This window comes from Lacerta agilis, chromosome 6 (assembly GCF_009819535.1).
Source record: "Lacerta agilis isolate rLacAgi1 chromosome 6, rLacAgi1.pri, whole genome shotgun sequence".
In the NCBI taxonomy this organism is placed as follows: Eukaryota; Metazoa; Chordata; class Lepidosauria; order Squamata; family Lacertidae; genus Lacerta; species Lacerta agilis.
This window is the reverse complement of record NC_046317.1, coordinates 41,033,144-41,609,859: the sequence shown is the minus strand read 5'-3', so window position 1 is coordinate 41,609,859 and position 576,716 is coordinate 41,033,144. Positions and strand designations below refer to the sequence as shown.

General features: G+C 40.7%; 1 protein-coding gene across 4 annotated transcripts; it reads right to left on the bottom strand.

The window, feature by feature from the left end:
• Positions 1 to 118,377: 118,377 nt before the first annotated feature.
• Positions 118,378 to 568,086, bottom strand: BEND5 (BEN domain containing 5). 4 transcript variants are annotated; one of them, XM_033152183.1, is made up of 11 exons: positions 567,969 to 568,086; positions 560,954 to 561,076; positions 532,461 to 532,585; positions 400,930 to 401,024; positions 310,974 to 311,190; positions 210,984 to 211,023; positions 142,807 to 142,940; positions 133,760 to 134,132; positions 126,359 to 126,504; positions 125,580 to 125,793; positions 118,378 to 118,872 (listed from the first exon to the last, which is right to left on the bottom strand). In XM_033152183.1, the coding sequence occupies exons 1-11, from the start codon at positions 568,060 to 568,062 to the stop codon at positions 118,712 to 118,714; spliced, it is 1,722 nt and encodes a 573-aa protein (XP_033008074.1). In that variant the 5' UTR covers positions 568,063 to 568,086; the 3' UTR covers positions 118,378 to 118,711. The 4 variants fall into 4 exon arrangements, with proteins under 4 accessions (XP_033008074.1, XP_033008077.1, XP_033008076.1 ...); XM_033152186.1 differs by lacking the exons at positions 210,984 to 211,023; positions 310,974 to 311,190; positions 400,930 to 401,024; ... (1 more) ...; positions 560,954 to 561,076; positions 567,969 to 568,086 and adding an exon at positions 159,870 to 160,100 and having other exon boundaries at positions 118,379 to 118,872; XM_033152185.1 differs by lacking the exons at positions 210,984 to 211,023; positions 310,974 to 311,190; positions 400,930 to 401,024; ... (1 more) ...; positions 560,954 to 561,076; positions 567,969 to 568,086 and adding an exon at positions 159,870 to 159,932 and having other exon boundaries at positions 118,381 to 118,872; positions 142,812 to 142,940.
• Between the last annotated feature and the right edge of the window lie 8,630 nt (positions 568,087 to 576,716).

The window sequence follows — 576,716 nt, the reverse complement described above, 5'->3', positions numbered from 1 at the left end:
GTTTGCCAGAAACAGCTTAGTCATGCTGGCCACATGACCTGGAAGCTGTCTGTGGACAAACACCGGCTCCCTCAGCCTATAGAGTGAGATGAGCGCCGCAACCCCAGAGTCGTCCACGACTGGACCTAACGGTCAGGGGTACCTTTACCTTTTAACTTGCAAGGGTCATCAACCTTTTTGGACCAGTGGGCACACCTGGAATTTCGAGAAAGGACCATAGGCACCAGTTACAATACATACATAATCAATATGTGTTCCATTTACAGTATTGTTCCATTTGCATTATGATCCCCCAGTTAGTAGGTTTTATTATATTGATGGGTGGGTCACCATGGGTTCACCAGCTGGTACTAGGGTTTGTCACGCAGTACAAAAGACTTTCATTTCCAGGACAGATGCTCAATTTAATCAGATTTTTTATAATGTTAATAGTCTGACACTAACAAAAATTTGATACCTGGTCTAGACCAGTCCTATATGAAAACCCATCCAGCTAGATTGCATGAATCAAAGATTTGATAAAGCTCTTCTGCTCCCTCCTTGTGTGCTCAGTCACCCAGAACTACAATTATGGGGCAGTTGTCCAGCCCCTAACAAAACACATTGTGTAGCTAGAGGGCTTCCTTCAGCTTAGAAGGTCGTAAGCTGTACTGGTTTTGTCTAGCTAAATTAGGGTTGCCATATTTCGAAGAGCAAAAAAGAGGACACATTTTCCAGCTTCTACTTTTAACTATGAATGGCTATGACGACTCTCATTTTACAGACCCATGAAAAAGAGGGTGTGTCCTGGAAAAAGAGGACATATGGCAACCCTAAAAATGACATCACAGAAGCTACAGCAGAGCAGCATATTTTCATTATGCTGCAGCTACACTAACATAACTAGATTTTCCTCTCACTGACACTATCAGTTGTGTTTCAGAGATCAATCTGATCATGTTGAATGGCTTGCACTTTTGCAGGGCACACACTTAATGAAATATTGAAAATGAAACATGGTCCTGCAAGGGGGCAGAAGATTTATATTCTAGCCGAGTATGCAGTGCTTGCTAATGCACAGCATAAGTTGTGTTATTATAATAGGTTTTCTCTGATAGTGTATCATACCAATAGGGAGTGCAAGATGCTAGGAGGGAAGATCAGCCCTGGGGGAGTTTGCAGTGCAGTCTGGGGCAAAAACAACAGTTTTGCCAGTAATTGTACATGGGGAAAAATGCAGACAGAAGAAATACGTTGCCAGGTATGAGTTGTGCCAGGAAAACTGGGTTTAGACGAATTCATACCAAGAAATCTGTCAGAAAATGTTGCAGTGGGAAGTGCTTCTGTTTCAGGTATCAGTCAACCATGCTCTTTTCAGGGAGACTCCATTCCCAATTCCCCTTCCAATAGCCATGGTGACTCTTTTTTGCACTGACCCTCAGATTTTTCATTCCCTTGCCCAAAAAATATGTTTATTTTGTACTGATGCAAACCTTATGGCTTCCTGGAGCCTGCTGATACCTCCCTCTTGTGCATGGATGATGACAATTCAGCTCCACAGAGATTGAAACCGAGAGAATGAGTTCACTATTAACACACAGGATAGCTAGATGGAACCTCCACATCCAGAGGCAATTTGCTACTGAATCCCAGATGATGGAAAGCAAACATAGAAGATGACAATTGCCTTCAGGTCAAGCCTGTAGGCATATGGATGAGCCACTGTGGGTCACAGGATCCTGGACTTCATGGATCTTCTTATTGGTGTCTTGTGGTCTTCTGAGTGGTCATCAAGATAGATAATAAATGGAATCAATTCACTAGGAACATCTCTTTTGCCTTTATAGCATGCCTAATTTTGTCACTGCCTGTTTAGTGACCTACCTAAATAACTATTACTATGTGATGACAACATGAACAAGCAAGGAGGTTTTGATTACTCGGGAGCTCTTTTTTCTTTTAAATTCATTTCAGCCTTAGAGTTTGGTCATATAGTAAAATCCAATACAAAATGTCAAGGGGTTATAATTACAGGACGAATGTCCAGATAAATGAGGCTATAAAAATGCAGATTATGGTGCATACCCTATCACTCACAAACACACAACACATACAAACAGGCTATGCAGAATATTAAATTATGTGTCTAAAAAAACATTTTAAAAAGCCTACCCCAGCAAAATGTGTTTTAAAAAGGGAAAGGAAAAACCCAAGTCTACCAGCCTAGGGAGAGCTTTTAATTAACGTCAAAGGCAGCTTTAATAGTCTGGGGGGGAAATAATCTAGCACAGCAAGAACTAAATTAATAAAATAAATGCAGCATGCTGAAGCCCAAGGGCCTTGTTCACAGCCATCATTTATTTAAAGGATGGGATATGTCAGTGGAGAGATGCTGTGAAAGAAAGAAGGAGAAAGAAAGTGCTGGAAAACGGGGTGCCTGATTTTGTCAAGGCAGAATCTAGCCAGGCATATTTACAAGCACTAGCACTAGTATTCTCTTTTTTAATGCATAGTTTATTGGGTGCGGGTGTGTTTGTTTGCTTTATACAAACCTATAATTAGCAATAAATAAAGGAAAAAGAAAACACATCAGCAGAACACGACCATTCCTAATACCATTTTACAAAATCAGGCACATGTGGTCAAAGCCAAGAGGGGAAAAAAGAGAAAATGCCAGAGGAGGGTCAGATACAGAAAAAGAAGGGGGGGGAGCCTCTGGCAGAGCTCGTATGACATATCATGCAAATAGCTCGATACCAGATCTCAGAATAGTTATGCTCTTTGCACCTCTGGGACAAAGCAGCTTTTTCATATGCAAGAGAGGAAAGGCCCTCCAACCAAGGAGGTATCAGGGGAGCTGTTCAGTCTTTCCAATTTTGAAAAAACAAAAAACCCCACAGTCATTTGGCGACAGATAAAGTATGCAGGGTCCCACTGTGGTGCCCCTCCTTCAAATTCCAGGATATCAGGATATAATGGAGTGTGATGCGAACATCCAAAAATTTTAGAGAACCAAGTTAATTCAAATCCACTGCAGGACAAGACCAGATCATATGTTCTAATGTCAAATCAGGGATGGATCTCTATGGGTTTGTGACAAAAAAAGTAATATGCTATTGGCATACAAGGCCACTTCATGTTCCTCCCCTGCCACTACTACTGCTCTTGACCACGAGAGGAACTTTTTTTCCTGGTGCAAGTTAAGGACCAGCAACATACTGTATAATAAACCTAGCTGTCTAGCTAAGGGTAAGGTAAAGGTAAAGGGACCCCTGACCATTAGGTCCAGTCGCAGATGACTCTGGGGTTGCGGCGCTCATCTCGCTTTATTGGCCAAGGGAGCCGGCGTACAGTATCACACACAGAGGAAATGCATCACCAGAAAAGAGGGGAAAGACAGTTTTGCATTAAATTTGCACGTTCCATACATTGTTTCAAGCATAAAAGTAATTGCTATAATTTAAATACTTTGTATTTAAAGTACTTTGGCTACCTCATGAGAAGAGAAGACTCCCTAGAAAAGACTCTGATGTTGGGAAAGATGGAGGGCACAAGGAGGAGGGGACGACAGAGGATGAGATGGTTGGACAGTGTTCTCGAAGCTACTAACATGAGTTTGGCCAAACTGCGAGAGGCAGTGAAGGATAGGCGTGCCTGGCGTGCTCTGGTCCATGGGGTCACGAAGAGTCAGACACGACTGAACGACTGAACAACAACAACAATAATTTAAATAGAAATACAATACATCTCACCATAGTGTGGAAGACTGACAAAGTGACCTGTGCCCCTGCTCAGTCTGCTGTCCCACTGCTAAATATTGACGGGCAATTTCAAGAGCCCCTCCTCCTGCTCTCCCTTCTTATGGTTATCTTTAAACCAAACGATATCTCTAAATAAAGGACTGTTTTCTGACAGCCCTTCAGAAGCTGGGCATATGGCCACCCTAGCTAAGGCTGTGGCTTTTTTTCCAATCTATGCTTCTGCTGCTTGTGTCTCATTCAGTGTGTGTGTGTGTGTGTGTGTGTGTGTGTGTGTGTGTTGGGGCAGCTGTTGTATGTTGGCCAGCAGACAGCAGAAGACATTGCCCATGATGTGTTATCCTACGACAGATTCTTAGTTGGAATTCTTGGCAGAGTTCCTTTTAAAACACCAGGGCCAGCATAAAACTGTCTTGGTTTATGTTGTGCTGATTATGGAAGCATTTTCAGGAGATCCCAAGAGCCATGATGTATTGTAGGGGTTAAAATGTTGGGCTAGGACCTCGGGGACCAGGGTTCAACTCACCAATTATCCATGAAGCTCAATGGGTGATTGTGAGCCAGTCTCACTCTTGGACTAAGCTACCTCACAGGGCTGTAGTAAGGATAAAATGGATGGGGAGAGGAAGAGCCATGTATGCTGTCCTGGGCTCCTTGGAGAAAGTGTGAAATAAAAAAAGTAATTTAAAAATAAATAATGGTGTTCGTAAATCTCTATACCAATTTTATTTTCTGATACCCATTGGCTTTAATGAACTAAGACTACAAATCTGAAATCTATCCCATGTAGACAGGTCAAACCCCAATAAAGCAGGGTTCACAAACACCCCAATTCCACAGATAGCAGGTTTTGTGCCAAAGTAAGGATTTCACTGGGGGGAGGGCATACAATCTCAACCCAAAAACCTGGGTTTAAAATAATAGCCAAAGGAATATATATTGATTTAGTTTAGCATTGTCTTTGGCTTGCAGAATCTATTGTCCTATTGTGCCTACATATATAGACTTTCTAATAAATCTATTACACTTCAGCTGTGTGGACATAAGTGTTTCTCGTCTTGTTAATTTTGTTCTCACTTTGTAAAGCCGTTCTTGTGAGCTAAGGAGATCTGCATGCAATACAATACAGCAGAAGAATGTTAATGGTTTCTCAGCACAGCTTAAATCCATGAAAAGCTTCCCTTTTCACAGTCAGACATAACAGCCAACCTCAGGTCCACTGCAGCTTTAGCAATCAACCAGTTTAATTCTTTCTATAAAGAACACATTACATTAGAAGATCACCGTAAAGCTCTTTGCCATCTGACCATGTACAGATCTGAGGAGGGTAGTGCATGTGTAGTGGGGAAAAGAAAGAAGGGAATAAGTATTGTACAACACAGAAGAGAAACAGGAAAGCTAATGAAACCTTGAGATACACAGAATGCAATTAAATTCACCCATAAGGAGCAGAATATTGCAAATGCAACTATCATAACCAAGGGGACATAAATGTATGGTATATAACTTGATTTAAAAAAAATATTTTTGAAACTTTTCTTAATCTGATTAGGAGGAAGGTATGAACACTACGTATCTATTCATATGACAACCTTACTGTTGTAGAGTTAGCTTTAAAAATCAGACATCAAGATTTGTTCCTTGAGAAGACAGGAGGCATTAGAGAAAAGAACATAAGTTTGCTGAGGAGACAAGTCCCGTTGTTTTCCACATAAATGGTGCTGGGTTACCCGTTGAAGGTCATGCAAAAAGGAAAAAAATGCATTTGATGGTTTGGTGCCAGTATGTCATAGAATGAAGTCTACATAAAACAGTAAGTGAAAAATATTCCACTTTCCTATCCTTCAGTTGAAAATAAAGCTCTTGAGCTGCATGCAGATAGGTCAACAGCTCATGATTATTGTGAAATCCGAGTATATCGGCATATCTGTGTAATAAAACTGGCACAATTAATAAGATATCATTAAATGGAGAGCTAATGTGTAACACTCTCCTATCAGATACATGTAAACAGACATTATCATAACAAAGCTGGGAACTGCATTATCAAGGAGCTAAGTATATAAAAAGCTGTCTTTTCCAACACTGGAGCAATTTATATTTGAAGAGTGTTCTTTCCTATTGAGATCTTCATTGGTTTGTATAAAAACACCGCTTTTAATCTCCAATCCCCACTGGCATTTTCATATAAGCACTAGAAATGCTATTGGGCTTTAGAGATTTAATTTAATGAAGGAAAAGTATTTCTATTAAAGTGTATATATTTTTTCAACAACACAACATCTTTAGAGGAGCCAGAGAAACTGGGATTATTTCAAGTTTTCAAAAACTGGCTACCCTGTGCCCTTTCAGATCTGGTTCTTCACAAAGAAAGCTTAACAGGGGCTGAGCCTGCAAGGTGCAGGATAAGGGAACCTCAAATCCAGATGAACTGCTAAAAATGCCAAGCTTTTGCTTCTGAAGAAGCCCTGCCTCATTTTTTTAAGAGCTTCACTGCACTAGAGACTTTCTAGTGGCTCATTTCCTGGTGTTTGGCTGCATGTACCCACACAAAGAACGTGAGGAATTTTGGGAGCAGGTGAAAGGAAAGTGCTCTTTCCTTATAGAAATGATATAGCTGACAGCATAAGATTTGGACTAGTTGTGCCAGCACTACTCCTACAAGCATGTACCAAGAGTGTGGACAACCATGCTAAACAATCTCTAATCTCACAATATCATTCACTTGGAGTCCATCGCTGTATCCACATGCAAAACATGCACGCATATGAAAAACTAACTGCTTGCCTACCCTTAGGAGCACAAAGCCCATGATGCAGTTCAGTCATGGTTGAGTGAAACATTTCTGAAAGCATCTGGGACATCATATTGAGAAGCTACATTGCCCTGAAGAAATGGCTACAAATATGGGATCACTCGAAATTCAGACAGGCAGACAGTTTTTCTGCAAAAAAATCTTCTGCAAATTACTTGAGAGCAGAATCACAAGTTACAGTTCTTCCTGCAAGTTTCATATGTGCCTGACTTTTAACTGAGAACCGAGGGTAGGTAGGAGCGGGCTTCTTATTGGTCGTTGACCACCAATATAGAATTCATCTTCCGAATATTTCACAGCCTGATTTAGAGTCTGCTTTAAAAAAAAATCTTTTCTTTTACTAGCCTGATTTTGGGTAGATCAGGGTAAGTTGCAATGTCTACAGGATCAACTCTTGCTACTTCCAGCTCTTCCTGAATGAGATGGTGGTAAAGCCACTCATTAAGAAATCCTCCCTGGACCAGAAAGACCTGAAAATCTATTGTCTAGTCACTAGTGTTCCCTTCCTGGGCTGGTGGTCACTGAATAGAGACACTGAACTCTTTCGAATGAGATAAATTTTCTGTGTCCATTTCAATTGGGGTTAAGAAGACCCAGAAACTGCCTTGGCCACTCTGCTGCTTTGTGAGGAGAGACAGAGGGGTTGTGACCAGGTTGATTCTCTTTGCCCTCTCAGCAGTTTTTGACACTATCAACCATGGTATTGCGGAAGTTTTCTTGGGGGAGGGGGCACCACTTTGTGAATAGCTTCCATTCTACTCGGATAGCTGCCCCAATAAGGTGGTGCTCGAAGAGTGCTCCTCAGTCTTGTGGAGCTTCCAATGTGGGGTTCTGCGGAGGTTGATTTTGTCCCTGGTTGTTTAACATCGACACAAAACTGCTGAGTGGTGTCAGCTGGTGCTTTTGAGTGCATTATCAATATACTGAAGAGATGCAGCTGCTTCTCCTTAGCATCTCAAGTAGGTGCAGTGGTTAGAAATAACTTGTACGTGAACCTCTTCCCTTGGTGTAAATCTTCACGCTCTCTTATATCACAGTACTTACGGACTTGAGCTCTGACTCTTTCCCTTATCCTTTCCCCTTGTTTCCATCCTCCTTTTTCCTCTCTGAAAATATGCCAGCTTCCTTTCCCATCCTACCAGCAAAAAGCTGTTTGGTACCCTCATGAACTAAGTGCCCCGACAGGCAATCTGTCTTTGTGGCGGATAAGCTGGCCTTGAGTTGTTACCATGTGTGCTTGTTTAAGGCAAAGTCTGAGCATATTTGTATCACAGCATTTTATCAATCTTGTTTTTAGAGGGACTTTATGTGTTTGATTGAAAAGTGCTGTAAACCCACCCTGAGCCTTTGGCACAGGGCAGGCAGGACAACTAATCTGAATACATGAGTAAATAAAACAACACATTCAAATGAAATGTGAGTCTAAGTAGATGTGCACAGAATCATAGTTTAAGAGAGGAGCCATGTGACTAAGGTGGAGAATGAATGTGACAGAGGAAAAGGCATGGGTAATTACATTCTTCAGTAAGAAATCTTGATGCCTCCCTGTTTTTCCACTGCATTCTTATGCAAAGTTCAGTTTTCAAGGTTACCTACTTCCCCAGTGACTTAAAATTGCATTTGGTGGTAGAAGGTTTTATTTTTGTAAAGTAATCGCTCCAATCTGCCCCTTTTCTATTTACAGAGCATAAAAAGTAGCAATAAAATGCCATTGGGTAAGAGCAAATCTAATTTACCCTTCCTATAATACTGAGCCATATGATGATTATCTCATTTTCTCTCAGATAAATGTGGCATTATTGGACGGTGATTGCTGGGGAGGGGGGGTGTTGCTACATCAGCTAAATCAAGGTAAACACAAATCAAAAGTATGAAATACTGAGCAGCAGCAATAAAGACGCAAGAAGCGTCTCAGACTGGTGACCTGTTTTCCAGCGTTAGTGACACAAAGCAGCCTGTCATTTTCTTTACACTATTTACGGCTCCTTCATTTCTCCTTGCCACTTTTGCTTCCAACTGCAAGAATAACTATTTTCTGATAGTTTCTGATGCGGGGGTTGGTGTGTGTGTGTGAGAGAGAGAAATGACACCAGTTCTCAACACCAGAAAGGGAAGAAGGGGAGAAAGGTGGCGAAGATAGCTTTGATTTAGCCACTTGAAATTGTCCAAAGGCTTTGCATAGAGGAAGGGTCACAGGTTACACTTCACTTGTGCAGAAGCCAAAATGAAACATACAGAAGTGTGCAGCAGAGAGTGTAATGTAATCTACAGAAGAAATGACTCCCCCATCTCAGGTGACGGTCTGCCATTGTTTACCCATTTACCCAGAGTAGTTACATTGGGTTCAATGGCTTTACACCAGAGCACCTAGCTTGAGAATTGCAGATATTATCTACTTCACTTTCCCAAACGTTGAGGAGAATGACAAAACCATTTTTCTCTGATGATCGGGTTATAAAAGACTTTGCCATCAAAACGTGACAAGAGAAAAATAGCACCCTATAATTGGAGGAGATAGGAGAACGACCGCATCAGCCATATTGTACCATACAGCAAACCTCGTACAGATAACAGTGGCAGGCAAATTAAAACTGGAGTTCAAAAACACTGTGTAAAGCCTGTTCATGTGCACAAGCTCTAGGCAATAATGTTTGCATTAGAACACCCATGGCTTTGGGCTGCTTTTACACCTAAGTTCAGTCATATCAAGGGTCAGATTCAACTAACCTCTTCCACTTGTGGAAACCAAGGCAAAGACTCCACCTGTGCAATGGAGCTCCCAACCACCAGGCACATCCCACTCTTTCCCCCAACCTTCTCTGGAGAGTCAGGAGAATCCCCAGAACAGAACACAGGAGAAGAGATGGGATTGTTCCATCGGGTGCCTAGAAGTCCACTCCATGCTTTTCAACACCAGAATCTGGACCAGTTATAATTCAAGACTCACATTCTCTTTCGCCATGCTACAGCTGCTTAAGCCATGTAAGATTCTAGCCAGACTACTTCTACCATATATTTGCTTCTACCAAAACCATGGTGTGACCATGAACACTTTATTAGGCTTTTCCAGGTTCCCTGAAAAATCTTTTCACAATATGTGTCTCTTGCGCTCTTGCTGAGGAGCTGCATCAGTGCCCTCCCCATCTCTTGCTCCCTTGCAAAGGAGTCGCAGAGTATTTCTCCCTCCCCCCTTTAGTCTAGTTTGGCAAACCTATGTTTGTTGTGACATATCAGGAATGTCAAAGCAGTTATAAAGCATGGAATCACAAGGCGGGGGGGGGGGAGGAGAAGACAGGAAGTGTTACTTCTGCACTTCACTGCACAACTGAAACAATACATGCAGCCATTGACAGAGTATTAAGAATATTAAGTTCAGGTTCTAAAATCACTTAGCTGCACCACTGGCAAATTTAACAGATTCATGTCTTTAAAAATTAAATAAAGGAGCATCATGTGGCTCCTCCAGACCTAGAAAGCTTCTGACCCCGCCCACTTTCCTAGAGGCCCATTTTCAGTTTCACCGCCTTTTTTGCCTTTTTTGCATACCTCTTTTTGTGGCTAGTTCTCCCCTCTATCTTCTTCTCTGTCCCCACTTCCTTCTCCTGCTCCCCCCGTATTTCAATCAAATTTCTTATCCGCGCTCTCTCACACATGCCACCATGGCCACAGCAGTGCTGCCACCTGCAGTAGCACTGCCCTGCCCGCTCGCCACCCCGCATAGACTTGCAGCTGCCTCCTCTCCTCAGCGACCCAGAAGGTGCTAGGGATGTGCTTCTCTCCTCAACCCTCACTGCTGCCCCCAAATTGAGCAGCCTTCCCTTGGAATCAGGCAGCTGGCAGGGGCAACCCCAGCGAAAGCCTGCACAGTTGAATCCCTCCCTGGTTCGGCTCCCATAGGTGGCAAGTGCTTCCTCCCCTGGCACCAGGGTGATATTGAGGGGCTGAGACCAGTGGGGTGGAGGAGGGCATGCACAGAGAGGTGTGTCTGCTAAGTCCAACCTGGTGTTTGAGTCCGTTCTGGGGTGATTTTTGCACCACCACCCTGGTCCTGTGCCCCTGGTCCTGTGCCCAACCACTCAGTACACCCCTGGGTATATTTTTGAAAGGGCATTACTACTACTGCATTTATATCCCACCTGTCCTTCAAGGACTACATGCCAAGATACATTGTTGTTCCACACATGCCCAGTTTTAATACTCTGTGAGGTTTGTTAGGTCCAGGGCTTTTTTCAGGGGGAACTCTCTGAAACTCAGTTCTGACACCTCTCAGGTGGGTTCCAGAACCTCTCAGGTGAGTTCTGGCATCTCTGAGGTGAGTGCCATTGCCATTGTAAGAGAAAGAGGGAGGCATTCATGGTGAGTTCTGGCACCTCTTTTTCTAGAAAAATAGCACACATTTGACACTCTCATTCAGCAATGGGGAACCAGAACTGCCATCAACCCCGGCTAGAATGGCTAATGGTCAAGGATACTGGAAGCTGCAGTTGTAAGGTCACAAGTTCACAATTCTCTACCACTCTAAACCTTAGTCAAATCTATATTTGCCCTGAAAATGTACAATTGCTGCATATCATTGCATAAACAGATATCACAGTGGTTGACTGTGATACTGGGAAGGCTAGTGTCTGTCTCTCTGCTACTCATCTGTCCCAAATGCTACCACTTCAACTGGCAGAATAACAGTGACATATTAACAACTTGCTCAGAGTAAACATTTGTCCTTCATGTCCTGCTGATGTTAGCTGAAGCGTTTTTTATCAGCGCCTCCTCTTTTGTAGTCTCTTCTGCAAAATGCAAATGAACCATGAAGAAGAGAATGTGAGGGCTACTGAGCCATTGCAGCCTCCCACTTCTCACATTGCTTCATGATTTGAATACCTAAGTGGCCCAGTGCTCTAACATTCAGCTAATGAATCTGAGGGATACAGGGAAGGAAAGGGAGGAAGGGGGCGGGAGGAGATTCACACAAGATGTTGGCTCCATGAACTGTGTTATCCTGGATGACTCTCTGATGAAGGTTAATGAGGATAGTTCAAATGCTAGGATGTAATTAAATAGAAATAATTGAAGCAGCTGACACCGTGGTAAGCAGCAAAACTCAAAGAGAAAAGCAAGCCGTGTGTGTGTGTGTGTGTGTGTGTGTGTGTTTTAATCACTTCTTATTAAGACCCTAGAATGCATGGACTGGAAAGTGCTCCTGTTTTTCAAAGCTGTGTGCAAACACCACTTAATTGGTGTCTAAAAATAGATTTGGTCCTCCCTCCATGCCTTTAGGTCTGTGTATACAATAGTTAAAAGTTATTTTTTTTAAATTAATAAAAGCTTCATTGGTGCAATTATTATAACTGCCAAGATTTTCTAACCGAAGGTGGAGAAACACCAGCCTCAATTCATAATGATTGCTTTCTGTAGCCATTGTTCCTTCCTCTTCCAGTGTGCCAGAGTGATGTAGTGGTTAAGAGTGGTAGACTCGTAATCTGGGGAACCGTTTTCATGTCTCCCCTCCTCCACATGCAGCTGCTGGGTGACCTTGGGCTAGTCACACTTCTCTGAAGTCTCTCAGCCCCACTCACCTCAGAGTGTTTGTTGTGGGGGGAAATGGAAATGTAACCGCAGACTGCCTTCACTTTCATTATGACAGGGCATGCTCAAATTGTGCACATCCTGGCTGTTGATAATTCCTTTCCAATGTGCAAAAATAACAATGAAGCGTGTATGTGTTTCACCTTATTATGAACCTCAAATCATCCATGTGGCAGTTTCTCCTAGATATTTTCCTATTATGAAAGTGACTTGTGAATTTGTGTGTTCATATTTATATTTAGCAACATTCCAAAGAACACTTTCTAAAACTAGTCTTCATGTTATAATATGATAGTTAAATATGTTGAAGCTCCTAGAAGACACTACATTGCTGGACTGAACTTCAAAATTCAGTTTGAAAAGATTCTGTGTAATTATTATAATTATTTAAATTTATATACCACCCTTCATCAAAAGATCACAGGGCAGCTTACAACGTACAACCCAGAAGCCATAACGTAGCTTAAAAACAAACAAAAACAAAAGTCCTATGAATATAATTATGATAAGGAATGCAGAATAAGACGCAGATTTTGGTAACAGCAACAGCATAAACAGAAAATCAGCATCAGGGTATCTAAAATAGAAAGATAGTGCACAAATACAGAACCATCTCTCCAAAGTAGCACTTAATTCTGGCCACCCACGGAAAATGATGGGCCCTCCTAGTTCTCACCTGGCAGGTCTTTACTTCCTTGTCTCTCACTCAAGGTCCTTCCACAAACCATCTGCCACTTCTTCTGTGGGTGAAGCCCTTGGCTCCCAATGGCAGCCCAGAGTGGGAGACACCAGAGGGGTAATTCTCTATGGTATCTCCCTGTCAAGGAGACTCCCGCTAACAGTGGCCCATCATGGGGCAGCCCACTGCCTGAAGCATACCTGGCTTTTCTCTCTCCATCCTGAAACACACCCTCAGGGTGGGTCGAATCCAGTTTGTCTGTATCTAGACAGTGCCAGCCAACCAGTAATGTTGTTTCCATTGGGCCATTCTGTTTCCAGTTAGAAAAAAGTAACACTAGGTTGCTCAAAACAATCCATTGTATATAGCCAGGCCCTACGTTACAGCCGCATCTGTTCAAACTCTACAGACAGAGACTCTCACCTAAGAGATCTATAGCAAACCTTTTTAAAACTAAAATATCCACCTGATGAAGTTAAACAACAGATCAACAGAGCCAGACTGATACCCAGAGAGAACTTGCTGCAAGACAGACCCAAAAAAGAAAATAACAGAACACCACTTGTAATCACATACAACTCCCAAGTTAAAACAGTACAACACATCATCAGAGATCTACAAGCTCTCCTAGACAATGACAGTTCTCTTTCTCAAGCTCTGGGAGGAAGACCCTTCATCGCCTACAGACAGCCACCCAATCTAAAACAACTCCTCACCCACAATAATACAACAACAGGACTCAACATGGACACTGGTACCAGAGCCTGCAATAAACCCAGATGCCAACTTTGCTGCCACATAAACCCGGAAAACACCATTACTGTCCCAACAACATCAAACATACCATCTCAGGATTATTTAATTGCTCATCTTCCAACATTGTGTATGCCATCAAATGCCAACAGTGCCCTTCAGCTCTCTATATTGGACAAACAGGCCAAACCCTACGCCAAAGGATAAATGGACATAAATCTGATATCAGGAATCACAAGTCAGAGAAACCAGTAGGAGAACACTTCAATCTCCCAGGACATTCTATAAAAGATCTCAAAGTAGCTGTCTTAATACAAAGGAATTTCAGAAATAGACTAGAAAGAGAAGTTGCTGAATTGCAACTAATCACCAAACTTAAAACCATGGAGAAACCAGGTCTGAACAAAGACATTGGATTCTTATCTCATTATACATGAAAAAGCTATCTTTAGCCATCTCACCCCTTGCCTTTCCCTGTAAGACCCTGTAAAAATTGCAGTTGTTAACAGTCGTCAACAGGTTTTCCACACCTATCAGCTGATCACCCATTCCCACCACCCTTCTGAGTAATACCCCTCCCCACTCCCTCACTATATTTAAGGGTCTGGTGACTTCCGTTTCAGTGTATCTGAAGAAGTGTGCATGCACACGAAAGCTCATACCAAGAACAAACTTAATTGGTCTCTAAGGTGCTACTGGAAGGAATTTATTTTATTTTGACTAGGTTGCTCAAAGCAGACCGAAGCTTTAGTTTCATTTAAAAACAAACAAACTACTAACTCACAAGGCACAAATGGCCCCATGAATGTATGTGTGTGAGAGAGTGGTATTTTATCCAACTAAAATAAACCCTAAAATTCACTCCCTGTGAATAAGGTGGCATATCTGGGGTGGCGTGGGGGGCATTTTCACAGTCCTAGATTCTTCTCTAAAACAGTGTGGTAGCTGGAAGTCGGATCTTAATTTTATGAGTCATGCTAGCTATAAAGGGAATAATCTCTAGTCAGAAAACTGTCAAGCTGTGAAAAGGCTCAAAGAAAAGGAAAGCAATATCAGGATCTTTGCTCACAATCCCTGAATTCTCTGTATGGGATGACTTTCTTTCCCTTACAGGAAGCCTTGCGTGCTGGTCACAGAGTTCAAATCAGAGAGGAGAAGAGCTTTTAGATTCTCTATGAATGTAAAAAAGCTGTCAAAATCCATAAGGCTGAAGTTTCTCTCTTGCATATCAAAGCATCAAAGAAAAATGTATTGACTAATACAGATAAATAGGCACAACCAATCTTATCCCCCCCCCCATCAAAGGCTTGCATGGTTTTTTTAAGGATATCGATTCACTTAGCTCCTAATGGGTATTTTGGGGGTTTTCCTTACATTTCACAGAGGAGCCCACAGTATTGCCACCAAAGCCCTCTTAAGAGATAATAAATGTGTAAAGAGGTCAAGATGTGTTTGCTGATTACACGTAGAGACATCCACATACAGCTGCATACACAGGGGGCTAATTCTGCTTGATTTGAAACCCCCGCTTCCCACAATAACCAGCCAGACGCACCCAGGAAGCATACAAGGCGTACCTGAAACAAGATATCCTTCAAATCATACTGCCTCCACTCACAAAACCATCACAACTAAGGCCGAAATCCTATACACACTTGCCCTAAGTCCCATTGGACTTAGTTCTTGGCAGACATGGATTTGTGTGCTGCGAGAATAACTGATGGATCCTGTCCTCCATGAATTCCTCTAGCCCCCAGTGGAAGTGGGGCCACACTACTAACTAGATGCAATCTTAGTCACATGATTTGGCCTTGCTTGGCTGATTTATTTTGAACAACTAGCCAGATTCCCCCAACTGAAACCACTCTCCTTCTGAGCCTGCTATTTGCAATGGGAGGAAAGCTATTTTAGCATGTTGTCACAGCACCCTATATATGCTTTTACAGTTGGCCATTGCAACACTACTTCAAAGTCCACCATAGCAACTTTTATTCACTGACAGGACCATTCACACTTGGCTCCTGCAAGCCTTTCTATATTCAGAGCAATGGGTCCTGTCTAGTCCGATCATCATCATCATCCTGAATAGGCAGTGGGTGCAGGCCTTAATGAGAAGTGGAGTGAGTAAAAAAGAAAGTGTTAACAAGGCTTGAGGAAGCCATTATGCTGTGAAAATACTTGCTGCTGAATATTTGATGTCTGTTGTAGTCTTTCATTTCAATATGATGCACCTCCGGGCCATTTACCCTATTGTACCTGAAATCTTTCACCATCTATTATCCAGATGCTTGGAGCAACCCAAGTTCAAACTGCATAATACTCAAAGGACTCCTCAATCATACTGGCATAACCAAATTAAAAAGACGTCCTTTTCCAGCACTGCTATGCGGCAGAGACATTGAAGAGCAGTTAGCAGGCAGCAGGCATACAGTGTGCATAGAAAATGAGAGTAAATGGCAATGAATGGCAAAAGGAAGGCAAAATGTATTTAAATGAATCACCATTGAGGGTGAGCACAATAAAGACTGTAAAGCATCTTGGAAATTATGTTACATACTTTATGACTAGCAATACTGCTAGAAGAACCTAGTATAGCATTACAGTCAAGAGGACCTTGCACTTCCTTTAAAACGAATACTGCATGCAAAGACTCTTGTAGCAAGCATTATAGGTTTGCCGAGTGGGGACAATCTGCAAGCACTACAGACTTCCTTCAAGGAAGGTTCTACAAAAGTGTACGCGTGTGTGTGCGCGCATACACATTGCACAGGTAAAAGCTACACACTAATACAGCTTTCCCTACGATGTTCCTACCTACTTTGGAGCTCCATCATCCTCATTGTTCCATTTAGTGGAGCTTTTCCAAAAGGGATCTTTTACACTTTAGCCCAAAGGAGATGGTGGGCTCTATGGCAGCCCACTGTGGATTGTTAGCAAAGACACATTGCTTTGTATTGGCATCAAATTACAACGTGCCATTTATTTATTTATTTATTTATTTATTTATTTATTTATTTTGCAAACTAAATGTTTCATAGGCAAAACTAAAGGTATTTTGCTACATGTGTAATCAAATGCCAGGAGCTACTTTTCTCTAAGGAAAAGCAGCTCCAGGAGAAGACAATGTAAGCGGGGGGGGGGGGGGCTGTGGTGGATTTAGGTTTGGTTGCACTGAGCGTGGATCGTCGGGGGCACCATAGCTATGATGTAGGATGGAAGGTGAGAGGTGGGGGTGCCAAATTTTGGTGTAGCACCAGGTTGCCACTGAAATTTGAGACCCCAGGATTCGCCACTGAGGAGGGAAGGGGTGCTTACCTACTGACCATTTTGTGCTGTAAAAAGGCAAAGTTAAAGGACCCCTGACAGTTAAGTCCAGTCGTGAATGACTCTGGGGTTGCAGTGCTTCTCTCGCTTTACTGGCCGAGGGAGCCGATGTTTGTCCGCAGACAGTTTCTCCGGGTCATGTGGCCAGCATGACTAAGCCACTTCTTGCGAAATCAGAGCAGCACATGGAAACGCCATTTACCTTCCCACCGGAGTGGTACCTATTTATCTATTTGCACTTTGAGGTGCTTTTGAACTGCTAGGTGGGCAGGAGCTGGGACCGAGCAACAGGAGCTCACCCCGTCGTGGGGATTCGAGCTGCCGACCTTCTGATTGGCAAGCCCTAGGCTCAGTGGTTTAGACCACAGCGCCCAAATTGCTGTTCTCCTTAAGGGTTCCAGATACTCTTAATCACACATCTAATACCAGGTGGGGTAATTGAAGAGGGGTGGGAGGAAGGCCAGGAAATATTCCTCTCCCCCTCTGCTTCTCTGCTCAAACCACCACTTCCCAAAGCTACTGTTTCCTAAGCAGAAGAAGCTGTCAGGATTTTGCTACATACATTCACGTGCATAATTCCACCCTGGGGCTGATGTGAGTTAATGGTGAAAGAAACTTTTCCACATCACATTTGATTTTTTCAGCAAAACTGACATTGCAATAATTATTAGGTGCCCTGACTGCTTGGGCACTCAAGGGGTCAATAAAGGTGACTATAATGTAGAACATGTGAGGTGCGCCTCCATGGTCTCCTGCAACATTGTAGAGGATGTTGGAATGCAACTCTAGAATCATGTGCTGAAACCACTTAGGGTAGCAGAATATCTTGGACACACTGAAGATGGTAACCACCCATGATTCATTCTGTTTTTATGGTAAGGAGCAGTTGCTCTTAAAACCAGAAGAACACAACAGTCATACTATCAGCCTTTATAGTCTCATCCTGCTTAACTAAGTAAAACCAGTAGCTCTTTCTAGCTACTTTATGACACACCCTTTAAAACCACAGAACAGTGTTGTTGTTGTTCATTTCAATGCTATGCCACTTTATATTTTTAAGGGGAAAATCTCAAAGCGGTTTACAACCTACTTGAAAACATCAGAAACTGTGCACTTAGTTATTTCAGTGCAGCATAAGGAAAGACTTTTCTTCTTCTTTTAAATGATGTGTGTGAGGGAGAAGTGAAAGTAAACAGATGTATCATTCAAACAGAAAATATTAAAAAGTTCTACATGGGTTTAATGCAGTTTTCCTCTTTCCTGTGTATGAAAAGCGATGATTTTCTTGGTGAAATACAATTATTACCTAAGTCTTTGAGGATGAAATATCCTGCTTCAAATCAAAACTCCTGGCAATATTAGAAAACTGAAAATCAGCTGCAGTCTCTTAGGATGTTCTCTGTTGGGCCTGGGGATGAGGATTGATTTTTTAGCTTCAGAAACAGATCACAGTCAGAATATATTGAAAGCAATAGCCAAGTCAAGCTATTTCCTTCATTGTGTCTCTTTCCTTAAGAGCAGAAAAATATATACAGGGACTACCCTTGCAATGTGATCAAAAGAATGACAGCAAAAATACAATCCATAGTAAGAAGCTCCTAAATCAGCCATTCGCTCTAATCACAGATAAGCTAGAGGGAAAACTTATTTATAGAGAAGTGTCAAAATGAATGAGAGTAAAACTACCAGGAGAACGAAGGGTGATGCTACTGAGCTTTCTTAATGGTAAAAAAGAGGGACTAGACATATTTTACTGATTGGGGGAAAGACTCTCTGGTTTCTGGTTCATCTGTGAGGCTAAAATAAATGGAATAGTTGAAAGGACCAAAGTCCAGTCATTTAGATAGGAGGTCCATCTGTCCATCCACTAGTCTCCCAGAAATCAACCAATTCATACCTAGACCTCAGCAAACCATGTATACTGCAAAGGTGTCTTACTTCTCAAACTCACCCTCAGAGTCTCTCTTAGGTCTCAAAACTGTAAGAATACTGGAATGGGTCCCTTTGGCTTAACGTGAGAGCTGTAGGGTAATTCTGGTTCCTTTCAGCCATGCTTACCCCTTTGTCCAGAATAGCTTTCCCTCTTTCAGTTGCTCAGTTTCTTCCCACAAATTCCTTCTCAAAGCCTGATGTTTAGGCAATGCCTTTCCTGAATAGCCATACATCACATGATTTTACCCAACTCACCCCCATTCCTGAGTGTATGCACATATCTGATATTCATCCACTTCTTGTAGAACAGTGGTATTTCTCTACAGGTCTGTTGGGTGCTATATGCATATTAAACTGAAGTCCAAACATGAGTAATATAGTCTTCCTTCATCAACAAAATATTTATGTGCAGTAGCAAATTATCTCTGCCTCCCATCCTTCACATACACTGGAAAGACTGACTAGTAGAACAAATATGAACATGCAGATTCTATAGGTCCCTTCACTTCCCTGAAAAGTGTTAGTAGATGGGGAATAAATATATATAAGAGTTGTCTTTGAACAAAGGTAACACCTCCAACTTCAACATCCAGATACCATGATAGAAATATTGCTTGCTCTAGAAAAGAGGATTGTGTACATGACAATAGAACAGTGCAGCAGTCATGTGACCTTGCCTGGTCTACCAAGAAGTATGACGTTGGTTGGGAGATTCAACAGTATTCACTGGAATTTCAGTCTTGCTAATTTTTCCAATGCAAATTGTGCTTACTTTGTGCATTGTACCTATATTAGCTAACGAAGGACCAGTACACACAGTACTTATTAACATGGTGAAGGTACAGAAAATCAACTTTGCCTCATTTTGTTGATATACCAAATGTATTCAATGACTATACCTCCAAACAGCAAATGTGAACCACATCAGAGAGCTTCTTAACTTACAAAATTTGCTCCTGATGTGGTAACTTCCAGCCATCACCAGCTTAAGAAATATTCACCACATGAATATAATAATATAAATCCTGAGTATTTTCTGAAATAATGGTGGCTGTGGAAGAACTTGTTAAATTAATACGTTTTTGCACTGACATATTTTCACCCAGAATACAAAAATACCTGGCCCTTTGCCAATAAAGATGGCAGAATAATCCACATAAAGAGAACCTCATTTATCACAAATTGCTTTTTGAGAGCACAATGTAATGTCTGCCCTTTAAATGACAGAGGTCTTCACCCAGTTGTACTTAGAATATGTACAACTGATGAAGCCCAGGAGGGCGAGTTCCATGACTTTGACATGCTACTACATATCAACATGTACCACTGATGAAGCCCATGAGAGCAAAACAAGGCATTAGTCCGGAAATCCTTGTCAACTCTGTGGAACTGTAGTAGGCTCCAATTTGGACTTTATGAACATATGTGGAACAGAAACTAGCAGATATTTGGTCTTTATGAATGAACTGGTCTATTGGGACTTCTGTCTATATCATTGCACTTTATGTGTTGTTTATGTGCAAGATAAACATTTGATATTGTGATAAGAATATATAGAAGAGTATTGTTTATGTGAATGCACAGCCGGTTACGACTTGTGCGTTTGTTGCAGGATAATGAGGGCATACAAATGTTTGTTGTTATTTCCTAAAATTTGTGATGCCATAAAGGGATCCCACATGGCAATGTTTTTTGAAAGATAGGTTAAGTTTAAAATGTCAACCCTTAGCCATAATTACTGAGCACAGGCCTCTTTCTTACAAAAACACAAAAATCAAACTCTGCATTAAAGACAAGATTTTAAGCTCTGAAGTGTTTAGAACTTGGTTTTGTGGCTATTCAGTGGGAAGTTCTTGCCATCTGAAGTTTGAAGATTTAACTTCTCACCTCAGTGCATCAGAGCTGGCTAAATTAGTCATACTGCATTATGTTACCTGTCAGATGGGAGTCTTGTTTGATGAGTCACCTATGCCACACATCAGCAGGGAGACTTGCAATTTAGCAAAGAATTAAGGACACATCCCAAGTATCTCTAGATATGTATTCCTTAAATATGTTCAGGTGAAGTATATTTGCTATTTAGTCATTCAAGAATAAATACATTATAAAAGATCACTATTGAAAAATTATCCAGCATGTTTCATGTCTAGTGAAGTTGGATGTTGATCACATTTTGGGAGGTGATCAATACTCACAGCATGAATTCATCCTCCAGTAATTCCAACTGGACAGGATAGGTTTGCTACTAAGCCCCAATGATGCAGAAGGTGCTGTGCTAGATCCTGACTTTAGGTGACACATGGTCACTTTTCCTTCCGGTCAAATTTTACCTAGAGCTGCTTTTAGATGTACTTGTCATGATCATCAAGCAATCCAGAAAGGACAAGCTTTTCCATTGCTCCCAGACCTGGAACTGTGCCCTACAACATACTCTAATTACAATACCTTGGTTTTAGAAAAGCATTCTGCCACAGGACAGTCATGTCCACAGATGGGCATCTGATGAGAAACAGAGATATCAATATAGTAATACTTGATCTGCAACATTGTAGATGAAGTTCAAGAACACTCATGTTCTACCAAAACATGTTCCAGTGTCAGCTGTGTAGCTGCTTTTGAATGCTTTGTTTCTCCCAAATGTCCGGAAGATCCAAGGTTTATTTGGTCTGCCATGAAATACTGCAGATATTGAAACCATTGCCTGCAGGAACATTTCCCACCAATTGCTCTGAGAAGAAAAGCCAAACACAAACATGACACCTGAGATCCATGGCTCAAGTCTCCTTGAGTGATGATGAAAAGGAAGTGGGGTGTGTGGTAAAAGAAAACACCCGCTGAATATGTGAAGAACCACCACAAAAATGGGATATTACATGGCACTACAATGTGTCCAAACTTGAGCTGCATGTGGTTTGATATTAGTGGGGTGGGAGTTTCTACACAAATTGTAAATCCAGATTAAATTATGGGAGGGGAGGCCTTCTCGGTAGTGGCACCCACCCTGTGGAACGCCGTCCCATCAGATGTCAAGGAAATAAACAACTATCTGGCTTTTAGAAGACATCTGAAAGCAGCCCTGTTTAGGGAAGTTTTAATGTTTGATGTTATATCACTTTATTATTATTATTATTATTATTATTATTATTATTAATTCTGTTGGGAGCCACCCAGAGTGGCTGGGGAAGTCCAGCCAGATGGGCAGGGTATAAATAATAAAGTATTATTATTATTATTATTATTATTATTATTATTATTATTATACTGCATTTCAATGAAACTTTATTTATTTGTAAAATATTTATACAGTATACTGCTATTTCATAACAATATCACAGCGGTTTACAACAAATATACATAAAATCATACAATAAAAACCATATTAAAAAGTTAAAAACAGACATAAATTAACCATTGTGGAAAGATGTATTAATTGCCTGCATAGGCCTGGCAGAATAGAGAAGTTTTGAGCAGGTGTTTAAAAGTTGAAACAAAAGGCGCCTGCTGAATCTTTGTTGCCAGAGTATTCACAGGACTGAGCTGATGACCCTGAAGGCTTGCTTTCTCGTTGTAATCAGATGAGCCTCACCAGTAAGGAGAATGGCCAATGGTGCTCCTGCAGATGATCTCAGAGATTTAGCTAGGATGTACGGTATGAGTTAAGGCAGTCCCTAAGGTACCCTGCATCTAGGTTGTTCCAGATTTTGTAAATTAATACGACGGCATCATGTGGACACAGCAAAAAAACTTGCATGAATAGTAATGAATCCAGACTACATTTCCATATGTTATCACCCTGAATTGTCTGCAATAATAACAAGAACTTTGGCAGTTACTGTAGATGGTTTCAAGCAAGTTTCCTTTCATCTCCTAGGACAGTTCCCCCCCCCCCAAACAAATGATCACAAATGATGTTGGCCTGGCTGCATTTTGTCTACAGCAATTCAATAATTTGTAGACAACAGTGTTTCACAGATCTCTGCTGGAAAGCACAGTCAACTGTGTACCATTGACTCCTGTGCTGATTACTCACACAGGAGGCTTCAAGAAGAATGTTGTCATCAGCAATCACAGCAGTGCATAGAAAAGAAAAGAAAATCAAGAACAGAGAAGCATTCAAAAGTACTAATGAAAACCCTCCCAGTGTTCTTTCCAAACTCCTACTAATTTTGACTTCCAAAAGATAAAGTCAGATTTATCTGCTCTTCATGTATTGAAACAACTAATTAACAGCAATAAAAAGAATGATGATTTAAATTCAGAATTGTCAAATATTTGCTCATCATGACCCTAATAAACTGAGTAGCAGATTCTTTTTTTTTAAGTACAAGTACTTGTAAAAAAAAACCACTGCAGATGGCAAGCACCATTTCTGAAAATATTTTGTTTTTTCTTATTTAACACAAAGTGTATTAAGTGTATTGCTTAAGAACTGGTTTTTTTCTTGCAGAAGCAAACAGGAATCTAGTTCACGGATCCATCTGAGTGTAGAAATAAGCTAAGCAATAATGTAGAAATAAGCTAAGCAATCACTTTGCTCCTGCTCCTGTTCTAAAGCTAGGTTATGGAGCATGAGTATACTTGCAGACACAAAGGCATTCAAATCAATGGTAACTGTAACACTGTTTTTACACCATAATGGAGGTAGCCATTGATTCATTTCAGTGCCTGTGCAACAGGGGAACATTATTATTATTATTATTATTATTATTATTATTATTATTATTATCATCATCATCATCATCTTGGATACTCTGCCAGAAGCTAGTGATTCTGTAATTTTGGGGAACACATTTAATCACTTGCTGATATTATCACCCCTTCAAGTCTTTTGTTTCCAACCCGATACAATACACAGCCCAGATCAGTTTGTGACAACCTACCACAAATAGCACTTTCTGATTGCTGTACGGGAGTGATACCAGTAGGGTGCACACAGTCTCCTGCCACAGACTAGTATAGCTGGAAATCCATGTGGGCAGGCTTTCTTCTATTGCTATTTCAAGTTAAAACTGCCATATTCAGCAATCCCAAATAGCTGTCTTTTCTATACAAAGACAGACAAGATTAGTTTAGCAATTTTGGAGGTTTGGACAAAACTAATGTTTTTCAACAGCATGGTTGGTTACTAAAGAGAGAGCCAAGGTGGCAGAGTATTGCATCCTTTCTTTTTGGAAAGAAGCTTTCTGCTACTTCCAACAGCAGTTGAGTCATAAAAAGCAGCAACGTGATGGCATTCCTCATTACAAACAGAATGGTCCAAAGCTAATGATGCTAATGAACACAGCATAATTCACACCCTACCAATCTGTTTGCATTCTCTCTCTCTCTCTCTCTCTCTCTCTCTCTCTCACACACACACACACACACACACACACACAAACACACTTCTTCAGGAGACAAATAGTCACATAAAAGGTGAGCATTTTCACCCCAACATAAGGGTAAAGGACAGGGGTCAGCAAACTTTTTCATCAGGGGGCCAGTCCACTGTCCCTCAGACCTGGGGGGGGGACTGGACTATATTTTGGGGGGGGGATAATGAATGAATTCTAGTTTCTAGCCTAGTTCTCGAATGTTTTGGCTCCCAACAATTGAAATCCGGAAGTGACTGTTCCGGTTTTCGAACGTTCTTTGGTAAGCCAAACATCTGATGGGGCTTCCACGGCTTTTGATTGGCTGCAGGAGCTTCCTGCAGCCAATCAGAAGCGACACTTTAGAAGTCAAAGGCTTTGGAAGTCAAACGGACTTCCGGAACGGATTCCGTTCGACTTCCAAGGTATGACTGTAGAAACTAATAAGAGAAACTCAGGTTCCAGAGACAGAAGGAGCTGTAAAAGAAAAATAGGATGTGTTATGTACAAAGGAGCAGCTACACTCTCATTTACTTGCAAGGGCCAACTTATAATAGCATTATTTAGAATGCAAAAAGAGCCATTATCTAATTAAACATTATTAAGTTATAATGCCTTTGCCATTTGCATGAATGTTGTGCCAAATAAGTTGTGCAAAATATAGAATCATAGAATTGTAGAGTTGGAAGGGACCCTGAGGAGCTGTCCCATACAGGGATCAAACCTGCAAACTTGGCATTCTCAGCACCACACTCCTACCAACTGAGCTATGTCAACTTACATGGACGCAAGCAAATGGGAGGAAGAAAGGGATGAAACTTTACAAACTCATATAATCATGGAACTTGAAGAGTTTCACGATTATGTAAGAAAATATTGAAGGACACACCTAGAACATCGAAGAGAGGTGCTTTGTCAGTAATGACAAAGTCTTAGGGAAATTTAAAGTGTTTGCCAAAAATATTTCCTTCTGTTGCTTTCTTTCTGTGTTAAGTTTCTCCAACCCATTTTTCTGTTTTCATCATCTTGTATTTTGACAGTTGATCAGATTTAGATTAATTTTAAAGTGCCTAGCTAGGTTGCTGCATGATTTAGTTATAGCAAGTAATAAAAAGAAATCTTCAGGGGGGAAATTAGTGGGGACATAATTATTCCTTGTGGTAACTCAAAACAGAGTTTGTTTAAACAGATGCTGTGGTGGTTTCTTAATTGGAACACCCCACAGACTTCCCTTGTCATCCCAATTCAGCAAAGAAAAAAAGCAATTTCTTTTGTAACATCTGAAGCATTTTAGTAGATGTCTAAAAAAATAAGTCCAAGAAGAATAAAAGTACAATAATTCAATTTGTTATTCATTGTTTACTTTATATTCCTCCTCTGCTTAATCTATATTTGGCATTGCTTATTTAATGAGAAGATAGCTCAGCTCTTTCAGCATAATTCAATGCCTCTTTAACAACCAGCCAACGGAGTATCTATTAAGAGAGTAATCCTGAACATCTCATACAAAGAAAAGCAAGAGTTTGACATCTTTCAAACGGACTGGGAATGTAAGTGTTAGATGGAATGCTCACCTAACACAAGTCACTCTAAAGGCCAAACTAGGGCCCATTCATGGCTGACTTCTTTAAAAGAAATTGCTGGTGTGGAGAACAGGAGTTGAATTAGGACCCTGAAGTGAGGGATGGGAGCTTTAACCCTTTGCATTCACTGCAGTCTCAATCTGAAGGCCCCCCTCATCACCTGCTATTTGCAATGGAAGGAAAATTCAATGTCAACCAAGTTAGATAATTTTAAATAAAGCAGCACTCTCCTACACGGAAGCTATGATGTTGCTCTGGATCAAAGAGGTTTCTTTTTAAAAGGGTATGGCTTTCAAATGGGTTGGCTTGTTTTTGAATACTTGGATTTCTCACTTCTTCACAGATACATAGTTCATGTCTCCCAGATTAAATAAGACGTTTGCTTCTAAGGAATCATCTGGATAATGATGGAGGGTTTTTAAGTGTTTTTGTTTACTTTTGCAATTCTTAAGAATTCAGACAAAACTACCAGTGTTGAACATCGAAGCTAGGGAACTCCTGACCTGACTAAACTGCTACTGTGTGTTTATTTTATTTGAATAAATATCTGTATTTATGACAAGCCACTCAAAGCTGTATATAGTATAAACAAAATAAAAAATAAAAAAATCTTTCCAGTAGCACCTTAGAGGCCAACTAAGTTTGTTCTTCGTATGAGCTTTCGTGTGCATGCATACCAAGAACAAATTTAGTTGGTCTCTAAGGTGCTACTGGAAAGATTTTTTTATTTTTTATTTTGTTTTGACTATGGCAGACCAACACGGCTACCTACCTGTACCGTAACTGTATATAGTATGTTAAAAAATCTTCAAACAACAAACCCACTGTAGTCTTTAATGCAAGATGTGACCTCTAATTTTAAACACAGAATCAGAAGACTGCTTGTATGCCTCATTCCTACAAATCTGTTTGTTAGCCTGAACTGGACCTGCCATCATCCAAACTTCTGAAGTTTCTTTTTTATGATTCCAGTATTCTTAATGTTCTGATAAAACATGACTGTTCTTGAATTTGTCAACATACTTCTTAAACATGGAAATACTCTATTGCATGCTAGATGAGAGCTACAAAGTTGCAGATCAAGTATTACTATGATATCTCTCTTTTTCTTTTTCTTTTTTACTTCCAAATGAAAGCTAACATCTTTTTAAGAATAAAGGTCTCTGAACAACTTCTCCAAATAGGCATATGCCTGTAACAAGGCATGCTCTTACACACTTCGAAAATAATCTAATAGGAAATAACCAAATATAAGTTCTTTTGCACCTTTGTGAACTATACCCAACTGATAAATTCACTGTGGGGTTGCTAAGAAGATTTAAAAGGAGATCACCCATCCATCGATCTAATGAAATTATTATACAAGCATGAAGTAGATCATGGAAAGCAGCAGATATTTTAAGCAATATTTACTCTCAAGGGATATTATTTAGTAAAGGAAAGTTTTCTTTTGCTCCAGTGCACACTCTGACATGGGCAAGTAATCATTCAAATGCTTTTAAGAGAAGGGTGTAGAATGCTTTGCAGCTAGGGAGAAATGAATGTAGATTAAAGCAGTGATAGAAAAGCTATAAACACATATTCTGCCAGTTCAATCAAGGGTTTTATTTTTGTTTTTTGTTAGAGAGAGAGAGAGAGAGAGAGAGAGAGAGAGAGAGAGAGAGAGAGAGAGAGAGAGAACCATACTATATTTCTCCTTATGGGTGAAGGGGACTGTTATTAGTAATGTCAAGAGTAAAAGCAGCCTTTTGAAGGAGCCAGAGGGCACGGAAGCTTCGTCCGTCTTGGGGTCAGTCTCTCAACTTGCCCCCGCGGGAAGTTTTCATAACAATAATGTCTAGTTGTCCTTTCCTGGTTTTGGTAGATATATTCCACTATTTCATAAAATTGCTTAAAACTATTTTTTACCATTGAACTAGGCTAATGGAAAACAAAACAGAAATGCTTTGAAAATCAATGAAAATATAATTTTGATATTCAAAAATCAATGAAAATATAATTTTGATATTCTTTAAATGATCACACTTTTTTAAAAAGAAAAACCATGCTAAATATATGTGATCTCAGCACACAAAGAAAGGAAGCCCTTTGAATTTGGGGGTGGGGGTACTGTACTGTAATAGGAATTGTGCACATAAGGCAAATGTGGATGCATGTGCTGCCTTGATTCTAGAAGTGCACCATATACCGGTATAACATTTACTGAGAGCCCTAGGTGGTTTGTGTGCAAATATCAGGCTGTAACCAATTACATGTGCTAAAGCTGCTTAGCAAGAAATTGAGATCATGACGGTTAGCTGTTTTCAAAATGCATGGTGCACCATTATTCAATTATCTATTCCAGACACAGGAAAATTAATATGAACAAGACCTCCTTCAACCACAGTGGCTTCCCTCCTAATTTAAATGCAATGAGTCAACTCATGGGCACATTCCTTCATTGGTGGCATCCAACCAAGTCGTACTAAGAGAAGACTAACAAGTCCATTGATTGCAATGGGTCTACTCTGTGCATGGACCAGTGACTTCCATTCAGACACAAGAAAGTTCTTGAACAAAGGCTCATCATATAAGAATTCACAATTTTGGACTGAAACAGATGTTTCCTATAATGAGATTATATAAGCATGTTGTGATTTTTCACCAGGCTAAAGGAGCATCATGTTATAAATTTGTGGGTGTCAGTCTCCCATGATTCTCGGATTAATCAGGGTTAGATTAAACTGTGCCAGATGCAGAAATCCCTTGGTTCAGGTTAGGCTAATGAGTTAGGCCAGCCTGGCAGAGCTCACTGAGCGTGGGTTGTTAAGAGGACCAAAGAAGATGGTGATCAAGTCGTTAACGCAGGCATAGGCAAACTCCGGTCCTCCAGATGTTTGGGACTACAATTCCCATCATCCCTGACCTGTTAACTAGGGATGATGGGAATTGTAGTCCCAAACATCTGGAGGGCCGGAGTTTGCCTATGCCTGCGTTAACCCATCAAGACTTGCCATCAACAAAAGCCAAGGCTGTGGCAGCTGCAATTGGGGGGGGGGGGCAGTAGTTATTAAAGACAAAGCCAGTAGATTTGGGTGTAGGATGTGCCAACTATATGGTGTGCCAAAATATTACCAGTCCAAGAGTGGCAAGTTGGAGGAAAGGGGGAGCAGAACACCATGTGGGCTGGTTTAAAAGCTATGACAAAGAGGCCGACAACATGGTGAATATCTCTGTCTTTAGACTCAAGCCTGCTGCATGGGAGGAGGAAGGGACCATATTGGGGTGTAATGCTGTGCACTCCTCCATCCCAGATTCAGGTTGTATGTATGCATAAATGAAACCATATATCATAAAGACACCACAGTCTATGCTGTGCCTCATTTATGAAGGAAACACAAACCTTGGGTAAGCACCTGGACCCCTAGAATTGTGCATTGCTATGGCAATGGGGTGGCATGTTACATTAGGAAGCTCCTTTATGCCAGGTCATACTACTTGCCCAACTAGTCCAGTGTTGTTTATGGTAGCTTGTAGTAGCTCTCCAGGATCTTAATCAGACATCATCATGCAAGGTGTGTGCTCTACTACAGAACTATGGGTTTCACCGAAAAAATTATTCACACACAGCTGTTAAATAGAAACACCATGGGTTATATTCGACTAACGCTATGCTTTCAACACTTCTCCTCTGAGCATGATTTCATTGGATTCAGCCCCTCTATGTGCAGCAGAAGAGCACAGTCTTGAAGTTAAAGAATTCTAGCCAGTCATTATGTAAACTGATCAGACTAACGTCGGACTAACTGCAAATCAGAATAACTACACTTCTGAAACAAAAATTGAAAAAACCTTAATGGCTGATCTCAAACTTTGCAGGCCTACAATTCAAAACAAACCCCGCCAGAGTATATTGTTAGCCAATTTGCCACATTCTTATCCACAGCATGATCAAATTAGATGTAACATTTGAAGAACCTGAATTAGGACTGCCCTGCCAAGAGACTTTTTGCCAAGCTATTTTCAGCTATGAAAAGTCCTGCTACACCTCCACCTTATCCTCACAAAGAGAGCAGGACTTCACCTATTTTCACTCTGAATAGATAAAAGCTGCCTTTATTCTGAATTAGCTAAGGATGTTGTCAGGTAACCAAATCAAATTGCCTGTATAAATTGCCCATTCAGAATGAGGACAAAAGTATTGCCCTCCATAACATGGAGCTATGATGATATTTTGTTTGTTTGTTTATTTATTTATTTGATAAAACTTACACTCGGCTTGGGTTCCATGATCACTGGGTTCCATGATCACTGCAGATGGTGACAGCAGTCACGAAATTAGAAGACGCCTGCTTCTTGGGAGAAAAGCAATGACAAACCTAGACAGCATCTTAAAAAGCAAAGACATCACCTTGCCGACAAAGGTCCGTATAGTTAAAGCTATGGTTTTCCCAGTAGTAATGTACGGAAGTGAGAGCTGGACCATCAAGAAGGCTGATCGCCGAAGAATTGATGCTTTTGAATTATGGTGCTGGAGGAGACTCTTGAGAGTCCCATGGACTGCAAGAAGATCAAACCTATCCATTCTCAAAGAAATCAGCCCTGAGTGCTCACTAGAAGGACAGATCCTGAAGTTGAGGCTGTGGAGAACTAGCCTCATGCCAGGTAGGGGTTAAATGTTCTGACAGTTAGAACCCTCAGGGGCGGGCTTAGCCTGGGTATAAAACACCCCTCCCAGTGGGCAGTAAGGCAGTTCGAGTTAAGTGTGGGCAGGAGGAGTTAGTTAAGTGCGGGGAGTTAGAGTTGAAGTTGAAGTGTGAGTCAAGAGATAGAGCTGGGAGTTTAGAGTCTTAGGTGGATGTTAGCAGAGAGGATAAAGAGATTGTGAAACGCATTGTTATTGCTATTTAGTTAACATTTAGAGGTATTAGGCCGGTAACATTTAGAGGTATTAGGCCGGTATAGGACAACTGTTATAAGCTTATTGAACAACCGTTATTTTATCAGCAACCACAAGCTTTGTACGCAATAAACATCTTTTTAGTTCACAATATCCTCGTCTGTGGTGAATGAAGTAAGCAGGATCCAGCTAGTAGTCTGAAGGGCTGCTGCTGGGAACTGTTTGTCGTTGGTGCAGCACTCATAGACCGTAAAACGTCCGGGGGTGGGCTGTACAGGGCGAAGGGCCCGCGACATTAAAGTGGTGGCAGCGGCGGGATACGAAAGATTGTCTTAAAGTGGTGGTCACATTGAGATCAAAGATCTAAAGTGTTGGCAAGAAGTGCCAAGGTACAAGAAGGATTTAAGGGTGACGCATTGTGTGAAGTGTGAGGCTTAAAGAGGATTTAAGCAAACTTCAGTGAGACTCTACAATCTAGTCAGGAAGGGGGATCGCATACACCTGGAAAGGGAGAAGGGGAATTCAGAGAGGAATTACCTGGCCCTAGGGTGTGGTGTGATAGCGCCTAAGACTGTGAGATTGTGAGAGAGTTACAAAGATACTTTGCGTTTGAAACTATTTCAGGCAGAAAGGTTTATAGTGAGAGTTCGGAAAAGTACGCTGGACAAAGTGCACTGAGGTAACTTTAGGCGTGACTTTGGACCTAAACTGTGGAAACTAAGCCTGGAGAAATAGTTTAACTGAAACATCCTTGATTTAAGTACAGAAATAATACCACCAAATAAATAGAAAATGCCACCTAGAAAGACTAAAGCAGCTCTTAGGGACTCACAAGTAGAAAGCTCTGAAGAAGAAAATGGGGTTTCCCAGATTGAGGAAACCAGTACTGAAACAGTTAACAAAAATCCTGCTGAGGGGAGTAGTTTTAAAGCCTCAGAGGAATTTGAAAAATGGAAACTTGAGAAAGAATATAATTTAAAATTCGAGCTAGCGAAATTACAAGCTGAAGCAAAAGAGAGAGAATTAAAGTTACAAGCTGAAGCAAAAGAGAGAGAATTAAATATTGAGAGAGAGAGAGAGAGAGAAAGAGAGGCAATGGCACTGAAAGAGAAAGAAATGACCTTAAAGTTACAAGCTGAGGCAAAAGAGAGAGAATTAAAGTTACAAGCTGAAGCAAAAGAGAGAGAATTAAATATTGAGAGAGAGAGAGAGAGAGAAAGAGAGGCAATGGCACTGAAAGAGAAAGAAATGACCTTAAAGTTACAAGCTGAGGCAAAAGAGAGAGAATTAAAGTTACAAGCTGAGGCAAAAGAGAGAGAATTAAAATTACAAGCTGAGGCAAAAGAGAGAGAACTGAAAGAGAAAGAAATGACCTTAAATATTGAAAGAGAGGCAATAGCACTGAAAGAGAAGGAAATGACCTTAAATATTGAGAGAGAAAGAGAACGGGAGGAAAGAGAATATTTATTAGAAATGAAAAGACTTGAATTATCAGCTGTAGATAATAGAAACAACAACAATAGTTCCACACAAAATCCTAGCAGGGTGGATTTAAAAAGATTCCCTGACTTCAGAGATAAAGACGATCCTGAAGCGTTCATCATTTCTTTTGAGAGGGCTTGTGAAGATTTTGAGGTAAAAGATGAGGAGAAAATGCAAATACTGAGAGCGCGTATTAGTGGAACATTAACAGAGATTTATTCTCAAATGCCATCTGATCAATCTAAAGATTTTGAAGCATTTAAACAGTTGGTTTATGTTAGATTCGGAATTACTGCAGAACAACTGAGACAAAAGTTTAGAACAATAAAAAAAGTGCGTGAGGAAACATTTGCTCAACTAGGAGCTAAAACTACAAATTATTTAAACAAGTGGCTAGAACAGGAGGGTGCCGATTCTGTGGCAAAAATAAAAGAGGTGATCGCATTGGAACAATTTTATGACACGATTAATAGTCATCTGAAGTATTTAATTAAAGAAAGACGCCCTAAAACCATCCTGGAAGCTGCTAATCTGGCAGATGAAATAAATGAAATCCGAGAACACGCTTATGATGCCCCAAAATATAAGGACAAACAGTGGGAAACAAATAAGTTTAAGAGAATGCAACAGCCCACAAAGTTTACCACAGAAACTGCCAAGAAAATTTTTCCCGCCAATGCAAATGTTCCCCATAACACGCCTATGACAACGGGGGGGACTGAGGGAAAAGTAAATAAATATAGTGAGGGTAAAAGGCCTGAATTAATCTGTTGGCAATGTGGGAAAAAAGGCCATAGACAACTGGACTGTAGAACTGAACTCAGAACTAGGAGTGCAAATACTATCCCTCAGAAGCAGACATATTGTGTCCAAACTGTGGAGACAGAGCCAACTGCCAACATGGTTGCCACGGCAACCGAGGCCCAGTCAGAGGCTGATGAGTTACCAGTGGCCCAAGTTGTGAGGTGCTATATAATTCAACAAGATGACATGCTATTACACAAAACAGGAGAAGAAATTTGGGTGAATGGTAAACAATATAAAGGCTTAAAAGACACAGGGTCTCAGATTAGTATTGTACATCCTGATTTGTTAAAGCCAGAAGACTTTATTAAAGGCAAAACAATCAGTTTAAAAGGAATATCAAAACAGCCAGAAATCTTGCCAGTCGCATTAGTTAATCTGACATATAAACAATGGTCTGGAAAATGGCAAGTAGCAGTTTCACCAGAAATCCCAGCTCCAATGTTAATCGGGTGGGATCTCCTTGACCATGTACAGAGTGCATTTGTAATAACTAGGGCACAAAAACTGCGACAGTTACCTCAGGAGGAAAGGCCTGATACAATTGCTGAACTGACACAAGATACAAGTATAATGCCAGTTACAAATAGTCAAGCAGCTAGTTTTGCAGCCAAGCAGAAACTAGATACAGATTTACAGAAATATTTTCAAGCCACAGTCGTGAATACAGTATTAACCCCTGAAAGCCCGGAGCGGTTTATAGTCAACAATGGGTTGCTATACAGGGAGATTCTTTTAAAGCCTAATAGAGGGGGTAATGAGATCCACAGGCAACTGATAGTACCTACTGAATTTAGAACCAAGATAATACAACATGCACATGGCAGTATCTTTGGAGGATACTTGGGAATCACCAGAACCAAACAAAGGGTGTCCCAAAATTTCTTTTGGCCTGGGATGGGCAAGCAAATAAAGTTATTTTGTCGAACGTGCCATACTTGCCAATTACAAGAACATTGCAAGGTTGCTCAACACAAACAGAAAGTTTGGTATGACACAAAAGCACATGAGAAATCTTTTGAGCCAGGACAAGACATTTTATTAATCAGACCAGTAAACAGTGACAAGTTACAACTGACATGGGAAGGTCCTTGTAAGATCATTTCAAAAATGAATGATATAAACAATATAATTCAGCATGGTGAAGGGAGGCGGGTCATGCATAAGAATATGATAAACCCAACCCAGTCACTAAACCATGAACCCAATCTAGACTACAGTAGTCACGTTGTTGAAAAAGCCTGTGATATTGGTAAAGGAGTGTCTACCTGCAATATGACCAGTGACCTATCTGTGAGGTCAGTTAGAACAACTAGTCATAGTTACGATAAACCATTCATCAGTTGGAAAGATAGAAAGAAAGACGTGCTAGAAGTTATAGCTGGCATGGGGTCCCATCGACTTTCTATGAAAGTGAAAGTGTTTCCTACACTAGAGATTGTGTGGTGGGAGGATGGGTACCCTGCTGCTCATGCAACACAAATAAATGTCCAAAATGAATGTAGTTACACAGCATTAACAGGGCTACCACGTCAAAGGCATACAAAAGTAATCTTAAAATTGCTCGAAGTGGGAACTAATAAATCACTACAGACCAAAGATGAACTGACAACAAGGGAGATTGCTATGAGCAATAAGCAATCAGAGCTTGTTAGCCTACTTTCATTAAGAGATCACGCTTGCCTAGAAAGCTTCAGCAAGCTGACTAAAACAGAAGATATCCACAAACTTCTGCAAATAGTTCCCAGTGCATTTAAAAGCCAGACAACCAGTGTTTATGCAGCTTATGATGACCTGGAGATGTGTGTACAAGTCTGCGAGCTTAAACATTTAACAGAGATCCTGAAGGAGGGAGAGGTTGAACTAAGAGAGCTTTTGACCCTGAGAAACAAGGACTCTACCCAGCTTGGGATCCACAATCGTTACAGACGCCTCGAGTGCAGAGATCGGAATGGGACGGTGTCATCTGGCCGGGGAAGACAGCTTACATCCCATCACGTTTGGCAGAGAAAAGACTGGTGCCCCGAGAAAGATACTTCTTGCGACGGTTAAGGACGATAAGAAGCGTGAAAGGATCCTAAACATCATCGCAGACGCCTTATAATGAAGACCCAAAGACAAAGGTTAAAGGACAGTTACGGTTTTTCCTGCAATAAAGACCTTATGCTGCATGAACTATTGTATATAATGTTCACAACTATATGTAATTTTACTGAAGATGTAATATTATGCCATAGTTAGGTAATATAGGTAAGAGTTATAAAATGTTTGTTTATGTTAATGTTTAAAAATGTTGTTTGTATCAGAGGGATACTTTGGCTAGTAACTCCTCTGATACAAACCTAAAAAGGAGGGAGGTATGTGGAGAACTAGCCTCATGCCAGGTAGGGGTTAAATGTTCTGACAGTTAGAACCCTCAGGGGCGGGCTTAGCCTGGGTATAAAACACCCCTCCCAGTGGGCAGTAAGGCAGTTCGAGTTAAGTGTGGGCAGGAGGAGTTAGTTAAGTGCGGGGAGTTAGAGTTGAAGTTGAAGTGTGAGTCAAGAGATAGAGCTGGGAGTTTAGAGTCTTAGGTGGATGTTAGCAGAGAGGATAAAGAGATTGTGAAACGCATTGTTATTGCTATTTAGTTAACATTTAGAGGTATTAGGCCGGTAACATTTAGAGGTATTAGGCCGGTATAGGACAACTGTTATAAGCTTATTGAACAACCGTTATTTTATCAGCAACCACAAGCTTTGTACGCAATAAACATCTTTTTAGTTCACAATATCCTCGTCTGTGGTGAATGAAGTAAGCAGGATCCAGCTAGTAGTCTGAAGGGCTGCTGCTGGGAACTGTTTGTCGTTGGTGCAGCACTCATAGACCGTAAAATGTCGCGGGCCCTTCGCCCTGTACAGCCCACCCCCGGACGTTTTACGGTCTATGAGTGCTGCACCAACGACAAACAGTTCCCAGCAGCAGCCCTTCAGACTACTAGCTGGATCCTGCTTACTTCATTCACCACAGACGAGGATATTGTGAACTAAAAAGATGTTTATTGCGTACAAAGCTTGTGGTTGCTGATAAAATAACGGTTGTTCAATAAGCTTATAACAGTTGTCCTATACCGGCCTAATACCTCTAAATGTTACCGGCCTAATACCTCTAAATGTTAACTAAATAGCAATAACAATGCGTTTCACAATCTCTTTATCCTCTCTGCTAACATCCACCTAAGACTCTAAACTCCCAGCTCTATCTCTTGACTCACACTGCTCAACTCCAACTCTAACTCCCCGCACTTAACTCTAACTCCTCCTGCCCATACTTCAACTGCCTTACTGCCCACTGGGAGGGGTGTTTTATACTCAGGCTAAGCCCGCCCCTGAGGGTTCTAACTGTCAGAAAAATTAACCCCTACCTGGCATGAGGCTAGTTCTCCACAGAGGCTCCAGTACTTTGGCCACCTCATGAGAAGAGAAGACTCCCTAGAAAAGACCCTGATGTTGGGAAAGATGGAGGGCACAAGGAGAAGGGGACGACAGAGGATGAGGTGGTTGGACAGTGTTCTCGAAGCTACTAACATGAGTTTGGCCAAACTGCGAGAGGCAGTGAAGGATAGGCGTGCCTGGCGTGCTCTGGTCCATGGGGTCACGAAGAGTCGGACACGACTGAACGACTGAACAACAACAACACTCGGCTTGATTGTTTTTCATTTTTTTTAAAAAAATAACAACAAACAAAACTCAAAGTAGTTTACAAAAGGTAAAACAAGGAAACCTCAGTACCCCAAATCACATGCTCCTTCATTGGCTTGGATCACTCAGTGACTGAAAAAGCCAGAGGGGTGAATGGCATGAAATCAACAGACAGCAATTCCTTGCCGGGTTTATGTTGTGTGACCAGCACATCTCTCCCAACCCTCCACAGGTTGCACTGACCTTGGCAACATCTGAGGGGCATATTTTCACACGGCTGAACTACAGTGTTCCTGAACAAATTCTCCAAGGGTTTAAATTCAAGTAGGTTTTTCTCCAGTAGTTGACAGATATGTTCTTCTCTTTCTTTCTTTCTCTCACTCCCTATATTTTATTTATCAATCATTTACTGTGGCCATTGCAAATAAAATATCATTCTCTATGCTTGACTTCTCTAGTATAGCTTTTAGGGTACTCATGCAAGTACATGACTACATTGCCTCTCTCTTTCCCCGCCCTGTGTGTGATGTGTCTATTAGTTTTAGTGTTGTCTTCAAGGGAGGCATGGTATATAAAGGCTGATTTCAATTTGTTTTTATTTTGTTTTTTCTAGAAAAACTGGAAACAGATTCTAAGAGTCAGAAACATTTTTTTTAAGTATCGTGCAGCAGAATCCTATATATATATTATGCAGAAGGAAGCTTATCAGGTAAGCAGCTACAGGATTGCAGCCTCTATTGTGAGATCACAAATGTGAAATGGAAAACCCCCTTTGAGGTACTACATTTTTGAGGTACAGTGCACCTCGGTTGTCGAATGTAATCCATTCCAGAAGACCGTTCAACTTCTGAAACATTTGACAACCAAGGTGCAATGGGCTGTCAGCAAAATCATTTGGGAAATAAGTAATTATATAACCTTTAGAAGGCAGCGCTGTATAGGGAAGCTTTTTAATGTCTAATGCTTTATTATGCTTTTATATATGTTGGAAGTCACCCATAGTGGCTGGGGCAACCCAATTAGATGGGCAAGGTATAAATATCAGCATCGTCGTCATCATGGGATGTCCCCATTTTCATCAGAGAAATGTTGGGTGGTACGCCAAAAACTACATTTCAATACTATAAATATAACAAGATTAAACAACATCCAACATCCAACACCAAAAATAAAAAGGGAGTTCATAGTTTCACTTTAGTCCTAGAAACGCCCCTCCCATATTTGAGTATGCTTCCCGCACAATTTTCCTAAATTGAATGAGGACACTACTTTCAGTACTCAGAAGAAACTCAGAGCCCAAATACATGGAGTGTTGCAAGAAAGGCTATGCTCACATGCAGGAAGGAGCAGGGCTAACAATCTGACTCCCACTTTCAATTTGCATGTAAACAGCCTTGTGCTTAGGGTCTCCACACCCTTGCCTGGGCCTGTCATTGTCCCTCTCTACCCACATCTGGCTCAATCCATGCACAGTGTAACTTCACTGCATGGAAATTCCTGGGCTATTTTCCCAACTAGTGAACTCATAACTCACAGTGCTGCGTTTGTGCGATGACTCTTGCATTCAACCTTATCCATTTTTTGCCTTTTGCAACATGCTTTACAGCATTGGGACATTAGTTCCATTAACTTAAAATGGTATTAAGAGAGATTTAAGCATGATTAAATCAGCTTAATTCCAGGTACTTTAGCTCAACTGGATTGTATGCTGCCTGGCAGAAGATTAATGAGATCATAAGTTAAATTCCCTCCTGACCGCTATTGGCTATTTGCAAGCGCAGTCCAGCTCTTTGGGAGCTCTACATAAATGACAATTAAAGTAGCCTATCCAATGAAATTATGAACTCCAACAAATGTGATATCAGCTAAGATTCCACCTCCAATTTCCATGTGATTAATTTTAAGAGCCAGCATTCCTGGCTGTAATGAGTAGAAAGCTATTTATCCAAGTCATGAACTGCGGCCAAAATTGGCTGCAGCAAAATGTATGATTACTTAAATGATGACACTTGCTATCCAAATTGGTAAGCAAGGCTGCAGCAAGGTTGCCTTTTCTATTAGAACCCAAATTTTAAATTACCACTGCGGGTATTCCATTAATGTGAGACAAAGCACTTGATGCTGCAATTTGATGCTAAAGAAGAACAAAAGAGCATTTCGGTTTTTGCTTTGAATTCATATATCTAGAGGTTTTCATTCAAAGTTTTTGTTAGAGGCCTTCAGGGCTCATATGTGAAAAACAGGCTCTAAAAACCACAATGATCAAGAGGAATCCTTTATGAAATCAGTGTTTTGCAAATAGCGTGCATTAAGCATGAGATGCTGGTGGCAAACAATATATGGCAGCAATGAACGTAAACCATGGAAGTCACTCAGGAATTCATCATGACTTTAGTCAACAGGTGGATAGTTCTTTTACTACAAAATGCCTTGTGGAAATCTATTATGAGAAAGGAGTTAATTTCTAATCTGTACATATGGAAGACACTTTCAAGTTGTTGTTTTCTAGAAGAGTAGTAGAAGAAGAGTTTGGCTTTGATATCCCGCTTTTCACTACCCGAAGGAGTCTCAAAGCGGCTAACATTCTCCTTCCCCTTCCTCCCCCACAACAAACACTCTGTGAGGTGAGTGGGGCTGAGAGACTTCAGAGAAGTGTGACTAGCCCAAGGTCACCCAGCAGCTGCATGTGGAGGAGTATAGACACGAACCCGGTTCCCCAGATTACGAGTCTACTGCTCTTAACCACCACACCACACTGGCTCTCAGAATGGGTGACAGTAGGATTCTAAGGCACATTAAAAACTAATTTATTTACTAGTTAGTTAATATATCAGTTTTCATAAGCAGAAGCACAGGAGTTAAATGAAACTTACAAAAGCCTATGCTGCATGCTCTAGTTATCTCCCTCTTGGAATACTGCAAGGCACTCAACGTGGGGCTGGCTGCCTTTGAAGGTGGCCCAGAAACTACAACAAATCCAGAATGCAGCAGCTAGACTGGTGACTGGGAGTGGCTGACGAGACTACATAATACCAGTCCTGAAAGATGTACATTGGCTCCCAGTATGCTTCCGGACACAATTCAAAGTGTTGGTGCTGACCTTGAAAGCCCTAAATGGCCTCAACCCAGTGTACCTGAAGGAGTGTCTCCACCCCCATCGTTCTGCCCAGGCACTGAGGTCCAGCGCCGAGGGCCTTCTGGCGGTTCCCTCACTGCGAGAAGTGAGGTTGCATGGAACCAGGCAGAGGGCCTTCTCGGTGGTGCCACCTGCCCTGTGGAACACCCTCCCAGCAGATGTCAAGGAAATAAACAACTATCTGGTTTTTAGAAGACATTTAGGGAAGTTTTTAATGTTTGATGTTTTATTCAGTTTTTAATCTGTTGGGACCTGCCCAGAGTGGCTGGGGAAACCCAGCAGGATGGGTGGGGTATAAATAATAAATTATTACTGTATTATTATTATTATTTGTTAGTGTTTGGATTGCCTGAATATTTGGTTAAATACACTTTTGTTTGGTGGTTTATGGGCTTTATTTGCCAACAAAACATGAAGAAATATTAAAACTTCTACTCCAGACTTCTTGTTTACTGAATAAAAAAATGTGTTAGAAACACACAGGGAGAGACTTGCAGACACACAGAGAGATTTGCAGTGTGAAGGACTGTACATGTTTCTGCAATAATCTCAACATCTCTTCCCTGTGGATGCCTCTCAGTTACACTAAGTGCAGGAAGTGTTAGCAACTCCTAAAAGACAGTTATGTGAAGAAAAGGCATCTCTGGTGTTAACAAAAGAAAATGATGTGTTCTGAGGGGAGTTGGAAGCATATTCCAGCATGCACTGTGCCAGTGTTCATAGTGCTGATTTATGGCTATACTACATTTACTGTTTAGTCATAAACTAAAGATTTACTCCAACTATCTGGGCTATAACAATAGCTAGCAATTCGACAAGTGCCCTTGATCCCTTGAGATGAATAGATATTTTAGTCTCCCTGAAGAATGACAGAAACGTTAAGCATTTGTTCAAAGATTCAGGGCCTCTTCTTCAAAGCCACATCGCCGTGTGTGAATGTGACAGCCACAGGAAAATCCTTCATAAACTGACTTCCAAACAGCCAGCATTTTGCACACACAAGGTCCCAGGTTCATTCACCAGCATCTCCGAGTAAGGCTGGGAGAGATGCTTCATCAGCAATCCTTGAGCTAGAGGGATCATTGATCAGACTCACCATAAAGCAACTTCCAAGGTTCCTGCGTTGTGGTGAGACCGTGTGTGTGTCATGGCAACAAAAAGGTTTGGTATTGACTTTATGCAAATGGGTCCAATCAAAACTCAAGGTTTTGCCAGACATGACCCCTGCCAAGTGAGAAGCAAATAAGGAAAGGCAAAGGCGAGGCAGAACAAACAACAGGAATAGTGTTAAGAAACATAACATGACAACCCTGTGCTAGGTCTGAACAGGGAGCATTATTTTAGGAGTTGTGGATGATAAGCTTTCAGTGGCCTTTTCAGTAGCTTCACCTAGACACTGGAATTCCCAGCCCAGGGAGACCTACTTCACTCCTTCCCTGATGGTCTTTCAGAACAGTGTGGAGAAATTTCATTTTATGACTGCTTTGGCAGTAAAAGTGTCTCTCCTGTATCCATCTCTACAGCCACAGCAGGTGCTGTAATTCTCCAACAGTTTGCCTTCAACTCTGAAGATGCACTCTTCCATTTTCTCCTGAGACAGACAGATGCCAACCAAAAGCGATTTTAGTGAACTTTGGCTGATATGTTTGTAGCGATGTTTTTCATGTGATTTTATCTTTCTGGTTTTAGGTTTCTTTTGTAAGTAAGTTTCATGGTTTTATATGTTCTTATTTTGTTTTTAATTCTCTCTCGATTTACCTTTCTTGCGAGCCATCTGGAACTTTTTGGAAACGCATGACATAAGTGATTTGTAGGCAGATATGCAGACGTGGGTGGCACTGTGGTCTAAACCACTGAGCCTCTTGGGCTTGCCAATCGGAAGGTCGGCGGTTCGAATCCCCACGATGAGGTGAGCTGTTGCTCAGTCCCAGCTCCTGCCAGACTAGCAATTCGAAAGCACACCAAAAAGTGCAAGTAGATAAATAGGTACCGCTCCGGTGGGAAGGTAAATTGTGTTTCCATGCCAGAAGTGGCTTAGTCATGCTGGCCACATGACCCAGAAAAACTGTCTGCGGACAAACGGCGGCTCCCTCGGCCAGTAAAGTGAGATGAGCGCCGCAACCCCAGAATCGTGCACGACTGGACTTAACTGTCAGGGGTCCTTTACCTTTACTATGCATACCTTAACATTAACCCCTTACTCTCAAAACTCACTGGTTGCTGTGAACCATGTGATCTGACCCAACAGCTTTTTAATTGTGGGCAACTTCTCCAATTTTACCTGTATACCAAAGGAGCCCAATTAAGTCAGTTCCCTTAATTCTCTCCTGTAAATGCTTATGTGGCTGCTGTCCTTCATCCAGGTCTCAAAATCCTCTTTATCCCGAGGTGCTTTTGTTCTGCCAGTTGGGGCAGTTGAATTTAAAAGCAGCTCTCTGCCATGTCAGATGCTGAGAACAAAACAAAACAAAAAATCCAAACTGATTTTGTTATGATCTCAACATGGAAGGGAAAGGTTACCAGCTGAACCACACATTAGCCATCACCACCACCCTGCAGCAGCAATTATTATTTTTAACTACATTTATATGAAATGCTATAATGCAATTAATATAACATGTCATTTGGCCCCAAGTGCCTGCTCATCTCACTTTTGTCAACATTTTTCACTCAGGGGCTTTTCATCTCTGGAGTTTGGGGACAGAGGTGCTCGTCAAATCATAAAAACTGAAAACTTTATTGCATCTTCTATGTCTCGGTGTCTCCTAGATCCAAATGGTCATGCGAAATGGCAAGAGCTGAAGATCAGAGACAACAAGTGTTGCTTAATAGAAACGTCATTCTCCTTATAATCCCACATTCTGCCTGAAACAGAAATCCTCTGGTGCACTTGCCTTTAAAGTGCTTTGTGACTCATGGGAAAGTTGCAAGGTGAGAATCTGAAAATCTTCATTGCATGTTATATCATTTGTACTATACAATCCAGACTCTCATTACAAATAGCCTAGACAAATCAAGAAAAAAATATGAAGTCCAGCTATTGTCATTTTTGTGTGATGGGCATACATGCCAACATTATATTACGGTTCATTTCTAGTGACTGTTTCCGTGATGTCCAAGTGAAAAATGAACAAGTTACCTAAATGTAAGGGGTGGATTACTCATGTAAAGGTCTTTGAAGTATTTCCAAGGAGATATGGCAGTAATCATCTTCACACTAAATTACTTCTAAAACATGACACTGACTAAAATTAGAATTTCAGTTGTCATACCAAGGATATTTTTGGCCTACATTATTACGGGGGGAAATGTTCTTCATTAGGACTGTGGTTTGGAACTCTGGTTGGGTTGGGAAGGAGAAAACACTAATCCAGACTGAGTCCCTGAAAACTTAAGTCCCGTTGATTTCAGTGGACCTGATCTAAGCTTGACTCAATCTGGATCCAACCTTTGTATTTAAATGTTTTAAATACAGACAACATACCACCCCCACCCCACCCCCCAAAAAACATAAGGAAGGAACATTTGAAGTTTGGGGTGGAGAACTTTGTAAAGTCATTGTGACCATTGACCACATTGGCTTGGGATGATAGGAGTCGGAGTCCAACTCCATCTGCAGCATGTCAGTTACACAGCCAGTAATGAAACTAGAATGCATTCGACATAATGAAGTGTATCAAATTTTTCCTCACACAGCTGAATGATTTCCTCCTCTCCTCCCCCTGCACACCCTTCTAAATCTGTTTGGGGTTCCCCCCAATCCACCGGAGCAGATTTGGGGATGGCATGGGTGCAGGCAGGGGGGGATAGGGGCAACTTCCACCCTTGCACTACCACAAAAAATGTAGTTAAATACCACTCTGCATCTAACAAGACAAATAGATTAATAGTGAATGAACAATGGGGTATGTAAGAAAACAAGGATCAAATAAAATCACTGAGTAACTTGGAGGTAAATGGGACCTACAACTAAGTGTTGCAGGGTGACGTGCTCTTGTTCAGGGTTCAAGCTGACTATGTGAGCCCACTTCCAGGATTCTGTTCCATCCATTTCTTGCCCCTTCCCACCCCCAATAGTCCCTCAGCACCCCATGGCAACTAATCATGCTCAGTCCTCACTGGGCTGCTTTAGGATGTGGTTCCCCCACTTAGAATTTGTTGTCTTTTTGTCGTTCTGTGCCTCATGGGTTCCCCATATCCTGCTAATGTATCTCTTATGTACGAGTGGTGCAGTTTGTGCTACATAAGCATCAACACAAAGAAGGAGTGTGCTAGTCATATATAGACTAATTCTAATCTTTTAAATATTACAGCTCATATAACAGAGTCCTACCATAGCTGTTACTGAGGTACAGTTACCATTTTCTGCACCTCAAGACAGGATACTAGTTTTTTTCACTAGGTAAGTCCTATTTTCCTTTTGTTCCTCTGGGTCCCAGTCGCAACCAGTAAGACATCCAGCTTCTTTCCTGTTCTCCCTCAATGAACCTTGAAGAGAACTCACAAGATATCCACTTGCTGTGCCTGCAATAAGCTTTCAGGACTTGTGCCTAAAAGTATGGTTCTCCTGTGTAAAACCAAGCATCTCTCACGAGGAATTGGATCCATTCCCTAAATGCAGTCTACTCTTGTGAGTGTTCCTAGGAGAACACTCATATGGGTGGGCCAACAGCAATTGGCTCCCTTTCCAGTCGAGAACAGAACACTCAGCAATAACAACTTGTTTCCTTTCCTACGTAAGTACAGCAGAGTCAGCATGCACGCTTTGCTCATACTCACTTCCCTGGCTTGCTGCCTGGGCTTTGCAACTTGCCAATGAACCCCAACTGAACAGCCAAATAAAACCATAAAACAGAACCATAGGTCTGCAATGCAGATATAGGCTATGCTTGCATCCCAAATTGCTCATTTTCTGTTTATTTTCAATGAGCTCATGTGGAGGAGTTAAACCAATCCTGCTTGCCTCCTAATATGCAGAGCCTGTGCTCGTCATCCACAGCTCAGCTAGCAGACTACAATTTTATGACTTGCACTTGGAATGTTCACATCTTATCTCTCTAGAAACTGTCTGTTTGGGCCATGGCATAATAGCCTGATCTGGGATAGGGATGGGAACAGAGAGCATGTCTCTGGTGCAATCTCCTGTATATCTGACATTAAACTACTGTGAACAAAAATGCCTGTGGAATAAAGCGCGAGTCTAATAGATGAGGAGGAAGGTATACGATTCTTTCAAAGCTATTCTTCTAAGAAAACCAGGACATGTGTAAATAGCTCCCTGTGGTGATGGTAGTTTTGCTGAAGATTTTTATATATTTTTAAAGTGGAAGTGTAGCTAACAGAACTTAAACAGAGAACCAACAAAATCAAAGCAGACTTTTGAAAGGCAGGAAAATATGTCATCAACCTTGCTATAAAGGGCTTCACCTTGTCAAGATTTTGGCATGCACACAGTTCAGGAAACAAAGGAATCACCTGTTGCCATTCACTTTGAGAAATTTCACAACACTTTTGAAAAATGTACAGACTAAGAGCATGTAATGTCACCGTTGATAGGCAGCTCATAGAAAGAGGACAGTCTCCCTCTTGGCTTTGCCATAATTCCAAACACTAGTAACGCTAGTGATTGATACATTCTCCAAATTAAAAATAAAATAAAAATCACACTTTGTCCTGCCTGACAATAAGTGTGTGTGTGTGTGTGTGTGTGTGTAACTGTATGTGCTGGGCTGCCAGTTTTAAACAACTTTGGCTTGAGTGTAATTGGATGGAAAATCCTACTTTAAAACAAAATTGTGTGGCTAGCAGAAGACAAGTTAGTTAAACATTTTTACAGATAAACATAACTTAGTCAGCTATTGGTCTAAATGTGTCTCTGGCTTAATATGATTATTTTCAGGTTTTCCTTTGGATGGAATTATAAGATATCACCTTGGGAGGAAGTATGCAAATTTAGAGCTGTTATCCTTTTATTATCTCTTAGGCACGTGAGTAGCATACTTCTAGCATGAGAAAGAAACAGTCCTGGGCTAACATACCTGTGTTGTTAATATATCACAACATTTGAAAGAGGTTTGGAGCAACATCCTCAGACCCTATTATTGCCACAGTAAAGTTTAGGCTTGGATAAGGAAAAAATCAGCACTACCATGGCAGTAGGATGATGCTCTGTTTAGAGACATGTGCACCACCTTGTCCCCATGATTGAGGGGGACGAAACCAGAACTGTGTGACATCAGCATGCCACATCAGTGTTTTCCTTTCTAATAAGTTTTTGCATTTTCCCCATACCCTGTACAGGTTTTTCCTAATTATGTGGTTTGAGAAACTTATATATCTTGGCCTTCCCAAACCACAGGAACACATGCCTATTATTGCCACCCAAATTTTAGGTCATGCTTTTCCAAGTCCAATGAGTAACTGTTCTTTAGTAAAATCCATTCTTTCAATCAACTTAAACATGATGCATCAAAATATAATTGTAAGTCAGGAAGAGGGGGACCACCTCTCTCTTTAGTGTCAATCATGATTTTATGTTTTACCCTGGGTTTTCTCCCCTGCCAAATAAACCTAGATGGATCTTTTTGCCATTCATAAAATTTTTGGATGTCATTAACTCTAGGTACTGTCTGAAATAGGAATAGCATATTTGGGAGTATATTCATTTTTATGACCAAATTTCCCCCCAGCAATGACAATTGCATTCTACTCCAAATTTGCAGATCTTTTTTATTTCTTTCCAAACCTTTACATCATTATCAAAGATGTTATGATTACTCACCATTAACCATATCCCCAGGAACTTCACTTTCTTTTCACTCTTCATACCACTAACTCTTTCGAAATCTTTCATGAGTTGACCATCCATGTTTTTGATTATCGTTGCTTTTTGTTTGTTCAATTTAAAACCTGCCAAATTACCAAACTCCATTTTTTTCTTAAAATACCGGTGGTACACTTTCTAGTGGGTTTTCCAAAGTCAAGACTACATCATCAGCATATGCTTTTAACTTATATTTTTGCTGGCCCACTCTTATTCCCTTATTTTATCATTATTCTTTATCGTTTGTGCCAATACTTCTAAAATAAAAAAACAATAATTGAGACAGTGGGCACCCTTGTCTGGTTCCTTTCATGATTCTGCACCCTTCAGATATAGTGTTATTTACAATAATATTTGTTTGTTGTTCTGTGTATATTGCTTCTATACCCTTTAAAAATGCTTCCCCCAGATTCATTTCCCCCAAGACTCTCTTCATAAATTACCAAGAGATGTTGTGCTTTCTCCATGTCCAGAAAGATCAATACTGCCTGTTTTTCATTATGTACTTCCATTCTATTATGTTTATTATATTTCTAACATTATCTTTTAACTGTCTATTGGAAAGAAAGCCTGCTTGGTCCTTGTGTATTAAATCACTCATAACTTTAAGTCTGTTCGCTAATATTGCTGTGAATAGTTTATAAGGTAAAGGTAAAGGTACCCCTGACCATTAGGTCCAGTCACGGAAAACTCTGGGGCTGTGCACTCATCTCCCTCTATAGGCTGAGGGAGCAGGCGTTTGTCCGCAGACAGCTTCCGGGTCATGTGGCCAGCATGACTAAGCCGCTTCTGGAGAACCAGAGCAGTGCACGGAAATGCTGTTTACCTTCCTGCCAGAGAGGTACCTATTTATCTACTTGCACTTTGACATGCTTTCGAACTGCTAGGTGGGCAGCAGCTGGGACCGAACAACGGGAGCTCACCCCGTCACAGGGATTCGAACTGCCAACCTTCTGATCGGCAAGCCCTAGGCTCTGTGGTTTAGACCACAGCACCACCCGCATCCCTCTGAATAGTTTATAGTCACAGTTTAATAGTGAAATCAGAAAAACATTTTTGGGCTTTGTTATGTCATTATCTTTGTTTGGGTATCAAAGTGATATATGCCTCTTTCCAGGTTTCTGGTACTTGTCCTGTTTCCAACACTTTCTTCATATTTTCTTTTAGTGGGGTGGCTAGTTCATCCTGGATTATTATTTTTTATAGTAGCCCACCTAGAGGCCATTTGGTCCTAGGGCTTTCCCAGATTATCACCTGTTGGATTTCCATCATTGAAATTGGTGTATTTAGTAGCTCTACACTTTCTCTCAAAATTTTACCCATTTTACTTTCCTCTATGTAATTCTCTATTAGTTTCTTTCTCTTTTCTATACAAATATGTATAGAACTTCACAAATTCTTGTCTTATTTCCTTTAGGTTATTTATATGTAATCCATCCTTTATCAGTTTGTTAATTACTGGTACTCTTTGTCTACTCTCTTTTTTAAGTTGCCAAGCCAGCAACTTCCCTGGTTTATTTGCAAATTCAAAGTTTATTTGTTATATAACCTTATTTCCTCTCTGTTTCTTGGTTTACAAGCATTGAGTATTGTATCTGTAATGATTTTATCTTTTGTAGTATCTCTTGATTTTCCTTTTAAAACCAATTCTTTCTTTTCTTTATTAATTCGTTAGATATTTCCAGTTTCTTACATTCCCTTACTTTCCTCTGATATGCACTTTGCTGAATAAAATAGCCTCTTAGAACTGCCTTGCTTGCATCCCACTCTGATTAAGTTTTCAGAGTGTCACTTGCATTAATACTAATCTGTTCGCACTAGCAATCTTTTTGGGAAAACAACCCCTGATCTGCTGAAAAACGTTGAATCTAAATGTTGAGAAATTGAGAAAAGGAAGTCAGTGTTTAAACTTGTGCAGTCATATGGAAGCCACAAGAACACTAGACTTTAAAAATAAGTGCACACATAGGAAGTTGTCAATCTGTCAGCCACAGATGACATTTTGAACCACATTCTAGGCTGTCATAAAAAAAATCTGTTATTCTAAATAGGGTTTACCAAGTGGAAGGAGGAAACTACCCATTAAAGTGGATTTTCAGGACAAACACGAGATTATACAAAGGATCATCTTGCTACAATCCTTAACTGCTCCCCATGTATCATGTACAAGACTGCTTCCTCTTCACAGTAATATGAGTTCAAGTTACACAGCTGAATTCCAGTGTAGAGAATCAAGCTTCATGTGTGCTGAGTTTACTGTCAGCAATAAAATTATACATAAAGCATCAAAATTATGTTCCATCTCATGCTTCCCCAACAAACCTGCCTGCTAAATTCCAGTCCCAGAATCTTAACTGTTGATGATGATGCTGGTGCATGAAGCAGAAAGAACACAGCTTGAATTTTAGATGCCACAATGAGCTTGCAGGGCTGGCTGGCAGGTACAAAAACCTTGTTTTGACTTTAAAACTGAACAAATCTGATATGGAAGTCACTGATGGAGAATAAATAGGAAAGAAACGGATTTCAAATTGCATCTTTGGAAAGCATGAGTTGACGCAAGGCAGAAGGGGGAAATGCAAAAGGCCATTGTTAGATTTATATAAGAAGAGATTGCTGTTAACAGCCACTGCTTATAGCTGTGTTAAAGATGTGGTATGCAATAGAAATACAAATTTGGAAATGCACAAAGGAAACTCAGCCAATAGAAATGAATCAAAACATAAGCAAAGATAAAGGGAACACATCTTGGGGGTTTTTAAATTTAATTCACTTGTATTAAATGTATGGTTATTTAGAGTCATATAAAATCTCTCAACAGTATTAACTAGAGGTGTGCATTTACTCCATTTGTGCCCCAATTTATGAGGAAAATCACACGGATCTAATGGAAGGTCCTCACATTTCTGACTCATATCAAGCAGTTAACAAAAGGAAGCTCAAGTCAGATAAGCTTCTGGGTGGCTCTATGGCCTCTCAGCTGTGTGTGTGTGTGTGTGTGTGTGTGGTTTTTAAAAGAAATACCTCTGCCCCTAAGAAACAAAACTGTCACTGGAGTTTTGACAGAGTTCAAGAGTGGTATGGAAGGAGAGGTGGGATGATCTCTCATTTTGACAGGCAGCTCTAGCTTTTAATCACTATGAATTACATTCCAAATCACAGTGATTTGGAGCTGGGGGAGAGATATTGTTTTACACATGGATTTTTGCCTTCTCCAGGTAAGTCACTGAAGATATCTCCATTGCATCCACAAAAATAAATTGGTGGGGGATAAGCTTCACTCCACCACTGACCCTTGAGGTAAAAGGATTCTTGCTGGGCATGTGAGTGACATTTTCCCCACCCCTGTCTTTCCTAAGGTTTTATACTATTTTCTTCACTAACCCCTCCCTGATACAACTGAATGGAGAACTCTTTCTCAGGGAGACATTGTATCCCTATAATTTCATGGGGAGGCAAGGCAATGTCCACTGCTACCAACAATGCTTGCAGTAACAGGGTTCTTTGTTGGAGGGGTGGCATTTCCCCCACCCCAGTCTTTCCTGGGTATCTATTCTCTTTTTTTCCCTCCACCACCTCTAACCCCTCTATGTTTCCTATAATATGCATCCCAAATTGTTATAGTCTGCTCTTGAGGGAGAACCACTGTAGGTAGTATTCTTAAATCTGCCATGCCTCATACCCTCAGATCATGCTTGAAAACTGCATCCAAGTTGCAGAAAATGAAAACTAATATTCGTTTGTTTGTTTCAAGAAATCCCACCAATTTTAAAGGTGCCCTGCATTAAATTCCCTGGATGTATCTTCCCACAATGTTCAAGTTTAATCCTCTCTGAAGGAGATGCTATGCCTGCAAATTTCTCCCATTTCTCCCCGGCCAGAAATGGGAGAAATTTGCAGGCATAGCAGCTCCTTCAGAGAGGATTAAACCTGAACATTGTAGGAAGATACAGCTGTTTTTAGGTTTTGCACTATAGTGAATTGGGAGGGGGGAACAGAGCTTCACAAATTTAATTTGGTCCCAATTTATACTGAGTTGAATTAGAAAAGACACAGAGCAGCTCCAAAATAGTCTGGGCTGCTTTCCAAAACCAAAGATACAAAAAGAAGTTGAATATTGTGGCTGATGCACACTCTTAATATCAACTGTCTTTCCTCCATGCAGCAGAAATTGCCTAAATGCAACCCAATCACACTCGGTTACTTCTAGAATTAACCTAGTAACCTACAGATTTTAACACTTCATTTTGCTATTACTCTCTGCTGCTCAAGTTTCATTGCTCATAACAATGTTGATAAATCAGATTAAAGCATTAGGAGAACACAAAGATGCTATTTCCAGGGCTGTTACCTGCAACCACCTCTCCAAAAAGCCATCTCAGGCCATATTCTAAAAGGAGAAATGGAGGAATCCATGTATGTGGTAAGTTAAATGTTGGTAAAATAAACTCAGTTTCCTTGTCAAGCATCTTTCTGGAAGGCATAACACCCAGCCCAAATTTCAGAGTAGTTGACAGTTTTAACGAAACAAACTCACAGGGCAACCCTTTCCATCTTCCCATATATGCCAACTATAAATAAATTAGGCCTGGCACTGCACAGTGTAAAAAGGGTATCACATACTCCAGGAGGTTAGTAGCACATTTTCTACCTAGGGGGCACACACTAACGTATAAAATAGTGTTTGAAAGCCTCTCTCTTAGTGTGAACTGTACTGCACAGTGGTATATAGCTCTGTAGGGCACCACTCACAAAAAGGGTGAAGATCAGTAAGAGGAGACAACAATAATAATTAGGATCAAGAAACTTACTAGTCTATCTGTCAGACATGCTACATTCAACTGCAGCATCTTTCTCAAACTGAAGTCAGATGTAGTCAACAAAATCAGACAAATGCCCATTTTACATTTCAGATATGTGTAAACCAACAGCAGAAGTCCAAAAGGTCTACTCAGTCCACTACCCTGTCTCTACTGGTGTATAGGTATCACTTTTACCTTCCTCCTACCCCCCCCAAAAATCAATTCCATTTCTCTCCAAAATGAACTGACCACCTGTAACAAGAAATCAGAGAAAATCAGGTACATGGGGGCTTCTTCAACCATCACTGTGCCATACAATAGCTATATGTGTGGTGCTCACTATGCAACATCTGCATCCATTAATTTGCATCCAGTAACAGAAAAAATGTCAAACACAACAGAAAAAAGAGCCACAGACTTGGACGTGCTATGTGCACATTTGAAGCAGCCCAGAATTATGTATGCATAGAAGCTTCATATCTTGTGGGGCTGGCAAGTGTATTAAGAAAAAGGTAAAACCTAATATCAAATGAGATGGATGAGATGGTTGGACAGTGTTCTCGAAGCTACTAACATGAGTTTGGCCAAACTGCGAGAGGCAGTAAAGGATAGGCGTGCCTGGCGTGCTCTGGTCCATGGGGTCACGAAGAGTCGGACACGACTGAACGACTGAACAACAACAACAACAACAATATCAAAACATGAAAGTATCCATTTTCATTGTGGGAAAAGCTGCTGCCCTTTGTGATAAAATATGAATTACAAATATACTAGAATGTAGTTTGCAAACGTTGTATTTTTGGTTTATTTTTCAATGTTCCAAACCCTGTGTGTGTGTGTGTAATTTTACAGTGTTTTATGCATGTGTGTGTGTGTGTCTCCTGAACCAGGATGGGGAATAAATGGAGAGAAGTTGCTAAGCACAGCAGTAATTAGATGGTTTTTGTATAGAGGGGAAAGGTTGTCCCTTGGACACTTCTGTCAATCTGCATTTAGCAAACACAGCAACCTACTCAGTTCAAGCCCATGAGTGCTCAAGTTTTGCATTGAATTGACCTTAGCTGTCAGAATAGGCTGTCCTCTTCAATATACACAGCTCAGCTTGGAACATTATGTGAACATGTGCAGGGAGGGGAAGATGTAAAAAAATAAAGGCACAGTGAGCAAGCAAACCCACGGCCTCAATTAAAAAATTAAACAGGTGTCCAGAGATTGTCAGCCTAAAGATGGAGCATCCACGTTTAATTAAAGGGATAAGTTTAGCAGAAAATGCCACTCTAGCAACTGTCAGAATGCATGATTAATTTGCTATAAAATACCCAGGACCGTCTAACAGAAGCAGACAGCTGGGGACCATGTATTTACAGCAGAGCTTCTTACTTCAAGCCACTGCCAATGACCCTGTGCTTAGTGTCAGAAATGTTAAAAAGCAAAACAAAAACAAAAAGCCCTCACATCTGGTCTTATGAACTCCTTGCTTTGTTGGTCTGGAACCTTATTATAGTATCACCTTATGATGGCAGCAAGGAAGAAGCTCAGCACTTTGCCATAATGAACAGCAGTCATATTCTCCCAGGTTGGGACTCAAACTCTGCCAAGAGTGTCAGGTCTGACAAATTCCTCCATTGCCTCGCCGACAATTTCATTTCCCAGAAAATGGAAGAACCAATAAGGGGTCATCTGTCTTGGACCTGGTCCTCACCAATAGGGAGGAACTGATTGGTGAAGTGGAAGTGCTTGGAGACTTGGGAGGAAGTGATCATGTTCTCCTGGGTTTCAGGACACAGAGGGAAGGGGAAACTGTGTGTAGTCGGACACACATTCTGGACTTTAAGAAGGCCAATTTCGAAAAGCTACTGGGTGTGACCCCGTGATCAGAATTACTCAATGAGAAGGGAGCCCAAGAAGAATGGGAGTTTCTAAAAGGAAAAATATTGAAGGCTCAAATGCAGACAATACCAACAAGAAAGAAAAGTGGGGGGAGCATCTAAGGAAACCGGTGTGGCTGAAAGTTAAGAAGAGCATATATAAGAAATGGAAGAAAGGGGAAGTCACAAAGGAGGAGTATAGATGAGTAGCCAACAATTGCAGGGGGGAAGTCAGGCTGGCTAAAACTCAGAATTGGTATTCTTGTCTACCAGTTAAGATGCTAGACTCACTGGCGTAGGAAGGGCGGGGCGTAGGAAGGGCGGGGCACCCTGGGCAGTGCGATCCCAGTAGGGTTCCATCTCGGCTGCCCCACCCACCCACCCACGCTGCACGCCCCCAGAACGTGCACCCTGCCCCCAGAACACGTGCCAGCACCAGCCCCGCCCACAGAATGCATGCCAGCGCCAGCCCCGCCCCCGCCTGCTTCCCGCCCCCGGTGCCTGAGCATGAACCACCACTGGCTAAACTAAAGACTTGAACACTGGTCCGTATCCAGCTAAATAGGTTTGCTGGTGCAAGGACTTTTGGCTGCACAAAGGAACTTCCCCTTCCTTTCCTCTCCCTGCCCATGCCCCATGGGCTCCGGAATCACCAACCTTCCAGATCAGGTTTGGTGGGGGCACACAGGCTGGGAAGATGGAGGGAAAGTGCCATTATACAAATTGAAATCCTTGTACTAGAGGACCTAGTTAGTTGGATACTGCCCTCTGTCTATAAATTCCAACTAGACATTACATAATGTTAACAGATTTTGGTGGGGAGCCCTCCTAAACCCTAGAAATTAATAAATTGTAGGATTTTGATTATTTGGGGTATTAAAGGGAAGCTTGAAAGTTGGAAAAATACAGGCTCAGTTTTCTTTCCAAGCCAGGGCCTCACCTGGGATACAGGCATTAACATGACAAAAGGTGTTGTTGGCCCATCTAAGGAATCCTTGGCCTTTGCAGACAGAAGTTGCCAAGGTGATGAGGTGTGTGTTTGAGGTTACAGTGCTTTTTAGCAAGGTGTGCTGGGAAGAAGGGGAAGAACAAGGACTGGGATTGATCTTGGGCAGGCGAGCCAAAGACTGGCTAGGAGAGATGCCTTTGACTCCAGGGATGCACTGCTGTGGGGGACAAGTCCATCTTAGAATTGCCATGCTGTAAGATCTGGACTCCCTCCATGCAGACTGAAGGTGTAAATAGGTGAATAAAACACATTTCTGAAAGCTATGACAGTATCAGCTGTGACTCTGTTCTCCAAAAGAACACAGACCCTGGGTGAATGCCTAGAACCCCATGAACTCTGCCGCTCTTGGGGGGGGGGAAGTTGGACACCACCCTCATTATCAAACACAGCTACAGAAGGCAATGGTTTTGAGTAGAGGAATGGAGGGACTGTTTAACCCCTTTGTTCACTTCCCCCTTTAAAATTCCCCAGCACCTTTTCTGCTATGGAGAGAAAAACATGGGTGTGTGTGCAATTTTGAGTATGAAAACACCCAGAGATTAAAGGGTCAAGCTCCTCCCCCAATCCACTCACAGCCTTCTGAGGCTACTTTTTATTCATTTTTTTAAAGTAGGGGGAAAGATACACAATAGCATGTCATGTCTAATTTGTTGCCAAGTATTTACTTCCATTTCACAAAATACCATTTACAATGGTTACTGCAATGTGTTCCTATCTTTTGCATAAACTATTGCTAATGCAAAATAGAATGATTATGAGCTAGCCACCAACATGTATATATTCTTATAGAAGCACTTAACATGTCCCATTAGATCTAACGGAGCATTAGCTTTTTCCCATTTGTACTTCAGTGCCATTACATAGGCATAGAAAGTAATAATCATTTGTCAGACCCTCGACTTTACACAGATAGCTTCATTTCCATAGAGGTGAAAGTTTAATTGTCCACTCCAGTGTTCTTACTTTTCAGAATTTGGTGCAATCAGTGTGAATCACTGTGTGTGTGTGTGTGTGTGTGTGTGTGTGTTATTTTCAAGATGGCCTCTGAGCAACCAATCTGCCAGGGTTTCCATTCTCATAAGTCCAATACAAAATTAATTAGGGGCAATATGCAGCACAGTAAAGTACTTCTCTGCAACTCACCATTCTGGAATAAGCACAGACAAGTCCTGTTCAATTATCTACAATGGCAAGATCTGCTTTGTGAAAAAACTAACATTCAATGTGCTTGCTCTCCTTTACCATCAAAAGTATTCCAGCTTGTTAGACCTCAGAGGCAAAACACTTGAGGGCTACCTGAACAAAGTACAGGACTTGAAGGAAAAACTAGATGCAGTAAGAACGGTTCTATGAATGGTGTAATTACCTCTGATTGTGCTAATGGCCTGGTATAGCTAATAAGAAGAATGTAACAGTCCAAAAACTAAGATTTTGGTGAAACACTTGTGGGTGGTAATAAAACTGCAGAAAGTGTATGTGTGTATGTGTGTTTAACAAGAACAAATACAATTGGCAAGTATTTCATCTTTCTCTCCACTTGAAAAAAAATGGCCTTTTTATCTTTTGATAATGAAAAAATAACAATTTCTCTCTCTCTTGGAAATATGCCATGCTTTTAGCTGTATTACATTCATTATAAGATTGCTTCCTTTCTCTCTGTTTTTGGATTTGGCTGATTTTTTTGGGGGGGGGGGGAGTATTTGTGCAAATCCCAAAACAGGGCAATGCAGGGAAGAGGTTGGTGATCCCTGATTTATTCCACTGCAACAACAACAAAGGCTTCTTATCTTTTCTCTAAAAACAAAACCAACCCCTTTTTTGAAGTTCCTAGCACTGCCAGTGGCTTCAGTAGTGTGGCACCAGTGTTCTGGCTACCACTATGATATATCCTTCTTTTACAGTGACTGGAAGAATGTTGGCAGTTATGCTGCTAGAACCCAGAAGCTATAAAAAACTTGGTTTCTTTTAAGGTTAAAGAAGGTAAGAAGCCCCTCTGTCATATTATAAGTCCCCTCCCCTAATTGCAGCGGGTGGCACTGTGGGTTAAACCACAGAGCCTAGGGCTTGCTGATCAGAAGGTCAGCGGTTCGAATCCCTGCAATGGGGTGAGCTCCCGTTGCTCAGTCCCAGCTCCTGCCCACCTAGCAGTTTGAAAACATGTCAAAAGTGCAAGTAGATAAATAGGTACCGCTCTGGCGGGAAGGAAAATGGCATTTCCGTGCACTGCTCTGGTTCGCCAGAAACTGCTTTGTCATGCTGGCCACATGATCTGGAAGCTGTACACTGGCTCCCTCGGCCAGTAACACAAGATGAGCGCCGCAACCCCAGAGTCGGACATGACTGGACCTAATGGTCAGGGGTTCCTTTACCTTTTTTTAAACTGAAGCAGCTCAATATGCTGTCTTAAAGTTCTCCAAAAACATCACTTGAAATGTCGATTATCAAGTAAAAGTTAAGACTTTAACTTATCCAGGGAAGAGAAATCATTTACCTGAACTTTATATTTTATGGATCTATGCTTGGAACAATTTTGCATTTTCTGCAGATTAGCCACTTTAGAAATATACTTGTGAGAAGCTTGTGGGCATACGGCATCTACATGTGTGCAGTTTGTACATGGGCTGGGACCATGCAACAAGTCTAGCTAGTACGGGAGGAGACTGCTGTCAACATCCTGCTCCCTTTCATGCATGATGACTTTGAGAAGACTGCTATGTTAGAGAAAGCTGTCTTCCTAGAACATACAGTTTCTTTATTTTGAAACTGGAAATACAATCAACACAGGGGAACCCCCCCCCCCACCAAAAAAAAGGGAAAAAAAATGTTGTGGCAAGTATTCAGAATGTAGGCATTACATTACAGGACCGAGTGTTGGCATTTCCCAGAGCTGGTATATTGACCCAGCAGTTTTCTCTACTTGCAGTTCTTTGTGTGGTGTCTTTCTGCCAGGACAAACAATAAGGGGGGGGGGGGGCTGTTGTATTAAAGCCCCAGATTTTAACAAGGAAGACAACTCCATCTGTCATAGGGAAAGCCAGCAGCCTGATATACTGACAAAGTGTGCACCTGCCAGTAAGGTTTTATTTTTACATTAAATATTGCTTTAAGGAAAGAGAACATTCTGAAAGATAAAGGGAGCTGGAAGAATGAATAGCTGAGATATACAGATAATAATTCTCTTTTCTGCATTTGTCTCTGATTCTGCTAGTTGAATAAAATCTGCTTATAAACAGACAGCTGATCCCTTTCAGAAGAACAAAGCAACTATCGACACTTAAAAAGATGCAAACTTTTAAAAAAAAGTTATTAACTTCACTAAGAGCAAGATTTAGAATGGACAGATGCTTCACTCCCACTTTAGTACTCAAACCCCTTAAGATTTAAAAGTAAACATTTTGGGTTGGGTTCTGACTTTTCCTCTGTTGGAATGGAAGGAGCCCTTCTGTTTGTGGAAGAAAAAGACGAAGGTGGTAGTCACTGATTGCCACATTCTCCTAAACCCTTCAAATTCTGCTCTTTAGGGTTGGAAAACCTTCCAAAACAGCACGGGGGGGGGTGCTGGGGGGTGCAGGGATAAGATGAAATTGGCAAAAATGCATCCTGCTCTTCCACCAGCAGGATTGTCCTAAGCAAAACTCAGGATAGTACCATTGGCACAAAGAAACTATGGATTCAGCCCAGTATTCTTATTCTGGTTTCCCCTTCTCATGCACTTACAGAATTCAGCAGTCCTGAAGATCAAAGCTGATATGACTCAAGTTTGCTCATGATTCAAGCCCTGTCACTGATATACAGTATTTATAACCAAAACATATAACTAAAATACCTCACCAGAGAACTATAAGAGAGATGAAACTGATGCGAACTATTTACAGAAATGTAGTATGTAGTACTTTTAATTGTAAAGGTAAAGGACCCCTAACAGTTAAGTCCAGTCGCAGACGAGGGAGCTGGCGTTAGTCCGCAGAAGTTTTTCCGGGTCATGACTAAGCCACTTCTGGTACAACGGAACACCAAAAACAGAGCAGGGCATGGAAACGCCATTTACCTTCCCGCCAGATCGGTACCTATTCATCTGCTTGCACTTTTGGGCATGCTAGGTTGGCAGGAGCTGGGACTGAGCAACGGGAGCTCACCCTGTTGCGGGGATTCAAACTGCCAACCTTCTGATCGGCAATCCCAAGAGGCTCAGTGGTTTAGACCACATCACCACCTGCATCTCCACTTTTAATTTTAGAGCATCACAATTCTATAGAAACTCACAAAATGAAAAGCAAATCCCTTCAACTCCAAGTAGACCCAATAAATGTACTTTCTCCAAGAGCAAATTGTATTTCCAGGGGCTACTTAGTCATTAACTACTGCACTCCATTGCAAAGTGCCAGCTGTTGAAGAATTAGACAATTCCTCGCATCCTTAAATGTCTTGCCCACATGAAACAGGAGAGAGAGAAACGATGGTGTTTGGAGTACTGCTGGTTGTGAAAGGGCGTGGGAGGTGAATTCTTCTCTGGCTCATATTAAAATCTGAGCTGAGGAAGAATGTGGGTGTACAAATGCTTGGCTCTTCTTTGAGTCAAACATTACAAGCTGCCTAAAACTCATGCTTCCAAACCCATAAGTACATGCTTGGTAGCATCCCTAGGTGTGAGATGTTGGTCTCCCATACTGTATTTCATCACCAAATTTTATATTTTTGGGAATACTATTGTTATCTTTCATCAGTTTGCTCTAGGTCTACTGTCCCACTAATAATGAATCACTCTTTGAGATCTTTGTTAATGGGAAGATGGGGGTTCTAGTAGATCCCATTTGTCCATGCTGCTTTTTAAATTCTACTCTGTTCATTTTTATACTTTGGTTAAAAAAAATTTTTAATGAGTATTTATCACAAATGAAAACCTTTCACTCAAAAGCTTTCACATCTGTAGAATACATTGTTTTCAGATGATGATAGATAGATTGATATAGGATAGATATAGATTTCTCCCCTCTCCTTACATCAAGCCCTTGGTTCTGTCAGAATTGTTTTTATGTTAGTATAAGTCAGTCACTCTCCATGTGTCAATAAATATGATATATGCCTGCTGTGAGACAGGCAGAGCCAGTGCCACTTTGCTGTTCTTCAAAATATAAGCTGGCACAAAAATACAAGGTATTCAACACACACACAATGACAGGCAGTCCTGGCTGCTTCTCCAAACAAACACCAGAAATGACAATAGCTGAAGAAAGGCAGGGGGAGATAAATGTCTAATGACTTCAAGAAAATGAGTCTCTTCTTCTCATCTTTGAGGATGTAAAAGCAGGAGATATTTACTTGGCAGCAACAACCCTGTACTTCCCAGCTGCTCAAAGAAATCAACATCTGTGCAGTGGGTCAGGCATTGTGAATTGGTAGCTGAGATTATTAAAAACCAGCCACACAGAGAAGAGAAGGGAGGGAGAGCTGGCTTATTTACAGGCATTCCACAGTGTAATAACTGATTCCCTTGCAGACATTAATAAAATTAGTCCCATCACATTGCTCAGAGAAAGGGATCTGGCTGCTCTAGGAAACAGAGGAAGAGGCTGGGATGCAAGGGACAAATGTTCCATTTCTGTCCTCAGATGTTGTCTTTGACCTTGTATGTATTTCTAATAAATAGGGAAGGAAGATGAGAATAAATTCTCTACAATATCCCTTTAAACGTACAAATCAGCCATTATACTGAGGCTCCAGTACTTTGGCCACCTCATGAGAAGACTCCCTAGAAAAGACCCTGATGTTGGGAAAGATGGAGGGCACAAGGAGAAGGGGACGACAGAGGATGAGATGGTTGGACAGTGTTCTCGAAGCGACTAGCATGAGTTTGGCCAAACTGCGGGAGGCAGTGAAAGATAGGCGTGCCTGGCGTGCTCTGGTCCATGGGGTCACGGAGAGTCGGACACGACTGAACGACTGAACAACAACACCCTCTCTTTGCAGCCCACTGGATAGCCCTTGACCGAAAGCCTTCTGAAAATAAAAATTGTTCCTGTTTCTTGAGTATCTTGTTCCATTGCTCATAACAGCTCCATTGATTATTATTATTATTTAAAAAAAATAAACACTTGTTTTATTATTGAGAGAAAAAACACTTAATGGTACTATGAGAGATTACAGTATTTAGAGGAAACAAGACAAAGTACATAACTTTAAATATTTTCAAATATTTTATCTTACTTAAAAAATAACTTGAAAAAAATACAAATACCATAAAACAGCAAACTAAAATATACCACAAAGATAGTCATAACAGCAAGGATAATGAAAATACAACATGAGAGAATAGAGTTAGAACAACAGCAACAAAAATAGTTCCATACATTTTATACTATGAAAGGTAACAATCCATGCATATGCCCACACTTCCAAACAAAATCGAAAATTCTTTCTAGTAGCACCTTAGAGACCAACTGAGTTTGTTCCTGGTATGAGCTTTCGTGTGCATGCACACTTCTTCAGATACACTGAAACAGAAGTCACCAGATCCTTAAATATAGTGGGGGAGTGGGGAGGGGTATTACTCAGAAGGGTGGTGGGAATGGGTGATAGGCTGATAAGTGTGGAAAACCTGTTGACGACTCTAAACGGCTGCAATTAGTCTTGCAGGGAAAGGCAAGGGGTGAGATGGCTAAAGATGGCTTTGTTATGTATAATGAGATAAGAATCCAATGTCTTTGTTCAAACCAGGTTTCTCCATGGTTTTAAGTTTGGTGATTAGTTGCAATTCAGCCACTTCTCTTTCCAGTCTATTTCTGAAATTTCTTTGAGATCTTTTATAGAATGTCCTGGGAGATTGAAGTGTTCTCCTACTGGTTTCTCTGTCTTGTGATTCCTGATATCAGATTTATGTCCATTTATCCTTTGGCGTAGGGTTTGCCCTGTTTGTCCAATATAGAGAGCTGAAGGGCACTGTTGGCATTTGATTGCATACACAATGTTGGAAGATGAGCAATTAAATAGTCCTGAGATGGTGTGTTTGATGTTGTTGGGACCAGTAATGGTGTTATCCGGGTTTATGTGGCAGCAAAGTTGGCATCTGGGTTTATTACTTCCAAACAGATACAGTATACAAGTTTTGAACTTAGTTACAGGTACCCAGGGGTAAAAATGTAGCATGGCAAAAATGTATCCTCCAAGGTTTTTCTGATTAACAGGATTTGACTGCATTTTCGAAACTGTTGGAGGAGGCTGGGATACAGAAACAATATTTTCATGTGTCTGTTGTGGATTCCTTGGTGGAGTAAACATCAATAAAGAATTAAAGAAATAAGTGGCTATTATGGTTCTGACCTGAAGGGCACAAATGCACAAGTGTAGCTGAGAGTTAATGTTCTGTGAAAAGGACAATACGGGAGAAGGAGCGACCATTTCTTTTTATACAGTATCTCATATTGAAAGGCGTTTGGCAACCTTACTGTTGCTTTGCCTATAAAGCATACACACAAATACCCCCTTGGGGAAGCAAGGAAACCTGTTTTAGCACCAGCACTTCCTTCCTTTGCTTTCGGTGAAAAGCACATCAGTACCCTCCCTTTCTGTCAATGAACACCATTCTTAGAAGATAACCAACAGCTTAAAAGAAGGCTTAGCACAAATTCTGTTCTGAACAAAACACTCAAGGAGAGAAATAATTTCCTCAGACACATTTTCCAGCAACAATTTAATAAGTGAGAAATCAGTGTTATCGCCAAACATAATGTTCATTACCTAAAATAATCCTACGGTGTTCTTCTTTCTATTTCAGCTGATTAGACACATTGCTGTTCTCATACCAATCCCTTCCCGGAAAGCCTGGGGCTTTGAAGAAGTTTGGTTGCCCACCACCAACGCCACCTTCTCCCTAACCTTTAGGCAGTCATTTTCTCTCAAGCCAAATGCTTACATTAAGGAAACAAACGCTAAAACATCTGTAGGAATTAGTCCGCCGCTGCCAACTTAGGCACTGTGTTCTCCCAGCAGTCGCATACATGATAGATGATTAAGCTTTTTGATGCCCAAACACAGAAATGTTTGGGATTAACAGGGGGAAGTTGTAGGCTTAGGGACTTTATTTCCTATTCAGCCTGCAGGTTTTAGTAAACCACCACAGAGGAGATTTTAGGCCATAAGACCACGCTAGGGGTCACGGTAAAGACCCAGAACAGCAGCAAAGTCACATTAGCCATCTGAGGTGAGCTTTGCAGGTTGGGAACGTCTATCTTCAAAAGACACACTGCCAGACAAGATAACTTTAAAAAGGCAAAAACTGCTGGGTTTTTTTCCCTTTTTCTTTCTGCATTTCTCTTTACTTTTGGCAGCAGCGTAATGTGTGGGAGAAGGAAAAGGAGCTTGATGTTGAATTGCAAATCTTTTCATTCCTTATCAAGAAATAGCAGCCGGGCCTATCCCTTCAAATAGCTCCCTCTTTTAATTGAAAGATCAAAAGTGCTTTAATGCCACTTGCACAAATCACAACATTTAGCCAAAAAAATAAAAATAAAAAACTACCCAAAGAACCTAGTATGCCTGTAATCTGATAAACCTGGGTTGGGTGCGGTGGGGTGGGGGGAATCTAGCTGAACATTACAGGGATATTGGGACCAATTTGGATAAGTATGCACTGAGCAGTGCCCAAAAATGAAATCCAAAGTAAGTTTGGTTAATGCAGGGGTAGGCAACCTAAGGCCCATGGGCCGGATGTAGCCCAACCACCTTCTCAATCCAGCCCGTGGCGGTCCGGGAATCGGCATGTTTTTACATGAGTAGAATGTGTCCTTTTATTTAAAAGGCATCTCTGGGTTATTTGTGGGGCATAGGAATTCGTTTAACACCCCCCCCCCAAATATAGTCTGGCCCAACACATGGTCTGAGGGATGGTGGACTGGCCCACGGCTGAAAAAGGTTGCTGACCCCTGGGTTAATGTTTCCAGTATTACAACTGTGTATTTCACATTCAAAGGTGCAACAGTAAATCAGAGAGCAGCTTTGGGAAGTACTAGACTGGTCATGACTTTAAAAAGAGAGGCCATAACTTCACACCACAATTTTACTCTTTGGCACTCTTCTCAAAAAGAAACGGCAACAATTTCTTGGGGTGGGTGGGTGGGGGGGAGAGATCTACAGAGAATGTTTTGTGCTGGTTTTCTGCTTCCATCCCATTTCTTCAAAATGGACTCTGCTGACAACTGAGCTCAAAATTACAACAAAAGATTAAATCTACAACTATAATATGATCCGGTACATTGTGAGTACAATATAATATGGATACTGATAAACTGAATTCTGAACCAGGAATTCAGGTTGTGCTACACTGGCCTGCCTACTGGCCTGCCCCCTCCAGCATCATATGGTGTGCAGCTTTGAGCCTTAGCAAAATAATAGCTTTTGATGCTTTCACTCTTAGCAATAGGTTCTGTCCACATCATGTGATACAAAGGCATCACAACATGACTTGAGTGAGGCAGCTGCAGGGGTGAAGTATATTATCCAAGGAATCCCTTGGCCAGTTTGCAGATGCAAGACTAGGAGTGGGTGGGAGGCTGTTCACTGGAAACCTAAAGCTAATCACAAATGATGTGACTTTGACATACATGTTTTCATGATGTCCTGAAACAACAGTTCTGCAGAACACCTCAGGGTGCAATCCAATGAAAGAACACAAATTAAAACTATATCTGAAAATCTTTGAGGTCTTTCTTTGTGTGTCCCCCTCCATGTGAGGTTTGAAGGATGGCAGCAAGGGAATGGGCCTTTTCAGTGGTGTCCCCCAGGCTTGTGAAATGCTCCCTCCATCCATCTTTAGGTGCCAGGCAAAGACTTCTCTTTATGCAGGCTCTGTAGGGTAGCATTGTGACCTCTTTTAATAGGGCAGGATTTGTAGGTTCCACCTTCTATTTGTATAGCTGTATTTTTAGGGTCCTATAGTTCTTTTAATTAATAAATAAATAAATAAGTCACTTTGGGACACTTTGTAAGAAAAGTGACTAACACCACCACCACCACCACCACCACCACCATCATTGAAACAATTAGTCTTTGCTACCAAAACCATTCACCTCTGCTTCCTAAATATTCTCAAACCATCTTTCCATACCCTTCCACACCCAGTGTCAATGTCATGCACTTGTATGGGAAGTCTTATACAACCTTACCAACCCTATATTTCTGCAGTTATATCTCAATATATTCCTGCCTATGGTACATCACACTTCAAAGGCTACAATTTGTGTCCCCAAAATCTCTTGATCTGCTAAAAGGCACTGACTGCTGTGCATGGAAGTTCTCTCCAAAATTCCTTTTCAAAATAAACCCTTTGGGTGGATTAACCCCTTCATCCTATCCCTATCTGAAAAAAACTACACCTGTGTAGGCGTAACTACATTGTTACCTTGTTACCAGAGGGAAGCAGGTGGCGCTGTGATCTAAACCACTGAGCCCCTTGGGCTTGCCAATTGTAAGGTCAGCTGTTCAAATCTGTGTGGTGAGGTGAGCTCCTGTTGCTCATTCCCAGCTCCTGTCAACCTAGCAGTTCAAAGGCATACCAGCGCGACTAGATAAATAGGTACCACTGTGGCGGGAAGGTAAACAACATTTCCATGCACTCTGGCACTCATCATGGTGTTCCATGCACCAGAAGCAATATAGTCATGCTGGTCACATGACCTGGAAAGCTATATGCGGACAAATGCCAGCTCCCTCGGCATAAAAGCGGGGATGAGTGCCGCACTCCATAGTCAGATTCAACAGGACTTAACCATCCAGGGATCCTTTACCTTTACCTTTACATTGTTACCCTTGCCTCTCTTTTATCCACCTTTTTTCTTTGTTAGCCTTGCTTTAGCCTCCATCTCAGCCTCCATTGTTTTGCCTGCTGTTGAAATTCAAATGGTACGTTCCTCTATAAAATTGTAAGTTCCTCTATAAAACATCATGTACTCTCATGAACTTAAATAATTAGATAGGCCCCAATACAGAAGTGATTTTCAGTTATTTCAGTGTTAGGGTATCAATGAAAACCTTAAAATCAAGCCCACAAGGGTAATTTAGAGCTAGCTCAATAAAGTAGAATTGATTGCTAATTATCTATGTGGGGAAGAAACCTTTGGCAATGGTTTTCTAAGTTATCGGAGGAAGCACCTGGCTGAATTCTCTCCTCTCTCTCTCTCTCTCTCTCTCTCTCTCTCACACACACACACACACACACACACACACACACACACACAAGTATCTGAATAGTTTTGGTGACTTTAGCCATGGAACAGCTCTGCCCTGTCCCTGGTACAAACCTGCCATTCTTCTACACACTTCAAATAGTTAAAAGACTTACTCTTCACAATCCCCCCTAGAATTTAAACTGTGCACCATCCAGTGCATTAAAAGATAAAGCACAAGAAACACAACAACACATTTATCTGAGAGCAACAGGATTTTCAGAAATAAATTTCACAAAGAAGCTGAACATCACAGTGTGTTTGTCAACAGTTTGGCTGCTTTACAGAGAGATATGCACTGGTCCACATTAAAACAGAAACCTTTTCTTTAAAGCCATATTTGAAAATGTACAGCCTTCCCTTTCTTTTCCTTCCCACACAGATAGAGAGTGAATTTGTAGCAAAGAAGGTGCGGAGCAAAGTGGCACATTTCTCTGGTTGATAACACTTCCTATTATTCTATCTTTCATCAAAAAAAAAATAATTCTTCTTTATGTATTTGCAGCAAGAATATTTATCAGGAAAAACATAAGGTAGAAAGGTACTACCAACTTCTATATCTAACTTTAAAAATACGTTTACTGATATACATTTAATGATGTTATACAGAAATATAATTTTAGCCTAAGTGTGCAGAGTGCGATTCAAAACAGCCTTTTGCTCAACCATATCCAGTTATCTCTCCTTCCTCTGACCCATAAAAGACATGTGTTTTTCTCAGCCCTTTCTCACATAGTTGCTTGAGATAGGGGAGAAATTCAAGTTGGTTCACATTTATAGGTATACATACCTAATTTATACCTTCAGAATAATGTGAACTGAAACATACGGTAGCTATTCTTTGAAATCCACATTTCTCAAAATTTTGCAATCCAGTTCAGCAACATGTACAGAAATGCATACACGAGGGGGAAATTGCGTTGCAAACATGTATATATTATGCAAAACTGCATATGAAAACAATGTGTATAATTAGGAGCGATTTGCACCAAAATGCTGATGAATTCTCATGAGACCCCTTAAAAAACTGCAAACATGTGGAAATGTGGAGAACTAAACTTAAGATAAAAACATCAGAAACTGAGAGAAAACAAAATTTATAAGATTCTAAAAGCTGCAAATAAAAATAATGGTGGTAGGTGAGCCCTCTCTAACCCAATTTGGAATAGGCTCAGGTAACAAAGTATGTATTCCCCCCCCCCCAAAAAAATGGAAAATAAATTATTTCATTTTAAATGCTCATTCCAATGACCTCTGCACCTGGGACAGTGCTGTGCATGTTTACAACAGTTTTAGGTGAAAGATCCATGGGAAATATGCTCCCTATTAATACTGATAAATCAGCAACTATGAGAATGACGGTTTCTAGTCATCCTTGCATTCAGACACTGTTACAACAATTTCAGTGGGAGCTCCACAGCAAGATCTCTTCAATGCAGCTGGCAAACAGTAGCATTAAGAGAAATGTAAGAAAGTTACAGTAGCAGTGGTGAATACAAACCAAGCCTGAAGTTCAGTTTCCCTGTACCTATTTTATAATTGGCCTGGAGACGGGGATTTTGAATACTTCCAGTAAACTGATCTTTCATATTCCATCAAATCTGTTTTTCTTGCCTTGTAGGCTCCCATTACTTCATGTTTCCCATCAGTCAAGGCACATATTAGATAGAGATTCTATTGAAGCAGCACATGGACCACATTGCATCATATGTTTATGACTATTTTTGTTATGCCGTAATATGTTTTTTCATGTTGTAAGCCACCATGTGCATGATTTGAACTATGAAAAGAGGGCATCCAAAAACAAATTAAATATGTAGGTATTGTATTTGATGGCATTTCAAAATTTTCATTCAATTATGTGTTGAGAAAAAAACAACTCTCGTGCAATGTGGCAACATCACAGAATGGTTTGGGGGGAAATGTCTTCTTTGTGAGAAAATGACTAAACCTCTATTTGGGCCTAGGCTGCAGGGAATCAAGAGGCGGAGTGCTTGCTTCTCTTCAGCCACACAAACTCCCAGTCCCAGACACAGCTCTAGCACACTGCTCTCTAGCAGCATAAGGATATAACACATGTGCAAATCACAGGTCCCACCAATTTGGGATGCACTTTCAAGATGGGGGTGTCAATTTGACACCACTAAGACATACAGGGGACAGGGGTGGCGCTGTGGGTTAAACCACAGAGCCTAGGGCTTGCTGATCAGAAGGTTGGCGGTTCGAACCTCCGTGACGGGGTGAGCTCCCGTTGCTCGGTCCCAGCTCCTGCCCACCTAGCACATCAAAAGTGCAAGTAGGTACCTCTCCGGCGGGAAGGTAAACGGCGTTTCCGTGTGCTGCTCTGGTTCACCAGAAGCGGCTTAGTCATGCTGGCCACATGACCCGGAAGCTGTACGCCGGCTCCCTCAGCCAGTAAAGCGAGATGAGCACTGCAACCCCAGAGTCATCAGCGACTGGACCTAATGGTCAGGGGCCCCTTTACCTTTAAGTAATATTTAGAACAATTAGAAAAATAGAAGATAAAGAGAGGTTTTCTCAGGCAAAAGATGGGCAAGTTAAAATGTCCAAGATGCAGATGTGTCAGCTGCAAAGCTACTGCACCGAGGACTCTTAAAATAGTACATGGATTGTCCTTACATTTAAGACCACAAATTTGAAAATTAACTCTGAGTGGAGAAATTATTTTTCAGACATTTTATCTCTAAAAGTGTAATTCCAGATGCCAGGCACTTATTTCATAAACATAAATTATTCAAAATTGTCATTTTTCTCCTTTTTGCTGTGAATTTACTTTCATTCTTAGCTGCTTTCTCATTTGCACTCTTTTGTCTGATCATGTAAAAGGCTTTGGAAGAAGTACAAGGAAGAAATAAAAACAAAGTGGCTTCCTTCTCTCTACGAGAGGGCATAACTAATTTTTAAAAGAAAGTGTTTTGCTTTTAATAGCTAGGCTACTATTTCTACAAGTGAATTGCTGCATTTTGAAACCAAGATTTAAAATAACAAAATAATTATATTGTTATATGGTTTTGGGGGTGCAAGACTCCTCTGAAACATCTGGATTCAGTAAAGGGTTTGAATTTGAGCAAACCCCTAAATTCCTTGGGAGCCTAGTGGGACTGGAATTTAAACCAATTTTTCCATGTCCAGAAAATTGCCTGAGGAAGAGGTAATCACTGGAATGACTGTGTCATTAACCTGTTAAGAAGGTCATTAACAGAGACTCTCTGGTCTGGACAAAAAATGAGGAAAGCTCCTCCCTGAGATGAGAGATAGTTTGCAGAAACAAAAGGTCAGAGTTTATGGGGGGGAGAGGCAGAATTGCAGTGGCCGATGAGGTAAATGAATGGGGGGGGGGAGTCAGTTTTGCATGCTGGAGGGGCAAAAAGAGTGCAGTGCTGGCAGGGTGCATGCCTGTTGTGTCCTTGTCAAGCTGCCCTCCAGTGGGCTGGCAGGGCATCATGAGGAATGTGCCCCCCCCAAAAAAAACTGCCAGGGGCAATGGGCCCCCCAGCCCTGCCCACGCTATGCCCCTGGAGAGATGGTCCTGCCTGTTCCATTAAATACATAAAAATGACTGTTCTTATCACAAATGTCACATTTCACAACACATGCAATTATGTCATTAAACATACAGTTCTTTCATGTGATGTTTCTATATTGTGCAGGACTGCACCGTTTTATGCTGAACAAAAAAGAATCTAGATACAATCACCCCTCAACCACTGTGATAAAACCCAGGAAAAACCTAGTGCACTCATAGGTAAGTTTGGGGTGGGCCAAAGAGAAGAGATGCAAATGGACTGAAGGAATTGAAAACTACTGCAAACTGAGCATGAGACAATTCCATTATTTATTTTTAGACATCCACCTGGTTAAAATGAGCTTCAGGAAGACTGGACGCAGGGCAGAGGAAATGAGAGGGTCTACTCATATTATTGGGGCGCGGGTGGCGCTGTGGGTTTAACCACTGAGCTTAGGGCTTTTTGACCAGAAGGTCGGTGGTTCGAATCCCCGTGATGGGGTGAGCTCCCATTGTTTTGTCCCTGCTCCTGCCAACCTAGCAGTTCGAAAGCGCGTCAAAAGTGCAAGTAGATAAATAGGTACCGCTCCGGCAGGAAGGTAAACGGCGTTTCCGTGCCCTGCTCTGGTTCACCAGAAGTGGTTTGGTCATGCTGGCCACATGACCTGGAAGCTGTATGCCGGCTCCCTTGGCCAGTAAAGCGAGATGAGCACCACAACCCCAGAGTCGTCAGCCTAATGGTCAGGGGTCCCTGTACCTTTACCCTTTATTCATATTATTATTATCTCAATTTGTATCCCATCCCTCCTCTCAGAGGAGCCTATGGCAGAATGAAAGAATGTTACTAGGTTCTGGTTTATTTCTGAGCACAATTCAAACTGTGGTTGCTTACCTTCAAAGCCCAGCACAGCTTAGGGTCCAGGTATCTGAGAGGAATGCCTGCTCCCACACCATTTGAAGCTCTCTTTTGACCACACAGAGAGCCTTCTCAGCAATGGGACTCCATTTGTTTATTTTCTCTCCAGAAAGTCAACAGCATTTTTATCTTTTTGGTGCTAGGTGAAGGCATTATTTCCTCCAAGGAATTTTAATGTATTTTAATATATTAACTTTTTAAAAATGTTGTTTTATTTGTATTTTATCTTGTCAGTTTTTTGAATAAACTACCCTGGAAGCTCTGCTGAAGGGTGGCACGCAAGTCTTTTATATTCATAAAATAAAAAAATAAACAATGCATGGATTACTGTTGCTACAACTTAAATTTGTTAGTCACCTAATGTTGCAGCCTCTTGCAGAATTGGTAGTATGTTCAAAGGTCAATGTCAATACAGTATGGGCAGTTCTCTCTGGATCCTATTAACTGTACAAAAATGCTATATATTATGATTACAGGATTGAAATAAGTTAACCGACGCTTCTCTTTCACAACGGAAGTCACATTAGTTTCTGCCAGCTGCCTATCCTGTGATTTCTTTTTCTTCCTATGTGATTCCACAACACCATGAAAGTTATCTAATTACTAAAAAAAAAAAAAAAAACTTATTGGCTGCATTAATGCTTCTGCAATTTTAATAGCAGTATGAAAGCTAGGATTTATATTATTTTCTCTTTCTGATTAATTATTTACACAGAGACAAGCCTGGGTTATTAAGTATCTGTGAGCCCCGCTGTACTGCAGAGAGCAAAGATGGGAGAAAAGTGTGTGGAAAACACAGAACTTAAAGCTCTGGAAAGAAATATCAATATGGAAATACTGCCCAGTAACAAATGAGAATAGATCACTTATCCCAACTTCCAGATATAGTGCAAGATCATGAGTCCCTGTCACGTAAAAAGGCAGGGTATGTATGTATGTATGTATGTATGTATGTATGTATAAATAAATAAATAAATAAATAATGTATGTCTAAAGCATTTCTGACAGATGCATCAGCTGATTCATTGAAAACCGAATAGAACAGTGATTTCATTACTTCCCTAGGCATTTCATCCAAGTCACTGGAATGAAAACCAGGGTTTCAAAGAGCAGTGCAGGGCTATTTGAAAGCCCTTTTGTAAACAGCCTCATGTTGCTCTTTGAACCCCCGCTTTTCAGAAGCTCACAGAGTTGCGCTGGGAATTGAAACAGTAAATAAAATGGATATTCCCCCCTCCGTTTGAACGGTAGTTTCAATGGAAACCTCTCCCCCCCCCCAAACACACACACATAGCAAAGCATGCTCCCATCACACATCCTGGGTGGTGGGAGTGCACCTTTTGTTTCTCGTGTAGTGTTGATCTTTCAAGGTCATTTCCTCAGACATTGCCAAGGATTCACAAAGGGTCGTGGGTCCCAGAGAATTTGCATCCTCTGAGTCCCCCTTTCCCCAAGAATTACTTGCCCATAAATTTTCATGGCCCCCACATATACTTGTGGATATGTTGGTTCTTTGGCAAGGCCAACTCATTTTATGCTAGAAATGGTGACATTAATTGGACCTGGATCTACTTCTTAGACCTATGCAGGCATCAGTCACATGTAGTGAAGCGGCATGTTGAGTCAGAAGTGAGGTCATGTTTTTAAGCTCTGCCCCCGGTGTCATGTCTGCTTCTTGCAGCAACCACACATATCAGCCAATTGCCAACAGTTGAGTCCCTGCTCATGTGTAGAGGCTCCACCTGGTTGTGAGCTGCCCCGATCTCACGATTGCCTCAACATGAGTATATTGCATGGTTGTTACAGGAAGCAGGCACTATGGCAGAGTTTCCCCCACCAACAATTCAACATGCTACTGGCCTAGAGACAAGTAATATGCATATACTACAGTTTACATGCTTTGCCAGATACATTCACATCAGTGTTTAGACTTTAGAATGACCACAGTTCATGTGGAAATGTGTTGGTGTGCATTCAAAGATTTAAACTAGTGCAACTCCTGTGAACCACAAAGACATTTTCTTAGTGTTTGAGTGGGTGGCAGCATTCAGTTTGAAAGCCTTGCTCATATTTTCCCACAGCAAACTTAGAAATTCCTTGCAGTTCTATTAAACATCGTGAACGCAAGCCCTCCAACATCCTGCCAATTAAAATTGGGACACACACCTTTTGGGGCCGTGGTCCCAAATGAGCTAGCTGGGGCTTCCCCACTCCACTCCGTCTCCATTACTGGAAGAAGCTCCCTCAGCAAGTGCCACACTGGGACCTACAGCTCCTCATCCTCCTCTTCCCCATTGTTCTCATCCTCGTTGGCTTCTCCCAACCCATTCCTTCTCTTCCATGGGCTCCAGCTCAGGTGCCTTCTTTCACATGAAAGACACACATCTTTTGGTGGTGAGCTCTCGTTGGAGCCAGCTGACTCACGCAAAAGCTTGACACTGGAAATGGTACATCCAACCAGAAGCCAAGATGGCTTCTGTAATTCTGGGATGTCCCAGTCAAATCAGGACTGTTGATGGGTATGTGAACGACATAATATACCATTATGTGACTTATTTGTATTGTCCACGAAGCAGCCTTTACCTATCACTCAAACAGGGAAATGTCTTTCTCATTTACAGTGTGAGGAAGGCTTGGATGACACTTGAGATGTTTTAAGTCTTGTGGGTAAATATATGCCCTAAGAAGGATTGGCTTGTAGAACTGCCACTGACATAGGCCATTGTGTACATACCACAGTTTTTCTGAGGCACTGCTCTGTGGGGCTGGAAAAATAGCATTAAAAAGGTCAGGATAGGAGGGTATTCTTTTCCATCTTCCAGCATGAGATTCATGGTAGAGTAAACTAGAAACAGCAAGAAAGCCCTGATGTGTATAAAGCAACAGAGGAGTATGAATAAGAAACCCTTTCATCACCCTGTCAAAGGAACAAGCTTCCTGGGGTTTGAAAAGAATCTTGAGCCTTAAACAATTTGCTCTTTAATAAGCTTTTCATCTGTGAATCAGCAGGTGAGCTTTGGTTTGGTTTAGAGACAGGAGGCAGCACATGTTGTATGACCTCAAAGAAGTATTTTCCTGCAGCATATAGCCTATTATCCTATAGCCACACAATAAGGTTACTGAGCAGTAGATCTGGCTAATGCCCCTGATTTTAAGAGGCAACCCTCACTGCAAATGTTCTTGTTATTCAACATATTGTTCCACAGAACCCTATTAAAATGAACACCAGAGAGCATATAAGTAAAATTCTGCTCAAGAAACCCCTCTGAAAGGACTAGCTACATTTTTAAAATGTATTATTTACATGCAATTGTAGCCACCCTTTACAATACAATGCAATTAAACCATGCAAAATATTCTACCTTTGAAGGCCTTTATTATTAATATTTTCTTCAAAAAAATACCTTTAAAGTTAAAAACCTTGTCAGGGCAGTTTATATAAAACATAAAACAGTAATAAATAGATTTTTAAAATTATATTTAAAATCCTTTAAAATACAAAGGCTATGTAAGACCCAAGACATGGTACTATATTCATATCATAGGAGCGGTCAGTGAGGTATAACCTCTCAGCCTCTAAATGTTACAGACAGCTCTTTAATGCCTTTTAAAGTTTCTAATTAGGACTGAAAGCATTAATGTAATCAATGTGATGGATCGATTAAACAATCAGACATTTAAAAATTGATTCAAAATCTGAGCTATCCTGGGAACAGTATTATTTTAACCCATCTATTTGCATCTCACTATTTGTGAATTTTTCCCCAAAGGGGGGGTTTACTCTTTGATATGGTCCTAATCAGAACATCCATAAAAACACCATTTGATAGTGAAATATGGTATGATTTATTTTATTCAATTGCCCAGTTAAAAGCAATATAATTAAGAATCTTTAATCACTTTTAGCCTTCATTTGTGAAGCAAACCTAAAACCACGCCTGCTTTTCCCAATACTAAAGGAAAAGCAAACAATGCAGAAAACCTTCAATTTCACATTTCCCCCCCAGCTGGTAAAACTAAAAGCTAGATGTGTGCACAAGTGTAGTCTTCTCCTAAACAAATGGCACAATGACAAACCGGCGAGGGAGGTAGGAGAGAACTCTGCAAGCTGGTGTTTTCAATTTAGAAACTATGCATTATTTACACTGCCATTATTCCACTCAATTTGAGTTCACGCTTTCATCCTAATTTCAGTATAATCAAAGTCAATGAATATTTAATCAGCATTGCTTCCAGAAATTGAGCAATGCCATTAACATAATGTTCCCGGGACTTCAGTGCTGATTTCCCTCAAATGCAAGGGGTCTTCAGCTCTGGTTCCCTACTCACTTTTCCTGTTTTAACCAAGGGTTGCGCAAAATTCAGTGATAAGCCTCTGCCCATCGCATGAAATGGGCATAATGCCGGGTCTCTATAATACAACAAAAGCATTGGACTTAATTTTTACATGTCACACATTCAAATAATGTCCAACCACACCACGACTTGTACATCTATGTGAAGGTGCTTGTTTCTGACAGCACTGGAAAACCTCATGTGAGTATCATTCTTTACATATTACTTTTTCCATCGAGGCAGCTGCTGTGCAGGCTGCTTTTCTAACCTATGTTCACACAACTGAAAGCTGCTTGTGATGCCATGCAAGCATTACAAAATACATCTGTCCCCACCCCCCACCTCTGATACTCATTAATTCCCGTGTAGGAAAAAGCAGCATTTCAAACCCACGTGCTACTAAAAACTGCACACACACATACAAATATGGATACACACACACACACACACATACAACACTCCATTTACTGATACCTTCCTACATAGGGATGGATAAGGCATAAATCTGTTCTTTCTCATTTTCTATGATTAAAAAAAATCTAATTCCACACATTTCCCCACAAAATATGCACCTTTGTACATTTTCTCCTAAAATATGCATTTTGTATCCTTTTGATGAACTGAGAATGACACAGCACAATTCAGAGACATGTGCAATCCCCAAGGATAACAACCCCAACATTACTCTGGGAACTGCAAATGAGGTTAACCTGCTTAACAATATGGACTGAACAAAATTTCCAACATCCCTACACACTGCTTCCTGCTCCTGTATTTTTATCAGTTCAATCTTCTGCTGCTAGGCAGTCAAGTTAATTCTTTCCTTTCTTCAGCAGCAAAAAGAAAATCACCTTCCGCATAGGGAAACTATATGGGCTGTGAACCACTGACCTCCCTTCTCTAAAATTTGGTAGCATTCCTGAAGATATAAGGTTCATCCCTACCTGGACAACCCAGCCATTGCACAGGCAAACCATGATTAGATTTCCTTGCACATTTTTTTTCTCTTGAACGCAACCATGGGGAGGGGCTGATTTGGTAGGGTTATGATGTTAAGTGAAAGGGGGTTTAATCTCAGGGTTTTTTGTTTTTGTTTTAATCCAATGATAATCTGGCAGTCATTTATTGGAAAGCACATTTATCTCCAAACACAAATACTTGGACAGTATCCCAGAATGTACTTTGCAGGTGCCTACTAACCATAGAGAACAAGCCACGGGAATAGCTCCACATTTTTGCAGGGTCAATCACTTTTAATGATCAGATGTATGACTCAAAATGGAATGACAAAAAGCTGTAGCCCCCTTCAAGGTTGACAAGTATGCAAACGTACTTACAAGCCTCCCTGTGGGCATATTGACAAAACCCTTTCAGACCTTGTTCAATGCGGCAAGATGAGGGATGGAAGGGGTTGGCCAGGCATGCAGTCTTTCCCCTCCTACACACTTACAATTTAATAGTGCTTGAAGAGGGATTGTAAATGCATGCTATGTACGGTAGGCACTGCTTAGTGGAGGAAAATGGAGCAGCCCAGCAGGTATTTTCTACAACAGTCCCCAGTAAAGCATTGTTCACTAAAACTGGTGTAGTCTGCAAATAGCATAGTATTCTACTCCAAATTAGTGTAGTTGTGCAGGGCTGTTGAGCAACTCTGGGAGGCAAAACTCATGTTTAATTATTTAAAACAAAAACAAAAAATTCCTTCCAGTAGCACCTTAGAGACCAACTAAGTTTGTTATAGGTATGAGCTTTCATGTGCATGCACACTTCTTCAGATACTTGAAGTGTGCATGCACACGAAAGCTCATACCAATAACAAACTTAGTTGGTCTCTAAGGTGCTACTGGAAGGAAAATAATTTTATTTTGTTTCGACTACTGCAGACCAACAAGGCTGCCTACCTGTTTAGTTATTTGTCATTTTTAAATTGTGCCCTTCTTCCAAAAAGGGAGCATAGGCAGTGAATAAAATCAGACAATATATTAAGTATAACAACACTTAAAACGTCAAACAGATCCTCATCACTAAATGAGGATGTACTTGCCTAACACCAATCATACCCTAAAGGAGAAACAGGTGAGATTCTGGCTTGCAACTGAATATAGCTGGGAGGACAATGACAACAACCTGGTTTCACTGGAGACGGAGTTCCCTTTGATAGCAGTTCAGAAGAACCAACAACCTTTATGGAAGGCAAAGGGGTGGGCCATGGGAAAAGACAACCTACATCCTATATCCAAAGTCCCTGTTGTGATTAACATGCAATACTATCTAAGAAAATAGATTTAGCACTGGTCATTGCTCTAACTACACTGTCTTAATTGTTTTCTTACTGGCTAGGTTTCATTGTATGCTTATTGATTGCATTTTTTACTAATTGAATGCTGACTTATTTAATTACAGAGGCCTTTGTAAATTGTACATTAAATCACAGTCAACTCAAATATTTTTTTTAAAAGCACACATGGAACTCTGAATACCACAGCCATGGATATTTTGCACATCATGCTATGATTAATGATGCTTGGTTCTTTGGCATTCTAATAACATGTTAATGTTTTGTACATGCCTTACATTTCCAGGGTGGAACATTAAAAGCTAGCAGAAAGGCTGACTTGCAGTAAATTCTCTGCACAAAGACAAAACTGAAAATCTCAAAATGGGAAGAAAACACTTTCCTATTATACATTCCTGTTAATTATAGGACTAGAATAGTCACAATCTGCTATGGCTTCCTAAAATAGGAAGATTTGATTCTGTGCTTGTTTTCGGCACTGGTTTGACCAAATACCAATGACAATGAGGTTGATTTTGTAACATACATATTGTGTGAAGAGGACAGGAAGAAATGTTTGCCTCCAAAGCTGTTTAACTGTACAAATATAGTAATAATGCCAAGCACATTTTGAAATGTGGAAGTTCAAGAAATAAGCTTTCTTTATTCTTTCATTGCTAACCCAACATATCCAATATTGTTGGTTCATCCTCCTTTCCTATTCAATAGTCAGTTTCAAATTTGGTCTAATCCAAACACACTGGAGCCAGATGAAATCCTCCAATGACCTTTCAGGCACTTTGGAGTTGAACCTGTAGGCTCTGCTCTCCTGTATGTTAATAATCCCTTTACTGATCTTTAAAGGGTTCTTAAAATGGGAATAATCAAAAGGAATTTGTCTCATGTAATGTAAGCCTATTCTTAAAGCTTCAGGAGGCCGTCAGTTTGAATTTACCTATATTCAAGTTTGCCAGTCTCAAATGTTAAAACAGTTATAAAGTCAAGACTGAAAAAAATCCCAAGTGCACTATAAACATCATCGGACTTTCAAAAGCAATTTTATTTAGGACTTTCTATTTACTCTCAAGACATTGGACTAAATTAATCAAAAGCTATAGATTTTTCTTTACATTATTTTAGCAGCTAAAATAATGTGTGTGGGTTTTTTTTAAGAAAACAAGCAATTATTAGTTATAATGCAGTGTTTAATGCAAGTGAACAGAGATTGAAGTTCCCTATGGTGAGTTTCTGGCACAGCCAGACTCTATATACGAGGCTGAATACGAGATTTAGAAAATGACACAACCAAGGTTCTAAACTCCACAGGAAGACTCCACTAATAAAACCACCACTGCTGCTGCTGCTGCACATAGTTAGCCCATCAACATTAAGAGGGCAATGGGAATTGTGGTGGGGACACACTTTGATTTGTATGTCCCCTTCCCCCAGTTAAATCTATGCTCAAGGCAGCTTACAATCTGACCGTGGGCCAATACCAGCAAGTGCAGTTCCATTCTCCCGATTGGTGTGACTGGAATAATGTGAAGAGGAATGCATTCATTAGGATAATAATTTTGCAAAATCCCATTAAGCTATCCTGATCCTCTGGTGCACATGTCATTAAAAATTGCTTCGCTGTTACTTTAACATTCACATGTAAAACTAGGCTTATCATAAGCTTATTATTGATCCTCTTTACCCTGGAGGTTTTTACTAAAAGCTGGCATAGAAATCTTCAAAATAAAAATAAATAAATACATGTAAGCTCATGTGGATCTATAACCAGTCAGAGCTTTTCAGACAGCAACTGGAGTAAAGGGAGGTAGGCAGTATTTGACTAACTGGGACAGAACAATTAAAACAAAAAATAAATAAAATTGGTTTCATATAAACATGACATCTCGGGATTAGAAATAATAGCAATAAGAAAATGAAAGGGGAAGTTTAACAACTACTTAGGGCACATAGAAATGAAGTTTGGATAACAGAGTGCACAAAATAACGTATTTGCTGAATCATAAGCTTTTTTGTACGTGGGTGGTACTGTGGATTAAACCACAGAGCCTAGGGCTTGCCGATCAGAAGGTCGGTGGTTCAAATCCCCATGACGGGGTGAGCTCCCGTTGCTCGGTCCCAGCTCCTGCCCACCTAGCAGTTAGAAAGCACGTCAAAGTGCACGTAGATAAATAGGTACCACTCTAGCGGGAAGGTAAACGGTGTTTCCGTGCGCTGCTCTGGTTCACCAGAAGCAGCTTAGTCATGCTGGCCACATGACCCGGAAGCTGTATGCCGGCTCCCTCTGCCAGTAACGCGAGAGGAGCGCCGCAACCCCAGAGTCAGACACAACTGGACCTAATGGTCAGGGGTCCCTTTACCTTTACCTAAGCTTTATTGTATTTTCCAAGCAAGCAACCACATTCTCCACCCCCACCCCAAGCTGACACAGATCATGGACAACAGATTGCAGCCTTCAGTGTCTTCTATATGTAATAATTTTACTTCAGGCTCCATTCAGGAGTGTCAGGTTAAAGTCTGACATACCCAGGCAGAGGGCCTTCTCAGTAGTGGCACCTGCCCTGTGGAATGCCCTCCCATCAGATGTCAAAGAAATAAACAACTATCTGACTTTTAGAAGACATCTGAAGGCAGCCCTGTTTAGGGAAGTTTTTAATATTTGATGTTTTATCGTGTTTTTAATACTCTGTTGGGAGCCACCCAGAGTGGCTGGGGAAACTCAGCCAGATGGGCAGGGTAGAAATAATAGATTTATTTATTTATTTATATTATTATGAAATCCATTTGGGGAAGATACTTTCTCAACACCTCTTATACCATTTTTCATCATAAAAACGATTACCTATGGCACAAAATGTTTCATTTTGCCTCATTTATGCACCTTTTTATTTCAAGGGTGTACTCTTGCATGTTAATGAAACAAAAGATAACATGGCAAGGAAAGAAGGTGGAGAGGAGAGAGAAAAAAATAATTGGAGCCATGGACATCTGCTGATTCAGCACCATCCATCTTAAACATTCCACCACCTCAACATCTGCTGCTGCTACTGATTCATTACACTGATGTAATCTACTAAGTAACAGCCAGCAGTACTCTGCCCTCCCAACTCATTGTAGAAAGCTACTTGTCACAAACCTACACGGTAGCCAATCGATGCAAACCTATTTTTCTTGGATTCCATTGTTTTTCTGCATTAACCTTATTAACCTCTATGCACAGTGGAGGGACATTTTATTTGCTTAAGCGTCTACTCTGGATTTCATTGATAACACTGTGGAAGTGAATTTTGCTGTAAGAAATAAATACCTTTCCAAACCCCATCTCTTGCTAATCCTGCTACAGCTATGTGCAGAGTTGAAGAAGGATGGTTTATGTACAACCTGAAAATCTGATGATCGCTTGAGCAAGCAAGCTAGGAATTTCTAATGCCTTTTAAGCCCTTCTCAACTGGCATCCTGGTTCAAGTTTTTTTCCCTTTTGATTCAGATCTAAATTCACAAGCCTTAACTTTTCCTCAGATTTGTGTAACTGTGGGCATTTGAACAAGTACCACATTACTGCCAGACAACAATCCAGTCCTGAGAAAAGTCCCCCAAAATTACAATCCTAAGTGAAGTGTAGTCTAAAAGGAGCCTAGTGAAGAAAAAACATTAACTTTGTGAAGTTCCCTTACCTCATCCATTTTTTACTTGCCAGTACTGAACAAGTGGCCATTCCCAAACCTATGTAAGATTTCCAGTCAGGAATGCCTGCAGACCAGATCTGAAACCTAAAGCAAGTCTTTTTGACACAAGGTGTGAGAAAGAATATTTCCCCTGTTTCACCTACAATGAGTTTTCAGAATTCAAACCAAACAAACCCCCAAAGCCCACACATTAATAGTCTCTTTGGGCTTTGCTATGGTTGAGGCATGGGGTCCAAAATGGTGAATCCTGCCACCAAGTGGAAATAAAAGATCTCAGGAGGGGGGCAGATTATAGTTTAGTCATGATTTATTGTAAATATTGAGAGTGATTTTCTGTTTATTATTTGCTGGTATTTTGAGAGTTAATCTTATTGTGAACTATTATCAAACATTTATTTGACACAAGTTGTTTATTTTATTATGACTTACTGTATTTGTATTGGATCCAGTTAAGTGTGATCTTTGCTATATATTTTGTTGTTTCGTTAGCTTGTAAACTACCTTGTGTATAGCAATACAGAAAGCTGGTATACAAATTAAAAGGGAAATGACAATGAAATGAAAATCTGCATTCTAATGTATTTCTGAAGGCACATTTGAATTCAGACGCCATTCCTCTGCCCTATAATATGGCCAGTGCATAGCTTCGTGGTACTTCTTGATACGTCTTTATTAGAGGCCCGAGTAACCTCCATGGGTAGGAGTGCATTTTAACATCTGGTATGCCAGCTACATCTGGAATGGGAGAGACTGGCCACTGTAGTCCATGCACTGGTAACCTCAAGGCTAGATTCTCTGTAGGGCTGCCCCTTGGGCATGGTCTAGAAATGCCAAATGGTGCAGAATACAGCAGCTAGACTGCTGATGGGGGCAGTCAGCATGTTACCAGGCCAGGTTCAGGGTTTTTGTATTAATATACAATGTCTTGAACAACTTGGGCCCAGAATACCTTAAGGGCCCGCTTAAGCCCCATCCCTGAGATCATCAGGAGAAATGCTGTTAGTTGTCCCGTGTGTCTCAGAAGTCTGTCTGACTGACCTAGAATTGGGGATTTAGTGTAGTTGGTTCCATGCTGTGGAACACCCTCCCAGTGGAAATTCAGTAGACATCCTTGGTGTCAACCTTCAGACATCTCGTGAATATCTTTTTATGGTGACAGGCCTATTTGGTCGCTTACTTTTCTTTTTTAGATGAGCCAGTCATTATTTTGTTATTTTGTATTGCTTAACATATTTTATATTGTGCATCACTTTGATATTTTATGTGAGTGGGTGGTATGTAAATACCTTTGTAAATATATGGAATACACACTGCAAACAATAAAACTGCAAATAATTTATTAGACATAGAAGCAGTGCACTAAAGGGTATAAAATCAGCGGTGCTTGTGTGCGCATGCACATGAGAAAGAGTGAAAAGTAGGGTGCAGCTTCCAGCAGCCAAGCCAGTTAACAGGGTCAACCCTAAAACAGCATATGCAATAAGCAGTGCTGGTAACAAGATTAGAGATGGTGGCTGCTTCATAAATATTTGTATCATTTTCGAAATGATAAAATGGAGGAATATGTGGGGAGGAATTGCAAGTGCTCTCATTTACATTCCTCGTGAACTAACTGTAATAAGAGTGAAAACATTTATTTTGATATCTTCCTTGAGAGTTTAATTCACCAGTATGGCAAAGGTATCCCATTGCAGGAGTTGGAGCTGATGTTAGCTTGCACTTTAGCTTCATCTGAAAACTGAGAAAAGTTTGCAATTGTTTGGATAATAACGAACTATTTTAAAAGTCAGTGCCACACTACAAGACCAGTCATTCAAGCTGAGGAATTTAGCATCGCTATGTTGCACTTAGAATTCCTATTAATATTCCACTACGATACACAGTGAAAGAAGAATGGATCATCGGAATAATTAAAATATGTTTAATTTGCATGGAGCTCAGGGCATTGTTCTGACATCAAACATCAGTGTCAACTATATGTGAATTTCAACTGACAGTGCTTCATTTATGTGAAAATTAGCTTAAGTGTACAAAGAATGAAAAATTTATGATTATTTCACATTTTAATAAATGCAGCGTTGTGCATTAATTTTGCCTTCTGAAACTATTTTGACAGTGACAAGGGAATCCTTAGCAGACTGCACCACTGTTCCCAGCTTCCTTTGGAATTCTACTGCTGAAAATATTATGCCAGTTATGTTTTCATTCTTTGAAAAATATTATTCAATAAAGCTTTTCTGAAGAATTCCATTTTCCCTCTTTCCCTTTTCTGTCTCAGCTCAAAAGAACATAAGGTTTCAAATCAGTCTGCACATAGAATTAAATATAAACCTTCTCTGAAAATGCACATACTAAAAACACAGGCAATCTTCCAGAGCTATCTGTTGCACATGGCCAACAAAACAATTCTTATCAATGCTAGATGTTGTTGGCCTCCCCATCAGCCCCAGCCAGCATGGCTAGCAGTCAAGGATGATGGGAGTTGTAGTCCACGAGCATCTGGAGGGCACCACAGTGACTATCCTGACCTATGAGATATGACATTTTTAAAAACTTGATGGTGCTTGAAAGCACAATTCTGGTTTACTCATTCATTGCAGACCCACACACTTATATTATGTGCACCAGAGGAGACCACTTGAAAGGCTTTCAAAGTAAACCCCCATTTCTTCTATATTAAAGTGCCCTTAAGTGTGTCTCAAGCAGGTGTACCAGAATACACCTCTGTTTCAGTGTCCTTAGAACCTTTCACAAGTTGGAAGCAAATGTCTACAATGGAGAGCCTGCTCTAATTGTGTGGGCTACATGAATGGTATAGAATGGTTCTATACCAGGCTTCCTCAACCCCGGCCCTCCAGATGTTTTTGGCCTACAACTCCCATGGTCCCTAGCTAGCAGGACTTGTGGTCAGGGACTATGGGAATTGTAGTCTCAAAACATCTGGAGGGCCGAGGTTGAGGAAGCCTGGTATAGAACCCTAGAAGGTGATACTTCTTAATCCCACAGGAAGTTAAGTAAATAGAAAAGACTCCCCACTTAAGAAGTTATCCCTCCAACTTAGAGGAGGATGGTGATGAGAACAGTGGAGGCTGGTGAAACCTAGATGTGGTGGGTGCGTAGGAGGTTGCATGGGTGGCGCGTAGGTCCCCAATCTCCTCCCTTGTGAGGAGGATGTTGTAATACTAAGTCAACCACTTGGTGGCCTGTTTCCCTGATCTTTTAAGGGTGGAGCTCAATGCAACATACTATCATGCAAATGGACAGATGACTGCAGGTGGTATATATCATTTACCAAAATAAAATTATAGCAATTACCCCAGTACCATGTAATGAGCCTTGGGCCTGAGTGAGGTTTTGAACCCAGGTCTCCCAGGCCCTAGCCCAACAATCTTACCACTGAATCTGTACACTGAACCTCTAGTTTTGGCACTATCTCAAGGTGTGCTGTGGATCTCCAATTGCCAGTGAATCACAGTTGAAGGACCATTCAGCCAACACGATTTATGGATCCCTCATCTTGCACACTACAATGTATTGGCTGAAGTCTCCCTAGTTGCATTGTAGAAATTACTCCAAACACCTAGAAAGTATTCCCCAATCCCAGGTGTGGGCAATCTTTGAGCCTCCACATGTTGCTGAACTACAACTGCTATTATCACTGCCCATTGATCATGCTTGCTGGGACTGAAAAGAGGGGTAGTTCAGCAACATCTGGACAGCCAAAGTTTCCTACATAAGCCCAATTTCATACTCCTCTTGTGGGTTCTCTCTCCCTTCTTTTTAGCAAAAGGGTATGCGGTTTATTAAATAAATTAATTACATTTGTTAATCCAGGGTTCCTCAACCTTGGCCCTCCAGATGTTTTGAGACTACAATTCCCATCATCCCTGTCCTGCTAGCTAGGGATCATGGGCGCTGTAGGCCAAAAACATCTGGAGGGCCGCAGGTTGAGAAAGCCTGTGTTAGACCTACTACTAAGAATAGTCTTGAGGCAATTTATGAAGCCAACAAGAGCAACAATAAAGAAGGCTTATATAGCCTTGAGCAGAACAACCCCAGTTTCTCCCAGTTCATATATAAAATCTCTACCAACACAAAAATAGACCAGCAAAATGTCCAGATCTGTGGGAATGCTGAAGCATGATGGAAACATGGGGTTTTTTAACGCATTGACAAAATTACCTTGATTTTTAAGGTATGGTCCCTTCTAACTCTACAATTCCGTGATTCTATTATTCTGTGTTCTCCCCCCCCCCACAAAAAAAGCTCAATTGAAGCCAATGAGACTTTTCTATTCCCATGGACTCTTTTATAAAATATGATTCTGCTCCAAATTATTCAAAGCTCTCATTACAGCCTGACAAAGTGCACCCATATCCCTGTAGAGGCATCCACCCCAGAATCCCTCATCTCCAAAACCTGGAAGTGAACTTGTACAAAACCACCTGGGGGTGTCCTCAGTAATCCAATGCCGAGCACATTCTTTCCCAGCACTTCCCCGACAGCTGCATCCAACGGAGCTGGCAGGAGATAAACAGCCAGCTGCTAACCCTAAGAGGAGGTACAATGTCACCACTGCAGGTAGATGAAACCGGGGGACGGGGGAAGGAATCTGTCAAGAGACTGCATAGGCAGAAAACACAGAAGGAAAGAATTTAATGGAAAGAGAGTTTGGGGGATAATTACAAGACAGGTATTTTTAATGGTTGCTGGCAGATTCCCTAACTCTTGTATTTAAATGGCTTTTTTAATTAAAAAACAGCAGGGTTTGAATACTAATCTTTCTCAGCAGATAGCAGATGATGTTTCTCAAGTTTTGAAGGACTAAATCAGTCTGAATCCCACCCTCTGTCTTCGCAAGCCATGCTATACTATTCATGTCTGTGAATGTGGCTTTTTAAAAATATCCATCCCAACATGGCAGGAAACATCTAGGTGGGACTAAAATCACAAGATGTCCCGTCCCCGTCCCCCAATTTCTCAAGCTTCTTTCTTTCCTTTTTCGTGAGAGACAATATATTTGAAGTAACGAGAAAGGACAGATAAGAAGGGGAACGGCTGCCAATGTGCAATATATAACCCCCTAATAGTAAAGGCAGATAAGCATTTTCCTCTTCTTTTGTCTTTCTCTTTGTAAGTTATTTAAGTTGCAGGTGAAAAGGCTACATTGTCTGACACTCTTGGGTTTTCTTTGGAATTTCAGCACGTGTGATTGCAGGAGGGGTGAGTTCCAAAGAGAGGCACTAGTATCAAGCATGCTATACATAAATAACTGGCTAGCCAATATTTTTCTGTGAACCGAGGCTTCCCAAATGGAAAGCAATTTTATGCCATCCCAAGTCACAATATCTGTAGGTAAGAGAGCTTTAAAATAAAATTAAGCCACATTCTATTTGGTGTCAATGCCTGTGTGTCACTTTTTGGGTTTTCCTATTGTACATTTCTATTCAGCCTAGAAAAACATCAACTTCAAGCAAAGATACCAGGAAAAGACTAACTTCAGCGTTACACTGAATCTTATTCCTTAAACCTACTCACACTTGGCTCAAACAAAAAGCCACAAAACAAAGGAAATTACTTCATTTTAAGGCTGCCTTTCAAGTACCGTACTAGTCTTCAGGGTTTCTTATGAAATTTCAGTTTGTTTTTGGTTCAAACGTTCTCTATCACTTCCTGTGCTTTCTCCAATCTCTTCCACGTCTCCTTTTCTCTTTAGTCTCTGAGCTCCAGGCCTTTCCTATCAACCATTCATTCCTCTGACGTTCAGCGCTGTTGCCACAGGGAAAACTGAGTGGTGGTTTCCCTAATGGACAGTTCTTCCATAGACCGATTTAAAGCTACGCCTGCTTCACATACAAGCCTCTATACACTGATCTCAGAAACAGGAGTTGTCAATTAGAAAGCCAAGCAAGTGCTCCAATTTATGCTGATTATCCTCAATGATGTTGTCAATCAAGCTCATACATCTGACTTCATTCTCAACTACCTTCTTTCCTTCAGTCCAAACATTACCTCTAAGAATAGCTTCTTTCTAACTATTGGAATTAAACACTGTGTATGATTAGATAGCTGGGGGGGGGTGCGATATATGAGAACTTTATGAAAATTTAGAAGACTACTCCCAAGCCCGCAACAATGTTTAACAGCAGACTAAATGATTGATCCTGTTCAGAGTTAAGTTATCATAAACTTACTAAAGTCTATGGGTATAAGCTGGTGTCAGCGGTTGGCACCATCAGGAAGTTGCTGGCAGCCTGTGCCTTTATTGTTTATTATTATTATTATTATTATTATTATTATTATTATTATTACTGCCCTTCATCAAAAGATCTCAGGGCAGTTCACAAGATAAAAACACAAATAAATAGTTAAAAAATACAAATAAATAGAAACAAAACAAAACAAAAACCTCTCCCACAAACACATTTAAAAGGCTGTAGAATATTAAACAGCCAAAGGCCTGGTTGAAGAGGAACATTTTTGCCTAGCATCTAAAGATATATAATGGAGGTGACAGACAAACTTCCCTGGGAAGAGCATTGCACAAATGAGGAGCCACTGCTAGGTGTTACAAAGCAGAGCAGAAGGAGGGACATGGAGTAGCAGCACCTATGTGTCTCTTGCTTTGGCTTTCATGTTGTGAACTTATGAGCACTTACTAGGAAACAGCTTCTGAAATCAACAAGGATTTCTTCAAAGCAAGGTGTTTAAGACTCAGCTGCAGTGTGCTTTTCTCAACCGGTGCCATGGTAAATATCCAAGTCTTTTGTGCCTCTCAAAATTACCTTTACAATTCACTTGTCTGAGGCAATGTAAGATGGCACTGGTGAATATATTCCTTCTGTTCAAATTCCAAGCAACTTTTCTTGTTAATTTGGCCACCGAGATGGCCAACATTACAACTGTATCAGAGTGGTTTTCAAGTTTGATTTGCCATAGCCATTGAACAGAAGCATGCGGATCAAGCAAGGTTGAGCAGTTTGCCATCCACCTGTTTCTCAAGAGCAACCAGGCAGAAGAAAGCTTTTCTGACAATTTGAAAGGGAACTACTTCCAATTTAGAAGGAAATGATTGTGTACAATCCAACCTGATGCCTCTTAAACTACATCACAAAGCAATCCACTGTCACTTAGTGTTCCATATCTGTCAGTCACCCAAATTAAAGTGATTTCAGATAAAATATCAACACCACCTTGATTCAGCCCAGAATGATTTCATCAGGGGAATATGGGGTGGTTTTTATTTTATTTTTGTTATTCTATCCATTATAGCAAAAAATCTTGATCAAGAAAAATATTTCCCTTTTAAGTTTCTAAACGTACAACTTGTGGCAAGACAGGCATTCAGGGTTCTTTGCTTTTCAGAAAATACTTTTAGCTGGTTGCACACATTGGAGGGAAGAATGTTTGATAGATTGCATCAATTACCTGTTTATCTCCTTAGCCATGGTCTTTATTTTATTTAAATTTAGGGGCCACCTTTTGGCCTCAAGTTGCTCTCAAAAGCAGCTTCCAATCAAATCTTAACAAAACACCTCAAAATGCCAGAAGCAAGAGTTTCCAAAACAATGTACAAAAGACACAAATGCTAGCAGCAGTTCCTCACATGGAGAAAGAGCCCTAGTTCTCAGAAACCTTGACAGGGGGGGGGGACCCTTCATAGATCTACTACAAATCACTCTGTAAGGCACCTGTCATTACAGTAATCCTACATCTGAAAAGAATAGTCATGGGGAATTAAATATGCAAGAAATAGCTGGCATTATAACAGGAGCCTGCATATGGGGTGCAATTTGTCTTTGATTGCTCTGTGCCAGCAGACACATTGCGTCCCTCATGGGACCTCTGGCAATGAAAGCCATGCCACTCCATGTCTGGGACAGGCTGACATTCAGTTGTGTCCTATATTGCAAGCTATTTACTTTGTCTCATAACCTTGAGAATGGAACTAACCCAATTTCAGAGTTGGGGAACCTGTGTCCAGATAGTCCTGGACTCCAGCTCCCATAATCCCCAGCAAGCATGGTCAGGGGTCCAAGATGGAAACTGGAGTCCAGCAACATTTGGAGAGTCAGTGTTTTCTCATACATGCCCTGTTTGTGTAATTCCACCCTTTCATTTGCACAACCCTACCCAAGTTGAATTGTTGTTGTGTCATTCTAGAATGGATAGAAACATAAACAACAAACAACCCAGTGATGCATCTGCACTTCTGATTATACCTGCACAAAGCTTAGAGACCCACCCACCCCTTTTTGTGTGGGTGCCAATTGCTCTTGGAGTGCCAGTGGCACTGGAGAACAAGGTACATGTTAAAACACTAATCAAATTAATGCTTTGTCTTTGTAATGACTCCGCCTTCGTGTTTGCAAGTGTAGGTGATAGCATTCAAGACATTTGAGTCTGGGACATGCTGTCCACTTGATCATTTCTCTGTGTTGTCATTTTTACCAGCCTTTCTTATTTACAAGACTCATTTTCTGAGTCCAGAAGCAACCACCATTCAGAATCCATCAGCTCAGCACTATTCCTGCAAAAGTAGTGTGTTCTTTCTGTCTGACTGAAGCACACCCTTGTAAATGAGTGTAGCCTCCAGGGTGTTCTCTTACTCGGCCTTTCTTCCTCAGACCCCCCCTTCTAAGTTTATATACTGTATCTATCTTTATATGCTTTGTATACACGGAAAACAAGGAAGAGAAATGAAGAAGTAAATCACAGCTAATGGAGATCTAGCAGTACACACTGCAAATTCTGCATGCATGCAAAATATTCCATTTACATATTCCTCAACATATCTACTCAGATATGAGTCCCATGAAGTTCAATGTACTTATGGGGAAAAATAAGCTAGTAGTGTAAGGTTGTAGCCTTAGGGCACATGCATTTCAGTTACAACTTCATGAGTCTTTCTTCCTCCCAGACTAAACCAGAATAAGTCAGCAGAACTGTAAAGACCACATTATTCCCATTCACTGTATCTTGGGACTAGAATCTAGATGACCCTTGTAGTCCATTCCAACTCTGTTGTTGTTGTGTCCGACTCTTCATGACCCCATGGACCAGAGCACGCCAGGCACACCTTTCACTGCCTCCATGGACAAAGACCAGGGAAGGTATCTCCAATCTAATTTTCATCCTGCTTTCTCCACGCAACACTTACCCCAAAGCTGAAAATGAATACTATTTACAACTACACAGTGCATCATCTCCAAATGATCCTGTTCTAGTATTGAATGAATGTTCCAGTATTGCCCATTGACAGTTTAAGACGGTTGGGCTATAGAGCTCACTGGTCTGCCTCTTGTGGCAGCTGTGAAAAAGATGGGCTGATCTAAAGGTCATTTTCACATGCAGGAGTGAGATTTTCTACATAAGAATTTTTATAAAGGGGGGGGGGGGTTGGTGTTTTTTTCTAGACTGGAGTTACAGCCAGCCATAAAACAATACCAGCCTCAGAGATGTAGGCATGGCAACTCCTTGTGTTCATGGCTCAGATAACGTGACATACAAGGGAAAGTGCCAATTGTTATTGAAAGGTGGAGGCCCTCAAAACACAGAAGCTTGGGGGGAACAGACAGTAGTGGTACTTGCACCATTCTTATCAGCCTGTCGCTGTACAGGAACTCTCTGTGCTGGAAATGCATGCTGAAGGAATTAAAGTGCTGAAACAGTGTAGCACACGAGCTAGTGCAGCATAGTGGCTAAGAGACTGAGCTATGAATCAGACAGCCTCTGGGTGTCATCATTTTATCTTGGCTTAAGGGACCTGCCTAGTCAGCCCTATGCTGGAGTAGGGAACCATTTTCCACCAATGCCAGCCTTCTGAGGGACAAATGTTAGTTGTGAGCAGGTTCAGAGGCAAAAGTGGGAGGAGCACCAAATTAAAACGTTGCCTTTATATCGGAGGATGATTTCTACATATTCTCTCTATCTTCCTTCTAAGCAGACAAGCATGAGGCATTATCAGAATTCAAGAACGCATTCCAAGACTGACATAAGAGCAGAGGTTGGTGCAATGGTTTCTGAGGTCACAAAGGCACCTTAAGCAAACAGAGTGGGCATCTATAGTTTTGAGTGAGAAATGTTATTTGGGACTCTCTTCAAGGGGGAAAGTGGCACTCTCATCTTTTTCAGCTTTCAGTTGGTACCTCTCCCACCTGTGCCAGAAAAATACAGGAGGAGAACGTAGACTAACTTTCACAGGAAAATCTAATGCTGTTAATTTAAAATTATGCTCTAGAATATATATAACTATGTTATGTGTGTGTTATGAATACACATCCTGTATTTCACGCATCATTTTCAGATATCCATTATTACAAATGTGATCTAAGAACCCAACACTGGTTAAGCTTCAAGTTCAAGAGAGCCAGTTTGGTGTAGTGGTTAAGAGCGACAGACTCGTAATCTGGGGAACAGGGTTCGTGTCTCCACTCCTCCACATGCAGCTGCTGGGTGACCTTGGGTTAGTCACACTTCTCTGAAGTCTCTCAGCCCCACTCACCTCACAGAGTGTTTGTTGTGGGGGAGGAAGGGAAAGGAGACGCCTTTGGGTAGTGAAAAGCAGGATATCAAATCCAAACTCCTCTTCTTCTTTAAATTAAACCTTGATCATGCACCTAGGCTAAGACGTTAACAAACTAGAGCAAAAGTAAGCACTGTTATGTCCTAGTGAATCCAGTGGAAGAGAGCTAAGCACATGCTTAACTTTGTCACTGAAATTACTCAGAGGAAAGTGCTTGACTTTGGTTGGATCATGCCTTCCATTTGTATCTGAAATTTGTATCTGATTTTTTTGTGACATAATTTCAGGCCTGCATTAAAATGTTACATTTAAATGACCTCGTTCTTCATCTGCAAAAGATATTAAAAACCAAAACAAATTCCTCTCTATCATGTGCATTTAGGATAATTTAATGGGCTTTTATTCGTGCTGGTTGGCAGCGTAATAAATCCAAAATAAATTTATTTAAATATTTTAGAGTTAGTTTGAAAAGAGAGCTTTCCATTTAGTTGAAAGCAGTTAATGATACTATTTCCTCTGCCACAATTTCAGGGTGGTAGTGGAGAGAAAGAATGTGTCTTTATTCTTGTTATGATAAATGACATTTTAATAGAAAGTGCCCCTATCACAAAATTTGATTTGGACACATTATGAAATAAATGACAGGTGAGACCACACAGTTCAAAACAGACCATTTAGGTTTGTTTAGCCATTAAAGAAGTTTTATTTTTCCTCCCAAAGGCAGCTACAGTTTTGATTAAAGTGTGATCCCAAGAGCCAAATAATTTTAGAGAAAGCATATATTCAGTTTTTGAAGTTCCTGTGAGAGCTCTTAAAAATACGGAGAACCAGAAAGACAGGTTTTTCAGCAACTAAATAATATATTTGATTTTCCTTTCACCACTTAGTCTCAGTCACACCGTGATAATGTGGTTTTCACAAGATTTACAGCGGCTTCCGGACTGTTTCTAAGTTCAATTCAAAGTGCTAGTTTTAATCATGAATTCATAAGGAGATTTGAAGGTCTGTCTTCTCCCATACAAATCAGTTGCTTCATTACAAAAATCAGAAGCCTTTCTCTAGGTCTCCTTGCCTTCAGTAGCCCAGAGTTCTGTCTCATCATAGGACTCCTTGCACACCTCTTTCAATTTGTGTAAGTTCTAGCTCACCACTAGGCTTCTTGCCCAGTTTTCTGTAAAGGTTTGTAACTTCTCCTTTCCTAATCAGTCTCACAGCATCCTTCCTAATGTAGCCTCTTTGCTTCCAAGCCCACACTATACCACTCTGGGCCAGTTTTAACCCCACCTGCCAATACCCACTCTTTATGCAAGTCCTGTGTGTCAAGGAACTTCTCCTAAAACCTGGCCCCGCCCTGACATGTTTGCCAAGTATTCCACAAGGAGGGTGCAAAGATGGGTGGCTCCATAATGGCTCCATTGCCCTAGTAACACCAGTTGGGCTATTCCATGGCAATCCTTATTGATCACCCATGCACAATGTCTCCCCTCACCAGACTAATTTATACATAGAGTTGCAGCTTCGGAAATAGCTGCAATTTAAATAGAATTGCAGTGTAGTGAGGAAGAGTGGGACTAGGCAAATCTGTATGCCTGCTCAGCTCCTCATCTTCTTCCCCATGCATTCCAATGATGCAAATGTCCCATTACAATAAACTATACTCATATTAAAAGTTATTGACAACACGGAGCTTGGTTTAATAGAGAAATTAGCTTTAAACAAGCATTGCCATCTGTCAGGGCCTTGAAAAAATGTGAAATGATACACAGCCATAGAGTGACATTTTAATGCATGTACTGGCTTCTGCAACCTACAAAGGCTGAATATTAAGCATTATTAAACACCTGAAGCTGTGAGTACTGTAGCATAGAACAAGCCCTTCATGTTTTGATTATGTGCAGACTTAAAGAAAACTGGGTGGTCCCCTGCCTCTGTTTCCCTTAATTACTCAGACAAAAGGCATATACTACACTTCACCCCTCATTCAGAAAGCAGCCTGCAATCACTAACACAGCACCACACCCCTTTCTCAGGACACTTACCGGTAAGTTATCTCAGAATAAGTGACATTGAGGAAAACAGTTCCTATCTGCAAAAATAAACACACAGAGAGGATCCCTATCTGCAAAACATAAACAGCTTGTACAAACTGTAGCTTTTACTTCCTACCAAAAGCAGCAGAGTACAGCAACATGAAACCTGTAACTTCCATGTAACTCTCTAATACTTTTGTAACATGGGGGATTGGATTTCTTAAATGGTGTCCTGGACACCTGGCCTACCTGGCAGCAAGTGGGTGTGCCAAGTCCGCAGTCCAGGATCAATCCATGTGTCGAAAATGCAAACCAAAGCGGTGTCCCGTAGAGATCCTGGAACATCCAAGCTGCAGTCCATCAACATGGGCAGTTGAGCAGACACAGCACCTCTGCTCTGCTTCCCTTTTGTACTTTGCATGCTGATTGCAGCATCTGGGCTTGATGAGGCAGGTGACCCTCACCTGTTCCAAGCCTACTCTGGCTGAGGAATCAATGCCTCCTTCCAGAGCTAGCGAGCCCCACCTGGCCAGCTAGGGAGCTGGGCTGTGGGCCCTTGCTTGCCTCAGCCTCCTAGAGCACCCCTCCCACTGTTCCCGATGCCCCAGAGCCTGCTGTGTTCATGGGGACAGGGGCCCTTCTGGCTCTGGTGATGGGTCTTGCTGCTCTGGTTCCTGTGCACTGACCCCCTGCCCCATCATCACCCCATAAGTATTTCCTACTCGTGTCTCCTTCCCCTTTCCCAGCTTGCCCCAGGGTGTCCCTGTCCCAGTCCTTGCTACACCCCTCACCAGGAACCTCTTCCTCCTCTTTGTAGTCCTGCCAGCTTGTGACAGGCTCAAACCCATGGCCCTGAGATGCTCTACCGACTGAGCTACGGAGGATTGGATTTTTTGTTGAACATGAAACAACCCAGGGATTAGTAAAATCCCAAACTAAGTATCAGCTTTGAAACACCAGAACAAGGTTTCTTTTTATAAGTGATCTGAAACCTGCTTATTCTATTGAGGATGAGAATGGGCAGCCAATGAATCCATATCGGGCGGATTTGAATTAGTAAAAAAGTACCCACACTAGCTACAAAAATGTTCTTTTGTTGCTACCCCATGCAGACCTTTGCTTAGACATAAAATATTTCTGTATGGCTTTCCCACACAAACAAATGCACAGCTGTTAGTTGTTAAAGTTGCTCCAAAGAAGGCAATTCTACTAATGCTCTATTACATTGCTCAAAATGAAATAATCTATCACTAGGATGAGCTGATCATTCCCCCCCCCTGGAATACTTTCATTGTGTTAGTGAGTGTTCTGTGGAATTAGCCAGGGATCACAGGCACCTATTGTTCAGTGCCTATGACATCCCTACTGATGAGCTACAAGGCTTCCTTTCCTGCAACATTCACACACTACACACATATGCCATTTTTAAAAACTGAATGTTTTAAAATCCCTTAGATGCTGAATTCTCCTCTGCTAAAACAATCAAATATGGGAATGCTCAGTTGCAGCCCTTAAAACAAAACAGATGTTGCATGTTTCAAAATTTTCAATCTCAGAAAATTAGAATATTAAATGAAATCAACAGAACAAGGATTGCAAATAGAACAATATTGGACTTCTGAAAAGTAGAAGTATGCATATGTACTCAGTACTTGGTTTGGGCCCCTTTTGCATCAATTACTGCCTCAATGCAGCGTGGCATGGATGCTATCAGCCTGTGGCACTGCTGAGGTGTTATGGAAGACCAGGATGCTTCAATAGCGGCCTTCAGCTCTTCTGCATTGCTCAGTCTCATGTCTCTCATCTTTCTCTTGGCAATGCCCCATAGATTCTCTATGGGGTTCAGGTCAGGCGAGTTTGCTGGCCAATCAAGCACAGTAATCCCATGGGCATTGAACCAGGTTTTGGTACTTTTGGCAGTGTGGGCAGGTGCCAAGTCCTGCTGGAAAATGAAGTCAGCATCCCCATAAAGCTCATCTGCAGAAGGAGGCATGAAGTGCTCCAAAATCTCCTGGTAGACGGCTGCGTTGACCCTGGACTTAATGAAGCACAGTGGACCAACACCAGCAGCTGACATGGCTCCCCAAATCAACACAGACTGTGGAAACTTCACACTGGACTTCAAGCATCTGGCATTGTGTGCCTCCCCATTCTTCCTCCAGACTCTGGGTCCTTGGTTTCCAAATGAGATGCAAAAGTTGCTCTCATCAGAGAAGAGGACTTGGGACCACTGAGCAACAGACCAGTTCTTTTTTTCTTTAGCCCAGGTAAGACGCTTCTGACATTGTTTCTTGATCAGGAGTGGCTTGACAAGAGGAATATGACATTTGAAGCCCATCTCCAGGATCCGTCTGTGTGTGGTGGTTCTTGATGCACTAACTCCAGCCTCAGTCCACTCCTTGTGAAAGTCCCCAACACGGTTGCTTGCTTGTGCACCTTTTTCTTCCACACTTTCCCCTTCCACATAACTTTCCATTAATGTGCTTTGATACAGCACTTTGGGAACATCCAACTTCTTCTGCAATTACCTTTTGAGGTTTTCCCTCCTTATGGAGGGTCTCAAAGATGGTTTTCTGCACAATTCTCAGGTCAGCAGGCTTTCCCATGATTGTGGTTCCTACTGAACCAGACTGAAAGACCATTTAAAGGCTCAGGAACCCTTTGCAGATGTTATGGATTGAGTACTGCACCTTTTCACAATATTCTAATTTTCTTAGATTGTGAATTTGGGGTTTTCATCAGCTGTACACCACAATCATCACAATTATGACAAATAAAGGCTTGACATCTTTCGCTGTGCATGTCATGAGTCTATCTCATATGTTAGTTTCTCCTTTTAAGTTGAATTCCTGAAATAAATGAACTTTTCCACGATATTCTAATTTATTGAGTATCACCTATAAGGTCAGTGCCCTTCTCTGAAAAGCTCTCTGGTACCAAACTTGATGTTTTCCCAGTACAACAGACACAGCCTGGGCCTGGGTAGCTGCTGCCACCCTTTTACAGGTCTCTGCTGGCTTTTATCAATCTGAATAAAACAATTCTTTGTTGTGTTTAGTTTTTATAATTATTGGTGCAATTCTAAAATTATTATTCCATGTAATGACTGGATCAAACATCGGGGAAAGGCTTCTTTAATCAAAAATACCATCAATAGCTGCCTAAATATCAAAGCATTAGGTGCTTCTCTAATTTTAGCTGGTAACTGATTCCATATTTATTATTCTAATTTACTATTCTTGTTGCAGGGCACTTTTTATTTGTGAGCCATTCTGAGAGCTCTCAAACTAAAAGGTAACACATGCATACTTAAACATACAAAGTGGGGTAAACACAAGTGAGATTACTATCCTTTACCCTCCTGCTTCTACAGTAGTGCCTATTTTTGCATATTTCACTACTATGTTCCCTGTGCAATTTTAACCATGAAGTCCCACTCTCAATTTTTTTTTTAAAGAAGCAAAAAAGGATAATGCAATTCCCCCACAGCAGCAAGGCTAGCTCCTAGGGCAAAGCTGGCCCCGTTTCACTCTAGTTGTGACAGGGTAGCATGGAAGAATATGGACATGAGCACACACATTCACAGAAAAACAGGAACTGTGTTATCACCTGGGAAGACCCTTCCTCTAATAACTTGCCACCTTTGTGGCACAGCCATCTTGTTAGGGATGGAGAAATTGAAGTCAATTAAAAAAGCTGAATGCAGCAGTAGGAAATCAAATTTCCCTCTCCCCAGTTATCCTTCTTGCCTTTGTTATAAATCAGTGTACTATGCCTTCCCGAAGTTCTGTCCCCAGGCAACAGCCGCATTTGCTTTTAACCTTTGTAAATTAAAACAAGTTTGGAGTGCACTTTGATTCAGTGCCGTGGCTCCATTTACTTTTGATTTTGTTTACTCAAGCAATTCCCACTTTGTAGCATCAAAGTTTGGTGTTCGCAGTTAAGCGCTGTTAATCTACATGATGAATATAACAAAGCTTACGGAAGAATCCCAAATGGACAGGCATGATAAGAGATGGGACAAAGCACTTGGCAAGGCTCCAGGTATACAGGATATTTGGTATCCAGCCTCTTTAATTACTTGCAGACAGAAATGTGACAAATAGAAGGGCTTAAAAGTATCAGACTCCTCCGGTGGCTACAGGGGATTCCTCCGCTTCATTGGAAATGGGGATATGGAACCAAAGATTCCTCTTCATATGAGAGCAAGCATTCCATTTCCACTGAAGCATAGTTTATTTTGGGGTGGGAGTGGGGAGTAATACCACTTTTGGTGGGTGGCAATATTGCATCCCACTACTCACAACAGGTCAAGGCTTTGCCTGTGTTCAAGAGGACATTTGAAAAAGCTCAGGTGCATTATACAGTAAGTGTTAGGGCACCAACAAGTTGGCGTGCTGAAGTGCAGCAGTCAGTCAGATAAGCCAAGGTCGAACAGTCCGGGTCAGAAGCCAGCTGAAGTCAGGTATCAGTATGGGGTCAGGAGAAGCCGAAGTCAGAACAGTCCCCTTCTGATCCCAAGCCCTCAAGTTCATGCCCTGAAGAAGGGGGCTCTGACCTCAGGGTCGTGGCAGGGGGGCACTCTAGAACCCAGTGGAGCAATTATTGCTGCCAAGAACAAGCATTACAAACCCCAGACTCCATGGTGCAATACTGACTCCATTTCTGGCCAAAGGGAAGACCTTGGCAGGAGCTGGCATGGGCATATAGTACCAGTTTCATGTGAAATGAATCGCCCTGCAACAGTATTCACACTGCCAATATATTCAACTTCTTTACCTTCAATGATGACCAGCAAATATAAAGGAAAGCAAAAGGGAGGGAAAGAGAATCCAGAAACCCACCAAGAAAACCACCTTCACAAGCCACTGGGATAGTTATATTTCAGAAAGTCTGAACTAAGCTGGGTTGCCTTTAAACTGAATTGAATTGCTCCCCTTCATCGCTATGTCTCCCTCAGAAAGGCAGAGAACACAAACACTTGTGCCCCATCTCCTACATCCACAGTGCCCTTACTTTCCCACTTCTTTCCCATCCCTCCGTCAATTTCCCATTGGCCCCTCTTATACTCTTGCCTTAGTCCCTCCACAATCTTTCTCTCTCTTCTTCTATTCTCTCCCCTTTCCCTTCAGCCCTCCATTTCTGGGTTCACTTCACAGTTACAGGCTTTTTTAGCTCAGCTTTCTCACCTCGCTCCCCACTTCCTGCCAACAGTACAGTAGGCTTCCTGAAACACAGATAAGGGTGAGATTGTCCCTCAGCCAAACGGATTTGTTATTTTCTTCACAGAAGATACTCCATTTGAGCACATGCTCTTGGTGTGACCTTCCACTTAGCAGAGCAGATAGAATGTTCTTGATGTTGGCAAGTTTTCTCTTTAAAAAAAATTAACCAATGAAGTTAAGCAAAGGTCATTGCCGCTAACCCCATTTGTTGGTTTGGGGAGTTGGGGATGAACAGGATAATAAAGATAGTCATCTTTGCCTAACCACCATCATTTTTCTTATTTCCCTCTTCTAGTTTACTAGGAGTTTAACAGGTAGATGTGTATGTGTGTATTATAGATGAATCAAGTATTGGCTTCTTGCAGAAAATAAAACACCATACACACTCATTGACTCTTATTTCATACATCTGTCTTCTAAACTTTTATATTTGTGTCCCAGTGTCTTTTAATTGAGTTTTTGCATTTAATTTTCTGCTTTAGGGAAATGTGCATTTAAAAATAATAATCAAAGTTTCCTTCAAATCTACATATGCAACTTCATTACTTGAACTAGAGACATGCAAGAAATCTCTCTCTGATGTGGAATGATCTGCAGGGTGGAGTAGAAAGAAAATTTGCCTTTGTTTTTGATGTTCAAATTAGATTACAAATTCATACGGCCCCTTTTAATACAGCCAGATTAAAAGGGAAGATAGAACACAATCTACAGAAGAGCTAATTTATGCAGATCCTTCTCTAAAGTTTATGGCATAAAGCATTTTTAGATAAAAATGTAACAATATTCAGCACATCGCACCTTCAAAGGTTCTTCATAAGTGAATGTGCACAGCATTTCTCTGCAGTAATTTTGCAGGTAACTAGTATAAAACTATTTTACAGCAGGACCTGCCTATGTTTCCAGGCTGCTCTCTAATGTGGTATTTTGTGGTTGCTCTTTTGCAGTTCAGTACAAAGTGCATTTTTTCTGGGGGCACTGGCAGATATATTTTTTTTTTCTAGAAGAAAAGCACTGGTTAAAATTGTGGCACTTATTGTAACAACTTCATGGTGAGTACCGACACCTTTTTTCTAGAAAAAAGCACTGAATACATAAATAAAATTCCAAACCTCTCTATGGATATATGCCAATCAACTCTGTTACTACCTCAGTATTTAAGCTCCTATGCTGAAGTAAAGAAAACATTTTTATGGACAATGTTTTCTTTTCAGCATGTCTAGTTGAAAGAGTATGATTGCCTTTATTTATTTTCTCAAATTTACAGTCTGTCTTTCTTCAAAATTAAATCCAAGGTGGCATGCTTGTGATTCCCATCAAGTCATTGACCAGACCCAGACTGGCTTATCTTCAGCAAGACCTTTATGAAAAGATGTTGGGTTGTGATTCATGTCACTGGGTGAAGCACCTATTGAGAGCTACCTATCTTAAACTAAGGACATTTCAACACCTCACTTCCAGTATGGAATATGTGGATGAGTTTCTATGCAGCCAAGATAGAGAGAGTTGAGTAAGACTGGATCATCATCTCATCTATAGGTCAACATATTAATCCTTTAGTTAGAACTGAATAGGTGCACTGGTAAAGTCCCTTCCTGGTGTCCTTCAGAACATGGGTTCAGGATCTGTTGTGGGTTTAGGTTAAGAAGTGTTGCAAAAAACAACAACACAACAACAACATCAGAGTGACTCTTTCTTGCTCTTGCATATGGCAGCAGTATGGTGCTGATTTTGTCAGCTGATCCAGATGGGCAGCAATCAGCATTGGAATTAGCATGTACAGATCATTCCAAGAGATTGGTGTTGGGGATTCAGAGCACCAATCACCTGCAAAGGACTACTTCCAAACAAAAGTCCTTAGAATCTGGTAACCAGGCCCTTAAAAAGAAATGCAGGTTCCAGGAGAAAAGTAATATCCGCTTTAGTTTCTAATTTTAAAAAAACACACAAAAAGGAGGAACCTTTCATTTTTCATTAAAAAGAAAAAGAAAGATATACAACAAAAGCCTTCCTCTGTTGTCATATACAAAAGAGATTAAAATGGCACATACAAAGCAGATAACACCCAAAGAAATGGCAGCAGAATACGTCAACAGCTAATATCAAAGAGGATACACAGAGATCAAAAGGTAAGAGCTCCCCCCATCCTGTATCTTTGTTTCGACTTGTTTAAAATGGCAAACATAACAGTATTGTCCTTCCATGATCTGATAATCAGCAGATGAATTCCTATCTTCACAACTAAAGAAGACTTGTTTCAAAGGGGCGACAACTGAGATTAAAATCATATAAAAGCCAACAAATTTCCTCAGTTGTGTTTGCAATAACATCAGAGTTTATTAAAAGAGAAGGATATTAAAGTAACACTCCCCAGTCACATAGGGATGGTGTGGAACTTTAGACAGGTGAACAAATATTAATCCATTGCTGCCACAGTGTCCTTCCAGAGCCACCCATTCATCAAGGTCAGAGTGTCACTCCAGGAATGTGTGTGTTCACCATGGTAATGTGATGAGCAGGCACTATTCTCTGATCTGTAGCCAAAAAATGGATGAGAGGGAGCAATCCACTAAAGACTGCTGCTGGACCTTCTATTGAATTTCAATCAGCCGCGTTAGGGCACACCGTATCTTCTTGTTGTTTAGTCGTTTAGTTGTGTCTGACTCTTCGTGACCCCATGGACCAGAGCATGCCAGGCACTCCTGTCTTCCACTGCCTCCTGCAGTTTGGTCAGACTCATGTTGGTAGCTTCAAGAACGCTGTCCAACCATCTCATCCTCTGTCGTCCCCTTCTCCTTGTGCCCTCAATCTTTCCCAACATCAGGGTCTTTTTCAGGGAGTCTTCTCTCCTCATGAGGTGGCCAAAGTATTGGAGCTTCAGCTTCAGGATCTGTCCTTCCAGTGAGCACTCAGGGCTGATTTCCTTCAGAATGGATCGGTTTGATCTTCTTGCAGTTCATGGGACTCTCAAGAGTCTCCTCCAGCACCATAATTCAAAAGCATCAATCCTTCAGTGATCAGCCTTCTTTATGGTCCAGCTCTCACTTCCATACATCACTACTGGGAAAACCATAGCTTTAACTATACGGACCTTTGTCAGCAAGGTGATGTACCTACCTACACAGTACCTACCATACCCACATAGTATTTATTTTATTATTTATTTAGAAAATTTATAAACTGCTTGCTAAAAAAAAGTTCAAACAAACCATGACTAAAATATAAATTATAGTTGTTAAGCAGGCTGGAAATTGCAGCTCTGGGAGAAGCTACAGTTCCCATAATTCATTTGAGAAAGATGTGTGAATTAAATGTCTCATGTGTTCACAGTCCAGGTGTTAACATGATGTCAGGAAGAAAGGGAGGAGCAACTAGATATATTTATTTACAGAAAATGAGGAAGGAAAGACACGGATAAGCACGATGTTTAAATATTGCCATGAGGAAGATCAACATATTGAATATATGAAGTTTTATCTTTGAGCCAAGCTCTCTGCCCTAGCCAGTCTGCACCTTAACAGAACAGGAGGCAGTTACCCTGAACAAGTGCCAGAGAGATCTGCGTGGAGCTTGCTACTATGACAAGCACAAGAAGCCACTGCAGATCAGCTAGACACCATGCATAATGCAGGGTGCATGTCTACAGCCACCCTCTGAAGACTCCAGCCCCCATTCCTGCACCAAGTGCATACTGTGCTTCCAAATCTGTACCAAGGCAACTTAAAGTGCCACAATGTAGAGATATTTTCAATATTAAGAAAATCTAACATTGCTTGAGCAAGAGAAATTGTTCAAGGAAGTAATTGACACTTTTCATACACTGTTTTCAGGAAAAGATGGGAGCAATATCCAGCAAAAATGCCTTATTCTATGCCTTATTGCTTTGGTGCAGAGAACTGTCTATGATGCACTTGGAGGTCCTTCCATGTTCTGTGATCTCTCAGCCTTTGTGCTCTCGTTTCCACTTGTCTGAACAGCAACATTTTGCTTTCTGGGTCATCCGCTCCAGGAGAATTGTGTTCTGGATGGAATTGCCATAAACTGAGCAAAAGCATCTAGCCCCAAACCAACAACAACATAATTCTTGTTTTGTTAATAAACTGTCCAGAGCTTCTAGCATATTTGCAGGAAAGTTTATTATCAGGATCTAAGCCCAATGACCTCCCCTAACCAGGAATATTAATTTCAGATAGAAGACAAATTAACTTCCATCGTGATTTACAGACAGATAGATTTCCAATGCCAAAAGGGGTCATTATAATCCCACTCTGGCTTCCAGCATAAAAGATCCCATGGAGATAGCCTGAATAATTACTATACATGAAGGCCATAAACTTTTGTCTGAGCTTGTGCTTGTCTATTGGAAAGACATCCAGTCTTGATTTAAGAACTCTCAGTGGTTGGAAAATCCAGTAGCCCTTGGTAAATTATTTTACTAGCTAATTATTTGACCTCTTGAACATTTGCAAATTCATAGTACCTCTTATTTTCGGCAGCTAGGCTTTCTTAAAGTTTTCTTTGCAGCTTCTAGGAATATATCTCACAAAACCTCTAACAAAATCATTCCAGTGAACAAAAGCGATAATAATAGACCAAACTTATTTGTTACTCCTATATGTAATCATTTCAATAGTCACCATCCTAAAACTTCACATACATTTCAAATAACTTTCTCAAGGCTGACTTGATATATAGCACATCGTGCATGTGCATAAGAGAGAAGACTCTGAGCAAACCCGACTCCATCCAAACATTGTTCTTTATGCCAAAATAATTGTTCTGCACTCTTTAAGCAAGACAGTGTATCTAAATGCCATCATAATTCATTTTTATATACCATGTGCACTATATAGACTACTTTAGCCATCAGCTAGCAATGAACTAAGTTGTATCCAGAGAGAATGTGAGTTATTGTTACTGTTTTGTTCTTGCTTAAGAGAGAAAAACAAAGTTCTGATACAGTATGTCCTTTAAGGCTTCTATGACATGCCATGTGAACAGGGCCTCCCCTAGGATGACTAGTGCCCTGGGCGAGACATGCCTTCAAAACACACACACACACACACACCTCCACTATCACAGCTTTTACTTTTAATATTTTTGTTTTTGTTTCATAACAGTTCCTGTCTTTCAGCAAGCATTCTTTATTTTAGATCAAAAATTATTATTTTCTTTAAAAATAAAAGTTATGAATAAAAAAAGGTATCCAGCTGACCTCTTACAGCTTATGACTTTATTTTATTTTTTTATTAGTGCTTGCCGTGTTTATAGGATTTGAAGTGCTAAGCATTCAGTAACATTGTCTCATAGTAAAGTACATTGGACATCAGAGTGGAAAAACTGAAAAAGGAACGTATTTTGACTCTAATTGAAGATATTTGTAGTTAGTACCTGAACATTCTGTTGAATAAAGGGTTACAGCACTTTTTTTTTTTTTTGCCACCCCAGCTCCCTGCTACCAGTACATTCCAAAGACCCAGCCACTGAGCTCAGCTTGGTGCCTCTCTCAGCTCAAGGCTCTGATCCAACGGCCAGGCTCACCCACCCCTAAGGCTGGCCCCGACTGTGAAGTGCCACAAAGTCATTGTTCTCCCCAGATATTGGGATACACTCCAAGGCACAGTGCTGCCTATTAGGTCAAAAGACCGTCCCAGAGCTTGGTAAGCAAGAAGAGAGCTGAGAAGCACTTTCCATGTTACATCTCCCCACTGCATGAAAAGCTTTTGAGCTCTCCACCTTGTGTGCGTTTCCTTTTTGGGATTGCATGCCAGCCGGGTGCCAAGCGCTTAAGGCTGCGATCGCACACAAGCTAAACGTGTGCAAGTTGCGAGTCGACTGTGTGCAGTTGGTTTAGCAAATATCTGTAAGATATAAAGAAGAGAGGAAACATTCCTCAGCCTGTCTCATAAGGAATCATTCTACTTCACTTGCTTAATGCATAACCTTCTTTCCTGGGTGAGATGGTCCCTGAAGCACCTGCTGAAAGGGGGGGGGGGCGGTGGCTCTGGATTCTGTAAGCAGAGAAAAAGTTATAAACCAAAGGCATTGCCAAGGCCAGAGAGTCCCAGCTTTGCTAATCCCATCTGCCACAGAGATGCCATGTTAAATAGCCAGGAAGCGAAGAGCAATGGTGATTTCTGCTTGGTTGCCCCTTCTATACCTATGTTGCTTTGGAGATTTCTCCCTCAGTTATTACTTAAACTTAACAACCATTACAGCAAGATTCAAATTTAATCTTCACATAAAATTAGCACCATAGCAGAAGGAAAAGATGGGGAGTGTGAAAGAGCACGTAAGGCACCATTATAGCATTTTTTAAAAAGCTTTTGCACGGATGTTTGTTTTGCAGGTGTTAGGTATGCAGTCTGAGTTGTATAGAGTTCCTGCAGAAAACATGCCAAGAGTATACTCAAGGTAAGTGGGTACTTGAACAACAAATCCAGGCAAATAGGAATGGCCTAATGCAATTTAAGTTTGTTTTGATTATTAAAGTCAAAATTCACCATTTCTTGTGTGTGGTTCAGTACACTGCAAGAGGGACAGCATCCAAGCGCCAAGTTGGATAAAAGCTGTGGAAGTCCATTAAGCAGCTTATAAAGATTACTGCCTTAGTTTTTTTGGCACCTTGTTGTTGTTGTTGTTGTTCAGTCGTTCAGTCGTGTCCGACTCTTCGTGACCCCATGGACCAGAGCACGCCAGGCACGCCTATCCTTCACTGCCTCTCGCAGTTTGGCCAAACTCATGTTAGTAGCTTCAAGAACACTGTCCAACCATCTCATCCTCTGTCGTCCCCTTCTCCTTGTGCCCTCCATCTTTCCCAGCATCAGGGTCTTTTCTAGGGATTCTTCTCTTCTCATGAGGTGGCCAAAGTACTGGAGCCTCAACTTCAGGATCTGTCCTTCTAGTGAGCACTCAGGGCTGATTTCTTTGAGAATGGATAGGTTTGATCTTCTTGCAGTCCATGGGACTCTCAAGAGTCTCCTCCAGCACCATAATTCAAAAGCATCAATTCTACGGCGATCAGCCTTCTTTATGGTCCAGCTCTCGCTTCCGTACATTACTACTGGGAAAACCATAGCTTTAACTATACGGACCTTTGTCGGCAAGGTGATGTCTTTGCTTTTTAAGATGCTGTCTAGGTTTGTCATTGCTTTTCTCCCAAGAAGCAGGCGTCTTCTAATTTCGTGACTGCTGTCACCATCTGCAGTGATCATGGAACCCAAGAAAGTGAAATCTCTCACTGCCTCCATTTCTTCCCCTTCTATTTGCCAGGAGGTGATGGGACCAGTGGCCATGATCTTAGTTTTTTTGATGTTGAGCTTCAGACCATATTTTGCGCTCTCCTCTTTCACCCTCATTAAAAGGTTCTTTAATTCTTCCTCACTTTCTGCCATCAAGGTAGTATCATCAGCATATCTGAGGTTGTTGATATTTTTTCCGGCAATCTTAATTCCGGTTGGGGATTCATCCAGTCCAGCCTTTCGCATGATGAATTCTGCATATAAGTTAAATAAGCAGGGAGACAATATACAGCCTTGTCGTACTCCTTTCCCAATTTTGAACCAATCAGTTGTTCCATATCCAGTTCTAACTGTAGCTTCTTGTCCCACATAGAGATTCCTCAGGAGACAAATGAGGTGATCCGGCACTCCCATTTCTTTAAGAACTTGCCATAGTTTGCTGTGGTCGACACAGTCAAATGCTTTTGCATAATCAATGAAGCAGAAGTAGATGTTTTTCTGGAACTCTCTGGCTTTCTCCATAATCCAGCGCATGTTGGCACCTACCATACATCAACTCATAGGATACATGGAGGGAGAATATGGTGTATTTGCTCAGAACACAGCAAGAGGCGGCAGGAATCCAGAGCTGTTCTTATCTCTCTTGAAAAACCAATGTTGCCCAATCCTGGCCAAATGGGCCTGTAACAACCTCCAGGGTTACAGCACTGGGCCTTACAAGCACATTGATATAAGCATCCTACTGTGGGGGAAAGTGCTTCTGTTAAACCAGCCTTTCCATAACTATAAGGCAATGCTGCTGACCACCATTTTTCTTCTTGCCCATCCTGCTATGGTGGTTGGCCAGCTGTGCCACAGAGGAAGTTGGGAGCTGAGGTTTTGTAACCTCATCAAACAGAACCACAACAGGGCAGGGATCATGTCTATTTTAGTTGCCTGAAGCTATTCTCTTCCATACAAGGAAAAGGTAAAAACAATGCTCATCATAATCTGTCTCCCATGAATAACGGAGGTTGTCACCTGCTTCTCCCCCTAAAAAAGCAAGGCCAGTCAGCCCCATACAGGCCCAATGGTACTGAGCAGCTTCCTCAAACCCCCATTGCTGGTGCTGCTTGCTTGCCACTGTCCCCTCTTCCTGCCACTTGCACTTCTTCTTCCTTTCTGCTGTGCGGGGTGCAAGAACACAAGAGCAGCTTGGCAGGGTGGAAGAGCCAGGCCAAGCAGCCCTGCAAACCTGGAGCTGGCCTTGGCTCAACAGCACTATGATTGCATTACCATAAGGATAGATGCCTGCTGCCACCAACTCTCATATAAGACATGCATGGTGGGGTGCTATCTAGTAGACCCTTTTAGCTTCAGGAACAATTGCTTAGGTGGCAAGTGACTGGCAGAAAGAGAGAGAACCAAACCCTTCAAAGTTATTCAGGGCAAACAGTGCCCTCAAATCCCCTGCTGAGGGATGTAACCCTATAAGCACAGTATTGCAGGACTGTGAAGAGGCACATCGATAGCCTCATGCTCTTCTAAGGCAGCAGCATATAACTGAACATAACATAAAGTGTGTCTTTGCACTTAACTTAACACACCTTTGGGGGGGGATACAAATAGCTGCTGACTGGGAGAAAGTTAGCAATTTTCAGGTCCACAGTAGTAGGAGAAGGGTAGGTTACCATTTCCATTTCCTTCCCTATGGTGGCGTGACAATAATCACTCCTGTGAAGTTGCTATTTGCATTTGCACCAATGGGTGATTGGGGAAAATGTAGAAAGTGTTTTTATTTCAGAGCATGTGGGGCAGAGAAGGATAGACTGGGTGTAGTTGTTGTGTAGGAATTTGATGTGATCCCTGCTGAGTCAGTCCAAACTTCCATCTGTTCTAGCATTCCATCTCCAAGTGCCTCTGCCAGCTCACAAGCAAGGGATGAGCATGATAGCATTTCCCATTGTTTCCCACCACTCCTCGGCAACTGCGGCTCAGAGGTAAAGTGCACCAGAACATTTGGGAGGGGGGTAATTATTAGCTCTCATAGCTAATAGCTGTTGGCAGATCTAAGTTCCCTAAATTTCTCTAATCCTTTAACCAAATGTCATCACAACAAATGAATTAGATTACTACTTTCACCCAACTCATAATTAGGTTATGTGTAGCTTTGCTTTGTGAGGCTCCTTGGATTTATTTTTATCTCTGCAAACGAGACTCAGGGAAGGGAGCAATGCAGAGTAGGGCATTTCTTAATGTTGGCTTAAAGTCCGAAGGGGGAATATGTGGCCCTGCAGGTGTCAATGGACTACAGCTCGCATCATCACTGACCATTAGCCAAATTGGCTGGGGTTGATGGACACTGGAGTCTAACCATATCTGGAGGACCACAGGTTCCTCATGTTAGCTTTGAACTAATAGGTTTGGGGGTTCAGATCCCACTTCTGCTCTGTACTGTATTCATTTTGTTGCTTCGGGCAATTGTGTTTGGTGCTTAGATCCATTTTTTACCTTCCAAGTTTGTTGCCTTGATCAAGCAGCATGTCTTCATCTAGGCCAGGGGTCTGCAACCTTTAAGACAAAAAGAGCCACTTGGACCCGTTTCTGAAGAAAAAAAAAGAAACTGGGAGCCGCAAAACCACTGCGACATTTAAAACAAATATAACACTGCATTTTATTTTAAAAAATCCGATTTAAATTAAAAAAATCTGATTTAAATAAAAAAAATCCAATTTTTTTGATTTTTTTTTTTAATCATTCATTTTTATCCAACCTGGGGACCACTACCAGGTCACAGCCTGATCCAAGGTGGGTTGCAACAGCATACAAATATTTGATTTGTTGTTGTTTTTTTAAAAAATGAGTCCTCAACTGCACACTTGTGTTAAATGTTTGTCCCATGTCTAATTGAAGACTGCTGGCTTTTACAATAATCTTAGTGTCTTTTACCCTTAATATTCCAGACCAGAGGCTATGCTCACCTCTTCCAACCTCCTCTTTTGCTAAATAAAGCACAGAATTGCACCAGAGAAGCCTGTGATGTTTGTGCTGACTTGCATACAGGTGGCTGTAGTAGTTCATAGTGTTCAAACCTTTTTAGGGGAGTTCCCTACCCCCTTAATGACAATGGCGATAGATTTTGCACATGAACACAGATCCAAGTTAGGACTCCTCTCTTCCACGCCAACAAGTGCTTTGTCAAGGCTCCCCTAACACACACTCAGGACAGAGGAAAAACTGCAACCTTTTGGGACGTCATTCTCCTACCCATGTCTCTGTGAGAACCAGCCCTTTATTCTGCCTCCCGTAGTACATCCTCCCCCTTCAAGAAATCATTTCCTTTGGACTTTCGGCCCATCTCCACCCCTATTACTCCTTGCCCTCGCGAAGGAAGCATTTTCACAAGTTTTCTTTTTGGTGGGCTGTCCGTGCTTCCAAACACCTGGAAGTCATGACAGGGGCTTCTCCCCCACCCAGTAAATTCTGCCTCTGCATAAGTTACTCAGGTTTGGTTTTCTTTACCAGCCCACCCAACCACCCACCCACCCCGGTCGAAGCAGAGCAATAAGTCATTTACCTCAGCAGGGGACAAGCTCAGCTCCAATAATGAAACCCTTCCAAGGAGCGGGGGGAGGGTCAAAACTTGTGACAAGCAGGTAGGTGGTTGGAGAGCAGCATCGGAGGGGGAGGGGGGAAGGAAATGAGAGGGGGAGGGGGGAAGGAAGCGAGAGAAAGCTTTCCCAGTTTTTACGCAAGCCGGAGCCTGAAAAGTTGCCAGAGCGCGTGCGGCAAGGAGACTAAAGAAGTGCTATTGTGGGTCGAGTGACCTAGAACTGGGAGAAAAGAAAGTGCGGGAGAACAAGCCCCTCTTTCAGCCGCCGAGGAGGAATCCCCCGGATCTCCTCCAGCCACAGGCTGCCCAACCAAACCGGGGCAAAGCCAAGGCGCCGCTCTTTGCGCCGCGCGTTTGGAGAGGCCACTTTGGAGAGGCCACAGCCGGAGGGCATGGCGCAGGCGGCCAACTTGCGCTCCCGCGCTCCGCCCGGCAGCCTAAGCAACACACCTGAGGAAGCAGCGGCAGAGGACTCCCCCTCCCCAGTCCCAGTCCCCCACCCCAAGGGACTCGTTGGGGGGTTGCAAAGCCCCCCCGTCCACGGCAGGCAGAGAGCTCGACGGTGGTTTCTGCCCAGCCAGCCCAGCTTTGCGCCCTGGAAGGCGGGGGCGACGTGACTAACCTTGCCTGGTGAGGTCCGGCGGCGGCTCCGCTCGACGCTGCTGCGGAAGAACGCACAACTGCCTTTTCCTCCATGCAGCCTTTTGAAGCAGCCACGTCCCTGCTGTGCGTGCTCGGGCTCCTAGGAGCCTCCAAGCCCCCTCGCGACACATGCACCCATTGGCTCCTGAGACGCGGGTCCCAGGCAAGGGCGAGTCCCGGCCTTGCTCCGGGGCGGAGAGAGACGCCCGCCCGCGAGAGCGCGGTCTGAGGCTGCGAGCGGAACCAGGAGTGAAGGAGGCAGCGGCAGGGAAACAGGCGCAGCTTCCTCGGCCATTTTTAAAAGGAGGGCTTCCCCCCTCGCCCTCGCCCACCACCCGCCGCCCCTGGCCCAGCCCACAGCTGCCTACCTCGTCGCCGCCTCGATGCAGCAGCCAGCAGCAGCTCCACACCAGCAGCAGCAGCCACACCTCCGGAGGGAAACTGCTGCTGTCTGCTGCTGTGCCTGCGCTGGCAGAAACAAGGCACGACGCATGAGCAGAGCAGCACAGCAGCAGCACCCTCAGCCTCCGGAGGGCGGGCCGCCGGCCAGCTGGAGGGCGGCCGCTGCCGCTGGCCAGCTGGAGAAGTGGACAGGCGTATCCGCCCCGGAGCCCCGGAGCCGCGGCAAAGGTGTAAAAGAGCCGCATGCGGCTCCGGAGCCGCAGGTTGCAGACCCCCGATCTAGGCCAACATTTTGTTTCCAGTACAAAAGGGGCCAGCCAAATTTACCTGGCAAGCTTATGAGGTAGGCATGAGGTCACCAACATACCACTGATGCAGTCCTGAGCATCTGGAATTCCGAGACAATGTCTCTGAACATGGAAGTTTAATTAAGATAGCAAGACTAACAGGAGAGGCTTCCAGTGACAAGTCTGGGATGGAACAGAAAAGAGATGGGTGGAGCTGTAAGGGAAGTGTGGTGGGACCGGACAGGATGAATAGGGCTTACTGCATCCTCAGTTTTGGGATGAATCACCCAGAACTGCTTTCTACAACAGCAGCTGTGTGACCCAATGCAAGAAGAGTGAGGAAAATCAACTTGGGAAGATAGATGATGGCAACAAATTACAAATTAAAGGGAAAATAATAATCAGGCATCCAGCAAAGGGACATTAATTACATTTCAAAAAGCAACATTCATAATTAATTTTCTGATGCCCTTACAAATAGGAACAAGCTGAGACAGTGGTTTCACCATGTTTCTAAATTGCTAAATTAATTAACAGTCAATCATCACAGGGAAGATGAAGGCATCTTTCTTTGACATCATTCAATAATCTCTAAGGAAATACTTCCTTTTCTTCCCCTTTTTTAATGAAAAAGGATTACAAGTTTAGGTTTTTCCCTCATCTACATATTTAGATCAACTTTCTCCTTCAGAATTTTAGCAAATCATTCCAAAAGGAATTCTCCTTCTCAATTAACATAATTCCTCAGAGATAGGAAATCAACCAACACTGTCAATCAGTTCGAACATGTAAAACATTTCATTGAGGTCAAAGAACAGCTTCAGCAGTCATAGACCATATTGTTGCGATTGTTTTGTAACTTACAAGTCACATGGCTTGAAAGGAGAGGGTGGGCATATAGGTGCTGTGCTGAGGAACAGGTACCTGCTTGGAGTCTTATTTTAGTACATTTGCATCTTGCCTTTCTTATATCACTGAGCTCATGGTGGTATACATAGAGTTTCTGTGTGGTCTCCCATCCAGGTATTGGCCAAGCAAAGACCTGCTTAATTTCAGCAAGGTAGCTCCAGCATGTGCCCTCAGACCACGCCCCAAAAGTTTGTTTCAGCTTTGACCAAAGTGCAAGCCAGCACACCTCTGCAGTTAAGTCTAGATTGGATTAAACCAGAGAGCTGATATTAGGCTGCCTTGAGAGGGCATACACAATAGAAAGCAGGGTAGAAGCTCTTATATAAAAAGGAATTAATCAATAAATAATACACAGTTCTGATAGAAGAAGTTTAACTAACTAAAGATTTAAGTCATAGCCAGTCTGTGAGAATGACATTTTAAAAGGACACAACTGCACTGAGGGATACAACTTCACACACTCTTAGATAGTTAAGACTGAGTTCAGAACATGTTTTTACATTGAAACAGCAATTCCATTTTTACCTGCTAGAATCCTTAACTTTAGGGAGAAGTGTTATTGATACGTGGATCAAACACAACTCTGTTTCAGTGGCAGGGCTGTAATTACTGCTTCATCATGGTTACCGATTGCATGGAGACGAATAAACTGAAACTCAAATCTAGACAAGATGGAGGTGCTATTTCAACTGCACTGGCTTCCAGTCTGTTTCCACGTCTAATTAAAAAAATGCTCATTTTGATTTTTAAAGCCCTCTATAGCTTACGACTAAGGTAATTGATGAAACATCTGCCTCCTTGGGTAGCTACTAGAGATTACCCGTATCTTCCAGGGAGGGCTTCCTGGGGTATCCCCTCCTTCTGATGTGAAGGAAGTGCTTACTGGAAAGAGGCGGCGGCGCTGATGCGTTTCCACAGCTTACAAATAACTTTAAATTTACATCAATCCTATTGTTTTATCCTTTATATACTTCTGTGGCTTTTAGGTTTTTATAGTTTTGTTTTTACATTTTTTTCTAAACTGTGACGGGAAGATAATTGAAGAGCCAGATGAAAACACAATAAATAAAGCAAACCATAAGAAGCAGCTAGTCCTCCATCACATCTCACTATCTACGCAAAGATGCAGACCTACATATGTAAGTAGCCTAAGAGTACATCCTGCTCACTCTAAGTATCATCACACAACAAATTCCAGCTCCTAGAAATTTGGGTACCAGTATGTGTAGCAGTGCCTATGTGGAATTTCACTGAAGAGTAGAAAGAACTGCCACAATTTTGCTGTGACACACTAACCGAAAGGCTCCCACAACAGCAGCCTCTCTGTAGGATTGTGTCCTCTGCAGAGTTAAGCGGAAGTAGAATTTGATCAAGTAGAAGGAAAACTCTCATTCAAAGCAAGCTGCACATCCATTTCTCAAAGGAAAGATGTCAGTGACCAGCCATGTAAAATTTCTTGTTGAATAATTGTTCCAATTTTAAAATCTAAGTCATTTTTCTTCCTATTAGAAAGCCTGGGGAGAAGAGTCTTTTGAAATATCTGAGATGGTAAAATTTAAAAATTAGCTACTGAGCATGAAGTATGCAATAATTGCTCTTCATAACATTTTTATTGCCTCTACATTCTTTGAATTATTGCTTTAAACTGTGCTGTGCCATTATGATGAAAAAAATGGTATCAATAAAGTATGTGTGATTGATGTTAAGATTTTATCACTTTAAGACTATGAAAATCGGAGGCATGCCAAAGTAAAACCATTTTTCATTACATTTCTTCTTAATTCATAGCAATAATGATACCCACGCATTTCATTTACCAGGGTGTTTTGGGCAAGTGGTTATGCCCACATCGAAATCCATACATCCTATGATTGTGCGTGCCATTATATATGCAGTTTGAGTTTTAAGAATTCTTTTGCTTCTAAGATATTGTGCACCGTGTCTTACATTCTTACTGAAGGTTAACACCGAATCTTTGCCAAAAATAAATAAATAGTTTTTATACTTATTTAACTTATATATTAGTTACGGGTAAGAAATTCACACAGCTCTCAACGTGTGGTCAATTCAGTGGCATGAGAGTAAAGAAATGACTGGGAAATGGCTCCCACTTTGCTAGAGTGTGTACACACACACACACACACACACACACACACACGGGATCCTAATGCCTGCCTACACACATTACTTCCAGGAGTGTTTTGATTATGGACTTCTCATGGACTACAGTATTAAAAAATATGCAAGCTGACACTCTAAAAAGCAATTGCAAACTGTACTGAAAAGCGTATCAGGAATCCAATGTGGTCCAGGGGTCATAAGTGTCTTACCACTGTATAGAAGGATGAGGAATAGCATACTACCACTTACAAATAGGAACCAAGATACAACCCTGAATAGCTCCAATGGCAAAATATATATTAGCATCATTGTTTATGGAAAAACTCATTGTTAGGCTGTATTTCTCTCTAGTTCTTTCACAATTCCTCTTTCTTATAAAGGGACACCCAAATGGGAGAAAAACAAAGACACCAAATGGAAATTCAGTGTTATAATGATTTATGTCCTTGGTGTGAAAGTGAAAATGTCAAACCCCATGCCAGAAATCCACCAAATATACCAGCAACATCAAAGTCTAAAGAAGCCCTTTCTGCTATTTCTTATATCACCACCCACCACCAGAAAAAGTGTACCAGAAGTACTTTACAGTGGTACCTCAGGGTACATTCGCTTCAGGTTACATACTCTGCTAACCCAGAAATAACGCTTCAGGTTAAGAACTTTGCTTCAGGATAAGAACAGAAATCATGCTCTGACGGCGCAGCTGCAGAGGGAGGTCCCATTAGCTAAAGTGGTGCTTCAGGTTAAGAACAGTTTCAGGTTAAGAACGGACCTCCGGAACTAATTAAGTTCTTAACCCAAGGTACCACTGTATTTTGAATCAGGCCATGGATATTATGAATTATAGCAACAATGTTTAAAATATTAGAACTCTTCTGCAACCGTAATGCTCCTCACGTCCAGGGGAAATAAAGAGACCCTAATGATATCCAGTATATCTGACATCTAGTACCCCACTGATATCCAGCAATATCTCTTTCCTTACATATTAACAGATCTGCACTTGCATTTTCAAAAATCAACTCAGCACTTGCTTAAGCCCATGATTCCCAGCCCAAACAGAACAGGTTATTTGCCATTGGGATGTGGGATCCCATAGGCCTATTCCCTGATTGTAAATCACATATTTGCAGCATTGTATTCCCAAGTTATCTTGGGAAGGTAACACCCTAAAGTGGTGGCATATAAATCTTTAAAATAAATATATGAAATTGAGCAGGAACTAGTCAAGCTTTTGAAGAATGGGTTTTGTCTAATATTTGGGACATGAGAAGCCCACATTCAATGCTCCAGCTCTGCTAAACATCACTTTGTGCCACCACCAATCTAAGCATTATTTTCCCATTGAACTTACAGAATTGTGGCAAAGATGATTAAGGTAATTCTATGCATTCAGAAAGCTTGGTTAAAACATTTGCTTTCATTTTAAAGATAAAAGATGTAGGATACTGGTGACTAAGCAAGACACAACTGTACTTTTATTCCAAGTACTGAAGCAAAATGCAGCACAGCTATTTCAATAGGCTTATATAAATTTCAGAAAAGCTTGAACATTTTGCAGAAATCCAGTCAACTCAGACCAGGCTTCCAGCAAGGAACTTCCAACATATAGCAACTTTTAGAAAATCAGTATCAAAATACATTAACATTATCCTAACTTCCCTACATTCACCTAAAACATTTGCCTGTAATGACTGAGAAAGATACCCATGAAAACTGACCAAACCTATTAAGAAAAGCTGCTTTGTATATTTCACCATTCATGCAGATGCTATATGCGGCAGTTTTAATGCACATGAGGCATATAGTAGGGACAACTAGGTCCAGAAAGTAAATACAATAATGGAAAATTTATCATAATAGAAGGTGGCCGACCTTGAAGATGGCCCAACTTCAATCTGGACAAAACTTCACTGGGTTTTTATTTAATAGTAAATGCCAGCTGCAAAGTCAAGCACCCAGACTGTCAGCTATCAGTTGCCCAAATATGCATTGTGTGTGTTTTTTTTTAAAGAACCTGATTGCGCCATCTAGTTGACAGAAAGCATTCTCCAGTGGGTATGCTGCCTGTTGGAATGGGAATGGCAGTAACTGTGGACAAAGATATATCAGAATCCTCTTTCATTGCACTTTCTATTCTTCCACATGCTCTGATCATCTAGAAATAAGGATGGGGGTGGGGTGGGGACAGGAAGTGCAGGAATGTGTATCTCAACATGCCTAAACTTTACACATTAATCTAAAATACATTTTTAAACGTCTTTCACAAAAATGGCTTGTTTTACATATTTAATAGGATTTATATACTGCTTAATCATTCATAAGCTCTAAGCTGCTTACATAGAATATAAAAAGATTCATTCATTATATCAAAAATATTGATGAACTGAACATCAAAACCAAGTTAACTGAAAAATCTATCAAAATATAAAACCAGCAGTTGTTAGAAATTATATGTAAACATTACTTGTTTGGGTTGGCTCACATGAATCTGTAGCAGGTGCCCAAAAGAGTATCATAGAGTTGCTCGATTGATATCCATGGGGAGAGTTTTCCAGAGAATATGTGCTGCCATGCCTGCACATGGAAGCAGCTGAGTGGGCACATCTGAGATAAGGCGATCCCAAGCTGTTAATGTATTTATAAACTACTAGTAACACCCCTTGAATTTGGCCCTGTAACAGATCTCTCACTCCTCTTATGCTACAACGTTCTGCAGTAACTGCCATTTCTGAACCAAACACAAGAGAAGCCCCGTATAAAAATGCACTGCAGTCCAATCCAATCTAGTTACCAATTCCTAGACTACTGTGACCAAGCTATTCTAGTCCAGGAGTGGCAGCAACTGTTGTACAAACCAAAGCTGGAAAAAGGTGCTCCTAGCTACCGAGGCTACTGGGGCCTCTAATTATGGCACTAGATCCAGAAGCACCCGCAAACTGTGTGCGTACTGCTTCGGGGAAGAGCAAACCTGTCCAGGGCAAGCCATTTCTCAGAATTTTAAGGTGCTCAACACTGCAAACAATTTCCTGGAAGTAGACAAACTTGCATAGGGCTGCACTGTTGATATCTCAAAACCACTCTTTGTATTGTTTGTACTGTTGAAGGTGGCAGAAATCAAGAAGGTAAATACATTCACAGACAACAACACACTAGTTAAACCATGAATTGTGAAGCCACAAATTAATGTGGTGCCTAAACGCTCCAGTTGCTTGGACTTCAGCAGTTCTACTGTGGTTTTCTGTTCTAGTCATTCCAGGAAACTGTGGTTTAATCTCCTGACCCACAAATTCTCATTTTCAGTCCCTAATATATAGAAAAAGTATATATAATTCTATGGAAGATTATTCACAAGAAGCTCTACTTATAGGGCTTACTCAGTATAGTAAGTGTACTTAACATAGCTGCCGTAGGCTATTACTGTAACCCAACGGGTTACATCCAGTTATATGCTTCAGGTGACGCCTCTGCTAACAGAAAGGGAAGGAAAAGCAACTCACTCATCTTCCTTGCAATAGATTCAACCTGTATTTTCAACACATTTTTTTTAAAAAAAATAATTATCAGAGTTTGGATTGTTTTTCAAATAGACTAAATGCAGATTATATACGAGTATAATCCAGTGCCCTCATTAAAGGGATTTATTTGCTTCCCTCTCTGCCCATCAAATTATTCAATCCCAATTATGTAGTTTTGTTTACACTATTATGAAAATTCACACCTTCCCCAAAGATAATCTTTAAAAATATAACTTGGAAGTACAATAGTTGAGAAGAAAAGAAAGATGCTTACTCAAACCTTCTTTGTAAAATATACACAATAAAGAAAAGTGATCTATATGTTAGTTATCAAATAATTTGAATTGCCCAGTTTACAAATTTAGAATATGTCCGTGGAAATCTTGTTCTTATGCACATTTAACTATGACTGTCTTACCAAAGTTGACAGGACTCACTTTTCAGTCAATATGCATAGGGTTGTATTGTCAATAGTTGCTTTATAAAATTTGTCAATGACAAATAGGACCACCACACACTCCTTCACTTTTATAAAGCTCTAATGAGAAAGCCAGTGTTCCTATCGCTTATAGTTCCATAGTTGATTTATAGAGACTAATAGTACCACATAATCTTATGGTGGCCAAATTATTCTGTCGTTTGATATCATATAGGTAAAGGTAAAGGTAACCCTGACCGTTAGGTCCAGTTGTGGACAACTCTGGGGTTGCGGCGCTTATCTTGCTCTATAGGCCAAGGGAGCTGGCATTTGTCTGCAGACAGCTTCCAGGTCATGTGGCCAGCACGACTAAGTCGCTTCTGGCGAATAGAGTAGAATGTGTGATTTTATTTAAAATGCATCTCTTGGTTATTTGCGGGGCATAGGAATTCGTTCATTCTCCCCATCCCCACCCCCACCCCAAAATAGTCCAGCCCCCCACAAGGTCTGAGGGACAGTGGACTGGCCCCCTGCTGAATAGGTTTGCTGACCCCTGATCTAAGCACAATGAAGGATTTGGAACACAGGATGGAAGAGTGGGGAAATTGCCTTAGGAACTTGGATAGAACAGCTTCTGTAGATGCAAGGTTAGTGCCTGTCCAAATCTGAGTCCCATATAATAACTGTACTAGGGGTTTAGTTTTAAACTAAACTATTATAACTGTGCTAGGGGTTTAGTTTTAAACACAAGCACTGACAGTATGTGATTACCACTTTTTGTATGGAAAAAGCAGGTCAGAATGTTGGCACTTTGAGATAGTTTTTCCTTTGCATATTTCTGATGTGCTCCCCATGACCCTGCTGACTGGAAAACAAGGCCGAGGTATTTAAAGACTTTAACTTGTTTGATCAACTAATTATCCATATACCATCTATGGGCCCTATAGTTTCTTGAAAACACTATTACTTTAGTTTTCTTGTAATTCAGCCAGCTGTTCTCTGAAGAAACACGAAGCCATTGACTACATGACCTCCAGGAATAACTGCAACATACGTACTAAACAGGAACCACAGTTCAAATACAACATTTTGCAGATAAAAGATAGTTTTAAACTGAACAAATCAATTTTGGGCACAATCTATATCATACGTGCTCTGGAACAATCATACTGTCTTTAATAGTATCTACTCTAAAAAGTGTGCATTCCAATAAAACATTATGAAAAAAGCATGAAGGTGTTTAGTTCATTAAAGGAAACAAGTCAACTAAAAAGAAAGCTGTTTGAAAACTACTTTGTGAATGAAGCATCTTTATTCCACGGAACAATAGGATGACAATGTAGTATATAGGTCTGGGACTTGCAAAATGATCTGCCACAGGCTGAACCACAGTCAGCATGTCACTTTCCTTAAAAAACTAGGGAATTTGATTCTATTTTGCTGTAGTACTTAGATGAGTAGTTTCTCAAAACTGTTTAAAAATAAGCCAGTATTTCATAATAAAATCCACACCAAAAAGTCACTTTAGCCCTTCAGCCCAACACCATGAAATCAAGACCACCACCAGAGTAAAACACTAATGCTTTATTAAAAATTCAAAATTGCCAATTATATTTTGCTTCTCTTTTTTCTTCATTTTTACATGATTTATTGATATCCATGATTTTTTCACAAATGTACTTGTTGACTTTGGAGAGTCTCTGTGCAATTTCAGTTTCGTCCACCGTTTCTTGTGCTATCCTGTCATACAAACATTCTGAAATGAAGAAAAATGGCATTAAGAATGACACCTCAACAAATGTAAAACATAGCAGATGTGATTGAGCAAGGTAACAGGCACATGCAAGAGATAGCAAGAGGGCAGCAATTTGTTGACAGACTTCAAAAAACCTGGCTTATGCACATGGTTTTGTGCATGCAGATCTCTGGATCATGAACAAAATAATGTACAATAATACTTTCGGCTACAATTTAATACTGCAGTGTGAAATGTTTCTGGTTGATTTGAAGTTTGAATCATAGGCTACTAATCACAACCCAACATTTAACTCCATTAAAATTAAAGGATATAATCATATGCATTCTCCATAGAACACTTTTGAGTAAACAGGCTTAGGATTACACAAAAAAGGAATGCATATAGCATTATTTGACCATCATTTAGCACATATTTATACTTTCTAGCTCTGAAGTCTTTTTTCCAGGCTAAACATTTCCACTATATCACACAACCATGGTCACATGAGTAAACTTCAGAGAAAAATCTATGTTTCTCAATGTTCCCTTTGCTGCTGCAGATACCAGGTTCCCTAGTCATTTCCAACAAATGTTCCCACTTTTTCAAATTTTGTTTTCCTGAATCACACTAGCATTGGTAGCCTGAAGAAGTGGAAGCTGACCTATGCTGAACAAATAAGTGATGCGTTATTTCAGCAGCAGCAGCAGCAGCACACTTCTGTGACAGACAAAGAACTATGAAGCCTCCTCTGGTGGACTTTCGAGGTGCTCTAAAAGCATCAATTGAAGTAGGGTTACATTGGCCAACATATTCTATTGGAAAAAGAGCAAACAAGAAAGGTGTAGTCAAGATACTTCCAAGCAATGTAGCTGCATCTTTAATGCCCAAGGATAGTTGAAGGCAGCAGGCCTGAAAGAGATGAGGATATAATCCAGAAACTATAAAGCCATTGTAATCTTTGTTCCAGACTTTGGAAGGAATAAATAGACTGCGAATAGCCTGGTTAAAAAGGCACAACTTTAAAAGGGTGAGCCCTGCTACTCTTAGCACTTCATATGCACGCTCTCTCTCTCTCTCTATATGTATATAAACACACACACACACACACACACACACACACGGTGGCAAAAAACATAAAACATAGCCATTGTGCCCACTGGTCCTTACTATTGCTTTAATGGCTTCCAAACTGATTAAACAACTTCTGCTTTGCCTAGTATTTTCCCCACCAGCAATTTATTGCTTCATATGGTAGAAAACCACGGAGATTCGCTTAATTAACAAGTTTTATAGCATTGTTAATGTACCATATTAAAGTTATGACAATTAAATATTCTATACCCTTTTCAGTTTCCTCTGACACCTTTCAGAAGTTTTAGAAAAGGTTATTTTTCAGTGACAGGGTTTACAGTGTTTGCATACCATACCTTTTAATAACTTCCTTAAAATAAACTACACAACAGAGACTACTAAACAGAAAGACATATTAGCCCCATTAAGGCTTTACTCCATTTTTTAAAAAAGATGTATTTTAAGGAAGCTATTCTAGGACCAGAGAATAAAAGTAAAAACCACATCAAACATGGATTTTACGAGCTCTCATCTTGAAATGCAAAAAATATTGGACAATGAAAAATATATTTAAAATCCTAGTTATAATCTAAGCTGAAAAGGGTAGCTGCCAATATGCATTAAAATGAGGTCTGAAAGAGCTGGGGGAAGAACCGTGGCTAAAAATGGTGTTCTAATTTAAACACTGACAGATGAACTGTGATCAAGGAAAAGTACCTCCCACGCCTTCTTCAGTACTAGAACACTGAATATTTGAACTGAAAAACAATGCACAAACACAAAGAGAGGGAAATTCAAGTTATTACTGTGCATTATTGCTGTTTTATTTCCAGCATGATTCCCAGATGAACCATCATCCCAAAGTTAAAAACCATCTCACAGTCTTGCCAGTGAGGGGGAAAAAACAGTACAATAAACCTTGACGAGCACACAGATCTGGTCCAAGTGCATTGTTGCATCACTGCCTACAGAGATAACCCTGATGATCAGCAATGAGTGTGAAAGTTCCACTGATTTCACTAAAAATTCATAGACACAAAATAGCCAGTGGAGGATCTTAAGTTTAGAAAGGAGTTGTTAAACAGTTGCAGAATGTTGAGCGACAACTCAGCTTACTCTGTAGACTTCAGCTGTTACTAGGGTTTAAGGAGCCACAAAGTCAGCTTCCCTGAAGACTACCAATTTTACTCATTCCCAGAACATTGGCTTGAGAGCCCAGAAACACAAGACAGCTGATTAACTAAACCTGATGCCGCTCCATAACTAAAAATATTTTGGGAGAAAGGAAAGAGCTCCTAGCTATTGGGCTCCACAGGATTATATCTAGCAGCACAGGAAGATGTCTTTATAGTATACCAAGTGAGACAGTGGATTCATATAGCTCAGTACTCTTCACAGTGAACACTGCTGAGCTGCTGCAAGTCACATAGGTGTCTTTTCCAGTCCTACCCTGAGATAGCAGAGAGTCAACCTGGGCTCTTCAACCTGCGTTCAAAGCATTTGCTATGCCACTGAGCTACAGCCATTCTCCATGCTCATTTCTGCTCCTTCTCAGTAGCACTCGGAGCATCTCAATTTTTTTCTTTCCTTGACTGAAAGCAGTTTCTGCACCACTCCAAGTTAACTTCCTATTCATAAGAGCTGCTCCAGTAACATCATTGGTTTCCATGCCAATGATAACCTGCCATACAGTCTTGCAGTGCTGGTGTGCGGACCAGCCTTGTCAACATGGTTTCTTCAAGTGCTACAAGGAGTTGCTGTGCACATATATCTGTGTCCCTGGTTAACAGATGAAGTGGGGCTTACCCTCTCTTGTACTATGCATTGAATTGGATGTGCATAATACTTAGTGAATCCACTTGTTTTCTTAAGCTACGGAGAACTGATATTTATATCCTTATGCACCATTTAGAAAGTACCTGACTTAGATGATGTGCAAAGAATGTTTGAGGGTTCCTTGTGATTATGTATTCTCTTTCAGTGATAAAAAGAAGTGATTATGCTATACATGTTACAGGTAGGTAGCCGTGTTGGTCTGCCATAGTCAAAACAAAATAAAAAATAAATTCCTCCCAGTAGCACCTTAGAGACCAACTAAGTTTGTTCTTGGTATGAGCTTTCATGTGCATGCACACTGAAAGAAGTGTGCATGCACACGAAAGCTCATACCAAGAACAAACTTAGTTGTTCTCTAAGGTGCTACTGGAAGGAATGCTATACATGGATACACATCAAGACATGGTATGTGGGAACAAGGCTAACATAAAAAGTCAATTCACCACGGCCAAGGAGAAATCTGAATACATTAAGTAGAGATGCCCTCCAAATGCTGCCAGACTACAATTTCCATGATAGGCCCAGGCAACACAACCAATGGTCAGAGATGATGAGAGCTGTAGTCCAGCAACATCTGGAGGGTCACAGGTTTCCTGTCCCTAATATAAAGTATGCAGGTCAGAATATATAAGGTGCACCTAAATCGCATTGAAATTAAAGCCTACATATTCAATCCTAAGCATACGTTTTAAGGAGTAAACCTCACTGAATACAATAGGATTTGCTTCTGAGTAAGTATACATAGGATTGTACAATTAAGCACATTAATTGTACGATTAAGAACATTAATTAAGTACTTAAGTTGCATCTATTTCAATGCATTTTTAACTGGGTTTATTTTTTTCTGGATTGCAACCAAATTTGAAAAAGCTTTGAAACATAGTTCCTTGATTGAAAAAGATAGTAAGACATGCATACTCTGTTACCATTTCTAAAGGTGCTGTCAAACAAAATTTCATATTAGTTTTATTTTCGGAAGCAGGGATTTTCGTTCAAATGCCAGATTAAGTATGGCAATGCCTTTCTACTTATCAAACTGCCTTAAGGTGTCTGTTTTCTTCTTTAAAATGGATTGTAGATCCTCTGTCTGCATTTTGAATGAAAATTTGGAGATTAGAGAAGTGGAAGGCTTTATATCTACACATACTTTTGTATGTATGTAGCTATACTATTTTTTTGTGAGAGAGAATATCTTAACAAAGTCTCAATGCAATGATTAACTAAAGGTGTCCTCATATGATCAAGATCCACTGGTTGAGGGCCAGAGAATATGGCACAAGTGCTAGTAGAACACATCACTACCATGACAGACACCCTAGTGAAAATATCAAATACATCAACAGAATGGCTAAAACAGGGCAGAGCTATGGGCAGGACAGGGCAGGAGACACTACGACCTACAATTCTCCAGACTACAGACATGGCCCCATCAACAGCTGAACATTACATCATGCCCAGCCATGATGCAATTTTCCTCCCACTGACTTAGATGGGAAGGGGTGGGAAACGAAAAATAGTGCATGAAGGTAAAGGTAAGGTAAAGGATCCTGGATGGTTAAGTCCAGTCAAAGGCGACTATGCGGTTGCAGTGCTCATCTCACTTTCAGGCCGAGGGAGCCAGCGTTTGTTCACAGACAGCATGACTAAACTGCTACTGCCACACGGAGGACCGTGACGAGTGCCAAAGCGCACAGAAACACTGTTTTCCTTCCCGCTGCAGCGGTACCTATTTATCTACTTGCAGTGGCGTGCTTTCGAACTGCTAGGTTGGCAGGAGCTGGGACAGAGCAATGGGAGCTTACCCCGTCGCAGGGATTCGAACCACCAACCTTCCGATTGGCAAGCCCAAGAGGCTCAGTGGTTTAGACCACACAGCCGTCTGCATCCCTTTTGTCATCATATGAAAGGCCATATGACACAGTGTAACTCAGCACCCAATCACAGCACACTACTACTAGCATATAAACCCAACACAGGGGAAGCACAACTTGGTCTGGAAACCAAGCCTTAGGAGGAATGGTTGAGGGAATTGGGTATGTTTAGCCTGCTAAAGAGGAGACATGATAGCCATCTTCAAATGTCACATGGCAGATGGAGCAAACTTCTTTTCTCCTGCTCCAGAGGACTCAAAAAGGAGATTCCAACTAAACATCAGGAAGAACTTTCTAACAGTAAGAGCAGTCCCACAGTGGAACAGACTCCAATGAAAGGTGATGGACTTTCCGTTCTTGAAGGTTTTTAAGCAGAGGTTGAATGGTCATCTGTCATGTATGATTTAGATGAGATTCCTGCATCACAGGGGGTTTGGCTAGATAACCCTCAGGTTCCCTTCCAACTCTACAATTCATGTATTCTATGAATGGGCATGTAGGACATCATACAGATGTCATCAGACCCTGTCTTCTCACTCACCCCAAAACACCTGCTCCAGCTTCAGTGGCTATGGGCTGCTGACTATTGCTCATTGTTCCCTGTCAGTGACTCTCTTCTCTTAACAGATACAGGATCCACTTGAAACCTCATTCTGCACAAACCATGAGAAAGGTCCAACGCATGACAAGCAGTAGAGACTATAATAATAATTTAATAATAATAATTTATTATTTATACCCCGCCCATCTGGCCGGGTCTCCCCAGCCACTCTGGGCGGCCTCCAACAAATACCAAAATACACTACAAAGTCACAAATTAAAAACTTCCCTAAACAGGGCTGCCTTTATTTTCTAAATGACAGGTAGTTGTTTATTTCTCTGACCCCTGATGGGAGGGCGTTCCACAGGGCGGGCGCCACTACCGAGAAGGCCCTCTGTCTGGTTCCCTGTAGCTTTGCTTCTCGCAGTGAGGGAACCGCCAGAAGGCCCTCGGTGCTGGATCTCAGTGTCCGGGCTGAATGATGGGGGTGGAGACGCTCCTTCAGGTATACAGGACCGAGGCCGTTTAGGGCTTTAAAGGTCAACACCAACACTTTGAATTGTGCTCGGAAACGTATTGGGAGCCAATGCAGATCTCTCAGGACCGGTGTTATGTGGTCCCGGCGGCCACTCCCAGTCACCAGTCTAGCTGCCGCATTCTGGATTAATTGCAGTTTCCGGGTCACCTTCAAAGGTAGCCCCACGTAGAGCGCATTGCAGTAGTCCAAGCGGGAGATAACCAGAGCATGCACCACTCTGGCAAGGACATTTCTAGCTTTTGCTCATAGTATCCTACTTGTTCCAAGCATGTGCATACATCCTTGGAAGATTCATCACAGACACAAAACAGATGAAGTTGTCCCTAGGATGCAGCTGGTGCCACAAGGATAACCTGCTCTTCTGTCTACTGAGCAACTGTCATAAAGAACCTGCTAGGGTGAATGATTGGCCATCCCAGAAAAGTGATTTTCTCTTTCAGGGTCCACTCTATCCCAGATGCGCTGAGTTGAATAAAGGCTATGATTCTGCAACATGTATTTTGTTGTTGTTGTTGCTGTTGGTAGGATCGTACTCAAGTAGGATCTGGCCTCAGGATGGGACTCTGAGAGGGGAAGGAAGGAAGCCTGAAGTAGTGCTTTCAATGGTTGTTCACTCATGAGTGAGTAGGGATAGCAAGTTGCTTTCCCACCATTAAGGAAAAACTGGTTATGTGTTTTTCCCCTCCTCTCCTGGGTTAAGCATGCATAGGATATATGGGCTTTTCTGTTAGTGTAGCAACAGCATATCTCTCCTGCCCACAACGGTGTAATTGGAATGTTGAATTGTCCTGCATATTTGAGTAATAAAAAAAGGAAGAAAGATTCTCCCATTTCATCACAGCAGTATTACATGCTCCAAGTCACGTACCTCTGACAATGCTTAATTTGTGAGGGGACAGAGGAGGTTTGGGAACGGCATCTTTCTTTTTTTTGGTGGCGATTCCTGTGACGCTTCTGTTCTTAAGAACATCTGTTCCCCAGATCATAACCGCTAAATTTTTTGTAAACTTTGAATCCCCTTGCGCTACTTGCAGTTGGTGCCATCTCTCCCCATCTACCCAGATGTCGCAGCCAAGATGGACCTGAAGTGTAAAGGGAGGGAAATGCAGTCAGTTTTCAAAAAGCAAAGAGCATCCAGATTAGTAGTGATTTGTTTATTTCATAAGAACCAGACACTACTCTTAAAAAATAATACTCCTGTAATATCTCAAGGTATGAAATTTTAGAATTACTTGAAACTGAGTTCTGTGTACATTCATGTAAACTGAAAGCAAGTTGTTCTACAAACAATTATATCAGAAAGTGAATTCATACAACCATATAGGCTGAACTATGATTGAAATACTAGTCTTCAAAAAACATATACAGACATAGATATCTATGAATCAGATCTAGGAGTTTCGAGTTACTTTCAAAATCTCTCACATAACCTTGTCTAACACACGGGAAGACATTCCAGCTCTTCTAAAGCTATGGTTTTCATCAGGTGTGTGATCTGAACAAATGCAAAAACCACCAGGAAAGGAAACCATTAACTCAAGAAATGTCTGTAAAGATCTTCTAGAATTCTCTTGGCCTGATATGAGTGACATGAAATCCACCTAAATTCCACATGACAAATATTTATGAAGTAGCCTCCTAAATTACCTTTCCATTCTCAAGAATATATTTGTCCATTGCTGGAACAGCAGCAGTTGATGTATTTGCTTCCTCACTGGAAGCATTCTGTACTTCAGGCTCAGGCTCAGGCTCAATGGATTCTGGCTTAACTTTTTCAAGGTCTAGCGCAGGACCTACACAGTCCAGAAAACAGCATTTCAGTATATCAAACAGCATTAATTTAAACAGATTACACTGATTCTATAAAAAAACTGGATCTAACTCAAAATCCCAGAGCTCAAAACATGTAATCCATATTCAGTACAAGGAAAGCATAACTCTATCCCAGATTGATCCAGCTATGGGCAACATCCAATTGTTGTTGGCATCAGTCTGTCTTGGGAGACAATGGAGGAGTGCACATTCAGGGGTAAAGTCAACATATGGTCAGGAGTGAGGGTGAGGAAAGGAGGAGACACTGTGCCTCATTCCACTGTCCCTGATCACACTGTGGAGAATAGGAAGGTTTGATCCAGCTGAGTGATTTGCCCTGTAGCCAGCAGGCTTAAACAAGCAGAGTACACAATCCTGCTGGGTGCTGCTTTTCAAGTGCCTTCCCTGCAGGGAACATGCTTGCAAAGCAGCGCCTTGCAGCTAGCAGGATAGAACCTACCTTGCAATCCTGCTGGGTGTTGCTTCATAAGCATATAGTGATGGCCTGGGACTCAGACTCAGAACTAGAGGAGTCTCAATCTGCACTGAGTCTCCTCTGCCTCAGACATCATCTGAACCAAGTCTGGGGCCTGATCCTGAAGAGCCCCAGTCTGCACAGGTTCCCTTGCAACAAGCACCAGCTGGGCCGAGTCAGGGGCCTGAGCCTGTCCTGGCTCCAGATGCGGGGAATACCTCGTTGCCGTCAGCTGGGTCATCACTGACAGCTGCTCCACTACCGGCAGGGTCAGGAGAGACTGAGGTGGCCCCTGGGTCTAGTAACCCACCGGTGTCTCCCAAGCTGCAGAGACTCAGGTCTGAGAGGAGGAGAGACCTGAGTGCTTGCAGGAGGAGTGCTTGCCTTCGGGCGAGACAGGGTGGCGAGTTGTCAGAGGATCGGGACCGGCCATTACCTCGTCATAGATAAAAGGCTGTCGGACGGCGCCCCAGGTTGCGGGAGCAACATTGCTGTTTGCCAGATTTCTGCCTGTGATCCTGTTCCTGATCTTGCCTGGTTTCCTGCCCTGTATCCTGCCTTGGCTTTGCCAGACTGACGCCTCGCTGACTCTTTGGACCCTGGATCAGACCTGGATCTCGCTTCTTGGATTACCCTTGGGATCAGCACACATATTCCCCAAAGGGGTGGTAGCAAGTGGAGGGTTCAATACTGCTGACTGCAAGGGGTCCGCTTCACTAGTGTGAAGTAAAGCAGCACACAGCAGGATTGAACCTTCCTGCTCTCTCCAGTGCAGACAGAGGAAGGGAAGGAGACACAATGTATCTCCAAAGCCATGTATGGTGGAGAGGGTAGAAACTGGGCCCAGAGGCAACATGTCAAAAGGTATGTGCTATCTCCAAGCCCAATTCCCCTTCACTCATCCTGGTTGCTTCAAAACCAGAGGGCAAGACTGAGTCTCCCTTTGCCCCCCCCCCAAGAGCAAGTGGTGTTAGGGTAGGAGACTGGGTGCACGGGAGAACTTTGAGGAAGTCTGCACTGCAGCCAATAGCTCTTGGACACAGCAGCAGCTTCTGCAGAGTTGTCCTGCCTATCCCTTTGCATAAACTGAGCAGGAAGTGCTTGCTTCCAACTCAGCTACCATAATGATGCTAAGCCAGGGCTTTCTCTTCAATCCTTCCCTGGCTGAATGTAGAAATTCTGCAACTGGAGAACCTGAGAAGAGACTAGCTCACTCCTGTATCAACAATTCAAGGGACAGGCAATAACGGGAGTGTGAACAGCATTTCCCTTAGCTACTGTACATACAATTCTTGCAGCATGGAGAAATAATACAGACAACCAAAAATGTGGACACTAAATATTTATTTGTAAAAAGAAAAGGTTATCTGACCAGCAACCATTATGCTATTTCTATTTGGTGGCCTTCTGCTGTTTGCTGATAATATATTTATACGTATGAAATTAAACTCTTCCTAACATAGCATGACTAGTAACCTCTACCAAAACAGCAATTCACAGTACCCCTAGAAAATAAATATATAAAGGAGGTTCTATTACTTAGGAGCCACTGACAGAAAGCAGTAAAATTAAGAGTCTATCTCTCTAGATAGTTTTATTTCCAAAATCAAAGCCTCTTCTAACTAGATAAACTTCACAGTGATTTCACAAACTACTAAGAGTTGCATTTACAGCACAGCGTGTTGTGAATTAGACATGCAATTCCTTTTACTGTGCTTTTGCTAATTGGTGTTGCGTGCCTAATTTGCCATGCACCATGCCTACTTTTAAAGTTTCTCTCTCTTTGTGCCTTTTGTGCTTTGGTAAGCAAGAAAGAAATTGTGCAGTAATGGGAGGTTTCTGAAAATCAACAAAATTATCTTAACCTAGCAAACGCAAGTGTGGAATGAGGAAAATCCCTGTATCAGTGAAAAAATATTTTCATTTGTGAGGTGCAGAACATCCAGAACAAAATTAGAAAATAAATACAACAGTGCTAGATATTTTTTCCATAGTTTTGCTTCCTAAGTTTCTTGTGCATCATTTTTGTTATTTCAAAGTCCCCAAGGGTAGCATTCTGGGATAAAATATTACCAGGCTATACAGTAAGATAACTTTCAGGTGATACATTTAACTCATGGCAAAGACTGTGTCTAGCATTGGCCCTGTGGGACACTGCAAACTGATATTCTTGGCTACCATCACCAACAGACAGCCATGGTGGATATATGAATCTATTGGCTAAAGGGAGGGGACTAGTAGCAGCAGACTGTTTTTCACAATGCAGCCACATTTCTGCCCAGAGGCACCTAAAAGCTGGTGCCTGCATAAAAGCTTGTGGCTGTACCTCACTCAAGGGCTGGACAATATTGGGTTTTCAACATCATGGTGTATGACCAGCCAAACATCACGGTTTGACGATATACAGCGATGTTGAAAAAAGCTGCATTGGCCCCAGCTGGCAAGATACCGGGTGAAACTCCTGCAGCTCTCATCATGGGAGTTCAGGTGCTTTCAGCCCAGCACCTCACGGGCTGTGGCCAATACAGCTGGCCCCAGCCTGCTGTTCAGCTGGGGGGTGGAAAGGCTCCTGCCCCCAGCTGAGTGAGCCCCAAGACCCCTTGGCCAGGCTCCCCTGGTGGCAGCAGAGCTCCTGCTCCCAGTGGAGCCAGCCCCGAGTCCCCTGCCGCTTGCGCTGGAGCAGCAAGGACCTTGAGGCTCCTTGGCCAAGCTCCCTCTGCCTTCGCTGGCAGGGGGGTGGGGAGCTACCTTGCCAGCTTACCCCCCACTCCCCAAAGTCAGACCAAGCAGCAGTAGCCAACTGCATGGAACCTGTCAGGCTCCATGTTTTTGACTGCCTTTACCTGTGTGGGTGCACTGTCTCTCTCCTCGGGGGGGGGGGGTCGTTCACCCCAGGAGGAATGACGCAGCCCACATTCCTGGCGAAGTCTGCAAGGCACGGGCTGCAAAGCTACACTATCCAGGTCTTATGGACAAGGGCTGCTGGCGAGCACTGGGCCCACCAGCAGCATCAAAGAGCCCCTACACTGCCTGGCCTGCCTTCCATGGTGGGATCCATCTTTCTGGGAGGAAAGGGGCAGCACCCCCCCCCTCCCGGAGAAGGCAGCCAGGCAAGGTTGGGGCTCTCTCTGCTGGGAAGGGTGGGCTTCATAAAGAAGCGGAGGAAGGAACGAGTGATATCAGCCCCTTGCCGATTCAGCTCGATTCTCCCTCTGGCAGGGCAGAGTGCGATGGCGGTTTCACCAGCGGTTGAAAACAGCAACATTGAAGTCTGGGCCAGACCTTTAATTAGAGTTACAGCTCCCACGGTAGGCCCTGGGCTGCAGCACAGCCAGATGGTGGGTGAGCCAGACTACAATCCAGCTGCTGCCAATGCTTTGCTCTCCTGCTGCTTTCCCAGGCAGCAGGCACAACTGGGACTTCCGCATGGACAGGGACCCACTGATTTGCTACTTTAATTCCAGTACACACTACAACATAAGAGCACAGCCTAAGTTTTCTTTCAAAAAGATAGCAGGGAAAGCCTTGAATGTAGATTCACACTTTCTGAGATGTATTTGAAGTGGTAAGAGTCCAACATACAATATTTAAGAGATCAAAAGAGCACAGGCTTGGGATTTTAGAGTGTGTGCAAAAAATATGAACTGGGCTTCTCAGCTCTTAGAATGTTTCTCTATCAAAAGGAAACAAAATGAAATATGCAGAAATTAATCCTTTCTGCTTCCCTTCACCTTCACCTGCTTATGCCTTCTAAAAATTTATGGAAACTAGTTTTTATCTCCTGACACACCTGACATTAGATCACTTAGGGAAAGAGTACTACCTATACACTCTCATAAGGAAGTATGTTTGCTTCTCAACGCTTTGATTCTGAAAGGTATTTGTGGTAAAAATAGAAAAGTACCTTCTCACCAGTCCTTTTCCTAAATTAGACCTGTATTTAGCTGAATAGCCATAGGTGGCAATGAAGGTCAGCGAACTGGCAGAGAATGGACAGGTAGCTAATGAAATATCTGGTAAAACTCTAATAGTTTTCTTTAAAAATTAAACTTCAAGTCTAAATATTGTTTATTACTGCATCTTATCTCTTACCAAGAAACAAAACATTTATCTTCCTTGTTTTAAATGTAACTGGCTACTATAATTAAGAAATCCGATTTGTCAAAATATAGGGCCATCACATCTTTAGTGACAGCACACTCCAAGACACTGGAGGGGGAAAAAATCTAACACTTTCATATTTTCTTCAAATACCCATTCACACAGTACTGGAGAATGTAAGAGAAGCCACTCAGCCATCCCTATATTTCAAGGAGCTAAATGAAACTTCAAAGAAGAATAAGCAGGGGAATATCAAGTAGAAAATTACGACATCGTGCTTAGAAGAGGGAACTGAACAGAACCTTTTCATAATACTTCTCAGTGGAAAAGACGTCAGATGCTAAGAGATGTGTCACAACTTCCAAAACAGAAAGGTAACCAAAAAAAAGTTGCACAGAGGACTGAACACTGAGAATAAGAGCTATTTGTAGAGTAACACGACTGAAAGATGAGCATGGCATATGTATGCACAGATCCAATCTGTTGTGGCAGTGGCTTAGCAGTAGTCTAGCAGAAAGCCTGTAGATCAAACAGTTTATTGGACTGCTTCTCTCCATATGAACTCTGAGATCATCCCCTGATGCTCTTCTTTGTGTCACCTCCATGGCAGCTCCGGAGGGTGGCAACATGAGAATGGGCCTTTTCTGCAGTGGATCCCCATTTGTGGAATGCTCTCCCCAGGGAAGTTCAGCTGGCACTTTCATTATACCCCTTTAAGGCACCAGATGAAAACATTCCCCTTTAACCAGGACATCTGATGCCTTTTTAAAATATGGTGTGGAGGGGGGGTTATTGGGTTGTTTTTGCTTTTATTATTTATTTTCTGTCACATCACATGAGCGACAAAACATAACTCAACTCTTTTTCTGAATTAAGTGACTATGCAGGAACTGGGTAAGTGCTTAGGTACCATGATGGGCTGGATGAGGGTCAATAAACTGAGCGTGAATTCTGGTTAGGATTAAGGTTCTGTTTAGGACCACTTCCCAGGCCCAGGAAAAGATCAGCTGACTGTTCTAAATGGGGTTTCACTCTGTGAAGGAGCAAGTAAGTAGTTTAGCGGTGCTCCTGGATCCATCTTTGTCACTGGAGAACCAGTGGAAAAGGAGCACCTTCTGCTAGTTTGGTTGGTGCAACAGATATGGCCATCCCTTTATTGGAATAGCCTATGTCAAGTGGTCAAAGCCTGGGAAGTCTCCAGATTAGATTACCGCAATGAACTCTTTGTGGAGCTTCCCTTAAGGTTGATGTAGAAGCTGTTGCTAGTGCATAATGCCACAGCAAGGCTGCGGAAGAGTTTGAAAGCACGTCAAAGTGCAAGTAGATAAACAGGTACCACTCTGGCGGGAAGGCAAATGGCATTTCCGTGCGCTGGTCTGGTTCGCCAGAAGCGGCTTAGTCATGCTAGCCACATAACCCGGAAGCTGTACGCCGGCTCCCTCGGCCAATAAGGTGAGATGAGCACCACAACCTGAGTCGTCCGCGACTTGACCTAACGGTCAGGGGTCCCTTTACCTTTACTATTGGCATATAAAGCCCTGGACATCTTGAGATGAGGTTACCTAAAGGAGCACCTTGGTTCTCAAACGTCTTGGTACTTGTACATTTTGGCTGCAGAACACTGCAAACCCGGAAGTGAGTGTTCCAGTTTGCAAACGTTTTTTGGAAGCTGAACATCCAACACAGCTTCCACAGCTTCCAATTGAGTGCAAGAAGCTCCTGCAGCCAATCGGAAGCCACGCCTTGGTTTTCAAAGGTTTTCATAAGTCAAACGGACTTCAGGAACGGATTACGTTCAAGAACCAAGGTACAACTATACCCCTATCTGGAGACTTTGAAACACTGGAAACACACTCTTAATAGTGCCGCACGCCTTGTTTGTCAAGTCAGTACCTGACTGTCCAAATGTGGCAAAAGTGTCTTTGGTTTTGTGTAAACCAAACAAAGTTGTAGATAGTATACATTTTGAGAAAATCTAAATTGAATTTTAAAAATCAATGAATTTACAGATATGGAACTGAAAAATAAATTGGAGCAAATGTTGTTTGCTCAAGGAGATCATTTTGAAAGTTTGGCTTATGGTTCTCCAATCATATGAACACTTATCTGAAAGCAAGTCCTGCTGAACAGTGAGATTCCAAGTACACATGCATGGATCCTGCTGTATGATGGAACTCGTATATTCAAGATATTTATTGGATTCCCTTTGTCATTCTACCAATAGTTTTGGTCACAATACTTAAGCTGCAATAAATGATGTCGCAGACATGTTACAAGCACCAGTATGCTATGAAAGATTCTTCTATTTCTGCATACTTTTTTCTGGTTTGGGTTGGAAGAGATATATTTATTTATTTCTAAACATTTATATACTGCCTGATTATAATAAAACCTCAAAGTGGTTTTCAAAAAGAATATGTTTCCACAGCTGCAGCACAGCATGGCTATGTGTAGCCCTGGAAAAGCATGCCAATATTACCAGGATGAAAATTTCTATTAATAAAAAGAATGAAAAAAAGGAACATGAATACAGAATTTTCAATGTATGAAATGGAAGATTGGCATATGCAATGAAGCAAATTATATTGTGATTATTTCAGCCATTCTAATTTAAAATTAAATTATTTAAGAACTTGTCCCACATGTATCTAAGTACTTACTACTGCCTAGTCTGAGAAGCAGTACATCCTGTAGCCGTCTGTTCAAGTCTCTGAGCTCCTTCATTTCTGACACTAATGTCCCATACTCCTTTAGCTTTTTTGCTTGCTGAACAAGCTGCCTTCTTGTTCGCTCAAGTTCTTGTTGAATGTGTCTCATTTCTTCCTGCTGCTGCTGATAGCTTCGCAGCAATTCTTCATAAAGAACTCGAGGAACTACAGCATCGTCCATATTGTTCATCCTTTCTGAAGTTTCCATAAATGTTGCTGCAGGACAGGAATTGCTGAGACTCATTCCATTTTGTTTTTCAAGGCGCGCAACAACTGCTTCAATGCTTTTGTGCGTACCTTCATTTTGTTTCCTTCCATCTTGTCTCTGTGTGTTACAACAAACATTGTGTTAACATATAATACATAGCATGCTACAGAGATCTATAGTTAATTAAAACGGGAATTCACCAGAGTCCTCAAGTAAACAATGTGCTTATAATGAACTATACTAAATATGAAGTCATTATTTTTTATTGAACCATAATAATAATAAATAATCACAATCTTTTCAAGTTAGTATTTGGAGAAGGCAGGGCTGATGGTAACCCCAAATTGGGCTGCCTACCAAAGCTAGTCAAAAGTTGTGGACAATTGGCAGTGGGAATTCTCCACAATGCAGAGAGTCCTTAGTATGCTGAAGAGAATGGGAGCACACTTGTTTACATGAACTCCTTTGGAGCTTTTCAACTGAGCCTTTTGTATGAAATTTATTTTTTCAACACACAAACTAAGAAAGTTATTAGCACCTAGATATTTTTCAACAACAGTATTAAGTGTTGAATGCTCCCGGGGGGGGGGGGGGGGATAGGCATAGATATTGTGTTCTTTCATTCCATCAGCTGAGAACTATATTTTTCTCAGTGCATTTTTCTCAGTGCAGTATGCATTTAGGTAACGGTTAGTGTCAGACTAGGACTTGGGAGAGCAATTCAAATCCCCACTCAACCATGAATTTCACTGGGTGACCTTGGTCCAGTCACTGTTTCTCAACCCTACCTCACAGGGTGGTTGTGAGGGGAAAAATTGGGAGAAAGAAGCATGTACACCAGCTTGAGATCCTTGGAGTAAAAGGTGGGAAATACATACATACATACATACTTAAAATAAATTTTTGTACGCTACTGGTATGGCCACAACTTTCACACCATTAACCTAATTGGGGGGCATCAAAGCTCAAACCAATTAACAGAGTGGAATAATTCCACAATATAACAAAATCATTAATGAAATAATTTCATTCGGCATCAGGTTATCCAGTACTGTGCAATAATCAGCCATAGCTCAACTGAGGTAATGTCTCCAAGGCAAATTTATCTGCCCTTCCTTTGACTTTCAGTATTAGTACTTAAGCTTTCTTACAGCTACTTTGTGCCTCATTTTAGCATCAAGCAAAGGAGATGTGTAATTGAAATAGTTTGCTTTAAAATAATAACTGTTTTCATGATAAAACTGCATTATTTGGGCTTAGGGCAACATTATAGAGAAGCACTACATATGTAGCTAGTAAATGCAAAAATATCAAACACCCCATGTTTTCATGTTGAATTAGAAGTTTATTTTAAATTTATAACAAAATGAGAATGTGGCGATAAATGCAGAATAAAAACAATGTCAATATACTGTCATAATAGCACTAAAGAGTTTATCAGAATCATAAATCATGGATGTACCAAATGTTAAATTCATATTTAGATATAGTATGTGCATGAACAATAAACTGCATGTTTTTATACATGTTAACAGTAATGGTCAGTGCACAGTTCTTGAGTGGGAAGAATGTCAGAGCTGCAAAATTTACTTTTCCTTATTTTCTAGTCATCACCAACAGAGAGATCTGAATGCCACACCTATTTTTAAAGAACATACAGCTCTGAACTTCAAATGTTTTCTGAAGATATATCTTTTTACACAAGTATACCAAACAATAGTGTTTTGCCTATTGTTTTAGAATTTTGTAACTTCTCTTGCAAGTTTAAAATGGTGTGTGGGGGGGGGGGAGAGAGAGAGAGTGAGTGAGAGAGAGAAACTTGTCTTATTTCAAGTCTTGTAGTCCACTCTGGCAGTGCCTGCAGTAATGAAGAGTGGGTAATTATTTTTGTAAAGTAAAAATAAGAATGTAATTGTGAAGTATAAAATCCAGGATTTTACAAGCTCAGTTTCTGAAAAGGGTAGAAAATCCAGGTCTGACTTCCAATTAACTATAGAATTTGAAGAATCATGCAAAATTCAAAACTGAAACATGCATCGACTGGAATTATTCTTCTACCGTTCCACAGTTGATCTTCTCACAACTAGAGGAAACCTTGATGACGAGTCTAAGAAAATAGCAGGTGTGACTCCAAATGCATGCAAATAGAAAGATATTGACAGCATATTAATTCTGAAAGATGAAGAGCCATATTTAACATTTTTGTCCGCTAGTGAAAGCATTATCAGTTCTTTCAGATGGTCCAGTGTATTTAAGTCCAGGTATTTGCCCAAGTGCATTTCCAAAATTATTAACCATCTGCTGAATAATAAGTGTGCAGAATGCTTAAAGGAGTCAGTCCCTCTAATCAAAAACCCCAAATGCCAAAACATCCACTGATCTAATCAAAAGAAAGGATATGAATAAAGGCAACACGTGGACCAAATAATGTAGGGCAAAATGTTTCTTTATAATGTCAAATAATATGCAGCAAAATTTCTTTATAATGTCAAATAATATGCAGCGAAGACAGTATTCTGGATAAGTACACTGTTTCGGTGTAATCTTCTTCAGTTCATAACTTAATATACATGCTCCTTACGTGGAGTAGTGGTCATAGCCGTAGTGGTTACATCCGGAATACTGTCTTCGCTGCATATTATTTGACATTATAAAGAAATTTTGCTGCATATTATTTGACATTATAAAGAAACATTTTGCCCTACATTATTTGGTCCACGTGTTGCCTTTTTTCATATCCTGCTTGTAGTTTGCAACACAGGGGTATCTTTTTTGTATTTAACTAATCAAAAGAAAAACAGTATTTTCTGATAATATACTGTTCTGCACTGCATCCAGAAATTCTCTGCCAATACTTTTAATAGGCCACAGGGGGAGAATTATTCGAAGGCAATCTTATCCTGTTATTTTGGGGGTTGTTTTGAATCCTCTTGATAGTGCTCTAAAGTTCTCTGGTGGATTCACAACATCTCTTGACTTCCTTGAAATGTTGCCCGGTTGATAATTTTATAGGAAATAGTGCAACAATATTTGATGGCACAGTTTATATCTAAGAACTAAAGGATGTTCCTTTAATGGCTGTTGAGCTCGTTGGCACAATTTAGTGACGAGGTGTCAACTTTCAGCAAAATATAACTACACCTATATAGATTGTGGGCACAGTACAGTATGTGAAATAGTGCCACTAAGCAGCTGGTCATTCTCATCTTATTAAAATATTTGGAATGGAGCACAAAATTACAATTCAGAGGAAAATGTTTCTCTTTTATGGCAAAAATAAAGAACCACTTTAGCAAACCTTACTGCATGGAAGGATGAAAGTTTGCAGGCTATAGTCTACCATATTGCTGCATCAGTTTTCACTGACAATCATAACTAAGATGCAACCATGACAATTGTGCTTCATGGGCATCAAGCAGCTCAAACTTTTAAGAATACTATTTATGCAAAAAAGGTCATCATTATACCTGTCATAAGACCTTAATTTTTTTCACATCAAGATGTCCAAAATAAGAAATACAGCATATCCTACATACCTAAGCTGTTGACCAGGGTGGATAAAAATCAATGATTTTTTTTTTTTTTAAATCAGTTTTGTTTAAATTGGATATTTTTATTTAAATTGGATTTTTTAAAATAAAATGCTTTTTGGTGAAAATATATTACCATCCAAAGGTTATTCAATCATGAAATAAAGATTAGTTTTTTAATTACCGGTATGTAGAATAAGGCTGTATATGTTTAATTTTTTGGTAAATAAATTCCATTAATCCATTCACAATGTCATTTATGCTCTTCTAGAGGTTTTTGTATGATTATTGGGCAGTTTCCCTGCCTACAAGATATTATCACAGATGCTTGGTTTACTTTTGCAGTTCTCAAAACTGAATTTGACTCAGCAGAGATCACATGCCTCTTCTTCACAGCAAAAATGTTATAACATGAACAGAGTTGAGAAAAATACCTTAATCCTATTGTTCTACAAACCTATGAATACAGAATCAACCCCTTCAGTGTTAAGTTTCAAGAAGTTCAGTGGATAGAATAGAAACAATATTTTTCTGATTGTTTGGAGTGGAATGGATCTAATAAATCTATTTAAATTGTTATTATTAAGGTAATGATTATTTTTCTCCTTCCTAAGTACAACAGAAAAGTTGTCCAAATATGAATGATTAACCTATTAAACTGGGGATAAAAAACTAATATGAAAAGTTGTTATTCTAAAAATCTTCATCTACTTGCATATTAAAGTTATACTAGCAAGAATTAGTCTTTATGTAGAAAACTGTGATTTAAATCAAGCCTTACTGACTAGTGATTTAAACCGAGACATTAAGCTATTTTCAAAACAACTTGACAATCTGGGTTACTGGGTGTGTTCCTTCCCATGTTGACTATAGCTAGCATTAATGAGAAAACATATTGTATTGGCCTGAATATAAGCCTCACTTTTCCCCCAAATTCCGACCGTGGAAAGTTAAAGTGCAGCTTATATTCATGACCTTACGATATGCAGCCAGGAGCGCAGGGTAAACAGTACCAGAAGCGCAGCAAAGCGGCGCCTGCGCCGTGCGTGAGTAGTCCCCCGTCCTCTTCCCCAAGGCTGAGAAAGGAGAGAGTGAGGAAGGGGAAAGGCCGCAGGCAACGCAGCACGGCTCCCACCCCCACCCCCATCCCCCAGTATGCAGCCAGGAGCAGCAAGGAACAGAGTGGCTTATATTCAGGTATTTTTTTCTTTTTTTTCTCTCCCCCCCCCCAATTTTAAAGGTGTGGGTTATATTTGGGTATATATTTGAGGATTGGAGAAGATCAGTTTACATCCCAATCCCAAAGAAGGGCAGTGCCAAAGAATGCTCTAACTACCGCACAATTGCACTCATTTCACACGCTAGCAAGGTTATGCTTAAAATTCTACAAGGCAGGCTTAAGCAGTACGTGGACCGAGAACTCCCAGAAGTGCAAGCTGGATTTCGAAGGGGCAGAGGAACCAGAGACCAAATTGCAAACATGCGCTGGATTATGGAGAAAGCTAGAGAGTTCCAGAAAAACATCTACTTCTGCTTCATTGACTACGCAAAAGCATTTGACTGTGTCGACCACAGCAAACTATGGAAAGTTCTTAAAGAAATGGGAGTGCCGGATCACCTCATCTGTCTCCTGAGAAATCTCTATTTGGGACAAGAAGCTACAGTTAGAACTGGATATGGAATAACTGATTGGTTCAAAATTGGGAAAGGAGTACGACAAGGCTGTATATTGTCTCCCTGCTTATTTAACTTATATGCAGAATTCATCATGCGAAAGGCTGGGCTGGATGAATCCCAAACCGGAATTAAGATTGCCGGAAAAAATATCAACAACCTCAGATATGCTGATGATACAACCTTGATGGCAGAAAGTGAGGAGGAATTGAAGAACCTTTTAATGAGGGTGAAAGAGGAAAGCGCAAAATATGGTCTGAAGCTCAACATCAAAAAAACTAAGATCATGGCCACTGGTCCCATCACCTCCTGGCAAATAGAAGGGGAAGAAATGGAGGCAGTGAGAGATTTCACTTTCTTGGGTTCCATGATCACTGCAGATGGTGACAGCAGTCACGAAATTAGAAGACGCCTGCTTCTTGGGAGAAAAGCAATGACAAACCTAGACAGCATCTTAAAAAGCAAAGACATCACCTTGCCAACAAAGGTCCGTATTGTTAAAGCTATGGTTTTCCCAGTAGTAATGTACGGAAGTGAGAGCTGGACCATCAAGAAGGCTGATCGCCGAAGAATTGATGCTTTTGAATTATGGTGCTGGAGGAGACTCTTGAGAGTCCCATGGACTGCAAGAAGATCAAACCTATCCATTCTCAAGGAAATCGGCCCTGAGTGCTCACTAGAAGGACAGATCCTGAAGTTGAGGCTCCAGTACTTTGGCCACCTCATGAGAAGAGAAGACTCCCTGGAAAAGACCCTGATGTTGGGAAAGATGGAGGGCACAAGGAGAAGGGGACGACAAAGGATGAGATGGTTGGACAGTATTCTCGAAGCTACTAACATGAGTTTGGCCAAACTGCGGGAGGAAGTGAAGGATAGGCGTGCCTGGCGTGCTCTGGTCCATGGGGTCACGAAGAGTCGGACACGACTGAACGACTGAACAACAACAAAAATATTTGGGTATGGCTTATATTCGGGGCAATACTGTACTTGCCATACCCGTAGGTATAGCATTTCATAGCACACTGAATACTGTGTACTACATCAACAAGCAAATGAACAAATTAGCATGGAAGTTTCTATGTATTGTTAATGGATTATCCTACACATAGATTTAAGAAATGTGTGTGGGAGAATTAATGAGGAGCAACTGTAATTCAGAAAAAGGCATATCCGGTGAGACTGCCTTTTGAGTTTGGTTGAAGGGAATCAAAATGTGCTTTCCTGGGCCCAGCATGTGGCAGTATTGGTGGCAATAAGACTGGAGACTCCATGAAGTCCAATGTAAAAGCAGAATGTAAATACTGTACAGGGAACTCGCAACTTGTGCACATTTAACTTGTGCGCATTCAGCTTTACGTGCTTGGCAGATTTAAAAAATAAAAAAATAAAAATGGTGAGGGAAGGGGACAGGCATTGAGGAAAAAATACATTGGCAATCTCACATGATTTTGCCTTTATGAGCTATTCCCAGAAGAGTAAATTAATAGTTGGCTGCATGTGTGCATCACATCGTACTGATCTACAATTCTTATTGTAGATTGATCATATGGTGTGGTTATCATGTTTCTACCATTTTTTCTTGTTAAAAAAATAAAATAAACTTACACTGCAAACTTAAAAAACCAACTGTATGCCTGTGGCATACGTACGTAATAGCTTTTGTATATGCTGCTTCTCTATAACGTTGTCACTAAGCCAAACACCTATTCCCTGACTCTAACGAAAACATTGGCAGTCATCATGATTCTAAAAGAGTCAAAATGTGCATGCATATGCTCCCTATCTGATTTTCCTAGAATTAAAATGAAGTACACCTGCACAAGCAGCCTTGAGTACTGGTATGTATTGGCCAAGGAGGGCCAGGTAATGTTTTCTTCAGTATATAAAAGGCTGATTATTACACAGTACCTGGTAGCAGGCTAAAAAGGAAAAGCTTGGCAAATAATATGACCCATAGAACTATGTGTCCCACAAACCATTTTATCACATAAGCAAAACTTGGAATACAAACATACATTAAAACACTTTTGCATGTCTGTTGTGCACTTTTTGTATGATGCTTCTTCACTGCATCACAGATCTCTTCATTTTGAGCATTTATTCACTCCATTTACTTTTAAACCAGATGAGTTCAAGAACTGTTTGTAGGGCACATGTCTTTAGAAGCATCCTGACAAAAATCAGGAAGGAATTTTCCTGAGAACTTTTAGCTCAAGGTCAGTGTATTTCGTTACCTAAATCCACTGAGGAAAAAAATAGTTTCCAGATGGTGAGACTAAAATCACTGAGCACATTTTCCTGCTCAGCCAGTCACTTAAAAAGACAAGCACACTGTGTATTGTTTTATGTTTCATAGTGATATTTTTATGTGACACTTTCAGTTTACCATGTGCTCCTTGTGAAGTAGGCTACTAAAATTTCCATCTAGTAACAGAAAACATAGGATGAAGCCCCAAAGCTGTCACAGTAACCTAATTGACCACATGAATTTGGGTATCAGCACTTTTATTCTCAATTCCTTCCCTAATGATCCCTGGCATGGAATTTGCCTTTCCCACAGCTGTTGCACACTGGGTCAGCATCTTCACTTAGGTATCTACTACAACTCCAAGCTCCTGGTCATTCACCTCTAGTTCAGAGTATATGTGTGGAATTACGCTTTTTTTGTCCCTACATGCATCACCTTACACTAGTTTGCACTTAAATGCATTTACCATTTTGCCACACTGGGTGAATACCCAATTTGGAGAGGTCCTTTTCTAGCTCTTCAATGCTCCTTTAACAACCCTGAGAGGTTTCTTATTTCCCACCCTCAGGCACACTCTAAATCTGTTCTAGGGGATTCCCCCAACTCTCTAGAGCAGATTTGGCCACAGCACTGGGTGCATATTGAGGGAGGAGAGAGGGGAGAAGCCCGTTGCACAAGCGGAAATCCTTTTCTGATAGGATGAGGGAGTTGGATGTTCCCCTTCAACAGCAGAATGAATTACGTTGTATATATTTCATTGTGGGGTTTTATTTTGTTAAGATTAGACCTTTTAAACAACATCTAGAAAAGGCAGGTGCTGATACTCTCAAACCCATAAACACATGGATTACATGTATCATACTTCATCCACATGCCACATTTTAGAGAATGCCAGTCCACTATGAAGTTATTTACTGGTGTTAACCAGTTAACACCAGTAACCGAAGGGAAGAAAAGGCAACCAGACATGAATGTGAACGAGAAGTTTCTTTCAGGAAGTGTCGTAAAACTTTTTTTAAAATTTACAGTGCAAATTGAGTAACAACGCTGAAAACTCATTTTCACAAAACCCTGTTGCTGACCTTCAATTAAAAAACTAGCAAAACAACTCTTTGGGCCAAAGTGGAACAGTGTCCAACAATGACAAAAGTAAGGAACTTGAGCAAATAGGATGAAAAAGCCCCATGCATTTACAAAAGAGACATTTAAAGCAATTCAGGGGTCTTGATCACATTCATACTCCCATCAGTCGTAGCCAGTAATACAATGCTTTGTATGCTTTCCTTTAAGGTCTGAAGACACAAAGTTTAAAAAAGAGCAACAAAAAAACTTCCAATACCTTACAGTGTCTAAGTTCCATATCTTCATTCCCATAATTTGTAATTTTTCCTATTTCTTCTAGGTGATTGAGAGAAAGCTTGGGGATTTTAATTTTCTTCTGCATCACACTGTTTTCAAGATCAGTTTTATCTTCTGTAAAATTTACATAAAAATAAAAATGGTCAAATTCATCAAACTTTTCATCAAACTTATCATTCAAATGCTGTATCACTGAGGCCAGACCACTTAAAGTTTCCCATGCTCAACTGTCTTCAGCGTGCAGTGGAATTCAATTGCTCCACAGACTCTAAACATTAACACCAAAATGAATAATGCCACAGGTAATTCTACATTTTTTAATTCTGTATTTTCCAAGACAGAAAAATGCAATCACCACATTTGTATTTGTGTTATTTCATTTAAATGTATGAAAATTTTAAACTTCCTATTACAAAAGGGCAAGTCCTTTACCAAAACAAAAAAGAGGCAATGTTTAAAGAAGATATGCTGATGTTCCTCCAGCGTATATGCATTAAGAATACCTCTCCCCCATCTCTCAGAACAGTTATAGCAAATTCCCAAGCAGCTGGCATACTGTGAAATGAAGTTCTTTCAGCACTGTTGACACCTGCAGCAGGTAGCAGCTCAACTTACAAGAGTCAGGTGGAAAAAAAGAGAGAGACCACTCTCCCAACATTATCACTATGGCATTGCTTTAAAAAAAAAAGCTGTCACTGCCACTGTCAATTGCCCGGTTTGCTCTCTACATTAATGTACTAGTGCATGGTGCTCAAAAGCTCCCACAGCACTCTTCCTCTCCCCCTGCTGCACTGTGGACAAAGCAAGCCAGAGTCTGGACTGTGATATGTTTCCTCCAAACAAACCATGAACAGTAACCAAGGTTTGTTATTAGCTTACAGCTCATGGTTTGTTTGGAGGAAAAACCATGAGCCTAGGTTCAGATGACATGACAACACAGACTCTGGGTTGTTTCATCTGCCGTGTGGTAGCAGGAGGTGCAAGGGAGAGGTGCTGTGGGAATGTCTGTGCAGTGTGTATTACACACTATGGTTTAATGTGACGTACAAACTGAACCAACGTCACCACTGGTAAATATCCAGGCAAGTGGGCTTGCTGCGGAAAGGAGTTAGACCTTGTTTTACTGAGCCCAATTCAAAATAAAACTGTCAATATTTTCATTATATATAAATATGCCATTTCCTTTGCTCTGGCAAGGAAAAGATTAAGTGGCAACAACAAGCAGCACTGTCCTTTCTGGATCACAGGGACAGGCAGAGGCCTGAATGGGACCTCTTCCAATCCTAACTACCGTATGTTTACTGCTTTTTGGAAGCAGAGGCCACCACTGGAGTCCAGTGGCTTGAGAACCAAGACAGTAGTGTGCATGTTTATTTGCTGAACTCTGGAGCCTTCAAGTGCAATTTCCAGGCAGACTGTTCAGAACCCATATCACCCCTGATAAAGTTTCCTTCCTATACTTTTCATTTGTCACTCAGCTCCTGGCAAGCAACACATAATTTGGGACCAAGGCAGATATTGTCAACACATCTGAGAAATCAAACAAGGTTGATGTTTCTGCTTACTGAGATGCATAATCTCCCTTTGCTTTCCGAAAGATGGTTAATATATTTTTCATTTGTTAATGCTTTTTTGTTCTCGTCCTCTTTCAGCTTTTATCAAGGGATTCTATTATCTATTGCTCTGCTGCTCTTGATTTTTGGATCAATTCTAATTATTATTTTTAATGGACTGATTTTACTTGACAATGTTTTTATTGTATGCATCTTTGATCTTTTGAAAGGTGTCTAATAAATCTTGTAAAGAAAGGAAGTTTGCTTTGGTATACCCCTGCAAATTTTAATATATTTACCTATGATTATTTAGTATTATATGAGTGAGGCGAACTTAAAATTCTGATCAATATTCATCTCTAATTTCCTTTCTTCTATGTAAACCTAACTTCCCCACCCCCACTCTCTCATTTTTAATCTCCTGCTCCTTACATATATATGACAACATCAATCTGATGACTCCTTTACATTTTTTCTCTGTGGAAATGAAAATGCGATTATCCAGACCTAGCAGTCAGATTGGTGTGTTTGTTAAAAATGGCAGACTTATAAAACGCACTGAGAAGAGGACTCTAAGGATTGCTGTTTAGAATTTTATTTCATCACTACTTCTTGCATCTAGCTTGGTATTTCTTATGACTATCTGCAGTTCACTTTAGCTTCTCTTGGTTCCTTTTTTGCATCTTTTGTATGTATTTTCTTTACTCTGCCTCAGGATACAATTTCACTAGTTGAGAGATCCATTTCTGTCTTTGACAAAAAAGAATTGCATTCATCTGTGTAACTCATCTCTAATGAATGCTGTGCTCCTCATTAAACCCTGATTTACCTTTGTTTCCCTTTTCTGCACTGTCAACACTAACCATTTGTGAGCCCACTGAAAGCTGCTGCTTTAGGAAAATGAAACTAAGTACATACGGTACTAGCAGCATCCACATGGAAGTGTTTCAGAGAGCTTCATGGAATTTTTTCTTAGAACACAATGTGTTCGTGGAACAAGGTGCATGTTCTTTTCCTAATCAGCAACTCCTAAAAATATATTAAATCATGTGTTTACAATATGTTGTGGAAAAACCAGCACAAACATTCTAACCTCATTTTATCAGTAAAATAGCATCTTTTATGCTTTGAAATTTTATGTCCATTAAACCAGTCTTCCCCAACTGGTGTCCTCCAGATGTTTTGAACTACAACTCCCATCACGCCTGATTAGTCACAGCTGAGGGGGCGGCTGTAAACCAAAACATCTGGAGGGCACCAGGTTGGGGGAATTATTAGACTATATTAGGCATGGCATGTCTTGGGAAAATATTGCTTAACTGGCAAAAAACTGGACAACCTTTCAGCTTCTGAATGGATCATTCCAAAGACCCATCAAGTCAGCATTTTGTTCCCAGGTGCCTATGAAAGCCCATAAGCAGGACATTAGCACAAAAATACTCTCCCGCTCATGTTACCCAGCAAGTTGTAGTCAGAGGCATCCTGCTTCTGATTCGAAAGAGTAATAACAGCTGTGCTGTATAGTAGCTAACAATAGCCTAATCCTGCATGAATTTGTCTAAATCCATCCAAGTTGGCCATCACTGCATCTTGCAGTAGCAACTTCCATACATCTCTGTGCTATACTTCCTCTTGTCTGTCCTGAACCGCGCACCATTCAGCTTCATTGAGTGACAACAATTCATGTGTGTTGTTGTTGTTGTTGTTTAGTTGTGTCCGACTCTTCATGACCCCATGCACCAGAGCACGCCAGGCACTCCTGTCTTCCACTGCCTTGCGCAGTTTGGTCAGACTCATGTTGGTAGCTTTGAACACACTGTCCAACCATGTCGTCCTCTGTCATCCCCTTCTCCTTGTACCCTCAATCTTTCCCAACAATATATATGGGGGGGCTCCATATTCACTTTCTTCACACCATGCATGGTTTTATTGACTATCATGTCCCCCTTTATTCATCAAAACACTGCAATGCCCCTCAATAATTTTAGCTGTGGTTTTCTGGCTCTACAAAACTATTTTTGAATGTGACAACCAGAACTAGACAAAGTATTTCAAGCACAGTTGTACTATATATATGTATCAGGCATATTTCACCCCCTTTCCTAATGATCCATCACATGAAATTCATCCTTTTCATAGAGCTGCCTCACCTCTCTTTCTTTGACAGCCATTCTAAGTTCAAACCCCATCAGTGTATCATTTCTGATCACTGACAAATCTGACTGGGGTTGGGAGTCCAACAACATCTAAGAGCCACAGATTACCCACCTCAGTCACAGACAGAATACCGGTACCTATCAAGTAACTGAAATACACACTGCAATATGTAATTTCCCAGCTCACAAAACTCAGCCAGAATGGACCACACTTTGTACAGATTCAATATTTACAATCATGAAATAAATGAATGAAGAGCAAGATTATGAGCAAGGGGTAGACAGCTAACTCAGCCTACTTCAAGAACCTTCACTTCACTAGTCCAAACTGCTGTCATCCTTGTCATTCCTGTATTGCAGTGAATTGGACAAGATGAACCTTCGGGTCCCTTCCAACTCTACATTTCTATGAGTTAATGAATGTGGGAAATTCTGTATTAATGCTTTTGAGGTGGGGAACCCCTCAGAAGAGTAGGGTCTTCCCCAAATCAGGCATTCTCAATAGAGAGTCATCATTCCTTATACTGAGAATTGTTATTTTCCTACATCACGTTTGTAACCAGACATGCAGCAGGTAAAAATCACCTCCAGCCAACCAGGAAGGGAAGAGTTTTTAAAAGACTGTATGAAGCACTTGCTTGAAGTTTCTGACAATAAAAAAAACTAATTTTTGCATCAATATCACCACTGAATTATCTATATTTTGGATACGAATAATTAATTGTTATGCTGTAGTCATAGAAGGATGTTGTTCTTTTGGTAAAATATACATGATGAAATCAAAGTCACATCCTGGGGGAAATTACAGCAAATATTTGAAATACAGTCTAGCAGTGAAAACTTTGCAGTGGGCCACCCTGATTAAATAATTGATACAAATCAGGAATTGTCACTGTTGTTAACTACCATTTGTTCTGCACTGATTGAACTTAGCATCTAGGTATGTTGTACTCAGCATATATAATGATATATAGAACAACAGGTACCTTTTACAAGCTAGAGCTTCACTTCCTGTCTTGCAACAGATATGATATTCACCTCATGTTTTAACACAGATATGGGGATTTTTAATGTTACTGATTGCATAAAGAATCCTGTGACCTGAAATGCTTCTTGCCCTAAGTGTGTTTAGCAGAAATCCTGCTGTTTGGCATTTTGAATACAGAGCGTTATTCTAGATTATATAAGGTTTTGTTCTTGCGGCACAGAGGATTGTTAATTCTCAGTCCTGTCAACAGGGTCACTGCAACCCCCAACTTTTCAGCATGTCTTTGGGATCAAAGAATCCTAAAAGGGTAAAGGACATTTTGGTTTTGAATCTATAAAACAGTTTGTTTTTGTTTTTGTTTTGTTTTGTTTTGTTTTAAAAAGGCACCTCAGCTGCCAGCTTATAATGCCCAAACTTGAGAATGGATACCTGGAAAGAAGAGCCTCTTCTCGATGCATGCCCCCAGAATGTTCTGCTCAATGTGTATCTTTCTCAGATAACAACGCCCTTGGGATTCTTGTGTGCTGCAAGTATATCACTCTGGAGATATACCGTACTAAAAAATAATATTTTAAAGCTACAAACTAACTTGTATTCACCGGGGGGGGGGGGACAACTAACTAAGGAGCAGTGATGATACTAATTTACTCTTTCCAGTCTTTGAATCATAGCTCAGTAGCTCAGGCCTTTTAAAGGCTAGCTTTTTTTCTCTCCCTCTTTTGCCTTCCTTCTTATCCTTGATGTACCGTATTTTCCGGCGTATAAGACGACTGGGCGTGTAAGACAACCCCCAACTTTTCCTGTTAAAATGTAGAGTTTGAGATATACTCGACCGCAGATTCTCCACCCGGCGTATAAGACGACCCCCGACTTTTGAGAAGATTTTCCTGGATTAAAAAGTAGTCTTATACGCCAGAATATACAGTAAGTACTTTTCTATAATTCTGCAAGACCTGTATGGCAGTGGGGGGTGCTGTTTCACAGATAGAAGATTGTGATTTTTCACAGCACAGATAGAAAGGATTTGTTTATTTACCTGATAGACTTGTATTATCCCACTTCAGAAAGGTATTTTCTAGCAACATGTAGCTTAACAATAAAAACAAAACAAACTAATATGAATAAGCAAGTTCAAAATAACATGTGGCAGCACAAAAAGCAATCAAGTTGAAATTTCAGATATAAAAGCAGTAGAACTGAAAAAGCAACAATAAACTAAAGCCATTTTTGCATGGCATAGACGAAATTAGTAAAAATAAATAAATAAATCATCCAGCATGTACGTAGTGGAATCATTCCACAGACTGGAAACTACTGCAGAGAAGGCACATCACCTAACCTAAACAAGCAAAAGTCGGGGGGGGGGGATCTCTCAACAGATAATCAGAACTGGTGGTCTTTGGCATAACCTATAAATCCTGGGATCAAGGCAACCCACCACTTGGAAACATATAGGAAGCCAATTAAGATGGCAAGATAACACATGCCTATCATAAGCACGGTAGATATGTTCTCAATATGAGACACTTCTGAAAAAGAACTGTAGCTCAGTAGTTGAGCACCTGCCTTGAATGCAGTTTCAGTCCCTGGAATCTTCAGGTAGGGATGCAAGGTTCCCTAGCTGAAATGGTGGTGAGCATATGCCAGTCAAAACAGAAAGTACTAAGCAAGATGGACCAATAACATGACTTGGTGTAAGGCAGTTTCCTATGTTCCTAGTGCAGCTCCACATAATGTATTGTAGTTGTCAAGGCTGAATGGTACAAGGACATGGCCAGGCTACGTCTGCTCAGAAGGAGTAGCAACTGGCACTCTAGTCTGAAGTACTTTGTGAAAAGTGCTGTGTGCCACAGCACGACTTGGGTGTTCATAGCAAAGGATGGGTCTAACAGTACTTGCAGACTTAAGAGGGCATGCAACCTTATGCAGAACAGATCCTCAGTCAGGCAGACTACTTACCAACAGATCCTGCTTTAGGTTGCATCCCACCTTGAAGTGTAACTTGAAAATATTTAAATAAATTAAAAATCCCATCTTGTTTGGACTGAGCTCCATTTTACAGCTGGACCTTTGTCCTTAACCACAGCTACAGGGCCCCAGGACAACCTTCTGGAATCCACCAAGTGCTTATATTCCAATAACCAGGTCCAGGATGGTGTGGCTGATAATATCAAATGCCACTGAGGTATCCAAAAAATTATCAGTATCACACTCCTTCTGTCCTTCCACAGCAAGTCATCAGAAACAACAAATCAGTTTCTGTGACACACCTAAGCATAAACCCTGATCTAAATAATCAACTGGAGGAGACTCTTGAGAGTTCCATGGACTGCAAAAAGATCAAACATATCCATTCTTAAAGAAATCAGCCCTGAGTGCTCACTGGAAGGGCAGATCCTGAAGTTGAGGCTCCAATACTTTGGCCACCTCATGAGAAGAGAAGACTCCCTGGAAAAGACCCTGATGTTGGGAAAGATGGAGGGCACAAGGAGAAGGGGACGACAGAGGATGAGATGGTTGGACAGTGTTCTCGAAGCGACTGGCATGAGTTTGGCCAAACTGCAGGAGACAGTGGAGGATAGGGGTGCCTGGCGTGCTCTGGTCCATGGGGTCACGAAGAGTCGGACACGACTGAACGACTGAACAACAACAAATAATCAACATTTAGGAATGTGTGTAATTATCTAGCTACCATCTGACTGATATCTGGTACTGGAAGTAATATTAGTGACCAGCCAGTAGTTGACACTAATAACCACTTCCTGAACGTGTACTATGAAAATAATTAGGCAACACCCTAAATCTGTGACTGAATTGTTATAATTGTGCTGTTCAGGCTGTGATGAATGTTTTATCCCCAAGTAAGTCACAATAGGCCTTCAAGGTTTCCTTAAGATCTTTCTGTGGACTCATTTGGGGACATCTCATCATTCAAAGACACATCAGTATATGGCACTGAGATGATACAGTAGTGGTAGAACAGTATACTCATTGGGCGGTATCGCTGCCAGAGAATGGTCTCAAATATGAGCTCTCACTTTTGTCCAGTCATATTTGGTTTGAGTCTTCCTCCACTTGTATTCTAGACATTACCTCCACCTTCTTCATCAGCTATTGGATAAGCTAAGGTACTGCACAACCTCAGCTCAATAATAAGAGGAGTGAATTTACAGTCCACATAATTTCAGAACTCCATAATGTGATCAGGGCTTCAATAGGACCAGCAGCTACAACAACAAAATCTCAAAGACTCAGGAATTGATCAGAATCCATCAGCCTCTGAGGCCATCTTAACAGGTCTACAATGTGACACAAGTGAAATATCACTGTGATCCAACTCTCTGAACTGCCAAGATATGTGTGTGTGTGTGTGTGTGTGGATGCAGCAGAGGTGTACCTCTGCCCAGCCTTGTCTGGCTCCACTGGCACAGAACACTTTAAGTCACAGAACACTTTGAGACATCATGTTAGGGCGTATCTCAGTGATAAGGATGAATGTATTGCCAAAAATGTTATTTTTATTTCAAACTTTGCCAATTATTGAGAAGATGGATTGTTTCAAAAGGTGGCAAAAGGATTTGTCGAAATTTATCTGGCAAGGGAAGAAACCAAGAATTAAATATAAAATACTAACTGATTCAAAGGAGAGAGGTGGATTCTCGCTGCCAGATCTAAGAATTTATTATGAAGCAGCTGCCTTTTGTTGGTTGAAAGATTGTTTTTTGTTAGAAAATACAGATGTATTAGATTTGGAAGGACATGATAATGTTTTTGGTTGGCATGCATATATTTGGTATGACAAGATCAAGGCCCATAAAGGTTTCAAATCGCATATAATCAAAAAAGCTTTGTTTAAGGTATGGATGAAGTATAAAGATTTACTTGAAAGGAAAACACCCAGATAGTTATCACCTCTAGAAGCAAAAGCCCATAAAAGAGCAAATATGGATAGACAATGGCCAAAATATAGTGACATTTTGATACAAGAAGGAGAACATTTAAAATTAAAATCATATGAACAATTGAAAGGAAATGTAACAGATTGGCTACAATACTATCAGATTAATGAATTATTTAAGTCAGATAGAAAAATTGGTTTTCAGTTAGAAATATCTAAGTTGGAGATGGAATTATTAGAGCCAATATCAAAAAAATTATCCAGAATGTATAATTTACTGCTTGAGTGGCATACAAAAGATGAAATGGTAAAATCAACAATGATAGACTGGGCTAATGATGTGGGGCATAATATTATGTTGGAAGATTGGGAAAGACTGTGGAAAACTGGTATAAAATTTTCAGTGTGTAATATGCTTAGAGAGAATATCATGAAGATGATGTATAGGTGGTATTTGACACCGGTTACATTGGCAAAAATATACCATGGACAAAGTAATAAATGCTGGAAATGTAAACAGGTAGAAGGAACTTTTTTCCATATGTGGTGGACGTGCCCAAAGGTAAAAGACTTCTGGGAAAAGATTTATAATGAAATGAAGAAGGTGTTGAAAAACACATTTCATTTTAAAAGAAACCAGAAGTCTTTTTATTGGGCATCCTAGTCCAAGAAATCCCAAAATGTGATAGAATTGTATTTATGTATGCCACAACAGCAGCTAGAATTTTGATAGCTAAAAACTGGAGCAGAGGAACCACCAACGATTGAAGAATGGCAGATGAAAATGATGGACTATATGGAACTTGCTGAGATGACCGGGAAGCTCCGTGACCAGAGGGACAATGTGGTGGGAGAAGAATGGAAGAAATTTAAATTGTATTTAAAAAAGTATAGTAAGATTGAAATTTAGAAGGAACTTGTAAGAAAAGTTAGACTGCAGATTTAGAATTATGTTAAGTGTTAAAGAAATGTGAAATAATGAATTAAGAATATAGTTAAAGAAATGGATAGGATTTTTTGAAAAATAAGGTTTGTATAATGTAAAGAAATTACTAAAGATGAATGATAATGAACGCAGGAAGGGCAGACGTGAGGAAGTCAATTTACAATGTTAAGGAAAGAATCAATTTTTAACGAATGATTTTTTGTTTTTCATTTTTGTAGTTTGTTTGTAATAGTTTTTATTTTTAATTTTTTGTAGTTTGTTTGTAATAGTTGTATTTGTTTGTTGTATGTATTTTGTTGATGTTTTGAAAAAGTTTATAAATATAATTTTTTAAGAACACTTTGAGCCATCACCAGCAGTTACCCCACTCATAAACCTACAAAACGGGACATTCTGGAAGGTGGAGAGGAAGCAAGTAAATGAATCACTGGCTCTTCAGCAGGCCCTACTTCTGTCACATGACAGCAAGGGACATGATATGGGCCTCTTTGGTGCACCAGCTTAGGTGCTGGCTAACAAAATGAACCAGGCTGGTACAAGATGTGTGGATGTGTGAAAGTTGCTATTCTGCTCTATTAAGCCATGTTGCTGCAGACCAGAGGTCTGAATTGTTCTCCACACTTCAGTAGGAAAGGAAAGAGGTATATGCCTAGGGGCCTACTTCTCCTTGTGCACTGTTGAAACAATGTATTAGCCAGAATTTAGGTTCAAATAGTAAAGCTGTATCTATATGCTGGGGCTAGAAGGGGATAAGATTACCTGGGATAAAGTCCACCTATCTCCAGCATGGCTCCCTTAATTCATGTGGATGGGGAGTGGGGAGAGAGGGACTGTGAATAAAAGAAGGTGCCCATTATGTGCGGTGAGGCATACACCCTGTGCGTACTTCTGTGGACCTAAGAGTGCAATCCTATACATACTCACCTGGCAGTATGTGTTTATAGGACTACACTGTTAATTTGTAAAAATACCAGCCATATGAAAAACCTTGTTGCACTGCATCTGGCAGTTCATGAACAGAAAGGACCGAAAAGGAAAAGGGTAAAACGCGGATCTAGACGGATCCTCATGGATCCTCCATTTTTTTACAAATAACTCCAAAAAGATTAGTGTCAAATCACATCTAGAAGCCACGCCTACAGTCTGGAGTATAAAAAACGGGAATCCAACACTTTGCTGCGCTGTAGCACCACAAAAACATGGATCCGAGGCATGGATCCACATGAATTCATATGATTTTTATATTGAAACAAAATAAAACCACCATGATACTCTACACCAAATATTAATCTATAGGTAGCACCAAAAAAATCACGTTTCCACTATTCCATGAGGCCGCAATGGTGCACCCTTTTTGCACTGCGCCACTTCAAACTCACCGGCAAATCACTCATCATAGCCAGGGGCACAGCCTACACCACAAAAAACACGGATCCACCGCTTCCTGGCGACACCACGGCCCAAAAACGTGATTCTGAAGCATGGATCCTCACGGATCCTCACCCTTTTTGCACTGCGCCACATCAAACTCACCCTCAAATCACACACCATAGCCAGGGGCACCACCTGCACCAAGAAAATCTCAGATCCACCGCTTCCTGTCGACACCACGGCCCAAAAACGTGTTTCTGAAGCGCGGATCCTCATGGATCCGCACCCTTTTTGCAGTGGGCCACATCAAACTCACCGACAAATCACACATCATAGCCAGGGGCACAGCCTGCACTACAAAAAACACGGATCCACCGCTTCCTGGCGACACCACGGCCCAAAAACGGGGTTCTGAAGCACGGATCCGCACCCTTTTTGCAGTGGGCCACATCAAACTCACTGGCAAATCACACATCATAGCCAGGGGCACAGCCTGCACCACAAAAAACACGGATCCACTGCTTCCTGGCGACACCATGGCCCAAAAACGTGGTTCTGAAGCGCGGGTCCTCACGGATCCGCACCCTTTTTGCACTCCGCCACATCAAACTCACCGGCAAATCACACATCATAGCCAGGGGCACAGCCTGCACCACAAAAAACACGGATCCTCCGCTTCCTCTGGCCTGGAGGCAAGCACTCCTCCTGCAGGAACTTAGTTCCCTTTGCCTCTCTGCCCTGAGCCTCTGCAGCTCAGGAGAGGCTGGTGGGTTACCGGACCCAGGGGCAGCCTCAGCTTCCCCTGACGGGGCTGAGAGTGGAGCAACTGCAGGCAATGGGTCCTCCATCCCATCAGGAGCCAGAGCAGACTCCGCTGATACCTGCACCTGAGGATCCAGTACAGGTGAGGACCCTTCAGACTCAAGCCCCAGCCCCGGCTCAGCTGGTTCTGGAGACGGGGAACCCTGTGCATGCTGGGATACCACAGGTTCAGCATCCGAGTCTGAATCCCAGGCCATCACATTGGGTTGCGAATGTGACCCATGAGGGAGGCACGTTCGCAACCTGCAGCATTTGCAACCCGCAGTGCCACGTCTGCGCACACGCGTGACGTCATTTTGCGCTTCTGCGCATGTGCGAGTGCCGAAACCCAGAAGTAACCCGTTCCAGTACTTCCTAGTTCGGCGCGGTCCACAACCCGAAAACGCACAATCTGCAGCACCCGCAACCCAAGATATGACTGTAGTTTGCTATTGGAGAAATTCCATATATGATTATAAAAATCTAAAGCAAGAATTATTTTAAAATATGATTTCATTTCTAGATCAGACAGACAATATTTATTCTACTATATATTTCTTTCTTTATCATATACACACAAAGCTTCTATTTTTAAACAGGAAATATTTTTGTAACCTAAGGTCTATTATACAAATCCATACAGATGCTCATTTTGTTACAGTTCTGTTAAATTGTATACAAATTATAAAGATTCCAAGTTTTTTTTATGTTCCTCCGTGGGTCTATTATTTACTAAATTGGCGAGTTTTGCCATTGCTGCATATTCTGATAGTTTCTCTTTCCATGCATCTATTTCCATATGTTAGCCAACACCAATGCTGTGGTCATATACCGGTAACTAAATAGTTCCACTGACGATTTCACAATAGCTGAAGGAATCTTTCCCAACAGCATAGTTATGGGGTCTAATGCAAATTTGTTTTTGTTTTTTTGTTTTGTTTTTTACATATTTTTGCATTTCGGAATGAACTTTCCTCCAAAACTTTTTGGTCTTTTCACAGGTCCACCATAAATGGAAGAAGATCCCTTGAGGTCTATGACATTTCCAGCAATGTCCATTCATTTAATTATTCATCTTCTGTATATCTTTCAAAGTTATATACAGTGGACGCTCGGGTTGTGAATGCGATCCGTGCGGGAGGTGCGTTCGCAACCTGCAGTGTTCGCAACCTGTGCCGCTGCGCTTGTGCACGTGTGTGATGCAATTCGGCGCTTCTGTGCATGTGCGAAGCGCAATTTAGTGCTTCTGCGCATGCCTGAGCGCCAAAACCCAGAAGTAACCCGTTCTGTTACTTCCAGGTTCAGGGCGGTGTGCAACCCGAAATCGTGCAACCTGAAGCGGCTGTAACCCGAGGTATGACTGTACCATCAAAAGAACATTTTTGTACAGTCATACCTCATGTTACAGCTGCTTCAGGTTATGTGTTTTCAGGTTGTGGACTGCGGGAAACCCGGAAGTAACAGAACGGGTTACTTCGAGGTTTCGCTGCTCATACATGCGCAGAAGCGCTAAATCGCACTTAATGCCTGTGCAGAAGCGCCAAATCACACCGGCGCCTGCGCAGACGCAGCGCTTCAGGATGTGAATGCTGTGGGTTGCGGACGTGCTTCCATCACGGATTGCATCCGCAACCCGAGGTTCCAATGTACCAGTTTAGTTTAAGGGCTTACTTTGCAGTGGATTTTTTTCCTTATTCAAAATTGTTCTCATTGCTCCACTGTAACCTGTTCTTAAAATTTTTGCATCCATTTTGTCATACAAGGTTTTGCTTGTTTGGACTTGGTGTCATATTTGAGTAATAGTTTATAAATTTTACCCAAAAGGTAGACCTCTGTTATGATGGACTCAAATTTTGTCTTTTCAATGATTGAACTGTCTTTCTTGAATCTGGATATTAGTTGAGAGTAAGCAAACAGATTCATATTTCTTCTCTTCTTTAATACTTCAGCGTGAATTTGATCTGTTCTTGAAGATGAATCATATCTTGGTACAATATATAGTTGTACATTCTCCTCTTGGCTCTAATAAAAACGTTCCGGTGGTCACATTAACAGTGCAGGTGAGGGTATTTTTGTGTTTAATGTGGTGCAATTCATGATTTTTGTGCTGCAGGTTGTACCCCGGGCTATGATGTGTGATTTTCCGGTGACTTCTGGGTGGCCCAAAACAAAAAGGGTGAGGATCCATGAGGATCCGGGCTTCAGAACCATATTTTTGGGCTGTGGTGTCGCCAGGAAGCGGTGGATCCATGTTTTTTGTGGTGCAGGCTGTGCCCCAGGCTATGATATGTGATTTGCCGGTGAGTTTGGTGTGGCGCAGTGAAAAAGGGTGAGGATCCGTGAGGATCCGTGCTTCAGAACCCCGTTTTTGGGCCGTGGTGTCACCAGGAAGCGGTGGATCCATGATGTTTGTGGTGCAGGCTGTGCCCCTGGCTATGATGTGTGATTTGCCGGTGAATTTGATGTGGCGCAGTGCAAAAAGGGTGCGGATCCATGAGGATCCGTGCTTCAGAACCACGTTTTTGGGCCGTGGTGTCGCCAGGAAGCGGTGGATCCATGATGTTTGTGGTGCAGGCTGTGCCCCTGGCTATGATGTGTGATTAGCCGGTGAGTTTGATGTGGCACAGTGCCAAAAGGGTGCGGATCCGTGAGGATCCGTGCTTCAGAACCCCGTTTTTGGGCCGTGGTGTCGCCAGGAAGCGGTAGATCTGAGATTTTCTTGGTGCAGGCTGTGCCCCTGGCTATGATGTGTGATTTGCCGGTGAGTTTGGTGTGGCGCAGTGAAAAAAGGTGAGGATCCGTGAGGATCCGTGCTTCAGAACCCCGTTTTTGGGCCGTGGTGTCGCCAGGAAGCGGTGGATCTGAGATTTTCTTGGTGCAGGATGTGCCCCTGGCTATGATGTGTGATTTGCCGGTGAGTTTGGTGTGGCGCAGTGAAAAAAGGTGAGGATCCGTGAGGATCCGTGCTTCAGAACCCCGTTTTTGGGCCGTGGTGTCGCCAGGAAGTGGTGGATCTGAGATTTTCTTGGTGCAGGCTGTGCCCCTGGCTATGATGTGTGATTTGCCAGTGAATTTGGTGTGGCGCAGTGAAAAAAGGTGAGGATCCGTGAGGATCCGTGCTTCAGAACCCCGTTTTTGGGCCGTGGTGTCGCCAAGAAGCGGTGGATCTGAGATTTTCTTGGTGCAGGCTGTGCCCCTGGCTATGATGTGTGATTTGCCGGTGAGTTTGGTGTGGCGCAGTGAAAAACGGTGAGGATCCGTGAGGATCCGTGCTTCAGAACCCCGTTTTTGGGCCGTGGTGTCGCCAGGAAGCGGTGGATCCGTGTTTTTTGTGGTGCAGGCTGTGCTCCTGGCTATGATGTGTGATTTGCCGGTGAATTTGGTGTGGCCCAGTGCAAAAGGGGTGCGGATCCGTGAGGATCCGAGCTGCAGAACCACGTTTTTGGTCCACGGTGTTGCCAGGATGCTGTGGATCCGTGTTTTTTGTGGTGCAGCCTGTGCTCCTGGACATTATGTGTGATTTGACCGTGAGTTAGAGGTGTCCCAATGCAAAAAGGGTGAGGATCCGTGCTTCAAAACCAAGTTTTTGTGCCATAGTGTCGCCATGGATCCCAGATTTTTGTGGTGCAGGCTGTGCCCCTGGACATGATATGTGATTTGAAGGCGAGTTTGGGGTGCCCCAATGCAGAAATCATGAGGATCCTTGAGGATCCGTGTTTTTTAACCAAGTTTTTGCACCATTGTGGCCCCACAAAACAGTGGATGCATGATTTTTTTGATGCTGCATATAGACTGAGATGTGGTCTACAGTATCATGGTGGGTTTTTTTTCATTTGAATGAAAAAATCATATGAATTCATGAGGATCCGTTTAGATCCGCCTTTTACCCTGGACCGACAGAAAACTATGGTTAGCCATAGTTATTGTCAACAATATCTGGTACTCAGAAGTATATGGTTTCTGAATATGAAAGTTCCATTTAGCACTCATGGCTAATGACAGTTAATTTGTCAGCAATCTGGGGGCTGTGGCTCACTTTATTTCTAGCCTGGTATACATTACCAAGAAAATGTATTTTCTGCCATCTATCTTCTTCAGCCTCTGATTTTTTGGTAAGCTGTGCTATTATGAATGTAGGTCACCTTAGCTAATGGATCACAGGAAGGAGCAATTCTTGTAATAATATGGCCTCTATATGCTACTCCTCATGGAGGTTTTTAAGATGACACACATTTTGAGGAAATTCCATACCAGCTCACTTAATACTAGAACTAATTCTCACAAAATGCTGTTATATTTGCTCAATGTAATTGAATGAGAACAGATACAGGATACAGGGAAAATACCCCACCATGTAATATTGCTAACTTATGGAACTCACTGCTCCAAGATGTTATGATGATGTAAAGAAAAACCGATCTATCAATGACTTTAGCCATGGTAGTTCACTAGATCATCCACATTCAAGAGCAGCATTCCTCTGAATAGCAGCTGTTTGGCTGCAAACAACAGAGGACTGTTGCATTCATACTTTGCTTGTGGGATTCCTGGAATCATCTGGCACACTACTTTTGAAAGCAGAATAACCCTTCTGTTTTATTCAGCAGGGCTCTTTTTATGACTTTTTCTGTGGTAACTACATCCTCAACTTCCTCATGACCAATCTGCCCATGTTCATCCTTCGGTTTCCATGCCTATCCCACGTGACCAAATAACCAAAGGCTTCCTCATTCCAAGCATAGAATCGCTGCAACAGTTCCTTCTGCTGCACCCTCGTTTTCTAGGATCTCACAAACTTCCCGGTCCTTGCCATTATGCCCATTTCGGCATGCTGGCCCTGATCCAAACGCCCCCATCCTTTCCTGTAGCCATTCCTTCTTCAGCCAGAAACATTCATTCAAGCACTCATACCACCTTGGGAAAATACTCTCTTAAAAATAAACAAAAAAACCACCCCAAATTATGACTGTTGCTATTCTCATACGAATGAGCATCCCTGTGCCTATGAGAAGCCCCTTCCTAGGCCTCTGCAGCAGAGACCCCTGGAGACGCATGAAACCCCTCCCTCAGCAACACACACACACACGCGCGAGCGCGCGGAGACCGGTAGGCCCTACAAATAGCGGGGCTGCAGTCGGGCCTCTTCCCTCCCACCCATTTCCCCGGGTGGGGGAGCAGAAGCAGCAGCGGCGGCGGCAGAAGCAGCAGCTTTCCCCCGACCCTTTCCTTCAAGGAGCAGGGAGGTTTTTTTAACTGGTCTGGCCTCCGGATTGCACCCCCCCTCCACTCCACTCCTCCCGCCGTCCCTGCGCGCCCCCCGGTTGCCTCACCTGCCAGCGCCAGGATCTGGGCCTTGTGCAGCAGCGGCCGCTCGTCGCCGTTCTCGGGGTCGTGGGCAGGGCTGCGGTAGACGGTGTAGACCTTCTGGTTGTCGAAGTCGAGCCGGGATTTGGGGCTGAAGCCCTGCACGCACGACACGGGCAGCGCATAGCACACGTTGTCCTCCAGGAACCGCACGAAGGCGTACATTATTGCGGCGCGAGCGAGGGGCGAGTGGGGGGGGGAGGCGGCCCGGCGACGAGCTGGCGGGGCGGGCGAGCAAGGGAGGGAGGGGGCCGCGCGGCTCGGCTCCCTCAGCCCCAGCGCTGTTATTGTTCCTGAAAATCCGGCTCGGCGCTCGGCTGAGCCGGTCTAGGCTGCACAGGCTTCTCTTTGGCAAGGCAGCCTCGGGCTCGGGCTGCGAGCAAGCAGCACGAGTCGAGCGCCGAGCGAAGCGAACTTCAGCCTGGCGCGCGTCTCAGAGAGAATCGGCCCGGCGCGAGGGGGAAAGTGCCACTCGCTCCCTGTCAGGGGGTGGCGGAGAGCAGGAGTGGGAAGAGGGAATTCCCAAGTTATGGGTGATTTTCGGGAGCATGCCTCCCATCAGCCAGAGAGAGAGATGCCAGCGGCTGCTCCTGCGCGCCTTGCGGGTCCGCGCTCTCTGCTGGGACTGGGAAGCGGCGGCCCCGATCCTCCGTGCCACGCGTGGCAGGGGAAGCTGGGGGCTCGCGGGCGGGGCTGTCCGACAAGATCGCACGTCTGCTGTGGAGGAAGCGCCTTTCCCGCAGGCTCCCCATCGCCGATCTCCATGAGGAGGCCAGCAAGCGGGGGGTTGCTCTTGGCGAAGTTCAGCCACAGACTAGTTTAAACGTCTCTCCCGGAGGCCCGCTGGATGCCCCCTCGGCGGCGGCTGCTTCCTCTCCCGGTGGGAAGGTTGTGAGCCACCCAGAGGGGATAGGCGAGCGGGCCAGGGCCTGTTGCTGCCTTGGCCTCTCTCTCTCCCCCACCCGCCGAAGCGAGCTGTGCCTTGCACGCCCTCCAGCTCCCAGAGGGCTACAGAAGAGGGAGCAAAGGCGGCAGGTCTCCGTACAAGTAACAGCAGCCCGCTTCCTCTCGCAGGGCCCCTCCGGCCGCCCAGCGGATCCTTCCTGTCGCGCCAAGCACAGAAAGGTGGCGGGCGGGCAGGGACGCTTCCCGGAAAGAGCTGCGTAGCATGGAGGATTGGGCCCAGCAGAGATACTTGGAAAATGAGCGTGACCCTAGCTGCTCCTGCAAGGGCCCAGGGGATCACGGATCACGGTTGTGCTCTATCTGGCTAAAAGCACAGAAAGGCGGCGAGCGGGCAGGGACGCTTCCCGGAAAGAGCTGCCTCCCACGCATCGTCTCAGAGACGTAGCATGGAGGATTGGGCCCAGCAGAGATACTTGGAAAATGAGAGTGTGCTCTATCCGGTTAAAAGCACAAGTAAGGAGTAGCTGCTCCTGTACAGATCAAACACTGTTCTCTCTTATTGTTCGATCTTGCTCTCTTCGTAGCCTTGCTTGTCCCAGTCAAATGACATGACACATGCAGGCTTCAGTTGGCCGCAAGGTACTGTATTGCCTGGCTGTGGACTTTGGAGTTCAGAGAGGGAGGCAGTGCTCTCTGGTTAGCTCTCGGGGTCCCCAGCCGCCTTATTCCACCAGCTAGAGAAGAGTGAGTGGCACGGAGGCAGCAATAGGTATTCCTTTCACCTGCCCATCTTGGTGGAAGAGCAGGCAGCAGCTATGTAGCGCCCTCTGAGTGGTGAGAGGAGAGAGGAGGAAGTGCTAATGCTGCCCTTACAGGTGACACTCCTGTGGCCCCTCTAGGCACTTTAGCATTCTTCACTCCTCCATGAGGCAGCTCTTAAAGGCATGGGAATCTTGAAGTTCCTTCAACACCCCTCCCACTTACACAGAGAGGACAGCACCTAGAAAGCAACTCTTGAGTGATCACAGAAATGTACAAAATCATTCAGAATTGCCTTTGGAAAATAGTGTAACTTCCAAATGGTCATAGGTGTGTATTATTACACAGTGATAATATAAACCCTTTGGGACATTCTGCTATGAAGTCTTTACATGTCAGCACCTTGAGCTTCCATAGAGACCATTGAGTACAATTTTCTCTGCAGATATTTGATAGAGAAGGGCCTTTTGCTCTTGCAATTTCCTGGCACCTTTTTGTGTTATGAATGCACCAACATATGTGTGTGTGTGTGTGTGTGTGTGTGTGTATGTATATATATATATCCCCTGCACATTCTTTAAGCTTGGCTATAACCAGTGTGGTAAAGTATTTAACAGTCTTGTTTTTAACAGTCTTGGTCTCAGACATGGGAGATCTGGATTCAAATCACTGCTCACTGTGCGACCTTTGGCCAGTCACATTTTCTCAGGCTAACCTTTCACACACCCCAGGGAACCTGCTCTGGGCTCCTTGTGGGAGGGATGAGATTCTATGAAATGAGTAATACATTTCTGCTGTAGAAGTGCAGAAGAACTTTTACTTGGATGTAATTCCCTATGAGTTCAATAGGATTTATTCTCTAGTACTGTATAATAGTAGTAGGCTTCAAGATCATAGGAAGACACTGGGATCTATCATCCTTGCCCGTACTCTATAAGAATGCCTGGGTGGATATGCATTGTAACCATCCAGTATCAGTTCTGCAAACAAAGCTTTGTGATACTCTGTGGATCTGCAAAATGGATACAATATAAAACGAATACAATTTATGAACATAGGCAAAATCATCATGGGCATTCAGAACAATAAATAATAACAATGCACATTCCTATGGCTGTAGGGGTTGGTGGGGGAGGCTATACCAGTGTGCCTCAGAATTATTCAACATGATTATGGGGTACCCAAAAAACTATAATGCAAGACACTGTGCAGAATCATACCCATCCTAAAGCATTCTTGCAGCCATATATAATAAAGTAATGTTTCATAGTAGACTTGCCGCACATAATTTAAGCAAACATACTTTACAGGTCTAAGGAAGACAATATACATATACAGCATGTGGAAAAGCAGAGGGGGACATCTGGGTTTGTGCAATTGTGGCAATAGGTAACATAGTAAAATCTGAAAGGGTAGATATGTTCAGCTGCATGATTAAGGGTTGCAATGAGAGTTTTCTTATTAATTTTAATAAAAGCATTGCACCTGCTCTGGCTGCTTTACAGTGCAATCCTATACATGTCTACTAATAAGCAAGTTCAGTGAGCTAAACTTAAATACCAACAAATGCCACCCATCCAAACATTGCATGGATTTACTGTGATGGTGAATGCAAAGTCAAAGAACCTTTGCAGGTCAGGGAAAGTGTAAGGAACAAAGGAAGCAAACAATAACACATTTACTGCTCTGAGCTGGTGCAAAGGCACATCACATTCCTTTGTTTGCCACTAAGATCTGACCCCCCCCCCAAAAAAAAATCCCATTGAGTGGCAGCTACTTCACACACCTGCATTGGGAAACTGCTTCAGGCAGCCTGTTTCAGGATACACAGCAAGCAGAGAGAGAGAGAGAGTGGTCCCTTGTACACGATTCAAAGAGCTATCAAATGCAATCTGACTGAACAAGCACTCCATGTTGAAATGCAATTCATACCATTAAGAGGGGACACAGAGCAATAAAGACTTATTTAGAAAAATGTTTCCTACTTTTCTCGCAAAATGCCTTACACACTAACCAACACAACAGTGCTGAAAGACCAGCTCCATCAGGCCTCTTATTTTTCCACAGTCAGTGACAGCAATCTCATTTTTAAAAAAAGGAAGGGGAGAATATTCTTGTTTATTAAATGTATATCCTGCACTTCCTCACACAGGAACCCAGGATGGCAAACAACAAGAAATTTAAAAAGTCATCCTAGCGGTGCAGCAATAAAACTGCTAGCACAATGCAAAGCTAAGGGTTGTGTATGGTTTCAAATTAGATGGGGGACCATGTATTGAGATTCCTGCATTGCAGGAGATTGAGCTAGAGGATCCCCAGTGTCCATTCCAACTACAGTTCTATGATTATATGAAGATAAAAATTCAGGTACAGATGCACACTGGGAAAGATCTCAACATAAAAGTCTTGTTGCAGTGGCAACCTGTCCCATTTCACTGCCTAAGGTGAAACGGCAAGGTCCCACTTATGCCAAAGCTCCCTCACCCCTGAAGCCTCCCTTACCTGGGTAATGTGGGAACACCCACAAAGCAGTAATGCCAGTGGTGGATTCTGGGAGAGCTATTTTTCTAGAAAAAGAAGTGCCATGAATACCTCTCTTGTTCTCTTATAATGGCAATGGCACTCACCTGAGAGGTGTCAGAACTGAGTTTCAGTGAGTTCTAGCTGGAAAAAAAGGCTTGTGGAGGTATTGTGAGATGTAAAGTGCACAAGATCTAACTGGAAGTCGATGCTGCTTCCCCACCAGTGGTGGCAGGGTGGGCAGGGTGCTTGCGGGTGTACTGCCTCTTAGGGTTCCACCACCTGAGGCAGCAGCAGCAGCCTGCCTCATGGGCAGGCAAGCCCTGGCTTGTTAAAAGAGGTAGGTTGAAAGGATGACAGAAAAGGCAGTTGTCTAATATTTAAGGAGAGGAAATTCCAAAGGGTAGGTGCCACAATGCTAATGTTTGGTTCCTGTATTGTGCAGTATGAATGTACTGATAAGATGGTATCTGCAGGAGGCTCTAGGCTGCAAAGCAGAGTGTTCCATATAAGGGGTGATACCATCTTTCAGGTATCCTGGTCCCAAGCTGAATAGGGCTTCTATACACTAAAACCAGCACTTTGAACTTACCCCAGTAAGTAGTTGGAAGCCAGAGCTAATTAAAGCAGAATTTGGGAGGTGTAAAACACAGAACAGGACAGAGCAAAACTGTTCATCCCTACAGAGAATTTATTGTTGGCATGCATTCTCCCTGGAGTCCTCCATGTTACAGAGCCTCCAGGAGAAGTTGAGCATTTACTCTCGCCAGTTCCATGCAGGGATTTGGCAGGCATCCTCACTCTTGACTTCCAGGTGTCTCTTGACATTTTTATGCCTGGCAGGCCTTTGCAGATGTTTACATTGATTAGCCAGTCATTCTTATGATAGACAGAGCTCAGAAGCTGGGGAGGTGCTTGGATGGGCAGAACCAGACAAGCCAAGTGGAAGGTGCTTTTAGGATCACCACTCTGAGGGGCTACCAGCAATTCCTGAAGTGACACTAAAATTAGGTCCATGAAAAATTTTAACATGAGTCAGAGATCACCAAGACCAATTTCTATTAAATCCTGTTTTCAGTTATAGAGCTCAACTCTGGAAAATGTGCAGTAACAATAAAGAAATGGGAGCCTTTTGTTCAGTACTGAATTGCAAATAGCCACATCATCACTAGGATTGAGAAAATAATTTCTAGGTAGAAGGGTGATTTATACAGACCCAGCATCGCCTTTTCAAAAATCGAGCATTATTGTGTGCCTTTATTGGTTTCTAAAAGAAGGGGGGACCTCTGCAAGTTTTTAATAACTGGCATTTATTTTTTTTACAAACCCAAAACAGAATTTTTAAAGATATCTTTAAAAAGTGATGCTAACATTAATATGTTTTATGATGGCTCCTACATGGGATGGCATTCAGCCTTTAGAGTGATATTATGCAAATGCAGCTGTGAAAACTAATAGCAAAAATCTGCATTTTTCCACATTTGCAGCATGTTATGTGCGTTTATAATCTCTGCTGTTAGTAGCATCTCTTACTCATCAAACAAAACTCAGAATATGCTGCCCGCTATTTAAATTCTGTACAAACATCAAAGCCAGACATTTGAATAAGCAATTTAATGTATACATTTTGATTCAGTTCAGTATTCTGATCATCTCCTGGTTGGAATAGTATTCAGGAGGATGATTGAAGAGAAATACACCACTCAGAATATCAATTGGAATATTCTTGCAATACACTGTTCTGTGAGGATAGTGCAGTACTGAGATTACATTCTACATATAATCAAATTCTGATGCCTCTACACACACTCTTGGTATAACTATTCCTTTATAATGTTGTATGCAAAACACAGCACTCATATATTTTGAAGCACATACAGTCTTCAGCTACAGCTTTGTCCAAACTGGTGAGAAAATAAGAGTCAATGAGGAGGGCAGGGGAGGAAGGCACTGCTGCAGACATGTTGACTTTGTGAAAGGCATCCTTGCTATCTTCATGATTTTGAGAAAGGAGATAGTGCATTACCCTTTTCACTGTAACAGCTGAAGTGTGAAGAGAGGCTAAGTATTTAAATTCAATATAAATTTACATGTTGGTTCCTAGTTGTTTGCTGATGACTTATTTAAACCTTGAAATATTCTGATGTGTGAGGTATTTATTGATGGCTTGCATTTTCTAATTTCTAGTTTCTCTGATCTAAACTTTTATTCTTATTGTCATTTTATTTCTAAACCACTCTTCATCTGACAATTTCAGGGCAGTGTACTTCAATACATAAAATCCTAAATAATGAAAGAAATGTATTATACAATCTTAACATGAAACACACTGTGCAGCATACATTATCCCAACAAATTCATGGAAACCATAGTATAAAGTATAAGACTCATGCTAAGCTGGACCATAAAGAAGGCTGATCGCCGAAGAATTGATGCTTTTGAATTATGGTGCTGGAGGAGACTCTTGAGAGTCCCATGGACTGCAGGAAGATCAAACCTATCCATTCTGAAGGAAATCAGCCCTGAGTGCTCACTGGAAGGACAGATCCTGAAGCTGAGGCTCCAATACTATGGCCACCTCATGATAAGAGAAGACTCCTTAGAAAAGACCCTGATGTTGGGAAAGATGGAGGGCACAAGGAGAAGGGGACGACAGAGGATGAGATGGTTGGACAGTGTTCTCGAAGCTACCAACATGAGTTTGGCCAAACTGCGGGAGGCAGTGGAAGACAGGAGTGCCTGGCATGCTCTGGTCCATGGGGTCACAAAGAGTTGGACAAAACTAAACAACAACATGAGTGAGTTGATGCAACTGTTTAAGGGCTGTGATCACATCTCTCTATGCATAAAAGTTCCTTTCAGGATGTGTCAGCTCCTAGAGCCTAAGTCATATAGGATAAACCTTAGAAAAGGACGGGGAGCCCCACCAGCCCAGACTGGGTTATGTGCTGGTGCCATGAGCAATGTGATTTTACTAGTCAGGTCTCCAGGTCAGCCCTTATGAAGAATGGCCTGCTGTTGGACTTGGTCAAAAACATGGACTCAGTTACCGGTACATAATTGCCATAACTTGGGACTTTCTTTTTTCAGAGGGTGTCCCACACACCAAAGGCAAAGGAAGCTGTGAACCCAGGAAGAACCAGTTACAAGTTGGGGGTGCTCAGTCTGCAGCAAAACGTTTCCCCTTTTCAAACTTAGTTCCCAGAGAGTTAAGTGCTTCCAGAGCATAGCTAACACTGATGCAGCAGAAAATGTGGCTCCACAAAATCTGCAAAAGAGCTCTCAGTTTCCACCTGGCTGGTGCAATACATGAGTAGCACAGTTGGTTAGGGCATGGTGCTGATAATGCCAAGGTTGCAGGTTTGATCCCTGTATGGGAAACTGCTTATTCCTGCCTTAATGATCCTCAGGCTCCCTTCCAACTCTATGATTCTATGTACCACTCAGCTCCTTGTTATAGCTGTCTTATGGACAACACCACCGCTGTGTTTCAGCAGCCATGTCTTGTACTGAGATCTGGCACTTGCCTTCATTCTCAGCTGGACAGCTCCCCGATCTTGCTGGTGAGACCATGACTCCAAACCACAATCTGTTGTGTTTATATATTCTGTTTTAAATGGTTGTAATCTGCCATGGGACCTTACAGTGAAGGGCAGATAATACACTGAAATAATAATTCTGCTTTAGTCTTTCAACAGCCTACCATGCATAAGCTTGACCAAGAAACAGAGTCCAGAATAAAACTATGCAGATAAGAGCAGACTTGATTCTAAAGGACAGTGTAACAGGCTTAACTCCCATCTTTTTGTTGTTGTTCAGTCGTTCAGTCGTGTCCGACTCTTCGTGACCCCATGGACCGGAGCACGCCAGGCACGCCTATCCTTCACTGCCTCTTGCAGTTTGGCCAAACTCATGTCTAATGGGAGGAGCAGGAAGTTACAAAGCACAGCAACAAAAGAGCAAATACCGTAAGTCAGAGAAAGCCTGAGGGGGAAAATAAGTTATGTGAGCATAAATAAAGAAGTGGAAGAACAAACATCAGTAAGAAGATAATTCAAGGAGTTACAAATTGATAACAAAAAGGGAAAATGAGAAAGTGCACAGTGTGTTTGGCTTAATAAGGAGACAGTTGCCAGAAGAATGAAGAGAATGAAAGGGAACATACAAACGTCTCTGTTTTCAGTTCATAGAGTCCTTTCTACAGGTCAGTTACATTGGGTGTGAGACACTGCTATCATAGGCATTATGAGGTTGGGGGGAGGGAGAAGTAGGGGGAAAGAGGTGGGAGAAAGAAGGGGATAATGATCTTTCATTTTTTGCATAGTGTTTGTGCAGAGTTTTTGTGGGGGCTTCATGTGGATTGGTGGATAGGTTTTTTGTTTGTTTTTAAAGATTCCTAGTACTTGCAGTGATGCACTGGTGACACATGTAGTTTAGTTGTAAGAGGAGGAAGAACAGTACTTTATCAGGTCTACTAAAGGAAAAAACAAAACAAAAATATAGCTTTAAACTGCAACAAGGCAGATTAAGTTGGCCAGCGAAAACTCAGCCACAGGCACACCACTGCCACTCCAGAAAGCAGAAGAGCTGTGTAAATTTTTGCTATAGCAAATTATGGAATCATCTCTGTAGGTGTGTGAATAGAATCTTAATAAGCATGTGTAGGAGTAAGGTTTGATGCAGACATCCTATTTCTAACCTAATTAGGATACAATGTTGAACCTTTAGTGACACCAGCTAACCAGATCATTCTGAACTGCAGATTTCAGGCTTTGCAAATTGGCATGGCAGTAAATCTTAGTTGTACTCTAGAATGCATCTACTCCTCTAAATAACAGGTGCCAAAGATCTCTTGGATATACTGACATCCTATTTTAGGGCCAAGCACTGTACAATTCAATTGTCTAATTCCTTCCACAGTACTGCACTTGGGCCAATGCAGGGCATTTTGCTGCCCAAAGCAGGGTAGCTTACCTCTACTTTTTAGTAAAATTGTGCAGTGAAAATCATAATAAATAATGGCATTTCACAATTGTACTGAGTGCAAATAAATGGTGTCGGTTGTGGACAGAGCTGAGTTATAGGGTGCATGTTTCATATGCAAGAGATTGCATGTTCAATCTCTGGTATCTCCAGGTGGGGTCAGAAAAAACTTCGGAACCTTGGAAAGTTGTTGCCAGTCAGTGTAGACCAGGAGTAGGCAACCTAGTATCCTCCATATAGGCTGGACTACAACAACTAGCAGTCCTGACTACTGGACTATGCTAGCTGAGGCTGAAGGGAGTTGTATTACATCAGTTTACCTATGTAGATAATACAGAGTTAGATGGACAAATGTTCTGCCACAGTATATGCACACACATACCCATACATTCCCTGCACTACCTTTCCTCCCCTTTCAGGTTTCAACTACTGTGCTCTATCTCTCTCCTTTCTTATTTTAGATGTTGTACCTGCTGTTGTCTCTTTCTAGTGTTACCTGGAGCTGCTGGACCATCCTTGTGCTAAATGTCCCTTGTCCCATCCTAAATCTCAGCTTCAGTTTGCAAAAGTTATGGATGCAACCTTGTACAGCAGTGCCATTGGTAACAACCGCCTTTACTGGTACACTGGAACCCTAACACCGTAATTCACAGGATTAGGTGATGAGGTTTTCCTAGCTTCAAATCCTATATTTTCCCTTTCATAGTTGTGACTTAATGCAGTTTGACCTTCCTTATTTCTTTTGATCATTCAAAAGACTTTCAAAGAACTATTATGAAAATAGACTGAACAGTCTGTACCATAAAGATCCCAGAATTCTGGCAGAAGCAAATGAAATGACCAGAAAAAACTAGTAAAACTAATGCCACCAGCTGATATATTAGTTCACATTATGTTTTCCAGGGGAAAATGTCTCTGGGCTTTCTTCTGTGCTCATTTACCACTTGTCAATCAATCAATCAATCAAGGTGATACTTCATATATAATTAGGTTAGAATACCTTGATAGAATTTTAATTTTAATATAATTCGAGTTATGTTCATCAATCCTTCAAGGCTGTGAAAGTTGCACAGAGCGTTGTAAAAGAACCAGGTTGTGCAGCTTTTAGATATTTCCAGGTGACCTTCTGTTGTGAAAATACTCTCAGAAGAATCAGACTTTATATTATGCAAATTAAGATATATGGATCAAGGATACTCTGACACTATCCTAGAGTTAACAGCATGAACAATATAAATTCTTGGTACGTCTATTTGAGCTGTAAATCTGATTCTTTGACGAAACCATCCTATTGGGATAATATAAAATACAGTATCTTTTGTACCTATACACCAAACTTGTTATCAGGATTAACAATTAGAGAGAAGAGAGAGTTGTTTAAGAAGCACCTCTCTCTTCTCTCTAATTGTGAATAAGACCTAATGACTGGGAAAGTAGACAGAGGACAAATGGCAGAAAAAAATAGGAGAAAACTGAATGATGTTCTTGCAATATCACAAAAGTGAGTGGAAATATATGTTTCTGACAGGAAATAACAACAGGGATTAATGGCAGCTCATCTGAATTTACCATGGATAGCTGTAACTTTAGAGTCTCTGGATAGCTAGAAGATGGGAGTGCCTTATCCTGATTAAATTAAATCTCCCAAAGAAGTGAAAATACACCCCCCCACACACACAAAGCTACTTTGCAACGAATGATCTTTCTGTGCAAGTTTTTTGATCCCTTATGAAACATCCAATAATTAGAACACACACAGGAGCAAAACTTGAAAAGACTTCATTAGGATCTAAGCAAAATTCAAGGGAAGTGTCACAGCACCTAGAATACCCACAGGCATGCTACAGAACTTTGCATTTGACATTACTGTTATGAAGGGAAGAGTAAAAAATGTGGTTTAAGCTTCCTAAGGATGGTAGTACATGCCCTGCATTACACATATTTAAATCGCTGGAGGATCAAGGCACAGAATAATCTTTCTCTAGAGACAAGACATGAAATAAAAATAAAGATTTAAAACAAAGCAAATTAATATAGTAAGTCTCCAGCATAGACAGATTTTTAACAGAGACCACATGAAGCACGTGAAAGCAATATAACTAAGGATGCCATTCCAAAGCAAGCAACATGCTTGTGATTACAAGGGTGAATTGGGAAATGGTTGATATGGCTGTACTTAGAAATTGCTTCAATTTTATCACCATATGTCCTTGCACCATTGTGTCCTATAATTTACAGACCATGTGTTGCCTGTCATTCATATTTAGAGTACAGATACAAAATAAAGTTTATTTAGGATGTACAAAAAGCCTACATACCCTTCCTAACTTAAATTGCAGGCAACGTCTGTCAACAATTTAATTTTAATGAAAACTACTATATCTCAACACCCCATATGAAATAAGAGGTACAGGAACATCAGCTTAGAAGATTAAAACTCTACAATTGCTATCAACAACAAACAAACAAAATCCTATGCAATGTAAACAAAATTAGGACAAGTAAATGGTACCCAAAGATTTTCCTTAATGAACCCAACATTCATTCAAATGGGTGGAATTAACTGTTATGTGACTTCGTATTCTGAATTTCAAATCTGATATTTAAAAATTAGCATGAATTCAAGTTTTACCATCCCCATCCCTTGTGGTTGGGGAAGACTGATTTGCATACAAAAATAGGCAGGAAAAACTGTACAAAAGAGAATGTGAGTGGTATCAAAGTCTCTGTTAATGACTTACACTAGATGCAGTTAATGTAGTGCCCTCCAGATATTGTTGGAGAACTGCTCCATGACCATGCTGGCTGGGGCTGCTGGGATTTGCAGTCCAACAACCTCTGGAGGAAACCATGCTGGCTATCCCTTACTTACACATTCTCCATTTTTGTAATACTTTTACATACATACAAATCCTTTATTCGACCGATAGTCAGAAAGAAGAAAAACATTTCTCAATACAAAGTTATAGAACTAAAAACATCAGAGGGATACACAATTAAAAATAGGACAGCACTAGTAAACCTCATACAGATAACCCACATCGAGACATTCGATTTTGCGCTTCCGACACTTGAGCGCCAGGAAGAGGAATTTAGCCACAGATAAGGCTATTTTCCCAGTGGGCTTATTCAGCAGATATGCTACCTGCCTTTCTCTTAATCGAGAGCTAAACTGAGATAAATATGGGGCTATGAGATACTGCCTTAAATCGTTATAAAAGGGACAACTCAGTAGAATGTGTTCTGTGGATTCTACCTCTCCTAAAGCACAATGGCATGTTCTCTGATCATATGGAACTCCTCTAAATCTTCCCCTTAAAACCGCCGAATCAAGAACGTTCAGTCTGGCCGCAGTGAGTAGTCTGCGGTATTCCACAAAGTGGATATCTGCCAGGTAACGGGCTGGTGCAGCCCGATACACCTGCTCCCCCAGAAACATCCCAGGTTTCACACGGGCTATGTCCTCGTGTAATACTTTTGTATTTAAGTATTGTGCACATTGGGCTGTGTTCCACTCAGTGTAGACCCATTGAAATTAATGGACCTAAAGTATTCAAGTCCATTAATTTCAATGGACCTACTGCAAGTAGAACTTGGTTGGATCCAACCTTTTGATCATTTCTTCGAAATAATTAACTCAGCATAATTGACAACCTTAGAAGTTTATTTGAATGAGAGAAAGTGGGTTGGTGGACAGCAACCTAGGGATGGTTGGACAAAAATCTGACAATCTGTTCCACTATATCCCAGGGTTTTAATCACAAAGGGGCACACACTCCCCACCCCCCAGCAAATATCTAAAAATCATCAAAATAGGCATAAAATCAACATACAAGACTCTCCTGTTCATAATAAAGTTCCTTTCTGACTTTCAAGTAGAAAGCTATTCCCACTCTGCTTTCTGGCTAAAAAGTAGGAGGATAACATTCCACATCAACACAGAAACTAGTCAATCTTTTCCCATTGGGATCAACATCTCTTAACTTTGCCCTTCTGGTACAGTGGTTCATTTGTGATAGTACTCAATGGTTTAGAACTAATATCTGTTCAGAAAGCCAGGCAATGGAGCAATCTATGGTCTCTTCAATGTAACAGACAGTTCTGAATAATTACTTGCTTGGTTGTAGGTCTTTATAACATGGCCATCATAATAATAGTTTATGATTTTTAAAAAACTGTAGTTTCATCTGAGAAATACTCTTCCAACAAATTTAGCAACTTGGCTGACCCCCAACTTGGGACACATTTTAATCAGAGGAAAAGCTAGCAGAAACATGTTTCCTTCTGCTGTAGACCATGTGCTGAATGTTTGCCGTGTTAGAGAAACCTACTGCAATTCCCACTGGAGAAAAATGACCTATTTTCAAGTACACGCAAGGAAGTGTTCTGAAATAAACTCAACTGCTAGCTGCACTTCCTCAGGTACAATAGTAACCATGCTACCTAGAGAAATTTGATACTACAAATGGGGGAAAGAATGCAACTAAATGGCAAAGGCTCAACAACTAAATATATGTTAACAGACAGAATCTGTACAGATGCATATGCTCCCATTCATTTTGGTCAAGAGTCAGTAAACTGTTGAGAAAATCATGATGGATCATAAAGGACCTAGGACATAGACATATTGTTTAATAACTGCACAGTGAAAAAAACTGGACTAGCTATTTATTTATCTTTCAACTCCGCATTTCTTTCAAGCTAAAAACCAGAGTCAGATTATGGTATATAAACATATTTTGTAAATAAATAAAATATACTACGGCCTATTTTAGGCAGAACTGGAGCCGATTTTGGTCCTATGAGGCGACAGCAAAAATGCTTAGAGATTACATACTAGAGCAGAGTTTTCTAAACTGTATGTCACGACACATTAGTATGTTGGCTGCAGTGTGTAAGTGTGTCATGCAAATGCTCCCCGTGCTCTTCCCGGGGCAAGAAAGGAGTTAGTTTAACACCTGGTTTGCTAATAAAACTGAATTACTGTGTTGTGAAATGATGCATGTCTATAAAGTGTGTCACCAACATGAAATGTTTGCAAAGCTCTGTGTCTAGAGATTTAAATTACCGTATATGATTTTACTGAGTTACAGTGCAATCCTATGCTTGTTTCAATCAGAAGGAGTCCCATTATGTTCCATGGTGTGTGCTCTCTCTGGCAAACTTGCATAGGATTGCAGCCTAAAAATCCAACTAAGTTGTACTCGGAGTATTCATTGAGATGAATAGACTTGACCAATTTAAGTTAATTGTTTTCAATGGGTCTACTGTAAGTATGGTTTAGCTGGATATCACCCACTGTTTCCAAAAATATGGTTTTATATTGACACTGAATTCCATAAGTTAGCAACATATATCAGATATTTAATTATTCTGTTTAAACTGATAACAGTAAGAGCAATAGGTGTTCAATTGCTTGGGTCTTTTTTATTTGCATTTGAAATGTAAACCAGACTGTGCAACTTTAATTTTAGATTTTGGAGTTCTGTCAATTTTTTCCTAGTTCCATTTCTGTGTATTGGCAGCTCTGGCATTGGCTGCTATGAAAATATATTCAAATGGCTAGATTAACAGAGAAGCCTTGATGCTTAATCCCCCCCCCCTTTTTTTTAACCTACTGGCTAATTCAAGCATCTGAATTGTCCCAGAGATTGGTGGAGAATTGTCAAGTACTTTTTGTTACTCAGCAAATAATTGAGAGACAGAGAAAGACCACTAAGTAAAACATCATTTTGAAAATGTGTTTCTCTGCCAGATTCTCTGACCTGAATTTTAAAGCATTTTTCCACTTTCATTTTTTGAAACAGAAGCAAACATATGTAATAACCAATTGGAATAAGTCAGAGGTGTCCATGAGATGCAAGCAATTTTATGGATGGCAGAATAGCAATTTTGTTTAAATGACAGAGCTCCATAATATGTCTCTTATTTAAATGACTCAAAAATAAGATATGTGGACATAAAAGTGAAAACAGAACATGAACCCAAATATTTTAGGAATAAGGGCATTTAGTAATCATTTCCAATGAACATATCATTGTATGTGTCAAACAAGCTCATACCTAAGAGTTTTGGGGGGTTATGTGTATTCAGCTGGTCAATGATTTCACAAGCTGTGCAAACCTACTGCGTTTGTGAGTTGAATTGAGAAAAATGCACTAACACCAGCAATTGTGCACATTTACATTAAGGCATGAAGAATAGGTATAAAAAACAGAAAACATAAATAGGGATTTTTGTGCATAGTCCAATCAATATCTGGGCATTTTCAACTGCGGCATTATTGTGGACCAGCCTGGAATAAATTTCTGATAAAGGACAGTATATAAATATTTCAAATGCTGGAAAATATACCGTATTTTTTGCTCCATAAGACGCACTTTTTTCCTCCTGAAAAGTAAGGGGGAATGTCTGTGCGTCTTATGGAGCGAATGGTGGTCCCTGGAGCTGAATTGCCCAGGGGCCAAAAGAGGATCATGCTTTTTATTTTACAAAGAGAAAAGGGAGTGTTGAAAGGACCCCGTTCAGCAGCTGATCAGCAAGAGATCGGGAGAGAGATAAGAGTCCCGGCTCCCTTTCAGCCCCACCCTCCTTTGTTGAATGTGCTGCAGAGGGAGGTTGTTTGTTTTCCCAGGACATGTGACTGGCTGATTAGATTATCTGTCTAATCAGCCTTTCCTTAAGATTTTTCAGAAATGTGAGTTAAACCTCATAAAAATGGGGCTTTTCCTCTTTGCTTTTCCCCCTTTGCAAAAGGAGCTTTGCTTTTCCCCCTTTGCAAAAAAAGCTGCAAAACCTTTAGCTGATCCTCAAAAAAAAAACCAAAAAAAAAAACCAGGGCTTTTCCCTTTGCAAAAAAAGCTGCAAAACTTTTAGCTGATCCTAAAAAAGCCTTTTGCCTTTGCAAAAACAGCTGCAAAACTTTTAGCTGATCCTCAAAAAAGCCAGGGCTTTTCCCTTTGCAAAAAAAAGCTGCAAAACTTTTAGCTGATCCTCAAAAAACAAACAAACACAAAAAGGGCTTTTAGAGGAGGAAAACCAGAAAAATATTTTTTCCCCTTGTTTCCTCCTCTAAAAATGAGGTGCGCCCTATGGTCCGGTGCGTTCTATGGAGCGAAAAATACGGTAATTTAATTGACTTCTTTCATACATTTCCTGGAAAATATACATAATCTGCAGATGGAGACTCAACATACAATTAAAATAGGGTTTTTAAAAGCTTGTGGTGTACTGGCACAACAAAATATTGGATCCTCCTCTTTAAAAGTGGGAGGATCCAATCCTGCATGGTGCTGGCCACTGCAATCCACTTGCAAAGCAGTACCCACATCCCATGGGATCAATTGGGCCTTGTTTCTCCTGGGAAGACACAGTCATTGGTCTGGCAGGTCTCAAACCCTCCCCCCAATGTTGCCTTCTGACAGATGCACCCCCACTCTCACCCCTGACAGCCATGGATTGCTCTGGGCCAATCAAACCTGACTTTCAGTAGTCTATGTCTCTGTGTACCTGTCTCGTCTAATGCTGTCTAAATATGCCCTCTATAACTTTGGCCTTGGGGGAATCTGGTGAACAGCTCTACTGTTGATATGTCTCCTGCCAACCTAGCAGCTCGAAAGCATGCCAGTTGATATGTTCAATTTGTGTGTGTCTCCCACATCACTTCAAGATTAAGCATGCTAGATGGCAATATCTATGACAACATTTAAGGAAGGCTGATTGCCAAAGAATTGATGCTTTTGAATTATGGTGCTAGAAGAGACTCTTGAGAGTCCCATGGACTGCAAGAAGATCAAACCTGTCTATTCTTAAGGAAATCAGCCCTGAGTGCTCACTGGAAGGACAGATCCTGAAGCTGAGGCTCCAATACCTTGGCCACCTCATGAGAAGAGAAGACTCCCTGGAAAAGACCCTGATGTTGGGAAAGATTGGGGGCACAAGGAGAAGGGGACGACAGAAGACAAGATGGTTGGACAGTGTTATTGAAGCTACCAACATGAGTCTGACCAAACTGCAGGAGGCAGTGGAAGACACGAGTGCCTGGCGTGCTCTGGTCCATGGGGTCACGAAGAGTCGGACACAACTAAATGACTAAACAACACAACAACAACAATGACAACATTTGCTGACTTTAATGGACTGAATCCATGGACAACTCAGTTCACAATGAATGTTTTTTGTTTTTTTCATGGTGTCCCATACGAGTAAGGGATCTAATGAAGAATGCAGGCAATGAGTTCTAAGAAACTGGAAGTCAAAGAGTACGTTTAATTCTATATAGCTCAGATCTCACTCAGTGCAACGCTGAGGTTTCACAGAGGTTTAACATTTCCCCAGCTCAAGGCCTGAGATTTTGCTCTTTGTTATCAAATCTTCAAGGATCCCAGTGACATAGTTTAACTATTAAAAGAAGCTATAATTATAACTACAACATGGTGGCTTTTAATCACTTGCCTACAGATAGGATCTGCACTTATAGTTCATATATGCAGTCTCTTTAGGAGGCAGCCAGTTTCACTAAAACATCATTAATGTAATTAATATATTTCATTACCTTTGTTCTGCTTCAGCTGCTCAAATTGAATGCAAACACAGAAGGATTTTGTCAGCTAAGTAAGAAGAAGAAATGTCAACTCTAATACAAAATTTCTTCATTATGATTCCTGAATTTGATTGTGGCACTGAAGCAAAATGTATTTGTCAGGATAATGGCAAAAGAAAGGCAAAAGAAAGTAAAACAAAAGGAAGTCTTTGTTATTTTAAATAGTTGAGTTGTTACACAATATGATGGACTTCTTCTGTTGTACCTTAACGGATAGCAACACAATCAATAAGTGGCTGTAACAATTTCGTTCTGCTTCACCCACTGTAATTGAAAAGTAACTCAAGCAGAACTTTGTAACGGTTTGTGGTATTTTTTTTCCTTTTTAGCTTTTTATATTAAGATGAAGATTAGGCTTTAGTGGTCAAAGTAGGGGTAATTGTTATTATAATCACCTTTCAACAAGATGTCTTATCTATGAGAATAATCATGTAAGACCACTGTAGAACGATTGAGGAAGCCTAAAGGAAAATCCATGAATTTGAAACTGAATGGCTGGCACAAGATTTTTATTACAAGAAAGCGGAAACAGGGAGATCTATGATTCCTTAAAAGTATCAAGCTGAAGATAGTCCCAATTCCCTCTATAAGGAATGGCAGAATACCAAACCCTATATTTACATAGACCATATTCTTCATGTTGTGCCATGTCTGGGGCCTTAAAAGTTAATAGTACATGAGTAGATGGCAAGCCTACTTCCAAAGAAGAGTTTTAAAATTTACAGTGGGAATTAAGTTGACAGAAATACTTGATTTTACATCCAATAAAGATAAATGCAAATTCCTCCCCAGATCTTATAATGCTTCCATGATAAGAACAACTCTACTAGTATTCTATCACTATATCCATATACCAAAAGTCAGCAGAGCTCCAGCCATCTTGCATCAGGAATAGAACAATGCTTTTCAAGGAACCACTGGCACTTTATAGGGGAGTGGTGTGTGTTTGTGAAAGACACACATACACACACACACACACAGAGAGAGAGAGAGAGAGAGAGAGAAAGTAGCAACCATGCCAAAGATTGAGGCATGCAGAAATATAACAGAAACCCTGAAAATTCTAGACAACACAAAGATTGACCAACATCCAAGTATCAATGCTGAGTTTAAAAAAAAAATCAATGAAGTATTTAGGAAGCAGATATGAGCAATGATAAATTGTAAGAAATGAAAAAATGCACAAATAAAATATTAGTATATATTTGTATATATTGCATATATTTGAACTGGGGCATCTCAACATCACTGATACCAAACAAGTGGAAACTTTATTCTGAAATCGTTATGATATCCAACTACTGATATGTTTGGATGTTTCCATTCAGCCCTAATGGAAAAGACCTATTACCTTTTTCACTACATTTTCAAGTGTAATGAACAGCACCAATTTGAGTTAAGTTTGTAAGTGAGGTACTCAAAGTTGTGCAAAAACTAATCAGCTGATAAAACCCAACTTTTTCAAAGTATATAGACTGTGGCTCTTCAGCACAGCTAAAAATGGAAGAAAGGGAGAGGTGACATATGATCAGCAGGCAATGTTAACAAGCACTCCAGTGCTCTGAAAAACCAGATGGAAATTATTTCTGCTATAATGGATACCAGCAGGATTCTAAGAGGCCAAAGAACAGTCCATTTGATGAGGTTTAACACCTTGATATGGTGAGAGTTCGCAGGTATCCTTTGGTGCTTTGCAGCAACAGATAACCATGCCTGAAGTGTGAAGGTAGATTCCATCTCGTAAGAATAATTTCCCACTCTGCCATTAGGGGATGTAGATAAAATGTGGTTTCATTTATATTCATAACTACAAACAGGCAAATTGCATGTACTCTGTTCATGAAATGTGATATACTTTTGGTTCCTGAAACTGATAAACCCAGAGGTTCTCAGTTTTGATGTCTATCATAAAAATTACGCTGTATGAAAATCATTTATCATAAAGATAGGATAAAGAAAAGAACCCCAAAAGAACACAAGCAAATATAAGGGAATAAGATTACTTTTGATATTCTCTCAATGCCAATGCCAATTTCATGCTATGTTATTATTACTAGATCTATTCCATTCAACACCATCCGAAGTACAGGTAAGCTAAAGGCGAGGAGGTAATGGGTCATAAGCAAGGCTCTATTTAGTCTGCAGCACTTAGAAGATTTGGTGGGGAAATACATTTAAACTAGGATCAAATAACCACACAGTGTCAGAAGAGTGAGAAACCTGAGATGGTGTTTCAGCAAAACTCACACGTACAGTTTCCTACTAACATTATCAGCCTCTTAGCTTATAATTTCTTTTTCTTTTTTTACCTTTTTTACTATGAAGTTTTTCACCTTTTAGGGCCTCCTATGCTGTTTTTAATAAAAGGGTTTCATGTCTTCTCCTTTGAATAAATGACAGTTTGAGGTAATTAAATCTCAGCCATTAAATAACACAACTGTCAAAAAAGCTCTTTAAAAACATAATGTAACATTCCAAAATACATGTTAGGGCAATGCTTTTATTATGCCAACCAAAATGTCACAAATGGTGCACAAGTTTTTGAGTTCCCTGGAATTCAGCATTTGGTTAGATAGTTAAAAACTGGGGGGGGGGGCATAGCCAAGCGGGGGCAGCAACCCCCCAAATCAAGTAAATAAATAAAAATACTTAACTAACTGACCAATCACAATTACAGATAGCTCGGTTCTGCCCCCCCTTAAAAAAAAAAAACATAAATCCTGTCTATGTCTGGGGGGAGGGGCAGTAGTTCAAGCCACCCTTGTTTGTATCTTGTAGGTTCTTTGCAAGAGCCAGGTTGCATCTAGGCATCATAGGAAGGAGAAAACACATAATGGCTGATTCCCTATCTCTGTAAATACCACCCCCAGTGTTTTGTGGCAACCCCTAAATAATGGAATTCTCTCCCTCAGAGATACATCTAGCATCAGCATTGTATAGCTTCCACTGTATGCTGAAGACACCTCTCTTTACCTGGCCTTTGACACTTGTGAAAGATAGATAGATAGATAGATAGATAGATAGATAGATAGATAGATAGATACACACACACACACAGAGAGAGAGAGAGAGAGAGAGAGAGAGAGAGAGAGAGACTTGATTGTAAATTGTTGTAATTGATTTTAATATTGTATTTCTATATTGTTGTAAACTGACTTGGGTCCTTATTATGAAGGGTGGGTTATAAGTCCAATAAACAACAACAACATGTGGCTCTGAACTGTGACAGTAATGTGAGATGTGAGGGGGCAGGGAATGCACTTATGCTCTCCCTTCAGGAAATGATTGAAATTGCTTGCAGGGAGTGGAATGGAAGAATGCCTGAAGAAGGCTAAGGAGAAATCTGGTATCTAGAAACAGTGATGTCCACTGAATGCACAGTTGGTCTTCAATTTTGAAGATATGGGTTCAAGCCCCACAGCTGCTGTGGTCTATCTATATGGCCTTGGGACATATCTTACCCTATCTCAGCCTCAGTTTCACAGATGTAAAATGTGAATAATAAGTGATATACCTTACAAAGCTATAGTGAAAATGAATGCAGGCATTATGCTTTTATGTGTGTTGTTTTGATAACTGTTTTAGAGATACCACTTACAGGGTTTTTTCATTTTTGGTTTATATGGTTTTATAAACAAATAAAATTGCAGAGAGCAATTTGCATTATGCAATAAGCAGCATCTACCTATCTTTATTAGTTGTTACTGTAGAATCACAAAAACAGGTTTTGCTCTGATTGACTGAAATATCACCATGTCCTATCTTCATAACTACACAAGGAAGTAGTTATCTTACTGCTTATGTATTGCAATCACATGAAAGTGTTTTTTAAAACAATAGCAACAGATAAATAGTATTATAAAAAATCAAAATGGGAGCCTGGAAGTTACTTTTGGTAATTTGAAGAGTCTTTGGCTGCTAGAGGACATGCTGGTTTAAATAATAACTTTCCCCAAATTTTTTTTTTTTTAAAAAATCTTTAAATACAAAAGGTGAGCACAAAATTGGGAGAAAATGTAAGCCTAAGACATATTTTCCCCCATTTGCCAACTGCAAAATAGCACCAGCATAAGAGATTTCATGGGCAAATTTATGGTTCTGCAAATGTTCCATCCATTTAAATCACCCACTCTGTGACTTGATATCTGCAAATCACCCTAAAACCTTGATAGGCTGAAATGCTAAATGTCAGAATGGGCCATCTAACGTTCATTCTTCTTGATAAACATGGAGGAGGATCTATCATAATGACATTGGGGCCTTTGGAGGAGCCTAAGGTCTAGCAATTATGCATATGAACTGAGTGTTTAAGTCTAATCATCAAGGAGGGGTGATGGATGGGTCATCCGTTCTTGTAGTTCTAAGATGCCTGCAAGAGCAGGATGGTCCCCAAGTGGCACCCATAAATTTTGGCCTTTCACAAATGCCCACATGTTGTGTCAGTATCACCCAAAGCCCTCATTAGTTAGACAGTGACCTTTGTGGCGTGACTATCAGGCAAAGGCCTGGAAGAGGCCAGCCTTCGATTAGCACTGCAATTTGTTCATTAACTTCTGACAAGAATTTGCAATTCTCAAAGACATTTCTCTTTTGAAAAGGTCAAGATCTGAACTGTGGCAGCGGCCCAGGTTTTGTAGGAGAGAGAAGAGGGAAAAGCACCTGTCTTAAAAATACAGCTAGAGCACAAATAAGTGCTTCATTGTCTCCATTTAAACTGTTTTCAAACCCTCAAATTGGATCAGGTAGACCCAAATTAGGGGCAATCAGTCAGCAACATCCTAAATCTCTTAGATGATTTCTCTTGCTTTTTTTCTTTTCTTTTCTTTTTTAAAAAAACCAACAACAACAACCTTGAAATTACAAAACATGTACAGTATCTGAAAACAAATTATCCCTAATTAATTAATTACTAGCCTCTGTTGGCAAACTTTACTGTACTGTTTATTTATGTGTTTTCTGATGTTACTTGTAAAAACATTTAAAGAAACAATTAACTTTTCTGCCACTTACAGCTGAGTTGCAACTAGCTTTGAATATTGTGAGGCTGCAGTGGCTTTAAGGTGTTGGCAGCCACGACATTAATTTAAAACCCATTCTCCTCTCACACACAGTTAATTTGTGTGTCTAGCCACTGACACAATTCACCCTTCCAGCACTAGATATGACTTGTACCTGCAGAGAACAGCTGCTCAGTGTGGAGACAGCCATATAAACAAGCAACACTTTCTGGGGAAAACAGGGAAATGTACCAGAACCAGCAAAGGAAGAAGTTCTGAGGAAAAATTGACTTGCAGAAGACAGGTGTTGGTGCATAGACACATCCTAGCTAGCTATCCCCAGCTCCTGCACAACAGCCACCAGATTAAAAGGGGTTCATGTCAGCTATAAAGAAGGGGAGGAGTTAACATGAAGTGAACACGATAAGGTAATTTATTATGGTACTGACATGAGATAAATTTGATGTATGAAAGTATAGATCTGGAACAGAATTCTGCATCTGTCATTCTGAAAGTGGAGATAGCTGAAGGAAAACAATGCGTTTAGGGCACACATACACTGACTGTGGTGGTTTGTCAAAAGGTTTTAAAGGTGTGCTTTCTCTGAGCCAAGCCTGTTTTACAGGGAAAGTTCAGGGTTCCAGTACTACAAAACAGAGCAGCTGGCATGAAATGTTATTTTCTGAAGACATAGTCCATTCAATTACACTCTTTATTGGAATTCAAAAGCTGTAGTTATCTCTTTGGCAGCAGCTGATAAAACCTTCCTTGCTACTACAGGCATTGGGCAAAATGTCAGAAGACCAGGCAAACATGAAGAGGAAATTTGACCCACTTTTGTAAAATCATAAGGGTCAAAGTCTTACATTAAATCCAGTGGGAAGATCTGGAACAAATCCCATTCCCATTTGATCTACAATGTTTAATTCTGAGTGAGATTTACTTGGCTGCTATCATTTTCTAAGCTGCCCCTGCTGAATGATACCCAACATTTGCTGCATAAAAGAGTGCCACAATAGATCACAAAATAAATCTAGAAATTGTTGCTCAAATATTTTTAGAGAGACAGAAAGGCATTTGAGAGAGAGGCAAGGAGAGGGAATCAAGTGTTATTCTACATTAGGCTGCCAACAGTAATAGAGCAGTATAGACACAGAGAGGATGCTGAGCATACAAAGAGCGATCTAAATCTTCATTACTATGGGAAATACAAGAACTTTGTAAACCTTATAGCAAATTATAGAAATGAAATGATTGTGTAGAAGCACAGAATAAGAATGGCATTACAATACTGTACTGGGGTTGTTGCTTTTTCTTATTTTCTGGAAATATCGGGTGGAATTCCGGTGCTAAGGAAATAGTTGCATCAACTCAAGCATTTCTGCTTGCCCGGTGGAACAATCTACACTCTACTCCAGATAGGAGGGAGGCACAGGGGCGTGGGGGTAAGAGAGGAAAGGCAAAGACTCACTGCTCTAAAGAAAGTCCTTCTGCTGGTTTCTGCTAGAAGAATGGGTTAGTTGAATATGGCCCATATGTATTACTTGTGTTTTACACACGTAATAATGTGGGTCAATGCTTTCACTGTGACAGTGGTGTGATTATCAGTTCTCCTTGGCTCCATCTCATGCCACTAGGTAACATCATACTATAATCCATGTAGAATGAGCAGGATCACATAGGGCATATCACTAAGCATATCTAAAGTCAGATCAGAGGAAGGGCACTGGCATAGGAGCCAACTCCTTGGGGCTGAGGGGTCTATGGCCCCCTCAATAAAATATCTAAGGAGGCCACCCCCCCCCCCAAGTTGATGGGCATTGCCATTCAAATGGTGTGCATCATGTGATCGATTATTCTGCAGCAAACTAATTCATTACTATGGTGGTCTTTGGTTACAGGCAACCAAGTGTGTTTTTATAATTCTTTAACCAGTTCCTATTTAGGTACAACAGTTCTTTTTACCTTTTACTGTTACAACTGTGCCTATCAATTCCCATTTTTGTGCCTATCAATTTCCATCTAATGTGGATATAAGCCCCAGTATTCCATTAGCTCCACTCAAAAGGATAAATAATATATATTGTGTTCATATCACTTAATTCCTCCAACTAAAACTACCCTTTACTTGGGCAAAGTAGCAGAGAGAGGTAAGAACTCAAAGGTATTCTTGTAGTAGAAGTTGGAGGGAAACACATAAAATAGCCATACTGGTTCTTCCAGTTGCAATAGCTTTGCAGGGGGTTGGACTAGATGACCCTTGGGATCCCTTCTAACTCTACAAGTCTAGGAACAGCTGGTCCTGTCTCCCTCATCCCACCCCAGTCTAACCACTGACAGAATAAACAAAAAGTAAAAATCAGTGACGATCCATTTCAAACCCTTTATACAAATCCTTTATTATGATGCTATATCTAAACTGAATCTGCTAGTTCTTCAGACCTGGGACAGACCTGCTCCACTAGTTTTAAACCACCATAGGGGACAATTCATGGACTACCTACAATAATGTAATTGCACTGTAGTTAATGGTGCAACACTAGTGTAAGTAATCAGTAACATGCCAACATGCCCATACATGGTATCACTTCTGCCACATTTAGTAAAAAACAAAGCTATTTCAGTATGTTTTATGCATGACTGTCCTTAATAAATACCTGCCCTGGTGAAATGGCACAGAGAACATACTTTGAACTGATGGACAAAAGAAAACTGTGCCTGTTCTCTGAGCTGTCTGTGACAGAAAGTGTAGTTGCAGGGGTGAACTGAAGGTCTAGATTTTAGATACACCCCTTGTCAAGAATCTCAAAGTCAAGCTGCTATGGTACAGCTTTCTTTCTAGGCTGTTGGTACAACTCTATAGAACTAAAGAAAATGTTTGTTTATATGCTTGAGTGTCCCAAGGTTGTGAGAGGCTTCAAAACCAACAGCTTTAACACAAGTTGGGTGCCTTGTACAGACAAAAGGTAAGGTATAATTTAAAAAAAACATTAAAAAAACACAAATCTGCTCTATGAACATCCTGGGTTAACCACATCAGTGGAACTAACTGGCAGTGAGCAGGTTAAGAGAAAAACTCTACAGAGTGCTGAGGTGCTCTTTTTTGTTCAGTCAGTCCATATATACTAAGTGCAGAAACATAATTATCCTCAGCAGATTAGATGAGTTTCTCAAAGTAGTGAACATGGTTCTTAAGGGATGAAAGAAAGGGACTAAATGCACTGAGGAAATGGAAAGAGGAAAGCTTGAGCATCTCAGCCACCGAACTAGAAATATTTAGGATTTGTGGGTGCTTTGGAACAGAAATATTATGCCCTTTTAGAATGCAAATGCAGAAACTTACAAAACCTTCTCTGGGCCTTTGAATAGTACAGTGTATAAATATAAATGGCAAAAGGAGAAAAGTCTGCATTATTCAAGTGCTCATATCTACCTTGCTTCAACCTGAGACATGCTTCTTGATGGTGCAGAAATCCAAGGTGAAGCAAGTTAAGAAGTTGCCTTATGGTAAAAGACTGTACAAGACAACTCTGTTTATGGAGTTCTTCATAGTTCAATTCAGGGGCGGAGCAAGGGGCCGGGGGGGTGGGCCACCCTGGGTAGCGCCCGGGGGGGTGACACTCGGGGTGGGGCCCCGGCCCCCCTGCGATTGGCGCCTCCAGCCAGCAGCGGAAAAAGCCACTGAAAGGGGGCTTTCCCCCTTTCAGCAGCTTTTTTCGCCGCTGGGCTCCCTGAGTGGAGCCGGGGAATGGAGAGGGGCGAGTCAGCCTGCCCCTCTCCATTCCCCGGCTCCACTCAGGCCAGGGAGCCCAGTGGCGAAAAAAGCCGCTGAAAGGGGGCTTTCCCCCTTTCAGCGGCTTTTTCCGCCGCTGGGCTCCCTGGGCGGAGCCGGGTAGGCCAGCAAGGAGGGGTGTCACGCTTGGCATGATGCCCCTCCTTGCTGGCCTGGGCGGAGGCATCACTCCGTGTGCATGTGTCATGACGTCATGCGCACGGAGCGCCGCCCCGCCCCCGGGGGTGCCGCTTGGCTTGCCGCCCCTGGCAGTCAAGCGGCTCGCTACGCCCCTGGTTCAATTCCATATTCATACCAATAATAAGTGACGCCAGTATTCCTCCCCACCTCCACTTACTTAATTATGAATGGTCTGAAGCAAAAGATCCAAGCCACAAAATCCTGCAGTTTGTTCAAGAGTTTCCCAAGAACCCCCAGGTATTTTTAATCTTTTTCCTAGTGGAAGAAAACTATATCCATATATACTTCTTACTATTAATCAAGATATGTTTAAAGGAGCCTTATTTGAAGTATATGGAAACCAGTGGGTCATGTTTGATCACATATCAAGTTTGGCACACAAAGAAAAGAGCATTTCTATTCTCATTTGCCTAGTACATTGCATTATGAATTATTATTTCTTATCCGCTCTTCACCATAATGTCCCAGGGTGGGTTACAGCAATGTAAAAATGCAACATTAAACTCAGTTGAAACAATCTACAATCAAGAGGTGGAGGGAGGGGGTTCTAAGACATATATGCCAGTGTAAAGACAGTGTAAAGAGGGAGGCAGAGAGAGTCTTTCATGTATTTGGGGCCTAAGTCATTTAGGGCTTTAAACACTAATGTGAGCACCTTGAATTGGGTCCAGAAATGAACTGGCAACCAATGCAGCTGGTGCAAAACAGGGGTTACATGCATTCTAAATGAAACTACAGCCCGTAATAGGACTGCTCAGTTTTGGACCATTGAAGCTTCCAAGTTGTGCTTTTAGGGCAGTCCCTGTATGGCATATTGCAGTAATCCAGTCTGGTAGTTACCAGCACATGGAATACTGTGGCCAAGTCATCTCTTTCCAAAAGGGTCCATAGCTGGCAAACCAGCTGGAACTAGAAGTGTCACTCCTAGCCACAAGGTCTCCAGAGCTCTCAGTGACAATGCTGGATCTGGGAATACTCCCCAAGTTACAGACCTGCTCCTTCCAGGGAAGTGTAGCTCCTTCCCATCTCTTGGGCCCAAGACTTCAGAACACTAAAACCTCTGTCCAATCAGGATTCAGTTTCAAGTTATGGGCCAACTCCGGTCACAGAAGTGCCACTGGCTCTTTGTTTTAGATGCTCACTTATTGTTGAGCGTTCATTTGTACACCATGTCACATGCCTCAAAGAAGTTATATCCATAACATCTCAGTTGTAGGTAAGTTAAAATCACACTGATTTTTCACAAGGAGATTCCTCTAAATATAACTGCCTATTATCTGAGCCAAATCCCCAATCATTTCATTTTTTTATGTTCTCTCCCAGCTTTTGATTGTCCACACATCTTCCCCCATGTCATAATCACCCAAAAACCCTTTGGCTTCCAATTTAGATGGCTCTGTGGTTTTTGGATTTCTATATTTGCCACCTGTTTAAATGGCAGCCGTCGATCCCAAGTGATGAGCCATGCCACATTGTTATGAAACTTGGACCCTCACTGGCTTTACTGCAAATTTGACTTGACTCCATTTGATGAGCTGGCAGGGGCAGAGCTTACCTCTGCATCTCTTGTAGCTCCAGTCACTCTGAATCAATGTCTGGCAAGTTGTAAAAACTGATGCTCATCCAAGGACTCCTTTTCTGCAGTCCAGAACTTTCATAAGCAATCCTCCCATTTTCAAAGATGCAGATATGCCACCCTGAGCATCTTTCTATGGCAGAAATATATTCTTCACCCTTGGCATCCCTTCTCATTGTTTTCCTCTCTTGCTCTTGAGGTGCATTTGGCAAATGAACTAGACAGATGCAAAGCTTTCCCCCTCCTGTTTTCCAGCAGAGGCATTTTGAGGTCTGAGTCTAAAGGTTCTTGGCAGAGCTGCCTGTTTTGTCTGGGTCAGTTTTGCTTTGCCGAGGTTAGTCTGTTTGCCTTCTAGATACAGTGTCTCTTGACCCTTACACAAGTGTGAGGAATTCAGCTCTATCAAGTGCATTTGTGAAGAGAATGAAAGGCTGAGTGGATGCACACAAGTTGCCCTTAGAGCATCTCACTTTGATGTTTGCCTCTGTTATATAAATAGTTCCTTTGATGCTTATGAATTAATAATTTGATTTCACATAGGTACACTAACTCAACACACCAGCATGAGAAGAAAATGGGCATTGCTCTTTCTTTTACCCACAGGTCAAATGTTAGTAAGGCTTAAGCACGCCATTGTCCTCAAGAAGCTTAAAATAGGGCCATTGTTATCAACTATGTACAATATTTCATTTCTTTTTCCTTTGCAAACTGAACTGCTACAACTGTTACTTGATCTGTGAAATGCCATTGATGAGATTAAATTACCTACATGTTCCTTTTACCCAAATGAGAGTTGAGACACACTGTCAGGTTGATGTGAGGAACTGCCCCAGGGCCACACCTGTATGTATGTAACTAGATACCTTCAGTGTGCCAAAATAAGAGATTTCTAAAGAGCTGCAGACCTCAACCTCCACTCCTTGAGATGAAAATAAACCATGCTTTGTACACATAAAGTAGGGAAATGGCACTGCAAGTATGACAAATGGGCTGACATTTTGCTTTCTTCATCAAGATGCAGAGCCTTAAGGTTAAAATCTGAGAGTTGTGCCTACTCAGCTGCAAATTATACTTGATCAACTTCTTCAGACATGGAACTGTGAATGTCTTACGTTGTCCAGCCAAGTAATAATAATAATAATAATAATAATAATAATAATAATAATAATAATAATAATAATAATAATAATTTACCCCGCCCATCTGTCTGGGTTTCCCCAGCCACTCTGGGCAGCTTCCAACAAAAGATTAAAAATACATTAAAACATCCGTCATTTAAAACTTCCCTAAATAGGGCTGCCTTCAGATGTCTTCTGAATGTCATATAGTTGTTTATTTCTTTGACATCTGATGGAAAGCTGGCACCACTACCAAGAAGGCCCTCTGCCTTGTTCCTTGTAACTTCGCTTCTCACAGTGAGGAAACCACCAGAAGGCCCTCGGTGCTGGACCTCAGTGTCTGGGTTGAATGATGGGGGTGGAGATGCTCCTTCAGGTATACTGGGCCGAGGCCATTTAGGGCTTTAAAGGTCAGCACCAACACTTTGAATTGTGCTTGGAAACATACTGGGAGCCAATGTAGGTCCTTCAGGACCGGTGTTATGTGGTCTCATCAGCAGCTTCCAGTCACCAGTCTAGCTGCCACATTCTGGATTAGTTGTAGTTTATGGGTCACCTTCAAAGGTAGCCCCACATAGAGCATGTTGCAGTAGTCCAAGTGGGAGATAACTACAGCATGCACCACTGTGGCGAGACAGTCCATGGGCAGGTAGGGTCTCAGCCTGCGTAACAGATGGAGCTGGTAGACAGCCACTCTGGACACAGAATTGAGTTGTGCCTCCATGGACAGCTGTGAGTCCAAAATGACTCCTAGGCTGCGCACGACACCAGAGCACGACATCAGAGGTGAAAAACAACAACATGGGTATATATGCATACCATATTTTCCACAACAAATGAGGGAAGAAAGATGAACCCAGTTTTTGTTCATTATACTCAAGTGTTCAGAAAAACAACAATTTTAAAAAGTTGTTCCCACTCATTCTTTGCTTTGAGTGAAGGCTCTAGCAAGGGTCACTCTCAGTGCCACGGGGTTCTCCATTTCCCTTCCCACAAAAAACTACAAAGAGCTTTCTGTATACCCCTCATTAAGAGAATAACATGCAAACCTGTCCCTAGAAGAATACAATGATCCTAAATCTACAAAATGCTGCATAGAGTGGCTTGTGCCACTTCTCTTATGGTGTCCATCAACTGGGATCCCATTGTAGCAGTCAGGCTTACATTTCTGTACCAGGCCTAAAGCCGTACAATGATGCAGAAGTGACATAACCTTTAGTGGCTGAAATCATCTTGAGATTGTGCCTAGCAGCTGACTCATCCTACCTCTGTCTAATTAGATCCTGATTGCGATACGGTGGTGGCTGCTTTAGATACAGATGTAGCAACATAGTATGGTACTACAATGAAAAGTACACATTGTGATACCAGAAAAACCTGACACCCTGGCTTGTAACATTGTGCTGACACATTCCATCATCAGATATATATTTTAATAGGAGAGTTTTACCTCAAGGATTCTAAAATGCACGGATTGTAAAATCAGAGTGGTATACACAAGAGCATGCAATTCACCAACTCTTAAGGAAAGAGTGTGACTCTTAGCATCTCTAGCTACACAGCATTGACTGTAATTCATTTTAATTCAAGATACGCATAGAGTTGCTTTGTATATTTATAGGCTTTGACAGATGAGCCTATTAATATGGAGGCAAATTTTTATGAACCTGCAAATGGGGGCTGTCCATGCAGCTGCTATGACAATTGTGTGAATTATTTACGGCTGCAGTTCATACAAATGGTATCTCCACAAGCATGCTTCCCAGATGCAAGCCAAATAATTGCATCATACATACCTAGAGGAAAATGTATGCAGGCTGCTGGATTAAAACCAAGATGTAAGCAACACCTTGGCCACAATCCAGCATATTTAAGTCCATTTAATGTCAAACCACATACTATGGTAAAACCACATTCACATTCAGGTGAGTGTATGTATTTTAAAATAGCAGGTGCGGAGGTTTCGGACAGAATCAGTACTATAGAACAGGTGGAGGGTAGTTTAACCCACTTCTTCCATATCACAACTGCAGCAGAAATCACTACCTCTAAATCTGTTATTGGCCCAGGAGGGGAACTGCTACTGTGCTCCCTTGGCTGCTACTAAAAATGCATAAACATGCAAATGTGATGAATACACATTTAATGTAATGTGTGGTTTGCCTCTCATTTTAAAGGGTTTAAACACACTTAACTCTATGTTGGATTTTGGCCAGTGACTTTGTGGCACTGAGGATTGCAGCCTGAGTGAAGCACTTTAAATCTCAGTGTAGCGATAAAACAGAAAATTATGATTGATACCTAAGAGAGAGGTGGTTTTGTTCTCCCTAACCTACAATTATATTTTGAAGCATCATGCTTACGTTGGTTGAAAGATTGGATTTTACTAAAGAACAGCCATCTGTTAGACCTGGAAGGGCATTATTTAAAATTTGGATGGCATGCATGCCTGTGGTGCAGAAAGGCAAGGGTATATAAGAGCTTTTCAAACCATATAATAATAAAAAAATCTTTATAGGATATGGGGAAAATATAAAAACCTACTACTGTATAAAGAAAAACACTAATGTGGTTATCACCAAAATGAAAAAAAAAATCAACACAGAGACAAACTGGAGTACATACAAAGACCTTCTAAACATCACTGGGGAGCAATGTAAATAGAAAGAGTATGAAAAGATAAAATACCAAGTGACAGACTGGTTTCGTTACCACCAGTTGAGGGGGACATTTAAATTAGACCAAAAAATACACATCTGCTGGGGGGGGGGAAACCCAGTTTGAAAAGGAGCTGTTAGGATCCAAGGTCAAAACATTATCAAAAATGTGCAACTTACTACTTGAGTGGGAGGCAACAGTGGAAACAGTAAAGTCTTCAATGATAAATTAGGCTAGAGACATTGGACACAATATTGATTTTATATTATGGGAACAACTTTGGATAGTAAATATAAGATTTACAGCATGCTACACATTTTAAAATTTTATGAAGATGCAACATAGGTAGCATTTGACACTTAACAGATTAGCAAAAATGTCAAATCAATAAAGGGTAACTGTTAGAAATGTAAAATAGCAGAAGGAACCTTCTACCGCATGTGGTGGTCATGTGGCATAATCAAAAATTATTGGGAAATGATTTTATACTGAACTAAAAAAAAGTTTTAAAAATCATTTCCTAAACATCCAGAAGCATTGCTCCTGAAATTAATAACACAAGTCTCCAAAAAAAGAGAGAGAAATCTGTTCCTATACACAACAACGGCTGCCAGTGTACTATTAGCCCCAAAATGGAAAACCGCTAAAGTACCAACAAAAGAAGAATGGCACATTAAACTGTTAGAATATGTGGACGTAGCAGGGATGACTACTAGAAGAAGAAACCAAAATGACAAAAGATATAAAGAGGACTAGATATTGTTTATGGAACATATGGAGAAGTACTACTGGTATAAGCAAACAATTTACCTAGCAGGATGGTAAGATTTTCAGCAGAGTAAGAAATAATAAAGTATATAAAAGTTGTTGCGATAGACAGGGTGAACTAAGAAAACATGGGGGAAAGAGGGGATAAAAGGAGCAATGGAAGGAGAGGTTAGGAAGTTTGTCGGTCAAGGAATGTTTTCTGGTTTTTTATCTATTCTTAGAAATCTTAAAAGAAAGAAAGATATATTTTCTTTATTTCATATATTTTTCTTTATTGTATTATTTTTGTTCATATTTTGTTGATATGGAATCTTATCAGAAAAGCAAATTGAAAAAATAATAAAATAATTACTAATTATTATTATTATTTTAAAGTGATGGGCCTAGCAGGAGGGGAAGGCACTATGCAGGCTTCAAACTGTGTTGGTGTGGCATAAACTGCCTCAGCCTTTGGGGTTAGAACCTGTGAATCTCTTCACAGCTAGTAACTTACTGATATTATGTGACCAATCAACTGGTTAAATACATCATTGAAGAAAACTATGTAGCTGTATGTATGACACCAGACCTGAATTGAGCAAGAGACATATTTGGTGGGGGGAATAGGAAATAATTATTTTTAAACTTAGTTTATGCTTTAGCAGACTAGTTTCTAGGCATATAAATCCTATGGGCCTACAAAATCTGTATCCAAATTCCCACTGTCACTTGTGATTATTAATTCTTTATAATTATTAATTTCTTAAAGTACCATCAATTTACATTTGGACCTTGTAGAGTTTCAGTACAGAGAAAATAATCTTATATTGCTTTTGGATCTGCACAATCTAAACATTTCAAATACACACAGTGGTATTTAAAAATTATTTGAAGCTAGCTCAAAACTTTTTAAAAAGCCCCACCACCACCACCCAAAAAACTTTTCTGTCTGGATTTTCACTTTTTGAAATATGGCAACCCTACTTTTAGCACATGATGCATTTTAATCCTATTTTGCAAAGAGTAAATTCTGTCTGTCTATTCACCCCAAAGTTTGTAGATTTCTAGAGCTGTTTCAACAGAAGCCATCATTTCCTCCTTTCATTTATATTATTTTAAAGAGAAAAAGAGGCCCATTTTAAAAAGTGAATGAGGCGTGAGAAGTATTATTTACTTCTAGGAAGTAAATAATAAGTGTCTTGTGATTCTATGGCAATAGAGAGGTATAGAACTGGTACAAAAATCTGTATTCTGAAAGCTGCAGATGATGCAACTTGTTTTCATAGATTCCCTACACTCTTAGCTACCATAGCTGTCAAGTTTTGGATTTGAAAATAAGGGATCAGCACACCCTCACCTGTCCATCTTGGAGACCCAAGTTGGAGAGAGAATGAAGGGGTGCCTTGACCTGGATGTGCCTTTTCTGGGCTGTTGTGTCCCGTCCCGTCCCCCTCTGCACCTTGAAGTGTTTTCCAAGTGGTTAGAGAGGCATATGAATGGGAGAACCATTAAGCCAGTGGTCCATCTAGCCCAACATCCTGTTCCCCCAATGGTCACCAATTCCTGCATGGTAGGGGTTGGACTAGATGGCCTTTGGGGGTCCCTTCCAACTTTCCCATTCTAGGATTCTCTGCCCCAAAGTGAAGCCCACAAGCAGGATCCGAGCCCAAGAGCTTCCAGCAGCTGCTATTCAGAAGCAGGAGCCTGGCCTTTGTGGCTAACAGCCAAGGTTATCCATAGCCTCCTCCTCCTCCTCCTCCTCCATGAATCACAGAATGGTGGAGTTAGAAGGACCCTCCAGGATCATCTAGTCCAACCCCCTGCAATGCAACCCCTGGAACTTGTCTCATCTTCTTTTAAAACCATCTAGGTTGGTGGCCATCCCTGCCTCCTATGGGAGGGAGTTCCACGGTTTAACTCTGTGCTTCCTTCTATCTATCCTGAATCTTCCAGCTTCCAGGGATGACAAGGAGTTTCTCATGTTATGAGGGGCGGAGAAAAACTTCTCTCTATCCGCTTCCTCCTTGCCAGGCAACGTTTTACAAACTTCCATGGTGATAGCTCAGTTAGTAGAGCTTGGAGCTCTTAATCTCAGGGTCGTGGGTTCGAGATTCCTGCATCACAGGCGGTTGAACTAGATGGCCATGGTGGTCCCTTCGAGCTCTACAAATCCATGATTCTGTTACCTCCCCTTTTGCTCACCTTTCCTGCAAACTAAACACCTCCAACCACTGCCCCCTTTCTTCCTTGGGGAGTTGCTCCATCCCCATTGCCCTCGTTTCTGAACCTTTTCCAAATCCACGGCATCCTGCCCAGGTGGGATCCTGCACGCTGCAGGGGGTTGCAGGGAGGGGGGGAAGCTGCTCTTGTGCTTGCCCTGCTTGCTGCCCCCCCCCCCCGCACCTGAGCTTTGGCCAAATCCAGACAGCTCTTCTTAGGTTCTTCTAAAACGAGGGATGCCTTGTTCACCCAGTGTTAGGAAAATCTGATTGTCTCATCCTGAATGTGAAAGGGGATTCTTTTCACTGAATCTGACCCAGCAAATGAGCAGAGTTGCAGATGAACTGAGCTACTTGATAACAGGCTCCATCAGTTCCTCCAGCCCACCTTGGATTTCCCCAGGCTTCTTCCTGGCTAAGTATGTTTACACTGGCAACCTTTCCATGCAACCCAAATCAGCTGATTCAAAGCTCCAGTGGGGCGTCGCAAAGGAGCTCTGGGAGGGACCAGCAAGTGGCAGCCGAGGCGGCCAATGAAGGCTCAGCCGGGTGTTTTTTGTGTTTTTTTTGTTCTGCTCCCCTGGCTTGCAGCATCCAATCCTTAAAGGCAGGAGGCAGGATTTCTTCGCCACGGCCTTTAACCCTTCATTGCCCGTGAGCCGGGCAGAAAACCGGGATATATACGGGTTTATCAACGATCCGGGGGAGCAGTGGGAAACGCATTGAGATAAGGGAGTTTCCCAGGGGAAACGGGAGGGTTGACAGCTATGTTATCTACCCTCACCAGTCTTTTTTACTCATTGAATTGTAGTGTCCATCATCTTATTTGATTTTATAAAGCAACACAAAATCCCCTCATGCTATTCCATCATGTTAAACAGATGCTGAACCTGTATGTGAAAGACGCATATTGGAACATTTTGTCACATGTAAATTGCATGCAAATACATTCAAAATGAATTTGTTTATCATTCTTGAATTCTAATCCAGAGGTCTTATTTTTAAAATTCAGTTTATATTCTGACATGTATACAAATGAGTTTGACTCTGGAAAATAACTTCATAAACTTGGGGTTAGCAAAGCAATTAGAGGAGGCATCTGGGAATCATAAAATGTGGAAAAACAACATTTACATCTCTTGGTACCTCAAAGGTTTCATTTTCTCCCCACCCCACCCCCGCTGGCAACTTAAATGAATCATTAAAAATGTCACACTTATTTGTCAAAGATGGAATATGGTAATGGTAAGTATTCATTTTGTAAAAAAAGAAGAAAGGGCTGACAGAGCATAATTCTTAAAATTTCCTGGCAAAATTTATAAGTGGACAGTAAAGCTTTTATATTAATTATTAGTACTTTATAGAGAGCCTTGCAAATGCATAAATATACTTCATCAAGGAACAGGAACATTTTAGTTCTTATTAACATCTTATTCCTTTAGTCATCGTATTCCTTTATGAGGTCAAAAATGGTCCTTTTACTTATGAAGGATACAAAATAGTAAGAAAAGTAGCTTTTATGGACTTAATGATCAGAACAGTGAACAGAACCTGCCATACCGTATGTTTGGAAAAGATAATGTAGCAGAGCCACAGCTGCCCACATTAATCCATCCATCTCAGCTACCTTTAGCTGCCTTTGGCCGCCAAAACGTAGTTCTTCATTTGTTCCATTACCAGCTGTAACGACGTTCAGTGGCTGTTCATGAGTGAAGCCAAGACACAGGAACTTCTAAGCTAAGTTCTTTATTGTGCTCAAAAAATGTACAGTGAGAGCAAAAGAAACACGTCCATTCCTGACTAGACAGATCCCAGGAATAACTACTTCCTGTTCCTTGCCCAGCAAAACCAGCGTGGGATCCGATGTGGACCCCTCCCTTCCCTGCTTCTGGGCGTGGGAATCTGATCCTCCCCCCAGCCTTCCCCCCGGCCATAAGGCTGCTTCATCGTCTCGCCTCTACCCCTCCTTCCTGCTTCTGCTGGCGTCTCACCACTTGAGGAATGCAGGGGGGAGGAGGAGGAGGAGGAATCTTCGCCTTGAGAACTCTCCCCGCTGGAATATAATTTAGGAGGATCTCGGTAATTATAATGCTCTTTCGCTTTCTCCAGCAGCCCTGGGGGGGGGGTTCCTGACATCCACCCCCCCCTCAAAGCCCCCCTCCTCCCCCGAGGCTCTGGGCTTCACCTGCTGTACTCCCCCCTCGTTTCCCTCTGTTAGTTCGCCTCCCTCCCCCCTGAGGGGCGATACCGGAAAACCCCTAAAATCTTCCTCCTCGTCTTCCGTGGAGGCGAAGATGTCTTGGAAACCCATGGGTAACCCGACCTCCACCTCATTACCCTCCGGGACCTCCTCTTCCCACTCTGACTCCCTTTCTGTGTCGTCCCGCTCCCCACCAGACCGGAAACCCCAAAACTCTTCCTCACTGTCATCCGTGGGAGCAAAGACCTCCTCCCACGAGCCCCTCGCCGGCTTGGGCTTATGTGGAAACAAGGCATGGAACTCATGCACTAGATATTCCTCCGAGATGGTGCCTGCTGGTACCCATGTGTTCTCGGACTCTGGCTCCCCTTCCCATGCCACCAGATACTCCAGTTCACTTCCCCTCCACCTGGAATCCAGGATCTCCGTAACCTCATTGTAGGAATCCTCCTTTTCTAACACCGGTGTTGGTACCTCCTCCCTGGCCTCCCTATGAAACCGGCTCCCTTCCCTATACTTGGACAAGAGGGCACGATGAAACACGGGATGAATCCGCATACTTTCCGGCAGCCTCAAGCGAAAGGTGACTGGATTAACCTGTTGGGTTACCTCAAACGGCCCCAACCTTCGGTGCACCAACTTCTTACACCCCCTCCTGATGGGCAATCCCTGTGACGAGAGCCACACCTTGTCTCCTACCTGAATGCTTTCCCCTTCCCTCCTGTGCCTATCCGCATCCCTCTTGTAGGTCTCCTTGGCCCTCTCCAGCGTTTCAACTAGCTGCTGATGCACCCTCACCATTTCCCCAGCCAGCTCCTGCGCCGCCGGTACCTCCAGGACCTCCTCGTCCCTGCCCGGAAAAGCTCGAGGATGCCGCCCGTAGTTGGCCATAAAAGGGCTCATCCCTGTGGTGACATGCTCTGCGTTGTTGTACGCAAACTCTGCTAGTGGCAACTTGTCCACCCAATCGTTCTGTCTCTGGTTCACGTAACAACGCAGATACTGCTGCAACACCCCATTGGCCCTCTCCGCCTGGCCATTGGTCTGAGGATGCCTGGCCGTGGACAGAGCCACCTCCACCTGCAGCAAGTCCATGAGCTTGCGCCAAAACCTAGAGGTGAATTGCCGTCCACGGTCCGAAACAATCCTCGACGGCAGGCCGTGCAGTCGGAACACGTGCTTGAGAAACAGCTTGGCCGTTTCTTCTGCTGACACTGCCCTCGGGCAAGCTATGAAGTGACACATTTTGGTGAACAAGTCCACCACTACCAACACCGCCGTCTGCCCCTGGGACCTTGGCAAGTCGGTGATGAAATCCACCGAAACTACCTCCCAAGGCCCCCTGGGCGTGGGCAGTGGTTCCAACAGCCCCGCTGGTGCAACTCTCTCCCCCTTGGCCCGTTGACACATTTCACACCCCTGCACATACTCCTTTACATCCTCCCTCACCCCTGGCCACCAAAAGTCCCTGGTTACCAGGTCCATCGTCTTTCGCTGACCAAAGTGACCTGCTGTGGGGGTGTCGTGCAGCTGCTTGAGTACCTTGGCCCGCAACCCCCCATCTGGAACGTACACTGCCCCCTTGCGGAAAAGCAGCCCCTCCCCTTCAGCAAAGTCTCCCTCTGGGCTGCCCTCCTTAAGCTCCTGCAGCTGCTTGCGGGCGAACTCATCGTCCTTGGTCAATCTGGCAATTTCCCCCCTAAGGTCCAAGGTCCCCCCGCAGGCCCACTGCTGCTGACTGAAGACATGTCTCGGTTCCGGGGCTCCTTCGTCTGCCAAGTACTCGGGCTTCCTGGACAGGGCATCCGCCCTGACATTCTGCTCTCCCCGGACGTACTGGATCTTAAAATGGAAACCGGCAAAAAACTCTGCCCATCTGATCTGCCGCTGGTTGAGCACCCTAGCCGTGCGCCAGTACTCCAAGTTCTTGTGGTCTGTGCAGACCTGTATCTGGTGCGTGGCCCCTACCAGAAAGTGCCTCCACTGTTTGAAGGCCGCATAAATGGCAAGCAGCTCCTTGTCCCACACTGTGTAATTGCGCTCAGACTTGTTCAACTTTCTCGAGAAGAAAGCGCACGGTCTCCAATCACCGGCCTTGTCTTGCTGCAAAAGCACGGCACCAATTGCGCGGTCAGAGGCATCTGTCTCCACCCTGAGTGGAGCGTGCGTGTTCACGTGCACCAGCTGCTCCTCCGACGCAAACACCCTCTTCAAACGCTCAAACGCCTTTTGGGCCGCCTCCGACCAGACGAACTTCTTCTTGCCACTCAAACAGTCCGTTATGGGCCCCGCCACCTTGGCAAAGTTGGGAATGAACTTGCGGTAGAAATTGCTGAACCCAAGGAACCGCTGCACATCCTTCTTGTTCCTAGGGCTCTTCCACTCCAGCACCGCCTTCACCTTCTCGCCGTCCATGGCCAACCCCTTGTCGGTTAAACGATAACCCAGGAAGTCCACTTCTCTGGTGTGAAACTGGCATTTCTCGAGCTTGACGTACAGCCTATGCTCCCGCAGCTTCTCCAACACCGCCCTGACGTGACGCACGTGCTCCTCCTCGTTCCTCGAGTAGATCAGGACGTCGTCCAAATAGCAAACACAGTTCCTGTAGAGGAGAGGACCCAGCACGTGATGCATGAAGGCCTGGAAGCAGGGGCTTCCCGCTTGCAAACCGAAGGGCATAACTAAATACTCATAGCTGCCCAGGGGGGTAAACATGGTAGTCTTCCACTCGTCCCCCTCTCGCACTCGTATCAGATTATACGCTCCGCGTAAGTCCAACTTAGTGAAAATCTTGCCCTCGCGCACTCTCGTCAACAAGTCGTCGATGCGGGGCATTGGGAATGTGAGGGGTTGCGTCAAGGAATTCAAAAATCTATAATCCACCACCAGTCTCTTATGGGTGGTGTCTTTCTTGTCCACGAAGAACACAGGACTTCCTCCTACTGCCCGGGACTCCCGTATGAACCCTCGTCTCAGGTTCTTGTCAATGAACTCCTTGAGCTCATCCATCTCCTGATCCGACATGGCATAGAGCTTCCCCGTGGGCAACCTTGCTCCCGGCACCAGGTTGATCTGGCAGTCGTAGGGCCTGTGGGGTGGTAGCCGATCGGCCTCCTTCTCACTGAACACCTCCGCGAATTCTGCGTAGATTTCAGGCAGTACTCCACCCCCACACATCTGGACCGCTGCTGCCAACACCTTGCCATTGTAGTCACTCCTTCCACCCAGACAATGCCCCATGCAATGTGCTGATCCGAAAGTTAGTGACCTCTGGTGCCAGGCCACCACCGGGTCATGCTGGTTGAGCCAGCTCATGCCCAGTACAATGGGCGGCCCTGCTAAGGTGGTGACATTAAAAGCGATTACTTCCTCATGCCTCCCTATTTTCATGCGCATTGGAGGGGTTTGATGGGCAATTTCCCCTCCCCACAACTTCCTTCCATCGATGGTCGTCACCTGCAACGGAAAGTCTAATGGAAGCAGATGCAACTGATGCTCCAAGGCAAAGTCTCTGCTGAAAAAATCTGCACTGGCACCTGAGTCAATTAAGGCTTCCACCTCCACGGGGTGACCGTTGGGAAGCTCTAGCGTCACCTTAACCACAATGCTGGGCTTGGGCGCTTCTGGCCGGGGCACCTTCACTTCCGTTCCGCCTGGCTGCTGGCCCCTCCTTTCTCCAGCCAGGCTGCCTCGTTTCCCTGTGGTTCCACCTTCTCCCCCTCAGGCTGAACGGTTCCTGCCATGCCCTGCCACCCCCTCCTCTGCGGGCATGATCTCGCAAAATGCCCCGTTTGGGAGCAGACATAGCATTTGAGACCCGTCCGAGGCGCCTTGCCTTCAGCCTTGCGCCCCGCTCCAGGCCCCTGGGAAGGCTTCACAGGCGCCCCCCCAATCTCCATCGGCTCTGGCTGCTGTACTCTGGGCGCATGGCCGGAACTGCCTGGAATACGGTTGCTTAAGAAACGCTCCGCCCTGTGCGATCCCTTCAAACGCGCCCTCTCCTCCAGCCTCACGCCCACGGAGAGAGCGCTCCGCATCAGTTCATTCATGTCCTTCGGCTTAGGACAACGTGCCAACTCGTCCTTCACTTCCTCATTGAGCCCCGCTTCAAATAAGGCTTGGCTCTGTTCGGATGATAAGTCCCAATGCAAGGTATGGCAGAGCATTGAGAATTTTGACCAATAAGCTCTCACGGTCATGGCTCCCTGCTTGAGCGCTAGCAGCTCCTGCCTGGCCACATCTTTCTCGACCGAGGATGTGAACATCGCATCCATAGCATCAAAAAACTGTGTAAGGTCCTGCAGAGCAGCATCCTCTGATGCAATTAAAGGCCTGATCCACGCCCTGGCCTCCGCCTCCAGGTGAGAAATCACAAATGCAACTTTCTCCCCGTCATTGGTGAACTCCGCCTCCTGCAGCTTCAGGGCATACTTTATCTCAGTCTTAAAATTCAAGTAATTCCCGGGGTCCCCACCAAACTTGCTCACCAGCGCCCCCAACTTACGGCCAACCGGTGCCTTCTGCCCCCCCTGGCTCAGCTGCCTGTGTTCCTCCAGACGCGCGCTGAGCCTATCGGCATGGGTCTGTAGCTCACCATTCCTCTGCTGGAGCGCTGCCAGCTGGTTCTCCCTCTCTTCCAGTCGGGCGTTAACCTTCACTGCATAGGCTTCCAAATCCCCCACTCGTTTCTGCAATGCTGCAATCTGCTGGGCCGCCTCTGCCATCCCCTGCTCGTCCGTGCTCATCGTCTGCCGGTAGCAGCCAAAAGATAAGAGGCAAAGGGGAAAAGAAAATAAAACCTCTCACAAACAGCCAGCAGGGATTCCTGGGATGCTGTAACGACGTTCAGTGGCTGTTCATGAGTGAAGCCAAGACACAGGAACTTCTAAGCTAAGTTCTTTATTGTGCTCAAAAAATGTACAGTGAGAGCAAAAGAAACACGTCCATTCCTGACTAGACAGATCCCAGGAATAACTACTTCCTGTTCCTTGCCCAGCAAAACCAGCGTGGGATCCGATGTGGACCCCTCCCTTCCCTGCTTCTGGGCGTGGGAATCTGATCCTCCCCCCAGCCTTCCCCCCGGCCATAAGGCTGCTTCATCGTCTCGCCTCTACCCCTCCTTCCTGCTTCTGCTGGCGTCTCACCACTTGAGGAATGCAGGGGGGAGGAGGAGGAGGAGGAATCTTCGCCTTGAGAACTCTCCCCGCTGGAATATAATTTAGGAGGATCTCGGTAATTATAATGCTCTTTCGCTTTCTCCAGCAGCCCTGGGGGGGGGTTCCTGACACCAGCTTATCTGCATTTATTTTAATAATTCATATACTGCTTAATATAACAAAATCTCTAAGTGGTTCTCACAAATTACAACAATAGAAATGCAAGCAAAAGGTCCGTACATAGTATCCAAATGCGATAAAAATACAGTAAAACATTAAGCTGAACATTAAACAGAAATTCTGAAATTATGCCTGTGGGCTGTTATAATGCTTCAGCAAAAAGACATTAGAGACCCTGAAGAGTCACCGACAGTGGAGGCAATACTGGACTAGATGAACACAATGTATTCTATCAAGTAAGCTTCAGCATACCCACTCCTCCCAAACAAACTAAGAAAAATCCCCACAACACTTAACAGGTACACACAAACCATGTTCAAAGCATGGAAAACAGAAATTGGCAAATTATCCCCTACCCCATCCCCACTAATTCCCCTGGCATACCACCCACTATTCCTCCACGCAGCACAAAACCTCCAAACAAAAACATGGCAATCCAAAGGCCTGCATCGCCTAATAGACTTTTATAAAAATAACACACCCTTATCAACACAAGAAATACAGGACAAATTAGAAGACACTCAAATACCATGGTTAGCACAACACCAATTACATGCCCTTTTAAACAACCCAGCAGTAAAATCAACAGCAACTAGACCCCTGACAACCTTTGAAAACCTCATCCTAATGACAAAGGGACACGGCAAAGGAATAGTATCCGCAATATACAAAATACTACTAAAGAACCCCACAAACCCCCTAGACACAATCAAAAGACAATGGGAGGACGACATAGGATACGAAATCAACCCCACCCAATGGACCAGAATGTGGTCCAAACCCCCCTTTAAATCCATATCAACAAAAAGAAGGGAACTCACCCTAAAACTAACCTACAGGTGGTATCTAACACCAAGAAAACTAGCACAAATACGCCCAGGAACCTCACCAAGATGCTGGAGAGCATGCACCTCTACGGGCACATACTTCCATATGTGGTGGGAGTGCCCCAAAATCCAAACATTCTGGACAACAACCATACAAGAAATATGCAAAATAACCAAACAAGTGCTAGAAACCACCCCAGAACTGGCTCTACTAAACATCTTCCAAGACAATAATGCCCACTTACAACACAAGGAACTCATAATCCATCTACTCTCAGCAACCAGAAACATCATAACCAGACACTGGAAAGACCTGTCAGGAGTCAACATGGACCAATGGTACCAAGTAGTATGGGAAACAGCCCTACTAGAAAAATTAACCAGCAACCTAAAACTAGCACGGGGACAAACAGAAGAAGACACCTTCACCCCCGTATGGTCCCCCTTCATCGCACACACAGCCCAACAAGACAATGACAAAAATCTACCGACAGCATACAAATCAATATGGCTAACCTGATCCAAAACACCCACCCACCCCACTCACACAGGAAACCAAAGACCATCACAGCCAACCACAAATGAACAATCAAACCCTACGCCAATCACAACCTCTCACCGCCAAAGAAACACAAGCAAACAACAGAACCAACACAAGCGACGCTGATACCAAATCCTACATATATTAAGGAAAATAGAAACATCATCTCCCCACCCCACCCTCCCACCCATCCCACCCACTTCCTTCTCCCCCCTCTCTCCCTAATGTCTCAACAACTAAAATTGATCTGTAAAAATGTTTTATGGAAAAATATGAGAGACATTACACACACTTTGTAAACCAAGAAAATCTTTAATAAAAAAATAATAATAATAAAAAGTAAGCTTCATGAGATCCTATCATGACATCATTGATTTAATATCTACAAAACTTGAGGAGTTTTGATCTACCATGACTAGACAAAGGTGAGTACTAGCAGAAGAAATGAGTGGTCACTTTTAAAAATTAGCCATTAAGTGTGAAAAGAAAGTGACAATGTGCCACTATCTTAGCACCTTCCTACCACCACGGACCTGACTGAAAGGAGAAATGAGCCCATTTCCTTCACCAAAACACTCGATAGAGGATTCTCATTATTTTTTGTGCACCACAACAACCGTGACCTTCTGTTTCTTCCCCTGGATGCATATTCAGATCAGGAAATTTGTCAAGGGTTTATACATTTCTTTGGTCTTTCATGATGTGTATAGAAAGTAACAACTATCTATATACTAAGAGATTCTATATTTTCTCAACATGTAATATCTTCCATGACCCGGCAACAAAGGCTTTTATTTCTAATATGTAAAGGTCTGAGCAGGCCTTTGACGTCTCTGACATGTGCAGAATTAAACCATTTCTTATATTAAAACTTCATTTCCTTGTTGTTTTAGATAGTGTCCTTTTCCTATACATTTTTTTGCTTAGGTGAGCCTGAAAGAATTCCCTCCTGCTTAATGAGTAGATCAATTATTGTTCATAGAGGAAGATACTGTCTCTTTAAAGGTTATTTGAAGGTTGATTGTTATCTTATTGCTTATATCCAGCAAATCTATTCAGGCTTATGAATGAATTTGACCTTTTTATAGTTAGTGGGAGGGGGGGGGGAACCAGAACAAAAGTTAATTTAGAACTCTATACTACAACACTTTTTCCCAGAGAAATGAAAGGGCATTCAAATCGATACCTGCACAATAACACTTCTGATGAATGTTTGTACCCAATTTTCTCATTTTGCTAACTTGAGATTGGAAATTTTGAATAGTTTTCAAAGACCATATTCTTTATGTGCTGTGAAGTATGTGGTATTGTGTCCAAACAATGCAAGGGGATAATCATTATAGAAGTATCACTGGGCCTGAAAAGGTCAGTTAGTTGGAAATGTCAGCTTTCAATGCAACTATGCTGGACCTTCGTAGGCAAGGATCCAATTAAAGGGACATGCCAAGGTGCATGGAAACATCACAGTGACCTAGAATAATAATAAGGTGTTGCAGAAAGATTTCAAAAGTAATGGTGTTAGCTTTTCAAATGCCTTCTCTATGGTTTTTATTTAACTTGATGAAAAACCATTTCCCAGAAGAAAAAAATACACACACACACACTTAATATTCAGGTTTCCTATATACTGTGTGTGTGCACCAAAACTAAATGTTAAGCAAGCAAAAAGACCAATCTTACAGTGTTACAAGCAGCTCTGCTATAATTCCTATTTTTAAAATAACACCTAGCAACGAAAGTCACTATGCTAGAAATTGGGTTAAAGAAGAGTCCCATATTTAGTCACAAAACAAGAGATTGGGAGGGGGGGATATAATATCCCCGAATGCCCAGAGGTAAGGGGATTTTGGAATAAAATCCTTAAGGTTATTAATGAAGTTTTTTAAATCAAGTTATCTATAGACTTCAATCTCATGACAATGGGTATTCTTGGAAACACGGCCATAGAGAAAGGTGACCAGCTCACCTTCAAAGCAATGATACTAGTGGGAAAGGCAACAATAGCTTTAGGTTGGAAAGATAGAGAAAAATGGACAGTAGAGGTCTGGACTAATTATTTGTTTGAATTTATTCAGTCAGACATCGTTGCAGTAACATCACAGGAAACAACATGGAGGGCCAAGTCTACTATTATAAAGACCAGATGGAACCCCTATCTTCAATGGATAACAACTACTGGAACAGAAGACATTCAGTGCAAATTAAAGACATTGTGCCCGTGGCTGAGGACAATCGTTTGAATCCTTCCAATGGATAAGGGTGGGGGAGGGGGTGGGAATGGAAAGAAAAAAATGGTACAGGAAATTTAAAAATTGCAAGGAGAGAATATAATGTATGTAAAAATTCTCATACTTTAATAAAAATCTTTTTTAAAAAATATCCCTATATATTCTGTGGGGATGCATAGAAGCTCCTTTCCGGGGCTGCAGATTTGTCTGCCTACCACAGCAAAATACTGGATTGTATCGTTAGCAAGGCTTGCATCATTTTGTATATGACCATCTAGTTTTTAAAACTGCTGCAAAATTGTAAGTGTCATCCAGTCATCTAAGCATACAAATTATTTTGGTGAAAGACTGATGATATAAGACAAAAGATAATTTAGGCTGGATAGACAAAAGTAGATGAAGGTCAAGCACTTCAAGATGTGAATATTCATACAACATAATGTCAGGTTACAGCCTCAGACCCCAAATAAAATAAAACTCCTGTTTCGAATATGATCCAGTGAAGGGAGCTTATGTAAACAGCAAAGACTTATTCTGGAATCATGATTTGGAAGATGCAAAAGCTGGTCTGAAGAACAGGGGCAATTAAGCATGATAATGCAGTAGAGCACAAACAAGATGGAAGAATAGGATGGGAGTCCATAGCTCTTGGATCTCCATTTTGCTCAATTGATTGTGACAGAACGGAATGGCTGCTAGGAGGAGAATTTATATGAATATCCTGCATGAGGGGACAAACAAGCAATGGCATAGGAGAACCTGACAATAGCACCAAAAACCCCACACAGCTCTTTTTGCATGGGATATTTCTCTGCTGTGTAAACAGAGCACACTTTTAATTTGGCAGCAGTTTTAGAAATTTAGATGGACATATACAAAGTGATGCAAAGCTATGAGGAACAGATGCTACAAGGATTGAAAAGGCCATTTCTGCCCCTGAAACTGGGAAGCTGTTGCACAATAAATCATTCCATTTATGGCTTTAAAAGGGAAGCCTAACCTCTGCTCCCCAGGTATTGCTGTCCCACCCCCTCTGTACACCTGCCTGCTGATTTTCTACTGTGAAAATATTCTTCTGCAGGCAGCCGGGATTCATTTGAAGGACACACAAATATTGGATCATAATAGGAGGCAAGCTTGGAAAAAGAGCAGCTAGGATTGCTGTATCTTGTTCCTCAGCCATGTCTTTGAACCAGTTGCTATCTGTCAGCTTAGCATATATCACAGGGTTGTTATAAGACTGAATGGGAGGGGGTGTGTGGAGGACTCATGTATGGTGCCTTGGGCTTTGTGGAGGAAAGGCAGGATATTAACAAAATAAATAAATAAATAAATAAATAAATAAATACTATTGTGAATTCTCTTGCATGGTTGAGGTTTCCCTTGAAAAGGCTCAGGATCTTTTTGTATCCCATGGATGATAAAAATGCCAGAATCAATATTTCAGAGCAGGTTTAAGTATCTTGCTGAACTAAGTTACTGAGATGCTATTTTTGTAGGCTGTTGGGATTTATTAGAATACTTCTCCATGTCCCACTGCTACTACTTTATCTGGTCATGGAATTAGGTAAATTGGATGAGGCACAGTATCAGAAGTTATTTTTGCTATCTCAGAAATTATATGATATTAGAAAACTCCATGATGGCATTATCCCAGCTGCTCCAGCTGTGCCATTTGTGCTGTGGGAGACCTGCATAGGCCAAGAACTAATGGAGCAGCCCTCCCAAAACTGATGCCCTCAAGATGTTTTGGATTCCAATTCCCATAATCCTCCTGCCCATTGTTGGCCATGCTGGCTGGGAATGAGGGGGGCTGTAGTCAAACAACATATGGAGAGTGCCAGATTAGAGAATGTTGCAATTAAGTGCACTGGATGTGCAAATCCAACATGTGAGTACTGTAGTAACTGTAGAATACAAAGCTGGGAGAACCCATTGTAAATCTATAGCTGGACAATACCACTTCGGACTGCAAGTGGGAGGTCATTTTTTATAAAATGCTCTCATATTCATTCATACACACACACACACACACACACACACACAACCCAAAGAAATATAGAATGTCGGGGAGAAGGCTAGATTTTTCCCTAACTTTCTAAGTGTAGGGATTATCCCCCCCTCCCCAGTAAATAAGCATTCAACTCCTCACCAGCAGTCTGAATTGGTATAGTTCAAACACAGGTCTCCCATCCCAGCAGCGGTTTGTGCAAAGCAGACCATTGCTGATTAAAAACAGGAAAACTAAGATGTAATTATTACATGAGTAGTAATGGCTTAAGGCTGCAATCCCCTTGATATTGGTGGAACGTACGTCCGAGAAAATATGCATAAGACCAAGGTCTCATCTACTAGCCTTGAAAACTAATCCCTCTTCCCAGCTTCCATAGAGTTGTGTAAACATTATCTCCAGAATTTCTATTTAACCTCGCAAACAGATAAACATACTTCCCCACCTGCTAATTTATTTGTCCTCTTCTTCTGAGCATTACTATATCTTCTTCGGCACAGACTGTCATTAATAGGAAGATATGTAAGAATTCATTTTAAAATACAACAGCCTATGAAGCTCTCACCAACAAACATGAAGAGTAATTATGTGTGGTTGTTTGAAAACTCAGCCAGGATCCCTTGACGTGTACTTTGATCAGAATCAATGTAGTAATAATTAGCATGGCCTATTAAGAATAGTTGGAGCATGAGTTTCAGTGGTGAACAACTTTCTGTCACATTTTATTACCCTGTATCATTTTTACTAATAGGTGTATTATAGCTTCATGACTTTGAGTTCATATTATTTTCATGCTTCAATTAGTCAGAAGCGTCCAGAATGTTCAGGACTGTAATAGGAATGGCTTTTCAGAGAGTTTTAATAGTGGAATTTGTTCTTAAGCAACTTTTCCCCAAAAACACATCCTGAAGCTTTTCTTTTCATCTAATTTTGCATGGCAGTTTCCTAGGCAGTGGTATGAAGGAAAGCAAGCCTCAATCAAAGGAGAAATACAGTAAATCTCACATGTCATCCCATTTAACTCTAGGAAGGTTAACATATTATTTTCTAACTGGTGAAAAATTAACTGAGCAATGCAGAACTGCATCTATAATTTGACACAATAAAACAGCTCTAGCAGAAATGAAAGCCACCTGAAAATTATCCATGTGTGAGTCACAAATTAATGAAATGGAGATAATCTTACATTTTCATGTTTAAATGAGTTTTTAAAGAGAGAGCATAGAGTATTGAATATACCAAGGCAATTTTGTATGTTCAAGTTTTTGAGTGCAATGAGCTATCCCTCCCCCCGACATACAGGCTTGGGTGGGACCATTTGGAATTGTAGTCGTATCTTTAACCTTACAACTCTTGTTTCCTTCTCTCTCTTCTATTTCCCAAATGGCACTGATTATTCTTCCCCCACGAGGCCCAAACCCCCATCCTTTTTGTTCAGCCTGGTGCATCTAGGCCTCCCATGCAGTCTACAAGACCCCTAGTACCACTCTCCACTCTCACACGTCAACCATAATGCTCCCTGCCTCCATCTATCTCATTTATAGCAGCAAATAAGTTGTTGATCCAGCCCACATGGGAGTTGTTCAGTCTGTATATGGCCCTGTTACCATTTTAAGTTTTGTGATTATCCCATTTTGGAGTCTCAAGCAGCATCAGCATTTTACCCTCTGATTCTTTTGTTACTTGTTATAATAAACTTTTTTAAAAACTTGAATTGGTATTCAGTGGTCCTTGGTAATTCCCCCTAGCAACAGGACTACAGTACAACTTCTTCATGACACACTACCTCTCTAGACCCAAGATCTTAAAATATTACACCTATATAGCAATGTGTTAAAACATAAGGCATAACCTGGGATATGTGTAGGCTTGGTAACATCACACTGCCTCTGTGTTCTATGCTGGAGTTTTCTTTTTGCTGAGGTGGCAGCAATACATGCCAGAAGCTTTGCACAAGACAATACAAGGTCTCACGGGATCTCCCTTGGGCTACATTAGCCTCCTTCAACTCTAATCCTCCAATGCACCATGATCACCATGCTCTCAGAGGAGATAAGAAGGATCCAAATGCTTTGCATTTGGATCCTTGCCATTAATGCTACAGCTTTCAGGTTTTTTTCCCCTATTTATTACCCACAACTCAGACTTACTCCAATGCTTAGCTACAACGACACAGAATGGGGTGTGCCATGCAGCTACTGCAATATCCCGTGCCTGCTAAGCAGAGTCATCCAACCTTCATCTCACATGGCCAATTCTGTTGTTTTGAGCACTGAGCAGGAAACAAACAAAACTAATATGAACATTATTGGCATGATTAATCTCCACTGTACCAAACGGACAAGTAGCACTTAAGAATAGCCATGCTAGTATGTACTTCAGAAAGCGGTTTTCAGAAACATTTTATTTTAATGTAGTATTTTTTAATAATATATATTTCAAGATGACAAACACATTATCTCTCTCTTTTCTCTCTCCAACAGTGAGCAATGATAATATCGGCTCACTCTGTTCTTTAGTAAATATCTAAGTTTACCACTGCAGAGAGTTAAATGGAATGCTTCTGTGATACTTGAACATACATTGTGAATTATAGCATATCTACCCTGCAGACATACCACTAACAGTAACCCCAGGAGGCTTAAAGAAATATCAGCACTCAAATTCACAGAGTAAAGGTCTGAAGAGGCAGCTCTGTGAACGGATAACTGCCCGCGGCTTTACCAAGCACAATATAGCTGTCAGTTGTTATTATGTTAAAGATTTTCTGGTGAACAGTGTTTTTCATTTTGCATGTCAGGGAGGGGAGAAAGAGACACATTCAGACAACCATCTCTTTAAGAAAACATAAAAAGAGCTGAGCCTTGTGGCTTACTCACCAGGGTTGGTTATAGTCAAGAGGTCAAGTTGCCGCTGTTGCTGAAAAACAAATGATAAAAGGAGTTGCTGAAAGATGACTAATTTTAGTAGGTCAGCTTAGACATGCCAAGCAAGTGTTCTGACATTTGCAATAGAATTAATTATGACTTACATGGCTCAATGTTATTCTTTTGGATGGAAGCCATGTGTACCGTGCCCAGCCCTTTGAATGCCTTCTCTCTTGCACTCTTTTAGAGTGTTGGTAATTAATTTAGCGGTAAAAATGCACATATGCATGTCTGCTTAGATTTAACAACCTTTGTCAAACCAAGGAAACATTTAACACATCGGCAAATGATATTATATGATTTAAAGCGTGGTACTGATGTGCAGGATTCTGTGGCACAAATTAGCATCCTTGTTTTTTTATAAAAATAAAGTAACACCTTATTTTCACAGTGGAGGAGTAAACGAGATAGAAGTTAATTAAAAGTGAGAGAAAGAGGCCTTGGATAATCAAGGGCTTTGTTGTTACCACAAAAAACTGATCCTGTAACTATCCTTCCAGCAGCTTCGTGCCATTGGACACAATACCGGCACTTGCAGGAAAACAATACAGAGAACAAGGAAGCAGAACTATAAACACTGAGGCCCACTTCATGACCAGAACAGCATTGAAGTTACGTTTGCATGGCTCCTGTTACCATTCTGGCAACATATATCAATCAATCAATCAATCAATCAATCAATCAATCACCTTTCACAAATATATCTCAAGGCAATGTACAAAACATAATATACTACAACAGTAGTGTTTAGTGTTAAGAAACAATTAAAAAAACCGGACACCAAACAGCAGAGACCTATTCATCCAACTGGGAAAGCTTGGAGGAGAAAAGAGGGGAGGAACTAAGTCACACGGTTCTAGAGCGGTGTGGAATCCAACCACACAGAAGCTGTTCTCACATCACCTCTGAAAATGTCAGCCCTTGGATTCAGGAAATATATGCACAAATTCACTAGTAAAAGTCAGAATTGCTTCAATGCTTTCCTGAGATACAGTTTTCCAAAACATTGTTAGATGGTCCAGTGAATTTAAGATATCCTACATTCAGGGAACCCTTTCCACATTGATTTGACAGCCATGGTGCTATGTACTGTTAAAACCTGATAAAACAAAATAAAAATTAAAAAAATTCCTTCCAGTAGCACCTTAGAGACCAACTAAGTTTGTTCTTGGTATGAGCTTTCATGTGCATGCACACTTCTTCAGATACACTGAAAACCTGACAGAGTGGGGCATATTTGTTCTACAGGGCCTCTTGGTTTGCCCTGGCCACCAGCAAGGCATGGTGGCTTACCTGTTTGACATCCCTAGCGAATTGACAAACTGCCCTAAAATGTCTGCTACTCTCCCTTGCTTGTGCAAATGTCAGATCAGGGAGAGATAAGTAATAGTTTGCAAGCTGCCATGGGGTTGTAGGAACACACTCTGAAGTCTCTCTAGTCAAATCACTTGGAAACTTTCCACTGTCTTCATCTATATAAGTAAATGAATGTGATCATTTCTTCAAATTGACGTTGGAGCTGTACTGTGATTAGGGAAAGTAGAAATTCCTGCAATATTTTATCCTCTTCCACTAAAATACTGACTAAAATACAGTTTTGATATCTTGGTTAAGAAGCTGCAATATTGGCTTTGCTTGCATATGTTTGATATGAATTCCAAGCGTATTTGTATAATTGTGTACTTAGGAGTGCCCATGTCACTGTGATGTGATGATCTACCCACACATCTGAAAGGTGAGCTTACCTGTCTAAAATCATTTACATAATTTGTTCAGAATAGGTTGGTTCAAGCGAAACATTATAAAAACAGTACAATGAATTTGAAAAATGAGCAGTCTGGATGTGGAACTCATAGTAGAACAACTAATGTGCCCTGAAAAGATAAGCCTTATTTCTTCAGATCTCAAATACATATAATTTAATTTTTTTTAAAAAAAGTTTTGCAAATCCTCATATTTGTGGTTCGCAGAATCACTAACAAAGGTGTTTAAACTAAGTATGTTCTGAACAAGTTATCTTATAATTATTTTAATCTTTAAGTATGTCACTGTGAACTCATCACCAATCAATGGTAGGTAACTAAATTCTAATAAAGTACTAGTGCTATTCACATTGACAATTCATTTATTTTGGTGCATTCAGCATTCATTTGACATTCACTACAGCTTAGAGAGTTTTTTTCCCTTCATCATTCGAATGTTACAGCCATTTACTTCTTTTTCCTTACACTTCCTAATAGTTGTTATCCTTCTAAACTCTCTTCGTCCAACATTTGTGTAGCACTGGCATTGCAGAATATACTGTCCACTTTAATTTATCTCTCCTAATCTGCTCAATAATGTCTGTGTTGCTTTCATTTATTGTCAGGCCTATTGATCCACTTCTAATCTAATTCTCATCATTACGCTGTCTCTATTCTTTTGGTGACACTTGGAAGTCCTTGAAAATGGAAGCACGCCTGCATGAACACTAAACTGAAAAGTTTGCCTTTCCCAAAATTTTACTCTTTCAAGGCCTCATCAAAAAGATTGAAACTTAGTGTCTGTGCAGTCGAATGCCGAATGAAATTCATTCAATAGTATATGAACTTCACTGACAGTCAAGTGTGCTTAGTTCCTACTTGCAACTGAACATAAGATATAATTCATGTCCATGAAGGGACACTAATGGTGCAAGGTTGGCCATCTCCTGTTTCCTTGGGAGGGCTGTTGTACAAGAAGGAGAAGAGGATTGTGGACAACTCTGAACATTGCTTTACTTAGGTCAGCCTTTCTATGTCTTCCAACAGGTCCCCTCCCACAACAATATTTAAACCCAAATTACCTTAGGGTGGGAGGCCAGATGCATAAGATGCCAAGCTATCTGACTTCTTCTTACAAATATATTCCTAAACCAAAATATACCTATAAAGAAACTGAACTATTTTTTAATCACAATGAGTTATATGGGGTACGATGTGATACACACACCCCGACTCTTATCAAGTGGTTGCCTTTAACACAGGGAAATTTTAGAACCAAAATAATTCACGTTGTATCAAGTACTTTTTTAAAAAAAATCCTCACTCCATATGAACCAGCATTTAGAACAAAAACTAAAACAAATCTCAACACTTCAATTTATCTTTCTACTACAATGGGAGCCACCTTTCTCCAATTGAGCCAGAATGTTGAGCTGTTCTAACCCCTCAGAATGTATGAGTTGAACCCATTATACAGACACAATCCACCAACATATGACATTGAGCACTGTTCATTTCAGTATGGTAGCCAAACTTTGATTAGACTGTCTTTATTAGATTTGTCGCTGAATAGTTCTAAATTGCAATTCTAAGCTGACCTTAAAAATTCTTCATTGCTTACTTCTTCACTAACTTTTCCTGACTTAAGACTTTAAACTTTCAGCATTCTTTTAACCTTTTATACTGGCATATATTCACTCTCTTTCTCTCTCTCAGCACTTACTTCTTTTCCTTAGTATTGATGCCCTTGGAGATATTTGCTGACTTTTTTCTATTTAATTCTAACCTTAATTAACTCAGGGTGAGTTGGAAGAGTGCAAAGAAGGAATTATTTTTTGTGTAAATTAACTAATTCATTTAAGGCTAGATTATCTGCAAGATGTTCTCCTGCACCACTCTTATTTCTTCTTGGTACATTACCCAACTCTCACTACCCATGTGTAAAGGTACCACAGATTGTTCAGTTCTTTCCTTTATCATACATTTTGTGAAAAGATGCCTAGTGATACTGACACCTAGAACTGTTTCCTCATTAACACCATCATCAAATTACATGTGACTTCAATAAGCTCTTGATCCAGACAAGGAAGTGTGGCATGCTTTCCCCCAAAATGTTAAGCTATCAAACTTGGAGAAATTAAGTTCTCTTGATGAAGTTTCTACATTTTTTCTCTGGTTAGATATTCCTTAGTTGGAATGCCACAACACCCTGCATTTACCTTCTGATCAAGACAAAAATGCCATTTCTGTTCCTTTTAAAGCAGATATTCTGATAATTAAAAACATAAAATGTTATCACACTCAAGCACTAAATAATAAATTCTTTCAACTAACCCCCCCAACAGATCTTTATTCATGTAATACAGCAGAATCTCACACTTCCTTTGCCCTCTATTATTAGTTGCAAATGTATCATTGGATCATGATAAAATGTGCCACTCATCTTGTTGATACTTGGCAGGGATCTTAGTAAAACTCAACTACCCATGCCGATTACTTTGTGTGATTTTTTATTATTAATAATGCAGGTGTGTAGGTGGACTCCAATAAAATGTGAACACTCTCTGTAGGAGAAGCATCTGATCAGTCATCTTCCTATACACTTTCTATATCTTTGTATTTCCAGTCGTGGTTCAAAAGCAGAGGCCAATATGAATAATACAAAATAACACATATGGGCAGTTTAATGACTACTGCAAAGGTATTGGGGGGGGGAGTATCATGCATGGAAACAAAACTATCCCTATACACTCCTGCTATTTCCACAGTATAATGGCAAAGCTCACACAAACATGCAGTATAAAAGTCAAACTCTACCTGTGGCAGAATCCCAGCTCTTCCTTATTGCTACCCTTTTGCTGATGCATAAGGAATTGGAGCACAGGGTGAAGTCAATGCCTCGCTTGGGAAAGATATCTTTCCTCATGGCAAGGCATTATCATAGCTGTCAACCCTCCCTGCTGTTTCCCAATGCTATAATAAGGGAATTTCCTGCAAAAAAGGGAAAAGGTTGACAGCTATAGGCATTATGCGTGAAGTCACTCCAGAGTGTGCATTCACCACTGTCACTTTGCCATGATGGCAGCAAATACTGTTTAAAGTTACTTTAAGTTCAAAATGCAAAGATACTTAAAGCAATACAATTTGTTTGTTTGTTTGTAAAAGTATTTATATAGCACTATTCATAAAATATATCAGAGTGGTTTGAAGCAATAAAGCAATACAACAAAAACCATACAAAAATGTTAAAATCAGAGATGAACTAACAGACACTTTTTAGCATCATTGCAATATGGCGGCAGGATAGCAGTCTCTGGTGTGACCTCATCAACAATGCATCACTTTGAGGAAGGGCTGTGCACTCAGAGAAATGCATAAGATAGGCTCCCCAGAGAGGACTGGGTTGTGGGCAGCAGGAACAGTGGGTAGGTAGGAGGGAGGAGTGGTGGCTGGGAGGAAGGAAGAATCATTGGTGGCAGTAGTGCCAGTGGCTAGTTGTCCAGCCAGGGTAGTATTTGTCCCTGCAGGCAGCAGGTAAGAGGTGCATAGCCCACCATCTGAGCCATGTGGCTCAGTGTGGCTGATGATAGGATTAATCCAGATTATAAAGATTCTGATCATCAGTTCCTCAATGTAGAATATCCATTAGCAAGGTACAAGGCAATAATTGGGCAATGACTGAGTTTTGGAAGCACATAAAAATGAAATGATCTCCTCTTTCTCACATTCTTTAGTTATACTCTGCCCCCATCCCTGCTCACACTTGCTAATTTTGCACATCAGAAGGTTGGTCTTGAGCTGAGCTGAAATTTCTCAGTCATTTTCCTTTTGCTCACCCCCCCCCCCAAAAAAAAAACACTGCAGAATTTTCTCTGAAAATTCACCACCTTTTGTGGGGGGGGCAGCCACCACCACCCCACAATACCCCAGAAGGATACTAGATCTAGGGCACTGCGGCAAATGCAAGATTGTGGTTAGGCTGCCAACATAGTTGGTACTCCTCCTGCCATTTACAATGGCAGCAAAAATAGTAGCAACTAAAAAAGCTCAGGAACAAATAAGTAGCTGTGCTGCTGCTATTGGTGGGCACCCAAACCCACAAGAAATTGTTGTTTTACTCCCCCACCAGAAAAATGCCCCCTCCTACTTTCTCTGCCCACAAATACAATAGAACATTTCAAGATGCCATTTGCATATGGCTGTAGTCTTAGATGTTTTAGTATTCAGGGTCAAAACCAGGGTTGAACCAGTGGATGTGCTAGCATGCCTATGCAAGGACTCATCCCACCTAATAAAGGTTTTTTTAAAAAAAGCATTCTAATTTGTGACACAACAGCTTCCATTTGAAGAATGAGATCTTGTTTTTCAGAACAGCCAAACAGCAAAACCGGTGATGTCTCCCCATGCTCAAAATTTCATCCAATTGCTCAAGGTGGAATGTTGAAAAATAATTTATCACTCTTATCACACAACTTGCATCATTCCTGACTTAAGGGAGTTGGGCTCATATCTGAAGGGCCACAGGCTCAGCATCCATGTATCAGTTGGATATGACTACAGTACTTTCTTTTCTGGTCAACTCAACAGTAAGGTCAAGATAAAAATAAATAACATGGAAGAAATCCAATCAATGAACCCCTTAGCTGAGACAGTATATCTGAAGTGAGGTCAAACTGGGAATGATTACCATGATGGAGGCCCTGAATATTCACAAGGCAAGTTTTTTCAAGCAATAATAGTAACTTTGGACATATTGTGGAATGTGGAGCTGTGATAATCTGATTTAGCTGATAAGCCCATTAAGAGAAAACTCTTCTGTGTTTTTCTCTTGAGAGCAGTAGCAAATGTTAAAAGGTTTCCTCTGCTGTGATGATCCTGAACTGCAGGAATATGGTGAATCTTACTACTTGTTAAGAGCACAGGAAAACACTTAAATCGATTCCAATATGAAAAATTAGAAATCAGTTCAGTAAAAAGTGTTGAAAGGTATCAGGTGCTACAAGATCAATTCAAGAAGAAAGATTAAAATAGCTGAGCAAGTACAGGTTGGCAAAGAAATGATTAAGGGAATAGGAAATCATAAAAGCAGACTTCTCAAATCTGAATGGTACTTACTCTCCAAAGGAAGTCTGTTTTTTTAGTTCAAACATAAATGCACAGTCCTACAAGTCCACTACCAGGAATAATGGATGGAGCTTAAATGAAAAGAAATATCACTATCAAATTCAACACTTTCTTTCTCAGACAGGCAGTACAGAGCAAGAAACTGTGCTCTTAAGGCTTTGAAAGCCACACTTCTTTTAATGGATCTTGCTACATGATTAAATATGTACAGTACTGTGAGGCCATTTCTGCTTTATCACGGGAAAGAAAACCTGACTATACCCTGTAACCTCTGTGGTTTAGTAATCCTGACTCTCATTATATTCATTTAGAGTAGGATAATGGTCCAGTTATACAGAAATCAAAATGTTTGGAAGACTGGTGAGTTTGATTAATTGCATCATTCAACATTTGAAAATATTAAAACTGGGGTTATGATTGCATTTAAACTAGTGCATTATCTTGGGAAAGACTGTTTCATGCTGGTGGTAATGTAGAAAGTAAGGTTTCTACATCTCTTGCATTACAGAATTGGCACAATCTGGAGAAGGCTAACGAACTCCCACTGATATTAGGGGGAAAAGACACTGTGACATTACAATCCCATGTTGTTGTTGTTGTTGTTCAGTCGTGTCCGACTCTTCGTGACCCCATGGACCAGAGCACGCCAGGCACCCCTATCTTTCACTGCCTCCCACAGTTTGGCCAAACTCATGCTAGTCGCTTCGAGAACACTGTCCAACCATCTCATCCTCTGTCGTCCCCTTCTCCTTGTGCCCTCCATCTTTCCCAACATCAGGGTCTTTTCCAGGGAGTCTTTTCTTCTCATGTGGTGGCCAAAGTACTGGAGTCTCAACTTCAGGATCTGCCCTTCCAGTGAGCACTCAGGGCTGATTTCTTTAAGGATGGCTAAGTTTGATCTTTTTGCAGTCCATGGGACTCTCAAGAGTCTCCTCCAGCACCATAATTCAAAAGCATCCATCCCATGTACTGTATGTCTATTCAGAAGCAAGCTCCATTGAGTACAACAGAGTTTACTCCCAGGTATGTGTCACAGGTATAGGCTGCAGCCCCAATCACTTATGTTTTCAAGAGGACTAAGTACACTTCTGTCATGAGATTGGACCTAGGCATGGGCAGTGCTTTTCTTCCAGTGCCAGTATTCACCATGAAATTGTTACAGTAAGTGCCACACTTTTTAACAACAAAAAAGAGGTGCCAGTATTGCGTACCCTTGAGTAACCCCCTGGAAAAAAGCACTGGGCATGGGCAAACATGTCAGCTTTTGTCTCTCTGTTTCTCATTTTTCCAATCTACAGTTCAGCTCTCCACACTACCACATCAGTTTGTAATTTTTTTAAAGTATTGAAAGTTTACCAGCATTTCAATGTGATTTTCTCCTAACACATGTTTGTATGCAATTTTACCTATCTTGCAGAACAATTTCTTCTACTATGAACATTTTTGTATGCTGTTTTTACTAACATATGCAGCTTGTGTGCAGTTTGCCCTAGTATATGCATTTTTATACACATTGTTTCCCTATAGAATGGTATTGCTAAATTGGGATAAAGTGAATTTTGAAGGATGGATAAGTTTCAGCCCTCATATTGTTCTGGAAAGTGAAAATTGGGTAGGTTCACCTTTAAATATGAACTAAACTGAATTTCAGTTCCCCAATTGGACTCAATATGTGTAAAATGGCTTCCGTATCTTCCTCTCTATGCTACTTGATCAATAAAAAACATTACTTCCCTTAACAGATCTCAAATATTAACTGAACTGAGTTACTATCATCTTTTTAAAAATGGTGTGAACCAGTTAAAATCAAGGCTATCCATTTAGAAACAACCTTTAACCATCTGGCAGGCCTGTGCAAATTGAAGTTCTACTCCTCCTGAAGTTGCTTTAAAAATGTTAAAAGCTTTGTTTTGGTGCACATATAACATTGAGATTTTCCTGTGGCCTGGAGTTTTTATTAGGTAAAATTACAAAGTCACAGCCTTATTGCTGTGTTTGTGACATCAATTACTATAATACCAATACAGATCACCCTAGTGCCACAAACAGAGAATTAAGCCTGAATGTGAGAAATAAGCAGCAGGGGCTAATAAAATCTGTGTTAAACAGCTATTTATTTCAAAGAAAGAATAAACAGAATAAAAACAATAAGGGCCACATGTGGTGCTATTAACATTAGGAAAAGAATCTATATAGGATATGGATTACAACTTCAGTCTTGAAGAACTGCTTCTTCGTTGTCAGACTCAGCCTCTGTGTAATATTTAGTAATACTAAATAACAGGAAAAGCATTCGGACAGAAAAAAGTATAGATTAGGGAAAGCAATTATTAACATTTAGGGCCTGCGATTTGTTGGGAAGGTGGGCTTTGCAATCCAATGAATTTCTAATTAGAAACAAAGTGCATCTGCCTATAGCAGTAATAGGATATTGATCAACCACTGTTTGTTTATGGGAGTATTATTGATAACAGAAATAAGGTTTACACAATTTTCAAACCAAAAACACAGATCAATTTATCTAATACCAATAGAGGGTTTTCTTCAAGCCAGGGTAGGGCAATCCTTTTCTTGTGTTGGAAATTAATGTCAAGCCATGCAAATAACTTTTTTTTTTTTTTGAAATTGTGTCAAATGGGACATTGCTACTCTAAGACAGGGATGGGGAACCTATGGCCATCCAAATGTTATAGGATTCCAAATGGCTTCCAACAGTCTGGTTCCCACCTGACCCAGACTTTGAGAATACTTCCTCTGAGGAAGAGGCTTGGGACTCTGTGAAGAAACCCAGCATAACTGAGGACCTGGAAGAACCAACTGAAGTGCTTTGCCTCATAGATGTCTAACCTCAAGCCTCCAATAACCTATCAAATTACATTCCTAGAACAATTCCCTGTCCATAAAGGAGCTATGAAACCATGGTTTAGTAGTGCTATAAGCACAAACAGCAAAGGGCTGCTGAAAGCATTGGGGTCACATGCTCCCCTGCTCAGCTCTTGTCCCAAATGGCCAGAAAGAGGAGTTTAGCAAATTTAGTTACACTTTTAACAAAACCTGGCTTATCATTTTACACTGGTACCTCGGGTTAAGAACTTAATTCGTTCTGGAGGTCCGTTCTTAACCTGAAACTGTTCTTAACCTGAGGTACCACTAATGGGGCCTTCTGCTGCCACCACCCAGCAGATGCACAATTTCTGTTTTTATCCTGAAGCAAAATTCTTAACCTGAGGTACTATTTCTGAGTTAGCGGAGTCTGTAACCTGAAGCGTCTGTAACCAGAAGCATTTGTAACCTGAGTTACCATTGTATATGTTATGGTTTCAAACAAGCACAAGTAAATTTCACAATAAGCCACCTTCAAACTAGGCAAAAGCAGCAGCAAGAAAACTCTGTGGTATAGTCTGCAAAGCGGACACAGCATAGAGCAGGAGATTGCTAGCTCAAATTCACTCAGTTCCCCCACCATTTCCTGGTACCACTGATGCAGTTTGAGTGTGCTCCTACCCTGTGCTGTCCACATCCTGCCCTCAAATCTATCCTGTTTCAGTTTATCTTTGCTTGCAGAACAACCATGCCAGCAGCATATCACCACATATTTTTGTGTGGAGACAGTTTATCTGCTCCTCAGCCTCTATAGCAGGACTTCTGCTAAAATCTACAACCATTCAGCTGGCAGAATTCCAGTTTAGAACGGCTCTGTTAATCTCTTACTTTGCTGCTGTCAGAAAGAACAGCAGAGGCAATGGATAAATTCAATTAACAAAAAAACCTTTCAGTTTAACACGTCGTATTAAGGGCTTTTTGTGTTCACTCCCCAAAATGCTGAGAAATGACAACTGTTAACAGACATATTATTTAGGCAATACTGATATGGTACTGTATGGTATCGCATCATGTGATTAGTTCTTTAAAGGTGTTTCAGCTTTTACTGGTTGCCACTGCTTCTCTACCTGCCTCCTTTTTTAAACAGGGGGGAAAGGTTGGAAATATGGGTTGCCAACTTCCCCCATTCCCACCAGCCTCCTATGTTTAATGGGCTGCAAACCTCTAATGACTCCAACTGCCTTTCTGCCTCTAACAAGCAGCTCATTTTTTAAAAAAAGAGGTTATAAATAAGGGTTGCCGATATTTTTTTTCTTAACTAGGCTCCTGTGTCTTTATTGGGGCTGCCAACTTTTACAGGCTGCTACTCCTCTACCTGTAACAATTAGTTCACTGGGCAAGGGGTCATGCAGGTTCATGTGCCTTGCAATCATCCAGGCAGATTCCAGCATGGTGGCTAGGTGGTTGTTGTTCTTGTTTAGGTCAACTGTCACACCTAACCTTGCAGGTTGCACTCAAAAAAGGATATTCAGCAGGTACACATACAGAGCCACACAGTTGACCCCTAAATCTCCCTTCCCTCCAGTTTAGTTTGAAGGCTTTTCTGTGCCTTCAAAAGCTACTGTCAGGAATGTAGCTGCAGTGCATCTCAGTTATATTTTCCACTCCGCTCTTGCCTTACAAACTATTTTTTACTTATCACCTGTGGTTTCTTCGCCCAGTATATTTTCACACCTGTAATTTCTAACCTCTTGACTACCTGAACTGTAAACACTTCAAGGCTGATAGGCGTAGTCTGTGAATATTTCCATCTCTCTCACACACACCTGTCCCTCTCCTCACCTGTCTTTTTCTGTCCTTCAAAGAGCTACACTAATGGTCATATTCCAACCAACCCTCTCTGCTTGTCATTCACTCAACATTTCATTCATCCCTCTCCCCTGAACATAACCTTCTGTCACAACAGGCACTTGCAGGGTCTTTCCTTATAAGCCCCCATTTAATAACAGTGGCCACAAAAAATGCCTTTAGAACTGCAAGCATGTCACACAATTCATGGGCAATGACACATACTAGATGTTCCCCTTGACCTAACACAATTTCCAAAAAGACACACATTTAGCTCATTCATAAGACACCATTTATTATTCTTTCCACCTCAGATGTGGTATGGACCATACTCATCCTAACCTCTCATACACTGCCAAGTTTCACAGAATTGTAGAGTTGGAAGTGACCACAAGAGTTGTCTAGTCCAGGGGTTCCCAAACTAAGGCCCGGGGGCCGGATGCAGCCCAATCGCCTTCTAAATGCGGCCCGCGGACGATCTGGGAATCAGCATGTTTTTACAAGAGTAGAATGTGTGCTTTTATTTAAAATGCATTTCTGGGTTATTTGTGGGGCACAGGAATTCGTTCATATTTTTTTTCAAAATATAGTTCGGCCCCCCACAATGTCTGAGGGACAGTGGACCAGCCCCCTGCTAAAAAAAGTTTGCTGACCCCGGTCTAGTCCAATCTTTTGCCTTATGTGGGGCTCAACCTACAACTCTGAGATTAAGAGCCTCATGCTATAAAATCAGTCTGTTGAACCATTTTTAAACTAAAGGCTGTAATACCTATTTTCCCTATCCCAATTTTTCATTATAATTTTGGGGTGCTATTCAGCCAACTTATAATTTGCGTAACTATAATTAAAGTCAAAATCTTCAACAAAATCAGGTTTTGCTCCATCCTGTGCACTACTAGCCTGCTTTCTTACTTGGTGTTTCCATTTTAATGGCATCATTGTTGAGATGAAGGCCATCAAAACATTTGTCTCAAGGGGTCTGTTTGTGTGTCCAGTGCCTACTGACAAGGCTGTGTATATTCCATGCTTCAATAATTGCATCATGAATTTTGTACATTTGGTATCTGACAGGTTTTAATTTGACCTATCTTGATGTCACCATTTAACTTTCTGAAAATCATATGCATGTGTCAAACAGAAATCTCCATTCTATTTAAATTATTCAAAACGGAATAAACAGATGGGAAAATAACAGATCCCAGTAGATACTGTTTAATGAAAAAAGAGGAAGCAAACATTTGTGTCTTGACAGAAAGGGGGCAGCTAGTTCAATCTCTCCAAGCCTCCTTTCAGTAATTTGCTCTAAAAGGTAACAATGTATCCAGTTAATCAGGATGCCTCAAAGGGAACACAGCTACATAGTGTTCCTGCTTTTTAATTTTGAGGGATTAATCTATTGAGCAATCTTTCCTTGTACCATTTTGTCATGACATTTATTCACTCCATGCGTAGTTTCTAATGCAGGGGTCCCCAAACTAAGGCCCGGGGGCCGGATGCGGCCCAATCACCATCTATATGCGGCCCGCAGATGGTCCAGGAATCAGCATGTTTTTACATGAGTAGAAAGTGTCCTTTTATTTAAAATGCATCTCTGGGTTATTTGTGGGGCATAGGAATTTGTTTATTTCCCCCCCCAAAATATAGTCCAGCCCCCACAAGGTCTGAGGGACAGTGGACTGGCCCCCTGCTGAACAGGTTTGCTGACCCCTGTTCTAATCTGTGTGGACGATGATGTGCTCAAAATAACCACAAAAGAAAATCTATAGGCTTTGATCCAACAGAGCCCAGCACAACTAGAAGGTAGTTGTGGGGTGAGTCTCTGATTTATTTATTTTTTATTCCTCCTGTAGCTGCAGACTGCTTCGACCCACAGGAGTTGCTTTTTGGGAGCTAAGTGAGTTGCAGTAGGGAGAAGACAAAAAAGCACTAGTCAATGAGTAAAACCCCACTTGTGGTTCTTATGGTACAAATCAAGGTTTATGGACAAATGTATGACATTTGCGCTCTGGAAGTTATACCCAAATTAGGCAGAACATATTGTTCTTAAAGCTGGGTTAGATTTCTCATGTTCATACTTAAATGCTCCTACAGAATTCATTCTGGGGGAAATGCGTCATAGCTTAGTACATTATTCATAGGATGGTTGGGACAAAATAAGCCAGAAACACAGCAGCTCCATCTACAACATGAGTCAAAGGAAAGCCAAAAAGAAAAGAAAAATCTGGTTCAGAGTTTAAATGTTTGCATCAGCAAACTGGTCATATATTCAAAACATTTTGCTGCACTGAATTATGATAATTAAAGCAGTACACCCTGTAGTCCCACTTGAAAATAAGAAACATCTAGCCTTTCAGATTCTCACAAAAGTCTCATGGTTCATATTTACACGAAACCATGTCAGACAGTAGTCTTTATATAAATATATACTATGGACAATCAAGTTCTAAGGGAAGTGTTCCTCTAAGCTCTAAAGGCTTCTTCCTTTGTCAGTACCAGATCTCAAAGGAGATAGAAAACATAAAATATTTACCCTTAATAGATTTTTATGTTTTCAAGCCAATCATTGAAGTGGGTAAGTCAAGATGCATTTTAATCACAAAATGTTGTTTCCTGCTATGAAAGTCTAGCATCTTAGGCTAAAATGGTTCAAAACCAAAACATCTCTGTTCATAATTGTTCATGTTTCTAAGCGCTAAGCTAGGATCCTGTAAATTCTCAGCACAGGATTCTGCTCTCCTTGCATATTCAGCAACACCAACATTCACAATTTTATACAGAAAATGCCTGTCTTTGTTTCCCTGTGGATAACACATTTTGTAGTCATTCGAATGGCTCTGGTATGTAAAGAGTAACTCATGAAGAAATATCAGTCCATTGTTTCAAACCAATTTCACAGTTGCAGGAAAGGTGAACAAAGTTTCCATACGTGAATGAGCAAGGAAAATTTATCCTCATTTTGATCGTGAATTCCATTATGCCAGACAGCTATATTTGGGGTTTTATGGAGGGGAGGGAGAAGTAGCACATAAGAACACAGGAACACAAATGTAAATATTTCAATTTATAGGATAAAAATAAGTATCAGATTTCTTTGTCTCCCCATCAAGCTTAAATTGCTCTTCTGGGTACTAAAGAGAAAGATTGATTTTCTTGTGAAATGTAGCTCCAGCGTACTACTTTAGGCTATAAATTCTGGGTGCTGGAAACAGGGGTCAATGCATTAATGTCATAGACTAAAGGAACAAAAACATCAAAATCACTAAGCTGTGTTTCAGAGATTACTGGAAAGTCTGCTCCTTCTATTGACAATGTCACAGCAGTAGTACAGTACTATCACCACAAATGATAACCATGAAGAATTAGAAACTTTCTATTGGACTCCTGCAAGAGACTTTCACCAGGGTGGTTTTATACAGAATGCTGCTGAGTAGTTATGGGTCCAAACACAGAAACTTTGTGCTCACACAAAACCACCAATGATTTTTGAGTCCATAACCATCAAGCACCATCCAGTTATCTAGTTTGCAGAATGGTCAACATGGGAACTGCTTTGTTGATGTATATCATTCAGGAAAGAATAATGACTACTTGTATATACATTTGTTATTAGCTAAAAATATTAAAGAGCAAAGTGCCGAGCTATTCATAGTTTCTCTGGCTACTCTCCCAGAGGTAGATGGCATGGCAGACATTTCCCATGGCAGATGTTTGGTCTGGCAACTGCAAGGACCCTAGTGTCCACTGAGGGGAGCTCTGCCTTCTCCTTATCACCCGCTCCAGCATAAGCAGTATGAGCCAGTTTAATTGAAGTCAACCTACAGGCAGATTGACACATGACAAGTTTTCTATGTGGGTATAGTTTCCAGGAAGCCACGAGTGTCAAATGCATACATCTCTCTGGCTAGCAAATAGATATAGATTTATTATGTGTGTTGTGTTGGGGTGTGTTGCATATGTGTTTGTGTTCAACAAAATAATTGCACACTAAAGGTTTGTGCAAATGGACTCTCAAAATTTGCCACCTTATTTACGGAGAGAAATTGAGGAGGGAAAACCATTGAATTGAATTTCTCAGGGTGTATAGGAGTGGGACTCACCATCAGGAATAGCACATCTCCTTCCCCCCCATGGTTTTCCCTCCCTCTTTTTTCACTACTCCAAGTGGAGGCAGGCCCACAAATGGGTGCAGAATGGAACATTTTGTATTCTTCACTTTGCCCCAGACCTAGCATCATTCTGACACATTGTGTGTTAAATCATGGGCGCCACAAAATAAACAAACCAACAAATTGATAGCAAATACTCAAGATAAAATTTTGCCAAGTGGCCTTCTTTATGATTCCGGGGAAACTTTCATATGCACAACTTATATGTGCAAATGCCCCCTTGCTGCAGGTCTTTACTTTATACACATGCACACCAGGGTTAGGGCTACTCAGCAAAGCATTACTCCTTGTTTCCATGTTGCTCACTGAGGAAGGGAAGACTATCCAAACAGGACTTATGCTTACCCACCAAGGCAAATTTATAAATTTTATTAGATATTAATAAAGAGCTACAAAGATTAATATTCTTTTTTGTCCAAACTAAAATGCTAATCTAGATAAAATAAAAACATTGATCCCGAGGAAAAGAAAAGAAGGGGGAAGGAGAAAGAAAAAGAAAGCAAGGAAGAAAGAGAGAAAGAGAGGGAGAGATAGAAGGTTTCAAAGTGAGAGAAAATAAGGTTAAGAAACCAAATAACTTCCAATTCTTCATTTGTCAACTATATATATAAGCATCATTCAACTCATCCACTCTAATATAACTTGGCCAGACTTTCTAGAAGAGGAGATTGTGTCTGCAGCATGGAGTGGTGGCGCTGGGTGAAGGAGCAAATAATTATGCATAGGCTGAGGAGGAGTTAAAATGTCCACAACTTTTATTAGTTATATCTCACAGAGTTTGGCTTGGCATAGGACAGTGATCCACTCCTTGGATTACTTGACTTTTTGCCCAATGCACTAGCCAACCTGAGTTTCTCGGAGTTGCATGAACCTCACAGGCCCACCATGGATAGAACTGATACATATCAAGCAACTTGTGCGTCTGGTGGCCATGCCAGTCCCCCAAGCTGAGGATGAGACCTTGAAACAACACCCTCAAATGTGAAATGGTATCAGGGCCGCCTTGCCCATGAGGTGAGGTGAGGCAGTAACTTTAGGTGGCAGATCCAGCTTCCTCTGTATCTGGCTGCCACACCCACCTGGCTACCTAATCTGCGCCTAGCGATGGCACTGGGAAGACACAGATGAGGCAGTGGCAGGAGGGTGTGGCAGTAGAGGGCAGTGGCAGAGGAGGTGGTCAGGCACAGAGGCAGCAGCTGCTGTAGGGTGGGCTGGCATTTTCTGTTTTGCCTGAAGTACAAAATGTCCTGGACCAGCCCTGTATGGGTTGCCTGCCAGATGCTTACCCATGCTGTGGATCCAGCCACTAGCTCTAGCACCTGCAATAAAAAATTATGACAAAATATACTGAATTGCCATCAACAACAAGCAATGCTGCCCCCTATTCCCTCAGAGACAGCCCTGTCTATATCCCTTCCTAGTTAAGGGGGTCCACAGATATGTCTGGCTGCCTTGCTATCATCAGTATTGCTTTTGGCACTAAGCTTCACCCCAATTAACATTTCTGAGAATCATATCACAATACTCTCTTCTCAAGCAATTTTGCATCTCAAATGTTTTGCACCCTAAAAAAAGCTATTAAGGCACTACTGTAAATAAAGGAATGACATCGTGTTCAGTTAAACTCTTTTGTTTGTCTTATGGAGAAATAATTACCAGAGAAGTATTCAACTGAAAATGCAGAATTCTATTAAGACTCCCCATTTTGACAAAAAAAAATATGTTTCACAATCTTAACTGAAGCTAATCAAGGGTTATTTTTGATCTTGTGGAATAAATACTGCAGAGACCATCAGTTTTGATGAAGCTTGTAGAAAAAGACAGCAGGATTGCATATGGTTCTCCCTCTCTTTCTTCAGGAATTCTGCATCTATGGCACCACTTCCCTGATTTCTGAACCTCAGATATTAAAGAAACCCTTTGCAGAGAAAGGGGAAAGTGCTGATCGTAGAAATCACACAAATCTTTTTCTGGAAGCTGATGAAAGCAGTGTACAGAATTCCTCTGTGCCTCTGTTCCACATGAGAACACTGGAAGCTCCATTACTGTCACAATCACACCACACATCTACAGCACTATGATTACCTTTTAAACTATTGTGGCTTCCCCCAAATAATTCTGGGAGCTGTAGTTTGTTAAGGGTGGCGAGAGCTGTTAGGAGATACCTATCTTCCCCTCACAGAGCTACAGTTCCCAGAGTCATTTAACACTCATTCCCTCTCCCCAGGGAACTCTGGGAAGTTTAAAGTGGTGCCTTTAAATGTATAGTGTGAATGTGGTCCTTTTTTCACTACAGCTAATGTAGGTCTGAATGCAGGTCTGAACAATGAAAGAAGCACGACACATCCCCCCCCCCTTCTGTTGTAATTTACATGGTAGGCACATTTCCTCAGCAATGAGGCATGTGAACACCACATATCTGAATTGGCCAAGCACCTTATAGCTTATTGTGCTGCATGTTACACAAGCAGCCCAAAAGAAGAAGCAGAAATCACTGGTGCGTTCTCTGTCAGCACTTCTGAAATAGCTCTTCAGTTCAGTTGTTTTTTATTGTTTAGTCATTAGCCACTACAACCTTTCAATAGCTGAACCTTCCCTCACACAAGACCTTGGCTGCTAAAGCACTTGTATTAGAAAGGAGTGAAGTGTGGGTGCGCGCGGGGGGGGGGGGTCTAAGAGGCAGAAAACTAGGTATCCTCAGACTGGACCCAATCTGAAAAATCTAGTAATTAATGTATAAACTTGTGCCACAAGCTGTGGCAATTGGCACTGGCCTGGAGGGGTGTTGTTGTTGTTTAGTCGTTTAGTTGTGACCAACTCTTCGTGACCCCATGGACCAGAGCACGCCAGGCACTCCTGTCTTCCACTGCCTCCCGCAGTTTGGTCAAACTCATGTTAGTAGAAGACAGCTAAACAATATTTGGAAGATATTGCCATAATATTAGCCATGATAATGCAATGCAAAGGTATTTTGCCTCTGGGGGCTGCTGACTTCATGCCCTGCTGTGGGCTTCACAGAAACATCTGGCTGGCTACCATGGAAAATAGCAGATTGAACTGGATGGACTGTTCCCTGAGCTAGCGGGACTTTTATTATATGCCTCACTACAGCATTTCATTCTTTCTGACTTAAAGATGTCTCAGGAATGTTAATGTATGTAGAATCATAGAATCACAGAACTGTAGAGTTGGAAGGGACTACCAGGCAGGAGTGGAGGAAGGGGGTGCAGTGGGGGCAGACCGCCCCGAGTGCCCTCACTGAGGGTAGTGATATTTGGCATGCCATCCACCTGCAACTCCCAAGCCTACCCCCAAGCCGTCAGGGTCAGGGGGGAACCACTTTGCTGGTGGCATTCCCCCCTTCCCCCTTTGCTTTGACAGCTTGGGGGAGGCTTGGGAGTCACGGGCACCCAAGCGGCTATCCTGGGCCTGGGAGGGCACCCTCCATGCCACGCCCCTCTTCAGAGAGTGCCCATCCTGGGCAGCACAGGCATATGCTCTGCCGCTGCTACTAGGATCATCTAGTTCAACCCCCCGCCATCTTTTGCTCAATGTGGGGCTCGAACTCACAACGCTAAGATTAATAATATCATGCTTTTCCAACTGAGCTATCCAAGAGCTAAGAAAGAATAAAAAGAGAAGTTGATCTGAAGAGATTGAGGTGAAACAGAAAACCTAGTCTAATAATAATAATAATAATAATAATAATAATAATAATAATATGCCACACATCTGACTGTGGGAGCTCCACTCTGGGCAGCTCCCAATAAAATAATAAAACACAATAGAACAGCAACCTTTAAACATTTCATTATATAGGGCTGCCTTCGGATATTTTATATAGGATGAATAGAACAGGATAAATAAACTGAGGGTGAGCGTCAATGAATGAGTCCCATCAGTAGGAGACCATGTAAGCACTTTTGCTTGATCAATGAGGCTTCCCCTCCACTCCTTCCTCCATGTGCCCCCACACCCTCCAAAACTGGCTTATGGGAACAGGGGAGAACCAGCAGAACAAAGCACAGGGGGAGGAGAGCCAAGTGAGATGCTTGCCCTGATGGAATGATCAACTTTCCCCTTGAATTCTCAATTTTGACACATAGTTTATGTAGAAACAAGTAACAATATGAAGCTAGATTGCCAACTGTTTTATACAGCTATTTTGGAGTAACTTTGGAGAAACAAACAAGGCTTAGTATCCAAATGAGTGCAATTTGGTAACAGCTCTTAAATAAAAAGGTAACAAGTTTTCCCAGTTAAACATTTTTTTTTTATCAGATGTTTCTTAGTTGCTTAATAAGGAAGATGGTAATGATTCCTTTATTTCATCTCAGATATAAGGCCTAAGTTGGCAAAACAAAAATACCCATGACACACATTCAGCATAGCACAAAATAGCCTATGTAGTGTGCTCATAAAATAAAAAGGTGATATAAAGAGAAACAACAAAGAGGGAAAATACAATTCACAAGGAGATGAGAAAGAGACCTTATGTAGAGAAATGTATTTGTCGTGTCTGCGTTGGGTTGCTCACGAGTAAGCAGGAATGAGTCCGAACTGTCTTTTAAACAGTTTTATTGTGCAAACTATTTACAGTGCAGAGTGCTGAAAAACATGACCGCATCAGTCACTACCAAAATCCGGGAGTGGCCCCTTCTGGCTGTGACCCCAACATAAGAGTTTCGGTATCCAAAATCTCCACCTCCCTTCTTGTGTTTCACCCCTCTACGCACTTGGGGTGACAGAAATGGCATGTCTCCCTCCTCACCCGCTGAGTGAGGGGTGTGCAGGGTCTCTGCAACATCCCCAGAGCCTCTGCTCTCAGGCCTCTGAGCTGCATGCCCCTCCCGACTAGAGACATCGCTGCTTCCTATGCTGGAAGAGGAGGTGCTGCTGGTCAGGTGGGGCCGGGGCTCTCTGTAGCATCCCGAGAGCCCTTCCACCACCCTGCGCTGAGCCGAGGACAGTTCCCTGACAGTACTGACTAGATGAAGAAGTTGTTATATGTACCCATTCAATTTAAACTGAACCTACTCCGTTCTTTTTATTTTTTTTTCTGAAGGATGTGTAGGCTCTGACACATGACAGCATGGATAATGAAGCGAAGTTTAGTCATAAGTAATGACCCTGTAAAACTGTATGAGTAACCATTAAAAAGCAATGGAATTTAACTGAAGCTCACAAACAGCCTTTGTTTCACACTAACTACAAGTCTTCTCTTTGGTTAGTTATTTGAGTTTATTTAATTTGTGGAAGGGTCCCACAACCAAAGGTAGCCCCAAAGTGCTCCACAAGAGAATAAAAATACCAGATTACAATATGGAATCCGATCCAACCCCACAAAGCACAGGAAAGAACACCAGAAGAACCATTCAAAACCAGGCTGCTAGTGCTGTCCAAATGCCTTGGAAATAAATGTGTCTTCACTTGGCACTGAAAAGGGGATAGTGCCAGCACCAGGTGAGCTTCCCTGGGGAGGGCATGCTATAACTGGGAGGTAAGCACATTTACATCAAACTTCAGCATTCTGTTGTTTGTCCTGTCCTGGTGCTCAAAGTCAATAGTACTGAATCACTGAGCCTGGCGTTTGGTTGAAAAGCCTCCAGCAGACATGCTTACTCTAAGACAAATTTAAAGAACCTATGGACTTCCAGGTGTTCCTGGATTCCAACTCTCATCAATCCCAATCAGCGTGACCAGAGGTCAGGGATGATAGGAGTTGTAGTCCAACATCTGGAGGGTTACACATTCCCCACCCCTTCCCTCAGAAAATATACCATCCTTATTTTCCTTGGAACAAAATGAAAATATATTGCCAACTGGACAGTATCTTGGGAAATCTTTTCACTCTTCATTTTCAGCATAAATTAACATTTTTAGTGATGGGCAACAGTGTACATGCATCCTAATAATCTAAAAAGAGCATTAAAAAGAAACAATAAGTGCCTTCAAGCATACTTCTTTTCCTTCCTTGAATGTTTATTACCTGCCAACACTGTGGCATTTGATTGCAAACTGCCCTCTGCCTGAACTACATCCCTAATATGTCTGAGAATTATGCATTCAATAAATCTCAAGAATGGCAGATACATTGACTGGTGTCTCTGTGTTGTTGAGCGGAGAATCTCAGACTAACAGTGTTAGAGCTGATGAAAAGTTGCCTTAGTAACAATTGCAAAATATTTATCAAAAGTTAAATTCAGTTACAAGCCTCAGAGCTTGTCACCTATACATTTTAACAAATTAGTCCTTGATGTGCACACCTTTCAGACAAGAGAAAAGCTCTCCTTAAATTAATCTGACAATAATAGTTGTGACTATTAGGGTCCAGTTCATCAATCTTTGATTTTCTGTGGGCGTCGCTTCATTTTTCACTCTCTATCTCCAGGCAGCAAAACAATTCTGTTTATGATTGACTGTCAAAATGAAATCCAAGGATCAGAACAGAAATATTCTGCTCTGAACTCCTGTATGTTTACTGAAATACAGAGAGTAAACTGGACACAATTAATCAAATCTATGGATCCAAGAGCCAGACATTTACTAAAGGAGCTTAGGGGTTGGGATACCTCCACAGAGAATAAGCTTTTTGTTAATGGTTCAGTATCTTCTGCTGGTCTTTATGCATCTGAATACCAGTTGCAGGAAACCACAGGAGGGAAGAATACTGATGCACTCAGGTCCTTCTTGCATGCTTTCCATAGGCATCTGGTTGGCCAATGAGAGAAGAGGATGCTGGCCTAGGTGAACCATTCAGTAGGCTCTTCCTACTATTTGTCATCTAAGGGGACAATAGACTTGATTCAATTGCCCTCTTCCCTACTGATCAGTTATTTTCTAACTGCATGGGATTCTAACCACATATTTGGTTGATGCCTAGTTTGGTCATTAAATAATAGCTACAAGCAGAAGCCCCTAGAATCAAAGTTCCATGTGTTCCTATACATTTATGCCCAAATTTCTTTGCCTTTAAGCCAAACCTTTCATGTTGCTCGAGCTATTTTTGAGGGGAGGGGGAGAGGGGAAAGGTTCCATCTATTTAATGAAGTCATCCACCAGGCTCTAATCGGATATTGCCAGAACAGATAAAAACAACATATCCTGTCTGATGCTGTGTCCTTTGGATACCAAGATGTAGTTATGGATTTGTCAGGGCAACTTTGAAACTCTTTGTGAAGAAATAGGATTTGACGGTTTTCTTCTGCTTCCTTCATAGGTCTTATTTGGTTGGAGAAGATGCTATTGAATTCTTGAAAAGATCAGACATGTGAATCTCTTGAGCAATAAAGAAGATGCCATTCATTTTTCACTTGCCCCACCCTAAGAAAACAAGTGTTGCAGGAAAAGCCAACAAACAAACAAGCCAGTTAAGGATGTATAAAGAAAAAGGGAAGACTCCCAAACAGAAAAATTGCATTCAATGGAAGTTCATATAATAATTATTTTTTCTTTTATTCCATCCCACTATTTAGAGTAGAATTCAAAAAATATACAAACACCAGTAATTCAAATACATGCACATTTGATATTACTGATGAGAACTCCATAACAATATAATTATCCCAACTATTATGTGGATGATAGTGTGATTTGGGGTGGGGGTGTATAATCCTAATATAGTAGATATGTGAAACATGGCAAAAATCTAGTTAGCTCAGGACATTGAGAAAATTTTTGATACAGAAATATTAACAGCAAATAGTTTAAAGATAAACAAATTCCTACCCAAAAATAAGCCCCACTGAGTTCAGTGAGACTTACTCTCACATAAGTATGTGTAGCAGTCTTACAGTAGTGGGTGGCGTAATGTGGCGCCAAACTGAGGGCTCCTCCACACTTCCTTTTGCCCAGCTGGTTTCCCCTGGGAAAACTCGCAGTTTAGAGCTGAATCAGGGTAAGAGAGATAATACTATAATTAATATTTTAAACACATTGAAATCAGACCTCCAAAGGAGTCTTTTCCATTCACCTCAATAGCACTCTGAAAACAGGATTATAATTCTCCAAGACAATTAATAGCAGGACTCTCACTCACTCACAATATGAATCCTCTGGGACAGAATATCAGAATGTGTTATAGTGCTGGATCCACGGGTGCATTTGAAAAATTAAATGAGGATTTAGCTTGGGAAGGAGGCAGAGAATTGGAGTTGTGATAGCTTTAGACAAAATGTCAATAGTATCGACTATAGATGAAGGGCATTTAATCGGCTCTCCATCCCAGTGCTGTCTATGGGATTCTCTATTTTCTTCAGTGTTCTTCCTCCTAATTGAGCTGATAAGGGATTAAAAATAGGAAGGCAAACGCAGGAAAGAAGTTTCATACAGCAGCAGATAGAAAGGGCAGCTTTGTGCCACCTTCCATTATTTTGAAAGATATGACGCTAATAAATCTAGTGCAGAGCAAGGGCAGCAACAAGCTTGTGTTAGTATTGGTCTTGGCCTATTTATGTGCTCTGGGAGAAAGAAGAATGATACTTGTGTTCCACTTGAGAATCATAAAACATATTGGTAGTAGGAAATGAACTCTGGGCTTATGGGGCATCAGCACTGGTGTAAGAATTAGTCTGATGCTCATCAAATCGCAGCTGCTTTGGGTTTTTGTCTATCACAACAGTCAATTTGCTGAAAATGCTTTTGGAATGTGTCCCTACAAAATTAACAGCATGCCCCCCCAAAATCTTCTACTGACTTCTCCCTCCCCTTTTTCCCAGCTTGCAAACTTCTGTATTGCATATAAACTGTGTGAATTAGGAGAAATGTGGTTATTTTTCATGAGGACTTAAGAAGAATCACAAACTGATGTGGAAAAGTGACAAACTGAATTTAAGATTGGGAAAACAAGAAAGCTAAAGGAACCAAAACCCATGTGCCATCTTTCTTTCTTTTTAATTGGCTATACAGTGTCTTCCTTGAAATTAAAAAAGAAAATTCTCGAAGAACTAATGAGCAACAAGCTTAGTGAGTCATGATTTCTGCAGGAAACACATCTTATGTGCTGCATATGTGTATACTTTTAAAAACCCAGGTACAATTATGCATGAATTTGGAGAAGCCAACTGGGCCAAGGTTCCCAAACACATGGTCCCAATACAATACATGGAAGTATTGTATGTTTGAAAGGAGCCACCAGTTCTACGCTGGCATTTTGTGAATAATCATAAGCTGCCCATAACCAAGGGTGGCTACAATGATCGGATGAGATCTGACCCAAACTGCTTTAGATGTAATGCTAAAGACCTATGGGATACTTATTGACAACTACACAGGTAATTTCAAAAGGAAATAAATCAAACCTTTAAAATGGCACAGAATTCTCTTGGTTTAGGCAGTAATGTGAAGGTTTTACTCATGCACTGCTTAATAATAACATGCCGCAATTTATCTCTAAATTCCAAACCCCTTTGTAGACCAAAAAAGAATATCAGGCAAACATAAAAGGAATATAGTGTAAATAAGCAGCTTATCTTGGGAGAGAAAGATAAAATGGACAACATTAAGAAAGGAGAAACCTTTGCTGCTGAATTTGCCACTTATAGATTAATCTGTCCATTATCTTTCAATGGAAACCTTTTGCAGCATTCTGCCAGGGAGTAAGTAGACCCCCATGCTATCTACATTTAAATGGATGCAAAAGGCTACTATATCAGGCCCTGTTATTGTGAAATCCTAAGGGCATGGATACAACCCAAATTATATTTTTTGGGGGGGGGGGACAAATTCTTGAATAGATCTCATCATAAGCCAACCAACATGATTGAAAACACGAAATACTATTAGGTTTGCCTGAAGCACGCTTAGGTGGCTGTGGGTGCCAAAAAAATCTTCACAATCATACTAGGCTTACTGTTCGGTAAAGGCACAGCTTTCTTAAATGAGATTAAGCCAGGCTAAGGCCACATAACCATTTCTATTATGTTGTTCATAATGTGCCACCGATACATGCAAATGTGTGGATGTGGCGGTGGTAGGTACACTGCTTTCCCCTGATAAACAAAAGCAAAATTTCATCGTAAGAAACCAAGTCTCTGCATCAGAAGCCCTTCTCAGCCAGCTCACTAACACAAAGACATTTCGGAACAGTTTTATTGTATGGAAGTGGAAATGCGCGCGGGGGGGGGGGGGTTGAATCTAATAATAGGCTGCTTTTACGCGAAGATCCAGCAGGTAAAAGCTCTGATTGAATTTCATCTTGATTTCATTAAATATTCATAAAGGCCAATTAGAAGGGCAGCTAAGTAGGCCACAAGGCCCCTTTCCATCATCCTGTCAAAGGCAGTCCATCAGGCAGCAACTATTTGCATTAGGACCCAGCAGTCAATATCTTCATTTAATCTTTATGTACTGTCCCTCTAAATCACTGCTCTCTCTCCTAGTGTATGTTTTTTATAGCTAGATGAAGGAAAGTGGGGGGGGGGGCTAATAATTCTGAAGGCAAGATGCTTACTCGGTAGAAAGCAAAATGCAAATGAGAAATAACATCCTCAATCAAATGTTGGAATGAAAATCTTTTCTTTAATGAGAAATGACATTGGTGGAGCACTGATTACCATGAAGAAAAACTGTTTAAAATTCATAATCAATCAAGCAAGTTTATTTTAACCTTTCATGACTAAACTGCTGGGTTACAGTTTAATTTATTGATGGTGCTTATCTCTCCCTCCAACCACTAATTTTAAAATTATAACTCAGACAGTATACTCTGTTGAGTTGCAAATATATATGCTGATGTTTACATTGAGGGAAACCTATTAGCCGTATATTACAGATTAAGAAAAATAAAATAAAGATATTCTCACATCCCTGTATACACTATATGTTCTGCATATGTGCACACTCTCCTACTTTGTTCCCCCCCCCCCACCAAACAAAAAGAAAAGGCTGCTCTTTTGTTTGGAAGCCACGTGAATGAATTTAATTTCAAAATCCAATCAACCTTCAAGGACAACTCAGACACAATCACTGTCATGTGGAGGCCTTGTGACTTTCTAACAACAGACACTAATGGAAATGTCCATCTATTCTGGCCACAGATATAGCCATCTAGGAAAGACTGAAGAAAATACCACTTACAATAATACTTGCATCCTAAGGAAAACAGGAGATAATATCTCAACACAGAAGCACATGGAAGCATGGAAGGATTTGAATTTTTAAAAATTAGCATCTGCCTTCATTCTGTCCTATTAGAATTGATGCATGATTATCCCCAACATACCGAGAGGTAAATCAATTGAGCCACAAGGAATAAGGAACAACAGCAAAAATACCAGAAGCCTGTAGCAATGTTAAGTCTGGTACATTCCAGTATACACAACCTGCTCTTATTTGGGGTCTCACCTTCACATCCCTGACCCTCTCTGTCTCTGTCTGTCTCTCTCCTGGCAATGTTTCACCTATGTGAGCTCAGGTGGGAGGCAGCAACTATTGTTGCATAATGGGCATGGGTGCCAGTCCCTTCCACAACACACCTCAAAAACTGTGAAGTGGGTGCCCATGATCACAAAGATGTCAATTTTGAGCAATCAGTGGCTAATCATTAAGTCCATGGATTGTTCTGTTACATAGTGGACTCCTGTGGACTTTCTTCCAGTAATCTACAAAGCACTGGTGCTCATTTATATAGTTTTAAATTCTTACTATCTGTATATGTTTTGTCAGCAAGCTGTGATCTTTTTTTTTTAAAAAAAAATATACTTGTACATTAAAAATTCACATTACTAAAAAATGTTATCCTTATTAAGTATATCCAGGGAAGGCAGATTCGGAAGCTACTGGCAGATCTCAGATGGGGGGGGGGGGGAAGCAGGGTATAAGTTTTTAAAATAAATAAAAAATAAATCTCTGAGAGGTTTGCAGTAGATTGGCATGGTTCTCCTACTTCCAATAGTTTAACTAAAGCAAGTAAAATTGAAAAATCTCTGCCACGGCTGGCCCACTTATGCCTTCAACCTCGGTGTACCTTTCCTGTAAAATATAAGTATTGGCTGCTTTTGACTAGCTCTTTGTGCAGCTTTAGTGGCCACTATGACAGTTTTGTGCTAATACCCCTGATCTACAGCAATTCAGATTAAAATTATATTTGTATAGGCCTATGCTAGATGCAAAACAAATTTTCATCTTAATATTTTTCTCATGTGTATTTTCAAATTTCATTTTCTCTTTAAGCCAAAACATGCTTCCAAATGACTTTCTGAAACTGGGCAAATCAAGCCTACCGTACTCATAATTCTGTTTTTATTTGGCCCAGTAGCACTTACAAAGCACTCTATTCTCAACTTTGCAGTTGTTCCTTGCAGCCACTAGAGGCCACTGTGACACTTGCCAAGGGGGCATAGAAGGGGTCTCTGTACCATGGGCCTCCTCACTCAGCCCAACAATTTTTTTTTTTGTTTGTTTGTTTGTTTTAGCAGTTGGATAAAAAGCAACTAAAGAAGGAAGTGGTAGCTGCAACAGTTTCACTGGGCGATTTATGGTTGCCAAAAGAGTCCAGTACCCTGGTGAGTCAGATTCTTTGTAAGCATTATATTGTACTGCATTTTTTTTTTATCTAGAAAAAGCTGGCTCTGGGTTTCTTTGACACAGGCTTAGACAGGGTGGTCTAATTGTCATCCATATCATACAGGTTTGAACTATTCAGGGTGACCTCTGACACAATGGGGAACCGGGGAACCACATCGGGAGACCAGGATTCAAATTCTCATTCAGCCATGAAGCTCACTGGGTGACCTTGGGCCAGCCACTGTCTCTCAGGCTAACCAGCCTTACAGGGTGGTTGTGGAGACTGAATGAGAAAAGGGGAAGACCATGTACACCTTGAGCTCCTTGGAGAAAAGGTGGGCTATAAATGCAGTACATTAATTAATAAATTAATAGGACATCTATCACCAGAATCCCTTCATCCCATCTTTATGTTGTCAGATCCTAGCAGGCCACACACACAGTTTTGCTACCCAGGCATTCTCTTCAGGAATGATTATATTACCTCTTCCTCTTTATGCTTCTAAAATTGTATCCTCTGGTCCTGCTGGGCAACTGCTCTTTTACGTTATCACTGCAGCTGACTGGGAAACTGTCTGGTGAGATTCCTCACCTCGTCTTTCTAGACCAGCTCCAGGTTCACAAATAGTGAGCTCATTCTCCAAGCACAAATCTTAATGTAGCCAAAATGGTGGCATACACAAACAAGGGAGGTATCAGTAAGCTTAAAGAACCCCCAGGTTTGAACTCATTTTTTTGGTGGGGGGGGGGGGGGGGAAGAGACCCTCCAAATCAGCTCAGTGTGGTGGTGGGGACTTGAATTGAGTAGTCCTGGTGTAGGGATAACAGGAAACTGGACACAAGTTTCCTGGCTGTTTAGTAAACTGAAATAGAGCACTTCACACAGCAACATTTGTTGCAGGTCCCCCATGCCATTTAAAAGTTATGATTGGGTTGGACAGATCTCACTTGAAAAGAGTGTCACTGTTGGAAAAAGCCATGTTCATAGTTCAGAGAGCCTCACAACTGATAAGACTGGCACCTGAAGAGCTGTTTCATCAGATTAGTTTAAATCACAAGGAACATGTGGAAAAGGTGTTCTCTAAGATAACAGTCAAAGTGACATACATATTTTAAAATGTTTATTCCTGTTGCCCAGGTCTCAAAATCCAAGGGAATCAAATTGGAGAATAAAGAGGCTAATGGCATTCAGTCTCCTGTATTTTAACTACCCAAATCAATATCAGTTTCAAAATGCTGTACTACAATGCTTAATAGAGGGCCTATGGTGGAAACTGTCAAGCCCTCTCCACACTCGACAACAGACTGACACAGACTTTCTCCCAAGGATTCCCCCATGGTGCTCTTCAGTGGAGAAAATGACTGTGATCACACAGGAAAGGAGGGTGACTTTGCTGCTTTGAGCATAACACCACCAAGAATTTCAGAGCAGTATCTAAAGGACTGACAATCCCACAGAGGCCTACAGACCCTGCTAACGAGAATTTCAGAATAGACCAGGAGGATTCTTTCTAGTGTGGTCTGGCATACCAAACACTTTCAACTGTGCTTTGATTCTATGTGTCCTTCTCATTTATTAATCTGAATTCTATCAGATTTTCTTTAAAGGCCATGTATAACTCATCTAAATAGATCCAGTTACATGCAGGTAGCCGTGTTGGTCTGCCATAGTCAAAACAAAAATAAAAAATAAAAAATCATTCCAGTAGCACCTTAGAGACCAACTAGGTTTGTTCTTGGTATGAGCTTTTGTGTGCATGCACACTTCTTCAGATAGAAAACATCAACATTTCCTAGACAATCCAGCAACATATGCATAGCATGGCTGACTGTGATTTTGGCAGCAACCTAGCCACACACACCCCCAAAAGAAAATAAATGGTAGAAAAGGGCTACAATGCACATTTATCATAACAGGGTGGATCTGAGGTATATGGAGGATTTCAGAAGACACATCTATCGACATCATGGCAAAGCACTCTGTGCACTATTGCAGCTCCACATTTGTTATTTTCTATGAAGAGTCACAGTGACCCAAACAAGCACTAAATGTCATTTGATAGAATATTTTGCTTTTTAGTTGTTAGCTAGAAGCTCTGCAAAGAAGACATGTTTCCCTGAATTTATAATATCACCTGTATGTTCAAATTTCTATCTAATACAGATGATTCAATCACTAAAAATGACATTCCAAGATTGACGATCAGAACATGACTTCTTCCGAATAGACAATTAATAATCATCTACTACTTCAAAAAAAATGACTCAGTGCTTAGCATGAGTCACCCCAATGATTTAGGGAAGATGGAATCATTGTTTTCCAAAAGGCTATCCACAGACAAGCCTTCAAATTCATTTCTAAAATTACCCGATAAACTAATGGTAAAGAAGACATCAGTGCACTATGGAAGTCCATTAAGAGAACAAACTCCAAGAGAAGTAAATAAAAAGTCAAACATCAAGCATGCACTTCGGTTAGGTCTGCTTCCCTCTCTGCTCCAAACCATAAATAGATACAAAATGAGCATTGTATATGAACATCCTTAGAAGCTGATAAAATGCAAGGCGATTCACAGCAAAGTTAAGGGAAGAAAACCACTATGTTGGTGAAGTCAGAACCCAAGACATTATACCAAAATCCACCAACTTCATGAGAAGTGAAAATATTTCATCAAGATGGTGAACAGTAAATATTTGAGATAGCCCTACGATTCTCACAGTTGGGGGTGTTAGAAAACGCCCTGGGGTGCCCCTGCAGCCCCCAAACTCTGAGCGTCCTCTGGTATGCGCAGCGCTGGAAAAGGCAAATTACCCAACGGATATGTAGGATTTCCCGTGCCTTTGGATGTCAAAAACCATTTGAAGTTCACGCTAACCACCAAAACCAGAATTGTGAAATATTACAGAAAATTCTGTGGAAACAAAGTAATATTTTATCTAAATCTAGTTCTGAGTCTTGGACAGAAAGGAAACTATTATCTTGGACATTATCTCTCTGGTGTTAGAAGACATCTTGTACCTGGGTTTGAATGTAATGTAATTTGTGAGTTTGGACCCCTCTATGGTGAGGTTGTGAATGCTGATAGGCTTTTTATTATTTAATGTTTTAGAATCAAATTGCTCTATTGTCTAATTTTAAGGTGTTTGTTTTTATAATACTTCTGTGTTTTGAGCAACCTACCAATTCAGCTTTTTTATCTGCTTCTGATACTTGTTGCTTGTTTGTTCTGCCATGTGTGTTGTTATAGTGCTGCATTTCCCATTTTTTCATGTTGAAGTTGTAAACTACTTTGGATATTTTAAATAGAAACATGATAAATAAATATTTTGAATAAATAAAATGAATATAAGTAAGAATAATTATTACTGCTCTCAATTCACCACTGAGCATCAGTTCTTTTTCGAGTTGGGGAAAGACAATCCCCATATACACACAATCACAAAACTTGTTTCACTCTCCTACAATTTCTTGTTCCAGGTAGTCCACAGATGAGAAGAGGTATGAATTGTCATACGATGTTTCATTCAGATCCCACACCCCTTAAGTTAGTGAAAAATTTATGTTCTGTACCTTTTGGTGTCAAGGCTATCCCTGCTGGAATGAATGAAAAAAACTTTAAAAAGCACATTATCTGTTTGTTTGTTTGTTTGTTTGCTTGTTTTGCTTACTTATGCTGCTTCAGAGGAGAAATTCCCAAAGTGAGTAACAACAGTAAAAATACAAAACAAGGATATACAAAGCAAAATGTTTGCTTGTTTTGTTTACTTATGCAAAACAAATTGTACATATTCCCAAACACTATTGAGACTTAACTTTTACCTATTGCACTTATACATAGCTAATGTCACCTTCTTGAGAATTCTTCCTCAGCTTTCTTAGAATGGTCAACTGCTCTCTCAGTAACTTGTTTGAAATGCAAATATGTCACAGTTGAATGTTCAAGGAAGCAATTTTAAGCTTCTTTTTTGTCTAGCACTTATTCACATATATCTACAGCTCCATTTGGGCTTTTGGTGGGCAAACAAACACAAGAAGAAGAGTGGAAGTGTGCTACCAAGCCAGGGTGTCATCTCTACACAATTTAGAACCCTCCATGAGTTTGAAGGTGAAGGGCTGAAGTGGGAGACCTCCTCCACTGGCAGAGCCTTTTTGTGAGATTTAGAGCTCTGTACTAGATGCTGGGAGTCTCAATGAACAGAGGAAGCTTCCTGCTTTGGATCTTCACCCTCATATTCTAAATGTGTAGATATTATGCACTGGAGAAGGAGGGACATAGCAGCACCCCCTAATTCTTATGTGTCTATTTACACATGAGATTGAGTGCCTGAATGTAGATGTGTATATGTAGATGTGTTTCTATGCATGATTGTCTGCATCCTGCAGACAAGAGACAGACACAGAGATCACCATCATTGCAATCCAAAATATATTCACTCAAAATTAAGTCCCACAGAATTGAATGGGCCTGACTCCTTGGTAAGTGCGCTTAGGATTGCAGCCCATTTCTCTAAGTGGTGCGATGCAGCCTTTGAAGGAGAGAGACTTTTCCATTATTACAAGCCATCGTCTCAGAACAAATCTAAATCTGCACATGGGGATTTTCTACAATCATATAGGTTTAGTTTTATTCTGACATTCTATTGCTATTCTGATCGTTAGAAGGTATTAGCCTAAGTAGCATATTACCTAGAAGATCAATATTATTTTCAGTTTTCTGTTCCTACTCTCTACACCGCTATTCTTTTCCTTTCTTTACCCTTTCCTGTCAATTATCTCATCTCTGCCTGCTGCCCATCTGAGCACGCCAGCAGGACCCCCCCCCCCAGTGCCTGCCAGACTGTCTCATTCAGCTAACTCTCAGGTTGCTGCTGATTGCCGTCTTTATTCATTACCAAAACACTTGCTACATAGCGCTTGAGCCCTGGCAACCAAACTCTAAATCCTGCCAGCAAGACCATAATTACTAGTATGCTGCAAACAGGGGACGGAGTCTGCTGTGAGTTGTTAGAAACAGAAATGAAGAGAGACCCTTGCTATTTTCCTGTAACTGTAGCCGGCCAGTTACTTGTCGGTTGGTAGATATTAATGATGAAGCTCATTCATTTTTAACAAGGTTTATCAGATGCAAAATGTACTTCCAAACAAACCTCACAGATCTGCCAGAGATAGCACTTGTAACTATTTATGGCCAGGATATTTTTTTTTAAAAAATGTATCCTTATGTATAGATTTATGATGAATTCGGAGCCACCAGCAAAGTTTTAAAGCAGCACCCAGTCTGAAAAATGATGCTTCTGAAACACTTGACATATTACACTATATATACATTAAACTCTGTCCAATATATATTTACAGTACGTATGTGTGTCTTTTTATTATCTTTTTAGAACATCAAACCACCCACCCACCCACCCACCCACACACACACACACTAGCTGGCCCGGCCGCACGTTGCGGTGGCTTTTTTTGTGAAATGGAAAAGGAAGATATATATATATATATATATATATATATAAACTGTCCATGCCCACAGCTTCTCCTGTTGAATTTCCGCCTACCTCCTCTCCGTATTTCCCTCCATTTCTGACTGCCTCCACACAGCATCTCCTGTTGAATTTCTGCCTGCCTCCTCTCCGTCTTTCCCCCCGTTTCTGCCTGCTACCTTCCCCTCCCCTGCACTTTCCCTGGTCACCCCGAAACTCTGTTGCTTACTGCTGTATAATTGCAAATGGAGCTCGCGTTCTGGAAAGCGGCTGTCGATTGCTGTGGCCTGGGAAGACGCGCACGCACACTCAGACGGCTTCTTCGGGGGTTGGTGGCCTCCATTTTTGCCCCGCGTTACCATAGCAACCTGGCCTCGCAATGCCACCTGGTCTCAAAGCCTGGCTTCTCTCCTGTCTCATGAGGTTTGGTCATGCAGTAGCAGCTCTATCGCCCCCTCACCCCGCCTCTCTGCAAACAGCTGCCTGCTTCTTATGCATTGTTGGGCCCCTTGAGGCGGCAGCTGAAAGTTAGGCCGCAAATGGCGGACAGCCGTTTGAAGCAGCGGCTGTAAGTTGTCGCCTCGGGAGTTGGGTAGCGTCTTTCTATTGGTTGCTGGTTGTGATGTCAATGCTGTTGCTGGTGACATCTAATAGGTGCGCCAATTTTTTGTCTTTATTCTTTATTTTAGGTATGTCAGGTGTGAAATTTAATTATCCCATGTTATTCCCTGATGGTCATGGAATGCTGTGTCCTAATTTGATGCTGTTTGGTCCAGCGGTTACGGAGCAAGTTGGTAACACCCGCACACGCAATGGGGACATCTATATATATATTGATATAGACAGAGTTTCTTTTCATTATCTTTTTAGAGCATCCATATGACAAATGGGGTTTTGGTTGTTGTTGTTTTTTTACGAAAGTCTGCATATTTTTTAACGAACAACATCCTGAATACTAGTGTCCTGGACACTGCTGGACTGGTCTGAGGTCAAGACATGTGAGCTATCCAACCCATTTCATTTAATTACCAACACAACTCCCAACAGATTGGCCCAATATCATTTAACAAGCATAAATATTTTGTTAGCAGTCATACTTTCTTAAGAACCTATGGAAGCAACCCTTTTATGAAGATATGCTAGCTGAGGGTCAACAGTGGAAAGTGTTATATGCCAGTGCAATGCTAGATATGCTGGCCCAACTTCTTGGATACAGCAGCAGACCACTCCCCCAGTGCTCCTGCTATACCAGAGAAAACATGCTAGCGGGATGGCAAAATGTGGTCTTCCCAGCATGAGAAACATCGGATGTTCCACCAAGCTATTGTTGCCCACATGATCCAGGAATATATGATTGGATCTTGAGGGAGGGAGTGGGTTGTGGGTGGGAAGGCAAATGTCCCATGATGTGTGTGCTGTCTATCTGTTGCTGTGGCTAAATTGCACTGTGGCATTTGCAGCAAAAACTCCAGGGCCTGACTGCTGTTGGCCAGGCATGCAAAAAGTGAGTGTGGCTGTTCCCACTCACTTGCCCCTGGTGCATTTGGAAATTATACCTCCTGGTTCCCATAGCTACAGCATATCTCACTCCTAGCATAATTGGTTTATAGAATTGCTTACCCTGGCTACAGTTTGGTGCACTGCTCAAGAAGACTTGTTTGTTTTCATGTTATTTAAATGTACATAACTGTACACTGCAATGATGCATAAATCTGTTAAAATGTCTAACCAGGCAAATTTCTGAATACTCCCGACTTTCTAACGCAGCTGAAAAGCAAAAATTTAAAAACTGAGTCATCCATATGTGGCATTTATCCAATCCTGTAAGTCCGTATTATCAATGCAACTTTTAATATTAAACAAAAGTTGCACAGAGAAGAACAGTGTGAATACCCAATATTATATACGGAATAGACACTTTGTTGGTACACAGTCAAACAGATTTGCTTTAAAAGAAAAGAGAAATCTAATTTACTGTACCAGCTTGGAAGACCTTGCCCCTGGATTTGTTTGCAGCGCTTTGCTTAAGGTTTAATTCTATTGATTACACATTCCATTTCCAAAGTGCCATTTGCCTGAAGGAGCAGGTGGTGTATGCTGTTTCCATTTAACTGATATATTAGCCATGTGGTGCACTGCATCAGTGGGCAGTATTAATCAATTTATAGCAAGATGACAGAGAGAATCACTCACACAGCAGAATTGTAAGAGGGAGAAAAAGGACAAAGGCAAGAAAATAATGACCACTAATGGAGAACCTGAGAACAGTGGAAAAACTCTGGGGTGTTGAATGGCTAGTCCTGTTAGTCCTTCCTAAAATCTGAAAGAGATCTGAAAAAAGCCAGCAAGCATCCAGATAATAAGAGGATTTTCATGAAATTTTAAATGCGGGAGATGCTTAGATTTCAGAGGAAATTTGAACAGTGCTTTGGATATATAGGAGTAATATTTTTCATTATACAACCACCTGTAATACCTTATGTGATTTTTAATCTAAAATGCACGAAACCACATGCAATCAAAGACACATCAGAAGAGGTGCTGCTTTCTGCACTATGTACATCTCCACCATTAAGCCTAAACATGCAGTCTCATGATAAAGTAAAATATATTTTGTCATATAATCAGTTGGATGCTCTGTGTGCCACACTTTTATCAGTGACATTCATGTAACCATTTGCAAGATCAGATCCTTTTAGGATAGCTCACCCACTTTTATGATAGCTTCACACAATCATGTGATATTTATGTAATTTGTCCATGTTAACAGCATCAAAGCAGTGATGTGATTAGGTAATTTCAGACTTGGGAACTCTTTAGATAGTAATGTGTATTACTTCACTTGCCTCAAATTACAGCAAGCTAGCCCTGCTGCACTTGGGGGTCTTTTTCCTCATTCTATTGAGTAGGCCCTGTCTCAAAGACTTGCCCTTACAGCACCACTGTATCAAATAATATCTGATTGGTTCCATGGCATCATGATGTCATAACGCTTAAGTGGTCCCTTATTGGTTGGGACCATACAGCACAGAACAAACAAAAAAATTAAAAACAGCACTGAAGCAGCCCCCTACCTGGCTTGTGAAGAGGGCTGAAAGCCTACTGCAATAGAAGAGGCTTTGAGCAACATTTTACATCATTCAAAAGCGAGATTTTGTTGTTCAAAAAATAAAGCCTCATAAAATTTCAGCACAACCCTAATCAGTGATAGCACATTTACTTCGTTTATATTATCTATAAGATCTCCTTATATATCAGTGTTTGTTTAGATTGCTTAATATGTTATATTGCTTTAGTAGGCCTATAGTGAAGTGCCATATTACACTGAAGCTACACTCTATAAATTAGCAAATAAAATAATGTTTGAGGATCCTGTCTAAATGATGTAATGGTAAAATGAATCAAACACTTAATGAGAGCCAAGGAATCATTCTGCAACGGAGGACAACGTTGCATAATTCAGTACAATAAAGTTTTAACAGCTCTAACAGCTGCATTTTATAATGTAAACCTGACCAACTTTTCAATTAGAAACCACTTTATATACCTAATAGCTGCTTTGGATATTTTTAAACAAAACATGTGCACTTTACCGAGAGAGAGAGAGAGAGAGAGAGAGAGAGAGAGAGAGAGAGAGAGAGAATGAGAATTTAAGGGTCATGGACATTGGAATGGGATGTCCGAAATAGATAGGCCTGTCTCCAATTGGTATGAAACACTGGGGGGATGTAGAGGATGTACCTGGAGTTGTGAGAGTTATGTTGCATATAGAGAGGTCAGAGTAGGGGAGGATTTCAGACTATGTGATCACACATAAATCTAAAATGAAAAGAGACAAAAATTAAATAAACTAGAATTATAAAAAACACTGTAACTACAAGAGCCACAGCTGCCTAAACCCCATTCACATTGTCTCAGTAGTTAAAAACTATGAAATAAAAATATATATCCTTCTTACTTGGTAGTGAAAGAGAAGAGGCCTGGTGAACCTGGATAGGCACCAACACATAATAAATCCATGCCCTTTGATCTACCCAAGCATGAAAAATCTTAATTTCATATAAGATCGTCAGAGCTAAGATATTTCATTTAGCTAAAAAGAAAATATTTATAGGTGCTTCCAGACTGAGAATATTTAGCACCACCCACTCATTGTTCTGGGACGTGGGTGGCGCTGTGGTCTAAACCACAGAGCCTAGGGCTTGCCAATCAGAAGGTCGGCAGTTCAAATCCCTGCCACAGGGTGAGCTCCCGTTGCTCGGTCCCTGCTCCTGCCAACCTAGCAGTTCAAAAGCACATCAAAGTGCAAGTAGATAAATAGGTACCACTCCGGCGGGAAGGTAAACGGTGTTTCCTTGCGCTGCTCTGGTTTTCCAGAAGTGGCTTAGTAATGCTGTACGCCAGCTCCCTCAGTCAGTAAAGCGAGATGAGCGCCACAACCCCAGAGTCATTCGCGACTGGACCTAACGGTCAGGGGTCCCTTTACCTTTACCTTTACTCATTGTTCTACTATTGTAAGCTACATAACTTTTCATCCTTCAGAAGTTTTACCTCCCCCCTATCTTGTTAAATAAACTACAGGGCAAAGGCTACAAATTCCACATTAAAATATCTAGTGTGCAAATACCCTAAGTAGGTGTTGGTGTGCTGCACATGTATTGGTGCATTTTTAATTTTTAGTTTATTCATTGGTAATGGTTGTAGTTGGAGAGAAACAAACACAGAGAGAAAACAAGTACATTTAACTGGAAAAGAGTTGTTTTCTTATTATAAAATAATTCTATTAAAAAGGGGAGATTTGATTGCCCACATTGCTTTGGAATTTGTTATGATGAAGGCTGGGGCACAACAACATAGGTATTTTGCAACAATCCTGTGCCACCCAGAGCATTGTAGTGGTGTCATTACATGCTACAGAGGCAGGTATAGCTGGCAAGAAGATTCTCCAGAAACTCAGGAGTGTCCTTGGTGTTGCAATTAAAAATGTGAACTTTATTAACTCACAGCTGGCACATTTAGGGATATTTACAATAATATTTGAAGTAATGGGAGACTATGAAACCATTGCTTACTACCTACTGAGGTTTCCTAGCTCAGTATGGAGGAAGTATTAACAAGAATATATAAATGGCAAAGCTCCTATTTGTTCTCCAGGTCAACACAACCTCACTGCTTGCAAGTCATTTAAAAATAGTCTTGTTCTCTTGGTGTAAAAGATATGAACATATAAATTCTCTCTGTGTGTATAGAGGACCATGGGGTCATTCATTACAAACAGAATTGTGATCCTCAAATGTTCATCTAGATTATTTGGTTAAATTACCATTACTGGAAGACTTTGTATAGCAGAATGCAAGGCTTGGCCAACACTTCTGTGGCCTACAAGACCAATTTCTTTGTACATCTCAAGTGGGTACAACTATCATAATAAATCAGGAACTCAGGCTTTCCCTCATGTAAAGCCTGTCAGATAATTTAATCTCCCAAATAACAAAGTCCTACTGATTTGCCAAAGAGCAAGAAAAACATACTAAAAACAAATCAGTAGTTTCTATATAGCTGTGACACAACACCACCAGCCCTTTAGCCAACCAAGTATTGTGGCTTGCAGTCCCAAGCAGAAGGTTTATCAAATGTCCAGTTGTCAGAAAATTGATGACTGCATTCAACCAGATAAGTTATAGGTTGTACAAGGTTGTCATATGTGGTAAGTTCCATGATCAGCATGCAGTCTTCAATATTTTGTTCAGATTTCCCTCCAAGTATAAGAATGTTCCTTTGGATTCCCCTTTAGGGCTATTGAGATAATGTTTAGGGAATAAAACACACAAACACAAAATAGGCTCAAAATATACTAGTATAGCCTTTAGCAAAGGCCACAATGAAGCAAATCTGCTCACCCAGCAGAAGAGCCTTCCATGTGAAGTGAACAATAATCAGAAGAGAGAGACAATGTGAAAAAGGGCAACCAAATTCCATCTTTTTCTTTATTCACTGCCTCTCAGCCTAACCTATCTCACCTGGTTGTTGTGGAGATTGAATGAGATAGGGAAAACCTTGAGCTCCTTGCACAAAAAAGGTGGAATATGATTATGAATGCAGTAATATGTAAATACATACATGAGAGAAATACATACATGAGAGAGGGAGAGAATGTGAAAAACTGTTATCCCAATTCCATATTTTTATTTAGCAAAATCCAGCATTCTCAAAATGGGATGGTTATCCCAATTTATCTTCTCTTTAGCAAAACTCAACCTTTTTATTGTGTCTAAACTACTGATCTTATTCCAACAAACAGCGAAAAACAATGGAGAAAAGCCCGAAGAGAAAGTAAACAGAAAAAGAAAGGTTAAAAGGTTAAAAGGGGAGGGAGATACAAGAGAAATAATTAATTAGACTGATCTCTATATGCTTTAGTAACCCCCCTCACCCATCATCTCTTCTTTGAAAATGTACATTGGTTTATGAGACTGTAGAGATTTATAGCATGACAATGTAACACCAGAAAAGAATGGATTCTAATTAAGAGATATATCAGTGGAATAGAACTTTGTCACAGGATAATGAACTCCTGCTGTGAGATAAATGCAGAAGCAAAACTTATGTGGTTTATGAAAGTAAATAGTGAGGTGTTGCCAAGATGTTCCAAATGGGAAAATGTTTTGGTTTTTTCTAATAGCATTAGCATTTTAATAGTATTTTTGTTTTAAATTTCTTTCATCTGTTTGTTGTGTGTTGTGTTTGTTGTTGTTTACATTTTAATGTTTCTCATTTAACAGACTTGATTTTTGCCTTTTTCTTTTATACTAAATTATGGTTGAAATAAAGGAGAAACTCAGTGTTCACTAGCATACATATTAATATAGCAGATTGGCCACCGTGGAATGAAAATCATTTGGGCATTCAGTTCAGAAAAACTGAAGGGCTTTTTGCATACTGCCTCAATATCCTTGGGAATACCTGTTGGATTCAGATATGCAGAAGCTTAAGCTAAATACATTTGTGATACCCTGGATTCAGTTATTGTAGAAATGCTGCCAAAATTCTCTTCATCTAAATTTATACATGGACGTTGGAATTCTAAATTCCTAAGTGAAAATTATGCAATAGAAATCCTCCATTGTTCTACTTTCTGAATCTCATATAGAGTGCCAATCATGTGGTTTGCCACAGCTTTCAGTTTTGTCTCATTTCACTGTGCTTTTTCTTACTTACACAAATAAACACGCTGATAAAGCATCACAAATAGTTATCATGATATGATTATATCAAGATGCTCTTTGAAAATTGTGAAGGAATGAAAATGTTCCACCATCTTGTATTTTGCAATGATTTCTATTTGTTTTAGATGCTTTTTTTTTACAAGGGAGGGTAAAAGTTTTCAGGAAGGTTAAAGTATACTGGGAAATTCAGCATAGGATGGTCAAAAGCTTTCAGGGGTAAGTGGTACACAGGACAATCAATGGTTCTACCTAGAGACAGAACAAAAGGGAAAAGGCTGAAAAACTTTAAGATAGTGGGAACATTGGAAAATATTGGAGAACACATTTGGGACTCTGTAACAGAAAAGGACTAAAAGAAAGCTCCAAAGGATCCCAGAAGCTGAATTGAGGAATGCAAATGAACAAGTATTGGCTTGATTATGTAAGCTATCTAGAATAGGTATAGCTGTATGTCTTTATTTGCTCTTATGGGTGACGACCAAAACTGTAAAATTATATATTTTGTCTATAATAATGTTCTCAAAAACCGTTTGGCTTGTTGCTTTACTAAATCTCACAAGTAAAAGCATGGGTTGTTTGGGAAAACGTTGGTCTGAGGCTTTGTTATTCACCCCTAAGTGCCTCATATAGAGAGAAAGTTAAGGTAGCCAATGGCCAAATGGACAAAGGGTTTTCTAGTTTGTGCAGTCAAAAAAGGTTACTTGTGAAAGAAAACTTTAATCATGTAATCACATTAAGTGATATCCCGTGGAGAGGGTAGTCAAATGATGATGGTTGGGAGCTTGGAGACTTGGGGAGAAGGTCCTAGTGGGTTGGGGGATGAGAAATTGGAACTCCAGGAGGCGTATGATCTGAAAGGGGGTCCCAGTAGATAAGAGAGAGAAGGATTTTAGGTCTAGTGGCCTGTTAGAGAAGCAGCCTACCTCTGGGATACAGGACACCTCAAGTGCTATATCATCAGTTGTCAGAGATGGCTCTATAGTCCCCCGTCATTGAAGAGCCCTTCCCTTTAGGGGAGGCATCTAAGAATAAATCTGACAGTAACCCAGGTTTGTTGACTCCCTCTGTCTCCAAGGACATGGAGACAATAGCTTCAGCACAAGCAAGCCATGCATGCCCAGCCTCTACAGAGCAGTGTCCACCTATTTGGATATGACCCATGCAAATAGCTGTGTCTGTCATGCTCTTCAAAAGGAGAGCACAAAGGACATGTCAATTGTTGGAACAGTGTCTTAGCTGAGCCTAGCCATGCCTCAGAGTGATCTGTTGTGCTTTAGCTGTCTAACCTATAACCTCATATTGGGACACTGTTCTGATTTCATCAATAGAGCTTTTAAAACTTCAGGTTGTGGCAAGTTCTGAGTCTGAGTTTGTTAATGAGTACCAATGTTGACTCATAGAATGATGCTGTTCACATACATTCCCAATAATCCTTATAACTGAAGCACAGATCAGGAAATTAAATTGAACTGAGGGACAGTGAGTTCATGGCTGAGCTTGGATATGAAAGGCAAGCTGGTATCTAGCTCATAGAGTTAACATTCATAACCAACAGGCTACACTAACTCTTTGGAAGTCAGGAGCAGCAGCCAACGCTACTTTTCCGTGTTCACATAATGTTTTAGCTTGGAGTCCTTGTGGCTTTATTAACTGGACAGCTCTTGATCTGGTAGAAAGATCATCTACTTCCATAAATAGGCAATTCATACATATCCCAAGGATGATATCCCCCTCCCCGTGCAATATAATCCATGCATTCAATAAATACGGCAGCTTCACTGGAGAAGCATCCAGCACCCACTCTACTGATCTACATACATTGACTGAACATCTGAAAAGAACCCTGCTTATACTTGTGGGAGCCTCATTCAGGAGTTTGATTAAAGCATCTATATCCTGCTGCCCATGCATGTTTATTGAACATGCAGATCACATAACATTAAAGGGTTCCTGGTCAACAAGGAGTGAAGAAAATGCACAACACTTGCTGCATGGAAAAAATAATTCCACAACCATCTTGGGAAGTGATTACTGTGGCCAGTTAGAATGGTTTCCACCTATTCTTAGCACCTCTCTGTGAAAAAGGGTTATTTAGTATAAATGGCATAACTTGTCAACAATATTGGTCGTATATTATTATGACTGCATATTGTTGCTGCTAACATTTGCTCTTGGACTGTGAGCTCCCTGTGTGGCCCACCAACGTGACGTTCAGGAGGCCTCTTCCCATTCGATTGTCATCACAAGGTTATACAAAGTCTGCTGCCCTGTAAGAACAGGATCCTTTGGAAGCACAGGCTCTGACAGACTTTGCACACAGCAAGGCATCCGTGACATCTTGGCGCCTGCCAGCTCCATTCTTGCTTGATTAGCTCTTGGTTACCACAGTGATAATGTCTGGAGGCACTGATTAATGTACAATAATGGTACATCTCACTGGAAAGATAAGCTTATAGAAGATCAATTAAATGCTGGCAATTTCACAGACTACAAGCGGGAAGAATGGGGCTTGGAGCATTTTCCTTCAGCTATTTCCCCCCCCCCCCCCAACAAAAAAACCAGCTCTCCCTGCCTACTCTAGAATTTTCATGTAAAACAGCTGGTATTATAGAAGGGGGGGAAGAGGGAAAGAATGCCAATAAAATGAAAGGTGATGGTAACCTATTAAAATTACAAGGGGAAATGGAGATGAATAATGGCCCCAAACATTCCCTCAGCTGTCAAAAGAGTACATATTCTGCTTTGATGACAGGAAGGGTTTTTTGCATGTGTTTTTTTGTTTGGTGTGTGTGTTTTTAAACTTGACATAAATGTTACACAGGAGAAAGCTATTGTTTCATGCAATTGCATTGTTGCCAGGACAACCAAGTACCAAAGTTAATGTAGGTACATGTGCTAAAAATGAATTCTTAAATTGGCATCAAAAGTGATTCAGAATAGAGATCATCCATAGGAAAACATAGTGACCTTAATGTAACAGAATTCTTCAATTGAGAGGCAAGATTTCTCCTACAATTTCTGCAATAAATATAGAAGAAACTTAAGTTTCAAAAGTGTGAATACCACATTTCCATGATTATGGTTTCCATGGCTTCAAGAAAGGAGATTTCGACTTAACATCAGGAAGAACTTTCTGACAGTAAGAGCTATTGGACAGTGGAATGGACTCCCTTGGGAGGTGGTGAACTGTCCTTCCTTGAGGGTTTTTTTTTAAGCACATGTTGGATGACCCCCTGTCATGTACGATCTGGTTGAGTGTTGGACTAGATGACCCTCAGTGTCGCAACTCTATAATTCTATGATTCTATGCAAACTGAACTAATGTTACAGTTCTGAGTATCCTATATATTTTTTTCTTAGCACGATGTGAACCTGCATGCTTTATGCATTTCATAGACGTATCTATCAGTTCTTCAATAAATTGACAAAGTTACGATGGACGCACAGAGATCATTGACCCCACCCAGCAACATGGGCAACAGGAGGTCAGGTGAGCACTGCCACTCTGCCCCACTGACAGTTGCCAGATAAAAGGACGGCAGAAACTGGCACAAATCTAACTCTTTTTAACCACCCATTGGCACTGATCTAGGGCACTAGCCCTGAAATCTGTGTTAAAAACAACTACCTCTGAAGCAGCATTTGTATGTACCAATGAAAGAAGAAGACACCTGGGAAAGTGCAGCTGAACATCCATGTTGTTTTGGATGATTCCCTTTAGTGCTTGGCTATCCAGCAGCTCAGAATAAAAAAAAGAATAGGCTATGCTGGTGCAGGGCTGGTACATATACCTTTGAGCTCCTAAACTAAATACTAAAGTTTCCCTCTTAGGAACAAGCCAGCTAATGAGACCAGAGGGTGCCACAGTTGTGAGGCACTGACAAACAGATTCCGTTTCAATTAGCATTTGATTCTCAGATGACAACTCATGAAGTTACAAACAGAGAGGCTAGGGAATATGTGAGGCATAGATGGTTAAGAGAGACATAAGACAAAAAGGGAAATGAAGGATTCTTAAACTGCAAATTGAGTCATGAGGCAAATCCCGCCCATCTTTATTAATTATTATTATTTTGATAAGCAATTGAAAGGCTTTTGGGGAATGGAAGAAAATCACAGGAAAAAACTGTAATTAGACAAAAATCACTAAAATCCTGAGGGAAAACCTCAGGAATTATGATAATTTAAGCAGTTAATTATTATATCAGATATAGCACCAATAGCTAAGGGGAGATGATCCCCAGTGAACAGAAAATAACATCCAGGGGAAGTTTTATCCCCAGTAGCTATTTCCAGTAGCTAGATTATGATATCAATGGTGATGTCCATGATCGGTGCTAAGCTAACAGTTTTATGGCTCCAATTTGTGGGTGGGGAGAGGCTGCAGTGGCAACCATTTCTTGGAAAAGGTCTTTTTCAAAAAGGAATTCAGTAAGCATATACTAAATATGAGAATTTGTTTGAAAATGGATGCTAAATGTTTTTATTTCTGCAGGCCAGAATTAAAAACATACTTTATCAGTAGAAACACCAAAGTGAAAATATTATATTCTTCTTTCCAATTCTTTATTATACTTCTCTACTTTCTGAAAGCTCAGAGCTGCTAATATGTGGTTCCCAACAGTCTCCCATTGAGGTACTGATGAGGTCCATAATTCTTTTCCCTGTGCTATAGGATTTGGTATTCCCTACCCATTCACCTGAGTAAGGTAATCATGAACACAAACAATATACATTTTACTGATCCAATAGTATTTCTCTAGGTTTGCACCACAGTGTAACAGAGATGTACTCAATGGTTCAAAATGTGAATTTTTTAACTAAAAGAAAAGAGTAGATTGCATGAGCGTTTTTGATAGTTCAAAAGCACTGGAGGTTTGTTTGTTTTTTTCAGTGGGCTTTTAATTTGTTTTCACAGCGGTTTGAACAAATTGAATTTGTTAATTAAAGTGGTAAAATGAAATGCTGAACATTATTGACTAGATGCTAATTACATTAGCAGAGATATGGAGAGAGGGAGGAGCTCTTCTTTTGAATAGTCAGGATAAATCATATTAAAAGAGACAAGTGATTGGTCTGAGACCAAACTCCATGGAGGGAAAATAGTTTACATATTGGGATCTAATGTTTATCACTTCTGATTTTCAGTTGACAATACCAATGGAAACATGATTATTGCTGTACCTCTTTTCAAAGCGGTCTGCTATTTGGAACATTCACTGAGCAGAGATCATTACCCAATTAAATGTCATGATGCATACTGTGCTAATCAACAAGGACATTGTTTTGAGCTTGCTCTTAAGAAAACCAAACTGCTTAGAGTCTGCTATTGAAAGTCTCAAAGAATGGTAGAACTGACAAGAAGAGCCTGCTTTTCCCCAAATCTGGAATGAAATAAAAAATGATGAACCTGTCCTCTGCTCATACTGGAGGAAGAGGTAGATTGAGGGTGACTTCCACCAAATTTTACCAATTCATCATTCCCCTACAGTCCTGTGGCCACTGAAAATATGCTTTGGAATGTTGGAAGGTGCCCATGATGGGAGCAACTAGAAAGGTGGTGTAGGGGCCTACAGGAAGAAGCAGGGAATCAACAAAAAATGACACCCCTTTCCCACAGTGGGGAATGTCTACTGGATGTCATTACCTACCATGACTTTAAAGAGTCCTTCCATCTGCAAGATGGCAAGTCTGTATCTAACCCACTGACTGGCAGTAGGTTTCCAGGGTTTCGGCCACCAGTCCTACCAGGAGATGCCAGGGATTAAACCTGAGACCTCCTGCATGAAAACCACGTGTTCTATCACTTAACTGTGGCCTTTGTCTAAGGACTCAGGCAGCAGGTCTTTTCCAGGCTGGCTACCTGAGATCCTCTTAAATGGAGATGCCCAGACTGGAATTGATACCTTCTTCATCCAAAGCATGTACTCCAGCACTTCCTTTATACAAGAGCACCCTTAACAACTAATGTTGCCAAGCCACATGCATTTTGAAGTTAGAATCTGGTTCTTAATTACAAAATCTGCTCAGTGAAATGGCCCTAGTAGAAGTTCTGGTGCAATGTTCCCCTTGTAATTGAAACTTCTTAATATTATCATTTGAGCTTTAAAATACAAATCCAAGAGTTTACTGAACAATCCATTAATATGTGGCAACACAATCATTTCATAGATTTCCACATGAGCAGTGCAATCCAATATTCATTTCTTTAGACACAAACTCCAAAAGCTTCAATCCTATACAAGCTACCAGCTAACATGGAAATATAATTGTGAGAGAACTGTTACAGTTTTGGTACAAATCCTTGCAAAAAGCCAGCCTCATGCAAAGCTACAAAAAGTATTCAGAATCACGCTACTAAGAAAAAAATATATGGTGAGTAATATATATATATATATACCGCAATGGTTCTCTAGCAAAACTCACATCTGTGTCTGCCCTCCAAAGCTACAGAGTTCAGTAGGCAAAGAAGGGGTTGTGGGGGGACTTTTACACTCAAATGTCAAGAAACTAAAACCCAAAATTGGACTGCTGAATTTTTGCAGTAGCTCAACTTCTTGCTCCCATAGCAATACCTGCTAAATTTTGCAAAGAAATGTATCTTAGATACTAGAAATGGAGAATTTAATCTTGCATGAATTAACTTGCTCTGAGGGGATATCTTTCTCATTTGGACATTAAGTTTTTAAATTATATGAATAAATAGTTAATGGAAATAAGAGCTTGGATATTTGGGAATCAGGAGTAGAATCCAGTAGTTTATATGCCCAATAGGAACTTGCTGCAACACACCGCTATGTAACTTACATCAGTTCAGTCAGAGAGCATAATAAAGCCCCAAGCAGATCCATGGAGACGATAAATTAAAAGTTTTGAACACTCTGGCATGTTGATAGCATCTTCATGAGTATGGTTGAGAAAATAAACAAACTGTTTAACTAAACCCCTTGCACAGTTATTATATGGAGCTCTTCTGATTCTGAAGAAACACTGTACCTGCTAGTTGCAAAAAGGTATGTGCCTTGTCATCCTTCTTAGCCACTATAAAACAGGGAGCAGTCACAGCATTAATTTTCTTCAACTTCCCTTTATGGAATGCTGCACTTCCAGATATCTGAAGGGCACGGTCATGTTACAAGGCTGGAAATGTGTCAATACTATCGCAGGCATCATTGTACCACCTTCTTTGCTTGCAAGAAGGGAGCCTGAAGCAACAAAAAGAGTGCAGATAGCTAGCTTGTATTCTGACATAAGAACAATAGGGAGAACACATAGGGTGTAGTTTTCAAAATACAGTGCAAATAAATATGTCGAAAGCTGAACCCTGGTTCAAAGTGACTGAAATGTGTTCCACTTATTGCTCTTATGTTTACCAAGTTGAGAGTTGTGATATTTTGCTGATAAATGTGAAGAACTATAGGAACCAGTTTGCAGATTTGATTATGGGTTTATTCACATACAGTTATTGTGGATTATTTATACAGGTCTTTGAATGCAGGAATTAATGATATATTTTATCTTTTTATCATCAAACATCAAAATCCCTATGATAAAGAACTAAGGCTGTAAAAAGAAACCAGCCCTCAGATGAATTAAGTTTATTTCTTAGCTGGAACTTGAATCCAAGAGTCATGGCTCTATATCTGGTGCTCTGGGTATTTGGTCAGCTGGCAGTCAACTGTGTTTTATGGTTATTCCAGGAAGCCTAGATGGGAACTGTGGCAAGAAATAAGAGCCAGTTCTAGAATGCCTTTCCTGAAAAGAGTCAACTACAAAAAATAGTGGAAATGTGGTTATTGCCAGGCTTTCTGCAGCTGCACCTCATAACATAAAATGCAGAAAGAAATGAAAGAAAGAAACTCTATAGCTCATTCACACTGATTCACATACATCTGCAAATTTAATAGCTCCCATACGCAGTCTACTTGTATGAGCAGTCCTATGCATTAGGAGAGAACTTGCATAATACCTACGCAGCCTAGAAAAACCAGACATGATTGTTCACAGAAGTTACTTCTACAATATTCTGTGAGCTCCTTCCTTCCATGCTACTTAATCTAGACTATTCATGTGAGATGTTGTGTGCAAAATAAGCCCCTGCAACAGGATAGCCAGAACAATCGTTTTCAAGTCTGTTTCTGGATACTCATCCCTATTCTATACACACCACCAGCACAGACCATAATTGCATTATTTAATTCTGTTTTAAAAAAAAAATAAACAAGAGGAACAATAAATCTAATTCAAACAAGAAAGTAGCATTCCAAAGGGGTTGCATCTCTCCACTTTAAAAGTGCTGACAATTTAGAATACAATTTAGAGGTGGTATAAAAGAAAAGAAGTGTACAGGACCTAATTAAAGGTGATGGGCTTTAAAAATAAACCTTTAAGCAATTGCTAGCTTCTTTCAAGGAAAGCTTGATTGAAGACAAGAAACAATTAAAAGTACCCCATAATTCGAAGGTGGTGATACTACCATGCTATTTGTCAAGAAAACCATACTGGTTAAAACTGCTTACTTAGAAAAGGCATGTAAAAAGAAACTACAGATATTACATCTGGAAAGCAAGCAAATTATTAATTTTCACTAGGCAAACACATGGAAGGCAAAGCTTTAAAAAGCCCAAAATTGTAATATTCCTCTACTGTAATGCATTGTAAGAATGAACTGTCTGGAAAAAGCTTATAGTTCAGTGGTAGACCACTAGAAGCAGAAATCCCCGGGTTTTATCCCTGGTATCTCCAGGTAGAGATGGAAAAGACCCCATTCTGAAACTCTGGAGAGCCACAATAGTCCTTGTAGACAATCCTGAACAAGATGCACCAATGATCTCAATGGATATGAAGCAATTTGCCATGTTCCTAACTGGTCTCCCTTACATTTTTGAAGTGATCCATTGGATCCTGCTGATCCAGCATTCTCTGTTTCCTTTTCTCCACTATGCTAGTGCTTTGAATGCAATTTAAAGATTTTTGGAATTTTAGTTTCTACTAGAGATAATTGGCTGTCCTCTTTCCACACTTCAGCTATTAATTCAGTAAGTGAGAGGAATATATTAAGAGAGCTAGAAAAGTTCCCTTTAAGGGCTGTTGGCCTCTAAGGCACAAACCACCATACTTCAACTTACTAAGCTGAACCATTTGGTTCTTGTTGTAAGCTGGATATGACCATATCCATGGAAATACAGTCCAAATATACACACCCATTCCAATACTGTATTTATCTGTACCACCAGTAAACCATCAATTCCTTAAGCAAATACTCACAGCCCCAACTTACCTGCAACCCACTCATCTAGAGTTCTTTACCTGGCCCAAGAGGGTGACATGGTGCTTCTCAGGCAGTGTGCTTGCCCCTGTGCTTTGCAGCAAAAGGATGCTGCATTGAGTCTAAGCCAGATGCTTGGTGCAAAACAATCCTATTGCCACAATGGATAAGAATTGCTGGAGACAAAAGTGGAAATAATAAAGTTTCTTTCCAGACTGCCATGGATTCATATGAGTGGAATCTCAACTCTCTTACTTCCTTCAGTGATCACCATGTGTAATACTAATACAGTATTGTGCTGGGCAGGAGAATAAATCTTTATGCCTCCTATAATATAATATTTACTGCCACACGGAACACTGGGGGAATAGTTTTTGACACTTTTATATGGAATTGAAAGGGTGTATTGAGACAACTTTTACTGCACTATTGATCTAATGGATAGATCACTAAGAACAAATTTGCCACATAGCTATCATGTAGGATTTCAGAGGAATGAAATGATTCCCAAGGTTCAGATATATTATACAGTGAAGGATTTCTTTTTTCCAGTCTAGGTTTCCCATCTTTGCAAATAATCATCTAGGACGATAGAAACATTTTTTTGCTAATTTATCAATCATTCATCATACGAAAGATGAACTGGTTAAATCGACAATGATAGATTGGGCGAAAGATGTAGGACATAATATTATGATGGATGACTGGGAGAGACTGTGGCAGAAAGGTATCAAATTCACTGCTTGTAATAGTTTAAGAGAAAACATAATGAAAATGGTTTATAGATGGTATTTGACACCAGTTAAGATAGCTAAGATGAATACCAAAATGTTAGATGTATGTTGGAAATGTAAACATGCGAAAGGTACCTTTTTTCATATGTGGTGGTTGTGCCCAGCGGTAAATGCTTTCTGGGATAAGATTTATAACGAGCTTAAGAAGGTAATGAAAGTTACCTTTTGTAAGAAACCAGAGGCATTTCTTCTGAGCATAACCAATGAAGAGATACCCAGTCAGGATAGAGTGTTTTTTATGTATGCCACAACAGCAGCTAGAACCTTATTGGCAAGAACATGGAAAGGTGAAGAGATACCAACGGTGGAAGAATGGCAGATGAAGATGATGGAGTATATGGAACTCGCAGAACTGACCGCCAGAATCCGGGACCAGAGGGAGGAGAAGGTGTCACAGGATTGGAAAAAATTTAAAGACTATTTAGTTAAATCAGTTAAATTGAATATTTGAGCAGAATTAAATAGAATCGGCTTTAGTAGGTTTATATTAGACAATACTGTTAAGAGGAAATTTTTTGAGTGAATGACTTATTTGCTAAAAATATGTTAAGATATGATGCTAGGATAAGATTTATAGTTAATTAGGTATTTGATTAAGTAAAGTTAAGAATATTAAAAATTTGGGCAAATGTTAATTGAACAAGATATAAAGCTACCTAGAAGATATATATGATTTTGAAGACAGTGGAGGGAATGGGGGAAGCCCCCAAATAGAGAAGATAGAAACAAGGAAAGTATGAAGATTAGTGTTAGTTTAAGGTTTGTATAATTTTCTTTTTTCTCTTTATTGTTATTTTTTGATTGTGTTTATGTAGTTTGTTTTTATGGTGTTAATGTTGATGTTTATGTTATGTTTTTCTTCTGTTATAATTGAAAATAATAAAAATCTTATAAAAAAAAAGAAACTAATAGTGATTTGATTCTCCAAGTGTTAGTTCGTATGTAGCCAAAATGGCGCCATCCATTTGTACACCAAAGGGGACATATCAGCAGGCTCAAGGGAACCCCAAGGTTTGCAGAATGACAAAAAGTAATAATCTTTAGAAAGAAAAGTCTTTGGAGGAGGATGAAAACAAAACAAAGCCCAATGAGGACTGAACATGTTCAGTGACTACAGAATGCTGACTGATGGAAGATTAAAGAAAAATGGGGGGAGGAGTGGAATGAGGTATGCTGAAAAAGGGCAGGATTCCAGCCAGCTAATCATGAAGAGGAATATTTTGTTGCAGATGCCACTTGTTAAATCCTACAAATAAAAACTTCATCACATGACATTATGAACAATTTATTGAACCTGAATGGCTCCCTGTGGTTGCTACTCAATGAGGACTAACTGAAAAAATGTGCCCGTGATTTGCCATCCCATTTGCAGGCAGCAAATTGAGGGGATTTTTCAGAAGGTAAATATTTAAAGAGTTTGGGGTTTACCTCATCATTGTCAGCCAGCACCCCCCCCAAAAAAAATTGGCACAGATGTTGTATAATTCCAGGATATCCTTGGTTAAAATAGCAACCCTACAAAAAATGGCAGCCCCCAGTATAGCTGCCACTTTCCTCCCAGGACAACTCTGTCCTCACATGGAAAAAGTTCTCAATTTGTGGAACCACTTCTCAAAACTTTCTATGCAGTTTGGGTCAGATAACTTAGAGGTGGAAGATCACTACTGTTGCTTTTGCATGAATGAGATGGGTTGCGGTAATTGCATTTAGTGTCTGACAATATTCAGGTACAGAGGGGCTGATAGCCACAGGCACCTTGTCTCAAATCCTGGTCGCACACCTGCAGCAAAGGAGCTGCTTTCACTACCTGTAGTGGGCCCAGCAGCCTCCTTCCCTCATCCACTGCTGCCTGTCCACCATATGCACAGCCTGTGTTCTGGTGCTGCTGTGTTGCGAAAACAACAATACCCTACCGAAAAACACAGCAGCAACAAAGCTCTGGTGTTTGGGATATGTTGTTCTTTTGTTTACCAATGCTGGTGAAATCAGGAAGCATGGCGAGCTTCATACAACAATCACCCAGGTATACCTACACAACTGCTAGATTTCTGGAAGTGGGGATAGAATTACTACTCATGATTGCCAAAGCAAAATACCAGTCTGAAAGATTGTTAATCTTTCCAGAATGGGCATACAAGCAAGTTGTGAACAATGATAGCTTCTGAGCCATAGCAACAAAGTGAACACAGGAAATGTAGAAGTTAGATTCTTCTGGCATTTTGATTAAATACATGCAAACTGTATACAAGTTAGGTTAATCAAATGTACATTTGGATGAGCATGTTATATTGAGAATTGCAGCTTGAAATATGGTTTCAGTGTGTCCTGAGTACTAAATGTTGCTCAACCTGTTAAATACAGTACCTAGGAAGCCAAGGTTTCACCTTAAATGCAAAATGCAGTTGAACTGCTGACACACGGTGGGGCCCACTAAATAGCACACAGACTCAGGCAGTGTTAAAGATTGTATGTTAATCAATTATTCAGGTTGTCATTCATATGCCATGAGGGTTACTTCACAGCTGATATTATGTATATACATTCACAGCAGTTAAAATGAGGTTTCTGTACTGTTTTCTCATATACATTCACAGCATACAGTAAACTGGAGTAAAAACTCTGTATGTTGCAAATGATTATTAACAATGTCATTTATTCATATGTGTTAATGGATTCATAATAGCAAAAGTACAGTCAAATAATATTATAATGTATTATGGAAATTTGGAACTATGTAAAGGTGCCTTTTTAATCCTCAGGACTTGGATTGTGGTTGTCTTTTTTAAAGAAAAAGTAAAAATAGATTGTAGTTCAATAGTTTGTAAAGTTATACAAATTCAGAACATACCAAAGGAATAATAAAATGTGTGGGCACATCTTCTGTGAGTCCAAATAATATTCAGAGTTTTTCATGAGGAGCTGGAGAAACTTCTGTATTTAAGAGTCAACATTTCAACAAGCTTAGGGAAGCCACTAGTCAACTCAACAGCCCTACAGGATCCTCTGCCCCCTCCCCGCAATAGCAGTATCCACCAACCTTTCCTTGATAACGATAATGCAGTACTGCTAATACACTTAGCCCAGAATAAGCCTAGTTTGCCAACAAGAGTTCTAATCCAAACACTCCCACCATTCCTAGGGTGACACTGCTGCCAAGATCCAGATTCACCCCCTTGTATGCCAGGAACAGCAAAGACAAATTGATCAGTCTATGGCTGTGATGTTCCCCAGGGAGAATAACTAATGCTGTGCAGACTTATTTGCCAGTTTGACTTCTCTCTTATTCTCATTTTTCTAATGTTAAATGTAGTTCTCCACCATTTGTGAAATGTATTTTTTTTTAATCCTCACGAAAACCCATCAGCATTTTAGTGCAAATATCTCCTAATAACATATTTTTTTAATGCAGTTGGAGTCAATTTCCCCACATATAACAGATTTTTGTATGTTCTAGTTCATCAATATACAGTAATACCCCAGGTTGCGCACACCCCAGGTTGCGGACGTTCGAGTTAAGAACGCCGGCAACACGGAAGCGTTTCCGAAGCATGCACAACCCCTGGATGCACAGAACACTTCTGCGCACTTCACGCATATGCAGAAGCACTCAAATCGCGCTACTTCCAGGTTTGGGGGGTTGGGCATTCGTGTTAAGCATGCCCATGTTACGTAGCGCAATCCGGAATGGATCGCGGACGTAACACGGGGTACCACAGTATTCATATTTATGTACCCTTCCCCTTCATATATGCATTTTTAAAAAAACACAACTGTTTGGTTGCAAAACTGCATTGAAAAATTAGGATGGTTGTGTTTTGGTTCTCATATTGTTTCAGAATGTGCAAATTTGAAAGATTCGCCATGAAATAAAAGGCAAACTGAATTTCTCATCCATCCCTAGTTGCCAAAAAATTAATTGCCTCAGCTGAAATATGTATCTTTCCAGACTGGAAATGCTAAGCTCTACTGTGACTCAAGGACCATTATCCCGAGAACTCTGGCGAAACATCTGAACTTCCCCCAAACTCTCACAAATCAACCACTATCCAATTCAAGCTAAGGGGACTTCACCCATCACTATCAGAAAGTGCTTCAGAAAGAGAAGGTCGGAGATATGGTCCTGCAGCTAGATGTAAAATGGCTCAGTCTGGATCTGATTGCTGCTCTCCAACACCTTTGTGATTTTTGCAGTGAACTCTGCTATATGAATTCTCACCTACAGTTTGTGCATCTGGAGAGGACAGTTATGTGCCTTGCACTGGACAGCTCCCTCTCATTTGCAAAGTCTCTGCTCCACTACCCCAGCCCAATTGCAGACATTTGCTGGTTCTCCTTTGGCCTTCCAAGCTCACATGAGCCCACAATTAAGATATACTTTAAAGTTGTTGTATGTTGCTCCTATAATGATGCTCCTATTATCAAACAATCAAGTTTGGATTAAAATGTATTTTTCATGGTGATGCTGAATTATTTATAAATGACGCCTTCTTACAAGGCTGCCATTATTATATCACAGAAAAGCAGAAGGGGATCGAATATGTCATTATTTCAGCCTCATAAAGGACTCTCTGAAGCATTCAAAACTCTAGTAGGAACAGGAAGTATGAATGTAAATTCCCTATGTGACTTTATTAGATTTCTAAATCAGATTGATTATATTCTCTGCAGCCAAAGATGGAGAAGCTCTATACACTCAGCAAAAACAAGACCTGGAGCTGACTGTGGCTCAGATCATCAGCTTCTTATAGCAAAATTCCAGCTTAAACTGAAGAAAGTAGGAAAAACCACTGGGCCAGTAAGATTCAATCTAAATCAAATTCCTTATGAATACACAGTTGAAGTGAAGAACAGGTTCAAGGATTTAGATTTGGTGGATAGAGTACCTGAAGAACTGTGGATGGAGGCTCGTAACATTATACAGGAGACAGCAACGAAAACCATCCCAATGAAAAAGAAATGCAAGAAAGCAAAGTGGCTGACCAATGAGGCCTTACAAATAGCGGGGGAGAGAAGACAAGCAAAATGCGAAGGAGATCGTGAAAGATACAGGAAATTGAATGCAGATTTCCAAAGAATAGCAAGGAGAGACAAGAGGGCCTTTCTAAACGAGCAATGCAAAGAAATAGAGGAAAACAACAGAATGGGAAACACCAGAGATTTATTCAAGAAAATTGGAGATATGAAAGGAACATTTCGTACAAAGATTACCACAATTAAGGACAAAAGTGGAAAGGACCTAACAGAAGCAGAAGACATCAAGAAGAGGTGGCAAGAATACACAGAGGAATTATACCAGAAAGATATGGAGGTCTCGTACACCCCAGGAAATGTGGTTGCTGACCTTGAGCCAGACATCCTGGAGAGTGAAGTCAAATGGGCCTTAGAAAGCCTTGCTAACAACAAGGCCAGTGGAAGTGATGATATTCCAGCTGAACTATTTAAAATTTTAAAAGAGGATGCTGTTAAGGTGCTGCACTCAATATGCCAGCAAGTTTGGAAAACTCAGCAGTGGCCAGAGGATTGGAGAAGATCAGTCTACATCCCAATCCCAAAGAAGGGCAGTGCCAAAGAATGCTCCAACTACCGCACAATTGCACTCATTTCACACGCTAGCAAGGTTATGCTTAAAATTCTACAAGGCAGGCTTAAGCAGTATGTGGACCGAGAACTCCCAGAAGTGCAAGCTGGATTTCGAAGGGGCAGAGGAACCAGAGACCAAATTGCAAACATGCGCTGGATTATGGAGAAAGCCAGAGAGTTCCAGAAAAACATCTACTTCTGCTTCATTGATTATGCAAAAGCATTTGATTGTGTCGACCACAGCAAACTATGGCAAGTTCTTAAAGAAATGGGAGTGCCGGATCACCTCATTTGCCTCCTGAGAAATCTCTATGTGGGACAAGAAGCTACAGTTAGAACTGGATATGGAACAACTGATTGGTTCAAAATTGGGAATGGAGTACGACAAGGCTGTATATTGTCTCCCTGCTTATTTAACTTATATGCAGAATACATCATGCGAAAGGCTGGACTGGATGAATCCCCAACCGGAATTAAGATTGCCGGAAAAAATATCAACAACCTCAGATATGCTGATGATACTACCTTGATGGCAGAAAGTGAGGAAGAATTGAAGAACCTTTTAATGAGGGTGAAAGAAGAGAGCGCAAAATATGGTCTGAAGCTCAACATAAAAAAAACTAAGATCATGGCCACTGGTCCCATCACCTCCTGGCAAATAGAAGGGGAAGAAATGGAGGCAGTGAGAGATTTCACTTTCTTGGGTTCCATGATCACTGCAGATGGTGACAGCAGTCACGAAATCAGAAGACGCCTGCTTCTTGGGAGAAAAGCAATGACAAACCTAGACAGCATCTTAAAAAGCAAAGACATCACCTTGCCGACAAAAGTCCGTATAGTTAAAGCTATGGTTTTCCCAGTAGTAATGTACGGAAGTGAGAGCTGGACCATAAAGAAGGCTGATCGCCGTAGAATTGATGCTTTTGAATTATGGTGCTGGAGGAGACTCTTGAGAGTCCCGTGGACTGCAAGAAGATCAAACCTATCCATTCTCAAAGAAATCAGCCCTGAGTACTCACTAGAAGGACAGATCCTGAAGTTGAGGCTCCAGTACTTTGGCCACCTCATGAGAAGAGAAGAATCCCTAGAAAAGACCCTGATGTTGGGAAAGATGGAGGGCACAAGGAGAAGGGGACGACAGAGGATGAGATGGTTGGACAGTGTTCTTGAAGCTACTAACATGAGTTTGGCCAAACTGCGAGAGGCAGTGAAGGATAGGCGTGCCTGGCGTGCTCTGGTCCATGGGGTCACGAAGAGTCGGACACGACTGAACGACTGAACAACAACAACAACAAGAAAAAGCACACATATTCTGTGATAGGATTCCTCATACCTTGAAAGCAATGTTGCTTCCCTAAGACTCCAGAGTGTGTTTTTTTAAACAAAACAACAAGAACAACAACACACACACACACGAGAGAGAGAGAGAGAGAGAGAGAGATCTGGCTACAAACATCTTTCCACATGAATAGTTGTTGTTTTTTCTTACAAAGGTTGGGACATCCGTTTTGCAAGGAATCATGCATGTTAAATATCCACCTGATGAAGTTAAACAACAGATCGACAGAGCCAGACTGATACCCAGAGAGAACTTGCTGCAAGACAGACCCAAAAAAGAAAATAACAGAACACCACTAGTCATCACACACAGCTCCCAAGTTAAAACAGTACAACGCATCATCAGAGATCTACAACCTCTCCTAGACAATGACAGTTCTCTTTCTCAAGCTCTGGGAGGAAGACCCTTCATCGCCTACAAACAGCCACCCAATCTCAAACAGCTCCTCACCCACAATAATACAAAAACAGGACTCAACATGGACACTGGTACCAGAGCCTGCAATAAACCCAGATGCCAACTTTGCTGCCACATAAACCCGGATAACACCATTACTGGTCCCAACAACATCAAACACACCATCTCAGGACTATTTAATTGCTCATCTTCCAACATTGTGTATGCAATCAAATGCCAACAGTGCCCTTCAGCTCTCTATATTGGACAAACAGGCCAAACCCTACGCCAAAGGATAAATGGACATAAATCTGATATCAGGAATCACAAGACAGAGAAACCAGTAGGAGAACACTTCAATCTCCCAGGACATTCTATAAAAGATCTCAAAGTAGCTGTCTTAATACAAAGAAATTTCAGAAATAGACTGGAAAGAGAAGTGGCTGAATTGCAACTAATCACCAAACTTAAAACCATGGAGAAACCTGGTTTGAACAAAGACATTGGATTCTTATCTCATTATACATAACAAAGCTATCTTTAGCCATCTCACCCCTTGCCTTTCCCTGCAAGACTAATTGCAGCCGTTTAGAGTCGTCAACAGGTTTTCCACACTTATCAGCCTATCACCCATTCCCACCACCCTTCTGAGTAATACCCCTCCCCACTCCCCCACTATATTTAAGGATCTGGTGACTTCTGTTTCAGTGTATCTGAAGAAGTGTGCATGCACACGAAAGCTCATACCAAGAACAAACTCAGTTGGTCTCTAAGGTGCTACTAGAAAGAATTTTCGATTTTGTTTTGACTATGGCAGACCAACACGGCTACCCACCTGTAACTGTTAAACCATCAGTTATTTAGAGCAATTTCTGATATTGAAACTAGTGTTCAGGTATTTCTAGTCACCCTACTCAGAGGAATATTTTTTGAATTCTTGAGACGCTCTTGTGAGTGGGTAAAGAGAAATGAATACAGAGATCAATTTTATTACTTTCTATCTTTTTACTGGATTGTAAATAACACACTAACATAGGCAATGCTGTCATTTCCCTATTATTATTATTATTATTATTATTATTTTATTATGATCATGTTTGACCTTTGGTTAAAGGTTAGCAGGACTATTTGTATCTTTATACCACAATCCTCCATTTAATCTGGCAACACAAATTAATGCTGCTGCTTTTGGTGGGATTCTTGCCTCTGTATTGCAATTCTCCCTGTTCTAGTTCTACTTACATGCCTTTGGATCTAAAAATATAGGCAGAGATTTGCCCAGTTGCACTTGGGGTGATGTTGCTGATAAATCCACCAATGGGTTTTGAAACCTCAACTCATTTGTTTCTTCATTCATTTGTTTCAGTAATGACAAATGTGTGCATGATGTTAGACCCTACCTGCCTGCGGACTGTATCGCCAGAGCGGTGCATGCTCTAGTTATCTCCCGCTTGGACTACTGCAATGCGCTCTATGTGGGGCTACCTTTGAAGGTGCCCCAGAAACTACAACTAATCCAGAATGCGGCAGCTAGACTGGTGACTGGGAGCGGCCACCGAGACCACATAACACCAGTCTTGCAAGACCTACATTGGCTCCCAGTACGTTTCCGAGCACAATTCAAAGTGTTGGTGCTGACCTAAACGGCCTCGGTCCAGTATATCTGAAGGAGCATCTCCACCCCCATCAATCTACCCGGACACTGAGTTCCAGTGCCGAGGGCCTTCTGGCGGTTCCCTCATTACGAGAAGCCAAGCTACAGGGAACCAGACAGAAGGCCTTCTCGGTAGTAGCACCCGCCCTGTGGAATGCCCTCCCACCAGATGTCAAAGAGAACAACTACCAGACTTTTAGAAGACATTTTAAGGCAGCCCTGTTTAGGGAAGCTTTTAATGTCTGATGAATTATTGTATTTTGGTATTGTGTTGGAGGCCGCCCAGAGTGGCTGGGGAGGCCCAGCCAGATGGGCGGGGTATTAATATATTATTATTATTATTATTATTATTATTATTAGCTGTACAATCTGTACTTTCCAAACCTTCTCATGGCAACCTTTCAATGCCAGCCTCAAACATAGAACATGAGTACCAGAAGTGAACTGAGCATCTGCCCATAATTCCATAACATGTTTTCATTCATATCACAAGGGCTCTGATTGACTACATTGGCATGCAGCAAATTGCACTTAATTGTATGAGGCCAAACAGCTGTCTAGCATAACTGAAAGGCCACCTCCCTCACTTGAAGTTCTCTGGGCTCTGCTTCTGGCATGTCTGATTCTCCACATGAACTGGGCTGAGAATGCACAGCTTTCTCTCCCATGGTGCAAGTGTTCCTCCTGGATGCACTAACTGCTTGTACGGGACAGTCCTGCTTCACAAATGACTACAAAAGCAGGCTGAGGTGGCCTTAGAATTGCTTGAGGTGCAATCAATACTCAAAGAAATCAATGGCTAAAAGTGATTACAAAAAATCTAATTATGCCAAGAAGTGGGAGTGGCTCAGGGAGTAATAAAAGGCTAGCAAATAGACTCTCACCTGGAATTATGCATTCATTACGGGGTTGCTCCACATAATCACTTTCCCCCTAAAAATCAAGCTTCTTTCATTGGGTATAACTAAAACACAGGAAGAAGAAGAAATCTTTTTGAATGTGAATCTTGGTTGCCCCATTATGCTGACTGTGAGTGAGACAGACTTTAACACGCTACATTTCTTCACTAAATATTAAAATGAAAAAAATACTGTATCCACTGCCACTGTGTGAAAGAGTGGTTATGTTAGATGGGAATTAAAATGTTTACTTCCCTTTACTCACAAGCATATAAAGCCTAATATATTCAAGAGCTAGTTCATTGCTATTGGCAACAGGCAAATCCATTTCACTTCAGCTAGCAACTGATTTATAAAATACCAAATTGTAATTAGCTGTACCATACCCAACTGTAAGAACTATTGTACTGCAAAAAATATTTCAAATGGGGGGGGCAGATCCCCTAGAATTAAGAGCAAAATCTGAATTAGAAAATAAGTTTCTGATCAGTGGGAAGCATTAATCTACATGGGAAAGAAAGTGATTTCTTCCAGCTACACAGTTCATATTTTTCTGTTTAACTATGTTCCAAGTGATGCCAATTACCAATGAGTTAGTCACAGACTTGATTATCTTCCTAATTTTCAAGAGCCTTGCTCCATTGATAAGAATCTCTGGTATACAGTCTGGATCATCCACTGCTGCTCCATCAACAGATATTGAGTTAAAAGGACCATAAATCCTCCTTGGCAACCTGGTCTGCTGGAATAATGGAGAGCATTTGGCAGCAGAGGCTGAGCTGTAATTCAAGCTCATCTCCTCCGACAACTGGAGAGGGACACACATGGCTGCAGAGCTCATTTTGGAGTCTGAAAGCCATTAAACATCTTTTGCTGGCTCTGACGCCAAGTAGCGCAATGCCAGAACCTCAGTGCCAAGGGATACTCAAAGAGAAGGCATATGGTCTGTTTTCACTTCTGTTGAGAGTTCAGTCTCTTTATTTAAAGAAATAATGGAATGTATGTTTCTTTATATGAAAATTGCCAGCTCATTTTAAGGGAAGGCTAGTGATATGCAATTATGCTTACTGTATGCTATTACTTAGATCCAACCAAGCTACAACATGCATCATGGCCTTTGTAGCACAGAAGGGCAGGTTGGAGTATTCCTGCATCAGCCCTCACCATAGGGTTCCAACTAACTCTGTTATATTTCCTTCTGTACATAGTCATGAAATAAGTTAGGGCAGGAAGTTGGCATGGAAGTGAACTCACATCAGTGCCAGGGCACTGGCTCCTTCCATGTCTAAGTGGCACAGGGGCATCATTGCTGTAAAGGCCTGTGCTTGAGTGGTACCACAAGTGTTGCCATGAGTGCTGGGTGGTGCCTGTCATTTTGCTCTGCTGTGTGCTGTTTGGAGTGGTGTGTTTTCTTCCTCCTGTTCTGGGTGAGTATAGGATTTGATGGACATTATTCTGGCATAGTTAGCAGCATCTTCTGCCCACCCCACTCCACCCAGGGTAATTGGTGAGTATAACAGCTCAGCCTGCAACTTCATTGCCAAACAGATTGGTAGGCAGCATTATTCAAGTTTGGAAGATCAAACAAATAGACACTCAAGCTTATTTCACCAACCTCCAGTCATCAGAGCCAAAAAAATATATAAACAGAGACAATATGGTAAACATTTGTGATATCCAACATTAATTATCTCTTAGACCCACTAAAATCAATGGAATTAGGTGAAACCTAGACAGACTTGGTGAATGGGCAACAAAATAGCAAATGAGATTGAATGTAAGGAAGTGAAAGTAAGGGATGTTACAATGTTAGGCACAGAAACCTAACTTCATGTGTACACTGATGTGTATACTGGCTGTGATTATCCAAGAAAGTGACCTTGGTAAGAATGTGTGTGGGTAGTTTAATGAAATAATGGAATTTATGACTGAAGTGATAGTGAAAAAGGTAGATTCAATGCTAGAGATTATTAGAAAGGAATTAGAAATAAAATGAGCAGGGCCCTTGATGTCTTTGGAAGCATGACAGCAGTTGGCTCTCACCATTCCCTGACAAATCTCAAGTCTCCCTCAATCTCTATGCATACTATATTATTTAGAGAATGGCAGTATGCTTCTGCATACAGGATGCCTACAACAAGTGGTATTGGAAGGCCATCACTTTCATGCCCTTCTTGTGGGTCTTCTGGAGGCATCTGGCTGATCACTTTATATAGGATGCTGGACTAGATGAACCCTTTGTTTGACCCAATGTGTTCTTGATTTAGGCAAAAGACAGCTAAAAAGTTTAATTGCACAGAAGTACAGTATATGATTCAATGCATGTGATACACCAGTGTATTCCAGATGGACCGTTTTTTTTAGATGGCAACACACAGTTTCAACACCATGGGATAAATGGGTAAACACAGGTAAATAACAGATTATGTCAAGATAGTTGAACAAATCCCTATGCAACCTTGAACTTTTTCTTTCTTTCTCTGCTACATTATATTGTGAGAAGCTGCTATCTAGATGCAGCCTAAGAATATTTGGCCACTGCCATTCCCACCCATAACAGCATGAGAGATAAGTATGAGCTGTTTTCTGGTTCACAGAATCTGGCATCCATACTAGACAGATACAGTCAACTAGCAGAAGTTAGGGGCACAGGACTGACCCTGATGGGAATGAAATCCAAGGGCAGACATTTGAATAGCAGCCCAACTTGTTTGCAGCATGTTGCCAGGCTCAATTATAAGATGTAAGCTAGTAGTGATGGCATTGTGTCAAGTGAACTAATACATCAGTCTTTAAAAAACAGAACAAAACAAAATTTCCTTTCATTAAAGTTATTGGTGTTACAAATCCTTTCAACACCAACTCTTACCAGAATCAAAAGCCACCCGGGGGGGGGGGGGGGGGTAAGACTTCATAACTGAAAGAAATCCATTTGTACATTATAAAGACTCATTAAGGCTTTTCCAAATACAGTTACAAACAGTAAAACTATTTTGTGTCAAAGTGAGCTTTCTGAACAAATGTCAGTTTTATCAGTCAACTAGAATCTTATAATTTGAAAGCTTCTTTAGATATATATATGAAATGAGGGCTGACTAAAGGATAAATGAGTCAGGTGTGTGTGTGTGTAAAACAGTGACTTTCCAACTTCCATGCACACAGGCTGGTATTTTATAATAACTGCTGTCTGAAATGTGCTTTAGAGTTCAAAGACCATTTTGGGTCCATCAGAGCAGAAGCTGTTTTCATAATATGGTGCGACCTGTGCCTGTTGCAAACAGATAACTGGCCCTTACATAGAAAGGCATGTTAAGATGCAAACTTAAATTGAACATGATCATCAGGAACACATGTGTAAATGAATTCTGACACCACCAGTAATATCCACAGTAATTTGTATGCCTGTAAAATTATTAATTTTAACACTTACCTACTTTGAAGATTTATTTCTCATTACAGAATATCTATGGTACTAAAGAAAAGAAGATAAGCAAGTGGGAATCCAGATGTGTTTCTTTGAATGTCTACATCAGTAGCCCAGAGTCAGTTATGCAATGTTATCTTTTTTTATCCCCATCAAATTATCACAACACTATTTCTTTGCCTTGAAGATACAAGAACTAAAAGCTTGCCCTTTCTCTGTTCTGCCTACTTCCTAGTTGGCAAAGACATCCAGTTCAATCAATATGCTGGCAGTCACAAGCGCATGCCCAGACGCCGAAAATCACGCCTGCGCAGAGACAATTTTCGGCATCTGGGCATGTGCAGGCATGATTTCCGGCATTGCACTGCGCATGTCCAGCGCAACAGACATGAGCAGACGCAATTTCTGGCGCTGCTCGGCAAGTCCCCGTGCCACACTGCACTGGTGTAGCGCGGAAGGCTTGCCGAGTGGGCTGCTCGGTTGGCGGGTGGCTCGTGGGCCGGTAAAACGGCCTTCGTGGGCCGCATCCAGCCCACGGGCTGGAGGTTGCCGACCTCTGGTCTATGGCTCCTGGGACATCCTTAGCCTCTAACTTTCCCAGTGTAAAAGTTCTAAGTTGCAGAGGTCTCCTGGTGCAGGAGCAGAGTCCATGAATGGACAGGAAGAAAGTGGGGGAGTAGTGAGGCAGAAGGGAAGTTACAGGGAACCAGCACTCCTGAATTTTTACAAGGTAGTCTGGGAACAAATGAGATCTCCTTTGGTAACCATCTTTTTCTTAGGAATCCATATTTATTTGTTATATTAATTAGATGCCTCTATATGACAAACAATATAAAACACTGAAACAAAATATAAACAATTCAAAAATAATCCAAATGATCAACAAGAAAAAGCAAGTAATTGGCACCGGCACAATCATATAAAAAACTAAAAACCCCAAATGCAAGCGAAAACTAATTGCCATCAGATTAACCACAGACTAAAATTAGACTTGTTAAAATAACATTATGATGTTAAAAGGCATGGGAGAATAAGAAGGTCCTTACTTCGTGCTGGAGAGACATTAAAATAGATGACAGTTGAGCCTTTTTAGAGAGGGCCTCTGCAGATTATATTAGACCAAGGATAACTCAATACATGAGAAGTTCCAGTAAGCAAAGTGAGTGCATATCTTGATAAAAGCAATTTGCTTTATCCTAAAACAAAACACCTTAAGAGTCCATTATTTTCAAAAGCAGTAGTAGGTATGGAATTGGCAGGCTGCTGGGTTCCTCACAGCTGGTGGGGGGGAGGACACCAAGACATTCTCACTATGAAGGCCTGCACTGTTTCTGCCCTGCCTTACAGTAGAAACGTGTCTTCTTTCTTGATAAATAAGTCCAATCTGGCCAAAGTCTCAAAATGTCAAAAATCAAGTGTTCCAACGGTAAATAAGTAAATTTCAGGTTTATGGCACATCAGTAGCTACGATATTTTGGGCTAAACACAAAATTATATATATGAAAATGTAACATGGATACAAGAAAAGCTACTGAAGTGACATCATATTAATTAGCCACCAATTACACACACACACACACACACACACAGAGCGCAATGTTAGTGGTAGCATTTTTAACAGAGGCAGAAATTTTTCAAGAATTCATCTGAATAAGAACAAAAGACCTATAATCTATGGATTAAACTGCCTTTGTTTTATAACTGAACTACGGAAACAAAACTTACACTCCATGATACAGTGATAAATAAGGAATATGTGCTGCAAGAATGCAATAAGATTTACTTCTGAGTAGGATTTTAAGCTTGAAGACAATTAGTCACCATGCACCGGTAGGTACTGAATTACTAACAGAAAACCTTCCATATCAAAAATACTGAATTTTGTTTCCTTAGCAATCAAAGCAGTCATAGAGTAAAAATGTAAAGAGCCTGAGATTCAAGGCCAAACTGCACATTAGGTAATTCATAAAGGGGTGAAATCCCCATTGCCAAGCAATACTTGCTTCAGGACTGCAGCAGGGGAGGGGAGGAAAGGTTAAATTCCCTCTCCACACTTGTTGATCTTATCATACCCACACCAACACACCCAAATGCAATTTACATTTCAAAACTGGGTTGGCTCTCAGGTTTTTGCTGTAATCTAGTTCATATGCTATAATCTAGTTTGCTGTAATCTAGTTCATATCAAACCTATCCATTCTCAAAGAAATCAGCCCTGAGTGCTCACTAGAAGGACAGATCCTGAAGTTGAGGCTCCAGTACTTTGGCCACCTCATGAGAAGAGAAGACTCCCTAGAAAAGACCCTGATGTTGGGAAAGATGGAGGGCACAAGGAGAAGGGGACGACAGAGGATGAGATGGTTGGACAGTGTTCTCGAAGCTACTAACATGAGTTTGGCCAAACTGCGAGAGGCAGTGAAGGATAGGCGTGCCTGGCGTGCTCTGGTCCATGGGGTCACGAAGAGTCGGACAAGACTGAATGACTGAACAACAACAACAACAAGTTCATATGCAAAAATATTCACTGATTTGTTTCCTCAGTCAACATTGGTAGATACCAAACTGAACATCTTGGTGTTAACATCCACAACAATACTGCCCTGTAAGTTATGCAGCAGTTCAGAGCATAAGCAGATAGAGGATTGCAGCCCTAAGGGCATTAATTGATCCTTATATTCATCACATAATGACTCCTGTGTTATCTGATTAAGGAGCCTTTTCATCTAGGATCTTTTTTTTGTCCACATTATATACTGTCTCTGTCTGAAGAAGTAGGTTCCATTTAGCCATCATGGCTAATAGCTACTGACAGGGCTACATAAACTTTTTTTAAAAAAGCCATCAGCCAGATGATGTAGTATATACTACAGCAAGCCAGTTAATACTTGGGGCTTCCACGCTACATTCATTGTGCAGATATATATATACATAGGTCTTTCTGCTCACAGGTAAGTTTTGCCTTGCCTCTGCAAATATTCAAAAGCTATGCCAAACAGATTATTTGCACAAAGTCTAAATATTCAGGAGAACTCCACTGGGCTTTATTGTTGACTTTTATCTGACAGGACTGATAACTTAAATGCTAAAATAGCTCTACAGCATCCTCACAGAAGTCAAGAGGCAGAACAACCATTTACTAGCCCAGCCTTACAGCAGGAATTTAGGTTCAAACTAATATATCAGACATATTAAATGATAGCATTTGTTACACATATCAAATTCTGATGGTGATGATTACTATACCTAAAATCACCCACTGGGAAAATATGATGTGGCATTATTCTACCTTTTAGTCCTAAAACACTTAGTATGGTTGTTATCATACCTACATGCCAAAGCAGGTCCCTTGAAAACATCAGCAATGCTGGATCCTCAAATAAGCACCTTTATGACTGCTTCACAGATTATGAAAGAAATGCTGCTGCAGGGTGGGTATAAGACACTCCACCAGCCTGAATGCTGTCTATGCCACTGGTGCTGGAGGTAGCTGTACATATTAAACAACCGGTCCACAGGTTTCAAACATTACAGCCCCAATTTACAGCCACAGTTACATGGAAGCATTACTCACCATCCACCATACAACTACCATAATATATGAAGGCACCTATATACAGGTCCAGAGCTGGGAAGTATATTTTAGTGCTAGAATCCTAACCTGTGGTCATCCGACTCTAATCATCCCAAACTGCTGGACACACTAGCTGGAGCTGATGGGGACTGGAGTCCAGCAGCATCTGTAGAACTTCAAGCTCCCAATTACACACCAGCTCTAGGCACCAGCCAAAAATGAGAGCTAGGAAGAGACCATCTTTTCCTCTCAACAAAGCTGGAGTGCTCCTGCTCCTGCTCCCACTGTGCTGCTAAATGCAGCTTAAAGGAAAGGGGTGAGAAGAGACCGAGGGACTGCTTGACTGCATAAACCACAACTTGGGACAGCATGGAGAACCCACTAGATTAAAAAAATGGATGCTTCCAGGCTCCTCCTCTGACATATGAAAGGAGAGGGAAAGAGGAGCCTAGTGACATTCACCATTGTTTCTGTTACATTTGGAGTGGGTCTTACAGACCTTCAGCTCCAGAAGAAATTTGTCATATTGTGAGACAATGGCCAAAGTCTAAATACAAAGCAGTTTGGAACACTAGAGGCACAATGCATGAAATTTCCAGTGATGTTGAATTAATGAACACATTCTCAGAGTTTTCATTCTATTAATACTTCAGACCCAGGATTTAAAAATAGTCCATTTTTAATAAGTGCAGAGTGTCTCTAAGAAAGATTGATTGCAGGAGCTTTAAGGCCTAAGAATTTAGTGCATAGTATATTTTGGAAATGCTTGAAAAATTAACCCAATAGGTTAGCTAACTAGAGACGCCACAATGCACCACAACTCCAACAGTGCTTGAACATATTTTACATGTTACACTGCCTTGGACTGAGTGAGACCACTAGGGCCTCATGCAGATACCTTTCCAGCCCTGCTCCATGGGGTCCTCTTAACTGGAGATGACCGGGATTGAATATTTTACCTTTCTGTTTGCAAAGCATATGCTATACTATGAGTCAGGCATCCCCCACTCTTATCTACCCTTCCCTCATTTCTATCAAAATATGTTCAGATGAAAGTTCTGTGACTCTGTACTTTTCTCCACGGAGGAATACTTGGATGAAATTAGGTCAAATATATTGAAAAAGTAGACCAGAGAATGTAATTATCTCCTTCATATGAAGAGTCTTACTGGGTCACACGAGCAATCAATCATACTCAATAGTTTACCTTTTGACAGTGGCCAGTTTAGAACATTTTAGAAATTTCCAACATTCAACAGCATATTGTCTTGGGATAGATACTTTTAGCAAAAAGATATATTTTTGGATGATCTTAAGTCCTGCAACTTCAGAAATTCTAAATTACCCTCTGATGGTGTAGCATATGTTGATACCAGCTGAGAGATGAAGGAGATACAGACAATATGTACAAAGGACAACAGTGGTCATATCTGAATGAGGAGCCAGTAAATGGATAGTATTGAAAATGCCATTGTCAGTAAAGAAAATGCAATTGTTTGGTTCCTTAATCCCAGTTTCTACTTAATCAGCAGTCATACATATATTTTTGTCATGTTCATTTAAACGTGCTACTTAATATGAGAGTAGCCAATGTGTTGCGCTCCGGATGTTGTTTGACTATAACTCCCATCATCCCTGACCACTGGACCATACTGGCAGGAGTCACCATCCAACAACATTTGCATGGCATCAGTTTGGATACCCCTGGCTTACCAAGTCAATACCCTCTAGTAACAGAAATGTTTCTTTTAAGTCCCCCATCCTTTTTTGTTTTTAAATGTCCACCATATCTCCTTTCAGATATCTCATTTCTAAGTCTAAGTATCCTCACACAGAAAATGTTCCACACTTCTGATTATTTTTCTTGCATTTTCCCATAATTTTCTAGTTCTACAACAAAAATTTTGACATAAGGTGACCAGCACATATCACAAAGCAAAACAGTAAAGGTGCCAAAGATTTGAATGACAGTGCAGATTTGATATGGCCCTGTCAAAATAATATTAATTCAAAAAAAGAAAAAAAAGAAAATGAGTTCCATAAGGTACTTCCTGATTTATTGTTTGCAGCCAATGATTATTATAATACAACTTATAAAAAGCACAGGCCAAGAGTATATTAAACATATACATTTTCAGAAATGCAAGTTGTTTAACGTTACAATGGTAAAGAACCCCCAAATTAATTAGATTAAAACAACTCCTTGGAAGTCTACACTGTTTTGGCTAAAAATGGTAACTCGTAACTTTCTCAGTGCTAGTGCAAATAAAATTACTCCATAGCTAACAAACTTCTCCACTCTGGCTATTTCCTGATTACATGCATATATTGTTGTTGTTATTATTTTTTATTTTATGTTCTTATATTTATATCCTACTTTTCTTTCATCATGTAACTCTAGTGAGTGTAGATGTAATTCCACATGGTCACTCATCCAGGCACTAGCTAGCCCAAATCCTGCTTAGCTTCAGTGAGGTGTGCACGTCATGTGCTTTCAGATACATGGGTATTATGTAATATTAGAGTATTACGTAATGCTTCTAGGGTATATAAAACTATTATAGCTTTCATTGATTTTCTCCCATTGGCCAATTATATCAAAAAAGTGAAGTATGCATCTCCCACAAGATACGATGTCCTTGGTAATGCAGGAGAAACATTACATTTTGATATATTATATTACATTCACAAGCTAAGGAAAAAATAAATAATTTCACTGTGGTTAGATTACTGTTGTCAACACAGCAGGAAGTAACAACGACGAGGCTTTCTCTCTCTCTTTTTTTGCAAGTGATTAATTAAAAGGAAAAAAGAGTTAATCAAGATAAACTTCTGCACCTGGCGAACACAGGACTGAAAGTTTATCATGTCTAAATATGTTTCTCATACATTTACTGCAAATTAGTTTTTGAAAGTGAATTTCAAGGTCTAGCGACTCCGAGGTTCACTAACTCAGTTTTCATTAAGTTTTCACAAATGATCTACTGTAGCATTATTCTTTTATAGTGCTGCAGATTTAGGACCCACTATGAAAAGCAATTATGCTGTCAGAAAAGTGTATTTTGACTTATTAAAAAATTGAAAGGTTTCAGAAAACTATTTATTTTGGATCTCATTGTATGTGCATGTTGACAGTATAGTGGAAGAAAGCATTTTTCTGGGAGGGGGGGTTGTGTGGCTGATTTGAATCATACGTCTTTGCTAGGAACTTAGAAAACACCTTTTTGGCAAATATTTACCAAAAAAAGCAAACAAAACTGAGCTGAACACAGAACACACAGATAATGCACAACACACTTATCAAGCCATATAGGTGGCCTTACAGTTATTAGCTTGGTACAATATCCAGATGGATGATATTGTCTCCAGGGAATGCTGGGTAAGAATGTAAGGAAAGCCCTTCTGGATCAGACCAAAGGCCCATTAAGTCCAATATCCTGTTCTCACAGTTGTAAACCAGAAGCGTGCAAACAGTAGTTTTAAAAGAATGGCTAAGGGATAAATCCCATGATATGGACACAAACCTTTGGCAATATGCTATCTACATAGCAATCAGTGTGGAAGGGAATCCACAAGCAATGAGGAAAATCTTAACTCCTCTTTGCAGTTAAGAGGCTTCTCCACTTTTCTCTAGTCTTCTCATTGGTTTACTACAGGCAGAAGAGGGTATGTTCACAGAGAATTTTTGGAGAAGTGGGTATGCTGATTCAGTGCATCCATTCGCTGAAAGCCAAGCAAAAGCCAGTAGTGTCCAACTCTTATCCCCGGTAGTCTGCACTGGGGTCATTGTGAATGGTGCAGTACACACATGGCAATGCAAAATTTCAGGAAGGTGGTACCAAAGTGGTGTACTTCAACCCAGCCACTGTGTGTCGACTCCTTATTTCATCCTCCAGTTGAAATAAGGGCTTATGGCATGCTAGAAATCAAGCTCTTTCAGTACACATCTCTGAGGAATGTTGATATAGCAGATAGAGCATTGAGTTTGGTCTGGGGATGTGGGCTCAAATACCCAGCAGCAGTGCATAAGGAGCAGAGGGATCCTACTGTGCTTGCTGGGGCAGCAGAAAGGTCAGGAGGGGTATGGGTTGGCAGCAGTGGCAGCCCAGCAGGTACACACCAACCTGGAGCTCCGTTGACCTTGCCATCAACTCACCCCATCCTGTCCCTGTCTTGGCATATGGCAGCACCTCTGCTGGGAGAGCACCACTGCAGATACCAAGCTGGCTATGAAGTTCATTCTGTCACTTTAGACCATCCATTATCTCTCAGCCAGATCAATCTTGCATGGTTGTTTGGAGAATAAAATAGAATGATTCATGTATACTATTCTGAACTCCTTGAAAGAAGGTGATTTAAATGTGAATTATAAAGAGAAAAAGTGATTCCATGTTCAGTGTGTGGCTTCTTATGTAGCCAAAGCAGTACCACCCATGAGAAGAGGCAGCTATCTACAAGCTCAGAGGAACCCCCAAGATTTGCAGATGCAATAAACCTTTAGGGAACATTATTACAGTATAAGAGGTGATACAAAATAGCCCAATGAAGACCTAGGGCTTACAATGATGGTTGGTTGTTAAGGGGAAAAAAGAAAAAACCTGGGGCGGGAGGAGAGAAATGGATCACATTATCCAGGAAAAGAGTATTGCTGGCTGGCTAGAATGCTGATGAGGAAGATTTGCAGACCCCACTTTTAACAACTGTAAGTTTTCAGAAATAGATAAATCATTTGGAACATGATGACTCCACTGAACTTCTCAGAAACTGTATACATGCAACTTAACTGCTCCAGTACAGTGACACCAAACAGTGGAGGGGGTTCTGTTGCGCAACTTGAAGTTATTCCAATTGCACTATAACTTGGTTGGATTCAACCCACTGGCTTCATTTCTCATGATTAATGAATCATTACATTCAACATTTTGAAACTTTTATGCCAAGCTTGCTTGCTTCTGATTGGTTTGGAATCAGCTGATGAGCCATTGTGTGATGAGCAAAATAAAGAGCTGGCCCTATGCTCTCAGGAGGACAACTGCTGTAAACTGCCACATATATGATCACATGATGCCAAGGATAATTTCTGTTCTACAATTCAGCATTTAGCACCAACTGTGTGGAAAGTGCAGCACAAAAGAGTACAAGGCATTGCATGCTATTTACTCAAAATAATGTGATTTGGAGCACTTAAAATACTACAGTACATTTCATATATAGAGAAAGTTTTTGTAGATTAATTTATTTTAAAGAAACAGCTTTCTTCTAATTGCCTTGAAGGAGTTAAACTCTTTTCAAGGTTAGTGAGCAATTTTTTGGCAATGAATTGACACAAAGTGAGGGATGCTGAACTTCAACAGCTGACACGGGCTTCTGCAGGTGCAAAATCACAGATGGTTACATGTCATTACTGCTACTGAACTCACAAAAATTTGCCAGGTTATGCAGAATACCATACACACAATATGCTATAGAGTTTGAAGAGTTTTGGATTCACCTCAGTAAAATTAAACACATGACCAGCAAAGGGCTTGCTCAGAGGGAAGAATTGGCTTCCAAACATTCCACTGTGTTCACAGTACAAAGAAACTAGAAAAAAACTTTGTCATGATTTTCCATTTTCAAGAGTGGCAATAGACCAGATCAGTTTTCAATGAAGCAAGGACTGTGAGAGGTCCAAATTTAGACCAAAAAAAGAAGCCTGTGGCTTTTTCACCACGTTATATAGCTAATCGGCATAACATTTAAGCAGGGCAGCTATGTATATCAGGGAATGTTGTGGCTTAGAGTCACTCTCACACTTGACAGCCACTTCCTACCAAAAATCAGCAGCTAATCCACAGATCTGAGTTAAAAGTTCTAAATGCTTTTGATCACTTCAAATTTCTATGTATTGCATGTGACAGAAAGGTATATGCCAGGGAACCTGTGGCCCTCCACGTGTTGTTGGACTACCAATTCCCATCATTCATTACCATTGGCCTTGGATTGATGAGAACTGGAGTCCGACAGCATCTGAAGTGACAAGTTTCTCCACCAAATTTGCTCCAGCGGGAGAAAACAGGGGTAGCTGAAATTGCCTCTATCCCTGTTCTGCTAACAGATTCCCTTCCACCAGGGGATGGTCACCCGTGGATACCACCCAAAGAGATCCATCTCCATTGAGTGAAGAAACAATGCTGAGATGAACTGACAATTTAGATGTCAAGAATGTCTAGAGAGTCAAAATATGCACATCATAAAAACAAGAATAATCAAAGTACTAAAAACAGGGGCACTGGAGAGAACAGATGAAATTGGGGGGGGGGGATCCTATCAAGCTTGACTAGTTTCACACCTTTCACACTTGTCTCAAGTTCCATCCTTTCATTTCTCTCCTTTCCCAAGCCAGACAGTACAAACTTTCCCATTTGGCTGAATTTCTTACCTTTACAGTACACTTTCCAATTTTGAATATTAAAATTACAGTCAGCACAAACTGGCAATTTAAAACTTTTCCCCAACTCTAGCCAAATGGATTACAATCAGAAATGTCTTAAAACCACAATCTATTAATGCTACTGGGTTGACAAATTGCCTGCTGTGCAAGAAAACCAAACAAAGTTATAATAACTTGGACGTTAGAGAATAAGTATCAGCAGTGGCTGATTTTTGTAATTCATTTCACTTCTACCCAGTGATTTATTGGAATTAAAACAGAGCACAGACCAAGGACAAAGAAATATTGTGGAAATTACTATTAGTTAGGGGCTTTATAGAATAGCCATTAAATATCTAACCATCTAGAGGCTAAACTCTGGCCTTTTGTCCTGATACAGATTTTTGGGGGGGGGGGGGAGAATAGAGAAATAAATGTGTATACAAATCATGACAAGTGATTTTTCTCAAGAGGTCTCACAGAAATGATAGGGAAGTGAATCACCCTTATTTATGAATATGTCTGAAATACAGCTATTATGGCTCCCAATCAAACAGAGGCAAGTGCCAACTAGAATCCCTGTAGGTTAATCAGACTATTGTAAAACTAGCCATCAATTCTCTTTCTAGAAGTGATGCAAGACCCCAGGGATTCTCTAGGATTAGAAAACTCAATGAAACACGTTTTAGAGGAGCAACACATATATTTGAATGGTTATTAGATTTGTTCCCTTCTGGGCACCAGTTTTATACCCCCCCCCTTTCCCCAAATCTATTAAGATTGGCCTACTTTGCTTGCATGTGAAACAGGGGCCAATTCTAAGGCTGGTCCAAATTCCCCCCTCCTCAGGTGTCCTGAAAATATTATCCCCTTCAAAAACAGAGGCTGATTTGATGCAGCTTTGCTGAGGAAGGAAGAATTTCTCCAAAAGCTTTGGGAGCATGTTGCCATTTGCTTTACAGGGCCTCACCAGGAAATGCAGTCAGCAGGAAACTGAAGAGAGCCTTGCACCATTTCCCCCTGACAACCCTTCCCCCAAAGCCCTCAGATTTGCATGGTGCACTGTGACACCGTGACTTCCATTGAAACAAAGTGACCTAATAATGTATGAAGTGTGAGCCCCTTATTGGTCAGACCTAAAATTCACCAATATCAGCCCTTTATCATTTACAGTGCCTTGAGTCAAATGCTACAGAAAAGACCATGCACCAGTGATTTGTCCCTGTGTGTATACAAGCTGGAATCTCCCACTGTAGGCGATGACAAAGAAAAGCACCTGTACATTTGTGGAACTCCATCTGCTGTAACACATGTGGGATCCCCATGGGTGCATGGGGCTGTGCATCAGAATCAATATGCATAATGGAAAACAGGAACAATGGTTTCCTCTATTCCTTACTAATCACTCCAAGTTACCGGTAATCTAATTAAAATCTCAAGCATGAGGATACATTCTCTGAGTATCTCAGCAAATTGCACTTGATATTCTTGTCCTTAATGAATATCTGAAGGAATATAATTTCATTCTTTGCTGATGCTTAGAATGTACAGTGTCAACCAAGCCAGAGAAAAGAGTAATTATCAATTCACATGTGATGTTCTTGAAAGAACTGCAAAATTGTATTTCTTAAGGCCCTGATCCTGTTCTGATGGAAAGAAAAGGCACAATTATTACTCCTTCCAATGGAGACTGCAGCCTTGAAGCAACCTCCAAGATATCTCAATGGAATCCCCAGTGAGGCATGAGGAGCCACACACACACACCCCACACCCCATTAACCTTGCTATGTATCCCGGCTATGTATGCCTTCAACACTTGCAATGAAATGTTGTCACACAAAGGTAAATAAATTCTTGTATACAATGCTGTTTTAGTAATGTTTCTATACATATTCTATGCGGGGGGGTGGGGGTGGAGAGAGAACCCGCATCTCAAAGGACAGTTGCAACTGTGGATAAACATTCATAGCCCCAAGGTGGCAAACCTCTATCCGTTGTCAGGCAAGAAATAACCAGAGGTCCGGAAGTGGGAGCAGTCAACAAGGACAATGCCAAAACCAAGAGTCAGGACTTCCTTTTATCACCCAGCAACATCCCAGACCACCCCCAGAAGCCATCAGACTCAGGTGGTTGCTTCCTGTGATGGGGTCTGGGCTACACATACACTCAGTAATCTGCTGACCACACCTGGAGGAGGATCCATCTTGCTCTCCACCTTGCCACCATGGGGTAAGCAGATATCCAGGGTCTAAACTGTGGTACCAAGTGGAATACGCAATCTTGCATGTGTCAGTAGCTGCCCAAATCCAGTAGTCCATGTCTATGAACTGCACCTAATACAACTCCAGTGGTGATGTGGACTGATATTCCGCTAAATAGTATAAGAACCATATAATTATTTTGCAAGGACATTGCCGTAGGATCAATTTCTCCACCTTTAAAATAAAATGCTATTTCTTGCTTTGCTTCCACATTTACATTTCATAAATGTCACAGCTCCCTCCCCCCCCCCACCAACATTTATGCAGCAGCAGGGGACCATTATCCTATGACAATGAATGTTTAATACCGCTGGCATACCATTGGCATAGTGCTTAATTAAAATTGATCTTTTTTGCCATTGATCTGCTATGCATGCCAAGCATGCCCTGAAGCACAACATTTGGGTGAGGATTGAGGAGAGCAGTTGGATATAAATCCTCCATCGTTTAATTGATGACCAATCAGAAATCTGAATTTGGATCCTTAAGGCAAAAACAGACAAACACTAAGACAAAATGTGCTATGCCACTATCCCCAATGGATTTTGCAAATATAGTCTTTTCATAAATTGTTGCATTGAGGAGAATATTATACTCCATTTGCAAACAGTTGGTTTGCTCTTCCATAAACCCCTTGCTGTGCAACAGTCACAAAAAGAGCCTGCCTAGGTATTGACTAATAGGGCAACAGATCTGCAGTGGATAATATAAGGGAGCTGTTTCCTGGCTCAGTCCTGGAGCACTTCATATTAACAATAAAAGAAACAGTGAATTTATATCATCCATATGGAACCACAGCCAGCCTCTACACATCTGGAATTAGCCCTCAGGGCTCACAGGTGTGTTTGAACCCTGGCATCTCTTTTTGAGGGGGGGGGGTTAAATAAAGTCCCAGGTGATACCTGATCTGTGTTTTGATACTGGACTGTTTTGTTGTCCATTTTTTTTGGGGGGGGGATAGGGTAGGATTTGTCCTTTCATTCTTGTTGATGGAGGAACACTTGTTATTCTTATGTTTTATTCTGTGTTTTGAATTCTAAATGTTTGATACATTGTTCTGTATTTTAATATTTTCTAAGTTGCTTCATGATGTTTTACTAAAAATGATATAACAATAATAATAACATATCTCTTATCACTAACATTGTAAAACATCCCATATGTTGTAAGTAAATAGAGTGTAGAACTATGAGTGACATTAGCTGAGGTCAAATCTCTGTGTAGCTATGAAGCTCACAAGGTTACCTTTGGCCAGTCACCATTTCTCAGTTGAACCTCCCACACAGAGTTGCTGTGAGAATAAAATATGGACAGGAAACCTATGTATGCCACCCTGAGCTCCTTTGAGCAAGAATGTGCTAAAAAGATCATTTAAATGTGTCCTTATCTCTGTTTCATCCATACTTTTACCTTTATGAATCCCTATTTAACTGTATGTAACATTATAAATGCATCTTCCAGTTGTGAGGGATATAAATGTGGGTGTGTTTAAAAAACTTAAAATTGTGATTCTTTAGGAAGGAACCAGATACATTAATCTAGCCAAAAAGCTAGCAGTTGTAATATGCCATTACAACTATACAGTAAACTTAGGCCATTGAATAAGAAGTGACAATTTCTGCTGAATATTTCACTATGATGGATTAATTGTGTTATGGTCAATTTATTAAAGATTTTAAAAGGTTAAAAGGAACTCAGGGTTATGCTTTTTTAAAGTTGCTACACACTGTCTGATTGTGTGAATGTGTCTCATATATAAGAGCAAGCTAGTGTAGTCTTTGAAGCAAAGTCAAAATGATGTCTCTCCCCTATTTCCTATTTTTAGTGACAATCAGAGATGAGGCTGAAGGGAGGAAAATAGCTCCTGTGTGTTGTGTCTGCTCAAAGTGACAGTTTCACATTGCTTCATTGTAAGGCTGCCCCTATGGGTTACTGTATGGAGCATAATTTTCAAGTCAGATTTAAAAAAAAAAAGTTGCTGAGAAAAAGAGCATAATAGCATCAAAGTAAACGAATGCAGATGACACCTCTTCCATTACTGTCATGACACTTTGGGGTGATCATATTTGTGCTTTTACATGTGCCACTGAAGACCAAGATTATCATTGGAATGTATTTTAACAACTGAAGCTTACCTAAAAGGATGAAGGAGGAATACAAGATGCTCAGGGCTAACGTGGCATAAGCTTAAGTTTACTTTTCTGAAGCCCGCTGAACATGTGCATTGCGGGAATGGCTCACCCAATGAGATGGAGCCACAGCAATAACCTCCCGGCAGTGGAGTTGCTATGTGGGTGCACCTGCAGGAGTACCAGATTAGTTTTGCTGGTCCTCCTACACAACCCCAAACTCATTGTCATCTTGCCCTTTCCAGTGAGCAGCAGCGACAGCACTACTGGGTGAGTGCACGAGAAAGGCAAGTGCACACTTTTTTTGAGTGCATATTACTGGGTAAGTTATTATTTAATATTGGACCCTATTTACATTATACACTGAAACAAAAATGAATTAAAACCCTCTTAATTTTATCACAACACTGCAAATGTAAATAATATAAATCAGTAACTACCTGTGCCTGTGAAGAGCTAACAGTCCAATTAGACGTCTTCTATAAATGTCAAATGAAGTTAAATTTAAAATGTGTCTTCAAGCCATGCAGAAAAAATGCTTCATTCAGAAAAAAGTGGGGGATGTGATCCAAATATGAAGAAGTCATCATTTACAGCAGAAAGGTATAGGAGAGGAAATTACTATTAATGATCTGTCGCTGTGATTCAAGCACCCCTTTGACCTGGAGTAACATTGCCGTTTAAAAACCGCCAGTCTCTAGGCCTCTGTGTCCTCCTGGCATAGCCTACCAAATATGCAGCATTTTTTATATATTAAAAAAACTATGTGAAACTATTTCATAGAAAGCTTATGCACCTTCATTTCACTGGTGGTTAAATGTAGTTATTTATTATGGAACAGTCATGCATAGGTAATATTTGTAGTATGTGCTCCAAAAGAATATTTTCACTTACTTGAGAAAACTGTTGAGAACCTTCAGGTGTCAATTGGAAAAGAGAAGATACCTAGGCCCTTTTGCCAGCACACCCATATGTCTCAAACTGTTAGGTGTCTGAAAATTTGTGTAAGGCGCTGATAGCAGACTAGTGAAAAGAAGCATCCAAACAGCATTAACACAGAGATTCCCAAGTGTTGCTAGACTGTTTCCTAAAAGTGTAGCCACCCTGGGTTTCTTCCACATTTGGACCACATCTTTATGCTGGAAGATCAGAATGGCCAGCAGCTTTCACAGTCAGTGCATTAATGTGCCTGCAGAAGTCTGTATGAACAGCTTCAAAGAGTTTACTGAATTGGATCAGTCACCATCCAAAAACCCATATAAGGAGAGCTCCATGCAGATATGCTCCTGCAGAGAGAGAAGAGCAAGAACTCTGATAAGGGTTCTGAGGGAATGCTTTCCATGCGGGAGAAAGTCTCTGAGAAAAATATTGCCAGAAATGACCTACCATATACCACCCTGAAGGGTTGAAAGCAATTTGAATAGAAGAAATTGAGAAACAAATAAGGTTATGCTTACGGAATGACCTGATAAATCAAAATGTTTGAACTTGTCTTAATAAAAAGGCAAGAAGACCATGCAATTTAAAGCATGGAATCACAGATTATTATTTTTAAAGGCTTCTGTTGATTCTAAGCCATGCTGGCCCAGCCTGCTGCCACTTAGAAACAAAGGCAAACCACCACAAGACAGCCCAGCCTGATAGCATCCCTGACTACTGGGAGGCTGTTCTTACTGCTGCCAGCTTGGGCTCTGACTGTGCATCATCTAATGTATGTAGAATTGCAACTCCACCTTCGCTACTCTGGTGAAAGGCCAAACTGAGCTTTGGCAGGGAGCTGTGAAGGAAAGATGTCTTGGCAAGCAGCAGCAAAAACAAGTTTCCTGGAGAGATATCATTAGCCCACTGCATTAGTTTTTAGTCTAGAAAATCTTCTAACAGCTTTCCCTCCCACACTCTCCAACCCCCATGCACATGCTTAAGGACGGGAGAATATTCTTCCCATATATTTTAATTGGCAGTCTGCTAGGTCTTCTTTTCCCACAACATGAGCAATATATGTATGATTATATTCTCCCAGTTTTCTCCTGATGGGGGTTCACGATACATTCTTGACAAGATACTGCCAATTGCATGCAGATGTTACACCAAAATAACTACATGGGAGCACAAATTAGAAAGCTATTATTTATGTTTCCAGTATTATGATTTTCACAGAGAACAGGAGAGTTCACTTCTTTTCACTAATGCTAATTTTTAAAGAAGCTACTGTAAGCCCCCAGTTGCTATACAATGATATAGCAGAGTGAGTGGCAGACAAGGCAGAAGCAGTGCCTCATTTCTTGCCCAACACCTGACCTTTACTGTGCAATATGGATCTTTTCTTAGAAGTTCTGTCCTAAGGAAGCCTTGAAGTTATCTACTGTTCTTGTGGTATTACAGCAAGAAGCACAGGAGCTGCCTGGATAAAAGTAACAAATCACAACTGCCATATGTCCATTTCTTTTAAAAGGTGTTGCTCTGTTTAGACCTGTTCAGACATTTTAGCCCTCATGCAACAAGGGAAGACTGGGGATGCCATAGCTGTCAACTTTCCCCCCCTTTTAAGGGAAATTCCCTTATTCTGAATAGGATTCCTTGCAAGAAAAGGGAAAGGTTGACAGCTATGGGATGCACGGACTGGGCCACTCCCCTCCATAGCATCCACACTGGAGGGCAGTGGTATGCAGCAGGCAGCCTGTTCCATGCATGCATGTAACTTAGAGTCCTGATTGTGCAGGGTTATAAGTTGTGTAGGGAGACTGCATGCCTAGAACAGGCTCCCTCCAATAAGTGGAGGGTGGTAGGGCCAGGCAATGAGGATGCAATGCGCGGACCAGGGAGATGTCCCCATTTTACCCTCATCACATGAGGGCTAGAATCTAAACAAGATTTTGTCTTTTTCATTTGTATACTATGCACTTTACATATGTGATTTTGGATTGAATATCCGTATTTGAAAGGGCTAAAGCACTTCAAAAGGGTGCTTTTAGGCAAACTGACAGTAATGATTTGCCACATTTTATCTCAACCTTTCAGCGGCTTGTAGATTCTTTTTGATTCATATGCTGAGTACTAGTTGAATCTCCCCCCCCCACACACACACACATTCTATGGGCTCCATCTTCCATGGAAGTACAAATTAGTGCAAAGATTGCCACAAATGAGTATTAAAAACGCAAATACACAAGAAACACCATGTTAAGATGTTTTTGAAAAAACTTCAAGACTTCTGATGTGCCAAGAATAATGTGATGACATGACATTGAATGTGAAGCTAAATAGGTTTTCTAATTAACCAGGCATTTAAATCAGGCCTTTTACAAAGAATTTTACCTTCTATATGTCAGCTGGATGGCATGACAACAACAACATAGCAGGTGTTTCCTTTTTTAAAAAATGCAGAAAACATACTGGACATTAAAATGAGTAATCTGTATTTAAGTAAGGGTTTTCAACCTCACTCTATTCTGGGTAGCACTTAGGGGAAAACAAAACTAATGCCAGTTAATTGATATAAAAATATCGGGCTTGCAATACATAGAAAAACAATAAGGAGGGAGATTCAATTTTGCAAGGAGGTTGTAATTGGAGTGCTTCCTTGTGGGATAAAAGAGAGCATGTGAGAGGTTGGATGAGCATCAATCCACTTTCTTTTTTTGCGGGGGGGGGGGGGTTGTCCTTGGAAGTTTGTCTATAATTTACTCTCCCAAGGGAAATTTCACTCAAGTGCAACAATTTTTCATTTCATTTGGCTGATGGACTAAAGAGACTCTTAGGGAAAAGGAGACCTTTTAGACATTCTTTATATACCACAGCATGTATTATTTTTATAGTGGTACCAACTCCATATGTGTGTGTATGCACACAGACACAGACACAAACACAAACACACCTTTTGTCTTACTAATGCAGTGTAATCAATGGTCAATAATCTTATTGCAGAAGCAGTCTTGTAGCTGCATGAAGTGAAACAAAGTAAAATCTAAAATAATAAAACATGACAAGAGACACACTCATGCCACCCTCTAAATAATGTTTCATGCAAGAAACAAAGGGAGACGCTTGCCAGAAAATCTGCCTTTCTTTCTCACAACCTAGAATAGTGCTGTGTTTAAAATCTTTTTTGCATTTTTGACCATACTCCATTATTTAATATGAAAAACACTGCATTCAAAAATCACCAAAGGGGAAAGAAACACCTATAATAAAAGTGAAAATGTCAAGGAAAACAAAAACGGAATACTTTTAAAATAATAACTGTACCAACATTTATTTGGTGTATTAGTTTTTTTGTTTATTATTTTGTTACATTTTATCTTTCCTCCTAAAGGAGTCCACGTCATTTTCATGTCATACCACTTTTTGATCCATAACAAAGGTAATGCAGTGGTACCTCAGGTTAAGAACTTAATTCGTTCTGAAGGTCCGTTCTTAACCTGAAACTGTTCTTAACCTGAAGCACCACTTTAGCTAATGGGGCCTCCCGCTGCCGCTGCGCCGCCAGAGCATGATTTCTGTTCTTATCCTGAAGCAAAGTTCTTAACTTGAAGCGTTATTTCTGGGTTAGCAGAGTCTGTAACCTGAAGCGTATGTAACCTGAGGTACCACTGTAAAATATATAACACCTAATTGACTGAGGCAACACGGCAATGGTGCCAAGCAGATACAGTGACCCTAAATTCCTTGATTCTTGCATTCCTATCTTTCTGCTGGAATGCAAACAAAATCTAGAATCCAGCACTAAGTTATTACAAATTCAAAACATAGAAAAAATATCATGGCATTATGCAAACTACAATATCAGATTTTTAATTATCATCTGTGTTTTCTTTGCGTGTACCCCCTTAGCTCTCCTTCCTAATAGGTGGAACATTTTTATTTGCCAGATTTTAATAAAATCTGGCAAACAATACTGGTTTCATTAGAGATCATGGAAATACCATTGCAAAGTCCCATCAATGTCACTGACTAATATTCCATGCTTCTTTTAAAGACCTTTGAGATGTCAATAGATTTGTTAGGCATTTCAGTCAAATTCCCTCAAAATTCCACAAAAGGAATCACAAAATGAAAATGAATCAGCATTCACCAAGGAGCACTGAATAACTCTACATTTCAATTCTTGATTAATGGTTGTATAAAACCTTTTATTTTAGAAGACCAGAGGAAAGGTAATGCAAGACCCTGGGGGCAGGGAGATGATCCTACTAGCCCTTGATGTAAGCCATTCATGGAGTAGGGTGAAGGGCTTGGAATTGAAGGGGAACATTGGCCACTACTTCAGGGGTCTGAAGGTCAACTACCCCATTTCTTGTCACAGACATCTATCCCCATCCCATGTCTTCATTACACTCCCAACTTAAATTTGGTGATCTTATCCAATATGCAAACTTAAGCACATCAAGTTCATTTTTAAGCAGAGGTTGGATGGCCATTTGTCCTGTATGCTCTAGTTGAGATTTCTGCATTGCAGGGGGGTTGGACTAGATGACCCTCGGTGTCCCTCCCAACTTTACAATTCTATGATTCTATCATTTATTCTAAGCACAGAATGCAGACTAATTTGGTGCAGAATCCAGCCAGACCTGAGCATAAGCAGCATACTCAGTCACCACTAGCATGCTCTCTAATAGTTGTAAGTTTTCTTCCAAGAAGCACGAATTGTGTGAGTTCAATGTACAGCATACATTTAGCATCTGTTTACCTCAATAAACAAGGGGCAGAACTTCTCATGAAGACATTGACTTTACAGTGCCAACTGTACATTTGTCAATTGTGGTTAATAGCAGCTGAAGAATTAATGAAGGTTGTGAGAAACTGGATCTTGTACGAGAAACAGGACCTCATTTTAATAGCTGTTCTGGCTATGACAGCATGGAGTAATGAAAAGTGACAGTAACATTTTACAACTTCCATTACAGAAATACTGAATACATATTACCTGTTTCCAAGGATAACTATAATGATCTAAAAATAAAGAGAAGGTTTCAAGAGAAAAATGGAAGGGAAATATATTAAACCTAGTTAGATCAACAGTTTCTTCCCTTCTTAGTGCAGAATTAAAACAGCAAGAGAAGGGCTTAAAATTGTTGTGAGGATGCTGGCTTCAGCAGCTGTATAATAAATATTTTGGGCAGGTGGTCTGACTGGGTGTTCATGGCAATGATTTAGTTGGATGGATTCTGGATGCTGCTGCTGAACTTCAGGGCCCTTGCAAGTAGATCACAAAGTGTTTCTATAAATATAGGATCCCTGCTAGAAATGTGAAGCTTTGGGAATTTCCATTACTCAGCTATTGATTAAAGTATCTATGCAAAAAATAGGCTAAGATAGGGAATGTTTTCTAGAGGGAGAGTTTAGTTCTTATACAGTTGAATGGATTCCATAATCAATAATGACTATTTCAGACATAATCGAGGCAAATTTATCGTAAACACGTATTTTAAAAGACTGGAGCAAAGACACACCAGAGATTTCATGACAGAATTTAAGAGACTGTAAGATGCAGACTACCTACCTGTAATGTCAAGACTGACGGTGGTCAAAGCAATGTGTGGAAGCTCAAACTTCACCAAGAAGTGGAATGCTTAGATTGAGGAGCACATGCCAGAAACAGTGTTTTATAGAGCCAAACAGGAGCCTATTAGTTCCTTAAACAGCTGCCTGACCAGGAGAGAAATATCTTCTGCCCTCTGGCAATGTGCAGAAGTGACACTGGAGAGAATGGAGGCCAACAGTTCCCTCTGTCTGCCAGCTGACCAAGTGATTACAGGGAGCAAAATCCCCTGACCCTTAAGATGTTACACACATTATGATAGTTGAGGTGATATGGTTTTACAAAAAAACACCACCCTGTTATTTTTTTTATAAAAAATATGTCAAAAGTAATATAACGATCATAATACCATCTATGCCTTAAAAGTTGCTTTTGGAGAGAATAGCTAATATATTTGTTTCAAACTGCTCAGCATACCCATGCTATCTGTAGCACAGTCAATCCTCGTTTTGCACAGGGGTTCTGTTCCGGACCCCTGTGTGTGCCAGTGAAGCATGCGTAAGCCCGTTCCACCCCTTTTCATGACATTTTAATGACTTTTCCGGGCTACTTCCAGGTTTGGCACCATGCATGTGTGTGTGATCACACATCATTTGGCCATGCCTAAATTGGTCATTGCCTATATGCCTCCTGTTCTATATTTCCAAAAATGCACCCATCCAGCTCACTGCAGAAGTCTGGACATAAGTAAAAGAAAACTCTTAAGGGAGGACAGGCTGCAAGGAGGGATGGGTGGTGGCAGACAGCTTGGCAACAACTTGATTTTCTGGGTGGGCCACCAAGGTGGTGATTTCAGGAGACGGCCTCTACTCACAAGCAGAACCCTGGCAGAGACCCGACTGGCATGTTCCCTTCTTCCTGGACAATCGTTCAGGAGCTTCTCATCTTCTTCAGCCCCCGGACATCATAGTGATTGATGTGGGAGTACATCAACACACTCTTAGGCATCTGCAGAGGTTTGTGCAGTTTCGTAACAGACCACAGCAACCAGCATGTTGGCTAACCTACTTTATTACATATATACACAGTGGGAGCACTTCAACATGGCTCCCTCTCTCTCTAGCATAAGACAGCAAAGAGAAAGAACAAAGGACAACAGTCCCACTTAAGGGAACACAGTAAGACACAACATCCTGTCTTCCATCACTTCCCACTTCCCACTCTGTGGAATCAAAACACATTCCTAGCCATGTGAGAAACAATAAACCCATGACTGCACACAGGGGAAATGAATCTCACAACAACATCCCCCAGTTCATGCACTGTGCTGCAGTCAACTGTCATCAGTATAACTGCAACAATCCTACAGACATCATACACACAGTACACCTCTGTATCACCCGTTCCACCCTTGGAACTACCTGCAACTGGATTGGCCTTGGGCCTTACCATCTTGCACTTCTGACTAGTCTTGGTATCATAACCCTTCTGACTATCAGGAAATCTCACAAAGCACATTTGTTGGGACTCAAACTCTAGCCTCGTTCAGGGGGGCCTGGAGGGCACCTTGCCCAAGGTGCTCTCAAACTGAGTGCCAGCCCCGGCAAGTAATATAAGAACTACTGTGGATTCTTTGTATGTGTTACTTAAAGTGGGAGAGGCATATACATCACTTCCAAGTAAGTTTCCTCTGATAGTCAGTCCCGCTGTGTGTAATCAGGTTTATTCCTAAGAAAGCATGCACAGGGTTGTGGCCAGGATTCACGAATCATTTTTCATTGATATTTTTATCTGGTCTGCATCCAATTTCTATTACACAATCCGTAAATCAAGTTGAACTTGTCATTGAAACCTGTATTCAGCTGGAAAATTGATGGAGCAAAAAAGACAAGGGGTTAAAGTGTCTTCTTGTGTATAATACTGTATTAGTCCATATAAATGTTTCCCTGTGATATCACAAAGCACTGGTACTTTTCTGGTATAACACTGCAGGCTAATTAGATAAGAATCTTTCTAGCTTGTTGTTCTCTCCAAGGACACAGTTCTGGGCTGAAAGTTTCATTTTTAACTTGGGGGAGATGTTTCTCACCTTTTTCCCCTCATCAGGAGGGCAGGTGATTTAACTAGCTAAATAATCCTAAAGGCATTTTAAACTAACAAGATAGAAAAATGCTTAGAAATTCAATCCCTGAAATTCCACTGAGATTCTGTGCTTTCTGTGAATGTTAAAGTGCTGGGAATCTATCTTCCAAATTTCTTCAGATTGAAACCAGTGCAGCATGTATGATGCTGAGTTGATGTCGCATACATGTTAGACGGGTCTTTCCACACTAGATTTGGATTTACCTCAGCTCCTCAGTAGAAGATATAAGTAATTTTTCAGGAGGTATAATCTTGCAACGTGTTTTTCACACAAAAAATCACCTTCTGAGAGCTAGTCTTCCTGCGTACACCCACCTTATCACCAATTCAGGTTAATCCTCAAATACAGGACAGCAACAGTACCTGAATACAGAGCAAAATATATTTAGCCTGCAGTGTTATATAACCTGTCAGTTAACAAATGCATGACACAAAGTAAAGCCATGTAACCCAATTGAAACAGTTTGTATGGGAGGCTGATTTCCCTTGGGAACAGCTACATCAAGTAAGAAACTGAACCCGTTAAGTATAACCTTTTCAAAGGGCAGAAAAATTCAAAGGTAATCAAGGATTTTCCCCTAGAAGGGCATTTATAATTATATTCCACTTTTATTTATAAAAAGCCTTTTAATGTTGGTACTACAAAAGGATTCCACACAAAGAAGTCTTGCTTTATATAACTAGATTCCATCCCCAAGCCCTTTTATATGCAAACGGCTCTTGACACAAGCTAAGCACTGACAGAAGAGAATTCCCTTTCAGAACTGGGAGATACATTTCCAAAGTAGCGCATGAGAGTTTAGTCATATTTCTCTCACTAATACCATGGAAGATATCTCTCTCTCTCTCTCTCTCTCTCTCTCTCTCTCTCTCTCTCTCTCTCTCTCTCTCTCTTATATGTACACATTCAAACTAAGTCATTTTCTCTTTCGTTCCAGAGTGGTGATTGTTGATTTCTAAATGCCATTAGTCTGAGCTATTATTATATGATGGTAATAGGCAGATTCCAGTGGGATCCTAATTTAACAGAGACCCACGCTACTGCACAAGAAGTCACATTTGAGGGATGAGTTCCATTTTTCTCCTGTGGTATATACATGGCCAGCAAAGTCTGAGAGCCTGAGGACAACCTTGGAGCAGAAGGAACATTTTCTTAGCAGCCACTATAATGCTTTCCTTCCCCCCCCCCCTTCAGAGTGATTAGTCTGCATTTTTAACTCAGTCAGAGTCCACCCTTCCCAACCCATTTCCTATAAATTGAGAGGAGACGCTTTGTCTATATGTAGACGCTTGTTATAAGGGAATTGAGGGGGTTAATTTTTGTGAATTCTGATACAAACTGACTGGTTTTATGGACTCATGTGTGGCAGCTGTGGAAAAGGTGAATTTCATGGTAGGAATTCCATGCTAGGAAAGTTTTTTTTTTTTTAAACTCTACTAATATTATAACACTCAGCTACAGATTTTATTTTACTTTATTTTTATATCACCCTTCATCCGAAGATCACAGGGCAGTTCACAACATAAAAATACAAAATGAGACCACAAAATACACAACAAAACAAAAACCACCAAGCAGCCGCCACCCCATAAAAGGTCATACAGATTGTTTAATCAGACAAAGACCTGGCTAGAAACATTATTTGTTTTATGAAAAGAAAATGAACGCATTGCAGAGGTGTATAAAATTACACAGTGTGGAAAAACGGGAAAGAGCAACATTTTTGCCCCCTTTCATAACAAGAGAAGAAGGTGGGGGTTTCGGATCAAAGAAAAGAAGTACATAGTTAAAACTATGAAACTTACCAATATGTAGTGATGGCCACCAAATTAGATGGCTTTAAAAGGGTATTAGATAGTGGATAAAACTGTTAGTAGGCACTAGTCGTGGTGCATATACGCTACCTCAAGGCAGCCTGCCTCTGAATACCAGTCAATGGGGAACAACAGTGGCAGAAGGCTACTGCCCCCTCATTTCCTGTTTGTGGGCTTCTTTGTAGGGAAAAGGATGTGGGACCAGAATACGTTGGAGAGGATATCAGAAGCAATGCAGGGGAATTTCCCATTACCCACCCACGGTGGTTGACCAATTGAGACACTCTGGTCAAAAGGCTATAGGTTTTAATAATAGATCTTTGCTTTCTGACAGGATGCTTTCATAAAATAGATCCATTTTAAGTGACTATAATGAAATACAAACTAGTTTTTGAAGAGCTTTTAAAATGCTTTTGAGAAGGTTCAGATCAAAGACTCAGTTAACGTAACTCCACACATTAAATATTTAGTCGTTATCCAGTCAATCATTCCGGGATCTTGAAATTGCAAAAAGGGGTAAAATAAATAATAATAATAATAATAATAATAATAATAATAATAATAATAATAATAATAATAATAATATATTATTATTATTATTATTATTATTATTATTATTATTATTATTATTAATACCCAGCCCATCTGGCTGGGTTTCCCCAGCCACTCTAAGCAGCTTCCAACAAAATATTAAAATACAATGGTCCATCAAACATTAAAAGCTTCCTGAAACAGGACTGCCTTCAGGTATTTTCTAAATGTCAGGTAGTTGTTTTTCTCTTTGAAATCTGGTGGGAGGGCATTCCAGAGGGTGGGTGCCTCTACCAAGAAGGCCCTCTGCCTGGTTTTCTGTAACTTGGCTTCTCGCAGCGAGGGAACTGCCAGAAGGCCCTCGGCACTGGACCTCAGTGTCCAGGCAGAATGATAGGGGTGGAGACACTCCTTCAGGTATACCGGACCAAGGCCTTTTAGGGCTTTAAAGGTCAGCACCAACGCTTTGAATTGTGCTCAGAAACATACTGGAAGCCAATGTAAGTCTTTCAAGACCAGTCTTATGTGGTCTTGGCGGCCGCTCCCAGTCACCAGTCTAGCTACTGCATTCTGGATTAGTTGTAGTTTCCAGGTCACCTTCAAAGGTAGCCCCACATAGAGCATATTGCAGTTTCCAAGCGAGAGATAACTAGAGCATGCACTACTGGTGAGACAGTCTGCGGGCAGATAGGGGCTTGGCCTGTGTACCAGATAGAGCTGGTAAACAGCTGCCCTGGACACAGAATTGACCTGCACCTCCACGGACAGCAGCGAGTCCAAAATGACTCCCAGGCTGGTCAGGGGCACAGTTACCCCATTCAGGACCAGGGAGTCTTCCACACCTGCCCGCCTTCTGTCCCCCAAAAACAGTACTTCTGTCTTGTCAGGATTCAACCTCAATCTGTTAGCCACCATCCAACCAGAAAGAGGACATCGAATTTGTTTCACTGTGGGATATTATATTGAATGAAGAACCACACAAGTTTGTTGATACAAATGGATGTCTTCTAATTGCCACGTTTGTGCCACTCATGCTGAGTGAATTCTTTCTGCACTTTCATGAATGTGAGAATAAACTCCTTCAAGTGTCAATTCAATGGGAATGAGTCAGTGTGGTGTAGTGTGCTTAATCCTTGGGAAAGTTACGAATTTGCAGCCTAACTGGACCGTGGCAAGGCAAAAATGTAGTAATTTGCCTACCTATGTAAGATTAACATGGACCCATTGAAGTCGGGGGCTGGTCTGAAATTGAGAATTGGGGTGGGGATGCCTCCCCCTTTCCATTAGTGAGAGCCTCAACAGTAAACAGAAGGGTACCTTTGGATCCAACCCTATGGCTATAATCCTAAACACACTTACTATTTAGTAAGTCCCGTGGGACGTAGTGAGGCTTACTTCTGACTAAACATGCACAGAAGTGCTATAAGTCATGATCAGACACATGTTGAAGCACTTGTCAGACATGCCAAAACTCAAATGCATGCTGATTGCACAGTGATAAATATTGTTCTTGAATCAGACCGAAAGGTTTGTGTCCATCATCTGGCAGCAACCTTTGAAAACTGGCCTGCTTCTGTGTGCCCTAATTGCATCACTGTCTGTTTCTCTTTCCCCACAATGGACTTTTTGAGTTCACCCACATATCATTATCTACTATAGATATTAATTTAAAATAAACTTTCAACTTCTCTACTTTTCTGGCATTGAATTTTTAAAAATGCCAGTAGAATCAAAAGTTTTCTATAGTATCAATCTTCCTACATAGCTTATAAACAATCAGCACACTGAAAGATTTTGTAGCTACTCTTCTCCCACTACTGCTCAGGTGTTCTGTCTCAACTAAGCTCCTGGTGGTCAGGTTGAAGCAGTTACCCTTATTGGATGAGCAGACATAGGTAGGCTATAACAGATCACAGAAAGCAAGACAAGGCACAGGACCCTGGACAGGTCACTGTGGCAGATGATTGCTGGAACTCACCCAAGGACAGCTGGACCTGCTATTAACCCATTGAGGAGCTGTGTGTTTCTTAAAGGACTATCACACAATTCTGCAGCTATTGTCTTCTATGTAATGGGACAGGTGAGGACTGCATGGGGAGAACTTTCTAAATGCAAGGTGTCAGGCATGGGGAATGATGGCTCCTCAGGAAATGCATATTCTGTTTCTGAATCTGCTTCTATGAGCATGAGAAAGGATGGAGGCCAAAGAACAGAACAGTGACTTTGCACTATCTTGCTAAATTTGTCATTAGCACTACATAGTAAAATACATTCAAACACAATGTTTACTGCTCACAGAAAATCACAATTTCCTGGTCCAGAATACGTTGTGTTGAGTTCAAAATCCTTCACTGGATAACAAATTGAGTGACATGTCCTCAAAGGTTCTGCAACAGCTCAGAATGTAAAGCAAGTTTCTGCACATGTGTAGTTACCATTCAACAATAGGTGTCCTAAACACACTACTTTGTATGTGAATATGCAGCTGTTGTTTTTAATGTAACACTTTTATACTCGCAGTGAAACTGCTATTAGCTAGACCATCTTTTTTGGTAAGTAGTGTTCATTCTTTAGTGTTCATTGTCTTGATTCCCCCCCCCCCCCCGCAAATGTTTTGTGTTACTGTGGTGTAACATCCAGCTCTCATTTGTTTGGAAGGAAGTATTGCGTGTATACTTCAGAAGACTGAAGGTCAAACGAGACTTGATGTTGATTGCTTGAATGCAATTAAAATTAATGGGCTGTTTTAAAATGTAAATAGAAGTTGTGGGGTGGCAGTGGCTAGCAGCATCAGGATAGGGTTGCCAGGTGTCCACTATTTGAGTCCACTTTTTCACATTATGTTCACTATTTTTTTCCACAAAATAGTGGACATTTTTTATTCAAAAGCTTTATGATGAAATGGTATTTTAATACGTGTTAAAATGTTTGTAAGAAAATATTTAATTTAATTTAATTTAATTTAACACCCACCCACCCCCCGCGCTTCTCCACTATTTTTTGGAAGCAGACCTGGCAACCCTACATCAGGACCATGTAAGGGGGTGGAAGAATTTTACCCTCATCCCCTGCTGTGGTTCTGATAAAATCCTCTAGCAGAGCTACTATTTGCATTAAGAGCGATACCCCCATTAGTGCTAATGGGCCTGATTTTCATTGGGACCATAGCAAGTAAAGAAATGGTTAACCCTCTCTCCCATCTCCATGGTTCCAATACTGCTAACCCCAATCCCCCACAGTTGCTATTTACATTCAACACAAACCTGAAACTTGTTTGGCTCTGAGCTTATGAATGTTTATCAGATACTTTCTGGGCACCAAATGGAAGATTCTATCATTTTTAAAATTATAAAAAATAATAGTTTGTATACTGTAAAGCTATACAGCTTGTACTGTTATAAACAAAGCTGATTAATATTTAAATGTCATCCTCAGCTATGTGGAACTGTAGCTGAAAGAAACAGATTTCCTTTTAAAACTGCATGATGTATATTAAGGCAGTAGTATAATCTACTTACATACAGGAAATTGAGGTCAAGTAGAAATTTATAAGCTATAAAACAACCTTTAGAATATTATAAAGCAAATAACATTTTATTAAGCACTTTGTAAAATGTGAACCTGAGAAATATATAAGAAATAAAAACATACTTTCTTAAAGTAAGAAAAAATGCTCTAATAAAATTCCATTTGTACTATCTTTCTCTTGTAAAATGTAACTTGTGCCTTGCTTTGGGGGGCTATTTTATCTCAATCATCAGCTAACAAAAGCCTGAGCATCATGTTTTTCTTACAAATAAAAAAGATTTCTAGTTTTCAGGATCATAGTGACTGCTGCAAGGGTAACATTGGTATAATAGAAACATGGAGTGATTTGTTTTAAATATTTAGGGTTGACAAGACTGCTCCTTAAAATGGAAGCATAATCATTAAAGCACATGTGGAAGGCAGTGAAGTTCCATTCAATTTAACAGATCATGTGCTGTTCTGATATTTCAAGGCTGCACCTAACCTGAAACCAGACTGTGCTACGCTCAGAGATAATCCTCTCACTTCTAAACCAGCAGGTCTTTAGCTCTTATTAACTTGCCTTCTACACAGAAATTATTCAGGTCACATAGAACTTTTAACACCAAATGTAACCAAGTAGTCTTTCAGTCTCTCAGTCACTACCCAAAAGAATCATCTCCCTAATATTTTGCAGAGTGAAAGATTGAGTTAAGATCACAGATTTCACTGGAGGCGGCCTTCTTTACTAATAAAATTAGTACCAAGCTGAACAAACAAACATCTTCTTCATTTTTTTGGTAAAATCTACCCTGCAATCCTTTAGAAGAAAACACAACTGGCATACAAATATATGCACTGGGACATGGATTACTGCTCGCTGATGGGCAAACTTTTCTTGACTCACTTCAGTGGATTTGCTTTTTCTGAAGAACTGAAACCCCACACAAAGGCTTTTCAAAGGGCTTGAAAAAAGCACGTGGACGAGCCTTGTACTAACCCTCCATGATCACCCCACCCCATGAACACCTCCTAGAACCTACAAATGCCCCTTTCATTTTTATGAACTCACTTGGCAATGGGAAAGTGGCAAGAACACCAGCAACTTTCTTTCCTCTTTTGTACCTCATTCTGCCAGGATACCTAACAGAAAGATGCAAGAACAGCTTCCCAGACTGAGAAACATAGTTCTCTATGGCTCCTGAATCCAGTTGTGCTTTGGTAGATGGGCAAAGATTGACAGGGGGAGAGAGTTTACTGTTGCCACTGCCCTTGCTAGGGAGCGTTTTCCAAGTAAGTTTGGGGAAAGGAAACCAGAGCCAGATAGCTGACTTACAGGCAGTGATGGGTGGGGGATGTGAACCAAGCCCAAACCAAAATTCTGGAGGGCCTGAACTCACTCATAGTGGAGTAAGACTTTTCATACTTCAAGTTCCCACATCAAACCTCCTCCACCTGCATCATTAGTCCAAATTCTATAATCCATTCCCAAATGCACCTCACAAATAGAGGGCATCTGGCAAATCAAAGGTTAACTTGTTTGCTACAGTCCTAGCCTGTTAGGAGTCCTGTACTGATAGTTTATATAATGGTTCCTAGTTCCAGAATATCACAATCCCACAGTTCAATATTTCCAAGGAGGAAAAATAGATCAAAATAATCTGAATTAGCACAATTTTGCAATGCCCATTACTTCTGAAATTTTGATTTAACTTTTCTTTCCAATCTGATAGTCAACAAATTATTGCTCAATATTCTGGAGAAAAATATGGATATCAAATTCCTGAAAGGTGCAGTTTAGATGGTTTCAAGGCATTCTAGGACACTGCATCTGTTGCTCATTCTTTTCTTTACCAACCGTGCATCATTTGTCTGTCCTTGAGTACAGTCAAGCAAATAGTAAGCAAAAGAAAGATGTAGTTAACTATCTTATACTAATGTAGAAACAGTATCACAGCCGGTTCTTTTAATAGGCTTATACAAAATAGGCTTGTATAGATTGACAGTAAACAGCATAACACACAGTCCATTGATCATTATTCCCTCCAGCAGGTTTCCCTGCCATAAAATGGGTTATAACAATCTGCAGTTGATTCTGCTTTCTCATCCCAGCAGAGCCATGAAGTTCAAACTTCCCTGAAACTTCACCCAGTTCCATGCTTTTTTTCAATGAGTTCAGAACAGGGAAAGTGTGAATTTGAGAGGGGGGGGGGCAGGGATGACCTGCAAATTTTACTGATAATTTTATTTTTAAAAAACAAAAAAACCCTGTGTTTCTAAACAAACCATAAATTGTGACTGAGGGACTTTCCCTTTTTTATACTATAGCCAATCAAACACAGAACAATGAGTAGAGGAGTGATTTTCATATATAAAATAACCCAAGGTTTTGTGAATGACAGACTGTGGCCATATTATTTCTTTATAGCCACTTTGATGATGTTTGCAGAGCACCAGGAGTTAGTGGTGATGAACTTTGAAGTGCTTTTGGGGTATTAGCAATACAGTGGCACCTCTGGTTACGAACTTACTTTGTTCCAGAGGTCCATTTTTAAGCCAAAACCGCTTGTAACGTGAGGTGCGCTTTTAAAATCAAATAAAATTCAAACAACCTTCCATTCCCCTAATTCTTATAAAACATAATTTCATTTTTAAAAATAGGATAAGGAGATATTTTATTTTTTATGATTTTAAGCTGTTTTAAACTGTTTTTAATATTGTGCTTTAATGTTGCAAGTTGCCCTGGAACCTTATGGTGAAGAGTTTGTAAAGAAGAAGAAGAAGAAGAAGAGGAAGAAGAAGAAGGAAGTCTGTCCCCAAGACAGAGCTCCAATGATGCTGTAATGCATACAGATGTATGTGTTTCTATATTTCATAGCTGTTTCATAGAACTGTAAAGTTGGAAGGGACCACAAGGGTCATCTAGTCCAACCCCCTGCAATGCAGGAATCTTTTGTCCAATCTGGGGTTTGATCCCATGACCCTGAGATTAAGAGTCTCACGCTCTACCGACTGTGCTGCTTCAATGGATTGAGCAATCTTATGTTCATGTGTCTATGCACAGTACAAGAATTAATTAACAGCATGCACTTATGTATTTAGCAGTCACAAAACCGTATGGAGGATGGATTTAAAAGAAGTATGGGGAAAATGTGACCATGCAGATATTCGACTACCCTACAACTCCCTTCAGCCACTGCCAGCAAAGCCAATGCTCAGGGATGATGGGAGTTGTTACCCAACAATATCTGGAAGTCCATAGGTTCCTCACCTTTCATTTAAATTTAAAAGGCCATCTAGTCCTATATACCAGACTTACAGCAGAATTAAGCAACAGGTAGATAATCTCTGAATCAAAAAACTGAAATGGATCTGTCAATAACTTGTAGTTGGCTTCCTTCTCACCATTTATACCCCTAGAAAACTATTACTGCCCATCACTGTATTTGAAGACTTCATCTGAACAGCTGGAAACTCCCAGAAAGGACCCAACAGAAGAATTTAAAAATGCATAATGTTTTCATGACTATACAATGGATTGCAACATAAAGAATGACATGCTGCTTCTATTTTGCTTAGCTATTCACATATTGCTGTTTCTGAAGCAACATTAATGTTGCATCTTTCTGAAATTAAGTAGCCCCCAAATGACTGAGGATAAAATTTCAGTGCAATCACTGCATAAGAGACAGGGTCATCTCTGCACAGTATTTTGATTGCTGTAAGATTATGATTTGCTATATTCTGTATTCTTTTCAGCACCTGCTTAATATGTTGTTGTGTTTTAAGGCAAGCCTATTCAGAAATGTAGAAATTATGTGTATTTTATCTCTTTTTAAGCTACTGTTGATGTTAATCGTTTTTCGGATGTTTTTAAACACCTGTTTTTAACTGTTTTTATTGATAATTTTAAAAAGTTTTATTTTATATTTTTGTAAACCCCTTGTTTGTTTTTACAACCAAGCTTTATATAAATATTGTTTTAAAAAAATAAATCATTTGGCATAGTTATAATACTATGCCAAAGCTATAATAACTGACCTGCCACTAATTACCTGGCTGATTTTTTTTTAAAAAACCAACCACTCCAAGGCAGAACAATCATGTCAGTAGAAATGGTACCAAATGGGCATCTGCCATTGTACCAAGCTTGTAGGATTGCATATTCTTGAGATCATTTCACAGAATTTTAATGCTCAAAAGCTCTCAGACATAAAAAGTAGAATCAGATCTGCTTATCTTCATGCTAGCAAAAAGAACATGTGCCATTTGGCTCTACAACCACTGTGAACTTTGGTAATCTAATGGAAATTGCATGTCCTGTACTGCTGTTCCATTTTTAATTTTCAAAGAATTTCAGGAAGCATTTATGGATTTAATTGTGGAAGTTTTCAGAGGAGAAAAAGTATAAATGTGATTAGTGTCAAAATATTAATGCAGCATGATGAGTGACTCACCAATCTCTGGGTATAATAACCTTATTCTGTCTCCTTTATACGCTGCAACTTTAATTTATTACCCAACAGAAAGCATCTGCTTTCAATGAACTCCCTCAGACACTGATGATTTAAGTTGTTCAAGATAACCAAGGGAGGGGGGGCTCACCTTTTCTCAACCTCTTAAAACTGAGCATGAGCAACAAGCACTGTAAAATCTTTAACTCACATTTTCAAGCTTTCTAGGAAAATGTCACATGAAGAAAAGCTAGGATTACTTAAAAAGTACTACATTATTTGCCAAACTTTGACAGAGAGCAAGGTTCAACAGTTGTGCAGTGGTAGATGTTGGTTTTTTGTGATAAAAAAAAATGGAGCAGCTCTGTTGCAAATCCTCCATCACTCAATATGCCTGTTACAGGAAAAACCAAGCTATAATGACCATAACCCAAAGAACCGTGAAATTAGCTCTATAAGTCCACAATTAAAAATCCACCATATAACTCCCCACTCCACGATGCCATACGGCCAACTGCTAAGGAAAAGCAAGCTTAAAAAGATGTTTGCAATATGATGGTGGAGGGGAGGGAGAAAAACCTGCTTCAAGAACAAAAGTTTTTTAAAAAAACACAACCCACTAGCCTAGCAGAAAACCACTGCAACAGCTTAAACATACCTGACTCAAAGTCAATATTTAGAATTATAACTTAGTAAATTCTTATACCATATTTTGAACACAAGCTGTTTTGGCATTGTAGCTATATCACAAATAATTGGGTACGACCAAGTGTACTCTAAAGCCATTATTTCAACATATGTAGTTTGTAGAACTGTACTTTGGCCACCTCATGAGAAGAGAAGACTCCCTGGAAAAGACCCTGATGTTGGGAAAGATGGAGGGCACAAGGAGAAGGGGACGACAGAGGATGAGATGGTTGGACAGTGTTCTCGAAGCTACTAACATGAGTTTGGCCAAACTGCGAGAGGCAGTGAAGGATAGGCGTGCCTGGCGTGCTCTGGTCCATGGGGTCACGAAGAGTCGGACACGACTGAACGACTGAACAACAACAACAACAAGTTTGTAGAAAGAGAAAAAATAAAATCTTTGTGCCTCCGTTATAAGGAGTTTCATGATTGTTTTGAACATTATGCCAAAGTTTGTGCTCAATCAAGAAAGACAAGACAAGACAAGACAAGAGATATATGCATCCTCCGAGATGGACATTTAAACATTGTCAGTATCACAATGATAACTTCATTTTCCTTTTATGTAATTTGCCCTCTCCTTCCCTCCCCCTTTTAAATTTCGATTCTCATGTAGAGAAGCATGAAATAGAATGCTCCAACAGTTTTATTCTTTCTGAATTTATCTTTGTTTAAGTTTCCACTCTGATAAATTTGAAACAATATTCTACTTTTTGCACTTTTTTATTAATCAAGGAAGGCAGCTGATAAACTTGTAGTATAAACTCTAGAATTTATAGAAGGACAATTTATAGCATTTACAGCTTTCGGACAATGATGATCTTCAACCCGACCAACCCTATCTAATACAAGTCATGCATTACTTTATAGTAAGAGAAGTACCATTTTGACATGGAAAAGGGACAGACTGGACAGGATTCATGAGGGGTAATGTCCACATCCATATGTATGACTGGGAGTTTCCTTATTCAGACCCAACTTCAGGTTTCATGGGAACCTGAGTGGGATATCATCAATATCCCTTTCTTTGACTTGACAGTTCAATTGTGATACCATACTTCCAGAGTCCTCTGCACCTCATTCGTTGGCCCTAACCAGTCTCGGTATAGATCAGTGCCTGATCTTGGTGGCCACCAGTAGTAATGCAGGCCATACTTTTTGATACTAGAATTACGTAACTAGCTCTGACAAAACTAAGCAGAGGCAAGCCTAAATAGTTTTGTTGTTAACAACAGTGGTAGTTGCAACAGGAAGTATAAATGCTGGACACAACATGGACATGTTTTACGTATGCCCACACAAAGTAACATCCCATTTTGGAGAAACACATTGCTTTGGGAACAGAATCATGGTGAATGTGGAGGAAGAGGATGGGAGAGTAAAGGTGTTAGCAATAAAATCCATGCCAGAATGTTTTTCTTCTTGTTTACATTTTTCTTTTAATATCTTTGGAGGCAAATTCAAACTATGTGGCAATTTCTCCATGTCACAATCATAATGCTTTATGTGAACCTGTATTTGCCTATATTTCACAGTGCAGCTAAACTCTGTTGTGTCCTTGATAGCAACAAAATAAATACATGTGTGGGTACATCCGCTTAGATGATAAATGCTACTGTATTGCCATTATGGTCCAGGGATCGATAAGGAAATATTATGAGTGGCAAATGCATTTATTACTCACCACACTAAGTCCCAGAAGTTCTCTGCAGTAGTAGTCCATGCTCCTCTTCTGTAAATTATCAAGGTAATGCTGGAGCCGTGTGTAAGTGTACGGGTAGCAGTAAGCGAACTGGTATATGTCATCCTCTCGATCAAAGCAGAAAGCAAATGACATAACGTAGTTCTTCCTGTGATCAGGGCAGCGATAATAATACACATTTTTGGGTGGCAGCCTTTGCCTAAAAGATAAGACAAATGCAACAATCAAAATCCATTGGCTAAATTAAATGTAACAGTGAAGTTGTACATATATGGAGAATGGGGAGTCTCTTTTCCCTGACATAATGGCTCTAACTGCAAAGGAATAAATCTGAATCAGGTTTCATATGTAGACAATCCACTTTCATTTTCCATGTAATCATCCACCACCTTCCAAGCTTAATGCAGAAGGAAGTTAAAACTCTGACAACTGAAATCTGGATCACTCTAGTTCTTTGAAAAACGTCACCTCTGCTTTACCATACATCACAATCCTAGGTATGTCTACTCAGAAGACAGACCTATTAAGTTCAGTGGGGTCTTCAGTGGGGTATTAAGTCAAGTGGCTATAGGACTGCAGCCTTTCCTTCTATGCTGCTGCTGTTCCTTCTTGTTTTTTGCATTTATTGTCAGTATACATTATATGAAAAATCTTAATAGTTAGAATAAATAAAATAAAACCACATCATAAGGCAATGCAGATGTAAGCTCTGGAAGTAAGGGGGGGACACACAGTAGATTTTTTATTTAATTTGAATGAGAGAACCTTGTTCTGTGCAGCATCTATGCACTGGCACAATAATTCAATATGATTATGTAGCAATCTTGGAAGGGTGAGTAAAAGACCCATTCCCTAGGCAGGCAGGCTGTGGGTACTGGCTGTACACCTTTATCTGCCTGGACAGACTCCACAAAGGTCTTGCAATTAAATACAACAAATTTTCCAATCCTATTTGGCAAAAGCATACTATCATCCCGCAGACAGTAGCTTATTCAATTAAGGAATATCATAAACAGGTCCCATCTAATGCTTGTAGCAGAAGTCAGCTACCGTCAGGCAATGATGGCGAAGAAAACATAATATGATTTACAGACATAGCAGTAGTATTGTGTCCTACGGTAATAGTTCTGAGAAATGAGACAACTGGAGAGGATCAGTTTTGGCCTTTCATTGCTAATATGAAACCGAGGACAGAAAGTTCTAATGATAGAAGAGTCTTTCCAATTAGCAGCTGTTAAGGAGTATGCAAAGAAAAACTGACATCTTCCTGGCAAAATACAATGAAGACTCAGTGATGCAGTTAATTAGAGATGACATAAAAATTATTTGTCCTTCATATTGCTTTGGCTCTTAAACTCCAGTGAATAAAGGGGACTACTCTTGATTGTTGTTCTTTGTTTTATTTACATTGTGCTGACTAAAGATCCTGATGTTAACCAGCCACAAACTACTGCAACTATTATTTTTTGAAGACCACAAAGACAAAAGGGCAGAGGGTTATAGTTTTCAATCTAATATAAATAGCAGTGAAGGTGGGGAAATAGTTAAGGTAAAGGTAAATGACCCCTGGATGGTTAAGTCCAGTCAAAGGCAACTATGAGGTTGTGGCGCTCATCTCGCTTCAGCTGAGGGAGCTGGCGTTTGCCTACAGACAGCTTTCTGGGTTGTGTGACTAAACCACTTCTGGCGCAACGGGGCACTGTGACAAGTGCCAGAGTGCATGGTAATGCCGTTTACCTTCCTGCCACAGCAATACCTATTTATCCACTTGCACTGGTGTGCTTTTGAATTGCTAGGTTGGCAGAAGCTGGGACAGAGCAATGGAAGCTCACCCTGTTGCACGAATTCGAACTGCTGACCTTCCAATCAACAAGCCCAAGAGACTCAGTGGTTTAGGATACAACCAGCTAAGCAAATAGCTTCCTGAAATATCTTAACATATTTCTATCATCCAACATTACTCTGGTATGCTATCAGGTATCTCACTGTATATAAGATCAAACAGATTATATGGTTGTAAGTACAGTAAATAAACTGAAGCTCCCAGACCTCAAAATACAATGCAAGTTCAAACAGTGCATTGGCAAGTGCAGAACCTTTGTTTCTACGATGGCAACAGGAGAAAGTGCATTGAATATAATGAAACAATTCATATTGCTAGGAAAAGCTACTTGAGATTAGTTTGCTACTAGTTTGCTATTAGTTCAGATGGCACACAGCACAGGTTGCTTCTATTTTATTTTATTTTATTTTATTTTTAATCTCTTAATCTAACGTGTGTTTCTGCAATCATGCTTGATGTTATTGCTCTCTTCCATTCTGGTCCAAAGAAGTCAAACATATGGGTGTCAACAGTTTTAACAAAAATATTTATCTATATGCTTGGGTATCATAGTTAAATTTATAATTTAGGACAAGTTATAAATCAATTTCACAACCCAGTGCCTTTCACTGGAGGAAAACCTACCCTTACTTGAGCGATAAAAATCCAAAGTCTCAGAAAAGGTTCAAACTCTTAATACAAAGCATGTCCCCCCTAAATATAATTGTAATGGGACTCATGGGGCTGTTAATCTATTTTTATCACTTTTAACACTTCGTCAGTGCTAATCTGTTCCCAAGTCAAAGGGAAAAGGAGAGTGAGTGTTTCAATACCAACAAAACATCTTTACATACAGGAGCCTAATCAGATTAGATTTTATCTGGGAATTAAAAAGGGAGGAAGGGAGAGAGACAGAGAAGCACAAGAGACAAGGTGCTAGATATGGCCAATCGGGGGTTTTGATAAGAAAAAGACATTGCTCAGTTCTTGCATTAACCTCTGTGTCCTAGACATACCATTGTTTAGTCTTTCACTCTTTTTGTTCTACGCCTGCTGGAAAAGGACACCCACACACTGTAGCAGCAGCTGCTTCTATTAATTTAAAGCTATTACAAAAATTAAAATTAAACCCAATTACTTTGGCTGGTTTATAGCCGGAGAATGGCTGAGTCTGATTGTTCCCTCTGGTTATGGACAAAACAATATTACTACCTATAGGCAGCTGCCAGTAGAATACTAATGTGATCTAGGCCTGGCAGGAACAGATTCAGAATGTGAAATTTAGCTGCATTTCTAAATAGAGAGGGGGAAATATATATCTTACCACAGATCTGCAGAACTGCTCCACCCTTTCATGCTATAGGCCATGCAGTACGTGACAGCTAAAGTGAGGAAGCAATACTGGAGCATATTTCCAGTTACATATAGTCTCCAAGAGCCTTAGTTAGGACTACAAATGTACATTGTTAACTAATGCTTATGTGCACTGTCGAACTAACTAAACTTCTGAATGGGGATTTGATGAAAATATGTCCAAAGTCCATTCATAACAACAGCCATCATCTCCTACTCCATTGGCTTCAGTATGATACTGAAACAACGTTTGGTATTCCTAACTAGTGTTGGCTGTTTGGGTTGCAAAACACACATGCACAAACCAGTCACACAAACTGATGGGAAAGCTTGTACACAATCCACAAGTTCCTGATGGAGGGCATTGAGGGGCAATGTGTAAAATGTTTGGAAGCAGCAATTTCCTGTCTAGACAAGCAACACTACTACCCCCTGAATAGATTTAACCATAAGATGTACAGACACCTTTACATGCATCCCACTCATGCATGACCACATTTACGTGAGTCGTCACAAAATAAATAAACAAATAAATTGGCCTTCCCTCCCTCGGGACTGCTGCCTTGAAGTCACTCAAGGGGTGGCAACCTTCGATCAACATTGCTGTTGTTTCCTTCTAGAAATGGAAACATGAAGCTGGCCAACACTTTACCTAACACTGCCCAAAGAGTTTAAGGTTAAGAAGGGGTTGCTTGTTTGACATGGAACTGAACGCCCTTAGCAGGGGGAAGGGTAACCACAAAAACATTTTGAAACCATTTTCCAAAGCAGTTTCAGATACTGTACTGTGATATAACTGCTTTTGTTCTGGGTGTAATTAATTAGAAACACTTCTGCATATATTTCTCCTCTTTAACCACCTGATTGCAGTCCCCATAGCTTTTATACCTCTTAGAACATCTGGCTGTTTCTCTCTGCACAAAAGAAAAATAAAGTGAAATATCATAACCTTCAGTGTTTTAGTTGAAAGTTAAGAAATCAGCACTCTAAACATATGCGTTATTGAATACTAATATTGATCACCTTTCATGAATAAGTTGAGTGTAATATGGAACATAAGAAGCTGCCTTAAACTGAGTCAGAACATTGGTCCATCAAGCTCACTATTGTTCTATACTGACTGGCAGTTCTCCAGAGTGCCAGGCAAGACTCTTTCCCTACCCTTCCTTGAGATGCCAGGGATTGAACCTGAGACCTTATGCACCCAAAGCATATGCTGTACACAGATTTCTTAGTAACTGGAATAATGCAATGTACATTTACATTGTGTGCTAATTAGGAAAAGGGGGAAACATACACTGCAAAGACAGTGCTTCTTTACTGGCCAATCTGATTAAAAACAACCTCTCAAAACACAATTCAGTCTCATAGAATCGTAGAATGATAGAGTTGGAAGGGATCCCAAGGGACATATAGTCAAACCCCTTGGAATGCAGGAATCTCAACTGCAAGATGATACACAACAGAGGGACACCCAGTCTCTGCTACCACCTCTCACGGGAGTCTGCTCCACTGTCAATCAGCTGTTAGTGCCATAAAGTTTTTCCTGATGTTTAGTCAGAATCTCCTTTCTTGTAACTTGAAGCCATTGGTTTGGGTCCCAACCTCTGGAGCAGGAGAAAACCATCTTGCTCCATCCTCCATGCAACAGCATTTTAGATATCTGAAGATGCCTATCATATCTCCTCTCAGTCTCCTCTTTACTAAGACCAATTCCTTCAACTGTTCTTCATAAGGCTTGGTTTCCAGACCATTTATCACCGTCTCCCACCTCTCCACATACTCCAGCTTGTCAATATCCTTCTTAAATTGTGGTGCCCAGAACTGGACACAGTATTCCAGGTATAGTCTAACCACATTACCCCATACATGGCTGCTTAACCAGTTTCATCTGCAGAACTAGCACAAGTGCCACACAACATCCATTCCACACTTGTAGTGGATCAATACTTCAGCGTGGCAGCATCTACACATTGAAACTAACTCCTTAGTGGTGTAGTGGTTAAGAGTGCTAGACTCGTAATCTGGGGAACTGGGTTCGCGTCTACGCTCCTCCACATGCAGCTGCTGGGTGACCTTGGGCTAGTCACACTTCTTTGAAGTCTCTCAGCCCCACTCACCTCACAGAGTGTTTGTTGTGGGGGAGAAAGGGAAAGGAGAATGTTAGCTGCTTTGAGACTCCTTCGGGTAGTGATAAAGCGGGATATCAAATCCAAATTCTTCTTCTTTTTCTTCTTCCGTTCACTGTACTGCTTTCTGGCACCTGCTAAAAGCTCGTCTTTTTTTTAGGAATAATATGAATGTGTTATATGTACAGTGCAGGATTGGGCAAAACAAGCCACTTTTATCCTTCTGGAAACAAATCCACCCCCCCCCCCCCGCCCCAGGCTCTACCCCTTCCTTGAGGAATAAAAGGCTTAAAGGGTAAAATCTCTGGCTTGGAGCCTAGCATTCCTCCAGTCTGAGAAATTCATTTGAGCATGTTGCCAGGTTGAGATGGAGACATGATGGAGACAGTGGATGAATCCAGTTCTGTGAAGATTGCATGCTCCATGAGTAAGAACTTTAAAATTCCCAATTTGGATGATGTCGCCTGGGTTGTCCTCTGGTGCTGCTATACTGAAGGTCTGGGCAAGCCCCTCCAAACCAAAACTTTGGCTGCTTCTGAAGTTGGGGGCCTGGACAACTGTCTCTGCATCTGTGTGCTGCTGAATGTGGCTGGCCCCTCCTCATCAGAGCCCAGGTTGTTGCACCAAGCAAAGATCCTGATACCATCCATAGCTAGAAAAGCAGGTTGTAGGGTGGGTTTTGAGCAACAACATGGCTGGAAGTGAAAAAGCTAAGCACTCCTCCTACCCTGCCATTCTTCCTCTTCAACTCATAGCTTCATAAGGCTGCTTTTAGTTAAAAAGAAGGGTAAGAGAAGATTCACTGTCCTTTCCTCCTTTAGTCCTTTCACTTTATGTTATTCTTCAGTTCTCAGTCTAGTTGACTAGAACTTATTATGGTATAGAATGTTTTGACTATATTTTTTTGTAGTCTGGGAAAAAGAGACCAGCCTCAATCTTGCACCCGTCTCTATGGTACATTGTCAGTGGACCACACGGTCAGCTTTAATAGCCTCTTAGCTTCAATTAGCCAATTAGACTTTTCCTCTATTTCCCATCTCCCTTTCCCATCTGTTCATCTATTCCCATTCCCCTTCTTTCTGCAGAAATCATTTTTAAAATCCATGTGAACTTCATTTAGGGTACTCTTGGGTGGCATCTCTTGCACACAAGACTAACTTTAAAAACCTCCCAAGAATGCAAAAAACTACAGCAGTAATTTGGTGATGTCTGAATTTCAGATGCTGTTTTCACACACATCTGCATCCAAGCTACAAACGTAATGGGTTTGTTTTTGTTTTTGTTTTGGTCACAACGTAAGTTATTAATATGAAATTAAAGTAGCTGCAATACAAATATGATGTAGACAGAATATCAAACAGAATTTGTTGAGTCTTCTTTTGGTTTATAATAGTATTGCATATATTCGTTGATTTTTATTTTTACTGTGGAATGTGTGATTCAAGTGGGCAAACATTTTCAGATGCACTTTCAGAATAAACTAAACTACATAATCTCAATAGAAAACATTGACAATATGTTTCTCTGTGTTTAAGAGCTTTGAATTCTCACCACTTTCTTTTCCCAAGAAATGATTTTCTGAGAGCACATGCATATATTTTTTTAAGATTCTCGGTAACACATTGGACTCTGTAAACCCCCTACCATCTTGTAGCCCTTGCTGAACTGTATCCCTGCCACTCCCATGACTTCCATTGACCCCAGATGTTCTGCAGATGAGCACACTGACCCCATCACCCAATACCTCTTTCTGGTGGTGCACAATTGGATGTATTCTATGATAATTTAATGCCATATATTCATTTATTGCTCATTTTATACTCATTCAAAGTCATCCCCTCATCAAGAATAGGTCAGACAAATCCATTATACAGGGAATGGGGAGAAAGCATATTTGGGGAAAGGAAGATTAACAATGTAATTCAAACACATTTTAACAAGTGTCCAACATTCTGATAATAATATTTAATAATAATATTTATTATTTGTACCCCGCCCATCTGGCTGGATTTCCCCAGCCACTCTGGGCGGCTTCCAACAGAAACCAAATACAACAATATCAAACATTAAAAACTTCCCTAAAAAGGGCTGCCTTCAGGTTTTTTCTGAATGTCAGGTAGTTGTTTATTTCCCTGACCTGTGATGGGAGGGCGTTCCACAGGGCGGGCGCCACTACCGAGAAGGCCCTCTGCCTGGTTCCCTGTAGTTTTGCTTCTCGCAGTGAGGGAACAGACAGAAGGCCCTCGGTGCTGGATCTCAGTGTCCGGGCTGAATGATGGGGGTGGAGACGCTCCTTCAGGTATACAGGACCGAGGCCGTTTAGGGCTTTAAAGGTCAGCACCAACACTTTGAATTGTGCTCGGAAACGTACTGGGAGCCAATGCAGATCTCTCAGGACCGGTGTTATGTGGTCTCGGCGGCCACTCCCAGTCACCAGTCTAGCTGCCGCATTTTGGATTAATTGCAGTTTCCGGGTCACCTTCAAAGGCAGCCCCACATAGAGCGCATTGCAGTAGTCCAAGCGGGAGATAACCAGAGCATGCACCACTTTGGTGAGACAGTCCGCGGGCAGGTAGGGTCTCAGCCTGCGTACCAGGTGGAGCTGGTAGACAGCTGCCCTGGATACAGAATTAACCTGCGCTTCCATGGACAGCTGTGAGTCCAAAATGACTCCCAGGCTGCGCACCTGGTCCTTCAGGGGCACAGTTACCCCATTCAGGACCAGGGAATCCTCCACACCTGCCCTCCTCCTGTCCCCCAAGAACAGTACTTCTGTCTTGTCAGGATTCAGCCTCAATCTGTTAGCCGCCATCCATCCTCCAACCACCTCCAGGCACCTTATTTCCATATGGAAACCTCGAATCACAGTTGTGAGTGGGGGAGAACTTGGGAATGTATAAACAAGAGGTGAGGAGGTTGGCTTTGATTTCTGTGAACTCTTTCTCCTTGGAGAGTGAACGTTTACAGGTTTCTCTCTTGTCTGCTTTTTGTCTTTGTGAAAGAACAGTTCACACTCAAATGCTTCTTGCATTTATTTAAGCATTTTCAAACCATTCCACTTCGTGCTAGCCTAACTTTCACATTCCCTTTAGTTAATTACTTGTAGTTTGTACTTGAGAGAGCAATATTAGTTACTCTGATCAACTCTGATTTATTAGTTACACTGATCTGAACATAAAATGGACCCCTTTCCCTATTGATTTGAAATTTGGCAAGTATAATTCCTAGGAGGAACAAGAATGCCTGAAAAATTCATGCTGATTTGAAAAATTCATACAGAAGTATAGACAGCAGAAATGCAGCTGGGTCTCCCATTGAAAGCAATGCAAAATGAAAGGGTATACTGAAATGGGATGAAATGACAAATCTATAAGTGATGGGGGTGTCTTTCAGACAGCTCTGGTTCTTGTTTCCCCCCCCCTCCCGTTCCCTTCAACTAGAGCAGCTTTCACAGACTTGGGTCTCTAGATCAGGGATGATTGGAGTTGTAGTCCCCCCCCCAAAAAAAAAAAACCACACACAGCTGGAGACCCAAGTCTGGGAAACACTGATCTAGAGTAGAATATGGTTCACAAATAACCTGAGTGATCACTATCCTCTAGCAAAGGTAAAAAGTACCCCCAAGCAAACAAATTACTACAGTTTGTGTGTTTTTTGGATTACAGTCTAAATAGTCCATAATGATAAGTTTGCATTGCTCTTCAAACTGGTAGATGTGGTGTTAACTGGATATGATGTTTATGACATTTGTATGCTGCCTTATAACCTGGTACCAAAAAGATTGCAAAGATTTAAAACAAAATGGAGCAGAACAATTGTAACTGGATGTGGAAATATCAGATTAGCAGAATCACCACTGTATTCAAAACCCTGCTAGCTCCTTCCAGTCAGGACAGAAGGTGTGGTGGTGGTTTTTTGTTGCTTATTACTGCACCAGCACTAGGACTGACACAGCCGAGGGACCTTAGAATTGGGTCTCTTGGAGGCTCAACAAAGCTCTGGATTCGTTGGTGCCACATAGGCCCATGCAGAGCTTGTCTGAGGCCCAGGGTAGATGTCTTGTTATAATATAGTGTTAAATCCAAAAAAACAAAACAAAACAAAACAAAACAAAAAACAGCCTGTCCCTGGTAGGGCCAGTTTAGCCCTCTGAGGCCTGGAGCAAGTGTATCCAGCTGCCCTCACCTGCCACACAGGCCAGGGGCTACACCCAGTACCACACCACTTCAGGGCTACTGCTGACAAAAGGACCACCAGTGATAGTTACCCACCTGATTGGGTGCAGCTTGGACCTCCATCACAGCACAGAACAACCTCTACAACCAACATATTCTCTGTCAGTGGAGGGTGACAGAGAGGTACTTACACTGCATAGTAACCCCCCCCCCATCTCTGCCTATTAACATCAAGAGGTTGGTAATTTGTAAAACAAGAGCACAACAGTTTAGAAGGGAGATTTTCTTCTGTATTAGCAGCTTCACAAAAGCAAAGATGTTGCATGAATATTTACTGATGCATCCTGTTTTACAGATTCACATTTCCCTCTAGCATGTAAAACAATCTCTCGCTCCATCAGATTCCCTTTCATACAGTGATAAAACATTGCGGAGGGAGACGGGGATGCAATTACCTGCCATTCTCTTAACTTACTCTCACTTTTCAATTTGGATGTTCCCATGGGCTTTTTAGTTAAACAAGAATTGCCCTGCATTGTACTTAACATACATTTTTTATTTGCCTCCCAGAGTTATGGTCAAATCTTACTCCCACTACAATTAGCAGTTCTCTGTTACTAGCAAAGGACCTTGATTAGAAAGAGCATTTACATGAGAAACTTGTTATTTGTTAATGTTTAAACATTGCTCTATATATTCAGGCCTCAAATGGCAAATACTTAGAAGTTAGCATGCTCATTCAGTGTCTTCATATATTTACTTTGCTGTAGGGCTTGTGGCTGGTTCTGCCTGCAGCTGGAGAGGCCCATTGCACCCAGCCAATCGTCTTAGAACTGAATAGCTAAGGAGCAGGGCTACCAAGATGAAAATTATTCATCTGCAGCCTGTGCCTAGAGTTTTAATATGGGCAAATATCAGCGCAGGAGTAAGCAGGAGAAGTATTATTTACATAGTTCTTAGAACTCTTTAAGTAATCTCAATGAACTGTGAGTACTAACTAGGACAGAATACTATAGGCACTGGTTGCCAGCCATGCCAGAGCTACTGTAGAACTGGGAGCAGTTCATAAAAGAGCAAGCAAAATTATAAAGCAAGGTGGACCAACACCTTTATAAGGAAACATTGCAACAATGGGGGGCATGTTAGTTTAGGGGGGGAAGTGTGTAAGAGAAGGCATAAGAGAGGTGTATAAAATTATTCATGTTGTTGAGAAAGTGAACAGAGGAAAGGTTCGCCCTCTCTTGTAACACTAGAACTCAGGAATATCCAATAAAGTTGAATGCTGGAAGATTCAAAACTGACAAAAAGTACTTCTTTCACACAGTGTAGAATTAAACTACTGTATGGAGTTTGCTCCACAAGAAGTAGTGAAGAACACCAACTTGGATGCCTTTAAAAGAGGATTAGGCAAATTCATGGAGGATATGGCTATCATGGACTACTAGCCATGATGACTATGTTCTGCCTCCACTGACATGGGCAGTGAATACCACTTGCTAAGAATCACAAGTGGCAGAATACTCTTGTACTCAGGTCTTACTCAGGCTTTCCTATAAGGATCTGGTTGGCCACAGTGAAAACAGGATGCTGGACTAAATAGACCACTGGCGTAAGACTGCAGGCTCTTCTTAAATTATTAACTGAGAGCCTCATTCCAGATCTCAGATGATCTCTCCCAATGGCTTTATATAGATGTTTAAAAGTATGAGGAATACAAAAAATGCATGAGGAACACAATGGAACCTTGCAGTACCCCACAGCATAAATGCCCTGGGTTACCTAGCAGGAAGAGTCAGTTTAGTGCCCCCTATAAGCAGTTAGATTGTAAACTACAATGCAGTATTCCTACATGCTTTATGCCAAATTCCATGGAACCTGGAAACAATAAGATTGTGACCTCTTTCAACTCAGCACTACATTTGTCACCCTTCTCTTCCCTTGGCAACCTGATGGTTGGGCGTGGGTGACTGGTGGGAGGAACCAGCTGGGGAACCACCAAGGGAAGAAGGCTCAGACTCCGAGCAGTGGTGGTGGGACAATGATAAGTGGTCCCAGAAACAAGCAGAGCAGCAATAGGCTGCATGAGGGCGAAGTCTCCAACTGCTTAGGGGAAGCCCTGTAGAGGAAGGAACTTAGAAGCCTGTGGGGAGGTGGAGACTTTCAATCTCGGCAACTGATTTAATGGAGCAAGACCTGCTGTTCTCATTAGGCCTGGCACTCAGTCAAGACTGTGGAGACTGTGTTTTTGCAAATAGTTAACTCCAACTCTCAACTGTGTGATTACTGACCAGCATGCTCTGTGACACCTGATGTGAGCTTTTCCTATTCCACTGGTTGCCCAGGGGTTGGGGGCAGGAAAGGGGATGGCCTCTTCTGCAAGTCAAAAGGCATGCAGAGATTCTTCCACAATGTCTCAGGATATGGATTTGTGCTAAGTCTATGTTGTACAAAGTATTCTTCTAGCTCTTGTGCAGCACTTTGCAAAACCTCAACAGAATTTCTTCTGCTGGCCTATCTTTGGATCCTAAGAAAATGGAATGAAATCAGTCTCACTCAGAATCTGACATTCTATGGGTTGAAAACAAGCATTTTAAGGACCATATGCATCCTGCTGGCCTGTTTCCGAACTGTACTGATACAGCAATTCTATGAGTGGTAAAGAGAGCATTTCAATATTGTTCTGTGGGATTGTGGGAAAGATCCATAGCTGTTTTTGTTTAACCAAATAAAGAGGCAGATGTAATCAAGGAAAAGCAACATATGGGATAAAACTTATAAGCAAATTGTCTTCAAAATGTTGCAACACTACTATGCATCTCATCAAGAACTAAAGGACATTTGTCAATACACTTACATAAAATGTTTGAGAAAGTACCTGATGTATAATTCATGCAGCTATCAAGTTAAATATACAAATGTCTAAAATGTGGGCTGTAATATATGTATGTGAAAGCTTCCAACACCATACAAAGTTCCATATTTGTTGCTGTTGTGGGCTACACTGTGTATATCAAATGTTCTCTCAGTCTTGTATTGTGACAAGATTTTGTTGAAATATTTTCTGTGCTAACTACCAAGATGGAATTTCAATGATGGCTACACAGGTTTATAATGCAGTACTCTAGTTGCTTTCTTTGCTGTCCCATGTTGGCACCTGCCTCTCCTGAGAGTCCAGGGAAGAGTGTGCCATCAGGGCTAAAGTCAAACTATTGAAGACTTACAGCACCCGCTGTGACTGTGGAGACCAATATGGGAGAGACATGTTTTGTTGCAACTGGGGTAGATGAAGGCATCAGATTTTGATGCTATAGGTGCATCATGGTGTCTCTTCTCTCTGCGCTCCTCCCAGCAGTCAATTCTCCACTGGTCACTGCTGTGGATACACAACCTGTCTCCAGGCTGGGATTCCCACGCAGCAGGGTTAATGTTTCCAGCCTTCATGTTATGTTTGCAGACATTTTTAGAAAGCAGAGTTGGTCTGCCAATAGCCCTGGTACCTAAATCCAGCTCCCGTTAAAGCACCTCATTGGTAATCCTGAATTTGATGGAATTTGATGGAAGCCCCTTCTGTGGGTTTCAGGTAAAACTATCAACAAAAGATAAATTTTATCTGAAAAGAAAAAGGCCTTCATCTGACAATGAAAAGACAAGTGGTTACTACCAGTGGTGTAGGAAGTGGGGTGCGGTGGGTGTCATCACTGAGGGGGGTGAAAAAATGGCAAAAATATGTGTTTTAAAAGTAAAAATAAAAAATTGGGCTCAAAACACTTTAAAAAAAAGAATAACTCCCGCACCCACTGTACCCCTCTCCTACATCGCTGGCAGCTAGGTGAGGCAGGGGGCACTGTGCCTGCAGCGTGCCTGAGCCACATGTCTCTCCTGAGGGGGAGGCGGCAGGCAGACTGCCTGCAAGCTCTGCGGTGCTTTTTTGAGCAGTGCGGGGCTTGCGTCTGCCCACCACCTTAGCTGTCCTACAGCTGAGAGGGAGGCTGCGGAGAGTCTCCATGCAGCGCGCCCTGCATTGGCTCACCTCGCCCCCATGGGCAACTCACCCCACCCCTGGCTGCAGGATGCGCACACCGCACTGGGCACCTGAGTAGCTAGCTACAACGCTGGTTACTACGCAAGTCATCTATAGTGAGACTACTCAAAACCAGGGACCCACCACAAAAAGGGCACTCATGTGGGCAGTGTGGATTTAGAAAGGAAGCCCTGTGATGTGTCAATTTCCCTCGTGAATCTTAAGAATTATTTTAGACATGTAAAGAAAAATTAAAAGTTGAGGAATTTATTTTGATTTTGGAGCAATATGCTACCCAACATTTTCTGCTGTGCTATATGACCTTTCTGCCTAGCTACTGTTTTGCTATTGATTTTAATTACTCAGTTTAATTTACTGCATGCCAACACAAAGCTGTTTACTCCTACTTGCCAAAATGTTGCCTTAGTCTCCCAGAGGAAGGTAAAATGAGTAAAATGGTATATGTTTCACTGTTACATGCTATTCATTATAAAGAATTTAATAGATTCACTTCCCATAAATGTCACCACTCTAGAATGTAACAGCCAAATACACCAAACACACACACACACACAGAAAGAGAGAGAGAGAGAGAGAGAGAGAGAGAGAGAGAGAGAACACACACATTATACCAGCAAGGAATTTAAAACCAAAAGCCTTATATTATGAAAGGCTATGACTTGAAACAGCTTACATTTTCAGTTTTAATATTCATCTCCTAATGCGTAGGGGAGACAGGCCATATGTTCCCCTTCTCCATAAAACGTATGGGCAGAAAGAGTGTGAAAGTTAGCTGTCTCTTAGATATTAAGCTACTATGCTAAATAAATAAATAAATTGTTTTCTCTGGTAAAGACCAAAATTTAACAGTGTTAGGTGTGGTTTTAACACACATTTGCTGTCCTGAAATAAATGTTACACCTGTTATCACCCTCAGTTCCAGACCATGAGTGCTGTTGCAGAAATAGTATGGAGGGGCAAAAGGACAATGAAGTTCACAAGGTTGTTTTAATTGCCAAGTACACAGAAGGTCCTGACCTTCAAAATCTACCTTTATTCACAACAGTTGGGGATTTATGCTTCCTTGAGCTTCAAACATGACACTCAGCGTAGGCAGCTTGGCCTTTATTACAATCATACGTTATTTCAAAAATAGAACACAGTTATTCATTTCTGAGTCAGGTACAGAAATTTGTGATTTAATATCTTTGCACAACATACATTTATCCCACCCACCCCCACCGTTTTATCTCATCAACTGACTTGATTTCCAAATGTTGTATTTTCCTAGTGCTTTTATTATGTTCCAAATAACTCAGCAGTTGCTCTTTACTTTTCACTTAAGTAGAAGTCAACAACCACTCACTAAAATAATTAATATCATCTAAAATATGCAACCTGAATGTAATGAGACCTCCTGCTCCAACCAGGCCTTATCATATATGAAGCAACTTAATAAATGTAAAAGCAAATTAGGGTTAAACTCCAAGTGGAATACTAGGAGTGCTCTTGTTCAGGATTCTACTCAGCCAGGAAAATAAATGTTATAGTGCTATTTGGATCAGGGGGGTGGGGCAGGAAGGGGGGGGGCAAAAGACACATCCCAGTGTGTCAATAAGTTATGGAGGATTGCTATGACAGATATTTAACGGAGGAGGAGGAGCTTGTGCTTGTGTGCATTACAGTAGCACCAGTGTGAGTGGAGGGGGGAGGAGGAAGAGGAGGAAGAGGAAGAAACAATATGCAAAGAGGGAGGTGTAAAGGGGTGGCAAAGAGAAAAAGGGAGGGGGGAAGTGGGTGTCAGAGAAGGAAAGTTGCAGAAAGAAAAGGTGGCAAAAAGAAGAACAAAACCCCAGACTTGATCCCTTTGCCTTCATCACAGTAGATACAGTGGCGGAGCTTCATGCTCCGGCAACAGGGGGCAGACAACAGGTGGGGGCGTGGCTGGTGCGCATCCCGGGAGCATGGCACGTGTCCCAGGGGTGTGGCGTGGCACCCCAAGGGGCTTGACGCGCATCCTGGGGGCGTGGTGGCCGCCTGCGGGGCGTGGTGCCCAGCGCGGACGGGTGGCAGCCACGATGGCACCCCACCGGGATCATACTGTCAGGGGCGGTGCACTTCCCCCGCCCCCCCTCTTCCTCCGCCAGTGAGTAGATATAATTCAGAGTTCCTCCTCCCCCAAATAAGCACCTGCCCTCACTGGCATTATGTCAATCCAAGTTTTCTCTCACTGGGCTCCTGCCTGGAGGACAGTAAAGATGCTGCTTGGCCTTGGAAGGGTTCAGAGAGAAGGGGAAGGAGGGAGGTATCTGGCCTGCCTTCCTGTCTTGCCCTCCATCCTCCATCCTCCATCTCGAGGGGGAGGGAGGAGAGGAGGGAAAGGGGGGGGGAATGCCCAGCTAGGGAATGGCAGGGAAGGAGACAGGGATCCTGAGCCAGGAGCAAGCCAGAGTAACATGTTCCTCTTCCCCATTGCACCCCAAAATTAGGCTCTGACCCCTACCCTGATCCACACAAGAGAGTTGCCCAACTGTTGTTTTTACCCTTAATGTGCTGTTGTTGCTTTTAGTTCTTTACATGGCTTGTGGTTGGCATGGGGGGAGAGCAACACAGCTGCGGGGCAGGCAGAAATCAAGTGGACTAAGCCTTTTCAAGAATAAAAGTGCAATTAAGGGGAAAACTGCTCCTGTTGACTAGCATTGGACAAAACCCTGAGTAGTAATTGCATCCCATGTCACATCTTCAGGGAGGACTGGGAAAGACAGCCCTGCCTAACACCCTGGATAACACCAGTTAATGCAGGCACTACTCAGCTACACAAACCAGTGTTCTGACTCAGCATTCAGAACAATTCTATGTTCCTTTAAAACTTATTTTTCCTTTAAGGTGGTTCACTGATAGGTGCAAAATAGATATTGCATTCTATTACCATTCTGTGTCTATTTTTGCATTCACATACACTGTTTTCCTTTTACACACAATAAATAACAAGTACATAGCACTTTCTTGCCTTGTTTCATATCATCTTAATTTATATGCTCAGAGTGGCTGTTAAGATTTGTTTTACAAAGTGAGTCCCAAGACTACTTGTCTTTGATGTGTTGACTGAGATCTGCTTCAGTCAAACTTTAAAAAAATATATCTTATCTTTATAAAGACATAACCATAAGCATACTTAAATAACGTTTTCTTCTATTGTTTTATTTATGGTTGCCACTTGTATCTTTAAATATGTAATAACTACAGCACTGCTTCAAAATAACCTTGAAGAATATCATTGCCAGAGAACGGTAGAAAGAAATGAGAAAGGTTAAAAAGAAAAACAGGGGAGAACCCAGTCACCCTAAGTTACTTTTCTCTGCGGCATTATCATATGTTTGCTAATGGCAGCCTGCTATACGGTTCCAGAAGGGGGGGAAAAGAAAACACTGTTTAATTAGAGCGCAGTTGCTGCTTTATTGTAGCATTACTGTGAAGTGTGCTGAGATGCCTTCCCATAGGCAGGTGCAGGTGGCTGTACAGCTCATTTAGCCTGGGTGAGTAATGTCAGTTCAGGAAAAGAGAGAGGCTTCTGTCTTCAAACTTTCAATCTGCCTCCATTATCTGTGATCAAGGTGGAACCACAGGGGAGTGGAATTACTGGCAGGTCTAGGACAAGTGAAGAGGCAGTGAATCTATAAGACATATTAATCATCTTTCCCTTCTCTTCTCTGGCGCCAGCCTGTGCCTCCGACTCCCCGGCGCCAGGCAAATGGATTTGCTGTCCCCACAGGTACAAGCTAGTGCCTTTCAGGGGCAAGTCATCAGAATAATAATTACTGACACTGCTGAGATCAGCCCTAACCAATCCAGAAGGGAACAGAAAAAATATTATGGGACGGATGGATTTCCTGAACTCCTGTGTTAGTATATATAGAAACAGGCTTTTAATGTATTACAATAACATTAAGAATTTCTTTTAAAACCACATCTCCCTAAATATGTGCCATGGAACAATTTTCATAGTATGATTTGCATTGCATTAATATTTAAGATCTTGATGGTTTTTCATATATATTACTGCATCGTTTTATATTACCTTAACTGCCACCACCCAGTTGATATTAATGGCACGATTTCAGCACTCATGGTTGTAGGCTGCAGATCTATACAAACTTACCTAGAAGTTAAGTGCCACTGAACACAATGCAGCTTATTTCTGAGTAGAAATATATAGGCTTGTACCTTAACAAGAACTTTGGGTAATACCTCCACAGAGTGAATGCAGTCCAATCCTACACATGTTCACTTGGAAGCAAGTCCACAAATAATAACCAAACTTACTTTAAAATAAGTGTGCATTGAATTTAATCTGTGAGACTTTCCTTTAAATTAAATTCTGAGGTAGTATTATTTATGCATGTACAGTGTGTAGATTTTGCCCCATCCTATACTCAAGCTAAAGGCCAACAGCAATACTGTATATTTAGAAGTCCTTTATCAATATATATATATAGTGATGATGATGTGATGATGCACTGAATGACATACTTCTAATTCCTGAACACACATTTTCACAATGACTTACATATAGCATGCAGGCATTTAAAGGAAATGAAAAATAAACAACAAATTAGAGATACTATTGAATATGTATTCTATAGGCTATTAAACAAAGTGTAGCACTTAGGAGTGGAATTTAGTGTAGCACTTTTCCATCCATTCTGTTTACACATAAATTCCAGCTTGTGAGATGGAATGATACCCCTTCTCATTCCCCTATGCACTGCTATTGTCAGGGACTGGGCAGAGGAGAAATGGTGGAGACCCAGCTTGACCCTTCCAGAGAAGAAGAAGACAGTTCAGAATTGCAACAGTGGTTTGAGGGAGGTCTGTCTCTGGAAGAGTCAGGCTGGGGAGGCCCTGCTCCGGCCAACCTAGCAGTTTGAAAGCACGTCAAAGTGTAAGTACCTGTAGATAAATAGGTACTGCTCCGGTGGGAAGGTAAACGGCATATCCATGTGCTGCTCACCAGAAGCGGCTTAGTCATGCTGTCCACATGACCCGGAAGCTGTACGCCAGCTCCATCGGCCAATAAAGTGAGATGAGCACTGCAACCCCAGAGTCGTCCGCGACTGGACCTAATGGCCAGGGGTCCCTTTACCTTTACCTTTTGAGGGAGGTCACAGTTCAGGGGCAGATGAGGGGGAAATCTGGGAAATAATGGGAGAGGAGGAAGAAAAAGCAGCAGAGGGGGGCAGCTGATAGACACAGTGTCTTTAGAAAGCATTCTAGACCCCACCCCCCAGAACCCGGCAAGCATTGAAAGTAGGAGAGCAGAGAGCTCAGAGGAAGAGGGCACTGCTCAGCACCCGTAGTGATGACACATGAAAAGAAGAGAGGGAGGGGCTGGAGACTCACTCAGAGCAACACCATTGTGGCGTTTGCCTTTCTAGGGAATACATATAAGAGCAGGAGTGAAAAAGGGGTTAAGTGGCTGACCCTAGGCTGTCCAATAAACAGAGGGGGGGAGGAGCTAGGGGCAGCTGAAGGAGTCAGTTAGAGTTAGAGAGCGGGAAGTTGGGGAGTTGATGAAGAACTGTTGATAGAGAGAGTTGGTTGGTGGGTGGTTGTGGAGTGTGAGGGTTGGTGGTGAGGTATAGTGGTGAGCGTAGGCAGGGTTGTAACCAATATCTTAAGTTGTTGAAGTTTTTAAATAAACACTTATTATTTTGTTTAAAATTGCACCCTGACTGTGAAATTTATTACCAGGGAGGGGATCCTGGTTGGTGGCAGCAAAGCACCGTGGTGGCACAGGGATCAATAGTCCGTCAAACGACTGGGGACCCTGTGTGATCGCCACAACCATTATTCAGAGGGGCCACCTTCCCAAGTCTTTTCCTGTCAATATTGAATAAAACCTAATGATAAGGACTTTCCCCTTGTCTTGTCAATTCCTGGCAACCTGACCTGGGGGTTGGTTCCTCTGCTGCCTGACAACTCTTAAGGTTCTTGTGACAGCTCCACGCCCAGCCAGTTGGTGGGGCAGGACATGCAAGGGAAGAAGAGGGGTAAATGGTTTGCTGCATTACGGTCACTATCCATCTAGTCCAGCATCCTGCACTCACAGTGGCCAACTAGAGGCCTACAGAAGCCTGAGCACAACAGCACTCTCCCTGCCTGCAATTTCCAGCAACTGGTTTTCAGATGCACACTGCCTCTGATGGTGGAGGTAGAACGCAGCCACCCAGATCTGTAGCCTTAACTTCCATAATTTGGCTAATCCTCTTTTAATGCCATCTAAATAAAGCCCTGTTGCACAAATCGAAGACCTTTCACAGGTCTTTCACTGTTTCACCTGAAATCTTTTACTATTCAAAATACAAGTTAAAATATACATAGTTAATCATTATTGTAAAATAGGAAGAAAAGCAACTCCTGATACATTTCCTCCTTCAACAAAATCATTTGCATTTGCAGCATATAAATCAATGTTAAATATTTCAAGTGTCAATGATTATTCTCAATTTCTAAACTATCAAATGTATTAATGATCAATATTTCATTAATATAATGAAAGCCATCAAAATTGCTAGCATAAATGAGTGGATTAAGATGCATTAATTGATAATCAGTTGATCTCAATATTAATCTTAATGGCAAGATTTTTTTATCATAAAAGCATCTCACACACTGACTTCAGCTTTGAATTCCAAGATAAGCACTTTTAATTTATGTATATACCCTTTGTGGTAAATTTCCAAAGGAAACAAATTATGTAGATTTGTGCAGTACCATATGTACTCATCATTTTTAAAACAGCACTTTTAAGTCTTACCTGCTCATAATGTACACAATGTCAGATTTAGGAGATGCCTCTTTATAACAACGGGGCAGGAGGAGCTACTATTCTAATAGTTTTTCTCTGCAACCTGCTGCAGCAACTGCCAGTCATTTCAGCCAATCACAACCTTCCATTGATTTATCCCCCCCACACACACACTGAACAGTTTTGTTGTTGTTCAGTCGTTCAGTCGTGTCCGACTCTTCGTGACCCCATGGACCAGAGCACGCCAGGCACGCCTGTCCTTCACTGCCTCTCGCAGTTTGGCCAAACTCATGTTAGTAGCTTCAAGAACACTGTCCAACCATCTCATCCTCTGTCGTCCCCTTCTCCTTGTGCCCTCCATCTTTCCTAACATCAGGGTCTTTTCCAGGGAGTCTTCTCTTCTCATGAGGTGGCCAAAGTACTGGAGTCTCAACTTCAGGATCTGTCCTTCTAGTGAGCACTCGGGGCTGATTTCTTTGAGAATGGATAGGTTTGATCTTCTTGCAGTCCACGGGACTCTCAAGAGTCTCCTCCAGCACCATAATTCAAAAGCATCAATTCTTCGGCGATCAGCCTTCTTTATGGTCCAGCTCTCACTTCCGTACATTACTACTGGGAAAACCATAGCTTTAACTATACGGACCTTTGTCGGCAAGGTGATGTCTTTGCTTTTTAAGATGCTGTCTAGGTTTGTCATTGCTTTTCTCCCAAGAAGCAGGCGTCTTCTAATTTCGTGACTGCTGTCACCATCTGCAGTGATCGTGGAACCCAAAAAAGTGAAATCTCTCACTGAACAGTTTACCAATGACTTAAAAAAGAAAATATTAAATCAAAAGAAATGCACACTTGATTAAAAATCAGCAACGAAGGCAGTAGATTTGCAAGAGATGAAACAATCTTTACCTTTTGAGGGAGGTCACAATGATTCGTGCAAAACTGGAATTATATATTCTGTCCCAAGCATGCCATGTTATTTAGAAACTAGATAGCAGTAGCATGACAGCTGGGGACTGGATAACCTGTTTCAATTTGACACCATGTATAAATAGTGCAGACACTTTAGGGGTGCTGATGCTGTGAACCCCTCCATCGTAGGCTTAGGTTGTATATGTGTGTAAATAAACCATATATCCTAAAGACACCACAGTCTCCACTGTGCCTCATTTCCAAAAGGAAACACAAACACTGGGTAAGCACCTGGAAGCCTGGAATCTTGCACCACTTGGAGATTAGGGCAATGTGCAACAATATTTCAGGGCAAAAGGGGGTATTTCTTACTAGCTTTTCCAAATGCCAGATGTTGCCAATTAACTGTAAGTAGTGTCCAAGAAGAAATATCAACAACCTCAGATATGCTGATGACACAACCTTGATGGCAGAAAGTGAGGAGGAATTAAAAAACCTTTTAATGAGGGTGAAAGAGGAGAGCACAAAATATGGTCTGAAGCTCAACATTAAAAAAAAACACTAAGATCATGGCCACTGGTTCCACCACCTCCTGGCAAATAGAAGGGGAAGAAATGGAGGCAGTGAGAGATTTTACTTTCTTGGGTTCCATGATCACTATAGATGGTGACTGCAGTCACAAAATTAAAAGACGCCTGCTTCTTGGGAGAAAAGCAATGACAAACCTAGACAGCATTTTGAAAAGCAGAGACATCACCTTGCCGACAAAGGTTCGTATAGTTAAAGCTATGGTTTTCCCAGTAGTGATGTATGGAAGTGAGAGCTGGACCATAAAGAAGGCTGATCGCCAAAGAATTGATACTTTTGAATTATGGTGCTGGAGGAGACTCTTGAGAGTCCCATGGACTGCAAGAAAATCAAACCTATCCAGTCTTAAGGAAATCAGCCCTGAGTGCTCACTGGAAGGACAGATCCTGAAGCTGAGGCTCCAATACTTTGGCCACCTCATGAGAAGAGAAGACTCCCTGGAAAAGACCCTGATGTTGGGAAAGATGGAGGGCACAAGGAGAAGGGGACGGCAGAGGACCAGATGGTTGGACAGTGTTCTCGAAGCTACCAACATGAGTTTGACCAAACTGCAGGAGGCAGTGGAAGACAGGAGTGCCTGGCGTACTCTGGTTCATGGGGTCACGAAGAGTCGGACACGACTAAATAACTAAACAACAACAGTGTCCAAGAAATCCTTCTTGTTATATTCTGTAGTATTATGTGGAAAGTGTCACCTCTGGAACCAAGGAACAAGCTGTTTTTCATTAAAATTCAATTGTCCCAATCAATCTGAGAATTAAAAGCAAAAGCCCCTTGCCACATCATACGAGCTACTTGCTGTTACTTCGAACAGCTGCAAAAAAAGAAAAGCAACTCTTTTTTTTACTTAAAGACAATGCCAAGAAACAAATCACATACTTTAGAGATAAATTAAACATACACTTATGGTAGGTATGGGAAGACATCTGAACTAACAAGTAGTTTAATGAAATTAGCTTCTGCTGTATGTTGATGTGCTATTTGCAAAAGCAGTATTCACAGAGGCTTTTTTTTTAACTGCTATTAGTATCTTACTCATTTAAATACGGGGAATGTAGTTCATTAAAAACTGGCTTGGCAAATGCCCACATTAAAGAACTGCATGTGTAAGCAGTACAAGAGCTTGCAGAGGACAGATTATGGCATGTGCGTAAATAAATACAGATGGCCAGAATAATTCATTCTGTTCATAAGATTCAGGCTGTAGAAAGTTAGTACAGGCAGCCTAAACGAACCAGTGATAGGCCAACAGGGAGAATTGTTGAATTAATTAACCATTCATAAACTGCTAACTGTAGGGATATTGGGTGGCATTCAACTAAGCTTTACTCAGAGTTAGGTAAAGGTAAAGGGACCCCTGACCATTAGGTTCAGTCGCAGACTACTCTAGGGTTGCAGCGCTCATCTCGCTTTATTGGCTGAGGGAGCCGGCGCACAGCTTCCAGGTCATGTGGCCAGCATGACTAAGCCACTTCTGGCGAACCAGAGCAGTGCATGGAAACGCCGTTTACCTTCCCGCCGGAGCGGTACCTATTTATCTACTTGCACTTTGACATGCTTTTGAACTGCTAGGTGGGCAGGAGCTGGGACCGAGCAAAGGGAGCTCACCCGTCACGGGGATTCAAACCGCCGACCTTCTGATCGGCATGCCCTAGGCTCAGTGGTTTAGACCACAGCGCCACCCGCGTCCCTTCTTACTCAGAGTAGATCTGTTGAAATGAATGAACATGACTAAGTTAGGTCCATTAATTTCAATGGGTCTGCTCTGATTAAAACTTCGTTGAATACCATCCACTATCTGCAATTTGATTAGGATGCTATTTTCTCATAGTAGTTTCCATCACAGGGCATAAAGAGTGTATGCAAAATCAGATGATTCTCAGACAGAGGGAGAGATAATAAAAACCAGAGGTGGATTTAGGGATGCGTGACTGGTTTGGCTGCACTGGGAGCGGGGCCTTGGGGGTGCCACAAGTATGGTGTAGAATGGAAGGCACTGGGGGCACTGAATTTTGGCATTGCACAGGGTGCAACTGAAATTTGAGACTCCAACGTCCACCACTGATAAAAATAAAGATTGACAAATGAGACCTGCAACAAAATATGGCAGTGTTCTGGTGAGTTCTAGCTGAAAAAAAGTCCTCAGTGTTCTCTAGAACTCTTAAAACAAACAAACAAACAAACAACAACAACAACAACAACGACAACAACAACACCTGGAATGGAACTCCTCCAGATTCTGGTGAACTGGAACACATAAAACATGCAGTTGATTCTCTTAGCATTACACCATGTGTGGTTGTATGGATGTAAATCCTATTGTATTCAGTCAGGCTTATTCCCACCTATGCACATGGGATGATGCTGTTAGTCCTGACATCTATATGCAGTTTCCAACACAAACCTCACAGCAAAAATCACCTAATATATAAATGTCACTCTTACATTGCTAAATTTCAGCTTATGTGTTTTTTGTCCATCCATAGATGTTTCTAACCAATAAGACATTTGCTGTTGCAAAACCAGAGTCAGTGTATAAAAATAGTACATGCAATTTTGCATCAATAATAAAAGAGAGCATACAGAATAAGCCACATATAAAATATACTGCATGACAAGGCAAACTATAATGCATGGATAAGATTATGATACCTAAACTTTAAATGTTTTCTTTGTAAAATTAATGTGTACTTTTAATCTTACCAATAAGTGTAATGTCCTGTATGTTATAGTGCAGTAGAATTGTGAAAGGGTCTATTTGGTTGCTAGGTTCTGCCTATTTTCATATGGAAATCACACAAATTAAATTATCTCAAATAGCAGAATAAATTCCAGTAAAATCATATTTTCAATATGAATCATTATCTCCTCTAGTCATGTTATAGGTACAGCAGTGTTTCTGTATTTATATTTTTTCATTAAACATAAAATGATTAATTCCACAAGTTAATTTACTTCTCCCCATCAAAACACCAACATGGAAATTAAATATTCTAGTGCTTAGAGATATTACAAACTAATTTATTGAATGAAGTTTATTGTTTTAGATGCATTTTCCTAGTAAGTGTATGCTGCTGTTATAGTTCTACATTGTTTAATAGCTTGTGCACTATAGTTTGCCATTTGCATACAGTTCTGGAATTTATGTTTGTACCAAATGCATATCTAAATGGCAAATGTTCTATGTTGTAGGTTTGAATGATTCCCTGTATTGTTCACAAGCATGTGTATTTAAACACATAAAACATACACATACTACCATAATAATAAATCTCAAGAATGAGCTGCAGCATAGAATAAATGTAAAGTTTATGTGTGTGTGACTGCCAATTAGCTATCAAGCTAAATTCAGGTTGCTAGTTTGGGTATATAAAACCCTATACAGCTTGGGACCAGGACTGTCTAAGATAGAGGTTTTGAACCTTTTTGAGTCCATGGTTCCCTTGACCAACTACATTCTTTCTGTGCTTCCCCTGTGGGGAAAAGTGCTCCAAGCTCCAGCAGCCCAGTTATGTCACCCCTTGCCTGCAGAGCCAGCAACCCCTCACCCCTTTTCGAACACCCTCCCTTGTGGAGTGTTCCCTCTGCCTCCTCTCCTCTCCTGGGTAGTCCTCTGGGCAGCCGCTGCCACCGACATGGCATCAGAGGAGGCAGGGAAGGAAAAGGGATGGTGACCAGTGCTGCCCGCGGCACCCCGACTATCATTCAAATTACCCAAAGGTGCCATGACACACTGGTTGAAAACCACTGGTCTAAGCCCTTACATACCCAGTCAATCACTGTGCTCTGCAGGTGAGGTCCTCTTGCAGATAACATTTTATTCAGAAGGTCCATTCCACACAATACGGAAATCAGTCAGTTTGTTGTGGCACCTACCCTCTGGAATGCCCTCCCCTTAAATACTAGACAATTACCATCTGTTGTCTTTTTGGTGCCTAGTAAAGATCTTCTTCTTCCAACAAGCCTTTCAACTTGAGATCTTTCCCAGTCAGATTGGTTTTCCTAGATCTCTCAGTGGCTTTCACTATCATCAATCACTGAATATTTCTGGGATAGATGTCCAAATTAGGGACAGGGTGATTTTGCACCTACCGGTACTTGAATAACCAGTCCTGTAGGTTAATTAATTTAGCCAAGCCTACCTCACAGGGCTGTTGCAAATATAAAGGGCTCCTGAGCAGGAAAGCAAGATGCAAAAAGAAGTCACACAGTGCATAGCTGAACTATGGAATACACTCCCATGGGAGGCAATGTTGGCCACCAACTTGGATGGCTTTCAAAGAGGATTTCTAACCTTCAATGCCTTACATTACTTGGGACTCCAGTAGCTAACATAGTGACTTTTCCCATCTGAGCTTACTTGGACATTGAGATCATCTATGAAGGGCCTCTTCAGATTGCCCTTTACTGCTGCAATTTGGAAAACATGAAAAAATGGCACCTTGCCTCTGTAATGCTCTCCTCACCCCCACCCCAGAGAAGTTCACCTGGCACCAGGCAAATACTTTTCTTCTTCTCCAGGCTTTTAGAAGCTATTAACAGTTATTAGTGTTTATTTCACATTGTTTATTTCTGAAAGGCAATCCTGTGTTTTATTCAAACTTGTTCTTAATGGGGGGGTTTGCTGTTGGTTGATGTTTCAACTTATGTATTTTTAAAAATTGTATATGTGGTATTCTACATGTTTTGTTTTCAATGTAAACAGTCTAGAGGCTTCTTGCATAGCCAACATATAAATAAATAGAGAAATAAAGTTCTAATGGACACTGCCCTATAATCCATATATGGTTGAATTATAGTAAAAATAATACTATTTGTGATATTTGTTTATGTGTACCAGTACTGTCACGCTGTAACCATAGCCTAGAGTCATGAAAGATCTTAAAATTTCGAAAACCCCAACTTAAGGAACAAAGAAGACAAATAGACAAGCCGAAACCTTCCTATAAGTAAGCACCATTAGAGTGCACAATTGTTCCAATACTAGATGTTTTTGCTCACACATATAGTAAAAGCCCCATCAATTCAGTCAATTAAATCTGGACATATAAGAGTATTCAGATGAATGGATCAAGGACAGGAAATCAGACAATGGAAACTACTCAATGCAAGGTTTTGTCAGGCTAAGAGAAAGGACTTCCCTTCAAGCCATCTGTTCCTCGGGGTTAAGGGAATTTGTGGTGTGACCTTCTGTGTTATTAGACCACATACAGAACAATGGGCAAGCACGTGCCGTTCGATTAAATTACTGTTAAAAACAGCAGACATCTGCTCTAGTAAAGGTTACACTGTGCTTTACATATTTATGGTGTGCTTATAATTAAATCAGATACTATCTTAATAAGATTATACTGTGATACTGCAATACTGCAAGTGTTTACTAAGTTAATAATGGAAAATTGCTTTCTGTCTGATTTTACAGGATAGAACCTTACAAGGTTTTTTTAAAAAAGCTACTGTACACTGAATGTATTTCTTTAGTGAGAGCAGTTGCCTGTCATCATTCTCACCCTGCATTAGTAGTAGAAGTATTTCCACCAAAACCCAAAATCCCTCCTTAAAGTTTCTGGTGCAATGCCATCCCTGTATGCCTAGGGTCTGTGAAGAGTGGGGTAGAAAGTAAATATATATACCCTTTAAACTTCACAACCATAAAATAAAATAAAATAGTCAATTTTACATCAAGGAATATCATGTGTGTCAAAAAAAGCTACAACCTTCCTATTGAGGTTAGCAGGCTGTAAATAGAAATACATCGGCAAGTGAATCTAGTATATTATCAGCTATTTTACTCAGATCCTCATTACTGATGGCTGATATACTGTATCTGAAGAAGTGTGCATGCACGCGAAAGCTCATACCAAGAACAAATTCAGTTGGTCTCTAAGGTGCTACTGGAAAGAATTTTCTATTTTGTTTCAACTATGGCAGACCAACACGGCTACCCACCTGTAACTGATATACTCAAGTTGTCTATAGACACAAAATTCTGTTTAGTCTGTTTGAACAAAAATGGTAGATAAGGGAAACAATCAAAATTTAGTTTCAGTGAAGTTCTATACATTTCTGGGCTAGTAGTTCTTTGCTCAAATACTACTGATAGCCAGACCATGAAATAAATTAACATACTTTCAGATTATGTACAGTGGTACCTTGGTTCTCAAATGTCTTGGTTCTCAAACGCCGAAAACCCAGAAATAAGTGTTCCAGTTTTCGAACATTTTTCGGAAGCTGAACATCCAATGTGGCTGTCGGCTACTGTTTCTAGGGCACCTGCACCAATCAGAACCTGCGCCTTGGTTTTTGAACATTTCGGAAGTCGAACGGACTTCCGGAACGGATTAAGTTTGGCGTTTTTGTTTTTGCTATTTATTTTGCGTTTTTGTTTTTGAGGCTTTCTCAGTTAATTTGTTTTTGTGACTATGTGGAACCCAGTTCAGCTACTGATTGATTGATTGATTGATTGTGTGGCTGCAGAAATGGATATAAGCCCCCCATCCAAACAATGACTATCATCAGTGCAGGTGAGAATTTATTTATTTTTAAATCATCTACAATACTGTCAAATTGTCAAGAGGTAAACTAGGTACTATAAAAGAGTAGCATGTTAAATAAATTATTAACAGAAGTGCAAGACTACTTGGGATTTATTACAGTGCAAACCAAGAAGCTCCCTAGATAACCCAAATATACTTTCATCTCTAGCAACTACTTTTAAGATTTGGACTTAGTAAATAGCCATATCTCTTAAGCCCTGGGTTGTCACTTCAGCACTATACAATTAACTGGCAAATTGGGTCCTCCATTAAAGAGGGCACAACCAAGATCTCAAACTCTGGCAAGAGGAAACTGGTGACTAGTGGTCATAATCTTCTAAGAGAAACTAACTATTCCTGTGGAAGGCTCTCACCTACTATTCTTTCAGGATCTCCAGGTAAGGCATATGTTTACTCAGCTAAATCAAGCATTGCAATGATCTAGGATGACTCAGTATTTGAAAGCAGAATGATAACCCAGAATGCACAGAAGCTGATCAGTAAAATATATTTTATTATCTGAATACAAAGAACCTGATCAATTCTATCCAGCAGACTATGGGTTATTCCAACTGGCAGTGGCCAGTGACAGATTACCCAATAGGCAAAGTAGGCACCGGCCTATGGGCCCCATGCCTTTTAGGGCCCCCACCACTTGGTTTATTAAAATTGTTGGTTGGTAAAGTCAAAAACAGATTAGGAGATAATTTGTGAGCCCCCCCACCCCGATATTTTGACTGCCTAAGGGCCTCCAGTGTTTGATCCTGCACTGGCAATGGCTCTCAAAGGTTTCACACAAAGGTCTGTTGAAGTTGCACTTCGGAGTTTCTTTTAGCCGAAAATGCCAGTGGCTGAGCTCAGGGCAGCTAACACCAAATATGAATTACAATAAAACGTAATAGAGGAAAAACAACAAACAAACAAACAAACAGTTAATTAAAATACGGCTTAAAATACAGCTTAAAATGCAGCCTCATTTTAGTATTAGCCCATAAATCAGGACCATAAAGGGAAGAAACATCAGATATTCACCCGAGCCAGCTATCCATGCTGGTCCTACATGGGCCAGCAAAAAAGCCAAGGGAAAATTTGTATACCAAATCCCATATAAGGGGTCAAAGTGAGTCTAAGCCGAAGGCCAGGTGGAACAGCTCCATCTTGCAAGCCCTGTGGAAAGATGTCAAATCCCGCAGGACCCTAGTCTCTTGTGACAGAGTGTTTAACCACGTTGGGGCCACTGCTGAAAAGGCCCTGGCCCTAGTTGAAACCAATCTAACCTCCTTGAGGCTTGAGAGCTCCAAAGTGTTGTTATTTATGGACCTTAAAGGCCTACGCGGGGCATACCAGGAGAGGCGGTCCCATAGGTACGAGGGTCCTAGGCCGCATAGAGCTTTAGAAGTCAAAACCAGCACCTTAAACCTGACCCTGTACTCTACCGGGAGCCATAACTATGTTCCTTCTTTTAAAAACCATGAAATTCACAAACTTAAAACTGTAGCATTTGAAATTTTCTAGCATTGTACACTGAATAGAAGACAAGTTACCTAATCTCCAAAGAACTTTTCTTTGTCCCTTATGTAATTAAAGTGTATATAAAGAATGATGCACAGAGTAATCTGGTACAATGCCATCAATGCCCATCTTTGCATTTAAGTACCAAATGGCATATCATGCTTTACACTTAAAATGATAAATTCCACAGCTACATTCTTACTAAAATGCCAGCTCCCATATCCCTGTAATAATCTGTATTGCTGGTGGGTGTGAGGGAGAAAGCATTTGTTGGCTTTGTAACTTATAAGGTTCCCCATCATGTACCATGTTCCTTATGATGATATATTTACTCTCACCATTTTCCCTGAAAAGTCTCTTGCAAGATACATTAGTTTCTCATTTTCCAAATGTGTATTTAAAACCTCACTGTTGCATGATGTGTGATCGGAGCATCTGCTGGCAGTGATGCTTCTTTTATTTGAATAAGCATTTAATGGATGAATATGTAAGAATCTGTACGTAGAAAGCTGTATCTTTTTAATGTGAAGGTTATGTTTTGTGATATTTTAAGCTGTAAATTGGTTTGGGTAGGGTTGCAATTTGCCCTGAGAATAGCTGCTTTATAAATGTAAAAAGAAAAGACCACAAATATAAATAAAAATAAGAAAGGTGGAGCAATGTTCTATTATTACAATAATACAAATCTAAATCGACTAGATCAGCACTTTACTGGTATCACAAACATGCTACTGTGTGCTAATAGGACAATATCCGGTCTTTATCGCAGTCTTTATAGATAGAAAGTAATGGTAGTCTCTGGAATTTGTCTGCCAGATATAGCTCAGACTGGAGCCAATGAATGAAAATCTGTTTTTGCTTAATTTACAGCAGACACCAATCTAATCATTTGGGTAGACATGAAGAGGCACAGTTTTCCATCTCCCTGTAAAGCATGGAATCCTTCACCCCCCACCTGTCTATTATTAGACAAAGAATGATTTCCTGTGAAATCAGCACTGTGACTCAATTCATTAGAGATTCAAAAGATGACTATGTGCTCAAGAACATTCAGAACAATTAAGTTACATTAATTATATTCTGAGGCAATTATAGTTACAAAGAGCTTGGGGGTTTTGAAAAACCCCATTTAGGGAGCATTTTTGCTTTGTAAACCAAGGGGAAGCAGGTCATGGTAAAATCAATGCAAGAGTCTGGGCCAGAAAGCAAGAACTCAGTAGTTGCACGAGCAAGGCATAGACTAGCTTTTCAAAGTAAGGAATAATGTAGCTAAGCACTTCCAACATCTGACAGCTATTGGGGGGGGGGGAGACTGTGATTGGGTCTTTGCTGTTCAGTAGAAGAATCAAAGACGTTTAGTGGCCTTCTGAGGCAATGTGCAGTTTCTTCAAAGTCCCACACTGTAGCTATGGAACCTGGAATAGCATGAGGGACCAAGTATCTAGGCATGAGTGACCTGGAGAACAGAACTGCAAACATATTTATTAAACCAAGTCCAGGAATCAGGGATTGTACTGCTAAGACTGCTGTGGTGCCACAGTTATGGTTTAAACTGATCTGATGTGGCTTTTCTTGGACATTTTTCTCATTTCATTCTATGCTAAACAGGCAATTTTATATTCAATATATTCAAAGATCAGAAATAGCCCTTTTGTCTTTTAGTTAGCTCACTGATGCATAATATTGGAGGGTGGTGGCGTATCAAACAGTCCAAGGTATGAAGGTTTAGTGACTCAGTAATGTGCCAGCAGTTATATTAGGGAACAGGTAGTCTAATTTTCAGAGAGCTGATTCTGTTGAACATAAGAAATAGCATGTTTAAAAATCAAGGTATATTTTCCATGCATTTCCCCAACATGGATAAAATTGCCATAGGTTAGCCAGTGCTTTTTTCCGGGGGGGGGGGGGGACATTTTGTGAATCTTTGTACTTTTGTCCATTTACTTTATTTATTTTCCCCAATTTGAACTATAAAATGGTGGTTTTTCTGGAGTCAAAATTATTTATATATAAAAAAGCACTGGGCTACACATATATACAAATGGATCTTACAAATCCAATTCATCATCAATCAAAAATAGGATAATATTACTATTCCTCATCAAGCAATATTCACCATCAATCAAAAATAGGATAAAAATGAAATAAAAATAGGATGCAATGTTTGCATGCAATATTCTAAGATTAAAACCAAAAAAGCAGTACTCCTTTTGCTAATATTATTTACGTCTAGTATATATAAGTGGAATAATTTAGATCTATCAATAAAAAGAATAAAAACAATATAGATATGATGCTTATTGGGTGGGAAGAGTTGGCTCCAAGCCACAGTGAGATCAGTACACTTCTGAAATTCTGTTCATAAAAAACAACAGGCACATTTGCAACTTTGTTGTTAGTTACTGGTAGTTATTTTAATAGAATAGATTGGGGGTGGGGGAGAGAGAAACAGAGACAGAGAGAGACTTAAAGAAGGCAATTTGTCTAAAATCAGTGTGCAGTAAAGTGATGTGCGATGAGAGTTCTGATTTTCAAAAACTTTATGAAGGTTAAATACTCCCATTTTGCTGCATTTAACTGTAAACTTGATCTAAAGAGTTTCCCCCCAAATCATAGATATCGGCGATCAGATTGACCGCTGCCTCAGGAGAGCAAGGAAAATTCTCAGGGTCGACTCACACCCTGACCAGCACCTCTTTAATCTCGTACCTTTGGCCAGGAGATATAGAAGTATAGTCAGCCGCACCAACAGGTTAAAGAATAGTTTTTATCTGTGGGCTGTTGGGCTGCTGAATGGGGGAAAAAATAGTGGTGTAACTGACTTCCGACAATCACACAGAGTGTGAACAAGACTGAGTGTATGGGGGAGGGCGTTTAATTTCACTGGTGGTGTAGTGACAATAAGGGTGGGTGGGTTGGTTGGTTGGTTGGTTGGTTGGTTTGTGACAATTTGAAAATACTTTTGTGCCACACTCTCCTGATTTCTTTAAGACTAACCATCAATATATTTCTTGTATATTTGAACTTCACATGATCATGTTACTGTATATGGTATGGTGCCTATTTGTGCAGGAGTTTTCAGAGCAAAGCTATGAGCAATTCACAGTTCTAAATTACCCTGCTCAGTATTTGAGAACTCTGCAGAAGAAGTATTGCATAAGGATTTATTGTCTTGCTCTCAGTGACTGAGAGATTAGAAATAGCCGCTCACCGGAAATCACACATCTCTTTTGATTTCATGCTAGCTTGGAATGTGGCAACCTACCCAGCTGGAAACTCCGAACCATCAATCTGTGGTAACAGATACTCAAGAAATAATTGGAGCCATCAATAAAATTCAGAGTAAGAAAAACATTACTTTTACTACTGTCAATAATAATAATAATAATAATAATAATAATAATAATAATAATAATAATAATTTATTTCTACCCTGCCCATCTGGCTGGGTTTCTCCAGCTACTCTGGGCAGCATTCAACAGAACATTAAAAACAGAATAAAACTTCAAACATTAAAAACTTCCCTAAGCAGGGCTGCCTTCAGATGTCTTCTAAAAGTTGGGTAGTTGTTTATTTCCTTGACATCTGATGAGAGGGCGTTCCACAGGGTGGGCACCACTACCGAGAAGGCCCTCTACCTGGTTCCTCGTAACCTCACTTCTCGCAGTGAGGGGACCACCAGAAGGCCCTCGGCACTGGACCTCAGTGTCCTGAGGCTGAACAATGGGGGTGGAGATGCTCCTTCAGGTACACAGGACCAAGGCTGTTTAGGGCTTTAAAGGTCAGCACCAACACTTTGAATTGTGCTCGGAAACATACTGGGAGCCTATGTAGGTCTTTCAGGACTGGTGTTATATGGTCCCAGCCACCACTCCCAGTCACCAGTCTAACTGCCAGATTCTGGATTAGTTACAGTTTCCAGGTCACCTTCAATGTAGCCCCATGTAGAATATGTTGCATTAGTCCAAGCAAGAGATAACTAGAGCATGCACCACTCTGGCAAGACAGTCTGGAGGCAGGTAGGGTCTCATCCTGCATACCAGATGGAGCTGCTAAACAGCTGCCCTGGACACAGAGTTGATTGCCATGAACCAACTCATATTATTTTTTGAACAGGGGAAATGGGTTAGTTTTCTTGAGGAAACCTAATGTGAAGATGCAGCTACTATGCTCATCTCCATGTTTTTAAATACAAAGCTTCCAATCTACTACCAGCTCTGGCAAAATTCAGATGAATCCTCATAGAGACAAAGCCTTCTGCTAATGGGAAAGTGAAAAACTCATCGGAAGTCTTTTTGAAATTCTGAAAAAAAAGATGATGGCTGTACACAGTGCATTCCAGCAAAGATTATCAAAAATCCATCATAGTTGCCTATTAACACGACTTGATACATAACTCTACTTGCATTTTGGAGAAAATGTATTTGAAAATACAGGTGACATTGCATTCCCCCCCCCCACTTGCTGCATCTTTTTTCTCCCGGTGCTTGGCACCCTGCTGGCAGCCCTTAACACTCACATGTATTTTACATTTGTTAATAGGAGCAACACTTAACCGTAATGTTAACAACAATGATGGATTCTGGACTCCGTGTTCTTTTCCCCTGTTATTCTGCTGCTGCTGTGGTGTTCTATAATTGGCCTCTCTGCAGGGGACCAATGGCTTCCTTCTCAAATGATTTCTCTATAAAGTCTCAGCTCTTGTTAATAGATCCTGACAAATAACTCCCACTGCTCCAAGGTTCCTTGCTTCTTGTTCTTATTAACAACTGGAAAATATACATTGGTATCTGTTAAACCTAAGTATGCTTGAGATGCCCGGCAGAAATGCATCAGTACATTGGTATATCCTACCCTGGCCATTGCTGAGCAGGTTCCTCATCCCCCAAATTTAGTCCCCAACAGGATTGGTTAATTAGAAGCTCCAGGTGGCCTTGCTATTCTTAAATTAATGGGGATATCAGAATCCCTTTGGTCTTTTTAAGAATTCAAATCTAAAAGGGATAACATATTTCAGACTATCAGTTTTGCTTCATCAAACCCACAAGGTTTTGATGGTTAAATCTATAATGTTAAAAAGAGATTTGGTGTGAGCATAGTGTACAGAGTATCCTAGTTTCATTGACAGTAGCAATTTTTTCATTGGTGTTTCTAAAGGTTTTTTTTTTACAATGACAAAAGGCCAATAGTTAGCAGCAGTTGACCCCTGGGTCCAAATATCTCCTTCAGCACTGTTCACATACCCTGTTATCTAAAGAAAGTCCAGTCTTCCTTTAAAGAAAAAGAGGGTCCTTTCTAAAATTCATTATTCAAAAGACCTTTTTGACATCAAACAATAGTAAGCAGCCTTTTACTGTGGGCACAGCAGTGGACTGGTGTTGTTAAGAATAGCCAAAGCCCTCCTGCCTTCAAGTCTAGAACTCTGTTTTCACAGTGGCCAACCAGATGCCTATGGGAAGCCCACAAGTCGGACGTAAGTACAGTAGCACTCTAGCTTGTGATCCCTAGCAACTGGTATTTAGCTGAAATATATATATATATATATAAATTAAAAATAACCAGTAGCACCTTAGATACCAAGTTTGTTCTCGGCATAAGCTTTCATGTGCATGCACACTTCTTCAGATACACTGAAACAGAAGTCACCAGACCCTATATATATAGTGGGAGGGTGGGGTGGGGTTTTTCTCAGGAGGGTATTTAGCTGCATGCCAGCTCTGATACTGAAGGTAATACAGCCATCATGACCAGTACTTATGCTCCAGGAATTTGTCTAGAAGAACATAAGGAGTCCCACTAACATAGACAGCAGTTAAAGTCAAGTTCATATGCTCCTTGCTTGGTGAACAAGCTTTCTGGTTCCCCAAAGCCCTTCTCATTATGGATACACAAGCTGCCTGATGTATGACCCCCAAAGGGTTGTGTTTTTGCAAGCATATTACTGAGCACTCACAAAAGCTCACACCCTTCGTCAGTACTTAGCAGGTGAGCAGAAGAGTGAGCTCCATCAAAGCTTGCACACTTTTACACAAACTGGTCTCATACCTCACACACAATACCTCGTGATTTGATACCAATCTTCAGATATACTTCCACCCCAAAACTGTTGTTGCTGTTCTCAATAGCCAAACCTATGCTCACAGTTATGCATGACTTGCTGTCATTGTTCTTGTGGTTCCCGATGGATCTGAGGTGATTACAATCTGTATTGGAAACTGTCTGTTATATTTCCTTTAATGCAGATTCTCTGCACTGCTGATGTGACTGTCAGCCATCAGCAAGATGCATTTGCCAAAGCAAAAAAAAAAAAAAAAAAAAAAGGAAATACACTTTGTTTTTGGGAAGCGGGTGTTTTTTTCAGTGCAGCTTGGTAAACTAAAAATGTTACACTAACATTAAATCTGCTTAGAAATATAGTATTTCTGGTGGGATGGAACACTTTCAGTGCAGCAGGAAGGAGATGGTGGATGCAGACTTGAAAAGCCAGCCAGACACAGTTTCAGTCCAAGACAAAAAAAATATTTTTTACAGAAGTGATCCAACAGAAGTGATCCTCTGAGCAGTGGAAATGAGGCATGGGCAGTTGATGGGGCAGTGGATGTAGTTGGTACTTTAGGTAATCCTTTAAAATAATAGAAGGTTAAGTTGAAGAACAATGAATGTTGCTTGTTTAGGAGTCTCTGCCCTGCAGGCAAACAAAGAAGTGGGTGCTGAGGAGGTGGCTGGTTGAAGTGAAGAGGACTGGAGGGTGAAGGAATGTTTATAATAAAGCAGATATAGGGGAACTATGGGGAAGCAATACTATTTATTTTGTGGAAGTGACATTAATAGCGTTAAAGCAAGTACATAATCATATTATAGAATATACAGTACTAGTACGTGCCTGGGGTGGCCCAGAAATTTGTTAAAAGCAAAAAAAAAATGTGATTTTTAAATGGATAGTGTAATTTATGAGTTTAGACCCCCTCACACCAAATATAAGATAAAGTCATGCCAAAGTCATGATCTTGGCTCAAAATGGCAGCTAGCATCAAAACGCCATTGAAGACTGCCCCCAACCAGGAACTTTTGTGCCAAGTTTGGCAATGCTATCTCAAAAGACAGCCAGGTTTATGCCCCAAAACAGATGAAGTCACAGCAAAGTTTGGTCCACTTGATCTTGAATCAAACTGGCCTGCAGCCACCAAACATCAATGAAGATTGCTGCCCCCACCTCAGAAACCCTCATGCAGAGTTTGGCAACATCTTGAGAAGTAATCAAACCTATGCCAAAAAACAAACAAACAGGCAAAGTCATGCCAAAGTGACGTTTTGGTCTCCCACCTTGTTTCAAAATGACAGCCGCCATCCAGACATTAATGGTGACTGCTGCCTCCACTTCAGAAACCCATGTGCAGTGTTTGGCAATGACATGGGTAGTAAACTAAGACCCAGGGTCCGGATCCAGCCCAATCGCCTTCTAAATCCGGCCTGTGGACGGTCCAGGAATCAGAGTGTTTTTACATGAGTAGAATGTGTCCTTTTATTTAAAATGCATCTCTGGGTTATTTGTGGGGCATAGGAATTCATTCATCCCCCCAAAAAAATAAATATAGTCCGCCCCCCCCCCCACAAGGTCTGAGGGACAGTGGACCAGCCCCCTGCTGAAAAAGTTTGCTGACCCCTTGGCAATGACATCTCAAGAGGCAGCTAAACAGATGGACAAACAGACAAACCACTTTCCAAAATATATAGTAGACAGAAAGAAGTTTCAAAACACACCATTTTTCCCTGGGTCACTTGTGTGCCTTGGGGGCAAATGATTTGCATTAGAGTCAACATCAGTCATGCCTTTTTTGAGCTAGAGATCAATTTTTTTGGTTCAATAGTCTAAATCTTGACAAGTCAAGTTCATGGTTGGCATTTCCAATACGGACAGAGCCTGTACCAACTAAGTATTGACAGGAACTGAACCTGCATGATGATAACAAGCAGACCTGCAAACAGGCAAACACATAGCAGAGAGTCCCATCCCTACTATTTAGGCTTGTGGATGCTCAAAGGTACCTTCACATTTCTGTGCCCTAAAGGCCATTGGTGCTTCCAGGATTTGGGATAACAGTCTTACCTGTTCTTCTCACACAACTGTGAGCATTCCAGTAGGCATACTCATTTTTTGAGTGCTCATATCTGAATCTTCAAAACTTTTCACAGCTTGTGAAATTATGTATACGGAATGCATGCAGAAAGAACAAGGTAACATCCTTGCCTTACTTTTGATTTCCATGGGTTTATTGGTTTTGTGAACATGGAACTGACCAACATATGGAAGACAGGGGCAGCAGACACATGTGACTCTGTTCATCTTCCATGTATTCCTTATACATGTTTTCAAACCAGGTTAAAAAGAGCTTAAATATTTACAATCAACAGCAAGTGGCAGGAGTGCAACTTGATATTGTGCATGTTTACTCAAAAGCAAGCTCCAATGGATTCATTTTGGCTGGCTGTCACATATGTACAAATAAGATTTTAACATTAGTCTCTCATTGCTAAAAGAATGGGAGAATGCTGCTTAGCAAAGGAAGTAATATAGCTTTCTACCTACAAGCAAGAAGTAACCTACTATTTCTTTCACATTGTGAGCATAAATCTAACCAATATGGTCTAAAATGTGTCTGATATTATACAAACAATATTGACATTCACATTTTAAACACACACACGATTACTGTAGATGCTAAACAGAAAGCTAATTTTGTTTCATTATATGCTAATCCATTTAGGACATAAATCATTTTTCAATTAAAAAAAAATTCCAAACCTGCGTAACAATTATCATAATCACCAATTTTGCTAAATTTCTTCCGTTAAGACATTATACATATTCCTGGCAGACTTTTTAAAAAGCATTTCTAGTTGAGGTCAGAGTATATTTTCCCCATATAACCATGAGGATGAGCCCCAATCCCTTGGTCTGCAATGGTAGAGTAGCAAAACTGAAGTGCATGAGCAAGCATAATGCAAAGGGTTCCTTGAGTCGCTGACTGGCCTTTAGGACAGCCTCCCCAAATGCATGGAAGCAAAAAGAAGAGAATATGTGGATGAAATTGGGCCAGAGATGAGGCAGTAGTAGGAAGTGGGTAATACAAGATGAATGAAATAATTTAGATAGATGCAACAAGGGGGACCCACAGCAAACTGTTGCAGTGTGAAGTGCTATTCATGCCCTTTTTGGAGATATTCTATTACATTTCCTTTTTGAAGATATTCTATTACATTTCCCATTTCCCTTACTATTCCATCTCTCTGACATCCAGTTGTTTTCCCATGGCCACTAAGCATCTTCAGTCACCACTGGTTTTTCTCCTCCCCTTCAGGTTCTCCCCCTTTTCTTTTTCTAAAAGTTTCATGCACTCTTTTATATGTGGATGATGCTGTTTTGGCTACATAAGGATCCACACTCAGAGCATGAGTTTGCTTTTGTATATAGCACAACTATGAGAAGGTCATGTAAAGGCAGTGAACATCTGCAACGAAAGGGATAATAAGTCCAACTGCTGGCAGACAGTCCATCAATAAAATTGTGACAGGTGCCCAAGATACTGACGTGTGTAAATCAAACATAAAATTAATGAGAGAAAGCAATGTAATAACTGAAACAACCAACAACAAGGCAGTAAGAAGAGTTCTAAATAGGAAGCCTCTACTGGAAATCCATAATCCAATCCCTCATTGTTGGCATAGTGAATGTAAAATGGCAGCAAGATAGGAAAACAACTTGAGGCATAGAAACAAATGATTACAATTTGAGAAACAAGCAGGCTCGTTGTATTTAGCAATCTCTACAATCAGTAGCAAGTAGAGTGGTGGGGCAGGGCTGTCCTCCTGAGTCCTGACATAGGTGTCACTGCAGATTACCTGGGTGGGGTAGAAGGGCAGTGAGGTCAGGGCTTTGCAGAAGCACTGATGGAGCCAAGCCAGTTCTTCTGCTGGTGAATTCACCCAGATGGAACATGTTGCCCCACCAAAGTCCCATCCAAATAAGCTGCAGCCAGAGCCGTCTTTCCCATAGGGCTTAGGGTGGTGTGTCGCACCAGGGCGCCGGCCTCTCGGGGTGCCCCAGCAAGTGGGGGAGCTGTGCAGCTTTCCAGTGGTCTCCCCTTTCCCTGCACGTCCGCCAACTGCACCCTGCCAATCATAAGGCTGGTGGGTGTGCAGCTTCCCTCCCAAGCCTCCTCGCGAGGAGAGCGATCCCCGCAGAGGCTTAGGGTGGAAGCTGCGTCCCACCAACCATATGGCTGGCGGATGCACAGCTTCCCTCCCAAGCCTCCCAAGGCTTTGCGGGGATCACTCTCCTCCCAAGAAGGCTTGGGAGGGAAGCTGCACTCTCTTTCCGCGGAGGCTTGGGAAGGGCGCAACTTAACTCCCAAACCTCTGCGCAGATCACTCTCCCGCAGTGGCATGGGGGAGAGTTGCACCCCCCCCCGATGGCTGACAGTGTGCAGCTACGGCCACCCCAACACTATCTGTGGTAATTTGGGGGCACTGGGTGGATATTTACACCCCGGCGCCGCATCTGCTAAAAACGGCCCTGGCTGCAGCAATGCTGGTGTTTCGGTGGCGGCTCCACCATAAATACCACATTGACTACTTATTGTCTACAATGATTCTACACAGCATGGCCTCCAGCAGAAATTAATCCAAGAGGATAAAAACCAACAGGAAGACCCCACTTCCTTAGTAAACTATCTACCCCTTATATAGCCAGTCGATCACTGTAGTCTGTAGGAGAGTTTCTCCTTAAGGTCCAAAAATCTCAGAAACCTACTTGGAGCAGGGCTTTCTGTGTGGCTGTCTCTGTTCTGTGTTCTGCATTCCCTTCAAGATACAACAGGCACCCATGATTTGCACTTTTCAGAAACAACTGGAGACATTTTTGTTCCTACAGGCTTTCACAACTGGATAAATGGGTCTTTGCCATGAGTGGCTATTTTTTATTGTTTTAAATATATCTGTTTTTTGTGTTTTTATTTATTTATTAAAGATTTTCTTGGTTTACAAAGTGTGTGTAATGTCTCTCGTATTTTTCCATAAAACATTTTTACAGATCAATTTTAGTTGTTGAGACATTAGGGAGAGGGGGGGGAGTGGGTGGGATGGGTGGGAGGGTGGGGAGGGGAGATGATGTTTCTATTTTCCTTAATATATGTAGGATTTGGTATCAGCGTCGCTTGTGTTGGTTCTTTGTTGTTTGCTTGTGTTTCTTTGGCGGTGAGAGGTCGCGATTGGCGTAGGGTTTGATTGTTCATTTGTGGTTGGTTGTGGTGATCTTTGGTTTCCTGTGTGAGTGGGGTGGGTGGGTGTTATGGATCAGGTTAGCCATATTGATTTGGATGCTGTCGGTAGATTTTTGTCATTGTCTTGTTGGGCTGTGTGTGCGATGAAGGGGGACCATAGGGGGGGTGAAGGTTTTTTGTGTTTTTAACTGTATTTTTGCTGTTTTTATTTTATAGTACCTTGAGACAATTATGTAGAAGGTGATTAGTAAATTAATAATGGTGATCAATATTAATAAGCAACTAGGGAACAAAAATTAGGATCACTCTGAAAAGCAAACAATATATCAACACATAATAATCAGGATTTACAAATGTAATTAAACTTAGTTAAAAAACACACACACACACCACTCCCCTCAAAAGCCTTATCTCGGGTGGCTACATGGTTCTTCTCCCCTCCTCACATGTTTGTACTCTCACAACAATCCTGTAAGGTAGGCTGGGTTCAGAGATAGTGACTGATTCAAGGCCACCTAAGAAAGATTTTTGAATCTGTGTCTCCCTGGTCCTAGTCCAACATTCTAACCACTACCACAATACAAGATGGAAACGCATGATATCAGTGTGTTCACAAGTCACTAAACAGAGACAATATATCCCATGGTTACAATTAATTCCCAATACTATTTCAGGGTGATTGAAAAATGGCAATATTCCCAGAAGTACCAGAGCCACAAAGTTACAAAAATCAATTGATAGGAAAATCCTATGAGATGCTTTTATTTTTGTCAGTTGCTTACTACTTTAGAGAATCCATCATATCCCAAAGAAACCAAGCCAGATTGAATCAACTGCATCTTTCATTATACAGGATCTGCAGTATCCCTATGGATGCATATGTGACAATATTAGACAGAAAGAAAGGCTATATAGTCATTCTAGATTTTTCATATTTTTGAACTTATTTGCTTTATACTTGATCATTTTTATTATTTTGTGTTTATATATTTCATTGTCTGCAATTCGGAATAATCTTAATTCTTTTGTTCTCTAGTTTATTCATGGGGACATCAGCCTCTTTTTAGCTTCTGTCTCTAGTAAGGGATGCCTAAATGCTATGCACTTGACTGCTTCTGATTATCTTTCTGTTTGGGAAATAAAATAGCTGCTACCTACAGATTTTCTATGCATACTAAGGCTGGATGACAGCTTCAAGGTCACATACACCAAAGACTCACATGCAAAGGAAAAGACAAAGAAGGTGGTCTAATTTCAGCAACCAAACAAAAAAAAAAGTCTAATTTAAACAAAGGGGGAAATATGACAACAGTGATAATGATCCAACAGCAGCAGCTTTTCCTAAGGTGGGTGTTTGGTGAAATTATCTAAGTTATATTCTACCTTATTTTAACAATAGATGGTAATAATATAATGATAAAAAAGAAAGAAGCAGGATTGAAACAATTGCAGTTTGATCTCTATTCTTCAGTCACACACTTTCTGAGAAAGGAATAATGGCTGAAGTCTTTGTTCACACCACTATCCCTGCTCTCCTCAGTCAAACATTATTTACATTATAGATTTATTATAATACTCTGTTCTGTTGAGATAAAGTACTTATTTTAGTAGCTAAAAATGCAGATGTCCTTGGTGAAATTAATAATTCAAAAGCACATAAATATTTTAAGTACAATAAGCAGTCTGCTTTGGACCAGAGACAAAAGAATGAAATTAGTTATTTGTAGATCTTGATTCCAACAACATGTGATATCCTCATGCCCATTTTGTTACTTCATAAGTACTATTATTTATTATCTCTGCATACTCCCTGCCTCTGGAAAGTGCTGAGCAGATAATTTGGGACTGTCAGACACTTTCACTTTCAGTACATAATTTTTGTCTTAAACATGTTGTAAAAGTGCTGAGCAGATTACTTGGGACTTGTAAGGATTTCTAAGCCAGGCAATTAGCAGGTCTACAATTAGGGATGGGGAGAACCTAGGTTTGGTTCACATTATTTCTCCTATTCTCAAACCACTGCACTGGTTACTACTTATCTTCCTGGCCTTATTCAATGAGTTTCTATTGATGTCTAAAGCCCTGAATTACCTGACGCCCAAATATCTGAGAAAGCAACTTCTCTCATATAAACTTGTGCATGTGTTAAGATCAGCAGATGAGGTTGTCCTGCTGGTTCCTGGGTTAAATGAAGGGCTTGGTGTGAGGCTCCATGGAAGAGCTTCTTTACCTGGATGCTAGGTAAAAACTTGGGGTGTATGCAATCTTGGCATTATCAGCACTATGCTGTAATCAATGGAGCTATCCAGCATTGTAGTTCCACTGGTACAATGGACTTCTGTGCATGCAACAAGGCTCCCTTGTCCTCTTCTTCCCCCTTCAGCCACCTGGACACATTCAAAAGCAATTCTGGAGGGTCAAGGAAGCGTCTGGAACAGATTTTGGAGAAATGGGAAAGGGAGAAGAAACAGAAGCCCCACCACAACAGCAGAGCCCTGCTGGCTCTACATGGGATAAACCCAGATCTTTCATATCAGGTTATTAGAAGTTGATGGGAGGTCATTTTTTAAGTTTTGATACTACTAACTATATTGGGCAGGATTCACATAACCAGCATCACCAGGAGCCCTATGCAATGACATCAGCTTGTGCAATGGGGCTTCCCCCTCCTCTTCTCCAGAATTTGTCTCAGGGGAAAGGGAGATCAGGAGAGCCCCCAGAACAGCACAGAGGGGAGGAGAGGGAAGGTTCATCCCATCTGGCAAGCTGGAATGCTTGCACAGACAAAACACTTGTAATAGTGTGCCACTAAATGTCACTTATTATTTAAGTATTTTTGTTAATAATTTTGCTCATTGTGTATCATGTTTTTGGATTGCCTTATTTTGCTGTAACACACAAAAATGGTAGAAGGGCAAGAACGCAGACCACAGAAGTAAAATAATACTGGATAGTAGTTCAAATGATACAATTGTTTCGAATAATCTCTTCTGTAGATGGATTTATTTATAGAAATTTATACGTCAGATGAAGTATATACACCAGGACAGGGCCCCGTTTCGAAAATTATTCTTCAGCTGGAATAAGTTAAATATACATTCATTAGAGACCCTCTTTTGCTGTAAACCACCTTGTGTCAAGGGCAGTATAGAGCAATCTTAATAAATGAAATCTGTGCATCTCTGAATTTTGTGATGCTATTCTCCAACCAAAATATGTGTTTAAATGAATCTAAAAGACATGTATTAAAGAAAATAACAATTATTGGGAGGAAATTGCTTTTAAAATATATAGTGGCATAAAAATGTGTTTATTGGAAGAAACATGCAATAAAATTATGATGAAGTATGATGAGGACCTTTTAAAAAAACTAACACTAAACTGAAATAACCATAATGTAAAGTAATATGTCTGTTTGAGCACATGGGAAAACCTGCAGATAATTATCATTAAGAAGGCCATGAAATTAATTTAAAATTCTAACATACTGTTGTAAAGGTGCATAGATAAACTTTACAATGGACTGGTGTAGCCCCTCTGGACTGGACTGGGTGAATTGGATAGGACAGGATAGGATGGACTGGCATTTTAGCTTTGCATAAAACATAGCTATGACAAATTAGTACCTTGATCATGCTAGATATAACTATAGTCATTTGTTTAATTAAACAATCTAGGCTTCTCTTTGTGTGGGTCATTTTTTAAAATGTTAAAAATAAAATTAAACACATAATTAAGCTGACAGGAGATAAAGACCCTTGTTCAGTAAGCTGAAGGCAGTTAATTTATAAGGAGCTTAGTCCCTGAAGGCTGTGTAGTTTATTAAACTTACTGAGGCAAAGATGTGATAAAATATTTTATGTAGTTCTTTAAAGGCTAAATTGCTCTGACACTTTTAAAGTCCACAAAATGCAAACAATTAGGGTGCCTTGTTATCGGGATTTCCTTTCAAACAGACTTCATACTTTAAGTTAAACAAAAATCATGTCTATATACATAATTCTGTAGCCTTTTCAGATTTTCTCCTTTGAATGGCAAGCATATTTGATTTAGTGATATTCTGAAATAGTCATGTGTTTGTGAGATTAATTAAATAATTCTTTGGGTGTTATGTTTTCTGTCTTGGAATGTTTAAAATACATACTATATATCAGACTGAAAAATAGATTCACCATAAGCTGGGAAATCTATAAAAACTTCCCCACTCTAATTTATTGGCTCTCTAGTTTTAAAGGCTGGTCACTATGTTGTTAATATGTGCCACCTACATGTGTCAGTGAGGCTACATTGACGGACCAGTTTCAGGATGAGCTAGAAGACATCCTGAATAAACACCCTGTAAGTGTTTGAATGGCCTTCTCTTAGAGACTGGGGGGAAATAATGTGTTCCTGAATGCTCTGGGGTATTTTCCAGCAGAGAAAGCTGATGAACTGATCTGATCTTCCTTAGAAATAGCAAGATGAAGCAGGCAGCTGATATGATTGCTTCCAGTCTGTTCTCCAGCACTGTGGATCCAGAATGGCTCATTGGTATTCTGGCGAGCTTTGGGCTATGATGCAAGCTAGATGAAGACTAAGCATAAATGGTGCAAGTCTCACACCAACAAAGCCAACAGAAAACTGGTTAGCACATATACAGTGAGGGGGGAAAGTATTTGATCCCAGGCTAAATTTGCCCGTTTACCCTCTGACGAAGAAATGACCAATCCATAATTTTAATGGTAGGTTTATTGTAGCTGTGAGAGACAGAATAACAACAGGAAAACCCCCAGAAACCCAGAAGACAAAAGTCAGAGATTGATGTGCATTATAATGAGTGAAATAAGTATTCGATCCCCTACTACTTTTAAATTTCCTAGTCAGATGCAGCTGTCAAGTAACACTATGTTCTCCACTGATGTGAAACCCTCAAGAATGTCCAACAGTTGGGGGCTGTCAAGTATATCCCTGAAATCTAAAGACTTTAAGCAAAGAGCTTAATAAGATATGTATGGACATCATGCCAACTAACACTAATATATGTGGCAATTCCAGTGATAGGCACTTCTTTCAAAACCCAAGCATCATATGCCACTCAATAGGTGGGTTAACTTTCAAAAACATATTTTATGAACTAGCCAAAGTCTAGAAAGAAAGAAGGAAAGAAAGAACGAACCTGATTTCTATTCTGAACTACAATATTCTATTCTGTGCACTGTGAAGAGGGAATGAAATTTGGACTTGGTTTCCAGTCTGTCTCCTGCATAGAGAGATGCTCTGACTGATGGAATGCATCTCCTCTTTGAAATAGCAGGTAAGGTCAAGACTGAGTGACATATGGCTGTATATTTTTATAGGAAAACACTCCCAATGATTTGTTCAGCTTCTGTTATTTTATTTTATTTTAATTGAACTTGGATATGGATTCCCTAGTCAGATATTGTCAATTCCCAAACTTCCTTTCTGGGGCAAAGTAGTTTAGCAGGTGGCTGACTACCAGCTTTAGGCATCCATAGATAACAGCAGCTTCCTATACATCAGCCAGTCTAGCTTTCAACCTAGCCATGGCTGAATCAGTCCTTTTTCAGTCTGTGTCACTAGTGCTTGTGCTCAGCCATGATTTCATTCTGTTCCATTTTTGTAATAATGTACTGTATATTAAAACTGACATATAAAACCATGAAAATCCACCTTAAAATGCTTATATTATTTTATCCCCCTGTATTTAGACTATGAGCTGAGAAATAAATCAGAACAATTGAGAAGTGCAGTGATTACTTAAAACTGAAATCCCACCTTCACTTATCTGGGATTAAGGCCCACTGAATTCATTAGGGCTTACTTCTGAGTAGACATTGCACTCTAGGCTAGGATTGTACTTTACGTTCTGTCCTGCAAATCATACCCTGAGGTGCAAATCAGATCAGTTCATATCAGAACTTGTAAAGATCAAATTCTACAGGTGTCTCAGACATGGAATGGAGACTGCACTACTGGCTGCTTGTCTTGTCTTGTCTTGTCTTATTTATTTTATTTTATTTTAATTCCAACCAATCTTCCCAAACCATTTTGTTGCTCTTGGTGTTGTTGATTCCTGATGGATGGGTGTTATAACTGTAGGAGCTTGAGGCTCTTGGACTGCTCTTGATACTACTTGCTTGTTGCTAGCTGGTCCCAAATGGCTTGTCATCTTCCTATAAAATTCCTTCCCTCTTGGTCCCACAAAAGATCCACCTTGTCCCCTTTCCTCTACAAACTGCCTGTGAAATTCCTAGAAGGTATGTTGTTAGTTTTCACCCAAATGCTGATGACTCTTAACTGTGCTGCTATTTTTTCATGATTCAGGCACTGGTGTTTTATCCAATGTATGTTCATAGCGAGCTGGCTGAAGCTAAATCTTTACAAGACAGAAGTAATGGTGGTCAACTGGCTATGTGACCTGGAAGAGCTTGACACTTCCATTGTAGATTGGGTTTACCCCCAAGACAGAACTCCATTACCCCCAAAGACAGACTTCCCATGCTTGTATTCACTGGGTGCTTCTGGATCTGCAGTTCACTTGGAATCCTAGGTTATAGTGATGGTTTAGGACACGCTTCCTCAACCTCAGCCCTCCAGATGTTTTGAGACTACAATGCCCACCATCCCTGACCACTGGTCCTGCTAGCTAGGGGTCATGGGAGCTGTAAGCCAAAAACATCTGGAGGGCCAAGGTTGAGGAAGCCTGGTTTAGGGGATCTGACACCAGAGATTTCAATCACACTTTTCCCAAGTTATGTACAGTTTTGTGCCCATATGCTTTTCGAAAGATACAAAAGGTGGCAACTGTATATATTATTGTTTTGCTTAAAACATACAGTATTTTAAAAATTGCTACAGAAGTATTACTTCGCAACTGGCCAAACTACTAGAGGCTTAATGAGTGTTTCCCAAGTTGTGGGTGAGGTTCTCTTCAGGCTTAAATATTTCCTGTTCTTGAATGGAAAATGTTTAATTATTATGGCTAGAATCCTTACTGCATTTGCAGCACCTAAGTGACCTTTCCTCTCCAGGAGCGCAGAGAGAAAAAATGTCATGGTGCATCTGCATCAGCACAACCAGACCCCTTCATCTGCCCCACCTGCAACAAAACATATCTCTCCTGTATTGGTCTCTACAGTCACTGCAGGCACTGCAAGCTTCCAACAGTTTGACTTCACCCCCCAAAAGTGCACACCTCCCTTGTCTCCCGAAAGACAGATGCCAGCAATCCTTAGCACACTTACTAGTGGAAAAATCCTATTGAATGTAATGTAACTTAAAGGTAAAAGTAAAGGGACCCCTAACCGTTAAGTCCAGTCATGGACGTCTCTGGGGTTGCGGCGCTCATCTCTCTTTATTGGCCGAGGGAGCCAGCGTACAGCTTCCGGTTTATGTGGTCAGCAGGTCTAAGCCGCTTCTGGTGAACCAGAGCAGCACACAGTTTATGTTTCTGTCGGAGCGGTACCTATTCATCTACTTGCACTTCATGCTTTCGAACTGCTAGGTTGGCAGGAGCTGGAACTGAACAACAGGAGCTCACCCTGTCCCGGGGATTCGAACCACCGACCTTCTGATCGGCAAGCCCTAGACTCAGTGGTTTAGACCACAGTGCCACCTGTGTCCCTGTAACTTACTTCTGAGTAAATATGCTTACAATTGCTCTGCCCATCACTCAGAATACGGTGACATTGAATTTATGTAATTATAGCTCCTTATTGCTGAAGCTCCTGACAAAATCTTCCAAAACTGTGCTTTTCTTTAAGAATGTCAATTGATATAAATGTCCTGAAGTAAGGCAGATGGAATTTTTAAAGGTAAAGACTTTAGCCTCAAGCAAGCTGTCTCAAGATTAGAAGAATGATTAACACAAAAATAATTCAAGGCATAGATAAAAATTTGACAGATGTTTCCATTTCCTTGCCAATCCATTCTCCTGCATTTAGATACTGTGGACTAAACCAAAATGAGACCACTGAAAATACAATCACGTATATGGCAAGGAGAAATTATGTTCTCAGTATACCTATATTAGGTCAGGAATTCCTAATCCATCTGAAATATGTGGAGAATCCCATTAGCACAGAAATTAACAGGAAGTAGAATCTAAGTTAGATATTGCATGCAACATATTTATAGAGAAAACTGCAATTAAGTTTTAGTTTTTCCAGAAGACCCTGTTTTTAGGTGCCTTGGTAACAATATTCATAGCCTCTCCCATTAGTTTGACAATGTTTCATATGCCTAAAACCTCTATTTTAGATTGGTCCTTAAAAAATCGACTTGAAAACAAGATACTTTGGAGCATATGTTCTTAAGAAGTATGCCTGAGGTGTAGAATCTAAAATAATCTTAACATATTCAAACTAAAGGTTAGGATATTTTCTCACATTACATTTTGAATTTTGTACTTGTTCTAAACTCAAGGAGATGGTAACTATGATTAGACTTGCCTGTTAACAAAATGCATCGCCAAAACTAATAGGTGCACAAAGAGGTGCAAGTAGGCATAAGCCACCTTGACCTGGACACTACCATAAGTGTCCAGATCAAGAGAAGTAATAGTGCTGCTCTATTCTACATTAGTCACACCACACCTGGAGTATTGTGCCCAATTCTGGGTACCACAATTTAAAAAGGGTATTGACAAGCTGGAATGTGTGCAAAGGAGGGCGACCAAGACGATTTAAAGAGTCTGAAAACCAAGGTTTATTATGAATGGCTGAGAGAGTTGGGTATGTTTAGCCTGGAAAAGAGGAGACGTGAGATGAGATATAATAACCACCTTCAAATATTTAAAGGGTTACACGGAGGATAGAGTAAGCTTGGCTTCTCCTGCTCCAGAGGCTAGGACCTGAATCAAAGGATTCGTGTTACAAACAGAAGATTCCAATGAAACATCAGAAAGAACTTTCTGATAGTAAGAGCTGTTTATGTGGAACAGACTCCCATGGAAGGTGATGGTTTCTCTTCCCTTGGAGGTTTTTAAGCATCTATTGTGGATGATTTAGAAGAGATCCCTGCATTGTAGAGGGTTGGACTAGATTACTCTGTGGTTCCCTTCTGACTCTACAGTTCTATGATTCTGTGATTTTATACCTCTTCCATTCCTAGATAATCCATTTTGAAGATAGAAAGCTACATTTTTATCTCTATATACAATAATTAATCTGTATTTTTATTTATTTGGGAGTTTTATATTTGGACAACAGTGGGGAATGAAGAGTTAAAATCTGCTACTCCCCAAAGCCAGGGCCATGCCTGTTTTTATTCTGTTCTCTGTGAGTAGCCCTGCTTGGATTTCTTAGTTGAGCACACCTGCTTCAAGTGCTTTGCTCACCCTTAATTTGAATTTTTATATGACATTTTCTTCACTATATTCACCTTCACTCTCATAGTACTTCATTGGTGATAATACTCACAGCATAATACAGCAGTGCTGCTGCTTGAGGAAACCTTTATTTTCCTTTTTGGCATGCCTTTTAATTTGATCAAACCAGTATGTATCTAGTGTGGAACAGATGGTATATATTTGGGAAAGTTTTGAAGGGAAGACTCTGAAACGCAACTCCTCTAACTGCAACAAGGTTTTGCATATACTCATTGTACCATACCACTCTGATTAAAGTATCCATAGCAATTCTATTGTTTTAGAATGTGAGTTGAAGTAATATTTCAGTAGGGAGAAAGTAGGATCTCGGGACTAGTAATTAATGAATAACCGGGGGGGGGGGATCCGGCCCCATTGAGAGTTTCAGAACAACATCAATATCCCTTCCCCCTCAGTGCCCAAGAGGGAAAAGTGTGTGTTGCTCCTGATGAGAAGTCCACAGGGCACAAGGCAGGAGTGGAGAGAGCTCTGAGGGAACAAATTGCTGCATCAAAAAGTGCAGGACATGTAGAAAGGCTGCTGGTTAGAGGCCAGGCAGTGGGGGGCGGGGGGCAAGGGACAGGGACACAGGTTTCAGAGAGCCTGATTCAGGGGTCCCTGGCTCTAGGCCCTTGCTTTCATTTCATGGTCCCCAAGGTAAAAATTATATTCTTAAGGAATAAATCAAGGGGTAGGTGTATGCATACAAGTAGAATTGACAAGGCAACCTGCTCAATTCTGACTGTGAGGAATTGAACCCTGGAGCCCTTGAAGACCCACTATGACCAACTGGCGACACACTGAGAGACCTTGTTACTGCTGTCCCCACCAGTGTCTAATGCCACAGCCTGTGATGTGCTATGGGATCAATTTCAGTTTATGCAACCTGATTTTGTGAATAAGGTGCTTGAATCCCTATGGCTCACCACATGCCCCATTGATCTCTGTCCCTTTGGGCTTATTAAGCCTAGCAGAAGAGTTTTCACTGGTTGGGTCCTGAGCATGGCTAATTTTTCATTGTGTGAGGGGGTGGACCCTTCGACCTTGAAAGAAGTGGTGGTACGGCTACTCCTAAAGAAGCCTAAAGAACTTTTAAAGAAGTTTCACTCCTAGTAAAGCAGCAGGTATGCAGCCTAGGGGTCCACATTTGTCACTGGAAGGCCAAGTGCCCCTAGTGGCTAGAAGCACCTTTTATTAGCTGGTAGAGCGGTTGCAACCATTCAGTACTGATCTGTGATTCTTAAAAACCCACCACCCTGCCAATATATATTTAAATGTATATTCTCTCTCAAAAGATGTATTTTAGATATGTATTTTGATATGTTTAAACTGCTGAGAACTGTATTGCAGTGTCATCTGCCTTGTGGAACACGTTGCCACTTGAAGTCAAATAGGCTCCACCATTTCACAAATTTTGCTGGATGTTTTAAAACTCTTCTATTTTCTACAGGCTTTACCAGAAGAATAAGTTGACAATCTTATATTTTTCTTTGGAAAACTGTTTTATCTGTTGTTGTACAACACTATGGTAATTTGCAAGTGTTGGTGGTTTATAAATATTCAAAGAGAACTGTGAAAAACAGTGAATAGCTGTGGTCTGAACTGCACAGTAGTCCAAAAGCTATGGGTCAGGTCTTATTTCATATAGGAATTTGCAAAAATCCAATTCCTCAAGCATCCCTCAGTAGGTACTGTGCTGTCAAGGTGAGAATTTGTCCTTTTATATGCAAGTGTAACCTTGTCAATGCAGCATAAAGGATAACAGGAAGAAGGAAGCAGAGAAGATGAGAATCGCAGAGCTGCCTAACAGCATTAGTTCAACTTTATTATGAAAGTGTTTTTAAATTCATGTAGGGATGTAGAGAAAATGAATCACATCTGAGTGTCTATTATTTTTTGCATCTGGATATCACTAGGAAGTAACTGGACATAAATTTTACACTGATTTCAGACTGAGAAATACTGTATGATGGGTTAGCAGCAATCACCAGATCACTTCTGACAGAGAACTACTATGGGGACTTGGAAAACTCACATCAGTGCTTTAAGTCTTTGAACCAAAATCACCTGTGTGGAATTTACTACACTTGACATCCTGAATCTGAAATTATTCCCTAGCTATGCAAGGTCAGCTCTCCTCCTCAGAGAAATTGTAATAATAATAGCAGAAGGGACTGCTATATAATTGTTAAGAAAGATGACATATATGCAGGGGACTCTTTGGGTCTATTTCATTGGTTCCCAGCCCTGAAATGTCATATATTCATAAACTCTGCGATAAACTTGACTAGCAAAATGATAGGCCCAATTTCAGGTTATTGTGGGTCCTGGACATAACACTTCACACACACTGGGGCAACTGAATGGATGAGATGGTCTTCTCCCCAATGTTGGCAATGATTGCTGCTGTTGCTCCAACTCCACCCCACCAGTTCCACTTTATGGGGAAGGGCCCTGTGGCATTCACACAGGGTCCCTGGACATTTAACAATCTATTGATCCCTGTGCCACCACAGTCCCTTTTCCCGCTGCCACCAACCAGGTACTCCCTGGTAAATCACTGAGTCCAGTTAGTTTTTAAAAGTGAACCAAAAAACAAGTTTATTTCTCAAAACATTAACAATCTTATGGCTTCTCAGATAATATTCCTATACTGGCCTATATCGGCCTATACCTTCCTAACACCTTCTGCCTGATTATCTCAACTGCCTGACTGACTCCTCTTAACAAATTCTCTCTCTCACACACACACAAGACTAAACCAACCCACAGACTCAACTCCTCACTGAACTCCTCCTCTGCCTCCAGTCTGACTCTTAACTTCCCTGTCTCTCTTTGACTTCTCTGTCTTCTCTCACTAAAATCCTCTATGCTTCAATCTTATAACATCCCTGAGTCCACCCCCTGGGTTCTCATTGGGCAGTCAGTTAACTCTTTCACTCTCATACTGGGATGACATCACCAGCATCAGAGGGCAAATGCCACAGGCCCATTGGTAAATCATCTACCCAGATTCAATCCCCAGCATCTCCAGGTAGGGCAGACGAAGAACCCTGTCTGAAACCTTGGAGAGTCATGGCTAGTCAGTGTAGACAATACTGCGCTATATGGACCAAGTCTGAGTCAGTATAAGGCAGCTTCCTACATTCATTCATTCATTCACTTACTTGCTCCTTGGACCCACACTGGTGGCACTGAGGAGTAGAATCAATTGCTATCATTGCTGTTTTATCTGCCTGCTTCCACCTCCTAGAGTCAATGAGATGGCAGAAGCAAGGATAATGAACATGAACTAGGGGAGGTCGAAAATCCACCACCCCAAAACATTACCTTGTTTACTGGATGCAGAGTTGGGGATACATTTCAGTGATTTAGAAGGGGAGAAGAACCCTGACCAAGGGCAAAGTGAGAGGTGAAAGTAAAGAAAGAATACCCTTGGTTGCTGGTGGGAACCATCATTGTGAGGTTAAATCCAACTGAGAGCAGAGCTTCCTGCCTTTACTCTGGTCTCAAAAGAAAAAAACAACAGCACAGAAAGCACTTGGGAATGCACACACTGAGTGGTAGCTGCTGAAAAAGACTTGTGAGGAACAGTTTTGTGAAGCTCCCAAGTTCAATTTTAAAAAGTTCTGAAGATAACTTTTGGTTCCACCAAAGCAGAAACTGCCATACAATGGCAAACAAATGCTAGAGGGTGAGTCAAGAGGGACTTGGCCAGTATGGTGGAACCATAGCAATAGCTTCCTTTCAGCAGTGTTGTGGCCACATACTGGGAGGGGTAAGATCAGGGCTGTGTGGGTGAGCCAATCCAGCTCCACAAGCAGCTCCACCCCCACTGTCTGTAAGTGGCAGTGACCCTGTTGCCAGGATACTATTGTGGTGATTCCAGCTGCTTCTGCAGTAAGCTAGTGAGCAAATGTAGCCACAGCAGCTCCTTTGCTACCACCAGACTGGTTCCTCTTTGAGCCAAAGCAGTGAGAAGAAAGGTGAGCTGCTGTCATCTGGCACAATTTGGAGGGACTCAGGAAGTGATTCTCAGCAGGTTCCTTTACTAACATACCCGGTAATTCTTTTGCATCTAAAATGAATACTGTTGCAGACTGTAGATGTCTCCATAAACTGCACTGAGAAGCATTTAATAGCTAGATCTTCTCAAGTTTCCCATGAGCCTCACAAATTTTACTCAAGGCTCTGACAATTCAACACAACTGTATGCATCAAGCCCCTAACCAAAGTGCTCCACACCAAAATGCCTATACTATCTTACTCTTGTCTTGCTGACATTATTTCCAGTTTGTCTACTCTGGAATAGAGCCCAGCTGGGTTCTTGGCGTACAGTTCCATGATGACAGTTTAAGTAAGAGTTCTCTTAAAGTTAAGTATATTATATACTTTGAGGCCATTATATTAAATAATTCTGTATGCCAATTGAAAGGTTTATTTTTATAGAGCTACAAATACCATGGGAATTCATTAAAAAGGCTTAATGTATAAAAACAGAGGTGAGAGAGTAGAAAGCTGTATGTATTCTTTTAAATTATCCCGGTTTTCATAAAGTTTGATTATACCCCCTACAAAGTATGAATGCAAGTGTAGGATTAAGAAACTTAAAAAAATTATATACAACATATTCATTATCATTCAAAGAAACAGTTGTATGCCACAAAAATGTTTCACTCCAAGTGTTTCAGCACTTACAAACTCAATTTCTAAATATGTGATACTGTAATTAAAATCCAGAAAGGCCTTCAGGAAAAGGGGGGCATTTTTTAAATGGATCCTACAAGCATGAGTCTCATTAGGCAAGCTACACATACAAACTACATTTGATCACCACCAACTCCTCTAGGAGTATCTATGCATATTTCTTAACCATAGAAGAGCCTTCATAACAAGGTATTTTAAAAAAACTCCTATTTAAATGTGTATTCCACTCTTCAAACAGAGACTGATATGTGAAGAGTGCAATTAATTTAAAAGAATTTTTTCCCCAGTACTCTTACCTTCCTGCTCCCAAAGCAAAACAGGGTATTCTTTATGTGCACCAATTTGCTTTGATTCTATGGTCAGTGTAAATCATAGCAAGTATGGCTTAGTGTTCTGCAAACTGGCATTAATTAAAATGTAGCTAAATGTGTTTTACAGTCCAATTTTTAAACTCTTGTTATATGCACTGAGTACAGAATTACTGTGGAATGTAATCATATTAAGTTTGGCTCTAGCTGTATTTAACAATACTGCTTTGTAGTAAAATTCAACTAGTACCATGTAAGCACTTGCACACCCTTAATCAAACACTGCAGAGCAATATAATCTAAAATGAACATTCAAATCTTCTAATCTATGACCAACTTCCTGGCAATTACATAATATAAAACCTTTTACAGGTGATTGTGGGCAGAGAAATTTTGCTAACCGGAGGAAGATTAATTTTTGCCACTTGAAAATGGGCTTTGTTTTCTGATGGTTATTAGTAGACTTGCCATATGTCAGGAAAATTCCTGACATGTCCTGGTTTTGGGGTGTAAAAATGGCATCAGGGGGAGAATTTTGACGAATTAGCAAAATGTCAGGGAAAATCCAGATGTATGGCAACGTGACGGGAAAAGCAGAAACAGCTCAAAAAGCTTTAAATCACTATTTTGGGGTTAGGCTTCCCCCCAAAAGCAACCCTATGGTTATAGTTCACCTATCCATTAGGTAATGCTATCCAATTTGGCTTTCACTGACTTTTTTAAAAAAATAGTTCACCACCTAACAAGTTAATCTCCAGATTTGTCAATATAAAAATTACCATATTTCTCTGTACCATGAATGCTAGATGGAATCTGCATAGGACCTACTAAAGTTTCACCCAATCATGTTTGCTATTCTTTTGTACATTTCATTTTAGGACTGTAACAAAAAAAAAAGAGTTATAGTTTCAATATCAAATCATTTTCACCTCCGCCCACACAGTTGCCACACATCCAACATGAGGAATTTTTCTAGAGAACTCAAAAGCTTGCTTACTACTTTGTGACATCCAACAAAGGCATGACCCAATGATAGATTTTGCCGTTTTTCTTAAGAACCTACATGGCATTCTTTGCTTTTTGTGTTCGCTTAGATGGCTCCCAAGTTGTAGCTGGACTACAACTTCAGTCATCCCTGACCATTGGCTACGCTAGCTGGATCTGATGAAGTTGGAGTCCAATGAACTTTGAGAGGGCTGCAGGTTCCCCAGTCCCGGCTTCAATGCTCTTTAACAACTATGGCTGGTTTTATTGGTTGGTTGGTTGGTTGTGGTGAGGGAAAGAGTAGGGTTTAGCTATACTTCTATTGCCATTGAATATTCTTGCCTTTTTTCAATTATGCTTCTTGTGCTAATCTGAAAATGGTCATAAATGAATGCTCCGATTAGAACTGAGCTGAAATTTCTCAGAGAAGATATTTTCTGATACTATTTCTGAGAATTTTATACCCCACATCTGAAAAAGAAGACCATTTTGCAAAGTATTTTCATTTGGTTTTGTTTGTTTCTGCTGCAGTTAGGTAGCAATGTTTGTTTGATTGTAAGTTGTCCAGAGAGTTTCACTTTATGGTGTGCCATCAGATGCTGGAAAAATAAGACATTTTTGCCTCCCCCTGCCCTACCCACTTTGGTGATTGCCACCAGGGGTGCCAAATATTTTGGGTACCCAGGTAAGCCCTGCCCCACATAATTGATCACATGATGCGGTGCACACACCCCATTTAAATGGGAATGCCCACCAACTCTGTAGGGGCCCAGACCCCTCAAATATTATATTTGTGGGAGCCAAAGCCCTCATGACCCCTAGGAGTTGGCTCCTATGACGGCCACCATTTTTTCTCACAATGCCCTGTAATGATGCTAAGTCGGGGGCAAGGCAGAATATGCAAAATGGTAACCAATTTGACAACATAATCGCTGCATTATCTTACAGCAATAGCAAGTGGAGCAAGAGAGGGAGAGCTTGAGGGAAAAGGCAGAAGCCATGCCTTCTGTTATTGATGTGGAATGCCGCCCCCACCCCAAGAAACTGTTGGAGAATTCCAGGAGCCCATTTTTACTTGAAATAAAACTGGTTCAGAAATGGAACCTTTGTCATCCTCCAGATGTTAACGGACTCCAGCTCCCATCAGCCCCAGACAACCTGGCAAATGGTCATGGATGATGAAAAATGTAGTTTAGCAACATCGAGAGGATCACAGGTTCCCCACCCTTGCACTAGCTATCTTCAGATCTTCACAGCTTTGCTGAAGAGCCCAGGGCTTCTGTCAAGTCATAATGCAAAGGTGTTCAGGCAGCTTAAATAACCCTTGTTTTATTGCACCTTCGCTATCCTTTATTGGTGTGCCATCCTTAGCTATTGAAGTTTATATTGTTTTATATTGGGTCCCTTATATGTAACTAAAAGATGCAGTATTTTTAAAGCTAAAAATCAAGAAGAAACAACGTAACGAAATATTATTGAAGTCAACCATGACATGGCATGTAATCAAAATACAATCACTGATGGGGAAAGCATTTTCATAGCCATTGTCCATTTTGTATGAAATATGCATTAAATTATTAATAAGTCCTCTTAGGATAAAAATGTCAGAGCTTTTTAATATATGTTACCAGCACCAGTTCAAAACAGTTATTGTTTGCCTTCACCACCGAAATGCTATTAAGCCTGTGGCTGTGAGTGACTGGATCATCTAATCCAGCGCAGTAAAATTGACTATATAATCTGTCGGAAAAACGCTACATCTACCATCAAAGCCAGCAAAGCAGAACCCCACATTCTATTTTCAGGTTCCAATTTTTATCAATACCTTACTGTGATGTGACTGATGCTTAGTATTACTTGCGAATGATAATAACAAAATTCCTGATATGCCAGTTTCAAAAATCTAATGCACAAGAAACATATCTGGAGCAGCAGTTTCAGCAGTAATGGTGCAAATTACATCATTTGTAACCATTTTAAGGAAAGGATACCTTCAAACAACGATAAAATATAGGTGCAGTTCTGTATACATTTTTCTTTTGATATACTGCAAGCCATCCATGAAGTTTATTAATCTTTGCCACTTTTTCTATCAGTCATGAAGCTGTAGCTTTCGCTTGCATAGATATCTGGCTCAGAAGCAAAATAAGGTGTTTGTGGATGGGGGCAGGGGAGGCCTGAAAACGTACTTTAAGAGGCACAGTACCTGGCTGCACCAGACAAATTGCAGCTCTCAACTAGCTCTTAGCTGGTCTTGGTACACAAGGTTCAAAGTGATGGGGATATATGGATATAGATTAGAATTGCCACTGAAATCCTGTGTAAAATTAAATTCAAAGCAGAAGAGGGGGCTCCTCCTCAAGTGAAACATCAGAGTAATTTATACAGAAGCCAACAGAGTTTTAACAATACTAGCACAACTGCATGCAGAAGCAGCAGCCATCAAAAACATAGGAAACTAACTCATCAGGCATAAAGAGCACACATGGTCATATACCCACGTTACAATCATCACATGAGAGACACTTTAAATGTATATAGTTTATGTTTCTATCGTATATCCTGTTTTTCTGCCGCAAGGTACTCAGCTTGCAGCAGTCCACATGACAGCTATTATCATACAGTATGTCATTCATGTACAGTGGTTTGTATGGGCTGAAGAATTTTCTTTATGCTGGGGGGGGGGGGACTTAGATTCTCTCCACACTGGTGCAACTTGTGAGATGCGCCATTGCAAAATGAGAGCGTTGTCCACCCACAACATGGCAGCTGAAACACAAAGGGGCCACTGTGTCTCATAGCCACTGTCTTCTTGGAATACAACACCTGCAAATGCAAACTTATGTATTCAACTTTATTTAAGATAGTGGTCATCATGAATGCAAAGGTTTAGAGTGTGTCAAGGCGGTAACAACATGTAGAATTTAAAATAGAATTTGAAATCTTGTGTGATATGATCAAAATTTTACGGTTTAATAATTCAAGCCATAGAGAAGCATCTCTCAACCTAGAGTTCCCAGATATTCTTGAACTACAACCCCCATCATCTCTGACCACTGACCATGCTGGCTAGGAATGATGGAAGTTGTAGTCCAACAACACCTGGGAACCCAAAGTTGAGAAAGGCTGGTGTACACAAAAGTGAAGGGGACTGCCAGTCACTTTCACTTTCAGTATGTAATTTCTGTCTTAAACATGTAAAACTGTTTAAATGGGTTGTATTCTGTATTATGTTCCATATTTTAAGGTTCACATTTCATGTAAATGGGGGAAGTTCTTATTAAAAAATTACAATAGTGATTTTATTGTTTTATCTTTTTGTAAACTACTTTGAGACCGTGTGTCAGGGAAAGAGTGCCTCCTCGGGAGGAGGAGGGGGAGAGAGGGCAACAGCCCAGAGATGGGGGGAGAGAAAGTGACTCATCAAGGGAAGAGGGTTCACTGTGTTATAGGGAACCGCAGCCAATAATCTCCACGGACACTTCATCCTCACCCAGCCCCCGTCATGAGATATCTCCTGAGGAAAGGGAGGTGCCAGAGCTTGAGAGAGAAGGACAGAGACCCAGCACCGTCAGCCACAGACAGGCGGAGGGTGAGATGCCAGTTCCGGAGGAGGACCAGCAGAGAGGGGGAAGAAGGCAACACAGACGTCATCTAAGAATGCCAAGGCTGTGGTGTTGGCGGGCGAACAGACGCCTCCCAGTTCCGGAAACTGATACCGATTGAGCAGACATGTTTTGCAGAGCTCTTGCTGTAAATAGCTAAGGCACAATAAATAGTTATAGTTAATGCAGGTATCGGTGGTTACTCATGAGCAACACACTACGAAGGGAACGAGACCCTGGCAGTGTGTTTGGGTTTTTTTTAAAAGCATACACATACACATTAAATAAATAACTAAAATTCATAATAATCTTGAGAAGCAGGAATCAATCCAATTTTCTCAGTGACTCAGGCTGCTAGGTCTTTTAGCTCAGCTACCAGCATGCCGGTTACTGTAACAGTGGTAGAGTGTCTACCCATCAGTGCAGTGCTTTCACTTGATTGTGCCTTGAACATAAAGAGCAATTCAAAGTCAAAGTTCAAAATTGGATGCAAAAATATACAATATTGATTCAGCAGTGTACAACACAGTAACAGCTGCACAAATTTTAGGGCAACGGCAAAAAGTAAAGGCGCAGGGAAAGGATTTGTGCTATTATTCCAAGTAAAAGTGGTTTCTGTGAAACGTCAAACCCAATTTCATGTCTGAACATCACTTGCCTCTTTCAGCCCAGGCCAATGCACTTCTACTGAAGTAGAACCCTTAAGACAGATGAATGCTTGTAGTTTGTCAAAGATATTTTTGAATTCAGAATCCCTCAGGCTAGAAGCCCCCATATTTCAAATAAATGACTCGATCTCACAGCCTTGTTCCATCATTTCAGGAAATTCAGGAGAACAGTTACAGTAACAAAAATGACTCAAACTTTAGATGTCACAGAAGACAATACAATACCAACTGTGTATTTTAGCTTCCTGTGTAAGATGGTTCATTAGATTCATCACTAGGAGATGGCTCAGAGATAATGTCAGTTCCACTGTTTTTTTTGCTCAAATACACTCCAGGAAATCAAACTAGGACTAATGGGTTAATTTGTCTCCTCAATTGAGTGTCCTGGTTCCTTCCACAGATGGCTGCATGCTTTAATGCAGTTTCTGGAATTCAGATGTTCTTTACAAAGTTATTGTGTTGAAAAGGTCCATAGAAACTACACTATTTTGTAAATACAAGGTTCTAAACTGTACTTCACAATCTATTGAATCCACTAATGGTTTGTGGTTCACATGTTACAATTTATTATCTATTAAGAAGTGAACATTCTGAGGTGCACTCCCAACTGCACAATAATTAGCATTATGTTATCATTTTAAAATAACCATCGTATTTTTTTGAACAGGAATAACAGAAAAAAAATCATTTAACTATTTGGATGCTGAAGGATATAAAAGCTCTATCAGCAGAAGGTACAAACATACAAAGCAAAGTGTTGGCATATCCGTGGATGCCAAAAAGTGCGTGCACACAAACACACACACACAAAACTGGATGCTATACATAAAACTGTGGCCATGGACTGCATTTAGGCTCCATGTTTTGTTCATCAGCTCCCATTATGAAATCCAGAGAAGCCCAGATTTCATTTATAAATCTTAAGGTTGAAGCTGTATGTTTGAAAATGTAAAAGAAACTCCCACATGTACCTTGGATTTTGTCTGATGGTATGAATTGCTCAATTGCTGGCCAGCAGGGGGGAAGAGGAGCAACCAAGTACCCCCTCAGCTCACCTTTAAGGTGAGCAGATGAAGAAAAGCATGGATCAATAAAGTGTGATGCAGTACACTGAGGGAGAGTGGTGTATCTCCTCAAGTTACAGTAGGAACAGTCCATGTGGTGCCTCTAGATGCTTTGCAATCTTGACTCCCACCAGCACTTTTTTCTAGAATAGGTGTCAGTACTCACCATGAAGTTGTTACAATAAGCGCCACACTTTTTAACAACAAAAAGAGGTGCTGGTACTGTGTACCCTTGAGTACTCCCTGGGGGAAAAGCACTGTCTATGACCAATGGCCATGCTGGATAAAGCTTATCGGAGATGGGGTCCACAGCATCTGAAGAGAAACCTGTTGGCTACCACTGAGTTACAGAGTACCTGTGCAGTTGTGGAGAATGTTAGTTATTCAATGTTTGTTGCAGAGCATTACTGATTAATAAAGTTACAAGTATGACTTAATTTATATCTGTATTTTTTTGTATTCTTATAACATTCTATTGTATTTATAAAATAATAAATTCACTGAATTAAAAAATAATAATGTAAAGTTAAGGACCTTGCATCCAAATACTGGCATATGTCTTCACTCAGGGTGGGTGGGGGGAGAAGGTGGCAATGAGGAAGCACCAACCTCTAATGCAGGGGTAGCCAACATGGTGCCCTCCAGATGCTTGCCCTTCTTTTTGGCAGTGACTGTATTTTATTAGGCCTGTGTGTGTTGTTTTACATCCTGGTTTCAGAACCTTTAAATCATTGCACAGCCTATTCCTTGGTGAGGAGGCTGCATACTAGCTATGTTTCGGGAACAAGCAGTCAAATGAAAGACTACAAAAAGTGGAAAGTGTGACCACAAACCTGCTGCCAAAGCCCAAAACGCAAATGGGGACACACACAGTCTGGGTTGGCTTCGTCCCTAACCTCCATTCATTGGTCAGAAAATGTGTGCCTACAAACGCAAGTTCTCAACTCCCAGTCATTTGGCAAAGTACTGATTGTTTGTTTGGACTAGAGCCGGGTCGGATGTATAGAGAGCCCTATGCATAAGTTCCAATCAACATAGTCTCATTTCATACCTCAATACCTTTTTGGCCATCTGCACAGGGCATTCATGATGCAGACATGAGTTAAAGAAGATATCTTTCTTTTAAAAGTCAAACAGTACAAGAAAGGCCCCATCCCCTGCATGTACACAAACAAAAAGAGAGACACTTGTTTTATCTTTCCGCCAGCCTTTTTTCTGTACACATGGCTTCTGGAAAGTTTTGACAAGGTATATTTGTTTTTTGTTAGCATTTATAAAAGGTGTGAATAAGATTCTAAACTTTTTAGTACAAAGCAAATCCAAACAAAGAGAACACTCAAATTAAAGCTCTTTCATTTTTTTCTCCAAGACACAGCAGCCTTTTCTAAGCTTTATTAGAAAATTATCATGCCAGCTGTCTCTTTTCCTTGACTGTTATTCACACACAATATGCCTCTCTCTTGTTTCTTTTCAGCTTTGTACATGTATAATAATGAGTTTTTCTAGAATGGAAAACCCAGTGGAATATTAAAATTGCAAAGAGCAGTTCTTCAAGTTAATTTTGCCAAAGTGCATCACAACACAATACAACATTGTAAGAATGAATATCTAATAGGGCCTCATTCATGGAAATTAATTAAAAAATGTTATTCTGAATATAGCTTTTCATATATGCACCACTGTCTATTGCCAATATTTTTAAGAAGTTAAACATTTATGAAAATAAATTGTTCAAGACCTATTTAATGGATTATGTTATGAACAGTGAGCTACCCTTTATTTTTAGGAATTAAAACTGTGGATTTGGTTGAGAGATGTGTATACTATTATGATTCTTCAGGAAAAAACAAGGATATTTTTAGTCAAGCTGTAGCTTTATTTAGAACAAATTAGATGATCAGCACCACTGTTGTGCCTTTGGGCCAAACTAATTGTAGCACGTCTTACATGTTTAGCTCATTATTACTTAACCAACTGCAGTGGGGGTGAGGAGGAATCCACATGAGAACTGCAGTGTTGAGGCTAACCCCCTTCCTCCCATGCTGTTTTGCCATCAAAAAATGCCCAAACTGGCTGAAAACAACTTCTTTGGGAGCAAACAGAGTGATTTTAAGAAGGAACTCTGCATTGGAGGAGGGGTTTAAAGCGTTCTTTTTTTAAAAAAAATCCCCATCCTCCACCACCCAGCTGCCTTTTTGTTAAGAATGAACAAAATTAAGCACAGATGAAGAAACACATGACTGTGTTGGTTCACATGATATGCAGAAGCCAAACTTCAGTTTAGTCAGATTGCATGAATGTGCAGGCTACCTTACTTCACCTTGGTCCTTTTTTGCCTGCCATGCTAAACCAAGTCAAGGATTGGCTTAACAAGTCATCTGAAGCTCCATTTGCCATTGGCTCTAGTTCTCCCTACTGTCAATCCCTCTGCCTTTTACTGTAACAGTCCCAATAGACAGCAGCCTCTACAAGCCTCCGTGGTAATAAAAAGCAGCTGCCACGTGACTAAGTTAGTGTTTCAAGGGCCCCTTAACCAATCAAAAAGGGATTAAACAAATGTATACTATATGTATATCAGTACTTTGGCCTCCGCATGAGAAGTGAGGAAAACACTCTGATGTTGGGAAAGATTGACGGCACAAGGAGAAGGGGACGACAGAGGACGAGATGGTTGGACGGTGTTCTTGAAGCTACCAACATGAGTCTGACCAAACTGCGGGAGGCAGTGGAAGATATGAGTGCCTGGCGTGCTCTGGTCCATGGGGTCACAAAGAGTCGGACACGACTAAACGACAATACTATATGAACAGATACAGTAACAGAAGAATGAAGAGACTGGTAGTGCAACAACACATGGATGGCCGCAGGTTCTCCCATCCTGATCTAATCCATGCAGAGGGGTATGTATGACACTGACATTGCAGCATTCAGAGTGCAGAGTATAAAATGTTTAAATAATAAATACAGCGTAATTCAGATCACTACATCTCAAGCATGCTAAATAAGATCATACTGTACAATTAACAGCCCTATTTTGTGTACACCGTCACCGGTATACACCAAAAGCTTAAGAAAACAAACTCAACATGCATCTGGCAGGCACACCAGAAAATAGTCACTGAGTAGATCTCAAATGTCTTCTTAATAAGCCAATGCTTTGGGGGCAATACTTTCTGGATTATTTTGAAAGTAACTGCTAAAACAGCTGAGTATATGGGCAGTTCCCTTTGCTAAACTAAATAGGGGTGGGGGGAAAACAGTAGTTGATCTTTAAATGGTATGGCAGGTTCAGGGTGGGAGTAGTTACAAACACAAGTAAATGTTACAAAGGTCTGATTCACATATAACACTAAACCAAACCATGGCTTAGTGCAAATGTGTTGTGTCCAAATGTGGGCTCATGGTTTGCTTGGGGGAGACAAACCATGAACCCACATTTGGACATAACACAAGTAGTAAACCAAAAACTAACTTTGGTTATAGTTCATTGTTTGTCTGGAGCAAGCTGTGGTTTGGTTTAATGCTGTGTGCAAACTGGACCAAAATTTCTTTGGATTTTCTCCTAAAAGAGTTATTCATTTTTCTGTCAACCAAACTTCTCCAATGATTAGCAGCACTGCTATAAAAAATCTGCCTTTTCTGAAGCATGAAAACATATGTGCTAAGACAAATAAGCAATTCCATATGTCTTTGGATAAGTTTAAAATGCAGTGCTGTTCCAGGACAAAGCAGCAATAGGAAGAATGAAATAGCATTGAAGAAGCCACTACCATCATTTGCCAAGAATATTGTTGCATGCCACCCCAATCTCTGAGCAGTTTGTTCCAGGGGTTCCAGGCACTTACCCAGGTTTCATGTTTCCTTCAGAATGAGGCACAGTGGAAAATGTGGTGTCTTTATGATATATGGTTTACTTACGCTTATATATAACCTGAACCTACAACGAAGGGGGGGGGATCAAAACATTAATACCCCAAGAGTGCCTTGCTTCCCCAATAGCTTTGCTTCCCTCGAGTCAAACAAAAATCCACATCACTCTGTCTCTCTCTTCTCCCAGCTTGCTACTTTTCTTCTAGCTCACATCACTTCATTATCTGCTCACAACTCTAGCTTTTTATTTCTAACAACCCAAAAGTTGAGGGAGGGGCCCCCACCCATTTTCTGTTTTGCACAGAGCTACTTCCTTAATGGCCCATCACCTCACCAGGAACCCAGCTTGGCTTTCCCAGTAATTAGAAGGGGCCCCAGGCATTCGCCCTACCCACCCCCCAAAAAACCTTGTAACTATTTATTTGAATGTTCAGTGGTAAATCTAATTCTATAGCCCTGCTTTTCAATTAGATATTCTTCAGGTGTTTTTACTGGGGATTCATTATTCCCTGCTGCTTTCGTACACGGATTAGTTAAATTTGCAGTTTAATTTCTATCATACTCTTCTAGAATAGTTTCTCTTGTTCCTCTTCCACAAAAATCAACAAGTTATTAAAGCCCTACAAGCAATCATCTGTACTAAGAGGTTAAAAAGGGTCACAGTGGGTGAGACCAGAAAATATATATGCCATTGCTGACATTCTCTCAGAAAATGCCACCAGTTATGAACTACAAGTATGGATTGTCAGCTACGTAGGAACTGCTGATATTCTGCCATTATGACTTTTGTGCAAATGAAACTGTGTGGGTGAAAACTGTATTTAAGCAGAGTGCCTGGGAATTTGTAAAATGCAGACAAAGTTTCCCACTGCAATTTAACAATTTAGCAGGTACCTTCAACAAATAGGAAAGTAAATCGGAGAGAAATCAAAGCCAGCCTGTCAAAAGAAAAACTGCTCTACCACCACCAGGTAAAATGGGAGACCATTCCCTCATACCACATTTTGCTTCTAAGAGGACAATCGGGTACAACTGTGATAAAAGATAAGTTTTCGCCATTGCATTTTTTAGCCACAAAACAGGCAAGATAAGCAACAGGACACAATATTGTGCTTGTATGATTCTCATATACTTAGCGAGAAATTATATTTAACTTGCAGTCATTTTTTTAACAACACACTTTGAATGTTACTGTTTTTGTTCATTGTGATCTTGAGCTTTCCCTTATGGACTACAAAATCCATTTGCACCATATGCCATTATAATTTATTCCTGTTCTTATTTTTAAAACTCGGGAAGATGAGTCATGCATAATCTCAGATACATTTCAAAGACAGTGTACAATATGTCTTTTAATATATTCTCTCAATGCTACACAACGTTTGCAATTCTCAGCACAGCTGGACATACTAACTCTGCAAATAGGGATTCCATCGTGTCAACCTTATCCATATTAAAGCTATATGGGAAAAATCACACTGCTGCCCTTTGGCAAGAAATGGATGTTGTTACAGACAAACTAAATAAGCAGGAAAGTATGATCTCTCTTGAGGGACCCAGGTGGTGCTGTGGGTTAAACCACAATGCCTAGGGCTTGCTGGTCAGAAGGTTGGTGGTTCGAATCCCTGCGATGGGGTGAGCTCCCGTTAATTGGTCCCAGCTCCTGCCCACCTACCAGTTCGAAAGCATGTCAAAAGTGCAAGTAGATAAATAGGTACTGCTCCGGCGGGAAGGTAAATGGCATTTCTGTGCGCTGCTCTGGTTCGCCAGAAGCGGCTTTGTCATGCTGGCCACATGACCCAGAAGCTGTATGCCGGCTCCCTGGGCCAGTAATGCGAGATGAGCACCGCAACCCCATAGTCGGACACGACTGGACCTAATGGTCAGGAGTCCCTTTACCTTTACCTTTTTATGATCTCTCTCAAAACAGTTTATCCATTGGGTGAGAAAACTAGGGTGGCAGTTATAGGGGTCACGGGACGGGGGGGGGGAACGGGGGCTACCATATAATGCAGGGTTAATTGACAGCCAGGACTCCAAGATGATATAGATAATGACTGTGTTGGGAGTAAGGTGGCAGGAATTAGAATTGGGCTCAAAGAAGGATACATTGTGAGATTGCAGCAGGCTCTCTGTCCAGTTGAGTGGGGGGGTCTAGAGTGTTCCTGGAGTTGGGTATTCAGGACAGATTAGGGATTCTGCTGGTTTAGCAGCTGCCTCACTGTCCAGTAGCCTCTTGGCCTGAGCTGACAGAGCTGGTCTCAGAGGCAATGTTGAGGACTCTCCGACTACTGGTTTCGGGGACTTCAACTTCCATGCCAAGGTGACCTGCTCTGGGGTGGCTCAGGACTTCATGGCTGCCATGGCAACCATAGGACTGTCCTAACGTGTCATCAACCCAATGCAGGTTACACTCTGGACATTTTTTTCTCAGCTGGGGAGGAATATAGTGATCTGAAAGCGGGGGAATATTGGCATCTGTCTCTTGTCATGGCCAGATCACTTCCTGTTGAGATTTAGGCTCTCAGCACTTTTCCTCCTCTGCAGAAGCCCTCCCTGGAACTGGAAAATCTTCCTCTTTTGGGCAATCTCCCCTTCTTGGGAGCTTCTTGAGTGCGTGGTTACAGACCAGATCAAGGGGCTTTTGAAGGAAACAGTTCTACTTTTCCTTTACAACTGCTGATGTGGCAGTGGGTGTGCTAGACCATTGTCTTGCCTCACCAATGGACTGGATGAGAGGCAATAAACTGAGGCTGAATCCAGATAAGACTGCGGTGCTGTTAGTGGGTGGTTCCCTAGATTGGATGGATGGGAGGTTGCTTGCTCTTGATGGTGTTACACTCCCTCTGAAAGTGCTTAGGGCTACTTCTGGATTCTTTGCTGTTACATGAGGCTCAAGTGGCCTCAGTGGTATGGAGTGCTTTGCATCAGCTTTGCCTGATAGCCCAGCTGGGCCCCTATCTGGACAGAGCTAGCCTAACTTCTGTTGTCTATGCTCTGATAACCTCTAGGTTAGAATACGGCAACACATTTTACACGAGGCTGCCTCTGAAGATTATTCAGAAACTTCAACTCGGGTAGAATTCAGTGGCAAGGTTGCTCACTGGAGCAAGAAGGTTTGAGTCAAAGAACAGCAATCCGTGGAACTCAACTTCATGCTGTTACAAACATTCTGCCTGTGCAAGCATTTCAGCTTATCAAATGGAACAGTCTCCTTCATCACCCACTGTGCACTATTCTGGGGGCTCTCTCAACCTCCCTGATCCCATTTTGGGAGGAGCAGTGTGGGAAGGGGGCAGTGGAGAGCCACACTGCATATGTGAAAGTCTTTGTGTAGGACTTCCACCCACAGGGTTCCTAGGGTGAATCTCACACTATAGGTTTTGTGTGGCTCACCTTTTATTAGGTCAACAAATTCACACAGATCTACTTTTATCTCTGAGGCATATTGCATCAATTTCCTTGCACTCTGAGATAATCAGGCAAAGCTCTGTTTCCTATTCCACCTAGCTCAAAGCAGGATTTGTGAGGGCTTGGAATATGCATAGAAGCATACTGGATTTTGCAAAGGCCATAATTGCTGATTTTATATAATTATATCTTGTTAGTTTTATGGTTATTTAACATCTTTTATGTGATGTATTAACTGCTTTGGGTCACCAGATAGGGGAGAGAAATGGGATACAAGTTGAATAGATGAGATTTTACTTTTTAATGTTAAATGTTTATAAATCCTATGATCAGAGAGCTTTCAGGGATCAGAAAGCACAATAATCGATGCCAACTGCCTGAAGGCAAAATCTTTTCACATTATGCCATCTATGTGAAGGTTTTTGTTATATGTTTTGGAGACCATGTATCACAAGGAGACTGCAAAGAGTGAATAAGGTACTTCTGACCAGAGAATAAAGCAAACAAGAATGCCCAAGAGAGTACAAGTCAAACCACACAATGAAAGAGAAGTCAAGTAATAGTGATATTTAAAAGGTTATTAGTTGTGTGAATATGGTGACTAATTTGACTATTTATTTGGAAACCAATTTGCATTAATACTGAAATTTTAAAAATCCTGAGCATTTTAAATAATCACACGTTCTGATGTATCCTCTCTAAAGATATCAATTCTTTCCAGGATGAGCCCTGAAGAATTTGAGATGTTTCCTTCACATCTCAACATCTGCCTACACAGCTGTCATATTATACTTTTTCTAGTAACAGCTGCATGTCACAGCTGTGTTGAAAAGGGTAGTGAGCACAGAAGGGTATACACTATGAACAATGCTGAAAGCAACAACAGAATGTGTGATATTACTCATTTACAACCAGTGAATACTGTTGAGCCCTATGTAATTTGGCTCAATAAGAATACGACCACTTTACCAGTCCATTCCTTTTATTTATTGAAAGCATTAAGAGGCATTTTCATTTTGAAGTATTAAAAGCACTGCTTATATTTCCTCTCCTGACCCTCAAGTAAATACTGAGAGAACAAAAGTGCTTTCAGTGTGTGACAGAAAGCCAGAACTTCAATGGAACTTAGACTTCAAAGTCACTAAAGTGCTTTTGAAAATGTTAACACTCATTCCTTGCTAGTTTGAATTAGACACTCATTGTTCTAGACCAAATGGAGCTATAACAGTTATTCATTGTAAGTCTCTCTCCTCGTTTTAATAGAAATCCTTCCTTTGCTGGGATAAAAATAAATCTTCATAGGAAAACCAATCAAATGTGACAATGCTATCTGATTTTTCATAATTACATATAAACTCTATATTTGAAGTTATAGTAGTAAAGTAAAATTGGCTCATATGTGTCCTCAACATATCAGTTTAAACTTATTACAAATTGAGTGGTTTTTCCAACTGAAGGGAAGATTTAGGATGGCCAGATTTAACTGTACAACTGAAGAGTCAGAGATAAAAATTAATTTCTGTGGTTACTATAGTAATCTACACAACCTGAAGAAAAAGCAGGTCAAAGATTTTTGCCTTTTGCTACAAGTTTCCATAAGATCCAACATTTCAAAAACATTATTCAAACATTTTTTGTTTAAGTGCCCTCACAGCCACTCAACTTTAAAAGAAAATATTTCACATAATTTATTTAAAACCATTCACCTTGGATCTTATGGAAGCTTGTAGCAAAAAGGCAATAATATTTGACCTGCTTTTTCACAAGGTGGTGTAGAGTACTACAGTAACCTCTTTAAGATACTCAAACAGAAATTAAATTTTATCTTTGGCTCATCAGTTATACAGTGCCCCTCAGTAGAAAAACCATTCAGTTTGTAAAGCAAGTAGATACATTAGGATATTTGTTTAATTTTTCACCTGCTTTGGCAACTACAAAATGCAAAGTTCAGATTATGTTCATGATGCTTCAGCTCACAGTCTTTAAAAATAAAATAAAGTGGTAATGGTGACATCATCGAGGCATCATCAAGGCATTCTCCCATACGCTTTTAGAGTGTCAAGCCATTGCTATAGCTGCCTCGCCAATACACTTGTCCTACTCAGCATTGATGGAGAGGTTGCTGGTTATGATAGAACCCAGGTAGACAAAATCATCCATCACCTCAAGCATGCAAAACCCAATTTTGATGTGTGGAGTGCTGGTGATATTCTGACCCAGGATGCTGGTCTTCATTAAGGCTGGCAGCAAGTCAAAATTCCCTGCAGACTTGGGCAAAACAGTTGATGAGCCTCTGTAGGGCTTCCCAAGAGTGCACTGTTAAGGCTGCATAATCTGCAAATTGCATCTCTCTGATAAGGACTCACTACACTTTTTGTGCTGGTCCCGAGGGTAATGCAAGAGGCGAGGTCCAAGTCTGGTCCAAAGTCCAAGGAGTCAACGAGGGGTCAGTCCGATGAAGTCGAGGCAGGGTGCAGGGCAGGAATCCAGGCAGGGTCAGGAACAGAACACTAGCAGGATCTGGCTAGCAGCAATGTTGCTCCCGCAACCTGAGACAGGGTCTGACCGCCCTTTTATCTCTGGCGAGGTAATGGCCGGTCCCAATCCCCCGATGACTCACCACCATGTCTCGCCTAAAGGCTCAGGAGATACCGGAGGGTTACTAGACCCAGGGGCCGCTTCAGCCTCTGATGGCCCAGCTGCTGGCAATGAGGTATCCTCAGCACCTGGAGCAAGGCCAGGCTCAGGCCCCTGACTCGGCCCAGCTGGTGCTTGTTGCAGGGGAACCTGAGCAGACTGAGGCTCTTCAGGAACAGGCCCCAGACTATGTTCAGCTGATGCCTGCGGCAGAGGATCCAGTGCGGACTGAGACTCCTCTGGTTCTGAGTCCGAGCCCAAGTCCCAGGCCATCACACCTTTGTCCTGCCACAGAGATGTGCCAGGTTGAACAGACCCCCTGTCGTTGCTTGAATGGATGTACACACTGTCTTCAGTCAAGCCGAAGGCAAATGAGAGCACCAGGGAGAAGAATATGCCAAACAGTTGGGGTGAGAACCCATTATAGATTTGTTCATTGATTAATGTGGATACTAAATTACTTACAGGTATGCTGGCCGGTAGGCTTTCAAAAACCTTGCCTAACTATGTCCACCATGACCTATTTGGATTCATAAAGCAAAGATCTAATAGCCTTCCCTATTAGAAGGGTTCTCAATACATTTTTTTGGAGGCAATCACATCTAGAACCTACTGTTCTCCTGATGCTGGACACAGTCAAGGCATCTGATCATTTAAACTGGCAATATCTCTTTGCAATTCTATGTTCCTTTGGTATTAGTGCATCCTGGGCTGATATGCTGCATAATTTATACTATGGAACACTGGACCAAGTTTTGGTGAATGAGGAACACTCTTCAGCATTTCCCATTAGCTGGGGGATCATCGTTTCCTCTGTTGCTCCACCACCCCCCCCCCCATCCCCAGCCATGGAACTCTTAGCTTAGGTATTAAAAGCAGGTGGTGATGTAAAAGGTTTTGGATTATTTGGAAAAACTCAACAACATGTTCACAGATGATGCTGAGTATTCCTTTCTGAAACCTCATTACCCACTGTTAATGCACCAACTTGCTATAGATGGCAAGGTATTTGGATTCAATGTCAACTTCACCCTGCCAAACCTAGAACTGCATTGGCATGAAACAACTGGCCTGAAACTCTGTAATGCCTACTTTTAATACCTGGGAGTGAATATACTTAAGAATCTATCCAAACTAGAAAAAATGGAACTTTACTCCCTCGATAAAAGATTGAACAACTAAGATAAAAAATTGATCAAAGCTAACATCCTCATGGTTGGACAATTTCTGTAACAAAAATGATGCTATTACTACACCTTCTTTACTTATTCCGAGTCTCACCAATAAGCATACCCATTTCTCATATTAATAATTTAGGGGGGATCTACTAAATTTTATTCATGCAAACAAGAGAACTTGGCTAATTCATAAAACCCTTTATAGGTTCAAGAAAGAAGCAGGTATAGCAATACCTAACCTAGAATAGTATAAAGACACCGCTTACTTACACAATATTATTTTGATTTTACAAGGTTCAGCAAGGTCCCATGGTTAAAAATGGAGGGTGATAGTGATCAAGACTTTATGGAGTGCGTTAGAATGGGAGAGATGGAGTGAAGCTTGGACTCAGAAACTTTTCAAATGGGAATTTACCATCAGTTGGTGGCTAAGTACACATTTACAATAGCACAATAGAGTGTGGACAACCCAGTCTTATGCAGGTTTATCTCTGGATTGGGACAAATGGAAATAAGCTACTAAAGCAAGCATATTTTAATAACTCAATTTTTCTATGCATCATCAGCTCCTGCCTCCCCTAGAGGGCTTATTAGATTCATATAAGAAAATTCCTATCACCTAGCTACTTTAAGTTGCATTAATCATTTTAAACTCCTCCCAAATCATGAGCAGAAGGTCTGTTCTTGTGCAATAAATATAGATGTTCCCCATGGGTGTGAATGTACAGTTAATAGTGTATATATGCACAGGAAATACTGTAGACAAAATTTGGCAAACGTGGACAACATGTAGTTTGGCAACATATATGAATGCAGCAATCTCTTATGGCTGTGGAAATTTTAATGAGCTTAGAGTTTGTCCCACTGTGGCCTGCCTTGTCCTTGTTGCCATAAAACAGAATTTCGCAACAGGCCTGATGATATCCAGATCTTTATCGGCAAGAAGGTATTTAACGTAAGTTTCCTCTAAACAGCCAGGTAATTTCCTTAATAATGGTTGAATTAACTCTCTTCGGGTATCACAATACAATGGGCAGTATAGAAGAACATGCCCAATGGATTAAATCTCATTAGATAGGCATAGGCAAACTTGGCCCTCCAGATGTTTTGGGACTACAACTCCCATCATCCCTAGCTAGCAGGACCAGTGGTCAGGAATAATGGGAATTGTAGTCTCAAAACATCTAGAGGGCCAAGTTTGCCTATGCCTGTCATTAGAGTTGCATGGGCACAATCTTTGTTCAACTAGGATGTCATGATATCTGCCCTCTAATAGTGCTGAAGGGAGAACATTAAAATGGGCTCCGGGGAATGCCAATATTTAGGGTTGGGGGAAAATATTTAGGGTTGGGGAAGAATGTAAGATATTTTCTATTGTTGTTTTGGACTGATGGTTTTAGAATGAAATTATTTAAATCGAATTGTGTTTGTGTTTTATGATCTTGATTATCTATTGTAAACTAAAATTGAGCACCTCCCGGCAGCAAATCAGTCCAGAATTTAAATATGAGTGGATTATCTCGCCTGCACCCACCACAGAATGGATGGAATAAGCCAAGCACTGTGACATAGCCATGGAGAATGCTTCAGAAAAGCTCACATTTGATTTGGTAACCCATTAGTGATTGTGGGGATAACACTTTCTGTAATGTGATAACACCATTGAAATCTAGATCAACAGAAACAGAGATGATGTAAAAGTGAGTGAGAATTCAGTTGTCTCGTGGAAGTAGATATTAATTATGAGACAAATATGGTCTGGCTTCATTCCTGGAAAATTTGCACTTGTCTCAGAGCTGCCCTCAGCCAGTTCCAGTTCTCCTATACTATTAAAGTTTTTGAATAGTATCTTGAACATAATATTTTTATAGTCAAATCTTTGTAGTACCCTCAGTCTGAATATTTATGAAACCATGTGTATTTTTCATTTTTTTACATATAGAAAAAATGCCTCATAAAATATCATTACCAGCCTTAGTATACCCTCAATTTTCTGTAATAAGAATGTATCCTTTCTTCTCATTTCTGCTCACATGAAATCTGAACTATCCTAAATAGAAAAATAGGAGCCTTCACAGCTGAGATCATAATTTCTACTTTAAAACTTGACTGTGATCCCTGATTTGATTTTTTCTAGGATTTTAGCCTATCCAGTCTCAGAAGCTGTGAGTTTGTTGCAATGAATCCAAGCACACCTCCCACACACACCCCACACCCCTAAATGGAAAATATGGAATGTTAAAATCCCCCCTCCCTTTTTCTTCTCGTTCTTGCTTACTTTCGCCCATGCCACCCCTCTCATTCTTTGTTCAACTGGATATGCTCACAGCTTAATTTAAAAAAACCAACAACACTCTTCCTCCCCCCCCCCCGTATGCTGCATCAGGACTAGAGAATATAATTTGAGTTCATGGCTATTCTTTATTAAGTACTTTACTAGGTCAAACCAAATAATGATCATCATATCATAAACATGCAACAAAACATAGACATGTTCAATTAGGAGCCTTTGCTGAATTGGCAAATAAACAATAGAAGAGGAACATTTCTCTCCTGTTAAAGTAAATTACATCCCTAGTGGATTCTCAAGGCTAACTATTGTCTGAATAGCTCCTTCCCAGTAGGTCCTCTCATTTCCCTCTACAGCACAGTGGTTTTTAGACTGTTAAATACATAGGGACACAGAGTTTTTGCTCACATTCATGTCAATTAAAGATGCTAGTGAAGGTCACTGGCTTCAGGGCCTAGAGAGGAGTTGGGGGGCTTACTAATATTTACCTCAAAGCAAGAAAACAGCCAGTTCTTCCAGCTCAGTTTAAAATAGGAGCCAAAGAAGATTGTGGGCTGAAGTGCTACACTGAAGAGCTGTCCTTGTTAAAAGTGCTGTTGGATAGCCGTGCAGAATCTCACCTTCTGAAGCAGGAGTGTGGTGTTCTTTTGCCCCAGAGCAGCAACTTTGCAGGCTGCAACTCTTCAAAGAAAGAACAAAACCACGAAAAGCAATAAGAAACATTTGCCTTGGTGACTGCTTTGATAGGGAAAGTTAACTGAGAATGGCTCAGAAATGTCTGTTCATAAATAAGTCCTAATGAATTTCATGAGGTTTACTCACTGGTAGCAGACATCAGGATTGCAACTTTAGACCCTCTAAAGCTCTGATCAAGTATCCATGCTCATCATCACAAGGCCTATTTGTTTAGTCAAACCTTTAGACAATGTGCTATGACTTGTTTAAAAGTATTCGTTTAGTCTGATTTTTACTGTATTCATTTGTTGTGGTTATAGAAATTCACAGTGATGATATATATCACAATTTCACAATAATACCTTGATGATAAAAGGAAGGGGTACAATTACACCCTATCAGGGTCTGCACCCCATATTATGTGTTTGTAACGGACATTAGCTATTATGTGCAATTGTGGAAAGAACTCAAATGGCCAAACCCAGACCAAGTCATTTACAGAACAGGTGAATAACATACTTGCAGTGCATTCATGAAAGTATAAAAATCAAATAATCAGCAAATACTCTGATCTAGGTGTGGTCCATGGTTACCAGTGGATGATGCTGCTATATAGGAAAATATGTAAAGAGGTTCCTTAAATTACATAAGAAAGCTTCTGTGTATCTGAATCCATAAGCAAGCTAAGCTCTTTGCTTTCAAAATGGTTAAAAGAGCAAATCACAAAGTCACAGAAACAAATTTAATGTGACATTTGCAGGACATGAACTTCTGTCATATTACTATCCTATTTTCAAATATAAATTGATCAGGCAAGCAGTCTTTCCTTGTTGTTATTTTTTCATTCTATATAGGGAAAGAGAGAATAGTAAAGTGTTTCCAAGAAGTGTTAAACCCAGTACTAACCTCATTTACTTACAACTGAAGACTTAACATTTAATGTGTAAGAGAGAACTGGAGGAATAGGAGCAAGAAACCACAGTCACATTGTAAAGCAGATGCAAATGCTTCAGAGGATGAAAAGTTAAATCATTGATTCAGAAACAGTGTTGTGAAGCCAGAGCAAAAGGAACTTCCCTCCTTTAAAAATAAAGCAAAGGAATTTGTGCCTTTGGCATGTATAATTTGTTTATAGCAGTGCTGTATGATACAACAAATGGGTAGGCTGGCTGAAAATATGGGTGCTTGGAGAAATAATCATGCATGGCTTGAAACACAGGGGCAATGACTACACTCCATCTTCCCGAAATGGTGCACCTGAAGGTAGGACATCCATAGCTTCCTAAAGGTCTCAAAAGCAAGTCAATATTTTTCATAAAAAGTTTGACATCTGGTCGCATGGGAACAAACTGCAAGATCAGTGGCTGGGTGTCATATCATTCTCTTGAAAGCAAATAGGGAGGGGTGACATGGATCATGGCCATGGTGCAGGGGTTTGAAAGTGACATGATTTCCATCCTTTCCCTCACAGACATTGTCCTATTCCTGGAGCTGTTCTTAACCAAAGAGATGAAAACACACAGGCACCATACAATAAAGCAATATAGGCACCAGAGAAAATGAAACAATACCAACCCAAAGCTTGCTGGAAAAGCAAAGTCTCACATTCCCTTCTGAATCCTGGCAAGGATATTAATCTATGTAGCTGTGCAGAAGGCTCCACAGTTTAAGGGTCACTGCCATAAAGACTCTTGTTCTAGCTGCTACCAGCCTTACTTGATGCAAGGATGGAGCAGCAAGCAGTGCCAGTTGCCTACATCTCAAGTGGTGCATGGACCTGCAGTTTTTAGTTAAAAAAATAAAATAATGACATGGATCTATACCACTAAGTTTATTCATTCTATGCTACTTCTTTATATTGAAGTATTGTTCAGATGGAGAGGCACTGCACAAAAACTGCTTGCCAAGTGGCAACCACTATCCTTTAATTTTTTTTCAGTTTCTAAGTCAATTGGTGAAAGGACTAGTGCACGTTGTGGAAATTGCGTCAGTGGTGAACTGGCTCACCATGGGATTTCATCGAGGGATTTCATCCCTACAACTAGAGCCATCCTGCCCACCTACAAACAGGAAAGCAGTAGCAGGTTATAGAAAATCCCCCCATCCAAGTCATGAGCCACTTCACAGAACTAGCTCACCGTCTAGTAACTGCTATCCCATGGAGCAATTTTGAAATGCTATCTATGTAGCAGATATACAAAGCTGCAACTCTGTATACCTGAAGGAGCATCTCCATCATTCAGCCTGGACACTGAGGTCCAGCTCCAAGGGCCTTTGGGCAGTTCCCTCACTGTGAGAAGTGAAGTTACAGGGAACCAGGCAGAGGGCCTTCTCAATTGTGGCACGCACCCTGTGGAATGCCCTCCCGTCAGATGTCAAGGAGATTAAAAACATCCCTTCTGATGTCTTCAGAAAGTTGTTTAAGTTTGATGTTTTGCTGTGTTTTTATTATGTTGGAAGCCGCCCAGAGTGGCTGGGGCAACCCAGTCAGATGGGTGGTGGTGGTGGTGGAGGAGGAGAAGGATATGTTGGCATTATTTGAGGTGCTGGCAGCTTATAATTAAAAGTATTTTTTCCCCTCTTCCAGTTTAGTATTTCCGTTCCTCCTCCTTTTCCCTTCTTCACTTTTTTGTCAGAACACTAGCATAGATTTATGCATTTTGTTTTACTCTCCCAAGCAAGTCATTATTTCCCTGCACATCGTGGCTGTTCTCTAGTATGTAAAGCCTGTAGTTCTTCAGTTGAGCAGTAGAAATGACTCATTTGTTTGTATACAGAATATATCACAATTGTAATTTTATATCAAATTAAATTGCTTATAAATATTAAGATGATTAATATGCAGTGTTTGCATAAAGTAGGTCCCATGTTGCTTGATTTTCTGAGCCAGCCTCACTCATATGCTGGGTAATTATATAGATTTTTTATTGTTGTTGAGGAAGTAAAATGTATGCAGGCATTTTTGAGAAATAGTGGCCTTGGGGATTGCATGAACAATGGATCAGATTCTCTTGTTCTTGTAAAGTTTAAAATCCACATTTCAGATGCTTTAATTGGGGAGAGGAGGACTTCAGTATACAGCGGTTCTAGATCTCAGCAATATTGTCCACTGAGAGCAATGTACTTGTGCTACGTCCACCACACCTGAACTACATTGATCTAATGCTTCTCGCTGCAGGGGTGCTTTAGGACTGTCTCCAATCAAAGAATGCATGCAGGATTTAAAAAAGAAAAAGAAAAAAATCTATATAAGAGACTATATTCTGCTGGCTCCTCATCATGGATTTTTGCTAACTTTTACATGGGTTTTCAGCCACCCATGTAAATGTTTTAGTCTGTGCTACTAAATAATCTTAAGTATTCCTGTTTTTTATTAGAGTGATTTGTTTTAAAATATTACACCTTGCTTTTCTAGCAACTATGTCCAGAGTTGTCTACCAACAAATACTATTTTGATTTATTTATTTAATACAAATTACATACTGCTTGATTGTAAAAACAACAACAACAACCCTCAGAGCATTTTATTAAAACATTGTCAAAATAAAACACATGCAATTAAACAATAACTAGAATAGTGAAAGCATAAAACAAGCAAAGCATCAGCTAAATAAGCAGTGAAAAAATAAAAATAATAGAATATCATACCTGCCAAGAGCCCTGGAAAAACAGTACACCCAGATTTTTCGCCACAATCTCACATGCTCATGCGCTGTGCTCTGACCCTGAAAAAAAGCACTTTCGGGTGGCTGCAATCTTATGCAGCACCCAAAAATGCTTGTTTGGGGGCACCATGTCAGATTGTGTCCCGAAAAAAGCACTTTAAGGGGAGGGGCAAGAGTCTGGTGCAGGTCATGTGACTCTCCCAGAAGCACATCCCAGAAGATATGCATCTTGGTTTTCAATCAGAAAAAGTTGGATGGTATGGTATTACATACCAACAAAGGCTTGGTGCTCTGTGCATACAAGCATAACATATCCTTTGGCATCAACCCAAATCTAGTCCCCCAGCATAATGCAAAAGCACTCCTGCCTTCCATTGCACTGCAATGCAACAAAGGCTGGCCTCACAAGACTGTGAGCAGGAGACCTGTAAGCTTGCTCTGTCTGCTGTTCAGGAGTTGGTGATGGGGAACCTCAAGGCCCCTGCTCTCCATTATTATGGTTCTTTAAACGTAACCATGGACCAGATAGCCTAAACAGAGGACAGCTCTCTGTACAGTAAAGTACATAGCAGCCCTGTCTCCAGTGACCTAGACTTTCACCACAGTCAAAGACATGGAGTAGTCAGGCCCTTGCAGCTGTGGAGGCAGTAGGTAGGCAGAAGCAGGTAGTTGGGCCAACCTACACTTGCTTGAGGCCCAGTGTCACAAGTTCATGGCCATGGTATTTTCAAGAGGTTCCCCATCCTCACTTAGTCACAAGTCACTGATGGAATCCAGACACCAGGAGTATAGAAGTGATTACCACACCCAGACTGAGCCATAACATCTTCAGGACCCAGGCACAAAAAGAAGGATTCTGGCCCCCAAATAAGGCTGTTAAAGTGAACAGCAGAGATTTTTTATCATTTTATTATTTCACAACATTTATATACTGCTTGACTGTAGTAAAATCTCAAAGCAGTTTACAAAAAGAATAAAACTATCAGTTTAAAAAAGAGTTAAAAACAAATAGTGGATTATGTAATTAGAGCATCATTGTCAAGTTCTAGAATCCCTGCAAAAATCTATTGCTATCAATCTGCACAGTGACTGTGGGGATAGACTGAGGGAAGTACCAGGTCAATTATATTTGAGTGCTACTTAGAAGAACAGTTGCTTAAGAAAATAAGTGATAAAGACAAAAGCAGCTTTTAGAAATTTCCCAAGCATATGATTCATGCTACAAGGCAGGATGTGAAACTGATATTTGTGAAAACGATGGTGTGTTCTCTGTATCTTGCCTTCACTTACCCTGAGGCTTTTCTAGTCTAAATGCACATTTCTGTAATCTTAAGGGGGGTGCCCTTGTTAACTAGGGATGTGCTGCAATGTTACTGCAGAGAATGTCCTTATTTCGTGCTCCAGTGGGAAGCTAATGGAAGGGTTGAGTAGACAATGTTTCTTTGAACATATATGATCTCCCCTTTTGTATATTCATGGGCACTGGCTCTGCACTCACTGTTGCCAACTGCAATTACTAGCAAAATAGTATTTTTAACCTACTCATACAGTTCCTATTATTTCAGCTATTCATTCATATCTATTTGGAAGGCTCAAATTATATGGGGGGAGTATTGTTGTTGTTTTTTGTTGAATATCCCAGCTTATACTTATAAATCATGCCTTGTGCAACTTAATGGATGTGAAGATTTTGAAGGAAGAGGGCTCTGAAAATGTTTTGTTTGTAATATGTAGTCCGTATATATTTACATACACGTGAGCACAGTACTCACACATTTCTTTCATGAATAAACACCACTCACATTCTTCATGCAAACACATACCATTTTGACATCCATATTCACTCATGCTCCTTACCTCTCATATACATATGTTGCACAAACCACTGCCTATCTCCTTTAAAGCCATGCCGTACCTGGTCACGGCCCACTCAGATCATTTGCCCTGTTGCTTATAGGTCCTGCCCAAAGACCAGTGGGCAGGCAGTGGGCAGACCTTGCTATGGAAGCCTCAATTGCCACATTCCCTCTAGACAAATGGGTTGCTCTATAGGTTCATTGCCTACCTCATAGCAATCATCACAACTTTTGGTGAGTAAAGTACTGAGTTGCATATTTGGCTTACTGGGTGCCCCGCTAAAGGGAACCTGGAAGTGGTGTCTGTCTGGGAGTCCACACAGGAGCTGATAGCACCCTTCCAAGTGGCAGCTCTGCTGGGCTCACCCCAATGTGATGCAGCATAGGGTGACCCTCTACCCAGGGTAGCAGTCAGCAGGTGGGCTGACTGACACCTGATGCATACCTTATGCCTTCCTCTAACCCTACTTACATCTGTAATCAATAAAAGTTGTGGGCTATTTCAATCCAATATTGATTCTGTTTATTATTTTTGTCTTGGCTGGCCCCACACCGGACTGCGTACTTCCTGCTCTACAGCCCACAAAAAATATCCAAATAAAAACGTTGAAGGACCACTGAATTAAATGAACTGCATTCATCATTCCAGTCTGTTAACATTCACCCACTTTTCCATTTCCAGAAACCAGCAGGCGAAGTAATCATAGTGGTCAGTTCCCCCAGGTAAGAACACTTAATCATTCACTTAAAATAGAATATATGGCCAGGTTCTAGCTAAAGGTCCTCCACTTTAACCAAGCACATACTTAACTTTCACAGGGTTGTGTACCTAGGCATGTGATTAAAATGTGATTAAAAACTGCTATAGTTTAAAAATTCCTATTATCTTTTTCCACTTCACTTTCAGAGGAAGTAACTTTTGCCAACACATATCAGTCATCCCAGAAATTTGGCAGTGATTCTTTTATGAATCCCTCTTATTTATTAGAGAAAAATCCCTTATGTTACCAAATGCTAATTATACAAATAACCAGTTTTCACAATTGTATTTTTCCCCCAAAGAGTTTGGAAAGAATGAGAGGTAGGAATGTGTATTCAATCTGAGGATGAACATTACAACCCCTGAACTCTTTTCTATCTCATTTTAATCCTCTCTCCCACTCTTCTTCCCTCCACCCACCTTGCTAGGCTTCCGCTCTAGCAGCAACAGCTGTAATGGGAAGAAGAGGTCTCATTCCCCCTTTTTCAGTCTCTTTCCTTCCTCAGCAGCTGAAATGCTACTAGGGAAGTATGTGCATGGAATCTTGGGAGATGCTGTTTCTCCCCAGTGCCTGAGAAACGTCAAATGCCTTGCAGAAATCACATCTCCCAGGGTTCACTGTGCATTCTACTCTAGTATATTCCACATGCTGAGGAAGAAGGGAGAACAGGCCTCTTTGCCCATTCACAAGACTCCATTAGCTGGTGTGAGCATGGGAGTTGTGGAAGGAAGCAGAGAAAGCCAGAAGACCCCTATGGTTAAGAAACCCATCTCCCCCCTAACATAATGGTCACTACTACTAGATTTCTTCTCACTTTCCCACATACAATGACCTAACCTCCAATAACTTCTTCTACAGAATGCAAGTGGCAAAGGCATACCTGCCCACGAAACTGAGGTGACTGCAGTCTACACCCAAAAATAAACTTTAAAACAGACAAGTTACAGCTAATCAAAATTCAGATGCTGTCACAACTCTGCCTTCTCCTGATCAATAAAACATGAAATACAGCTCTTTACATTTGCATTTTATTTGATAGATTTATAGAAAAGCAATGCAAACAGTAACCCTCCTGATGTGAAAGGAAAACAAGTTTACTGACATCTATATAAATTAACATTTAAGTTACTCCACAGGAAGCTCTCCGGCACCCAGACCACTACAGGGAGAAATGCTACAGCAGAGTCTAAAAGAATTTTGTAGCAGATGTAATAGATGTCAAAGCACTGCTTGACTAGAAAGACAAGTCCGCGTTTAACAGCCATTTTGAAGAATGAAATATAAAAAAGGAACACTAGTGACAATTTTGCCAAGGCCAGAGGCCTGGAACCTGACGTTATATATAAAGAGTATAGAGTTATAATTCTCTCTTCATGCAGTTAATGTCGTTTTATTTGCTGACTGATATAACTATTAACAAATGTACACCTGACAAGCTTCTCAGAGAGTTGAATACCCTGGGCAAGAGAACTGCAGGGCCCCCCTTCGCCTTCCTTCTCATACTGCAGGTACAGAGGTGACTTCAGTCACTGCCTCCTTCCCCTGAGAGGATGATCAGGTGAACATATGTGGCCCACAGTTGAGCTGGTCAGCTTTCCCAACAGAAAACTGGATATTGCCTCAGTGGCCCTCATGTCATTGCATGTACGACTGGGAAAATCTCTCATTCTCTTACACTTTGCAGATGCTTCTAGAATGAGCTCCCGTTTCCTAGTTGTATGGGTACACAACAGCTGCATGAGAAGCAATTTTCACACACTGCTTCTGAAGCACATAGAAAGCTTAGCCTGGCAACAGCATGCAGAACATGGCAGCAGATTGGAGTTCATTCTCGTCTCCAAGCAGTTGTGAGGCCCCATTGGTCAATGGGCCTCAGCATATGCCTGACTATGTCACTTGCTAATGCTAGGCTTGTTACAAGATTGTCACCTGCAGAGAATAGCCATCACCACTGCTGATTTGTTCTTTGTTATCACTTACCTCTGAATTGTCTGGACTTCACCTAGCACTATCTCCTCATTAAGATGCAGAATGTTTGGAGACTTAACAGGTGTCAAATAGATATTTGCCAGCTACAGCTATTATTCTACAGGGACGAGCTGCTGTTCCATAAATACTAATTAGAGTTTTGCACAGGATCTTTGCTGAAATACCTAAGGTGATGAGTGGCCAGTTGTTACTTTAAAAAGATTAGCGCAATTTGAAAACTAATGTCCCCAATGAGGCAATGCTCTTGCTGAATAATCAAGAGTTATAGCTAGCCTACCCAAAGAGAGTGCTTGCTCACTTCATAATTTAGAAAATCTGCTGCCTACTGAACAAGTCACTTTTCCGTTTCACTTTGAAAAAGTTGCAAAACCTTGTGGAATCAGGGGAATGGCACTGCATGTGTGTGCAACGCATAAAGTTTAATGTATTAGAGCCTATGCAGTAAAACTAATGATTTGGAAGAGTGGAGGCTAGTATATGAATTTAGGGAGCAACAACAAACACTAAAATGAACAAAGGGGGAAGGAGGGACTGTTGAAACAAGGTGGAAGAACAGGGGAGGGGGAATGGGATAATATCAGGGATGCACACTGAAAGCAATTGTTGGAGTTTGGAGAAGGTATCTGCCATTAAAAAAATCTTAGCGTCATTTAGAATCAAGCCCAAACTTCCTCCAGAGTACAGGACTAGTATGGAATGAGTTCACTGCCAGCCATCATTTCCTGTAGATCTCCTTTCCATCAAAGTTACCTTTTCAGGAAGGCAGACTGGCAAGTAGGCTAGATTGTGGCAGAAAAGTTATTGTAGGCCTATTCTTAAATCCTATGTGCTCCTGAATATGCTTAGGAGCATCCTTTGTCACCAGGTTGCATGGCAGTTGTAGTTTCTAATACATCTCAGCCAAATGAATTGGGCTGGGGGTTTAAGAAACTAAAATTTTGAATCCTATGCATTGCAAGTGCAAAAAGATGCTCCTAGACATGCTGAGGAATACCTTATTTTTCTTCCACTAGCCAACCCTCCTGTCGAAGGAGCTACTGGGACTTAAGCTAGATCTGTGTGCAGCTTCCTCAAGTGATGAGCCATCAAATTACAGGTTACAGCATCTACCTAGGCAGCAAAGTGCCCTCAAGCCCTGAACTGTCTGCTGAGGCTTGCCATAGGATCTTTCTGGACAGGAAGGAATATATGACAGTTCTAGTTGAGCAACACTGTTATCCTGTATTCTTTGGGCCCTTTGATTCTGGCTCCTGGTTTGTCCTTTGGTCCTAGCCTCTGACTTTCTCCTTGCTGCTACCTACGCCTTGGTCCTGACTATTGGCTCTGTCTGTTGACTCTGATCTTCTGGTGCAGTCACCTCTCTCATCTCTGTACAATCACCCGCCTGCCCCGCACTCCACATAATGGTATGCTTCCTTGAGAGGAAGATGGCAGAAAAAGTTAGGCTCAAGCTCTCTCCCATCAACGTGGCCTTCCAAGCATTCTCAGGGAACTTGTGTGAAAGTCCCCACCTTCTTCTGAAAATTCTCTTGAGAAAGCTCACTTAGTTGAGTCAGGAAAACCACACCCAACAGCAACTAGCAGTGGCAGCAAATGTGAACACTGTAGGTTCAGAATGTGTCTCTGCCCAATTCATACAGAAAGCATTGAAAATTACAAGTTGCATACATCCTAGTAGAAACTAATGATCCTAAGCAAGCTCAGGAGCAACCTGACTAGTTAAAAGGAGAACTATTAAGACCTTGCCTATCTTCAGCAAATTCTCTCCACTCCCAGATTCAGGTAGGTAGCCGTGTTGGTCTGATGCAGTCAAAATAAAAAATTAAAAAATTGTCCAGTAGCACCTTAGAGACCGACTAAGTTTGTTCTAAGCTTTCGTGTGCATGCACACTTCTTCAGAAGTGCTACTGGATTATTTTTTAATTTTTTATCTCCATTCCCAGTTCTCAATTCATTTGCAAAACAAGCTTGCTTGGGAAGTATGGTGATGGCATAGAGGACTGAGGCTGATCTCCCAATTTCTAGTTTTCTTTTTTTAAAAAAAAATATGAAGTGCTGTAAGACCCTAACAGTTTTCAGATAATTTTCCTAGAAAGAACAACGGAGTGCCTTCTATGGTAAGCTAGTGTGAAGTCACACATCACTAATAAGGGCAGTATATGTAGGTCTATTGTATCAACTCACAAAAGAGATCCACAAACACATAAACGCATTTCCCCCCAAAACATATTCACATCTTTAAAAAGGAAAAATAAGAGTTTGTTGACAATGGTAAGAGCAATCATCAAGAAAAAAAAGACCTGAGGTTTTGCCATTTAACAGCTATGAATGAGCAAATCATTCTGATCAATTTTACCTGACAAGTTACATCATATCTCATTGGTTTAAATTAGCATCTTTCCTGTTTCATTGTGTTTTTCTTATATGCCGTGAAATTCAACCAATATAGTTTGATATGACACAACACTACATTACTTCACAGAAGTTGTGGTTTAGTGCCATGAGTTCTGACTGACATAATTGACATAAAACCCCTAACAATGGGTTTTCAGAATATATATGGTGGCATCTGATAACATACAATGATATTTGTCACTTAGCGCCTTGCAATATATTTGATATATTACTAACAATAGACGCCAACAAGTCAAACAGCTTGAGCCTGTGCTTCTCATATACAACCTCTGCACAAGCAACCAGCAACCACAAGGAGACCACAGAAGTTCCCGATGCTGTCATGTCCCCTGTTGGTCTAAGAAGGACTCTAATACAGATGTTACAGCAGTCACCCCAACTTGAGGGAGCCCCTCAGCCTGAGGGGAGCCTTTTGACATGGCTCTTCCATCCGCCTCAGAATCTGAGGATGATTCCACTGTACCTTTTCATTCTCCACAACCACACAGGAAACTGCAACTGTATAATAGGCTACAGTACAGGCTCTTTAAATCAGAGTTTTCCAAACTGTGTGTCACGACATGTTAGTGTGTCAGCTGTAGTGTGTAGGTGTGTCGCACAAAAGCTCCCCACCCTCCTCCCAGGGCTGGAAAGGAGTTTGCTTAACCTCCAGTTTGCTAGTAAAACTGAATTACTGTGTTGTGAAAAGATGCCTGTATAAAAAGTGTGTCGCCAACATTACAAGTTTGGAAAGCTCTTCCTTAAATATTGCAAACAGCTCTCCCAGAGCTCTCCCAGAATTTTGGAGTAAGGAGTGCTGATAAGCCCTGCCCCACATTATGTGGTGCATGCGCACCATTTGAATAGCAATGCCCATCAACTTTGGGGGGAGACCAGCCCCCTAAAATATTTTATTGGGGAAGGCGAAAACCCCTCGGCCCCTAGGAGTTGACTCCTATGCCCAGAGGAGTAGAACCACTGGAAGCTCAATGTTTTCATCATAATTGTGTGTCTTTAGTTTGTATATCCCCTTCTGATGTTTATATGAAAGTGTGGCTTTAAAGGAATGCGGATGGCACTGTGGTCTAAATGACTGAGCCTCTTGGGCTTGCCGATCAGAAGGTTGGCAGTTCGAATCCCCGCAACAGGGTGAGCTCTTATTGTTTAGTCCCAGCTCCTGCCAACCTAACAGTTCAAAAGAAGGTCAAAGTGCAAGTAGATAAATAGGTACTGCTCTGGCGGGAAGGTAAATGGTGTTTCCGTGTGCTGCTCTGGTTTCAGTGTTCCATTGTGCCAGAAGCAGCTTAGTCATGCTGGCCACATGACCCAGAAAAACTGTCTGCTCCCTCAGCCTGTAAAGCGAGATGAGCGCCGCAACCCCAGAGTCATCTGTGACTGGACTTAACTGTCAGGGGTGGCTTTAAAATATTTTACGTAAGTAAGTAACAACATAATTCTAGGTGCTTTAATTTAGTTCTAAAATGTATCTTATATTCCATGGCTATTGAAGTGTAGGGGCATTAGTTAAGCTCCAACCATTTCCAGACAAACCGAGGAAAATGGCAATACCCCTTTCCAAATAGGAAATGAAATAAATTCTGCACATGGCATCTATAGACAGATTGCAGTCAACATAGCTGCCAAATGAATCTATGTCATTCTGTGTCCATGCAGAAATAGCTTTGAGCGGTGCCCCTTCTGCCTTTTATTTTTATTTTCCCTTGCAGTATTTAATACTTCTCACTGTTTGATGAAATTGTAACTGGTTTTATTTAGTCAACTTGTTTGTATATAGTGGGAAAGATGCCTGAAGGCGAAGAAGAACAAGGAAAAGTTCCTTCTCAGGAGCACAGTAATCTCTGTTTTAATGTATATATGAACAATAATTTGAAACACTGAAATACTTAAGTTACTGAAGAATATGTGCAAGAATATCCCTTAAAACAACAGAAAAGTCTGTATATTTGTAGGCCTATTTTACATAGATTTTTACAGATTGATGTTTCAATGTGAAACCACATCAAGGGAATAATGAAGAGGAAATCAGTGGTACTTAATTAACAGCAAAAATTAGAAATTAACTCTGTAAATAGAAAGGTTCAGAAGGTGCTTGATGCTGTTACAAATAAGATTTTGGGGAAAGGAATGGATGAGAGAACAATAATAGTTCATATGCCTGCATATGTGGTACTTTATTGGTCTTACTCCATCCAAAATTAGTTCTAAGAGGTTAATTTACAAAAAGCATCTCTGCTAGCAAGATCGCAACATCTAAAATCCCAATTAACTGGGGTCTTCTTCGGTGGCAAAAAGTAAAACAAAAACAAGGCAGCCTGATCTTATCTAGCTTTCTAGGCTTGTTCTGCTGTGACTAACCTCTCAAATGCCTCCTCCACATTTATCAGGTAAACTGTATACACATATTCAAAACAAAACAAAATAAAAAATTCCTTCCAGTAGCACCTTAGAGACCAACTAAGTTTGTTCTTGGTATGAGCTTTCGTGTGCATGCACACTTCTTCACGAAAGCTCATACCAAGAACAAACTTAGTTGGTCTCTAAGGTGCTACTGGAAGGAATTTTTTATTTTATTTTGTTTTGACTATGGCAGACCAACACGGCTACCTACCTGTAACTGTATACACATATCTTACTATAAGAGACTACTGATGAAAATTTGCAACAACCTTTACCAGCAAAGCATCCAACTGAGTCAACTGTCAAATAGTATGCAAAGGTCAAAAGAAAATTGTTTATTGTCTCTGACTCTGGTATGGGGCTGTATAACTACCCTCCTATGCCAAATCTGCCACTCACAAGGTTAAGCCATAATATAAAAACAACTAGCTCCTGTTGTGGAGAGAGAAATAGCACAATAGCTGAAGTATATACAAAGAAAACAAAGATTATCCAAGTTTAACCAAATAAAACAAAGAACAGCAGTTCCAGGCAGGGGCGAATGAAGGCTAACCGACACCCAGGGCAGGGCAAACCGCCGGCTGCGCACGCGTTGTGCCACTACGTACGATGCATTTGTGGCGTCGCTACGTAGGGCGCATGTGCGGCATCACTACATACAGTGCAGTTTGCCACCGGCACCACCTGAGCACCATACGGACGGTGGTGGGATCCTCTGCTCACGGCTGCAGCCATGAACGGAGGATCCTCCACATGTGGCTGTGGTGGCACGATGGCTGCTTGCATCACAGTGCCCAGGAGCAGCAAGGCGAGCACCCCGTGGGGTGCCTTCTTGTCACACACACCCTGACATGGCACCTGGGCACACCGCCCCCCGCCCCCCTGTGATGCCACTGGTACCAAGATGTATTGTGGGCAAAGCTTTTTCCAAAAACACAGTATTAACTGGTATGGTAACTTACCATTTCGGCCTGCTTGTGGATTTCACCATTGGAGCCATTCCATCCCGATAGAGGCTTTTTGTTTTACTGAAGTTTACAATGTTGAAAATGACTCTCTGAAAGACACAAGGTGAGGGAGAATCTCAGTTGTTTATTAAATATCTTTCACATAGATCACCAATGTTAGAGCTGTGTAACCAGATGCCAAATTTTGAAATATAAACAAGACAATCGTTTTAAAAATCCTTTAGGGGCATGTGAAATGCTTTTGCTTATATATTTAATTTTCCCAGCATTCTCCTTGCACTGCTGAAAGTTGCTAATTGTATTCTACTGGTAATCATTCCAGTTGCGAAAAGAAAGAGAAAAGAAAACGGGAAGACAAGAAAGGAGATATGAGCAAACCTGCAAAAAAATAGAACATTTATTATTACTAGGCCTCTTGTGTATTCCTTGCCAGAAACAAGATATGAAAGAAAACCCATGGGAATATGCTTTGAATCTACCACAAAACCAAAACACCAGTTGGGGGGAGTCTTTCCTACCTAATAAGACACCACAGGCTATGTCAGGCACAGTGTGACATTTCAGTTAAAAAACAAAACATAGCAATGTATTTGTTGAACACCTGAACTAGAATAAGAACTGGCTAATGAATTTGAGCAAGTAGCCATTAGTGGAAATAGTTTCTAATTTAAAAAGTAAGCAATTTCTTAACCTTTAATAATAAATGGTAAATTTTATCACCTTGCACTCTGAAATCACCAGATGGGGCCTGGATGAATCTCCTGACACCAGGGGTGGGAAACTTCCAGCCCATTGGGGCTAATTAGGCCCACCAGGCCATTTGGCAAAACCATGGCCATTTGCCCTACACCTGATGGCATAGATATTTGTGTCAGGTGTGCTGAAGTATGGTTTCTGCCAAAATCTTTAATGCTCAAACCAATATACTATGTAGGCCAAATAAGTTTCAAAGGCACAACAGGGTATATCCATAGATAAGTCACCAAAGCATTGATCCAACAAGCACGCCCTTGGGTAGTCAGGGGAAATGACTGAAGTAAGTTGAAAAACATACGTCTTGTAAGGACTTGGTTTCTTAAGTGGGTTACCTGAGACAAAGGTGATTAAGCTGAGGCTGAATCTAGGGGCGGGGCAAGATTATTTAAGACATAAGGTTTATGGAGGTAAGACAATATAAATTTCCCACCACAGGATGACTAGACAGTCTTGGAGTGCAAAAGTGAGGATTGTGTGAGGCAGTAAGGAGAAAGTGCCCCAAGTCCATACCATATTTTTGAGTGACAAGGCAGAATAGAGGGGGACACTCTTGAGAAATGTAAATGAGCACTGTGATTAGATTACCAATGGACAGTGCCAACTGGAAGGCTTTTGTCTTTCCAGGACCAATTAATGACCAAACAGAATGACACATTCATGTCAGCGGTTGCCAAATAGGTTAGAATTAAATCATACCATCCAACATTTGACTGAACAAATTCGGGGTGAGTAGGAGCCAGTTGACTCATGCTTCCTCCTCGCAGCTTTCTCCTGTGCATGGGGATGTTGCTATCTCCCTCTCTACAAGCCTGCTAGCAGTTACTGCTTCCCTCATCTTGCCCTCTTACTCCCACACCAACTGCCACCCAGTTTCAATCCTTGGCCCTTTCCTTGAAACGCACGTGACTTCAAAGACTCCTACAGTCAACCATAGAGTTCTACAATCAACCATGGAGAGGAGAGGGGAAAACGAGAGCATATCCCTTGAGCTCTGTAACTCTATACTTAATTGAGGAGAATCTCCCCGTGCTTTGGGGGTAGATTGTGATTATTTCGAAGCACCTCAATGCTTTTCAGAAGATTCCCCCCTCCCTTGCTTGCTTTGGTAACCCAAAACAAAATGATCAGATTTCTATTTTATCTATGGCCCATGGAGAATATGTTAAATGCCAACAACTGCCTCAAGCTATGGATAAGAAAAAACCAGGAAGCACACTCTTTCCCCAAAGTTTATTCTAGTCCATTTCTAATAAGGCTCAAGGTGAAGGGGCTATGTTGGCATTGTCAGTAAAGTAAAGCAAAGCAACCTTATTGATTTGTGCCCTCGGGAGGGGGAAGAGGAGAGGCCTTCAGGGCAGGAAGCTTGAGGGCTCTGCAGGGTGCTAGAGTCCAACCTTCTCCATCCCAAAGGTTATTAAGCACTAAAGAGGCTTTGGGAATAAGCCCTCATGCTGCCTTCTGATGCTGCTGTGGCAGACCAAAAGCGGGGTGCCCCAAATCCAAACAAAACCCTGGGGCACCTGATTGAAAACAGGGACTGCCAATAGGGAAAAATCAGGGCTCTTGGGAGGGGTCTGTTGAATTAAGTATTCACATACAACTGGAATTCTTGCTTCACCTTCCCAAGTGGACAAGTTTGTTTACTGCTGATGAGGATAGCCAGTGTATATACCCAGATGGTGTTAGACTTCAACTCCTAATCAGTTTCATCCAGCATGTCAAATGGTTAGGGATACTAGAAGTCCAACATCATAGGAGGGCCACAGGTTCCCCATGGCTGATGTATGTACTAATTATGTAAAGGTAAAGGTACCCCTGACCATTAGGTCCAGTTGCGGACGACTCTAGGGTTGCGGCGCTCTATAGGCCGAGGGAGCCGGCAATTGTCATCTCACTCTATAGGCCGAGGGAGCCGGTAATTGTCTGCAGACAGCTTCCGGGTCATGTGGCCAGCATGACTAAGCAGTGCACGGAAACGCCGTTTACCTTCCCACCAAACAAAAGCTCACCCCATCACGGGGATTCGAACTGCTGACCTTCGATCAGCAAGCCCTAGGCTCTGTGGGTTGGACCACAGCACCACCCGCATCCCTATACTAATTATGTACTTACTAACTAATTGTGGTTTTCAATTTGCTATATTCAAGCTGACTTTTCAATGGGCAGGATGTCCATTTAGTACAGTTGCTGTGTTTCTGCTGTTTACATTCCCAAAATAGCAATATGGCAGTCTGTGATATTAATATTCAATGATAAAAATGTGTTCATTCCACACTGTAAAATAGAAGCATTTTAAATAAAATAGAAGCTGTTTAATTTGACTTCTGTTTGTAAAACCAAATTAAGCTGGAGCAAATTGGTTAGTTAAACCTGATGTTCTTGCTGAATAATCAAAACTAACAAAGTGCCTCTATTACTTTAATGCACTTATGCTGAGGTTGGCATGAAGGAACTTTCTAATTCTACGAAGTGGATAATGACTAACACAGGACAGATGGCAGACACTAAGAATGGTCTCATCCCAACCAAATGGGTCCCCACCTATCTCTGCTACAAATTTTGGGTAAATTTTACCAACTAGGTTAAGCAGTGAATTTATAAATATTTGAAAAAGTATAATTATACAGTTTCAACCACTTTCTCCCCAAGTGCAGTTAGCGAGCAGTTTCAGTCCTTTCAGGAAGCTATGCTACCTAAAATCATTTCATAGCAGCGATTAACTTTATCAAACTATGCCCCTAGTCTAATGGAACATATAAACCCCAGGTTTAAAATTAAAATCGGGAGCTATGGCATATTATCAGTACATGTAAAACTCTACTAGATAGCCCACCAAGTGAAGTATATAAAATGTAATAACGTCAATACACACCCTAACAGAAACAGAAAATATGCAGCTTGCTCACTAAAATATACAAATATATCCTGAAGTGAAATAGTGTAATACAAGCTTGTGATACAGTAAGGAAACATTTGCTGACATAAATAAAATAAATAGCTGCTAGATTTGACACACACACACACACCCCTTTTGCAGGCAATTTAAATATTCCTGCTGGCTTTACGTGAGTGCTTTTTCCTTCTTTATATTTTTTTGGTTAATTGTGACAGTCTGATACTAAATCATGCAATACGAAGTTGGTATTTATTTCAGCAATACAATACTTGCATCATATTGTTGATACTAACCAGAATAATAATAATAATAATAATAATAATAATAATAATAATAATAATAATAATAATACCCCACCCATTGAATTGGGTTGCCCCAGGCACTCTGGGCAACTTCCAACATATATAAAAACATAATGAAACATTCTGTTATAAAGTAGCATGTCTCAAACTTCCTGAATTAACCCCCCTCCCCCGTACCAACAACTACTTACCCTATCTTCCAGGATAAGCACCACCATCACATTCCAACCAGTGACAAGCAGTGCAGATAGTGTTTCATGTGCTACTTTATTTCATGTTTGAGGGCAGAGAGATGTTAAAGCCCTTTGATTTCAGGTGTGGGGAACCTTTGGCCCTCAGAATGTTGCTGAACTGCATCTCCCATCATCCTCGGTCATTAGTCATGCTGACTAAGGCAGATGGGAGTTGTAACACCTGGAGGACCAATGGTTCTCTCACCCTCTTCTGCATGAATTAGCATTGGTTCCCCAGGGTTTAAGAAAGGAGTGTTCTCCAGTCATGTTTGGATATGCTGGGGGTTAGGAACTTCTGTGTGAAAAGCAAGTGCTCTACAACTGAGCTATGAACTTAATCCTGTGTGTGTTAAATTTCATGTGAACATTTGTCAAAGGTAGATATACTATTTTTATACAGCCTGCAACTTTGGCACATTTCAGTTGGATGCATATGGATTTACGACCTTCACCATTTAAAAAAAACAATGGAAAGGGGGCAGATGCCCAGGAAAAATGACTTTGGCACTCTTACCCACCATTAACCCAATGTGCTTTGACTATACGTAATTTTGGCTTTAGGCCTGATCCCTGGAACATAACCCCGACATAGGTTACGGGCTTACTGTACTTTCTGGGTGTTCAAAGAACGGTGCCTACTAATAACAACAGCCACAAACCAATTTTTGTACCACTTGTGACTGTGCAAATAAATCAAACTTCTGTACAAACCTGCCAAGAAAGACTGGTAAACATTACACCTTTCAGTTTTAGTTCAGCCAGCAATATTTACAGTTTTAAATATCCAGTTGAATCACTCCTTTCACATAATACATAGCTGCTGCTTCTTTTTAAAATTTAAATATTTATGACATTTAGTCCTCCCCTACCAGTTAACAAATATTTAAAGCCTGTCTGCTGTCAGGGCAAGAAAATTCATTCCCACATGTGGAGAGAACTGTACAGAGCCCTAGCTGATTTGTTAATCAGGAGCACCTGTGCCTTGTTATGTTTAAGTTGTCAAAGCATAGGTTGTTACTGAACTCATTTAAAATGGCAATGAAGAGGAGAGCTTACATATTGGCATGCTTTTCCCCCACTTCTTGGACTTCCTACTAAAGCTGCTTTAAGAGGAAAAAAAATAAGACAGAGAAGAATGACTGTATTTAGCTGAATACATTATAACGTAAACATGGCAAAAAACAGCTATCTTTCCTTTAACAAAATATAGCCAGATGGTTGTATTTTGTGCATTCTTATGAATAAACTTTTGACAATTAGTATTTGGAAATGATTATTTTGTTCTGGCAATAATTGCAAGATACTTGATATAAAATCCATGTGTGGTTTGTTTCGGTTTATAAATTTTAAATTCCACGATGCACATTCCGTACCTTGGTAGTAGACTTTGCAACAAAGTATTTTAAGTATGGTCATGCATTAAACTTCTCAGTTTCCACATAATTAGAAAAGCTATCCATGTTTAGGCATCCATGTTCTTTTCAATCACTATTATGGCTGCAGGTGGGTGGTAACAGCTGGCTGCTTTAGAAGTTTACTTGCAAAATCTGCTGATATCTTAATCCTCAAGAGAAGGCAGCTGAGTGATTCAAGTTTCCATTCTTAAGGGTAAGTATTATTATGCAGAAAGAAGCAACACTATGAAGTTTAACAAGAAATTACCACAGATTCAGGAGTGTTAACATTGCAATTGAAACTGTATACTGGGTAGGGTCCCATGATTCACTTTCCATGGGACAGAACTTCTGTTGCTGTTGTACAGACAGAATGTTTCATCATGGGCATTTTTTTTCTCATGATAATATTGCTTTAATATGTCTTTGATGACATTCTTCCTTCCTTCACAATGACCAGTGTCATGGGAGTCCTGTTCCAAAAGTATTAGGAGAAATAATGTGTTGCTAATATGTCACAATATATATGTGTGCAGTGCCACTGTGTGCAGATACAACAAAGGAGATCCATATCAATTTTGTTCACAAAAACAGAGTTTTCAATGCGTGTCAATGGAAGCCGTGTCCAAGGCTTTCTCCTTTTGCAGTGGGGCTTTCATCCTGCTACCCCAACCCTGAAATTGGCTAGGAAGTGGGGTCAGGAGAACCTCCAGAACACTGTGTTGTGGGAGGAGAGGGGGGATTGTTCCATAAGGCAATCTGTAGTGCTTCTTCACATGGAAGTATTGGAACAGTGTGATGATGAATTTCATCCTATGCAATTTTGGCCTTACCACACTCTAGCTACAGGACCTTCATTTACAGACTGAAAATCCATGGCCTACAGAAAATTTGTAGTGGTCTAACCTTGTTTCTTATAATAATCTGATGTAATAAAAACTGCAGAGCCCTTATTAATTCTTCACAACTGTCCTCTTGTTACAATTGAGTGACAACACTGTAACAGCAGTCTCGCCATTTACTTTTTATCAGTCAAGGTTTCACAGTTTTGGTATTTTAACCAATGAAGCAATGCTTTTATGGTAGGCTATCAGATGTGATATGTAAATCAAAATATGGAAATAGAATCTGACAATAACCAATTGTGTCTGTTTGTGACGTGGTCAGTGTGTGGTACAACATTAGTCATTTGTGCGTCTACCTGTGTTGTGTGAAAACAATTGGGCTGCCAGCCTTGGAGCTTACATGTATTTTTCAGTTAACATTTTGTGCTCCCTTAGACATAGTGACCCCTTCATGGATCACTGCCTTGTTGTGATGAAGGGGCTTGAATAACTCTAAGAAGCTATGAGCTATACCGTGCAGGGCCACCCAAGACGGACAGATCATAGCCAAGAGTTTAGACTAAATGTGATCCACCTGGAGAAGGAACTGGCAAACCACTCTAGTATTCTGCCAAGAAAACTCCATGGACATAAAAAAGGAGAAGCTTTGAGAAGAAAGTGAGAGTTTCCAAGGCATGCTTTGGTTCATGGGGTCACGGAGAGTCGACACAACTAAGACGACTAAACAACAAGACATAGTGATGAGAATAGATTTGCTCTTATGGTTCCTGTTTCCTCATTCTATCTACTACTGTTTCCCCGTTTGACAAGCGAAAGCCTTTTTGCAATGCAATTGCAGCCTTCTTAGTCATCATGCAACACCAAGATTTGCAACAGGGCACTAATGCTATGGCCCTTGCATTTGATCCTATCTACTTTTTGCCCTGATCATATGAGCAGGCTATAACTTTGACTCTCTACATCCTCTGGTTTTTCACATCTCCTTCTATAAGATGCATCTCAGAAGGCAGATATATATAGCGGTTGTGTGGTCTTAAAACAATGAATGTGAAAATAGTATGTTTCTTCAGTTATCAATGTGTATATCATTCTCCCAGCTAGGATATCCCTTTATAAATATGATGCTGGGGGCTCTATCTCAAAAGAGCTTATGCCATCATAAATGTGTTAGCTTTTAAGGTGCCAAGGGACACTTTGTTGCATGACTATTGAGAAACTGAGCAATACATAGTGTAATGTTGAAAGAAGGAAGTAGGAAGACTTGATACATAAGGAAGGAACAAAAAATTATTACTATATTGCCGAATGTGGGGAAAACAGATGGTCTCCAGAACAGCAAATTAGCTAAAATACTGGTAGCATCACAGGGATTATGTCTTTCTGTAAAAATAAAAATAAAAAAAAATAGAAAGAAATCAGAGATTCTCCAATAATTAAACACAGATTGGGTTTAATTCAGTGTTAGACAGGAAGGCCTTTGGTGATATTTTGTTGTAGTTTGAATGGCTTTTATTGCCATTACAAGGTTAATCACAGGCTTTGCTATTCAAGTTTAGGTCTCTCTTAATCTTCTTTCATACTACAGAATAGTTACAAAATGTAAGATTTAATTTCAAATTTCAATGATAATGGTAGTGGAACAATGCATGTTTGTTGTTGTATAGCATTACTATTCTAATATCAGAAACTTAGTTTCAGGTGTAAGATAAACAACAAAATTGAAAGGTTTTCATTGTTATTAATTTGCCAAAATTGGTGATTTCTGGCCCCACACAGTCAGCTGGACACAGGCTGGACTAGGTTTTTTGTGCTCGATAGGATGAAGGTGATCTAGATACAGGCTTGGATACAGTTCTGTTTTCATAGACAGATGGTTATCTGGTCAGATTTAGGATCACTTGCATACCAAAGAAATGGGATGTGGCCCTCATAGTCAACAAAAGAGTGGCAAAAGCTGTACTGGGATGCAATCTCAAAAATGATAGAATGATCTCAATATGAATCCAAGGCAGACCTTTTAACATCACAGTAATCCAAGTTTATGCACCAACTACCAGTGCTGAAGAAACTGAAATTGACCAATTCTATGAAGACTTACAACACCTTATAGAAATGACACCAAAGAAGGATGTTCTTCTCATTATAGTGGATTGGAATGCTAAAGTAGGGAGTGAAGAGATAAAGGAACAACTGGCAAGTTTGACCTTGGAGTTCAAAATGAAGCAGGGCAAAGGCTAATAGAGTTCTGTCAAGAGAACAAGCTGCTCATCACAAACACTCTTTTCCATCAACACAAGAGACGACTTTACACATGGACATCACCAGATGGGCAGCATCGAAATCAGATTGATTACAGTGGTACCTCGCAAGACGAATGCCTCGCTAGACGAAAGGCATTCGCTAACGAAAGGGTGACTTGCAAGACGAATTTTCCTATGGCCGTGACTCGCAAAATGAAAATGTTTTGTGGTTTGTTTGTTTGTTTTTTGTAAAACCGCGCTTCCTCTGACCATGCTTCGCAAGACGAAATTTCCGCTATATGACAACACTTGCGGAACGAATTAATTTCGTCTTGCGAGGCACCACTGTATATTCTCTGTAGCCAAAGATGGAGAAGCTCTATACAGTTAGCAAAAAGAAGGCCTGGAGCTGACTGTGGCTCAGATCATCAGCTACTTATAGCAAAATTCCATCTTAAACTGAAGAAAGTAGGAAAAACCACTGGGCCAGTAAGATAAAATCTAAATCAAATTCCTTATTAATATACAGTGGAAGAGAGGAACAGGTTTAAGGATTTAGATTTGGTGGATAGAGTGCTTGAAGAACTATGGATGGAGGCTCGCAACATTATGCAGGAGGCAGCAACGAAAACCATCCCAATGAAAAGGAAATGCAAGAAAGCAAAGTGGCTGTCCAATGAGGCCTTACAAATAGTGGGGGAGAGAAGGCAAGCAAAATGTGAGCGAGATACTGAAAGATACAGGAAACTGAATGCAGATTTCCAAAAAATAGCAAGGAGAGACAAGAGGGCCTTCTTAAACGAGCAATGCAAAAAAATAGAGGAAAACAACAGAATGGGAAAAACCAGAGATGTGTTCAAGAAAATTGGAGATATGAAAGGAACATTTTGTACAAAGATTATCATAATAAAGGACAAAAGTGGAAAGGATCTAACAGAAGCAGAAGACATCAAGAAGAGGTGGCAAGAATACACAGAGGAATTATACCAGAAAGATATGGAGGTCTCATACACCCCAGGTAGTGTGGTTGCTGACCTTGAGCAAGTCAAATGGGCGTTAGAAAGCACTGCTAACAACAAGGCCAGTGGAAGTGATGATATTCCAGCTGAACTATTCAAAATTTTAAAAGATTATGCTGTTAAGGTGCTACACTCAATATGCCAGCAAGTTTGGAAAGCCCAGCAGTGGCCAGAGGATTGGAGAAGATCAGACTACATCCCAATCCCAAAGAAGGGCAGTGCAAAGAATGCTACAACTACCGAACAATTGCGCTCATTTCAAACACTAGCAAGGTTATGCTTAAATTTCTACAAGGCAGGCTTAAGCAATATGTGGACCGAGAACTCCCAGAAGTGCAAGCTGGATTTCGAAGGGGCAGAGGAACCAGAGACAAAATTGCAAACATGCGCTGGATTATGGAGAAAGCTAGAGAGTTCCAGAAAAACATTTATTTCTGCTTCATTGACTACGCAAAAGCTTTTGACTGTGTCAACCACAGCAAACTATGGCAAGTTCTTAAAGAAATCGGAGTGCCTGATCACCTCATCTGTCTCCTGAGAAATCTCTATGTGGGACAAGAAGCTACAGTTAGAAGTGGATATGGAATAACTGATTGGTTCAAAATTGGGAAAGGAGTATGACAAGGCTGTATATTGTCTCCCTGCTTATTTAACTTATATGCAGAATTCATTATGTGAAAGGCTGGACTGGATGAATCCCAAGACAGAATTAAGATTGCAGGAAGAAATATCAACAACCTCAGATATGCTGATGACACAACCTTGATGGCAGAAAGTGAGGAGGAATTAAAGAACCTTTTAATGAGGGTGAAAGAGGAGAGTGCAAAATATGGTCTGAAGCTCAACATCAAAAAAACTAAGATCATGGCCACTGGTCCCATCACCTCCTGGCAAATAGAAGGGGAGAAATGGAGGCAGTGAGAGATTTTACTTTCTTGGGTTCCATGATCACTGCAGATGGTGACAGCAGTCACGAAATTAGAAGATGCCTGCTTCTTGGGAGAAAAGCAATGACAAACCTAGACAGCATCTTAAAAAGCAAAGACATCACCTTGCCGACAAAGGTCCGTATAGTTAAAGCTATGGTTTTCCCAGTAGTAATGTATGGAAGTGAGAGCTGGATCATAAAGAAGGCTGATCACTGAAGAATTGATGCTTTTGAATTCTGGTGCTGGAGGAGACTCTTGAGAGTCCCATGGACTGCAAGAAGATCAAACCTATCTATTCTTAAGGAAATCAGCCCTGAGTGCTCACTGGAAGGACAGATCCTGAAGCTGAGGCTCCAATACTTTGGTCACCTCATGAGAAGAGAAGACTCCCTGGAAAAGACCCTGATGTTGGGAAAGATGGAGGGCACAAGGAGAAGGGGACAACAGAGGACAAGATGGTTGGACAGTGTTATCGAAGCTACCAACATGAGTCTGACCAAACTGCAGGAGGCAGTGGAAGACAGGAGTGCCTGGTGTGCTTTGGTTTATGGTGTCACGAAGAGTCAGACATGACTAAACAACTAAACCAAAACAGCATCCCAAAACTTTGCAGGGGATCTGTTCTGATGGCTCCACCCAAAAGACTAAAGGATCAGAATGATTTTCTGACTGTTCTTGTGGATTTCCCTGTCACACCAGCTGCTGATCCTGTCAAACCTGTGGTCGACTTCTGCAACAGAGAAATAGCCAAGGACATTTACATGATTGCTCCTGAACATTCTCTCCATGGAAGTGGAGCTCAGCCAAGTTAATTATTTTGTGATTTGAGGAATGCTGGCAATGAAATGACAGGGAAGAGTACTCAAGTGATAGTGGCAGATTTGTGACAAATATGGTTGAACACAAGCTATAGCTTATCACAGACCTTTATCTGGGGTGATTGTGGTGGCAAAATAAAAATAAAAAACCCTCCCTCCACAACATCCACTCCTAGTCACCCTCAGAAAGGGTGTTATGGTGATAGACACTCGGCTACCCTGCCTGTCTGTCCCTGCAGTCTTCGCCCCCATTGATAGTAGCAGGTTCCATCTGCTTTGTTAATTGGAGACAAAAATGCTGGTAATAAATGGTGATATTGAAGCTGGTGTCACCAAGCAACAGTTTTTTATCTACATAATTGTAGTATCAATTAGCTGGTTAGTTTCCTATGACCAGGCATTTGTACAGTCATCCTGGTTTTTAAAGAAAAAAAGAGTACCTGTTCTTCCCCTGTACTCCTCTCACCAGGCAGCAGGAAAGGAACCAAGGCAACCTGTCCATTTGCTTAAGCAGGAGCCAGTGGGTGAGCAAACAGCTAAGGGAATGGTATGCCGTCTCACGGTCAATGTGTAGCAAAAGATTTATCCCCTTTCAGATTTGGTATTTAAATAGGGTAAAACATATACCATATGACCAGAATTTCTAAATATAAGAACCTTCACACATTCATTTTCACACCTGTGATACTTCATACCCAAGTTCATAACAAATTGCTTTTGATGATGTCACCCGACCCGTCAGTGTTTATTCTTACATCCCTGTTTTCTATATTTTTCTGATGAAAGGAGGCATTGCAACAATAGTACTGACTGATGCTCAACTTGACTACTAATTTGCTTCCGAAGTAAACTGGCAAGTGAAGCTGACATATTCAGAACTCCTAAGCACCAAATGATGCTATTATACCAGTTGTAATTTGAATATTAATGTAGTTATAGCCTTATAAAAATATTATAGCATCAAGCAATTTGTCCATACCATTCCCTCCCACTATCTGTCACCCAAATAATAAATGATATCTATTATATTAAGGCATAGAATCAGTACTTTATAGTATCTGTTGTAACCTTAGAGCAGCCCTGGGATTTATAAAAATGGAAAATCTAACTGCATTGAGCCAATTTTATTCTTTCTATGTGCTAAAATTAAAATCTCTTATGTACTGTAATGTCACTACTGGGTTTTTTTTGGTATAATTTCCGTCTTGAGCATGCATCTGCTCAGAAGAAAATAAGAGAAATGTGGATATCTGATTCTTTAAGCTTGGCTGCTAAATGAATTATTTTAAATATTTGTAACCTATTTGGCCTTCCAAAAGGTTACAAATACAGCCCATGGCAACAGCAAAATGTAAAGTACAACACTAGATAAAACACAGCAATAAAGGTAATCCAAAATGAGGAGTTTGCAGTATGAAAGCCACAAACGCAGCATCAACACACCAAAACCAGTTTTGAGTCAACAAAGTCAGCCTCAGCTTACTATAGTTCTGAAGGGATATATTTGGTGGGATTTCCAAGGAAAAGCGTTCCAGGGAGAAAGCACCCACTCAGGGAAAAAGACTTGTGCATAATGCATTCAAGTCTGAAAAAAGTAGTACTTTAAGCACCATTTTAGGACTCTTAATGTGGAAGCCAAGTGGCAGGAGTGGCTGGTGCAGAGAGGTGAGAGTGCAGAGCCAGCCATCTGATAGCAGGATTGCACTATGGGGGTGGGGCAGGCAGCAGTGAGGTGAGGTGAGGATTCTGTGAACACATGAGTGCTCTCGCCAGTGTGCACAAGCACCCCCAGCCTTACTGGTCTGCCTGGCTCCATGCAAGATGCTGCTGGCAACGAGGTTTTTCTGTGCCCCTGCTCCACCAGCTTAATGAGGACGCTAGTATTGGGTAATCGTGTGTGAGCAGGATCAATCTTTTGCGGAATAAAAGGATGACAGATCTCTAAAGGGAGTGTACTGCTGTGTTAATGCTTCATGAACAAAATAGACAAGATATCTGCAAAAGAGGAAGTGCTTGCCAACTCCTTTCAGCTTTCAGAAACTTTGATCACTGGTCATTGTGGAGGTACAGGACTTGCCTCTTTAATGATATCTCCATATGTGGAATGGAGCCAAGAAACTATGAACTCCATTCCACAAGAGTTGGCTGGTCACACCCAAAGTACACAATCAAAGTTTAGTCTAGCAGGAAGGAATAAGGAAATATTCCTACTATCTCCCAATATATTTACTTCCAAACATAAAGATACATAAATCAAGGATCTCTTGTCAGATAAGTCTACCCAAGGCTAATCTATAGTTTTCTCACCCCACCCCACCCCACCACATCAATCTATTTCTCCTGACCATAGGGAAATAAACGTTACTGGGTTCATCTGCATCTTTGCCTAGCATGGCAAGTTGTCGATACTCTGTAGGACTGTCTAGGATAGAATTATTTAGAACTGTTTTATTCACTTTATTTGCTATTTCTTATTTTGACAACGTGAATAAATCTTTTGATTTGAGTTCTGGAATTGACACCGTATTTTATCTAGCTCATAGTCCCCTCTATGTGCAAAGTTGTTTGGTGCATGCTACAAGCTAAGGAGAGAAAAAGTGAACAGACTCAGGCCCTGTCTGGGCAGCAACCAAATAGCTTGCTAAAAGCTATTACCCTCCGCTCAGGTAAATAAACTTCTTCCTCATCCAGACCTACATAGAATCAAGGAAGTGGTGAAAGTTACTAGTCAATACATTTTAAAAGTATGTTAAGCCCTGCCCGCAGCACAGGATAGGTAGAATGGCATTCTTGATGGACATGCTCTTAATTGGCATTCTTTGTCCGACAAGGTGATCAAATGTTTGTCCCTGCTCAACACCCCATTTCTCATTTTGTGAAACCATAAATAAACAAACATTGTCATCATTCTGAACTAGCTTTGTTTGCCCTCGGCAATGCTGCCATGTAAACACATCTGAGCTGCTACATAACAACCTGACTTGGAAGAATGGCAAACAGGTGAAATGCCTTCATGTCAAAATGGTGCTGCTGGTCAAGTCATGGCTAGAGAGAAAAGGCCTGAAAGGAGGAGGGGAGCTCTGTATTTTGCATGGAGAGGGGGCTCTGTGTTCTGAGAAACTTTTCCAATGTCCTGGAAAGCCTCCCTTTCATGCTGAAAATATTTCGTGGAGAACATTCAGCACAACCTTACACGCAACAGAACACAAAAGGGCACAATATTTGAGCAATATCAGTGTATATAATTGCAGGCATAACCTTTTGTTAAAAAGCGAAACAGAACATTAATGTTTGAATAAGCTAAATGTAGGTGCAGGGAATTCAAGAATAAACTCAAGCAAGTCTTGTGAAAGCAGTCTGTCATTCTAGGTGACCTGTTATATTGCATATGTTAATGTGACCCAAGAGTATGTTTCTAAAATTCTGCTGTCACAGAACAATGAGCAGCGATAAATAATTGATATTTGATGTTTTGTGCCGCTTTCTGTGTTTCATAAACAAATAATCATTTAAATTATTGATGTTTCTGCTTGTTTGTTTTCAGTTTTCTTTGGTAAATCAGAGTTTTATTTACAGAATATACATTTGTTGCAGATGCCTTTCAGGCAATGTGGAATTGTCATCCATCTGACAAAGATATTTTGTATGAGATTTTCATCATTTTGTGACGTTCGTGTTTTGTTTACACCACTTCAGTAATTCACTTCTGGGACTAAAAGTTGCTTTTGAGGTTTAAACACACTGCAGGATGCCAAAAAAGCATCAGATTCTTCTGTGTTGGAAAGCTTTTGGGCCATCAAGTGATCAAAACCTGCCAGAATCAAACTTGAGATCTGCCATTATAAATAAGGCACTGACAATTCTTATTGTGAAAGGTCATCCCAAGGGGTAAAGAAGCAAAGACAACTGAATTGCCCTTGTTCTTTGCTAGGATAAAAATGTGTGTGCAATGTAGAGCTCTTTTGGAACTTTGCTTGTGTCAGTGTTTGATATGTATCAGCCTTGGAATTAATTAATTTTGATTTCATTTTGAAAAATAAAAATATATAGCCATATTTGTCAAATATAATGTATATCTGAGGACAGGTTTTGGCCATTCTTATGTTTTCTATTCTTTACAGACAGAATATTGCAAAATACCATGAGGATTTCTAGGTCTTTTCAATTTCAGTGTATTGAGGTAGAATGACAGTGTCATGGTTCAAATCACTGTATTCATTCCACAAATATAGCCTGGTATCCAGTGCTGTGCCAGCATAAGGATGCTCACACAAGGGGAAATCCCCAGTTCCTCCTCTCCACTCCAGGCAATGCACTCCTAAACAGAGTTGGAAGATCATCGAGAAAAGCCTGGGATGTGGGATAGGGAACTGCAGTGGGAGCAACTGGGTAGAGTCAACATACACAGCTATCTTTGTGATCACATTGTACTGCATACAGCACAAAACTGTAATCAGCTTTAAAAACCTAACTCTTATTGGCCAAAACTCCAGTGTATTTTACTATTTTCATGCAAACACAAGCAAAAATAGAAAGCTCACACTTAAATGTAGTGGATTCTAAACTTTCCTACTTTCAAATTTTAAATTAAATGTGGTCACTTAATCTTTGACTCTATATTACCAAAACAAAATAAAAAATAAAAAAAATTCCTTCCAGAAGCACCTTAGAGACCAACTAAGTTTGTTCTTGGTATGAGCTTTCGTGTGCATGCACACTTCTTCAGATACACTGAAACAGAAGTCACCAGACCCTTATATATAGTGAGAGAGTGGGGAGGGGTATTACTCAGAAGGGTGGTGGGAATGGGTGATTGACTGATAGGTGTGGAAAACCTGTTGATGACTGTTAACGACTGCAATTGGTCTTACAGGAAAGGGCAAGGGGTGAGATGGCTAAAGATAGCTGTGTCATGTACAATGAGATAAGAATCCAATGTCTTTGTTCAGACCAGGTATCTCCATGGTTTTAAGTTTGGTAATTAGTTGCAATTCAGCAACTTCTCTTTCCTGTATATTTTTGAAATTCCTTTGTAGTAAAACAGCTACTTTGAGATCTTGTATAGAATGTCCTGGGAGACTGAAGTGTTCTCCTACTGGTTTCTCTGTCTTGTGATTCCTGATATCAGATTTATGTCCATTTATCCTTTGGTGTAGGGTTTGGCCTGTTTGTCCAATATAGACAGCTGAAGGGCACTGTTGGCATTTGATGGCATACACAATGTTAGAAGATGAGCAATTAAATAGTCCTGAGATGGTATGTTTGATGTTGTTGGGGCCAATAATGGTGTTGTCCAGGTGTATGTGGCAGCAAAGTTGGCATCTGGGTTTATTGCAGGCTCTGGTACCAGTGTACTACCTATCTATATTACCAGTTTATATTTTCCTCAACAGAGATATTTGACAACTACTGTTTACAAGCAATACTGTATATATTATAACCCTTTGGCTGGTTTTTTTTTGGGGGGGGGTTCCTGTTTTGCAATGGCATTCTGAAAATAATGATCATGTCTCAATTTAATTTGTAATTTTAGTTTCTATGCCAGTTTGAAATGTTGATTACCTTTTATGGGAGTATTTAAGCCCAGATTAAAGGGGCAGAGGAACCAGAGACCAAATTGCAAACATGTGCTGGATTATGGAGAAAGCTAGAGAGTTCCAAAAAAAATCTACTTCTGTTTCATTGACTACGCAAAAGCATTTGACTGTGTTGACCACAGCAAACTATGGCAAGTTCTTAAAGAAATGGGAGTGCCGGATCACCTCATCCGTCTCCTGAGAAATCTCTATGTGGGACAAGAAGCTACAGTTAGAACTGGATATGGAATAACTGATTGGTTCAAAATTGGGAAAGGAGTACAACAAGGCTGTATATTGTCTCCCTGCTTATTAAACTTATATGCAGAATTCATCATGCGAAAGGCTGGGCTGGATGAATCCCAAACCGGAATTAAGATTGCTGGAAAAAATATCAACAACCTCAGATGTGCTGATGATACAACCTTGATGGGAGAAAGTGAGGAGGAATTAAAGAACCTTTTAATAAGGGTGAAATAGGAGAGCGCAAAATATAGTCTGAAGCTCAACATCAAAAAAAAACTAAGATCTGGCCACTGGTCCCATCACCTTCTGGCAAATAGAAGGGGAAGAAATGGAGGCAGTGAGAGACTTCACTTTCTTGGGTTCCATGATCACTGCCAATGGTGACAGCAGTCACGAAATTAGAAGACGCCTGCTTCTTGGGAGAAAAGCAATGACAAACCTAGACAGCATCTTAAAAAGCAAAGACATCACCTTGCCGACAAAGGTACGTATAGTTAAAGCTATGGTTTTCCCAGTAGGAATGTACGGAAGTGAGAGCTGGACCATCAAGAAGGCTGATCGCCGAAGAATTGATGCTTTTGAATTATGGTGCTGGAGGAGACTCTTGAGAGTCCCATTGACTGCAAGAAGATCAAACCTATCCATTCTGAAGGAAATCAGCCCTGAGTGCTCACTGGAAGGGCAGATCCTGAAGTTGAGGCTCCAGTACTTTGGCCACCTCATGAGAAGAGAAGACTCCCTAGAAAAGACCCTGATGTTGGGAAAGATGGAGGGCACAAGGAGAAGTGGACGACAGAGGATGAGATGGTTGGACAGTGTTCTCGAAGCTACTAACATCAGTTTGGCCAAACTGCGAGAGGCAGTGTAGGATAGGCGTGCCTGGCGTGCTCTGGTCCATGGGGTCACGAAGAGTCGGACACGACTGAACGACTGAACAACAACTAAGTAATGCCAACAAATTTCAAATCAAGATTAGTAGTAGTGGGGGTTTTTTAAAGCAGCTTCAATGGTACAAAAATCAATGGATCAATGTATGTTTTTACATTATTGGGTGATAACCAACTAAATCATAACCAGAGTTGAGTTATTAAAATAAAAAGAACTACTGTTAGGATATTTTTGAAATACTAAGTGGTTTATAAATGCATTTTAATAAATGCATTGACTTCAATGGGTTTACTCTGAGTATGAGTAACAGTGGATACCACCCTTGTTTCCCTCTCATGCGTATTATGAAGGGCAAAGAACACTATTAATTCTGCCTTTTGAAAGTGTATTTTGCTAAATTCATTGGTTTGCAGCCACCCTCCCTTCAATGACGTAATGCTATCTGAGCACATACCTAAGAAGCACTTACTACCAAGCATACCAATGTTACTATAAGGCCTGACAATCTGTGAGGGATTTGGATTGTTCCACCACCTGGTCTAGAGTGGCCCTCAAGAATTTGAAAGTTGGCTAAGCCTGAAATAAACAAGTTTCGAAAGCAATTTCCAGAGGGCTAACTTTGTCAGTCTCTCGAAGTGAAAACAACAGAAAGTCTTTTCAAGCCTTAAAGACTAACTGATTTATTATGGCATAAGCTTCTGTGTATTATCGTCCACTTCATCAGATGCGTGTTATCCTCAGCTGGTAGACACAGGTACACTTGGCAGAGTGAGAGAGAAATGCTAGCAGTGATGCCAAAGGGAAATGAAATGAAAGAAATACAGTGATACTGTGTTAAAGCATAAATGTATGTAGAATAATTGCAGTGACCATTCACAAAGCAGTGTTGACGATTACGCAAATATGATTACGCATTGGCAAAGCGATTAACACCTGTAGTACCTTATAATTCCACTTTATCCCTATAATCTTCCTGAGAATCTCCATTTTCCTTTTACCAGTGGAGAACTAAGGCTAAAGTGGATATTCATACTTGGGTTAAAGTGTTTTTCAAATAATAGCCAGGGTTATCCATTACGGCAAACAACAACAACAACAACAACGGGTGAATTCAACCCAGAGTTAAACTTGCTTAACCCATTGAAATGTTTAGTCTTAATCATGCTTAACTTCTGTCTTAGATTTAGGCTATGTTGTTGTAATAATGGCTAGCACATTATAGTTTGTCTGAGTTGTTTGTCTGAGTTGTGGGAACAATGTTAATCAGTGAAGCTATGAATTAAGAACACTTTTTTCTATTTTTGAGTCGATTTCAGTTTCCTGTTGTATTAAGAATCAGTATACGGTAGGCTTTTCTTTCTAACAGTGAATGGAAGCTTGTGTTAACATGCATATTTATTTAGATTTAATTGAATGATTAATTGGTGGAAAGGAGATAATTAATCAACGATGCAATTCGTTAAACATGACAGCCTTACTTTTTTTTAAAAGGTAATTCCCTGCAAAGATGTGGCATCCCACAATGACCCTGGGCCAGAAAAAGATTCCAGCATGTCCACTACAGAGGAACAGGTATAGCGCAGAATAAATAAATAAAACAAAAACGTGACCAGCCACTTTAAGCAAGTCCCACTTCGTCATCAGAGAGTCAATTCACTCAGCTTAGCAGCATTCAATTCTCAATAACATTTTGTTCTGGGTCTCTGTCAAGTTATTCTAGGCTGTGAAATTGTCAGGAATGATGGATGACTATCACCCTTCTGCTATCTTTTTGCTTGTTCCTTAGAGATTTGCAGCTGCTGACTGCAAGACTCTTTTCTTTCGTTCTTTCTTTTTTCCAAACATGCCAAATGAACAACAGTAATTACCAGAGAGCCTACACTACAATTATTGTAGCACATAACTTTGTATCGACATCTGCAAGAGACAGAATGTTCAAGATTGATTAGTAATGATATCGCTTCCTGCTTTTGTACCAATGTTCACATAGTTTATTTATTTGTATCTAATTTTCACATAAAACATTGCCTTCTCATTTCTCACTGTTCTTAACCTTTGGATTTCTACTAATTTCTTGCAATGTATAATGGTTTAAGCAAGCATTCTGCCAATGCCCAATTAAGTTGCACAGCATTTGTAACACAGGGCAGAGTAAAAGACCACATCTGTATTTGTCAGGAAAAAATAAAAAAGTTACTCTGTTGTTCCAGAACAAACTACATAAAGGTGTGCAGCAGTTCAGTGTGTGGTCTGTTTGTCTGAGTTGTGGGGCCAATGTTAATCAGTGAAGCAGGGAAAGTAAAGCAGGGTGACTTGATGTGTTTTCTTCCTCTCCCATCACGCTGAAGCAAAGCCTCATGTTGCTTTGTTGTTTCTGCCCTTTATAGTTCTATGTTTTCCTTTTTATCTGTGTTTCCCAAGGTCCATGAGCTGCAACAGAGTTTCAATATGCATTCCCATATGCAGAATGGTAGACTGGAATGTAAGCATAGCTGCTTCAGAAAGGTTGTAGCTCTGTGGTAAATAGAGTGCATGCTCTGCATAGAGGTCTCAGATTAAATCCCCGATCTCACAGAATTCCTTATCCTCCATCATCCCATTTATCAATATCAGGACACTCTTGGGGGGGGGGGGTGTCCTGAGCTCTTGCACAAGTGCAGTACCCAAAAATGAGTGTCTTTTGGTCTTGTATTCTGGTGTGAACCAGCTCACGCCTGAGTGCTGGACCAAAAAACAGGACATTCTGGGATCCCATCAGAATGTAATTTGGGGAAGTCCTGCTCAAACCTGACCAAGGCAAAATAGTCTGACCAAGGCAAAACAGAATGGTACTATTATTTTCCTTGATCTGGACACTATACTTACGCTGATGCAGTTAAAAGGACTAAATAAGCTGAAGAAGGAAGGTTTGCAGCTCAGTGATGGAGTGTATATGTCACATAGAGAAGATCCCAAGTTCAAACTTGATTTAAAAAAATCTCAGATAGTAGGACTAGAACAGAATGTTGTCTGAGACTTTGGAAAGCTGTTGCCAATCAGAGTAGAATGTACTGTTATACAACAAACTATGCTTACTTAGGTAAAGGTACAGCAGTTACACTGCCTCAGTACTATGGGGATGTACAACAGATAATATTTTCAAGACATGCCATTTCTACTACTACTACTACCACCACCACCACCACTACTATTACTACTAATAATAATGGATTATGTATATGCCTCCCATCTAACTGGGTTGCCCCAGCCACTCTGGGCAGCTCCCAACAAAATATTAAAAATGCAAAATAATTTGCAATTCTCATCTCAAATTTTAAAAACACAGTTTGCTTTTTAGCTTCTGAGAAACACAAGCCCCAAACTCCAGTGGGCATGTAAAACCAGTAATGCAACTCTGGATTGTGACCATAGTAATCTGCTCATCTATATTCTGATCAAGTATTTGATCCTAAATTTATCACACCCAATCCAAACACAGTATTCACTGCACCATGCTGCCCCTTGGTGGCTTAAGACATGAAAACTGGTAAAAATGTATTCAAGTTTATAATGAAAATTCATGGCTATTGCATTGTAGAACACCACCTGCAGAAGCCAATTCCATGATGCTCCTTGTCTCATCTTTCCATATCCTATGCTACTTTCAAAAGAATGAATGGTATCTGTGATACAATATCCTTATTTGTTCACTTTCAAACCTATGTTCATCAACAATGCAGTATATATTTTTAATGGACAAAAAAAATGAAAACAGTAAACATCTGCATGTAACAGATACGTAAGTACTTTGGTAAATTTACTGGTTTATGCAAGATTAGAAGTATTTACCAACAGAAAAATATAGGTTGATGATCTCAATGGTTTACAGAACAATCCACCCCACTTTGTGCTAGGTTGTTTGGGGGGTACTGCAGCATTGGGTGGAGGTTTCCCTCACTCTGATAACACATAGCTCTGCTTCCATGCACCCAATATGCAAGTGAGTGGAAGTGCTGCCAGTGTGTTTCCCAATGAAGGAGAGAGTGGAAAGTTCTGGAATCGGGCATTCTAGGAGCAAACAGGTGCTAAGCTGGCCCAGCTTGTGGTGGAGGCTCTGTTATTCCGTTAAGCCTTGCCAGGCAGTAGCCAAAATATACACTTCATCCTTGCATTTTTGTAAAGAAAGCCATGAACAAATGCAACAAATAAACAAGTGTATATAGGTCACCTAGCTTCTTCCCCTTATACAAGCCAATACTTGGCTATGAAACCCCTACATGTGTGGCCCCTGAAATATTCTGTACCTAATTTTGAATTAACAGCAGGTGTTCTAGAATGAAAATTAAATGACCTTTCTTCTTTTTTTAGGGTGGGGGATCCAAAAGATTGCTCAAGGAACTTTGCATGATAACAATAAGGTTTCAGAGGTGACATCCAAGTCTCTGATGCAGTCCAAAAATGAGGAAATTCTGGCTCATGGGCAGAAGGAATTGCATGCCTCTATAGTTCCCAACTATTGTGGCTGCATTTACCAAACATAAACCAGCTGCTTCCAGCTTTACCTTTTAACCCTGTAAACGTTATCTCTATTGATATTACAGCTATAACCACAGTGGAAGAGATTTTACAAGGCATTATAGAAGCTTCTGAGTTTGTCTGCAGCTCATGCGTGCTTCTAATTAGAAATTACTGCACTGTCTTCACATAGAGATAAGGATTTATGTCATTTTATCTAGAGAATAATTTTCTCACATTTAATCAAACATTAATTTACCATTAATGTGTTCATAAGTTATCTTACTTTATTTATAAATTGTCAGTAATCCTGTTTGTGTATGCATTTAAATACAACTCAGTCACTTCCTTTCTTCCTCCTCCTACAATACTCATCCCCATTCTCATGATATTACAGTATCACTATGACAACAATCGTACTGTTTTAAGAATGCTTAGAAAGGGAGAATGAAAGTGATCTTATCTGTGCAAGTCTGCCTGAAAAAACGTATGGTGAATGAAGGAGAGCTGAAGAAAGACGAAACAATATATTTACATACACTGTATTCATTGAGATTCACATAATAGCTATTATTAAAAGCTAGCAGAAGTATATAATTTTGAGTTCATCACCGTATAACCTAAGGTTTGCAATCATGCACTCAGTTAAATAGGTTTTAAGCGAGCATATCTCGGTAGAGAAGGGCATACATATACTGTACAGTGGGTAGCAAAACATTTACAGGGAGCTAGAGAAAATCCTTTATTTGCAATGATACTCCTTATGTTCTAAGGCTGCACACTATGAGCACCAATATCTTGCCCTCAGAAGAAGTTTAGACAGTCTAACTTTGAATTGTTGACATCTCCTTGGTTTATTAAATGCTATTTACAACAGACCATGCTCTATTTTAGTGCAGCTATGGGGAATCAAGGAGCTTGTGGAGTTCTATTCAAAACTTCACAGTTTTATACATACTGCAATTTTGAAATTGCAAGGTTTGGAATCAGGGTGGAGCTGAATGAGTAAGGTTCGATCCAAACAAAATGGAGATGTTGACGACAGGTCTTCCAGTTAACACAGGAGAAGATGAAGGTTCAGTAGAAGGTTGTATTCCGATATACACTCTTTTTTTAAACAATGATTTTTATTGATTTTAATATACACATATAATTACATATAGTAATTACATAGAATAGCTTACATTCTGTATCTAATATTGACTTCCAATCTTCCATGTTCTGTCTTCTTTAAATCAAACTTTTATATTTCACATTCTTATCCAATTTTCATAATTTAATAACTAATCTCTCAAACTTATACATCTAATGTTCTCGAAATATACATAATTTGTTTCCCTTTTCAAACATCTACTAATTACCTTTCCGTTCTATTTCCATTTGCTGAATTTCCCTTCCTGTTATGAGGTTTATTTCCATATTGTTCTACTTTACACATCTTGTCTACATATGTCATATAATCCGATATACACTCTTGAGCTGCTCCTAGACCTAAGCTCTGTTCCTGAAACCTGGCTGGCATCTATCACTAGGAATGCCTTTCAGCAACATATACTGGTGAGTCTGTGGCTGCTCCTGGAGAAGGTCAAATTGGTCACTGGCATTCAGGTCTTGGCAACCTCTGGGCTGGGGTTGATGAGGCTGCCTTTGAAGTCTGCTGAAAACTTTGATTAGTTTGAAGTTCAAAGTGTTTACTTTTAAAATACTAAAATACTGTCTTTTGATTAACCTTTGAAGGTGTAACTTGAGTAGTTTTGTCCAGTTGATTTAACAGCCGCTAATAAATTATGCAGAGTTATGTATACTGATGTATTTTAATGCTCCTTTGAAATATTTCTTTCTTGCAATTGTGTTATAGATCCTTCTTTATACTTGCTGTTATCTGTTGGTTGGTGGTTTTGATGCTTTTATATTTGCTGGTCAACGCCTGAGGGCTATGTTCAACTGGTGAAGGAGAAGAAAGCCACATGTCAATAACCAGGAGAGATTGGTAGACGAAACAGCCATAAGAGTGACAACCACTTGACAGGCAAGTGAATATTCTCAATGCACTATGCTTCCAATGCAGTGTATATTCTCCCATGCTTGTATATTGAAGGAGACGGTTTCTGACTTTTATTGGTTTATCACTATCTTCCTTGAAGGTATTTCCCATTGTTACCTTTCCAGGAAAACTGTGCTAAGCTGGCCTTTGTGGTGGCTTGAAGACCCGATTGAAGACCAATGAGGTGTAGATCACAGCTTACATGTAGACCAGCACACAAATAGTGAATTTAGTCAGTGGTCATAAACATGGACTCAGATCATGGCTCAAGGATTGTGGGTGAGAAAGCCATCTTGTCCCTGTCAACTTTTCCAAGAACTAACATAGCAGGACAGGCTGGCAGTCATTTGATAATTTGAAAATGGCTGACAATAGTTGGGTTACATTATAGCCAAGTGAAAATACACTTTAGGATCTAGGTCTTCAACAGATGCCACATCTTGTACCGCATAAACCCAGCAGTGAACCCCTTCTTTAGGACAGCTGGTGCAGAACTAGGCACAGTATCACAACAAGTAACCTGTGTGCCCAGTTCAGATGGTCTGCAAAAGCACCATAGGACCCAAAGTACTTGCAGAACAGCATGAACTTGCCTTACTCTGAAATGCTACAAGATAAAACTACCCATTGGAACGATAATTTTATATGACCGGGAGACTACACTGCCAGCATCTAGCAATTAATGAATAATGCAAGGGGGGGGGAAGCAGGTACAGGACTGGATAATAAGGTAACTTAAGCAAGTTCAAGGAATGAAAGTTTTCAATCTCGTTTCCCTGTAGCTCCCTGTGACCCCTTAAAAGGCCTCCCCAGGAAGTCAAAGGGAAGGTCTAAAATGAGGTGTAAGAGTCTGCCTGGGAAGAAAGGAATTTTAAGGAAGTGCACAGAAGGAGTTTAATTATCATTAGGACCCAGGTCCAATTTTGGATAACTCAGCTTTTTGGGAATAGGGGTTTTGCTGGATCTAGAAAAGGACACAAAACTTTCCTTCCATGAATTTCCTTCATGTAGCATATATTAAGATCCCAGCCATAATTATAGCATGTGTGCTGATAGGCCAGCTATGCTATTTGAGACGGCACAGCAGTGGGGGAAATTACTCTGCTCCTGACAGTGCATGGGCACAATGTAAGAGACAGTGCTGCAAGGCTTGAGGTGGTCAACAAAGATGTTGGCCTTAATATACTGCTTACATACACCCTCAACAAAAACACCTTCAATAAATCAGACTGAGTCTGAGCTACTGCACAGCTGCATTTCGTGACCCATCCCTTATCCTTCAGAGACCATCCTTGATGTCTGCTCACTTGGAGACATTGTAGGAAAAGCAAGAAAGATAAAGGACTATATTATCTCTCTTGACAACAAATCTTGAAAATGCAGTTATGAAAATGAAAAAAAGAAGTCCCACTAAGCCTGAAAAGAGTGGAGTGGGGTGACACAGTTTGAAGTCTCTGACCTTTTACACTCTGGTTTGGAGGGAAAAGAGAAAGGTCTATTCAATGTTAAGGTACTTGAAATTTAGCTGTAGCATATCTGGGTATGCTGGAGTTTAAAAGTTTTAAAATAATGATATTAAGCCAGCTCACATCTTTATAAATTTACTTTTTGTCTTGCCTACCAACAAGACTCTTCAGAGAGGCTGTTTGGCAGAGTTGGGTTTGTTATTGGTACCAAGAATGTCTGTTGCCTTCAAATGTTGAGATGCTTGCTTTTACAAGAAACAGTAGCATGACATGGTTATTTGAGTTGCCACTGACCTCTGTTTTATCTGTTTTTAATTTGTGTGGGGTTGGGATTGTTTTATGTTTGTTTTTATTGAGGGAGAGGAGATGTGCCTAGGATGAGAAGAGCTGGGGAAAGCAGGGGAGGCCCAGCTGCAGTGGTCAGGGTATGGGGAGGTAGGAGGTGGGGCAGGCCAGGTAAAGGGCACATGGCATGGGTAGTTAGTGACTGTGCCTTGTGTCAGCCCTTCCTCCAACCTGGGGAATTGTGGTTGTCCTATCAGTCAGCCCTCCAGTTGGCAGCTGCAGCTGTTGAATGCCAGGTTAGATTTGAATAAGAGGGCCCCCCTCCATGATCTGATTTTGGATGAGGAGGCTGATCTGGTCCATATCACTGAGACCTGCATGGGTGAGCAGGGTGACGTTGGTCTCACTCAGTTGTCCCCACCTGGGTATTCAGGGCAGCATCAGGGCAGACATGGGTATGGGAAGGGAAGTTGCTATGGTCTATAGAAACTGACTCTCCATATGCTCTCTCTGAGCATATTACACCAACCCTGGCGTGACTTCACTGGTTGCCAATTAATTTCTGGCCCAATTCAAAGTGCTGGTTTTGACCTATAAAGTCCTGAACCCTGCAATACCTCAAGACCGCCTCTCCCCATATGAATCGACACAGATCCTGCAATAATCATCTGGCACTTTTGTGTGCCTCCTCTATGAGAGGTATGGAGGGTGGCAACACAAGAACAAACCTTTTCAGTGGTAGCTCCCCATTTGTGGAGTGATCTCCCCAGGGAGGCATGCCTGTCACCTTCATTGCAAATCTTTAGGTGCCAGGCAAAAACATTTCTCTTCTCCTAAGCTTCTGGCTAATTAAGCAATATATGGCCTTTTAAACTGGTGGTGAGGGCATTATTTTGCTTGTTTGTTACTATGTTATGAAAATTTGTGTTTTTATATTCTAAGCTGCCCTGTGATCCTCGGATGAAGGGTGTTATAGAAATTTAATAGATAAAAAATAAAAAATAAAATGCCCAGTCTCTTTTCTCACCTGTAATGCAGGAGGAAGAGTAGGGTTTGGAAGAGGTCTCAGGTGTAGAATAGCATGAACAGAATCCTGAGGGGAAAGACATTGAAGAAGATATGTCCCATAAAGATTTCCACAAATAGACATTGTTTGTCTATTTTTTTATTGTATGTTAGTTTTAAAAATAACCACATGAGAAAATGAAGAATATCAATAGGAGAGACCTTTATTTTTGACGATGAAAACAAAAATGAGAAAGTAAACTTTTGTAATATGCTTATCATTTCAGCCAAAAGTTGGTCAACAAAAGTTGTGCTTCCCTTTAGCAAAAATAAGGAATTATCTTTTGACATTCTGTCTTTAGAAACAAATGTCCATTCCACTTAGCCCATCCTAACAGCCAGATCCTTTGCTTAGCTCCTCCAGAGTATCAATTTGGTGGTGTGCCTTCTGTAGAAATTTCTGTCTGTGCTGCCCAGTCTCCTCTCTTCCCATGGTGAAAGAAGGTCTGCTGGCAAAGCAAAGGAAAAAAGAAGAAAAACAAAGTTGTGTATTTTTGTACATTGTTGAAGCATGTGCACTTTCTGTGATGTAAGTGCTGATTTGAATTTTTATTTTTCATAATATGTAGTTAAATAACTTGTACACCTCCAATATTATTGCTCATACCATCCTTATTACCATATTGTTCATGTTCATTTTATAACGTCCTTCTCATGCAGTTGTTGTTTTCATATGTGAAAGTTTGCCATTTACATTTTTATTGAACTGAGATGGCTACTGAGAAACAACCATAGATCCTCTGCTCCTGAACAGGAGTGCCTTTTCCTGTTTCCTCATACTTCCTTGAAATAGTATTATTTAGTTATCAAAATCTTCATGTCCCGCACTCCCTATTCTGTTGATACAACCTCGAAGGTGGCTACAGTTCCTTGTTTTACTTCCACGGGGCTTGGAGCACTGTTCTACAATGGTTCAGTTCTTTTCTTGTGATTTGTCTCCCTTCAATAAACCACACGCATTAAGCCAAGAACAAACCCTGTCCAAAGTGAGACAAACCATGAATCTGGGTTTATATGCCATGCGAAGCCAAGTCCAGGATAACATAGCAGGAGCAGGATTAGGAAAGAAGCACTGTGGTCATGATCTTCACTCCAGGAATGCACACAAGTTGCTCATTTGTCCCCAAGGCATATTTCAGCTTTATGTTACATGTGAACCAGGCCAGTGTAAAAGAAATAAATTATTATAAGTTCAAAATTCCTTTTAGTCTATGCTCTGAAAGCATGCTCAGATTTGTATAAATAGCCTTTTAGTGCCTAGGCTGGAAAAATAGGGAAGAACAAGATAAACAAAGGACCAAAGCAACACAGGTCTTAGAAAAATGTGAGCCTACAATTAAAAAATAAAGTTACACGAGGAGCTTTAACTTTCTTTTGATCACAAATGTGCTGTTATGATTATTAAGTAAAAAAAATATATCAAAACGAAGTACATTAGAACAGGCTCCATATTTATGGAACTGTAGGTTTGTACTATTCTTCACTTTAAGGGTGATAATTAAAATATTTTAAACACCTACCTATAAAGCTGCAGACATTTAATATAGTGTGCAATAACAGAATTTTATAAGGATGTCACCTTCATCAAAAATCATAGTTAACTGTGTACAGCTTTTTCCTAGGGGATTTTCCAAACAGAAATAATTGTATTTCTTCAAGTTAATTTTACTAAGAAATATTATAGCTAAGCATAACGTGTAATTTGACAAACAAACAAAATAACACTTTTACTTACAGATTATATATTTCTCTGACAAATTTCTGCAGTGGGGGGAAAGTGTTGCACTACCAAGAAACAAACAAACAAACAAACAAACAAAAACCCACCACAGAACAGTTGACCTAAAATATCTTCAATCTAAACACCTGTTCACATTACAACACCACACAAAAGCTTCCTCTGGTTTATAATATAACTTTCATTTTAGTCTCCAATGAAGTCATGAGCAGGCACTCCCATTGTGTTTAATGTGTACAAGGTACCATTATTCTTGCTAAAACAAAACAGAAAATGAGGATAGAATTTGAAAAAAACTACTGCAGTTGTTCCCAAGATGGAAATTGCTTTACCATGAATTTCTGCATAGCTGTCAACTTTCCCTTTTTTGGCGGGAAATTCCCTTATTCCAATGCCGTTTCCCATTGCAAAAAAGGGGAAAGTTGACAGCTATGGCCATTTCCCAATGCAAAAAAGGAAGGTTGACAGCTCTGAATTTCTGTTCTCCAAGACTTCTGGGTGGCTTTCCTGTTATGGGTTGTAATTTCCTGGCAGCTGGTTGCCTATGCTATCTGAAACATGCACTCAATTAACCAGCTAGAAATGGTAGTTTTAGGGAATTTGTTTCCTATACATTTGCATCCAAAGAAATAAATGGACCCCAGACTTCCTGCAAACTAAATAAAAGCAGTGCTCTTCAAATATCTAAGGTATACAAACAGTGTTCTTGAGGATGAGAAGAATTAGCTCAGAATGAGGGTAAAATTATTTCCTGATCACTATGGATGAAAAAAAATCATGTTGTGGACAAGGACCTTATCTGGCCTAAAGACCATTTTGTCAAAGTGAAAAATGTGCAACTCGGAATTGGAGGAGAGCACTCCTAACTCTGACACTCACATTATGGAGATGATGGCTACGAAATAAACTATATTCAGTGTGAGAAGATTTAATGAACAAGTGGCCAGAGGTTTGAAAAGCTTTCCCACAAGTACCATAAGCACCTAATACAAATTCCACACGAGGAACCAGTAATTACAGGTGGATATGAAGAATTAACCCCTTTCAAGTAACAGGTGAGAGGAAAAGGATGCTTGCACCATATCACTGACATTACCAACCACCACCAACTGATTTTCACTGAATAATATTAAAATAATAATAATAATAATAATAATAATAATAATAATAATAATAATAATAATAGGCAAGATCAGTAAGACTCATCTTTTATTAGTATAGATGTCATTTGAGACTTTTACTGGTTGAATTTGTTTTAATTGGTTTTAATGTTACTTTGAGGCACTTACAAATAAAATAAACAAATAACTACTTCTTGGAACAACTATCACGCCACACTTCAGGGGTGCAAATTGATAACTGACCATTTGCATCCTCCCTTAAAAAAAGATTCTAAGCAAAGTTGCAAGGACTCTTATATCATCAGAAGGAATAAGTATATGACATTATTTCCCCTGGCTCTAACTCTATGCTCAAGGACTGTGCCAAGAAATGGGTTTACTGAAGAACAAGAATTGCAGTTATTTAATGGAAATGGAGCTATGTACAGCAAAGACAGAAGCACTCTCTATCATCATAAGGTTATGCTTTAGGTTTGTATTTTGCCCTAATATTTTATATCTGCTTCCCTTTTGGAACACACATCAAACCATTTGGTAAAAAATCACTACAGAACTAAATAATATTAAGAATCCTTGAAAGAGTGTATTGCAAAAAAGAACAATAACACAATTTCAGTTTTTGCCAAGGAACTGTTTTCAGGATTACTTTGTGACTCGCAGGAGAGAGACACATAAGAAGAGCCCAGCTGGACAAAACCAAAGTCCCATCTAGTCCAGCATTCTGTTCCCACTGTGGCCAACCAGATACCCTTTGTAAGACCATAAGCAGTACATAAATGTAATTGCACTGTTCCCCAGCAGCTGGTATTGAAATGATAGCTTGCCCCTACCAGGGTTTATCAGAATTCCCCAGAAAAGTTCACACTGTATTTAAAAACAGAAACAACCCTTTACATTCCTTGAAATTCCTTGCCTAAGCAGAAATCTCCAATTTTACCTTGCAAATTTGCTGTTGGCAAAATTTTGCAGCAACTCAAGTTGCTTCTACTATGAAGAAAAGAAGTTTCATTTCTAATGGATTTTTTATGATGGCGGCCTATGAAGATTTTGGTTTATTCTCTAGGTTTTGCATTGGTGAGCATGTCTGAGCACATTTCTGTTTTGTAACAATCTAGATGATAAATGAAAACTTCTTTAAGCAGCACTGAAATGCTAAGTGAAAAGATCATCCCATCCTTTTTGAAGTGATACTAAGAAATGGCAATACTTAAAAAAAAACAGATTTAAAACTGCTATTAAATGCTACTATTTCTGGAGTTTTTTTTAATGAAAGAGGAATACGAAAACTGAGACTGAAAAGAACCTTTGTTACCATAGATACTGGGCAGGCGTGTCATTTTCAACTGTAAGCATAAATTTGAAAAGAGGCTTCTCTGCAATGGTACCTGAATAACGTACAGAAGATGTGCAGAAAAGCACGGATGGGGTGGGGGAGAGACTGAGCTAGCTCACACCTCACATTTATCTCACAGTTGATCTGCTATCCAGTCTTTGAAATTTCCATTAAAACAAAGGGAGAGCAGGTTTTTAGAATTTACTGGGCTGTGATCTCTCCAATCTGTTCACCCTTCACTCCACCACCTTTTGCGTAGATATTAATTCAAAAGGCTCTTGCAATGGGTGACATTTCTAAACATCTGAAAGTCTTTTTTTCAGAGCGCTGTCTTCAATGTACAGAAGTTGAGAAATATTAATTTCCCAATGGAGATAAGTGAGAAAAATATTGGCTGGGGAAAGAAGGAGGAGGGCAAAGAAGGATGCATTGCAGTTAGTAAGCAGCTGTATAGAAAAGAGAGAAAGTGTTTAAAATGCATTTCAGAAGAATTTAATGTATATTAATGATGCATTCTATGAAACCAGCAGGTTGTCAAACTTTTACCATATCAGCAAAATTGTATCACACTACCCTAAACCTTTATGAACAGAACGCAGACAAAAATGTCACTTTTAAGAATTTAAAGCAATTTGCTCCACTTCAGTGCTATTCATCCTGCTGCTCGTTGGAGGACAGCTAAAACCATTTCTAAACCTAGTGACGCTATTTATTTGGTAAAGGCTGCTATACTTGCCCTCTGGAAATCAAATGCACACTGCTCAATCAGCACAACATGTACTGAAAAATAATAAATGCATCTAATTTGAATCAAGAATTTTCATAATCACTAGGAACCCATACATACAAAAAAGAGTTATAACATCTAAATTTGATTCTGGAGCACACATTTCACATCAGGATTGTGGAGAGCTCAGGCATACCCAGGTAGACAGAGACCACTTAGGCTTGCTGAAAACTAGGACAAACCACATCCCACTCTGAAAGCAAAACCTATTAGTCTATGGAGCCATGCCAAGATAACTACCACTTATGGAACAGACATTTAGCAGTTTTAAGTTATCCCCATAACTGCCAGGCTTGTGAATGGCAGATGGGGTATTTAGGAGATGACAGCCCCTATGCACCCTGTCTGGGGCCCGAAAATAGGAACACTCATGAAACTAGTGCACAGCCAAATCTTTCAACTAATGTTTTTCAGCCATTTGAAAAAGGTGGTCATGGTCCACAAACAGGAATTCTTCAGCTACAGAATCCTATGATGGCAGCCCTGAGAAGATGAATCCACTCTGTTGTCCTTCCCATGTGGATCCACTGACAAAAAAAGCCTGCATCTTGTCTCTTAAAGTCTGAGGAGAAACCTTTGCCACTGAACTCCTTTGGTAGAAAGGGTGGAATATGAAATATTACTATTAATAATATGTAGATGAATCTCAGAGTCCCTTCCAATTCAATGATTCTATGACTCGGTCATAGACTACTTGTCTGGGAGGATTTAAAAAAAACACCTTGATGAGTGTCCCTCACACCAGTTGCCAAAGCCTAGAAAACAGTCAAGAACCATTGGGAAATGGCCAGTTGCAGCACTCAGGTCTTCCATCCTGACTACCCAAACTAGACTGTATAGCTCTGCAAATTACTGCAAGACTCAGATGACAAATTTTATCTTCTGCCTCAGCTGCAGGACTGCTAAGAACAGTCCTGAATAAGCATTCAGCACCTTGGACAAGGACCATAACCTCTCTTAGCCTTAGGGCTTATCCACACATAGCTTTTGCCCTGCAGTTTCCAGGCACAGGGCTGTGCTTTAAAGTTTCCTGCCTGAGCACTTTTTTTTCACCCCAGAGCTTTCCCCACAAAAACCCACTCTTTAAAGCTGAAGTGCAACAAATAGCTATTGTGGATAAGCCCTTACCTTCCTATCTGTTCCGAAACTCTAGGCCTACGGATTTACATCTTGCTAAAGCAATCACCTTCCTTTGGATGAGGACTGGGATGGGGGTGATATTGAAGATGTCCTTGAAGATGGTAGGTTTGTGCTTGCCTTATTAACTGTAGAGTAATTAACTTATTTAATATGAGTTAATTAGCTTATTAAGTGTATGAAGTGACTGAGAGGTCTTTATGGCTCTTAAAACGTTAGAAAAGCCCCATGAGTGCTCAAGTGGCCTGAGGCTCTCCAGTGTGGCAGAACTTCCTGACATGCCTATGGGACCAGACAGTAACATGTGATGTCATGCACATTCCTGGAAATGCTGCCAAGCTGGGAATCTGCAGGAGAGAACCCTGTGCTGTGAATGTGCACAGGGCTTTCCTAAAGTTTTAACAGCCTAAAGATCCCTTGGCCATCTATTACAGTTAATGAGGTAAGTGCAAATGCCTATTTCTATACATCAATGATGTCAGAGAATGAATGAGAAGCGAAAAGAAGGGAATAGAATATGGGGAAAAGAAAGAGGATACAAAGTTGGGCTCTTGGCTTACAGTTATGCTTAAACCACCAGTTTAGGGGATGTGCATTAGGAACAGGTCAGATGTAGGATGGAGGCTATGTGACTAGGAGTGGAAATGACAGACATTGAAACAACTGTCTGTACATTGAACTGCTGTTATTTGAGTGTCAACAAGGACACACATGTACTTTGTAGAGGCCTTTTACACTTGACAAATGCCACAAACACCAATAATTATTTTGTCAAAGGCATTCTGTAGAACAACGGTTCCCAACTTTTTTTGATGGTGACACACAAGTCCAAATGTACTTGGTATGATGATTCATCTCTTTATTGACACATGAATTTTGGAACTTGGGTCTCTGGTAGACATTGCATTTAATGTTCAACTACGTGTTTGCTTATTTCACAGCCATTACATGAGGCATCCAAACAAAAAATTACTTAACATCCCTATTCATGTGGAATTAGCTGAAATATTTATAGTACTTACGAAGTTATTCATAGTTTTGTTTATAGGAATGTAAGTACACCAACCATCTGATTGCAGGATATTGTTTCATAAGCTATAACAATGTATTCTAAAAACAAATACTTAAATGAGCAGTGTTAGATATAATTAACTGGCTATCTTTTATAGTTTAATTCATGATAAAGTCATTTTAGCAAGTATCAGTGGGGTGCCTGAACTTGTATTTAGCCCACAGGGAGGTCAATGCAGGATTTGATGGTTGTCAGAGATAGTCTCACATCATTATTGATATGTAATGTTGATACATTATTCCTTATTTCGACTAAGCAAACTTCTATCACCCTTGGCTTAACTATTAACTAATCCTCTTGGCAGATCCAGTGATGGTTCACCACAAGGTGCTGGTACAGGGTGTTGTTGCGCGGCCAGGCGAAGTCCCCCCGTACCCTGGGGCAGCCCCTGAGGGAAATAAAGACTCATGACAACGTTCTATGGGATTAAATTGGCCACAACTTTATTAATATTTCAGATGTAGGAAGACCTTGGCTCAGGCATTGGGCGTTTATCCTTCCCAGCTCCCCAGCCGGGGTTCTGGGTACCTTCAGGGTTATCCAGCATGATTGGGAAGTGGGCTAGTCTGGAGAACATATGTTCAAGCAGATAGCCCACCCCCCTATGTTCGCTGCCGCTGGAAGGGGAGGGCAGTGACGACCCTGGGCGTTTGGTCAATGCCTACCCCTGAGACCCCTTTAACGGGAACCCTGTTATCGCCGCCGCAATGGGGGCGGGGGTCACCGCCCCACGCCCCCCCCAATCCTGTAAATGACTAAAGGATTCTGCCCAAGGCCTGCAACTGCCAAAGTTGTGATGAATTGCTATGGGAAAGGCGAAACCTGCCAATGCAGGGAAATTCCTTTCCGGCCCTTCAACAGCGACCTTGTCATAGCAGCGCCTGCGTGGCTGTGTGGCTGTGGAAAAAGGGTGGTTAAACCTGCAAAGTAAGCATCAATTGAGGGAGTGGAGGGTGGGGAAGCTCTGAATCCAACGGCCGCTTCCCAGGTATGACCTGGCCAATCCCCCTGGCAACACCTCCCCAGCCAGGATTGGGCGGCTGCTAGAGTAGGTGGAGTCCACAGGTATCCCAACCTGGGAAGGTGAAGCCAGACCAACTGCCAGGGGCTGCCACCATGATTCAACGGGCCTCCACGCAACCTCACAACATGCGCACCCCGTTTGATGTGGGGGACGCTCATTCTGAATTACTATTACAACACAGTTCTGATGGTAAGCAACTTGCGGCGAACTGTCACCAGCTCTGCTGCCAGCCTCCAGAGAGCAGTTTGTAAATGTTAAAATTTAGACTTTTTGATGATCAGTTACAAGTATCAATACAGCTTTATAATATGCCAACAAAACAAAGTTGGTGTAGGTATTTATCATACCAGTTAAGGATTGTAACCATTAATTATTTGGCGTTAACTTCCAAAGCCTGTGAGCCATTTAGACAGGCTTCACAACCCACATTGGAATATGGCCCGCAGGTTGGGAAACATTGCCCTGGAGTAAATTCAACATTATACTAGTATACTCACTTAATGAAGTACTAAATAATACAGTTATTACCTGTGGAAAAAGCTGTTATCCATTCATAATGCAACAATCTACAGTACTTTCCCCTTCTTAAACATTGTCAAAGTGCCTAATCACTGACCCATTTATTTAAATATTTGAAACTGTCTAATACCGATTCCACCCATTGATCTACTTAGCCTATACATTAAATGATTGGTAGTGGTGTTTCAAAATCTCTGGCTGAAGTCTTCCCTAGCCTGCTATGGTTCCTGGGAGCATTTTAGATGGAGATGCCAGGGACTGAACTGGAATATCACACTTTGCATGAAACTACCGGTATATATACTACTACTGTTAAAACCCCTCCCTCAAATCTGGTCCCAGGATGAGGAAGGAGGTAACAAAGGGAATATCTCTAAAAGACTTTTGTCATATGGAATTTCCCTTAGGAATCTAATCCAAAGTGTGTGAAATCACACATGACATGCACAATTTTCTTCCTGCTTTTATGGATTCTAATTCTGCTTTAGTAGTAACATCACTGAGAGACAATCTCCATACCCACTTATTGAGAGAACTCTGTTACTGCTTGTTGTTATCTGGATAATCAAATCATAAAGTCCAACTGGGCACCAAAGCAGAACTCCCTTGCTAACTCTAAAATACTTTAAATGCAATTTGTTCAGTAAACTGCAGTACATTAAATTTTTATATTAAGTAAATTATAAGGAAGAGTGCACTTTGCAGAATTAAAAAGTGCTCTGTTAACTTATCTATTATTCCTCTGGGAAAGTTTCCAAAGTATGTCTAGTACAATTACATAATTTTCTATATGGGCAGGCTATAGATAGGAAAAATTCTTATCGCTCAGCAAATGATTTTCAGTATCATTTCAGAATGCTTTAGGTCTCCCACCACCACCAAAAAAGTGAAGCTCTCTGACCACAGACATAATTTTTCTAGACTGTACACCCAGACCAAAAACATACCAGTAAAAGCAGCTATTAACAATATTTCTGGCGACTGAGATCAGAGAACTACTGCCCACTGAAGGCTGTTAAATTAAATAACATTATGGCAAAAAGTTGTTCTTAATGGAGAGATGGCAATGTGAAGTAAGTGGATTCATCGTGTATACTTCACTAACAGAGAGCTAAGTTTTCTGAGTACTGGTCCCTCTGTACATCAAATGGCACCGCACACAAGACAAAGGAGCAGCAAGCTTGGGGGAACCCCAAGGTTTCTGGAAGTACCAAAAAGAAAAAGAAAATTTCAAAGAAAAATCCTAAGAAAGTACCCCATCCCCTAAAAACAGAGAGCATCTTCAGTTGGCATAGAATGTTGACTGAATATTGGGAAGGGCATAAAACAAGGGGGGGGGATGGAGCGGAGTAGCTAAAACCCTTCACACAACATTTGTTTGCCAATCCTGCTTATACAAACAATGGGTTGTATCCAACTAAATCAGGGGTCCTCAAACTTTTTAAACAGGGGGCCAGTTCACTGTCCTCAGACACTGTTGGGGGCCGGACTATAGTTTGGGGGGGGGGGAAATAGGAATGAATTCCTATGCACACTGCACATATTTTATTTGTGCTGCACAAAAAACAGGAAAAACAATACAATATTTAAAATGAAGAATGATTTTAATCAACATAAATTTATAAGTATTTCAATGGGAAACATGGGCCTGCTTTTGGCTAATGAGATTGTCAATATCCAGTTCCATATTGGTCACTGCTAGTCGTAGCAAGTGATGCAAGTGTTCATCAGTTAGTCTGGATGTGGTTGGAGATTTCAGATGTTTCATTTGGGGAAAAGTTTGTTCACAGACATAGGTGCTACCAAAGATGGTTGTAATTTTGAGTGCATGGTTCCTGAAATTAAGATATGTCTCAGAGGAGAGAGATGCATAGAAATTATTAAGGCTGCTTGATTTGAATGTGTCTTTCAGAGAGTCACAATTCTGTAGTTTGGCCAATTCCATTTGGTAAATCAACAGAAAATGGGTTCCAGAAAAGCTGTATGTCCTGTTCATGGAGATGAAGCTCTTTAAATCTAATTTGAAATTCCTTTTGCAACATTTCTAGTAAATCCAAACGTTTTGTTTGGGAATGCAACTGCTGGTTTTTCCTGCAACTGCTGGCTGACCCCCGACCAAGGAAGCTGGAGGAGAGATGCCTCAGCAGCTGCCCATCTCAATCCTGAGGCGGGGCCTCCTCCCACCTGATCTGCTGGGCGGTGGAATGAGGCTCCCTGGCCCAAAACGGCCACTTCCCTGTCCCGCCTTGGAGCGTAATGGCTGAAAAGGGAAAGCGGGGTGCAGCCAACCTTTCCTCCCTTCTCTCTGCGACTGCCTCACCCGAGTTGCTCACCTTGCACAGCGCAGCTGAATGAACTCCCACCACGGACCATAGAGAGACGAGAATGCAAAAGCACCGGTCTGCTTGCTACGCGTGCACAGGATCGCATCATTCCTCCTCTTACGCGTGCACCGCTCCCCCTCCCTGCAACCAACCAACCAACCACTCATGGTGTCAATGGACGCCAGATGCAGAGGTCGCGCTTGCGCACGGGACACCATACTTCCTTTCGCCATAGACCCGTTAGACAGCGGTGGGTTCTGCAATTGCCGGACGGGCCAGATCTGGCCCGTGGACCATAGTTTGAGGACTCCTGAACTAAATTGTTCTGCATGGAGAGCAATTTCCAAAAGCCCACAGAATTTCATCCCTTTCTTCCCCACCCCCTGTGCCCCCCACACTGTCCCCATATCTGCTTGGGAAGAAACCCAGAGTAGTTTTTTGGGGGGTGAGTGAAAGGAAGAGAGGGAGGGAAAGTTCTGTTGCACTTGCAGAAGTCACTTTGTGCATGCAATGATTCAGTTGGATACAATTGTTATTTTAGTAAACCAGTTTCCAACAACTGATCATCTGTGATGCATGGTGTGAATGAGACAACTTTAAAAAGAACTTATTTTATAAGAACATGGCACTTACCTTTCCCTTGAAATCTAGCTCTTCATGTGTCAGGTTTTCATTATTATTTTTGCATGAAGAACATTTGGTATGTGCAATTGCAGCCCCTACAGCTGTCTGAAGTGGTGCAGACCACAGACAGTTTACCATTTAATTTATTTTTAAATTACATTTTTATACTGCTCACTTGATAGAAAACCTCCAAGTGGTTTACAAAGAACAAATTTAAAATATTCATTAAAAATACAGATTAAAGCAAACATTAAAAGCAGGTTGACATACAATTATATCAAAATACAAATATATACAAAATACAATTTAAAAACAATTATACATAACAAAATTACATGTTAAAATTACATGCCTGAGTTGGCTTGCCAAAACAAAAAGGGGTTAGGTCTTTTAGTGAGAACTATTCCATATTCAGAAGATGATATCTGGAAACCTGAGTAAACAACAGTTTTATTCAGAAAAGTTTGAAAGCAGACTGGATAAGACCAGAGAGGATAAAGAAAAGAACAAAAGAGTATGCAAAGAAAGCACCACATTTAGGTCACATGTTCAAGTTGTTGGGAAACTGAGGTATGGATGGAGATGGGATTCTAAATTACATGGGGACATACAAAGCAGCCTAACACTGAATCAGACCATTGATCTGTCCAACTCAGTACTGTCTGCATTGACTGGTAGTGACTCTCCATGGATTGAATTTAAGACCTTCTGAATATAAAGCATGTGCACTAGCAAACAAATGGCCTGCATATTGTTAAACAGAAACAACTATAAATCATACTTTGCTCTCCTTGTCATGTGATTCTTGCAAAATTACAATTGATTAGGCAAGAATGAACCCAAAGTATCCTAGATAATTCTGCAATTCTTTCTACCTTTTTATATGACTCAGAAATATTTAGCTGTATTATGTCTCTCAGGAAATATTAAGGTAGTATCCACTTCCTTGCATAGTTGATTGAAAAAAGGATTATATTATTCAAGATTTTGACCTCAGTTGTGAAGTCAGTCAATAATTATCATTTACTATTCAGCAGTGGCATAAATCCTTTCCCATGTGAGAGAGGAACCATTTGAATCTCTTACTTTCATTCATAATTAATCTTATGAGTGCCTTCCAGGCAGGAAGCTATTTCCTTTGATTCAAGAATCTAAGAACAAATTTACTTCAGTGTTTATTGGACAAGTCACTGGCCACTTTCTTCAAGGTCAGACCCAGTAAATAAATAGGAGCATGCCAGTAAGTAGACATAGGTAGAATAGGTAGATATGGAAACTACCGGTAAGTGTCTGTCCTTCCTCCACATAGTTATGTAATATAGGTTTAATGAAAAAAATTGTTTCTGTGTGAATTGGGATAGCTCTCTTCATTCTGCGGAGAGGCATTAATATTGTATCACTCTAAAAATAAAATAGTAATTTCTGAAAGGATTGTGAATAGCAGTTTAATGGCTAAGAAAACTTGTATCACTGGCCTCCTTTTTGTGAACTAGGCTATTAGCTTTCAGATAATGATGCTAGAAAGTGTGCTTTGTAGCTAAAACTGTAGTCTGGTGGCAAATTATAACCATTCTCATAATGGAGGAAAGAAAATTCTAGGATGTTGTCACAGAAATTTCAGTTGCTCAGTTTTGTTCAGTCGTGTCCGACTCTTCGTGACCCCATGGACCAGAGCACGCCAGGCACGCCTATCCTTCACTGCCTCCCGCAGTTTGGCCAAACTCATGTTAGTAGCTTCGAGAACACTGTCCAACCATCTCATCTTCTGTCGTCCCCTTCTCCTTGTGCCCTCCATCTTTCCCAACATCAGGGTCTTTTCCAGGGAGTCTTCTCTTCTCATGAGGTGGCCAAAGTACTGGAGCCTCAACTTCAGGATCTGTCCTTCTAGTGAGCACTCAGGGCCGATTTCCTTGAGAATGGATAGGTTTGATCTTCTTGCAGTCCATGGGACTCTCAAGAGTCTCCTCCAGCACCATAATTCAAAAGCATCAATTCTTCGGCGATCAGCCTTCTTGATGGTCCAGCTCTCACTTCCGTACATTACTACTGGGAAAACCATAGCTTTAACTATATGGACCTTTGTCGGCAAGGTGATGTCTTTGCTTTTTAAGATGCTGCCTAGGTTTGTCATTGCTTTTCTCCCAAGAAGCAGGCATCTTCTAATTTTGTGACTGCTGTCACCATCTGCAGTGATCATGGAACCCAAGAAAGTGAAGTTGCTCAGTTACCACATACTAAAGTCTGCAAGGGAAAAGTACAGTTTCATTTTTCTTCTTTTTTGTTTTAGTAAGGTGTTTTATGGGGATGGGGATGTTTTCTGTCTGCTTTCTGAGAGGTCCTAGAGGCTCATTTGTGTCTTGAGCAGATGGGTGTTCAGCTAAGCTATTATTCCTCTTCTTCCCACACTTGAGAAAAGTGGTAAGGAATGACAGAGACTTAGCCTCTCATTGTGCTGCGATCTGCACAGCATGGTTGTTAGGTCACCTCCATCATGGAGAATAATGGGGGAAGTAAGCATTCACTCCCTTCATCTCTTCCCACAGAAGGAAGAGGAGGGTAGAAGCCTCTAGAAAAGAATTACCATTACATAAGAGAGCATTTAACAAAATCTTAGTAAAGTGTGCATGTAAAAAATTGTGTGCCACCTTTCTGGTCAAAGTAATCCCAAGGTGGCTTACACAGATAAACGAAAAATAAAACTGGAACACTTTATTCCAATAAAATCCCTACACTGACTTCCTGTGCACTCCTAGAATTCAACACAAGCTCCTTGTTACCTTCAAAGCGCTCCATGGTCTTGTTTCCTTTATCTCTCTGCTCTTGAATTACCAATATTTATCTGCACATAGCCTTCCCTGCTTCAGTTGCACCACCCTCAGCACCTCTTTCGCTCTCAAAAGACACTGTCCTTTGTCCCTTGCTGCCCTCAATGTTTGGTTATGGAGTTTGTGGGTGCAAAGGCATCCATAATTCTTAGAGTTAGCAAATGGCAGAGATTACTAAATATTTGGAATTACTAAATGCTGGGTGTCTTCACCTGGGTGCCAGACAAGTTAACAGTATAAAATGCAGGCTGAGAAGAAGAGCTGGAGAGAAGAGCTATCACGTAGTATAAAGAAAGATAATGGGCAAAACAGTTACCCTGTGTTGGGCAGCAGAGGAATGTGAGTCCCTCCTCCTATGAGGGGATGCTGAGCAGAGACCACAGCCAGGATTAGGATTTCAGTGTTGGATGATGTAAACTGGGAGGGGGAGTTCTAGGTTGGCAGTGGACAGTGACGTAGTCTGCAGGAAAAATCATGGCAAGAGGCTTGGAAAGTGGGGGTAAGGCAGAACTCTTGGAATGGATGGCTGAGACAAGCTGGGTCAGAGACACTGAGGTGGCATTCTGGCTACTCTGGAATCTAATGCTGCACTCCCTCTTGAGATGTGAATGCTCTGAACTGTCTGCACAGTAGACTCAGATATGTAAATAAAACCATATATCTTAAAGACACCACAGTCTACATTGTGCCTCATTCCAAAGGAAACACAACACCTAGTAAAGTGCCAAGACCCCTGGAATTTTGCATCACTCAGCAGAGATTGGGGTAGCCTGTAAAAATATACAGTGGTAGCCTGTAAAAATATACAGTGGTACCTCTGGTTACGTACATAATTTGTTCCAGAGGTCCGATCTTAACCTGAAACTGTTCTTAACCTGAAGCACCACTTTAGCTAATGGGACCTCCCGCTGCCGCTGCGCCGCCAGAGCACGATTTCTGTTCTTATCCTGAAGCAAAATTATTAACCTGAAGCGTTATTTCTGGGTTAGTGGAATATGTAACCTGAAGCGTATGTAACCCAAGGTGCCACTGTATAAACAAAACCGTCACATATTATTTCCCTGTTTGCTTCTGCCTCAACTTCCTTCCTTCCTCTTCCTCTGTTGTGTACCCAGTGAACTTTTTAAAATTTTAAGCTCCACGAGGTAGAGATCTAACCTCTTGTACCCGGTGATGCAACATGCACCTTAATGCTGTTAAATAAACAAATAAGTCAATTTAATAGTAATTAAATAGTCAATTAAACTACTCTTCTGTTAAACTACTCAATTCCCTTGGAACCCTCATGCCCTCTTAACTGCCCCAGCATGTATGTCTTCCCTCTTGGAAGATGGACTCCTCTCAAATTCCAGCTTCCTATTTGTTTTACAGGGATACCAGTACTTAGATACTTTTACACCCAAACACCCCCCACATCACTTGCTAGCTCAAGACACCAACTTATAAGTTGCACTTAGCTTCTATCGTTGTGGCACTGCTCCCAAGTATGCACAATGTCTTCATATGATTATAGTATATAGGAAAAGTCAGCATACCCAGTCATAAATTGTATACCTGGGTGAATTTTAATCATTCATATAATGAATATAGGCTGTCATGTCATATGCAAGAGAGCAATATTCAAATCCTTATCATTTCCTTTAGAATGGGCAAATAGTAGGTCAATCTAGGAAGTGGGGGGAAGGGGAATCCTTAACCCCAACCAACTTAAATCGTATCTAATCACTATAAATCAAAGAGGAACTCTTTTAGCAAGTGAATTTTAGCCAGGGAGGACAGTGGAAAGCATGTAATAACCATGTTTTCAATATATTTTGTTCCCCATTATATCCTTTTCTGTTGTGAGGCTTGGCTGTGCCACTGATTACAGTCATTGGCTCTGATAGCCATTGAATTACACATGGGTCTCATTGTAAAAAGTAGTAGAAGGCACACTACATGTGCATTTAAAATGCATTATGAACAATAGAGCTCTCTGCCTGGAAAAAAAGGTGTTTTTATTTTCCAAAACATTCTGAAGCATATGACGACAGGCTGCTAAGACCATCCATAAACCCAGCCACTAAAATATTTGTATTTTAAAATGTTTATATAGCAGCAACTCCCCACATCAGGTAACTGATAATTTATTTTTAAATTGCAGCCTTCTGTTTTAGGAGTATGGCCACTTAAAAAGAAATACATTTTGCAAGCCATTACTGTATCCCAATGGCAAATATGTGAGTAATAGTGAATTGATTTCAAATTATATTATATAGCTATATGATTATACAAAAGCATTATTATAGACAAGGCTAGAAAGGGTGGACCTTTTCTCCCAACATTACTAACTGTTCATCCTATTATAAAGACTTTGTACTGAAGCACTTTCAAAGAAGTGGCCAAGAGTTAAACTTCAAGCCCTTGTTGCTTGTAAGTGATGATCGCATCTTGGATCACTGCAGCAGTCTGTCACTACCTGCTGCTTAATGTATTGAATTCTAGGTGTTTGAAGTGCTAAAGATTTTGTAATTAGGCCACTGCCTGCTTGATGTAACAAAGAGACACATAAGATGCTACTCCCACCATGACTCCCACCAAAAACCTCTTCCCTGTCCATGCAATCCATTTAGCAAGGGTAATGCTTAAATGCCTCTTCAGCTTGTGCCAGTGTAGCATCTGAACAGTTTCACATTGGTGTGAGCTACCCCCTGGGCTATGTGACACTAATGCTTCATGCTTTTAAATCAGTACATAGGGTAGGGACACTTAAATAATAATTCGGTACACACAGATTGCTTGACAGAAAGCTTTCACAGCAATTGTGCATGAAGACCAATGTGTATTTTAACACTAAGAGTTGAATACGATGGTTTACTCCAAGTATGATTTAGTCAGATATAACCCTAAGGCTGTGACATCAAGCAAACTGTCCCAGTGAACACTATGTCCAAAGATATCAACACAACATTTTAGGTATTGCATATTTAATATTTTAATATGTAAGCAACCAAGTACTGCAAATTTTGTTTTATAGTCAGCTGAGTATAATATTGGTCTACATAATAGCTACTTTCATGGTTACAAGAGAATGTACAAAATGTTTATTTTCTTTAATAAGCTAAATCTAAGAGAAATTTACCATAGAGAATTGCAGCCACTTTTCTCAAGACAAACCAAAAATTAATTGGGGTAGGACCTAAAATATATGGATAAAAAACCTTGCTAGTGCAATCATAAATGATGTAACTATTTTGCAAGCAATTCACATAAATTACTAAGGGAGAAATCAACAAAAATTCCAGTGGGTTTTCTCAGTACAAAGCATTTCAAACATAAAGAACAATGAAGGGAGACAGTTTTTAATACTTTGTTGAGAGCTGCCCAGAGTGGCTGAGGAAACCCAGCAAGAGGGGCGGGGTATGTATGTATGTATGTATGTATGTATGTATGTATGTATAAATAAATAAATAAATAAATAAATAAATAAATAAATAAATAAAAGAAGGGAGAAATTAGGTGTACTGGGATAAGAAAAGCAGAGGTCAGTGACCTAAAAAGGATGTGAGTAAGTGTTTGTGATATGGAAAGGCAGTGAGGAAAAAAGTTATATGGCTAACTCTGCAATCCTATGCACACCTACTTGGAAACAAATCCCACTGAACACAAGTCCTATTCAGGCATTTGCATGAAGACATTATGGCCTATAGTGGGGAGGAGGTGAGAAATCCTCTTACCTGGAAATACATCAGGCAGAGAAAGTAATGACCTTTAAAAAGGTAAAGGTAAAGGACCCCTTACAGTTAAGTCCAGTCGCAGATGACTCTGGGGTTGCGGCGCTCATCTCACTTTACAGGCCGAGGGAGCCGCCGTTTGTCCGCAGTTTTTCCAGGTCATGTGGCCAGCATGACTAAGCCACTTCTGGAAACCAGAGCAGTGCACGGAAACACTGTTTACCTTCCCGCCGCTGTGGTACCTATTTATCTACTTGCACTTTTTGGCATGCTTTCAAACTGCTAGGTTGGCAGGGGCTGGGACTGAGCAATGGGAGCTCACCCTGTCGTGGGGATTTGAACCGCCGACCTTCTGATCGGCAAGCCCAAGAGGCTGTGGTTTAGACCACAGCGCCACCTTTAAGCACTTCTAAAAACATTGCTCATTTTTATATAGTTTTCTTCCTTTATTTAATTTTAGGAACTTTTATTGAACATTGTTTTTTGCACTTCATTTAGCAGTATTCTCCTTTAATTAATTAATAAATATACTCAACTTTTAAAAACAACTTTTTAATAGAAGATGAGTGCTGTTCCTAAGACATGCAAACTTCAAGGACAAAACATGGCGTAGCCAGGGGGCTGCAGGGTGGGAGCTGCCCCCACAATCAAGAAAATAAAAATGCTTAACTAACTGACCGATTGCGTCACAGATAACTCGGTTCTGCCCCCTCCCCCAAATCCTGACTACATTGATGGGACAAAGTATATTGGATGTTAAAAACACGATTACGACCCACCATGCCTCATTCCCAAATTCCAGCTTTGAGGATGAGTGTGTGTGTTCCAGATCAGGACCACACCATGGGGATTTTAACCCTCCTCTTGTTGTGTTTTTCTGTCCCAAATCACCCCACAATTTATTTTCTCCCGAAGCAAATTGACCGCACCCTGTCCCCAGGATACAGTTAGCCCCACTTAAGGTAGTATGTAGTTTGGCCTTTGGGTCACTCCAAATGGGGCATTATTCATGCTGTTGTAGAAAGTGTTGCTAACACAAAAAAATGCATTAAAAAGATTACAGGGATAGTAAATAATGGGAATTGGACAAATGCTTTTATAGGGAGCAAAGCAAAAAGAAAAAAAAGGATCTAAGTCTTTAAATGTTTTATCAGGCAGGGATTTAAACCATCCTACAACAAATTCTTAGCCTTGAAAATCGCTACAGCAGTGACATATCTGGTCCTTAAGAAGGCTTGAGCAGAAATGGCAAGGGTAATGAGTTTGCCCTTAAGAGGTTAGACATTCTGCAACCACAGCTAACTTTACCTTGAGACCCTGCCTGCCAGCTCTCTCATCTTGAAGCACAGACAGGTATGCCCTGCACAATTCCACTCAAATGAAGTGTGTGTATTAATGCCACTCATGAATCACTGCCCCACTATTTTTTAATCTATTTTAATGCAATAAAATCAAAGCATTAACAATAATATGAGGCAGCTACTAAAAATAAATAGCAGACTGAAAAGTTTTAAAAAGAAAAAAGAAAACCAAGGCTTGAAAAGAACAGGCTTTTTATATACTGTGTGTGTCTATAATCTGTACTGCTTTAATTAATAAATACATTATTAGTGTAATTTGTTTATAATGTAACTATTTTATAATATAACAAGGGTCGAAACTGTGTGTTTGTATGTGTGTGTTTTAAAACAAAGCAGTTCTCTGCACCACCTTCACCAATTTAACTCCTACGCATTCTATTATTAGCACTTTCGTTTTTATTTTCCAGTCTTCTTGCACTATAAAAAAGTGTTTCCAAGTAAAGCACAGCTCTGCTGAAACAAAGATAAAATGTGGCATAACTTGACACAGTGCATCGATCCACACAATTAAATATCTCTATTATCTTTTATTTATATAAAATCCTATTCATTTGATTTTCTTTCCCAGGTCTCTAGTTAGCATCTGAACATTCTAATTCTCATTTGAGATTTGGTGAGTAAAAAAGCCCCAGCAGGCTTTTGATGCCTGCTTATCACATCACTAATTCTCATTTGTGCACTTCCAAAGCCCCTTTGAGTATGCATTTAGGCATTTCTTTAAAAAAGAAAAGAAAAAGAAGAATAGTAGCTATAATTAGAGCCTTCTCAAAATTAGTGTCATAAAAGAACAATCGAATGAAAACCATGAATAACTGAAATAGGAGTGATGGGAGTTTAAGTAGGACCTATACTAAAAAAAATATGGCTATTAAAAATCTGATCCATAACTGTAGGCTATTATTAGAAGATCTAAAATTGTGCTGCTCTGGACAGACTCCATGCACGTGCACTGCAATACAATCCATGCTTCTGTGCAGGTACTACCTCAGTCTTTACACTCATTCAGCTTCGACTATGAACCCATATGGCATGATTGGGAGAATCACAGTTTGCCTGTAGAATTGAGGGAGAAGGAAGAAATTGAGTGGTGTATAAGAAGCAGAGGAAGATGTGTATTAGAAAGAAAACAAAGAAGCAATGCGTGAAGGGATGGAATATCTTGGTCTCAATATCTTGGATGGATGGATGTGTATTAGAAAGAAAACAAAGAAGCAATGTGTGAAGGGATGGAATATCTTGGTCTCTATATAAACACTTGGAAGACTCGATCTCTTGAATGTTATTCCTTTACCAAAGTAACCCCACTGAATCACATCTTACATAATAATAATAATTTTTCAAATATTTTATTTAGCTATTGACATACTAAGATAGATGGAGAAGTCCAATATTGGATATCTATTAAATAAAAATGCTTTAAAATCCTTCAAGTTTTCTGTTGTTTCCCTACAAGTAAAAGTTCCATTGTATTCTCCAAAGGTTGTATCCCCTACAACAGCAATTGTTGCAATAAGAACTACCAGCATAACACTGCTTTAAAATTTTGTATAGTTTCACTTTTATTTCCATGTCAAATGTAAACATGAAGAAAGTGACCTTGGATATAAAATATAAGAAGGCAATGTCAGAATTGATAGGACCTACCATTAGTATTTCATTCTGACAGGTAGGAAATAGGCATGTCAGCACTGAATGCTACAGACTGAGCTGTGGCCCTGATCACAGTCAAAGCGGTAAATTTCATCCTACCAAAGTAATTTTCAGCAAAAACAAAAAGTGCTTAAATAATACAACAAAACTGTCTAGAGAGAGGTATAATTTTTTCATCCGAACTGAAAGACAAACAAATGAAAGTGATATACACAACTTTTGTGTTGTGTAAATATCAGTAAAACATTATTTGCTACTAAACAAGATTATTCTTCCAAATTTATAGGTAAGGTTTTGCTTCTTAACAAAGTTACTTGGCTGATATAGTAGAAAGTTCATTGAAAACATGTTTTAATTTAGTTAATTCTTTTAAAAGGCAATGCAAATAGAATGGGAAAAAATGTGTTTATGCTTGTAATTAATGAAACAAGGCAAAGATTAACAAGAAGTAACACTGTCCAATACACGTTGGTGGGCTCACTCAACATTATGCTATGTTTGCCGGAGCACTGTTGGAAAGCCCCTATCCAACAACCTTCCATTTTTAATTCCTATTATATAACTTCAGCAAGACCATTTCCCCCTTCACCCACTATCTTGTGCAAACTATTTCCAAATAGGAAATTCTTTCCAGTAGCACCTTATTGGAAACTATTTCCAGTAGCACCTTATTGGAAACTATTTCCAATTTTTGATACGTGTTTGTAGCATTGGGGATGAGGGATAGACTGGGAGCTCTGCTAGTGTACCAGCTGCCCTGCTACCAATGATTACCCAATACAGTGGTACCTTGGTTCTGAAATGCCTTGGTACTCAAACAACTTGGAACCCAAACACTGCAAACCTGGAAGTGTTCCGGTTTGTGAACTTTTTTTGGAAGCCAAACATGCTCCGCTTTGTGTTATGCTTCCGATTTGAGTGCTACACTTCTGTTTTGACTGCCACACTTCCACTTTGATAGTTACGCTGAGATCTGTCTGTTTTTGCTATTTATTTTGCATTTTTGTGGCTCCTTTTTTGTTTTTGTGACTGTGTGGAACCCAGTTCAGCTACAGATTGATTGATTGTGTGACTGCAGTACATTGTTTATTGCTTTCATTTTATGGATCAATGGTCTCATTATGAAAATAAAATTCATGTTAAATTGCTGTTTTAGGGGTTGTTTTTAAAAGTCTGGAATGGATTACATTCTGCATTACTTTCTATCAGAAAAGTGTGCCTTGGTTTTGGAACACTTTGGTTTTGGAACGGACTTTCAGAATGGATTAAGTTTGAGAACCAAGGTACCACTGTATCAAGAAGAATATTGTGGACTTGGAAAACACCTGGCAAAATAGTCAAGCACCAACTAGGAAAGACTATAGTATCTGGGAGTTTTTAGTTGATACCTCCTTCCCCCAACAAATGTGTGGCTCAGTTAAGTGCAAAACTAAACTACATAATCATGCTGAATATAATTCTGTATATTTTAATTTATCACATTGCTCTTTTTGAAGTGACTGTAATGAATTCTCTATATATCTTTTATTCACTTTTGGAAAAACTACAGCAATTTAAAACTGTGGACACAATGTAGTACTAGACATTAGGAATGTTTTGGCATGTTTGTTGTAGTATTCGGGTTAAATATTTCCTAATCTACTTAAAGAAATTAACTCCTTGATCTGTTGGATTTCACAGGGGCTTTAAAAGCTTCCTGAATCCTTTCCATAACCAGAGGCACTGCTAAATTGGTTGTGAGAGCAAGAAGTGCATCTGACCATTTGTGTGTGTTTACATTCTGATGGCATTAGCCAAGGAGTATTTTGGTTCTTCTTTCTTCCAAGTAACAGGCTGGGTAAGAAACGACTGCCATATGATGCTTCTGCTTTTTGCTGGATCACTTTTGCAGATGGAGTCACCATCAAAACTAAGAGAGGCAGATTATTATTTTTATTTTAAAAAAAACTGCAGAATAGATTTGTTCCATGAAGAAATCTACATACCCCCACTTTGAATATGGTCACAAGGACAGAAGTACGGCTGCACCAAATCCTTTAATTTTTTTAATGTTATTTCACTAAAGGATTACATATTTATCCTTGTTCTTTATAATACCTTTAATGATGTGCTTTAGAGGTCTCTAATTAAGATTCAAAGCATAAAAGTGTGCAAGAGCTGATAACCCACAGAACTTAACAGATTCTCATTAACATTCAAATGCTTCCTTCATTTGGACCGAGACAGTAAGACTTTTCCACCTCGGTGGCAGACACTAATGATACTTGCAAATATGACTAATGTCTTCATTGGTGAAAAATTAATGCACCACAATAATTTTTCTACCTGGGGTTAATGAACATGTCACATGCTGAAAATGAGTTGTTTGAAAGTAAATTACTATAATCTATATTTAGAAGACACTGCTTTTAAAAAGAAAGTCTATACTATGTTTGATGTCGCTTACTTTTACCATGAATTCTGTTATTCGCCAAATAAAGACTATCTGCTGTGCTAATGGATACTGGATTTTTTTCTTTCTTCATTTCCTTAGAATGTCCATTATTTCAAGGAGAGAAGGCAAGGTCTGTGCACAGTTGCCATAATCAACAAGCTAATCATCAAAGCTAAAAAAACAAACATTCTGAATTCTAACAGAAGCAGAGCCAGAGTAAAAGCTCAGGAAACATTTTCCTCTGTTATGACCTTTTGGCTTATCCCACACAGTGATTTCAAATTGTGGACTTAACTGTTTCCCTGGCACTTTTCCTCAGATAACAGTGATTGAATGATGCACACAGTTGACTAATCCAGGAAGTGAAAGTTTCAATAACTACACTCAACAAACCAAAAGGATATGGTTGTTTGAAAACATAAGAGTCCTCATGATTCTATTTATTCATTTATATCTCTAGCACATTCTGTGGAAGGCAACATACACAATCTTCACAAGAATGACCCATACTGCAGTGTGTAAAGCAAGCTGAGACAGATACAGATAAACCAATGCAGATAAGGCAACCTGAGAGAGGCACAAATTAACCAAGGCCAACCCAAGCCATTTCGCTGCCAAAAGCAGAGCCTAGATTGCACTACCTGCTCCCCTGCAACTTGGACTAACATTTTAAAAAGCCTTGCTGCAACAGATACTTTGTCTGTTATACCCATGCACACCCATGATGCCACCCAAAACAAACTGCTTCACCTTGATGCATAGTGGGGTCAGCTTTGTTTGTAACCATTATTGTCTGAGAGGATTCAGTGAAACTGCACAATGTAGCATACACTTCAGCCTTCACTCAATATAACAGAGAGGTCTGTGTGACTTCATGTTTTTCCCCATTACATTACTAGTTCCCAACATGTGGGGCTAAGTAAGCTAATGCAGATTCATAGGTCCCTCTTGAAGAACTCAGTTGTGGAATACCAACTAGGAGCCCGTAATCAAACTATGGAACTTGATTCTACAGAAGGCAGTGATGGACACCAACTTGGATAGCTTTAAAAGAGTATTTGACAAATTCATAGAGCATAAGGCTACCAGTGGCTACTAATCACAATGCTCTGCCTCCATGGTGGGAGACTGTAATACTTCTGAAAACCAGTTGCAGGAAGTCACAGGTGCTCGGGTCCTGCTTGCCAGTTTGCCACAGACATCTGGTTGGCCACCATGATTAAAACGAAGGTATTATGTAAAAATTTAAATGTACAAGAGATTGAGAAACTAGAAAAGGCAACAGGTTTGAGTTTTGTGAAAAAGGTAAAATACTTGGGTGTGAATTTAACTCCCAACAATCTGAATTTGTATAAGGACAACTATGAGAAGTTATGGAACGAACTAAAGAAAGATCTTGAAATATGGACAAATTTAAAATTATCTATGTTGGGCAGAATTTCAGTGATTAAGATGAATGTGCTACCTAAGATGTTATTTTTGTTTCAAGTTTTACCAATAATAGAAAATGTAAGATGCTTCCAGGAGTGGCAGAATGCATTGTCTAGATTCATCTGGCAGGGGGGGAAACCAAGAATAAGGTATAAATTATTAACGGATCTCAAAGAAAGAGGTGGCTTCTCCCTGCGAGATTTGAAATTGTATTTTGAGTCAGCAGCGTTTTGCTGGCTCAGAGATTGGTTTTTATTGGAAGATGCCGACCTGCTAGGCCTGGAAGGATTCGACAATGTGTTTGGCTGCCATGCATATGTATGGTATGATAAAGTAAAGGCCCACAGAGGTTTTAAGAACCACGTAATTCGGAAAGCGCTATTTAAGGTTTGGACAAGATATAAAGAACTTTTAGCAGATAAGACACCCAGATGGATCTCACCTCTCTGGAAGCTACATCACGGAAAAGGACTAATACTGAATTTAACTGGTTGAAATATAGTGATTTGCTGACAGAGGAAGATAACAAAATCAAGCTCAAACCATATGAGCAAATTAAGGATAAGTTGACTGATTGGTTGTTCCATGTTCTTCTTCCAGAGGCCAACTGTTGAAGATGCTGCTAGATTTCCTGCTTATGAAGGAAACCCAGCAGCATCTTTGTAGGGAAGGGAAATTACCTTAGAGGTCAAATGTCTGAGGGTGCAAGTACCCCGAGTCCAATCAAATTCTCCATAGTATTTTAGGCTAAAATCCTATTCCCAGTTACCTAGCAGTACACATCACTTGAACTCAGTAAAATAACTTTTGAGTGCTAGAGGGAAGTCCACCTCATGAAGTAAAGGATTCATGGGGGCGGGGGGATTAGGTTCAAGGCACATGTCCTTCAAGGCTAATCACACCCACCCACCCATTAAGGTCTCAGACAAAAGGAAAGCAAGTGACAGGCCACTTACTTTCCCTAACCCTCAAAGAATGCCCCAACAAGTAAGGGTTCACCAGTGTGCTTCTCTTCGTGGTTCCCTTCTGTGACCACTCAGAAATGCTCCATTGTACATACCTGAAATAATGTAACAGTGAAGGAGAAAAATCATTATCAGTATTTACCTCCTTCGTACATCACAGTGCAGGCTGATACTGGGGTCTAATTTCATCTTGACTGCATTCATCATACATTTTCCTCCATCTGCATTAGAGACTTCTCCTAGCCACCACCCACACACCTTGCTTCATTGCCCTGAGCTAAGTGTATACCCAAGAAGTTGCATGGGCTGTGCTCAGCAGAGGCATGCTCTTGGGACTAATCATGTCAACTTTCAATTGGATCAGCCAATAGATACCCAACTTTAGGCTCTTTCCCTTGATGATACTGTAGGTACATCATAATCCAGAGAATGTGGTTGTTGTTTGTTGTTTTTAAAAAAATACATCAAGTATTAACAAATTCATTACAACCACAGGAAAAGTGTTATAATTTAGATCTCAGGGGCCACAGAAATAATATCACTTCAAATGAAAATGTGTGTTTGCTTTCCTGGCAAATTCCTGTGGGTAACACTATGATTTTCAGTTTTCTTTGCTAGTGCTTTCTGTTTTCAGTTTTATAAAACAACGTTTTGGACAATTACTGGTTTTATTCATTTCTTGTTTTCTTACTAATAGTACTTTGAGGCAAACTAGCAAACACACAATAGAATTTTACTGTTCTTAAATAAGCTGTCTAAAACTCAGAAATTCTGTCACTCCATTTTGACAGATCAAGTAATAATGTTATCCACCATGAGTGAATATAAATGTACCAGTACAAGAATCATAGTGGGCGTATAAACTGTAACCATCATAAATGACACTTTTTATTCCCTTTGAAAATCTTCCTGATTTATTTCATTTACTTAGACAGTGTCGCTGCTTATTTTTAATAGACACGTTTTTTAAAACATTCCATCAGAGCAAACAGATAGGGAATGGTGACACTATAACCCAAATTGTCATTATTCAAAATGATTTCTTCTGCTTAGCTGTTTTCATTTAGCAAAATAATTTCATTTTTCTGTGTCTGCACACATTATACTCACAGGAGGTAATGGAGGCTTTAAAACAATGTCTCCTGCATTTAATATGCAAGGAGAATTCTTAATAGAATCATTTGTAGGATAATTAAAAGCCTGCTGATACATCTTATGAAAGTGTGAAACAAGTACAAAATGAATAGAGCCAAATGGCAATTGCTTATTTCTGTAGAGTAAGTGCTAAGTCAAAGAGGTCATAATTGCTACTTTACACAGAGAAAATGGCTTTGTTTTATCCTATATTTTTCAGCATTGAAAGTATCATCTGCTGTTTTCATACAGAAATTAGTGCAAAGGAAAGCTGGATAGCACTGTCATTGGCTCTGACAGTTGTATCAAGCATGATAATACCAGAAATTAAATTTTACTGAAGAATAACATCAGTTAAATCAGCACCTGCTTGAGGTTTATTGAAGGCCAAATTATGCTCTCCGCCCAAAGAAAGATCATTTATATAATCCTAGCTTCTCCAAACACCCACAGGATTTAACATACACAGTTCATATCCAGGCCCAATTCAAGGTGCTCATGTTAGTGCCTAAAGCCCCAAATACCTGAAAGACTTCCTCCTTCCCTACAGTCCCTTTTGGGTGCTAAGACTGGCAGAGGGGTTTATTCCACCAGTGCCATCAGAAGCTGAGGTTGGGGTGTATGGCTTGAGAGAGGGCATTATCTGTGGCAGCTCCTAAATTGTGGAATTCTCTCCCCACAGATGTGCATCTGGCACCTTCATTATACAGAGTACATCAAATGTTGAAGCCACATTTTTTTTAAACCTGGCCTTTGACACTTGACATGAATATTTTCAGGACCCACTTTATTTCTGTGATAGTAAGTTGTTTTAAATGATTTTTGAACTGTTTTTAATACTGTGATTTGATGTTGCAATCCAACCTGGGACCTTGGCATGAAGGGCAGGTAATTAACCCCTCACCCCATGCTGAGAGGCTAGTGTACATGCCCCTCTTTGCTGACCTCGCCCAGCAGAGAGAAGTACCATGGTGGGGTGGGGGGGCGGGAGGCTCCACTACAGCAGAGACCCCAACCACACAGATAGGAATCTACCACCAGTGATTCTGCTGATGATGATATCAGTGGAAACTCCTCCTCCCCTGGAGTGTTTCAGGGCAGGGCTGGGCACCAGAAACTTTAGATCCATGGGACCCAGTTCCTTCCAGGTATGTGATGCAGCACCCCACAAGCCCAACTGAAAGTCACCACAGATGTTAAGAGTGTGGTCTTGGTGCTGATGCTGCAAAAAAGATGAAAACTCACAATGAAACTTTCACCTTGGCTGTGAGCAGCAGGATTTTAAATATGCTGCTTCACTGTTCCCAGCAATAAATTTGAACTGCCCTGCCCATATTTTTTTTAATTAGTGAATACATGCATTGTATCCCCTCATTCCTGCTTCTGTTTCTGGGAGATGCTTATATTTGCCAATGTAAGGCAAAGCAAGCTCTTGGAGCAGTCAGTCCAACAGCTTGGTCACTCTGCAGAGCATCTGAGCTGTTTGCTCCATCATGGCCACTGAGCTTTTTGCTGTAGATAGAATCATCACAGATACATCAAATTAAAAACTGCTGAAATTCACAATTTGGCCCCTTCTTTTCAAGTTATTAGGACAGCAAGTCATATATTTCTTTCCAATTTTGGTGAAAACTACTGACATATATAAAATATTATTGCAAGTAAAGCCCATACTGGTGAAATTATTTGGTGAATTTGGTTTGTAAGAGTTCAAGTGTTATTATGTTATCAAGGTTCCTTGTTCCATTTAAAGCTGAGGCCATCATGTGGCAGCATGGAGTCAGCTCAGCCCTACCCTCAAAGCAAACTGCTTCCTCCACTGTCAGCTTTTGCATGAGCAGGAGGGCTGCAAAAGTGACAGTGGCCTTGCCAGAAAATGACACAGGCATATACCTAATCTCTGAAGTCATGTGATAGAAGGAAAATTTATCTTCCAGTCAATATGAGAACATTTCTAACATCCCACAGAACAGATTAAAAATGGGCAAAATATTATAGATTTATGGCTTACATCCCATTGTGAAAAAACTAACAGATAATAACTAACCTCCCACACTCTTTAGTGAATCCGAGAAACATTTCGTGCCATTTGAATGGGTGGGTGGAAGGAGCATAGCCAGCCTCACTGCCACCACATGATGCCATCAGGCCCAATAGGGTCTACATGCACATGCAGCCATTTGTCTGTCCACTCACCTTCCACCCCAGCTGGTGTGAGCAGCAGGAATATGGCTGTGTCCCTACTGCCTTGTTAAGCCATAATGCTCCTCAGTCAGGGTCTGGACTCTGCATGTAACCTGTGTTCTGACCTGCCAACACCCACTTCTAGAGCCTTGGAAAGACTACAGCAGTGAGAGCAGGATTGGGCAACCTTTTCCTATCATGAGCAAAATTCTCTTGGTGGTAATCTACCAGCAGTGAACCGGGCACAAATGGCAATGGGTGGGACCAGAGGTTCTTTATACTCTTCCCTTCTCATTCCCTTTCTTTTCTCCTGCTGGGTTATGCTTCCTCACTTGGCTCATTCTTCCCTCTCCTGGGATTTTCAACAATGATTGGCCCTTTGCTGCTAATAGGTTTTTTCCTAAGAGGGTGATTTCCATCATGATTGTGAAAGGGAAGGTTTAAACTTCCAACTTTCTATGGCTTTTATTGTGCTTGATTATATTTTTACCCGTTTTTCACAAATGTAATTTTGTTCCATTTAAAAGCTATTCTAATTATTTCAGTGCACATCAGATTTTTTTAAAATAAAAAACAACAACCAACAGTATACCTAATACTGCAGAGCTCATCACTTTGGATAAAATGTTGTTGTTACTGCATGCACATTGCCATAAACTTGCTGTATCTTCCATGGTTATAAATCAAGATGCATGGAATTTGCCATTGCATGAAGACTGCACAAGGGGCTCTATGACACGTTACTCCAAGTAGTTATTAATCATCCAATTACTCCAAATTTGGCATTGATTTACAACTTGTGGGACTCTTGTTGAAACCAACAGGATTTCCTGAGACACAGAACAAATCATCACTGAATTTTTGCCCACCTTAGCTATATGAAATAAAAAAGTTTAACGATGTGTCAGAGCAAAAATACATGCTCAAATTCACAATGATCTTATGATTGTGCTATAGAGCAACAATATAAAGGGTCATTTAATAAAATAATCTGTCTTCCACTGCCTCTTATAAGCTCCTCTTCTGCATTTATGCTCATAAACTATTACATCACAATGCAAGCAATCTGATGCAGGACTTGGCTGGTATTCCATTACTTCCTGGCAGGCACTTCTTATACACACTGATCACAGATATTTCATCATCTTCTAAAAAATTTCCATTTTGTTTCCCCTTCAATGTTCAGTGTGTACATAAGTCCACTGGATGAAAAGATGTGAAGCTTCCAACTAATGTGGTAATTATAATGGCTTCCATCTGCACAGATATAATTGACCCTTCATAAAACAAACTAATTGTATACTCCATCAGGCAAGGCTCCTTCCACCTGCCTTGTCCCACCCCTGGCCCTGGGAATCTCATAAGGGAGCTGTTCCTGACGGAAGAACTGGAGGGGAGAGGACTCCATCAGGCAAGGCGTTCTTCCACCTGCCTTGCTCCATCCTCTAGTGTTTGCTTCTCAATTTGTATTGTATATTTTATGTACTGTGCTTGCTGTTGTTTATGATTAGTTAGAAATTGTTTATTGTAAATGTTGAGTGGATTTCTGTTTAACTTTTATATGTTGATATTATTTTATATTACTCTAATAATTGTTGAATGTACTTTTTTGAGTAGGTTGCTTATTTTAAAGTTTTGTTTTATTATCACATTTTGTATTGCATTAGATTGTTATAAGATGTACATTTTTTGTTTCTTCTGCTTGTAAACCACCTTGAGTATCGTAAGATAGAAAGGCAGTATACAAATAATATATTATTATTGATATTATTATTATTATTATTATTATTATTATTATTATTATTATTATTATAGAAAAACACTGGATGGCCTGACTCTGCTGCAAGAGAATGAGCTGGCTGTGTACTGATGACACCCAATTGCAAATCCTCTGAGAAGCACATTTAGAAACTCCATATAAGTTTTTAGCAATGTGGGAGACAAATAATATAAATGTCATGGGGCAGAAGTAAAGTATCCAGATTCTACCTTTTGGAATTTGCTTTCCAGGTAGGAGTAGAGCCCTGAAAAATTATGCCCCCTATTCCAAACAGCCTTTATTCAGGGGAATAGCATCATCAGTGGTACTGAATGCTGCCAAGAGATCCAACAGAAAACATGGAATTAAATTACCATTCTCTCTCCCCTGGTACATGTCATTCATCAGGGCATCAGATAATCAGGGCAATCAAGGCAGTTCTAGTTCCCAAATCCTGATTGAAATGGATCAAATAAGTCAGTTTCATTACTGCTTGGAGTTGGCTGGCAAGCACTCACTCACTCCACCATATTGCCTAGTAAAGGGACATTGGTATCCTGTCAATAGTTGTTACAATTCTGAGGGTTCCATTTCGGCCACACACCCCCGATTCTTGCCGGATGCCTTTTGCAGGCCCGTCCTGCAAAGGAGTTCAGGCAGCGAAGAAGGGAGTAAATGAGGCATAAATCCTCCCCGTTAACTCTCCAGAGGTTCTGGGGAGTCCACATCCCGCAGCACCGTGCAATCCTGTGTCTGTCACTTCAGAAGGCAGAACGGCAGTGATCTCGGCTCCTGCCGTGGACAAGCCTCCATTACCAGCATGGACTTGTGGAAGGTTCCTCCTCAATTTGGATAATTGGCATTAACTTAGAGGTGCCCCCAAGCAAGATATACAAAATGGGCTGCAATAAATCAGCTGCCAACAGAATTGGGACTTGTGAAGGTATTTGGATTGATTCTTGAATGTTTTTCTAAGCTCTAAAATCCATGGTTTTCTAAACCATGAAGGAAAGGGGGGGCAGGGTGTGTTGTGTTTTTCTTATTGGGATGGTTTCAATTTTCCTTTGCCCTTCCCTATACAACAACATAATGAAGAGAAGTGAAATGATGTCACCTAGAGACTGAAGTGACAATGGACCCCGCAAATTGGGAAAAATCTTGGGCATATTTTGTAATGGGGTGGGAAACCAGTTTTATTAAGAAATTGTATTAAATTAAATTTTGTTAATCTGTAATAATTTGGAAAATTAATTGTAAATAATTGTAAATAAATAAATAAATAAATCTGAGGGTCCAAGGAAGCTTTTCTCATGAGGGGTCCTACAACTATTTCCTTTGAAGTGACTTGGACTCCCCGCTCTGGTAACAGGGCACTTATTACCTCTGAAAACTCAGCCAGTCAGTCCCTCTCACTAGACAAAAGAAGCTATGAAGTGCAAGAGCACAAGCCGCAACTAGTGCACCAGACTCCCACAGCACCTATCCACATCCTCAGGTCACAACTGACAACACTTCCCCAAAAACCAGGTTAGGCAGTATTTTAGATCCTTCTCTGGAATGACTCATTGAAAAAGTGACATCTAAGGCTGCAATCCTAAAAATGATTTCTCAGATGTACATCCACTGAATTCAATAGGGCTTTCCTCCCAGGTAATGGGATTAAGATTGCAGCCTTAATCATAGAGTTAATGGTGCAGAATAAGTTCAATTTGGTTGTCTTTCCATTCAATATTATATCCTCATTTTGAAAGTTCCCTCAAGGCAAGAAAGACTTATATATATCCAGTGTAATATATAAATACCATTGAATTACAAAAACACTTTGGATTAATAGACAAGTCTTTGGCTTTCTATTTTTGCACTGAATTTTCAAGAAGAGCATCCAAAAGAGTTGTGACAGACACTGACAAAAGCCAGGAAGCTGAATTTGACACTTTGTAAGAAAACAAATTGGGTGAATTAATGATAGAATGTTAGCTTCTGCTTTGCATTTTCTGTTCCTCCCCCTGCCCAAATTTGCACTTACTCAGTATTATTGTAATCAAAGAAGAAAGATATTTGAAACTATTTAAGTTCAAATATAGACTAAAGTAGACTGCTAAAATCAATACAATCCTCAGGTATGTCACGTCTTAAATCAAGCCATGAAAAGCAGACAAGGCACACTTCAGTGACTGCAGACAGCTACAGTGTGCAAGGATGGTTGGATGTCACTGTGAAAGTCACTGCTACTACAATGACAGACAAAAATATGTAAGAGTGGGGGAAGGCTCAAGTGACTCCAGCCTGCCCAGATAAGAGATTTTCTTCATATAGTTACTCTATGTGAAGTAAAAGGTATTTAGAGCTTGATTTGCTTTCAGATAGTCTAAAATACCCTCCCCTCACAAAGGAATCAAAATTATAATTAGTTTTTATTCATTAAACTGTTATGGTCCATTTATTATGGTACTTAGTAACATTTCATTAAAAAGTGTCAACAGTCTGCAAATTTATGGCAACAAGAAAGTTTGTATTTACAGTATATAGTATCACAGAATAGAGTAGAGCACAATAGTTTGGGAACACTCCCCATGCAATGGCTGTCTGTAAGATCAACATACAATGATTTAAACCACTGGGCACCCTCATACATGTTGCAACAAGGTCATTCATGCAGCCTTTTCCTAGCGTATAATAGTTAAGAGAGAATGGGAGGGGAGAGAAGTATGAGAAATTAAGGAAGGACTTCAGGGGCATTAGGCATTCCTGTTCTGATCAATTGAGCATCATATTGATAAAAGAAAAAATCCAATGTTTGGAACCACAGACAACACTTAGCCTTTCATTCTATGGAAGATCTGGTGCAAGACTCATCTTTCTACTTGAATCAACATCAGTACAACACATATGTAAGTGCACCATTGATTCAATGTTTGTCACTTCTTTTCACTCACATGTGCCAGGCTACAGCTCCCACATGCAAGTACTTGTGACAGGTGCAAGTACTGTAGGCCCATGCCATCCAGCACCCCCCATTTCCCTTGCAGTAAACTAAGCCCATTTTTGGATAGACAGTCGGTTGAAGTGCCTATCCATAAGTAAATTTATTTGTAAGTGTCCCATCTTGTTTTTTGAACCAGTACATTTATTTTCGTTTCCCCCTTTAATACCCTGAATGGTATCTGAAGAAGCACAATGACATGAAAGAACCAAAAGCAGTACAAACAAAAGAATAAGAAACAACATGAAACAAAACATGGGGGTAATGATAATGCAGGTATCTCTTCAATAAAGTTCCAAGTATGTGAAGTTCACTTTACTGGAGATGTTGCATTTAAATAATGAGACTAATGTAAACACAGATCTGATTAGGCTATTAATCTAACGACAGGTACAATGGTTTGGAGCAGTATCTTAACAAAACAACATGAACAACTAATTCCTATTTGTTTGATGTACTACGTCTTGCCAGGAATGCTGGTCCACTTAGCTGATCTCTAATTACCTATTATATTTTTTCTTATTTTATCCAGCAAGCATTTAACCAGTCTCTTTAATGTAATGCTGTTGCTATTATTCTATTATTAAATTTATTAAATGTGTATACGCCCTATAACAACATCTCAGGGCAGCTACAACATAAAATACAATATAAAAACACAAAGTACATTTATGTATATCATGAATGAAGGTAAAACCATCAGGACAATATATTCTTACAAGAAATTACCCATGAATGAACAACCAGCTTTGCTTCATGCTGAAAGAGTCCCTGGAAATTTGTTGGATGGGGTGTAAGGCCTCACCACATCCTCCACCACCTTTAAATTCCAGGACTGAAGGGAAATGAACTGCCTCATCTACCGTGACTCCCCTTTGCTACTGTATGAAGGCTACACCTACTCAACACAAGGACCCACACACATCCACAGCCTTTGACCTCTACCAGTTTGAGAGGTTTGAAGGAGGCAGTGATGAATTCCAACCTAATTAGTCTCATAATTCCAACCTAATTTGTAAGAGCAGGAGTATTTATAATCCACTGGAGACCCTTGCCTACTCTGGCTTATCCACAGTTAGGTACAGTGGATATCTGCAGGTGGCTATACTATATCTGTAATATATTTTATATGGTATAATGTTTTTCCTAATAAAAATGAGCTTCAGTGAAAAATACTACTACTTCTGTCCTAAATGCCATTCATGGGATGGGGTGGGGCATTAAAACTTCCCTTGTAAACATTACAATCATACCATATTTTCTGGCATATAAGATGACTGGGCGTATAAGACGACCCCCAATATAGAGTTTGAGATATACTCGACCGCAGATTCTCCCACCCGGCGTATAAGATGACCCCCAACTTTGGAGAAGATTTTCCTGGATTAAAAAGTAGTCTTATACGCCAGAATATACAGTACTTCAAAATAAAGTGTTTTACCGTCACTGTGTAATATTTATTGTTTCCTACTCTACTTAGTCTTTGTAAATGGCAATTGATATTCCAGAGAACTTTATAATGTTTTCATGATTTGAAAACAGTAGCAACACATTCCTGGCTGCTTGTTACATCAGAATGTAGATGGTAATCTAATACCGTATTTCATTTTCTAGCTCAAATACTTGGTTGACAAGGAACTGTTCAGTACTGGATCCCCTTTAGTTTTAAGATATAATTTTTAGGATGCAATTCACAAAAAATACACTAGTGAATGAACCATGAACCTATATATTCACCATCACATATAGGAATTTATTTATCCTGTCACCAAATGCCACTGACATTGGTTTTAGAAACCTTTATCTGACAAAATCTTTTAACTACCTTCTTCAGGATTACAGAGGAATATTTCAGCTCTTCTTCATGGATTTACATTTTTTAAAAATTTACACTTCACTGTGTCAATTACTCAATAGCAAAGCTGTATTTTCCTGTGTTTCAGCACTAATTCACAATGGAATTGGCTACTTGGGAACTAATTAGAGAAATTCTTAAATGCTCTAAACATTTTTCCTAGTTAGTAATGTAATACTCATGATTACCAGTCTATGCTCATATTACTCATTAACAATTGTAAACTGCTTTCACTTTACAAATGAGGACAGACAAAATAGGAGCTATTTAACATGCAAAAAAATTAATAATATCCATTAAAAGTTGAGTGTTTTGAATGTCAAGTCAATATATAAACCCAGTGTAGGAACACTGCCTGGTCTGAAAGTTTAAATGGAGCTTGGTTCTACTCTAGAACTATTTCAGAGGGCCCAGAGCTTTGGATTTTGTCAAGTGTGGAGTGGTTTCAAAATCAGAATTCTGGAATAAGGCAGAGGGCCCTTTTCTGTTGTTAAGTTCTTATTTAATATAAGACTTTGTAGACCCAGGACAAAAAGGTGTTTATTGATACACACACATAACTCTTTTCAGAATAGAAATGCAATGGATCTTGAAGTTAAAATGGTGGCCCCTCAGGATCTCAAGGAGGAGAAGTTTTTATTTTTAAAATGATATACTAATTGAGTGAAAGCTCAATTATTCCACATAATAACCTCTATTATATAGAATACAATATAAAATTCTGTATTATATAGAATTTATATACATTCCCTGAAGGGATTGTCTGGTTGGGAGTTTATAGATGATCCCTTTCTTCTTTTCCCCTTGGTAATTAAGTTAAGGACACCTGTGTTTGACAGAAAGCATTTAAATGTACAAGTTGAGTGGTACCTACCACCAAGATTAGATACCCATGCTCCACCCAGCAGGTTCATCACACACCACATGAACTAATAGGCTTAGAGACATCACAGTATAGTTTCTTAGTAATGCACCAAAAACAAAAACAATTTTGGAACATCTCACAAAAATGATAAGTATTGGTATTTTTCAAAACAAGAAACATTTGTTATTATAAATCTAAAAACCATGCAGAAAAACCAGGAAGACAAGCTGTTTCTTAAAAGATGAATCTAGCTATGAAATTTTGTAGCGTGGAGGACTCAACTCATCAGCCAATGCTCACTAACACAGATGTCATTGAATAATGTAGGAAAGTTTTATCACTTGGTAAAGCGCCAACCTTTACTATTCTAGGGCTGCCATCACCGGGATTGATGGCAGAATAGACGTTGGGGGGGGATTTCCGGCACTTTGTCTTGGACTTTAGGCAAATCAATCAAAAATTGCGGGGGTTTTGGGCATTTTTGTAAAAGAGGGGGGAAAGCTCAACAATTTTTGGGGGCTTTACTTTTTGAAATATGGCAGCCCTATACTACTCACTAGAATATGGGGCAATAATAAATACAGTAAATGAATAATCACACAAAATGTGTATTAATGCAGATGACCTAGCAACTACAAAGGATTACCACATTGGATTTTTAAAATCTTATCTAAAAAAAAAAACTAGCCAGCTTTTCAGACAAAAAGGGTTCCCAGATCACTACAACAAGATAGTCTTTCCCTTCAGGCTTACAGTAATAAAAGGCATAACGTAAAAGAAAAATGGATTGGGACAGAGAAAAAATGAGCAAATAAAGTTTAAATTACAAGTTTCTTGAATGACCAGGTAGGATGGAAAAGTTCAAAGAGAGGCCAAAAGTTGTTGGTCTCTCAATGCACAGATGGAGTGGACCAGCATCCATTCTCAATACTGAGGATGTTGGTCATCTGTATTTATCCCCTCTCTCCCACTGTCAGTTCTTGACTAGTCCTAGTGTTTACAGGTTATGTAATAAAAAGAAAATACAAGACTGAAAATCACTTATGCATTATTAGCTATAGCTAGATATTTGCTAACACAGGTACAGGAACTCCTGGGTAGTTTTCACTATAGGGCAGAGGGAAGAGAACAATTTCATGTAAGTATGGGTCATTCATTCCAAGATCTCACATCTACACTGAAGTGAATGCTAAATCCTATTATATGTACAGAGGTCATTGTGTAGGCAGAAAATATTTTACACCTAAAGACCTGCTGCTACCAAATACAGAAGTGCATGAAAATGGAAATACTACACAATGAACAGCTGAAACTGTGAAATTGATGGAGTATCTGAAGTGTGTGTGCCAGGCCAGGAAGGTTGAATAAACCTTGTAGGGAGACGCCAGATGCCAGCAGTGAACTGAGAGCAACTGAAGAGAAAGGAAGGCATGGAAGGCATTTCTTCCAAAGCAAGACTGGAAAAGCTACAAACTTAAAATACCCCTGACAGATGACTTCCAGAATTCATCTTAAAGGCACCAAATAAAATAATTTCTAGCTTTCCTACACAAGTCAAACAGTTTTCACAGAGAGGAAATTATTAATATTCAACAAATATATACTGTTGAAACATATTTAGTAGTATGGGAAAATGTCTAATTTAAGCACTACATATTGCTGCTCAGTGAACATACCACAGCTACAGAAATCTGAGCTCAATAAAAGCTATGGGCATACATTGGAATGCAGAACCCGTTTGAAATAGCTTGACAGTCACAAGGTAAATTAGTACAAGCCTACAAATTGAGTATAGAACTTGTTTTTGGCATATTCTCGCACTGAACACTGCAGTTTTAATAGTCTTTTCTCTTTTACAGAACTAACACCTGGAAATATTTCCCTAGCAGCAATGGCAGTTGTGTCTCTAGGGGCTTTCTAAACTACATCTCTAGCTGAATGTGTACTGGCTCCAGAGCAGTTAGCATCTTCACAATTGCCTCTGGGAGTGCCTTAGGGTCAAGGCCACTGGTGGACCTTATGGGCTGACTTATTTTCCCAAACAGTTTTTCTTTGACTCGTGCTTCATTGTGAGCACTTTGTTTCTCTGTGCTTCTGTATAAAATATAGATGAGTCCTCTTCAGGGATCTTTAATAGTAAAAAGGAATATAAAGACTATGTGCCTCAATATTCTTTGCCAGGATGGAAGAAGGAATTATGCAAGGAAAACAAGTCCTTTTTAAAATATTATCCACATTTCAATGTGATTGTTAAGTTCTTTTTATTAGAACTAAGTACTTTATCAGAAGTAAGATGCACATTTTATATGAACAAAATAAAAACAGTTAATCTGTCTCTAAAGCTTCTTAAATATTAAAAAAAACTTGCATATTTTCAGTTGCAATGTAACAGCTGGTACAAAATATGCCCTGCACTAGAAGTGAATATGTGAAAGATGGAAAAGGCAGATGCAAAAATGTAGCCACCTAGTTTATAAAACTGTAATTATTATTAATCATTCTATATACTTGTGATTCTCTACCTTTTTACTTGGAGACCAAATGTGAGCATGTTTTATTTGTTTGGAATCCATTACATGATTTATCTGCAAACCAACCTAAACCTATTTGCTGATCTGTACTCAAAATAGCCTAGTAACTCTTTGACAGAAAATCATATGGAGTTGATGACATTACCAGCATTTTTTCATATTACCCAGACAAAGTATGTTACCTATGTAACATGCCAGAGCAGATTGCATGAGCTTATGGGATGCATATAGTGAGAGGAGGGTGGAAAGTTTTGTTGTGCAAACAGAAATTCTTGCACTGATAGAGTGTGTTAGTTGGATACCGACCAAACTTTCTGCTTGTCTCTGGTTAGCCTCTTTCTTGCCAATCAGAGTTGGATATCTTGTCTTTTGCTGCTTTACTTCCAGAAGTGGTAAAAGTTCTTACACTTTAAAGGTATCAACAATGCTTCAACTTTATTCTAAGCACGAATCATTATTTGCTATGTCTGCCCGGTGGACTCCCCCCCCCCAGCTGTAGGGCAGCTGAGGCCCCACTGCATGCCCTGTCCCTATGGGTGTCATGCGCCACGTCTCATCCCTATGAGTCTCGTCCCTGTGAGCGCCGGGCGTCCCGTGGCGCGCGGCACCCATAGGGACAGCACGTGATGGCACGGCACGTAGCGCACGGTGGCTTGTTCTGTCCCTATGGTCACCGCATGCCCTGCCCCTATGGGCAGTTCGCCCCGCCCCTATGGGTGGTTCGCCCTGCCCCTGGGCACTCCGCTCCAGGTGCCCGAGAGGCTTTCTCCGCCACTGGTTGAATACAGTCGTTTATTTCTTGATAATGAGTTTCTATGAAATCAGTTTGCAAAACAGTGATGGAAAGTTGCTTAAATATACCTCTGCATGTTTGCACTTGTGTAAGTAAATATCTGAATCAACTTTTAAAATAATTTATAGTAAATAATACTTACTGACTATCTCTAAAGGTCTTAGAGTCTTCCTACTATCTAAAAGCATGTTACTTTCACCAATAAAGCCCATGAGATAGCAGTCAGTCTAATGCCCAAGAATTCCTCAGCAAATCAGTAGAAACAGTGAATTTGGGGGGTGAGTTGCTTCAGGGCTCCCACAGGCAATCATACAGCCAGTGTTAAAACAATGTATGAAATCTACCATGAATTTTGTTTCTTAGCAGTAAGTCTGGTGGAAGAGCTATATATCTGTGCAATGGCTGATAGGGACCTGGGTCTTAGCATTATCACTACTTCATAATGTTTTAGGCAGAAATAAATACTTTTCAGTAGTACTTAGATGTTGCTATACATATTATTTTTCTTTAATGTAAGATAAAAAGTAAGAATTTAAGCAATCCAGAGTATAGAGTTAAGGTAACAATAATATAAAGTAGATTTATCATTTAAAAGAATAGTATAGCCATATAATTATTAATCACACTTCATCCTTGGAACTGAATTTTATTTTAAAAAGACATGAGACATCTATATTGTGTTACACTTGTGATAAGCTACTGAGATAGCATGGAATTTTCGTAAACATTCTAAATGAACAAATCACAAAGCTGTCAGTATTATTATTATTATTTTTGCAGTCTCACTTCTTTGATGAAAGGAACACAAACATTCCTTAACAATATAGTTTTGCAGAGCAGTTGAGGGCTAGGAAAAGAGGCCAGATGGTTGGAAAAAAGAGAAGCACTGTGTCTAGAACAGGGACGTCCGACTCCCAAGAGACTGCGATCTACTCATAGAATAAAAAACTGGCAGTGATCTACCCCTGGGGGGGGGGCTCAGGTCAAAGTTGTTGAGCAGTTTTTCGGGAGGTATGTTGTCCTTTTTGGGGATTCAGGTCACAGTTGTTGAGCTTTTTTGGGAGGAAAGTTTTTAACCTTTTTAGAGAGGGGCCGGTCAAAATGGAGGATGGGGCGAGGGGGCTTACCAGCCGCCAGAAGTACCATTGCATTTGCCCTTAAGAGGACCACATCTCCCAATGACACAACATGCCAGAGAGGTAAAGGGGATGTGACATACCTTGCTCTTTCCCTCTTCCTTCATGCCTCTACTTCTCTACTAAAAATGGACAGTAAGTCTTTAACAGGAAAGGGTGTTGGGGAGAATCATTGGCTTGGCTTGAAACAAAACCAGAACTATTCTCAAGTTTTTGAAAATAACCAACTTTCCAGACAAGCCAATGTGAATATTGCTAAGTCCACCCATCTCTAATGGTATATAAGTGTTTATATGTTTTACTCAGAGTGTTTCTGATCTTGCAACTGGGGCTGTGGATAAGCCAAGGGGGGGAAATCCCAGGCATGGGGAAACAGTGCCAGAGAGCAGGACACTAGGGTGTTCTATATGCCACCACTCAATTCCCCAAGAAAATATATCTATGTACAGTAAGGTTACCAGATTTTTTCAATAAATCAGGGGACACTTTTCTCTATATATAGAGAGAGAATCTATAGATATAGATATAGATATAGATATAGATATAGATATAGATCGATTTGGGTCATGGAGGAGAGGTCAGCAGCTCCCCCAGTTGACGCGGCGTGCGTCCCTAGTTCCCCTTCGGTAATGGCGACGGCAGTGGCAGTCTGAGCAGCCAGGAGCCAGCCTAGTAGCTTCAGGAGCTGCTTGCTGCCATGGCGCCCACCATGTTGCATTGCCAGAAGTCCCCATATGATGTGTCTTGTGCCGTTGAACCAATCACGCAAACATTCATTCCCTGCTAATAAATCTACAACACTTAAAATATAAATCCGGGGACATTGAATGAAATCCGGGGACATTCCAAGGATGGATTTTGTCAGGGGACAGATTTGTAAATCCGGGGACTGTCTCCAGGAAACAGGGAATCTGGTAATGATAATGTACAGAGCACTCAAATATCTATCACCCTAGAGTGTTCCCCACCCCCCGGAATATTAGAAAACTGTGCATTGTTTAACAAACCTTCTTTACACAATAGGTTGTAGCAGTGTCTGTCATACATGAAGAAAGAAAAGCAATCAACGAACTGTCAAACTCGAGGGGAAGACTACAATACAGCCATTTACCAGTTTCAATGAATCTGCTATACTCTCAAAGTTAAAGATATTTCCTATGTTGGTGAATCTAAGACATAAGCTAAATGGCACATAGTAATGTAACCCAATTCCCCTACTCCCTATAGGACAGAAGTGCAAATTACACATTATATGTGGGTCATATTCTCCATATGGCAGAGAAGAAGCCACTTTGTATCTTTCCCATTTGTGATATGGTTTTACTATGCACATTAAAGCAATATTCACTAGCCTCGACCCATCACTCAAAATGTTTTGGACTACAACTTCTATCAGTATCAGCCAGCACAGTCCAAAACATATGTAGGGCCCCAGCCTGCCAAAGCCTATACAGTCATACCTCTACTTACGTTCGCTGTGGGTTGCGTTTTTGCGGGTTGTGAACACGGCAAACCTGGAAGTGTTTACTTCTGGGTTCCGCCACACGCGCACAGAAGCGCTCTGCATGGTCTGCACATGCGCAGAAGCGTTCTGCGCAGAAGCACATGTGCAGAAGCGCAATATCGCCGCTTGGGTTGCGGACTTTTTGGGGTGCGAACAGCACCCCGGAACGGATCGTGTCCACAACCCGAGGTACCACTGTATTAAAGTGTAGGAACAACAGCAACAAAACAAGTAGGTGCAATCTTAGAGTAGGGCTCAATCTTAAATCAGGGCACCCTGTACATAAATCGACACATTTATATCCAGTCACATGTTTAAAAAACAAACAAAATTTCACAACCTTTCTGGACACTTTGTTCCATTTCCTAATGTTGCCCCAAACTCAATTTTCCCTTATTTTAAAATATAGCATCTTATTACGTGTGGGCATACTGCACAGTTGTCTTATTGATGTTTCTTCTTGATATTTCAATAGATAAGTCCAATCTTCTTTTCTTAACATACCTTAAAATGAACATACAGTACCATTCAACTTTCCTTCAAGTGACACTGCTATTAAGTCATCTTATTTTCATGGCTATCCTTCAAATCATCTGAGTTTGTCAGAACTAAAATTTCATGCTTCAAGTTTTAACCGTTAGCTATTCAGGCAAACCAATACTAATAGTAATACTGTATACCAGATTATATATACATGCAAATTAGTAACATTGTTATTTATGGGTATAAGTTATTGCTTTGAATGGTCAGGATAGCACTGACTAAAGATATTTAACTATAATGTGAGGTCATCTTAATGCAAAACAAAATAGTGAAAAATGATTTTAAAGCATTTTTTCACATGGTTAGATCTTCAAATATACAACTAAATTACCGGTACACAGAAAATGATGCCATAACTTGACTATGGCCTATGCTTGTTTCAATTATTAGTAATGGTATAAGGCAATAAATATAGCTGCATAATTATCTATTATTTTTTAGGTACTGAAATTTACTGGATGTGATTCAGGAATAAAAATCAAGCATTGCCCTGAATACAGGCTTGTATTCTAAAATACTGGTGCTGGTGATGGCAAATATATAAGAGTGTTAAAGAAAAACAGCTGTGAAACAGAAAATCAATAATGTGTTTTCTGTCAAAAATACTAACATACAAATTCCCAATAACTCCTGGGGTCATTGGGGACTTTAAATTGGCTGAATGAATAAAAACAAAATCAAATTAGACTTAAAAGACAACCCAACATCTTTGACCTATGTGAAGGGGAAACTAAATGGATAATTGCTTTTATTTTGTTGAAATCCTCAAAGTTAAGTAATGAATCCCCTTTGGTACTGATCAGACAAAAAAAATAACCTGTTAGAGGTTTGCAGCAAGATCCCAATCTTTTCCTAATTCAGCTTGCTACAAAGTAAAGAAGAAAATGCTTTGCCACACTCGGACAAAACTTGGAGTAAAAGTGTGTTTGCAGTAATTCTATAGTCTGCTAAACTAACAGTTACTCATTAAGGAAACATTAATCTTTGAGGATATTACCTCAGCATTGCATTACATGCACAGTGAAGAGAAACATTTATCTGCTTGAGAACCTCTGAGGGCTACACCCTTTACAGGTAAAGAGGGAAGGTGTGGCATTTAAAATTAGAAGAATATAGTTGATGGCATATGGTCAAGTATTTTAAGTGTGTTTATGTGCTTGAAAAACAAGACACTATCTTTCAGAGCAGTCTGCCTGAAAACTAAGCCTGCCTTCATTCATTCATTCATTCATTCATTCATTTTTGCTGCTGCTGCTACAATGAAAACTGTTCACAGCAGCAATTTATATATTATTACACACTTATAAAAGAACATTCATGCTCTAAGAACCTTAGTTTTAATATACAAAACATAATAAAATGAATAAGTAAATAAACAAGACAAACAGCCCAGATAGGACGCAACAAGAGGCAACATTAAGGTGAAGCATAAACAAGTTTCTGTTTCTTGCTAGTACTGATATTGAAACAAACATGACAAAAACTATTATCTTTTTGCTTCTGTAATTAGAAATTTACTCATTCATTTATAACACAAGAGCTCTTTGTGAAACTTTGTAACCCAGCTAGCATAACCCACATTGCTATAAAGAATACCAACACTGCAATCTGAAAGGTAATTGAGGCGGTATTGTAATCATGATAGCACAGTCTTCTGGAGTAGTCCTAAAAAAGCAGCCTCAGATTGTTATGAAAGTGGTACTTGCCAAAGTGAAGACAATACAACTTCTAGAAGCAGGATAAACTGCTGAAAGCAGCATTAACAGCTGAAAACAGAAAGCTCTGTGGGGATAACTGACAACAGGCAGATATGCCAATGTATCCCCTGTGTAAATTAAGCTGTATCATAAGTGATCCTGGTATGATAATGTATGAAACTGATTGATTGATTGATTGTACCACCCTTCATATCAAGATCACAAGGTGGTTCACAACATAAAAATACAAAATGAGAACACAAAATACATAACCAAAAAGACCTCACAAACAAACCAATAACCCTACTCCCACAAACACATTGTAAAAGCCAAAGATTGTTTAATCAGCCAAAGACCTGGTTATAAAGAAACAATTTATGAAATAATGCACAGTAGTATAATACTAGAACCATCTAAATAAACTGAATGTGGGAAGATTCAAGACAAACAAAAGAAAGTACTTCTTCACACAGTGCATAGCTAAACTATGGAATTTGCTTACACAAGATTTGATCACCAACCAACTTGTATGGCTTTAAAACAGCATTAGACTAATTCATGCCAGATACGTCTATAAACGGCTAGTAGCCATTAGGCTCCACTGTTAAAGGTACAATGCATGTGTATACCAGTTGTGGGAAATCACAAATGCAGTGAGTGCTCTTCCACTCAGACTTCTGGCTGGCCACTGAGAATAGGATGCTAAATGATATTTGGTCTGACTTCACTTCATCAAATCTGGCCCTCTTTAGGAAAAGTTTGGACACCACTGGTCTGATCCGATAAGGCTGTTCTTAAGTAAGATACCTACTTTTAATATGTACATAAAATTATTGCCAAAAGATTGGGTGGAGGGCCCATTTCACACACAGTGTATTGGGCCCAGAAAATCCTGTTGGCACCCCATAGCTCAGCAGGGGTAGGCAACCTAAGGCCCATGGGCCAGATGCGGCCCAATTGTCTTCTCAATCCGGTCTGTGGGTGGTCCAGGAATCAGCATGGTTTTTACATGAGTAGAATGTGTCCTTTTATTTAAAATGCATCTCTGGGTTATTTGTGGGGCCTGCCTGGCGTTTTCACATGAGTAGAATGTGTGCTTTTTATTTAAAATGGGTTATTTGTGGGGCATAGGAATTTGTTCATATTTTTTTCAAAATATAGTCTGGCCCACTACATGGTCTGAGGGATGGTGGACCGGCCCATGGCTGAAAAAAGTTGCTGATCCCTGGCTCAGAGTCCTGATATCAAGAGCTAATGCTTTTCTCCCCAAAAGTCAGCCTAAATTTGTATCTATATGTTTACTTTGGCATATGCAAATTTTATGCAAATTTGTGGGCCTATATTCTGAGTCTTTAGAATACCTAACAACATCCCTGATCAATAGTAGTGTTTAATAGGACTTATTCCCATTTAAGTGAGCACAGGATTGCAGTCTTAACAGTATCCTGTGATCACTGCTCTTCTGACATAATCTGGATGTTTGTTCCTCAGAGAACTGATAAATTGAACTGGGGTAATTTATATTCTTGTGTTTTGCAAATTAATTATCAACTGTTAAGAGCATCACATGAGTGCAGCTCCATGAAGGAAATGATACTGGAACTGAATGTACACTAGGACAAGGCTCTAAATATTACCCTTTTCATACCTTTAGTATGAGTTTACTTGGATAAAACAAAAAGCACATATCTAGTAAAACTTAACTACTGGACATCTCTGAAACATCTCCAGTATATTTGTATATTTGGATATAAACCTTACAGATCATACAAAAATCAATTAGGAAAGGCCAAACAGAATATATATTACAGTACCTTTTTATATCTACTTATACCCAGGAATGATTATTTTTATTATAGAAAACTAAAGACTGAACTAATCACAAAATATTTTAAAGTATTTCCTCTATTTATGTCAAAACTGTTCCATATCCCATATGCTATATCTATAGGCCAACAACAAGAACAAAACAAAAAAACCATGTCAAGTGCAACATCATCACTAAGTAGTAGCCAGCTCTTATTTTAAGTGTTCTTAAATGGTAGCTAATTTAAATGTATTGTATTTGACTGATAATGGAGCCACAGATATTGCTTGTCTCTGAAAGTATCTATTGATATGTAAAGCAAAGACATTAGCCATGTAATTAGCCTACAGCATAACGATCATCCTTCACTCAATCATTTCAGTTTCAACTGCCCAAACAATGCTAACATTTCACAATGTTTTCACTTGAAATAACTGGTGCTGTAATCATAGTGTGAATTTCTTATAAAAAGCTCCCACAGATAGTGTACATCATGCTGGGAAAATGAGTTTAAGTAGAAGAAACCGATTAAAACTCTAGCAATCTCCCAAGGATAATTTGTTAAAGAAGCTTTGTTACTTTGCCTTTTCTCTAAAAATATCTCCTTTATTAAAATCTCCAACACCATAGAAGTATTTAGGGTGCTATAAAACTAATTAATATTCATCTATTTATAGTCTGCACAATTTATATTAAGAAATTAAAGCTACAATATTCTTCTGCAGAAGTCTCAAGAAAATAATAATCTCCCAATAGTTTTCAGTTTCATTAGTTATTAGACTTTTAAGAAAACGGGAGTGCTCTCCAAAGAGGAAGTTTTTAAAACAAAACGTTTTATCACATTTTCAAGGCATAATTTTCATGGCACATTTTCATAAGACATAAAAAAGCCACACTGTGCCACCTAGTCCAACAACCTGCTTTCCCAGTGGCCAATCCTCCTCCTCCTTTGGCGATTACTCGTTGCCAAGTAAGATCGTCTTCCATGAACACAGTCTTAACAGTGAGTCCATAAGTGACAGTGGAGGCCAATTTTGGATCCACACATCCTTCCACAGTGGGGATATAGGTTTCCGGGCAGGAGTTGATCATGGTGAGGGTTTGCCAAACTTGCCTTCCTCTTAGCACGTTTCTCCCTTTCATCCTGAGTTTGAGTGTCTTCAAAGTCCATGACACCTTTGGTAAACGTTGTTCTCCAACTAGAGCACTCACAGGCCAGTGTTTCCAAATTGTCGGTATTTATACTACATTTTTTTAGATTTGTCTTGAGAGTCTTTAAACCTCTTTTGTTGACCACCAGCATTACGCTTTCCATTTTTATGTTTGGAATAGAGTAGTTGCTTTGGAAGATGATAATCAGGCATCTGAACAACATGACCAGTCCGACAAAGTTGATGTTGAAGAATCATTGCTTCGACATTGGTGATCTTTGCTTCTTCCAGTACAATGGCATTTATTCACCTGTCTTCCCAAAAGATACATAAAAAATTTCGGAGACACCATTGATGTAATCTTTCAAGGAGTTGGAGGTGGTGTTTGTAAGTAGTCCATGTTTCACAAGCGTACAGTAAGGTGGTAGTACTTGCCAATCAGACGCCTATGGGAAGCACACAAGCAGAAGCTAAGTGCAACTGCACTCTCCCCACTTATGATTCCCAGCAACTGTTATTCAGAAATATACTGCCCCGATGATACAGCCAGAACACAGTCATTATGACAAATAGCCAATGGAAGCCTTACCCTCCATATATGATTCATAGAAGCACATATTAATTCACATTAGAAGTTGTAATATATGGTGAAAATAGGATGGCTATATGGTGGAAGCAGGCTAATTGGGAACAGACTGGTGAAGTACACACTACAAAGCTATATACATAAATGAGGGTCAAAGTAAATTTAAACTTGGGAAAATATCTTAACTGAACCTGCAGCCATAAACACTTAATTGGGAATGATCGCCACAGAACTAAATAGTATTTGCTTTTGAATAAACATGCATATGATTGCACAGTAAGTGTCCAGTGTTTAGGACTGCATAGATGATGGTGATGATAATTTATAACCTGCCCATCTGACTGGGTTGCCCCAGACACTCTGGGGCATGTATGTAAGGCAACCATCGTTCTTGGATGGTTTTTGTATCATATTTCCACGTGTGGCTGAAAGAGTTAATGTTGGATGTGCAGGAACTGCTATAGTATGGTATTTATAAACTTCACTAGGAAGTTCAAAAGCATTCTACTTCTTATGCTCAAAGTTCTTGTGGAGCTGTATGAACTCATTTCTCATCATAGGTTTGTCTGCCAGCCTAAGTCTGTAACACCAGATGTCCCTTCTACGTGCCAGAATTTCCCATTTGTTCATGTGAAAGTCTCTTAAATCAAATTTACAAATGTCCTTATAGAAAAACTTTGAATGACCCCTGGAACACATAGATCTGGCTATCTCATCATACTACATTCCCTTTACTTTGTGTCCATCTTGTATGCAATGCACATGTCAAATCAGCACAGTTCTCTATGTCTGAGAAAAGACAGAATTTATTAACTCCTCATCATGCCAAAAGACTGATTCAGTAATTCTTTCCATTGATGCTCAATCCTATAACTAATGGTGATGCTTTGGGGGTGCGGTGACCAGAAAGACAGAATCCTAAGTTCTTTCACTCGTCACTTAGTTGACCAATGTTTCAACTATGTCTAAATTTGGAGGCAGTGGCATAGGGAGCCCCAGTTGCCACCAGGGCGGGTGTGCACTGCACCATGGAGGCGGGGCATGCCGAACCAGGGTGTGGTGGATGAACCTTGCTCTGAAAATTGTAGTCAAAATTAAAGGGTTCAAGAACGCGAACCAAATCACATTTTATAAAATCATATACAGACTTTACTAAAACAAAACTCTAAAGAGAGAAAAATTCCAAATAATTACACAGATTAAAATGGCTCCGAAAGTAAGAAAACAACAAACACTAACTTATCCAGCTAATTAACATAAACGCTTATACTTAAATCTCAGTAGGCTGAGCAACGGAACAAGATGCTGTCAAAAGCCCAAATAGACACTTCACTTGTCTGGCTGCTGAGAGCTCCCACCAACCCAGGTTTTATGGGAACTTAGACCATGAGCGTTCACCTCTTCCACCTTAATTACCTAGTGATATCAGCTTTGAAGCCTTAAGGGGAGACAGCTGCATGTAAGCTAATTATTTCTGAGGTTCTAACCCAGGCATAGGCAACCTCGGCCCTCCAGATGTTTTGGGACTACAATTCCCATCATCCCTGACCACTGGTCCTGTTAGCTAGGGATCATGGGAGTTGTAGTCCCAAAACATCTGGAGGGCCGAGGTTGCCTATGCCTGTTCTAACCCATTCCCATAAACCAGTCTTAAAGGGGTGATATCACCACAAGCCCCCCCTTTTAAAGGATATAATTAGTGGCTATAGACACGATTATAGCTTTACACAGGATCAAAACAGCCAATTCTTTTAAAGAGAAAGACATCCGTTCTAATGGAAGGATAATTACCAATACCAACATAATGTTGAATCAAATTGGATTTATCTGGCACAGCGGCAAATAATGACTAAAACATCGTAACTCCCCTCCAAATTCCCCTTGTTGTTAAACAATCAGCTATCAGAAATTTAAATTTCAACAATATCATCCCCGCCATTCACCAGTAGAAACAATCCAGAAAGTTCTTCTTCATTTCCAATTTGGATTGAAATAGGGAATATCACATCAGCCCTTTCTCTACATGTCATTGGACTGAGACCCTCTTGCTCTGCAACTTTAAACAGTTCAGAAGTTACAATCTGATTAACTCCTGTTTGTGGTGGCCATCTGCTCCCTTTTAAGTTACTGTCGAATTCCCCAACTGAGACACCTTAACTTGTGAACACGTTCAAATTGGCATCACTTTATTAACTTTTAACAAATCTGCCCCATGACAAAATCATATCCATACTTCTGATGAACCAAGAGTACGTAATCACCCTCCCAATTTCTAAATTTCACATGCACTTTAGCAGGAGCCACCCGTTTAAGTTGGCCTTTGTATGGCTCGACTTTAATAAAGCCGGCTGATTCCCACTTTAAACCCTCAAGCACTTTGCAATTAACTGAGCTGATGCCCCAGAGTCCATAGAACCCCTAATGATCACACTTCTGTCCAAAAGAACAGATTCAGTTCTTAATTTATCAACCCAGGCCTGCTGCTCAGGAGGAGTAAGTTGTGAAACATCCACACAATCCATTTGATTCATTACTACAGCTGAAGCAATTCTAACAACTCCCCCATCTGCACCAGGCTAGGCCACTTTAGTACCAGATGCATAGTTTGCCCTTATTCTTGCTGCTGTTGTGGCCCAATCAGGTCGCTGTATATGGGACTGTCCAGTGATTTTTGTCATCACCATATTATTAGGCTCGTCTCTTCAACAGTCATCTTCCTAGCTTTCGAAGCTGCCTGGGGAATTAACAGGACTCTGAGCTATACCACCTCCACTGATGAGTTACACTTTTGGCCTTATTAATTGTCTCTGCTGTAATTTAAGGCAGTCTCTCTTTATATGATTGATCTGACGGCAATAAAAATACACTGGACCTGAAGAAGAACTGGCTGAAAACCTTTCATCCCCCCGAGAAGAGTGTCCAACTCTGCTCCTAGACTAGGTCTCATTTAAGCAGTTTCTTGGGGGGGGGGGGCTTAGCTCCCAGATTGTCCTTTTGAGGAATATAACTTTCACTTGTGGATTTACTAAAAGAAGACTTGTATTCTCTGCTCCTTTTGGCCATAATCTGTTCAGTAAAAATGGCCAATTCCTCTAAATCCTGGGGGCTTCGAGCCTGGACTAACTCACCCACCTCCTCTGGGAGTGATTGACAGAATTGTTCTAAGTATCAAATCATGAAATTCAGCTAGAGTTGTTACACCAGCTGTATGAGTCCATAAATTCACAGTCTTTCTAATCATTGCCTTATAGGTAGTAATAGGTTCTTTTTGCTTAGGGAATGATCTTCAAAGTTTGAACTTAAATTGGTCTTTGACTAAAGCAAATCGATGTAACGCCAACTGCTTAAACTTGTGATAGTTTTGTGCATCCTCTCGGGGTAACTCACCCAGAACTCCCGCAAGCTCTCCTGACATACAGTATGCAAGTGAAAGATCTGGTTGTACTTCCTTTCAGGCACATTGTATCTTTCACAAGTCACTTTAAAGCGATTCAAATATACACAAACATCTTCTCCAGCATGAAATTCAGTGATTTTTTCCCCTCTCCCAGTCCTTTCCAGATTTACAGTTGGACTGAGTTGATAGTCTGTCCTTAATTAACTGATGGGCTGACATGAAAGTTTTTAGCCACTGCCTCCAATCCTCTTCATCTCTCTGCCCTCTACTTTGGCCGCATCCCCCGGCACCTCCCGCAAAACACTCCTCTCTTTCTGCCTCTGTCATTGTCCAGATGTGCACGACTTCCTCTCTGGCCATTACCCAGGCGGAGTCTACCCTCCTCTATTCCAGCATTCCTGGAGGGGACTCTTCATTTACTGTTACAATGTTTATTTCTGGGTCAACAATACTAATGTCCACTGCAGCCTCCTCATACTCCATATTATTTAATCTAACTTACTCCAGTCTTCTCTACGAACGGTCTAACTACCCAGCTAGCTAGCCAAAATAACAAACACGCTTCTGAACATTGCAAATTTTGCAGTTTGGTGCGCTGCAAGACCAGCCCCAGGCCATGCTGCTTTGGGGAACAGCGTGCTGGGCTCTGGGGCGCCAGCCCCCCCCCCCCCAGCTACACTACTGTCTGGAGGCTAAAGAGGCACTGAAGTCTCTGGTGACAGCCCTCAGATTCTGAATGGGCCATCACAACCCAAATCCTATGGCAGCACCTACAGCTCAAGTCATCCATTTCTATCAAGGAAAGGACTACCTTATGCCAGTTGCAGCCTTATAAAACATGGGGGTGGAAGTACACAGGAATATTGTGTTGCAGACCCACCCTTATTATGAATATTGCTGAAAAGGCTTAGGCATGCACACTTACCCCCTGCAGATGTTTTGTACTGTGGACTGATTAAAAAAAAAAGATAAAGGACCCCTGACAGTTAAGTCCAGTCGCAAACAACTCTGGGGTTGTGGCACTCATCTCGCTTTACTGGCCGAGGGAGCCGAGGTTTGTCCACAGACAGTTTTTCTGAGTCATGTGGCCAGCATGACTAAGCCTCTTCTGGCAAAACCAGAGCAGTGCACGGAAATGCCGTTTACCTTCCCACCGGAGCGGTACCTATTTATCTACTTGCACTTTGACATGCTTTCAAACTGCTAGGTTGGCAGGAGCTGGGGTGGACCGATATGCATATGATTAAAATTAGGACGACTCCACTAGACCTCCACAAAAGGGTGTAGGCATGGACATGAGTGCCATTACAGAACACAGGGCCTCCCTGAGCCAAAAGGCAGGATATGAGATGAAATAAAAATATTATTTTTGTATCTACAAGTTCTCTGATTTCAAACTCTTCTATTAAGTACATATCCACACACACACACAAACACACACAGTTTGCTTTGTATATGGTATGATGCAATGCCCTGCTACTTCACTTTAAATTAAATATATATAATATAAAAGTTTTTTTAAATGAATAAAATAAAATACAAAATAAAAACTCTTCAAAAAGACTAACTTCCCCTGCTGATTATGGGAGCTGGATATCCAGCAATTCTCTTCCTACCCTACCCCAGATAAAAGGCAGCACATTTAATCCAAACAATCATTGTAATGGCTATCCAGGTGATTTGGACTTCATGGGGCCAGCCATATCACTCTCTTTTATTACATAAATGTATATCTTGAAATCATAATGTGCATTTCTGCAACACTTTAGACACAGCAATAACCTCTACTGGTTTTTATTTCTAGTGCAAGAAATTGTACAGTATCAATAAAGCCTCTTATGGCAAATTCTTTTTCCCTTTTTAAAGTAAAATATCAGTCAATCTTTATGCAAATGCACTATTTGTGAATTGGTCAGATTTAATGCAGAATGGGCTACAAAAATACTACTGTTCCCCATTTGTACTGCTTATCACATGAATGATACACAAGTCTTGTGCTTTTTTCCAATTCTCAAACAGAGGACTCAACAGGAGGTGGTTGTTAATAAGTAAAAGCATTAGTCTCTTTATAAGGCAGCTTTGCAAAGCCATGCTTTTGTCCTGTTAATAAATGGGAAACCAGAAATTACCAGTAATTTCACTTGGAGCACAAAAGGAAAGTAATTGTGAGAAATATCACACACAGTGCTCTGAATAATTATAGCACATAACTGGCTGAGGTTTTAAATCAAGGGTACTTATCTTAATTGAACATCTGAAATGTTTTATTTATACAAAGAAAAGGTGTAAGAAAATTTAACTGATCCAAAGCATGAGGAATATAGGGCTTTGTTCTGGAAGATACTCATATGTGAACTCCTCCTTTTCCTTTGACAGGATAGTAGGTAGTGCTTTAAAGCCAGCAGCATTGTCAAAGCACATTAAAGTTCATACAGACCTTTTGGGTGAAGAAGCACTTTCTGGTTATCCACAACAGAACCACTGTGATTTTATTTCAACAGCAGAAATGTTGCCTAAATTTTTAAATAAACCAGGTTGGATATTGTGGTTCCATCTGTCAGTGATCCATATAATTCTCCTGCTTCCAGTGCATCCTTTCACGAACCACACTTACAGCACATGCATATTATATTGCTATAAGCAGGGCTTTTTTCAGCCAGAACTCACTGGAACTCAGTTCTGGCAGCTCTCAGGTAGGTGCCATTGCTATTATAAGAGAACAAAGGAGGAGTTCATTATTTTAGAAAAATAGCACTGGTTATGAGTTGGGGGGCAGACCCCCCCATAATCTCTACATTCAGTGAAGGGCCAGAATTTGAACTCTTAAATTCATGAATTTAGCAAGGGCTGGAAATAACACCAACCAGCTTCCTCACAAGTTCATCCAGGTGATGGCTCAGAAAGGTTTATGATGTCTTGGTTTGTTTGATAATGGGAGTCATCAGCCAAACAGGATCCTGGCATGGAGGAGGCGGATGCCAGGGTAACAGGAGGTGTGATGTCACCACAGGAAAAGTGTGTCTGAGGCTTTTGCAGCCAGAACTACATGCACACTAGTTGGAAGAGGCTTCACCAAGAGATATGGGGGCATGACAGGCAGCTGCTTTGCACCCAAGCTTGCTGAAGCTATGAGAGGAGCAACAAGAGACACTCTTGGGGTGGCCTGTTCTGAACTCACTCAACTCCAAATCCAGGATGTAAATATGTGTAAAATAGGGATAACAATGGGGCAACAAGCCTACAAACTGAAGGCTCTTGCAGATGACGTGATGCAATCTCTGGAGGAACCATTGGAATCCATCCCAAAGGCACTGGAAGATATTAAGAAATTTGGAGAAGTAGCAGTTTCAGAATAAATAAGAGTTAAACTAAAATGTTGGTAAAAATGAGAAAGCTAATGTAAAGAATTATTTACAGATAAGTACTGGACTAATGGTAGAGAAAAAGTTTAAATACCTAGGAATATGGTTAACAGCAAGAAATATTAACCTATTTTAAGACAACTATGTTAAAACTTGTAGAGAAATTAAGAAAAATCTTGAAATATGGGGAAGGATGAAACTTTCATCAATGGGAAGGATGTCAGTCATAAAAATGTATTACCGAAGGTGCTTTTATTATTCTGAACAGCTCCAGTGATCAGCAATGTAGGGCACTTCAAAGAGTGCTGAAAGGACATTTCTAGGTTTATCTGGCAGGGGAAGAAGCCAAGAATAAAATATAAAATTTTAATAGATGTTAAAAAAGAGGTGGATTCTCCCAGCCAGATTTAAGATTATACTACGAGGCATCATCATTGCTGGTTATATGAGTGGTTAACATTGAAAAATACACAGGTGTTACATCTAGAGGACACAATAACAAATTTGGCCAGCATACATATCTGTGGTATGGGAAAACTGGAATGCATAAAGGTTTCATAAATCATGCATTTGGGGGGAAATATAGTGTGGGATAAATACAAAAACTTGTTGGAAAGGAGAATACCATTATGGATTTCACTCATAGAAACCATATCGTTGAGAGAGAGAAAAAGAAATATGAGAGATGATTGGGCAAAATATAGAGATTTGTTAACAGGGGTGGAGTGTGCGATTAAACTAAAGAGGTTTGAGGTGGTAGCAGAAACAGTAACAAGTTGTTTACAATATTAACAGTTTAATGAGCTATTTAATTTGTTTAAAAAGAATGGCTTTACTAATCAATCTCTCAGCTAGAAAGAGACCTGCTAGAGAATAATAAAAAAGTAATGCTTAAAATGTATAAGATGCTATTAGAATGGCATACAAAAGACGAACAGGTGAAATCATCAATGACACAATGGGCAATAGATATAGGACATAATACAATCATACCTCTGGTTACGATTGCTTCAGGTTGCATTTGTCATGGGATACGAATGCGCCAAACCCAGAAGTACTGGAATAGGTTACTGCTGGGTTAAGCGATTCGTGCATGCGCAGATATGCAAAATGACGTCACGCGCATGCGCAGAATTGTCAAATCGTGTCACACACATGCGCAGATGCGGCACTTCAGCTTGCGGACCTTTCAGGTTGCGAACAGGGCTCCAGAACGGATCCTGTTCGCAACCAGAGGTACCACTGTATTGAAATGGCTGTGTGGGAATGATTGTGGAATGTGGATTTGAAATTGACAGCATGTTGTGTGATAAATCGGGTCCTCCATTAAAGAGGCCACATGTTGCAGTGCAACCTGGCCACCTGACCCAGTGTTGTGGGTGGGTAATCCTGGAAGAGCCCAAACCCGATAGGTGGATCCCGCATTGTTTGGGCGCAATCTGACCAATGGGGTGCCTCAAAAAGGGAGCAACGTGGGACCTATATAACGCATGCAAGGCTTGTGAGCTTCCTCTTTGGAGCTATCACATCGGAACATGGAACATCGGATCGTGGACCGCTGTTGCTCAGAGAGACTTCAATCGACTTTTGGTGATCACTTCCCCTTTTACCCTTAATCTTCCCTTTAGTTTCCCCTGTTAATTATCCTGTTTCCCTTATCCTCTCCCTTACCCCGTTTTTGGAGGCTTTACCTTGGGGGCTCGGCCCCCCTCCAGGGCCTGCGGGCCTTGGTGAATAACTCCCACCCTTCCTCTTGGCTTGCGGAGAGTCTGTCGAGGGGTAGCCTAGTCCCTTTGGGAACCGTTTTCCAGCGGTCGTTGTGTTTTCACCTTCACCTTGGTTCACCGGGCGTCTGCGCCTTTGGCCTCGCTGGTCTTGGCTTCCCTCGAGGTTGGTGGAGCGGGTTGGGTCCCGGTACTCCGTTGGGATCACGGGGAAGGTGGGAAAAGCCTTTGTCGGCGAGCCTGGGTTTTTTCTTGTCCTTGCACGCATAGGCTTCATACGGCTTGGGCTGCGTGCTTGGGTGGGAACCATTTGTCTTGCGAGGTACCACTGTACTCCCATAAAATTACCTCCTCTGGAGAAATGGTTAGCGAAATATCCTGATCGATCAGCAGCAAGGTGATTGATCAGGATATTTGGAAAGGGTTTTCTGAAGGCTTTCGCATTTCAGTGGTGTTCCCGCCTGGGTTGGCAGAAGTGAAAAATCAAAAATCAGTTAGAGATTTGCTGGAAGTGGCCTGGCGTAAAATAGAGAAGGAGCTGGCATTGGGCAGGATTGCAGGCCCATTCCCTACTTTCCGTACCCCGACCTTCACCTTTCTCCTTTGGGGGTAGTTCCTAAGAAGGCGCCAGGGGAGTTTCGACTAATTCATAATTTCTCTTACCCACAAGGGACTTCAGTGAATGATGCCATTCCTGCGGAATTAGCTTCAGTTAAATATGCCACTTTTGACCAAGCGGTCAAATTAATAAGGAGTTTTGGGAAAGGAGCCTTGCTGGCCAATTGCGATGTGGAAGCAGCATTTTGTCTGCTCCCGTTGCATCCCCATGATTTTCAACTCCTTGGATTTAAATTTGAGGGGAATTACTATGAAGACAAGGCCATGCCAATGGGATGTTCCATATCTTGTGCAGCTTTTGAAGCGTTCAGTACTTTCTTGGACTGGGCACTGCGCAGGAAGACAGGCTTTAGGGGCCTGTTTTTGGATGACTTTTGATTTGCTCAGCAGCTGAGTCGGAGGAGTGTGCCCAGCTATTGCTGGCCTTTGATGCCTTGACAAAGGAACTGGGTGTTCCTTTAGCTGCTGATAAAATGGAAGGCCCTGCCACCAATCTTTCATATTTGGGTATTCGTTTGGATACAGTTATCCAGACATCCGCTTTGCCAGAGGAAAAAAATTGTTGCCTTGTGTGCGCTTATTTTGGAAATCCTGCCCAGAGAGAAATTGACCTTAAGGCAGATTCTGTCCCTTTTGGGACATTTGAATTTTGCCTGCAGAGTGGTGGCCCCCGGCCACCCATTCTGTGCACATTTGGCAAGGTTATCCTTGGGCCTGCGATCCCCCATCACAGGGTGCGAGTGCCCAGCGAGGTCAAGAGAGCCCTGCACAATTGGCTTGAGTTCCTCAAAGGATATAATGGAATATCCTTGTGGCAGGACACCTTAAAATTGGAAACTGATTTCCAGGTCCATTCGGACGCTGCTGGCTCATTAGGATTTGGGCTTTATTTTAGGGGTTGCTGGTGTGCTCAGAAGTGGCCCGAGCACTGGCAGGGTACTGCCATTCTTTGCAACTTAACTGTTCTTGAGTTTCCCCCCATTGTAGTAGCAGTGCACATCTAGACCTGTGAGTTCCAGGATAAGCATGTCTGCTTCTGGTCTGACAACCAGGCAGTGGTGAGCATGTTGTCCAGGCAGTCTTCTCGCTCCGAAAGAGTCTCCTCCTTGTTGAGCACATTTGTGTTGCAATGCCTCAAGTTTAATATTGTGTTTTCTGCCCGTTTTATTCCTGGCGCCAGTAACGTTACATACTTAATTCGTTCTGGAGGTCCATTCTTAACCTGAAGCTGTTCTTAACCTGAAGCACCACTCTAGCTAATGGGACCTCCCGCTGCCGCTGCACTGCCAGAGCACGATTTCTGTTCTTATCCTGAAGCAAAGTTCTTAACCTGAAGCGTTATTTCTGGGTTAGCCGAGTATGTAACCTGAAGCGTATGTAACCCGAGGTACCACTGTATAAATAAATTAGAAGGAATATAAAAGGAAAATTAGTAAATAGGCTTGAACTGGATATACAGTGGTAAAAGATATAACATATGTAACTGCAGAAAGAGGGGTCGAAAGATGTTTTTGGATTGATTGTGTAATTTTTTTTCTTTGTTAAAATATTCGTAAATTGAGAAAATAAAAAATAAAAATAAAAAAGGAGAACATATGCAAAATAAACCATATTTCTTACAGAAAGTAGTCTCCGCTGTGCTTCATTTCAAAGAAATGCAAACCCTGGTTGAGTACCAAGACCCTTGGAATTTTGCTATAGCTTGCCAGAGATTAGAGTGGCCCATAACAATATTTTCTACAGACAGAACCTTTTGCAGAAAATTTCACACATCTATATCTTAGTCCTTTTTAAAACTCTGGCAAATCAAACCGGATTGGTTATTTCTGCTCAAAATCCTCTCATTAGAACTGTCTAAAGGACATGGTGCCCAATATTTAGGAAGTATAAATATAAGAGCTCTCTTTCTTCAACCTTCCAGCCAATTTCATAGGTCTCCACTTGTTACAATCTAAGCCCCACAAACTTATCTAGTTATTCCCATTGCTATATATGTGGTATTAAAAAGAGATACTGACATTTCCAAAACTACTCCGTTATTTGAATCAGAATCTCCCATTCCTTGCCAAGCCAAGTCAACTAATATGCAAACAGTTCCAGGATATGGTGGGCAATCCTTTGCCAAAGGTATTTTTCCATAGAGGCTGGGTGGACATTTGTCAGGGATGCTGTAGTTGCACATTGTATTGCAGGTCCTGCATCAAGCAGGACATTGCACAAGTTGACCTTCAAAATCCTTACCAGTTCTATGAAATTTCATGTGAAATTTGTCTAAACGAGTTAAATTGGTTTGACTGGAATGGAATTCAACAAAAACGATGAAAATTAAGTTTCAGTGGCAATAGTATTTCCTTATTATGAAGTTAGCCTCTGTGGTAGTATACCCTGGAGAAAGTATTGTCTAATGAGCCCAAAAGCCAAGTGGGTATGTTGTTCTTAAGTTGTTTTCACATGGCACTGCAAAATACATTTTCAACTCCTTTTGCAGCAACTAACCATGCAGTCACTGCTTAGAATTGCTCCTGCTGTCACCAGGAGTTAATAGACATGGAGACTGGAGATGCTAAGCACAAAGCAGAAATAATTGAGTGCTTCCTCCCTAAATGAAGTGTGGGAGATGATGGAAAAGCTGCAAAGAATCACCAGCCTGAGGCAACACAAAGTGTCAACAAGACAGGAGAACATCACTGATACAGCTGCAGCCAGATTCTTTGACTAATCACTCGACAGCCCCATGTCAGAAACAATTTGCTGCCTCTAGGGGGGAAATGCAAAAGTGCTTGTTTTCAGCTTTTTGCAGTCTTTAGCTATATAGTAAACTTCATTTAATGGCAAAAACACTCAAAGGCTGCTACAAGCTAGTTTGTTGCAAAGCAAATGGGGAGGATACATTTTGTTTCATATATTAGATTTACAAATGCTAGAAAAGTAATTTTTAAAAATGATAATAATCTGGGAGTGTGCATTATAGTTCATCTGGCAGGAAATGCATTGTTTTACTTAACAAATGAACAAACAAACAAACATTCTACCTTCTGCAACACACATACAGCCTTATGCAGCTCTCTGTTGTTCTCCTAACAAATATCTAATGATTCTACAGCAAAGTACAGACAAGAGCAGATTATGTGGGAGCTCTCATAAAAAAAATATTATTTTCTTAAAAATTAATACAGAACATTTTTGATAGAATGAGAATTGCATTAACATGCATGTAGCCTGATCCTCACTTACTCAAAAGTAATTCCACTTATTTCAGTGGTACTTATACTCAAGTAAACATACAGAATTGAAAACTAAAAGGTAAAATACTAATCTAAAATAAACGAAGACCAAAATGTGACACTTATTGCAGCTATTGCAGCTGTTTTAAATATTATTATTATTATTATTATTATTATTATTATTATTAGACTGCCTATTGACTGGTTAACTAAAAAAATCTTCTGCTGAATTTGCACAATGTATGATAACTGGAAATATAAACATGTCTTAATGTTAGCTGAAAGTTCAAACCATCCCATCGCTGTATTCCTATTGCAAGAATTATGTGATGACACACTATTAACATGTAAAGCAGGACAAAAATGTGTATTTTAGTTCCCATTTATGCCATTAATGAGTGTGAAAAAGGTTTTCTGAATACAGGTATTGCCAAATGAAAATAGTTAATCTAAAATACACTGTAGTTGCAGAAATGTGAAATATACTGACCACAGAGAGAGTGAATGCAACGGAGTTTCTTTTTAACTAAATGTCTTAATTGGTCTGTAAGTTGTTACAGTGTTTATGTCTCTTAAAAAAACATTTTGGTCTACCTCTGCATCTGTGCTAAACAGGCATATGGCTCTCATCACAGTGTATTAGACAAGGAACAATATGCCCAGAATCAAGATTTGCAAACAAAAATGAACTTTGGATCTGGCATTTAGAATGCAATAAAAATGCATTCTTTTTGTGAAGCAGGCCCCTTTTATTTATGGAACTCAAACTGTCCAAACAGACAGATAAAATACTCTTCCTTGTAATGTAATAAGCAGGATTCCACTTACCTGTAAATGTTACTCCTTGAGCGCTTGCCTGGGGAATTCCATTTATTGGATTGTACATGTGCAAAGAGAGCAATGATCAGTCTCTACTGTAGCACTTATTGAATATCAAGTTTTTCACAGAGAGGCATGAAAATTGAGTGAAAGCATGCCTTTCACCTCTCAAAGGCTCACGAGTGGAGAATGAGGAAGGCAGACACATGAATCCATGCAGTGCTGCTGGGTCCTGCTTCATAACTTCCTTCTTCCCCCTCCTTTATTATATAGTGATTACACCTGCTTTATTTGCATTTTTTATTTATATAACTAGGCATATAACAGGATTTTTTTTTGGGGGGGGGAGAACTAATGTATCAGCCTTGACAGAACAGTATGCCACAATTTCATGAGAATTTAACAAACTTTACCATTGATGAATTCATGTGCATAACCTTGTTACAATCAAAACATCTGGATTGTGAACCACAGGCATTTGTTTTACTATTATACAAGCCACTACTACAGCTTTGCCACAGTAATTTTTCACCCATTATCTTTCCCTGTATTTTGAAACCCAGTGAAGAAAGTCCATTGTTACAAGTGAGATCACTGAAATGGAACTTGGTCAAAGTACAATAATAAAATGAAAAAGAATATAGCAAAAAGAAAAAGCTTAACGTTCATGATCATAGCTATTGTTCTTGATTTCATGGTCTCTGCACAGTCTAAAACATTAAGAGCAACTCATAAAATAATAATAACAATATGCACTGAAATAAAACTAGTTTATCCTGAATAACAGGGGACTGACCAGATTAAACAAATCAATGTTATTGTTGGCTTCCATCCTAGTGGTGATATTGGAGAAAACAATCAATTCATTTTTGCAGAATATTTGTTCTATCTGTTTGTTCTCGTTCTCAAATGCATCAGTTTTTATCTTAAATTGCTCATTTGTTTTCTTCTTTTAGCATCACAATTTGTTCATCTATATTTGTGTCAAAGTTTCCAGCAGTACTGATAATACAAAAACACCCCATGGATTAATCAGGTGATGTGATCAATTATGTGCTACAATTAATATTGTTTTTAAAAGATATATTGATGGTATTTTCATAATACAGATTTGCTGTCCTCTTTTGTTTTCAGTATTCTTAAAAGTATAGGTAGTTCTACATGTTCTTGCCATTTATTGCACCAATACATAATGAAGGTACTTAATTTTTCAATGTAAATATTTAGGTGCCTCACCAGATTGCCCCTGATCAAGCAGCCAGGAACAATCCAGAGTCAAGGGGCAGGGCAGTGAGCAGGAAGGAAGGGGGACACATGGAATCTGCAGAAAGAGCAGCATAAAACTGTTTACAAGAGGGCTTTCTAGCAGCCCTTTAGCTGTACATGCCTACTCCCAGCAGAGCAAATGCACACACGGTCAAACTGAGCAGGATTGAACACTCTGCTCACTGGCTTGTTGCAGGGAGCTGCTTCACTAGTTTGCTCCTTGCATTGAATGCACTGGTGAAGCAGAACCCTGCAGGACTGAACCCTCCATTCACCAGCTGGCAAGTGAACAGTGCAATCCTGCTCAGTTTGGCTGTGGGTGCAGAGGTGTGCTTCACCAACATGTTTCTCATGCAATATATGAATAAACTTCCACATGAGGTCTTGGGACCATGCATAAATAGTGCTAAGCCATCTGTGTATGAACTGATATTAAAGTCTCCCCTTCCTATTTTCCTTCCATTCAAAAGTGTATGTGGGGAAAAATACCACACCCCATGTTGTGTGGGGAATAGACTGCAAAATTGGGAGCCATTTTTGGTATACCTTTATCTAGAACAGATTGCTGTTGATTCTTTCCAGTCCTATGATTTATGAGGAGCTCTTTAGAATCAGCTACCTCTATTTCCACTGGTGACATATTTTTCAGTTTGATATATTTGAAATGTGACATTTTATGAAATCTACTTGAAGCAACACAAACTTTGTCTTTCTTCCCACCCACTCTGTTCACAGAATGAAAGAGCAGAATATTTAAAATGTATCTGCAATATAAGATGCATCATGTATATGAATGATTAGTATCTACTATTTATTCATATCAGTTCTGCATTTTCAAACTATAACCAATTTTAAAGAATATGACAGCAACACAGAATTGTGGAGCTAATGTTTATTATCTCTCAATGCTTTTTAGCACCAATTTGTCCTTTTTACAACTAAAATTATTGACTGCTCTAGTTCACAGCCAGGCAAACACAAAATGGCATCTTTTCAACAATCTGGGTTCCTCCAAGCTGAAATAGCTAGCAACAGAAATTTATAACTGAATCTAAATAATTCTGTGACAAATGTAGAATGCAAATATACTTCAGATTATTCTGGCCAGGAAGTCTCTGGACAAAGGGACATTTTTCTTGTGGTGTCACTGTCCTGTTTGAATATTAAAAGTTGTGTTAAACAGACTCGGATGAAAAAGACAGTGGGAGATAGGGTCTACAGGTAGGACAATACTCTTCTTTTGTTCACAACTGGAGGATTTTTTATTTTCTAAAATGAAAGGCCAGTTGAGACAAGTTAGTCTGTTCAGTTTTGAGGAAGCATTGTGCTCCTTGGAGTGGCTTGTACTGGGTAAGCAGAATTTACTCTAAATTGTTGCTTATGTTCTATGGGATTGTTTGCTGTATATGGAAGACAGGGGACCTATCTTTCATAGGTTTAGCGATTTGGGTGCTACAGATTTGTCTTTAGGGACTGACATTCAGGACAAGAATCTCTGAGGCTCAGTGTTGGAGAGTTTATAGCAGGTTGTGAAAGCTACTAGGCTCTAGGAAAGGCTGTGAGTGAAATATAATCATACTGTTGCCAGCAGATGGAGGTAATAGGGCCTTTCCATTAAACTGGGAGATTACTCTTAGAGATAGGATGCCAACCATTTAAAGTGTTTAAATGCAGACACACACACACAAACACAGAGCAGTGGTACTGTGAAGGTGTGATTTTGTCATGAATGCATATAATAGTGTGTCAATTTGAATTTTTTAAATGCTTTATTTCTGTAGCTCATGGCATCAGTGAACTCAGCATAACTTTATATTAATTATTTATTTCATAAAAAATATACACTGCTTGACTGAAAATACTAAGCATCTGGGTAGGCTTGTCTATACAATAATGTTTTTAGCAGGTACCAAAAAGTACAGTGAAGGCACCTTCTGGATATCAATAGGAAGGGAGTTTCAAAGTGTAGGTGCTGCCACATTAAACGACTGGTTTCTCACAAATGTGAAACAGGTGTTATGTGGCACATGTAGTAGTGCAGACAGCCCAATTAAAATCATTTTACCATATCAGGTATCTCTAGTCAATATAAATGTATCCATTTCCCCATTCCCCTGGATGTATTTTATTACTTGCTTATTCTTTAGAGTTATACAACTAAGAATAATCTATTTGTCCTAGATGAGCAGTTGCAGGATAAAAATAATCCATTTGTTTTGATTAAGGGATCTGTCAGCTTTGAACTGCTTAAATACTATCCTCCTCTTACGTAACAGAGACATTATTTTTATATTCATTGTTTTCAGTCATATGCCCTTCTTTCAGACTACTAAATGGCAATAAGAATGAAACAGGAAGGGGAATGAGCTCTCCCTCTCTCTCTCTCTCTCTCTCTCTCTCTCTGCACCTTGTGCTACAACTTGTCGTAACTTCTCAGCTAGCTAGAATTCTAGGAAGGTGGCCAGAGGAATAAGGGATGCTCCTGAAGAAGCTGACACAGAGAAAGATGGATAGAAGTTCTGGAGAGGAAAAGGAAGGCTGGGGAGAAGGTGAAGGAAAGGCACAAAACCAGGGAAGGAATGAAGGAGGAAGCACTTGTCCCTCTTAGGTCATACCTAGGGGGGGCTGCAGTCTGCCTGTGAACGTTTGATTTCTGACATGCTCCTAATAATCAAAACCCTATTTTTTCAAGCTCCGTATAGACAGCAAGATCCCAACCACTTTCTGAAGTTTCAAGAAATGAGGCAACGCAGAGGAATGTCAAGGAACCTGGAGAAGGAGGGAAGGCAAAAAATACCTCACAGAGAAATGAGGGTTGAAGAATGAGGGAGAGGAGAGTTTCCGGTTCCTATCTGCCTTAGTGGAGGCAGCCCCCATGACATCACGGGGATCAAAGGTGGAGAAAAACAAGAGTGATAGAGGGTAAATCATTCTTGGAAATTCCTCCCAGGGAAGGGAGGAACAGGCTTCACTCGCAGTCTGTCTCAATCCCTGGCACTGAATGTGGGAATCAGGGAGGCACTGAGTGTAAAAGCACTTCACCTGGTGAAAACCCTCCTACACCATCATTAAGAAGCAGAGGTTCTCCTGTTAATTGGTGATTAATTAAAATGAAAATACTCCAATATCCCATGCAGTGGAAGCTGGATCCCACTTTCTTGGGCTGTGGAAATTTCCAGATGTTGAATGAGTAGTGGACTGATGAGAAAGAGTGGACTGATGGCGTATGTTGTTGTCCGGAAACACCAAGCAAGATGAGAGCATGATGGGAGGGAGCTAATGAGATATTTTGAGAATTCTCCAGGATTATAGCCCCACCTCTCAGCCCTAAGCTGAGAGACAACATCAATTGCAGGAATTTCAAGAATGAGACAGCAGACAAAGGCCAAGGACTTGATAATTAGACATTTTCAGACTGACACATGCAGAGAAAAGGAAAATAATTAGAGCACCTCATTTGAAAGTTAGATAAGGTATTAACACAAATAGTAATAACTAAAAATGCAGTTGTTATCTTAATGATTAATATACCAACTGAAAGGTAATTAGATGTTAATAAAAAATATGAACCGCAACAATATAAGAACTTGACGAAAAACACTGATCAAGGAGCACAGAAAACCACTTTGATTAAATTGTATAAATTTAGAAATAATTGGAATTATTTTGATATTAATTGGAATCTGTATAATTGGCAAACTGTGGTAATATTGGGTAAATATTGGAAAATTAATAAAACTTTATTATAAAAAAAACAGAAAAAGAGGGGGGAGGGTAGCTTTTCTGATCGACAACTCTGGCATTGATTCCAACCCTTGATTGATTTCAGAGAACAAAGGTTATCCACCTCTGATTTACTGCCTCTAAGAATCCCCCAAGAGCAATTAGCAAACACAATTACCTAGAATTTCAGGTAATTTGATAACCAGAAACTATTTTTTTGTGAATATCAAGAAGTATGATTGTGTGCAAGGCATTAGTATTTGCTCCGTTCTATGTAGACTGCTCATTCCATGCAGAGCATGGGAGGGGCACAAACAAGGTTGCAAAATTCTTAGGGGCGCAAAATTTCTACTCCTCACTCATCTGAGCCCTCAAAGCTGTTGAACTGCAGCTACACCTCAGAAATTTTCTCAGCAGTACCCACAGCAGTGCTGGCAGAGCACTGGTCCACCAGCCAATGGCAGGGCAGAAAGGCCGGGGCCTAGACCTGGGTTTGTGCTTCTAAGCAGGGGCCTGCGGGTTCTACTATAATGGAAGCAGCTGCCAGTTAGGCTCAGAAAGATAGGGAACAGAACAAAACTGGGGAGCAGTAGGTAGGAAGGATTGTAACAGGTGTGAAACAGAGCAAGAAGGGGCTCGTGACGGAGAGTTGTGCCCTCGCTCACCGCAGCCAATTCATTCTGTTTCTCCATCTTTTGTTCTGTTCTCCTTGCCTTATGCTTATATAAAAGTGGGGAGGAGAGTAGGTGAGATAATAGCCAGTGGCAGTGACTGGTGAGAGCTGAGGCTATGCTTCTCCCGCTCAAAACTGCCATCCCTAAGAGATGGAAGAGGCTGTGGCACCCCTTCAGTTAGCTGAAGGGGTGTGGGGTATAGGAGCCGTTGCCTCTCTTTGGAGGGGGGAGTTAATGGACCGGGCAGGGGTTGAGGGGAGAGAGAAGCCACTCAACACCCTCCTTCCCTGGTGAGGGGGCCCCTGCTGCTCCCTTCCCATCTGCCCCACACTGGCCATGGGGACCTGCTTCTGCCTCAGTATAGAAGCTGTGTGGTGGCACCCGTACAGCATATAAGGTGGCACAGAAGGAAACTCCCCCCTTTTAAACTTCCTCTTCTCACACCCTCTTGTGGAGGCAGGTTGCTGCTCGCCCCAACACCTCCTCTCCCCCACCCTTCGGCCATCCCCTGGCAATGTGGCTAGAAAAAGCCCTTCAGCACTTTTGCAGGGGAATCACCACAACTCCAGAACTTTGTGTGCAGTCTTAAGGGAGCCTGGCTCCCCACCCCACCCCAATATGTAGGGATGTGTGAGGGATGTTTTTGTGTGTTGGGGGAGTTGCCACTGAGAGGGCACAATACTTGCCTTGCCCTGAGCGCTGACAACCCACACTATGACACAGGCACAGGCAAGGGTTATCCAGCACTTGGTGGGGCCACCATGCAAGTCTGTGCTGTATGTTGTGCACACTTAATTTAAAGAACCAAAAGCTTTCTTAACAATTGAGTCATCTGTTCTCTTTATCATTGGTTTTTACTTGAATCAATTCATTAACATATATAAGTTGTCTGGGAAAGGCTGTTTGTGTTAACCTCACGAGCATGTAGATAGTGATGTTTATTTTATATGCATATCATCATTCCACTCATGCCTTCTTCAACTGCACAAAGCTGCAGAAGGGATGAGTTCTATTTTAACTGGGTAATTGCCATTTTTATTATGAAAATTCAATACTCTAAATTTACCTAGAAATTTGCTGGTGCTTTTTAAAATAATCAATAAATCCTAAAACATTTTTCTTCAATGCATAATCAATCAAGATATAAATGGTTTTCTACACAAACAAAATATTCAATATTCAATGAAATAAACAGACTACCTTTCAACATTTCAACAATTTGAACATGAATGATTAGAGAAATGTTCAGTGAATCATGTGTTCCATTAATTTGCTTTAATAATCTTAACTCTTACCTTTCTGTCAAGTACCATCCTAATACTGAAAAGCTAACTTTTTTTGTTTCAATCTACAAGTGGTGTTTTCATGTCAATAATATTACTTAGTGTGAATCACACTATTGAACCACATACAAATCTAATAAGTATACAAGCAAATAAATGTACTTGCTACTATAATTTATTTTGACTGAAAGGTCATTTCTGGAAAATCAATATTCTTCTGTTCCTAGCTAACAAATTTGTATATAATATAGAAATTTAGGCCATGATCTTATTCCTGATGGAATCCAGAAAGCACAAAATCATTGCTGTAACCAAGACTGCTAAGCACAGAGCACAATGCTGGGACATCTAAGCATGTTGTGCAGTAGTGGCATGGTTGGAAAAGTTGTATGTCCACCTGGACATTGTTCCTAACAACTGGGTGGTAATTTCACCAGAGTATCAGCAGTTGTGCACACATAGTTTGCTTGCAGACACATAAATCCACATCATATCTTACTTTCCACATTGTACTAGGCCTTATTTTAGGACACCAAACTTTCATGTGAAATATCTTCTTCTTGCCACCTCCAAATCTCTATGATATTGCATTTGCAGCTGTGAAGCCTCTGGCACTAACTGGCTAAGCCGTTGTGGTGGCATCCAAGTTTCTCCCACTTGGATCAATGTTCAGGGAACAAAACTAGTCTAGCTTCACTTAAGAAAAGTTGATTGCTAGGATTAAAACCTCACACAGCTGATGAATGAAAAGAGAACCTGAAACTTAGGGAAATTAAGGAACAGGCAATTCAGAAGCAAAGACTATGATGAAAGGCTACTTTGGACTAAATAACAGGTTCCCAGAAGGAAGACATAGGTAATAAAGCTTACCAAAAAGGACACATAATCATAATCCCTACCTTTTTTTTATCCTCACATGATCTGTGATAGCCGGGTTAATCTTACTCCCACTTTTCAGTTTGGAGACTTGAATGAAATATAATGCTTTTTTAAAAGGCCACTCTTACTTTACCATGGCTCTTCAAAAAGTGTGCATTCCTACATCCAAATAATTACTGGTAGTTAAACAAAGATATGTGGAATGTAGGAAATAAATGTACATTTATTATAAAAAAATAAACTAAATGGTATTATGAAACGACCCAAAACAACAGCAAAACAACTTGACATTTGTTAAAATTCTGAGCCAGTATAATCACCTTGCTCAGTATACTGGAATCATTAAACTACTTTTCCATTCAAAAAGGCAGTCCCCATCATCAATCTTGCCATCCTGGAACTAGTGTACCGGTAATTAAATAGGGATGCTGCTAATAAAAGCAATAGATAATTTCTAGATTAAAAAAAAATCTGAAAATTGAAGAAATGCCCTTTTAATATCTATGCTGATAATATATTTGCTTCAAAATGAAATGTATTAGAAGTTTGACAGTCTCTCTGATCAAATAATAACATAATAGCTTTTGTCCTGTGTCAGTATATGTTAGCCAGCATCAGAGGAGAAAATAAGCAGAGGGTTGCTATTGTGTTGCTATTTTAGAAGGGCCTTCCATCTGGTAGGAAGCACAAGCCATCAGCATTGTAATTAAAATGCAATTACTGTCCCCCATCACAATCCCAGGATGATCATTCCATCTGTGTGATATACAGGGGAGGGGCACACATTTTCCCCCTTTCCAGCCCCATTAAGTTCATTTTCTTTGTATTAATTTATCTAACACCAAGGGTATAGTGTTATCTTGCACAGCAACATGTCACAAACTCTGCACTCCAAAAGCCTAAAATCACATGATATTTTGAATTTCTGCACCATCCTTTGAACAAAAAACATTAATTACTTCTGATTCACCATCTGTAATTAAAATATATCACTACAGCAGATTTACCTGCACTTGTGGGTATCGGGGTGCATGCTTCTGTGGCTGTCACAAATGAACGCCTCAGAGACATTAAAAAAGAAGTAAAGATATATTGCAAAAAAACCAAAGAATAAGAATAGAGAATTTAAATGAAAACAACTGCATTCTTTCCACTTTCACTACAATATATCCCTGGTGTGCATGTGCCACTTGAACCAGTGATAAAAAGCTCAAAAAGCAAACATTGACATCAAAGCCAGGATGCTCTAACTCAGGTCTCACTTTATGTGCAAAGTTAAATTACTATTTGTTTTTGGACATTTAAGGTACAACCAGTTTAAACATAGGCCAGTGGTGCATACAACTGAGTCCTTGATTTGTACTGAGTGGTCTGAGGGACCAGTTTAATTAGATTGACCTTTACTGCAACACAAAGGATATGGGAAATTTTTGACTGGGAACAGAAGCCAGACACAGTGGCGAAGGAAGCCTCTCTGGCACCTGGGGCAGGGCGCCGAGATGCGGGGCAAACAACCCGGTGGCGCACACGCAGTGCCCATATAGGCAGCGCTTGAGCAGCACTCTACAGCTGAGAGGGTGGCAGCGGGCGAACTTGTCACCCCCCCCCAGGGTGGTACCCAGGGCCCGCCGCCCCCTGCAACAGGCTCAGTGCCTCAGTTACTGCTCACACCGATGTGCCCGCTCTCACTTAAATATATTGCCCCCACCTCACTGAACAACCTTTTACCCAAAGGCTTAAAAAAAAAAACTAACTATCCCAGAGTATCCTGTGGGGTATCTTTGTGAGGGGGATAACCAATAAGTTGGAGTCTCAAGCGGGTGTTCTTTAAATAAACAATAAATATTTATTTTAAAAACAAAGTAGTATAATACAAGTGGAGAAACTTAGGTTACTTCAGTAATACAGTGGTACCTCTAGTTACGAACTTAATTCATTCCAGAGGTCCGTTCCTAACCTAAAACTGTTCTTAACTAGAGGCGTGCTTTCGCTAATGGGGCCTCTTGCTGCTGCTGTGCCGCCGGCACATGATTTCCGTTCTCATCCTGGGGCAAAGTTCTCAACTCGAGGGTGAAAGGTTGTTTTCTGCTGCTCCAGAGAAGCGGACACGGGGCAATGGATTCAAACTACAAGAAAGAAGATTCCACCTAAACATTAGGAAGAACTTCCTGACAGTAAGAGCTGTCCGACAGTGGAATTTGCTGCCAAGGAGTGTGGTGGAGTCTCCTTCTTTGGAGGTCTTTAAGCGGAGGCTTGACAGCCATCTGTCAGGAATGCTTTGATGGTGTTTCCTGCTTGGCAGGGGGTTGGACTGGATGGCCCTTGTGGTCTCTTCCAACTCTATGATTCTATGATTCTATGTAACTCTTCCAGGTTAGCAGAGTTTGTAACCTGAGGCATTTGTAACTCGAGGTACCACTGTAATATGCTAGTTCAATTTGTTTCGGCTTTATAGTTTGGGTCCTTTCCAAGGCAGTACTTTCCTTCACTACCCACCCCTTTAAAAAATCCAGCTCCTGAGGTACTTTCAGTAATAGTCTTAAGAGCTCACAACACACCCCTTCCTTCATTGGGTTTTGGGAGTCTCTTCTTTCCTCAGAAGTCTCTCCCCTCCAAACTAGTTTGAGGCCTAAGTAGACTGATCTTTTTCAGCTCCTACTTTTCCTGTCTCCTGTCTCCCCTCCAAACTAGTTTTAGGCCTGAGTAGACTGGTCTTTTTCAGCTCCTACTTTTCCTGTCTCACCCTCAGTCTCCCAGCAAAATCCGGTCCTATTACTCCTGCAGGACACTACACTCAGTCCTTGACTGTACACTTGGAGTGGATGTTTTCTCCGGACCAACTCTCCCTCCTTAACACTCTGTACTCCAACCTGACTCCTATCCTATCTCCCTACCTAACTCCCAACCTCTCCAACCTCCCCCCTCAACCACCTCAACTCAACCACTTTAAACTCCCCAACTAACTCTATCTCCCTCCAAAGCCTCTCCTTTTAAACTCTCCCTCCTGGAACCACAGCCAATCAGAGGCTGCCGTTCTTTAACCATTTGCTGCCAGGAGAAAAAAGTAAAAAGAAACACTTGTGGAACCAACTTTTCCATCACACACCCTGCCCCCCCCTTCGTACACCCCTGGCCAGACATAGCACCACTGGTAACCAGCAATATCAACAGTGGAGTCTCTCTCTCTCCCCCCCCCTCCCCTCTCTCTACCCACAACAGGGCTAAAACTGAACTACACTGCAGGATTGTAGCATGCATACTATTATTTTAGTCCAACCTGCAACATGGTGCATTGCAGAATTGTGGGAAGCTATTCTATCATATTCAGCCCAGCCTCCAACCTGCAACATGGGTTTAGTACCTCTGGACAACTCTGCATGGGGTGCTGTAAACCACTCGGAGTCTGACCCTCATACAGTATAATGTAAACTACAGTAATCATTCTCTTTTGCTCTCAAAATACTTTTCCTCTTGGAGGATGAAAAAGAGGAAGAAGAAAATGGGAAGAGAGGCAACAGAGGAAGAGACAAGAGATACCACTGACCTTCTCCTCTTATCCTTACCACCAACATACTCCTTAACTATGTGTTCCTGTCAGATAGCTTCTCTAGCCAGCCAGCCTCTCCAGCCAGTGTTCTGAAGTCTCTGAGGTTGATGTAGCAATATTCTCCTCCTCAACAGCCACTGCCAGCCAGACTGCCAGCTGACGCCATTCCCCCTTTTTCTTTTCCAACTGATTCAGTGTTCTTTGCCTACTGAGCATGTTCACTCCTTGTTGAATGGTTCAGGGGATTTCCCCCCTCATAGGTTGTTTTAAAAATACATGTTTGTACTTTAAACCTTTTAGGCTTTACTGCTAATATCCACTAGTTGATGTGGCATGGCCTGCATATGTTTACCCAGAAGTAAGTCCACAGCATTCAATAGGGCTTATACTTAATACAATGTAGCCTTACAGCCCATTCCTATGCATGTTTACTTAGAAGTAAACCCCATTAAGTTCAATGTTACTTATGCCCTTGTAAGGAAGCCTGGGAAATTAACTTTAATTTTGTATTGCATAAGGGGATGCATAGGTGCAGTGAAAAGATGACTTGGTGTGACACACTCCCTAGTGGTCATTGGTGATAAATCAGCACAGCAAAAGAAGATAGTATTGACATCTAAAATGAGATAATTCATTTCTGGAATGAGAAAACAATTTCCATGGTTGCTGAGTCCGTCAAAACTATTAATGTCTTTTAAAGAGTTAGTCCAGGAACCAAGAAAAAAAATGGATAGACTGCATGAGTAAAGCATTCTCATGTAGGCATTTATTTGCATAGTACATTGACACTGAAGAGTCTATGTATGGTGGGTTTGCTTCTGCATATTGCTATATGTATAGCCTTCATACCTTGGCTATATAAAAAACTGGCTTTCCATCTATGGACCACCAAACTAAGGTACAGGAAACAGGAAGGTTGAATTACCAGGTATTATTAGATTTGACAACAGAACAGTAGCAATTGTTCTCCATATCTTCCATACTAAACTATCTCCATTTTCTTTGGATCTGACGCTATTGTTTTTATAGAATCCAAAACTAGGCTTCCAGGAAAACTGATTTAATTTAAATGCAATTAATCAAATTTACTGACCAGCTTCAACTTTATGGGGTGGTTTTAAAATAACCAGTTAGTTAGTTAGTTGGTTTATATCCACCTTAAATGCTTTTGCGTCTAGGAAGTGGTCAGATTACAACAAACAAAGGGAATTATCCCATAGTCAGTGTCAGTACTTGGGCACCAACAATTCTCATACCCTGATATGTAACCCACTTTCCCGTGTTCTTTCCAGACACTGAGAAAACGAACAAGGAGTATGTATTTAGGACTGTGGAAGTAATGCGGGTGATGAACCCACCTCAATCAGAGTGAGCTCCTCCTCAATCAGAGTACACTGTGCTTCTTCCTTATATTCTGCCTAAAACTTTAACCTATAACAAATCTAACAACCTATAATAAAAAATAATTTACCTCCATGATGTTTCATTGGTATTTATAAGAAAAATTAGATCCAAGAATCACAAAAAGAAATTGTGTGCTCTTGGTGGGAAAAGTGCCATAATTTGCCTGAGCTGCCACAAAAAGCCTGGAAAAGGTTCTCATCATAATTTAGATTGGACCAAATGCCAGAGTGAAGAATTGCTTGGTACATCTTCCTTTCATGTTAATTCTGAGAGTATGCTTCTCAAGGCCTTGGCAAATAAAAGATAAACAGAAAACACTAGGATATTATTTATTTTGCCACTTGACAAGAGTGGTCAGAACTAAAACACTTCCTTTGGAAGACAACCACAATGCAGGTAGTAATATCAAAAGGTAACAATAGCTGAGACATCTAAGTATGAAACTAAGGTTTGAGCTTTTTAGTGAGAATAATCACATGAAATTTAGAATGATTTAGTAGAATGTTTAACTAAAGGATGCAGTTCAATAGGAAATTATACGCACTTCCTTTCATAAGTCTGAATGCTTGTATCTGATCTTTTAAATGAGTACCCACTCCTAATGAAAGAAGATGAGGTAACAGCAGATGTCATCCCTAAAGAATATGCTTTTATCATACTATATTGATATAAACTCCTCATACTTGTGCGAGTCAACAAGCACCAGTCTCAGGGAACTGAAGGATGGTATTGTGGTTGTTAAGGTATACTTAAAGCAATAGCCTGAAAGAGCAAGCCGTGTTTCAAAAAGGGCATGGTCTACATAGAAAAACCTTGAAAATATTCCAACATGCATGCTGTCATTTTCAGCAACATAAAAATAATTGAAAATGCAAGAAAGAAACAGGAAACATTATTTTAAAATATGTGGACTCAATTAATGCTTCTGATACTTGGGTTAGCAGCCTTGGGCACCCTGCCCAAGGTTAGCCCAGCCTGCTTCACACACTGTTATAATGTGACTGAATGTAAGTTATCTTGAGCACTTGTTGATAAGGCAGAATATAAATTAATAAACAAATAACAACATTAAACAAAACAACAGCACTCATCATGAACTGAAATAACCAACCCACGTCTTTGATATAACAGCCACAATTCAACACAGAGTTCACATCAATAAGTTTCAAGTGCCAGAGTGCCCTGAGGAACAAACTCTCCTAAACTGAGGAACAAACTCTCTTAGCAGGGGGCATATGGGTGTCAATCGTTCTGAAAAGGACTATCAGAACATTGCTTGCCTAAAAGTGATGCCCCTCTTGGATCTAAAATAAGCACACTCTACTATGTTCATTAAAATTAATTCATGACAATATATTGTCTAAGCATAATTCTGAAATTCCACATATGAAAACCATCAATAACCATGTGAAAGACTGCATTACAGGGTGCTTCCTCTGCTCATTTAGGTGATAATCTTGTAGCAATATATTATAATCTTTTTTACCCCAGATAATAGCCCTATGCAAGAATTACCAATAGGAAAAATGTAAATAGGTGAAGGGTTCCACCCCGCATCAGTGTGACATATTTTAACTCATGGAATATGACATTCCAAATCTGTGGAGGCTCTCTCTCCGGAGATTTAAGAAATCTGGAAAATCAGGTTTCTAAAATACATGGGAGCCTACATGAATACAAAAGGCTCCTCACTTCAGTAATTTTCCATGAGTTAAAGAAGATGTCACCTTCCATGAGCTGAAACTTGCACACTTGTCTATGCCATCCTCCCCTCATGCATCCATACTACCTACTGGTAACACCTGCATAGGGCTAATGTTGGGCTGAAACACAAGAAGCATACAATACTTCTCAAGCATACAATTTACTTATTTTATGATTTTAGGACTTCTTTTAGGGCTCCTGATTAAGTGTTTGGTACTTAGACTAATGAGAGTTTGAGATAATTATTTTGGAAAAGTAATAAATGGTAGCAGTTAAGAATTGCAAATTACTTTCGTTGAAATAATCTGAGGTGGTTAAATAAAAATCCAGAAGTCAATACCTGGATTGTAAATTGTTAAAGCCTACAAACTAGTTTAATATAATTGTGTATATTATTAGTGAAAAATCCAGGGAGTGGTAAAACAAAGAGTTCTTCCAAATAGTGCCCATTTCTTTAAGACCATGGTTCTGCAGCTACTGTGTCTTATGATATTGATCTTGATTCACAAACAGAAAAGAGTGAGCTGGAAGAAGGCCCAATTTGCCACATCCAATCACTGAAGTTGTGCAGAAACGTCTATGTGCTTGTTCAGATCTGAACTAGATCATCCATGCCAAAATGCAAGTCATAGGCTCATGCTTATTGTCAGGCTTCTAAATAAGCACACAAAGATTACCACTGGGGGCTGGCAAAGGAGGGAAAGAGAGCAACCCTCTATATTTCTAAATAAATAAATATTATTTATTTGCAGATACATAAACTGCTTCACAATCAAAAGTTTCTGAAGTGCTATACAGTAAAATAAAATACAGACAAAATAATAAGATTACAAACACAGTAAACTAAAGCACTAAAACCATTTCTACAATTGTTCAATTATTATTCCACTAGTGGTTTAAGCCCGTTAAAAAAACGGGCGCTAGAATATATGTGGAGGGGCTGGCGCCCCACCCCCACCCCCTGCCAAAGCGTGCTTTAGCGGGTGGTCGGGGGGTGGAGGAGAGGCAAGCAGGGCTTTCTCCGCTTTAACGGAGAAGCCCTGCTTGCCCCCCCGCCCCCCTGCCAGAGCCTGCTTTAGCGGGTGGGGGGGTGGAGGAGAGGCAAGCAGGGCTTTCTCAGCTTTAACGGAGAAGCCCTGCTTGCCCGCCCCGCCCCCCACCCCCTGCCAAAGCCTGCTTTAGCGGGTGGTCGGGGGGTGGAGGAGAGGCAAGCAGGGCTTTCTCCGCTTTAACGGAGAAGCCCTGCTTGCCCCCCCCCCGCCCCCCTGCCAGAGCCTGCTTTAGCGGGTGGGGGGGTGGAGGAGAGGCAAGCAGGGCTTTCTCCGCTTTAACGGAGAAGCCCTGCTTGCCCCCCCGCCCCCGCCCGCCTGCCAAAGCCTGCTTTAGCGGGTGGTCGGGGGTGGAGGAGAGGCAAGCAGGGCTTCTCCGCTTTAACGGAGAAGCCCTGCTTGCCCGCCCCGCCCCCCGCCCGCCTGCTTTAGCGGGTGGGGGGGGTGGAGGAGAGGCAGCAGCGCCATGCAGGCCAACGGGGCAGGAGGGGGTCAGCAGCAACAGGCTCTCCTTGTAGCGGCGGGAGCAGCAGCGTGACCTCCCTCTTCGGCTTCCCCTCGTCCTCTGCAGCGCCGGGGTTCCATTTAAACTGACCCGCTTGAACTGCTGACGCTGCTCGTGGCCCGATGTCTCTCTGCTCCAATCCCTGTGTCCCTGGGGCACATGCTCAGTTGCGCAAACCCAGAGACACACGGACTGGACGCAGAGACACTTGCATTTTATATATATAGATAATAATAAGCCTTCTTAAACAAAACTACTGGTACATTAAATGGCTGCCTAAATGTCAAAACAGTAGGCAATTGTCTAATCTTGGTTGGTAACTGCTCCAGAAGGGTAGAGATGCAACACCAAAATCCCAGGCTCTAGTACATATCAAATGTACCTACGGGACATGTGGTACTCTTAGCAGTGCCCCATCTGAGCTGAGCGGGGCAATCCTTAGGCAACTTGGTCTCAATAGGTTAAGGGCTTTAAATCAGCAGTGGGGAACTTACATAATTAGGCTCCTGAAGCTTCCCCCCCCCAAAAAAAAAAACCATGCCCACTTGTCATATGTGATGTCAGGTGTGGGACAGGCAAAGGCATGGCTGGGATCAAGTGTACCTGATGGGGCTCCCTCTTGGCATCAGTCAGCAGGTTGCTGATTCAAACTGCCACTGTGCAGAAGGAAAATAAATGTGTCTTTACAAAACAGTTTACTGTTTATTGTAACTTTAGAAATTCTTAATCAATAAATAAGGGAGGAGAAGAAATAAAAGAAATACCCATGGGACATAAATCCTTTAAGATGAGAGCATTTGCCGGTGATGTAGTCTTAATGGTGGAAGATCCAGAAACGAGTGTGGAAAAAATTCTAGAAAAAATGGAATGTTATGGGAAAGTATCTGGTTTTAAACGTAACATGCATAAGACAAAATTAATGGTGAGAAATATGAATGAATAACAGACAAAATATTTACAAGAAGAATCAGATTTAGAAATTGTTAGCAAAACAAGGTATCTAGGAATACAAATTACAATGAGAAATATTAATCTATTTGAAGACAACTACAATAAATTATGGAAACAGGTTAAAAAGGATTTGGAAATTTGGCATAGATTAAAGCTATCATTCTGGGGGAGAATTGCAGCAATAAAAATAAATATTATCCCAAAAATATTGATCTTGTTCCAAATGATTCCTATAATTGGAAAAATGGAATGGTTTGCCAAATGGAGAAGAGATACTCTGGTTTCTCTTCAGATTGTATAAATCTTTCGACAAATGGAGAAGAGATTTATTAAAATTTATATGGCAGGGTAAGAGGCCCCGTATTAAATATAAGTTACTTACTGACAAAAGAGAAAGGGGGAGATTTAGTCTCCCGAATCTAAAATTATATTATGAGGCCTGTTGTCTCTGCTGGAACAAAGAATGGATATTACTAGAAAATACAGACTTGCTGGGTTTAGAGGGACACAACAATAGACATGGTTGGGATGCATATCTTCTAGATAATAAGACAAAGGTCCATCAAGGATTTATGAATCACATAATTAGAAATTCTCTTATTAAAGTATGGAGGAAATATCATAGGTTATTAGAACCAAAGACCCCCTGGTGGGCAGCTCCACTTGAAATGGTTTCAATAAAAAAGGAAAATATGGAAAAATTAGGGGTAACATATAAACAACTTTTAAGGCAGGAGCAAGGCCAACTACAATTGAAACCATACGAAGAACTTAAACAATTCTGTACCACCTGGCTACAATATCATCAATGATATGACAAATTTAACTCTGACAATAAAATAGGTTTCCAAATAGAAGAATCCAAATTCCAGTTAGAACTTTTGAACAATTCCAAAAAAATGATCAAAAATGTATAATTTCTTACTTGAATGGGAACTCAAAGATGAACAAATGAAAGAAGCACCATATTTTTCGCTCCATAAGACGCACTTTTTTCCTCCTAAAAAGTAAGGGGAAATATCTGTGTGTCTTATGGAGCAGATGGTGGTCCCTGGAGCTGAATTGCCCAGGGGCCAAAAGAGGATCATGCTTTTTATTTTACAAAGAGAAAAGGGGGTGTTGAAAGGACCCCGCTGAGCAGCAAGAGATTGGGAGAGAGATAAGAGTCCCCAGCTTCCTTTCAGCCCTGCCCTCTTGCCCAGGCCTCCATTGTTGAATGTTCTGCAGACGGAGGTTTTTGTTTCCCCAGTGACATGTGACTGGCTGATTAGCTTATCTATCTGGAAACTGTAGAAAAGGCTCCCTTTCCTTTAGAAGCTGCAGAAATGTGAGTTGAACCCCATAAAAACGGGGCTTTTCCTCTTTGCTTTTCCCCCTTTGCAAAAAAGCTGCAAAACCTTTAGCTGATCCTCAAAAAAACAGGGGTTTTCCCTTTGCAAAAAAAGCTGCAAAACTTTTAGCTGATCCTCAAAAAACAGGGCTTTTCCCTTTGCAAAAAAGCTGCAAAACTTTTAGCTGATCCTCAAAAAAACCAGGGCTTTTAGAGGATGAAAACCAGAATTTTTTTTTTCTTGTTTCCTCCTCTAAAAACGAGGTGTGCCCTATGGAGTGAAAAATACAGTAATGATCAAGTGGGGACAGGATTTTGGATACGCGATTTCATTAGATCATTGGGAAAAACTCTGGAAATCAGATATTTCACCACATGTATTACTATCAAAGAAAATATTATGAAGATGTTCTACAGGTGGTATTTAACCCCTGTAAAACTGGCGAAATTTATAAACTAACATCGAATCTGTGTTGGAGATGTAAGGTATCAGAGGGATCTTTGTATAATGTCTGGAGGGGATGTGATAAAATTAAAAATTTTGGGGAAAATATATATGAGGAATTGAAAAAAGAACTGTTTAAAACAACAATTGGTAAGAAGCCAGAAACATTCCTTTTAGGAATTATAACAAATGACATCGCCAAAGACATGAAGAGAATATTTTTATATGCAACAGCCACTGCAATGTTACTGATTGCAAAAAATTGGAAATCAGAAGAAGTACCAACATTGAAAGATTGGCAACATAAATTTTTTGAAATGATTGAATTAGCAAAAATGATGGCAACAATTAGGATGCAATCTAATCAAAATCTCAAACAGGAATGGAAATGTGTAGAAGAATACATGACCAAAAGATGTTCCAACAAGAATTTGTTGATATGTATAGAATGATTTCACAAAGTTACGTTAAGTTAAACAGATATATAAGAATGAATGTTTAATTATTAAGATACAAAAATACAATCTCAATTATAAAGTTACAAAATAATAACAAGGAAATCACGCACAGGTGGAGGGAAGACACAGGGCAAGAAATAATAAATGGATAAATGTTGATACATAATGAAATGTGAAAATGCAAAGTTACAAATATAATGTATATGTATCATATATGTATATGTAAAATTTCATATATGTATTGCAACATTAATGATAAATAAATAATTTTTTTAAGTGTCTTTACAGGCAGGAAGTGAATCCGAACCATGCTTGCAATCAGACTTTGAATGGGTTTGCTCTCTGATTAGCTGATGGGCGGTATGAGCAGTCCCTTTGTAGGTGCGGAGAAATCTATATATGCCAAAAGCTTGGAAGGCCCTTGCTTTCCAAAAGGTGTGTGTAACACCAGCTCAAACGAAAGGAGGTATGCACATTTGTATTTGTGTGTATGTTACTCTGGTGGAGATATTATTCATCATTAATTTATCCATTAACATGCTTATCCCTGAGAACTGAATAAAAGAAATATTTACATACTAGCAAAGTGCACAGCATGATACAGACTGTACTACCTGCTTTAGGAGTGTAACTGAAACTGTCTTTGTGACTTCTTGACATCTGAAAGACAGTAGGAAATGAAAGGGACACATTTTCTTAAGCCCATGCAGTTTTCAAAGTGAAATCTTGAGAGAGAAATGGAAGCATGACCTTTCACTTCCCCACTGGTATGTGGAAATTAGATTGTAAAGGCAAAATAAAATGGCAATCTTGCATCATATCATCAGCAACATAAATAAATAAAATGGCAGGAAGTTAGGATTTATGCACGGAGGAAACCATTCAGCAACCAATATACCTGTCCTACTGGTCTAGGCTGCATCCCCATCACCATGGTTGGGAATACCTTTGTCATTCATTCTCAGGATTGGTGATCACAATAGGATGCAAAGAAGAAGGGAAATGTCTGAGATTTATAGGGACAAAGTCAGCACTGTTCACACATACAAGTGCATTGGTGTGTTATAATACATTGTAGAGACTGGATAGTCATCTGTCATGAATGCTTTAGTTGAGATTCCTGCATTGCAGGAGGTTGGACTAGATGGCACTTCCCAACTCTACAATTTTTTAATTCTATGATTCTGAGCATTTTTGTTCCACTGCTTTTGATCATTTTTTCGGCTTTACTTTCACAGCCAAAATGGAAGAATGCTAATTGGGATATACTGTATATTACTTTGAACAGGAGAAACAGCTTTTTAAAGAGTAGTTTAATTCAATAATCCTGAACTAGAATGAAATGAAGGTTAATTCAAAGCCTGCATATTTACCACTGTATTTAAAACATGTTTAATGCCTGTCTTTGTTGTATCATTTTGCTATGTTATTTATATTATAGTTTAGAAATTTTCTAATCTGCTCCTTAGAATCAGAACAAGTAAATTCAATTTAAAATAAAAAGTATATACAGGCACCTAACTACTTACAATTGGCGACCTTTCAAAATGAATGCTGTTAATGCAATTGTGCAAATCACTGCATGATGCGAGTGGAGGGGGGGGTACCCCATAAACAAAATTGCTTCAGCACTTCGCTTAGCTAAATGTAACAAAAGTAGTAAATCACACAGCAGAAAGTGCTGCAAGATTCAGATCGAAGCTGAACATGCACGATTTTTAATATTAATTACAGAAATTGTCCATGTAAAGTTGGAAGACAGATGGAGTTTGTGTAGCAGAGCCAATCTATAGAAAATTCATAAAATCTCTAATTATTTTCCCTCTGCATTTACCAAAATATTGAGATGCAAAGACCTTTACTTTAGCCCACATCTATTCATTTGGAAGTAGAAGTCCATTGAACCATCCCAGACTCTATAGTTCTTCAGTAAAGAAGCTAACAATCAGTTCTCATCTGTTATTTTCATCTAATTTCATTTACCTTAGTCTTCATGCTTATTCAACAATTCATGTTATGAACTAGACAACGCAGTTAGATAGACAATATAAAAGTTTAACAAATAATAACTACCATATTTTTCCGTGTATAAGATGCCCCCATGTATATGACGCCCCCTATTTTGGGGGACTCCAAATTAAGAAAACACCACTCAGCACTACCCGTGTATAAGACAAGCCCCAATTTCAAACCTTATTTTTTGGCAAAGAAACCTAGCCTTATACACAGAAAAATACGGTACTTAAAATAAAAAAATCTGAAGTTACATAAGCAGAAATGTGATAGCAATCTTCTCTCAGTTTATTGGAACATACTTAAACTATTATGTTTAAGAATACCCTTCGCAGGTCTGTAAATGTTCTACAACGTGTATTTAAAATTTTAAAAATATGTGTGTTAAAAAGACAGGATTAGTAGGATTATATTGTTTAACAGTTTTTGAAACATGAATTTAGATCTCTATTTTTACTGCTCAACTTGTTTTATATAATAAAAATTATAATAGAAACATAAATTTTTGTGTAAGAGGCTATATTTCAATGAATTCAATTTGCATTAGTCTGGCACAGGTGGTTATTTATTACAGTGTATACACACATAATCTTGAAGCTTTGAAGGTGACTTAAACTGCCTGAGTAAGTGAGCCAGGGACAGACAGCAAAAGCGTTTACTCAGCATCTAGGGCACACATTACAAGCTCAGCTATGCATGAAGGGCAATTTCTGCCATGAAGAAGCAGCAAACTAAATCAAGGGCAATGGTAGTTTAATACTTTCAGTTCCATGCGGTAAGAACAAAATCTTAGTTTAAGGGGAAAGTGGAGACAAAAAGGTTATAAAAATAGTTCCACTCTAGTGGTAAAAATGATACACTAAGATAAGACTATTTTTTGTGTGAGCACTATTTTTGTGTGAGTAATAACATAACTCAAGTTTTTAAAAAATGTAGTTCAAAGGTAACTAGTTTTTCTTAGAACTTTCTTTCTTCACTATTTATGAAGAATCCAATTATGTTCCACAGCACTGCAGTTTTAAAAGCTGTGTAACCTGCTAACACACACATAGTATAGAAAATTGACGAACACACACAGTCAAAATGTTAACACAAAGCAGAGATGCAATTGATGATCGAAGTTACTTCAGAGTCAACACAAACTGCTAAGCTCGGCAGTCTGTGTAATGGAAAAATGAGGAGGGCACGGTCGCATCTAGCAGTGCAGGAAGTGTGTACAGCTACCAAAGGGCATAAGTTGACTGTAGAAAGTGACATTAGACTTAGAAGAAAACTTACCCAAGGGGTTTGCTTGTCTCAGTTTAATTTATTTTTAATGTTGGTTTGGAATACATTACCGTATAGATAGAATAATTTTGCTTTAAACCTGATCCCAGCAGCAAAGTGCTGAAGGTCTGATAAAAGAAATCCCCATGAGTATAGAAATTCTGCCACCAAGCACATACCAAGGAAGTGTGTTTTCCACATTCACCATTTAGAAAAATAAATCTCTATTACTAAAACCAGCTTACTTATTACAATATTTGTCCCATTCTCCTTGGACTGACTTTTTATTATTGAGCTACTCTATTACCATACTGACAAATTCAATTGTATCGCCATGACAGTTAAGAACCTATTTAAACTGACACATATGCAGGCATGGATGCAAACTTTATCTTTCTTCTAACATAGTAGCATGTACAATCTTGTGCTTTATCAGAGTAATCTGTAAATTCAATAGCAAAAAAATGCATGTGAATAAAACTAATGCTACAGGTAAATGCAGATATCCCTCTGTTACTTTATATTGTCATCTATTGTATATGTATGGTTCACAACAGTTCATTAAAAGTTGTATCCAATCCTAGTCCTACTCAGAAAAACCCCATTGTAATGAATGTACATTACTATCTTAGGTTCATTAATTTCAGTGAGTCTACTCTGAGTAGGGCTGGGAAATATTTACAGTGGAACAAACTAGTTCAGTTGAATGAAGTGCACTGAACTGTTTTGAAAAATCTCTGAATTGCACCAGAAAGAAGTTCCCATAAGTTCCCAGGTGAACTAAAGGTGAATTGACTTATATCATTCAATTTGAATGATTTCTATCTTCATGTTCACACCACACACACCAAGCAGGAGGTCTAGACCCTTAGCTTTCATAACAACAACAACATCAACAACCCTGGACATCTCAATCAATCAAATGCCTCTTCCCTTGAGGGAAATAAATTTCCAAATAAAATGGCAAAAAGACAAGTTCTGCAGAATATGACAAAGTGCTTAGAATTTAAGATATAAAGTTATGTCCTTGAACATGAATTACAACTTTGGGCTGATGGTTTTGTTCAAAAACAATACAGAATTTATTACTCCCAATGAATTGCTTGGGTGATCTAAAAAGATACTAATTTAATTATCAGAAATTTTATTGATCTGTTAGTAAAATAGATTACCCGTACCCCAATCCTTCCAAGAAAGCAAACTCCAATTCACCCAAACCCAAAAACTTTTAACTGCTTGCACTTAGACATCCAAAATGTTTGGCAGCAACAGAAATACAAGGACACTAGTATGTTAACAAATGAGATGCAATTCCTCCTAACTCCTGCTAGCTGCCCTGTTCTGCCCCCCCCTTTTTAACCACATTTTATAATTTACTTATGCCTTGCAGATAACCATTTCACACATTATTTCTCTCCATCTATATAAACTGAAATACTAATAAACTGGCATCTAATATAGGTTTATGTGCAATCCAGATTAAGTTTTAGATACAATTTCTAAACAAATTAGAAAAGATTTGTAAGGATAAGTGATCATAGGAAGTAAAAATTAAAGTGAAAGAAGCATGGAATAAACTAAATAGTATAGATACATATAATTAAAACACATAAAAATATGTTGATTACTAAGAAGATAGGTTAATTAACCTGACAGGATGGGATGAGAGCCGTGAATATATAAATTATATAAAACACAAGGACCACATTTGGGGGACGGGGGAGAAGAACAGTGAGTTTTTGTTTATTTAGTTTTAAGGGAGGAAATAGAACAATCAGCAAGACTAAAACTATTTATTTATTTATTGATATCCTGCCCTTCTTTCTGAAGGAGTCCAGTGTGGCAAACACACAAGCAATAAGACAATCAGAACATCTAAAACAATTTGAATACAAACACAAACTTAGAAGGCTTGTTGAAAGAGGAAGCTCTTCAGCAGATGCCAAAAAGACAACAGAGATGGTGTCTGTCCAAGAGTGAATACCAGTGGGTAGGTGCCATCACTCTATGGTCTATGTGTCTGTCCAAGAGTGAATTCCAGTGGGTAGGTGCCACCACTCTATGGGATCGACTGCTATATCATATGCAATGGAACTCCTGATAACATGGTATCCTGCCGATTGCAGTGATTATATAGGATATATAAGTTAAGATATGAGAATATTTTTTAAGGTATACTGGTCCCCAGGTGTACAGGGTTATGTAAAACTTTGTGTTATTAATAGGCTTGCCATACATCAGGAAAATTCCTGACATGTCCTGGTTTGGGGGTTCAAAAATGGTATATGGGGGGGGGGAATTGTTGATTCAGCAAAATGTCAAGGAAAACCTGGATGTATGGCAAACCCGGATGTTTGGCAGCAGTTTCTGCAGATAGATAGAGTTAATGTATGTGGAACCAACTGCCAGGTTACTAATTAATGGAAGAATTTCCAGGAAACTATACTTTAAAGAGGCACACAGAAAGGTTGCATTAGAGCCACTGACTACTGTTATAAGGTAACATGAAGGTATTACAGAAATAGCAAGTCAGAATACTGAACACAAGTTGAGACTATATGCAGATACTATAGTAATATACATGTCTGACATAAACTGATACAGAGGAATACCAGAAACAAATTCATTCATTTGGGATGAGAAAAGAGCTAAAGCTGACAAGAATGTAAGCTACAAGACATGAAAAGAAAGGGGGTTGGGCATTCCCGATTTATTTAGCTACTACAGTGCTGGAGTCCTGCAGGGAATATCAGTTGTTCAAAGAAGAAAATAAATGTTTTAGACCAACAGAAGGGTCCATACTGAGAACTACACCAGGGATCTATTATGGTTGTCGAAACTCACCAGGAAAACAACATTAAAATGGCCACAGTTACATGATCAATATATGTTTAAAACCTGAGATAGATATAAGAAAGTTTTATAACCAGAAATTAACAAAATAGCATCAGTAATTAACAATAAGAAACCTAAGTTAAATAGACAACTAGGGAATTTCCAGACACAGATAACCAGCAGGTTATAACTATATCAAAATTAGGTATGACTTAAAACATATGAGCAAGCCATACACGATATAGAGAGCAAACCATCTGTTTTTCAATGTGTTCAAATAAGAACAGATTACATTGTAAACAACCAACAGAGAATATGAAAAGTAAAGAATACAAAACAAAATATTTGCAAAAAAGCATGGGCTACTAAGAAACCAAAATGATCTATTTATACCAGTTGGTGGGAATCACAAATGGAAAGAAAGCTGTTGTAAAGATTCAGAGTAATCAATAACATTTGTTTTATGTTCCAGAAGAACTGAAAGAAGCTTCACAAGTATCCTATAGATTTTTCTGATAAGTTTGCTTGTAAAAACTGCAGGAGTTTATAGTGGACGCTCGGGTTGCGAACGCGATCCGTGCGGGAGGCGCGTTCACAACCTGCAGCGTCCGTAACCCACAGCGCTGCATCTGCGCACACACGGGTTGCGATTTGGCACTTATGTGCATGCACAAAGCATGATTTAATGCTTCTGTGCATGCGCAAAGCGCCGAACCTGGAAGTAACCCGTTCTGGTACTTCTGGGTTCGGCACTTTCATATCCCACAGCAAACGCAACCCGCAGCAAACACAACCCGAGGTATGACTGTACTATGGGGCAAGAACTGCTAAGCCAACTATAGCAGTTATTTTGGGAACTAACGGCTGTGAAGGAAAGGGATGGTACTGTTATGTTTTTATTGTAATAAGTACAGGTATATATTGTTTCAATTCTATTCGTATTTAATTGCTTTTTAATTATTATTTTCTATGTTTTTAGTTGTTTTTATTTTATCTGAAAGTTGATTTCTGGCCTGGGAAAAAGGTGATATAAATCTTCTTCTTCATCATCATTATGTTGTCTATTGAATTGAACTTTCATAAGAAATTGACTATGGGGAGCTAACTCATGATTTTGCAATGAAAACACCCAGAAAAAAAGCTTTAAAGAGAACTAGTTTATTTAGCAAATGTTTGCAGCCATGTTAGTCCATTAGAAGATGTCACGGAGTATCTGGACACAGTGGAACAGTGGGAGGCACCCCCATTCTTCTCAAAGGAAGGCTTAGAGCCCAGGGATTGGTGGTGGGACAAAGATGAGTGGTCAGAAATAAGACTGAGAGTTGGAGGTGTCAAAACCTGAAGAGGTAACAGGTTTTAGTGAGAAGGGATAATCTGTGGCAGAGAGAAGTCCAGAATCAGAATCAGAAATGGGAGCAGGAGAGGAGGAAGGCTATGAGGCAGAGATGAAGAAGCAAGAGTGTCTGCTCTGCTGCACCAAATTCCCCTCCCTCCTGTCTCCCTGGTATGAAGCAGGAGGAGCAAAGGCAGACATGCTGACGTAGTCTCAGATTGCTTGGGAAAGACCCAGAAGAGGAGGAGACTTAGGCAGCTGTGGGAAGGCAAGAACCTTCAGTCTCCACAACTGCCTCATAGGGGCAAGACCTACCAAAGAGAGATATTGTGCTCATTAGGTCTGGCATTCTTGAGCAGATCCTGCTTCTTCTAATAAAGTGATAACTTTACTTATTCCGTGTAATTTATTGCTGGCTCAGTCATAACAGAAGACTATTTTTATAGGACCAATCCAATTAATAAAACTATTAGCAAGTTTATGACTTCTTTTCAGCAACAAAAATGGGAGAGGAATTGTAGAAAAGCCCCAGTGTGTAACTTTAGAATCAAACTCAAATCATTTCTTTCATCATTCACAAGACTGTATGTATGGGATGGGATCATCGGTAGGGACTCTTAACCTCTTGGCACTTACCATTACAACCTTTAATAGAACTCAAATATCTGAAGAAGTGCCTTCTCTACACCAACCTACCTGTGAATTCAATGGAAACACTTTCCCATATGTTAGAGGAAGCTTGTACTATGCTGCTACCCATTCTCTGGGATGCCCTTCCCAAACGATTATGGCTAGAGCCAATGTTAGAATCATTGTGATGCCAGAGCCAAACTCTCTCTCTCCGCCCCCCCCCCCGGCATTTAGAGGGTAGTTGACTGTTAGCTGCTTCACTTCCTTTAGCTGCTCTACGGGATTTTAGTAATGTAGTTTTAGTGATTCACTGTATTTTACTTTTGATATGATTGTTTATTTGTGCCTATTGGGGGAAACCCTCATATCTCTGAAGAAGAGTGGCATAAAAATATTTTAAATAAGTAAATAATGGAGGTGTATCAAAGGCAAAATATATCTGGTCGCCAACAGCAGCCAATTAATTTCATTTCATGATCTTTCCCACCTCTTCGCCCAAGGACCCAGAAAACTTTTGTAGATTAGGTACAGGATTTTTAGATGTGTGGCATGGTGCTTGGGTCTCCATCAGTCTGCACATTCTTAAAGTAGAGGCTCAGTTTGGAAACATTTAGACTCCCAGTTTTAGGAATATTGGTGGATAATTCAAAAACCACAAAAACTATAAACTTAAATACTAATGCTAGAAACTTTGTAGGAGTATGTAGGATATAGTCAAATCTTCTTTGTTTCTTTGTTTTCAGCAATATGAGAGAGGTGTGTATGTTGAGAATGGCTACTAAGATCCCCAAAATATATACACAACTGTAATATTATCCTAATTTGTTTTCCTTCTGTGTTGGGAATTACATTCTCCTGAGAATTACAACCCCTAGCTAAAATTATTGTCTTCTGTTCTCATGCTCTATAATCTGTCATTCCAATGAAAGTGCGGAACAATTTTTAACCTTTCAGTAAGAGGACATAACCCAATAATTAACTCTTCTTCCTCCCACCCATTTCTTTATAAAAGCAAAAACAACGAAGACTTTGCCAAAGGAGCCATAATTTACATGTTCAGAGGAAAAGAAACTGGGAAGATAAACATTGTAAAACAGTGTAATTTTATTTAAATTAGTTCAAGACTTCAAAATGGTTGCCTTCTTTATTCAAGCAAGAACCACTATTTAATCAGCTGAAGTAGGGTTGCCATAACCCAACCCCTAAATCAAGATAACTAGCATAACATGCAAATATGCTGAGCTAATTATGGTGGCTAATCTACATAATTTCTATCACACGCTTCAGCCTTCTTCCTTCCTTAAATAAAGAGTGATGCACATGGGACAAGAAAATTTCCCTTCTTCACATATACACTGATAACGTCTAAATTTGCTGTTACTACACAAAGAAACAGAGGTTGCAGGCATAGTGCAGAGCTCACTGCTATGCCAGTGAAACAGGAAAATTCAGTTTTTCAAATGAGTAGGAAATGGGGTGAAAACATATATATTTTAAAGTGTCATTATATAAATGTACAGTGCAGCCATGTTTAAAAGGTTTTTTTTAATTTCTGTGAAAGCCTGGTATACAACTAGAAAATATATAGAAAAGTTTAAACTGCATAAAGCCCCTGGAATAGATGATCTGACAGATAAATTTTATTTTTTAAAAAAAATCTGAAACATTGACCCCACCCCCCCAATATGGGCAGGTTGTTTAACAGCATTCTAACAGGGGCAATTGTCCCGAGATCCTGGAAAGAGTCTAGAATACTGGTAATATTGAAACCACGTAAAGATTCAGAGACGTTGGAATTAGACACATTTCATGCATTGGGCAGGATGCTAAAACATTTACTAGTATTCTAGGTAATATCGACTGGCAAATATATTACCTAGTATAATCCATGCAGAACAAGTGGGTTTTGTTAAACATAGACATATAGCAGATCTCATACATAAGATGCTGAATGCAGTACAGTGGAACCTCGAGTTGCGAACGTGATCCGTACAGGAGGCACGTTCACAACCCACAGCGCCGTGTCTGCACACGCACAAAGTGTGATTTAGTGCTTCTGCACATGCACGAGTGCCAAAACCCAGAAGTAACCCGTTCCAGTACTTCTGGGTTCGGCGCATCCGTAACCTGAAAACTCGCAACCCGCAGCAATCGCAACCTAAGGTATGACTGTATATTATGGAAAACTAGTGTGGAATCCATGTGTGATTGCTTCACTAGATGCTCACAAAGTGTTCGATAAAATACACTGGAGTTTTTTGTATTTACTCCTTAGCAGTGCTTTTTTCTAGGGGGATGCAAGGGGACGCATACCCCTAAACATTTTGTGAATCTAAGTTTGGCCTCATTGAGGGGCAGTATTTCAATATGAGTAGGAAAATGATAATACCCCTAAACATTTTTCTTAGAAAAAAAAGCACTGCTCCTTAGATATAGAGTCGTACCTTGGATCCCAAATGTCTTGGTACTTGGATGCTTTGGCTCCTGAACGCCGCAAACCCGGAAGTGAGTGTGCCAGTTTGCAAACGTTCTTTAGAACCTGAACATCCAACAGGGCTTCCGATTGGCTGCAGGAGCTTCCTAAAGCTAATCAGAAGCCGCTCTTTGGTTTCCGAACATTCTGGAAGTCGAACGGACTTCTGGAATCGATTCCGTTTGACTTCTGAAGTATGATTGTATAACAGTGCAATGCTAACCATGTTCTCTCCTGCCTATCTGACATTTTTTTATCTACTTATCTCAAGTTTGAATGCCATAGAACAGATGTAAGCAGTGTTGTGCCCTTCACATGTTGTTAAGCTGCATCTCCCATCAGCTCCAGCCAGTATGTTCAATTATCAGGGATGATGGAAGTTGTAGTTAGCAACATCTGGAGTGCAACATGTTGGGTACCCTGCCACTGTCTAACTGGATCCTGAGTTCTGAATTTCATTTTTGGCAGAATAATTGGCGGTTTGGTTTGGTTTTCTTAAAGGAAGGGTGGAGTCTGGTAGTTTGTTCTGCAGACAGTTTTTGAAAATTATTATTACAATGCATAAAATACACAACAAAACATGATGTATATTTTCTGTAGAGCAGGTTAGAAAAATATATTAGAAAATAAACACTCTGTCTATAAATGATATTTGAATCATGTATACTATAGTGCTACTACAGTGTAAAGATTTAACAGTTAGGAAATGGAACTATATTATTCATTAAAAATAAATTATCTGAATACCTACTCTTTTAAAATAATGGACTCTGCTGTCATTGTTCATGCTCTTGCACTGGGACTGTATGAGCCATAACAATGAAACTATATCTTTCTAGATACCAAACCCACCCATCCCCTAGTATTCCTTGGTCATTCAATATGATAGTAAAGCACATAAAGAAAATGTTTGGCTAGGCTAGTTTAGGATGTTGGAAATTACACTTGGTCAACATTTTTTACACCAAGGCTGGGAAACTATGACCCTCCTTGGACTGCAACCCTCACCATCCCTGATCTCCAGCCATGCTTGCTGGGGCTGGTGGGAGTTGTAGTCCAACATCTGAAGGGCTACATATAGCCCACCCTTGTTTTACAGGCATAACAGAAACATCAGTCCACCTGAAGGCACCATTTATAGATAACCACAGAGGCAATGATTAAAAATGGAGTTTGCCTTATTTGTGACAATCTGTTTACAAATGATGCTGGAGGAATGTCCATGAACAGCATCTGGTAAACCAAGCAGCCACACTGTGGAAAAAGATATCAGAAAACAGTTCAAAATATGATCAATCTGCTAGAGTTGTTATGTGCCCACCCAAATATTCACATGCACACACATGGGTTTGATTGCTAGTAAAGAAAAATAAGTTTGACTATTTTTCTTCTTCTTCTTTAGCATGGAATGAAACAAAAGAGAAAGAAACTGAAGTAATACAATACTTTCTAATCTGATAAAGCAGCATAAATAGAGACTATAATGGCAAAAAAAAAATCAGTCATGCTTTTACAATACTTTGTTCTGCTTATGATTACAGGTTGAAACGAATGATTTTCTCAATGACAGTATTTTAAATAGTGTGTCACACTGTCAAAATCTGAAGCTTGATAGGACCAGAGTACTTTTTAAAAATATAAATGTAAAGCATTCAAAGAAGCTCAAAATTTAATTAAGCAAAACATTAGATCAGTTAAATCTAAACGGTAGTATAAAATATTAAGGTAAAACATGTATTAGTGTGAGATTTGCATTTTTATGAAGTATGAATCACAAAGAACTGAAAATGCTGCTAAATTTCAGTTAACTCCTTTTTAAAAATCTTGTTTCCATGGCAATGCTGACAGTAAGTTTGCATGGGATGTAAGATACGGCTTTTTCCCTTTTCTCTTACAAAACAATTTAGCTGAAAAGTGGCAGCATCATGGACTCTTTTCAATTTTCTAATATGCCTGAGAGGCACAGAAAATAAGCCAGCAGAAGTCATTGACTGGAAAAAATGCAGCAGTTGAACCCTTTTTCTAGTTTTCTAGCTTGTGGTATGCTTTTAAATGAGCATGTTCACAAACATCACCCACAACATTCTAATTGTCAGATAGAGGTCTTGTCTCTTTAATCTGTATTCCTTGCACTCCTGGTTCAATTAAGGAAGCTTTTAACAACATTAAACCTTAGCACGGAGATCATTTGAAATTCCAGTAAAGACTGCCTACAACACAAGCACTCAAACCTCTCTTTTTTCATTCTAGATCTAAAAAGAACTGCTCAATTCTCTAATGAGTAATCAGGGATTGAGGTTTCTAGGCTACAAAATCTTGTTGTCGCAAAAGAAAAGAAAAAGGTAGAAATCTAACACCCAAATCAATACTGTATTACTCTCTCCACAGGCAAGAGATGCTGGGTCAGGAAAATCATGAAAAATTCATAGCAAAGGTGGTCAAGTCATCCATAAGACAGAGAAAATAATGCTATATCTAAAGATCCCTTGAGCAATCGAAGACACTTTACAGATTTCACCGTGAATAAGTGCTGGTTTGTTTCATCGATGTGCCTTAATACTGCTCCTATCTTATTTCTGACAGTAAATGAGGATGTTTTGATCTATATTTACTATCTTTCTTATTTACTATATTCACTTCTCAGACTCTGTATTAGTCACTCATGGGACAATTCCAAGTAATTGTTTTCTGCTGAAAAGGGGGATAACTCATCAGGGAGGAGGCCTTTCCTAAGTGCATATTTCTCGGTACCAATAGTTTAATTCCAACAGTCTAGAAACAGCCTTCTCAAAACTCCTATTCAATTCTGTGACTTCATTCTTCCATGGAAAAAAGAGCCTCACTTATACGTTTTGAAGCATAAACAAAGGAAGACAACAATGTAGTTCATAGTATGGTATGGGGGGGTAGTACCAGTAAACTATAGTGACTATGTTGCAATGGCAGACTTTGATAATATGGAATCATGAGCGATGACAAAATTTGGTGCCCTTCCCTAAATATTTCTTATTTTCACAATAATTCATTTAAGTACAGTTTTTATGGATCTTCTCAGTAGCTACCTATATAAATACAGTTTTTTATTTTTGTTTTTATTATTTTGCACCCACTTGGCTTGGCACCCTGTGTGGTGGAACCTCCCAAATAGCCCTAAATCTGGTTCTCGATGTTGGATTATTAAATAGTTTTACTATTTAAAAAAATATTAATTTCCCTATGGGTAGCTCACAAAGAAATCACCTTACTGTACCAAAACTCACAAAACTAAACAGAACTAAGGAATTTTATGAACTGGAAAGGTGTCAATAATTATGATGGTTTGGATAATATGAGGGAAGGTATATAATGTATGTTGAACAGTTCATGTGCACAACAACCAATGACTGTGCATATTCACCAGGCCTCATAGAGAATATGCACATAATCTGTCCATGAAGAAGGAATTTTGTCACATTTCTTAGTCAATATACATAATTTCCAACAAGCCTTGAGGAATGTGCATATCGCCACTGCATTTTGTACATTCTCCAGTCAATATGCATAATCGTTAGCAGGTTTTAGAGAGTATGTATATCTCATTTGAGCTTTATACATTCTACAGTCAGTATACATAGACTTCAGGAAATATGCCCTTGTTTTCTTTCTGTCATTTAGAAATGTTCTATCTGCATTCTGCAGGCGGCTTCTGACCAGCCTAATCTTATGTGATCCACCACATACCCTCCCACTGAGCAGCAAGGAGTAGAGGTGGGGCTTCAGGTAAAAATATTAACTTTTTTGTACACCCCAGGCTCCTTTTCCTCAGTGTCAGCTGTTCTCCTGTCAGAGGAGCAGCAGAGTGGAGGAATCACAAGCAGATGAGTTGTAAACCTTCCCTTCCATAATCCCTTGTTACTTTTGCTTCTGATCCTCCTCCTTTTTCCTCTTGGCTTTTCCCTGGTCTATATTTAGGTTGGCAAATACATAGCATTTTGCTTATGTTACTTGGTAAAGTACCATATATATGAGGACATTGTTCTGAACAAACAAAAACCAAATTAACACCAAGTATATATTGTGTAAGAAAAGTGGTTGACAGGCTATATTGTTTTATAGTGATCTAGAGGTTCTTATGTAATTAGGTGCACACACAGATTTCTTCTGTGTGCACACTGCTCAACTGACACTCAAGGATGGGAGCAGATCCATCTGTGCAAATGTCAAAGATGTTGTGGGTAGGAAAGCTCCATGATGGGTCTCTGATCTACTATAATTGGGGATTGCACCCAGCAGTTGTGCAAATGGAAAGCAATTTGCACAAACATATTCCTCTTCTCGCCTTTTCATTTGCATCCCCTAAAAAGACTTGCCAGGGGCTTGTGGGAGCTCTCTTGAATAATGTTGGCTGTGTTGCATGGAGCTATAGTGGAAAGGGCCTTAGAAAGCCTCGCTAACAACAAGGCCAGTGGAAGTGATGATATTCCAGCTGAACTATTTAAAATTTTAAAAGATGATGCTGTTAAGGTGCTACACTCAATATGCCAACAAGTTTGGAAAACTCAGCAGTGGCCAGAGGATTGGAGAAGATCAGTCTACATCCCAATCCCAAAGAAGGGCAGTGCCAAAGAATGCTCCAACTACCGCACAATTGCACTCATTTCACACACTAGCAAGGTTATGCTTAAAATTATACAAGGCAGGCTTAAGCAGTATGTGGACCGAGAACTCCCAGAAGTGCAAGCTGGATTTCGAAGGGGCAGAGGAACCAGAGACCAAATTGCAAACATGCGCTGGATTATGGAGAAAGCTAGAGAGTTCCAGAAAAACATCTACTTCTGCTTCATTGACTACGCAAAAGCATTTGACTGTGTCAACCACAGCAAACTATGGCAAGTTCTTAAAGAAATGGGAGTGCCGGATCACCTCATTTGTCCCCTGAGAAATCTCTATGTGGGACAAGAAGCTACAGTTAGAACTGGATATGGAACAACTGATTGGTTCAAAATTGGGAAAGGAGTACGACAAGGCTGTATATTGTCCCCCTGCTTATTTAACTTATATGCAGAATTCAACATGCGAAAGGCTGGACTAGATGAATCCCAAACCGGAATTAAGATTGCCAGAAAAAATATCAACAACCTCAGATATGCTGATGATACTACCTTGATGGCAGAAAGTGAGGAGGAATTAAAGAACCTTTTAATGAGGGTGAAAGAGGAGAGCGCAAAATATGGTCTGAAGCTCAACATCAAAAAAACTAAGATCATGGCCACTGGTCCCATCACCTCCTGGCAAATAGAAGGGGAAGGAATGGAGGCAGTGAGAGATTTCACTTTCTTGGGTTCCATGATCACTGCAGATGGTGACAGCAGTCACAAAATTAGAAGACGCCTGCTTCTTGGGAGAAAAGCAATGACAAACCTAGACAGCATCTTAAAAAGCAAAGACATCACCTTGCCGACAAAGGTCCGTATAGTTAAAGCTATGGTTTTCCCAGTAGTAATGTACGGAAGTGAGAGCTGGACCATCAAGAAGGGTGATCGCCGAAGAATTGATGCTTTTGAATTATGGTGCTGGAGGAGACTCTTGAGAGTCCCATGGACTGCAAGAAGATCAAACCTATCCATTCTCAAAGAAATCAGCCCTGAGTGCTCACTAGAAGGACAGATCCTGAAGTTGAGGCTCCAGTACTTTGGCCACCTCATGAGAAGAGAAGACTCCCTAGAAAAGACCCTGATGTTGGGAAAGATGGAGGGCACAAGGAGAAGGGGACGACAGAGGATGAGATGGTTGGACAGTGTTCTCGAAGCTACTAACATGAGTTTGGCCAAACTGTGGGAGGCAGTGAAGGATAGGCGTGCCTGGCGTGCTCTGGTTCATGGGGTCACCAAGAGTCGGACACGACTGAACAACAACAAATAGTGGAAAGGAGGAAGTGCCTGAAATTGGGCAGAGGAACCCATGCAACTCAGACCAAACTGTTCAGGACTTTGGAGGCCTTTTGCAGGAGCTGTAGAGGAGGAGGAAGGGAAAAGAAATATTAGTTGCACAAGCTGCCTTCCATTAGTCAGTTGTAGAGTGGCTTGGGAAAACAGTATTGAGAAAGACAGGGGGAAGAAAGGGGTACCAAGGCTAACAGAAGATGCCCCTCCCCAAAGGAAATTAAGTTTTCTTTTTTACTTTTAAGAGAAAGGCTCAGGGAAGGACAAGGAAAAGCCCCTAAGGAAACCGACAGGGAGGGAAGGTAGATGGTAGTTCAACACCCATTATGGTCCCAAATATACACAAAAAAGAGAAGGAAAAACACTAGAAATAAAAACTAAGGAGGCGCACACACAAATTCAATATATTGGCTCAACACAGGGATTTTCACCAGAGAAGAAAAGGCAAGACCAAACATAACCATAAGCAGGGTATATCTAGACAAATACCCTGCACCACTACTGTCCCCTGGAAGAAGAGATAAAAGACCTTGCCAATCAAGTCTAGAGGGAGGCATTATCCTGTACACAGAATATCTTTCAACCTTACACAGCAAATAACATGTTGATTTAGGAAAATATTATTTTCTGCTTTTCTTAATGGTCATATTGATATTTGGGTCTGGGGAAAATGTCTATCTTGAACAGATCACTTGATAGTTTAGAATTAAGACCACACCACATATGATGCAGCACAGTATCCTTCTTTGTGCAGTACCACACATGGATTCCATGCCTCTGCAGAGCATCATTCAGAATGTTTGGCTAGCACTCAGCATTTTAGGCTCTCTGTGGTTGCTTTGCTTCCCCTATGGTATTAATGGGGGAGGATGCAAGACCTTGAAAACAAAATGGGAGAGGGCCTGTTTTGGCTGTTGTTTTCATCTCACCTGGGTTTGGCTGTTCAAAAAGTCAGCAAAAAAGTTTCAGACACTGATGCTGATTTTCATTCTTTAGTTTACTAAAACAAGTACAGATATTCTAAAGTAATTCTTTTCAGCTTAATTTTATCAGTTGGATAAACTATATTCCTTTGCATAAAGTATGTTCTGCTGATGCTTCTAGATTTGCATTTTCATTAGATTTCAACATTCAGCACCTAATACCATAAATTTGTTTTTGAAACTCTTTAATTCCCTTGAGTATTCCAACATATTGAATGCTATTTGCTTTGTATTATGTTGGTAACAAATCTGTAGTGAAAATGCTGTCAATATATATTCATAGCTAACGTTGTTAACTAAAAACAATATTGTTTTTCCACTGTAAGCTGTCATAAATGTTTGGCACCCTGTTGTGTAAGCCAAAAATGTCAAAGAAATGATTAAAAAATAAAAAATAAAAACCCTGTGGTGACACAGTGTTAAGTTTTCTGCAATAAAATACATCACTTTTGTATAAACCCTTGCAATTTACCAAAAAGGGGAAAGCTTCTCCATGTTATTTTAAAGTTAGAATATTATGACTATATGTACATTAGGAGAGGTGTTACTTGAAAGTGTATGACAGCGTAAGAAAAATGCATGTATATTCATGATGGCTGTTGTCCTTCTAAAATGGTAATAAACTTTACAGTTTAAATAAACTAAATATTTCAGAAGTAATATTATACTTTTGGGAACTGAAAATTATACTGATAAATAGACAACCTCTTCTAAGGGCTGTACCCCAAAAAGAAAAATCACTGACTTGTATCCAAATGCAAAAGTCCATGAGTGCAAAGACTTTTGACCCAGCAGGTGTATCTGCTAAGTGTAGAAAACTTTGGCCAGTGTGCAAAATTAAGCTCCGTATGGGTCCTAATTTGGCCCACAAGGCAATTCCCCCTGGAATATGCCCCACACCTACCCACTGCTGGCTCACAGCCCTCAGAGACTTATCCAAAGTCAAATGCAGATTCAAGCGGGGGGGGGGGGGGAGAAAAGAAAAGAAAAAGTTCCCCACCAGTAAATATTGTCCTCTGATCCAAAGAGTATTACACTTATGGGTAATAGCTACTGTACATACTCCCACTCTCTTTTCTTCAAACATGATTTCAAACTCTGAATAATAATGAAGCCCGGTTAGAATTAACCATAGTTAAGGTCAATGCTTCAGAAAACTTTAGCCATTATTAAGACTCTAAAACTCATATATAGGTGGTACCAAACCCCTAGAAAGAAGAATATGAGAGAAGGAGTAAGAAAAAAGAAAGAGAGATTGTGAATACTTAAAGTGGGATATTGCAGTAGTATTTTCTGTATGCTGGATTTGTCCTAAAGTCTGCCAGTTGCCAAAAACAAGTGTGACTTGAAAAGCATGCTACAAATAAGTTCCTAAATAGAAGCAGAACTAAATGTGTCACATCACTAATATCATGATAATTACAACAAAGCATCCTTCTTGTTTGTACTATTTAGAATTTTGACATTCTGATTGACAGTTGTCATCATATTAAGTAAGTAAACACACCTGGCTATTTAGATTCTACTCAAGAAACATCAGCGTAACAATCAAAAATATGAATATGCTTGCTATAATTTCAAAAAATTGGCAACTAAGATGGTTTCATAGATATTAGAAATTAAGTGTATAAATTTAACACAAATTTGTCTATGTCAATCCATATTACTGTAATTATATTCTAAAAGCTGAAACATGTTATGGAAGCATTACATAAATGCTTACTGTGCATTTCGCCTCTCTACTTGAAAGGATCCTACTTGGAAGAATATCAATCTGCAAAAGTTTCCACAACTGCAAAGTTACCAGTACTTATTTTAAAACAATGGTGTATGTATGGAAATAATATTTCTATATAAAATATGAGGCATGTCTAAGATTCTTAGATATCACTGCTTCATTCTGGATTTAATTTACATTTCACATGGAGTAGCAAACAAATAATGCAATCATATACAACATTTATCAATTCAGGAATAGAAGGTTAGATCCGGTCACGGACGACTCTGGGGTTGCGGCGCTCATCTCGCTTTACTGGCTAAGGGAGCCGGCGTACAGGTCATGTGGCCAGCATGACTAAGCCACTTCTGGCGAACCAGAGCAGCACATGGAAATGCCGTTTACCTTCCCACCACAGCGGTACCTGTTTATCTACCTGCACTGCGTGCTTTCGAACTGCTAGGTTGGCAGAAGCAGGGACCGAGCAACGGGAGCTCACCCCATCGCAGGGATTTGAACCGCTGACCTTCTGATTGGCAAGGAATAGAAGGTTACAAGGGACAAAACTGCTCACAATGAACACCTAATTACATTCATTCATTCGTTTGTTTGTTTGTCCATCCTCCAGTGTTGAGACATAATAACAAGACAGTTTTTCATAACATGGGAATGTAATATACAGAAACTATTCCCAAACACTTTTCAATTTCAGCTTGAAACAGCTTAATTTTTTGGTAAGAAAACAAAGCAAACCAATCTAGGGGAATCTGTCAGGGCACATGCTGGTGATGGGCAGTCAGAGTAGATGATGCTCTGGATTGACTGTCTCTGGTCTTCTTACATTCTGCTTCACTGGATGTCCACATGTTCTACTATCGTGGGAGAGGGAGAAAAGCTTTTCTCTAGCCACACCAGGCATAACTGTAAAAGTCAGTTTAGGCAGAGACCTTTGTTTATCAGCTGTTTCAAGGGCACAGGTAGCTGCAGGGGGGGGGGCAGGAAACTTCCTTATGTTAAAACCCAGGGCAGTATATTTGTGAAAAAGTTTTTCTTTTAAGTAATCTCTTTGTAGGTTTAATTATGCAAATAAACAATTATAGACTTGGAGTTGTAAAGGGATTTTGTGGAGTTCAGTCCTTTGCAACAAACAAAAATCTATGCAAAGCTATCCTTGTCAAAGGACTGCAAACTCTTCATGATAGAATCTCTGTAGCAGGCCATACAATTGTATACTGGTATCACAGGCAGATTAATGATCTTGAAAACATAGTTTGCTTTCTTTTCATTCTCTGTGCCACATCAATAACAATAATAAATGTAACATCAATAAGTAAGCTTATCATAAGTGTGTTATATCAAGTTAATCAAGAGCTACTACATTGAAATAATGACATTTAAACATGCTTAACTATGAACTGGACTGCAACTCTAATGCCATTAAGGAGGGGTTATGAAGAAGGTTCAATTATATTTTATAATCTTAAATAAATCACTTAAAATGATTTTAAAACCTGTTCAGAGTACAACAAAGACACTTTTACAATATATGTTTCTTATATGACACAATACAGTTGACAAAAAACACACCACATACATTTGATACAACAATTTGTAGCATTTATTTAATACACTAAGGTTGCAGTGTCTGGTGTTGCCCAGTCTGAGAGATGCTTAAGATTTCATTATATTCATGTAGGACTCATTTTAACGGAAATTTGAGAGATAAAAAAAGAAGATTGCAGGAAGACATATTATAAAAACAGACCTCACAAGTCAAAGTTAATAGTGAACCCATTCTTTTTCATGTATACAACCATGAAAACAAATATCCTGTGAACTCTAGATATATATTGTATCTCTACATGAGATCTTGGTGCTCATTGAGACAGGTACTCAATCATCTCATGGCTTTACAATCTCATCATTGTTGACTAAGGAACAAAACAGGGGAATGGGACCAATCATCTATGCAGCACCACAAATTTTGATAACACATTTCATTTTTTTTCTTGTAACATAGGATAGTCATATAAAAGAGGAATACAAATTTTTTTATGGTAGAATATTTGTTATTATTAAATAATTCTTCCATTTAAAATGTTATTTTAGTTATGGGATTTTTTCAGGCAAGACATAATGATACAAAATCATACACAGACATACATGTATACAGACCTACATATTGTAAACATCTGGGCCATATTAGTACTGACAAAATGTACATTAAGGAAAGAACTATGCAAGAAAAGCAAAGTAGTATCACTGGGTTAAATCTGCACAACATCCACTCACCTACTTGAAGGTGATGTGGTGTATATGGCCTGGGACAGTCCCACTGCCATCCGCTGGTCCCAGGCTCTTCAGTCCCAGGCTCCAACAGCTGATGGGAGAAGCAACAGCCTCTCCCACCAGCTATTGGATTCAAATTCGTCCACTGGGCACAACTGGCCAATCACAGGTGGGTGAGGGGGTGGAGCCTGGGGGCGGGTCTGACTCCCTGGAATAAAACTGCCCTGACCTTTGCCAGGGACCACAATGGTTTTTTAGGATCTTCCACCCACCTTCCCTTATCTCAAGATTGGCGCCCCTTTTCATTGTGTTGTGCTTTGCTTGACTTTGCTATGGTTTTATGGTTGACACATTCAGGACCAGGGAGGAATTTTTCCCAACTGAAGAACCTCTACATGCCAAGCAGACAGACAATATTTAAGATCTGTCACATTTTCCTGGGTTTTATTTATACTATCACACTGTGTTGCTCTTGTTCTCTAATCAAACATCTTTCTCCATTCCCCCCCCCTTACAATTAGTTGTCCATCAGGAACAAAACATTTTATAGTTTGTCTTGCCAACATTGTGATTAATCATTTGGCTCTTGTGCAGTCCAAGGAGACATTTCTTAACCTTAACTCATGTGTCCTATGATCTGCCTCCACCACTATCCACAGACACACTTTCTATAATGTACAGCTACTAGATGAGCATGAAGGCAAGGTTGTCCACATGCAATTGATCTTTCACAAAAATTTGTGCAAGGATAGTCTTACACTTCTTGAAAGCTTAAGTAAAATGGTGTCTTTCTATTAAAATATTGATTTTTTTTTTTAAAAAAGAACCAAGCTAAAACAACCAGTAACTGTACAAAAAGAAAACATTATAGGAAAAAGTTCACAAAGTCATCCATATGTGAATTGTTTATAGTTCCTTTCTAAAAATGTTACTGGAATTTTTTTACCAAGATGACATTTCATCTGTGCTCAATAACAAATGGCAAAGTGTTCAACTAGGTGCTCTGCTAAAATGGTGTCTTAAATCTTAAACATAGCAAAATGAAAACTCTCTTGGAGGCAAGCACAAACACACCCACAAAGGAACCGAATACAGCCAATGTACTTTGGCTGTTTGTGAATGCACATATCTGATCGTTAGGGGACAACCAAGGCAGAGATAAGAGGTGAACCATAAAAGGAAGCTGAGAATGCATCCTACATCCTATTATAATGTGTATTGGAGTATAACAAGCTAGTTACCAACAGACAGAAGTATAAATAGGAAAAACTGGTTTAAAAGTAATCAGTTTACATATCTCCTAGACAGCTGGTACACTGGTTTGAGGCAAGCAACTAGGAGTGACAGACTAGCAGTAACCATAGCATGAGATCTTCAGACCCAGTTTAAGGTATCTTTTAGCCAAATATCTTACTCAGCCCAGGATATATAAGAGAGACACATTTTACCACCTGGGAAACAAGTTTCTTGTCAAATTAACAGGTCTAAATAGCAACAGTATAGTACAGGCCATCTCTAATTCAGCTACAGAGCAGCCAGAAAACAACAGCTATCTAAATATTCAGAACATTTCTAGTTGTCAAGCAAAAGTTTACTTCATTCTCATTTAAATTGCACTTACCTGAGATTCTTTCACATTTTCAACTGTGAAATTGAACCAGACTCGAAAACGGGGATTACATGTATCTGGTCTGATAAACAGGTCATACTCAAATTCAGTAATATAGTCCACACGTCCAAGGTTACCTAAAAAATATTATAAAACAGAATGCTATGTTAACACATTCCAGAAAAGCCCTTTGATCAGTGATGCCTCTCTTAGAGAAATATTCCACCAAAGGACTCAATAAATTTACAGGTATATGGAAAATTCTAATCCACAACTGTTGGCTGTGAGCACATTTCATTTCTAGAAAGAAAGAAAGAGTATTTATCTTTTCAGATGAGCTGTTTACAATATAACAATGTTCACAATGCCTTACTCAGGACAGCCCACACATTCCTGAAGAAGCCTCTAGTGCCAACATACTGGCAGAATGGTTATATTTACTGAAATATAAGATCAGCAAATCAAGAGCCAATTAATAAGTGGGGGCAGATGAGTTTATTCATTGTATACAGGGGAGCACCCCTGGCCATGTCAGCTGCTTCACACAGTAGTTTCCTAGCCAAGGATTGGGTGTACTTCTCCCCCATCCTCTGGGGTATTGGGGGGTGGGGCTGAGCATGCAGACCATGACCCTGCAGCAAAGCGTTCACCCAGGACCACTCCCTGTGATTGGTCACTTATACCCTGGTAACCTCCTTGTCCCCTCCCCTTTGGGAATTCCTGCTGAGTCTCCTTCAAGTAATGAATAGGTAGAGTAAATTCACTCTTGATAATGGCAGGAGTGCCACTGTTTGGATTTGAATATGAAAGAAAGGCACACCCTAGGTGTGAACAAAAGTTGGGGCTATTTCTGGTATACTCTCTTGAGCAAAGGACATCCACCTCCCTTGGCTGGACATGCCACTAACAGAACAAAACGTGAAAGCTTGGATCCTTGGGGCACCATCTCTTTCTGACATATGGTAAAAAAAATAAGTAAAAATAAAAATAATAAACTACCATTTGTGTCTCATGTTTCCAGAATGCCCAATAATAAATTGTAATGATAAATCTCCATAGTCTGATTTAGAATTGGGTCAGCAATTCCAATACCACTTGAAATAGTTAGCTACTTGGCATTTAACATGGTGGCTTGTGGAATGAGAGCTTTAGAAGTCATGTCAGCTACAAGGTTTTAAAAATTATTCCATCTTCACATAAGCTAAGGCGTAATTGGAATGTAAAACTTTCCAATGATTGGCAAGACAAGGTCAAGGATTGCACAGATGCTTCTTTCTTCTTCTCTGGATTTGACTCACATTTTCACAGTCATAAAGTATCATTTGGTGCTAAGTTGGTGCTAGACTATTATTACTGTCCAAGAGTTGGACAAGCACATTCTGTATACATGCATAACCTGGTCTTACATTCTGGGCAGTAGAACTACCTTTGAAGGAAATGACATTTAATTTGTAGTACATCTGAGCATTATGTTAGGTAAATTCATATTCAAAAGAAAAGTAATAACAAAGTTCAGATACACTGAAACAGAAGTCACCAGATCCTTAAATATAGTGGGGGAGTGGGGAGGGGTATTACTCAGAAGGGTGGTGGGAATGGGTGATAGGCTGATAAGTGTGGAAAACCTGTTGACGACTCTAAACGGCTGCAATTAGTCTTGCAGGGAAAGGCAAGGGGTGAGATGGCTAAAGATGGCTTTGTTATGTATAATGAGATAAGAATCCAATGTCTTTGTTCAAACCAGGTTTCTCCATGGTTTTAAGTTTGGTGATTAGTTGCAATTCAGCCACTTCTCTTTCCAGTCTATTTCTGAAATTTCTTTGTATTAAGACAGCTACTTTGAGATCTTTTATAGAATGTCCTGGGAGATTGAAGTGTTCTCCTACTGGTTTCTCTGTCTTGTGATTCCTGATATCAGATTTATGTCCATTTATCCTTTGGCGTAGGGTTTGGCCTGTTTGTCCAATATAGAGAGCTGAAGGGCACTGTTGGCATTTGATTGCATACACAATGTTGGAAGATGAGCAATTAAATAGTCCTGAGATGGTGTGTTTGATGTTGTTGGGACCAGTAATGGTGTTATCCGGGTTTATGTGGCAGCAAAGTTGGCATCTGGGTTTATTGCAGGCTCTGGTACCAGTGTCCATGTTGAGTCCTGTTTTTGTATTATTGTGGGTGAGGAGCTGTTTGAGATTGGGTGGCTGTTTGTATGCGATGAAGGGTCTTCCTCCCAGAGCTTGAGAAAGAGAATTGTCATTGTCTAGGAGAGGTTGTAGATCTCTGATGATGCGTTGTACTGTTTTAACTTGGGAGCTGTATGTGATGACTAGTGGTGTTCTGTTATTTTCTTTTTTGGGTCTGTCTTGCAGCAAGTTCTCTCTGGGTATCAGTCTGGCTCTGTCGATCTGTTGTTTAACTTCATCAGGTGGATATTTTAGTTCTAAAAAGGTTTGCTGTAGATCTCTTAGGTGAGAGTCTCTGTCTGTAGAGTTGGAACAGATGCGGCTGTAACGTAGGGCCTGGCTATATACAATGGATTGTTTGGTATGTTTGGGATGGTAGCTAGAAGCATGTAGATATGTTTGTCGGTCAGTTGGTTTACGGTATAAGGTGGTGTCTATGTGTCCATCCTGTATTTTTATAGTAGTGTCCAAAAAGTGTATTTCTTGCATAGATTGGTTCATAGTTAGGTTGATGGTGGGGTGAAAGTCATTGAATGTCTTGTGGAAGGTGTCCAGGGTCTGTTGACCATGTGTCCAGATAATAAAAATATCATCAATGTAACGCAGGTACAAGAGAGGTTTGAGTGGGTAGGAGTTTAGGAAACGTTGTTCTAAATCTGCCATGAAGATGTTGGCATACTGTGGGGCCATGCGGGTGCCCATTGCTGTGCCGTTGATCTGAAGGAACAGGTCCTCACCAAATTTGAAGTTGTTGTGGGTAAGGACAAAATGACAGAGTTTCGTAGCAAAGTCTGCTGTGGTTTTATCTGAAATGGTGTTCCTTATAGCCTGTAAACCATCGTTGTGTGGGATGTTGGTATACAGAGATTCCACATCCATAGTGACTAGAATAGCATTGTTAGGAAGGTTATTCAAAGATTGTATTTTTCTCAGAAAATCTGTGGTGTCACGTACGTAGCTGGGAGCACTGATGGCATATGGTTTCAGAACAGAGTCCATATAACCGGAAACCCCCACTGTAATGGTGCCAATACCTGAGATGATGGGGCGTCCTGGATTTCCTGGTTTGTGTATTTTGGGTAGAAGATAGAAAGTTCCTGGTCGAGGTTCTGCTGGTGTGTTCATGAGGATCTGTTCTTGGATGTGTGGGGGTAGCTCCTTAACAATCTTGTTCAGTTCTTTTTTGTATTCTTCCGTGGGGTCTGAGTCCAATTTTATGTAAAAGGTGGTATTGGAAAGTTGTCTGTGAGCCTCCTGGATGTAATCAGTTTTGTTCATGATGACAACAGCTCCACCCTTGTCCGCCTCTTTAATTATAATGTCTGGGTTGTTCCTGAGATTATCTATGGCTCTCCTTTCAGCATGGTTTAGATTTTGTTGTAAGCGATGGTGTTTTCTGGTCACATCTGTTTGGATTCTGCGGCGGAAGCAATCGATGTACAGATCTAGTGTGGTATTGCGTCCATCAGGAGGGGTCCATGTGGAGTCCCTTTTAGTGTAACATTTTTTCGGTGGTGGTTGGTGGTCAATGTTCTGTTCATTAATGTGTTTGGAGGGTGGTGGATGTTCCCCAGTAGGTTGAGAGATGTTGTGTTGTGAAGATGTTGTTTGTTCTTTGTCTTGTTCTTGTGTGTGTTGGAAGTACTCCTTCAGGCGTAAACGGCAGAAAAATGCTTCCAAGTCCCCATAGAACTGAATCATCTGTGGGGATTTGGCAGGGCAGAATGATAGTCCACGTGAAAGGATAGATTCCTCACCTGGGCTGAGAGTTTGCTGTGAGAGATTGACGATATTGTTGATCTTCTTGTTTTGATTGGTAGCCTGTAGGTTGGAAAGGTTAGAAAGTTTTTTGTTTTTCTGTTTTTTCAGTAACTCCAGTTGAGAGTGATAAATGGTTTGCTTTTCCTTGTGGAACTCCTGCCAAGCTGGGTGGATCCTAATAGAGTTGTCCAGTACAGAGAGTTCCTCCTTTATTTTCTTCTGTTTGGAGTACAGAACGCTGATCAGATGTTTGAGCAGCTTCTTGGAGAGAGTGTGGCACAGTTTCTTGGAATGTTCAGTGGGATAAGTTGATTGCAGGGGGTTCTTAATTCTAAGACCCTTGGGTAGGATGTCCAGGTTTTTGCATTTGGTTAGAAAGGAGATGTCTGTCTGTATCTGTGCCAGTTTCTTTGTGAGATTTATGGACTTCCATTTCATGCGGCTCAATGTGGTGCCTTCCATAGTTCCAGTTACAGGTGGGTAGCCGTGTTGGTCTGCCATAGTCAAAACAAAATCGAAAATTCTTTCTAGTAGCACCTTAGAGACCAACTGAGTTTGTTCCTGGTATGAGCTTTCGTGTGCATGCACACTTCTTCAGATACACTGAAACAGAAGTCACCAGATCCTTAAATATAGTGGGGGAGTGGGGAGGGGTATTACTCAGAAATAGACTGGAAAGAGAAGTGGCTGAATTGCAACTAATCACCAAACTTAAAACCATGGAGAAACCTGGTTTGAACAAAGACATTGGATTCTTATCTCATTATACATAACAAAGCCATCTTTAGCCATCTCACCCCTTGCCTTTCCCTGCAAGACTAATTGCAGCCGTTTAGAGTCGTCAACAGGTTTTCCACACTTATCAGCCTATCACCCATTCCCACCACCCTTCTGAGTAATACCCCTCCCCACTCCCCCACTATATTTAAGGATCTGGTGACTTCTGTTTCAGTGTATCTGAAGAAGTGTGCATGCACACGAAAGCTCATACCAGGAACAAACTCAGTTGGTCTCTAAGGTGCTACTAGAAAGAATTTTCGATTTTGTTTTGACTATGGCAGACCAACACGGCTACCCACCTGTAACTGGAACAAAGTTCAGGACATTGCCATGGGCATAGCCAGGATTGGGGGGGGGGAGGTTTTATGTTGGGGGGGGCAAAACCTCAGTAATTTTTTTTTACTTGATTGCCCCCTGTTCCGCCTTGGCTACGCCCATGAACATCACCTGTAATAAAGAATCATTCTGCTGGTGGCAGAAATAGAGTGGCCAATACCTTTAGATTAATTAACTGAAAGGGTCACGAATACCTGTACTAAGCTTATGACATAAAGTTAGAAGGTCGTTTTTAAATAAAATCTTGTTTAGTATATAGTGGGATTTTTAAAACAATGTTTTAATTTTCATCTTTTAATTTTAAAAGAATTGTAAAAAAATGGTATCTGGCACAGAATATAATGCTGTTATTTTCACTGAAATGCATTAAAAACTATTGAACAGAAACTATATATGTATTAAAATATTAATATTTTATTCCATATGTCTATTGTATCAAGGAGACAGACTATTTTTGTGGAAAAAAAATCAATCTGTTCTGCAATAAGAGATTAATAATTTATAGTACTATTTTATGCATGTTTACTTAGGACTAAGTTCAACTTTACTCCTAACTGCATACAAGTTGATGTCTAAATAGATATTTTTGAACATTTCTTACATTTCTAGATGAATTTTATCATATAATATGCATTTCATATGCATTTTGGTACTTTTTGAGTAAATAACTACTACAAAATTCAGGAAAATATGGAATATGAGGGATAACTGCACTCTGATTTGCACATTAGTCTCTGAGGTGTGGGTCAGGTCAGTTCATATTGGAATTCACAAGGAACAACTTCCTCAGAATAATGTTCTGTATCATTTTTAAAATACAAACACTGTAAACTAATTCTAAAGATGAATGTCACTAGGAATACACACACACATGATTACTACCATTTTATTTAACCTATAAAATGAACTTAACTCTTCATCAAATACTAAAACAAGGTGCATCCTAGATCAATAAGAAAGGCTGCATTTCAGGACAAAAGAAATCCTGTTCCAGTAAATGCTAGCTGGAGTTTTTAAGTATGCCAACAATTAATATAAAAATGCAAGAAAACACAGATATGTTAAGCAATCCTAAAATCATCTTAAACCACACATTTTGCTTTTCTACAGAGAATTTTAAGATGAAAAATAGACCTTGAGGGTCTTTGACAAGCCTCAGGCAATATAAAGGAAAAAGGTCAAACACACTGCTAAAAAGGACTGTTATCTTCAGAACAACAACTTATCAGCCAGCTTGCAGCCCTGCTTATTTACAGTTATTGGTCCCAGAGGAAGTGCACTTCAACACAGGTCACGATTACTTTGTAATGAGTTTGCCAGAAATGGTAAAGGAAACTAATTTGTAACAATGTGCTATTCCTTGCACATGAACTTTTGCAGACACCTTTTTTTTTGTCCAGCAACGAATAACTAACTTTGGCTTCCCTAACAAGCAATGAAAACAGGAGTGTACTCAAAAATCCAACTTGCAGGCATGAATGTGTTGAAATATCAGTAATTATCTCTCTCAGCTGTCCATTACACTATTCATGATTATGATCAATTCCCCTGTGGTTGCTATACAGAATACAGATTTCAGGGGATGAATTTACACACGCAAATTAACACCATTTGGACGAAAATAGGTTGCACCTGTCAAAGCTTAGTAACAAAAGGTCAGATGCCCTCTTTTGCACCTAGAACATTTGGCTATTGTGTGCCTTGCTTGCAGGAATATAATTCTGGTTTGACTAAATAGAGAAAAGTGAGCACCATGGTGAACAGAAGAAAAAAGAATTAAACCTTAACTGAAAGCTCACAGTTAATCCATTCTTAAAAATACACGTGAATAGAAGTAGCCAAGGCAATTTTGAGTAGTTTTTCAAAAGAAATATATAAAGTACTCCTCTGTTTTTGTCACTACATTGCCAGGCCTCAAAATACTATTTTTCATCTGAACAATAAAAATCTGGACAAGATGGCAATAGAAAATCATTAATACACTTGCAGCTGCATTTCAATCTATACAAACCCCTTAAATAAAAACAACCTGGGAACAAATGTGCAGAATTGCATAATACATACATCATTTATGGAGCTCGGAGTCTGAAATTGTGCTCAAGATAGCCAAGCAGAATTAATCTATGTTTTCAAATAAACTTTTTAAAAAAGCATTGAACTTTAATATTCATTCTAGAATGGGCAATCAGCTGAATGCTACTGAAAAGATAACAAAACTGAGGTGATAAAATGAAGCAATTATATAGATTATATTCTAAGTGAAAGCGGAAACTTCTCAAAAAATGTGACACATTTCATTTTTTACTCATGAAAAAAGATAAATACAGTGATGGGAAGCAATCAAATCCATTTTTTCAGACAACAAAATTATAAAAAGGAAGAAAACTTTTAAAAAATCATATTCACCATATACACCACTATTCAGAAAGCATTTGTTTTTTTTAAAAAAAGCTATTCTTGGTGTCTGTAAGTAGATGGCGTTGGCCCCTATGGGTATGCAGATACTGTCACCATTATCACCATGCTCTCTTGAGATGCACAGAGTATATTTGGAGCTTTCTGTTGCTCTTAAGTCACAAAACTTATGAACCAAGTACAGCCAAGTCTGTAATGGAGACAAAATCTTGAAAGTCATAGATCCAGCTAAACACCTAAGCTGCTATCCCACTTTGTTTCCCCCTCTGGGGTCCTACAAAGTGTGTTTTCCCAGTAAAAGCCTAACTGCTTCACCACCAACACTCCTACAAAAGGGAGGGGAAACGTTAGTAAGTATTCACAGAACATGCATCTAGTTGCTGAAAAAAGGGACCAGTTGTTCCAAATGCTGCAATTTGTGTGATAAAACAGACTGTTTTCATGTAAATTGCTTGAAGATTTTCACTATAGGCAATATATTTGTCATATAAATAAATGAATAAAATTGTGGCACCCAGCCAGGAGGTTTAGGGAGCAACTATAGTTTGGGGGTTCTGTCAAGTTAAAATTTATCTGTTTTTCCAGGCCTTTGGAGAAAATGGCTGAAGGCCCTTGGTTTTTATCTTACACTCCTATTGTTTTTACTGTTTGATGAGAATTATAAATGAAGTACTTTTTAAAAAGAATGTGGTTCCCCGAGTTTTATACGAATGGGGTAGCCAAAGCTCAAAGAGGAGGAAAGGAGAGATAGCAATGGGAGTGAGTGGGAGAGAAGCTTGTATAATCCCTCTTTTCTCTGCCAGCTCTCCAAACCATCAACTGCCTCCTGGAGCCCTGTTCCCACTGCCCATGCTCCTTACAGATGGAAATTAAACATGTGAAAGGATGGATCCACAGAATTGTGGCTGCAGCAACCAAGGAAAGCAGAACAGCTGCCAGTTCATTTGTCTTTTTGGTCCCTGATTTAGTTCTACTGCTCACCCACCCCAACCATCAAAGCAGGGGTAGGACTACCCCCTCATCCATGGCATTCAACATGCCTCCCACCATTCCTGCTTTCCCATTTCATGCCTTTGGAGAAGGGGAAGGGGAAAGGGAAAGGGAAAGGGAAAGGATGGGTTGGAAGCAGAGGAAGAGGCTGTTCAGGTGAGGGCCGGGCCGGTCAAATCTCCACTGACCCCGGCTCCATTGTTGTCAGGGATTGGCAGGATTCTGAAGAGAGTGTAGTGGAGGCAGGGGACCAGGGGAGTGACCCAGGAGAGGGGACCAGTGATTTATGGGATGTCACACAACCTGCAAGACAAGAGCCTGGGGAAGGAGAAGGAATCAGGGCAGTCTGAGGCAGAGAAAGGCACACAGGATGTGGCAGAGGAAGAAGGGATGGTTCAGGCGAGGGTCAGTAGATTCCCCACTTTCCCTCACCCCACTGTCTCCTAAAAACAGGAAGGGCTGGAAAAGGGAAGAGCATGGATGACTTCAATGCAGGATAAGTCTCAGGTTGTTGTTCTGCCAAGGGGCAGGGTTCTCCTTTTTTTGAATCTGGATCCAATAAAACACACAGATGGAAGAAGAACACAAAAAGTATGCTTTAATTTTCTAGATACAATCAGACAAACGTAGCGTACCTGACCAACGCCCAAACACAAATCTCCTCCTCTTCTGCCGCCCGGGGCTTCAAGAGAGCAGCGGGAGAGATCCCTCACACCAGAAACCCCACAGCACCCAAGACCTAGTCTGTGGCGAAGCCCCAATCTGTCCCCTCCATTCCCTTGCTTATATAGCTGACTTAAGTTTGATTGTTTTCACCTGGCTATCAGGCACCATTCCCGAATGGTCAGGGAATCAGGCACCTGAGTGTGGCTTGGCCAAGGTCATTGGCAGCTGAAGATGTTCTCGACTGATTGCATCCTCCTCACAAGCAACCTTACTTTGCTAATTAGAGGAGGAAAAGGGAATAGGACATGTAACCTGACTCCTCGTGATTACAAAGATCTTCCGCGAGTTTCCACTACACTCCACCCCTTAACATATCCTATTTCCTTTTCATCCTCGGTGTCATTTGATTGAGTATAGCCCACATAGGTTGCACCTTTGCATACAGCTGCTTAATTTTAACAAACAAAAAACAAGTGAAGATCATGGAAATACATATAATCACCAAAACAATGATAACCGGATGCAAGGCCAGGTTCAAAATATTGGTCATGGTGGGACTCCATCCGGAGAATATGTCCCACCAATGATGCACAGTGAGATCCCCAACATCTCGCATCACTCGCACTAACTCTGCTCCCTCATGTTTAATTTTTAACATCATTCCTCTAATCAAATTTACAAAGAAAAAACTATACTCATGACTATCTATATGATCCCCCCTCAATCTGTCCTCTGGAATCTTTATCCCGCCAACTCCCCTGCGTTATCCGTTGTATTCCATGTGATGGACCATGACAGCGTAAAATTATCATATGTCCATGGGATGGAGAAGTACAGTCGTTTGCCAGACATCATCCATGTCCCCTGTCCAGTCACATTCATACATCTGCCATGGATGCCGGGGAGCCATCGCCTTTGAGACAGAGCTGGTTGTTCACACAGCAGCAGCGTAGTCGTGTTCAACTCAGGAGGATTCGATTGATCATAGATGTGCGCACAGAGGCAGACTATTACCCACCACCACCAATTCATGGTGTCCTAGAAGCATATAATAAGAAAATTATTATGGCGTATTACAAAGAAATAGGAGAGTCATTATTCTCGCCGCTTCAGCTTGGCTGCATCTAAACATATGGGTGCAGTAGCATTTGCCAAAAGCACCCAGTAGGTGGCCCCAGGTCCCTTACTAACAATCTCTCCAGGCCTGTTTGGCTGATCGGGGTATACCACCCATACCTTCTGTCCAGAGGTGAGAGTGGTATCTGTAGATCCAAACTCTCCTCTCCTCCTGACAGTAGATGGAGGTGGACCTGGTGCTTCCTGAATATCGGGTACACTGATACGCTCGCAAATGAGTTGCGCTATTCGTTGTCCTGTTAGCAGAGATGCATCTTGAGTGCTGACATTATGGAGGAGCACCTTTACTTCTCCTTGGTAGTCGGCGTCCACCACCCCTCCTAAAACCTGCAAGCCTTTTAAAGCTAGGCTGGATCGAGGTGCGATGCGCCCATAGGTTCCATGGGGAACGGTGACCCCAATCCCCAAGGGTACTAGTACCTGCCCTCCGGCTGGTACCACCACATCCTTAGGGGTTATGAGGTCAGCCCCAGCACTATCGGGCGTCGCTCGGAGGGGTGGCTGGCCATAAGGTTGGAGTTTCCAGACCTTTAGGTGCTCCACTGGTGCTGGCGCTGGCAAACTTATCATTCGTTGCAATGGTGTTTGGCCAGCGCATATTGGACGGCTATTTAGTTCAAATTCAGCCTGATCTAGAACTTTACCCCACCCCTTCAGGGTATGGGTGGGGGTCAACTGTTTAAGCTTTTGCTTCAGTAACCCATTTAGCCGTTCTACCAACCCAGAAGCCTGTGGGTGGTGAGGAATATGATATATCCACTGGATATTCCATTCATTTGCCCAATCTTTTACCTCTCCCCCTGCAAAATGACTCCCATTGTCACTCTGTACCTGAAGGGGCGCTCCATACCTCCGTATTAACATCTCCAACCCCTTTATGGTGTTCTGCTGGTTCGCTCGTGCGCAGGGGTAAGTCAAAAGATACCCTGAAAAGGTGTCTACCATGGTTAATGCATACTGCCAACGTCCACATTTGGGTAAGGGTCCTATATAATCAATCTGCCATATTTGCCCAGGACCACTTCCCCGATGTAATTTTCCCATGGGTGTCTTAGACAGAGGCATCTGTCTCACCTGGGAGCACACTTGACAATTAGCAACCACTGTGGCAGCGGCACTCACTGAACATGGAATGCCTCTCTTGATGGCCCATTCTTTGGTGGCTTTGGCCCCCAGATGCCCTGCCTTGACATGCGCCCAGCGTGCTAATACCAATAACTCCTCTTCTTCGTCTTCTGGAGTAGCTGTCCGTACTCTTGCTAACCGATCAGCAGCCTGATTGTACAGGGCAACAGGTGTCCCTGTTGTATGTCCATCTACATGTCCAATGTGCATTTGTACTTTTGAGAGCATTTGATCCAGTTTTATCCAGAGGTCCTGCCCCCACAATGGTCGGTTGTGGATGCAAAAGCCATCCTGTTTCCACTTTGGAAACCATACAGTCAGCCCTTTAAACACAGCCCAAGAATCAGTATAGATATATACAACATCCCCTCCTTGCTCAATTGCATGTTCCATGACCATTAATACAGCCATTAACTCAGCATATTGGCTGGACTTCCCTTTTCCTCCTCTGGTCAGAGTAATTTGTTTTCGAGGATTTAAAGCGGCGGCACGCCAGACTCGCTCATTTCCCTGGTAACGGGCGGAGCCATCGGTGAACCAGACTTCGTCATGAGTAACCTGCTCATACGGGGGAGCTTCCTGTGCTGGGGGATCTTTAAGTTCTAAGCTAGGAATTTCTTGGATTTCTTCCCCTGTAGGAGTCACAGCCAACACTTGCTCCTGCAGTGCGCTCACCCCATGAGAACCAGGTCTAGCTCTTTCTGCAATATACCACTTCCACTTTATAAGGGAAGATTGTTGAGCTCTCCCTACCCTGGGACTGGTAGAATTATCATTCACCCAAGCCATGATAGGAATGGCTGGTCGTAATACAACAGGGTCGGATCCAGTTAGCCTAGCAGTTTCAACCAAGGCCCAATAGCATGCTAAAAGCTGCTTTTCAAAAGGGGTGTACTGAACGGTAGGCAATTTACGAGACCAAAATCCTAGGGGGACGCGCTTCCCCTGCAGGCTTTTCTGCCACAAGCTCCAGACTGCAACTTCCTTGCGAACCCCTGCTTCCAATAATTCCAAAAACATCTGCTTCCTCGTCACCTTAGGGGTGGAGGATGTTTTATCTGTCCTGGTGAAGGACTTCTTATCAGTCCCTGATTTTCCCTTCTCCTGTGCTATTCGGGCGCGGGGTTTAGCGACATTTTCTCTCTCTGCCTCCCCTAATTGTCCTATCAAGAGAGCAACTTCACCAACAGGTCTCCCTTGGGCGGGGCCCAGCAGCGCTAACAATGGGCCACGCATATGTGAAGGTGCGCCCTTTAACAGCCGCGCCCTCATGCCGGCAGTGAGACGCTGACTCTCTGGTCCCTGGAACCCTTGCTGATAGATCCCAGCCTGCAAAGCCATGCCACGCAGCTGTTCTATGGCTTCCTCAATGGTTTGCCAGGGGCCTGGCTGTTCTTCCCAATCCATTGGGGCGGGGTATCTGGCGTATACAGCCTCTACACACCACTGAAATAGGGAACCTGTTGCACCCAAATTAGGCATGCGCAAAAACTGATTAACCAATGTATCACGGGATAGGGTTCCCAATTTTACCAACTCCTCCCCCGTCAAGTAAAGACTGGTAGTTCCCTGGTCCCACAACCTAACCAGCCATTGGCTCAACCCCTCCCCGGGTTTTTGCCTGTTTGTCTTTGCCATTTCCGCCAACTCCTGCTGAGTGTAATCCCGTACTATCCGGGTGGCCTGGGCCGCCTGTGGGTTACCTGGCGGTCCCTTACTCTTGTTGGTCACTAGAGGACGTGCCTCAGCAACCCATTCCTCTTCATTCCCCTCATCTTCTCCCTCTGTCCATTCTGACTCCTCATCACTAGAATCCCAAATGTCCCCACTCCATGTCTTGGGGTCCCATTCCCGGGAAGCAATGAGGGCTCTAACCTTCCGAGGGTTAGGGATACACTTCTTTCTTACCCGCTTTGGGTGTTTCATTTTAGCGAAGCGAATAGCCATAGTGGCAGCCCGCTCCTTAGCCAGTTCTTCCCTCCCCCGAGCGCTTTCTAGCACCTCCTTAAGAATTGCCTGCTGGTCCTTTAAAGCAGCGATGTCCTCTAATTGCTGCTGTACCTTCCTCTGAGAGGCTTCTAATTGCTCCCAAACACTCCGGAGCGCAGTGAGTAGGACCCATCCAAGCCCCCCCACTGTCTTCTGCCCCGCACCTTTCTCTATCCCCATTAGCTGCAAACACTTAGACACAGCCATAGGGGTAGCACCTCCAAACCCAGCCATCTCAGCATCCCATGACACTGGTGGGGTCAACTGGTTCAAAATTTGAGCCACTGGTGCCCAAGCACTAGTGCTGGGCCAACCAGGGATGTGGCTCTGGCCATCCTCCTGCCTAGGGCTTTTCTTCTTCCACCAGGGCATTGTCTCCAGATCCTGCTCACAGCGCCAAATGTTCTGCCAAGGGGCAGGGTTCTCCTTTTTTTGAATCTGGATCCAATAAAACACACAGATGGAAGAAGAACACAAAAAGTATGCTTTAATTTTCTAGATACAATCAGACAAACGTAGCGTACCTGACCAACGCCCAAACACAAATCTCCTCCTCTTCTGCCGCCCGGGGCTTCAAGAGAGCAGCGGGAGAGATCCCTCACACCAGAAACCCCACAGCACCCAAGACCTAGTCTGTGGCGAAGCCCCAATCTGTCCCCTCCATTCCCTTGCTTATATAGCTGACTTAAGTTTGATTGTTTTCACCTGGCTATCAGGCACCATTCCCGAATGGTCAGGGAATCAGGCACCTGAGTGTGGCTTGGCCAAGGTCATTGGCAGCTGAAGATGTTCTCGACTGATTGCATCCTCCTCACAAGCAACCTTACTTTGCTAATTAGAGGAGGAAAAGGGAATAGGACATGTAACCTGACTCCTCGTGATTACAAAGATCTTCCGCGAGTTTCCACTACAGTTGTGAACACACAACCTGTCAGAGGAGTGTATATAAGCCAGAGGAAGGGAGGTGGTGTCACACTGTTGCTGCAACTGCTTCATAGGGCCCAGACCTGTGAACAGCTGCCTTCAGGCTAGAAGCGTGTGAGTGTGTCTATCCAGAGCACCATGGAAGCTGCAGTGTTTCTTTGCTAATAAAGAGTTACTGGTAACTATCAGACGTGTCTCTTCCTTATCTGGAATGGACCATGACAGTTGTTTCCTAGAACCAGGAGGGGCTTGAAGAGGGAAGCACAATAATGATTTCTGTGCAGAAGTCTCAGGTTGCATGTGTGCACTCCATCAGACAAGGGTACAGCAGCCTGGGGCAGGGTCCCACTGTTGCTTCAGCTGCTCTAGCAGGCACAAACCTGGAAAACAGCTACATAGACATTAAAATTGTGTGTGCATGTGGTAGACCTTAGAAGCTGCTGTATAGGTGTGCATGTTTTTATCAGGAAAGAACTATGGCTGGGTGTACACAGGACATAGGGGCACCCATAAACCTTCTGACAAGCTTCCTCTGAAGAAAGCAGAAGGACACTAGTCAATGTGAAAGATGACATGTGTGTGAGGCTGTATTTTTGCAGTGTTGAAAAGGAAGATGTGACATGACTATATGAATATAAGGAACAAAGAAGAGAAAGGAAATATGGGCAAAGCCAAGGCTTTGTGCATGTTTAGCAGAGTGGGTCATGATATTAACTGATACACAGAGTATAAAGGGAAGGGAGGCTTGGGAGAAAAGATAAGAATTTCATTGTTGAACATAGTGAACTTGACAAAGTGATGAAATATCTAAGGAAAATTATAAGATAGGCAGCTAGAGATACAGATAGAGATACAGAACTGGATCAAACTAAGGTTCTGGGTGTACCAAGTATCAGGTGGTACAGAGACCCATGGGAATTGATGAGGTAACCTGGGGTGGAGTGTAGTAGCACAGGCTAAATAACGGACGCATAAGGCAGTGTTTTTCAACCTTTTTGGGGCAAAGGCACACTTGTTTCATGAAAAAAATCACGAGGCACACCACCATTAGAAAATGTTAAAAAATTTAACTCTATGCCTATATTGACTATATATAAAGTAATTCTCTTGAATAGGAATCAAATAAACACAAAGAAAGTATTTTATAATTCTTGGACTTAAGAGCAGGGGTCCCCAAACTAAGACCCGGGGGTCGGATGTGGCCCAATCACCTTCTAAATGCTGCCCGTGGATGGTCCAGGAATCAGCGTGTTTTTACAGAATTGGAACCTGTCCTTTTATTTAAAATGCATCTCTGGGTTATTTGTGGGACATAGGAATTTGTTCATATTTTTTTCAAAATATAGTCCAGCCCCAAGTAAGGTCTGAGGGACTCTAGTCTTGTACCTGAGTGACTTTTTGTGACAAAGACATGAGTGGAGAAGCTCCTGAACATCCTGACATGATATAATTAACTGCCATGCCACACTTGAGAGCCCAGCCAATGTGGTGATTCCCTTTTTTGTGATGATCTTGTGCTTTGGGAAGTTCAAAGAGGTTGAACCAGCAAGTGCAAAATAAATGCAAAAGGAAACCTACACATCCTAATTATTCATCATTTATTAGCAAAGTGCTCTCACCCAGCTGAAAGGAGCCAGGCTTGTTATTTCCTCCAAACAGCAAAATAATTCTTAATTTATGTAGGTTGGAGATGACTGCACTTTGGGAAACGTTTCCCTTGAGAGGTTATAGATGCGGTTTTGCATCCAATTTGGTACTGAATCCTCTCTCTATCTCCCCCCCCCCCGGCCTCCGCCTCGCGCGCGCCATTTCCAAGCCCCCACCCACGCCCACCGCCGGCTCCCTCCTCCTCATCTCCGGCCCGCTCTTTCCACCCCCCTCCCACTTCTAAGATGTGCGCACCTACATTGGCCTCGGAACCCCACTCGCGACAAGGGGCGCGCGGCGCGCAGCGCGCAGGACCCCTTCAGGGCCACGCCGACAGCCGAGGAGACAGGGAACTCCGACGATTGGCCTGACGATTGGCCGGCGGGAGGGCGAAGGAGGGAGGGAGGCGCTTTTGAGGCGGCCGGCCCGGCTGCCGCGTCCAGGGCCGTGCAATGCAGCCTCGGCGCTGCTGGGGCAAGGCGGGTGTCTGTTTTCGGCTCTGTGTACAAACGCGGGCTGACCCTGATTGGCTGAAGGAAGGCAACAACAACGGCCGGGACGTTTTTCCCACGGCACACCAGGCAACATCTCACGGCACACTAGTGTGCCGCGGAACAGTGGTTGAAAAACACTGGCATAAGGGACCTTCCTTTTTATCTGCACCCTGGTCTCTGTTCCAGGAGTTTGTAACAGAATTTTTTCTTGTTAATGTTGCTAAATTTGTTTGGATGCTTGATATATTGCATTGTAGTTTAAAATATCATATGGCATTGGAATAGTCACATTAGGTTGGTTTCTTTACATAATAGATCATATTTACAAATTATTTCCTTAGTTATATCCCCTTCGCTCTTCTAATGTGATATTTTTCATTATTTATGGAGACTCTAAATGCTTATCACGTTAGTGAGACCCTCTTTCCATCAATTCCACCCATATACTTTTAAAATACTGACATTTTGAAAGATATTTTGGTCCTCCCTTATGATTAGACTATTTTCAAGTGACTAGCTTTTTTCTGTTATTTCCTTTTACCAAATACAGAAGCAGTTTCTTTTATTTCAATGTATTTCAGGGTTTGTGGCAAATTAAACATTAATCTTTCTCTGTAAATGTCAAGTGATATTTAAATGTTTTCCTGGCAGATAAATTATTATTAATATTAATGCAATAAAATTGCAGTTTTTGTCCTTTCTTTGATATTTACAAAAATACTAAGAATGTCAAAACAGTTCCATAGAAAAAAATCATTGGTCTACCATCCAGTCCACATTAGCATGAAAGGTTAAAAAACAGAAAAGAAAAGAAAGAAAGAAATGCCAGTCTTAGAAAACTGTGTTCATATCATGAAAGGAAAAAAGTGAAGTTCTGTCTCACTTCCACATTGAATGTATCACTTTCACAGCAAGATTGCCTGAGTAAAGTTCACTTTAATTTAAAGCTTCTTTTTTGTAATTTAGTGACAGCGTTAAAATAATGAAAGACACATTGTCATTCTCATAATCAGTTGCTGTTTCACTAAATAAGAAAAAAAAATCTGATCTGCAATCTATACAAGCAAGGTCATATTTCAAAACAGAAGTAGCTTCATATACAGATCTGCAAAGAGTCCAATAATACACATGGCTTAGAATCGAAGCCTAGTAGTCATAATCAACTTTTTAAAAATTATGTAACCTCCACCTTCCTTTCCAATCTCTTTGACCGGCTAGATTTATCTCATATTCTATAGCCCTATAAATACAATTTGCTGTTAAGATTCAAAAGCAATTTCAGCACCAAGGACAACACAGTAAGCCAAAAGGCTATGAAAGTAGTACTCTGAACTTTAGCAAAGCGAAGTCAAAATTAATTTACACGTTATTTTTATTTAATTGCACTGACCATGGAACAAAGCATATAATAGCAATAAGATATAAAATACATGTAAAGATCACATTAATACTTATAAAACATCCCATAGCCGTATTTAGTTGGAAGCAGAACTCATTGGGAGAAGTTTAATGTAGTGCAATGGCAATTGATCTGTTAGTGCAAGCATTTCAGCTTGCAAGATGGGATGATCCTCATCAGAAATATCCAAGGATGCAAGTAGACCCAGTCCACCCACAAGAGTGTCTGTGTCTCCTTGCCTAGCCCCATCACTTGAGCCGAAAACCACTGGAGGTTTTTAAGCAGGGGCTGGATCTGCTTAAAAATCTCCAAGAAAGTCCACACACTTCTGAGGGAGTCTGTTGCACTATCAAACAGCTCTTATAGGAATCACCTTTCCTATAACTTGAATCCACTGGTTCGAGTTCTATCCTCCAGAGCAGAAGAAAACAAGCTTGATTCATCTTCCATGTGGCAGCCCTTAAGATATTTGAAGATGGCTATCATCATATCTCCTGTCAGTCTCCTCTTTTCCAGTCTAAACATACACAGCTCCTTCAATTGCTCCTCATAAGGCTTGGTTTCCATACCCTTGATCATCTTGGTTGCCGTCCTCTGCACATGTTCCAGTCAGTCAATATCCTTCTTAAACTGTGGTGCTCAGAACTGGACACAGTATTTCAAGTGTGGTCTTACCAAGGCAGAATAGAGTAGGACTATTACTTCCCTTGATCTGGACACTATACTTTTATCGATGTAGTCTAGTATATCATTAGCTTTTTTTCCTGCTGCATCACATAGTTGACTTATGTTAAACTTGTGATCTGCTAAGACCCATAGATCCTTTTCACATGTGCTACTAGTAAGCTTAGGTGTCCCCCCCCCCCATCTTATATTTGTGCAGCTGGTTCCTCCTGCCTTAGTACAGAACCCTACATTTCTCCCTATTGAAATTCATTTTGTTGGTTTGGGCCCAGTTCTCCAATCTGTTACGGTCATATTAAATTCTGAATCTGTCTTCTGCAGCATTACCCACTCTTCCCAGTTTGGTGTCATCTGCAAATTTGATGAGCAACTTCTCAATTTTTTTGTCCAAATCATTTATAAAGACATTGAACAACAACAGGCCCAGGACAGAAGCTTGCAGCACTCCACTTTGTAACTTTTTTGCAGGATAATTAGGAACCATTAATAAGTACTCTTTGGGTTCAGTCAGTCAACCAGCTACAATTCCACCTAACAGTTACCTTGTCCAGCCCACATTTTATCAGCTTCCTTGCAAGAATATCATGGGGGACCTCCAGTCTACAGGGACCTCACCAGTTCTCCAGGAATTCTCCAGGATTATAGACAGAGGCTCTGAGATTACATCTGCAAGCCCCTTTAGTATCCTTCGGTCCAAGAGAAGAGGAGCCAGTTCAGGCACCTCTTGAACCCAAATATTGACTCCATGGGATTTATTCTACTGCTGCTCCCAAAGAATCTGCACCTCGTCATCATTTCCAAATGATGGTAGAGACTGAAGTCAAGAGCTTCACTAGCTGTTTTCCTATCCCTTCCACCTGTGATTGAACCACTTGACAATTTATTATCTAACGGTGATAACATCACTTGCCAGTCTCCCACAAGCTACTTATGCAGATTTTAAAATCTTCTGCCATGTTCCTATCATTTGACAGGTCATTAGTCAATTTGAACCCCTTCTGGCCTTAGCACCACTACACACCATGTCAATTTCTTTAGTGCCTGACAGCTCCAATTCAAAACTCAAGCTCAGTTTTGGAGCCTTGCATTCCTTTAAAATTCATGTCTTGGTTTTATAAGAGATTTGATATCAGCTAATTTATCATTGAAAGGTCCTTAACTTGATTTAGATACAGTACTGCCCTTTATCAAGCGATCCCAGGGTGGTGTACAACACATTTTATGGAGCAAAATAATAAAAACATATTAAAAATCAAAAAAATAAATGGCATAATAACAATCTCTGCCCCCACTCCCCAGCTTTACCAGGCCATAGATTATTTAATGGTCAAATGCCTGGGTAAACAGGAACATTTTTGCCTGTCTTCTAAAGACATGTAATGATGGCACCAGCAAGCATTCCATAGATGGGGAGCCACCACCAAAAAGGCCCCTTCTTGAGTTGCCACCCTCTGAACCTCTTGGGGAGGGGGATCATTGAGAAGAGCCTCAGACTTGTGTCTGTTTTGTATGGAGAGAGGTGGTCCTTAATGTATTGATGTCCTGAGCCATGTAAGACTTTATAGGTCAACATGAGCACTTTGAATTGGGCCCGGAAACTAATTGGCAGCCAGTGCAGTTGGGCCAGGATACAGAGCTATGAGGGCATATTGCTACATGGCAAGCCCCCACCTCACCCCCCGATTTAATTATTTAACTTTAAGAAAACTATGCATAAAGTGCTTGAGTTTGGGTGATTTCAGAAAAGAGCAGGTAGCAATGTTGAGAGCTGCCATATATTCCTTGGCACAGACAGCTGACTTGATAGCAACTGGTAGAGTCATTAAGTAGTTATCCTCTTCCTACCTTGATGGAGTTCCTTGCTGATGTCAGCAGCAGTTTTGACTGTCTTGGCCATGGATTTATATCATATGAGGTTTATATCATTCTGACAACTGTAGATTTATGTTATGAGGTTACCTGAGCTGACCAACCTCATGTAGGGAACTGGCATAGCAGCTAGTAACATAATCAACAGAGAATACAAGCTCTTACAAAGAAAATGAAACACAATATATCCTGTACGTTAGTATTTGAAGTAAAAACACTGTTATCATCAGCTGATCCCAAACGTATAACAGGAAAAGAGGGGATAGCATGGTAGGATAAGACAAAAGCACCCACATTTGCTCAAAGAAAAAATGCAAACAATTCTGAGCACACAGGAATTATATCTGAAAATACTGAAACACTGGCAATATTATGTCAGGATAGGAAAGGGAAAAACAGAGTGCCTATATTTAAAACAACAACAACAACAATGGTAAAATAATCTGTTCATATTTACTGTAAAGTCTGCCCCAAAGTCTTGTGATGCCAAATAATACAATAAAACATATATAAAATCCAATTAAAAATGATAAATAAACAGTCTTTTAACAGCTACAATGTTAGCTTCAAAATCTTGCTAAACAGAAATCCTAAATACCAGCTTTCAATTTAGAACACTTTCAAAACTTGCCTAAGGTAGAACTTTGCAGAATTTTCAAAGACAGAGAATTCTATCACTGTGCAGTAGGTTCTGGAGCCTCCTTGTCATACCCTTCAACATTTCTCCGATGAAAATAGGGACATCCCATTCCACAATGATAATTTTTATTTATATCCCACACATCTTACTGGGTTGCCCCAGCCACTCTGGGCAGCTTCCAACATATATAATAACATAGTAAAACATTAAACATTTTTTAAAAAACTTCCCTATACAGGATTGCCTTCAGACAGCTTAGGAGTTGAATAACTCCATACCCACCAATATTTATCTGGTGAAAATAGGGATGTCCTAAGGAAAAACGGGACATTTTGGGATCAAATCAGAAACCAGGATGGCTTCTCTAAATCAGGGATGTCCCAGGAAAATAGGGACACTTGGAGGGTCTGACTTATTAGTCTTGACACGGCCAGATAAGCAGGGTATAAATTATTATTATTATTATGAACTGCAAAGTACCTATATGTTTTAGTTGTGTCATCCATAAATACATATTAATGATTTAAACACTCACATGTAGAAATGTCAGAGGATTTCAGTCCAGTTCGCAATTTGCTGAAGTGCACCCTCATCTGTCCCATTGAACCAGACCTCAGGAAAAAACCTAGATTTGTGGTTTATTCTGCAGAGCTATCAAGAAAGCTAGTTTGACTATACGTAGTACTTATACGGTGAACTGAGTACTGTTATCTTGCTTTAACAAAGTAAATACCACACAGCTTCCAAGTATGGTACCTCCACAACATTAAGAATGCATTTTTAAATGGTGCAGAAAATTACCGCACTTCCTGTATACTTGCATACACAAAGCCATACACACACACACACACACACACACACACATACACACACACATCGCCCCCACTCCCAAGACCCCTTTTGTGCATTGAATCATACAGGAATCAATGTGTGGTCACTTTCTGCACTATTTTTAATTGTCAAGTTGCAAGAAACCCCCAGGCTCATATTGTGAATCTGAGCACTGAAACACCTTTATACTAAAAAGCTGTAAGAATAAGTACCTGTGATGGGAAATGGGAAATGGATTGTACGCTTCAAACTTATTTGCTGAGAAGTTACAGAGAAACATCAAAGAGGCTTAGCAGCTACTGATAAAAAATAACAACACTCAGTTACTAATGTGAAGAATGGCTTTGCTTGAGTCCCATGAATGGCAGATCCTCCGAGTGTCCCTATTTTCCAGGGACAATCCCAGATTTATGGAAGCTATCCCGGTTTCTGATTTGATCCCAGAATGTCATGCTTTTCTTTTGTTGTTGTTTAGTCGTTTAGTTGTGTCCGACTCTTCGTGACCCCATGGAACAGAGCACACCAGGCCCTACTGTCTTTCACTGCCTCCCCAGTTTGGTCAGACTCATGTTGGAAGCTTTTCTTTAGGATGTCCCTATTTTCAGGGAGAAATGTTGGTGGATATGGAGATAAGGAACTATACAACTTTTAGAAGATACCTGAAGGCAGTAGTGTATAGGGACGTTTTCCTTAATGTTTAATTATGTTTTTATATGTGTTGAAAGCCACACAGAGTGGCTAGGGCAACCCTGTCAGAAGGGCAGGGTATAAATATTGTCATCATCATCATCATCATCATTGAATAGGACGTCCCTATTTTCATCGGAGAAATGTTGGAGGGTATGGAATTGTAATGAAACCAAATAAGAACTCTGGCCAAAGTTTTAACAAAAAAACATGCGTTTACTCATAAGTAATTCCAAACGTATTATGGGTATGGAATGGCACTTGCACTGAAAAAAAGAATGTTCTTGATGCTGCAATAGCAGATGAAACCACAACAATGAAATGGACATGACACAAATTACCTCATGGTTTATGAACAAGCATGATAATAATGTTTAATTTGGGCACAAAATACCTTCAACGTGAGCAAGCTTCCAACTGTACTTCCAGGGAGCAGGAATGGTGGATTGACTACTAAGTAAATAATTTCAAACTAAAAACAATTCTTTAAAATACAGTGTTTGTGATGCCAAAAGTCCAATTACACCAGACACCACAGAAAACAAATAATTCTTCCTAGGTGCAATTCAGACTATTAATCTGTTGCAAAATGCTACCATATAAAAAACCCCTTTATATATTGTAGTAATTTACCTCCACTTTGTGTCATTATAGTTGATCCCAAAGTTCCCACTAGCTTTAGCAAGACCATGCAGCTATAATAGATGGTGTGCACCCAGTTTGTTTTTAAGAAATACAAACCCTAAATCAAAATTAGCATGGTAAAGGCTAAACCTAGAATGCAATTAGACCACTGAACAGAATCAATAAAGGCAAACGTGAAGAGTTATGTGCCTAATCAGAGGAATTTTATGTGCTTAACCAGTGGAATATTATGCTTCAAAGGTAACATTTTGTATTCAAATGAATTTTGAGCTTATCAGGAAAGATGTTAATAAATTATTTCCCTCTGAGTCTCATTATAGAGCATGTTCATCTTGAAATAGAGTAAAATTGCTGATTTTGTAGCAGCAAATCTTCCTAAATAGGTTCTCTAACCAATATAATTTAAAGAAATAGAAAATATGGACCATTGTTTATTTCATGAAACATGCCCAAAAATGTATCTATAGACTGCAGACAGCTAAGTCATGCAATGGGTCCCAATTACTTACTCACTATTAACTTTTGAACATCTCTTAAAAACTTTTTATGTTGATAGGTCTAAGTAGCTTTTTTAAAATTTACTTGAGTAGCCAGTTATTTTAATAATTGTTATGTACAGCCTCTTAATGGTTTTGTATGCTTTTCTATTATTCATTACTTGAAGAATTCCTATTGCACTTTTCAGGTAGACATCACAAAATGGTTTACATAAAATTTTTACAACAATCAACATCATTAAAAAAAAGATTCACCCACAATAGAATTATTATTATTATTATTATTATTATTATTATTATTATTATTATTATTATTATTATTATTATTATTATTTTATTGCTTACTCCCCACCCATCTGTCTGGATTGCCCCAACACTCTGAACAGTTTCCAACATAATATAAAAACACAGTGAAACGTCAAACATTTAAAATTTCCTGATAAAAGGCTGCCTTCAGATGTCTTCAGAAAGTTGTGTAGTTTTTAAAATTCTGTTTGACAACTGATGGGACAGCGTTCCACAGGGTGGGTGCCACTACCAAGAAAGCCCTCTGCCTGGTTCCATGTAACTTCAATTCTCACAGTGAGGGAACCACCAGAAGGTCCTTAGAGCTAGATCTCAATGTGCATGCTGAACAATGGGAGTGAAGATGCTCCTTCAGGCACAGCAGCCAACTCCTAGGGGACAAGGTCCCTTCTGCCCTCGCAATAATATATTTGAGGGGGCCACCCCCACCCACCCCAGTTCATGGGCACTGCCATTTGAATGATGAGCATGTGCCACATCATGTGATCGATTATGTGGGGCAGGTATTACATGTTAGGGCTTTAAAAGTCAGCATGAACACTGACTTGTGCTCTGAAACATATTGGGAGCCAATGCAGATCTTTTAGGACCCGTGTTTTATTGTCCTGAAGGCCACTCCCAGTCGCCAGTCTGGCAGTCGCATTCTGTATTAGTTGTAGTTTCTGAGTCACCTTCAAAGGAAGCCCCACAAAGTGTACTGCAGTAGTCCAAACGGGACATAACCAGAGCATGTATCATTCTTGTATGTTAAGAAAAAGCTTTTTCTCTCATGGCAAGATAGCCCTTCATATGCCCCTGTGGGGATGGTTAGGGGGAGGGAAACGTCTATTGCTTTTATTATAAAATATATATAAATGAGTAAATAAATTCAGTGCTCTGGTCTGATTGTGGTGATACAAATAATGTTTAAATAGCAATTTCAAGAGAACAGAAAATGGTTTAAAATATTAAAAAGGTTATAAACAAATGTTTTCATTATCTAGGAATTTTAAAATACAGTGATACCTCAGGTTAAGAACTTAATTCATTCTGGAGGTCCGTTCTTAAGCTGAAACTGTTTTTAACCTGAGGTACCACTTTAGCTAATGGGGCCTCCTGCTGCCGCCACACCGCCACCGCACAATTTCTGTTCTCATCCTGAAGCAAAGTTCTTAACCCGAGGTACTATTTCTGGGTTAGCGGAGTCTGTAACCTGAAGCATCTGTAACCTGAAGCGTCTGTAATCCAAGGTACCACTGTAAAAGTATTATTCTTCCCCCTTTTTATTCCTACACAAGTGTTGCCAGAATATGTCTCATAATATGAATATGTTATCAGAATATGTCTCAGAATATGTCTCATAAAATACTTATGAGCAGTGATTTTAATAGCATATTATCATCTTTCAGGTAGTTACTAAAATGAAATGAAGACTGAGTCACAATCAATCTTTACATTTCCTTCCCCATTTCCAGTTTTTTAATTAGCTCCCACTGTATCTATTATGCTATACATAGGCACAAATATATGACACAGTCCAAATGAACATGAACAATTCAAAATAAACACTGCTATATTTATTGGAATATTCACCATCAATATACACACAAACCACTTAAGAGTTTAACTATCAGTAGAAGATAAATTGTCCAAATAAAATAACAGTAACTGCACATACACATTTATTTCTGTGATTGTATGTATCTTCAAGTGAAGTGTGTCAGTGGCGGAGCTTCATGCTCCGGCACTGGGGGCGGGAAGCAGGCGGGGGCAGGGCTGGTGCACGTTCTGGAGGCGGGGCGCGCCGAGATGGAACCCTATCGGGACCCCGCTGCCCGGGGTGCCCCGCCCCCTACGCCAGTGAATTGTGTTATGGATTTCTTGATGCAAAACATATGTTTCTTCATGGTGCTTACATGAGCCCCAGTTTTCACTTAAAGAATTACTTAGGAACCCCAAGGGCCATGTTATCCAACCCCCTGAAATGCAGGAATCAAAGATAAAGATCCCTGGCAAATGGCCATCCAAACTCTGTTTTGAAACCTCCAACGCAGGAGCGTCTACCACCTTCTGAAGTAGCCCATTCCACTCTTGAACAACTCTTACTGTCAGAAAGTTTTTCCTAATGTTTAGTTGGAATCTCCTTTAAATTTCATTGGTCTCAAATTTTATTGAACCAGGCTGTGACAAATATCTAGTTTAGATCTATATCCTCCACATCCTATCCTGCTGTTTGAGAGCGGAATAGACACCCTCAGAAGATAGTAGAATCTCCTTCATTGAAGGTTTTTAAGCAGATGGTCGGATGTCCATCTGCCATGGATACTTTAGTTAAGATTCCTGCATTGCAGGAGTTTGGACTAGATGACCCTCAGGATTCCTTCCAGCTCTACAATTCTATGATTCTATGATACACACAAAGTGAAATTATATAATAACAGTGTAAGTTCTATCTTACACTGAAATAGTAAAACATCAGGCATCTAGAAACAGGATGATATGCTACAAAAAAGTAGTTATAAAACAATTTCCTTGAGTAGCGGTTGCAATATTTGTGAAGCATCATAACAATTTCTTCAACATACCACTATAAGGATATCTATCAAAGGCATTGATGTAACATTTAAAGCTAAAAATGATTTATTGTTAGGACACACTCAGTCAAAATGATGTGACGGTACCCACAATAAGCTTGTTTTTCATGTGTGTATGTGTGAATATATACATAGAAAATCTATGCAGTTATTCAGACCTAAATAACCAATTTTGTCCAAAACTATTTTTCAAGTGTTGCCCACTAAGATATGGAGGCTAGTACCTGCATGAAACTTTCAAACAGCATTTGATGTTTATACAGTATTTCTGAGTGCTCAGGATAATTTATATAAATGCTTGTCAAACAGCTGCAATAATTCTGCATATGCTGGGTGGGAAGGCTGTGCTTGAGATCGTCTAGAGAAACCTAGTGAGTTCAAGGCTATGAACAAGAGATACCCCACAATTCTAGAATCCACAGTTCTAATACTAACTAAAAATTGCATGCAAACACATGTAACAGAATGCTACTTCTCAAAAAGGATAGGAACCAAATGATATCTAGAGCAAGTACAAAAAGGGGGGTGGATAACATTTTTGTCGGAGGAAAGGGTGCACTTTGAACATTTACTTGCTGTTGTTGGTTCCTCAGATTCTTTGCTTCTATTATAATTGCTTTCAAAACAAAAATATAGCTAGTTAACTTTGTCATGTGTACTGCCCAACAAAAGATAGGTCATATTCTAGAGATTATACCAGCACCTAGCTGTATTAACTAGTTTAAATGTGCAACATTGTTTATCACTTTACTATTATATAGATAAAATGGATAAATACAAGTTAGAAGATGATTGAAGGTTACTTACCATTTTAAAGTTAACAAGCTGGAAAAAATGAACCTTTACAAAGGCCAACTATTTTCAACATCATTACAGAGTATTTTGAAAGCACTCTGTTCTGAGCAGAAGTATCAAAACTAAAACTTATGACCTAACCAATACTTATTTATGACCCCCAGTCCATTATGTTCAAATAGGGCAAAGAGACAACATTCCACTTTAGAAACTGCAAGAGTTTTCTGGAAGAAATAAACTAAATGTCAGAAAAATAATTTCATGAAACCCCTACCTCACAAATAAAACACTAATAAGTGTTCAGAGTTGCAAAACATTTTAGACATATATCTCTCAAAGATGTCAACTGAAGTCAAAATGGAAAACACCCTGCAAAATAACACCTAAAGAGCTGAAGAACAGTCAACTACACTACTCCCTGTGGACATAGAAATCTGTCCTGTACTATACTTGTCATTCTAGACTACTAATGAGTACTGCAACTGGAAAGAGCTTTCACTTCTGATTTTTTTAAACCAACAATATCAAGGATTGAGACTAGGACTTTCTGTTTACAAAGCATGCACTATGTTCCTTGCCCTGTGAATATTTATATAGAAAAGACTGGATAAAACCATTCTGGACAAAACCAATTTTATCTTCTCCTGCCAACATCTAGGACTAAGGATTGACCCTTCCTTTTCTGTGGGTCTTTAAAAGGATTTACTCTGCTGCTACAACCTGCTGGGTGATATGGCATCTCACTTTCTTCCTGTTAGTTATGAATTATGAAAGAATTATTTTAAGGTTATTATATTATTTGTGATTATGAAACTGTTTTAAATTGTATATACATGGAGGTATGAAGGATAGTAATGCATTGCTGATGTATTTATTCTCTTGGAGTTTTGTCATGGTCTAAGTGTAACATATAGAGAAAAGTATAATAGAAATGAAATGATGATGACAGTGGCCAGAATAATTCATCAGTTTTCCATATCTCTCAGCAGTACAAAAGAATAGACTAATTGAAGTCAATTCACCAAGTATGACATTCTTGGTTATCACTGTTTATAAACATTTTGTGGTCTAAGCTGGCAAGTTCATAGATGTCTGCAACATCTTATTGTTTTATAAATAACATTCAACTTACCACTCTCAAAGCAGGCATCAAATATGAGATGTCCCTTTTTTGGTTGTCCAAAATACCCTGGTGGAACAGCAGTGCATTTGTTTAAGTTTCCTGTGATAATTTCATCTATTCCTATGTCACTACCTGTTGGAATAAAAATAAGTTAATTAGATATTATTGTAAACTTAATACCAAAATAGAACACAGAGATTATTTTCCTTTGCAATTTTAATAGTTTGTAAAGGTGATGAAACATAATACTCACTCATATGCTATGATGTTTTCCAAGTATATTCTATAATAGTATCTGATAAACAGCATTTCCCAGTAGCAATGAGATTTCAGGAGCTAATGATCTGGCAATGGCAATTACCTTGCTTCAACACCCCCCAATAACAGGTGGTCTAGAAACAAGACCTTATTAGATACTGTATTTTGCATAGGACCCCATCAACATGTGTGAGGCTAATTATTATTTAGAATAGACCCACAGTTGCACTGCAGAGCATGAAGTTCAGAGCTTTCCCTAAAGAGACAGTCACATCATATATCATAAACATTTTCCACAGCAAGACACTGTGGTAACCTGATCACCATCTCCCAGATCAGATGGCCAGCAAATTCAACCAGTGAATTGTGCACTAGATAAGGTGATACACAAACATTAAAACAGAGCTCCTACAATGGGCTTTAAAATGCAGTTGCCATTGCACAGTAGCTTCAATGGACTGCTGATGGTGGCTAGTGTACTGTAATAGGGAATGGATCCAAGCATTTGTGCGCCCCTATGCTGGAGTCCTATGAATTTTGTTCTAACCAAATGAACTGATAATGGAATAATACACATAGGGCTCATCCATATCACTGCATAAAATTGCTAAAATTCCAATCATGGTCAAATAAGTAGGGCCATGGGAGACCTCTTTTTTCCATCTGCTGGTCAGCCATCCTATGGCTGGAGCATGCAGCCCTCTGCTTACTTAAATTAACTACTATTTTATTCTCCCTTTGTAATCAAGAACTCGCATTCTCAAATGAGTCAGAGTCCTAACTGGGAATGTTGATTTCAATTTGACACACTGCTTTTATCGTGTAAATATGTGGTTACATTTATATTCAATTATGTGGAGAAATCAACTGTTAATTTAAAATGAACACATACACTTTTGGTTAGAAATTAGAGGAATTTAGAAATTAGAAATTACGAGGATTACCTAATTTATTCCTCTAATGTTTCACAAATGCTCCCTGTGCACATGTGCATAGGTAAAACACTATACAAATAGAATCTTGGTTTAATCATATACACAATCACACAATATTTTATCAATACGTGTGTGCACAGCAGTAATAAAACATGAAAGTAATAAAACTGAAAGCTGCAGCAAAGAGTGCATGCATAGCAGTTGTTTGTAAAAAAAATAAAAAAAAATAAAAACAAACAAAACAGAGCAGGATTTCTAATGCATTAGCTCCACTTTGCTAGCACAACTACCTCCAAATGAAGACAATTCTGAAAGCTCCCTAAACCCAGGTAAATTATCAGGGAGTTCATATCTATGGAAAGGACAGCATTTCCTTTAAGAAAATTGTGGTTATTTTCCTACTTGCTTGCTCTCAAATACCAAACCTGATGCACAGATGGCAACATCAGTTGCTCTACCAAAAATTATTTTTCTACATCAGTAAAAAGCAAGAGTGTAGCACAATTACATTCAATACTTCTGAAACTGATTACTTTTATATGCTCTTCAAATTAGAATTTAGAAAGACTTTGATATCTGTTAGTTTTTGTTTAACCAAGTTAGTTAAATATAATGCATGATTTCTTTGCAACAAACCTATCACCTCTTTAATGAAATCACTTGAGAAATTGGTCTTTTGTGTTTTATTTTGACTAGCTCATACTTATTATAACATCACTGCACTTTTCTGTAAAAGAAAGATCCAAACTAAAGCAGTCTAATCTGAAAAAGAATGTAACATTTCCTTCTACAGAGAGTGTATAGCAAAGCAGACTTTAATAGGACTAAATCAGAAAGAACTGCTATTGCTAAACTATTACTCTTGCCAAAGTCTGCAATCGCCAGTCTTTTCCTTAATCTTTGGAAAAGAAAAGTGGTTTAAAATAGCAAAAAGACAGGGCAAATTATCCTGAAATGTACTTTACTGAAAACACTGAGAAGTGCTTAAGTCTCCATAGTATTCTGGAACAGAGCTTGAAACACTGTGTTCTTTAGAAATATGAACGAAACTGTTTCAAGGGCCAGTTGTTGTAATGATGTCACATAACTGTTCCTCTGAGTAAATTAACCCTTCATATTTTTTACAGGGTCTGACCCAACACTATCCCTCCAGATTGTGCCTCAGAGGTAAAGACCTAGCACCAATCCTGTGTAGACTACCTATCCTTGTAAAGTAGAAAGAAAAGGCTATTGGAGAGGTGGTTGAAGAGATTATTTTCTCTGGGGAGGACTTCTGAACCATCCCACATCTAACTCAAGGGTGGGAAATCATTTTTCTGTAAAGGACCATATTCCCTTTAGGTAAACTGTAAGGGCCTGTTTTCCAGCAGCAAGAAGGTTCACTTCCCTTTTCCATAGTCATGTTTTCAAGAGAAGGGATTCGAGGGAAGGAGGAATTTAGTATTTGCCCTCAGTTAATTTAAGATATTGTTTAGGATCAGCAAATAATAACAATATAAGCAGAAGTAAATCCCAGAGGTCAATTTAACTTACTCTCATGTACAATGAATATGATCTCAACCTTAATATGTTAACAGTAGGTACAAAGCATTATCCAGTTTAGATTCCTTTATAAGTAACATTACTTCCAGCAGTAAGAGTCCCATGGACTGCAAGAAGATCAAACATATCCATTCTTAAAGAAATCAGCCCTGAGTGCTCACTGGAAGGACAGATCCTGAAGTTGAGGCTCCAGTACTTTGGCCACCTCATGAGAAGAGAAGACTCCCTGGAAAAGACCCTGATGTTGGGAAAGATGGAGGGCACAAGGAGAAGGGGACGACAGAGGATGAGATGGTTGGACAGTGTTCTCGAAGCTACTAACATGAGTTTGGCCAAACTGCGAGAGGCAGTGAAGGATAGGCGTGCTTGGCGTGCTCTGGTCCATGGGGTCACGAAGAGTCGGACACGACTGAACGACTGAACAACACTTCCAGCAGGCTAACTGCATTAGTGTAGCCATGACAACAATTTTGTTAGTTCACATTGAAGACTAAATATTATGGCATATACTTTTGTGGATCAGAGCCCACTTTATCAGATGCATGCAATGCTGTTATCAGTTGGCAGGTAAATATACAAAGGGGTGGGTGTGGGTTTGTGGGTGGGTGTATTGCTATGAGTTTGTGGGTGGCAGATGATGGGTATAACCAAGGGAGGGCAGCAGGGCAGCTTCCCCCTCCCCTGATCCACAAAAGTTATTGAAAAGCATTGGAAGTACTCAGTTAACTGAGGTTCTACACCCACTCCAGCAGAAGCCAGCCTCCCAACCCAAGCGTGCCCCTTGTAATGTTACCGCTTTGGTGGTTTCTTTACTCGTGATTTTTTAAAAACAAAAACAAAAATCCTATGCCTATGTGCCAGACCCCTCTAACCCCTGGACCCAGCAAGTGCTAAAAGCTAATCAAGTTAGCCTAGCTTCCTGAACCCCTGGATCCAGCAAGTGTTAAAATACAAGCCAAGTTAACTTCCTCATGAGGTGACAGCCTGGGGGATGGGCCAACAAGGGAAACAAAGGAAAGGAGCTCCATGGGAGACAGCAAATGGGTGGGGCTGCTCCCCCAGCCTGAAGTTAGTGAGAAGGACAAAAGGCAGAGTTTGGAGTGAGTTTGCAGAGATGTGGGCCAGAAGCAAAGGAGCAAGCACAGAGAGCGAGCCATGCTGTGACTAAGGAAGAAATAAGACCCATTTGGGATGTTAATGCTCCATCACAGGCTTAAGGTGTAATAAACCATGCATCATAAAGACCCACAGTCTCTGCTGTGCCTCATTTCCAAAAGGAAACACAAACCCTGGATAAGGGCCAAGAACCCCTGGAATCCTGTACCACTCAGCAATTGGGGTGGCGTGTAACAACACATACACAAAAGAAAACTGAGTTCAGTAGGTTTATCTAGAAGTTGGAGAAAATGTTCCTCTGAGAATAAAATAGAATCTTCATGTAGTATAAAATCCTTTCCCTCCAGTTTAGGACCCCACTGCTGAATAGCCAAATTCAATAATTTATATTATATCACTTGAAGATGGTGGTACAAGTTTTGTTACTTTTTTCTACACCCATGTGGACAGAACCTACCAACTAAAGATAACATTTGATGCAGCTGATGAAGTGTAGCCATAAACGTTTATGCCTTAATAAATTTGTTTGTCCTTAATGTGCCACAAGACTCTTTGCTGTTGTTTTTATATGACAAAACAATCTAGCCAGCAGAGTTTACCACTTCAAAGGAACAATGAAACATTAAGATAAAGGAGGGTAAATGTGTAGCTTGAAAAGTTCCAACAGGTTTGGAAAGCATCTCAAATGATAGCCAGACAAGAGGACAGATGTCAGTTACTTTGAAATCCACATTTCCTATGGTGGTTACTACCTCTATTGCAACTACAAAAATCAGTTGGTTTTAAAAGTTACTTACTTGGTGAAAATTAGATCCCCAGACTGTTACTGCCCTCACAAGAGGCCATTTTTGTTTTGAATAAGAGAGGGATAAATAAGAATGTCAGTCCCTATAGGCAACAGACTTTGTCCCTTCTTATCACCAGTCTATAATCCCTGCACACTGTGCTGTTTACACTAGTAGTTTCCAAAATCCTAGTTCTTTGTAAGTGTCTCTGGGAACCTTTTTTTGCTGAAGATCAAGTTAAAAATGCTTCAGATAAATAAATAAAAGTCTTGATTCCACAAGCAAAATGTCAATCTTCTTCCATATGATAAAAGAAAGTGAGGTGCTACCAAAAATTTAGGCTTGAAGCAGTACTCCCACAAGTCTCTTTTAAAAGAAAGCATCATGAAACTCATCCCTGCATAACTGAGGTGGAGTATGACTTCACTGCAGGTAAACTGTATTCTCCGCTTTAATTTTTTAAAAAATACGAAGAAACTGCAGATAACTAAACTTCTACCCCCCACTTCAAGTTAATGAAATTCTAAGACATTCCCCCAGATGTGAAGGAGAATAGCCGTGATATATAGCAACTACAAAAAGTGCCAAAGCGTCATGTTAACACTGCTATGCTTACCGGTAATTGGCATTGTAGGGCAATGTTTACGTCAGTAGAATGAGAAAGAAATTATTTAAAAGCACATAATAGCAATGAATGGGGAAACTGCACTAAAATAATGGCCCAGACACAGTCAAAGAGGTCCCAGTAACACTCACAGAACTGCATTCAATACAGCTTTCACAATTTTCATGGTATTGGGGCAAAACCTCTATAATTCCAGCACACAAAATGCAATATTATGTTGCAAGGAAAATGCAATACCCCCACAAAAGAAGTGTTATCTTGATAAAATAGATTAGATTCCCTTGAAATATGGGACTCTCTACATTTACTGCACATGTCAATATAATTAAGGGCTCAACTCTCCCCCCTTGCTTCAGATTTTTTTTTTAAAAAAAGATGAAAATCCATTTTATGTACAGTGATGTAAGATTTGAACAAAGCTCTTTAGGGTGCAGTCCTGCAGACACTTACCTTTGAACAAAGCAGGACTTATTTCTAAATAGACATGTCAAGGATTGCAGTGTCTGCCAGTTTGACATTCTAATATACATCTAGAAATGTAAAGCTAAAGGTAAAGGGACCTCTGACCATTAAGTCCAGTCACGGACGACTCATCTCGTTTTACTGGCCGAGGGAGCCGGCGTACAGCTTCCGGGTCATGTGGCCAGCATGACTAAGCCACTTCTAGCGAACCAGAGCAGCACACGGAAACGTGATCTACTTGCACTTTGACGTGCTTTCAAACTGCTAGGTAGGCAGGAGCAGGGACTGAACAACAGGAGCTCACCCCGTTTCGGGGAATCAAACCGCCAACCTTCTGATCAGCAAGCCCTAGGCTCTGTGGTTTAGACCACAGCGCCACCCGTGTCCACACATGTCAAGGATTGCAGTGTCTGCCAGTCTGACATTCTAATATACATCTAGAAATGTAAACTGTACTAAATTAGTGAAATACGTGGGGCCTTCGAGAAAAACTAGAATTCAGGAGGGTCAAAATGCATTTTATTCATTTCAGCATAGGTATTGATTAGGTACTGTTCCCAAAGTGTGAAGATGATGCAAAATAGATCTGATGCTAAATATGAGATTTACAAAGTTGTGTGAACAGCTCTTCTCCCTCTCATCTTCAGCAACGCTTTTCTCTGGGGTTAAACATATCGAACTCCTCCAGACTGGGCTGCGATTTCTGAAGGCTGGAGCACCCCTAAACATGTTTGCTCAGCTCCCCTGCACGTCTGCACAGGATTGCAATCCCAGCCGATCCCCGAATTGCTTTTCTGACTGTTTTCTGGCCCTCGTCGACTCCCCACCACCATTACCTCATACTTTGTGAAATGTGCCTTAAAGTAAACCTCCCTGTGCCCTAAACCTCCGTACTCCTCAGCGGGGTGTTTGTGCCTAGGCTAGCGGGGGCCTCCTTTTCTGCCTCATCAAAGTGGAGGTCCGCCTGACCCCTCAGATACCCCCTTTATGAGCAGGCTTCCTTCCGACCCCCGCATTCCAGGAGGGCGACGCTTCCCTTGCCTTCTGGGCAGGTAACGCTTCCTCACACAGCTCCTCCTGTCCCGTCCCCCCCCCCAAGGTCGTCCCCCTCCAAATCCTCAGCGGGGCCCCAAGTTCCTTCGGCGGTTCCCTCCGCCAAGGCCGCACCTCCCTGCTGCCTAAACAAGGACTGTTTCCACCGCCCGTCGCTCGCTTCCATAGACTCCAGCCAACTCTTCCCACCTTCGCCTCCCTAGCCCCTCAACCCCACGCCGCCCGGGACTGAAGCTAGAATAACTGACCCGTTTCTGTCGTCTTGCTCCTTTCCGCCATGTTTGTTTTCATCCCTTCTTTCCCTCCCCCTCCCTCCGCGAGACGCTGTCCGGACGTCACCATGGCAACGCACGTCACAGCCAGGGGAGTCCCTTTTTTCCCCTCCTCCTGGAAAGCTGAACGGCGCGAGGGAGGGGAAAGGGGTTAGCAAGAGCCCAGAGAGGCGGCGACGACCAGTTCTAGGCGACTCTCTGAGGAAGGGTCATGTCCAAAGCCACGGGAGGGCACGGGAGGGAATAAGCCCCGTTAAGCACAGTGAAGGTTACTTGCAAGTAAACATGCCACAGCCACAGGACCAAGCCGCATGGCTAAATATCTGTGCATAAGCTTTGCCATGTTCCCTCGGACTTTAAGCCCTACTGTACTGAGTTCAACAGGAATTTCGCACGCATTACCCGAACTGCACGATAACCCTTTCCGAATGTAACCTGTGCTTGGGGTTTAGGGGACGAAACTCCAGTCATAGGCGCCAACTCTATAGGGCTGAGGAATCCGGATTTATGTATAAGCTAAACAAGCTATAGCTTAGGGCCCCACTCTCTTGGGGAGTCCCAAAAAGTTTAAAGGGGAAAAAAACATGGATGTACATTTTCAAAATATAAGATAAAATAAATAAATAAAACCTACATACGGCAACAGTGTTTTGTGTTGTGTAGGCTCCTATGATGTTAGTTACGGCCCGCCTGCTAGCCTGCTCCCTAAAATATCACTGGTTTGCTTATTTCTATATATATAGGGTGCCTACATTCTGCATGGACTTGGTTGCATTGCCATATAGCATATATTCAACACGAAAAACAGTGACAATTTGTTGTTGACAAAGGACAGCTGGACATATAAAGGGCCCCATTACCTTCAGTAGCTTCGGGCCTCATCAAACCTAAATCCGGCCCTGGGTTTAGGGGACTAAACTCCAGTTATAGGTGCCAGTTTTATAGGGCTGGGCTGAGGTGTCTTCAGCCCCTCCCATGAGCCCCCCCATTTCTGTTGGGACAGGGCTGGGCCCCCATTCTTGAGGGGACAGAGGAGGCCGAGCGCAACAGTCATGCACATGACTCACATTGGGGCCCCCGCTAAATCCAGGGCACACCTCCCACCATGCTGCCGCCCCCACCTGCTCACACCTGCCATCACCACAGTTGCTCCCCAGCCAAAGTTGATGGGCATTGCCATTCAATATTTATATACTTATATATCTGTCACATAGTTATGATTAGAAATCATGGTGCAGGAATATGCTATGCACAATTGACATGACAAATCTTGATAATCTGTCCTTCCCTCTTTGTTGGAAGTCTTGTACAAAATGCCCTTTAACTGGTTTCTGCTTTTGTGCTCTAAGTTTGTGGACATGTGTGGACTGACAGATGTGGATCCTTTCCATATACCTTATTGAATTATACAACTTTGTGAGTTTATTGGCTGCAGAGTTATCCAAGATCCCATCCTCTGTTGCACGGTGTAAGGCAGAAAGTAGGTAGAGGGAAGCCATCCTGGCCTGTTCTTTGACTCCAATAGGAATGTTTTAATATGTACTGTCTCCTTTGCAGGTGTGATATTACATATTGCAAAGCTTGGAAACAAGCTTTAAATAAGCAAATGATTTTTCTTAAGCTCTATTCTTCCCCTGCTCTTCCCCTTTTTGGCTTTGGCATTGGGAATGCTTCATGGGCATTCTGGTAGCGCAATAATATAACTCCTCTAATGTCAATCTCCCCCACCTGTGTAGCACTGTGCTCCACTGTCTCAAGAGTGCCTAGAAGCTATCCTATCCTGTTCCTGCCCTGTCACACAGTTGGACTGTCCTATTGGAGACTGATCCTGTAAGTTTTAACATGGAACGTGGACATAAACCTCAAAACCATGCATTTTATTTTCTTGCTGATCATGTAGGTCTTCTCGTTTTAGATTTTTATCTGACAAACATTTCCACACATAATAAAAGTGTCATCCATGTGGGGAAGATGAACAGCTGAGTCAGCTCTGCTGGGATTTTAGCATGTGGGTCAAGTGAGTTTAAGGATTTCAAGCATGAATCTTATGGCTAAACAAGAAAAAAACACCACATTGCTCTGTTCAGAGGCAAATCAAAAGCACTGAAAGAGATTCAATGATTATAAGGGAATCCTTATTTGAAAAATTATTTAAGTATAGTTACAAAAGTGGTCAATAAACATAGAATCATAAAGTTGGAAGGGACTCAAAGTGTCATCTAGTCCAACCTCCCTAGCAATGCAGGAACCACAACTAAAGAATCCCTGACAGATGGCCATCCAACCTCTATTCAAAAACCTCCAATGAAGGGGAATCCACTATTCACTTTTTTAAAACCACCAACAAGAAGAGCATCATTAATTTAGATTATCATATAGCATCATGTTTCCGTAGGAGTGTATTGTGGTAAAGAGAGAGCAGTTCTGACATGTGGGAAGGGCTGGTAGAGCAGGGGTTGGCAAGGTTTACCTTGCCTGGGCTGGTTCACTCCAGCGGAGATCCCTCCGTGGGCTGGATCGCGTGTGTGTGAGTGCGCCCACTCGCAATTTCCGGCATCTGCGTCTGCGCAGATGCAATTTCCAGCGTCTGCACATGTGCGATTTCTGGCACCGCAGAAGCAAGTCCCTGCACCACGCTGCACCGGTTTAGCACAGTGCGCAGGGACTCACCGAGCGGGTGGCTCAGTTTGTGGATGGTTCGTGGACCTGTTAAACAACCCCTGTGAGCCGCTTGTGGCCCATTGGCCTTAGGTTGCCTACCCCTGTGGTAGAGCATCTACTTTGCAGGCAAAAGGTCTCAGGTTCCTTCAAGCCCCACCATCTCCAGGTAGGACTTGGAAAGGGTTCTTGCCTGAAACCCTGGAGAGCTGCTATCAGTCAATGTAGTGTCGAGACCAATGGCCTGATTTGGTATAAGATGGCTTTGTATATTCCTATGTTCCTGTATTTGAAGCAAACTACAATCTGCATTTTCACAAAAGGGGAAAAAATGAAAAATTCCAGGATTACCTTTACATTTATTTTCTTCTGAGACAATAATACTGTAAAAATATTTACTCTGAAGAGGCAATCTTTAATGTTTAGAGTCTAAATCAACTTCCAAAAATCATAGACTGATCATAACCTTCCAAGATAAAAATAATTAAAATCAAGTAAACTGTGTACACAGGGGCAGTGCTATGTAGGACCTACATGGATACATTAAACCAACACCCTCTCCAGTGGCTCCTCTCTAACAGCATAATGGTCTCCAGATATAGATTGCCCCAAAACAAGTCAGAAAAATATAAATTCATGGCTGGGTAAGCACAGAAATTACCACTCTCTCTTTGGAATCAGTGGTTTAATCTGATTGCAGTTATACAAAAAAGTAATTCATCCCAGGCAGTGCAACATGACAACTATATAAACAACTGTCTTATGTTTTATAAGAGTTTCCAACAAAATGACACTTGGTCGAGGTGTTGGTATCTAGCTCCTTCCAGTCCAAACTATGATTTGGTGTAACTACTACTACTACTACTACTACTACTACTATATGGTCCAGTGTGGTTATAACCACAAGTGGTCAGAAGTTGCAACCGTGTGTGTGTGTGTGTGTGTGTGTGTGTGTGGCATTGGGATACTGGCTGTCAGTCCAAAGAACTAGAGATGACTGAATGAATCCAGGGCAGGCATCGAGTTCCAGAGACTGCAGACAAGCATCCACAGGCAGGTATATTGTCCAATATAGGCAAAAGGCCAGGCAACCAATGCTTTAAATTACAGGGGTCAGCAAACTTTTTCAGCAGGGGGGCTGGTCCATTGTCCCTCAGACCTTGTTGGGGGGGCGGACTATATTTCGGAGAGAGAAAAATGAACGAATTCCTGTGCCCCACAAATAACCCAGAGATGCATTTTAAATAAAAGCATACATTCTACTCATGTAAAAATACCAGGCAGGACCCACAAATAACCCAGAGATGCATTTTAAATAAAAGGGCACATTCTACTCATGTAAAAACACGCTGATTCCCGGACCGTCCGCGGGCCATATTTAGAAGGCGATTGGGCCAGATCCGGCCCCCAGGCCTTAGTTTGCCTGCCCATGCTTTAAAGCAACCTTCACCAACTCCTGGCTGGGACTAGTAGGAGTTGTAATACAAAATACCTGGAGCCACCAGGAGGGCAAAGGCTGCTCTAAAGAACATACTAAGTGTTATTATTGCATACATTATAACCATGACCGATAGGTTATTGGCAGACATATCTGTGGGGCTAAGGGAGCCTGCATACATCTCTTAACACCAGCGACATGCACAGTCAGTCACCACATATTGTGACTCTGAAGATAACATTGGAACAAACCTAAAACAATCCTGGCTGATGTCTAGTAAAACCTGTTGTGCCAGACTTGTTTTCCTGTTGCTTGTCTTTCATGGCTGTCTTCATAACATAATTCATTTCTACAACACCTATTTTCTATATTTGGAAAGAGTTGTCCAAATATTTTAGCCCGTGGCACACTATAAAATGACAAAGGTTTTCGCTTCAGTTGGCTTGTTGGGTATTTAAGGTAAATACTTAATCTTATTTTTGGATTTATTAATGTTTATCTTGGATTAGACATTTATCTGCTAAGGATTTTGACCTACTTCTGTTGAACAACTAAAATGCATGATCCTATAATAGCAGATTAGAATGGTTTTTGCTATGTTGACATTTTAGCACACATTTCACATATGGTCCCTATTCAATTCTTATGATAGCCTTCACACCTATACTTCAAATAACTGCTTATTTTCTACTAAGTACAATCTGTCTTGCAGCATTCAGCAGGTGTTATACTGTTTGATTAGGAGCAGCTTAAATATCAGGCTTCACAACCACACAAAAGGTTTGGAATGATTCTGACCTCAGCAGTTCAATTTTTATCATATTGCTAGAAAGAATGAAAAACTTATGTTGGCAAAATTCCATCCCATTATTTTTATTTTCACTCACTAATAGTTTTTTTTATTCAGTCTAGTTCCAAATTAGTATGCCTAAAAACCATTTTTGCTATTTCAGTGTGAAAAGGCAGGCACAGATTCTCAACAAGGTTTAAAGACACTCCCTTATAATTCATAATAACTATATCAGTGTTAATCAACACATGCCAAATAACTCGTGCTTTAAAAACATGGATCATTGCTCTTGCATTCATATGCCTATTTAATTTATATCAATAGTAAGTGTGTAGAACAGGAGGGGAACTTGAAGTCCTCCAGATGAGGTTCAACTTCACCTCCCATCAGCACCAACCAGCATGTTGTTAGGGATCATGGGAGTTGGAGAACAGCAACCACAGGTTAGCTATTCTGTGTGTAGAACTGAGAGACTAGAAGCATTGTTATTTCAGAGAAATAATCACATGTGGGGAGAGAATGATATCTCTGCCACAAACTGAAAGTGCCTCTGCAGCTATTCTAAGATATGTTCAGATGCTCATTACAAGCATTACCGCAGCTGCAGACTGACTCACTTGCTACTTGAGAACTATTCAGCCAGGATTTTTCACAGTATGGACAGTAGCAGCAATGGGACAGCTACTGAAGGTACTAATTTATATGAAAGGGTGGTGTGTTAGCAGAGCAATTTGAAGAATGCTAACTTTCAATAAAAGGGATTTCATTTTCTGGGCCAATTTAATAAAAGCTATTGATAAATTTAGTTTCCTATGAAGACTATAAATATAGAAAATGGTAGTACCTTTCACCGAAGCATTGTTGCATGTGTCTGAAAGAAGAGGCATTAGAAGACAAAGTAACCTAGTATGTCCAATAAAAGCTATCCCCTCCAGTTGTTTAAAAGTGTTTTAATCCGCAAAGATTAATTCAGTCTGTATTGGGTTTGCTCACAACAACCCTGTTGCTCACATTTTATAGACGGGTAACTGCTCTTGAGAATCAGATCATCATACGAGTCTAACAATGTAATCCTGTGCAGTTACTCTGAAGTAAGCTCAATTGAGTTCAGCAGAACTTAATCCCAGGTGAGTATTTAAAGGGTGTACACCCCTTCATGATATAGTTTCTCACTATGATTTTGGGGCATTGTTGCACACCATCCCAATCTCAGAGCGGTATGAGATTCCAGGGATTCCAAGTGCTTACCCAGGATTTAGTTTCCTTGGGATGAGGGACAGCAGAAACTGTGGTGTCTTTTTGATATGTGGTTATTTACACATACAGTGGTACCTCGGTTTTCGAACGTCTCAGAAGCCGAACGTTTTGGTTTTCGAACGCTGAAAACCCAGAAGTAACTGCTTTGGTTTCCGAATGCTTTTCAGAAGTTGAACTTGCCACGCGGCTTCCATATTAAGTTTTCTGTAAGTAAATGCTTCCGGAAGTAAATGCTTCGGTTTTCGAAAATTTTGGAAGTCAAACGGTCTTCCAGAATGGATTACATTCGAAAACTGAGGTATCACTGTATATACAAGCTGAGGCTAAGGGCTCACAGCATTAACACCTCAGAAGATCTTGCTTCCCCATAGCCACAGCCTTGGATTCAAGCAGAAATCAAGCATGGCTCTCACTCAGTGGTGTAGCTTCATGCTCCGGCACCAGGGGAAAGAAGCAGGCAGGGGCGGGACTGGTGTGCGTTCTGGGAGCGGGGCGCACTGCCCGCAGGGGCGTGGCGCACGTTCTGGGGGGTGGGGCGTGCTGCCCGCAGGGGCGTGGTGCGCATTCTGGGGGCAGGGCACGCCAAGATGGAACCCTATCAGGATCCCGCTGCCCGGGGCGCCCCGCCCCCTATGCCCCGCCCTTCCTACACCAGTGCTCTCACTCTCAAGCTCCTTTCTGAAACCTGCTTCTAGTTTAGTTCACACACTCAGCTCTCATTGTTCACATTCTCACTACCAGACAGATGAGGGAAGGGGCCCGTCCATTTGTCCTTTGGCAACTTCCTATATTATACTAACAACCCATGCTTAGGGACACTACCAAGAAGCTGGCCTGCCTACTTCAACAATGGGATCCCACATTGGATTTTAACCCTTGATGGATCCAGGAATTAGAAGGGACTCAGGAATACAGTATACCTTCCCCACCTAAACTCATAACAGTTGTTAGCATCTGTCTTTCTCAAGAGAGAATAGAGTGAAGTCAAACTGCTGAAGAATCTAAGGGATATTTGCAGCCGAAAATATTATCCAAAAAATCTAAAAAAAATTGTTAAAACTATAAAAACCCTAGCCACATGTGAAACAGCAGCAGTTAAAATCCATACCGCAACATTTCCACATCTCTCGCGCCCAAAGACCCGATCAAATACGGTAAATATGTTTTGATCTGCTATCTAAAAATGAATGCACCCACACCAGAATCAATGGAAATTCTGAATGTTTAAAGACAGGTGTTGCCATTCCTTTTATTCAGTAATGGCACTATCGTTGTCATCTAATAAAGATTATTATAAAAGCTTCCCTAGCACATCTTAAAAATATGCATAGTATTCTTTCTCTTCTTACCAAAGAAGCTATTTTTAGACTCCGTTGTCTAGTCTCAATTTTTAAAAATGTGAAGTAGATCTAAATGACAAAATGATTTGGGGTGTAAGTTCACAAAATAATTTGCCTGTTGTACTCTAACAGCACTGTCAAATTTCAGATTCTACACTTAGTCAGGAGACACTATTAACAAAAGTTCATATTTTGCTTTTGGATTTTTGTTCTGAGCGTGCACTTCTCTATAAATTGGGCCAGTTCTATTCATATCCATTTCTTCCAGAGGTTGTTATTGTTGAAGGACAAAGAAACAGGGCGGTCTGTGGGCGGAGTAAAACAAATTACATGCTCAGCTACAGAGGATGCTATATAGACAAAGTAAAAACAGGTGTTTTTTCAGTTCATACATACAATGAACCTTTGCAATTGATTAAGAATTTCATACAACACATACAAGACTTTTTCCTGCGAACAATGTAAGTTTTCATTCTACTACTAATTTTAAGAAAATTGCTATTTTGTTTGTGGCAAAATTATTCTAACATTAAAATAATTAATTTTCCAAATTATTATTATGAAGCATTCAATCTGGAGCAACAGTTCATAATCTGTTGTATTTTAAATGGAAGTTATAACTATATTTAGAGGGCTAATATGAGTGTCTACTACTTGAATAGTAGCTCATTTCTAAACAGTGAACAACTTTGGTATGATATACGGTACTTACTTCTGGAATAATTTGAAATAGGTTATTGCAGAAATGATGTTTGAGAATAACAAGTTTTTGACACATTATAATCCCAAATCAATTAACCTTGGTTTAACTGGATTATGGCTCAGGCAGTAAATATGAAGCATGTATTGTCAAAGGGATGTATCCTGAATTGGACATATTTCAAAATAGGTTATACAGAAATTGTTGCTCCATTAACGGACCTAAAATGAGCTATAGAATAATTGGTGTGTGTGGTTATTATTGTTTTGAATGTAAAACACTACTGTACTAGAAGAAATGAAATGTGAAAGCATCAAACCTGTATTAAATTTTAAAAAATAGTTTCAGCAAGTGAAAGGTTGGGGGAAATGGTAACTACTGTATCAGATTCCTACATGTGAGACACGCTATGAGTGGGAATGATTTTAGATTGGAAATTTAATATGAAACTCATGGCAGTAAGTGTCCAAAATCCCAACCACACTGAAGTATACAAAATTACATATCATTGAAATTTGTGTTTCACTTACCCTAAAACATA

Excerpts from the sequence above, each read along its gene's own strand:
- BEND5 (XM_033152183.1), bottom strand. The coding sequence starts at position 568,062 with ATGGTGACGTCCGGACAGCGTCTCGCGGAGGGAGGGGGAGGGAAAGAA. Across the intron at positions 561,077-567,968 it reads GAGCAAGACGACAGAAACGG|GTAGTGACATAGGAATAGAT; the intron begins GTCAGTTATTCT and ends TTATTCCAACAG. Across the intron at positions 134,133-142,806 it reads TGGAACTTAGACACTGTAAG|AGACAAGATGGAAGGAAACA; the intron begins GTATTGGAAGTT and ends TGTAACACACAG.